We start from the raw sequence: 406,832 nt of genomic DNA on the forward strand, positions 1-406,832 counted from the left end.
CAGCAAGCACAGAGGATTGTTTCAGGATGTAAAGGATATTGTAGCTTTGGACCTGTAAGCAGCATTGTGTGCTGCAGTTGTGAGAGAAGGGATTTAAAACTAAAGCCAGTCCATGTCCAGTGCAGTTCTTTCTGGAATCCAAAACATTAAGGGTAATTTCTTTGAACCCTTGACTTCCACCACAGAAAAAGGCAGACCCACTCTGTTGAAGGCTGAACTGCCTCTCTATTTTTGATATTTCCTGATACATTTTTAGTATCTGGTAAGGCTTAGGACTGTGTTTACCTAGTAACTTAGGATCAGATTAGGACAGTCAATGTTACCACCATGCCACCTTACCAGAGTACAGCACCTCTATGAGTGCTTTAAAACACTTCATGAAGTTTAGAAAAAAATTAAGTATCCTCCATCTCCTACTGCTCATAGCAGCTGTGAACATTTTTATTTCACACTAAGCAAGCACAGAGTCCGTTATGTTGACAAGTTCAGACAATTTCAGATTCTGTCAGATACCACTTCCAGAATAATTGATTACATTTGGCTCTCCATGACCTTAAAAGAGTATTCTAAGAGCAATTTCCACAAGCAGCTGGAAGTTGTAATTTGTTCAGTAAAAGACAGCAACTTCTGCTGTTGAGAACTTAATGAAAACATATGATGCTCCGTGATGCTCTTGATTTTAACTACAACCAAGAAAAGCAAAGGAAGAAAATAATCCTTTTCATGTCACTATCTATCCTCCTTAAAATTCAGCTGAGTTAATAATCATCATCTTGATTCAACAAGCTAAAATATAAAGATGTGAGTACTTGTCAGAACATAGTTAAGTATCACTGAAACTCTGTAGAACTTCCCAGATTTAATAACCATACTTACACTTTCTTTATTTATACTTTTTTTTAGCTGTTGAAATCATCAAAGGTCTTGGGTTCAAGCTGAAACAAAATAAGAACTGAAAACAGAAAAAAAGCTAATCATAAACAGAGAAGTAATTTTTGAGAAGTTTAGACACTTGGAGCTTGAAGTAGCTTGGTTCAGGGAACTCTCACTTCTCTGCAGTGTGGTAGTACAGAAATGGTGACCCCTTCGACTGCCCAGGTCTGAAAGGAAGACTGCAGGGCCAAAGTCTGCTGAACATCTGAGAACCCATGGCACAAAACTTTCTTCTAACCCTCTCAAAGCCTGTTTATATGAAGCATTGACTATTCTGAAGTCAGGCACATTATTCCATTTCATTGCTATTGTCCTGTATTCCTGTCTCTTGTTATGTAACCTTGAAAATCATTAAATTATTTCTCCTTTCTTGAAAGGACATTTTGCAAGTCCATGTCCAGTCCAAGTTTTATTGGTGGAGAATTTTTAAAAGCAAGACATCAAATAACCTGACTACATGCTTCATGTCTTTTCCTAAAAAAGATTATTTTAATACATGCAAACAATATTCTTTAGTTAATTAAGCATATCTATACCGCAATAAAAAATACTGTTGTATGCTGGCTGATGCTGCAAAAATCTTTCCTTAAAAAAATTTATTTGCAGTTACCAGCATCATCTTAAATACAGGAAGAGCCTTGAAATGCTTTTTTAAGTCCTGAAAACAGAACATTGAAAGTGTCTGGATAGAGATGTAACCCTTTTAAGCTTAAAAAGATGAGGATTTAAAAAGACTGAATAGCTCAAAGGATTAGCAATGAAAGACAGACACTTTCACATATAAACTTGTCTGAGTTCATCCAAATACAACAGTAACTGAGGTCATCAAATTAAAAGAAGGTTTGGTGGTTCACTGGCAGCCAGACTGTGGCTCTCAGCCCAGTTTCTAAAGAAAAGATACTCATAAAAAACATGCCTCTATTTGGCATTCTGGCAAACTGGATGTTTCAGAAAAGACCAAGAACTGAAAATACCCAGAGCAGTTCTCTTACAATAAGAGATATTAGTGGCCTAGCAAGAAGCATGTGGGGAGCACAACCTCCCTTTTTCCTGTTGTGGATATGCAATGCAATTCATAATTCAATAAAAGCAGATTTTTATAGTATTACTAATGCAGAATTTTCTAAAAACATGTAATGTATTCAGTAAATGGGAAGGAGTATTCATGTGACTCACCACTGAATTCTTCATTCTTAAACACTGTTTACACCATAATGGGATTTATCATTTTACATTGTTGCCAGGGGCTTTCTTTCCTGCAGTCCTTCCCCACAGAGCCAGACCTGAACAAAGCTGGACTCCTTTTTCTCAGCAACACATTGGGAATGCATTATGCTTTTATAAGACACTGCTATCCTACACTCACAAGGGACACTGGTAGACCTCAAGTACTTCAGCAGACAGTGTAGTCAAAGGCACTGAAGCCACTGTGATGAGTCTTGACCAGAGCTGCCAGGCCAGGGGGAGCATGCAGGTCACTGTATCCACGTGAGCTGAGGCAAGGGGAATTCCATAGGTGATCAAGTCTCTTCTTCCTCAGCTAAGCAGCCATCAGACAAGACTCTTGCACTCAGTTACCAGCTCAAATTTCTTCATAAAGTTCCTCAGTTTCATGGGCATGCAATTCTTCAAGTGTTTAAAAACAAAGCTAGACACTGGGAAAAAAAGCCCAGTTTTCTGAGAAGCTACAAATTAATAATCTTTCCTCAAGCAAAAAAATGAATGGAGGGAGAAAAATACCTTTTTCCTTAGATGACTTCTTATATATAAACATATGAAGTTCTAGATATGTTTGCATGGCTGTAAACTTACTGTGATCAGTAACCTCACAAAGATAAGCTGCATTTTCATGAAAAATATTTTTGTACACTGTTTTTCATCAAAGCACCTATGGACTTGGTATTGGGTACTCTCTATTCATAACCCAGTTTTCTGTCTAAGTGATCAAATCATGTCCTTATGTAGGTGTTATGAATACACAAATGCATACACATTATCAGACCGTTTGCCTCTTCTGCTTTAAAAATGGGGAGGGACATGGCACTCCAGAGCATTCCAGCTATAAATGCTTTCTGTATATCATTGCATGGTACACTTGCACTCACCAAACTCAGGCTGGTGGTAAAAATAACCCTCTCTTGAAGAGCAGACATTAAGTTATCTACTAGGGCTTCCACCTGTTAGCATTTTTCAGAGAGGGGCCCTGTCTGGAAAGAACTTTGTATTTCATGATGTGCTTTACTGAACTGAACCAAGATGTGACTCATTGCTCTAAGCTGTGTAAATGCTAAACCTGCTTCAGCCACGGAGGCTTAGATTTGTCTGAAAATAGGCAGACATCAGAGGTGGAGCTGAAAAGAGACAACAAAAATCTGGACTCTGGGTTTTTATTTTACCTGAAAGAAATGTTAGTGCTCTCTGAGTAATCTCAAGAAATATGTCACTATAAGGAAGATATCACAGAGCAGGAGCAGCAGGCTCTGCTTTCTAGAAGATAAGAAAATGTTTGTATAGATCTCTGTTTAAGCCATGCTTCTCCCTCCTGCTGGTCACAAGATCATATCAGTGAGCACTGAGACAGTCACATTTGCTGATGACTCTTAAATTGAAATGAAATAACATATTTTAAATTTGTATTATATATATATATAACATTCTCAAGTTTTTTCAGTGTTATGTCATGAAATTCTAAAATTCCTTGAGTCAAACTTATCTGAATTTAAACTTATTTGGCTACTGGGATCATAAGACCATGGCATTTTTATATCAGAAAAAATACTAACACTAGTAATTCTGTTTAATACAGAGATTGCCATTATAATTGAGAGATAAGTCAAAGTAATTGCAGTATTTTGGATAACTGTGCACCGATTGCACACTAGTATTGGTTCTGCAAGAATTAGAAAAAAGGTGCAGTACAGATAAAGATCACATGATGAGGTCTTGCTCCTGCTCTGATAATACTGCAGGTAAGTTAAATCCATGTATACAGAAAAAGAGCCACAGCAGTATATAACCATCCATTTATGAGATCGGCTATGAAAATATTTTGGTTTTGACATAAAAGATTTCCTATCAAAGAAGATGCAGTAGGGCTGGAGAGCGGTAAGAAGGATTTATTTACCACAGGAATGTGGCAGCTCAAGAAAATATCCTAGCAGTGTACAACTGCAAGAACCAAGAAAATCACTACAGAGAGCGTTGTTTAGCTATAACCAATTCAGTGAGGAAGACAGAAAACTGGTGGAGGGCAGTTTTGATTGTTAATGATTCAGAAGCTACACCATGACAAGGTGGAGACTGCACCAATACACGGGTTTAACCCTCCTCTTCATATCCACACTGTTCCCCACAGTTACTAGCAGTATAAGCTCCTCAGCACTTCCCCAGCTGATGCCCAGCAGGGGTGTTGCAGATTCCTCACTCACACAGAGCCAGTACAAGGTCCCAGCACCGTCTCAGACCCGTGGCCTACTGGGGCGTGAGGGACTGTGTGGTGCCAAGCCTTGTGAATTAGAGTCAGTTCCTGACTTGTCTTCAAGGGCCCTGATCGTTGTACCAACCAAGACATACTTCTCTAGGAATTTTAACAAATGCCCCATTTTCCCACCTTCCATTTTCTCCCCCAAAGTAAGAAATAACCTGCAACCACTGCAACACACAGCAGCTGTAACTGATCAGCAACAATTCACTTTCCCATACGAGAGACACTGGAGCTCCAGCCTACTACATTCTGGCAAAGGTACTGGCAGCAAGACAGCATTGCTTTCCAAAAGGAACTACAGGCTATTCTGTTTCTTCTATTTGATGGGCATTCCTGACCCTGAACTAGTCTTTAACATTGTAGGGAAAAAATATAGCAGCTAAAATTCCAAAAATAATTCAGTTCTGATATATGTACTCTTTCACAGGGGCAGAGCATGTCAGCACAACAACAAACCCTGGTGAAATTTCTTTAACAGATTAGTCTGAAAGAGATACAACCATCATATTTTTGTCAAAAGAAAAGGGAAAACAGGAACAAACCACAGTTTTAATATCTCTAGCAGCTATTGCCTCAAGGCTTTTCTCAGGGACAGGACAGACCATTTGTGCATGTGCCAGTTACACAACCAGTAACAACTGAGTGAAACAGGGCAAGGAAAAGGAATTCTTTTCCATGTAGCTGTCACACTGAAGAATTTTCTTCTTATATGACTTACATTGACAAAACAACTGAAATCCAGCTCTTTCTAAATAAACAATGCAAAAAGCCTGACTCAAGGAACTCTGAATCTGCATTTGGTTTCCCACAGAAAAACAGTATCTTTATACTTCCGGTCTGCATGTCTTATTTTAGATCACAGAAAGTATTTTCACAGATCACTTAGTGGAATAAAAAACTAGGATTTGATGCTACAAGAGCCCAAATCTCTTTTTTCCACTAAAATACAAAATATCTGATGGTAAAAACCTTGTGGTTTTAGTTGCTGTTAAACTGGATTTTATTTGGATTTTTAGCAATCTTCAACCTTATTATTTTTAAATCCTTCTCCTATTTTGTGTATGACGACAAGTGTGGATGTACAGATTTCAGAAATACAGGACACTTCTGACAAATATATGAAGTTGTTATCACAGTTGGTGTTGACGAGGAGAAAGCTTGCAATAAGCATGCACTATACATGCAAGAAATCTGGAGGAAATATTTGGTGAGTGGTCTACACGTGTTGCTAGAATCAATAGGTGTTCAAAAGACTGTAGTAATCTAGTGATTCTGTATGATAACTCAGTGTCCCACAATATTTAAAATACAACAGCCTCCTAATTGTTGATGTTCTATTTCAGATAGCTTCAAGCCGAAGACTGGGTTAAGTTTGTATTTGAATCCACTACAGCCACTGTCCCAAGCAGAAGACATCTGGTTCTTTCTACACGAAGAGTATCATTACTTCTTAAAGTACCAGCTAAAACCCAAGCACATCTGCTTGGAGTTTTTGTGTGTGTGTGTTTTGGGGGAGGCGGGGGCTTTGTTTATTGGTTGGTTTGGTTTGTTTTTTAAAGACTATTCCTAACCAGATCTATGAACACTTGTGAGAAAAGTTGGAATCTTCTACTTTTATTCCTATAGTATCTGCACATCATATGCCACTCTGGGAAAGTGTTCTTTATTCTGGCTCCTGATTGAATAACAAGGCTGCAAACAGACAGTCTTTACAAAGGTTCTCATGTTGCATGTTTCCTAATCTGAGTTCCTAATTTGAGTTCTTTACTGCAAGGAATTAATGAACAGAAAGAAAACCTTTCTTGGCTCTCCAATCAAAATATGTAGGAGTAGCTGTCAAAAACTGCATTTTATTTATAAGCAGATAAGATTTGAGATAGGTACCAATGTGCAAATGCAGAGAATTCCAAAGCCACTTCATAATTCCTTCTGAGACTCAATCTGCAGTATAAAACAGTCCTTTAAAAAGTATGAACTGTCTTCAACCATCAAATGGCCTGACACTTCGAAGAAATATTTTTGAAAACCATCATAAAGATGATTGATATATTCTATACAAGTTTAGCCATTTAGCCATCACACAGCTTTAAACTGAAGATGGAGAAGGTAATACAGTTTCCCTGACAGTCTTGTTAAGGGAAGCACTGTAGGACCTTGAAGGCCCCAATGAAAACCAGGAACTTCTGCAGAAGTAGAGTTCATATTCAAGAACTCCAGCATTCTGCACTGAAAAGCTCATTTCCCAAGCTATAATGAGGTACCTTTTAGGAGTCACCATCTGTGAGATTATTAAGTCTCAGAAGTCACCAGAGTACCAGTAACATTCTTTGCAGTAGATTTATAGACATTATCCACAGTACAAAAATATTTGACATTAAATAGAAGAAAATTATGAATCCCTTTCTAGGCCAGTACTGGCCACTAATAAAGGTAAGCCCAACGCAAAGAAATACATTGATAAACTAGCACATTTAATGGGGACAACAGAAGCTAAGTTGGATCCTGAAAAGTAATGTAGTATTGTAATTAAGTGTAGTATTTTAATTAAGGGTTGTGACTTGAACTACTGCCTGGGATTTTAGAATTAGAGTGCCCCATTTCTGAGCTTTTCTTCCCAAATGAGATACAGGAATTAGGCATATTAATTCAAGACTTTTTATGACATTAAATAATTAGAGAACTGAAGAACTAGTGTTCAATTAGTAGTAATACAAATGCTAAGAAGAAAACTGAAAGTGTAGTCAGAAACACTAAAAGTTAAATTAGCTGGGATTAGAAAATTACCTAAACTGATGAAATGAAAGCAGATTTTTTCATCAGTTAATAAGCAGACAAAATTGTGCCTCTCAAAAGAAAAGCCTGACAACAATACTCCAGCCATCAAACAAAAGCCACTACGGAGTGTCTGAAGAAAATGCAGTCATGGGGGAACTCCTTTTAAGCTCTTCTGGCTGATCCCAGAGCTTGTGGGTGTGAGGAGTTGTCTGCATTAGTATTCAGTTTTAAAGCCTCTTTTGCACCACCATTGTCAGGTCCAGGAGAAAGCTACAGCCTAAGAAATACAGATGTGGGTGATGAATTTGTTTCAGACTATGAGTTATTAACATGATTAAAAGTTAACAGATTAAAGATTAACAGATTAAAGGTGATCTGTTTTTAAAGGAGATTTTAAATTAGCTTTCATACACATGAATTATTTTTACTTCTTTTTAGAAGTCTTTACTTCATAGAAATACTTTGAACTGAGAACTCTTGTCTCATTCACAATGAATTGCACACCCTGGAGTGTTGCTCTTCAAAAACTTGACTTTGTCACAGCTCACATTGTTGCAACACTGCAGAGCATTTGAAATCTAGGGCATTGTTTGGTCTGCAAACCACAGTTACAGTTACTGGTGTTCCTGCACAAAGTCAACTCACAAGAAACAAGGACAAAAAGTAGTGTGAGCAGGGAACCACTCCAGGATTGAGAAAAGCACCAGTTTGCTCTCTCTCTTACAGAACTGAAAGTTGTACTGTTTCTTCTACCTCAGTGTCTGCAGGCCTAATTCCAAACAAAGGCAAGGCCTTTGTGTCTTTACAGATGACAACACATAAATAATAGTTTACATCACCTTACTGACTTTTTTCTTAGTAAATCTATACAATTTCCAGTGCAAGAAGAAATACCTGTGTTTCTGCTAGCCTTCTGTGTGCTACTTGGTATGTCCAGTTCTTCAGCAAACAGAAAATTAATATCATCCCACATGAAGTGGGTAGACTATTCCTAGAATTACGGGAGACGGCATAAACGATCTGCTAGAAAAAGTCTGCAGCTCTACTCTGTATGTTGTGACAAGTGTTAGCAAATGGGCTGCACTGCCCTCAACTGCTGTTGAGGCGCTTCCTGTCAGGGATTTAAACATAACTAAGGGGATATGCTCACCTCTCAGGAGAATACTAATAGCAGTTTTGTAACAGTAATAGACTATTGTTACCAAAAAGCATGTTGGAACATCACAGACTATATAAATTCTGTCAGAGAGTCCTACGTGAGCTGCTTGTCATTTCCCAGGGTGTCTGAAAGCTTTGCAGACTCTGGAAGATATTCTGGAAGATGTTAAAACTCACCAGCAACACTCATGACTGAATGGATATTTCCCAACTTCCATCCACAGGTAAAGCCTCCTATACATTACTTATTCCTTTGTGTCTCTTCACAAAGGTACCTCGGGTACACCAAGCTCTGTGCAGTTTTCTAGCCAGCACAGACTGTGCACTGTGTTTATCATAGCACTATCAATTGTGGTCAGACACTGTTGACCTTTTTTATTGCTGAGCTACTACCTGCAACTTCTACAGAAGAATTTTATTGCTTCAAGAAGTTGGATTTAGTGAAGTAATGTTCAAAGTGTTTATGTACACAGTCCAAGGGCAGCTCCTCCTCTGCTTCACAGCTCTCTTTGCAATACCCAGCACCTCTGGACTGTCAAGAGTGTTTAAGTCTAGACTGAATGTGTTTGGGAATAATGTGCACATACCTAAAAATATAATTCTGTTGCATTAGTCCTGGTAATGCTAAAACAAGGAAGAAGTCTCTGGACTTTTTTCCTGGTCACAGAAGTTCCTTGAAGTTCAGGGGTAAACTCCTTGCTCTATTACAGTATGTGTGCATTCAATTACTTAATTCAGTGACATGAGGATTTCAGCAAAGATATTTCCTTGGGTGCTTAGGACTTGGATAAAATTCTGCAAAGTTGGGCTAAGTACTTAGGAAGTCTGGGTAAATAATGGCTTATGTAGAAATTATGGAGATTGAGGTATAAGGTCCCCTTTTTTTTTGCCTTGTTTGTATATAAACTAGTACCTTATATTAAGTATTCTTCCACATGTTCAAATGTTCATATAAACATTTGAGAGATATGCAGAAGTCTTACAACAGTACAATTTACACAGAGTAAATAAATCACCCCCATGTAAGAAAGATATAACTATGCCAAACATTTCAAGAATGGGAGCTCAGAGAAAAAGAGATTGCCAAGACATAAGTAGTATCACATCATCTCTATCTGAAATCTAACACCTATAGATAAGAATTTAAGAGAATGGATTCTCAGCCATGTATATTACTGGAACTAGAGAGGTCAAAAGAATTACCTTAGAATACCCAGAACTGGCAGAATAGAACCAACAGTGTTGCACACCTTGGGATGTTGCAACTCAGGTACTTATTCACAAATGTATCCAAGACCATTGGCTAAAACCCATAATAAAATTGAACTGTGAAACTAATTCTGAGACCACTTATTGACACCTCTGAATGTGATGTGTAATTACTCTGTTCATGTCAAATTGCATAAAATAAAAGCACATAGAGACAGTGCTCTCAAATATTTCAAAAAGACGCAGTACAGACTAAGCCTAAAAAAATGACTTAGCAATTTCCAGGCACTACTAAAGAATGAAAAACTGTTTATTTTTTAAAAGTCTCAGTTCCTTCTTTTCTAAAATAACACTTATCCCATGCCAACCCCAGAAGAGAGTACTACACATCAGCTAATATCTAAACCATCCTTTGAAAAATACAGTGATGAAAGAATTTGCAAAGAGTATGATGACATGTAAGTAATACCATTACTTGCAGCGAAAACAGATCGTCCACAACCAGGGAGATCAATCTACCAGGAGATAAATTGATATTATTATTCTTACTGCTAAACAATACTTCCAGTTTCTTAATAACAGTAAATTTTGGCAGCAAAAAGATAGGAGTATTTATTGTTCATAATCTCAAATCATCATGTATTTTATCTGTATTTCTTGCTGATTACAATGGGAGTTTTGTGAGCTCATCAGTTTTGTAAATCCAAACACTTATGAATGTCTTTTTGCCAGTATGCGAATCACGCAGCCTGTGAAATCCCACCCTAATGGGATTTTCATGTGTAAGGGAATGAATGCATCTAAATTTTGACCCAGCACTATTTCATGTCCAAAAGGAGTTTGCTTTATCTTCAGGTTACAACAAAAGTAACAGAAGAATTCACTTCCACATGATTGGGTGAAAAGAACACCCACAGTTTCCTACCATGAGTGGGAATTCCTAATTCCCATGAGTAGGGTTTCTTAAACCTTCCTCTCAAAGTGTCAGGACTTGCCACAGTCTGATTGAACTTGAAGGGGTCAGTGGTCTGATCTATATGACAACTGCTACCTTCCTGTGGAAAGCCTGTGTAAGTATTTGTGCTCCTAGAAAATGTACAGAGGAAGTACTTTGTATTTCTTATCTCAAATAAAGGTATCTTTCTCTGCTTTTGGAATACTAAGAAGTCTGAACTCATTGTGGCTGTAGGATGCTAGCCCGGAAAGAAAAAAGAGAAAAGAGAAACAGCCTGGAGATTTTCATGAAGCTCTGGCACATTCCATACATATGGAAACTAGCAGTAGTGCCAAATTACCTCTTCTCACTGTAAAAGCTATCTTCTGGCCATAGCACCCGCAAGAGAATACATTTCTAAGGCGTCAGCTGCCATCTGTTTCATTTTGCAGGCCAAGGGGGCAGTGACACCTTATTTCCCATGTATTGACCTGCTTGAAATTCAGTCGACAGAGAGCAGAAGGTGAAAGTAGAAAGAAACAGTTCAGTAGAAAGAAACAAAACTCCTTTGATTTTGTGTGAGGTGGGAGAGCTACACACTGGATATGGAGCAAAGAAGCACACTTCTCCATTCTGTAGTTATTATCAGCTGCATGGTTTATTCCCTGGGATGCTCCTGCAGTGTCTGTACCTTGTAACGTACTCAAAGTCAGCCATAACTTAAGAGTATTTAACATGTTTATAGCAGGCTCAAAGCTCATTGGGGGCAATTATCACCATTTTAAATATAACTCAATTTATGTTTGCATGCACTTTTAAGTTGTTTTGTTATCAGTAAAAAAACCAAATTATTTTATCATAGTGGCTACTCCTCTCCTTAGGTCTCCTTTTTGGTCTCAGCCTGTGTCAGAGTTGAATCTTTCCTAAATGACTCTTTCCAAATGAATGTCATCATTATATTTTTTACATTTTATTTGCTTTTATTTTTTCTTGTCTTTTCTTGTTTTATGTTTTTCTCTTTTTTTCCCCCCAATATATATTAGCAGTTTTATATTTTATCACAGAACAACTGAGTCTGGGACACTATGGACAGGGGCTGGGCAAGATTCTTTACATAGCTCTTCTGCAACAATGCACCTCAACCCTTGGCCTCTGGCAGCTGTTGTTCTTCTAGTCCTGCATTTATTAGGGATTTCTCTCTTTGCTCCCTGCATGTCCACACTCCCTCTTGTTCTACTCCTGTGCCACCCAAGTTCTTGCTTTTATGCACCTCCTGCAATTCCAGTCCTGGACTGGAGAGACCCTGAGCAGAATCTGAGGGATGCACATTTGGCATATTGAGCTGTTTGTGGGTTAGGTGGACTTTGCTTTTTTTGTTTGTGTGTTGGGTGTGTTGGGGAGTTTTTTAGTTGGGTGTGGGGGTTTTTTGGGGGTGTGTGTGTCTTTTACTTTTTGTTTTATTTGCTCTTTTCCTAATGTTTTCTTAATGTTCTCTTAGAGACACAGGTCTGAGTTGCAACTCTACTCCTTCCTATTTTGTGGGGGGAGAGAGCAGAATGGCAGCAGCCAGGATGCAGCATTTACACTTCCTCCTTCTCTCCCCAGCGGTGTAGACTGCTGCATGGTTCCATATGATCTGCTGATCTGCTGGATTTCAGTGCAAAGGCCACGGTCCCCCACTCATACAGCATCTCCGTGTTCATCTGCTTGCACCCACTAAAGGTTTTGTGAAAAGAGAACATGTGTCTCAGGACTAAAAAATCAGCATATCTGCTTTGGATTTTTGCATCTGTGATATTACTATTTCTTTAAAAATATATTAGTGTTCTTTTTGCACTCACTATTTTTTGCTGTTTTTAAGAAGACTAATGGCATTCGTTTGCTACTGTGGAATTGGATGTAATTTTTCTTAAAGCCTAACCAAAAATGCACAAATTCAATGACCTTGTTATCTGTTGTGTTACCCTGATCAATGTCACGGACATAATAATCTCTTTCCTATTCCATGTAAGAAAGACCTCATGCAATGCCATCTGCTCTTGCATTGGCAGGCTTATTTCCTATCATAACACGTGGCAATTGATATTTATATCTCATCTTAGCATTGGACATTTGACATGCAATCAAAGGGGTCCCCAGAGTACTGGAGTCCTTTCTACAGCCACTTGAAGGGCACTTGCTCTTAGGGTTTAAGCCTCACAAATCCATGAACCATGATTCTCTCTGTACTTCAGATATTTAACTAATGCTCCTGTATTGTGCAACAAGAGAGTTAAAAGGAGAACCAGACTTCAGTGTACAGTAGTGAAGGTTACTAAGGTCGCCCCGGGATTGTCTCAGCTGCAAGATTTGGAAAGCAACTCTGCCATGGTGATACACTTCATAACCATCGAGGACCACAATTAGTCCTCAGAAACACTTCCTGTACAGAGCTTTCCAGACAACAGCTAGCGCAGCAAATGGCCTTCCCTGCTCAAATGCACATTTGGAAATACACTTAGTGATATTATTTTAAACTCTTCCTGAAAGTTATAGAAGTAGTGGCTTCCTACAGCAGCAGAAGGAAGTTGACATCCCAAGGGATTTGTGTTGTGGACACCTGAACTGTATGTACTCATATGTGTGTGTGCATGTGTGTAATTTCTTAAAATGCTTTGCCTCAGTTTTAAGCCATGTTTTTCCTCTCCTTTAATATTAATTTGAAATTAAAATATAGAAAGCACATTTCCTGTGTTCACTGTTGTTTCATGGACAAAAAAATCTCCTTTCACAAAATCTTTCAGCTACTCAAAGCAGTCCTGTCAGTAGAATGATTAAATTATGTTCCCAAAATAAATTTTCTCCATGTCTCAGTCCTGTGTTCAGAATCTGTTTTCTTTACCTCATTTTCAGATCTAATTTTCCCAGGGTTTCTATTGCATTATATTCTCTCTGCCTTTGCTTCCAGTCTCCAAGAGAAATGCTAATTAAAGACACATGGTATTTTTAGGCTGTATTAGTTAGACATTTTGATTGAAAATAGGATTGCATGAAGCCATGGAAAGTTGTTTCCAGGCTTCTTTTTTGGGAGAGAGATGCCATAAGCTTACTCCCAACTTACACGAAGGAGATGCAAGGAAAATATTTCATAGAGAGTGCCATAAATACTGTCACCAGTACAGGCTGGGGGCTGATGTGCTCAAAAGTAACTCTGCAGGAAAGGATCTCAGCAGTTAGGTGGACAATGAGCTGTTCATGAACCAGCAGTGTGCCCTTGTGGACAAGAAAGCCATGGGTATCCTGGGGTGCACTGGGAAAAGCATCACCAGCAGGTCGAGGGAGGTGATCCTGCCCCTCTGCTCAGCCCTAGTGAGGGGCATCTGAAGCGTTGTGTCCTGTTCTGGGCTCCTCAAGACACAAGAGACATGGAGCTCCTGGAGCAGGTCCAGCAGAATGTGACAAAGATGATTAAGAGACTGCAGCATCTCTCTTAAGAGGAAAGGCTGAGGTAGCTGGGACTGATCAGCCTCGAGAAGAGACCACTGAGAGGGGAATTCATCCATGTAAGTATCTGAAGGGAGAGGGATGAAAGGATGGATCCAGGCTCTTCTCAGTGGCGCTGGGCAATAGGACAAGAAGCAACAGGCAGAAACTGATGCACAGGAAGTTCCACCTGAACACAAGGAAGAATTTCTTTACTGTGCAGGTGACTAAGCACTGGAACAGACTGCCCAGAGAGGCTGTGGAATTTCCCTCACTGGAGATATTCAAGAACTATTTGGATGCAAGCCTGTACAATATGCTCTTAGGAAGACCCTGCTTGAGCAGAGAGGTTGGACCAGATGACCTCACCTGTGATCCCTTCCCAACCTTACCCATTTTGTGATAAGCATGTAAATCAGGTGCATGGGAGTACATGCATTAATATAGATATTTATGTACATATTTAATGTATAATGTGCATATATTTAATATATGAACAATTCTTTTCTTACAGCTCATGTTTTGTGTGATAAAGGCAGGCATGGCATTTAGAAGCTTGTTCAGCAAGCAGTCCCTGCCACATGACTAGATGCAAGCCCACTCCATGACCTGATCCACGGCTGTGCTTCTCAGATCACTGTGTCCATGGTTATGCCAGGATATGACGACACAGCACATGTTGTTTTCCCTCACATTATCACTAATTATCAAAAGGGAACAGTACTGTGTTTATACAATATATATCTTTGTTGCAACAGAGATGAGTCAATTCTAGGAGAGGAAAAGCTCAGTCACAGAAAAAAGGATGTAACAGGAACAGCAGATAACTTACTTTCATATTGCACATTATTACCCTGAAGTGTCTTATTACCCTGACACAAATTTTGGTCCTTCTTTCGTGAATATAGGTGCTAGAGCAGAACCATTTCACAGGAACAACATGAAGATGCCCAATCAGGCCATGTGTGTCTTCTAGCACAGTATCCTGACTCTGATGGTGGTCAACAGTAAATGTTTATGAAAGAATACAAAAGGGGGACAAGAATAAAATAACAATTCCCAAAGTACATATGTTCAGCTGAAAAATCCAAAGCTGGAGATCTTCTTGATCTAGAAATAGTGTGTCTCTGTGTTCAACAGACCGTGATGGATCTATTTGTCAATTTCTTCAAATGGCTTTTGAACTTTTCTCCATATAAGTTTTTGGAATCGATAATTTTTTTGATGATGATATAGTGAAAATATATCTCTAGTGAAGTTATAAGCTCTTAATGTTCAGAACCCCTTATTTTGCAATTTACAGCTACAGGTAGCTTTTTTTTTTTGTAAATTCTTTGGAATGGAAGCTGGAAAGCAGAACCAAATCAGGCATCAAGGTTTAAGCCTTTTGAGACATAAAATAAAACTTTCAAACAGCAGCCACAGCAACGTCTTCTTACAGAATAAAGCCCAAAATTTCTTCAGTTAGGTAGAAACAACTTTATCCAAGTTGCTACATTTCCTATTTTGAACAGCTCTGAAATATAAAGATGTCGTTTAGTAGCCCTTCTACTAAATCTTTCACTGATAGCACAGTAGCAGAATCACTATGACTCAACTTTAACATACATTTGAGAGACTTGTGAATTGAAATTTAGGAGTCCTTTCCACTAAAACTTGCACTTTTCATCAACTTGAAAAATGTTGATGCTTTACCTAATGACACATAAATAATATACTCTTACATGTACCACCATACGACCTTAAAGAAACTCAAATTCAATTGCTGTTTAGACAGCAGAGTCAGTTCAAGAGGTTGGAAACACAGTGCAATCAATTCTCATTTGCTGACAGAACACAGGATATTTCCTTTAAAAAGTTTGAAAAGAAAAATAGAATCTATTGCTCCCAACTTCACCTTGACAGCGTCCCAGGACAACAAGTACCCGTGTCTCTTTCACAGCCATTCTTGCCTGAGCTATTCTAGAAAATGTATAGTTCTTTCAAAATCAGTAGGAAAAATAGCCTACAAATTATTTTCCTTCCTAAGAAGTCCACATCCACAAGAGGAAGGCTTTTCTAATGGCATTTCAATTTGTAAGACTTTGGCGTAATTTTCCTTGTTTGTTTCTAAAAGCCAGATTTATCCTCATGCTAACAAAAGGTCCTACGCCCAGTCTATAATGCAGTGAACAAGGGTACCACTTACAAACAGTGACCCACTAGAAATGTGAACCACATTGCACTCCCCTTCTCTGTCAGCTGCCCTTGCTGCTTTGGCTCTGTACTCCTTTGGCCTGTAGGTCACTGCTTCTCCATGTGCCTGGCTGACACACAGCTAGCGCTGTGGATCATGGAAATCAGATGCCTTAAAAATCTGCAACAGCTAACTACAAGTGAATCTACCAGCAAGTAAAATCTGTTGAGCCTTCACTTTTTTGGGGCTATGATACATGGAATATTAAAAGCTCTTCTCAAGCCTTTGAATCAGAATTTGCAGAATGTGGGGTCTAAATATTGGTGAATTTATTTCTATTGGGAGAAAATGTTCTGGCAGAATTTCAACCAGACTTGGCACTGAGCCCCAGTAATTTTCTCACAAATGTTCTTCGTATGGGTTTTCCTGATAAAACTGTGATCCCAACAGATTGATATTGGCAGAGTTTAGATACACACTTGGATCTGGAATAAGTGCACTACTACACACTTAAAATAGAATTGAATAGCCGCACTTCTGTTGTTCAGGCCCTAGACAGTTAACATAAACCATGCTTCTTTCTGCAATCACAGTGCTTGTATTTCATTCCATCACTCTGATGAAAACATGACAGCAATTACCTTTCTGAACAAATTCCTAAAAGCTCATATACTTCCAACTATTTTGTCCCTTGCTGTGCTGAGGATGGCTTCCCAGGCTACTACGGCTGCTTCTCTTCTCCCATATTTGGAAGTTGGCCTTCAGCATGGAGATCCCTTGTGGGTTTGTGTTTAAATTCCAGAGTCACTGTTGCACATTACCATTTCCTTCAGCTGATGTAAATCAAATACAGTATGAGTGAAAAATGTGAGTCTAGGCTTGGCTAACTGCTCTGCAAGGGGAACTGTGAAGAAGGCAGAAAGTTTGTCTCAGGAAGCAGCGTTTCACAAGCACAGCGGGACATTGCTGAAGCTATTGCCCCTCTTTTGGCACCAGTTTGCACACGCTTTACCATTGAGCTGGCAATGCTGACACAGTATGCAACAGTAGACAACTCACATGGAAAATCTTGTTGCCTGGCATCAGGGACATTTTTCTATACACAGAACCCAAAACCAAAACAGGAATTTCCTTTCACCCCTGGCATTTTAGGGCATTTGCAGCAAACTTAGTAGCTCATAATTTTTGCTTCTCATCCTCCAGCAGCTTCAAGACAGCAGAACCCAAACAGCTCCTAATTTCAAAAAATGTTACAATTTTTATGAATCAACTGTTGCTTTTTGTAAGTGGACTGAATACATATCATATTGCATATAATGCCTTAAATAGGAAGTATTTTGAAACATTTTAACAGAACTAATAGTTTATAGCCAAGCTCCTTTAGGACAGGATTTCCTATCTCTGAATATTGACATGGCAATGTCAGCTGTGTAATGGGGCAAAAAGCCACTAACATTTGACACCTACAGGAAAGCAAGGCAAAGCACAGGGATCTTCCCTATGGATAAGAGATTCACAGTTTAATTTCTAATAACTAGGAATCTAGCTATAGAGGAGAACAAGAGAAAGATGATCATGTTTTTGGTATATCGAAGAAATTCTAAAACAAAACTTATGGACATAACATGCCAAGCGAACAAATTTTTCAGGCCCAGTAATGTAGCATGAATTGATGTCATTCTGGATTCTTCCCTTTGCAGCAGGATAAAACTCTCACTACAGTCCTAATGATCTTTAAAACCGTAAGTGCCAGTGTTGAGTACACAGTCCTTTTCATAACACCACTGCATTTTATGTGGAACAGAGAACAAAAATGTTCACAAAGCAATCTTACAATGAGTCCTACTGAATTTTCCCCAAGTACAAGGTCCAATTATATGAAAATAACTGCAAGTTCAGGATCTGGGGGCAGGAAGAAGGAAGTATTTTTGCATTAGGTTAATTGCCTTTATTGTAATTACGTGAAGCTCCTCTGAGACACTTGAAGAGTTTTAGTCAAGATGTTTTACTGAATACAACACAGATAAGAAACTCAAAAGTGTGTCAAAAAAGTGTATTTGTTCTGTGGATTTATATCTCCACTGTATATGGAGGGAGTATATACATAGATACAGAAATTAAGTGCCATCTAGCATTTTCTCTTTTAAGTTTAATTTGGCCATTTAGTATTTTCTGATGTTAGTAAACTCCTATACCTACTAATATATGGCTACAAATCTTTAGCCTGCATACTAAATCAGGTAATTATATAAGCCATAAAGAACCCATGAAAATGTTAAAGATCTCTACAATTATGCAGTTAAAAACCAATCACATACAGGCATATATTGAAAGAGTTCATTATTACTCCTTATAGTACTACTTAATTTCAGCCAGTGGCTTTTCAAGAAGCATTGGCCAGTCTAAAGGCTTTGACTTTGTGGTGAATTTGAACATAAGCAGAATTGCAGAACCCCCGAGCCTGTTCATCCTGGAGGAGGGAAATAAATAACTTATGAGACTCCAAATCAGCAGAACACTTAAAATTTCAGACCAAACTTACATTTCCCAATACACACGTGCTTTAATACTTGAATAAATCAAACCCAGTATGAAGAACCACTAGGAAAGGAGTTGATACATACAAGCACCTAATATTAGAAGTTGGGAAAAAAGCCTGCAGAAGCACTGATGAACATGTAGCCGCACCCCAATTAAGTACTGTTTAGATTATCTTGGAAACTGATTTGGATACAGAGGTCTTGAAATGGAATTGAATAGAACTGCATGCAAAAAATACTTAGCCAAGGACTGAGTATCAAGATGAGTTCTTGCAAGGCAGACAAAAAATATGAGAACTTACTGTAGGCATCTCACCTGAGATATCTGACCATTTGAGTGCAAAGTAAAACAGGGGAAGCTTAAACTGATCAACAGGAGTAATTTAAAATAGCCTTTCCTTTATAAGGAAATACACCAAGACCATACAAGAAGCTAGTTGCCACATCTCAGCTGATAGATGCAGCAGCTCTGTAAACTGCTTGATGACAAGAGTCTTACTGCTCTCACAAACATGTTCTTGGAAAGGAATCGCAGAGCAGCAAAGGTCATTTAAAGCCAAATGACAACATCCATATGAAGTTTAATATTATTAACTTAAAACACATTTGAGATCTTCGGTTTATTTGCCTCAATTTCCCTGTGTCAGTGTGTAGAAATGACCATAAATATTAGCCAGAATCACTATTTGCAAAATGAATGTTTAAACTATTAAAATGGTCACCTACTGTGAATAAAGGACTTGGATTGTTTACCAGGTAGTCAATTATATTGACAACCTCTGAGCCAGTATACGAGTCAAGCTCCTGAAAACTACCTGTTCCTTTATGAAAAACCAAAGTCTACTGTAGGTTCATAGTAATGATAGCACAAGAGCAGAACGACTTTTTGTTTGCATTTACTGTGAATAGACTGTATAATTTTAACTGCACATACAGTACCATACGTGCTTTACATGTACATGATAATATATTTTCACTGGCAATTTTTTTAGAAGAAAAGTTGGAAAATGTTTTTTTGAATCTCATCCCTAGTTAGCAATTTCTAGAATAAATACACAAAATATATATATTTAATATGCTTACCTTTCTTTTCTACATGTTTCATGTTCTTAAAAACATTCTCTAAATTTTGTTGTTACAATTGTTGTGATACTTACTCCACAAAAAACCCACTTCAGAATGCAGTGTAGCTAATAAAGTGTTTTGGGTTCAGAACAGTTGACACAGTAACAGAGAAGAAAAAATGAACCACATTTATACTCTTGGCTTCCCAGCAGAACTTCTAGCAAGAAGCCCCTTGCAGGAGACAGGGAATTGGTAGCAACCTTCTCTACTGACCTAAGCCCCACTATGTCTGCACAACAACAGAACACAGCTAAAGAAGGGCAGCTGGGAACCAAGTGGTGTTGTGTGATGAAACAAAGTTCGTATTCTATTCAACAAAGGAGCTGGATGACAATTGTGATGTAAATTTTCCAGCTGTAATAGGCTGCTCCCATGTAGCTCAGATAGTGACTGATGATGAGTCAGTGTACAAAAATTCTGAAGTAGGTATCATTGCAGTTCCTAGAACACAGCCAGCCAAGATGCAGAACTAAACAGAACCTAACCTGGTTTCATGGCAAAACTTATCTAAATAATGGCAAGCACTTTGGCAGGCCATCGTGGTGAAGTTACACTATCAAACACCTTAGTAATCTGCTCTTTCTTTCTCCAAGGTTGTCATTTATTAGCCATGAAATTTATTCCTCCTGTGCCCGTTACCTACACACTAGAGCAGTATAGTAATACCATTCTACAACAAACTCATGACAAATTTAAAATTTATGTTTAAGGTGGATTTTACCACAGAATGAAAAAAATCCTTATTATTTAAAATTCAATCATCCATTTGTTACCCCTTAGATTATCCAAAGTTAATGCTTGATAAGAGGGAAATGCAGAACATCCACTGATCAATAGTAGCCTCCAATCCTCCAGAAGCTGATAAAAGAGACTCTAAACCTTAAATTTCAACATATGCTTAAATCTTCATAGGATCAAGACATTGATACAATCCAGTTTATGCAATATATGAAGATAGCATTCCTGTACATTTTCTCAGGCAGCTAATTAGTTTTTACTCAGAAAAGTTAGAAGTTGGTGCAGTAAAGGAACAACATCGGATCGTTCCAGGGAAAAGTGATTAATCACAACCAAGTGTATTTGCCTAGAAAGCATAATTCTTCTCTGCTGTGGTACCTAATACTGAAAGTAACTACTGTAAAACAGAGGCTAGTGCTTCGAGCTAATCAGAGACACTTCACTTCAATGAAGTATTAATACTAACAAAATACCTTATAATTGCAGACAACTGCAGGTTCACGAAGCTCTGCAAATAGTTCAGTTCCACTGCTCCTGCCACTTGCAGCTGCAGTGCCATGTACCCTGAGCATGGGACACAGAACTCTCCAAAAGACACGGTGGCAGAGGATGCATTGCAGCTACGCTTTGTGTAAGCACACGGTGTCCTCCCTTTTTCTACCTAAGCCCGTTACTTCTGCCATTCGAGCATCTCACTTACCTCAGTGGAAGTAAAGAGAGAATTCCTTTGCTCTGTTAAAAGACTTGCCAAAAGAGGAGAATTTATTTGATCATTTGGGTCAGAGAGACATTATGGTCCTAAAGACAACGGAGATTTCTGTCAGCAGAAGAGTCTGCTGACATCAAATTCTCTGCAGAAATGGGTTTAACTGGACTCACCTGAGAGCTTATGAAATACTAAAAGACTTGGAAAGAATGCCTTAAAAGCTAATCCTTTCATTCTAAGCACATTAACTTATTTGAGATGCTGGTCACCACTGCCATTCTAATAATATATACTACTTCTTAATAACGCTAACATTTTGAGTGTGTGGAAAGGAGATTTTGCATCCCTTTGTTTTGTTTGATATGCAATACTTTATTGGAAGAGGACAAAAGAAATCACATTTCCATCCTGGGCTTTATAAACAGAAAATACCCCATCTATTATTACTTTCTAACCATCTACTAGGACCCAATGAATTAATGATTAATGTAGAATCTAGGGAAGCAATATCACAGTAAGAAACTGAACTTTTTGAAAAAAGTACCTGCCTCAAAGCTGTTACTCATATGCCATCAATGTCACAGCTGTGAATACTGCAAAGGAAAGAGAAAACACTGAAAATTTAGTACTTCAAAAGAAAAAAAAACAACCAGAAAAGCAGTGTTACATATATTGCCGTTAATTGCACAGAATTTTGCTGGATGTGGCTTCAAAAATTAGGCAGCCACAGCAACAGCATAGAGGAAATTTCAGTGATAGGCATGCAGTACAGTTACATAATACAGAGAATAAAATTTAAATTTTGTATGGGCAAAAATTACACCAATATAAGCAAAATAGTGAAACAAACCCTTAATACCAACACATCCCAAATACAAGTAGATTTTGGTTCTGTAGGTAGGAAAAGTTTCAGGAGGCCACCAAAAATTTCCATCTGTTCTGTATTTCAATTTGGCTGTAGCAACTGTACCTATTTGAGCCACCAGGTCAGACTTCTATAACGATCAGATAACACTTTTCCATTATATATGAAGACATATGTGTGAACATGCATATTTCAGCCATAAGTCAGTATACACAATTCTAAATCTAAAGCAATTATTTTTAATCGAAGTGCTTAGCTTATGTGCAAGTCCCACAAATGACTAAGTATGTGGGGTTTATTAAGTTTGTATACTTCCATAAAACAGAATTTAGCAGATTATTAGACATGGACTAATTGCTTTTTGTAATTCCCAGCTCCTGCACACTGCTGTCCAGAAGGATTTTTATCTATTCTCATTATAACTGATCCATAGTATGTGAAAGAGGAACTGCTAGGAATGTGTATACTAAAAATGGGACCTGCTATACAGCCAATAGCAAACAACATAAACAACTCTTACAGTGCACAGTTCAAGTAACTTAAAACACTCATCACTGCTGAAAGACTGATCCTGTAATTATGTTTTGTATGCCAATAGCATAATTTGATTATCTGTTATCAAGCCTACAGGTATACTGCTTTGCAAACCAAACGGGAGTGTACAACATGGAAATTAGTAATATGACTTCTACCACTGGAGAATCAATAAATACACAGAAATATAATTCCCAGCATACTGAAAGAGAACAGTAACCAAACCAAACAAACTTCTGAGCTTAAAGGTGTTGCTAAGATTTCTTAACCCTGAACAAAATCTGATTTTCATCGCTTTTTAGGCCTACAGCTTGTAACTGTCCCTGTAACTTCAACCATGACAATGCTGGTACAAGTTACAAAGAGATCCTTGAGCCCACACCAGCCTTACTGATTTAATTGATCTTTCTATATGTCCCTGTGTCTTCTGGTAGGCCCGGCTGCGTTCAAACATTGCGCAGAAAACACACTGTTTGCTCTGGAACATTTCAGAGTGCAACCTAGTCTGACAGGGACATTGATTTATGGCTTAAAATAGCAGCACAAGGATAAAAACATCTAAAAGCCAGCAATAACTTTACAAATCAGAACCTGTGCTCGTGTCATCAAAGAAAAGAAGAAGGGCAGAGCGTAACTCCTTACTCACGTTTTATTTTATTACCACGAGTGCTGCCAGTGCCACAAGAGACCCTGCCCGGGGTACGCCGGAGGGCGGGCAGCGCTCGTGAGGGCTCACAACGAGCTGGCCTGGGACTGGCAGCCACGCTCTCACACCGGCGCCACGGGAAAGCGGGGATTTATGTTCCTCTCTGACCACGGTTAGTACTCCTTCTCCCAACACCACGCCGCTCACCCAAGCGTATTTAAACAAGCTCCTGCTGTTACCGCCAGTCATAGCGGTAAAACCCAAGCCGAGGTTCACTCTCCCCGTACATGCAACCCCAGGCAGCCCCACGGGGCTGCTGCCTCAGCGCTATCCCGCCGTGTCCCCTCAGCCCTGAGGGGCAGCATGCGGGGGGCGGCACAGCGGGGACAGCCCTCCCCACCTAAGGCGAACAGGGAGCGGAACGGCAGGGACAACCCTCCCCACCCGAGGCGGAGCGGGGGTGGAAAGCAGCGCCCGCAGCCTGTCGCCACTTTTCCTCAGTGTGGGCGGAAGCTTATGGGGCCGCGCCCAGGGCGGGCCGCGCAGGGCGGGCTGCGGGGAAACCGCACGCCCCGCACGAAAGGGTGCGCCCCAAGCAGCGCCTAGGGACAGCTGGCCCGGCCTGGAGCGCAACCTCCCCTCGGCCACCCCCATCCCAGCGATGCCCAGCCCCACACACCCGGCGGGCCTCCACGCTCCGCCTCAGCCCAACGGAGCGAACTTGCGCCGGCAGCGGGCGTGGCGCAGGAATCTCGCCGCCCTCGCCCCCCGCTATCTCGGCACCCTGGCCTTAATCGTGTCCTTATATGGACACCAGAATGCCTGACGTCATCTTGACTCTGGGAAACCAGCGCCCGCGCAACCAAGCTTGGTTGGGAAGGAGGGTGGTGCGGGAAAGGCAGGGGGTGGAGGGGGAAGGAGGCTCTGGAATGTTGATGGACGCGGCGTTGCGCCACTGGGAGCGGCGGTCCCAGCTCAGCCATTGGGCGAGGCGGCCGGGGGCGGGAGCCGCGGGAGGGGCGGGTTGTGGCGGTTGAAAAGCCGCCTGGCTGAGGAGCGGCGCTAGTGCGGGGTGGGCGCTGCTAGCGGGCAGCAGGTTCGAGTCCTGCTCCCGTGAGCCTGAGCCGGCAGCCGCTTCTCCGTGTGCTGTACTCCGCACCGGGGCGAGGGGAGGTCGGAGTGGTCGTTTGGTTTCCTGTTCTTTCTCTTTTTCCTCTTTGTGCGGAGGCTGCGGCTTTCTCCGTGGGGCGCCAGCCCGCAGAGACAGAGTTTGCCAGGAGTTTGTGCTGAGTTCGGGCCCCGGCCCCCCGCCCCGCCGCCGCCATGCCCGTCTTCCACACGCGCACCATCGAGAGCATCCTGGAGCCGGTGGCCCAGCAGATTTCCCACCTGGTCATCATGCACGAGGAGGGGGAGGTAGATGGAAAGGCCATCCCAGACCTCACCGCCCCCGTGTCGGCCGTGCAGGCCGCTGTCAGCAACCTAGTGCGGGTGAGTAGTGGCGGCTGGCCCGCCTTCTCCCGGGAGCGACTTTGGCCGCCGCGGCTAACTTGGGAGTCCGGCGGCGCCCGCCCGCCCCGGGCTGTCGCGGACAGGTGTCCCGGCCTCCGCCCCGTGAGGACGGGCCGGGCGCGGTGGCGGGGCCCGGGTAAGGGTTAAGTTGGAAGTCTGTCTGGACCTCTGCAGCTCCCGCCTGGAAGCCGCCTTCGTCTTCCCGCTCCGGCTGGCGAAGGAGCCGGGAGAGCCGCGCTGCGGAGCAGTGAGTTGTCCCAACAGCCAGTTGCTCACCGTCTTGGGGCGAAGAAGCCTTTGCCCACCTGAGGAGCGGCATCACATTAAAGCGCAGTCAAGCGCGGTAGTTGCTGCTGTTCCTACCCGCCCCGAAACTCCTCACAGATGGCTCTGATACGCTGTGTGGTTCTCTGCTGCCTAGGAAACTCTATTTTAAGTGTATGCGCTATAAAAGGCAAAATAGTTACTTGGCGTGAGCCTATCCTAAAAAACCCAAACCCAACCAATGACAAAGCTCAAATTTCCCAGGCATTTGGGTTTCATTTTTAAATTGGTGAAGGCTGGCCGTTCCTTATCAATGCAGGAGTTGAGGCAGGACAGACCTGTGGTTTCCAGGCAAAGTCTGGAGCTGTAAATTGTTCTTGTTACGTAGCCTCGAGTATGAGTTACTGTTCGCTTGTGGGAAGCTAAAGGTGATAGAAATTTGGCCTCACTCTCTCGACATCTTGAAGGCAGTTATGCATAGCATGTCTCTTTTAAGATCTGAGTACTTGCAGTATGGACACTGCAGCTTGAGAAGTGCAAGTGACTAATACATTTGAAATGTTTTAGTCCTATTAGCACTTTTATAATCAACAAAAGAATAACGAACTGTTGCAAGACAGAAATATTTTCTTTGATATAGAAAAAGCACTGTGACATTGCCTACTCTTCTATTGCATTGAGAATTACCTGGTGGTACTTACCATTCACCTTTGTTAAGCTTGTTTACAGATACTGAACTCATTTTTGGACACCATGTGTTGCTTGCTCATTTTGAATCCTGTGAAATTCTGAAGTAGTTCTTGGCAAGAAATACCCTTTGCCAGTAAACTTTGCCTTAAAATGAATAGCTGTGCAAGTTAAAATACTGTGTCACTGCTAACCAATGTGTTAATGCACTGAAATCATGAGACTTGTGGGCATAAGAAGCTGTCAAGATGACTAATGTGTGTGATGTGTTTATCACGTTTTGGCCTGTAGTACTTGCTACCGCTAGAATAACTTGCCACTTCGAGGTTTAGCAGTTTACTACAGTGTAACTATATATCTTGGTCGCCATGACTATAAATATTACAGACTGTCTAGAATACTTGTGCTTCCTGCTGACTATAGAAGACATTCTTCTTTTTATGAAGAGCACTTGTTCTTCAGCAATTTGCTGATGTAATAGGTGTTTTGGCTGTAAGGGTGTGAAGCCTGTGTATATGAAATACTTTTCCTTGAAAGGAAGACATTGGAATAATGCTTTGCTTCTGTGAGCTAACTCTGTAACACTGGATTGTGTGACTGTTTTTCCCCACCCCACCTTTCTCTCAAAAGAAACTTGATGTGATAAAGTCTCATTTATTAGAGAAATGCAGAAACAGAATTGGTTTCTTTTCTGCAGCTTGCTAATGCTAGCTCTTCCTTCATTTTGGACTGTTTTGGAAGCCTCTGGTTCTCTTGCCTGCTAGTTAGATAAAAAGAAAGATAGTTGAATTATTTTTTCTGTGTTTATCACAAAGAGCAAATAGAAGTGGTGTAATCTGCAGTGGTAATTACCAGGAAGATGCCCTGGTCTGTTAAAATGCAGCTTTGACTACATTAGGAAAAATGCAGAAGAAAGTTCTGTTTCTTGTCTGGAGCTGTGTTTTCAGTGCATCATTCTGAAGTGTAAAGGTGATTTATGAAACAGCAGTTTCACAGGAGCAGGAGAATTTGTGCAGACAGGTTCTCGAATTACGAGCCTTCTGGTGGCTTCCCAGGTGACAGCAAAGATGGAGTTGTTAGTACAACCAAGAGAGTAATGTAGCTGCTGGCTTGTTGTGTTGCTTGCTGTCTGGTCAGGGTTCTTAGTGTAGTGTGAGTATCACAAAGTACATAAAGGAAAGTACTGAGGAGCAGGGAGTTTTTAAATGATAAATTAATGATAATAAATTAATTATTATTAATAAAAATAATGATTAATAATGATAAATTATTGATAATAGCAGCACTACTCTTCAGTTGCCCAGCCTATAGTAAGGATTCTGCGGTTTGGAAAATGCAATATTTAATTGATTTAACTATTGTGTCTGTATTTAACTGCTGGTAGCAGTGTTTGAAGTGTTGAGACCCATTCTTGTGGAAGGCATAGAAGATGTACTGTGAGAGAAAATGGGCTAGAAAAAGACTATATGGCTATAAGGAAGGACCTATGTGCGATAACTTGAGCATTCCTGAGATGGAGTTAGATGGAATACACTATTCAAGATGGAGCAGAGGTTGATAGATATGAGAGTCTTAATTTAGGACTATTAGATGAGTCAAAAGGGAGTCCTGCTCCTAAACATCCTGACTACAGACCTCTGTAAGAGAGCTTTCCTTCAGCATGCATTCCTGTGTTTTCTGTATTTTCTCTATTTTTCTGTATTTTCTGTCCTTCATGGTTATCCTGTATTTTAAGGCTTGCATGAAGCCATCTTAAATTACATGGGTTTTTTAATGTAAAGTTTGCACACTCAAGTAGAGCTACCATAGAGATGCTTCCTTGTCAGAACCTAATTGTAAAGTAATTCTGGGGAGGAGATAGTCCAAGTCATTGTTGAAGTTAATGAAATAACAATCTTTACAAGTTAGTCTCTCCTGTGGTAAAATACCAAAGAAAGATTTGGTATTCTGTTTGCAATATGCAACAGTTTGATTCCACTGCATCTTGATTATTCTGTTGAGGAATAGCTTTTGCACAATAATTCTGAAATAGTTTTGAAGTATTTTGGTGAAATTTCTTCACTGTGGGATAAAGTCCTTGTTGCCTGTGCAAAAATACAATGTAGAAGTAAGCATCAGAAGCTTTTTTACCCAAAAATCAACTTGGACTGGAGCCAAGAATTTTAGGGAGAGGCTTCAGATACCACAAGACTGAATGTATTACATTGGTCCTTTTTTTAACTGAAAATCCTAATGTTTGTATTGGCTTATATTTAAAGTGGATGTGTGCCTCTTATGGAAAGGTTGGCGCTTGGTATTTCTTTAAGCTAAAAGATGTGATACTGTAAGTCAATAGAAGTGGTGCTGTTCGTGGGTAATAGTCAAGGCTACCTAATAGATATGGAATGATTTTGATCTTGCTAAATATCCTATTAGTTCAGAGGAGAGTGAAATGAAATTTTGAGTTCTAAGTTGTCAAACTTCTCAGGGAGGAAAAGAACCATGTAGTGATTTTCTAGCTGTTTCAGGCTTTTTTTTTTCCCTAATTGTTTGATTTTTTTGTTGGTTTTATTTTTTTTTAAAAACTCATCAGGCCTCTAGCCTATTGTAAAAAGAGGGATTTTTATCAAGGATGACTGCTGATGATGCAGAAATGGTAAAGCAATCACACACGTTATATAAATAGTTTTATTTCATGGAGGAGAAAAAAATTGTGAGTATGAATTTATGAGCATTTATGTTCAGACCAATGTTATATTATTGCCAAACAAAGCAAATTCTGCTCTGATGTTGTAAGCTCCATACTGCCTTCTATGGATTCTGGCATTCTGTCAGTACAGGCACAGCCCGCTCTGGTCACTTCTCTGCTGTTTCAGACAGAACTGCCTCAGAGCAGTGTTGCTGTTGCCCTGCCAAATACCAACAATACCATGGGTGAAGCTGCTGAGTTTGACAGATTGGGCAGTAATTCTCTGCATGAAAATTAAGGTAGTAGAAGGGACTTGGAAGGTAGACATAATTTAAAATACTGGAGCAGGCTCAGCAGCTCAAAGAGGTGTTGGTTTTTTAGAGTCCAGGCTGTTCAACAAGGTCAGTGGTCTGAAAGATCTGACCTGCTTTACCTGAGACCAATTACTTGAGACCTACTCTGTTTTTGTGTCTTTCATTTTCATAGAGCTTAGGACATCTGAGCAAAGTGATGCTCCTGTGAAATCTTCATAATGGAAGATTTAAGACCCTAATGGTAATAAATGAAGTGGCTGAGATCTTTCATAACAGAGATCTGCTCTGAAAAAATAGTGCTTGTCTATTTGATGATGCAACTTCTGCCTTTCTATCCTCTGTGCTGTCCTTTTGTATGTGGATCTGTTTCACAAGTGTCTATATGCAGCCAGTTTCTATTACATTATTTTTTAATGGGAAAAAATTGCTTTACTCTCTATTAAATGACTGATGACCACATTTCTTGAGAAGGTGTTACTGTTGGATGCTGTGATATGCCTTTATTTACCTATTGAGGTTTGGAGGCTTATGAAATGTTACTGACACCTTTCTGTATCTCAGTTAGTAGCTTTGACTAGCTATGTCAGGCCTGGCTAGGTCAGGCTAATCATCAGGAAGGGTCTCTTAGGTTATAAATATCCTGTCTCGTAGTCAGGGTTTATCAGATGTTTCTTTTAAGTAGATCTGGGCCAAACACTATTTAAAAATGTAAATAAAGGCAGTCTAGAGTAAGTTTCAGCTTAACTGGAGGTTGTACTTGATGGGAGCAAGACCCTATAGTACTGGGTCAGACAGTCATGTGTGTCAAAGGCTTTTGTGACTTCCTGAAGTTGTGAGGTCAGTCTCTTTAAACTGCTGCCAGCTGAAGCCCACCCTATCTAGGCACAACTAAAACTACCCAGATAGCTCTTAAAACAGATGGAACTTGATACCAGTACTTTGGCAGAGACGTGAAGTTTAAACCAAACAGAAAAGTTAAGTTTGGGAGTATTGCATTTAGTGTAGCTATTGCAGCTGTCCTATCTCTTCTTAGCAGAGGAAGAAGCAGTAATCACCTGAAGCCACTGGCATGTTCCGGCTGTATATCCATGGGCCTCTGACAGGTGAGAAGTTGCCTGGGGTTGCAGGGCCATTTGGAACAGGCTGTCCATCTTCCCTGGACAGGCTGTAAATTGCCTACTGATACCTGCAAACCACCAACTTGGAAATCACCTGTTTAAATGAATTTGTGAGGAACGCAGCCTGCCTTGAAATCCTTGTCATTGTCATGATTCCAGCAGCAAAAGTCAAATACATGGATAAACACCTGGAATGAGGAGAAATGGTCTGATTGTTGTGGAGAGTGGATGGTAAAACAGCTTTATTATCCTAAAGCTTTCTTTCAGCATAGCTGACTTGCCTGTAACTCAGGGTACAAAGAGGGGAGTGAGCTGTTGTGAGCACCTTAGTGTTTCTCTTTTTTAAGGGGAAAAATTAGCTTGCAATATGTTTCTATATTTATGTATCTCAGAAAAGGATGGAGAAGAAAGGAAAAAGATAAGCTTTTTTCCCCTTGCAGAATTTTCTGTGCAGCCAAAAGATGACTCTAAAGGGGGTTGTGGCTTCTGCATTTTTTCTTGATGTTTGTAACTTGTTGTGGGATATGTATAGATCTGTGCCTCCCCATCTCCAGTTTATTATGTTGTTACATTTTGAAGCTGAAAGAAATGGTCAAAAGAGCAGATCTCGTGAGAGAATGAGTCTTTTCACTACAGGTTTCTATGTCTTATCTATGAGTAATAGAAAACTGTGATTAGTGTACAAATAATAAAAATTTCCTTTTTTTTTGAACTAGAGTATCCTTCAGTGTACAGCAATTTCTTCAGGGATCATTTGCCATATTGTGGGAACTGTCCATATGCTCTGAGAAAGGGGATTAAAAACCCCATTAGGGTGTGTGTATGGGAGGGGCTGGGAGAAGAGTGATTAATCAGACAGAAAGCAACTTTGTAATAACAAAACACCTCATAAACTGCTTTCTTGCTTTTATCTGTTAGGAATCATCTTTACTTAGGTGATTAATTAGTTTCTGGTTTGAACGGAATAATCTCCTTGTTCTGTTACTGCGTTTGGATACACCAGTCTCCTCCGTCAGCTTTAAAAGGATTATTTTGTTCTCTCTTCCTTTGAATGTGCATAGAGATGGTGAATGTCTCCTCATATGCTTACTTTTTTGGGCATAAAAACTGGGACTATTATTGTGGAATGGACAGTCTTTAAGTGGCAGTTGGACTAAAAAGTTCCATATGCCAAGAATCTGGTGAATACCACTCCTGCTCTGGAGAACTTACTATATGCTTTCTGCTGCATAAGTCAATTATACCACCTCCTGTGGGAGGAGTTAAACCTGTGTTAAGGGCCAGTGTTTTTAGCAGTTTATTCTTCCTGATTTCTTCTAACTTTAGAGAGTGATGTAGTTTTGCTTTGTACTTTGAAACAAGAAGATGCTTTTCTCCATATAGTGATATTGGACTGTAGATGTGGAATTCCTTTTAGAGGCTAATGAAAAATTAACCAAACAAAATGGTTCAGAAATGTGCAACTTCAGAACATAAATGAAGTAATTTACAAGTGTTTTCCCCTTCCCAATGTAGTTGAAATTTGGATTGATGAAACAAATCTTTGAGAGGACTAGGTGGGTGTGGATCCAGACAGTGGTTTTAAAGATGTGTTAGCAAATGTGGTCTTAATGCTAGTTACTGGAAATGATGCCAAATGATTTTTCAAAGGAGAGAATAGGCCAATTCTAGTCAGTTCTTGCCTTGAGTACTTAATTTTGGTAGTGGCTTTGCATGTAGTGAAGACTAACTTTTTATCCCTGCTTCTCTGTTTTCCACTTGCGTGTGTTTCTCCTGAGCTCCTGTTTCTGACTGCATTGCTGTACTGAGCCTTACTGGCTTGACACTACTCACACTGAAAAGCAAGTCAGGCTGGTAAACTAGATCTTAAGAAACATTGCAATGTAATTTTTTTTCTTTAGTGACAAATTATATTTTATCGCTTGCTCAGTCAAATGCTGAGAAGTGGTTCTTGATACAGAACTTCTCTACAGCCACAGTTCTTAATTTCTGTGAAGTGATAGCCCTCCTGACATTTATCTTTAAACACAGCAATAGGAGTATTGTTGTTATTGAATTTGAACAGTAAAGTGTTTTTGATGTAACTGTATAATTGTTAAAAGTTAATCCACTACATTAATTGTAATGTTTAGTTGTATAATTTCTTCCTTAATTTTTATGACAACAGGTGAGAGAATTAACTCTAAATATTGTCCTGTAATTGGAATCTAGAGTAACAAGTGTTGAGCCATGGTAATACACCAGATGAGTGAATATTGCAGCTACCTTCATTTCAGAAGGTACTCTGTGGATACAGGGTGACTTGCTGCATGGGGAGATAAAATGATGAAACGAAGGCTGGATCTTTTTTACAGTTACAAATATTTCACCAATAAGTATTTCTTCCAAACACAAGCCTAGCATCCTAGCAGCTCAAAACTGAACTTGGTGGGGGGGAATTGGGGCATGATCCTACATGCATAATACTTGGAAGTAGGTCTGGTTTGTCTCTGGGGTTAATCAGACCCTAGTGCTTCTGTGAGGATATGAAAGACTGACTAGACAATCAATAGAGGGGGCAAACTTTTCCTTTGCTTACTTTGCCTAATAATTAAAGTCTACTGAGGTGTGACTTGTACTTGCCCATATACTGAGACTAGAACCAAAGATTTGTGTCAAAATACATTGAACAACTCACTTTGTAACAAATCTCTTATTCAGAAGTCAGTATTGTTCTGATGCTTCAGGAGAGCTCTTTACAACATGAATAATGAACAGCAGTGGATAGTGAAGGGGACAGAAGCAAAAAACTGAAAACCTACTCAATATCAAAGCCTTTCCCAAGTTAATGAACCTGTCAGCATGTTGACTCTTAGTTGATGATATCCAACTCTTCCTCTCACTGAGAAAACATGTGTTGGAACAGTTTCCCAGTATCCTGATTTCATGGGTAGGGTAGGAAACTGGTGATTCATGATGGGTTTCTCCAGTAAAGAATGGAGAAAAGAAACAAGCTGTTTCTGTTGGTGTTGGCCTAGGATACTTATGAGGAGACCTATTGTAATAATGTGGTATTGCATTCTCAATCAATGGTTACACCCACAGAATAGCAAATGTAGTTTGAGCTTCTTTCACCAAATATAAATTTTCCTTGTACCAAGCTCTCAGTGGATCCTGGGGACCTGGGATTGCTGAAGGCAGATTGTGCTGGTTTGGAGAAATTGGAGGAAAATATCCTCTGATAGAAGGCAGGTTACAACCATCCCTCCCCCACCAGGTTCAGGGTAAAGAGCTTTCCTTGGAGGAAAGTGAAAGAGAGAAAAAAACTATTTAACAAACACACAGGAAAAGAATAATAATGCTGAATAAGAAAACCTCTCTCTGTGAAGAGAAACGTGGGAAGATTTCAAGAGTCCTTCTGTGGGTGTGGTCTCTCTCCTCCTCCTTGGAGTTGGGTCAGTGCTGTCCCACCTCTGGGGCCTCGGTGGAAAATTCTCCCAGTGTGTTCTGATGTTGAAACAGTCCAGAAGAGAAGAAGGGAAAAACTGAAGTCCCAGGAAAACAAAGTTCAGCTTTCCGTCTCCCTTTGGAGAAAAGGAGCTGAAAGCTGGCTGAAAAGCAGGAAGGGTGCTTCCTCTGCTCTTCTCGCTGCAGCAGCAGAATGCAGAGGAGTGTGTATCTGTGTCCTTGAACAACTGTTTTGAGGAGTTTGCTTGGTCTTTTTCTCTCCCCCCTCTTGGGCTCAGTTTAAAGGCACAGAAAGGCACAGGATTGATTTCTGGGCATAGAGCAGCAATAAGGGATATACATCATAAATTCACCCCAAGACAGATTTTCTCAGAAAAGACAGAGGTAAGTAAGTCTTTGAGTACATAATTTTGTGTGTTTTGGTCAGACACCCACACCTATCCCATGGTGGGCCTGCATTTTACCTGGTCTTTATTTTGCTGCTGTATTTACACAAGCATTTTTTGTTGTCTTTCATGCCCCTCCGGAGGTTCAACTCTAGATGGACTTTGGGATGAACCCCATCCTTGTATGCTCAGCTAATGTCTTTGTTCCTCCTGGCAGGAGTACTCTGTTCATTCCAGCAGGCCTCCTGCCACTTTTCCTTGTCTTCCTGCTCATAAGGATGAGCCAGCTTGGAGTAGGTGATCTTGAAAATCAACCAGCTCTCCAGAATTTCTCTTTCTAGGACTGTATTCCATATGATTTCTCCAGTTAGGTCCCCGAAGAGGCTAAAGTCTCTTCTGAATCTCAGGCTCAGATTTGTCTAGTTATTTCCTTTCAGGATTCTTAATTCCACATCTAATGGTCACTCCATCTGACATTGGCATTTCCAATCAATGCTTCCCTGTTTCTAACAGCAGAGCACCTCCTGCCTTTGGCCCCTCAAGCTGTATCTACTAACAAACGATAATTAGAGCTTACAGTCTGTGAAAGGAAAAGTACAGGCAAGCAGTTTTTACATTAAACTGATTTTTTGTGATGGCCTGGGAAGGTTTCATTTCAGCAAGTATTGCGCTTAATATTTGTCCTCGGGTACGTATGGTGCATAAATAAAATTATGAATAACAGAGCTGAGAAAGTACTGCTTTGGTGAACTTTACAAGCTTTATGCTCAGATATCTTTGTGTATGCAGCTTAAAATGTTTGCGTATGTTGCAGCTGTTCTGGTCTCATTACTCAATGTTTAACTTCTGTTTGTGGGAATAGTAAAATACAATGGTATTCAATTTGAATGGCATTTTTGTAGCTGAATCTTAGCATGAACTAGTCAAGCCTGCCCCTTGTTAAATGCTGAAAAGCATGCAAGAAAACAGTTGTGGTCATTAATTTCATAAATGGGTATAGTCACAGAAGTGCCATAGTAGCAGTATAAGTAAATGGTGGTTAGTTCTGTACACCTGAACTGAGAGAGGCATGCTGATCAGCTTAGTTAAGTCATTGTATAGTGGCAAACTGTAATGAGTGTTTTTAGCCTTTCTTTTTGAACTGAGTGCATCAGAATGGGAAGCTTGTTAAAGGCTGAGCCAGGGAAGTCCATATCAACTTCCTTGCCCATTCTCATCTTTCAGCCATTTGCTGGGTATCAGCTGTTCAGTTTCAGAAGTCTGACTCTTACTGTCAAGCCGGGGAGCTGTTAAAAGCTGTCATCTAGAACTTATTTTAGCTGAGCTGCTTCCTCTCCTGTCTTCCAAACTTTTCCTGAGTTTGGAAGAGGCTGCATATTGCAACTGTTTTAGATGAGGGAACCATTAATAAAACTCCCTTCTCTTATGCAGGCTTTGTTTTGTTCACCTGCACAAATACTTGCCAGAAGGAGCAGAAGCCAACTTTAACTAGGCTGATAGTGAGTACACGTGAGACACAGATATGTTGTGAGCTGCAAGAGTTTCTGGGTGGATTTGGTTCTTGGTGACCACAAACTTGATGGTTAGAACAAATGGACTTCTTATAAATGAGTATAGTACCTGTCTGTGCATAGGCAATGAATAGTTAAGCTCTTCAGCACAAAATGGGATATAGTAGTACATAATTGAGTGAAACAATTAATGTGTTAATTGTATGCAAGCTGGCATGTTCAGCCTTCCTATTTAAACTCTGGAAACCTTGTGAGTTGCTAACAAACGTTTGTGTACTTGCTTATTGGAGGTTTTTGATACTGAAGTGTGTGATGCACTGAATATTTATCTAAAGAGTTATCACTAGAAAAAGACTGCTGCATCAAGCACCCACATGGAAGTTACTGGAAGTTTAACTTGTTTTGGTGTGCTTGTTTGCTATTAAAATCATAGGGGTTTTTGTAACTTTGGTCAAGATTAATCACAAAAGAAGCTTCATGTTTCAGCCTCTGAATGGGTGATACAGGTGTCTATTTGCCCTTCAGCTAAGTCTTCAAAAGCTTTTGTTTTTACACTTGATAAGTTTTCTTCCAAGTATTGAATGTGCTCTGTGACCACTTTCTCAAATTACTGCATAACTCTTACAAGTTTTTAGGTGAACTAACGAATTAAACTGACTAGTGTTTGGGCTACAGTAAAAATCACTTTCATGAGCCTAGCTGTCTTTGCAGCTTTTGCAGCACAATAGTTGTGCTGAATAACAGAGATGAATAAATGGGGTTTCTCTCGAACTACAGAGTAGTAGCAAAAAGGTCACTTTTTATTTAGCTTACCCTGATAATATGACAAAATAATGGATTGTGAAGGGCTAGTAATTGCCAAACCACTGGCTTAACTGTAGCAAGTAAAGTGCTCTTTGAGTCTTTGCCACACCTACAAAATTCTGTCTTTCTCAAAAAAAAATGAAAGGATGGGGAGTGGGAACATCAGTAAATTTTAGGTAGGTTTCAGTTAGACTTCAGTTTTTCTCTGAGGGGAAAAAAAAGTAATAACATGGCATTTCTTTAATTTTTCTTCAGTTAATGCTGGCAAAACCTGCATTCATTAGCTCTCAGACTAGATTCCACTGGCCCTTGAGCTGTCAGACCAGCTGAGTCCAGCCCACCACCCATGCATCAGGAAGGAAGGAATTTATCTTTCTGTTGATCTGATTTTTGGTTTTTTTTCCTCCTCTTCCCAGCTTGACATTTGTGATGATTGTAGTTCAAAGCTGGGGAATAGAAAGTGTTTTATCTGTCAAGTGCAAGTAAATTTCTTGCATAGCAACTTTGCTCTGACAATTTGGAGGAGGGGCTGGGGGATATAGTGGAATATCTGGCCTGTTCTCCAGTTACTCAGAGTAGTGAAATGCTAAAGATACTTTGTGACCCTGAAGTGGTCACTAACACTACAAAGCAATGTCGCAGCAGATTATGTAGTTGTCTTGCACTTTTTTTGTTGCAAAGGACAAACTTTTCTGCAAGTGGTTTTTTAATTATAAGCATCACCGAAATATTTAGAACTGACTTGGTTACTGTGTAGCAGTGGAGGTAATAAACTGAAGGCATTTGTAAACTTGATGGATCTAGCATCTGCTCTCAAAACTGAATGCAATTCCTTTCTCCAGAGAGATTTTCCTGTTAGCTTGCTAGATGGCCCAAACCCTTGTATTTCTGTTTAACAGTATAATGGTTGTTCAGAAAAGTGGTTCTCTTCTGTTCTGTTGCTATTAAATTTGGAACAACTTCCTCAAATACAACAAAATGTTGGGAACAAGGAATTGCTTCTAGTTGGATCTGCAGCAGTACTGACATTTCTTTTCCTAACTACGTTATTGTCACTAATACAGAAACTTCATCTCTAATATATTTATTTCACCAAGATTTAAAGACCTTTTCATTAATGTTTGTTAAACTTGTAAGGGGATTTTAACAGTTAGAAAGGGCCCTTTGATGTATTTTTCCTGCTGTGGAGTTGATTTGTCAACCTTCTTGTACTGTGACACAGTTTTGGTTTACTGTTATATGTGAAATGGATGATTTTGTGTGTTTGTATAGTGCCTGGTATGATGGAGCTCTAAAATGCTAATAAATTGCAGTGAAGAAGACAAAAAAAGCTGTTGTTTTAAAGAAGTTGAACTTTCTCATGTCTTTTTATGATTAAGTATCAAATTTAAATATTCCTTTTTAAGACCAGTTTATAGAGGCTTTGCTTCTCTGCAACTTCTGAACTAATGGTGACTAGGTTTATTCCTTTTGTGTGCAAGAGGTGAACCCAGGCTTTGAGCAACTTTGCCAATCACAGAACTTAAGCAGTTTTAGTCTACATATTTAAATGGCACTGGACTGTAACCTTCAAATTGCCTGCTTATATTACCTAATTTTCCCTCATGGTGTCAACAGAGAATTGAGTATAGCTCTAGCATTAAGCTACTACTGGTAAAGTCTATCCTGTCAAGCATGTGCAGAATCCACTGCCTACAGTAACAGGGCCAAACAAATCCATTGGTATAAAGAGAATTGCCACAGATTTCAGTATTATGTGAGCTAGGCTTTCCAGTAGGGACTGCAAGGGTAGGAGTAATGCTTTCATAATGTTTTAATTGGGTGAACATAGAGAAATTCAATGTAATGTATATTAATGTTAGTCCAAAGCACTGATTTAGAAGTAGGGTTGCTTCAGCAGTGATTTGGGTGGAAATAGGTTTTAACAGATCAATGCTGACTGTAAAAGTGGCTAAGAGTAGATTCCACTCTAGATACATGGAAAATAATAATTGTTCTGAGAGAGGAATTAGGTCTGTAGAATGCATTATATGATAAAAATTCTCAAAAGAATCAGTGACAACTCAGAATTGGATTATACTACTCTTACTGGTTATGTCATTCCTTAGTAGAAGATTTTAACTACACTGGTAACACTTACTTCTATGCCATAATTTATAAGCTTTTACTACACAAAACCCCAAACCCTTAGTCTCTTCAAAGTGTATATTGTTTTTCACTATGAGTCAATAAAGAAATAGCAAATGCCATTGAAAATAGTTGCTTTTAAAGCTTTTTTATGTGAGAGTGGTTTGTTATATGGCCTTACAGTAAGCTTAAGACTTATTAAAAACTAATTTTAACAGCTGAATAAGTCTTCATCTAACTTGAACTAATGCTGAAGCAGACACGATTTTTAGTATCCTCTATCAGTTCTTTCTGCTGAGTGTCTGCTTTTTAATACTTTGCAAATTCTTTGTGGTGACTCCGCATGGAAGTGGGTCATTTTCTACATGTTGAATTCCTTTCCAACCTGGTGTAAGTGGTCATGAGCACTGAAAGCAAAATCAAGCTGGAAAATAATCACATGATATCAAGTTTCTGACACACGTTTTCAATGGTGCTGTAAATGAGTCCCTTGGAAAACAGCCTACCACATCTATATAAATTCTCTTTAATGTAACTAGATACTGTTGTAGCTAATTAAAAGATTGCATTTAACCTGTGAGCAGTGATTTACACCACGAACTTAGTGTGCACTAGAACTAACTATTAGTCAAGTAAAGTGAGGTTTATGAAAGACAAACTGTCCAGTGTGCTACAGAGGGTGGATAATTGCTATAAAATATTGTGTAGCATGTACCTTGCTGGTCAAGATACATTTGCTGTGGCAGAGCTTATTGCAAAAGATGAATGCTGTGAGTTTCTGTTGCTTCAGCCATATATTAGTGAGCACGTAAAGATAATCTTAATATATTAAAACATAGTGATAAATACTACTTTTATCAATAAAGGAATTCTACATGAGTGTTTTTTTTTCTTTGTCATGCTTATAAATTCTGTTTTTCTGCAGAGAACCGTTCCTGCCATGAACTTAGGGGAAAAACAAAAAAAATCTGTCTCTGGAACCACTGATGCTCTAGGTGGGAGCTGGTAAGGGCAGTGGTGCCACTATTTCTGTGGAAAAGGGAAAATCAGTGTTGAACAGTCTGGTATTCAGAAGTCAGTACAAGCATATAACAACTGGAAGATCCTAAAATTCAGGGCCCAGTAGCCATCCTACATTTTCCATTGTGGCATATTAAAATGCCTCATTTAGGTAACAATACCTGTTAAATCAGCAGTGTTTTCATAAAGTAACATGGGTTATAAAAGGTAACAACAGATTTTGTAGTTAACTAAATGGCAAGGTGAAATTAAGGCACTTGTATTGGACATCTGCCTTGTAGCTCATGTAGTCAGTTACTACTTGAGTAAATTTCAGATGCAGAATCATAGAGAAAGAAACTGCTCTACTGTTCTACGTTTGAAAGTTACCCAAGAAGTAGCAGAGAATACATTATTTTGTCTTTGCTTTTATTCAGCTTCTTGAATATCTGTGCAAACGTGGATAAGTGGAATACTAACTTATTATTGTTACACAGATCACAACATAAGCTAGTTTGCCCTTCTGATGAAGGGAAAAACAGACTGGGGAGAAAGTCAGTTATTACCTATGTGTAGCTATAGCTTGGGTTGATTTAGAGACACTGCAGTACAGTATTTATCTGTATCAGAATCACAGATTCTCATAGGCAGCCCTGCTGTATCTGGAGCCAAATCTGCCTTCCATTTGATATAATCTATGAACTTCCTATGGTGAGACCCCTTGCTACTACGTGACTACCAACAAGGCCAAAAAGCCTCAAGATTAGTGAATTTTCTGGATGTTTCTACTTGACTTAACAGTTGAAATGCTGGAAGGACAGGATACAGCTCAATTACCTGGGTCAGGATGGAGATTCTTATCCGCCAAAACCCTCTCCAACATGGAGATATTAGCAGATTGTCAAAGATGGTGTAAATCTAGCTGCAGAATCATGGTGTTCAGTTTCTTGTTTTTTAGACAGGCATCTGAATAATGAGAAAACTTGGCTTCAAAATCATGTTTTCTTTTAATACAGTGCTAATATGTGTATACACCTGCAGCAGGATTTATGTTAAGAGGTGCTCTGAAACTTGTGACCACAGATCTGTGTACATGGAAATGAACTGGAAGAGCTTTTGGAGTCTGCATGCTGTTTGGTATGTGGTGTTGTCTTTAAATTTTCTTGTAAGGTAAAGGTAGCTACTTGCAGCTGTCAGTCTCATTGGTAGACTACAGTTGCTGTATCTTATTTTTCCTGGTGAGTTTTGTAAATGCCCAAGGGCCAGAGATGACTTATATGAATTATGTTATTTGACTGAAGTAGAGTTGTCCTAAATGTCCTAAAGTAATTTTAACTTGAAGTACTGGTCTTGAAAAAGAAACTCTTCTCTTAATAAAAGAACTCATTTCCGAATTATAATAGTTCTGTAAAAAGTCTCACATAATGAGTATGTGTTTGTTTCCCATGTGTTAAGTTAATCCTGTAATTAGCCAAACCATCCAGGCCTTAGCTCTGTACTGGTAAAGGAGTTGATAGGTACTAGCAGCATGAATAAGTCTTTTGGTATCCAAATGATGTTGCTTTCTATTTTCCATATGGTTCTTGTTTTATAGTTCTGTATTTTGTGAACAGCAGGATTTCCTTAGCCTTAAGCCAGTTAAATTTTTCTTAATCACCAATGTAGACAGGTAGGTCAGTTTGCTGCTGTTGGGGACCAGATGGCTGGTGTGTTCTAATTTGCTTGCCAGATGACTTTGAAATTGTACCTTGCTATGGCTGGAATGCAGTCTCCAGGGCAATTATGAGAAAACCAGGAGTCACTATGCAGCTTCCATGCTGGCTGAAAGGACAAGTGGATGATAGGCTCTGATTCAGCAGTCTCCTTAGCGTTCTGCCTGGCTTCAAGGAGGAGTCATGACTGATTCACTGATGGTATATGTGCATTGTTCACTTGGTGTAAACTAAAAGCAGGAGGAGAATTTAGCTGCACATTTCTTTGGAGTTTTTTCCATCTCTAATTGCATTAGCTTATTCCTCTACAGAGAAGTAGAAAACTCTAAAAGCTTCTTAAACCAGTGGTAAACTCACTAATTGCAAGTGACATATCAATCCCATTTATAATTCAAAGCAAGATGAGTAGAATGATGAAGAAATTGGAAATTTGCTTTGTTAAATGCTTCTGAGAGCATTTGAAGGAAAAACAAAAGTTTGTGCTTTAAAAAAAGGTTGTAGCTTAAGACTGACTTTTGCAGGCTTATTGAATGAGAAGGATGAAATTGTGAGGAGTGACCTGTAAACCTGTTCACTTTGATTTTTTTAAAAACACTTCAACATTGCTTGACTTTCCTATTCAGAGTTTGCAAAAATCATGTGTTTACTGGAAGCTGTTTGCATGTGTTAATTTTTGAGTGACTTGTAAATTTAGATGAGACAAAGTAATTTCATGATGTACCCCAAAGCTGTTTAACTTGTGTCTGACAAAGTTTGATGCTAGGCTGCCATGCCAGGATGTACACAATCCTGTTTTGATATATTTGTTGTGGGGTATGCCCAGCCCCTGCCCTGGAGGGATGTCAGCTGAGATAAGGAGATTGTGTAATTGCCCAGCAGGACTCCCTGGAAAGGCAACCACTTCTTTGGTCACTGCGAGAAAAGACAGACCCACAATCCTTCAGGAGACCCTATGCAGATCCTTTGTAACCCACTGGCCTTTACCCATCCCCTGTATCCCTATAAAAGCTAGCCCTGTGCCCCTGTGAGACGCAGATGCTCGCTCGTAGCTCCCCGTCGCCGGAGTACGGATAGTAAAGCTGCCTCGTGCGGAACCAGCTACTCAAGCCTCTCGTCTCTCTCTGGTCTGGCTTGGCCTGGAGGCTGCCCTGCAGAGCTGAGCTTAAATCACGAGCTGACAATCACTAAAGAGCTGACAGCTTCTGCACGGGCCCTCCTAGGCAGCAGCTGAGGGAAGACACCGGGCCTTGGGAAGGCAATTCCTTTCCGGACCATGTCTCCGGACCGGTCGCAGCTTCCTGGGTCAGAGCCACTGACCCCCTCACCAGCTGTAATAATTTACCACATAGATTATGGCAGCTAAGGGTTAGGCCATGATAAACATTCACTCCAACATCTGTATTTCTAAAAGAGCTGAGCAAAATAGATTGGAATACCAACAACTGCATCTTCTTGATAGTGTAAGTAAAGACAGCATGGGTGGCAATCAAATTACTGTGACTGACAAGAACAAAGGTAAACAGCCAAGTCCTGTTCTGCTTCTCTTTCCTGCCAGAGGTTCTTCCTGAAAACTTTCAGTGTAATTGTGAAACCAGTCATCAGAGCCCAAAAGGAAAACCGAACAACTGTAAAGTAGTTACTGAGCCCTTGCCACTTCTGAAGCCACTGAGACAAACCAGTCTCTGAATCAGTGTGGGATAATGGACCTGCTTTCTAGGCCTTCAGTGGACAAGCCTTGTCCAAGGGGTGAACTCTGAAAGGTATAGGATTTACAACTGGGTATCACTAATTTCAGTCATCATTTTCCTTTTGTTGTGTGCAAGTAACACCCCTCAGTATGGAACCTTAACTAAAAATTCTTTCCTGAAGATTTAATTCTTTCTGCCCATGTTGTATTTTTCAGTCTTGACTGAAACGTATGTCATCTGTGCCAGCAGGGAATAAGCATAAATTTGGTGTAACTTTGGCTCACTTCTAGCTCAACTTGCATTTTTCCTAGTTGTGAGATCTGGGCCAGTGTTACTTTGTTAAAGTGCAGAATGTGTGGAAAGCCCTGGTAATTCTGTTTTGAGATGCATTCTAGATGTAGCTGTGCAATGTAGAGACTGTTGTCACTGTAGAATTAAAGCAAATACTTAAGTTTATTTTTTCAGGACAGACATCTAAAGAAGTTGCAGGGAACTTGATGGCACTCAACTGGTGAATAAGACATTTTTGATGTGAGATTTAATGTTCCTACTGTTGTCACAATCCTTCCTGAAAGCTTGCAAAACATGGAAGAATGCATAAACCAGGGAGTGGATTTTTATTGAGTTGTCCTGTGGTAAAGTTGCTTTTACAGCATACAGACCTAGGTCACTTTGTGTGGCACTTGGGTTTGTCAAGCAAAACTCATACTGCAGCTTATTTCTCGGGGGAAATGTGGGGGTCTGCTGGTGTAACAGCCAGGGCTGTTACGTGTTCACTGGATGATGATGAGGGAATATTTTTAGGCTCCTTGCTAAAATGACAGATGTTTTAAATTAAGCTTCTGGAACATTGCAAGAACTAATTCTTCTAAGGTCATCTTCCCTTTTAACAGGGGAAATCATATAAGCTGTGAGGAAAATGTCACTTCCAGCATTTGGCAAATTGTCAAACTGGTATTGTCAACACAGGCATTCAGAAGAATCTTTGTGTTAAAAATAAAAAAAAATAAATAAAATGACCCTTAAACAATAAACTTTGGATTCCCATCTTAATTATTTGTGTTTTATTTGATATGATACGTTCAGGTTTTACTTTCAAACTGCAGAAGTAAAAAGGGCTAGATATTACTGAGTGCTTGTCTGTTTAAACATACTCTTATAGAATTACAGAAGCTGAAATTATTTCTCCTTCTCACTGAACAGCTGTTGTTTGCTATATCCAGCAGGCTAAGAAGGTGGTGGGCAAGGGACATTTTCTTGTTTTTCCTGCAGTAGAAGCAGACGTGACAAAAAACTGCAAAACTTGTTATAAGGAATAAACTTTTCCTGATGGAAACGTTTTCTTCCTTCTTCTCCAAGGAGAAAATTCTCCACATCAGAAAGCTTAAAGCATGTACTGGTCTTCTACTAACCAGTGGCAAATAGGACTTGCAGGAGACTTACAAACAAGGTTAAAGACCAAAAGCAGCAGGAAACATCAATCTCTTCTTCCTGCTTATAGCTAAATTCCTAGAAAGGCTTTCAGTGGCCATATATGCCCTCTGACTTGTGTGTGTCCCATTTCCTTTAAATTTCTTGACTTGGCTGCCTCTTGTTCCCTGCTTTTTTGAGCAGGGAGCAAGAAGGAAAATAGCTCACTCTTTATTCAACTGATTTGTCTCTAATCTCCAAAGAGTTTGGAAATTATTATGGATGGGTAGCAGTTGTAACTAGGAAACTGTCTTGGTAAGGTTTGCTTGAGATCTCCCCTTACTCTATAATGTGCAGTGTTGAAATTAGGGTTATTTTAGTGTGTTAGTCAGGGCAGTTTCTTTGGAACCATGACTAATTGCCACTCCAACATTGTGTAATAGCAGGAGCTTCTATATCACTGTCACTTCCCAGTTAGTTAAGGAAAGATCATCTTAGTAGGTAAGAATATCTGAAACCCAAGTAGGAATCCTGTTGTTTTTTCTACATCTGTACTGTGGGCTAGAAATAAAATGTGCTTCTCAGATGATTGTTTTATATTAGCATGACGCTGGACAAGCTGCCTGTCTGAAATAAGGAATGTGTAGATACTACGTCTTCAAGAAAAAAGCCCCCTCATTTTCTTGGTATTGGATTGGGGGGAGGGTAGTTGTTACCTTGTGTTACGCTGCAGTGTGTCCAAAAATTGTTTAGGCCATGTAGAGTTCAAGCTGAAGAAACAGGATCTTGTGAAAACTAAGTGGGAAACAAAGCAACAAAAACCCCTAACCACAAAGCTCGAAGGGCAAACCCACTAAACTTTTTTGAGGATGTATATTTTTACTCATGAATGTGTCTTCATGTTTTGAGACTTTGCCTGTTAAATGTTATATGGAGTCCATTTGTTCTTTACATGCCATTTCTATACCTTGGCCACAACTGCGAATGGCAACAACTGGAAAGGTTAAATAACAGCTATGGCAACAAGGTTTTATATTTAAACAGATTCAGGAAGTGCGTTCTGTGTTGGTGCTTAAAATAGGGTTGAAAGTCCTTTTTGCTAGACAAGTAGTGCACCTTTTTAATTGAGGCATCATAGAAGCTGCTTGAAATCTTGTGTCCTGTCTGTGTGGTATGTAGTGCTGAGGATATGAATGGACTTGGAAGAGAAATGTCATTGGAGTTCAGGGCAGTTTTTTGAGATTAAAAATCTCCAGTGTAGGCTTTATTTTTTTGCATTCTTTAAAGATTTACTCTTTTCGCTGTACTGAATTATATGCAGATTGGTATAGCTGCAAGAAAATAAATCTTGAAGGCATGGTTCTTATAAATAAAGTATTGCTCTTCATTTCTACCTGCTGCCAGTCTTTTGTCTAATGGTGTATAGTCCAGAGTTACTGGGAATTACTCAATTTTTTGTGTTGTTTTGATCATGCACGTATCCATGCAAACTTGCAAGAAATATAAAGAATGTATTTCATGAGTGCAATGGAAATAATTAGAACAAAGCAGCCATACTCTGTCATGGGTCGTGAGATACATTTAGGATTGTGCTCCTGAGGCATTGCCATGAAGTTCAGGAGTCAAAGCAACACTGCAGTGCTGTGCATTAGGAGGGTGCATGAGTGTTGGCGAACCTACTGTGAACGCAAGAGACAGAAACCTACCATAAAATTCCAGATCTTTAACTTTTTTTGCTCTTCCTTTCATTACTTTGAAGTATCTGTGTGACTAATTGTGAGTGTAGTACTAACAGATTTTAAAAAAAAAAAAAAAAAAGTAGGCTAGGCTGAATCTGTTTGAAGCAAATAAAATACTCAGGCCAATGTACTTCTGTGAAGTTCTTCTGAAAAGGAGCAGACCAGGGCGAGACAGTTTTTGGCAAGCAGCAAAAATTTGCAAGGAAGCAGTGGTTCTGGAAGGCTGTACAGCATTAGAATTGGCAAGTGCTGTGCATACTGACACACTACATCTTCTGTCCAAAGCCAGTGAATCTCTTAAGCACCAGCTGATCAGGGATTTTCAGGGCTATCTTGTCTAGCTTGAGCAGGTCTGGCAGTTCTTAACACAAAGTAGTGTCTGGTTTAAAGACCTTCTGCTTTGTGATGCCTTTCTGAATAGCTTATTCAGCTGGAAAATACAGCGAACAAAGGAGCTGGAAATATTTTGTCAAGTTGGTGATCTCACAGTTCAGAGAGTCAGCTACCAATTATAAAGACTTCTATTGTGTAACACAAGAGCTAGTGTATAGAAAACTCCAGATCTTACTCTGTCTTTATTACCCTCTGCATAATTATTTTTTTGCCTAAAGGATGGTGTGGATGTGGGGTGTACTCTCAGTCATTAACTACATTTTTTCTAATAGACTAAGTTGATAGCAAAAGGAGGGTAATTTTTTTTAGCTTTGAACTTGATTTCTGACTTGTGGGGATTAGAACGGAGGGAAAACTTCAGAGTTCAGTGATTTAAGTTTTTACAACTAAGTGCAGGAAAAGTATAGTATTGTTTCTGTGGAGAGTAGGAAGAGGGTAAAGTGTCCTTGTGTGTCACCATTTAATTAGTAGAGATGTTGATTGGAAACAACTTAAAATTTCTAAAGCATTAAGTTAACCCCAGTATATAGGGGTCTCAAAAGTAGACACAGCAACAAGAACCTGGTGAAAGGAGCTGTCATTAGTGCAAAGCATTTTTGTTGTTATTTCTCTGTTTGCTTTTATCTGGCCTTTACATTGAAATTTTGTTTCTTAAGTATGTCTTTTTTTCTCCTGCAGGTTGGAAAAGAGACTGTGCAGACAACAGAAGACCAGATCTTGAAAAGGGATATGCCACCAGCATTTATCAAGTAAACTAATTTTATTGTAAATCTTGTATTGTGGGTACAGGAAACCTGTTCAATGTCAGGAACAACCTCTGGCAGCAGGGATTTGTCGTGTTACATTCTGTATCTATGAGTATATACATATGGTATTTTTTCCTCTAAAAATAATAAAGAAATCAGAGTAATAATGGTACTTAGGTGTGTGTTGCTGTAGGTGTGCCTAACAGTGTCAGAGACAATGTGGTGTCTCAATCTTTTTCTGTTCATTTGGCTGATGGAAAAATGTGAATTTGTCAGTATAGGCAGCCGATAGCGTTACTGCCTGGAAACCTAAGGCATGTGAAGAGCTGCGACTTACTGCAGACAGTGCAGTAGAGACAGTAAGTCCGCTTACAGCAGGCATTCTTAATTCTGTGTCTTGGTGTAAAGGACAACTGACTTTCTCCTTCTGTTGTCTTAAGTCTTAAAAATGATACATCCCACCTTGCTGTGGAATTCTCAAGCTCCTTATTGCCACCTGACAGACTTCTATTGAAGTGACTTTCCTCTGCACTCTACTGCCTATGGTAACCTCTTTGTTTGTGTTGTCCAGTGTATATGCAATTACTGAATATTTTACTGTTATTTCCAAACACCAAACAAGCAGACAGTAAAAACAATAAAACATTGAGACAACTGGGAAAATAGTAAAAGGAGGAAGAGAGGTGATGTCTAAAGAGAAAATTTATAGTAGGCAGTGAAGATGGATTTAGTTTATTGCATTGTAGGTTGACAAAATGAATAATTAAAATAATGCTTAGGACCAGTTGGTATTAGCATATGAGTTCAGGAATGAAATAGCTGAATTATTAGTGAAGTAGTCTGCCACTTGAGTATGTCAATCAAAGTGATGCTACAACCTGAGAAACTTTCTAGGGAACTCTGGGGAACAGGACATGTAGAGGTCTGATGTCCTTTTGGGGCAAATGATTAGAAATTCTGTATTAGAGAAGAGAGACACCCCACCTATCTATGGTGTGCTTTGGGTGAATTGACCGTGTTTCTGTGGAGGGAAATTCTCCCTTATAAATCTGTTGGTATTCTTAGAAATATCACAAACAGGGGAAAGGGTAGTCCATGTGATACAGTACACACTGATTTCTAAACTTGGCACAGTCTAGAGACTTTTAAGAAAGTGAAGTAGCTGCAGGGTAATTAGAAAGATTTTTGTATAAAAAAAGAGAAAATTCAAAGTGGAAGAGTATATGGTTAACCATGACAATGGCAGGAGGAAATCAGTAGGACTGTGGAGCTCTTTATTGGGGGTGTGCTTTTCACCATGTTAATAAATGCTCTGGAGACAAGGCTGACTTGTGAGGCAAAAGTATTTATGAGTGACGCCATGTTTTATGCAGGCCAGAGAGGTTAATGGATGACTCTGGGAAATTACAGTACCTTATTAATTGAAGTGACTTGATGTTAACTGTGGATTAAATTATTTTTAAGTACCTGAAATTATGCACACTTGGGAGAGCAGCAGGTCTAATGTCAGATAGGATGATTGAACCGACCATTTCCAGTAGTGAGCAAGGTCTTGGAGCTGTTATACATTGGTGAGAGCATCCTTACCTGGTCATAATGGTCAAAAAGTAAATAAAGTATTAGGTTTACCGTCACAGAATGAGAGATCTAAATGTCACGGTATGTTTTTCTTCCACAGCTTGAATACTGCATGTACTGGTAGTCACACAATTTTAGAAAGGCTGTAGTAGTGCTGGAAAAAGCTCTTAGAAGGGCTTGGAGAACAAAAGCATGGAATTACTTCCGTATGAGGCAAAGCTGAGTAGACCAGAACTCCTTAGCATGGGAAAAGTGACAGAGGGGATAGAGGCCCTGACAATATCTAAGGAGGTATGAGTTGCATGGAGAAGATGAAAACTTGTATTTTTTCCTGTGCAGAACTTGATAGGGGAATTACTTTAAGCTAGCAGTTTGTAAGCCAGCAGTAGGGAAGATTCTTTGTACAGCTAGTTGTGTACTGTTAAAACTCCTTATGTGGGTTTGGAGGTTAATAGCTAAGTACTTAGAGGAGTCCATTGTGGGTTATCAAATAGACAAACTGCAGGAAGTCCCAAGAACTGAAAATAGTTGAAGGATGGGAGAGTGCCTAGAGGAACTATGATAAATGCTTACCCTGTTCTTAACCTTCCTTAGGCTTTTACTTGCAGCTACTTTTGGAGACAGGATACTGAGCTAAATGGGCCTTTGATACAATCCACTACAGTATTTATCATGCTGTGTTCCTGCTGCGTGATCTTGTGTGGCTGTAGAGGAGTTCGATTTTTTTGAGGGCAGTGTTTGTTTAATGCAATAAGATCAAAGCTTTTTTCTTGCTTCTTAATTAACTGTATGCAAACATGTAATTTTGATTGTGCTAATTTTCTAGGATGTGGGGAATTTTTAGTTAATTTCCAGCTTCTTGTTCACCTAGACAAGTAAGGGATTAAGGAGAGAGATTTTTTTAAATTGCTGTACTGTATTCAGCCTTTGATCAAAATGTAGCAAACTGTGCAAGACTTCAATAATTAAATTACTGTAGAAATGTGATACAAGCACTGCTGAACAGTACCACTTTATGCTGGGTGCAAGAACTTTTTCTGCAGCAATTCACAACTGTGTAAACAATGATATAATGTAAAAAGGGAACCAAAGCTATCTGTTGTAGTAATGATGCCCACTTCACATAGTACTTACTATTCTAGATGCAGTAACATGAGCTAGGAATGTCCAATGGCTTTTATGAATGATAACATGTTTCATTTGTAGGTTTTTTGTTAATCTTGAGTTTATATCAAAATGAATTAGTACATGTTAACAGTTTCTTGTTAACATGGGGAGTATATTGTCACGGGTATCTTGGTTATGGGGACAAGCGATAGTCGCAGGTGAGCTGCAAAGGGAGCCTTACCTTTTACTGCTGTAAAGGACAGAATTTAGATGCAAGAATTGAAACAGATGAAGGTCTTTTTTTGGTTTTGTTTTCCTGAGAAGGAGATTTTGTTTCTAAAGCATTAATTCAGGAACTGGCATTCATTTTTAAGGGAGTGCTCCAGCAGAATTTGTACTGGCACATGGACGATGGGTAAGAAGCAGTACACGTGTACTAGCACTGCATTCCCTGTTTGTCTTTCCTCCATTCAAAAGGATCACCAGTCTTGGAGGATGGAGAGAAGATCTGTTTATTCTTTTGAAAGACCTGATACTGGCATTGAGGGTTTATAAGGAATATATATTATGGTAATCTGTAAAGCTTTTCAGTAGGAGTGTGATTGTGCAGCAAAATAACTTGCTGGCTGCTGAAAAGCTATCATGCATCCCTTCACTTGCTACTGACATAAACCACATTGGAACTGTTGACTTAGAGTTAAAAAATGCTGAGTTCTTTATCTTAATTGTCTTAATCACCAGGGAGTATGAGTAATGCATATAATTTACATCAGATGTTTTGCAATATGTTCCTATTACTTGTTAAGCTTCTCTTGTAAAGAAGGGAAGAACTGCAGGCTCTAGGCAAAGAACAGCGTTACACTATTTGTTTACACTGAGAATAAAAATTTATGTTTAACTTGCATGCACAAGCTCATGTAACAAATCAAGCAATAATGCTGTTCTGTGTTAACATTTTTTGGTAGCCAAGCTGTAGCTGCATTGCTGGTACCTGTATTAACAAATCACTGTTAATGTAAAATATTTACTTTTTACTTTATGTTTCTGAACTGCAAGTAATCTAAACTGTAGTGGTTAAACTGGAAAACAAACTCTGGGAAAAGCAGAGGTCAATCCTTAAACCTAAAACCTAAAATGATAGTTTAGCATAAGCTACTTTTTTTTTCTCATGTTTTGTAAGGAATACATTTAACAGTGATGAAGTGATTGACTACCTAAAGTAGTATGGTTAGGAATACTGTGACCAGTGTCTTCCCCACAAAGAATCTGGCTGATGTTAAGACAGCTTTATTGTAATCGTGCCTCAAAAATAAATATACCTTTTTTTTATAAAGATATGTTGTTGGTTTTTTTATGTTGCAATATAATACAGAAATTAGAAACTTCACCATAGCAATGAACTTCTATTTGAAGTTTCTGAACGTGTTTGATTCCTGTGATAGAACAAGTGGTTCATTGCATTTTTAGGGGTTTTTGGTTGTTTGTGTTGTTGTTTTGGTTGGGTTTTTTTAATGGAAGTAAATTAATACCTTTTTTTCCCTAATCTTTTGCTTCCTAGCATGTGTGCTTTGCAGGGGATGAAGTGTGTCTGATTTTCAGACACCAGTGTGCTTTCCTTGTGCACAGCTTATACTCCTGAAGTATTTTAAGTGCATTGGGAAGTTTATACAAAATAGGCGTTATACTAGTGAAATTCAAATTTACCTTTAAGAGGTTCAACCCTAAAAACTATAAAAGAAAACTTTGAATCTTTAGAAACACTATTTTCACTAATTATGGTGACTTCTGGTGTAATACACATTTATGTTAATTCTTTTCTTAACAAATGAAAAATCCAGCCTTGAGATAATTATTAGTATTAAACAGATACCCATGAAATTAAACTGTAGGAAATTAAGTATTTCTGAGCCTATAGCTCTGAGCTGCTGAATAGGTGATTTGTTTAATCCCTTTCTTGGCAGAGTTGAAAAAAATAAACGTGAGAAGCAAGCACGGAAATCTAATTTAGTGAAGTCAGTTGACTTTGATAATACAGCTAAGTGCATTGCATAGTAATGAGCAGACCCTTTCCACTTTCTGCCTTGAAGTCCTTCTGCATTTCTTGCTCAGTTATGAGTTCCCACCATCTGATACGCTGAGCAGATGTCTCAGAAAAAGAGCAGGTTATGATAATGCAGCTGGTCCAATTTGATCTACTCTAGGGAGCTATTAGCTGAAAACTTTACTTTCTGGACAAAGTGTTTTCCTGTAATGGGTGTCTTATTTCTACTGGTTAAATTGAGATGTAACCATTAAGTTCTAATATTTGTGTTAGCAAAGAATATGGAGGGGAAAAATGGGTTAACTGTAACTTTCCAAAAGTACTTAACTAAAAGATGATAAGAGAGTGTATCCAAGTGTTCAGTAGAAAATGGGCTATGTGACAAGCATGCAGAAATGACGGTAAGAGGTAGCATTGTTGTAATAAAAGTGTTCAATGTTTGTTGGATCCTCATGTTATTGAATGAACACCTGGCACTCACGTGCGCAGAGCCTGTGTATTACACTACACTTAAAGGAAATGGGAGACAGTGGAGGAAAGTCACAGTGTAGTCAGTAACTACAGTCATGAGTAGCATAGCTAACATGAAAGGGAAGTCTGAATTTTGTATTTTGCAAAGTTGTCACAAGGTAATTTAAAGAGAACAAAACCAAAACATTTTCAGTCTTCCAATTTTTGATATTTTAAAATTGTTAAATGGTTTGATGGAACCTAATTTCAGAGCTCATTTTCTTCTTGGAAGTACCTTTTGTGTTAATGTAGTTACATACTGTAATGTCTTGCTAAACCTTTCTGCTTTTATGTCTGGCATTGCAAGCTGCATTTGAACATTGTACCTTACCACTACATTTTGTGGTTATTTTAAATGTTCTTTCTAAGAATGTTAACATTCTGAAGACCTGGACTACAGCTTCAAAGAGTAGGGCACGGTGTCTTGGTTTTCTTAAAACTGTGTTATTTTGTCTTAATGTGTAGCTGTCATTTAATATTTATTAATGGCGACTGCTACTTGAATAACAATGCCTATACAAGGCTGATAAAAGTTAACAGTTACTTTGATTGTGAAGTCCTAAAAGAATAATTGTTTTGTTCCCTGTCCTTGAAGGCTGTTAAGGTATTTTGCTGGGTTGGGAGCTCTCCTTAGTGACACTGTATTGTGTGCTCTATAAGGGGTACATTAAACATGGGAAGATTGTGTGACCTGTGAAAAACTGGGTTGTATGGTTGCTGGTGACTTCCTTGTTAGAATAAATACAATAAATACTCTTGCCTTTTAAACTTAAAGGTGCAGAATGATCAGTTTGCTTGCGATGCTTCAGGTGGTAAAGTTAAAAATAAATCCAACATTTCCTCAAGTCCGTTGTCATACTGACAGAAGCTAATCAGCAAGTGTTGTCTGCTGGCTTTCCACAGAGTGGAGAACGCCTGCACCAAACTTGTTCGGGCAGCCCAGATGCTGCAGGCAGATCCTTATTCAGTGCCAGCTCGTGACTATCTCATTGATGGATCAAGAGGAATCCTTTCTGGAACATCAGACTTGCTCCTGACATTCGATGAAGCGGAGGTAGGAATCCCAGCATGACTGACATAGGTGCCTGCACAACAGTTATAAGTTAAAATGTCCCCCTAAATAGATGAGCTGAACCGAACTGTTGAATAGATTAATGAGGGTTTGACCATTTTAGCTTGATTGGAAGCATATTTTGCATTTCTTTCTGTCAGAAGGAGCTTAGACTTGTTGCTCTGTTTTGTTAGGAGCATTTTTGCATGACATAATGTTTAGGTGTTGCCTGTGATTATTGCTCAAAAAGGCCAGATCTCATCAGCTGTCTGATATCTTCCTGATGCTTTTCTGTATTTCCTTCACCACACCCATTACTGATCCTTATATTTTCTGTATCCCTTCACTGAAAAGCCCCTAGGCCACTTTCTAAGTGTTTGTCTGGCTCATTAGCTCAGGTAATTTAATTGGCCTTGGGGCATGAGAGGTAATACAAATTTGGACTGGCTGGCTGGTCAGGCAGAAGATGTATTCTGATAAATCTAGCAGTTGCTACGTTTTGGCTTCTGCACAAGCCAAAAACTGACTCAGAAGTGCTTTTTCTCCATCCTCATATGTACAAAAAACCCCCATAGTTGCAAGGAAGCTTAAATGTCTTATATTTGAAAATTTTTTTTTGTTACGAATCATAGTTTTGATGCTCTTTCTGGGCATGTGGAGTCTTGCTCATTTCTAGATAAGAAGTATCGTGCTACAATGAAGAGATAAAGCTCATGCTGTTAGAAATGCTGATGTTAATCCTAATTTTGCAACAATCTGTTAACCTATGGAATTGTCTTGCTCTTCTTGTTGTTGTGAGTGGTCTAACATTGTATTCTTGTCTAATTTAATCAGCTCATGGCACTGTTAGCATGTTCCTCTGAAAGGAGGAGAATGCCATGAGATTTCTCTGTGGCAGTTCTGATTCTCATTATTTTAAATGTTTTTTAATAGAAGTGTTACAGGACTTTCAAGGAAGTTAATAGCTTTTAATCTCTGTTTCTGGTGTTTAGGAAATGAATTGACTTTTGTGAAGTTAATGCTTTGTGGAACTCACCTGACAACTCCTTGCTAACCAAAAGAAAGACATTAGTCAGGAATGATTGACTTTTCACAAGTACTTAAGTTGGCATGTGTCTGTCCTGTGTTTCAATATAAACTAACATTGGGACAAACTGAAATGAGTTTCTGAGGAAGCTTTGATCTGTTCCAGGTCCTGAGGACTGCATGTGGTTGCTACATATTAAATATTAATTAACTTGCTCTTTGATAAGAATTTTATGTAGTGATGTCAGAAGTTATGTGGTTCAGGAGGTTAGAAGATGTACTGACAGAATTATTTTGGAATCAAATGTGAACTGAAAAAGTTAAGCTGAGGCAGAGGTCCAGAGGTAAATTAAGTACAGCCTTCACAGATTTTTCTGGAAAGTTTGAGGTGTTGGATCTGTCTTCTCTGCTGGAATGCTGAGTAATGCTTTATCCATATGTAAAGCTGTATGGGGAATGATACTTCCTCTGAAAGCTTGAAGTCTGCTTTTTATGTAGTTTTGCTTTGTGATTTAAGTTAAATATTTTAATTGATGAAATTGCAATAAAAACTTCAAGCATGACAGCATACATAGATGAAGTTCTTTCTAACCTATTTTCTCAATGTTAGCCTTCATTTACCTTACAAAGTGAAAACATTGGAAGTAGGATTTTGCATTTCTGAGTAGTGGAAAGCTGATTAAATATTGGCTTGTCATTATGGAACTTGACTCATGGCATTTTGGGTAATTTACACAGTATCTCAGCCCTTTGTGATTGCCCATTTGTCATGTTAGCAAATGCTGTAACTAAACTGTTCTAATAACAGGTTTGCATTTCTAATTCAAGTGTAACTTAGCTTTACCTAAGGAATAATGGCATGTTCCTCTTTTAGGTCCGTAAAATCATCCGTGTCTGCAAAGGAATATTGGAATATCTCACTGTGGCAGAAGTGGTAGAGACAATGGAGGATTTGGTGACTTACACGAAGAATTTAGGGCCAGGTTTGGTTTACTCCAGTCTTTCATAAGTATACTAAGTGTAGTCTTTTCCAGTACTTTGTTTTCCCTCCAACACCTTCCTCACCCAAGTTTTTGAATGTTGGGACAATGGTAAAGCAGTTGCTTTGGAAGTTTCTATTGGAAAGACTGACTCTGTGTGTTTCATAGTCTCTTCTAAGAAGGCAGATGATGTTGGTAAATTATATGTGCTACATGGATGATATGTACTATACTTTTCCTATACTGTGAAGGAAGTAAGTATGCATTAGTAAGGATAAAACAAAAAAAAATGAAAAAGCTGTGTAACTAAGCACTCACAGATATAAAATCCATTAAGCTGATAAAATGTCTGTACTGGCTGAGATAGATAGCCCAGTAGGAATTTCTTGGAATAGTATAATCTATATGTCATATATTAACATCTTAATGAGGTTGCAGAAATAGCTGTCTTGAAGTATAATACAAAAGCCCAGCTGTTACAGCAATTCTTTGTTCGCTTTTTGATGTTCCTTCACTACTCGTTTACTTCACTGTGTTAAGTCACACTTTCAGTGGTGGAAGTGATTGGTCTCAATCTCTTTATTGTTGTAGAGGAAACCTACCATTAATCTGCGTCATCTGCTATTTCAAATGCTTTAGCTTCAGCATGGAGTAGTTAACAAAAAGTTAACACCAAGTATTTAACAAAAACATTCTGTAAAATTGAGATGTGGTGGTGGCAGGAAGTGTAGGAAGATGCTGGAATTAAAATTACACTGAACTAAAGAACGCTTATATAAAAACCTCGGGAATCTAGTTAATACTTTATAAATACATGTGTAATGTGCTAGGTGATGAATGAAATGAGCAAGAGCTATCATGGCACAGAGCATGTTTCTAGATTATCCTGTTTTTATTTAACACGTGTAGACTTGACCTTGTTTCTAGATGTGGAAAAACTTTAAAGTTCCATATGGAGGTAAAGTGTTCTCTAAACGTTTATTTCCCATCAGAAGTTACCTTCAAGTTTTTGTCTCATTTTGAACAGGAAAAACATAAAACAAAAAGGGCAATCTTCTCTTTTCCTGAAACTTTTTCTTCAACTTGGTATATACACTTTTAGTTTCTCTGTGGTTATTGTCTTACATGTCTTTAAAATGGAAGTTTCCCCTAACTTCAGTTTGCTCTGTTTGGCTCAGTTACCAGCATTTGGGTCTTTTCACTGAACCTCGCAGGCGTAATTTGCTGTTACATGTGTATGACAGAGGTCTTGGGCAAGTGTCTTAGAGTGAGATGTAGGCTTGCTACCTTTATTGCGAATAATCTTCTCTAAATTCACGGTATTCTGAATAAATAGTGAACCTTGTGCTTCTGGAATGCTGTAGAAGCTCTGTCTTTGCCTGAGCTGGCTGCTGCTCAACATTTGCAGCCCATGCCCACAAAATGCCTGTAGTTCTTGTTCCCTGTAGTTCTATTAATGGGCATCTGAACTCGACCATTCATGTCAGTACTATACGAATAATAGGAGTATGAGCAGGTACACTTAAAATCAAGGAAGTGCTTACAGGTTTTGTGTTGGAAGCAGAGAGGGGAACATGGTTGGTTACCTATTAAGGCTTTTGTCATTTAAAAGGAAATGTGGTTCTGCACAGCTTGCCTCTCTGTGCTGTCAGTGTGATGATCCTACTACTTTTCAGTGATAGCACAAAAGCAGTGTTAAGACGCCTAAGATACTAACCAGCAGAAAGGTAATTCAGGCAAAGAATACACAGCTTCCTTCCAGTTTTATATCCTGTAGGAGGAGGAGTGGGACCACAACAGCACCAATTTAAATAATCTCAAGTTTTTATGAAGCTGTGTCTGAAGTTTTCATGTGCACTGTGTGGTAAACCTCACAAGTCTTAGCTATTGAAAATAGATCTGCTCTAGAATAAATTTAATTCTTTTCAGGCTTCTAGGGTACTGAAATATTTCTATCAAATATGAAGTATAAATAAATACAGTTCCTGATCTCTGGTTGTGTTGGGTTGACCCTGAGTTGATGGACAGTCTTTAAGACCAATTACGCTTCTCACAATTTACATATTTAAACCGCACAGAAAGGCGGGACTTCCCCTTTTGGTCGGAGCTCGCCTGCTGGAAGGTGGGGGGGGGCTCCGAGCCTCCCGGCCCCGCTGGGCCGGGCCGGGGCCACTGCCCCTTTCCCCCTTTCTCAGCACCACGGCACGGACCCTGGGTCGCTGGGGGGGACTGTCCCAGAGCCGCAGGCAGCTCAAACCAGCCATGGACTGCTCACAGCTAAACCCATCCAGCGCAGCTTCTGGGGACAGGCGGGTCCCTCTCCTCTCCATGCGGAGCCGGCGGAGCCAGCGGGAGCCGGCAGAGCCTCCTGTCTGCAGCCAGCACACTTTGTGCTGAACTGAAGAGGACACCGTGTAGCCAGCAGCACAGAGGGAGCGAGGCTTTCCCCACCGTAAAGCCCGAACAAGAACACCCTTCAACATGGCGGCTTCAGAGTCAGAGAGAAGGAGAAGTGGGTCACATGGGACGGAGCTGGAAATGGCGACAGGAGAGAAGAGGGCGGTGCCGCAATTCTGGCGCGCAGCTTAAAAGAAACCTTCTTGCATGCCGTGGTAAGAAACCGTAATACCACAAACTGTTTGTCTCTTTAATCCAATGAAAGAACATGGGGGGATGGAGTATCCTCGTGTGCCTGTGAAGATTGTGAAGAATGCCTATGCCAGGCTATATAGAAGTAGTGAGAGGCTGTTAGAGACTTGTGGCGAAGAAAAGCCTCTGTGTGCAGGCCAAAATAACTTATCCTTAAAAAGATGAATAACCCCATGTGATGGCCCATGTTTTGTAGTATGAAAGAACTATGAAATTCTTCATGAGAGAGATGTTCTACACACAGCAGACTGTTTGTTTCCGGGCGGGTGTGTTGTTGGTGGCAGTTTGGGAACCACGTGCAACTGAAGGAAAACCTTTTCTTCCTTAAGCATAAGAGAAAGACTTTTCAAGAACTGCAACACTGACTAACATCCCATGTTCTGTTATCCCTTGTGTGAGCTGGATAAAAGGAGAGAAGTGCTGGAAAGGGGGGGGGGGGGATTTACTTTAATTTTGTTTTGTTGTTTTCTCTTTACTTTTAATTCTGTTAGTAATAAAGCTCTTTCATTGTACTGCAACTGTTTAAGGTTTGTGCCTGCTTTGCTTTTCTCCTAATTCTTATCTCACAGAAGGAAAATAAGTAAATAATGGATATTTTGAATCAAAACCACTACATTTAATTGGTGTTTCTGCCCGGTTTCGAACTCAACCCGCTACATCAATGGTGGAGAATGCGGGCAATTAATGAGCACTGTGAGATGAAGATTAATTAGGAGAAAATAATAAGCAGAGCAAGTAGAAAGTTATAACATTAAGTAGAATAATAGAAGAAATTTGCTTTGTAGTAGTGGTAAAAATTCTAGGGGTGGAGGTTTATGGAATTTGTTTTCTTTTAGCTCTGGTTTTGCTATTTTAAGTAACTTTTGGATATGTAAATTTTAAGAAGCGAGGGGTGGAATGTGTTGGGTTGACCCTGAGTTGATGGACAGTCTTTAAGACCAATTACGCTTCTCACAATTTACATATTTAAACCGCACAGAAAGGCGGGACTTCCCCTTTTGGTCGGAGCTCGCCTGCTGGAAGGTGGGGGGGGGCTCCGAGCCTCCCGGCCCCGCTGGGCCGGGCCGGGGCCACTGCCCCTTTCCCCCTTTCTCAGCACCACGGCACGGACCCTGGGTCGCTGGGGGGGACTGTCCCAGAGCCGCAGGCAGCTCAAACCAGCCATGGACTGCTCACAGCTAAACCCATCCAGCGCAGCTTCTGGGGACAGGCGGGTCCCTCTCCTCTCCATGCGGAGCCGGCGGAGCCAGCGGGAGCCGGCAGAGCCTCCTGTCTGCAGCCAGCACACTTCGTGCTGAACTGAAGAGGACACCGTGTAGCCAGCAGCACAGAGGGAGCGAGGCTTTCCCCACCGTAAAGCCCGAACAAGAACACCCTTCAACATGGCGGCTTCAGAGTCAGAGAGAAGGAGAAGTGGGTCACATGGGACGGAGCTGGAAATGGCGACAGGAGAGAAGAGGGCGGTGCCGCAATTCTGGCGCGCAGCTTAAAAGAAACCTTCTTGCATGCCGTGGTAAGAAACCGTAATACCACAAACTGTTTGTCTCTTTAATCCAATGAAAGAACATGGGGGGATGGAGTATCCTCGTGTGCCTGTGAAGATTGTGAAGAATGCCTATGCCAGGCTATATAGAAGTAGTGAGAGGCTGTTAGAGACTTGTGGCGAAGAAAAGCCTCTGTGTGCAGGCCAAAATAACTTATCCTTAAAAAGATGAATAACCCCATGTGATGGCCCATGTTTTGTAGTATGAAAGAACTATGAAATTCTTCATGAGAGAGATGTTCTACACACAGCAGACTGTTTGTTTCCGGGCGGGTGTGTTGTTGGTGGCAGTTTGGGAACCACGTGCAACTGAAGGAAAACCTTTTCTTCCTTAAGCATAAGAGAAAGACTTTTCAAGAACTGCAACACTGACTAACATCCCATGTTCTGTTATCCCTTGTGTGAGCTGGATAAAAGGAGAGAAGTGCTGGAAAGGGGGGGGGGGGGGGATTTACTTTAATTTTGTTTTGTTGTTTTCTCTTTACTTTTAATTCTGTTAGTAATAAAGCTCTTTCATTGTACTGCAACTGTTTAAGGTTTGTGCCTGCTTTGCTTTTCTCCTAATTCTTATCTCACAGAAGGAAAATAAGTAAATAATGGATATTTTGAATCAAAACCACTACACTGGTAGAACCTCAAAGCAAACAAACAAAATCCTGATGTTTCCTTTTTCTGTCCTTCACTTAAGGCATGGATCAAATCTTAAGAGAAAAGATGACACCCTCCCCCCCCACCCTAAATCAGCTTCCAGTGTTCATTAAATGACTTCATGTCCTAAAACAGTAATTTCAAGTATTGTCCTATTTTATTGATAGGATTTTAAATCAAGAATTTTAAGTAGTCCATTCTACTTTACATAGTGGCTAGGTTTTGAATAGGTGACTTCTCTGAAGTATCTGGAATGTGTTTAAAGTAACAGCTGCTAGCTAATAAAAAATTTTTTAAACTTCAATATAGTTTTCATCAATCATTATGCCTTATTCTTGTTTAGAAATCTCAAGTGTTTCAATGTTCAATTACTTTAATCCTTAGGAATGACAAAGATGGCCAAAATGATTGATGAGAGACAACAGGAATTAACTCACCAGGAACATAGGGTTATGCTGGTAAACTCCATGAATACAGTGAAGGAGCTATTGCCTGTACTTATTTCAGGTATTTTTTGCTTTGCTTTTTAATACCATTCTGAATTACTCTTTTGAACTGGAGTTCCAATGTCTTACGTTTATTAAAAATAACCTCGACATCTGTAATCAGTTGCAAGTAACTGTGCTTCCTGTATTAAAACTACAATCTCTTTGAGATAAAATGGTCCATGCAAAAAAAAATGTTGCATATGAATGCAGTAGAAGGAAAACTCAACCACTGATTGGTTCTTGCATGTACCATTTTCTAATCTCTGGTATTTTCACAGCTATGAAGATTTTTGTAACCACAAAAAATTCTAAAAGCCAGGGAATAGAAGAGGCCTTGAAAAATCGCAATTTCACAGTAGAGAAAATGAGTGCTGAGATAAATGAAATAATTCGTGTATTGCAACTCACTTCCTGGGATGAAGATGCCTGGGCGAGCAAGGTATTTTCATATCTACCTTTGTATATAGAAGTCTAATTTTTGTCTGCTGTGTTTTACCCTTATAAACTTGTGCTTTTGAGACCATGGAAATATGTATTTGTGCATCAGTTTTGCAACACTGTGTAATTGCATCATATAATCTCTTCAAGGTCAAATGTCTTCAGAGATAAAGATATTGATTGTATCTTTCAAAATGAGCTTTCAATGAGCAAAGTTAAACTAGTGTGCCATTTGAAGGTGGTTCAGTGGTTTACTGCATCTCAGTGGTCAAACAGAAGATAGATTTATTCACGCTTTAGTTTTGGCATCATTAGGAAGTCCTGGAATTCCACTCAGAGAAGGACTTTTTGCCTGTGTATAACTACCCTACCAAATCATTTTTGACAGAGGAAAGTTAGGTGTAAAAGTTATTGTTCTGTACATTCAACTGGTCTTGTAGCTAGGCATTCCTAAGTGAGATTGAGATTTTTCTTCTAGATCCTGCTAGAAAAGATAGGCTACTGTTGTATTCTTTGTGCAAAAGGCTTGGAATTGAGAAATTTTAGTCAATTTGGGGGGATTCCTCTTTGAACAACTGCTCCTCTTCCCCCGCCTCATTTTTATTCAGGACATATGAGAGTAAATTTCAGGTGTTTGTCTTGTCTCAAAGAAATCTGTTAGATTGAACAGGCGTTCTGGGTGAGTGTGATGCCTGTGAAGCTGGCATAGGGACAGGATCAGTTCCTTACAACTCAGTGTTCAGCTGTGTGAGTGACTGCAACCACTTACCTGGAGCTAAGTGCTGCTCTGAAGTGATGCTGAAGCTACTGAAATGTCTGGAAGACTAAAACAGGTCTGACAGAATCATAAAAGTGTTGTGGGCTTACAAATAAATGCAGCTGCATAACTGAAATTCCTGACAAGTTCTTTTTGGTTTTTTTTTTTGAGTACTTGGAAGTAAATTGCTGAAGGTATTTTTTTAAAGGGTTAAGGCTATGAGCAACAAATAACAAAAAATTTATTGAGACCTGAAGCCAGACTATTTAGCAAACCAAGTCTTGCAGGAAATCTAACATTGATATAACCAAGACAAAAATCACTTTGGCCTATGTTGTTTGGCACTTGACCCTTAGTTTGCCTCTTATTTTGTCACTATCACTTCCTTATTATGACTACTGTATGCATCTTTGTTTTTGTTGTCCTGTTTCTTACCCTTTTATCACCTTTAGAAGGTAAGCTTTCTTCCACACCCTCCACCTGTACCTTGTATTAAACCCCAAAAAAGCATGTCTGTGGGATTTTGTGCTGTGTGCAGACTGTGTGCTGTGCAGCTTCTTCGTGTTCCAGCTGTGACACTGGCCTATCTACTTACATATATACACACAAAGTTTTAAAAGGATCCTAACAGCTCTGTTTAGCTGTGTGTGAATTGGCTGTGACTAAGAATGGTAATTGCAAGCTGATCTGCATTAAGACTCTTTCTGAATCTGATTAGAGTTAGGGCAAGATTTTACAGCACATTCTTGCTGAATGCTTTTGTGTTAATTTGTTATTAGTCTCTGTAGTGACAAATAAAGGGTCCAGTCAGGCAGGAATGAGCTTTCTGCATGGCCAGAAAGCTTTATTAAGCCAGGAATTTTGTCTATTCCTTAGTGTTTTACCCACAGCCTGCCTTTGGTTTAGATGGTTTGTGTTCTTTAGGTCTAGGCCTAAAACTGCAGTCTTGTATGGTTGCTTTTTCAATTCAGTTTTATTTTTGGATTTAAGCTTTCCTGTATTTTATGAAATATGAATACAATTTTATTTCACACAACAAATTTGGAAATTTTTGTGGTAAAGAAAAATGTCTGTTGCAAACAGTTGGCAATTTAGCTTCAGGAAATTCTTACTCATCTTGCTAGTGAGGCAGATTAATAAAGGATTTAATTAAGAAAATAGTTGGTATTGGAAAATGTTGGTCGCTATGCTTAATGCATAGATATGTTGTGTGGATTAGTATAATCAAAGTATCATTCTGTTCTGAACTGAAAACTCTTCAGTTGCATTTTGTTTTTGAATTAAGGTATGCTGATGATTTGGAACTATAGCACTGGGCATTAATCAAACAATGATGACAAAGCATTTGAATTGAAAAATGCAATGGGATGAAGAAGCAGAAACTAGTTTGCTAGTGGCCACCTTTTACAGACCTTACCCTGTATTTGCACACATACCTAACAATTGATTTATTATTTTGCTGGGAAGGGAGATGAAGGAGCTATTTAGTTGTAGTTGAGGTCATGTTGCATGCATGTTGTGCCTGGTGGTCTAAGGAAAGATTTTCCCCATGCTTTTCTGGAATAAAGTAAGGTGTTTGGGGATGCCCAGCCTTGAATTTTTATTTGTGTAGTACATGCTATTGCCGATGTTGGACTTTATTTTATGTTTATTACTCTATCTTGAGGTATTTATACCTTGAACTATCACAGTCTGTCTAGAGATAGTGGAGAATGAACAAGGTATGGAGCCAAAGTTGTAGGAGTTGTAGGTAAACTATTTTGTTGGTCTTTCTAGACTCTGGAATGCACATTATTATTACTGGATTGCAATAATCTCTGCTTACACTGGATTTTAAAAATAGTATGGTGCTTTAGAATTGAAATGCTATTTTTGGCCAAAATCTTGGGGGAAAAAAATGTATCCTTTTCTTTAATTCATAGCTTTGAACCTTTTTTCTTTGAATTTTTCATTTTAAAGAGGAATTTAATTTTCTCTTGTATATTATTAGTGCCTTTTTTTAAATAAATTTGAAGTAATACTCAATGCAGACATCTTCCATTTCCATGGAATTGGAGGGAGTTAACAGCTGTAAAAAGCTGAGAAATACCTAATATCTTGCAGGATTGAACCCTGAATGGTGACTAAGCTATCTATCCTGCCAGAACACTGGCTTTGCCTATTTCTTCTAATGTTGCCTTCTTTGGTCATGAAATGCAGATATACTTAGACTAGACCACTTTATTGAGTCAGAGGTTGTGTCTACATCCAGCAAGGAATTGTGTAGGATTTATTTTGCTCTTTTGCATAGCAGAGCCAATACCACCTGCTCCCTGAATAAGCTCAAACTTCTTGGTAGTGGCAGAAATGATGCATAAAAGTGTCTTAAATAATATTTGCTTTAGGAATTGATTTGGAAAAAATCCAACTTGCTCTTTTCCCTTCAGACAGTGTTGCCCTAGTTGTTTAACTTGGTTAACTGAAATTGTTTATCTCTTCTGAAAATGTAGTAGTGCTGATTTTGTTAATGAAATTCCTTTTGCCAACAGGAAAACTGTTGGCAGGGAGAGGAGGGAAGGAATCAATTTTTGCTGATAAAACTATATAACATTTTTTTGCAGGATAGCTGTAGGATTTAAAAAAAAATTTTCATGCTTGTAACTGATATTCTGTTGGCAAATCCCAAAGAGTTAAATTTTAAACGTATTTAACTGTTTAGGGAGGAATAAAGTATTTAAACAGCTACAGAAATCAGGACTATCAAGACACTTTGAAGCAGTGAGACCTTGAGCAAGTTGCTGTGTTTTCTTAGATTACTGTTTCTGCTTTTGTCTTCCTTCTTCTTTCTTAAACAACCTGAATTGGTGGATACGTCCGGACATTTCAGTGTGGCTACACCTTTGTTGGTGGCCAAGTGTATCTGACACGAGACACAGCTCTGGCAGAAACAAAAGTGCTGTACCAGCAAACCTAGTTAAGGATGCATTCTAGTCTTCTATTGCATTACTCAGCTCATTGCAGTGAAAACTCCTTATCAGGCTGAAGCTGAGAGGGATTCCTTGGGCTGTGAAGATGGTAAATTGGTGCTTTAAGAGCAGTTGTATTGAAACACTTCAACTGCTATGCTAGGATTTCACCATGTTTTTTTAAACAGGAGAAGGGGACGGTGTTTTGCCAACCTGAATGCAGATATGGGACACAGGGTAGCAGGACTTACCCTGCAGAGCAATCCAGTTATGTAACTTCAGATGGATCCTGTTGCTGCTTGGGTAGTGCTGGCAATTACAAATTCATGAATGCAAAAGCTGGAACACCCGTGATCTTGTCCTCAGATGTTAGACTTTAGATTCAGAGGCTTCTATGTAATTCTGCTGAAACTGCAACCCTGCAGGCAGCTGAGACAACACAAAAGCCTGTGAGAGTAAAAAGGGAGGGACAAAGACAGTTTTCCCAACACTCTCTTCTCCGCCCACACCTGTCATCTCATTGACACAATAAGAAACATCTGTTGCCTTTTAAAAATTCATTTAGTTGTTTCAAATTATTTCTGGGTAGACAGGCCTGAATTAGACCATTCATTTCAAACTAAAGTGGCTTCAGCCTGATATAAACAACAGAAAACAGTAACACCTACTTTCATAGGTAGTAAGATTTAGATATACATTCGAAAAATTCCATTAATATTTACTTGTCTCTTATCATACATTAAACGCACAATTCTCAAGCTATAGAGAAGATGACTTTTAAAATAATGAGCCCATCTCCCACCCCTAGCTGCATGTCCTATGTTTTGGACGTTTTTTTAAACAGGTCCTGACTAAGATCTGAGATGCAGTTTCTAGATTTGAGATTGAGTCAGCCAGGTGAAAATAATTCTGCTTTCGGTACTCTCTCTCAGGCTGTGATTCAAGAACCTTTAAAAATACTCAACAGTGACACATGGCATTTTAGAAAATTGATTGCTGAATTGTATTCTAGCACCTTATGAATAGCTGACAGACCAACATGCCTGAATAAAAATGCCAGAATATTCAGCATTGTATCTTTGAGACTAAACATGCAGAATGAGCAACTCCACAAAAATGTGGGGTTTCTTTAGTGTTGTGAGGACAGCACATGCTGTAGCAGATACTGACCACTGATGGTAGTAAGCTCCTATTCAAAAGGTTGGATGTGGGCAGTCTGATTCAGATGACAGCGTGAGAGCCAGGCTTGTTTTTATCATCTATATACCAATCATGGGATGTTAGATGCATTTCAAATAATTTCCATGATAAAAAGCTATTTTGGCTTTTCCACAACTTTTTATGTAGGTACTTGTTACTGTTTTCACTGTCCTGCCGTTTATGTAAGGTGGAAAACTCGTGGCCTCTAGTGGAGAGACGGCACATGAACAATGAACGGTGTGCAGAGAAATCAGAATTGGGAGGTTGTTTCTCCTGCAGCCAGAGGTGTTGGATAGTAGTGGCATACTAGTAAAACAGCTTCTTTGATGCCTCTGGCAGAGGAGTTCATGGTTTTAAACAGTCACATGTAAATATGTGTGTTTATCTCTAAAGACATTCAACTCCATATCTGAGACTTTCAGAAATTAGCTGTTAGTCTTATTTTTCTGTAAACAGTAACTGTTTGATTTTAAGCAGCAGAGCAGGTGAAAAATGCAGATGTGCAGCCTCTTACCCTGAATAAGTAGTAAAATTCACTGGGAAATTTCCATCTCTGGAGAGTTTACTCCAGTTACATTACAACTTTTCTATGTGCCATGATGTAAAATGGAACTAACTCCAAGATGTGTGCTTAGAGCTCCAACTTTAGAAATTAAAGCACTAGTAAATGAAGAAATAGAAAAATCACTAAAATTGCATGCATAGTTTTTGCATTTTGAGTGAAATGAAAATGTTTGTTCTAACTGGAAAGAAGCAATTATGACCTGCTAGTTTGAAAGTGGGTTTTGAACTGCTTATACGAATGTGTTTTTATAAGTAGACTCTGCTTTATAGAACTTCTATCAGCTTGGGTTGCATTGATTGCTTGTGCTTCGATTTTTTGTTTTGAGAATAATTTTGCTTGTTTCTCTTTTGTAAAGGACACTGAAGCCATGAAGAGAGCTTTAGCCTTGATAGATTCAAAGATGAATCAGGCAAAAGGCTGGCTGAGAGATCCAAATGCACCTCCAGGTAATATTTAAACAAAAATGGCAGCATAAAGTATTTTGATTTTTGAAGGCCTTATTATTTCTGTTGTTTAAGACAAAATTGTCTTTAAGCATTAATAACCCTTACATAGTGGATCATTCTGAAGGAGCCTGTATTCATTCCTTTCTTTAGATATCGGGTATTGAACAGGTTGTGTCTAATGACCTAGAAAGCTTTGCTGCTTCTCAGTGGTCTAAAAGATATATATTCTGTAGGACATACATGCTCTTAATTTGCATTCCAGCAGTAAGCCCAAAAACATAGGAATTTAATTGAACAGTACTTAATTGCAGCTGTGGCTAATATTTAAAATCTCTTCTGTTGTATTTTCAAATTTTTATAACTTGAGATTTACCTAACAGAGTCTCTTTAAGTGTTTTTCTTTCAGTCTTGACATAAAATTTCTAATATTAAAATCTGCCATAAATACTCTTAATTACAATCACCTTTACTTATATAAGGGGTTTGTTTACCTTTGTATGTATCTTTCAAGCAAATAAAATTTGGTAGAGGCCTGTTCCGTTTGAATGTTGAAAGGCTTTATCATGATGAACTTCCTGTGCAATCAAAGCCAAACTACTACAGTTGGAAAAGTTGGAGTGAATTGTTGTTTTTTGGTGTATGTCTCAGTTTTTGATAAATGTACTTTCATGACTGAAATGAATGCAGTTCATATGTTGTGACATGGGGATACCAGGAGATTTCTTACACATGTCAAGGAATGTCTTTGTTGCTGTACTAACTGACCCTGCATCTCAGGGGATGCTGGTGAGCAGGCCATAAGGCAGATCCTCGATGAAGCTGGCAAAGCAGGAGAGCTGTGTGCAGGCAAAGAGCGCAGAGAGATTCTGGGCACGTGCAAAACCCTGGGGCAGATGACCGATCAGCTGGCTGACCTCCGGGCTAGGTAAAGCTCTTACTTGGGATGGACACTTCTCCAATGCTGTTAAAATGTTTCTCCTTAACTTGCAATTGTCACTTCCTAACCTGTAGGAGAGCAGGCCAGAACTGTATTTTACCTTTTTTACTTCAATCTCTTCTTTTTTGATAAGAAGAATATGTTTTAAGAAGAGAAATGTTAATTGCATAACATGATGATCAGAATTGCTCAGGTAGATAATTCCGAATTTGCTTGCTGTCAAACACATAGCCTTCCTCCAAATTAGGCAGAAACGAAATTTTAAACTCTCCTGTTAAGTCTGTTCTCCAAAGAGGATATACCCCAATTACTGTAAGATACATACATATGCTACTTTTTAGGTGTTTTTTGGGATGTTAGACCACATATGGTGGTTGTTGTTTATCCTACATTGACAAATTCTGCTGAACTTTGTGTGTCACGTGATTAAGGCAGCTAAGACATTTTATTTTATTTTTTTTTATTGACTTGCAGTCCTCACTTAGATGAGGTGAGGCTTTCACTCCTGCAGATTCTGACTCTGCAACAGTCTATAAATTAGGAGAGAAGAGGCCTTGTCTTGGGTACTTTAATGGAACAGTATCCTTAAATAGCCTTACTTTGTGACACTGAAAAATATTTATTCTTCTGAGAATGCTAAGTGTCACATTCTGGAATAGGGAAAATATGCTCTTAGTTTTTATCTCTTCTGTTCCTCAGTTTTTGTTTCCTTAGGGAGAAAACAAAATCTGATTACATACTGTATCTCTTGCAACAATTGCTGGGAATACTCATAAACAGATTTTGTTGCCTCTTCACTAGAAAATAGCTTTTGTCAATCCTGAGCTGAATCTGTGGTGCTCTTCTTGTCTTGGGCAGAGGACAGGGTGCTACACCCATGGCTATGCAGAAAGCCCAGCAGGTGTCCCAGGGGCTGGACTTGCTCACTGCCAAAGTGGAGAATGCAGCTCGCAAGCTGGAGGCCATGACCAACTCTAAGCAGGCAATTGCTAAGAAGATTGATGCTGCTCAGGTACCACTAGTGGTTAATAAATACTTTAGAACATGATGACATTACTACTGTCAGAGCTGTTGTACTGAACTACTGTAGTTGTTTCCAAACAAAACACAGTTACTTGGTAATAGGAACATAAAGGGGATACTTGCTTTAACAAAGAAAAATCTTAAATTCAGTAATTTACAGCATTCTGTGAGTTTTGCTTCAGTTGATGGTCTTTTTTGGTAACTGACATGGCATTACTAAAAATGTCAAGGTTATTAAATTAAAATGATGGAACTCCCTAAATTTGCATATAAACTAATCTGATTAAAGAAAAGAATAGAAGAGTTTCAGATTAGCAGACTTACTTGTGGATAAAACTGGAGCCCTTTCTTTGGGCTCTGTTTTAGGAGTGGAGTTCCTAAACTTCGTATTAATGACAGAACTTCGTATTAATGACAGAAGTGAAACGATGTTAATGAAACTGCATTTTCTTTGAATTGATCCTTTATTTTTGTAACTCTTAATATCCATCAGTGGTCTGTCTCTTACCCAGTAGTGATTATGATGGTCATCAAATAATAAACCTTCTATATATACACCTTATCTAAATGTGTATATATGTCTATTATTATCAATATTATATATGTATCAGATAAAATGGTAATGGGATGTTTTAGGAAGAGCTCTGTGAAAATACCCAACTGGGCTCAAGAGCATCTGTTTTCATTTTTTTTCTGAAAGCCACATATCAGTCTCTAAAGGCACTAGTTAAATTTTACTTCTAAATTATGGTTGGCAAATGTTGAGGGGAGAGAGAATGTAAAATCTTTGGGGAGATTTTATCTAGTTTGATGGTTTTTTTCAAAACAGAAAAACGATGAGGCAACAGAATAATTTCATGGTACCTACAAAACAGAAACTGCTTTTGAGAACTACTTCGTATTAAATAAAATTTTGAAAGCGCAATTGGTATTTCTTTCTCTGTGAGAGCATGTATAGAATAAACATCACTTTTTGTCTTCACTTGTACACAACTTCTTTCTATGAAGAATTGGCTTGCAGATCCTAATGGGGGCAGTGAAGGAGAAGAGCATATTCGGGGAATTATGGCTGAAGCAAGGAAAGTTGCAGAACTGTGTGAGGAGCCTAAAGAAAGAGATGATATCCTTCGTTCCTTGGGGGAAATCTCTGCTTTGACAGCCAAGCTGTCAGATCTGCGACGACAGTAAGGATTAGTTTTATCACCGTTTATTTATTTGAATGGCTTTCATGTGCAGTTCACGGTGCTGAGCAAGATCAGAATATTGATGATGATAATAAACCCTTTTTAGTTGTTCAGCCTAGTGATTTCTATCTCAAAGCCTAACTTGCACTAGCTTCCTTAAAAAAAGGTAGCCAGAGACATATTACATGGAAGTATTTTCTTTCTACTGCCTATGGAATATTTGACAAGCAAACCGAAGCCAAAAGTGAGCTTGTTTGTACTGTCAAAACAACAAGGTAATGGGAAATATAAGTTTGGTTATACTGATGGATGTCATCACTGTTTTTTGCTAAGCAGCTTACTAATATCAAGGTGGAATATCTTCCACTTCGATCACTGTAAGTGTTTTAAGCTGTAACTGATGCCTTTTCTTGGTCTTAAAGTCAAGAGTCAAATACTGTTAGAAAGGAAAAAGGGATTTTACCTTGATATTTATTTTAAGGATCCTTAGGTGCACATGTCCAGGTCTAATGCACTGAAATGCACACTGCAATGCACCCCCAAAAGATCTGGTATAACATTACAGGTCTTACTAATTAGCATATCTATCCAAAATTCCCCAATGAGAGGCTTGAGTGAGCCCCCCCCCTTCCCCAAGGAACCTTCCCCTGGATGGTTCTATCTTAGTTTACAGAATGTGTTCTGGAGAGGACCTTGGGGTCTGGGGCACACTAACCCCTACCTACGAAGCTTCTAAAATGTTTCATCTCTCAGCTGAACAAACAAGTCCAAGAATGTAGGCAAAAAGCACTAAGAATACAGAAGTTATAAAAAGGTATAACAGGGGTATAAAAGAAAAGGCAAAAAATCATCATGGCATCATAACTACAAATGATACAAAAGATAAGATTTTCAGAAATTATATTTCTGTATCAGTTTTGCAAAGAGGCTGATTGAGAATGGCAGAGGAGAAACAGTTATTGTACAGACTGCGATCTTCATCTAAGGCTGGTTGCAATACAGCAATAAATATTTCTCTTGCTCCATTAGTTAGTTGTTTTAATCAAGTTTTTATTGAGCTTTAGCTGCAGTAGGTCTTAATGTGCTATCTTTTGTCAAGTTTATATATAGCCTTTGGTCTGTGGCTGCTTACTTTTCTGCTTGTAATCTGTATGGCATGATAGCAGTTGCTTGTAAGACAGCCATGGAAATGGGAAATCAGTTCATACACCAGTACTGGCAATGGCAGTACTGTGCCTTCCCCCACCTCAGTGCTGTGCTGAACATATGTAATATCCAGGTACCACAGCAGAGAACTGCTCCTCAGAGTCTCAACTCAAGTGTCAAAGTCAACCTTATTTAGAAAGACCAAGTACCTTTCATTGTGTCTTCCTGCTGAATTTGAGACAATCTGTAAATGATCTTTATATGACTATACTCTTTTTTTTTTTTTTTTTTTTTAAATGCTTAGTGGGAAAGGTGACTCTCCTGAGGCTCGTGCTTTGGCTAAGCAAATAGCTACATCACTTCAGAATTTACAGTCCAAAACAAACAGGGCTGTAGCAAATACTAGGCCAGTTAAAGCAGCTGTCCATTTGGAGGGCAAGATTGAGCAAGCTCAGAGGTGGATAGACAATCCTACAGTTGCTGATCGGGGAGTAGGTAAGTGTTTCTCTGTGATTTTCCCCCCAGTTTTACAATCAAACTTGTTACTAATTTTGGTGGTGGAAACTACTGCTCCTGAGGATGCATTGAATGTTCACTGATGTGGAGACTTGAAGATTTATAGCTAAGTCATGACTTAGATTATAGAATTAAGAAAATTATAGAAATAAGCTGGCCCATGATTCTCTTTGTGTTGTTTCCTAAAGAATGGGAGAACATGTGCTGTAGAGAAGACAAACTTAAGATTGCTACTTGCTTTTCTTATTATGCAAATATTGTATCTCAAATTTGAATTTATACCTACTTCAGAAAATTGAGTAATTAGCTCCTTCAGAGAAGAGAAAAACACTCATAAACCTGACCTAAAAGTATCACTTCTTGTATGGTTTCTGGGTTATCTGAGGAGAATGCTAATAATTAAAGAGAAAGGGGATCTGATAATCCCAGTATGCTCTCGATGAGAGCATGTGGTTCAGGAGTTGCTGGCACTTGGCAGGATACTCATAAGAAAAGTAAGTTAAGAATACAAGAGATGGCAGCAGTGCTGAGTGATTCTTGGATAGTCCGGTGCTGTGACAACTTCGTAAGTAATTTTAAGGTTGATCACTAACTTGGATTACTTGTGGGTTAGCATTATCTTAAAATTATTCTTCAGTAGGTCTTTGATGGACTTAATACACAATGAGTTCCTTTAAAAGAATACTGCTGTTGTATTCTTGAAAGAATAGAGAATTACATTCCTGTGAATGAGCAGGAAGCATCTGTAAGTGAATGAAGGAAATTACCCATGCTAAAAATAAATTTTTTTACAGAAAAACTTTCAACACACTGTGGAGGCTTTGTAAGGTGTTCCCTACCCCCACTGTCCCCTCCAATCCAGATTACTTGACACTTCTTACTTATGGCTTCTGGAATTCTTGGAGAGGGCATTTGGCTTTTTAAGTTATGTTTTCTACTTGTCTTTTCATTCCCTCTTGCTGCTTGTCTTCTAATGATGTGGGGATGAATTGCAGTACTTGGAATTTGCAAGTGCTTTCTATTGGAGTTAACAGATCAGTTATGTAGAAGTACCTGACAGCTGCCATGGTTAATTTTTGTCAGACCACTCTAGTTAAAAAGGATGCATCTCTAGCCAGAGTTGGTAAATTAAGCAAAAAGAAACTGGAGACAGTTGAATTCCTCTGTGGTTTTGAACTGTAATTACTCAATGATAAACTGCAGAAGATCTTTTCTACCACCTAGACAAGTGTTCTGAAAACCCCAAGAATTCGGATGTGTGCATATACGTGTGCGGCTCTTTGTGGTGCCCCGGTTTCTGTGCCACTGCATGTTAATGGCCGGTGCCCTGTCCCCCTGCAGGCCAGGCGGCCATCCGGGGCCTGGTTGCCGAAGGCCGCCGTTTAGCCAATGTCATGATGGGACCGTACCGGCAGGACCTGCTGGCCAAGTGTGACCGCGTGGACCAGCTCTCTGCCCAGCTGGCTGACCTGGCGGCGCGAGGGGAGGGCGAGTCCCCCCAGGCCAGGGCCATCGCTGCTCAGCTCCAGGACTCGCTGAAGGTAAGCACCTGCTCTCGTGCAGGCAAGCACATGATACACGGGAGCACTTCTCTCCTCTGGGGAAGCCTTGTGTGTGAGAGGCATCTATGAAAACAAAAATGCAGCTAAGGACCTATTGGTTTAGCTGAGGTGTTTAAAGCAAATTTTCTAGAAAGGCCTTGTTATCATGCCATAGGGGTTAATTTCAAATGAACAATTTGGAAGGAAAATTCAAGTCTCTCTTAAAAGGAAATAGTATGCTAGCATTGCAGATTTGAGGGACAAGGTCTCGAATCATGCTGTTCATAGCTTCTAATGCTGCTTCAAGGAGTGGTACGTAAGCTTTGTATAGTTCAAATTATGTAAAAAGTGATTAATTGGTCACACTTTTAAGGTAATTCTATCTTAATGTCTGCCATTGGAATGGGCATTTTTCTTGTAAAAGAAGGTTTTATGGGATTTGAACCCCTACAACTTTATATCCTTCTATCATATGGTAATAATTTTCCACTTTTTTAAGGATCTTAAAACACGAATGCAAGAGGCAATGACCCAGGAAGTTTCTGATGTTTTTAGTGACACCACAACTCCTATTAAATTGTTAGCAGTAGCAGCCACCGCTCCCTCTGATGCTCCCAACAGAGATGAGGCAAGTATACCCAAGTATACTTTCTTTCCATGTACAGGTTCAGCTGTTGTTTAATTTTACCTGAATTGGTATTTTGAAAAATAAATCAGTGTTCTGAAAAATGAATTGGTATTTTTTTATTTTAAGTTTGTGATGCTTACTAATTCTGGCTACATAATGTTTACTATGCAAATCTCTCTGGACTCCTGGAGACTGTGAATTGTATAACCCTGGAAACAGTGGTAACAGTAATAACATTCAATAAATGGCAAAAATGTCTCCCTGTGTTGTTGGTACCACATGGCCTTCAGTGGGCTAAAAATTCTTGTGCAAAAACCACTGACACACTAGTTGGTAGTTTTTTATATCTCAGCATTACATAAGCTGATTACAATGGTCAAATTCATGCCAGAATTCATCAACAGATTACCGTTTTCTCTTGCTGGATATTGTTTCCTGTACTTCAAAGCCACTGGCTGCAAATGAAGTACCTAAAATGCAGTGTCTGGAAGTTCTGTTTGGCTACTTTGGCTTTTGGCTACATGATCAAAATAATTCCCAAGGCCTTGGAGAATTCAGCTTTATGGCAGGATAGCTTTTTGTCCAAGTGTTCTGTTCCTTGAATATCTAAGGACTGTGAAAGGAGGTAATTTTTTTCCAGTGTGAATTTTTGGGGTGAACCCCCTTATTTATCTTTCTAATATAGTTACTTTTGGATTATGGGTTTGAAGATAAATCTCTGAGCTAAAATAGTTTTAATAGAGTATTTCTTGCAGCAGTAGTCATCAGGAATTACTGAACTTCATACCTTGAAACTATAAAGTGTGTATATATCTCCTTAGTTGTCCCACTGAGTAAGTAAAGAAGCAAGTCTGGTAATGTAAAGATTAAAAAAATCAAATGCCTTCAAAGCTTTTGTGTCCTTTTGCATTCTCTCAGGATGAATTAAGTAGGGATGTTATGAAGGTGTCTCTGACACTTGAAAGAAATTTTGTATTCTGTTAAGGTGGGTAGGGCTTTTTAAAATGTTTTTTTTTCCTCTTCTGACAACTAGGTGTTTGATGAAAGAGCAGCAAACTTTGAAAACCATGCTGCTAGACTGGGAGCTACAGCAGAAAAAGCGGCTGCAGTTGGAACTGCCAATAAAACCACTGTGGAGGGCATTCAGGCAACAGTGAAATCAGCAAGGGAACTCACCCCACAGGTGCTTGCTGGGTTTGAAGAGCTGTTAAAAGGGCTGGGGATGACCTCTGGGGATTTTCCTTATGCTTCTCTTCTAGAAGAAAGATTTTAATACCAACAAGGAACATAGTGCTGACACTCTTAAAATGGGAATGGCAAACACTTGTATACATTATACTAAGTAGAACAAAATGATCAAATGACATGTTTTACTCTTCAGCTCTTGGATAGAAGTGTCTGTGACTTGAAACAAAATGATTTTGGGGCTTGGTAAAATAAGTAAGTAGAAAAAATGCTCTCTGTTTTTTTCAAAATAAACTTCTATCTAAATGTTGGTAGTGTGATAAATAGTGCACTTTAGTACTTTCAGGAGCTGTTTGTAAGATAGATTAGTAGGTAGTTGAAGTTCCAGGAGAAAGTATTTGTGCCAGCTAATTTCAGAAGCATGGTAGATCTTCAAGGAGCTAGATGTTGCTCTAGAATTAATGAACTAGTTTTTCAAATGTGGAGCTACACATCCAGTCCTGAAAAAACAAATGCATTTTCAAGAATATGTGTAATGTTGATGTGTACTGATAATTAAAAATGTCTTCTGTTGGCAGGTAGTATCAGCAGCTCGTATCCTCCTGAGAAATCCTGGAAATCAGGCTGCTTACGAACATTTTGAAACCATGAAAAACCAATGGATTGATAATGTAGAAAAAATGACAGGTAAAGTAGGAATTTCTGTTGACAATCCTACCTATGGCTAACTAGCTTGTATAGATTTTTCTCCATTCTGTGTGGGTTGATGAAACATGCAAAAAATAATGACTGATTAAAAATAAATTAAGAGAAGTGGGAATGTGCTCTCTGACTCCAGGAATATGTATATGTTAGAGGATACACAAAATAGCTGACTTCTTATGTGTTAATACTGAGCTGTAGGGGAGCAAATCCTGCTTTAGTTCTTTTTTTGGGAAAATCAGAATATCATCATTTTTTATTGCAGCTGCTATTATAGCAGTATATCACTGTGACAACTTGAGGTTTTCTTCTGTATAATCTTGGCATGTTGAAATAGGACAGATAATTAACTGAAGGAAAGAAAACATGTTCAAAATACTGTAACAGCCCAATGAATGCAGAGAATAAGACAAAGCTGCTGATCCTGCTGAGGCACTGAAATATTCCAGTCCTTCCCAAGGGCAGATCCTTTGCACTGACCTGCTGAACAGCTGAATGTATAGTACCTCCTCCTTCATCCCAGTAATTAAATCCTGGGTATTTTAAATCTCACTGCCTTGTCACTGTGAATCACCCCTATGTAAAAAGCACAGCCAGAAGGATATTTCCTTTGGAATGAATGGGAGAATACAAAAAGTACTGAATATGCTTAAAGAAATTTGGTGTGAAGAAAGAATCTCTGCTGCATATACTATGTAAGACAGTTCTTGAGTGAAACAACATTCCATGGTAGAGGAGTAGGAGCTTGGGGTGTCATTAACAAGCTTCAGCATGATTACTGTCGCAGAGGTACAACAATCAGAAATTAAACTGCAGTAGTACATTTGGGCTGATTTCCATGCACTTCTCTGCTCTTCTCACACCCCAGTTTTAAAATACTTACTTTTCTGGTTTTGAACTATCTTTGGAATACCAAATATCCCTTTCCACAGATGAAACTAGAATATTAATGTGTTTAACTTTTATTCTAGGGTTGGTGGATGAAGCCATTGATACTAAATCTCTGTTGGATGCATCAGAAGAGGCTATTAAGAAGGACCTGGATAAATGTAAAGTTGCAATGGCCAACATGCAACCTCAGATGCTGGTAGCTGGTGCCACCAGCATTGCCAGACGAGCAAACCGTATCCTGCTGGTCGCAAAACGGGAGGTGGAAAACTCAGAAGACCCTAAATTTCGGGAGGCTGTTAAAGCAGCCTCTGATGAGCTGAGCAAAACTATATCACCCATGGTAATGGATGCTAAAGCTGTGGCAGGCAACATTTCTGATCCTGGTAAGGATTCAGTCAGCTAATTTAAAATGTGCCTTTTACTGACGAGAGATGATGTAAAGTAGTGCTCATTTTTTCTTATACAGCTGGATATCTCCTTTTATGTAAATACTGTGTACACTTACATCTCAGAATGATGAAATCAAGCTCACACCATTAACTGCTGCATCCTGCTGTTCTAAAATGCAATCAGAGGCCTTTAGCATATTCAAAGAAAAAGCATTCTAGTATGATATGCCATTTCATATCCTTAATTAGAAGCATTTGTTCCTAGTTTTAAGTAGTATTACTTTATATTAAAAAAATTACACAATTTTTTTTTACTCTAAAAGTTGTTCAGGGAATTACTTTGGCTATTGATAGTGATTATTACTCAGCCAAGGCTTTATTTTATGCATGTTGCAGATGACACTAATATTTCAATTCAATTCATGCAAATCCACTGTAAACAATTTGGTAGTTTTTAAACACAAATATAAGTGTACTTGGCACAGTACATTATAGAAGTAATTTTTGGGGGTAGTATTCTAAACATTACCGATTCTATTAAGTTGGTGTTAAACTAGTAATGAAATTTTTGTTTAGGTTTGCAGAAGCGTTTCTTGGATTCTGGATACAAAATTCTGGGAGCTGTGGCCAAAGTCAGAGAAGCCTTCCAGCCTCAGGAACCAGATTTTCCTCCTCCTCCTCCTGACCTTGAGCACCTTCATGTAAGTGCAGCTAGTTTGTAATAAAATACGCAGTTGTCATTGATGTGTGGACTGAAATTACTTAAGTATATTACTATTCATTAGAAATAAAAGGTATTGTCTGGCTGGCCATGCATACAAGTAGCCTCAAGTCTAAAAAATACCAGTCCAGCATTCAAAAGGAAAGATTAAAACGTGGTATTTTCTTTAACAGGATGCACTTGAAAAACTGGAAAAAGACCTGAGGTCATACAGTCATGTCTTGCCATGACACCACCCTTTACTCAATCTTTGCTCTTTCATTGCACTGATGTTTGCCTTCCCTAGCTGACGGACGAGCTCGCTCCTCCAAAACCACCGCTGCCAGAAGGTGAGGTCCCCCCGCCCAGACCACCACCACCTGAAGAAAAGGATGAAGAGTTCCCAGAGCAAAAAGCAGGAGAAGCAATCAATCAACCCATGATGATGGCTGCTAGACAGTTGCATGATGAAGCCCGGAAATGGTCTAGCAAGGTAAGAAGTTGTTGTAAGTGTTTTGTGCTAAAAGGATTCTCTTTTATTTTTATTTTCAGGATCAGAGTGTTTTTTCTTATGACAGTGTCTTTCATAGACTAAATAGTAAAAGCACTGCTCAAGTTCAGAGTGAACTAGGGTCAACTGTTCTAACGCTTAGAATTGCTAGAATGCTTTATTAACATACCCCTGGGGACACAAATATGCCCTGTATGCTAAGCTGTTTGTGATCCTTGGTGTTGGTATTGCCTAGAGAGTAACTAATACTTATGCCTGTGCAGGCTGACAAGCTGATTGCTATATTTAAGTGACTTTGAAAAGTCTGTATGGAAAAATCAGTATGGATGTTGCAGATACCAGCTGCAGGGATCATGAGCTGGTTTGTCTTTATTCTGGAAGAAGCTGCAAGGTACTTTGCAGTTAATGTGATGCATTTATGATGGGAAGAATGACCACATATAGGTGGCCTGGTCTCATTCTTTTTTGGAGTGAGTCACATTCCCTATTAAGGCTGAAATCCTGAATTTCCTTCCCATTTCAGTGCTGTGATGAAGAACTGTGAATTTGTCAGTCTTGTAAATGCTAACATCGCTTTGTTTTGCTTTTCTCTCATCTCCTCCTTCTCTTCCCCAAGAGCTACATTTTTCCTCTGGCAGAAGCTGAGTGCTGAGTAAGAACTTCAGAGATTTAGGCTTCTGCAAGTGTAAATTAAAGGGTCACAATTTGGCTTTTAAAATCTTACCCTTTCTCTGCACTAAATTAGGTGGTAAGGAGACAGACTTGAATAGCTTACAGAATCAACTTTAGTGCTATGGGCTAAAGGAACATCTGTTTTGGAAGTACAGATAAAACACAAAAGTTTCTGCAAATCAGTTTGGGTGTCTCTTATGCAAGATCAGAAGCTCTATTTTCCCCATACTTCCGGATATCCCAAACACATTTTTATATTACTAAAGGGACAGTACTGGAATGTATTAGTGATCTCAGAAGGTAATTTTAAGGCTAAAAGCCTTAATTTCAGTTTCCTAAAAGTGTTTTGATGTTGAAATCCCAGAACTGGTAACGTAACAATAGAGAGTAGGTAATAAAATGCCTTTACCATATATACACTATATGCATTCTAAATTAAATAGTGCAAAGCCAAGCACCAGTCCTTAAAACTCCTTGCTGATTATGAAAGAGCTCCAAGCTCAGAAACTTTAGATTATAAAACACTCTGTTCATTGCTGCTTCTTTAATTTGAGACCAAGAAAGTTAGCCTGGCAATTGTCCTTCTAATTCTTCTTTAGCAGTAGGAGTTTAGTTATTCTCACAGTATGTGTTGGGAGAAGTTGTTTTAAAAACACTTCTGTAGTCTCTGAACTCACCTGATTGGCTGGAAGAGAGATTGATGGACAGTGCTACTGAGCAATATGGATTAGATCTGGAAAAACAGAACTATAAGGTCTTGCTCATATGAAGTCACAACAGACTGTGTGTCAACTGTCTTTTGCCTTTTTGCAGAATCACTTTAGTCTACTGGTACTTCACCTGTAGGAAAGTGGGGGGGTGGGTGAACAAGTACTTAGTCTTTGAAAAATGGTGTAACATTGTTCATTCTTGTAAGAATGAAAATCTGATTTTTCTCCTTCTTTACAAAAGCTCCTCTTCACTGAGTGGCTTCTGGGCTTTCATGTACTCCATTTTTCTCATGGAGCACCAGCTGAACAATGTCTATTGCTTTAGCTTCCCCCTCATTTGGATAATCAGAAAATGAGGGATATTTGGATACTTTTCATTAGATTAAGACTTAAATAAAAGCTGCCTTTGAAGGTGAGATGATTTGGCCTTACAAGTGTTACAACTTCCAAAATTCCTGTATGATGTTGTTGACATAGATGGGGTTTTTTTCTATAAAATGCTGTATCTTAAGCAAAACACAGTTGCAAATGCAGAGTTTTTGGTAAGGGTACCTTTACTTTTATCACACTTGGCTTTAGTTGAACAAATAGTTATTAAACTTGTAGACTATTTCTGTATTGAAATGTTGCTGTCTTATTAATGCCTGTATTGTTATACCTCTTACCTCTTCCTTGAGATCTTCTCTAACAAAATTTATTTGCTTGAACCCTCTTTTTTTTTTTTGTTTTGAAGGTAACAGATACAACATATTGTGGCAAAACAATATCATATATTTCATAATCCTCCTTTTTAATTAATTCCATTTCAGTCTTCTTTAAGAACTGTAATTCACAGTATTCATGGCATTCAGCATCACCTCTTCTTTTTCCAACCTGGTGTTGCTCTTTTACGTGTTCTGTGTGGTACCTCAGTACTCGCTTCTATAGCGTCTCCCATCCCATCTCTTTTTGTTACTCTACAGCAGTGTCAGTGGTTTTTCTGTGCTCCTGCTATCTGCTCTTATCACATACATGAATGGGCTTCCAAACAAAGCTTTGTATCTGCACAAATAACACAGTCATCAGCTGCTGTGCCTGCTCCTGTGCAGTCAGAACGGCTTCCATTGAGACAGAAAATCCATTCATTTCATTGTTGGCTTGGTAGTAAAATGTTGTTCTGTGGGTCAGTCTCTGTATGAGCTGAATGCTCAGATGGAAAATGCTGCTGCATATTTGAATTGTAACTTCTTAATATTTTTCATAACTTTGGTTAACAGGTGAACTGTTTCTTTCTGCTATATTCCTTCCCCTCCTCCCCTTGACCTGATCCTAGAGCTGCCTTCTCAGATCCTGAGAGGCCAAGAGGATGTTTTGGTCACTAAAACTGCTCAGTTTGTGCTCTTCTACCAAATTCTGCTTCTTGTACTAACTGTCCCGTTTCTCCACCCTTGCTGCCACCTGCAAAGCCTGATGTGACTGTGATTAATGAAGCGGCTGAGGCTGGTGTAGATATAGATGAGGAGGATGATGCAGATGTTGAATTCACTCTCCCCTATGACATTGAAGATGATTACGAGCCTGAGCTGCTGTTAATGCCAACCAATCAGCCCGTTAACCAGCCCATTCTGGCTGCTGCTCAGTCTCTACATCGGGAAGCAACCAAGTGGTCTAGTAAGGTACTCCTGAGTCCCCGGGGACTGATCCGCGTGCATCCGGCCACTTGGAACGCTGACACATTTGCATCACTCTTGATCCCTGCTGGGCCCCACCATCCTGAATGAATAAGTGTATCTGCACTTCATTTTAAGGACTGAGAGTGGCTTCACGAGTTTGCTAGATCTGTTTGTCAGTGCCGGATTGAAGCTTGATTGGGGTCACTTATTAATATTCAAAGACTTCCTCTCCCTTTGCATCTGCCTGGTCTTCTTTGTTATGGCAGTTTTCAAATTGTAATAGGGATTGTCTTCTGCCCCTTCGGTTCCTTTTTCCGTTCATGTGGGCTACCTGGGAAGCCATGGTTAATGGTTTCTTAATGACTTCCGGATACAGCAGAGTATACAGAATTCAAGAAGTCATTTAAGGTGTCTGTTGTGCTTGGCCTCAATTGATGCCGTCAATTAACATCCCTTCCAACAAGGAATGGCTTTGTATGGCAGTGTTTATGGAAGAGACTGCCTGACTGCTGGCTTGCACTGGGCTGTATTGCAAATGCTGGTCTTGAGAGAATTCGTTTCTGAAGAAGCTGCACTGAATGCTATTAGCTGCTGAATTGAGATCCTGTCTATATGAAACCAGTGGAAATCTAACATGAGGTTCAGACGTTCACGAGTAGCCTGTCTTCTGTCTAAGCACAAAATGTTTGCAAGACTGGGCACTTTTCGTAGCATGCTGCAAAAAATAAGGTTGGTGTCCCATAAACAAAAGTTAGGGGTGTGTGCATATGTGTGTGTGTGTGTATACTTATGTAGAGAGTTATACTAAACCATTTTAATAAAAAGGGCTTTAAAAATGTTCTTGTCCTTTTCAGATTCTGGTGCTTGGATAACTTGTTAGACACTGATCCTTCTACGTGAAAACATGGAAAAGCTTTGTGTTATGTCATTTATATCCTAACTGGTTATAGTAGCAAACTGTTTAGCTAATAGGTCACGGTAACGAATAGTTCAGCTGTTTGTGTCACTGTATCTGTAAAATGCCTGGGATATGTTCTTGAACTTGCTCCTAGTGAGTCACAAAAGTGTGTGCACAGCATAGAGGAGACCTTGGCTCAGCTGGGTTCTCACTGTGTACTCTTTGCTCTGAACTTCATTGGTCGTCATCTGTGGGATTATTCCAGGGAAAGTGTGTGGTAATACTTAAACTCACTCCGCTAATATTTCATCCACACAATAGGAATGCTGCAAGGCACCAAAGAGTTCTCTTTTGACTAACAACTTTCTAAAGGGAATAATATAAATATACTAAATATACTAACAGACTACTAACAATCAGCTAGGTCTGCTTTCCCTTGAACTAGGTTTCTCTTTGGAACAGTGTATAAGAAATGGGTTTGCCTTGGTCACAATTAATTCACATTTCAAATATTTCTCAGATGTATTTCTGTGACTGTAATTTTTGATGTACAAAAAACATCTTGATTTCATTCTAAGAAACATCACTAGATTATCTTTTGAACTACCATGTTCTTCTCTCCTGGAAGCTTTATTTTAAATGGAGAGATTGTATCAAAAAAAGGTTTATTTTCAAGGAGTAACTTCAAAAAAGTAAAAGTTGCATCTCATTTCCACATTACTGGTGACAAAAGTTTTGTATTCTCTTCCATTTATCCTTTAACATTATTAGTAGCATAGCTAATGCTTTAACAACTTCAGTTTCAGATGCCACTGAAAATTTCATGCTCAACTGTTATGACTACAACTGGTTTAACAGGTTATTTAGCACATTTTTTTTTTTAACTTTAAAAGAAGTCTTTTTTGGGGGGAAGACTGGAATTTCAAATGCTAATAACATGCTTTATTTTAAAATCTAATCAGCAGAGCAGTAACTCATTCCATGGACAAACTAACACTTTACAACTTCTTTTTCAGTTTCAAAGTGAGCTTTTTTCCTGAGTGTTAAGAAAAAAAAAGTCAGAAACATGTACTTAGTACAGATCTTCCCTGTTCCTTGAAGAAACCTCTTCCGTGTTCACAAATGGTTCTTCCATCCTTAACTCCTTCAGAGTGTTCCTACCCAAGCGTTCACTGCTGCTGAGCGGTGGCTTGCCAGCGTCCTGGCAGGAGCAGTGACCGTGTTGTTCCGTGCAGGGGAACGACATCATCGCGGCGGCGAAGCGCATGGCGCTGCTCATGGCCGAGATGTCGCGCCTGGTCAGAGGCGGCAGCGGCAACAAGCGTGCCCTCATCCAGTGCGCCAAGGACATCGCCAAGGCGTCGGACGAGGTCACGCGGCTCGCCAAGGAGGTGGCCAAGCAGTGCACGGACAAGCGCATCAGGACAAACCTCCTGCAGGTAACGAGGGAACTGGGAATGCCTCAAATGCTGCTTTTGCTGTTCCTCTCTGGGGGGGTGAGCACAGGAGTCATGCCAGTGAATCAAGGGGATCTTCCCTTGGCTTGTAGAGTTTTGTCAAGTTCTGTGCTTTTAGATCCCATGAGAATGTGTGTGTGAATATATATATATTTATATATATATTTATGTGAATATATGTTCTGTAAAGCTATAATTTGATGTCGAAAGAGCTTTTGAAAAAACACTGTGCTACAAATACTGATCTGTCCTAGGTCTGCATTGTTTTGTATTTCATTCACTCATTCCTTTGCATCAAAGAATAGTACCAGAAATGCAACACTTCTAAGTTTTGTCAATCTCAGCCAAATACACATCATACTATTCCTAACCAAGCAGACCTTTGAGGAGTATATGGAAGAACAGAAAAATGTTGGCTCTGTCCCAAATATTCCCGAAGCAAGTAAAATAAGATTCAAATATCCTACCAATATTTATCAGATAGTCTTAAAGGTTATAGGATCACCTCTATGCCCATTCATTTTCTACTAGTAAAAGAAAATAAAAAAGTTTATCTGAAAAAAATGGATGCATAATGTATTGGTTCAATTTACAATGTGAAGTGGTTTTTATTCCTACTAGGTCTGTGAGCGAATCCCAACCATCAGTACACAGCTGAAAATTCTCTCCACTGTCAAAGCTACCATGCTGGGCAGAACTAATATCAGTGATGAAGAGTCGGAACAGGTAAGAGGTGCAAAGACTGATGGTAGCATGGAATTGTTGATCACTTTTATGGGGACACATGTACAACCTGTTCTATCAGATGTGTTCTGGGAACTTGATCTTGAAGCTTACCTCAGTTGTTTAGGGAAGATAACTTTTATACAGCACCTTGTTTTCTGGCTCAAACGCTCAAAGTTTAATAGAGGAACGAGACAAAAAGCTACTCGGGTTCCATTTTTGCGATGAACAACTTGTTAATCTCTTGCTTTGCTGGTAAAAAGCTGAGGGAAATACTCGGCGCCACAAGACGCCGCAGGCTGGACCTGGGAGGGGCAGGGGCGCCCTCAGGTGGATTCTAGGGGAAACGTTTATTTTCCAGTATCATCTCGAGTCTGCAGCTCAGTTACCTTCAAATTCATCTTTTCAGGAGAAATGCCGCAGCTTTGGCTTCTGAGAGAGTTTATTCTACTTAGTGACATTAAGCTTTTATTCAGATTTTGCACAAATATATGGTGAGGAAGAGGAAAGTTTTGTTTTAATGAGGATAACACTTGCTGGCTTCCAGAGACAGTTACTTTACTTATATTTTCATAGTTTAACTTAGCAATTAGCAGACTTAATATATTTGTACTGGGAGTCTTTGTGCACAAAGTGTTTTACATGCTACTGTCCTAATCATGGTATTTACTGATATGTTGGAAATTCTTCTTTTTCTTGACAGGCAACTGAGATGTTGGTTCATAATGCCCAGAATCTCATGCAGTCTGTGAAGGAAACTGTGAGAGAAGCTGAAGCAGCATCCATTAAGATAAGAACAGATGCTGGATTCACTCTTCGCTGGGTCAGAAAGACCCCATGGTATCAGTAAATACTTGCCACATTAGTATTGTTTTCTGTAACATAAAATGCCTTTTTTTGGAAACTTCAGAAGAGTTATATTAACAGCAGAAGGTGCTGTATACATGATCTTAAGATTAGCTTATGCTAATGCCCCATTCTAAGGGTATGAGTTATAAGATAATGCATTTCAAATGTCTTTGGAACACATTTGATATCCAACACCTCTAATTTTCTGCCAACAGTAGACAGTTCTTATAATTTAATTTTTTTTCAAGATTCTATTAGTGAACTCTGTACTCCCAGAAGCACATTTCATTTACGCACTGTATATTCCAGTAGTTTCCATGTGATGATATAAAACATGGACCTCACTTAAGCTTGTCTTGAGAGTTTAGGACACTTGGTTACTTGGCAGTTTTTTAGGGACAATCATTGATACAGAAACATTCAACTTTTCAACAGGATTTTAACTGGCTGTTCTAAAACCATGCAGAAATGATGGAAGGTGTGGGGTTTTTAATTAAAAGGGGGAAGGTGGGGCAGCCGAACAGTTGTAAACTGAGGATTAAAACTCCATGTCTGAAATGCTATTTTTTTTTTTTTGCTTTTGATTCTTACCTGGCAACAGTACTTTTACAGAAGCTGGAGCTGTCTCTGTCCCTCTCCTGTCACCCTGTAGGTAGGCATTCCAGAACTCTCATACTGTACTGAAAGGTTTTGCAGAGAATGTTAGTGCCACACTGTTGACAGCTTGAGCCTTATGGCTGGAGACCTTAAATCATGGAACTCTTTCCTTGCTCAATTCAGCAATGTATTGAGCTGAAAAATCCTGGTTCTCTTAACCTAGCTGCATGTCCAGGACCAGAAGATGCCACATGTTGGCTCTTTTCTTTCTGAAAACCAAATGAGCACATGCAATAATTCTTATTTCCCTCTTCCCTCCATCTGATGTGATTCCAGCCGCTCCAGGTGGAAATTAAAAGATAAAGATATTCAGTTAAAAAATACCTTTGGCTTCACTGCTCGTTTCCAACAATGCATAAGCTTTTTGAAACCTGAGCTCTGCAGGGACATGAAACCCTCTTTAGGTAGTCTGGTGGCTACCAGCAAATGATGGTTCCTAATGCAGCACATACCTCATTATTTTTACTGCTTGTGGAGTTTCGAGTCTCAAAATCTCTTTTTCAAGTTCTAGTAATAGTGAATTGAACAATTGTTCCTGTATCTTTAAAAAAAATCCCAAACAAAATGACAACAGTAAAACCCTCCAAATTCCCTCCCCTTACTAAAACAGATTTATGATGTTTTATCCTTCCATAATTGAATATGCCTTCATATATATATATATATATATTCATTCATATACATTCATTTAATTGCCCCATAGAAAGAAAAACTTGTTTGAGAATGAGTTTCTGCATTTGCAAGGAACACTTGCAGACTTTTGCCCAAATCAGCACTGACCTCATAATACCCTCTTAATTTGCTGAGAATTGTTGCACGATCAAACCACCTTGAACAGAAGTGTCCTTGTGGAAAAACTTCTCAGTCTTAACAGCTCAAAGGAAGAGACACAGCACAGTCAGCCGTCCTCTACCTGCCTGCAACAGTTATTCTACACTTGGACCTTCTCCCTTCCACCCCCTTCATTGCACTGTTATCTAAAAAGGGAAGTTAAACTGTTGATAATACAACTGCCTCAAACTGACCTCAGCAAGAGAAGGCGTGTGTTCGTCTTGAATTTGCTCCTTGTGTCTGGGTGAAATATGTGGTACTTAGGATCTTTCCTGAGTACTCTCTTCCTGCAGTTACCTGCAACAGGAAGAAGAAGGAAGGGGTGCCAGAGCCTTAACCTGGATGCATTTGATTGGTTTATACCAGGTCTTTTAACATAATTTTAATGTAGTAATTTCTATTTAATAGTAAATAACACTGAATAAGTAGGGATTATTTTAAAGGGATTTTCTAAATAGTCTTCCTGTATTGCTTTTCAATGCTTCTCACATCCCCTCATCCCGCTCCCCCATCCAGGCTTCTCTGTGAGATATTTTTTTTTATTATTATTATTTTAGCATCACTGTTTAGTTGCTTGAATGATATTAATGCAATATTACTAATGCCTTTAATACATAATTGTTTATGCCAAAGATCACTTTTTGTTTATTGAGGAATGTTTGCAGGAGAGTTATGAATCATTGGTTGCCTTTGATATTCTTCCAGAATGTTTGGTCTAAGTTCTCGAACTGTTCATAGAAGCCGAGATACTTGTCCACCTTATGCAATTACTGCATTTTTGAACACTATTGGTCTTTGGACCTGAAGTGCAGCAGAAATTTGAATAAGACCGTGAATGTCACTTAGAAATATTTTACCACTATAAAACTTTGTTTATAAACCAAAATGTATTGTATAGCCTAATGTTTTCAACCTTTCTTTGGTTCTGTTAAAACAATAAAAATGCATTTGTATAAATGTCAGCTTCTGAGTGTTAACGATAACAGAGCAGTGGATGATGCTGTAAGAAGAGCAGCAAAGAGCTAAACCAAAGAACAGTTGTTTCTACATGTTCTGAACAGAAAAAAAGTGCAAAGTTTCTCAAACAGAAGATTAAACAAAGGGTTTTTGTCTTTTATGCCTGTCAAACTAGTAAATAAAGAATTTACTGGAAGCTGTGTTCAGTGGGAGAAAACAGGAGATTTTCCTGAGGTGTGACAGTAATCTGCTGTATTCTGAGAACTTGAAAGGGGGGGTTTGCCTGGTCCTGTCAGTAAGGGAAGAACGGCTACTCTGACCAGCATCATGTTAATCTGAATTTTACTTCTCAAATTGAGTGCAAGGGTGATTAGCGTGAAACCACTGTTTTACTTCCTTCACCTTAAGAGCCTCTTATAAACACTTTTTCTTGCTAAAAATTTCTACCAGCACACAATGTTCTGACTTGGTGGAACCAATGTTTACTGGTACCGTAGGACCAAATGTAGCCCCATAGTGCCAGAGGGCACCTGGGATTTAGTAATAATTGGTAAAATTCAGAGTTTTGTACTGTTCACACAGTTCTCTCCATGTCTGAGAGAAGATGAGACCCTGACAGACAACCACGTTTGTCAGCACTCCCAGAGCTGGACACGTGGAGAAGGGGAGATCAGAACTTGGCAGTGCAACTCCTTGCCAACGATTTTCTGTGATTCCCTAAGCTCTACTCTTCATAGAGGTGCTGGTAATTTTTTTTTTTTAAACAGAACAGGAACACAGGCCCCCTTCTGCAGTTGAACTTCCTGTGTTTGGAGATAGAGCAGGAACCAGCACATGTACAAGTAAAGGTATTGGCCTTACAGTACAACCATGTCCTTGACAAAACACATCTCCATGGCCAGGCTGGTTTCCTACCAGGTGAGTGCAATTCTTGATTTCTGGTGAGTTCTGGTGATGAGCTGGGAAGAATGGTTCCAGCCTTTCCCCCTAACAGCTTTTGCGCCACCTTCCCTGGTGCCCGAGGTCCCGCGGGCAGGCGGGGCTTGTTCTGTCACACGCGGCAGGCAGCGCTGGCCTCGGGGCTGGAGCTCTGACACTTCTTTATGTCCTAGCTCAGGGTGTCAGCTCTGAAAGGCCACGGTGCAGCATTTCCAGGCTGCTAATGCAGAGAGCAGCTCCAGCTGCTCAGACTGCAGCTTGGGATGTTACCAGTTACCTCTGAAGACAAGATTTCTTCCACAGTTACAGTAACTGAAGGATGATGCCATTTGCTGAAACGCAGAGCAGAACTGTAGGATGAGTATTGAATTGATGGATGTTTCTTCAGTTGAAAAAGGCAGACTAGAAAGTTGGTAGCTTTTAATAACCAGGGTTGTGTCTACACAAATGGAAGATCTTACTAGATGCAAAGTTACAAACAGAGAGTGTATGCTCATTTCTTTCTTACTGACTTGCTGCCAGCGTTTGGATGGATTTCTCCTCCTCTTTCCAGACTGAATCATTTTTTGTCCTAGTATTTGAAATTTTGACTACTAAATTATTTTAGTTCTTACTCTTCTTCTGAAGCAAAGTTAGTACCTACTTATCAATTTGTAAGCCAAACAGGTTAGAGAAATAAAGGGTCTCCAGTATCCCACCCTTAATTAATACTGATCAAATGCATGGTTTGGAACCTGATAGGTGCTGTGGAGTATGTTTTGGTTTAGAAAGATGTTTTTGTTGGTGTGTAACAAGAAGTTCAGTCAGCTTTGCTCTGACTGCTGAATCTTTGAAATATCATGAATAAGTAGTTGTCCTGCATTTAAAAATAAAATATGAAAGGGACATTACCTGTCATGCTCCTACCAGCCTTTTTAGACTCTAAGCAGTGCACAGTGAGCAAGTTCAGTAGAGAGGTAGCAAATAGTCATTGTTTAATTGTGTATCAGATGCCTTCTGCTTAAGAGCATCATGAATCGTTTACAAGAGCATGAACATTTCATAAGATGAGACGTATTTGCAGTAGAGTTCCCTTTATTTCAGAACATTAAAGCACACAACCATTAAATACACTTGACACTTCTATTGTGCTATCTAAAAAGCTACTCTTGAAGGTACACACTGCACAGATCTGGTGGCATCCACTTCAAACAAGTGGAACATCTAAAAGCAAAGGCTTCACATAAAAAATAGATCTTACTCTCTGCAACTGTATTCTTAAAAAAAATGATGGGGATGATGAGATTGAATGGAAAGAAAGTGGATTACTGAAGCAACAATCACCTCCCAGATTTAATGCAGGATGTTATTTTTATCAGCTCATCTGCAGATGGCAGAAAATGAAAGCTGATTAAGGCAAATGCTTCTTAAGAAAGGCGATTTCTTGTAAACAACACAGAAATTATTTTTTACTTCATCAGAAGCTTTTTCAGGAGTGACACTTGCAATGTCCCAGGCCCCCAGGGGACCCCTGCCCCTCTCACTGCTGCTCTCTGTTTCTGAAGGGATTACATGCTGCTTTGTGGAATGCAGCTTGCAGCTGGCTGTGGGTGGAACTGAGCTTTCTTTGCAGGCGGCTGCAGCAGCAAAACATGCCACCAGAAGACTTTTCCAGTGACCTGTAGGGCCTTCAGAATGTGCTTGACCTCAGGGCTTTGGTATCTGACTGGCAGTGTAATGTTTGCAACATTTTGTGGGTTGCCCATATCCAACTATTCACCAGCACAACAATTCAGTAAAAAAAGAGTGGAAGTGTAATAGAAAAAAAATACCTTACTTTAAAGCCATATTAAGAAAAACTAAGCTATGCTTTCATTTTAAGAGCTGCTGTGCACAAATACTTTGATCCCAAACTAATCAGTGTCTATAAATTAATGGGCACCTAATCAACATAAGTCACTAAGCAGTCAAGTTTTTTAAAGGGGAATTTCCTCAGCATTTTCTCATGTCCTGACTTGGAATTTTCCTGCTTTTGTAATATATTTGACACCTTTAAAAGGCTTGTATTTTTCTCCATACATGTCTAGGCGATTCACTTTCAGTCCTGAAAAAAGACAGAGACAAGTACAAAGTTAAAAGCAGAATACTAGGACAGGAATCACAGCAGTCTGATTAGAAATCCGGCTGCCTTGAAGCACATTAGGATTGGTAAGGAAGCTCATTTTCCTTTCTTTCACAAGTTCATCTGGTTTGAAGCGGCAGATAACATTCTTGTCACCTAATCATAGCTGTCTTGGCAGGGCAACACCTTGTTTTTCTTCTACACCATATGCCAATATCCTCCTTCCAAGAGATGAACTATGGAACAAACGAGTATCTTCCACCGTTCCTGTACACTGCACTCATTGTCCATCATGGAGATGAAGCAAAGGACAAGTTTCAGAATTCTTTTCACTCCCAGTCGTAATTGCAAGAACCAGAAATCCCTCTACTATTCCCTGAGGAAGGCCAGTAGCTATTAATTACCTATGGTTTCAGGTTGTTCCATGCTTTCTCACAGGTCCATTATCTTTGGCATCCAGGTGCTGGACCAACTCTGTCTTGCTAGATTAAAACCAGTTTAGAGGTAACTGCAGGATTCTGTTCTTATACAAGAACTAAGTGTTACCTACTCAAGTAGTCTAGGACCCAAAAAGACCATAGCCTGGTCCCTGTCCAGAAAGGTACTACCACCAACTCTCATCAACTGCCTGCAGTCATCTTCCTGCTCCTCCTACTCCTCTCCAAATGTGAGTCCTTGCACTGTTAGAGCCTTAATCCTGCAAAGCTTGCTCGGAGAAGCATTTTACACACGGACAGCTCACATGATTTAAGTGTTTGCACACTGAGGCCTTGTCTGCTTTAAATTTACTTTTGCACTTACTCTATAGACTTCATTCTGCTTTTACTTGCAGATTGTTTTAAAGATGAAAATCTAACCAGCTCCAGAAGGAAAGAGTAAGAAGGGCGTTCTCCAAAATTAATGTAAGTTTATGACCACTAGAAAGAGCTTTAGTGATAGGAGGCTAAAGGAATTCAGGAGCAGCACACTAAATCATCATCCATTGATCTTCACTAAACAGATACATTGCATGTTTAATGCAGTAGTCAAAAAAGAAAAATCCATTCTTCTGTGTACTTCTCACAGTCTTTCTTGAGCAAAACAATTGGGAATTCACAATTCCCATCAAAGGAATCTTCCAGCAAGGGTAACTGTCAGGTTTGGGTAAATCAGACTTTGTAATTTTGGACCAAGCTGACTTCAAATCTGCATCTCCAATTAAATGATTAACAGTTTCCCAATTCATTTCCTACTACAACTCATTCTGCCAACACCAATTTCATGTAACACCCTGCCACTCACCTGAAATTGCAAGCTGTTGTATCTTAAACTGGATGTTTAGACTTGGGTTCTCCTCTGGCTTGGGGGCTCCAGACTGCAGATTCACTATACCCTTCAGGTTTGGTAGCTTTTGAGGGGTAATTTTCCCCACATCCCACGTTAGCACCTTGTCAGGAAGGAGAGAATAGCAGTAATAGCATTCTAGGAAACAACCTCTGAGGTCAAGTTCATGTCCAGTTTTAGTTTGCAGGCTGGGTACAGACAGTAGCCTGGTAGCCCTGAGAATTACCTCACTGGCTGTGAGAGGGCTCTTTCAGGTATGGGGTCTTTTTTTCACACTGTCAGTGTTCCTTTGTGGGTCTGTGCACTGAGAAGATCTTGTTCCCTTTGCTAAGGATGCTTGACCCTGATGTCAGTTTGGGTCAGCTGGATCCATGAAGCCAAGACAGAAACCAGCACAAAGATCATAGAAACTTAAACACGAGAATGAGGAGGGTAGGAGCAAGGCCCTGGACCAAAGGAGATGTCTCAGACAGATTTTCTTAAGGCTCACTTGTTTGCCATTGATTCTAACACTCTGGAGAAAGTGGAACCAAGCAGGCACTTTACTCACCCACAAGAGGTGGTTGGTTTGTTCTTATCATAAACTGATACATGCAGAAAAACCTCAGTTCTCTCTGCTTCTACAAATTTTTGCAGTTTCAATCTACCTTGTTAGCCCAGCTCTTGACAAAAACACAGTTAAATTTATTTCTGCAGAGAGGAAAGCACACCTTAAGTGTTTTTGTCAGTCTTTTTCTTTTAAAAAGATCAAGGTCTATTGTTTTTGAAACAAAATGCTTCTTGGAGAGCTTTCCCTAACAGTTTTAATCAATTGCTGACTGTTATATTCCAAGGGCAGCAGCAAGAGCAGGGTATTAGAGCCAGCAGAATGGTTTGGCTCAAACTGCTTTTCAGCAAAATGGCTTCTGGGTACTAAAAGGCTTCAGGAGCTTTAGGAAATTTATGCCTCAAACCCCAACTCAGAGGCAAGAAAGCAGGAGCCCAAAATATGTTTTTTCAAACACTTTATCCTCCTGTGTGCCTTTAGGCAGATCTTTTGGAAGAAATTTTTTTCTCATCTCCTGCTCCCAGTTTTTCTGGCTACCTGTTTTCAAGGCTGGTGCATTTTATTCAGATAAATATGTTTTCATAAGATAGATTGCAAAATCTATAATGGCTGGAACTATCAGCAAAATACTGCTGCATCCACTAAGGAAAAATATTAGTGGGTGAAAGAGCAGGGTGAAAAGAGAGGAAGTGAAGGAAAAGGATACTGACAAAGTCAGAAATCACAACTGGTGTGTATCTAAGTTTGAAAAAGCAAATTTTAAAGTTAAATTTTTATATATAAATATGCTGAACAGAGTTTTCTGCTAAGTGTGGAACACTGCTCCAGTGTGCTGCAATATGGGTGACTTGTTGTAATGCCATCTTCAATATTTAAATAAATAAAAATGTAAGACTTACTTTAGTAACTGGGTCAAATGTATAGCTGCCTTGTGTAGCAGTGAGGTTCATGTTAAGTACGGCCTTTGGCATGTGAACTGTCATGACAACTCCTTCTACTGTTTTCCCCATATTCTGTTTTGGTCCAATGGTAACATCAAATCTTCCTGAAGATGTATTTTCCTTAAAACTGATCATGTGCTTCACATATACAGGAATTGCCACCAAGCTGAAAAGAGAAGACAGTAGCTGAATGCATCCTGGCTACTTCTCTACTTGAGAAATTAAAGCACTTTCTCATAAATAGTTCTTGTGTTTCTGGTAGGTGTTCAAGTTGGAACCAGTTTGTTTCAGAAGTGACAAGTGAAGTGATACTCTGCTCTTCAGCATCATTACTGAAGTGATTTTATTAGCAGAGAATCACAGGGAAAAAAAATTTATTTTCTTCCAAATATCTTGTCCTATTCTCTCTTCCTTCACCTGCTTTTTTTTTAAAGTAATCTCACTGAGCCAAATCTCAGAAGAGCCACTAGTCAGATCAAGCTTTAGTTTGCAACTATCTGCAGTTAGACTTCTTTTGTTTTATTTGCTTTTATTTTTGCTCTTCATGAAGCTCAGAGTCCTCCATGTACACAGAGACTCACCCACAAAGCATCTAGCACCAACAATGATTACTAGGAATGAATAGCCCTATATTGCTGTCATATGTGATTTATTCCACTTAAAAATTATTGCTGAGTATCTGCAGGTCACTGAAAAATGGTTTTCTTCTCTTAGTGGGGATAGATGAGACAAAACCTGAGCACATGCATTTTAGAACAATGCAAATTCCCCCCTTAACCAGGAGGAATGTGCTGTCACTCAGGTGGAAAGCAGCAGGTGGTGCAGCTGGAGAAGCAGTGTGTCTGCAATGGAAACGTACTTCTGGGAACTGACACGGTAGGAGATCAATCTGAAATTGCCATCGGGAGGAATAAACGAAAGGACTCTCTCAGACTCCCAGCGTTTGAACCGAATACACGGATGGAAGCTGACATCATCCAGCAGCCGTGGGTTCTGGAAGGAGTGGCAAAATGGTAAGTGACATCTCACCAAGTACCAGCAGTTTGAGCTAGCTACTGAACTCCACCCAACTCCTATTTCTTAGACTCTAAGTAGCCATTATCAGAGACATGGTACTGAGCTAGATGGATTTCTGATCTGACTGGGTACAGCAGCTCCTGTGAGGGTATTTTTATGCACAAAAGCCATTCCAACTACTGAACAATGCAACTGCTACAATATAATGCAAAACTTGTTACTTTTCATATGTGTAACACATGAAATAGTGATAGTGCTCTTGAAATTGTTTAACTCTGATCACTAAGAAAAATAAATCCTGAGCAATTAAGATTCCCAAACATAGGCTGAATTTACCATGAAAGACAGAGAAAGATCTGGCATTCCTGAGAGCTTAATACACGAATCAATAACGCCTTGGATTTCTGCAAAGACTGTGGAACCTGCAGGGAAAAACAAGACACTTGACTTAACATTATTATGAAAGGCCTAACAGATGTGGTGAAGTGCAGCTAGAGGGCACAGATGACATTTGCACAACACTCAACAACATGCCAAGCCCAGCTAGGGAAGGTCATTCCAGTTACCTGTGTCCTGGGCAGCTTGCTAAAATACATGAGCCAGAGCAAACAGCCTGTCCCAAATTGGTTAAATTATACTTGTACCAGCTGATACACAGGACTTGTGCTTGAACTGGTTGCCAGCAAAAAGCAAATAAGAATTTTGTGACACACCAGCTCTAAATCTTCTTTCACGTCTGTTCCCAGTCTCCAGAAAACTAGCAAGTTGTGTAGTGGTGCAGGGAAGTTGAAACACATCGAAATAGTCAATACCAAAATGCAGTAAATTGGTGCTATAAAGCTCCAGCTAACCTTGGCTTTCACAAATAAAGGCTGTTAAATAATGAAATTAAATATTCATCTTGATGTTAAATAAATCTGTAGCAAAAGACCCCAACCCCCAAAGCAAGAATACCAAGCGTTTTACCCAGGAAATGCTCATTTCCTGAAATACCTCCTAAGTACAGAAAGACATAAGCAGGACTCTGGACTAATTAATTAGCTCCACATGCAAAGGTAATTTTAGAAGATGGGTAGAAACTAGCTCATCCGGGGAAGGAGAAATGGTGACTTTCTATTTAGTTTTAAAAGAAGGAATCCTGTTTCAGCTTAAAGCAGTCAACCATATCTCTATGAAACAAGGTAACTTCCCTATTTTAATGGAGCAACCTTATCTACTTCTTAGTCCTAGTGAAGGCTATAAAGAAAGGCTCTTGCATTGCTGGTCCCCAAAGGATCAGAGCAGAAAAGAGTAGCTATGACTACTGCAGCAGATCCTCAGTAGGAAATTAAACACTTGGTGCACACTGATTTGGCCTGAAATACACATAGAAACACACCATGGTCTTGATTGTACCTTCTCAGACTAAGCACTCACACTCCTGGGAATCCTAATGAGCTAGGACAGTTACACAGTCATCAGCATATTCTATAAGGGCCCTAAAAGGGCCACCTTCTTTTAGCTTCAAGATGGGGAGAGTAAGAGCTGCACAACAGCTATTTATGACTACCCACTTAAACAGCGGCCAAAGCATTTGTTGGTGTACAGAACCAAACCAACACTGACGCTGCTACAACAGCAGCACTGAATGAAATGATGAGAGGTTTGCTCCCTGCCCCATACCACCACAAAACGGTGTCCTGCAGTTTTCAGCCTTGCTAACTGCTGGCCCCAATACTGAACAAAACAGCAGGTTCCTGCCCACAGCTTTGCAGTTCTCTTTTTGCATAGTTTTTTTCTTTTTCTTGGCACAGAAGTTATCAGGTTCCTCCTCCCAGTTAATCTCAGAAAAAAGACTTTTGTATTTGAAAATTGTATGTTTCATTCACAGAAAAGAAAGGAGTATTATTATGCTTCATAATATCTGGCTCCAGTTTAAATGTAAGGAAAACAATACTGTCCAGCTATTTTGCACCAAGTTTATCTTGCTGTCAGAAGAAAGCTAATGAAAGATTTTGTCTTGCTCACTTGAGGGCCTTCAAGGACTACAGTACGTTGTTGGCAGGAATGATGGGAGATATATACAAACAGAAAACATGCTTCTTGTGAATGTTCTTGAAGCAGCCCAGGGCATGTTGCTGTTTTAAGATAAACTGAAGAAATACATTTAGGCACATAATTTTAAATTGAATATTTCTACCTAAGATATAGATTCATGTACATAAAACATGCAAAAAATAAGACAGCTGGATTGTATCCTCTCTAAACATCATTAGCTATATGCAAACACACTTAAGAAACAAATATTAGTTTGTAGGGCATCTTACCTGATTTGTCTATAATCGCATCAATTTCTTCAATGACATCAAAATAGGCTTCGTTGTTTGTGTATTTTACCCCTGCTCTGCGCCAAGGAATGTTGGACAACTGTCCAGTGGGAAGTGTGTCTCCCACATTACTACTGCCTTAAAAATGAAAAGGAACTCAAAATCAACAATTAATTACAAAAGGAATGTTTCAACTGCCAAAATTAAAAATCAAGGTAAGGCTTGCCCCCAAGAACTGTAGCCTAGAACCTGAACCCCTACAACATTATTCGTGAGGTGACGTTAAGGCACTGGGGCCATGTGCCCAGACTTAACAGCTTTCAGACTATATTTTGCACAGCAAAACACAATGCTCAAGTCAGCAGGAGGTTTGAGTGGGAGTAGATGTGGGGCTAGATCTTGTGAAGGATTTCATCACTAATTAAAGACATGACAGCTCCCTGTGAGGGCCTTAAGCCTGCTTCCCCCTTCTCCTATGAGTTTTAGCAGTATAACTTCAGGGCTGAATAATAGGTAAGAGTCATTAGCAAGAAAGATGTAAGAAGCCTTGGGGAGGCCTCCCACAGTCTTTGCTTGGAGATGGTGTTAGGCTGAGGGTCTCACCCTTGGTACCCATCTGAGCTACCCTGCATCAACCTGACAGCCATGTCTCTGCCTGGCCATGTGTCAAATCGATCCAGACCCTGGCCCAGATTGGACTTTCTGGCTTGAGCTGTCCATTCTGGTGGATGTTACTGGCAGTCACTGAGCTGTAGATGACCTGTTATCATCTGATCCTGTCCCTGACCTGTTGCTTCAACTTGTGGGCTCCTGACCAATGAATGATGCCACTGTCCCTGCCTGCCTTGCTCTCACCCTTGGCTCCTGGTTCGCAGTGCCATCCAGCATGAGAAAAGGGCTTCCTGAGCTACCTAGTTATAAAGTAAATTGATGATGCTCTACAAAGGGGAAAAAAAAATCTTATCACTTCTGAGGCTTAGGTGACTGATGCCACAATCCCAGCACAGTGGAAACAACTCCCTCTGCTAGAAGTAGGTCTTGGGATAGGGCCACAGCTCATGCTGGCTTGTGCCCTTTAGCACAAAGAACGTGGTAGCATGTCCTGCCATGTGAATCAGCTTCACTGAGAAGTTGGTGGCCAGCAGGTATCATTTCTACAAAACCTGCCCTATCCTGGCAGGCAGAAAACAAGTTTTAACTCGTTTGAGCTAGTAGAAGTAGTTACTGAAAAAAAAAACCCTTCCTGAAGTCCACCCCTGTATGTACTATAACTCAGGGGGGAGGAGTTACAGCCTTTTCTTCACTCCCATTGTATCTCTGAAGAGGAGCAGTTGCTGTGTCTGTCCCTCAGCAGCCTTGCAGGGTGCAGCACTGCTGCCAGGCCAGGTAGGTAGGAGAGCTCTCGGGCTGCTGTTTCCACCTGCTCAGCACTGAGCTGTTGAGAGTGACAAGATGCAGGCTGCCTTGGGCAGGCGCTTTAGGCTCCTAGGGAATTTTAATAAGGCTTTAGATAAAACAAGAGGATTTGATGCTGCAACCCTTGGCTTCAGTAGTCTTAATTCTTCTTACAGAGGTCCATCTAGTCCATTAATGTCGTATTTTTCATAAGTGTAAATACTAGCATCCAAACCCACATTTTAAAAAACCTAACCAAACTCCAAATAACAGAAATTAAAACTGATGAGATTTATACTCGAAGATTAAACCATATCTACTACATTAAAGACCAGCTCCTCTGAGTACTACGTGTGTGGCCCTGCAGCCCAGCTACTCCCCTTCTCTAACACAATGTCCAGGCGACCGTCTCGCATCTCTCTGCCCCCATGTGACACCTCATGGCTCACCTCCCTTGCACCCGCTTGCCAGACAAACAGATTCCACCAGCTCAGCTGACAGACATTTGGCTTTATCACTGCAAGACAGACCCATTTACAACAGCCTGAAATCAGTTCTGAAATCAAATCCATATGAATCCATGTGCTGATTGGTATTGGGGGCAGAATGGAGGATGAGGACAGCAAGGATTTATTAGGTATCTATTATATATCTTCCTATAAGGATTCCTTATAAAATGCTTAACCTTCTCCAATGCCCCTAAGTTATTCAAAGCTTAGAGTTAGCTCTGGTCCCAATCCCAGAGCACCTGTCTCCAGTATGCCCTGACTGTGCTAGGAGCTGCTGTTCCTGAGGGACTTCAGCAGCTGTGGCTGAACGAGACAGTGCCACCGAGGACAGCAAAGGGGCCAGGTGTAAACTGCAAATAAGGAGGGAGTTGCTTTTATTCAACCCCTATTTATGAGAAGCAGCAGGACAGTGCCCTCACCTTACAGATTCACCAATATATTATTTTTTAGCTATGAGGAATGATAGGCTTTACTTTTAAGCAGCCGTCACTGCTGAAATGATATATTTTCATACCTGTGATGGAGTTGACAACAGAGCGCAAAATTGTGGGAGGCTTAATCAGCTCCTTCAGTATGTTAGATTCTGTTGCCAGTGGAAAGCCATTGTCTAGCATTTCTTCTAGAAGTTCATACACAATTACTACATTGTCCTTAATTGCTGTCTCAGAACATTCGCCGAAGTAATCCTAAACAAATTCAGAGATTACAAAAGAGAGGATTTTTATTCCTGTTAGAATGCTTTGCGAAAGGAAGTTTGTTTGGTTTTTTCTTCTTAGAGAAACCCTCCAATATATGAGGCCACTTTAGTGCCTAAACTGACTAGCTATTTCTATAGTCTAATGGCATCATGTAGTATAAGGTTATACTTATAATCTAATTGAAAATAAATACAAGCATGAACAGTGAAATTAATGTAATCTGATGTACTACTATTTATGTCACAAAGGTCCTTCCACTTGTGAACATTAACACATCTTCAGCTACAAGACTCTTGTAAAATAAAGCTACTGTCTTTTGGCAATGCTCAATCTTCACAGAGTTTTCTTTATATACAATATTTGTGAAATTGTTTGAGAAGTGACTCAAGCTTTGCAGCCCTTTCCTCACTACAGAGTGCATGCTGCCTGACTACATGATACTTCTTCCCATCTACATAACATGAACTGTACAAAAGCTTACAGAAAAAATCCCAGCATTTACAAAGTGGGATTTGGGTTCTAGTGCCTGTGAGTGCACAAAATAAACCTTTTTTTCCTTTGTACTCTATAAACCTGTGCTTGACTTAAAAATTGCAGATGGAAAAGTCACCAACAGAAGATGACTACTACCTGTCTCTAGAAGAAGTTTATATTAAAAATCCCTTGAAGTTATTTTAGAATCATAGAATCACAGAATGTTAAGGGGTGGTCCCAACCACCACTGCCATGGGCATGGAGAGGTTGCTCAAAGCCCCATACAACCTGGCCCTGACCACTGCCAGGGTTGGCTCATCCACAACCTCCCTGGGCAACCTGTTCCATTCAATATTTTACCATCCTCACAGTATAGAATTTTTTCCTAATATCTAGCCTAAATTTCCCCTCTTTCAGTTTGTACTCATTTCTCCTTATCCTATCACTATAGTTCCTGATGAAGAGTCCCTCTCTGGCTTCCCTGTAGGCCCCCTTCAGACACTGAATTTTAAAATCATTTAATGGTGACAGACCTGGAAAGTATCTGCTACTCGGTGCAGAAATTCAATTACAAAGAGTGGTGGCACTTCTGTCTGTATGACAGACACAAAGAAGATTTTATCCCGGTAGATGCTGATGAGGTAGTGATGTGGAGTTGAGATGACAGGAGGCACATTCTCAACATCGATTGCTTTCTCCTGAGCTTCAAAGAAATAATCGCACACAGATTGGCTCACAACGCTCTTCCAGTGCTTCTCCAAGAATATATCACCAGAACAGTTTATAAGAAACAGGCTGTGGATCATTTTCTGTTGGAAACACATTAAAAGAAGTTAAACAAAAGGATATGTGGATTGACATTTCTTATCCCAGATTCCCTTACAATGGTTATTCTTTATTAACATGCACTGTGAATTTAGGAAAAATATCTACTTTGTTGCTTTTCTTTGAATTCTATTTTCTTTATTTAGAAGAATGTTCCACCAAAAACTACTTGCCACTGGATTAAATTGCTAAGGTATATCAGAATGCAAGCAAGAAGCAAGCACCCTTGTTTTCCACTTTCATCCCTATCTGGTATTTGCAATTTATTTCTTAAAGAAAAGCTGACTCTCATGAGCTGGCACTCGCTCAAATGCATTTGCCGACGTGTAAGAGTAACTCATACATAAAATTTCCTATGGCAGTGCAGTTGGCCTGGCAGTTACACACATAACTTAGAATTGCTCTATCTTAAAGATACAGCTCTTTGCTTGTCAGCTTTCAGTTGCTGAACTAGAAAAGTGCTTTTTATTTGCTGGCAGATTAGTCTTACAATCTATGCCAAGCTGCACTTGGGTAAAGGGTTGGAATTCATTAAAAGTACATAAAACTAGCCATTTAAATCTGATTTAATGAATGAAATTGCCTCAAATGTGCTTGGCATGCATGAAATATGTTTACATAAAACGTTTGTCACTTAAAAACTCACTAATGTAAAAGGGGAGTATGAACTGCAGGTAAGGAATGTAACTTTTTTCTTATCTCTTTAAACATTTACAAATAATATGCCTCAGCCACTGATCCTTCATTTTATTCATGGTACAAGAAGCTTATCTGTCTATTAAAAACATAATTCCTAGTCTATTTCTCAACTTCTAATGAGAAAGTGAACTAAGTTGTTGATAAAATGAATAGACTATTATCTCTGCATCTACAGAGGAGACAAATGCTAGCACGCTTCAGTTTATCTCTTCAGCCTTTACATGAGACAGATACAATGCTTTGGCTAACCTGCAGCGTAATGATCCTCTTACAAAAATAAGTTCCAGTTAAAACTTGGGCCTGGAAAACAAACCAAACTGTAATCCCAACAGCAGCTTCTCAAGGTGAAGTTAACGTGGTATTCAATATCAAGCATAAATTAATCTGTAGTTGAAGAAGCTGCCCCTGGCACTGTCTGTTGTTCCCTTTTGCCTCTCAGGTATTGATTTGAGTAGGTCTGTGGCTCTGCAATTATCTACATTAGGAAAATGGTTCAGCCAGAAATTGACCCAGCAAAAGGAGCTGCTGGTCAGATCAGCTTCCTAATGCAAATTATTACACTGCCAGAGAGTGCTAGAGCTGGCACAGGGCAGGTTGTGGAAATGGGCAGATGATAGCAATGGAGATCCAGAATTGAAAGCCTTTGGAGGAATTCAACCATGACTGGAAAGAGACCAGACAATTACTGGGTGTTCACACCTTGAAACAGGAAGACCACCATCAACTCTGCATGTCCAAGAGAAGTCAAACACACCTACAAAAAACCTATCATAGTTTTCATTAATTTTACCATGTTTGGCCAGGATCTTGTCATAAAAGGCAGATAAAATTTGCTCCTTCGCTGTCAACTCTGGCACACTAATGTGAAGATAGCACGGAAGCATCTAGATATACATGACCCAGTCCCACAGGGATTTTAAGGAGTCCAAACACTAGGACTAAATCTCATTCCAAACTACTGGAATAAGCACTTAGCTCTACCCAGAGTGAGCTTGTGTTGCTGCGTCTGAATCTAAACTACCCCGAGTACTAACTCATCTACCAATACACTTCTAACAATGAAAAATGGTGTGGCCCTCTAGATTTTGACGAAACAAAAGTATGTCTTCCAAAGCTCACCAAAGACTGTGAAAAGGACACCTCAGTAAGGTTGTCAGTATGCTATTTCCCTCCACCTAAGTCAGCAGATGTGGGAAGAGAGCCAAGATTCAGCTTTTCAAATTCTAAACTCCAGCTGCTCCTTCACAAGTGTGACACCAATGTGCTCATCTTCACTGAGGCCTTGCCAGGTCTCAGATACCTCCTGCCAAGAGCATGCTGTCTTTGGTGGCAGACAAAAAAAGACCAATAGTCAAAAGGTGGACAAAAAAATTCATGTAAGCCAATATGGAATGCAAAAGGAAGCTCTTTTAGAACCTGTGATTGCAAATTTGCTTAAAAGTGGGAAAGGAAACAAAGCTACAAAGTGTTACTGCATGTTTCTACTATCTCTCTCCTGGACCAAATTAATCTCTAATTTTGTTTGTTAAAAAAACCAGACAATTTTATTCTGTGAGCACAGCATTTTTACAAAGGAGACTCAACACAATTGCTTTAATCCAGTTCAAGTAAACATGTTCTGAATTTAGCCAGCGCTGAACATTAAAGCCTTCCAAAATCTCCTGGATAGTCACACAACGGAGGCAAGTATAATCAAGCACTCAATGTCAGTATTGTTCAACACCATGGCTGCCCACACATATGAAGGTGCTCAGCTATAAAGCTTAGATCAGATCTCTGTACATTTTTAAATGGATACAATGGCTTATCTGTTAACAAATATAAGACCCATTTCCTATTAAATGCACATAAAGCTGCATCAGAGAGTCCAGCACAAGCAGCACTAGTAAGATTCCACTTCCAGAGGAGCCGATCCACAGCCTGCTCTGGAGGAACTATGTTAGACCACAGGCCACTTCCAATGATACTCTGACAAAGTGTATCAGACATGTGACAGAGTGTTTGTAAGCCCCAGCAGTTGTGCCTCTGTTAACATTCATCCAGATTCTATTCATCTACATATCAGAAATGACCGCATTTGTCACAATATACTTTTAACAAGCACAGATTGTGTGGTCTGTGCAGCAGACCACACAATCACAGCAAGGTCCTGGTGCACCAAATGACTGTAAAACCAGGGCCCCTCCTTTTGCCCTAAGTTCCACTTAGAATATTAGACCATGATTTGATATGCAATCAAGGGAGGGTGTGGGTAGCCAGAAAGGGAGGTAGCACTGGGCCACTGCCCTTCTTCACTCATCTGCCCCAAGCTGCCTAGGTACCAGCTGTGTTCACAGGAGTGTTTGTGTGGCCTTGTGGTGAACCGGAGTAGCAAACTGATCCAGGGGACCATGCTTGGCAGATGACAGCTTTGTAGTACCTGTGGAAACTGAGCAGTAAAATCCCACCTAACTGCCTAGCAGCCTAGTTTCTGAGTAGGAAGATAGGGATTACAGGATTTCCCATGATACATATTCTGCTTCTAGTCTAAGACTTCCCTTCAAATCCTCTCACTTCTCTCTTCTTTCACAACTTTTAGCAGTATGCTAATTTGCTGCTAATTTGAAGTGCTCTGGAAAACTGAAGCTCTCTCCTTGCAGCCTAAGTGCAGAGCAGGCAGCCCCAGAGGCAGAAGCCCTGCCTTGTCAGTCAAGGGACAGCTCAGTTGGTACACTTCCCAGTGCTGACTAGAATAAAGAAGCTCTTATAGCAGTGGGGACATCAGTCTATTACACACAAGACTAAGTAATTTGATTTATCCCATGCACTGTCAAGCAATTGGCACCAGCTGATTAAAGATGGATTTCATGTTGAATATCTTAGAACTGGTAACACTATAAAAATATCAATACAAGATATGTAAACTATTATTTAACAAAAATTACTTACATTGCTCCAAATACTGAAGATTTCCCTGTTACTCTATTTTTGAGTGCCAGATTTCATTGCAGATATGTAGAGATCCCTGAATTAATTTCTCAGTGCCTTACCTTCTTGTCTCATCAGAACATTAGACTTGAAAAGGAAAAAAGACTGACAAATGCTCAACATTAGAAATCAATTGAGTAACATTAATTCCTCACACCAGCAGGTCGCTATTTGTGGCCAACAGCAAATTGTGTTAAGAGCTGCAGCACTTTGAGGGTAAAGGTCTTGAAACAAAGTTCCCAAGTTTAAAAAAACAGTAGCAAAAGTACATCACCAGAATTCCTGAATCATGAGATTCTTCTACCCCTTTGAGATGTCAGCATAAAACCACTCTATGTAAGGTACTGAAGGTGTTTCTAGGACTATTTGAAAAGGACATGCCTCCCATCTCTCTGCTTTTAGGCCTACCTAAGAGCAGACTGAAGGTGTACATGGATCATTATTTGCATCTAGGCCAAAGCAAACTGTTCAAGCTTACTTCCAGAAGGCTGACAGCCTTTCATGTTACTGCCTGACTGAAAGGCATCTTACAGGCTCTGCAACAACAAGCAGCCCTACAGTTTCGCAGCTTCTTCTCACAGACTTCCCATCCTTGCTCTGACATGTAAAACTCCATGTGATTCTTCTCAAGTCATTCCCATCCTACCAGAATCTGAAGTCCACACAGAAGAAAAACATATTTTAACTAAGACGCCTTCAATGTGCTGTTTCCATGTCTCTAACTTTTCTTTTGACTAAATCTGGATTTGCAACGTTACTGATTTTCAAATTCTTGGCACGGAAACATCTGGACTAAAGTCACAGCAGGCTCACAAGACAAAAGCAGAGCTCATTGGCAAGAGAGAGAGGCTGCGAGCATGGGAACAAAGACTGATTGCACATGCTTGTCCTTAGCTACAATTAAGTACTCTAAAATGTAATTAATGCAGAAATACTGTTAACAGCTGCTTTTCCGTAAAGCTGAGCTGAGTTACATCCAAAGCTCTGAAACCAGGAAGTAAGGAATTTATCACTGACCTCTGCAATGCCCTTTAGAGCTAGTACTAATTATTGGAAATAGCTCCAAACAGGACCATCACTGGGGAAGTATTCCACAACTTCCATGTTCCCTGATTTTGGCATAGCTGCTGTAAAGAGTGGAAGGATGAGTGGGGGTAGACTGTCTGAGTCTCTGTTATGTATTTGTGGAAATGAACTTCTAGTGACAAGTGAATGGAAAGTAATCAAATGCTTAAAGTAATCTGGAGAAATAAGCTAAAATAGGCAGTTCTGTTTCTATTGTAAAGCTAGTACTTTTGTCACAATCCACTAGTCAGTTGTTCAGCTTTTTCCTATAAATTCAAAATGTGCCACAAATGTGTTTCTGACCTCCCCAACCCCATTCACTGGCTTTCAAACCAGCAAACCTAATAAATAGAAGTCCCATTAAACACCTGAACAGCACTTTCAAGACAGATAACATGGCAGCTCTGAAATATTGTATAATTGGCTGGACCAACCTGATACATCATTAGGAGCTGTGCTTCAAGCTGATAAATCTGGAAGTCTCAGGTTCACTAAAACATGAATGTTCTGTAATTTCACAGGTTTTTTAATGCTCCTATTATTGTTTGTGTGTCTTAATGATGCTGCTCAAGTATCATGAATCTTTTTACATATAAGATGCTCATGGTTTAGGTATCTGTACATCAAAGTAAAAACATTTTTGTAACCTTTCTTAAGAACTGCCTATTGGCCCCCTCTGTTAGCCAAGCAAAACTTTGTATCTGGTCAACACCATGAAGTACATGTGTCTGTACAACTACTCAGAAACATATTTTATCAGCAAGATCATCCCTGTTAAAGACTAAATGTTTTGCTTCCCAGATGTTCAGTATACATTTATTTATCTTTGCTCTCATTTAAAACACTGTTAGTAACTTTCTGTAATTGTTTTTAAAAGGAAGTAGTCCTCTGAGAATACTCTGAAGTTGTCTTAAATCCATGTTTGGTATCCATAACAAAATTTGCAACTTCCTCTGTGCTTTTACCAGTACCGATTACAGCCTGCATGAGAATTTGTGCATCATTTCATCTACTGTCTAATGAGCTTTCCAATAATACACTTGCATGGTGCCTCTGTTCAATTCAGTTCCAGTATAAATCTTCTAATTGCTGGCAAGAGAGTTCCATCTCTTGTCAACAGAACAATATTAGATCCCGAATAATTGAACAATATTAGATTCTGAATAACTGCAGTTCCCTTTGGGACCTGCAAGAATAGAAAGCTTTGCTGTAAAAGCTGGAAAAGCAAGAGTTTCTTAGAAAAAAACCCACACCAAAGCAATTAAAAATTCATTGCTAAAACTACATTTTTACATGGAGGTGGAACATTTCGAACACAACTTACTCTGAATCAGTAGCTTTAGGACTACTAAGGGGTGACTTAATTCACTCTCTGAAAGCTGTACTGCATAGACAGAGGGCCAAATGGACACAGATAAAGTGAGTATCATGTCACTTATTTACTGTCCATGGTATTTTCAGGAAAGACTGATAATTAGGCTCATATTCCAGCTGAGGAACTCTGAATGGACAAGGCAGCAGGATTCAATCATAGGATATAAAAGCCCCAACTCAGTAGTTCTTCGTGAAGATGTTTTCCATCATGCTCTCTCAATTCACTCCTCCAGTAAGTTTGACAGGCCGGAGCAACAGTGCTACCAGCTTTATACTACTCTCTTTCACAGGCTCTATTTGAAGAGGCACCCAAGGTTCCAGGAAGGACAAGCACAGTGCCAGAGAGCCATGCACTACTGAAATACTCTATCAGAGCCAGCAAGTACCACTGGAACTCTGCTGGACATGACAGCTCTTTCTAACGTGTGTGCCCTCTGCCACAACCAGTCCAAACACAGAGGGCAGAAAGAAGGCACTAACCACTTGTACCTTCCTTCTCCTCCAAGAGGAGAGAGCAAAGCAGCACTCTGATTCTTTCCCCCTGTATGAATCAGTCTCATGAATACTGTCTTATTTGAAGAAGCTCCTGTTAAAAGGTTGCCTTTCATACATTATGTTCAATAAGCATAAAAGATCTAACTTATCTTCTCTGTATTAATTTTTTAAAATTTATATGTGAAGCTATAAGTTGAGGAAAAACTAAAGGGAAATAAGAGGAATGAATGTAACATTTTAAACAAATTTTAATTTGGTTTCTTTCCATTATTACAGACATCAAGTACAGCTACTACTTGTCTCCTGCTGTTCAGACTTCTCTTCCTCAAGGACTTCAATTTCTCTTTTTTGAATCCTCATGACAAGGTTTCTACTAAAGATTCTTCATGTAAGATCTTTATATGAGAGAATAACTGGCACTTAGTTGGTGCATAGCTGTCTTGCACAACAGAAAATTTAATTTCTGAATAAAACCAGTAAAACCAAACATGAGAAGACATGGAGTATTCTTAATGCTTGATTTGCCATTTCCAAGGCATTTTCAGATATGTGTACACAGGCAGTAAAGAATCTGTTTGTCCCTTGTTTCTTTCCCCAAAAAACCAAGTTTGCTTGTGTTTTTGAGTTAGCACCCAACACAGCACATTAATGTTCCAAGACATTTTTTCCAGGGAAATACCATTCAGATATTTCTTCTTCTTCTTCTTTTCTGTAACAAATAAATGAGAAGCTATGTATGATTCAAACCTGCTGGGAACAGCCACAGCAGAATCATTCTCATGGTTGGTATAGTCAGTTCTTTTGTAAAACATTGTTTCCATCATTTTACCTCTTGCAGAAGTAATTGAATTTGGTTTTGCTTTTCTTGCAAAATACCTTTTCCTCTCCCATACGGCAGTCTGCCTGCTATGAACACAAATTTTCATTATTCAAGTATGATTTTTTGCCTGGTTGGTAATAGAAAAGCTGCACTGAATGGTGATGCTATTCCTTCGGTTTGATTAACACTTAATGGGTACGAATCGTTCATCAGACTGAAAAGATGGTAAGTGCATTACTAATTCAAAGCAGATTTGACCTGAAACAAAAGAGAAGAAGTGGCAACCTCCATTCAGTTACCGCTGGGTATTGAACATGGCAGAAGGATGTGCACTGCATAGTGGTGGATGATAATGGGTTGATTCCCAGAGCATATTATGCAGATCTGCACTCACAGGGCCCCTTGCTAATTAAGCAAGTATACCACGAGTAGGAACACCATGGCTGCAACAATGCTGCTGAAGATCGACCCAGGTGAGCCGGCGTCGCTCCACCGCCCGCCCTGCCCCTCCCGGCCTGGCGTTGCTGCGGGCTCTGCCGCGAACGGCGGCTCCCGCATCGCCCCTCCCGCAGGCCCTGTGCTGTCTGCCCTGAGAATCACAATAAATGCCCTCCCGGTGCACAATCCCCCTCATCCCTGCCGCCTCATCTTGGAGCGTGAGCGACGCAGAGCCGCCGGTACGGGGCTCTGACCCGACCCTCCTCACTCTCCGCCGGGCGGTTCCTCACCTTCGCCAGAGCCCAGAACAACGTGGGGAGGGGGGAGTTTATTCAAACACGGCAACGATTTTGTATTTAAACGGCACCGAACAACGGAAACGGAGGCGGGTAAAACGGAAAGTCTCGGATTTGCGGAGCAGCCTCCCCGTACCGCCGCTGGCGGGGATGTCGCCCCTGCCCCACTCTGGCCAACCAGCGTGGCCGGGACCGGGCACGGGCAGCTCCCGCCTGGCGAGTATCCCGTCCCCCCGAGCAAGGGCCGCGCCGCCCCACTCCCTCACGGCCCGGACCCCCGCGCGCCACGTACCTCCCCCGGCCCGGCACGGCCCGTCCCGCTCCCGGGGCAGCGGCCAAGATGGCGGCGAGGCCCGGCGGCGGCGCGGGGCCGCCCCCCGGCGGAGGCGAAGGCGGCCGGGGCGCTGCCTGCGCCGAGCGCCCGAGCACGGCCCCCTCCCTCCCCGGGCCCGCCGGGCCCGCTGCCGTGGCCGCCCCTCACCGCCGGTTGGCACCGCTCGGCCTCGGCGGCCGGCAGGGACCGGGAGCAGCCCCCGGGCGCTAAACCCACCCGGGCCGGCGCCGCGGCAGCGCGCGGCTGGGCAGGGACGGCGGGCGGCGCGGGCTCCGCTCCCCGCCCCGTCAGGCGCCCGGCGCGGCCGTACGTTCGTCCCGGCGCCCCCGCCCCCCGGTGGCGGTGCCGGCGCGGTCGGCGGGGCGGGCCGGGGCTGGCGGGCGGGCCGAGGGGAGCGGAGCGCGCCGCACGCCGCCCAGCGCGAAGATGGCAGCGGGGGAGCCGCAAGCCAAGAAGCTCAAGCTGGAGCAGAAGCAGCTGAGGTAACGGGCGCCAGGACGGGCTCTGCTTCGCGAGCAGCCCCGGGGGATGGCGGAGTGTCGCTGGTGCTGCCCCCGGCGAAGGGCGAGACACGTGCCGCCGCCGCGGTGTGGTCAGAGTCCGCCGGCAGGGTCCCGCCGCGCCGGGCTGTGCTCGGCCGGGCTGCGCTCGCGCGGGGGTGCGGGCGGCCGCGCCGCGGCACCGGGCGCACGTGGAGGCGGCGGCGGGGCCGTCCCGCCGCGCTGCCCCGGCTCCTGCCGCGGTACCGCTGCCCGGGCCCGGCGGGTGCCCGCGGGCGCCGCCGCACTGGGCTCCCCGCAGCCGGGGCAGCGGCGGGTGGGCGGCGCGGGGGCCCCGCCGTGCCCTGGGGTCGAGTCGGTCAGTGCGAATGAGCTGCTGAGCATCTGGATGGGGTCGTGCGCTGAAACAGAACGCTGCCCGCAGCGATGGCCCCCGTACTAGAGCCCGGCTGGGGTTGTCATTTCGGCTGCTTCCCCTTTGAAAACAGCCTCTGAAAAACGCCCCGATTAATACTCGTGCGAGGGTCTCTGTCCCCGTTAGACAGGAATATGAAAACCCGCGTTAACAGTTACATTGTCTTCAAGACACGTGGATATTTTAAAATATTTTCATACTGAAATAATCCGTGCGATTTACTATACTTCCTTATTTCTGTGATCACAGTATAATAGCACTGACTGAATCCCATCTGAATGATGGCTTGCACAGACACAAGTCATTTATTTTTAAGTGTCATAGCAGAAAAATGTAAGGTTTCTCAATGGAGGATGCACGGTCAAAATGAGAACTCTTGAGTACTGAGAGCTGTAGAGCAGCTTCTTTTTGGTGCAGTTTCAGGTTTGTTTTCTCGAGATTATTCAGATATTAATATAATTGTAGGATAGCTGACTTCCAAGTGTTCAGCGTATGAAGAGAATTAATGACATACGGCCCAAAATTATCTTGGCGATAACTGATAACTAATAACCCCCTCAAATATAGCATAAAAGGGATGTACTTTAGTACTGAGATGAGATCAGTCTTTTTTACTACTGATGTCCTTATTGAAAGAGCTAATCCTATTAAATTTGTCAAAGTCAGGGTACTTGCTTCTTTGGCAGCCAAGTGACTTTTCAAGTTTAATAATGGTTGACAAACTCAGTTGCAGATAGTAGAAGAGGAAAGATGTAACTGAGCTCTGAAAGCATATAAATGGCAGGCTGCTAGCAGGATAAGGTTATAATCAAAAAGCAACAGTTATCTCAGTTATGGGCCTTAAAGCAAGACGAGGCAAGAAACTGGCAGCTGCAATGTTTCTGTTTATAAAGTTTATTAGAGGAAATAGCATTTTAACATGAAACACAAGAAAAAATTTAAAATTTGAGAATATTACTGGTGTACTGAGTTAAAAATTTAAAGGTTGTTTGCAGTGGAATGAAAGGCAATGGTGACGTGCTCTGGTAACAACTGACTAAACTGCAAATACTACTTCTGTAAGGTATGATAGCTAAAACATGAGGAATGTTGTTAGAACTTGCATATGCTAATTCTGCTGCAAGTTATTTCAAGAGGAAGTGTAAATAGGCTCCAGCTCTGTTTCATAAGAGGAGAAATGCCATAATTAACTGGTGATCAAATAAAGTTAATGTGTGCTGTGGGCCACAGGTTGAACTTATGAAGCAGTTGGTGGTTGGACTAGATTTGGCAGACCTCAACACTCATTTGAATGTAGTGGCAAGAACATGTTTGGCTTAGTGCTATTGTGGGACTTAAAAGCCACTAGGAAACGTACCAGACTGGTTGAGGTTCCATGACTTGGTTGTATTTGTAATGAGGTTAAGTTGTTAATGCAAAGCACTGGTACCTATGCTTGGAAACAGTTCATCTATAGATTAGAAAAGAAGTGAAAAATCACTTGAAAGTTTTGGGGCTCAATAACTTTGTTACACCAAGAATTTGAGGCGACTGTAGAGAACGATTCCTTGTTCTCAACATGTAGATCTGAGGCTCTTCAGAAGACCACGTCTAATGGATTCAACAAGGATGGTTCTTCTGTATTTATCCTCCCATATGATATCAACCTGAACCTTCCGTCTGACTACCATGAGAACTATTTTAGTATTAAAAAGTGACAAAAGAATTTAATTCTGCTGTGCGATATAAACTATATCTCATCAACAATAGCAAATGTTTCCTTTCCCTGTTGTTTTTTTTGGTCATCATTTTCTCTGTCAAAGTGGCTTCATAGAGGTTTCATGGATACATTTTTAGACCCTTTTGATCTTTTCAGACAAAGGAGAGCAAATATCGCTCCCTTGTGAGGTAGGCAAAGCTGACTGTGTTCAGGAAGCTGCACTTGTTTGAAAGCAGTATAGGATGGTTGGCTTTTGCCACCCAGTGAGCAGCACACAAAGCCCGAGACCCAAACTGGCATTCCCAGCTCAACAATGTGTTGTGCTGACATTCATCTGCTGGGCGGCAGGTTTTGCATTGTCTTTATTGACGGGTGCAAATCCCCACTATAAACCAATGGGCTTTAGGCAAGGCCATTAATGTGTGCTGCCTTGTTTTGGGCTTCTGACTGCATCTCTGCTGTGTGAAGTGGAATATCATTGTATGTGTGTAAACTATACTGTTTGAACAGAAAATGGGCTTGCAAAACTGCAAATGGCTTGTCACTGAGTGGCAGCATCAACTTACTAGAAACATCATGAGGTGTTACTTCAGAGGAGAATTACTACGGATTTGTGTCCTTTTATATTTGGCTTTGTTATGGAAGTCTGGGAAAACCGCAAGCAGATTCTGTTAACGGCCTGGTACAGTTATGAAAGAATTTGGATGTCTTCTGTAGAAATGTTTGAGCTTATATGTACATGTCTGTATAGAAATATGCATGTTCATTTTTTCCTTCTGCACACAAACTTGTCAAGTCTCCTGTGCTGCATTATGACCTTCTGGCTGTTCTGCAGCTGCTGTATTGATTGAATAGTCATGACGTGGCTAGTTGTTTGAACAAATCAGTTTATCTACATGAAGACAATGTAAGCATTGAGTTTGGCAAATAGTTCATACTAAAAGTACAAAGTACAGTATTCCTCCTCTTCTGTTACTTTTAGACATCTTTTCCTTTTAAGAATAAATTATCAAATACTCTGTGCATAATTGTTATCAAAAGCAGTCCTTTGTCATTACTGTTCCACTAGATTTTAGAAAGCTCGATACTAGCAGCTGTAAAAAATATTGCTAATTTCATCCATTTTTAATTTTCTTCATAAGTTGACTTTTAATTTAGCTTATTCTTTAATCAACTCTTTATAAATGAAAGAATATTCTAAATATTTTAAATTAGCTGTGACAAAGCTTTGAGTTAGAATTTAGTAAATAATTTTTCTTTCTTTTATCTCTTCATTTGTTGTTTTTTTTTTTTTTTTTTTTGATTTCACCTTGCTCCCAATTTGTATTCTTTTCATTTTTTGTCTTCATGGCTTATAGTTTTCATACTTTCCTATTTCTTGTATCTGCAAATACAGGTACTGCAAATACAGTGTTTTCCATGTCGGTACTCGTAATGTCCTCAGGTCGAAGAATGATCTGAAGCTCAAGCACTTCACCGTGTTTGTTTGAATTAAAGCAATAGATTTCTTCTTTAGATGAATATTTAGTCCCCTTTAGAAACCAGACAAACAAATACACTTGAGGACACTAGCAACAGACTTGGCTAATTTTGCTTTGTTTAGCATGTAACAGCAGTCACCTTCCTTTCCAACTTGTGTTGATAGAAATATACCCAAAACCGGAATGACTGCAGCATGGAAACTACCCCGCTCTTACAGTTCGGGCACTGGTTTCCATTGTTTAGATGTGTAACTCTCAAATTACCCTTTCGGTTGACACACGTCTTCACCTGGCCTTTGATGTAATCCTCTGGGATTTTGCACAGCATGTGTCATGTTTCCACAGTTTTGTGTTCTTGTTTTGGATCAGCTTGCTGTGGTGTTTCATCCTTTTAATTGAAGTAATTGCTTGCTTTATGGTAGGGAGTGTGTAACCTGAGGAGAGGGGAGGTTGTGAGAAGGCTCTTTGTTCTCTGGACCACAAGCTCGCTCTCTCCCCTGATGTTACCTGCAGCCCACCTGTCCAGCAGAGTGACGCCCACAACAATAATTTAGACATAACAGTCTTAATACCGTGCAGAAAGGTGCAGCTCTGCCTTGCTGTGATGCCTTCCTGAGGTCACTAGGACTAGTCCTGTCCCTGAGGCTGCTTGCAAGCTGGATTACCTGGGAGAGAAGAGCCAGTGTAAATAGGCCTATTTCATCTTGAGTCTTGAAATTGTGAATTTTCCTGAGATTTGAGCTCCTTCTTTTTCAACTAAAAGAACAGTTTGTGTAGAATTGCTCACCTTACTGGATCTATTAATATTGCTTATAAGCAGACAAGGAAGACACCCAGGAAAGAGACTTGACTGAATGTAGAATTAGCTGACTATGGTGTTAGTGTAGCAAAGTGAAGTTCTGTAGAACAAGACCTTGGCTTACTCTACTAAGGTATATTTCATGTGGAAATGTTTGAAGCAAAATTCTGGCTTGTGATTCAAGGTTGTGATATTGAATTTTAGTAGTTACTTACACAGGCATGGTACACAAATATTTCACAAAACCAGTTTCAGAAGCAGGGAATGGGTTGCTATCTGAAGGTCATTAATTAGTATTTGCTGACAATGCATTGGAAAACCTTATCTTCTTGAAAAAGGTAAATGGAACTTGCAGATACCATGTGAACATGATGTTTTTTTCAAGGCTGTTCATTTTTTATTTACATAAATTGATTCTTAAAAAGGTATTATTCATATAATGCATAATAGTAGTACAAAATATTATTGTTTACATCATATCAATGCATTTTGTGTGAAGGAGAGAAGTCTTTGGGTATTACTCAGATTTCAGGGAAGGGAAAGAGATTTTTTCCATTTTGAACTGTAATAATTTCCATAAGGATTGTTTGACCACAGTCAAAGCTGTTCTGCACTTGAAGGATATGGTAAGATAAAGCTACTTGCTGGCTTTATGCTACCTTGGGATTTCATTTACAGTGAAAGATTGTTGTGGGTTTTTTTTTTCCTTGTACATTCAGTGGTACAAAGCAGTTGTAACTGTCTCAAGGGCTATGCTATTTGATTAGAATAAAATAGAAGAAAGTATAGGTGTCTGCAGTATGCTGAAGACTTAGCAGATTTACAGACTTTCCTTTGCTTTTACAGCAGAAGAGTCTGTGAAGCTACATGAAAAGAAATTGGATGATATTATGGAATTTTTAAAATAATAAAAGATTTTTAATACTTTGCAAGTAGAGCCCATACAAGCTAAAAATGCATCTTATTTTATGTTGCAAAATATTAAATTCTCTCTGTAGAAGTTTCCAAAACAACCGTTACAACAGAAGATATCTGCAAGCTCTGCAAAATGCTGTTATTGAAAGAGAATTTGTGGATTTGTTGCTCACTTGTCCCATTTTATAATGTCTTCTGGGGCTATTATGTAAAAGATCATCCTTTTGTCTTGCAAACATGGATGAACAACTTACCTAAGATCAACCTTACTTTTGTACTTTGAAGAAATTGAGTGAAATATGAGGGTTAATAGGGAACTTTTTGTTTATATATTGTAAACTGGAAGATTTATACCAAATATATGTGGTGTAAAACATAACACATTAGTCCAAGGCTAAGGCCTAGATTGCCTATGTTTTGGATACACGAGTTACAAATATATAACATGTAGAGTTTCATGGAGTACTTCAATAAAGTACAAATTTAAATGTTCTCACCTGCCTGCCTGTTGTTTTATCAGGGAGGGGTGGAGTTCATTTTGAATTCATAGTGTGCTTGAAAGGAAACATTTTACTAAAATCACCTAAGGAAGTTGTCTATCATATATAGAGAAACTTACATGGTCATGAAGATTTCTCTGTTGTAGAGTAACCAAAGCAGTTGAGAAATTGTGGCTAGACCCTGTCAGGCATTATCTATTTTTAGATGCAAAAGCTGTGAATTCCATCTCAGGGATTTCTGAGGCCAAATCACATGTGAAGGCAAGGTCAGCTGCCCCACGCAGGCAGAGGGAGTTTGGAAGGTCAGGAGTCAGGAAGGGTGAGCAAACTCAGGCTGTCTGCCCAGCACATACATGGTGGGACTGCAAGTTTGAACTTGTGGCACAAGCATGAAGTTCATCTATGAATGACCATAAGTCAAAACTGACCATTTTTCCAGGCATACCCTGGTGGCTGTTTCTCCACTTATGTTTGGATGTCTAGAAGTTCCCTGGCAAATGACTAAAAGCCCAGTGATAAGTCGTAGTCGGGGTAGGTGGTGTCTTGAAGATGTCAGTAGCAACAGAACCTGCGAGTATGTGATAGCACAAGCAAGATGATTGGGCACGGGGAATAGCTGGAAGCTTATACAGTGCTACTGACAGATGTTGAGGTGTCATACATGCTATTTCATGAAAAGCTATTAATTTTTTTAGAAAAAGATATGCTTAAGTGGTAAAAAGTTAGAAATGTGATGGTACCTCATTTGGCCTCTTACTCTGTAGCTTACTAGTCGTAATATGCAGCTGTATGTTACAAATTACTGTAAATAGTTCATGTTAAAGTATTATATCTATTTTTCTTTACATATCTATATGTGCTTGTTAAAATCAGGCAATTATGAGGGAATCTACAACTAGATTTTTTATACAGTTTTTATTATTTTGAATACAGTGATAGAACCAGCAAGACCAAGCTGCATTCTATAGTTATATACAATAGCAAGTTATGTAGCTATTATTATATTTGCTGGTGATGGGATCCTCCTCCCCCACCTTCTAGGTTACAAAACAGAGATTTGGCTATTAAGCACTGAAACTGTTAAACTAGACATAATAAATTGTTCCGCATGAATCAGAGGATACAGCCATTATAGATCTATGTATTTGCATTTCAATAGAGTTCAAAAACCTTCCTCAGGATTTGAGGACCTCTTGCACCTTGTGTTGCAATAACAGTAAGAGGATGGATGTGTTTGCCACTCTGATTTGACTTTTCAGGACCCCGACACACTTTAATAATGAGAATTTTGTGGCGAGTTCAGTAAGTGGTGATTATTTTTTGAGTGTCTGGTTTAGAGAACCTAGGAGATTCGTCCTACATCAGATACTGAGCATAAATTTTCTTGTTATTTTCATGTGACGATGTAGGTCCTTGACCTTCATCAACATGTCATATTTTGGCATCATCTCCTTTGAGAGACCCAAAAATCAGAAATAGATGGAAAGTTTGGCTTCAGTTTTTCTGAGGACAATATTCCCATTTTGTAGATGGAAAGGAAGGGAGACTTCAGACTATGAAGTTGAGAAGTTTAAATATTTAGTTAGAGGTGACACAGCAGTACTTAACAACGTGGGATTCACTCTTGGCAAAAACAACCTATTGACTTCAGTTTCATGAATCAGTGCTTCTGGTGCTAGTACGTTAACAAAGTAAATGCCAAATCTGCACAGTGTGGCACTAACTTTGACAGCCAAATGAGGAGTAACGATAGAAACCTGGCTTTAGCGAGGCTTTCTTTCCCTTTCTTATACGACAGTTCTGCCAGAGTGTCAGGCGAATAAGAAAAGGGAGTAGGCAATGCCGGGCTGCCCTTTTCTCCCCGTGTGCCCTCTGGCCGGCTGGGTACCCGGAGCGCTGTGTTCCACAGGTGGCTGCCAGGCGCTCCAGCAGCCCGGAATGCAGAGATGTGCTGCGGGGGCTCGCCAGCCCGGCCCGCGCCCGGCGGCCGCCGCCTGCGGAGGAAGGGAGGCTCCGCAGGTCTCTCGAGGCGGCTTCGCGTCTGACCCAACGCACATTTAAATAAAAAAAGAATGAAAACGCGTTCGTGTCGAGGGTATAGCGATCGTGTGTCGCGACAGGCGTCAGCCTGCGGCCCGGACAGAGCCGGGGCGGGGGGGGTCCCCTCGGTTCCCACGGCCTCGTGACACCCGAGGGGCAGCGCTGCCAGGGGCTCCGCTGGCCATCTTTACTGTGGGCTGTGCGGCTCGAGCCCCGCACCCCTGCGCTACCGCCACTAAACTTTTTTTTTTTTTTTTGGTCAATTGTCACTGTCTCCCACACTCGCCGCCGGGGCTGGCAGAGGGGACAGCAGCAAGAGCTGTGTGGGAGGCGCGCTCTCCGCCCGTACCAAAGATGGCGGCCAAGGAGCCCGGGGGTGCCGGGCGGGCGGCGCCGCTCGGTACCGGGCGCTGCCGAACCGGGGCGCGGGGCCCGTCGCCAGCGCCCCGCGGCTCCTCGCGCCGCGCGGCCGCCGCTCAGGGCCCGGGCCCGCCCCCGCCGGCCGCCCGGCCAATGGTGGGACGCGGGAGAGGGCGGGGCGGGGCGCGCGGTGGGCCGGCCGAGCGGTGCCCGGCGTTCAGTCGCGGCTGAGGCGCGGGCGCCGGGCGGAGAGGCGACGGTGCTGGTGCCGCTGCCAGTGGGGCTCCGCCGCTGGCGGTCGGGGAGCCATGGTCACCCTCAGGTAACGCCGAGCCCCCGCGCAGCGCCCGCAGCACAGCCCTGCGTCCCGGGGGAAGGGGCGGCGGGAAGCGCTCCCGCTGGCGGGGCGGGGGCGTCCGGCGCGATGCTCCGCCGCAGCCGGACTCTTGTCCCCGCTGTGTGATCAGGGTGTGGGGCAGCGCGGCTTCGTCCCATCCCTCTCCCTCTGCCGCGAGTTGGATTGGCGGCTGCACGCCCGCTCCCCTGGCGCTATGAAGAAGGGAGAGCCGTGCCGGTGCCCTGCCGGCCCCTCAGCCCGGTGGGGACAGCGCTCCCGGGGCGCCGCGTTGGCTTCTTGCGGGCAGGTGGGTGCGCCCGGCCGGGACTCCCGGCGGCGCCGGGCGAGGCCGGTGCCCAGCGGCATCGGGAGCGAGAGCCCCGAGCAGCGCTGAGCCGGGCCGGGCCCGCAGGTGACCGGCGGGGCGGTGGCCAGGGGCTGCGTGCGGCGTCGCTCGGCGGCGGTGCCGCTGTCACAGGTAGCGCTTGGGCGTGGGCGACCGCCGCCTGCCGCGGGGTCCCGCCCGTGGGCGTGGGAGGATGCGTGTCGTGGGGCTCCGGCAGTCGCGTTGGAACCTTAAACCCTCGCTGTAGCTTGCCGTCACTGAAACCTAATTTTAAAAGAATCCCCAATAACGAGAAGCAGGGTCTTAATAGCAGGCTAGGCTCTTGGCAGGCTCTTGGAACTGTGGTGGTGTCAGCCTGTCAGCGATAGCTGGAGAATGACAAACCCGTAACTTAACATGCAGTGAAAGGAGTTAACTCTGAACAGTTTTTCCCCCAAAATCTTCATCCTCAGATGGGGTTGTATTGTGAGGTAAATCGCTAACCTTTGATCAGGCCTTCAGCTGCTAAAGAAATGCCTAAAATTACAGACTCCGAGTTCAATTTGATCATTCAAGGCAATTCTCCCATCTCTTCTCTCCACCCTCCAAACTCTGTGTATCAGGTTTCATTCACACTGTTTCTGACCGAGACGGTAACTTTGAAATTGCAGTAGTATTTCGCTGTTGGAGCTTGTGGAGTTAGCGCAGCTGTGTAAGGAGCTGGGTAGTGGTGGAACACTTTTTTCTGCGGCAGCTTTGCTTACATAAGGCCAAAGCTTTTAGGCTTGTTTTCAAAGTTGGAACCTGTGAGTGCGTCACTTTAGAAGACTAGAAAAATTTCATAATAAATGAAATCTTCACTGAAGATGTTGTTCCTCTAAGTCAGTATGTAAATGTGTAACTGCTTAGCCAAATGTTGTCTTTGCTTAAGACCTATGTCAGGAAAGCATGTGAGCAGTCCTGCAGGCCACCTTGTGTGTTTAAGGTCTATATGCTAAAGTGATTTGCTGACCAGTGATGCAAGAAAATTGCCTGAACTCTGGAATAATAGTTCTAAGGTACTTTTGTGTTAGGTGAGTTATGGTTAACAGTAAGTATCATCCTATTTCTAATGATGTTACATGGGTAAGTGGGATGAGAGAAGGATGCTCTTAATTGAGAGCTTATAGCTAGTCAAGTGCTATGAATCTGGTACTATTGGTGTTTTGCTTTAAGTACACATTTAAATAATTTTTGGTGAGTTCAAATTTTGTGTTATATGGGGTTTAACGCTGTTCCTTTGTGACTGAAAGGAATATGCTGAGAACAGGCTTAAAACATGCCTTGTTTTGCCTTACTTTGAAGGGCATAGTGAAACCCTTTAGAAATACTAACATGTTAGATCTTACAAGACCGTATCTTAAATTTGTAAGAGGAAGACTAGGCATATAGCATGTTGCCATGCAATTTCACACCCAAATGTGTCAGTTATCTTTTAAGGCTTTCTGACTTGCCAGTATCCAAAGGCCCAAAATATTCCTCTGTCTCTGTGCCAGTAACTAATAATAAGCTTTCACTGATATTTTGATGTTGCTCTTCCACGGAAGTGCGCAGCAGCATGGGATGATAACAATATTGTGTGATAGTTGGATATAGTACTGCTGATGTTCAGCAGCCAACTTGAATCAGGACCATATTTTTTAAAATGCCTGCAGCAGTAGAGCATGATACTGGACACAGCTTTCCAGATCATTCAGTTGCAGTTAATTTTGTTGACTTCTTAAAAAAGCTTGAAGGGTAGTTCAGTACTGATGTTGTGGGTTCTTTTTTGTTTATTTGTTTGGGTTTGTTGTTTTGTTTTTACATGGTTTGGCTTAGTTTTATTACTTCTGCCACTTGTGATAAGAGTAAGGTGTGAAACACTGGCCATTTGTGTAAAATCAGTCATATTGGTAATGTCTGAGCAAAACGCCTAATTAACAGGCGAAGATTTATTTATACTTAATGAGTTACATTACTTGAACTTGTAATTGCAACTCACACTCCATCTAGTCCAAAGTTAAAAGCCAAACTCATAAAATATATTGCTGTTTTTCAAGTGTTTAGAATGTAAATGTGATGTACATCAAAGCTTTCTGTAGTTACTGTTCTGTAGTTTTACCTGCTAGATGGACAGCGTATTTTTGTGTCCAAACAGCATTTAGATTTGTATGAATATCTTATTTGTAGTTTAGAGTTTAAAAAGTATATATCTTGTTCAAATATATGTACTTTCTGTGTTTGTATGTATATACACACATACAGGCTGACCGCATAGTCAATTATATATGCCCTTAATTTGTGCAGGCGAAGGAGTTGTCACCTGCTTCTTGAAGAGCTGATCCAGATATTCTTTTGCAATAAGTTAGTTGGGTTAAACAAGAACATCCTTTTTGAATGATACCTGTACTCCAATGAAAGAGAAGGGACTGGGGAGAGTCAAGGAGGCTGGGGACTACAGGTGTGTGTTCTGTGTCTGTGGCAGAGATGTGTTGCCAAATAACCTGTGTATTGTGAAATCTCAAATTTCAGGAAATTATTACTGCTTCCTCACTATGTTTTATTCCTAGCTGGTTGGAAATAATCACTGAAATTTTAATCACTGCATATGTCCAGTGTGACTGAACAGCAAACATAAGGCCTGTAAGGTCCAAAGTCTTCAGCTTGGTGAGAATGTGACAGTTTAATACCTCAGTTTTTTGCTCTGGGTACTTGTAAATTTAGCATTCTCCAGAATCGTAAATATTTGTTTTATTTTATGCTTTTACAGAGGCTTATGTGGCTTTACAGAGTATATGAGATTTAAAAATATATATATTTTGAAATTTTTACTGAGGACCAAACTGAAGCCAAGTAGCTTCATATTGTGCCACAGAAAAGTGCAGTAGTGTAACAGTGCAGAAACTTTGCAGCTCCTCAAGAGGGGAAGGGGGATTTGCATTGCACTAAATGTAGCCAGTGTTGGGTTAGTCAGGTTGAAAATGCTAATGATTTACATAGTTGAGTCTTCCTCTTTAACAGTAGGACTTTCCAGATTGTTGTATTAGAGAATGCTGATCAGTTAGATTGGGAAAGACCTCTGAGATCAAGTCCAACCTCTTAAATATTTGCTTGTTGACTTTTAAAAATTTGTGACTTAGAAATTGTTTAGACTTTTCCCGTTTTGCCCATAAAGGTATTTTTGTCAAATGCAGTGACAGTTAAGGAAAGACACAACTCCAGTCCCCAGAATAAATGAAGCGTATGGATTTTTCTTCTTTCTTATTTTTTTCCAATGGAATGTTAATTTATATTTTTAAGCATGGAAGTTCTAGTATCTTGGGACTTAGGTAATTCTAACATGTAGGTGAAGAACCAAAAATGTAGAAACGTTTTAATTGAAGACACGGGGCTAGAGATTAGTACGTTAGCTTGTGTGTTTAGATTATTTGCAAAAATAGGTAAACAGCTTATAACACTTAACTTGATTTCTTCATAGAAATCATAGTTAATCTACTCTAAGTTTTATGTGTTTAAAAAGCTGTCAAGTTCTGCTGTCCTACATTTAGTTGTGAGAAACAGCTATACTGAATTTGGGGAGAGTTTGCCCAGTGGAATGTTTCTGAACATAGACTTACTAGTCTCTACCGACAGCTACCTTAGCTTTTAAAACTTGATTCCAAATGGCACCTTACATACAGGCTCTGGAATACTTGAATGGAGATGATTATAAAATAATGTGGGAGAAGGAAGGCTTGGGAATGAGCAAGACTTATGTGTGATGGAAAGAGCAGCCTGGATTAAATGGCACCGAATGTGCTAGTGCCTGCCACTGCTGACATGTGAGGAGTTTGTACCCATGTTACTGGCTTCACAGAGCTTCTGCACAAAGTTGCTCTTGTGCTGCTTCAAATATATTGACCTGCATGTTCTGCAGCCCACAGAACTTGGTAGCTTCTATTTTGCTTTTCCATTGAACACTGTAACTTCTTCATAGGTGGTGACCTCAGCATGGCAGCTGTATTTCAGATTTTTTTTTGAGTACAGCTGCTGTTTTCTGGCATACTGACCACTTAAGTGCTGGCTCTTGTCTTATGTAGAAGTTATCCATGATGAGTGTTTTTTTGTCAAGTGTAGTTATAAATCTGTTGGTGTGTAGAATTTCACAGCACGTGAGAATCAGGTAAACATTATGTACAGGAACACAGAGCTTGGGACAAATCTGCATTCAACACTTGGATAGTTCTGACTTCATTCATTGTCCTACAGTACTACTTATGCAATACTTAGGTTTTACAATGGAGAGAATGTTCTATCTTGTGACTTCAACTGCAATCCCCTTTATCCTTATGTCTTCTGAACTGTCATCTGTCTCTCGCTCTTGTCTTGTAGCCAGGTGTAACTTATGGTTATGCTATTTAGAACACTGTGTTGTTTGTCACACTGACGAAAGTATTTAGTCAGTCTTACAGGTTTTTACCAAGCAGATGTTAACTATCCCTGTTAGGAGTGAGCTGGATCTCTGGCTCCACCTTCACGAAGAAGCTCCTTCCACATTTTATTTACAGTGAAATGGGCTCTAAAGGCCTGCCTTTAAAGCTACAACAAAAACTAGGATACTTAAAGTGTGGTTAGCTGTGTCTCAGTATCAAGATTATTAATCAAGTTTTCCACTGCAACATGGGTCACTCTTCCACTGAGTGCAGTCCTTCAAGGACAGGCTGCTCCAGCATGAGTCCTCTATAGGGTCACAGGTCCTACCAGGAAACCTGCTTCAGCATGGGCTCCTCTCTCCATGGGCCTGCAGGTCCCTGTCAGGAGCCTCCTCCAGCATGGGCCTCCTATGGGGTCCCTGCCTCCTCTCAGGCACCCACCTTTTCCAGCGTGGGTCTCTTCCGCAGGCTTCAGGGGGATCTCTGCATCCCCATGGACCTCCGAGGGCTGCAGGAGGACATCCTGCTTCATCATGATACTCACCATGGCCTGCAGGGGAACCTCAGCTTGGGTGCCTGGAGCATCTCCTGCCCCTCCTTATCCACTGACCTGGTGTCTGCAGAGCTGTTCCTCTCACATGTTCTCACCCCACTCTTCTCTGGCCGCAATTACATCTGCACAATAACTTTTTTTTCCTTTCTTTTTAAATATGTTATCACCAAGGTGTTACTGTCATTTCTAATTAGTCCAGCCTTGGCCAGTGGCACGTCCAACTTGGAGCTACCAGGGATTGGCTCTGCCAGACATGGTGGAAGCTTCTGGAAATTTCTCACAGAAGCCACCCCTGTCATCCCCTGGCTACCAGAACCTGGCCACATAAACCCTGTGTAGGTGGTGCTACTGAAGCTACCTTTGGTGGCTGGAGCAAGGGTGTGCCTTGCTGACTGGAGACATTAGGTGTCAGTTTGGCAAGGAATGCGATGGGTTTGGATGTAGTTTTAGCCTTAGGGAACTGCTGCATTCACTCCTACTTGACACTAGGCCACATATCTAATCCTTTGGTATTACTGCATTATCACCCATGTACATGCTATTCAGGAAAATGTAACACATGGTTTCTGAATTAATCTGAAAAAAAAGTTAAAGCTGTCCTTCTCAAAAATACTGTCTCCAGTATTTTGATGTCTTTTTTCTGTGTGACAGAAGTTAGTGAATTTCAAATCACTTAAAAGGTTCATACATCCTACCAGTAGCCAGCTGCACTGTTTAAAATGGCTGACAATGCAGAATCCATAGTCTCTTTGTTTTATTTTATTAGAACAGACTTAAATTGTTAATTATTTGTTAGTACCCAACAACTGAGTGGGTTCAGTGAAATTCTTATACCCTGGTGTGATGCTCCCCCTGTCTAAAAGTTGGTATTACAAGTTGAATGTTGTCCTTTATAACTACATGGTATGGCGTGCAGCTCTAGTTCTTTATCTGAGTAAATGGCAGTTTAACAGAATACATATATGTTTATTATTGCAGTCTGTGTATTGATCAAAGATCACTGTAGGATGGTACTTCACTCAAATTTGACTGTGTATATGCTAGGTCTCCATGTGTACTGTGCTGGGCAAGATGTGTATCTTTTTGTTTTTCTCTCTAATAAAAAAATGTCTTTACGTGTACTAGAAACAATAAACCAATGCAAAGCTAACTTGAAATAATTGATTCTCTTACAGTGAAAATGTCCTGTTTGGAATGGGAAATCCTCTGCTTGATATCTGTGCAGTTGTGGACAAGGACTTCCTTGACAAGTAAGTCTTGATATCTTTTTTTTCAAATGCCAGCTTTGTTTCCAGAATGGTGCCCATAAATAAATTGAGGGCTACCTACCTGCTATGTTGGTGCTGATCTCTGGGATTCTGGCCTTACGCTGGAAGTAGCCAGCATGGTATCTGTCGTTTGATTGTTCTTGCTCTACGAAACTGTGGTGGTGGTATCTATGAAAACCTTCAGTGTTTTCATGTGGTTTTAAAATCAATTTATTCTAGTCTCCTCATGCTGTCTTTGCTAGCCTTTAACTGGAAGGAGTCATCAATTTCAGTAAGATTTAGATAGCTCTTGTATGAATCTTTGTATGCTAGTTTTGATTTACTATTACTGTACTCTCTTCAGTGATGACTATGGAGTAAATATGCCATTTCTGTAAAACACCAAGAAAAATTGTGCACATGCACCTTTTTAAAAAAATACTCCAATTTATCAGTCAGGAACAGGACTGCTTCTTATCAGATTGTCTGTTATTTGCTTAAGCCTCCTTGTTACGCTACCATCCATATAACCATATTGCTGGATTGCTTAACTGGCGTTAAGCTTACTTGTTCTTGAGTCATCTTAGAGATCTGTCTTTTCCAGAGGTGTAAAATACAGGTGTGCTTTTAAATCTTTCTGTATGAGCTCCATTTTTGTTGTTGCTGCTTTTTCTCTGGTTCGTAAGTTGATTTGATCTTTCAGAGTGCTTGCAATTCTTTCTTTAATTTTTAAAGTGTTATTTTTTTTTCTCTAATTGTTCTTTATTTTGTTAATGGGAATACTGCATCAAAACTAAATTTCACATCACCAAATAAAGAACGGGTACAGAGTTTGTATTTTTGAATGTGTATTGTCAGCCACAAATCTTTTGTTCTGCAGCTTTTAATAATAGCAATAATTTGTTTTGTCATCGATATTTAATCACTCAAATTTTATCTAAAGGTGTGTTTAAGTGAAGCCTCTATACTGTAAGCTGGAGACAAAAGACAATGTAATGGAGTGTGTCAAATTCAAACATCTGGAACTTTAGAAATCAGGTCTGTGTCTTCAATATTCAAAACACTAAATTAATCTGGTGTAATTCTCTGCCTCATGTTTCCACTGAAATAAGTTGAAAGCCAGTAAAAATAAGTAATGCCCTTCTCCCAACGCAACAATACCCCCCAACTAATCCTTATAAATTGCTGACATAAAAGAAACGATAGGATCTCTACTGCAGCACTGAAATCCTTCAGGAGTGCATTGTGCTTTTCACTGGATGTGATGTGCTGTGCAGAATTTAATTTAATTTAAAAATTAGAAGTCTTACGTACTCAAATTTGAGTCCTGTCAGACAAATTAAATTATCTCCTGGAGCAGCATGTGCTCTCTGAGCATTTCTTTACTGCCAAAATGCGTTTGTGGGGTACTGCATTATTTAAAGCTCAGCAGTTTCACAGGGAGCCTGCTGATAGTGTGATAGCTCTGGTAATAACCTCAAAACTGAGGAGCTTGTTCACCTTCTCACGCACCTGATTTGATATCCCTCTCCCTGTTTGTGAGCATGTGTAGAGAAGTCCATTTAACAAACCGAAAAGAGTGTTTCTGCTCCACGTCCAACTACCTTTTGCAGCACTTCCTGAAATGGGAATCAGATCCCACGCTTCCTCAACTTGTGAAGGGAGATAAAATAGAAAGTGTAGCCGTAGAATGACTGCTAGAATAAAGTTATCTATTCAAATGCTGCAGGGAGATGCAAGAACGCAGACATTTCAGGACTGTGAAGCATTTGAAGGAGAAACTGTTGATCATTGCAGTCCCTTTTCTTGTCAAGCGAGATATGCATCCATCTCTAGCCATGTAGTGTCAGATTTTGGTATCTTGGGAACCTGGAGTCTGTTTCTCACCTCTTCTACTGGATGGGAATGTTTAATGGGGTCATCAGGCCAGCAGGGCTCTGACTTGAGAAGGTAGCTTAGGAAAATAGGAAAAGAGTTGAGGTAAACATCCATAAGAATTTTATACATTTAACTTTTACAGTGTTTCTGTTAGTTTATCCACCTCTCTTGTACAGTCAGTTTTAAGAGCAAATACCTTTGTTCAGAATAAAGGACTTGATGTTGCAAGTTTAATCATTGTATATTGTCAATGAAATGAGACTATTAAAATGAGTCCTGTAATCAGCTTATTTTTGTAACTTCCATTAAGAAAGTGCAAATTGAAGCAGCATAAGGAAGTGTAGGAAGTGGTCATTTTAACAATATTCAATTGGCTGACAATCCATCTTATAAATAAACCTGAAAATAAATATATAATGCAGTCCTACCCCTGGCAGATTCTAAACAGCCTGCTGCCATGTAATACTGGTTTGAGGAAATGAGCAGTGTTGGAGGGCTGGGTGGGTATTTTCGGCTTGGGTTGTAGGCACAACCCTGTCACTTTGTTTTCAAAGTGGCTTTTGGTTTAATCTGATCTCCAAACTCTTTTGCTCTCTTGACAAGTCTTGGAGGGCTTTAAGCCTTTCCTAGACTATCTGTAGGAGAAGCAGTTTTAATTTACATCACAACAGAACTTCACCATGCCCATCTGAGCTTTTCAGACCATACCAGCAGTCTGGCATTACCTGAGCTGGAGAAGCTTTAGCCTCTGTTAGGTTTTGATTTCTGAGTCCCATTTCTTGCATCTCTTCAGGGAGACAATCTGGAAAAGTGTTAGCAATGTTGATGGCAGTGTTGAAAACTGGTGATATCACAAACCACTTCAGTTTCTGTTTGCAGAGCTGGAAAGAAGTCTTGAAATAAATATAGTCTATCATATGTCCTTGGGTTTTTTTAGTATCTGCATGAAAGAAATATCAGAAATGTGGTTTTGTTTTGGTTTTTTGGTCTCCTTTTAGTTTGCATCAACTCCATTATCCGAGAGTATTTTTGTTTAATTTATCAAGATATGGATAGTTGCTCAAAGAGCAGCTTCTTAGGGGTGAGAGGGGAAAGAATAGAAGAAGAATTAATGTTGTGTGGGTGAATTGCTAACTATAGCTATGCTAATCTGTGGAAATTACTTTGCTAACAGGTATTCATTAAAGCTTTTTGTGTATTCGCTTCTACCCATGACATTTAACAGGAATGATTCTTTTAACTTCTGACTGTAACAGGCATTTAAGAATAATTTAATCTACACTACATATACTAAACTCTGCTAAAATTGGCAAAGGAATTCTGATTAACATGCCAATGAGATTTTAAGACACTAAACAGTACTGCTAACTCCTGTAAATACTCCAGTGTCCTACTGTTAAAATTTGGGAGATAGCATGTGTTCCACTGCTCTCCCTAGAGCACTCTGTTTTGCAAATACTGTTTTTGACACTGAATTCAGCTTACCTAATTGTAGTTAATTGTTAGGCTGTAGAGATCTGGTCATTACTTGTCATCTCAAGTGCAATTGCAGTGGTTGAGAAGTGTGTGTTCACGGTATGGATAAATCTTCACTTGCTGGGTCTATGACTGCATGAGCTGAGGAGGAAAAGACAATCAAAGGTGACAAATTGATGTTGACAGAACTATTGTGCCAGTCCTGAAACTTCTAAATATGTGAAACCTTGTATCTTCCCTAACTGATCAGTGGGACGGCAAGGAAAATACTTGTAATTGCCAGCACCTTTATAAGCATGTAAATATCTTTCAGCCCATGCTCTTAGAAAGGAGTGGAGATATAGGGGAAAATTTTGATATACGTTCTATTTATCACATCAAGTTCAAAGAATTATATTGCTTTATTTCACTCTAATTTATGGGCTCTTGACCAGACAGCCATGATCTCATAAGTTGAGGTACGTTTACTAGTTGGGCTGCCAAATTCCATTATAGTTATAATCTGCAGACTGACTATTTTATCACCATCATGGTCCAGGATTACAAGTTTCTGTGTGATTATTTGTTGGTTGTCCAAGCAGACAAGTATTTTTCTCGTTAGGTCTTTTTTTTCCCCCCCTTAAAATTACGGTCTGTGGCGATCTTTGCACAAGTTCATCGAGGATGCTTAGCAAAGATCTGTAGTTTTTAATAGCTTTCATGCCCTCTACCATCTGCTCTTTAGTTCTCTTCCCTGTCTTCTCTGTTACACTGGTGTAAATACAAACTATCTTTAAATCAAGAAATGGGTTTATATTCTTTTTACTCTTCACTGGGAAAAACAGGTTTGAAAAAACAGGAAAGGCAGAATGAATGGGATCTTTGGAGTGGTGGTAATGTTTACTGTATGAAAAGAGAATATCTCAGTGAAGGAAGAGGGGCTGTCATTGTAATCCATAATTTCACAAGTATGGATATGGATTTCCGCAGTGTGCTACCGACCTGACTGTAGCACTGAAAGTGATTGGGTCATTCCTGAAGATCCCAAGATGCATGGGCATGCTTTACCTTTCCTCACTGCAAAGTACTGTCAGAGAGTGATGGATTAGTTGAGCACAAACTTTAGTAATAGAACAGTGTTGACATCTGGTACATTAAATGTTCTTGTGTGAGGCTATTCAAGTGTTTGCCATGATGAAAGTGAAGAAGATATACGTATTTGATCTTTTTCCTACTCTTGTGGGAATTTGGAATGTGAATTAGGAAAATATTTGCGAAGCAGCTTCAGTTGACAGTGACAAAAAATTTCTGCTTACTTTTGTTAAATTTAGGTTGGTCTGTATAAACTGTGGCTTGTGTTATTCTCAATATTTTCAGTTTGTTACCTTTGCTCCTGTCTAACAGAAGCCTTTGTAACTTCCCGTAGCAAAAAAAAATCAAAAGACCATTCATGCAGGTATCTTTGCTAATGGTCTAAATAGCTTTTAGACAACCAGAGGTGATTCTTTGTTCACCAAACTCGGCTTCAATGCAAAACAACCTCTTCCCCAAAAATGCATGCTGGAGTGAGCTTGAAAAATGAGAAGGACGAACGGTGATTCTATACTAGGAGGTGCATATCAAAGAATGCACAGGCTGCAAACATGGGCTTTGCTGTCAGATTTAAGTGGGGACCCTCCACCCCCTTCAGACTTGCAGCTTTTCCAGTTTCATTAATGTGTTAACTTAGATTCTGTGCTTCATCAGCCCTGGGGGAGAGGTTAATGGAGTTTTGTATTGCTTTGAGCTGGGAATTGTGTTACCTGTTGTCCTGGTTTTGGCTGAGACAGGGTTAATTCTCTTTCTAGTAGTTGTCACAGAGCTGTGTGTTTTGGATTTAGTATGTACTGTCCATACAGTGATAAAGGTATGGAAAGTACACAGTAAAAACTTTAAAACCTGTCCCTGAAAATTTGCCCCTGTATTTTTCCTCCCCCTGCAGAAGGTAATTTGGTGTATGATGTTCTATTGTTTGAGTAATTCTTGTGAAAGATTGCTTGTGAAAGTATCTGTTGCATTGGGTCATTTGGCAGAGAAGCTGAATGTTATATTATTACCTTGTTTTTTAGTTGTATCTGTAGAAGTCAATTTAATTAATCTCAAGGTCTGAACATAGAACATTGTTGAAACAGTTGAGCCCAATTGCATCATCTGACTGCTGGTAAATTATAAAAACTCCAGTGTTTGCTTGCAAAAGCTTAGGGTAATGATAGCTGTCTTAAGAAGGTCTTCTTACTACTAATATGCCTATAAATTTGGTAGTATTCCTAACAACATAATTAAAGCTTTCTACAACCCTAATGCTTTCTCCTAGTGCATTTAGTTAAATGTGTAGCTTAAATGAGTGAAAGATTTTAGTTAAGCTCCATTTAGAAAAGGCTGTTTGAAAAATCTACTTATGGAGTGACAGTATTGCATGGAGAGCTGTGATGTTTTCAGGGTATATAGGGCTTGAGCAACGTTTATAGAGGAGCTTGTAACTACTTATTTACCTGTAAAATAGAATGTAAGATGTTCATGAATAGCAAATATTCCACTCTTCTCTTTATTGTGTGTTTTCACCTTCTTAAATACTTGTTTAGTAATATACTGTAAATCATGAATTATTCTTTTAATTCTCCCATTCTTCAGAAGACTTGCAGATTTAATGCATGTCAGTAGAACATGTCTAGTTAATGGACTAATTGTATTCTTTAGAATAACCTTAAGCACATGACAGACACACACAAACAGCTTACCTGTATTTTCCCTTTGCTTGCAAGTGAAAATTTGTTTAACAAGACTTTGGCACTGCATTACAAGGCAAATGATGAAATAATGGGTTCCATTTGCCTCTTCAATGCAAACAAAGATCTTTAAGTGAAAGAGGTCTATGAATTAAGTAAATGTCTCTGGTTTTAATTAGGAAATAATATTAAATGAGAAGACCCTTGCTAAAGATGTCTTTGATGCAAAAAGCTGGGTCTTGTCAGCAGACAACTGGAATCCATCCAAAACTTAATGGTGAAACTTTCTCTTGGAAAGTGGTACTTCCTGTTTGTACTGAGAAGCTTTGCATATTAAGAGTTTCCAGATTACACGATTACAAGATTGATTTTTATTTAGGATACAGTAAACAAAAATTGTGATTCATGTTCTGGATATGGTTTCAGGCATTTTTTTTAGTTACAAAGTACTAAGATGTGATTTTATTATTGTTTTCCATTCCCATCCCACTTGTCCAACCCAAAATGTCCAGTAGCATAGTACAGATTAGAGGTGTTTTCCTACTGTAGTAATAAAGCAAAATTGGTTGTTCACTTGTGACTTGAAGAACAGAAAAGCCCAGTCAAATATTAGCGATTATTTGACACAATCTCAGGTTTTTTACTGTACATGAAATTGATCTGTCATCTCTTAGAAAATACGGCTTTTCAGTGATAGCATTTTTGAGGTGGTTGGAATACCTTCATCTTTCTGAAAACTTCAGTTTCTAAAAGATTAGATATTTAAGTAAATTATAATGCTCATTACTGCTTGATTAGTTTTGCTTCATTCAGGTCAGGCAATATGCAATCTCAGTAGTTTTCTTCCTGAGGTAAATTAATCAAGAAGAGAGAGATTCTGTCCTTCCTTTTGAAATTAAATACTAATTGTTAACATTTCTTTTTAGTAACTTGCTATTAGACCAGGCTGTTCCTGAACAAAGTGCAGATACCACATCAGTGTTACGAGTACCTGTAACCTAAGGTATGAGGTGCTTATGCTGCTGCTGATCCCTGATCCTGTGCTTCTGTTTTTCGGCACAGAACCATGCCCGGGCCTGTTCTGTGCTCTGCTGTTTCTTGTCCTGTTCCTTTTTGGAGTGTTGGCCTTGTGGTCTCTGCTGTAGCCACAGGGAAAGGGCGGAGGCAGCCTGTCTTCCTCTTAATTACTGGTGTTCTTGTTTTCCCTTAGCCAAGAGCAGCGGTAGGTTAAACTAGCTGTTTTGAGTGTTGTTTTATGTTATTTTTGTCAGGGCAGAATCATCAGTATTCCAAGTTACTGGAGATCTGGTTGTGTTGTAGACGTCAAGATGTTATGAAGCCTGCAGTTCCCTTATAAATTCAGACTAAATGCAGAGCTGGGGACAGATTTTTTTTCATTTTACAAACCCTTGACTCCTCTCTTCAATGTGTTAGCATACAAATTATTTCTGTTTTTTAGTTCTACTTTAAACTTGTGGGTTTATGGCGCATGAATACTAGGGAGCAATGGCTAAACAGTTTCTGGTGATTATTTTACCAGATTGTTGAGTAATTTTTTTGTCCTTGTATTTTTTTCCTTGTTTTGTGACAGCAAAAGTAATTAAGTTTCAGTGCAGGAATCTGAGGTGCATGGGACAAAATGTAAAGGGGAGCATATGACTGTCTGACATGACAAGCTGTAAAAAATGAACAGTAGTATGAAGTTGCAGAAATACAAACATTACCATGAACATTTTTTCAGTTCTTGTATTATTGAAGCTATTTATTTCTCCAGTGTTGAGGCTGGGTTTTATTCTTTTTAAATAATGGGAACTTTCCACTGGTAAGAAGGTAGGCAATAAAGATTACTGTAACATTAGGCTATCACTGTAGTCTGGATGTGTACAATCAACTTCCTCCATTAGAAATGGAACTGTACCCAAATTCACTTCCAGACCACTCCAAGTAAAGGCTGGATGCAGTCTCAACTGTGAATATTAAGTTAAGCCCAGTGTCTTACATGGCTTCAGGCTAGCATGCCTTACCTGTTCTGAGACAAGAACTGCATTTACAAATGTAACTCTTCTAATTTCTGCTATTAATATTTCCCTGGTTTCCCAGCAAAAGTGACAAAGTGTTCCAGAATCTCACGTGTCTCCTGAACGTTTGTTTTGTATAGTTACTGTGCAGAAAAGAGATCGAAGACCTTTGGGATTCTGATGGCAATAACTCCCACTTTTGCCAGAGTATCTTCCAGTGTATTTCATTGAAGCTGTTTTGAAATGTGCTTGTGATGTTATATGCAGTAGTGTTAAAATGTTGAGTGGGTTGCTCTTCTGGGCCAAAAAACGACAGGAACTGTCCAAATACCTCAGTCAGTCTCTTTTTTCCCCTGCCAGACCCTTGGATGTCTGGACTTGACGTTGCAGGTAGCACTGTGGGCGAAGAATTAATGCATTAAACAGTGGTGATGTCTTGGGGCAAAAGGGAGGAACAGTTCTTCGCAGAGACAGTAATTGCAGTTTTCAGTATGTTTGGTCTCCCAGTGGCAGCAGAGCAAGGACTTAATCTCTCAAGAACACTTCCCTAAATCTCCATCTTGGTATACCTCATTTGTTTTTCAGGATAGAATTTAAATTTTCAGTGCAGTACAAAAGCCTTCTCTGCCATTTTCTATATGCTACTTTTTTATTAAAGCTGATGGTTTTAATGACTTGGATATGTTCTTTCAGCATGGCTGAAATTTCACAGTAGCTGTAACGTTTGTCTGTAGCTTTCTGTTTGCTCTAATCAGTGTTAAAAATGTTTTGTAGAGAAGGCAAATTAAGGTACATGAATTCCCTGGTAATTAATCTATATAAGTTTCTATAAGCTGGACTGTCCTGTAACAAGCCCTTGGGTACAGACACAGGTGATGGGGATGATGTAGCTTTTAGACAGCACTGAGACTCATTTTGGTTGCAGTAATAATATGAAATTAGTACTTCAGCCTAGCAAACAGAAACACATTGATAAAACTGTCTAATAGGAAAATGGAATACATTTTAAACTATATTTTTAAAAGAAATAAGAGAGGTTTTAACTGATATGTAAGACTTGCTGTTAGTTTTCTTATCATTTCTAAATGGAACAATGTGGCTTTTATTAAATATGACACACCAGTCTTTTTCTGTGTCTCCCTGTGAATGATGACAAGGTCAATTCTTAGCATTTTGAAGACAGTTAGATGTTCAATATCAATCAAGATTTAATACAACCTTAGAACTTTCAGTTCCTTCCTTTTGGAGGATTTTGTTGCTTCTGGTCTGACTTGGTGATTTGTGAGGTCTTCACTGGTGAACAGATGTCTTTCTCTGTCTTAATTAATTTTTATTAGTGTGGCATTTATTTTTTTGTACTAGAGCTGCTAAAATAATTGTATTTTAGAGATTCTGTTTTCATTTGTTCTTTTAGAGATAGAACAGATCTAGTATGGAGACAGAGTTGTAATTCAGCTGTGAAATGTACTTCGTGCTAATGGAACCCAACATGGTCTTATGTTTGCAGCAGTGTGATGTTCCTGCCTTTGTTAGTGTCCAAAGTATTAACCTGTGTTTTATTGTTGATGTAGAGCCTATTGAAGTTCATCCTGATAGCATTGTAAGTCTGCCTTCTCCTGAGAAGGCGATGAAGGGTTTGTTTTCAAGTATAAATTGAGTAGCTGGCAGTGCTATTCATATATGGCAAACAGGGAGACTTTATTTAGGTGAAATCAGTAAAATAATATATAAATCTGAGGGTCACATGCAGAACCACACTACTGTGCCTTCTCTGAATGATATATATGCGCATATATATATAAATAAATACAAAATTCTCAAAGCAGAGCTCCTTATGGGGCAGGGGAAGTGTTTGGGGATTTTCCATACTTAGTGGTGACAGGATCTGTTGTAGAACTGGTACGAGTTGGTCTGAACAATAAATTTTAACGTGATAATAGCAAGTAATTGTGGGTGACTAGGAAAAGAACAGGAACCCTTCAGTCTGGATTATGTACGTGGTACTTCAGTTGGTGTTTTTCAGTAAGTTTTATGCAAATAAAACTTTAATGCATGATTGTGGAAACTGCTTTGTGTTTATAATCAAAATGAATTAAGCTGCAAATGAATGTTTATTTCTGGTTGAAGAAAATATGTGTGTAAATATTAGATGATCATTTCAGAACAGAATGCAAAAAGACTGGTAAAACTAAAGAAATGGTTAAATATTCAAAGCTCAAAGGGATAATATTAATGGAGTATGTTAGAGTTCAGTCTATGAGGAGAATACCTATAGTTCTGCACAAATCGAATTGATGTTTTATCCCCTGATAAAGTTACTAGAGATCAGCAAAGTGTATTTCTACTGGTACAATGGGTCTAGAATTCAGAGTACCAATTAAAAAAAAAAAATGCAGAGTGTGTACAGCTTTTAAAAAGATGCTTATATTCAGATATTTTAAAAATGTTGACCGAAAAACATTTTTCTATATCTATATACAGCAAGTGTTTAGCTGTCTTAAATTTTTAGCTCCCTAGTTTGTAGTTAAGGAAACTGTTTTGACAAGGCCACTTCTCTATGCTTAAGTCCAGAGTGATAGGGCTGACCCTATTAAATGATCATAGTTTTTTGCAGTCTGGTGATTAACAGGCTTTGAACTTTCCTGGCTTTCTTAATCCCTTTTAATCATTTAAACCTATTATTGTTTTGACTTCAATTTCAAAAGCCCTTTAAATCTGTCTTACAATATTAATAGCTGATTAAAGTCCTGATTTCCACCCATGTTATCAGTGGGGCGTCTTACCTTATTACACGGAATAATTTGGAAACAACTAGGAAAATATTGAGCAAGGATGAAAGAAAAAAATATCAGAAAAAACTGTACTTTTAGTACAGTAATTTTTAGTAATTTTAATATTTAAATTAGCGATCATATCCATGCAATAAATGGGGGAAACAAAGTGCTTTAATTTATGCCATGAGAAACTGTATTTCTTTTTTCTTTTAGGTTTCAGTAGTGTAATTTTAAGTTAATTCTGTGTTGATATTTAAATCCATCTTTCATAATAAGTAATGTGGTAAAAATTTTTTTTCTGCTAATATTTTTGTGATCCCTTTCACTCAGAAATTCAAATTTTTTTTCTGAAAAAGAGAGATTTGTATAGGAAGTGAGGCAGCCAAATAAGACTCCAGTCATAATAGTAGACAGGAACTGAGTAAAAAGGAAAACACTAGAAATTTGCATCATGGCTTCTCCAAGATGGTTCTTCATTCTCTCAGCCCTGACATATCTAGTCCCATAGCAAGGTTTAAACTCTGGAATTTTTTTTTTTTAAATGAAATGCCCAGTATCTGTGATTTGAGTTGCAGTTATTTTTTTCCCTAAGCAGATGCTTTAGTTTAGTTCAGCAGTGTAATTCTCTGCCAGTCAATGTACGTGCTCTTTCCCAAACCAAATTTGATTATTTGTCATTGATAACTATGAAGTAATTTATTTCTTATTAACTATGAAGTAATTTACTTTCTCTGAAGTAATTTATTTTCTACATTTTTTAGAAGGTTAAGATAGAAGTATCTTAACCTTCTGTTGCTGTTTTCTCAAGTCTTCTTCTCCTCACTAGCACTAGTGTGTGCTTTACTCCTACCTACATTTCTTCTTCGGAAACTGAACACTGGCTACAAATTTTTCTGTTTGAAAATTGAATAAAATGAAATAATTAGTGAGGCTGAAAGCTCACTCTGGGGTCTTTTTGCTAATTTTTGTTCTGTTTGTTTGCTCATTCCTATTTCTGTATTGTAGTATCACATTGCTGTCTGAAATGCTTGATGTGAGTTGGAAGCTCAGGTTGAGTTAGTTGCAGTTCATAAGACCTTATTTCTCCTCTCTCCAAGTTACTACTCTGTGGGATGCCTTTACCCCTGCCCATGTTTTTATGCTTTTAATTTACCTATTTAGCTTCGCATGTATTTGTATTTTGAAGTCTTACTGTCTGCTAGTGTGTTCCGTTGTCATGACATACCCTTGCCAGTCTGCTGTCATCTGTGGATTTCATCAGTTGATGGAGTTTCCATTTCATAGCTTCTGTGCTTAACGCCAGATCACTCATGAATGTGTGGCATAGTGTTGGGTCTAGCACTGATCCATGTCATGGAAGTCAATCTGATTTATGCATTCTCTCACAGTTTAATATTTTCCTAAAGGAATATCTAAAAGGTGTTTTAGGCAATTTCCTCTTCTGTTGGTATAAGTGGGGCCATTGCAAAACTTAGGATTTTGTTCTGGAAGCAGGCTTTCTTTGGGGTTGTATTGCTATCATACAGTCTACCTTTAATATTTCAGTTTTTCAGAGATGACAATCTGGACTTTTATATTTGTCAGCAAAGTAGAATCTATTCAGTAAGGAATTTTTCTAAAATGGTCTAACCTGTTACAAGATCATCCTTAAGTAACAGTGAATAATGATGAGCTGTCACTAAACCCAGAAATTAGTGTAGAAAAGGTCTCTGTTCTGCTGTCAAGTTGAGGCCAAGAAGGAATGTGAACAGATAGGGAGGACCAGCTGCCCTGTTATGGAATAGGAGGGAGGTTAAAGAGGGGGAGAAATTTTGAGGGAACCAACAGTGTGGTGCATTTCAGATGGTGAAACTGGGAAACCAGGCAACAATGGAATTTACAGGAAAAAAATTAAAAAGTAAACATATTAAACTGGTGGAGTAAAAACAGTGCAAGTCAGGCAAGACACCAAGACTTTCAGAGTATGAATCAAAGGCCTTTACTGTTTGGGTTTGGTTTTGGTTTGTTTGGTTTTTTTGGTTTTTGTTTTGTTTTGTTTTGTTTGGTTGGTTTGTTTTTTAATGGAGGGAAGGAAAAAACATGTCTTAAATATTTGGACTAAGGTCCTTGTATCTGCCAGTTACAGAAAACTTTAATTTGGTTTAGCTGGTGTCATCTCGTCTATGATGAATTGGGCTGCTAAATTTACATACCAGGTGTGGTCTGGGTTGTGGATTTTTTTTGGTCTGGATTTAGAAAATTCACAGCCCGAGAATCTGGCTTAGCTCAAAGTAATGATCCAAACACATACAAGTTATGTCCCTCACACTGTATTTGTGTGCATGGGAAAGATTATTGGGCTAATGGGAAGAGTAAGGCTACATTAGACTTAACTGAAATTTCTAAGCAGCTGTAGCCTTGTCAAAAATGCAGAAATACTTCAAGTGCTATTTTACTACTGTAGGAAAAACAGTTTCCTTACTGGTTTTTGATCTCTGTATAGATCAAGTCAGAAGAAATGGAGTTAGCACTTATGGCAGCATTACTTATTAGGTCTGATCAATTGCAGATGGAGCTTGAGTAACAGACTGACCTTCTGTACCCAGCACCCGTAAATCTGATGCGTTGGAAATATTTTGTGAGCTGGGCTTACTGTATGCATTGGCCTGTAAATGCTCACGAGGATGCACTGTTGTAGCAGGCTCACACATGGCTGTGTTTCTGACCTGAAAGATCTCGCGGTATGTGAGAACTGCATAGAAATCAGTCAATATACTCTGAAAGAGGACACGTGAACACAATGTCCCAAAGATGCCTTGTTCTAGTTATGACAAGATTAATCATTAAGAAAAAGTAAAAGAAAAAGGACTGTTACCTTTTTTTTTTTTTCAGACTAGTGAAGGTATCCTTAACATCACTTGAAAGTTGAAGCAGCAGGATTGCTGAATCATTCTTATGCAACCTTCTTTAGATTAATCTAAGATACAATAAGACTAGAGGGAAATCCTTAAAGTTCCTTAATGACGTTTTTGAAAATCTATGAAGAAATGCTTCAGCAGAGCTTTGTCTTAAAAGGTTTCTTCTTTTATTGATGAAGCATAGCCTAGTATAAATAAAATCTACTTGTCTTGTCCAGTTAAATGCAACCAATGCACTTTAGGTGTCTGATGGAGAAATCACACTCTGTTCCTCTTTTTTGATGACTTTTCTGCAAAGTTCAAAGAACATGTTGGAGATCTGCCCTTTCACGTATTGAATTTTTAATCGATCTGGGGAATACTTAAAGCAGTAAGTGCAGCAAAGCATGTCAAATGCAATAAGCTTATGGAATGCCAAAGCCCAAATGCATTTAAAGGTGAGTAAGGTTAGTCAGAGCCATGTACTGAGGCAAGAAGTTTGTATTTATTTGTACATCAAGCAAAGCAGAGGAATGTCTGTGCAGATAAATATTTAGGGCTTCTGGGAATGCTTTACTGCCCCAGCTTTGTATTACGGAAATAGTTTTACTATAGTTTTTTTTTGCTGACTGCTCACATTGATGGTTAATCCCAAAAAATACTTTAATCTCTAGTGTCTTGTTCATCACAAGTATTCTTGAAAATAGTGATCAAAATAGTGCTCTCATACTTCTGCAGTTTTATTGTACATCCTTGTGGGTAGTCTGCATTTCATCTTGGCTCTTCTGGCTCAAGCAGCATGTATATGTGTGTGCTGATTTTCATTTTGATATCTGTGCAATTATTACTTATTTTTTCTATAGAAGGTTTTGCTTAGATTGATGGATTCAAGTCAGAAATTTTGAAAGGTGACTTAATCTTCAAGCTATGAAGATCTATTGCTGTTTTTGAAACCTGTTTGCTCATCACCAGTTTTAATTTGGACTTTAGAACAGGTGAATTTTACCATCTTTTCAGTAAATTCTTGATAGAGCAGATCTGAACTTGATGTATGTTTGGAGTTTATTAGCAGTGCATATTTAATGCAGGCTGTGTTTTCTTTTTAATTTGGTTAAGGCTTTGTGAAATTGGATGCTGCCTGAAGGGAACTGTGCCTTATGGCTGTTTGTTACATTAAAAACATTATTGTAAAAATGCTGACTACTGTCCAAGTACATTAATTTTCATTCTCTCTTATATTAGGAGCTGGGAAATAAAAAATCCTGAAGTTGTAGGAGTACTATTTCAAAAGAATTTTTAAAATGTGTTGCACAAGTTGAACTTGGAAGTTCTGGTATGCTTAAAAAATGAAAAGCAGGCATTTAATAAAAATTATACGTTTCTGCAAAAATTGAAATTGAGATGATAAACTTGCAGGTGAATGCTAACCATGTCATGTACATGAAGAAGCAAAGAATATACCACCTTTTTTTAGCACTGTAACCAAATAGAATGTATTGGTCAGCATCGTACCTCTAGCTGTTGGAATAAATCTCTTCCAAGTGGCCTTGGCATTTTTTTTCATAGAGTATATTTAGCAAATACTTAGAGCAAATTTCCTTGACGCCATCTGACTCCCCAATACCATGTCTGCAGAATGCCTGCAATAATGTTTTAGTCTGGGTCTGTTACTTTATTTCCAGGCTTGTGGAAAGGAAAAATATTTAAGATTTATATAGTTGTGAATTTATAATTAGTTGGGCCTTTGTTTCTTGGTGAAATATAGGGGCATGAGATTGCTCATTTGTCCTGGTAAGTTAAATGTATAAACATGTCTTTTTGTAAGGTCAGAAAGAATACTGTGTAAAAAAATTACGTTGAAACTGAAAATAGTGATGTATAGCATTGTGAAACTTTTAATTTAAACTTCATTAGAGATGGATGATAGAATTATGATTTCTGTTAGCACCTATTTGCAGCTAGGACACCTAATCTTTGATTAAATAGGGTATGTTGGAGTGACCCTGGTACAATGACATCTAGAGGTTAAACCAAGCTGCTGTGGCTTAAGAAACTTCATAAGCAACTGAGTTTGGGGAAGAAGGTGCTCTGAGAACTGGAAGTTTTGCCCAAGGTGCAGTGACTGTGGGGCTGTCAGAAGCCATCAGCTGTGATGCTCAGAGGCCGGGTGTGCGTACGTATCGGCACCGGCAGCTGCGCAGCTCAGTGCACAGGGGCAGCTGTGCACTGTGATAATTCCTGGAGGCCTGACCCTTTGCTGCCCAGCTTCATGGACAACTGCTGTTCTGAAGGGAGTGTCTGGAACAGTGGCTACTCTTCCAGTAGATTAAATGTTTGTGAAGGACAAATCAAAGGGCTTAAATATATCATTTTTGAAAGGTACTGCGGTGTGTTTTGACACTTACCTACAGTTGGGCTATAGACCCTTTTGCATGTTTTTACTCTTAAGCCCCCTTTTATTAAATGGGAGTTCAAGCAGTGCTGAAGAGACTAGTAAAATTGTGAAGCTATCACAGTTTGCTACTGGATAGTTGAAAAGAATAATAATTATTTAATGCTCTAGGATGTGTTGAACTTAGAATTTCAGAGTAGAAAAAAGTGAAGTTGCGATCACTCCTTTGCTCACTTCCATAGCATATATGCTTCTCTTCTACTCACTAGTTTAATACCAGGCAATTAAATCTATAATACATTCACAATTTGTTGTTCTGGTTGCTTAGAGGGTTTAGATGTCCTTATTTTAAATTTTTTGACTGCTTATCTTTAGCTTCAATTTTGCACTTAGTATTGTTAGCTCCTTAAAGTTTTTTAAGAGAAATTCTAACAAGTCTAACCTTCATCAGTTAGGAAGACCCAACTGGTGCTTATTAATCTTGCCTATGAGGCACATGTTGGGAAAATACTGTGTAAACTGCTCACTGTTATAGTTGCACATTTAAATTTATTAAATAGTTCAGCAGCTATGTATGAAATACAATATACATCTTAATGCATAAAGTACTGATAAAAGTTTGAGCTCTATAAGCATGTCGCTTTGTGAGAAGTTTTCTTTGACAACTTGCTATCAAAGCAATGTCTTTAGGGATCAAGGAAGAATATTTTTTAAAAAATGGTTTTCATAGTACAAGAAGGTGGTGGTGGTGGTGAAAAAGATTGTGTAGCTAAGGTTCACTGATGGATCCATTCTGCAAACCTTAGGGATAGCAACTATGTCCCTCCTAGCCCCTCTGTGGTATGTCAGTAACATAGCCCAAAATCACACATCTCTTGAGTAACATTCCCCTTATGTTACATGGTTTCTGTAGTAGCTGACTTACTAAGCTGAATAAGTAGTGACAGGTTTTATTTGTTTGGGTTTTTCCCCTCTAAATAACTGTGGAGGTGAAATTGTGGTTAAAAAAAAGTGTAGTAACAAGGATTCTGGAAGCTTTGAAAAGCGCAAAGGTAGATTTTATTTCTATATTCTCAGCAGAGAAAATTGTATTCAGGAGAAGCTGAAGTAGTCTGACTATTGGTAGAGGAAAAGCATGCAGCTTAATTTTTAGTGAAGAATGTCTGTGGCTTTCTGTGAGTATATTTGTTAATGGACTAAATGATCTCCATTTGCAAAATGGATTGCATATTAGTGTATCTGTCTATGCCAGATAAATCCTTTGGACAAAGGCCTGATTTCACCTTATGTCAGATTGCAAGTTTCATAAGAAGAGGTAGTGTCATTTCACTTCTGAAAGATGTTCCTTTTAGAATTTCCTGGTAACTCCTTGTGTTTTCTCTGAATATATGAGTGTTTGCTATCAGTGAAATGCTTAGTAAGACAAGACACATGAAGATATCAGGGAGGTGTAGCAGCATTATGAAGAGACTGGTATTGGGCTAGACCCTTTTTCATTAAAGAAGAAGAGCCTGATACTGTTGATTTCTGAAAACATTAAGTTGAAAGTAACTGTAAGATCATAGCAGTTAAAATTTGTCGTAAAGACTGACAGGATGGTAAAGTACAAAGAAGACTGGGCAATTAAAACAAGTGACCTGAATCTGTACAGTACAGTCTGCTTACCCTGAGTCAAATGTGAGCCCTGCACTTGGAAGGAGATCATGGATGAACTCCACTGTATCCTGATTAGGAGTGTCTGCACCAGGGCTTTGGCCGCAAAGTGGATAAATGGCTTCAAGTCAGCATGATACTGTAGCAAATAACCTGGGGCAGTCTCTGCATTTGTAAACAAGAAAAATCAGCCACTCAGTGTGTTGTACATCTGAATGTAGTGAGCACTAGTGAGTGAGCTTGAGAATGTGTCCGGCATCGGTGCTTGCATTTTATTCAGAGTGTATCATCAGAAAATGCTGTAAGGAATAGAAAAAGGGTATTTTGCCTGTTTATTATAAACAAAAATAATTTTGCAAGGTAGCTTGAGTGTAGTTGTTGGTGACCAGAATCTTTCCTCAGGAGGAATATTTTGTGGTTTTGCAGTTGTCTGGAGCAAGGAACAAAACCACAGGGCAAAGGGACAGTGGGAACCTTCTGCAGTGGGAGCAGATAGCTGTTAGCAGAGTTGTTCAATGGACACTTGACTTTTAGCTGCTTACATTATGAATGACTGTCTTATCAACCAAGCAACCCACCAAATCCAAGAGAAAAAACCCAAACCCCAGAGAATACTATAGCAATAATGGAATATTTTGAGATGTCAGAAGATTTTGCTCTGAGGCAGAACAAAAGTGAGGTCACTCTGTAAAGGTTTTCCAAAGTGAGTGACAGTGCAGGCTGCAGCATGGCTAGCAGTAGGCTGTCCTGGCAGAGACTGCACTCTTTTTTCCCTCTGATCAGGCAGTGTTGGCAGCCTATTCTGTTAAATTAACTATTAGGTTAAGCTAGCGAAGAAAGTTGCTTTCTCTCAAGCACTTAGTTTTATCAGAAGTTGCTTGTATGGACTGCAGAAGTTTTCCTAAATAGCCTGTTGTTAAAGTATATTTTCTTCTTCAGAATTATTTTGGTGTTTATTTTAATAGTTTTATTTGGTACAGGGAGAAACACTAGGGCCACATTTAGTGTTTCTATTGTCTGTAATCCTCACTTTCATGTTTTGTCAGATTCAAATGGTAAGATCGATGTATAGTTCATGGTATGAAGTGCAGTGATTTCTGGTAGATAGTCAGCCAAAGTATCCAGTAGAGTTTGAAGCCATGATATAAAGCAAAATTTTGTGTGATGTTAAATTTACTTTGAGAAACGTGTAATAATCTTTTAGAAAGCTTTGTGGGTGTCTTTGCAATACCTGAGGTATCTGAATCAACAAATGCATAGTTTATTAATTTGAAGCTGTAGAACTACATTTTATGGCTATATTCTCGTGTGAGTAACTGCTTTGTGTTTTTTCTTTTTCTTTCCAAGGTATGGGCTGAAGCCAAATGACCAGATTTTGGCAGAGGAGAAGCACAAAGAACTGTAAGCTTTTTTTATGGTGATATACATGCATGTTCCCTATATACTTTTAAATGTATATACATATCTTATTGTTAAATACCTGAAGCAAAAATGTTAGCTTTTGCTCTTTAGTATTGTCTGCTGTAAATTGCAAAGTTTGTTTGAAAATTAATTGTTGAAAAAAGAGATTTAAAAATCTTTTCATTAATTTTGTGTAAAAATTCTTTTATTAACTGCTCTTAGTACTAATGCAATTTAAATACCCCATTTAAATGTTCATCCTAAATGCCCATGTTAATTTCTAAATTAGATACAGATTTGTGGCATTACTTTCACATTTCTTACTTTCAGGGTAGAGATAGTCGGGATTTTGGTCCCATTTGTGTTCATCTGCATGCTTAGATAGAAGACAAACACTGGGTTTTTTTCTTACTATTTTAAACTTCAGGCTCTTGCACATAATTGTCTGTTTCCATTATTACATTAGCATTACTTTGCATTATTTAATGATATATCCAAAAGACTTATACAGTTTGTCCTCATGTAAGATAATGTACCTGTTTCAGATGAATTAATATCTGCAGCTGTCAGGTTTTCCCATGTTAAAAGTTCGGATGTTTCTCAGTAAGGTCACAGATTTCAAGCAGTAAAAATGTATTCTGGTAACAAGGATTTAATTCCTCTGGAAAAGATTTTTTTCTAAAAGCCTTAGTGATAGAATTACTAACCGAGTGTCCCATATTCTTTCAGAGAATGGAAAAAGACATTTAACCTAAGTTAGTACATCATGGTAATGTACCTGTGACATTAAAACTGCTTGAGCTCCAGGCAAAAGACACGCAACAGCAGTTGCCTTTGAAGAGTAGATGAGATTGGTTTTATGCAGACCACACTCTCTAATGATAGAACACTTATGGACAGCGTAACTATGATTAACCCATTTTGGATTCTATAAGCTAGAAGTGTTTAAAGTATTAGCATGCTGAGAGGTGAAACACAAGTTAAATCACATACAGGTCTGTATTTTGGACAGTACAAGTTGTACTGAGTACACAAGCTTTATTTGCTCAATAGATACTTATTAAACGATTTGATGTGAGATATTTCATTTGAAGTAGTTAAATGCTCTTTCAGCTTTTTATTTTAGGTATATTGTATATTAGTTAATTGCGTGTGTGTTATTGGTATGTTTACAGCATAGTCACTTCCTAAATGGAGGGTTGAACTAATTTTATTAAACTAGTTCTTTATTAAATTTTGTTCAGTACAGAAAATTCAATAAAACTCAAGATTTACATGAATTAGCTGTAACAGAAACCCTTCTTTGGTGTTTTGTGGTACACACTGCATTAGCTCCTGAGATGATTTATATGTTGTTGGGTGTAATGATAGAGGTTGAACATGCTTTTGCCATTGATCTTGTCATCTTGAATGTCACTGGATACTTGACCAGGGAAAAACTCCCGTAGGTCAGTGTCACGTTGTTTTCAGGAGAGACCTTTGGAACTTTTCTAATACTATGTACTCTTCTTCTTGGACCATGTGAACACAACAGATTGCACATTGTTGAACTTTGGAGCACTTTCAGTCCTTCAAGCTGTATTTTCTAATTTAACTTACAGATGAGTTGTTAGATACTTAATTAAACTTCTCTGATGTTTAACTCGACTTCCATATTTAAAAGAAATGCCAGTTCTAGGAAATGAGCAAGACAACTTACCACTAGGGTAATTGTTGCTGGTTTGGTTATAAACTTATTCTTAGGTACAGTGCCCTTATGATTAAGGTATTGTCTTGATATTGTCCTAATGTTTTTGAGTCAAATACAAAGTTAGTCTGCACGTATTACTATTCAGTGCCAAAATCCTCCTACTTAAAGTAATTAATCTTTCAGTCTTTAAAATGTCAGCAGCTTTTATATTGTCTTCCCTAGTAGTAAAGAAGACCTTTTTGGGCATTCTTCATCTAGTAATATCAAGGTGATTTATCTGACTGTCAGCTGTCCTTCAGTTTCTCAGAGATCACTTCTGTAGTTGTTGTTAATAAAAATACAAATTTTGTTCACTAATGAATGCCTTATCTCCAAAGGTAACTGAGCCTGTTACCCTGACTTGGCTTGATGTTTAGTCCTTGAGTCTTAGTTATCTAGAGAGATAAGTACAGCTCTAAGACTGGCATTGGTTTACAGGCATGGCATCGTGCTTAACTTCTATTTTAAGAGCTAAAGTATGAAAGATCACAATTATTTTTTTCCTGCTTTCAATTCACTTTGGCTGTAGCAGCCTTCTAAATTTGTCTTTTCATTTTTTGTACACTTCTTTTATCTAACAGGAATTTATAAGCACTAAAGCTATTAAGTTTGTGCATATATGCACTGTTTTCAGAACTCAGCTGGAAATATCTACCCCCTTCCCGGCCCCAACTGGCTTCTGAATGTAGCTCATGAAGGGTGGAGGGTACTGTCCCACAGCTCAACCTGTTTCCATGTAGAATTAGCAGATTAGTTAGAAGATCACCAACTGAAGTGGTGATCAAACCAAGCCATGCCCCTGTTGTAGGGAATCAGATGAGCAATGAACATCAATTAACATACTTGTTTTCAGTGGCGAGTCTGCTATTCTGCAGCGGGAATAACAAAGATGGGGGAACAGGAGTGTCTTCAGTTTGCGTGGGTGTTTTGCAAGGGAACCGTGCATTTGTGGGTCAAGGGATGTCCTGCAGATGTTTCCCCACCTTCCCTAACCCAACCAATCCCCTTCAACTCCTTCAAGTCCTGCAGGACTGCTAGGGAAACTTGGACATAGTAAGGTTGGTGAGGCCTTAATGTTGCATATATTTCTTCTCCTTCTGAGAACAATAAAAAAAAATATAAACTCTGAGAAAAATGGGAATCTTTTTCCTGACCTTTTGTATGGTCCTTTTACAAGAGTTGTTTCTATTTTTAATTCTCAGAATTGGACTGAATGGCTTTAACCAAAGGTCATATTAGCCAAGTATAGATTTGTGTATGCTGTTGCCTAGGCTGATTTTTTTTTTTTTTTTTTTACTATGGTTCCACATCAAAATTTTTTTAGGAGAATACGTTTAAGGTAGCTGCAGCAAATGGTGGGGTGTGATTTAAGTTGTCTTGATATTGAAGTAGGAATGCTTTAATACAGAGTCCATCTTCACTGTGTAGAGTAAGTGTTGACAGAGGAGTTGGGAGTTTCTTACTAATATTTTACTAAAATTTTAAAACTAAAATATTTAGTTTTACTAAACTAGGGGCTGTTAGCAAAATTCTGGTAGCTTGACTAGCTTGTATGAATAGGGGACTAAAATATAGTCATTGTGAGTTTTAAAAATATTATTTGGAGTTCAGTAGTACCACTGAGTCTGTAAGCAATGCTTCAGAACACTTGTTTTAGTGCAGCTTTGACTGACTGCTTGCTCATTGTACAGTTTTATAAACTGCTTTTTTTTCAGCAGTTCCGGCCGTGATGGGACACGTCTGAAAATTAGTTGAAGTAGAGAGTAAGAAATGTGGCATCTGCATTGTATTTCTGATTTCATAAGCTTTCTTTTTACAGAGATCAGGGCCATGAAGTGAGGAAGAGGAAGAAGGTAGATATGAGCTTGCTTTCTCTTCAGTCAGTTTTTGATGTGCTGGTCAGACGGGAGAGTAGATGTGTTGCTCTGCTGCAAGTTAGCTGAGAGGGATTCATTTAGGTATTTCGTTCTTACCTGCATACTCGCTATTTTTCACAAGGGAGAGGGGGACTCTTAAATTTGAGGACAGCTATTTTGGTGACTGATGGAGTTTAGATTTACCTGTAACATCTGGCAGGAGGTGGTGCGTGTGTATTTTCTGGTTTTGCTTAGGCAATATGAATAGATATTTTAAGTGGAAGGGTCAATCTTGGAGTCATAGTAGGGATGTTTTGGGATTACACAGGGCCTGTGAAGCTTTGAAAAGAGAAGAATCTACAGTAGGGATTTAGAAGTAGTCTATGTATGTTAGAGAGCTAGAGGATGTCAAAGGGATTGAAGCACGTCACAGGAAAGTTGTAGAGGCTTTTCCTTGTGTTTGGGGGTGAGGGGGTTACCCCATGTTAGTCACTGTGTATCACAGTACTTCAGTACAAAAGCTGAGGGACTCGACCTCAAGCACAATTACTGTGCAACTGTGTGTCATTGATAGTTCAGCTTGCAGGGAGACAGACATGAATTCTGGGGTCACCAAAGGGATGCTGCTGCTCACCCTAATGCTTTTGGAAACAGCCGAGGGTTCTGTGCCACTAGAGGGGGCAGTTTATCTTCGGTAACGCTCGCAGAAATCCTTCCTTATGTGTTGGGTTTAGGATTTGTCCTGTTGGTGTTAAGTCTCTCTAAAATACCTTTGGTTTTTTATCCATCTTCTTCCCCCCTAAACCTAAAAAAGAGGGTAGAAAATTGTTTGTGGAAGCGGGGGGAAGAGAGAGTAAAATATCAGAAATACCAAGCTTTAAATCTTTTGTTGGCCTTCTCAACATATGCTGACAGTATAGGTGATTTGTATGGATGAGGTGATACATGAACCTGTCACAGCTGTTGAGTTACTTGATATAATATACCTCACTTTTAATTACATTTGAGTGGATTAATATATTATGAAATATGATTTGGCAATGAATTAATGTGGAAAACTGTTATGGCAGTTATAACAAGGTGCCCAGATTCATGAAGAAACTTGCCAGCTGTCATCTTTACACAACTTTATTTTAGATTTCCTTCTCTTTTTTTTTAGATCAGGTATCGTATTGACCTGTTTCTTGGTGTAGAGTCTTGTCTGAAAACTTCAGTAAAAGTCTCTACTGTGGAATTGATATTCCTTTTTACAAAATCAAATATTTTTAGAATTGCTGCAAAGGAAAACTCTTAAACTTCAATTTTAATGACTAGATAGTAACTTAGAATGACCAGTCTCTTAAATTGCCACCTTCTCCCAAAGCAAGTAAAATTCTATTGTATATTGACACTGCTTGTTCCATGACATGTAATTAAGCACTTCTTTAATTAAACTTGCATTAAATGCTTGGGAATTCTGTAGAGTAAGAATCTGGGTGATTTGCTGAGGATATCTGAAAAACTTGTAAATGTAGTGAATGGGCTTGATGGTTGGGAAGAACTCTGTGCTGATCTGGAATGTTTTCTTAATCCAGTTCCTTGAGGTGTTGGCTCCCTCTGTAGAAACTACTTTAAATTGCAGTTTGATTTCTCTAGAATTGTTTTATCACCTCTGTGTGATATATATATATATATATATGTACACATAAAAGCTTGAGTCAGATGGACAGAAAGAATGATTTATGGTTAGCTACAGAATTTCTATTAAAGATTCCTCCCTCTGTATTTTTTCCTTCATTTTTCTGCATGTCCACCCTTCAAGCAATTATTTTGAATTACAGCACCAATCCAAATTAGCAGTATAGAAATCAACTAATGGAATTCTTGGTAACAGGCAATCCTCCATAAAATTTCTAGAAGTTAAGGTTCTAAGTTATAGCAGAAATACTTCTACCTTCTTTCATGGAGCAGTCTTTACATCTGCTTAAATTTAAAGTCAAAACTTTCAAGTGTTACTTGTAGTGTATAATTTTATTTTGCATCCTGCTGTTGGAGATGTTAAATAAGTAAACTGCACAATCCTTATACAGGGTGGTTAGCAGGTTGCATCAGTATTTTAAAACTGTGCTTATGTATCAGTACAGTGTTTCAATTGAGTCTCCTGTCTCTGTTCATGTTCCTTTGTGTGTATGGTATATTAAAGCCCAACTTTGTTATGTAGCTTTAAAGGCTCTATTAGAATAGTGTCTATTGTTAAACAGCTCCTGGAAATCAGTATCAATTCATTCTGGTATGGCACAGTGCTTATTTGATGTAAAAGAGAAGAAAACTTCTGGTAACAGAAGATTGGCAGTTAAGAACAAGGCTCATGTTCTTCTGGGGAGCTTGGGTTTGTAGCCTGAGATGCGTATCTGAGGCTGTTGTGTGATACAACACTTCCATGGTAGTGGGAAGGAGTGCTGGAGGGGAAAGGGAAGAATGGATATTAAAGCCAATGGAGAATCCAAAATATTTTATGTGGCATATGAAGTCTAAAAACAGCTGCTAAAGGATCAAAACTGTATTTGCTTAAAAGTTTTTAGTGTCAGATTCATTGTTCTTCTGTAGTCTTGCTCTTAAACTCATATATAAATTTTTCCTCTCTGACTTTCAACAGAAGTTTTCTTGTGTCATCTGCTTTGATTACCACAGCCATATTGTAAGTGGTACAGAAGAGAGATCAAAAGATCCTTTAAGGGAAAGATGTTTTGTAATATTCCAAATGGTAATTCCAGCTCAAATTTCATCGCTTACAGGAGCTCTCGTAGTACAGGTTATTAGGTTAAATTGATCTCTCATAATGATTTCTAGCACTTTGACAATTTCTGCAGGAATAGTCGGACTGGCATGGATCACCTCTTTGGCTCGTCTGTGTAGAGAGCTAATCAGGGGGATTACTCTTGTTTTTCTTCCTGATAATATTCCTGACAGCGATTACTGTTACTCGGTGTGTACTTCACATGCTTTAAAGCAAGGAAATAACATTTTTCCTTTTGCTGCCTGTTCTGAGCTCACCCTCCTGCACAGAGTGAGCAGAGAACCCACAGCCCTGAACTGAGCTCTTGGACTCGGAAGGTTCAAGTGATCTGAACTCCTGTACAGCACTTCAGCTTGCCACTCCCCCAGTGTTCATAGCAAAGGCTTCACGGACAGCACAGGAGGGCTGCACCCTCCTGTCCTCCTGGGGTCTGTTTCTAGTAAATGCAGTTTGGGCATTCAGTAAGAAATTATTGTCCGGAAGAAGGGGACTTCCCTCCCCACTTCTGTTGGCACTTTTCTTATATTTTCAACACATTAAAAAATGGTGCTAATGTTTCAACTTCACTGACTCCTGGTGTTGACGAAGTGTGGTGTTAATGCAGTCGTGACAGGACTGTGTGCAACCTCCGATGTATTTGAAGACTGAGTTTTGAATATGCAGAATGATTTTTTTTTTCCATACTGCTGCATATTTCTGTAACTATAGTGGTTTCTTTCTAGTTGAGAATGGGGGGCAGACTGAGAATAAGGTGCAGTCTTGTGCTGCAGAGCATGCAAAATCTCCTGGGATTGCTGCTTTTTAGCTAAGGAAGCTAAGGTTTCTGCGTCTTTATTGCACAGAAGTACACAATTTAGAATTGGACAAAGTCTGTCTCGTGAGTATTAATTTTTGTGTTATGCTATGTAGCACTAAACCTGCAATTTTTCTAAAATTTAGAAATCAGTAATTGTACATTTTAATAGCCTAGAAGATACATTGTCTTAGTATCTCTTAGAAAGAGAATGTATTAAAGATTGCTGTGGGATGGTTTTGAGCTGTCAGAGTAATTATTTAACTTCAAGCTGCAAGTTACACTGCAAGAGCTGCATGTTCCAAAATAAAGAGTGAGAATTTAACATGGGATTTTTATTCCATTCTCTTACTGTGTTTCTTAATGAAAAAAAAATTACTATAACAGAGGATACACTATAACTGAATTTTAAAATGCAGACACATTTCATTTGATTCTTGAATAGCTTCAGGCTTTTGTGAACTCTTAGGATTCTAAGAATAGAATGTATTTCTTGTTGGCACTTGTGTTTGCCTGCTCTGTTTAAATTAATAAAGTATTATTCATTGTGTATTGTTTTTTCATAATTCCATGAGAGACATAGTCAGGATATAATGCCAGCATTTTTCCTAAATACTCAGGTAATGAGCTTTGTTGTAGCTTAGTCCTGTTGTTCTGACATTTGTGTGCAATGAATAACATGATATGTATTTTTCCTGTGCTGGGACTTCAGTTCTCTCATTTAAAGTGATTTTTTAGTGAAACTCTATAGAATTGACTTGTCAGAGAATTTCCACTGATGCCTACTTGTTACCCTATTATAAAAATGGCAGAATCACATCAGATATTCCATTTCCAAAGCAGTGAATACAGTATCACTCTCTTCACTTAATTTGGCTCTAAAAGTATCCTCGTTTAGAGATGTAAGCACCACAAATAAAACATAAAATAAGCTGTACCGTTTGTTAGCAACTGAAAGAATAGATAAGTCTCTATTGCCAGTTCAGTCTTTTCTGAGTTAAGCCTAGCCCCAAGAGTACCAATTAGTGCTCAGAACAGTGAATTCTGCTGTTTTAAAGGTGGTCATCTATCAGAGCAGATTAAATGGCTTGTGTGAAAATAATTTAGTAGTTGCCCATTAATTGCCTTTCCTTTCATAGAACTGTAGAAAGAGACCTCAAGAGATCATTTAGTTTCAATCCCCCAATCCAGCCAGAGATGCATCTCTGTCATTCCTGGCAGATATTTATCTAGCCTCCTCTAAGGGTCTTTGGAAATAGTAAGATGTCATGTGGAGGCAGTGCAATCTTACTGTATAATTTGTAATGGTGTGCTGCTTCATTCCCACTGAAAAGTTTGCTTGCAGGTGGAACAGAGAACTATTGCCTTTAACAGTGAAGAGGGAGTTGGTTGGATTACAGAATGCGTAGGAATTGTGATGGGGAAAAAGGGCAGTGGTTCTAAGTGGGGAAGCCAGGACAGTGCAGGACAAAGCTGTGTGCAAAGAGAACATGTACATGTATTTTTGCTAGGGTAAGGTTCTGTGCATCTATGCACCCATGCACCCCTACAGGCAAAAGCATAGAGCAGACAGAGTAGCCTGTAGTGTGAGGAAAATACTGAGACTTAAACCATTTTAGTAGTGTGATGGAAGAGGTCACCTAAAGTTGACCATCTGATTTAATCAGGAGATCTGGAAGCCCCTGCTTAGCAGTCTGTGTGTCCAGTGTGGATGTGCAGTTTTGCATTTGCAGGGAGAGAAGTACATTTTGCTTTCCTACTGCTCATGAATAACATTGAAGACTTGCCAGGAAGTATCTTCTGATCTACATACTTATATAGCTCTGTAATCATTGTATCATGTAATCGTTTCTCAGACATCTGAATTGATTAGTTCTTGAAGTTTTGTACCAGATAAGATTGTAATTTTATGGATTTGTGGCCAAAGCAAACAGGGAATGTAGCCGGCTCTAAACTGCTTGCGAAACTTGCTGCACGTTCAGAAGCTGTGTGCCTGAACGATGGAGCCATCTGCTTATTCTGAAAGGGGTCTCCTGCCCTGGTGCTGCTGTGACTGTATGATCAGATGACCTTGTTTACAAGAAGTGGAAACAGCAACTGACACACACTGCAGCTTCTGTCCCCAAACCAGTGATCACAGATGGAGTGCAGCTGCTGCAAGGGATTCAGTGGTACCTTCTGGTCACATGAGTCAGCTGGTGCAGTTGCAGCTGCAGATGCCAGTGCCTCTGCTGAGCAGCTGAAACACACAGACCTTACACAGGCGAGTGCAGGGGTGTGTGGGAGGTGATGGACGTAAGCTCCCTGTTCCAGTTAAGCATCTGAACCACCCTGCACCCAGTATGTCAGTCCTGGCCTGTCTCTTTAACTGATGTCACTGGTTCTGGTTTTGAGGGGATTAACAAGAGAGCTAAAGACAGTGGATAATGGTATTAATTAATTTCAATTACTTATTTCTAATATATGTGTAAAAAGACCTGAATACATACATGTTCTCCTATCTTGCTTGTTCTAGATCTATGTCAGTGGGATGTGTGCAGGTCCAAAATTGGACTATCAAATATAGGAAAGCAGAATCACAGTCTTCCACTATATGGGAAAAAAATATTTTGGGAAATTCAGTATTAGTGCAAAAATATGTTGGGTGCTTTAAGTTGAAATTGAATATTGAATTGAAGAGGCTGTGCAACTCCAGTAGTTAACACAGTGCTTTTAAGCTGTAGTAACAAGTTATCTTAAAAATTCGGTGAAAACTTCTGAACTATCTTAAAGAATTTTTCTAAAGTAGGCGATCTCTTGAGCTAATATTTCTAGCACTCAGCAACAGAGATAGATCAGTCTGTATGCATCAATGAATAAGCCTGCCATTCCCATCTGTTGACACAGTCCTGCACAGAGTTCTTGAATTCTAAGAAAATAATTTTGGGTTAGAATTCCAGCAGCAGCTATGAGAATGTTTAGGAACAAACAGCAGCTTTGTTAAAACTTTGCAGTGTCTGAATATACCACTTCACAATGAAGGGGAAATCATGCCATTGTAATTGTCCAAATACATGTGTTACTGGTTGATATATTTTGTGGGAATCCTTCCTAAGCTGGAAGGATGTGCCTGTGTCAAGGGTTGGACACTGAACTATTAAACTTTGTGACTGTTTATTTTCTGCCTACTCTGAGAAAAACACCCTGCAAATGTCTTTCAGAAACCAGTACTTTCTTCCTCTGTTTCTGTTGTTCTGGCTATTGCAGTTGGCAATTATTGTACAACAGCCTTTTTGCCCTTTTATGTCTTACGGGATTTCTTTGGCTCTGCCACAGGTGCTTGCTATGAGTGAAGATCACCACTCTGGTACCTGAAAATACTAATTACTTGTTTTTCTGAGGAAATAGGACATCAAATGAGCAAATAGAAATTAAGCAAAAAACTTAAATTAATATGAATTAAAAAACTAGAGGGAGGAACAAGCTGGTGTAAAATATACAGGGTACAGTTGTTGGAATGTATTTTTTGGTGGGAAGGGCCAGGGTTGTCTTTCTGTTTGGGTCTTTAATTTTAAAGTATATACTGAGAAGACGCTGAATAATTTTCTGCCTAAAAATCAATAAGAAGCAGCCTAGTTCAGGTGAAAGTATTTTCAACTTTGCGTGAATATGTTAGAAGGTTTCAGTATCAGAATAAACTTGAATTACAGATGTTGCAGTATTTACAAGTTGCACAGTCTTATTTTTGTTACTTTGTTCAGTATTCTTCCCCCCCAGTTATTGGTGTGTGCGGTTGCTTTTCTCAAGCTCCTTGCTAGTACCGCATTTCCTACCAAGATTCCTATACTTTCGGGGTGCTGGCTGCTCAAAAAACTATGATTAGAAGTGGAAGCACCCTACTTACCTGTTTTACAGTTGCTTCAGTGGGTTCACCCTAAGTGTTATGAGTGATGAATATCTTAAAGGGAAGAGATTGCCACTGGATGGTGCTATTGTTATGTTATTTAACTTACCTTCTGTGATATTGTGGATGGCATGAAACCTCCACCCCTGTCCTCCAGAAAGGTTTTGTAAAGATCTGCTGTGAGAAAGTCCTATGTATACAGGTCACAGTACCAGTAGTAAAATAGTCATCCACCTGTACCTTCACGATTGCTGGGCAAAGGTAATTCTATCTGGTGTGATCTGTATTTGAGCTTTACAGATGAATGTTTAGTACAAGTTTGGATGACAGCCTGCCTTTGCTAATACAGTTGTTTGTAGGGAATGTGATGTTCTTGAGGAATGGGGTACATTTGAGCCAATCAGCTGTATGAAATCTGCATATTCATAATACATCTAATTATCCAGAAAGAGATGCTGAGTTACTGAAATTGTCACTTTGAACGGTTTCCTAACGAGGGGACTGTCTTTTAAAACGGCAGGGGTTACATAGTTAGCTACCTATTACATTACAAAAAAAAAAGTTTTGACTGTTTTATGCAAATATACTGCATTACCTTGTATAAATGAGAAGGTAAATCAGCTTTTGAAAGCCCTTCATGTTTTTTTGCGGGAGGAGAAAATGAATTCTTCTTACAAATTTGCATTTCGAGAAGTAAATAACTACTTGAAAAGGTGTGCCTTCTTTTAAAGATTGCAGTATGATAAGCTAGAGATTTGAGTGTTAAAATGGCTTTAGAAATTTTTGAAATTCATCTTTGAACATCCTATGAACAATTGAAAACATACTTCAATTTTCTTTTAAGCTGGCTTAAAAATTATTTTTTGTGCTTGCTCTCTCTTTCCCTTCCATTTTCATTCACATATTTTGATCTGACTGGAGCAATTGGAGTAAATTTTTTTAAGAGGCCTGGGAGAGGAGAGGAAGAGGAGGAAAGTCCCTGGAACCTAAGAAAACTATTGCTGTTGTCAGTCCTGACTTCAGAAGAAATTATGAGATTTGCAAAGACTCCATCTTGTCTATTTATTGCCTGTCTCTTTTACCAATTGAGGTATTCTTTGTCTGTCTTCTAATAACTCTTAAGCTCAGTGGGCAATATCGGAACCATATTTGACAGGGAAAAGAAAATGTGTAGGATAAGAAGTTACCAAAGGTCTCAAGCAAGTTAGTGGCTTGATAAAGAGAGTTGCATGTAGAGAAAGGGGGGTGAAACACAGACCTTTTTTCCCCAGCAGGATCATGCCTGCTGGACTGGAACAGCCTATGGGCACTACCCAGTCAACCAATGCAGGGAACCAGAAATCAGTGGGTCCTTCCTTTTCACCGACCAAGCAGCTGGGTTGGAGGAGGTGGGGAGAAGAATGAGGGTGACAAGGTACTGTGAAGGGACTTCAAGAACATGACAGAGAAGTAAGGCTGTTGGTATAGCAAATACAGAATATGCATTGTTAAGAAACCAGGCTTCTTTATTAGAAGCAGTTTTACCTTCAGCAGGTATATTAAGAGTCTATTTCTTGGATATGCTTATTACTTGCTGAAATCAGAAGCTGTTTGCTTGCTCCATCTGCACCTGAAAGACCTTAGTTTGTTTATGCTACATCCATCCTAGATATGAGAGTAGCTAGCTTTTTTTTTTCTTTTTTCTTTTTTTAAATTTCTTTTTGTTGTCAGACAACCTGTTCCAAAGTCTCTGTTTTAACAGGCATAGATTTCAGTCTTCTTCTTCTGGTGCAATTATTTCATATGATTAATGTTAATTTTTCTCCTTTCTGTCTCAACACATCATCTCTTACTGTGTTTATTTTACTTGCTGTTGTAGATGTTAGCCCTATCTAGTACAGACATAGGCAATCTCACCTTAAACTTTTGAGGTAACAGTAAGTGTGTAGTCATAGGAAGTAATGCTATGTATCTTGAATTCTCTGAGAGAAGATCGTTCTCTTCCTGGAGCTCCGATCAAGAACAGGGTTGGGATAAGGCAGAATGGAATTAGACTGTGAGGAGCTGGCTTGAAGTGTTGACAGGCTATTTCTGAGAGAAGTCTGGGAGAAAATTCAGAGGCTTAGGGACATGGTGTAGTACTGTTGGGTCTAAATGGAGACGCTTGGGGCCAGGAGGGGTGCAAGAGAAGATGCAAGGAATCGCTGCTGGAAGCTGAAGCGCAGGAGTTTAGAGGAAGTTGACCAGCTTTGGAACTTCATATTTTGGAGCTTCATATGAAAGTTTTTTATGACAGTGATAAGTGGTATCGACACAGGTATCGATCTTATACTTGGAGTGTCTGTTGGGCTGAAGGTTGTACTTACTTGAAGCAGGTGATCTATGTATAGATGTTTCAGGTGGTAGAAGTTGAAAAGACATGCAAAGTATTAGACTAAATATGTCTAGGACATTATCTAAAAGGATTATGAATTAATGGACCCATTTCTCTTGCATTGAGGGTTAAGAAGAGATCTAATTCTAGTTGAAAATCCCCTTTGTTATGTTTAAGTACTTTAATGGAATATGTAACTCTTCCCACTTGATACAAGCAAATGGATCCTGTTTTGTTTTGTTTTTAATTTCCGCTTGGCTGAAGCTTTAAAAAATTGCTTAGCGTTGAAAAGGACCTAAACCGCTTAAAAGTAAGTGAAGATCTTGGTCAGTGACAATCTTATTCCATGTACACAGCACTGTAAGTTGGACAACTCCTTTTAGTGTGACATATTTTTTTCTTCATCTCTTGAGTACCTGAAGATGATGTGTTTCAGAAAGAAAAAATGAGAAAATTACCGTTGCATTCTTCTTTGTATCACTCTTCCTGGGACAAACTGAGATCATCTGCAAGATCAAATACCTGCAGAAATCTGTGTTCTTTTAACTGAGTCTGAAGTCTTCTGTGGATGTTTATTGGACAGTGTCATGTCTCTGTGAGGTATTAATGAAATTTGTTTAATGTATTTTATGATTTCATTGATCGTGCTTTATTTCACTTTTTTTTTGTAGGGTCACTATAAAATAATATGTCACTTAACAGTGGGGGAAAAAGCTGGCATTATTCACCTCTCTAGGTCTTATCAAATTCTACTTGTTTTACTCTAGGCTCAGAAATGACCAGGCCATACAAAAAAGTGTCATTAACTGGAATGAAATTTCTGAATCACTGTAGCTAGGTGTGTGATTCCAGATACACTTCAGTTTTTCAGGTTTTTTCTTGATTATTTGGTCTGCCTGTGGAAGAGTCATTATGTTCTATTGTGCGACTGCTGCTATGCTGTCCAGCTTCTGTATGAAATAATGAAGCACAATGATCCCTTTTTTCAAGGAGTATGAAATCCTAGGTACATTCTCACATGGAGTTCTCATGTTCAGTGTGTCATAGGTCTGTCTCACTTAAATTCTTATTACTAGAGATTCATTTTCTGAGTGTAATGAAGTAACACATCACAAACTCATGTTTTAGTCAGTGTGACTGTGAATATAGATAGGGTGTTCAACAACCAAGATGTAGTAGTGACATATGTCTTTTTTAAAATTTATAATGTACAGTAGTCATGATAGATTTTGTAAAACAGATATTGTTTGACAGCATCCAACTTCATTTGATAAATAAAGACAATTCTTTAAAGATAACTTCTGTCCAGGCCTCATGTTTTAGGGTTCAGTATCTTTGTAGTGGAAATTCATGAATCTTCACTGATTGTTAGAAGTCCCTTCACCAACTTTTTTTCAGTTATCCATTTATTTCAACTTTCCCAACTATCATTTCTTTTTTTCTTTTTTCCGATCTCTTACGTAAAAGCAGTCAGAACTCAGGGTTACACCTTAGTGCCCTCTGTCACCTCTTGTGTCTTGGGATACTATTCAAACACTCGATCTTGTAAGAATCATTAATAGGTGCATTTTAAGGAGGGTGAAATTCAACTGGCCTTTTGTACTGCTCCTCTGAATTTTTTTGAGTAATATATCCTGGTTTTCTTCATCTGTTCTCCATATACCAGTTGTGTTAAATCTGTAAGATGGCTTTCATTTGTTACCTTGTTGTTCCATTCTTTCTGAAAGAAGGAATTGCTGGAGTTGTGGTGTTTTAGTTGTGCTGTGGCTGGTCCTGTCTGGGGGAGCTCTGTCTTTCACTGTGGGGAGACACATGCACAAGTAAAAGAGGAGAGTGGAAATCTTGGCATTCTCCCAGGAACAGCTTGCCTCCTCTGTCTTAAAAACTTCAGCATTAGAGATGTTGTCCCAGACTTGACAACAGCCTTGATAGGGAGAAAATGCAGACTTTTGGAGAGTGGTTTTTAATATAAAAGAGAAGCTAACCAAGATCAAACCAATCTGGAAGTTTAAGGCATGCAAACTGATCTAAGATGAAGCATGCTGAAATTGGTAAGCTGGTTGGATGAAGGAATGAAAATCCTGCAAGCAGTACCTCAAAAATTACGAAACAAATTATTTTTCCTTGTTAAGTCCTTAATAAACTGAGGAAAGAGAGGGCATATGCAGATGTTAAATTTTGCATTAAACCCCCAAAGATGCAATGAGAGGGAACAGAGTGGGGAAATTTCTCATATTACATCATGACTTGTCTCGGAGTACTTGGCGTTATTTAAAACAACTTAGTTGAATTGGATGAACTTTGATCCTAATGAAGAACATTTGATTGAATTAAGTGCAGACTTCAGCTGGTGTTTATCTTGAAGAATTGTTTGCAAGTATTACATGTGTATCTAAACTATCTAAAATTAGTGTATTTAGTGTATTATATGCTGATATGCAAATTTCTGTTAGCCAAGGTGTATGTTTACTGCTTTCCAAATTGTGCTTGATGTTTCAATTCCTCTTAGCAAAAAGAATTCATTCGGACTTGCTTATTCTTCCTGCTCTTTCATGTGCAAATGTGGGTTTGGAATGAGGCAGTATAGGCTTGGTCTTCAAGGATGCAAAGTAGTGTTAGCCTAATCCTTTCTGGTGCTAATACAGTGGAAGTCATGTGCTCCAAGTACCATGCCTCGGGGGCAGATACTCTGCTATAACCTTACCTCCTCTGTGTGTTTTGCAGTGGAAAGGTGAGATTATAGCTGTTTTGGGGAGATGAGAGGAAGTATTGCGATTTTCTGATGTATAATGCTACCTATAGGTTACTACAGCTCTGGAAATCAGACCTGGAATGCCACTTTTGTTTGTTTGTTAGTTTAAGTAGACTGTAGGTTATCTAAGTCAGTGTTAATACATAAATGAAGGATGCTTAATTAGGCTGACTCACTGGAATTATGTATAGGAATACCAGTTAGGAAGATGGATGAAAAGACAGCAGGGAATTATCCTTTGAGGAAAAGACCTTTAGCTAATCTGGATGCTGTCCGGATAGATTGAACTAAAGTGTTCTGTAGGTATCTTGATGTTAGTGTCTAGTTTGGATTTCCTCTTCTTCTGTATTGAACTTTTCATCTGTCCCCACCTATTTCACTTGACTTCCCATTGTAGAGTGATCTGTGATCATATAAACTGAATTCTTTTTGGACAAAACAAAAAAGAAAGAATGTTCCAGGAGCATGCCTTATCTGCCTCAGCTGCTGTGAAGTTGGGCTCTGAGAGCAGGCAAGAGATAGTCTGACAGCTGCCCTGAAATGCTCGTACAGTGCATGCCTATTCCTAAAGCCAGCTAGTTGTCTGGCTCCAACATGGCTCCATATATAGGAGCTTGAAATGAGTTTTAGACCTAGGACTTCTTACGGCAATGCACTACTGTCCACGAGCTATCTGCATGCTTATGTTGGCATTGTTAAACCTTTCAAATGTGGGGCTGCTGCTGCTGAGCTCATAGCTTTTAATGCATTGGAAGCTTTTATCTTATTTGAAGAATAAATAAGTGAAAACATGGTGAAGAGTTCGCACTGTTCTTGGAAAAGAATAACCACCAACCTTGTATTTAAAGGAAAGACAGAAATCAAGACTGGACTGGAATGCGTGTACTGGCTGTTGTAAATGCTTGTTTGTTAGCTTAGGGATGCTTTCATACAGTTAGGATTTTACTAAAAGTTTGCCCTTCCTGAGCTGGATCTGGAGTAGTAATAGTTGGTTGTTCCTCTTTTACAGTTCAAGTTAAGTTCTACATTTAGGCTTAGCACAAACTGTTTTAATAGAGACTTTAATATCACTGCAGGATTTTTTGGTATCATTTATATTTTTAATGTCATTTGCAATACTTAGAGTAATTGCTGCTTGAAAAGTCAATTAGGTAAAAGAAAATTCACAGATAAATAGCAATAGAACATGGAAAAAATTGTTGGGAGTAGCAAAGGAAAGAAAAGGAATAGTTGTGTGTTTGTACCACCCAAGTTGTGAGTGAAATAAGCAGCGTTGTTCAGGAGTTGCCACCCTCTGACTCTTGACACACATGCGAGAAAGTGGTGTGAGTTTTGACAGAAGGGAGGAGGAAGTTATTAGATGATGCATCTACTGTCCTCTCTGAGATTTACTTTTTAATTTCATTTTCTTGTTATTTGCTTTGAAGCCTGTTAAATCATCTTCAGTTTTCTTGAACTGACAGACTACTAAGCTCTTTCTTTGGGATTGGTTTTGTTACTTCTGTTTCGAAGTTAGACTTGAGCATCTAGACTGAGGCCTGATTCTCTAAAGTATAGGATTTGAGTTTTTTTGATGACTATTCCTCAGCCTGTAATGGTTTTGGGTTTTTTATATGTCTACCAGATTTTGAGTTATCAGCTGGAACTTCTGGTGAGTATTGTTACTGTATCACTGGTGAGTGAGAGATAAAACAGTTCTATTCTTAAACTTCTGGAAAAAGTACCAATGTGTCTCAAATTGTCGGTAGACCAGGCATGAAGAAAATGACCTACTTCTGTGGATGAGAGAAGCTTGATAGTACAGACAGTACATTTGGATCACTGTGGTGAAGAGCAGCACTTTGACCTTTTATGTGCTGCCTGTGTGTTAAATTTCAAAGGTTGGGAGGTAGAGGCATGTGTCTTGTTGGTTTGTTTGGGGTTTTTTTCTTAAACTTTATAGCTGAGTGTTCTTAACTTGTTAGAATTCCTATCATAGTCATGGTGTGGTCGTTGTAAAATTCATTTGTTAGCCTTTCAGAGGAAGGATGTGCATGCTTATTGTAAATTACATGCATCAAATTGATTTGAAATTGGACCATTAGTTACATTGATTTAAAGTGCCAGAAAATTGATCTAAATTTCATAATTTAAGAATGGAACTAGTTTCTCTTACTTACATGAGGATGATTTATTTAGAGACCAACTGGAGCATGAGTACTTGTATAATAAAGTAGATAACGGAGTGACAGTAATGCTGGGAAAGAAATAAAAGGGCTATCACAGTTTGTTCAGGGAATAATTTCATTGTAACCTATTAAAAATCAAACATACCTGAATATTTCCATAGTTCTTGTTAAATTGTGTTTCCACATACCATCACATTTTTAACAATTGCATTTCTTTCCTTTTTTAGTATGCTTTGAAGATGTGGTTGGCAAGCATTACGTCTGTTTAATAAAACCTTCAAAATAAAAGGCTTTTCCAGTTGTAATAAGTGAGAATGATATGGTAGCATATTAGATTCGTAAGATGTTGATTAGGAAAATTAGGAAGTTAAGTATACTGGAAAGTTTGAAAAGGTGTCAGATACTGAAATTACCCCAAGAAGCAACAGTTGGGGGAAGTGTGTGAAAGTAAAATTTGAGCTCTCTTTTTGTTTCTAAACCATTACACCTGGTGGCAATATTCTGGTAATAAGATGTTAATCCTGTGCGTAGTTTGTGGAGGCAGCAAATGCAGTTAGGCCACGTGGAAATATACACTGTTTGTGTTTGAATCAAACACAGTGAAATTGCACAAACTTGCAGTCTTCAAGCAACCTAAATAGCAGATTACCAAACGTAGGTGACTTTGGCAAATACTCTAATATTATAGAAAAATTTTAACCACTTGAGACAGTTAATTCTGTTACCTTGGATTAATTAATTAATGACAAGCATATTCATTCATTCATGCCTGTAAGTTGTGACCTCTGATCCACAGGGTTCTCTTAAACTTTAAATGTTTTTTTGTGCAACTGAATTTGAATGTCTTGGTATTGAGCTTTCTCTTATTTGTCTTAGATTCTTAATGCTGCCAAGCATAGACCCGGGTTTGAGAAGGTGCCCTTTGTTACAGAGGGCTCAAGCCGTAGTTAGTGCTGTGCCTTACTGAAGCCAGAGTTTTCCTAGGGCTGGGCTACCTGGCATCCTCTGTTAATGGTTGTGGAAATGTGCAAGGGGAGCCTGAGAACCAACTATTTCTGCTAAGTATTTTCTTGATCCTGAAGGGTACTGGTGATGCGCATGCTTTCAATTAGCTTCATATCAGTTTCATCATTCTGGTGTTCGATTTTGCCAAAGTCATGTTTTTGACATAGGATAATTCATTATTATCTTACACAAAAACCTGATTTTTTGATTGTTCAGTGTGAATGGATTTGCTGAAAGTTCTCATAAGTGTGTAAAAAACTAAATCAGAACATTATGATCAAATGTGGTTATTCCTGTTGAGTTTCACTATGGTCTTAACACCTTGCATATGCAGAGAGCAGCACTGGTGCTAAGCTGCATGAGTAAATAATGTGTATAATTAGATTACCTGTTAGCCTATAAAAATATTTAGGAGGGACCAGTACAGAATTTGACAGCCGGGGCGGGGAATCTTCGAAGAAGGGCATTTTGTACCTTATTGTGTTCAGGTTATTGAAGTTAAGTACATTGATTCAGGGGATTCAGTAATATGTGTGGGTTGTCAGACAAGTTATGGCAGTTCTAAACCTGAAACAGTTTTTGAAAAAGATCAAGAGGCACTTATTTTGACTTTTCCAAGCAAAGTTCAGCAGATACAATGAAAGAAATTTATAAAGCAAGTGAAAATGGGAGGCAAAATAGTAGATATAGAGATTGAATTTAGTCCCAATAATGAACAAATGCTGTAATTATTGATTATAATAGGCAAGTAGGTCAGTTAGGTTAATGTGTGTGCTTAAATTTGATGTTTGTTTAAGATTCTTTGAGAAAGATGTCAAGTATTTAGATAAAAATAGTGGAAAGATGTTTTAATTTTGGTAGTGAATGAAGCAAGCATTGGGAGAGGGGATGGAGAGGACCAATGACTGTTCTTACAGCTTTTTGACTGTTCTTTTGTTGTTAACTTACAATAAAAAGTGTTAAGGCCTTACCTCTTAAAGTATTATTTTTACTTTTATCTGTGAAATTGCTCACTGGCTGTTTCACTTTTCTTGCTTGGTATTCATTTAAGTACATGTGAAAATTATTTTAAAACCCTTGTATTTCTACTGGTTGCTAAATTTGTTAACGGCCGAGAAGGTAAAAATTACTTCAAGATTTTGTTTATATAGTAAATGCATCTTTAAAAAAATTGCATTCTAACTTGCATTGTGAGTAGTGCCATTAGTAATGAACATCATAGGGGGACCTAACAATGTATGAATTATTCACTGGTAGATTATTATATCTTTGTTGTTAGCATGCAAGATAATGAACATAATTACTGTGGCAGTGTACTCAGGGGAATGTGCAGTTCTTCTCTCTGTCTAGACTGGAGTTACCATCCAATGGAGTTTTAAGCAAATAGGGATGAGGTCTGGTAGCCGAGTTGTTTCTGCTTATTTCCCTCTGCTGCTTTAATAAATGCATATGCTTTGTACACTTTAACCTTAAAGGTGTTTTGGGTTTTTTTGGGAAGGTTTTGGTTTGTTTTTAATTTTTGAGAGTAATAATCATCCTTCTGTTCTCAGTCTGGCAATACTGTGTACTGACTGAAAGGATTTGATGTTTAATTGTAGCAGTTTTGTAGATGTACTCTCTTCTGTTAGAATGGTCTATTATAGTAAATTAGTATGAACAGTCTAATTGCTTAGGAAATCCAGGGTAATAGGTTAATCAGCAATTTAACTTTCTTTAAAAGACTTAGCTTGTTATGATTTACGTGTCTTGAAGAACTCTGCAGGCGTTAGTTTGTACGCTCTCTAATCTGTGAGGATGTCCACCTGATCTTAAGCTTTCTGGATAAACCAGTACTTCTACTTTCTGTTTTATATTATGATAACATAAATTATCTGTAATAAGCCATCCTAATTAATGTTGGTAAATCTAGAGCTCTGCTCCAATTACACACTAATCAATTATACACTAATTGAATTCTACTTAGCTTGATACAGTGCATCATTAATCAGGTTCAGATTTAATACAACAGATTTACTGTATTAACCAAAAAATTGGTGCATTCATGTAGGGAGAAATAAAGGAAGTCACTAGGCCAAACAGTGTACATAAATACTTTCTTATCAATAATGTGTTGCAGAAGATTTAATTTTTCCTAAGGGAAGTCTAACTGAAACTAGTTCTTTGTGAACAGATTATTGTTAGTAGCTGAAACCACTGATAATGTAATAGATTTAAGCAGATCATGGTGCTTGTTCTGAATGTTATACCTAATTATCTAATACAGGCAGTTGCCTCACTTCTAATGTTATTTAAATGATTAGTTATAAATTAAATGTGTAAATTCTGCTCAGACTTTTAAAGGCTTTACCCATATATAACTCTTCATAGAAGTTTAACCTATCTGCTCCCCTTACCAGTGAGACAGACACGTGTGCAAAGAGCAGTCTGCACACTCTCTTTTCTCTCTCCTTGTGCAGGGCCTAGGAATGACTAAAATCTGCCAACTGGAGACTCTCTAAAAGTTTGAGTTGCAGGGTGCAGTTATCTTGAAAAGTAAAGAGTTCACGCAGAGCTAATATGGTTTCCGAAAGGGCTCCCTCATAAAGACATTAACCAAATAGAAAATTTTTCCAAATAGAAGCAACAGCCCAGCCAACAAAACAAGGTCTGCAGATGAGGTCACTTAAAAACCTCTGTGCCTCTCAGAAACAGTTGAAGGGAAATAAGGGAGTTGAACAGGTATTTCATAAAATAAAATACTAGGTAGAAATTAAATTGAGTAATAAATACAGTTAAATTTTCTTACTCAGAGGCTCAGGGGACAGTATGATAAGTTCTCAGGTATCTTTGCTGGAGAAAAAAGCAGGAAGACAATTAGGTTGGGAAAAATATTTTGGAAACCATTACTCGAAAACAGGAATAAGAGAACACATGGATAATGGTTGCTATCCTCAGGCCTGCTGTTATGGATAACCTGCATGTTTGCAGAGAAAGGGATTTGAAAAAATACTTTTTTGTGATTCTGCCTGTTCAGGAACAAAAAAAATCATGACCAGGACTTATTTTCTTTTGCTATAATAAACTCTTGGTTTGTCCATGTTCAAGATTTCTGCTGATAACATGCATATATTAAATTCCTAAATCCAGATGGCTTGCAATAAGGGCTTGGGAAAATACAGTCATTTGTCTTCTAAAAACGTAATTTGAGGTTTGTATGTGATGCCTTGATTGTCATTGCCATTGCTGTTGTATTCCTGTCCTAAAAGTTTAAAGCATATTAAAATAATCATGTGTTCAGATGAGCAGCAGCTTCAGTTCATTTTTTCCAGGAGATTTTTGGGTCAGCCTTTTAGAGCTCTTCAATTTACTAAGACTTGATTTAGCTTAATAATCTTTGCCAGCCAAGTTTGATTTCTCTGTTGTAGGATCTAAAACTGAAAAAAGGTGGTAAGAAAAGGTCTTTGAAACCTCTCTGAATATTAAATACTTCGTGTGTTCAGGATGTGTCTTTGTCTGGCGATATCTTAAATTTTCATTTTGTGGATATACTTGTTCTTTCTACAAGTTAAGTTAATAAATACATGGTTAGTATCCGTTCCAATAACAATGTGATAGTTGTATATGAGACACAAGGGTTTACTTTTGGGAGTATTTTTAGTGTGGATGTGCCTACTCATTACCTCTGAAGGTGATTTAAAGTAATTTGCCTTGTTTTACATTAAAACTGTCCATCCACATTTATACAGGTAGTTATTGCCTTCTCCACTAAGGTGGCAGTAGCTGTCAGTGGTACGATTGTCTTAAATTCTTTAGTCTTGATAACAAGTGGATATCTGCATGCCAGTGGTCTTGGCAATATGATCATACACTATTTTTTATGTACAACTGTTTGGAGCACAATTTGAAATGGAAGGTGATACTGAAATGACAGGATGTCCTTGTGCATAGAGCATCATGCACTGTGGAAGATGGGATATGTGAATATGAATGAAAAGAGAGAGAACGAAAAGTGTACAGGTTCCTGTACAGCAGAAATGAAGAATTTCCTGGAAGACTGATTTCTGGTCTTCTGTATAACTGTTCTAATTTTCACACATGATTCTTTTTTCTTTTCCAAGTGTTTGACTTGTGATCTAAATATATGCACACATACATACAGTAGGTTTTATATATATATGCACATACACATAGCTCTTTCTGGTAATTGGGGTTTTTTAATTTTTGGTATTACTTTCGCTTTTATTGTTATTATCGTGTGAGTTAAAAGTCAGTGAAGTGATTTTTGAAGACTGAATTGGCTACCTCTGTATCAACTTCTTAGATATTATTGAAGGATAGCATATTTCACTGTTGTTTTGTTACTAGAATGCAGGCTTTAAACACAACTTGCATTTGGCTCTGTTTTGACAATAGTAGTTAATAATGTATGGTTTTTGTTAAAGCACTGTTGAAAAAATATCTTATTGAGCTATTTGTGGTGTTTTTTTAAAAGATGTTTAAGATTTCACATTCAGTTTAACTGATCACAGATGAAACTGTAAATTAATACCTCATGAGTTTCACTGACTGCAGGGCATTGTTTGTGATTCAAAGCTGCTTTGTTTCTACTCGCTAGGAAAAGACCCTGTTCAAGCAAACAAATTAGAGTTCACCGTGATATCAAACTACTTATTAAAACTTAAGACTCTGGTTTTGAATTTATTATTTGACTGTGACTTTTATTATAACCTGTTAAGAACATATTTTTAAAAGCCTAGATTTTTAAGGATTTGAATAAAATTTAAAATTGGTTTAATTGTTGGCTTTAATTCACCTTGGTTGAAATTTTGTACTTCAAGGATTACATGGCATAATGTTGTAAATTACATCAGTTCAGCTTGGTTTTTGATCTTTCCATTGCTACTGACTTGTATATAGTTGTGATACAAATAATGACTCTGTTGTAGAAAATCTTCAGTCATTCTTGGCTAGAGAGAGTTAGGATAAATATATTCGTTTTTTTCAGTGTCCTTTTTTTTTGTATTCTCTAATGTCAGAAAACATTTGTAGGGAGGCTTTTATATTTTTACTATTTTTACAGAATTAATTAATAAACTTTGGAGAGGGAAATAGTTTTGGACCATTCAAGACATTGCCACGACTAAGTCAGAAGTTTCTGCTAGAAAAAGACTTTGCCTGTGAACAGAGTAGCATATTCAAGGTTACAGGGGAGTCACCCACCATCTGTAGATAGTGAAACTGTCTTTAAGCTCTCTACTCAATAATGCTCTCTGTGGATTATCTCACAAGCCCACCAAAAACTACATTTGAAATGTGTTTGAATTGGGTACTATTGCTGTACGTGGCAAACACCGGCCAGCCTTGGACATAAGGGCAAATGTGTTTTTGCAAGCAGTTCAGCCACACTAACATTAGTGTAATACACCCAAGTATTCTATAATAAAGCAGTGTGCAATGGTGACCACGGCTGCTTAAAACTGCAGAAGTGAATCATGTTCCTCTGCTTGATTTTATGTAATAACATTGTTACGGTCACATCTAGTCATTTCAAAGGCTTAATTACTAGTCTTTGAGACTCAACGGGAGGACTGTGAAGTATAGGAAGCATTACACATATTTGTGTTGAAGAGTCATTATTCAGCTGTAGATACTGTTTCTAGACATTTCTTTTTTCAATTAAACTCAGATTTTTTCAATCTTTCCTTAAGAATTGATTTGTGAAGGAAACGTTATTATCAAATCAGTGGTAACTGTGAGACAGTTAATTACCAGGTAGTTATGCACAGGTGTTTTGTTTCAGCAGCTTTCCAGACAAAGAAATTAACTTTCGCTGGTGCGTAGCTCCTGAGTTCCCGTGGGGGATTTTCTGTGTCCAGAAGTGAGCCCATGTGAGCCTCATGAGGTTCAGCAAGACCCAATGCAAGCAAGGTCCTGCACCTGGATCAGGGCAAGCCCTGGTATCTATACAGGCTGGGGCATGAAGAGGCTGAGAGCAGCCCTGCCAAGGATGGCTTGGGGTCATGAGCAGATAGAACACTGAACGTGAGCCAGCCATGGTGGGCACACAGCCCAGGAAGCCAGCAGCATCCTGAGCTGCATCAAAAGCAACGTGGCCAGCAGGTCAAGGGACGGGATTGTGCTCTGATTCTCTGCCCTTCTGAGACCTCACCTGGAGTGCTGCATCCAGTTCTGGGGTCCTCAGCCCAGGAAAGAAATGGACCTGTTGGAAGGGGTCAAGAGAAGGACCACATCCTTAGATCCATTCAAGGTGAGGTTGGACAGGGCTCTGAGCAACCTGATCTAGTTAAAGATGTTCCTGCTTATTGCAGGGGGCTTGAACTAGTTGACCTTTAAAGGTTTTTTCCTACCTCAGCTAGTCTATGATTTCACGGTCAATAATGTATTTCTGTATTTCATAAAGAGATATATTAATTTTTTTGCAGGCCTAAGGGTAAGAAGGTAAGTTTCTTCCTCCTTCATTGCAGCCTTTTTGGGAGTGGAGGAAAAATTTTTAATGCACATCTCCTGTGACAAAATGCTGTCTTTTCAGAAATACTGTTCAGCAAAAGAGCTGGTGGGATTCTGTGCAACTTAACAGCTGACCATAAGCTTCCTAATAAGAGCATGAAGAGTAACACAGGGTGTCACCAAACACATCTTGTTAGCGTTGTAGTGGCAGGGTGCACGCAGACAGGGGAAGTCAAAATTACTTTTTTCAGAGGAAAACTCAGTGTTGTCTTATTTGTGTCAAATATTTGTGTTTTTCCTTTCGGTCTGTGAATTGTTGTTCTGCTGTGAAATTAGCCTTTTTAATGCTTGGAACGTTGATTTTTCAGATGATTTATGCAGTACCCTTGTAGCTTTTCTGTAACTTGTGATTTTTTTTCTTGTTCTGTTAGGTCGGTGCCCCTCTGCCTTGCCCTGCCCTTCCCAGTTCACTGCATATGCTAATTTCCCCCCACCCCCACCAAAAGGTGACCCTCTGAGATTGTGCCTATGGAGTGAAGAGATGGACTGAATTGTCATAGGCTGTGGGATGAGTTATTTTTAGCTGCTGGCATTTCAGGCTGGAACACTTCATTCTGTCGTGCTTGTTAATGAGTCATCTGGAGAAAATGGGCTTGCTTTCGGAGAGGGTCTGTAGCAAATAATAATAGGCTAATCTCTGCAGGAGATACTCTGTCAAGTAACTAAAACTTCAGCTAGAAAATACGTTGGAGACTAATTTCCCTGTGAGAATAAACATGCACTCACTATTATTATTATTATTGTATTATCATGTATGTGAAAATCTCAAAAACTGGAAATTTACGAAGAGCCTGGTGGGTATAATAGGGAAACATTTTTGAGGAAGAAGGTTAATTGAAACAGTCACCTTTTAGAGATAGAGAGGAAAATATAGTTGCTTCCTAATTCAGAACATCATACACTTTCTAAAATTTGGATGTATTACCTAGTTCTAGAGGAATCTCTTGAAAAGATTCCTAAGTAGAGGAGTGCTGTATAATGCTTATGCTTTTGAGAGAACCCCAAATTCATTAATTTTATGTATTATTTTTAAGATTAAGCAGTATCTTTGCTTTGCTCCCCACTGAAGACTATATTTAATTTTTTAAAAATTTTCTGTGTGCAATTTGTAGTCTCTCCTTCAACCTCTTCCCTCAAGGTTTGAAGGTTTCATGTTGATATAGCATGGGAGCCTTTGTTTTGGAGATGAAAATATCACCACTCAAGTAAAAATCCTAATGTAAGAGTAACTAATCAGAGCTGTTGATCTGATTGCTTTGTTTTTGTATTACTGAAATTCCAGACTTTAGTAGTGTAGATGATTCATTTGTTTAAAAAAAAGCAAATATTTAGGGTGAACTGTTGAAAGACAGGATAAAAAAGACTCCCAAGCCCTATTCTAGAAGGGAAATGATTTTAAGAATAGCTTGAGTATCATGTCTTTTTGTCACCTTTGGTACTTCTAATGCCACTTACCATCTGTTTGGTTATTTTGTTTTGTTTACACATCTTCCTCTTGTAAAGCATTTTATACGTCTGAAGACTCCTCTCTTTTTTGGTGGCAAAAGGATGTTTCCTTTAGAGCTAATAATTTTTACTCTCCATTGATTGTTTAGCTGTTTGGGTTTCCTCTTGATTTGTAAATGGAGTACTGAGAGAAAAGAGAATACTTTATCTTACCTTATTGAGATAAATATTTTTGCATTATTAGCAGGTGTTGACCCTTCAGTGTATAATGTTTAACTCCTCTTTTCATATTGCTGTGGTCACTCTACAAAGTGCTTTAAACCAATCCAGTGTAATGATCCTGATATTACCAGTGTGTGCTGCTCCTCATTAACCCACAAGGCTTGGACTGGGTTAGTCAAGATAAATTATTTTACATTTTAGAAATTTGTCAAATACCTACATTGTCAACAGCAGTGTTGCGGTCAAAACACTTGAAAAACCTATAAAAAAACTTGTGTAAGTATCAGAGTCAGTTTACTGCAGTAGCATGGAAGTTTTTTCCAACTATCAGTAGGTGACTGTCTAAATGTATATTGAAGACAGGGCTGTACCGAGAAACAGGGAAGATAACTAAACAGGAAAAATCTCTTGGCATTTACTGATGGTTGTGCTCAGAGCAGGGTTTTCTGCGCTCATTATTTGTTCATGAGGAAAATTATTACAGTTCACTGCATGTTAATAGGAGCTTAGAGTGGATGCTTACTGTCTTCTTGGTCTACTTTTATCTCCTGATCTATTTTTAATGTTTTCCTTGTTTAGATGTGCCAACTGGCTACTAATTTAAAGAATTTAAAATAGCACAAGGGTTGAAGAAATAGAGGTGTTTTAGCAGTGCAGTTGCATTGACAGGAGCCATTCGTGTTTTTGTAATGCAAAAAAAATTGGTTTAGATTGTGGTTAACAACTGTCACCATTATTTTGGACTTCATGTTAATAGAGAATATTACTTAGATTAAATGTGTCTTGATCCGAGTGATGCATGGAAACAGTTTATAATTTGGTTTTGAAACAGCTCTGCAAAACTTTCTAGTATCTTATTGGCTCTGAATCAGAACCCAAACTTTGCACCTAACACATTTTTTACAATTTTTATGTATTTACAAATAAAAGTACAAACTATAAAATTTCTGTAGTAAAACATACAACATTTCTGTCTGCCGTGTGTGAGTGGGCCTATGGATTTGGGGGGGGGGGGGGGAGTTGTCAGTTCTTAACAGTTTAATATGATTTGTACTACAGCTTTAGATAATGCAAATTGTAGCAAAGATATGGTCTAAGGTCTCTTGATGACTAAATACTCTTAATATTAAAATATTCTTGGCAAATATTTTATTAAGTTAAACAAATTTTCACTTCGATGTGAGCTGGAGTAAGTTGATGCTTGTGAAACAGCAGTTTCAATTAATATTCACTAAAGGTTTATTGACAGTTAACGCCTGATCTCTACTGTGCCAAGTCGGAAACATCTCTTGCAGTCTCTTTTATTTGTTCCATAGTTAGGATTATGGTCTCTAATTTGCTTTTAATTTTGTAAATCTAGTCTTACTTTTGAAATCAGTTAGTGTTATTTTTGTTCCGGCATGTTTGTTGTAGATCAGAGATACTGATGTTAAAAGGATTAAGTTCACTACATTGTAATATGATAAACAACTTGCCCTTTCACTGTTTAGTTAGCAAGTAGATTTGGTCATGAGAAATTTACTGGTAGGTCTCATAAAGCACATATTCTTCCCATGCTACTTCCCAGAAGCAAACAGAAAATGACCGTTTTTTTAGAAGTAGTATTCTTGTACACAAGCTGCCAGATGTATACTGGGAACATCAGGAGCAAGTGTAAATGTTGTAAAATGCTGTAATGCTGCTGAGAAATAACAAAGGAAATGACCTTGTTCCTTAGTGCTCCAGAGCAGACTTTGGTGCATCCAAGGATGAAGAAGGTAAATGCTACATTCTTTTGCCTGCCTGCAATGTCTTTTGATCCTTATTGGCTATGCAGAAGGGCAGAGAGTTGTTTCTGGCTACAGTGTCTTGCAACAAATGCTATGATGAAAATCCCTAGATGTATCTACAACATATTTAAGTGTTAGCTGTTGTTTTGGAAGATCTTCTTTCAAAAAGACAGTGGGAGGAAAGCATGCAGTTGTAGTGAATTACTGAACTGATAGAAATTCTTTGTAATAGTGTTCCTGATTACTGTCCTTATATGAAACTTCTTAAAGTATTTTTAATAGAAATTTAATAGATGGAGGGATGTCATAGTAATTATATATTATACACACATTTTAAGGTTTGAGAAGGTGCTCTGTGGATCTCTAGTGTATGTATTTGTAGTGTTTAGAGACAGAAATGTGATCTTTTAATAATCTAGTGGTATACGGTGGGGGGGTTGTGGAGTTTGTTTGTTTGTCTGTTTTCACTTTCCTACACGATTGTAGAATATCAACAGAAAAACTTGCCTTGTGGCTGATACTTCTGAGTGTAATCATGTATATTTTTGAGATAATGTGGAGGAAGATAGCCAGGTAATCTGGAAAGAGGGGGGCTTTTCAAGAACACTTGCATAAATTTGCCCCTGCTGAAAAAAAAACTTGGAGAAATTTCTTTAAATCATGATCTTAAGAGCTGATGTTTTAACCTTACATATGAATGACTGTTACTTCTTCCATCTTGTTTCAATATGCCTAAATGCAAACACATGTGGAAAATGTTCTTTTGGCTTTTATCAAACTGACATTTAAGTGCATTTTTTTCAACCTCGCTAACATTTGTGGTAAAATATTTCAAAGCTATGAATCTTGCAATTTGCCTATGAATTTTTTTCTTCTTTCATATATTAACATTTGGTACTCATAATCCTAACCTGGTTGGAATTACTGGCTTTTTTCATTTGGTGTTTGTTTGGATGAGGTGATTAGGAAAATACTTCATGTGAAATTCTAGTTTGCAGCAGCAAATGCTTCCATGAAGAGTCACCGTTCTGTGAACTTTAGTAAATAAAGGAGAAAAATATGATGATCTGGTCTATTCAATTGTGGCAGTCATATTCCTAACAAGTTTAGCTTTCTGTTGTGTTGTATGTCCGTGGTGCTAACCTGTCTGCAATACTTCCTTCTTAGCATGCTTCGTTCTCCCCCTTTACTCCCCTACCCATTCCCAAGCTCTTTAATTCTGTGCCAAGCTAATAAGAAGAACTAGCTCTGCATAAAGTCAGTCATTGCCAAGCAGCTGTTATAAAGTTTTCTCATGTACCTCTGTGATTGTACCTCATTTCAAAAGGGGATTTTTGCTCTTTCAGTTCAATTTTAAGTAAGAGCAACCAATTCTATCTGTATCTCAATCTTAATTCGTTACATCTCAAAGAGTAGGGATGAAATTGTTAATATATATAACTATCCTTTTTAGAGTTTGAACTTTGAACACTGAGTTGTAAATTTAGGTAGAGAAATTAGGTACGCTCTTCAGAGTTAAAAAATATGAATTGCTTTTCTTTTTACCCACAGAATTTGCTCTAAAATATTCTCCCTTCTACTTCTGTTTAAAAATGATACTCTCTGATTTAATTATCATGTTTGATTCTCAAGACTAGACCTTTTCCTTAAATGTAAATTAGATTTTACTTAGGATGAAATTAGGAGGGCTTCAGCTTGCCTGCTAACATTGACCAGGGAAGGTTGTCTTTCAACAACATGTGCCCCATCTGCCTGGCGGTGTGGCTGCCTGCATTGTTCTGGCATTGGCCCAGCCTGTGATGAAACTGAGAATGTGACAGATGACAGGCTTGTCCAGATGTATGCATAACTACTTCTGCCATGCCCTGCAAAACAATCAGGATGCAGGTTTGGCATTATTTAGTTGTTTGTGTTGGTTTATTCCTTGAGGGTTTCCTTAAAAATTGAAATAATATTTGGTGGTGTTTTTGTAGTTTTACTGAGCTTTTAGTATTATTAAAACAGGTTGTAAAATATGATGCTCGCTCTCTTATATACTTTTTTCTTTAATATATGGAGTGATTTCATAGGCAGTTGGACACAGGTTACTTAATTTGAAGATTTAAGTAGATTTTTAAGAAATGCAATTAAAAGGATCAAACATCTAACTGTCAGCGTTTTAGTCTGGTTCTCCTCACAGCTGAACATGTAAAGCTATTGCCATGTCTTAATAGGACTGCTTCTTGCCAGTAAAAATAAATACCTGGCAAAGGTGTCAGAATCACCATTAATTATGATTTTTAATTAAAATCTAATTAAAATTCATCCAGTACCTTAAAAACATACCAAATCCTTGTTTACCTCCCTCTCTAGAAGTATCAACAATGGCTGCATCCCCAGCCCCAACATACCTTCAAAGAAAAGGAGTTATAGACTTATGTGCAGCTTGCAACATTTTACTGATTATTTAAGAGGTTTCCATCATAGTGGTCTTGAAGATTTTTGTAACACCAAACCAAATATACAATCCACTGAAAATACTTTATTATTGTTATACAAAATAACCTGATTTTTGTCTTACATTCAGGCTGTCATTATCTGGTTATCTGGCATTCAAAAGGGCAAAAATTATTTTTCTCTCCTCTCTAGCTGCTTTTGACAGGTGATTTTATTTATGTGTAGCTCCTGCTGATGTGTGCTATTGAGTACATCTTAGGTAATAAGCAGATATATCAAAAGATATCCAGGGCAACACACCCTGCTGAAAAACAAGAGATTACTTTTCTCTATTTCTTGCAGATAAGTAGTTTCTGACATATGCATCAGGAGTGTTTTTTCTTCTCTGTGTAAGACAGTTAAATGCTGGTATTCTGTGGCCATTTTACTCTTTAAAAAGGGGGGTTTTTTTTGTAGTTTAATATAAATTACGTCATAAAACTTAACGGCATTACTTGAATTGCTTTAATTTTACTTAGTGTAGCTGCACTGCCTTATGTTGTCTGCTTTTGTTGTAGGCAATGTTTTATGTGCTTATTTTTCTTGTCAGTTTGATTTTGGAACCGTGGTGAGCCATACATGAATGTATCTGTTGCTGTGTAACAAGAAGATAGTCCCAGCTCCAAAACCCTCAGATTCTGTGTATAAAGCAAGTTACGAGAGACGAGTATTGATCCACGAGAGGATTGCCAGTTATTAGGCTGGAGAATATCCTTGGGAAATCACACAGCCTTGCTGATGACTTTTTTTTGACATTATGGTGAAAGATAGTTTGAAGGAAGATTTAAAGTACTTTTGCTAATAGTCACAGAAAATTCTAGTAACTGGACATTGGATGATATCATGGGTTAGTGAGAGAAAAGCTATTTTTGTTGACAGCTTTGTGCCCAGAGGCTGTTGTAAATCTGAAAGTACCAAATGAAGGATGGTGTGTTCAGTGCATAACACTTTGCAGGGCCTTGCAAATGCAGAGAAGTGGCTTCTGCTTGCAGTGACTGAAAAGGGGCTATGAGAGAGCTGGGGCGAGAGGCAAGAGCTGGTCAGAGGGGTAGCTGACACAGATGATCTTTGCAGGTGTTTGAGGGGATATTACAGTGAGTGCAGTTTTCTCTACAGTACAGTAAATCATGCTTTTTAAGAGGTGCTATGAGAAGGAATAGTGTAAGGTTTACACATAGATTAGTAATAGCACACAGAGAAAGTGGCTAGTGATGCTCGGGTTGTGAATGGTCTGAGAGGCAAACGGGGGTGAAATTGTCAGCAGTGATATTTACTAGGGGGAAATTCTAACAGCTGTCTCCAGTTTGAGGTAATGGTATGGCATATGTAAGAAGAATCTATGCCTTCTAAAAAGAAGCCTCCACCTCCTGTAATGCATGGAGGTGTATTTTGTTTAAAAAAAAAAAGGTGGAAAGATTATATTCTCATTCTTGTTTGTGTTCTTTTGTGTAATAGCTTCTTCTACTACCACCTTAAAATTTTTTTTTAATAGCCATTAATTCTGTCAAAAGTGAGGCTACTGAACAACCTCACCTTTCAGTATCAAGTTTAGTTAGGAGTATATTCTCTTCTGAAAAAGGGAAAAAAAGCAACTGACAGAAGTGTTATTGGCTTTACTGTGTCTGAGCAAAACATTAACATACCCTCTTTGGTCAGTGCTAGAGGTGATCGGCAGCATCACAGCTGAAAACATATGCTGCTGCAAATGCAAACTTACTTTTGTTAAAATACGCTTTAATGTGGTGGACAAATTCATGGTACTAAAAATAGGGGCCCCCTTTATATGGTACCGATTGTGGGATTTATTATTCTGTTATTTAAGGTAGTGGTATGTTGCTAGGTCAGGAAAAGGGTCATGGTTCTCAGATACAGAACAGCCTTAGACATACTCTGAAAAAACAACAACTGCAGAATGTGAAGCAAAAATAATATTCAGTCGTGCTCATAAGGTTCTAATTTTCTTGAATTATCCTAAGTGTGATAACAGCTCAGTTCTGAAGCACACACAGCAGCTCTGTTCAGCATTCCTGACCCTTGGAGCAGTTTCTATGGTTGAACTTCCTTCCTTCAAGTGGAGGGTTTTCTAAAAGCAAGCACCATGTTTCTGAGGCGTGCTGGAATGAGTCTTCTCTTTGCAGGTCAGGCAGACAGCACACAGTGACAAACTCTGTGTTCCCACGCTGCCTGTGCCATCTGCTGACATTGGGAAAAATGTCCATCTGACTGTTCAGCTTAAGATAAAAAGATATCAGCATTCTGAATTTTGAGGTCATTCTTGATACAATCCAGGCTCTTGTGGATTAAAACAACAGAATTTATATTATCCTTCTGATTTGTCATGGAAAATGACCAGCAACATTTACTTTTCTTGCAGCTGTATGAACTTGTTATGTTTTATATAAGAGATACTTAGAGATGTTGAATTCACCATTTTAATTCAAAGGAGTTATGTCTTTTTGTGTTCAATCTGAAATAGTGTAACCATCGTTTGTCTTACTGTATTAAGTAATTGTAAAATAATTTGTTCAGATTATTTATTAGATTACATAGCTGTCAGTTTGAAATTTTTATAATACAGATGGTATTTTATAGCAGTTGTCATTTTTTTCCCTCCAAATTTAGATATTGACTATTTTATTCTTCATTTGAACTGCAAGATAACTATTTAAACACATACTTACCTAGACTAAGAGCTGTGTATGTAGGTGTTCAACTGAAGTGTTTATAATTTTAGTATACTATTAAATAAAGTGGCCATGGAAACTTTCTGAAGTTCCTTTAGCTAAAAGAATTGAAATATCAACTTGCATGCTTATAGATATACAAGAATACAAAAATAACCATGTGACTTGCACAGTACATACTCAAATTGAGTGAAAAGGCAAAATGTAATTAAATTAAAGAAAAAATATTGCCAAAATACTTAATTGGTTCATGATGGTTTGTCTTTGCTTGAAAATCAATTGTTAAGAGACCTGTTGGGTTTTGTTATTTTTTTTCCCACTTTCAGCTACTTGCTATCATTTAAGGTTTCAATTGCTTGACATAGAATTGGTGGATAATTAGTAGTGTGGATAACTGTGAAAAGCATATATAGTAATTTAGTTCTTGATTTTTTCTAATTGTCTGCCCATTTGGTAGTTCACTAGGGTAAGTAGCTCATTATTCAAACACTTTAAATGGAAAGTACCGTAGAAAGAAAAACGCTCTTATTAATAAGATGGTATTGAAAATAAAAACCTTTTAAACAAACAAGTCATTATTTGACAAATCTCTCCTGAAAGCTGTTGTTCACATAATGTAAGAAGATTGGGGTTGTGAGGAGGAGAGAAAGGGTAGGGTTGGTAGATAGCACTCATCTTGCACTGTTATTGAAATACAGATGTGTCACTCCTTAAAAAGATGCTAAACACAATGAAATATATTGGAATACTTCTAACTAGGCAAGGTTCATTTGTTGAAGGTAAAGTTAATAGGCATTAAAGGCAAATATATGCTATTAATTAGGGTCATTGAGGTAATTTTGAACCTCAGATTTGCGAACAAATTTTACAGTAAACATTTTGACTTGCTGGAGTACTTCCTTCTGAGTCTAACATCTTCTGAGGTTGCCAATCCTGCTGTTTAATCCACTCATTTTGAAGTGTGCTTGGAATTTAAAGGCATTTGTGCATAGCCTCCCTGCAGTCTCCATAACTCTCTCATTCCAGTTCCCTTTTCTATAGCCTGTGAGTAGAGAGGAGACTGCTTCTTAAGTGGTTGTATCCTCTGATCAGAGATGTAACATATCTCCTAGACAATGAACAGTGCCTTACAGACACTGGTTCTTAACCAGAAGTTTTGATCTGAAATATGAGGGTAGATACTTCTGTTGAAAGTTTAAATATTTGTTTTAATATTCAAACCTAATATACTACTGAATGTTAACAGAGAATTCTATATTTTCATAGTGGTATGGCTTGAAGGATTTGAAAGTTCACCTGGAGACACTTACCTTTTCTGTTACCAAATTTTCTCACATACTACTAGATTTGTTCATCAAAGTTCTTCACCTGTCAAAATATACTATTTCATATGAAATATTAAAGTATAACACTATTGTTTGGGTTAATTTTGAACTAGGCACTAGATCTCCTCAATCTTCTCTCTTAAGCTGGAAACAGAATGTAAAATTTAATGACGTGGAATAAGTATCTGAATATCTTAATTTATGTAATTTTTCTTCAAGCATGTATTTTACCAATCTAGCAGTTCATTGCAGCCAAGCTTATGCTCCAGATAATTTTTTTTTCCCCCGGTTGTTTACTCCACTTGCAACTTTAAGGTGAAGAATTCAATTTGATGTCATACTTTGTATTATGATTTGGACAAACTCTAAATAGATGCTTCCAGTTTGCATCATGTCTAACAGTGAATGTATGTGAATTTCTTGTTTTCAAATAATGTGATGTAATCTAATCTTCATGACTTGTTTTGGAAAATACATTGCAAAGTTTAACTTTCTTCTCTGTTTTTTCTTAACAGGTTCGAAGAACTTGTGAAAAAGTTCAAAGTAGAATATCATGCTGGTGGTTCCACTCAAAATTCTGTTAAAGTGGCCCAGGTTTGTTCTTCCTTAGCAAAGAATTATTGGTAATTTCAAGTGTTGTGTTTGAATCTGTTCTGTATTGTCTGTTTCATCTTCAGCACTGCAGAGTGGCTTCTTAAGATTCTGTTGCTCAGACTATGCTGATAGTGTTGTATGTGACTTGTTTTGAAGTTGTGCTCTTTCGTCTTTTCACATGTGTTCTGCTAAGGTTATAGCTACAGCTGCAGTGTACTAGGAGTAAAAAGCTTTGTCAAAGATGTGTGCTAGAAGGGGAGGAGGCGAGGACAAGGTCCCTAGCCGCAGTTAGGAATCCTACACTGAGAAAGGTCACAATGACAATGGTTAAACACTGAAGCTGTTGAATCTCTGTGCTCGGAGATTTTCATAACTTACCGGGATGAGTCCTTTGGTCAGGCAGATCTAAATTTGAGGCTGTCCCTGCTTTGACTGGTGAGTTGGACTGGAGACTTGCAGAGGTTCTGTCTAGCCTCCATTGTTCTGTGATTCTAACCACATTCAACCTGTAAGAACTTCAAAGTTTGTCCATAAAAGACTGAAATGTAAAACTTCCTTTTATACAAGAATGTTTCTGGCTATGGGTATGATGAACAACAGTAATAATGAATCTGGTTTCAGGTATATTAGGTTCTCTATAACAAAAATATGCCTTTTGTCACAGTACTTCCAAGCATACACCTATGTGCATGTTTTTATATCATGAGAGATGTAAAAATTCTATTAAAAAATACACAAATGGTACTTAGAACCTTCTTGTTAATGATCCCAGCTTATTAACTTTGAGGCTCCCTATATAATTAAAACTGACTGCCAGATAGCATTAAATGCACATTTGGAAGAAAAAGTTATAATCTAGTAAAGGCTGCCCCAACCAATAAAAAGGAAAAAAATCACTGTAGTAATTACTGCTCCTTTCTACAAAATAGTTGTTGCTTCTTTACTAAAGTTTTCATTTTCTGAACCCCCAAATGTCTTGAAAATATTTTGGATTAAAAAAAGAGGATTTGCATGTGTTTTAATGTATACAGTGTTGTCATTCTGAAATGGTTATGTTTTTAAAATACAGTCAGCTTTCGGAGCTTGTTTAACCATGTGGTCAAGTCAATTTTTTTGCTTCTGATACTTTTGAAAAATCTCTTCATCAATGGAGCTCAAGTTATTGGAATCACTTTCCATCAGTTATCTATCAGTTATCACTGATAGATAACAGGTATCAGTTGCTTGACCTATGAGGATGGTGTAAAGGTGGTGCCTGTGTCATGACATCTGATTAGAGGTGAACTTTTTGGATGGACTTCTGCAACTCTTTATTAGTTCAGAGACATAGAATTCTGTTTCTGTTGCTGCATTTAGATTGGGGAGGTTTAGAAGCAAATGTGCTTGGTAGACTCAGAGTTTCTAAACTTTGAAGTGTTCAAAGAGCCCAGGATTTTATTTCCGTCTCTCCTTGAAGTGACCTCTGTGGCATCAGCTAATTTGTTAGTAAACTGTGTTTCATTCTTTAACTGTCATTAACCTATCAGTCCAGGTATTGTTCAATATTTATGCTATGAAGTACACAGAACCCATATAGAGTCAAGGAAACAGATGAAATTTAAATCAGTGGAATGTAGGTATTTCTGTGTCAATGCTCCTCTCTTACACTGATAAGTTTTTGCCAGTGAACTTTTCCTTTATCTTGGCTCAGAGTTGGGAGCCTCATTCAGTTCCAGTTGCCATCTGGAATTGTATTTGTCTCCAGAAGGTTTGTCATCTCCTAGTTTCTGTTTCAAATACGACTGAAACTTAAACAGTTGTGCATGAATAACATAACATCACTAAAAGACTTTAAAAAGAGAGATGAGAGAGAGAGGAAAGAAAGTGAATTCTGGAAGTCTTGAAAGAAGCTGTTATTCTGTAAGCTTTAGCAGAAGAAAAAAAAAGTGAGTATAGAAAAAAGTAGTTGAAATGTAAACCAAAAATTACATTAAAAATTTTGGAAGAGTTTTTGCAGCAATATTCATCGGCTTATTGGAGAGAATAAGTGTGTAAGTAACCTTAGAGAGAGAAACTTAAATATATGTTTTAATTTGTTGAAAGTAATGGGAGAAAGTAAACGCTAATTCAGGAAGCTTGTCTGGTGACTGAGAAGTAAAGGACCAATAAATAAGTTCAGAGTGCCAAGGCAGCCACACTCAGAGTGAAAGTGGATTCTCTGCGAGAAGATGTGGGGAAGAAATCCTAAGAACGCAGCTCTTACTGATTTCTCAACATTATGAGAAAAGCTTGAAAAAGTATACTATAAAATGACAGATAAAACCTAAAAGAGTTTGCTCCAGCTGTTGAAAATTGATGAGAAATAATGATGTGTTAAAGAAAGACATCCTTGGAAGCCTGACTACAGTGAAATACAACTGTCTGAGTAGAATGGTTGGAAATGAGCAAATGGCCTCTGAAGTCTGGCAAATTGTGTTTTTAAAAGTTGAGTTCTGAGTGGGAAGAGTATATTACTAAGGAGTGTATAGGGAAAGTGCAACTAAAAAGAAATCATTGGATTAAAAAAAGGAAGAATTTAGGAAGCGGTTGAAAAGGTTATGGAATTGTTTGTTTCAGATAGTTGTCTCCTTTAAGGATCAGAAAAGCAACACTGTGTTGAAACAAAAATACCCAAAGGCAAAATGGGTGGAGAAGCTTTAGAATAGATAACGTGTCTAAAAAGGAAAAATGAACCTGTTGTATGCTTGCTTACATGGTATCTGGTGATCATCTGCTCATGGTGTATGAGCACATCATCATCTGCTACACGTGCTCATGTATTTTAGATACTGCCTTTGTACCTGCAAAGGTAGCATCATCTACTCAAGAAATGCTGTCTCTCTGTATCTGAGCAGGATAAGCCAACTTCTTTAAGAAAAAAAGAAAAAAGTCTTAGAAATACTGTATTTGTCATGTGTAAAAAAATTGAGATGGTAATCACAGGAAGAGGCAATAGGAAGAAGTTCTGAATTATGAAGAAAACTGGGAAGAAAATGAAGCTTAAATCGTGGGGTTTGGAACTAAAATTTAAAGCAGCATCAACTATAAATGAAGTGAAGATTTTAGAAGTTTACAAAGAATTAACCAGAATTGCAGTTAAGCTGTGAAGAGCAGAGTTAGAATTTTTTTTTTCTAGTGTGTTAACAGAAAGGAAAGATGGGAAGTGCAGCCGTGAAGGAGGAATTTGGCTGGTAAGGTACGAAAGGGAATCTTGGTGTTTTTTCAATGTTGTCTTGCAGCAGAGCAGAAGGAGAGTGTGTGGCACTCTGCAGAGCTGAGCAATAGTTGAAGAACGTTGTGAGAATCAGAAAGCTGAACATTGGCCGTGTTGACTGCCCAAAGCAGACATTATGTGTACAGAGTATCTCAGCAGGGTCAGAAAAAGAGAAAGGTCTGCACATATGAGGGACAACAAAAAAGATTTTTTTGTAGAAATGCTTGTAATGTACAATGGAGAAGACATATTTCCACAAAACGAAATGTGGAAGCAAGAGTCAAATCATATTTTAGAGGGAAAGCTCTGTAAAAGGAAAGGCAAGAGCAAAGGAAAAATTATTCTGTTGCAGAAGAAATACAGAAGACTGTTGGAGTAAACATGGAGAGGATGGAAGATAAATGACAAAGGGGCAGAAATTCAGAAATATCATACTCTTCAAAAGTGTAATAAGCATTTTTATAAGTACAATAATATTTCTTTTAAAATACCTGCAAATGGTGAAAGAGAGTACCAAGAACAATGTAAAAGCATTGAAAGGCAGTACTAAAGCTCTTTATGTTCAGGTTTTCTGGAATATTAAAGTTGTTTGAACTGATCCTGGAAAGAGTTAGGGAATCATTTTTATCATGGCTTGACTCATGATATGAAAAGGGGTGGGGGGGAAGTGATTAGTATATTCCAGAAATGACAGTAGTAGGCATAAAAATGGAAAATATAAATGAGACAACAGTTTAGTCATTCCTTAATGAGATTAAATTAACAGTAAATTATGCTTCAGAAATACTAATTCATATTCGGAGAGTAATGGTGACAGAAAGAAGTGAAGAAAGTGGAGACAGAATGTGAGAGAAATGACAAAACTAAGAGAAAAGTTAGTAAGTAAGATGGAAGGAGAAAAACAGTATAAAAATCCCAGTGTTGCTCTGATTCTGCATTCCCTCACTGTCCCATCCTTGTTTCTTCCTTACCAATCTGCATTCCTTGTCCACTCTGATCTTTCTTGGGTGTAAATGTGTTCACCTGTGAAAAATAGATGCCAAACTATGACAGATTGAGTACTTACAAGTCCTTAAGGAAAAGTCTTACTGAAGTATCTTTTTGTTTGAGACTTTAGTACTCAGTGGAAGAATAGAGACAGAATGTAAAGAATGGAAGGAGGGTAAAAGAAATAAAAAAAGGCTTTCCTGACTGCAGTACAATGCAGAAAACGGATGGAATCCAGATAATCAGTAAAAATGCAGGTAAAGCGCTCCTAAAGGTGCTATATTACTGTAAGTGTTGTTGGGATGACTTTTTTTTCTTAACCCACCAATAGGACATGTTGATAACTTTACTGGATCAAGTTTCAATGAATCAGGCATCAGTCACTAAAAATTGTTTGATAATACTTTGGAAAATGAGGACTAGAGAGGATGACTGAATTGCAATCCTTTAGTTTCTGGAATAGAAACCAAAGTTTAACTTTCCTGTTGGCTTGGCATTAGAATTATCCTTTTATACTAACTTCTAGTTTTGCTGTGTGTTTGAAGTTGTGATGCATGCTTAAGAACAAGAAGTGTAGGGGTATCAAATTGAAACTGCAGTGTGCTTCTCTGACCTTTACTTGTCTCATTAAATTTTGGCTTTATATCTAATATGATATGTGACATCTTGCTTTAATCTGAGCTCTTGCAATCTCTCCAAATGATTGGATCCATTATATTAAATCTATAAAATATGCATACATGTAACTGCATGCAGTTCATAAATAATGTGTTGTTTTAGGGTTCTGCCAACAAACTAAATTCAGATTCGTGGAGACAGTATTTTACTACTACTCAGCTTCCTCCCATAGTTTTAGTTAAGCCTGTGTCTATCTAACAACAGACATTGATGTGGAAGGAAAAAGAGAAAAAATTCTGGGTCTTTTAATAGGGCTTATGACTTTAAAGTATATAAAGCAAATAGCTTACATGTGCAGAGAGGGCAAGTATTGCTGACCAGGCTGTATTTGCATGATTTTTATCAGCATTTCTTTTGCTTTTAGGGTGCTGAGGTTAGAACTGCAAGAAGTTGTCTTTGAAGTTTTATCTTTCAAACACAAGTGCTGGATTTCAAGTTTAACTTGATAGAGGTTTATAACTTGGATTTTAGACTACACAACCTTGGCAACAAACAGCACATTTACAGTCTTGTTTTTCTGGAAGTACTTACAAAGAATGCCATAATCTTCATCCTCAGAATGGGTGCTCTTGGTTTCTGTCCTATTTCTTAATAGCTTATTTTTATTCTAGCAATCTAGGTATTGCTGTGGGTCTAACTTAGCAGCTAGAGAGTCCTGTATTCTATGGTTTATTCATCCTTGGACGCATTGCAAAATTCTCACAACAAAAGTTTTATTACTGCTGATGCCATGTGGGCTTGGAAGAATGTACCTTGACACATTTTAGGGTGAATAGGTAGGACTGGCAGATCGAGGGAAAACGTAAGTTAAAATTTTTGGGAAGCTTTCATATAGATACTCTTGGGAATTCACAATAATGTTTTTATAATCACACCTGAGAAAATCATCATAACTCCCCTTTTCTTTCTGCATTACTACTTGCCATCTAATTGTAACCTTTCAATTTTGGGGCTATACAACATTTCTGGGAAAAGTCTATGTCCTGATACTTTGAAGAAGTTTGGCTTTAAACTAGAGTATGTGTACACAATAAAGTGTTTATTGGAATGACTTTTAAATTAGGGATAACATTAAGAGAGAATAATATGCTAAATTATATTGAACTTTCGAATTTACGTCAGGGAAGTATGGAACTTTTTTCAATATCAGCCTATATTTCAAGGGCTTGTAAATTAATCCCAATTTTTATTCTTCCACTATGATTAACTTATTGTGTTAATCTAAAGTGATTGTGCTTTTTAGCATTCTAATGAACTCATAAATTTGAGAATTTAGCTTTGAAAAATGAATGGATTCATGCTTGTTTATAAAAAGTGGTATGCTCTGAAGGCTTAGAAGTATTTTAAATTTTTACTACTTGTTATGTGAGTAATTAGCCAAACCTTGGGTTTATATTAGACATATATGTCTACTGGGTCATGTCATGCTTAATCCAAAAATAATATGTAAAATTAAAAATTTATCTATGAAGAATACTTGCAGGTGCAGAACTGCATTTTATAGACAATATGATCTGTAATCTTGTAAACAAATGAGTAGCTTCATTGCAACTGATTCCATGCTTTTAAAATTAAATTTAGACGTATTTGCTGAGAAGTACCCCTGGCTAAACAGTACTTCCTGTATGTAATCTACAAAATCCATAACACAGAGATCCATCAGTCCTTCTGTGATTTCCTCCCACTTTCCTATCATTCTGTATAAATGAGCATATAACTAATGAATTTAATCTTTTCCTCACTTGTGAGAATTTCTGGATTACTTCTCTGCAGTAGATTAGAGTGAGGCATAGCAGGAAGCAAGACTTGGCTCAGGAGCAGGCCTCAAAATGTATTGAACATGCATAACTGGCACAGAGATAATGGCAAGGCTATCAGAGAGGTCACCCCAAGCATACTCGCAATTTTTTCATGCTGGCAACTTTGCAGGAACTATCATTTTTTTATGGAATCAATCATGCCATCGACTAGGAATGTTTTCTGTTCTGCTTATTGTGTGCATAAAATCACTTATGCAACAAATAGCTTTCTCCAAAAACTGTTTCTGGACTAACACTCCAAGAAAGTGCAAATGAGTCCCCTAAACAACTTTTTGCTCCTACTTAGTGAAGCAGAGAAGATTTAACTCTGTATCTTTCTGTTGCCCAAAAGGAAATAGGTCTTTTTTTTTTTTTCCTAAGAGAGGTAGGTTTTGTGCATTCTGAACCATTTGGACCAGAATGTTAAATTCCTCAGAGTTAGTTTTGGCCTTATGCTTGATATTCCTTAGGCAGCTTCATTTTCATTCCTTAAGCAGCTCTGCTCAGATGGGCTTGGTGGCCCCAGCAAACATGTGTTTCCAATATTTTCAGTAGTTTAATCCAGCTTTCAAGAAAATGTACAAAAAAGATCTCTAAACCATTTTCTGTTTGCTATGGCTTCATAAACTTAGGGGTAGTAGCCTTACCCTCTCTCCAGACAAAAATCCTGAGGTGTGTGCTTCTTTCTATGCCGGGTCTCACGTGTTTCTGTTGTTCTGGGGCAGCATTCCACAGTGTGGTCAGTTCCGTCAGCAGCATGTGCTGTCCTGCAAGTGCACATATCTGCTTCTCAAACCTGTTCCATGTAAAAGAAGATAAACCAGACAAAGAGCTGAAATTTATAGGTAATTTTTTCTTACTTATACCTTACTAAAATTTAAATGCTAATAGCCAGTTAAGTGGACCTCTTAAACACCTGTCCTCAATGCTCTGTGTGACCAGTCCTAATCAATGAGATGTGTACTTGCTGAAGGAGTAGCAAAACATGTCTCAGAGCTACCCAAAACAGTCATTTAAGTTTGTCTCTCTGGAAATACAGCAGTGGCTATTCCCACTATGGCTGAGATATGTCCTGTTGATAGTGTCACAGCAGACAGTACCACATACCAGTGACATCAGTTTCCTGAGTTACTTATTCTCTCAAGTGCATTCTGTCATTCATGTGTGTTTCCAAATCAGTCTGTCAAACACCACAGTGATGTGTCCCTGCTTCTTACAGAGCAGCCAGCGCTTCCTCATCAGAATTAAAACATGCAGCTTGGGAAACTGGTGTAATGCCTAAATTGATCAGTACAGATGTCAGAGAAATTTTGTAACACTTGAGAACTGCCTAGATTTTTTGGAAAGTCTTAGAGAAAATTGTCAGATCTTTTACTCAGCTGCAGCTAAGATTTTTTTCAAAGTCTTATTCAGAGCTACTTGGACAGTTCAAAAAAAGCAGCAAACCCTTTTTGTCCTAATGACAAACTCTACAAAAATGTAAGCAAATTTCCTCCCATATTACAAAGCTGGGAACTTCTCCAGCTTTCTTCGTGCTTGTGAAAGAAGCCCATCCATTGTTTATGTGGTTATGGGTCAGATAATGAAAGATGCAGCAGTGCACTGGAGGACCTGCTTTTTCAAGGTTACTGGTAGTGAGGCTTTTTTCTGTTCACTGGGAGTGTCTGTGTACAACTCTGTGTATATTTATAGACCTGGGAATATAATTTCAACAAATATCAGCATGGTCTGAAAATGAAGGTCCAAGGAGCCTGTGGCAGTTTTTCAGACTTTGCAGTGCCAGGTCCCTAAATCTGTCCTCTCAAAAATGAGGTAGTTCCAGTTACACCATTTTCAGTTTGACAACAGACTTTGTTATGAGACAGATAGTAACTGTTAAGCATTGCAAGACAAACATCCTTATGTGCATCACTTTGGCATGGAATTGAGTGGTTCACTGCTGGTCCCATGGGCTTGTCTGCTTGATGCACCAGAATCATATCCACTTGTTTTTTCAGGTCTTGTTCCTGGCCAGCAACATCAATAACGCTGTAGGAAGACTGTCTTAAAAGTGAGTTTGGATGTGACATATTTTAGAAAAACAGCAAAAAGAGTTGTACCATCACATTCCTGCTAAATCCATTCAGATAGAACCTTGAAACTCTCTCTTCTTCAGTGTGTTTGAGTGAGCTTCAGAGTACATATGCAGCCTCTGTTCATCCATCCAAAATTGTAATTTATTTAAATGATTAGAAACTGTTTCCATATTCTGGAGTAATCAAACACCAGTCACCCACATGGAATCAGAAGGCACTATATAAATGGTAGCAGTTGGTTCTTTCTGGATGTGCAATTCAGCTGCCTGCTGCTTGAGTGAGCTTATATGCTTCTTTAGCTGTGTTAACACCATGTTTCGAAGCTATAAAATTTTTTTTCAGATTTTTCAAAAGCAACAAAGGAATTTAGACTCTTATCTCTAAGCTAATGTCCACCTAAATGAGTGGACTCAAACTTCACTGTTTCTTGATTTTGTTTTTCCCTGAGCCAACGCCACCTTTAACTCGTAAGACATGCTATATATGAGAGTGATATTAATTAGCACATTCCCTAATTTATGCTTATCCTGAGAAGTAAGATGTTTCTAGGTAATACAGTCATTAGTGTAGGCTGGGATTTCTCCTGAAGAAGCAAACATCTGGAAGTATCAGTAATATACAATAAGGGGGCCTGGTTCCAAGGGTGCCATGATGTGAACCCTCCAATGTTTTTTGTGCAGAATGACAATGGGACTTTCTCAGAACCTTTTGCCCCATAAAGCTTTCCGTGCAGTGGTGGGCTGATGGCTTGACTGACATTTATTTGACTCGTTCCCATTAGTTGACACTGGAAGGAGAATGAGTGCTTGATTTGGCAATCTCAGAAGAGGGTAAATCCCTGTGCTTCACTGATATTAATTTGGCGTGCCACTGAAGCCTTGGGAGCTCGGGAACTGTTTTATCCTTAGCAGCTCAGTAAGTTACGTAACTACATCTTTAGCAATTAATTAATGTTAAGTGATGTGATACAGTGGGGAGTTAATTGCCCTGGAAATCTGAAATGCCAAGTTACGGGGGTTTCTTGCACATCTCTGGAATGCTTCCTGTTGGAAGTATACTTTTTTTCCCCCTTAACACAAACACTGACAATCTTGCTGTTAGCTAAGAATTCTATGTAGGTTTTATAATATACTATTCCTGGAGATCTCATGCTTCCCTCAGAAAGTTTAAATATATTGGTATAAGTTCCTTACACATTTATTAGATGTATCCACAGATTTGTTGCCTAAAACCATTCTTTTCTCTCCTTCAATGATTTGTGCTCTGTCCAAGAGGATGTACATCTGATTTTTTGATTTTTTTTGATTACTTTTGATTACTGCTAACTTGCATTGTAGGCCTGTAATAAATGAGTATACCTGTCTCTTTCTTATGCATATGATGGAGGTAATTGTGGTTTATCAGAATAGAAATTTAATATAGGAATTTACTTTAACTTTTTAACAGTGCACAGAGGTAAGGACTGATTCGTCAGGAGGTACAGTAGTGCTTTTTTTAGGACCCTGAGCATGATTTCAAAGGAACATATAGGATTGTCAATCACATCAGCAGACTGTGTTTCAGTGGCTTTTGCAGTGACTAGTATTATGTGCTACTTTGTTCAAGGAAAGGATATGGGATAATGCAATGAATTGCCAATAGGGAAGTCTTATCCTAGGACTACTCCATTAGCAGTTCACTTGCACCCTGACCTGTAAGAGTTGGCCTGTGGGTTATCTTGTTATCGGTATATATGTCTAGTCTTTAGAAAAAAAACCCAACAAACTTCTGTAAAATTTGATCTCATTGATATGCATTGAGTTTCACAGTTTAATTTTTCTTGCTGCAAAATAGTATTTGGATGGATTAGGCCTGTTATCGTCTCAACTATAGTAGAAAATGTACCAGAATATTTACCTCATGTTACTGGGGTTCCATTCAAAATGGTCACAAGTCCTGAAAGGGAAAAATATGGCACTTGTATGCTCTGAATTTGTTAAAGCATAAAAACATATGCAGCTCCACTTAGTTTCTAGCTATATTGTACCCATAAAGTGCTGAAAGCTAGCAGTTATTCACTTCAAGTGCCATGCTTGTTTTCTGCTTTTAACTGAGGTTTTTTTCACTTGTGGGTGAGGAGGAGTCCTTTATGTGTAATAGCTGCATTTTGCATCCTTTTCCTCACTATGCCAGATCCTGTTCCTAAGGATCTATCTTTCACTCTTTCTCCATCCTCACACATGTCACACTGTCAGGACTAACTGAACAATGTCGAAGTATTTAACTTGTTTGCTTCTACACAGTTCTATTTTTTCCATTTTTCTAATGAGAAGACTACTCTGATTTACCAAGGCATCTTTAGGAGTTAGGTGCAGACTTTGTGGAATTGAATGGTATTTTACTTATAAAAGACATACTTTATATTACATACCCATCTGTATAAGCAGAGTGAAGTTTAGATATCCTTCCTACGAAAGAGAAATGACTACACCCAATTATACTGTGTTTCTTCATGACGTTAGAGGCTCACAAATAAACTAATTCAAGAAAATTATTTACTCTAGTTCTGTCAATGGTAGCATTAATGTGTTGACGTATATTTGTAGACCCTAAGAGTACATCTTTATTTTATTGTCATTGTAGAGCTGTGGGATCAATTAATTTGGTTAGCTTGTCTTTTAAAAATATGACCTGAAATCAGTGATCTCATATTGTTAGTTTATAAGTAAAATAAATGGCTTTTGTTTTTTAAAAAAGGACTTTTGAGAGCTCACTGGAACTCTTAAGATTAGCAAGGATTTTCTGCCTTTTTCATGCATCTTATGTGGAATAAATTCTGCATGACTGTAGATTAATTCCATAATTTACAGTAGATGATTATTAAATGAAAAAGGAAACTTGTTGACATAAGTGTTTAACGTTGTTACTATTAGTTGTTCAAGTTTTTAAAATACATTGTGTACAAATAGAGATTACAGTGGGTGTGATGGATGAAAAAAGCTAAATTTTGTGTGGCCTCAGCAGTACTCATCTATGATCTCAAAATGGGTCAGCTTATTCTGTAACAGCTGCTGAATTGCTGCAACCTGCAGGCTGAAATACTGAGAGAACATAGGTGCTGGTTTATTTTAATTTACCATGCTGTCATCTGTGGTAGCTCAGGAGATACATCATGAGCCAGTGAATTGTTCCTTCAGTGAGGGCAAGGGTTCCTGGGAAAGAGATTGGTAGGCTGCTGGTTAAGCACCACTAAACTCTCCTATGGAAATCTGTTCCTTCTCATAAGTCAGAGCTAGTCACCTAGCCGAGAAGCCAGAAAATCAGCTTTTCCTCCCTAGAGGTTGCACATTACAGAAATTCATCTGGATTATTCAGTGGTGTCCAGCTATGTCTGTATGGGCCCCTGCACTGTTGTGAGAGGGAATTTGATCTCAGATTATTTCATCCTCAGTTTATGACTATACCTAAAGATAACTGTGAGGTAGTCCAAGATTCAGCATTAGTCTAATTACAGTAACTGATCCCCAAATTAATTTTGGTAATGGTTATCACGTGTGAAATGCAGATATCTTGATAACATGGTGACATTACCTTTTAAAATTGCTGTGAAGAGTTGCTAACTGCTACTGCTTGTAACAATCTGCCCTACTCCCATCTTATAAATGACACAAAATGGTAACACACAATTAAGACTTTCGGGATTTCCTATTTAAGTCACTGTGAAGTTTTTTCAACTATTACTTTCAAAACTTTATTGAATAGAAATATACAAAATGCAAAGGAATTAACACTGCAGGAATGTTATGTTAACTATGTTACAATTATGACTTAGTATTAAGACTTTGTATGATTAGTTGTACTTTTTAAACAATTATATGCTTTACAATACATTAAAAGGCTTGTTTTTCTACCAAAGAAATTATTCTCAAATAAGCATTTGTCTGCCTATTTAGTTAGGTTCATAATCTTTTTGGGTTTTTTATTACAAGCTGGTCCATGGCCCTCTAAACTGGGAGCTTATCAAATTTTGCCATCATTATTGATGAAGATATATCTACTTCTAAAATTCTTTGCAGTAACCTTGTAAGAAACTGCATGCCTTGTTTTCCACTAAGCATGTTCTAGGATCCAGAGATCTAGAATGAGCTGAGACTGATGGGTTACAAGCAAGAGCAAGTTGGCAGGAATCAAAGGAAAAATTTCTCTTTCTGCTACACTATTTCTGGTCTGGTTGGATAATGGCTTTAGGTATGACACATAGAATTTTTTCAGAAGAACTAACATGATTTAAAAAGCTGTAGCAATGACAGTTTTTAAATTTGCATACATAATGTAAATTTGAGCTTTGTGCTGGGAATGCTGCTGTGAAGTAGACCAAGTGTGATTTTCTGTGACAATCTAACTGTGTTAGAATTTTAGACTAGATGACTCAAAGCTGCCCTGCTAAAAATAAAGCAGTTTTCTGTTTTAAAATCTGAGCTGTACACACAAATTGAGAATATATATGCAAACTACAAAAAAAAGCAGGCTTCTGTCTATGACAGATTTTTTTTAATGGTATTTTATTTAACTCTTATATACAGTTCAAAGGTTGGAAGATGTTGGGAATTAAGGTACTTATAAGAATAGGTAACTGTGACCTGGTCATAAGAAGCTACATTTCCATGAGACCCCTATGTCAATAGCCTAATATTTTTCTTGCAGATGAAAGAAGCTCTATGGAGCAATTAGTGAGGCAGCACGAGCTTGACATCCATGTTTGCTTTCGTTAGGTATTGTGGCTAAGTTAAATTTTAGTATCAATTTGAAGAGTAATAATTAAATTCTAAAGCAGCTTCCCGTACAAAATGGAGAATGGCATGGCATGCTTTATTACTCACGTTTAGGTACGGCAGTTGAGTATGTTTGAACTCAAGCAAGCAGTAACATGTGTGAGATGATTATTTTTTAATTGCAACATGATGGAGTGAATTGGCATTTTGGGTTCTCTGTTTTTCTTTTACTCTTGTTATTTTTTTAATCTTGTAATTTTTCCTATCCATTCTTTGAAACATATTGATGAACTATTTTGTTAGTTGTATCAAGTTGAGTTTTAATTATTCTTTCATCTTTTCTAGAAGATTTAGAAGGAGGGGAAGAATTTGACCGTCATCTGACCTGGGTTCTTGTCAGATTTTTCTTATTGAATTAGCATTATGGGAAAGTGTCTAGTTTTTAAGATGCTTTTAGACAGCTGAAAGCAGACTTTTGCCTATTAAAACATAAATCTGTTCCATCAAAGACACAAAAAAGACATAAAATTTTTTTTCTAACTCACGCTCTGAACTACTGTCTGACCACTGACATTGAAGTTCTCTTTTATAATGTGTCTGGCTTAATAAGAAGTGACCTCTTCCACTTTCCATGGTCTCTTTCCATGCCTTTTTTTTCTTGTGAGCATGCAAACACCACCAAATATTCCCAGTTCTAAAGCTATAATTTAAAATTATATGGGTGAGGCAGCTAAAATAAAAAAGTTTTAAAATAAATTCCACCCTGTTCTGTTCTTTATAGGGTTTTTTTGATGGTTTTGCTTTGTAGTTTAGGGGCTTGAAATGTCTTCTGACACGAGACAAATTCTGTGCAATTTCCTCTTCACCCTGAAATCTCTGCAAGTGTTTGCTTTGGATTTGTTCTCTAGTACAAGCTCACTGTACCTCTTCGGAGTCTGTAATCTTCCCTTGTTCTGATCTGAAGAAGGGAAGCATCCCTTTTTCCAAAGGAGTCACTCCAGGTTATTGTCAGGAAAGTAGAAATACCCCTCCTCTTACAACAGCGGGACCCAGAATGCAGTGGCAAAATGTCATGACTAGAAAGTTTTCTTTTTATTTTGATGATCTGCTTAGGGAAGAGCTGATGGCTCTTTGAATAGTACTTGGTATTTCATTAGTACAGAATTTGTCAAGTGCTGCTTATTGTGTCAACAAGCAGCAGTCTCCATTGACCTTATGGAAAGAGTACCTTATAAATAATTCCAAACTGTTCCTTTATTTCTTTGGTTTTGGAGTATACTTGGGAGTGTTGTGGCCAGTGCTGTACTATACTGTACTATAGAGTTATGTTTTGAAGTGTAGACATTTGCATCTCTTTCAGGAAGAGTGCTTTTTTTTTTGCATTTTTAAAAAAATTGTAATCTGTGTAGCATACAAGTATAAAATATAATTTAGATGTAAGGGAAAATTAAAAAAACACTTGATGCTTCTGTATCTTTCTCATTGAATGGTAGATTTTCAGTTTTGAGGAATTTGCTTTAGATACAGATTGAAGGAAAATTAAAAAAAATACCTATCTTGTGCCATCCTTGTGGAGCTATTTCACTTGGCCCTTTCTGTTAGCTTGGCTTTGGATGCGGGTAAGCATTCATTTTAACAGAGCTAATATTAGGGTTGTAATCAGAGGAGTAATAAAAGAAGAGATGGAGACAACTTTTTCACAGTCATGTTCATCATTTGTTCGTCTCACAGCTCTGGGATCCAAATGCTGTTGCTACAGTCAGTAGCAGTAAGTTTGGTAACTCATATTATGGGAATTGATATCTTTGTTGCATGAGTTGTCTTGTACGGAGTCTTTCAGACTTCTGTTTTCTTCTCCATGGTAGTTTGAATTCTCATGAAACCCCAGGAGGTTATCAAATACTGCCAGTATGCAGACATGAAATAATTACATATTTCTTTCAAGTCAGTGCAGGGAGCATCAAAGTCTTCTGAAGAATCTGAACATAAATGAAAAGCAATATATTTGGACTGAACTTGGTGTAGAACTGATACCAGTGGAAAGATGAAACCTTTGCTAGAAGTTAGTGCTTCAAATGCCGCGCTTTGTTAAAAATTATGTGCAGCTTAAGATCTTCAGTCTAGGACAGAGCTTTTAAAATTTGCTTTTTTATTGACTACAAGTCTGTGCTGTTACTGTGACAGATAGAGATCTTACATTTGAGATTTGCATGCTTGTTACTCTAACTAACAATCATATACCTAGAAAAGACCTAAGGATTAAAATAATGCTTTCTGGTCCAGAATGCAGCAACTTAAGGTTAAGCTGAAAGTTTCAGTTCTAGACTGCAGTTTTGCACCCTATTACATGCTGGCTACAGAGCATGGTGCTAAATATCAAAGCTCACTGCTCTACCTCTCCCATCATGGCTGTCCTCCACAGAAACGGGAGCTGTTAAAAATAACAACTGGAAATAAATCTGGAAATAATTAATCAAATTTAGAGACAGAAGGAAGTAATTTATAGATACGAACTCTAATGTACACATCCTAACAGAGGCCAAATAAGGCAAGTCAGTATAAAGCAATATATTTTACGGGAATTTTATGCCATTTTGGACCATGGCCTAGACTTTTTTCTGATGATCAGCCCCCAGAAATTCTCTTGCAAGGGAAATTTGTGACTTCAGATCTCCTGAACCACCTGTAAGCTTTCAGTGGTAACTGAAACCCAGGTAACTCTTCACTAGCTATTTATGATAACAGCCAGTTTAATTTCATGCTTTCTAGGGAGTAAAATAACTCCAGATGCAAGAAAAAAGCAAGATAAACATAGTAAAGTGTCCAGACAAGACTGAAAGGCAGCTAAGGGGAAAATAAAGACTTTTGGGTTTGCTTTGTTTGGGTTTTTTTTGTCTTTTGGTTGTTGTTGTTGTACCTTTAGAAATATTTAGCTCTATGATTGTGCTAGAAGGTAAAAATAGTTGTTCCTGGGGAAGTAGAGCATCACTGGTAGAATGCTGTCAGGCAGTATTATTTCACCTACTTTCTCTTTGACCTTTTAGAGTCTCACTCTATACCTGTCTCTCAGTATACCAGCTTGCATGGGCACCCATCAATTTCTCATGAAAGATTGCAGGAGGGGAAGTACTAGATGAGAAAAGTCAGCTTTTTCTGTAGAAATAACCTTACTTTCAAGCACTTTCAATATCAACTTAGAAATAAAAAGATTTACAATTGTGATTGATCCACAATACTGCACAATTTCTCAGAAAATGTGCCTGGGCTCATCATTCTCCTTACTGACGTTATCCGTGGTACTAGAACATAATTATTTAATCACAGTAACATCTTCACTTGCATAGACTCATATGTTTAGGTTTTTTAGGTAAGGAAACAAACAGATGTTTTTGTTCAAATCTGTTGCTTTCTTCACTTTCAAGACTGTTGATGTTTCTTTAATAGGAAATAAAACATCCTGCAAGCACAGGTAACAGCTTTTCAGTGTGTACCGACTTGCTGTTCTCAGTGTAGTGTGTGTCAAGGTATTGTAACAATTTCATATCTCTGATTGATCTTCTTCGTGGCGTGTGGTGCATTACCTAGACACCATACAGTTAAGGTGAGGAATCCTGCTAGGATACCTTTGCTTGTGTTGGTAAACTCAGGCTTTTAATGCCTGTTCCAAGTTGTTTGGGTGTTGGTATAATATTTTCTTTGTGTAAGTTGAAAACCCCATCTTCTGTATGACAAAATAATTTAGGGATCTATTAAACCTCTAATTTTAAAAGAGTGATATATTGGTGATTATATGGGTAAACTGGATTTGAAGCAATGCTTTTGAATTACAGCAAGACAGCATCTGTAGACACTCTTAAATTTCCACTAAGACAAATAAAAAGGAAAATTATTTTTCAGGACACAAAAAAATGTATTATATCAATAATTTTAGTACTTGTTTTTATCTGCATAAATAGTAGATGGTTGGTTTGCGAATCTGTTTTGTAAGAATAAATGAGTTGCTATGAACCTGCTATCAAGTCTTCCCTTGTTCCTGTGAATTTCAGGGAGTATCACCTCATTCTTCAGAAGAACATTGTTGTGAGGTTGTACTTCATATAAGAATTCATAAACTGTAAAAACGCCATGCCAAAATATGAGCCACCTTGATAAGATACTGATTTAATTGCATAACGGCAGTCTTCCATGAGGGAAGTAAGGACTCCTAGTCAGCAGACACTATGCTTCCACTAGTGTAATATAACTTAATGTAGTTAATTTCAGGGCAAGTTTTTTCAGTTTTGGAGCGTTGGGGTTTTTTTTCTTAAAGAAGTGTTGAACAAGCATTGTGATAAAACTGAAATGAAGGAGAGATGAGTATTTAAATATCTCATTCTGAAAATGAACTGGAACATAAAATTTAAAATATCACCTAGCAATTAATAACAATTAATTTTGAAGTTAGTTTTACTTCAAAAGTCTTTTTTGACATTTTAGGTAGGTTTTTATGTATTTCAGTCTTTTTAATTTGGGCATTGTAAGAATGGATCTTCAAAGTTGGGAACTTTGAAATTGACAAATACAGAGTTTAATTCTACAGAGAATTGTAATTCCATTACTCCCCCCTCCGCATTTCTCAGGGTTTCCTATTGGTATAAGACATAGTATTTCCCAACTGGGTGTAAGAATTGTGAACGTATTCACACTTGGAAATACCTGGTCTTGGTATTTACTAGAGGAAGACTGGTTAAACCTTTATGGGTTTAAGAAACAAAATACAGAGAAGCTTTTTCTTTTCCTCTGTCAGAAAACTAAGTTTCACTGGTGTTTTGTGACACTTCACACTCTCAGCTATGCCTTTGTCAGCAAATACTCTTTCCTTCCTATGAAACGCCAAAAGGTTTTCAAGAGCTAGCTTTTTAAGAGCCTTTACCAATTGAGCCAAATCTGACAGGGTAAGAAAGAATGACAGAGGTGAACCTCTGGGTGGTGGGTGCTCCATCCCTGGAAACATTTAAGGTCTCTGGTCATTGGGGGAGATTTGGACTAGATGACCTTTAAAGGTCCCTTCCAACCCAAACCATCCTATGATGAGCAGTAATCAGTCCATGGAATACCAAAGTAGTCCCTGCAGTTACTGGGATACAGGAAACCCTTATTCAGAAAGTCCTTTGCCATTTCTCAACACCCTAATTAGATGATCTGCAGCAAAACCCTTGGATGTGCTCCTGTCTATGTCTCTGATGAGGAGATGCATTTCCATCATGAGCAGTCTTGACAAAAGACTTGTCAAACAAAGATACCTTTCTGCACAGTTAAACGAAATTCCCAATCCATTGGATTCATGATCCACTTTCTTCTCTAATTTAAAACCAAGTGAGAAGAGAGGGTGTTTAACTACCGGGAACAATACACAGCGGCTATTGGCTTTCCGTGGTGCTTGAGTTAACTTCTAACAGTAACTGAGGGCCAAAAACTGTATGGACTCAGAGACTGAGGTACATGGTGAAGTGTACTGTCAGTGGAAACAACATTAGTAGTGTAATTAAGTATGAATCTAGCAGAGAGGCTGTAAGCAAGGGGATATAAAAATTTCACTTTCATTAGGTTAGTATTATTGTCCAAGAGGTAGAAAATGAAAGATTTTGCAATGTTTTTTTCTTCTTAGTGCTTTAAAAACATCTTTACTGAAATGAATAAAGGTCTAAAGTCTCTTGTTATCTTTAAATATTAAAGCAACATTTAGATTGTCAGATTAATTATGCTGTATTCAGATAAATTCAGACTCACTTTGCAAGTCTGTGAGCTGCATTACAGTAGACTTGCTAGAATTAGTAAAAGTTGTGTTACAATTGTTTTGCATTCTTTATTTCAAAAGAAATTACAGAAGCATCTGAATATATGCTGTTAACTGTTTTTGAAGCAGTATGCACTGTTCAGAATATTTAAATAACTAATGAATCAATTTATAATAAATCTTTCATATTTTGAAAGAGTATTCAAGATGAAGCCTGATAAAAGGGAAAGGCTTTTGTGTTGTAATCTCATATTTCATCATGCTTTTTGGAACTTGCATGCTACAGAAAGGATGTTTTAAATTAAAAGTAGTGTTTGTGGTTGCTTGAAAAGTTCTCAGAAAAAACTTCTTGGATGTTAACAGAAATGGGATCCTGTTGGCATTTTCCATTTCATGCATGCTAAGTCAAAAGTGTAGTATCTAAATATGCTACAGGGAATTATTAAAATTACACAGTTATTTCCTAGCCAAAACTTGAAATTATCTGCTAACTTTCCTACTGTAATGCAGTGCTTAAAAATGTGTACAATTTAACAGGAGGTAAAATTGTAGATGGTTTCCAACCTTTAAAATAATTCCCATTTGGTTGCAAATTCCATTGCAATTAGAAAAGGCCATAAGAGTTTTTAGTTTTATTTAAGATGTAGAAGAATAGATTTAATTTCCAAAAGTGCTGTGTATCAGCAACTCTGAAGTATTTTAAATTCTAGCCAGAAGCACAACATAATTGATATTTATATTATTGGGTATGGCAGCATTCTCAGGGCTGTCATTTTGCTTGTAATTTTCTTCTTGCTTGTAAAATTGTCTTATTTATTATTTGCACTTTATTCTTAATCAGTTTTGCTAATGTAATAAAAACATTGAAATGTTATTATATGATTAGCAATTTTCCACTATATTAATCCAGCATTACATTATACTGTGTGGTGACAATAATGATTTCTAATGTGGTAATGAGAGAGAGTTATTAACATGTCCCAGTATTTAATAGTTTCTTAATTGCAAAATGAAAAAATATTTTAAGTTACCATAATCAGCTGTATTAGTGGCAAGAATTGCAAAATAGTGGGATCTGGAACATAAAAATTTAAAGATATATGTTGAATGGAACACTGTCTCCATCACTACAAAGCTGTGTTGGTTTTATGCTTGTTTTCAGGAGTCGTAGTTATTCATAGGATTTTTTCCCATATATTAAACTCAATATTTATATTGACAAATAGAAGAAGACTTGCAGATTTAATACACGTTTACCAGTGTGCGTGAAATACGCTTTTTTTAATGAGGAAGTTGAAAAGTCTGTGGTACCCAGCTGGGAAAATGTTTTAAAATGATTAAACCTCTTGTAGCTGTGACACTGTGCACTAAAACAGCCACAGTGCAATCAAAGAGCTGCGTGTTAGCGGGAGCACAGATTCAGAACCAGCACTAAACAAGTACATAAATGTTGTAAATGATTTCTCTAGCTCACTACACTGAGTGGACTCTTACATTCAGTAAATCATGTAAAAAGTATTGGAGGTGCTTCAAAATTCAGAAGTTAGAAGTCCAAAGGGAGCTTCTGGCCTTCTTTGTGTGTATGTGCATGCATGGAGCAGGCAGGTTTTCCTGTGATTGTGTCTGGGCGTTTGTATAGAAATGTTGCAAATACCTTATTTTAAAGTGTTCTATACCTAGGCCATGCAAGCTATTGAGAATTTACTCTGGTTTTATTTAAAACATTTAAAATTTCACAAAAATGTGTTTCCCACTTGAGACTTTTATAGATAACTTGAAAAACTGTTTGGAAAGAATAAAAAAGAGGAAAATAATTATACTCAGTGGGGAAACAAGTGTATTTTCAGATCTAAGGGTATTATAAACATGTATTAGGTAATGATACAATGTATACTGGCACATATACTGACAGAATATCTGATTGCAACAGCATCGTGTTAAGCTTCATTTGGAAAACACGTTGTAGAGGTGGAAAATATGTAGCTCTATAGAATATTATCACCAGTAATACAGCTACTACAGGGAATTCAGCACTTGCCCAATGCTGGGTGTTGCATTACTTCTAAAAATTAAATTTCCTGAGAGGTCCCTCCGGTATAGTGGGTGTGGTATCGGAACAGGAGCAAAGTCATCCTGTAAAAAGTAAAAAACTATACTACAGCGTTCTTAGGTGCAAAATGGTCCAGCAGGAAATGTGGGCTGTTTACCTCGTTCCCTTTTCAAATCAACAATTTAGTTTATGAGGTAGTGTTAATGACGTATTAAAAAATTTCTTCTAATGGTTCCACTGGAGTGACTTGCGTTTTATTACCCAATAAAAACAGTGAGGCTTCTATCGGGATTCTTATAACTGAGAATTTTGCATAATAGAGCTGTCACTTGAAGCCAGTATTTATGGACCTGAGTGCAGTCCTGTAATAACTAAAGGATAAGCTTTCACTAATTTTGCATCTGCTACAATTAAGAGATAGATTTAGATTCACTTTATGTAGCATGCAGTAAAACAGATTCTATGAATGAAGCGGAAATGTTTAGCCTGCTTTTATTACATGTTTGAATAGCATAAGGAATTGACATTTCAATACCCATCCCTCTAAATATGTATCTTGTTCTCAGTGGTTAATTTAAATGCATTTCTTTGTCTCAGTGATTTGCTTCTAGGAGGAGTATTGTGTTCTCTTCAATTTTTCTGTGTAAAACTCATTGAAAACTTGCTCATATTTCAAATTTTCTTTTCAAAAAGAAACAAATATAAACAAAAGTATTGCAAATGCCAGCATTGCTTTCATCACTCTTGTGTATTCACTGTTTTTTAATCCGCATATTTCTATCAGCTTGTCACTGCATTTTATCAAAAGAAGTTGGTCATACCTGCTTCATTTTTTTTTTTTAAGGTGGTACACTGCAGTTCTACATTGAAGGAGATATTTCAGGTTATGGTTGAAATCCTGTGCTGAGATCAAACAATCTGGAATCACAGACCAAGTGCAGTTTTCCTTTCTCAAATACAAGAATAATAATATTGGTATAGTGCCATGTCTAAGCCCCTTCTTCTTATAACATCTACTTTCTATTATGTATAATCTGGGTTACTGAAAATCCTGTTAAAATAGCACTCCATCTTTTCCTCAAGTTTTATATCAGGACCTATGTTAGATGAAAAGACGGAAAGCAACAGCACTAGTGAGATTTGATGTTTAGATGCTGCACTGACTGTTACAGTATTACAAAAGTTGGGAGCATTACTTTTGCTACTTGTAGTGTCAAGTTTCAATAATGCATATTTGCCTCCACTTTACAACTTTCTTTTGCCCATCTGTATAGTAAAATATGACTCTTATGGTATTTAATTCCTAATTACTAAACCAGAAGCTCTAACAGAAGCAGATGAGCTATCACTAGCAGAATAAATGCTTTTGAAGGTGCACTGCAGAAGCATGAGCTGCCTAATCATATGGGTTTGTGTTTGTCCCTTGCCACCTCTTTCAGATGTTCCTTTGCTGGGACAGATTAAATATGGAATGCTATGTATAGCTTAATTTATTTTTACGATAACTATTGATGAATGTTTGTTTTCTTCATACACATCTGTTTTCCATTTCCACATGAAAAAAATTGCAGTACTTTTCTTTTGGATATTAGGGAGAAAAGTTAATTTGTGAAAATCTATACACAATTAAAAAAAGATATATTAACAAAGTTTTATAATGGTATACATACCTTCCACCTTAGTTTTACCTTCTGCGTCATAAGTGGTAACTCTGCAGATTTTTGGATGATCCTACAGCAGTGTTCTTTTTCCTTTTCGGTGGTTGGATTGTTCTTCTGAACTGTGATATTGTTACGTGGGGGTGGACACCCTTTCTCAGATCTCATGGATAAGAAATGAGGACGTTTAAAAATAGGTGGTTTTCCCCTTGTGTCGAAGAACGGTGTTTGAAACTCAACATCTCAATGTATGGTTAAGAATACTTTGTTATTTGTCTGAAAAATTTTCAGGTACTCATACATCTCCTTTTGTCTCTGTAGGTACCTAAACTTTAGCTTGTAAATTAAATTGATTTTACTACAAAAGGAGTGTTTTCTGTTGCTGTATCAGTATTTCTCTTCTTGCCTACTTATTTCAAGTTTTCTTCCTGTTTGTCAAAAAACCCCAAACAAACCAATGAACCACAAACAACCCCCAAAACAGCTTTTGTTCAAGTATTTCTCAAACAACTTGACTACCTTCAGTGCCCAGGCCTGCTTTGTTGGTTTGATGGTTCTACATTTACCTGTGCTTTACCTTTCTCCTCTCCTGTCTTACACTTGGGTTTTTTCTTTAGTGGTGATCGTGTGTATTAACAAGCAGGCCATCTGCTCCCGTTAGGTTTTCTTCCCAGTCTAGTATCTAACTCTTGAAGACAACTTTGACTTTTTCCCTTTTTATGTAATTTATTAGAAAGTCTCTGATCATCTGCTCAGTTCTTTGTGTGCTGGTGCATTTGGAGTGGATTCTGGAATAGGGAGTGATGCCTTTTCCTGGTCTTAAAATCAAGAATCAAACACGGTTAGAAGGGAAAAAAGGATTTTACCTTGTATTTATTTTAAGGATCCTTAGGTGCCCGCGTCCAGGTCAAATTCACTGAAATGCACACTGCAATGCACCCCCAAAAGATCTGGTATAACATTACAGGTCTTACTAATTAGCATATCTATCCAAAATTCCCCAGTGAGAGGCTTGAGTGAGCTCCCCCCCCCCCCCCCCCCAAGGAACCTTCCCCTGGATGGTTCTGTCTTAGTTTTACAGAATGTGTTCTGGAGAGGACCTTGGGGTCTGGGGCATTCTGATCCCTAACTACGAAGCTTCTAAAAAATTTAGTCTCCTAACTTGACAAACAAGTCTAAGAATGTAGGCTAAAAACCACTAAGAATACAGAAGTTACAAGGTATAACAGGGGTATAAAAGAAAAGGCAAAAAATCATCATGGCATCAGAGTAGCTTTACGTTACTAAAGCTATAAAAAGTATCTGCTTGATTTTTCTCAACTGCAGTATTTGCATCAAAATGTTCTTAGCTGGTCTTTTAGAGTGCCTATGACCTCATCTGACTCTAGATTTTTTTAAAATTTTACATTGTGCCAGTGACAGAGGAATAGCCCCAGCTGTCCTATTTACTTCTAAAGGTTCACATATAGTTTCATTCTGTGAATTAATCTGTGAACTGCCTCAGGACCCTCGAGAGAACTGTACTAAAATTGTCTTTTGACAGAGACCCTTTCCTACTTCACGTCATTTATTTCTGATTGTTCTCTTCTGGGTTTTGTGTATTGCATTTGTGATGTGCTCTACACAGCTGGTGGTCATTTGTCTTCTCATCTATATTGATCTCCTTGGCTGTGTCAAACAGCTTTCAGTCTGTTCCACCACAACCAGTAGGTGAACAAAATGCATGCTTTAACTATGTTCATTTGTTCTGGGATGAAAAATAATGCCATACTTTAGGCAGTGAACTGCATCGATTATAGAATTCTTATCTTTTCTGTTACTGTTCTGTATTAATAAAAGAAATATCAAACCTGATCATTCTAATAGTCAATTGCTACCCTTTAAATTACAGGTATGTAATCTTTCCTTTGGACAAATCCATACAGCCATCAGAACAATAGCAGTGTGCAAATTATGGCTTTTGCAAGAAATCAAGCAGGGAGTATGCAAATCTCTGTTGTTTCTTTCTCTATCCATCTTTGCAATAACAATGTCTCTGCTCATTTTTACAATCCTTAATTGTCATTCAGAGTATCCCATTTGAGTTCAATTATATGCTCTTAAGGGGAAGGAACCCTGTTAATGTTTATCTGTAAAGCACTGTGTTCATTTATAGCACTCTGTATGTAGCGATCAATTTTCTTTTATACTATGCATTCTGGTTTGTACTAAATCCATTTTAGCAGGCAGTAATTTTTCAACACCAATCTTTCTCAGTGTGTGTTATTGGTAGTTCAGTGAAAAACTACAACAGTGGCATGCAGTTTTTACTTTCTTTTTATCAATTTTGTTTCTTAACTAACATTTTCAAAAGTAGTAAAATTACATATTATTTAAGAACATTTCATACAGGTTAGGGTAAATCTTATTTCTTCTATTTTTCCAAGACCCATGTTTTTCATGCAGCAATTAGGCAAAAAACCCAGTAGGGGTATCTGTTTATGCATGCAGGAAAGCTGTCTTGCCTTTTTCTAAGAGGGCCATATTCCAGATCAAAGTGATTAAGTACATTATATTTAATGACTTCATTTTGTTTTGAGAGTACTTTTGTCTTAAACATTAGAAATGCAGAGAATGATAAAAAGTGTCTTATTCATATACTTACAGTAGAGAAGGAACTGAAGTGAGCATAAGATCATGTGTCTCTCTTAACTTTGCACGGAATATTCTAATGTGAAGAATAGCAAGCCCACAGGGATACTAAAAGAGAAACTGGTTTAATCACTGTGCATGTGCCCAGAACAGGAGTTAGCTCTGAAGATTATTAAAATAGGAATGTTTTTTTACAGTATTAATTCTGCTTATAGTTACCTGATGTCACAGAATATTATTCAAATACAATTTTATTGGACTTGCTGATTTCTGTTCCTGAGCTAAGAAAAAAGGAATTTAGATTCAGCATAGATGGAAGCCAAATTGACTTGGCCACTTTTTTCAGTGGTTTTGACTTTTACAAAGAATACTGACCACTTGTTTTGGAGTTTTTAATAATAATTTTTGATTATTTTTATAATTTAAAGGAACAAGACTAGTGGCATACCCCAGAAATCTTCTTGGTGGACATGTTTGCTAGATTGCACTTAAGGCATGTGTATGGAAAATGCCTGAGGAGTCATGGGGATGCAAATTTCCACCCAGCAGGCAGCTGACAAACAGGCAGGGCCTGATGCCTGGCACTTCCTGGCTTCCCTTTGCTTTTTCTCTTAGTCTTTGCAGATTCTGCCTGAAGTACCATTCTTATGTATCTGGGGCTTTTTATTTGTTTGGTAGGTCTTTCAGCCTTCACAGAAGTGTACAGGGGCATTTCTGCCATTTAACTCTTCTTCCCGTCTTCAGTTTTGACTACTATCTTCTGAACCATTTAGGTGTCTGTAGAACTGAAGTTTTATTTGGAATTGTAGATGTATTTTGAATATGAAATGATTCTTACATGCCCCTGTGCTCCCACTCCCTAACAGTAAAGCTGGAAGAACCATAACTATTTAAATGAGAATCGGATTTTGTGATCCCAGTTCTTTAAATCCTCTATCCTGCTGGCTAATGTGAGACTGATACAGCCAATCTCGGTTGTGTCAGAGAATATCATTGGTTATGCCGTACATGAAAACAGGAGCTTCTCCTGAAAGGTTTCATGTTCTCTTCTGGCTAAATGGTCACACAGAAACACTCGGAGCCACTGAGTGAGCCCCTGGCTTTCACTGTTGACATTCAGTATTTTATCTCTAATCAATGTCAGTAGCTGTTGGAGTTATCTAATACTGTTGAACATGGCAGCCACTATATGCAGTACTGAACTTCAGCTGTTTAGGCATGCAGACTTGAAAATTTTTGAGTGTTGATTCACACTGAAGAAATCCTGACAGAAGCTACTTCTAGTAAAACAAAACATTTTTAAAAGTTAAGTTGCTTCCATCTTTTAGGATTGAAGATGTGGCTACAAAGAATTGTTACAGAGATGAAAGATTGCTAGACAGAGGAACTGACAGTTTCTAAATGTTTGTTGTCAAAAAAAGACATCTCTGGTGTTATCAGTTCAAGTGAAATATAGTTGTTCCATGGCTTCTTAACAGTTAAATATAACTCTTTTTCCCCAAGGTAGTTTTTTTTTCCTTGACTTGCAGGCTGTTTTTTCTTATAGCTATATTAGATTTGCTTTTCTGACATATTTCCATGCAGGATGATACCAAATTAAGTATTTGGCAGAATTACTTCTCTGATTTAGTGAAAATAAATAACACATCATCCATAACTGGAGTATCCATGTATTCTCCTTGGAAAAATGTTAGATACCTCAGCAATTTTTGAAGTCTTTTTTGAAAGTTTTAAATGCAGAAACAATAAGTATGGAATTGCCACCGCAGTCATTTCAGAAATTGCTTGGTTACTTGTAGTTTTGGGAAGTGTGATGAGGAGAGAAGGGAAATTTTTTTGTGTTGTGTTTTCATTTTGTAAGATCAGAGGCTAGTAGAAGCTTACTAGAAGGGTATTGTGATAAAGTAGTACCTTCAGATTTTTACTTAACTTTGTAGTAGCCTATTTACACTGTTTGAAGTTGGGTGGCTTTAAAAAGCCAAAAAAGAGCATATGTTGAATGCCAACATAGGTCAAATGTGTAAGAAAATCCTGCCGTTTCAAAATAATTACAATGCAATTTTGTGTATTGTGTGGACAGCTGCTGTTTGCAAGAGAGGAAATTTAGTGATAACAGTTAAAAACTGCCAAATGAGAAGGCAGGATAACTCCACAAACTGCTGTATTTGAATGCACTTCAGTAGAAAACAGTTTTAAATTGAGATCTGTAGATATTTGTTTTCTTGTGTATGCGTAACATTTGGTAATGACTCGTAGTTATTGTTCCATGCCGTAAATTGTTTGATACTTCCTTATTACAGTCATACATGAACTGGATAGCATGCTAATCTGTTCAAAATAAAAAAATAAAACCTTGACTGCTGTAGGTTTTGAATGTTTATTTGGAAGTATGTTTAATTGCTTGTTGCCATGAAATCAGTTGCTCAGAAGTTATGATACGCCATAGTTGAAAGGGCACTGAAGATGCTTTGGAGTGAAAAAGATTAAACAAAATATAGACTTTTTACATACAATGATCTTGAGACCCAAAAGTCAAGGTGAGGTGACATAACCTGTTCTAAATGTTTCCATTTCTGCAGGTTTACGTTTGAAAATTAGCGTCTCTTAGCTGGTGCTTATTCGTTCAGGGTTTTATCTTTAATTGCAGAAATCATTCTAAATGCAGGTATTTAAAAAATCCTGATACAAATTTGGGGCTTTGGTGTTTGGGGAAAGTTGATAATTTTGGGGGGGGTTGTGGGGTGTGTGGTTTGTGAATTGGAAGTTGGTTGGTTTTGGTTTCTTCCATTATCATTTTCACTTCTTCTCAAGGTGTGTTAATTAAAAAGTTTATAAGGTAAAAGTGTAAAACCTAAGGCACTTCAGTGTACCTTCAGCCCAGAAGCTCAGATGGTTTTCAGTCCACTTCACAGTCCATTTGCATAGGCCATACTTCATCATTTGAGACTGTTATGAGAGAAGCTGTCAAAAACCTTTCCTGCAGTCAAGATAAGCAACACCCCTGGTGTTCCCTTCATTTACTGGCCTAGTAATCACACTGTAGAAAGATGTATAATCTAAAGTAAAAATCCTTGTCATCCTTTTTTTTATTAAGCTACACAAAGCTGAAGTATTTGAGGATCCATTTATACCTTCTTCATTCTTATCATCTTACTGTTCCATTCAATTTTTATTTTTCTGCTCTGAAACCAGTGACCAGACTGGTTCTGGTTGTGGTCATGACAAGGATGCTTACAACAGACTTAGTGCTTCACTCTCTATGTTGGAAATGCCCCCTGGGGGTTTTTTTTGTTTCTTTGCTTGCTTTAATTTTAATTTCAAAAATAGTGTCTTTTAAGGCCTCTCACATTGTCTAAGGTTGTGGTCAATTATTATGTCCAGATTTTTCTCCAAAAAATAAACCTATATACTTCCTGGGCATTTAATGTGTGACCTTGCATTTCATGTGAAAACATTTCATACCATTTCTATTTTCACAGTTCAATAGGTCTCAAAGTCATTTTGTTCTTCTGTAAGGTTTTCTGATTTTCCTCTCTATTGAGCTTCTTTGTAAGCAAATCTCATTAGTGTTTTGTAAGATCTGTCCTAGGGCTGATCCTGGAGGAGCTCCAGCATTAACTTGTTTGAAGCGTCATGATCCTTATTTCAGCATAACCCATTGCCAGGCACTGCTGCCCATTACTTCCTGAGATTTGTGTACTACCAGTTTCCATTTCTGCAGCTTCATTAATACTTCCCTCAACAGCATTGAATCAAATACTTCAGTCAAGTCCAGATATATTTAATGTCAAAGGCAAATGTCATATTTGTCTGGCATAATCTACTCTCGGGAAGTCCATGTGACATTTTTCTCACTTTTGTTTCCATATGTTTCCCTCAGCTGTTCAAGAGGAGTGCCTGTAACCTTGCATGATGTTGAAGTCACACTGCACTTCTTAAGTTATCCATGTCATGTTTTCCCTTTTCTTAAGCGTACGAGCTATTTCTTGAGCCCTGTATTTGCAGTACATGATGTTTCAGTAGTCAATCTATTGTATCCTGTAATTTTTTTTTTTTAGATGTCATTTAATACCTGTGGGCAAAAAGCTGTAAGTCTCTGAAGCAGACATTTTCTGTAAGAAATGATACTTGAGGTACTTGATCATGTTTTCAGTAGCTGTATTGAAAATTCTTTGTGCATATTTTTCATGTTCTTACTTCCTCAACCGTGTAAATTTGTAGTAGTTTTAATTAAATGGCAGGTTGATAGTTTTCCTTAGTAAAACTCTGCTATTTTTCAAGTTTTTGATCTGGAACATAATTTTTATCCTGCAGCGGATGTTATTTATCTGTTTTGGAACTAAACATTTCCAAAGCTTTCCTAAGTGCACGGATAAAAACTTGGTAGTGTGTGGTGTAAAATCTTCACTGGTTTACTTAAGACAGTTTTCTATTTTTTAAATTATTGTTAAAAGTTAAATAAATTATGTCAGGAAATACTCTTTATTTTTCAGGGTTTGGGATGGTGATTAAGAAATCGGTGGGGGCACGTGAATGTGGCTTTTATTTTAGAATGCTCATTATAAAGCTGCCACCTGAAATTTTGTGCCTCCCTGCCCAAAATGCTCAAAATGATGAACTGCGGTGTTGGAACATGGGCAGAAAACAAGGCATGTGAAGTGTAAGTGAAAACTAGAAGGAAAGCAAAATGTAGACAGCTGTTGGGCACAGTATAATTGAACAAATATTATGTAAATACATTCCCGTGGAGTGGTTGCTGCTTTTCTGGGAGAAGCCCTGGAAGACCTTGCTGGAGCTGGCATGAGAAAGGCACATTGGGGCGTGCAGCAAAGGTGGCAGTAAGATAGGGTGAGTGGTGGGGAGCTGCTGCCAATCCCTCCCTGCAGTGCACAGGCCTGGCCATCTGATTCTCCTTAGCCAGCTTTTTCCATGAATATGAGTGTTAGTGTGCCTTGCAAAGTCTGGAATTCCAGAGACATCGGACTCGGTCCTTTGTAACCTCATGATGCTTTTGCCTTTTTCAAGAGGCAGTCTGCTCTTTTTTCGTAATGAAAAGAGGGGTCATCTTATTTCCTTAGGTGTGTTCAACAAGGGGAAAGCTGTCTCCCATTTCCTTTCGTGCCTTGTGTTTGAAATTCATTTTATCAATTTTTACATTAGTAATCATGCATGGTACAAATGCTTAAGTAGAATAAATACATGTCACTCATTTTTACTCTCCCATCTAGTCCCAATCAAGAGCTAATTAAGCACATGGGGATGATAGTGCTTTTGTGGGTAAGAGATCTCTAGATTTTTGCTTCCTAACAGGAGGATATTGAAAAATAAGTACATGAAACAAATATTTTTTTTCCCCTGGGAATTTTTTGTTTATTCATTTGCTTAAATATTTATGATACTGTGATTCTATTTATATCCTAAGTCAGACAAAGACACTGAAGACAGTATTTCTGACTGCACATTCACATTATAAATTTCACAAAGAAAGATTTAAGGAAGCACTATTTTGTGAACTTTGTGACAGCACATTTAACTAATGTTTTCAGTTTTTAAAAGTAATAATTTTAAAATTCAAAACTTTAATTTTTAAAATTACTTTTACGTGAACAATGTTTAATGTTTACTTTCACCTTCTGAAAGCAAACTCCTTGTATTACTTGAGAGCATACATTTTTTGTAAATTGTACTTACATTGTCCTAATTTGTTACACTATTTATAACTGAATAATTAGATTTTTTGATAACCCCAAAGGATTTAAGGTCAATATTTGTCTCATTTTTTCTGATTTATGATGACACTTCATGTCATCATCATAATAATGATTCTGTAATCTACAGGTTTCCAACAATATATTCTGAAATCAGTATTTTTTTAAAAATATCACTTTATTGTTTACAATCAGTACTTGAAATCTATTAAATATTGAAGACATAGGAAAATATGTGATCAAGATTAGCATATTGGGTAAAATTAACATAAGTTATGAATATTGATCATCATAGACAGGGTTCATTTTACACTGAATAATTACTAGCCCAATAATAAAAGTAAGGTATAAAATCTAACTTGCTTTTTATTCAGCTTGGGATCTGGGGGATTTTGAAAGCTGTAAGTAGCCCATATATGTTAATTTTCACGTTTTTTCAATAGATAGTCCACTGAAATTTTAATTTTTCCTATCATTACTAATGTAGAATGGATTATTTAAAATTGGACTCTTACGGTATCATAGTATCCCAAAAAAGCCGTTCTTCAGTAAAATGTTCAACACCAAGTCAGTTGGCCATTAATATATATTTAAACTGAATTCTTTCAACCAGATCAAAATCAGGTGATAGTAAAACATGTATCAGTGTCAAAATAATACTGATTGTATATCTTAGCAGACTGCTGATCTGGACACATTAATTTTATAATTCTCTGCAGTACTGCAGTTACAGTAGTAGTATATTTTATTTAGATCTTTCTAATGAATTATGCAACACCTTTTGGAAAAGTGAGTGCTGGAATACTTCCATCTAGAAGTCTTTGCCAAATGTAGTATTATTATTATAAAGTAGGTGTAACTTCCTTTGCCAGTCATATGAGCTATGATAGCAGAATGGAATGCCAAGTGCTGGCAGCTGTTTGTTCTTTTATTCACTGTCTTTGATATTCCTTGCTTAGTCATTAGTACTTCCACAAACATTTAGCAGGTTAATGTGTCAGCTGCTATCAGCTATGAAAGTATTTTTGGCAGTCTTTCAAAGAAACTTTTCTTTTGTAGCTGAAACAATCCAGTCTTCTATTCAGTGTGTTAAAAATAACTTCAATTTAGATTATACAAACTGTAGCTGTAAAATTGAACATGGGTATCGCAGTTTTTATGAAGTATTTAAAAATCTATTATTTACAATTTATTCTGAAAACTTACATGTAAGAAATCTAAACACACAGTTTTTTACCTGATACATAACTTTATATATATATATAACTGATATATATTCTCCCCAGTATTTCAGATTAAATAAATGATAATTGCCAAAACAACAGCACAAATTGCAGTTTTAAAAAATAAGTATATAGTTACAGGTAAGCTTCCATTAGCTAAATTAAATTCAGTTTCAAACTCTTAAATTTAATTAATTTTATGTCTAGAACATTATGACATCTAAATCTACTCAGTCTTCTCCTATTCATATGGTAAACCACTGCGGCTTCTTCCCCCCCACTACCGCTTGTACTTCTTCCTCAAGACCTTATTCTGTTTGTGTGTTGTGCTTGTGGTTTGTTCCTCAGAGCTGCAGATCCACCCACATGAATATATTGTCCCTTTTGTCCCATTGTATGATTTTTTTTCCTATTCTTCAAAGTTACAAGTTGTGTTTTCTTAACATGTTGAAAGTTCATAGAATCACAGAATATCCTGAATTGAAAGGAACCCACAAATATCATCCAAGTCCAGCTCCTAGTCCTGCACAGGGCACCCCAAGAGTCACACCATGCGCCTGAGAGCATTGTCCAAACACTTGAGCTCTGCCAGGGTGGTGCTGTGACCATTTCCCTGGGGAGCTGTTCCAGTGCCCAACCACCCTCTGGGTGAAGAAGCTTTTTCTTATTTCCAACCTAAACCTCCCCTGACACAAGTCCAGGCCATTCCCTCAGTCCTGTCTCTGGTCACCACAGAGCAGAGATCAGTGCCTGTCCCTCCTCTTCCCCTCACAAGGAAGCTGTAACTGCAGTGAGGTCTCCCCTCAGTCTCCTCCAGGCTGAACAGACCAAGTGACCTCAGCTGCTCCTCATACAGCTTCACCTCAATGCCCTTCACTGTCTTCGTAGCCCTTCTTTGGACACTCTCTAATACCTTAAACTATTATATCTAAATAGCTTAATGTTAAGACAAAGTTCTTGCTCTTTAGCATTTCTCTGTATGACTCTCAAAGAGTTAAACTGTTCAGAATAAGCAAACAGAAGTAATTTGCAGCAGTTACAATGACTCTGTCCACTTAAAGCTCTTCTCTGCTGTGAATCAATAGCTTGGGGTCTGAAGCATACAGCTTTTCTGTATTAGAATTGGAAAGTGCAGTATATTATCAAAACATCTTCCCACTTGCCTGCAGACTCTGTACTGTGTATTGGAAAGAGTTCATTGTCACTGTGATGAACATGCATAACTTCCATTAACATTATTGGGAGTTATGCTGGACTGTCAAGGGAAGAATAACTTCTCAATGCAGTAACGGAATTAATTAAGCTGTGTTTGGTTCATTGGTTACTGAAATGTGATCATTAGACTCAAAGGAAAAAACACTATTGGGGTGATAGACTAGTTTACTTTGTACTGTGCTGAAACATCTTGATTTGCTAAGGCAGAACTATTAGAAGATCAGTTAAATTTGGATATTTGCTATACAATTATGGTGAATGTATAGCATGACAAAAGTACTTGTTTCTGGTTCTGTGAGATGTAAAAGGAGCTTATGATATTTGTGCAATTAAATAAGCTGAAGTGAGACATTTTTTGAAGGTTGCTTATAAAGAAAAATTCTGCAAGCCAATTTGACATCTAACATGCCTATAGTGACCTCATAAAGAATTACTCACAGAAATAGTTTGGGAACTTAACTAAGAGAACCACTGAGGTATGTATTCAAACCCCTTCTGCTGCTCCATTTGCTGTTAGTAGTGTTGTGCTTGGCTTTTTCCTATTCTCTGTATGTTGAGTCAGATAGTTATGGGTAGTTGGAGTTCTTGTTTTCTTGTTTGTCTCTATATTAAGCCTCAGTATCAAACACAAACTAATCCAGTTATTTTGGCTGTTCTGGAAATTTTGTAACCTGTTCTCTCTGCCATGCATCCGTTACTTCAAATAATATCTGAAAATACATGTGAATGCCTTCTTGAGTGCAGCTGTCATGATCTGAAACAAAAAATGGATTTGTAGGTAGACTGGCTTTAAAATTTTTTCTTTTCACAATTGGTAGTAACACCCTGCAATTTGTGTAGAAGACAAACAGTAGCTTCTGTTAGTGTTGGTGTAGAAGGTTTCACTGAGTGATCCAGGTCTCAGACTGCATATTTAGAATCATAGAATCACTAAGGTTGGAAAAGACCTCCAGACTGAGTCCAACCTTTGACCAAACACCACCACAACAACTAAACCATAGTGTTAATTGCCACCTTGTTTCTTGAACACTTCCAGGGATGGTGACTCCACTACCTCCCTGGGTGGCCCATTCCAATGCTTAATAACCCTTACAGTAAAAAAAATCTTCTGGATGTTCAACTTTAAGTGATTTGGTTTTCCAAATACTAGACGCAATTCCATCTTTACTGAGCCTTGTGGTAGACATTGTCTTCAGAACACAATAAATAGTATATATAATGCTAGTTGCATATAGAGTATTTATTACTTGGTTTAGGTGAATATTTTAGTCAGTTTGAATACACAGAATCTCTTTTCTTTTTGGTATGAAACAGTATAGTGAAGTAGATGCTTAAGTGCTTTATTATCTACCATCTTTTCTGAACCAAATTTTAGACTTTCCCTGGAGTTTGGTACAAAACATAGAAGTGGAAAATTGCTTCATAATGGCTTCCCAGAGCTCATAGTTAATTTAAATTTCTAGGGGAATGCTAAAGATTTTATGTGACTTGATGAAAACAGAGCAGTTCTATATGCATACCTGGGAACAATTTATTGTGATTGACTGAACAAATTTTATCCGTGTAATAGTAATAACAGTTTGGTTCCCTTCCAGGTACATTTGTTTCATTAGTACAGTTCAAGGAGACCTTGTCTTGGAATAATAGGTTGTTCAAGGCAGAACAATTTGCAGTTGTTTTGCAAGTAGCTATGGTAGGAAGTTTTGAGGTGGTGTACTCTCCTCAACAGAAAAATAGAATTTTTACAGGGGACCTCAGCTAAGTCAGCATGGTCTTCTGGTGGCACACTTGTAAGTGAGTAAGAAGTAAACCCCTGCTATAACGAGGTGATTGTACAATATCTGTTTATTACAATAGAGAAGGTACATCTTGAGATGTATTTATGCTGTTAAAGTGACAAAATACTGAATGACTGTATAATGCTCAGCCATATGTGCTGTAGTTATAACTGCTTCTTTATTTTAAGGTAGTTTCCATTTTAGCAAAACTTAGTTTCTGTTAGTAGAAATTTCAAGTGCAGTGTTAAAGTCTGAATTCCATAAATCAGCTGATTTCTATGTCCTTGATAGAAGTTACTAAAGCTCCCTAAGTGGGATCTATCACTGCACACTGCCAGTTGTCACAACTCATTGATGTGCTGTAGAATTCTGCCTGAAATGTCTTTTCTCAGTTTTAGTTCTTCCTCAGTGTACAGGAATGCAATCTGCTAATCCTAAACGTGGTATGTGCAAACTGGCTTGATGTGGACAGACTTATTAGTAACAATTTAAGAGGATTTTTGTGTTTGTTTTGGTTTTTAAGGAGTCCAAAACATTTGTGCAACAAGCTTAGACTTCTGTATCAGTGTTGAGGTTTGTTTCGGTTTTTGGTTGGTCAGTTGGTTTGGTTTTTTGTTGGTGCTGTGGTTTGATTTTGTTGTTCTGAGTAGGGGAAGGGGAAGGTTAGCTTATTGTAACACCGGGAGTTGTCTAGATGTGTGTGATCTCTGATAAGGTCAGGGTAAAAAGGATTTTTACAGGTCCCTACATTGGTATCTTCTGAACGTGCAGCCTACAGTACTGTGGAGTTGTTGTCTTTTTAAAACCTCATTCCGAAACAGTCCAAGATTTGTCATATCTCTCATTTTTTAATATTGCTGTCTTTTGTTCTGACTTGAGCAATTGTTGAAATGGATAATGGATTAGCAAGGAAATTGCATACAATTTCTTGATTTAAGAATTCTACTTTTGGCTTTTAGCAGAGGAAAAAAAGAAAAAGTTGACATGATTAATGCTGTAAGTAATTTAATTGCAGGAATGACTGCAACAGCATTGTTTTCCTACATTTGTCATCATAACCTTTCCAAAATGTTAAAATGCTGTGTTAGACTGGGATTTTAACAGATAAAATTCGGAAAAATCAAGTGTTTATTATGGCTCACGTAAAAAGTTCTAGAAGACTGCATGCTGGGGCTGAGTTGTTGAGAGACAACTCATCAAAAATACTGTTCTAAAGGGTGAGCTTTTAGTATCACTGAATCAAGAAGGAATCCTCACTATGACAATTATTTCCGCTGTTTGAAGCAGCAACCTAAGAGTTAATAAATCTGGATTTAGACACACCAGGCATGACACACTGATCTTTCAACAAAGATTAGCTTAAGCTGGTAATACTGGTTTCCTTTGTAACTTTCTATTGGTTTGGGAGTGGTGGTGGAATAGGAGCAGCTATTGAAGATATCACCTTGAACTAGCTGAATTTGGGTTCATTTCTAACTTACCCTTTGAAGGAGGATATTGTTTAGTATTTGCCTTGTGTTTGTCCGATGACATTAAGTGATCTAAAGGGAATCACTGGCTTGTTAAGTGGTCCATAGAAATAAAATAAGGAAATTCTTGTCTTCTGTATGGAATTTATTTGTATAGCAAAAGTCTAGTGGATGTGTACTTCCAGGAGACAACTGGAAAGGTCTGAAAATGAAGACTTTTCATTACTATGTTGCATTTCATCACTAGAAATATTCGACTTATTAGGCTAAATTTAAATGTAAATAGTTATCAGGCCTTCTGAGTTGATGATGGTGGTCATGCTCGTCTGAAATTTTATTTTATGTGAAAACCAGTACAGAACAGATTTAAATCTCATAAAAACCATCCTGTCCTTTTGTGACAGCTGCAATTGATTTTCTGGAAAATACTAGTAAAATTAAAAATGGAGAAGGGGTAAATAATCATTTTAAAAATAGAAGCAATGGCAGGGATAGTAATTAGTCCCTGGTCAGATAATGTGATGAGGTGACAGCACACAATCCATACCCTCTCCCTGGAGAGTGAGACCCTAGAGAGAGAACCCATCCTGGTCATCTCGTATCATGTGTCCATAGGGTACTGCTGTACATTGATACGTGTTAAAATAAACTGTGAGTATAGGAATGATCTTTATAAATATGGATATCTGCTGTCACTGGCCACTGCTGCTACTGGCCAGTCATAGGTGGCTTTTAGCTTTCAATAGCAATTTGTCCAGTCCTTCTAGACTGCTTCAAAATAAGAGTAATCACAGTGTTGTATTATCCCCAATTGTTTTTATTAGTATAGCATTTTTCAGAGTGTGGGTTATGTCATGTTACTAAAGGCATGAATGCTTTCAATGTTGTTAAAATAATGGATCTGCAGAAATAATTTTATTATTAATATCTGGATGGTCTAACCTAATTTCAGCTTGTTCTTTTTGATATTAAATTGATTGGATTTAATAAAAGTAGTTTTTGTATCTCAACTGGTAAAAAGAAATTTTTCTTAGAAATAAAAAGTGGTGATGCTGCCTTTGAAATCATATGTATAGGCAGAACTTTCATACCAGCATCTGGCATTGATCTGGTCTATTCAATTTCCAATTGCTTTATGGTTACTAATTAATGTCCTCACAGCCAAGTAATAGAGCAGTGTATTTCTATCCTGAGGACTTAATTTTGAATAGTAGTACACTATGTAGAAAAACTAACAATTACACCAACAGAATTAACATAATAGGACCAAATTCTCTTATAATCCACAGTGATATAATCTCACTGATATCAATCACATTCCATCAAAATAAGTATGAGTAGAAAACAGACTTTTAGGTTAAAAGTATCTGAAATGCTTAGGCATTTGTTCTGGAAAATTAAAAATAGGGACTAATGAGTTAACCTTTCATGTAATAACTTGTTAGCTTTTGCATAAAGGAAACGGTTTTATGCTCATTATAGCTGGTATATTTCAATATTGATACTTGTCCTTATCTTTCAGTTGATTTATTGACAGATTCTCCTCTTAATGAAGTTTAGATAGATTTTTTTGTTGTTGTTGCTGTTGAGTCATATCTTCTAATGCATTAGCATTTTCTTGTACATTGGCTGCCTGAAGCATGAATTCTGTGCCTGTAGCTAGTTTGGTGCTTCTGTTTTAAGAAGCATTTCCAAATCTTGCATGCTGTATTAAAAAAAGCAAATTTGCATTTTATGTCAGTTTATCATTTTGACAGCCTTCTAATCTACTGTGTTCCTCAGAAGAGAATAAATAGATGGAATTACAAGCTGTTATCCATGGGAAATCATTTAATGATGTAATTTCTAGTAATATAGCAGCTAACAATAATGATAAGATCCAAAAAATTCCAGAAATAATCCTTAAAATGATGTTGCAGTTTTTGCCTTTCTGAGAAGGGAAGTATCTCAAGATACTTATAGTCCAAAATCCCTTGATTTTATTTTTCCATAGATGTGAAGTTAAATGCAGTTATCCTTGTGCACTTTCAGTATAATAGATTTTGTGCTGTACAGAAAATGATACAAAACACCAGAGTAATAAAAGTTAATTATTGATCCAAATTCATTAGCAAATATGCAGTTAGGGTTTCACATGAAGTACATGCTGCCTACTTTGTTGGACGTTGAGTGTTCACAATTAGTGTGTCCTGCAGCCAGTGCAGGCAAGATACAGGGATATGGGCTTTTGGCTTACCTGGTGCTGCTGAAAGCAGCAAATGCCTCTGAACAGAAAACAATAGTTTGTTGAATGGCATTATTGCTTAGACTATTCTTTATCTTCTTCTATAAAGCCTACATAAAAATATTTATTAAAAAGTAAATGGACTATTATATGTGCTCAGATGGAGATATTATATGACAGATTTATTACAAAACCATATTTACCAAAGTTCTTGTATTCCCAATGCATCAGCTGAGAATTTCTGTCTCATTTAATAGCATTGACTGTCCTCTATGACATGTACAAACTCAGAATATATCACACCAAATTTTGGCCACTAGATGTTTTGTTTTTTTTAACAGTTATTGCCTGTGATACTGGTAGGAGCTACTCTAGTCCTAGAGTATGTTCTGGAAACTTCTGCGTATATTTCTGATTCTGTTTTTTGGGGGAGGGGTTTGTTTGTTTTTTTGGTTTGCTGGTTTTTCTTTTTATTTCTTGTGTGGCAGCCCTTCCAACTCTTACCTTTTAAAATAAAGTTGTGAATCTACATTTCACCGTTATAGTATAGTCTTCATCAATAGCATGCATTCCAAAATACAGAACCACCCCCTAACCCCCACCCCCCAGAATTCCAAATTTGTGAATTTGGGGGAAAGAAACAAACACGTTTTCAGAGATGCTGTTTTTGCCTACAGTTAAAGGATCAGTTGCCAGTAGAATCATAAGACAGCAGTGTAAAACTGGACTAATTGAGATCCCAATCAGACCAGGGCTTTCCAGATTCTCTGAGGAAATTGGAAAAGGAAGTTGTTAACTTCAAAATACACCTGACTCAAAGAATATTAACTGGATCAGGACTGTCCAGTTGCTAGCAAAGCATCCTCTCAGTGTTTGGTGTATGTATTTCTTCTTTCTTGCTGATTTTGATTTTAGATGTGAATAAAATATTTCCTGTTGTACAAAAGACAAGACGGAGTTCATCAGGTACAATCCTGTGGATTTTTCTTTTTTTAAGCCAAAAGCCAAAAAGTTGACTCTTTTTTGAATCAAAACCAGCATTCTAGTAAATGTAAGCTTTCCTTTGCCTTCCACTCCTGCCAAATTAGGTCTTGGAGTTTAGTGCTGAGGCAGGGTTGATCGTAGGAGTCAAGTGTCAAGTGCCTCAGCAGTGATTGAATTCAGGAAAAAAACAAATTTAAGAGCAATTTGGAGTTATTTTTCAGAAACACACAGGAGTTGGCAACTAAATTATCTGTTCTGTGAAAATTATTTGAACTTAGGGGAGTGTTTGAGCTATTTGCCAAAAAATCCAGGTAGTGTCAAATGCTGCTTTCAACTGCAAATAATTATATGTGACTTCTGTAATACATTTAGTTATAATAATTTCTTTAAAAAGATTAGATTTGTTACAATTAAATATAAAAATTACCTTGAGGGAAGGAATACACCTGTTTAAAAGAAATCAAAAGCTATAATAAGTAATTCTGTTTTGCTATTTTTTAAATATATTATCTTGGGAATCAGAATGGGATGTCTTTCAGTTTATGGCAATTAGAAACCCTCTTAAATTAATTTGGTAAAGGTATTGCTTGTACCACCACAGCAAATCTGAAGCCATTATGGACAAAAACTTGCAAAAAGAGTTCTTGTGATCAGAGTAGATAAAATGCAGTATTTCTGTGCTTAAGAAACAGTATAAATAAGTTATTTACCATTCAGTTATTGGTGAATAGAATAAAGCCCCATCCGTTTATGTGTGTGGATAACATTAACTGCGGTGGAGGAACCACATACCAAACCTCTCCCCTAAGTGACTAGCAGAAGCATCTGACAGAGGGGCTTAAAGAAGTTCTCTGTGCTGAGCTACAAAATTTCTGTGCCGTTTCTCATGGAGCCATTTGTGCAGAGTTCCTGATGTTAGTGTAGCAAGAAACAATAAGAAATGAGTTGTGCATCTTATATTCTGTGTTGATTTTGTACCTAGCTGTTACCGGAATAAAAAGCTGAAAGGTAATTTAGAAATGTGAAAGTGTGTTCTTTATCCAAAGTTTCTTGTGTTTTTCGTAACTCTCAAAGACACCTATGTTTGTACACGTAGCAGTGAGCTTAATGGATTCGCTTCAGTAACAGAACGTTCTGATTTTGAGGGAGTTCTTCCTGTTTGGAATACTGTGGCAGTTTTATTATTTTGTGAGAGTACGTATGAGTTCTCCTCCATAGCATTGTTCACATGCACACTATGGACCCAGTATTCCCCTGGAATCTCAGCCTGGTCTGTTCCAGTTGCAGATTTGGTGAACACAGAGCGTTTCCAACTAAATGTGGTTGGAAGTCTCACTTGAGGAATCCAGAGGCTTTTCTGGGATTTGCCTGTCCTAAGGCAGTAATTTTTCAGTTGGTTCACATTTTTCTTTCTTAGAAGAGGGATCATTCCTTAAGAATATTGAACCTTGGAGGGGGAGCATTTCCATGTGGAACTGTGGATGAAGTATATGGTATAACAATTAGGAGAGGCCAATCCTGAAATACTAATTCCTGAAAGGATTGACTCAAAGCCTAATATCACCTTTCCACGGTTTTGGCTTGGTCGTTCAGAGGGCTCCTAGTCTAGTAAGGGAAAGCCTTGCAGTTAGAGGGGAGACACCATATTTTAATCTTTTTTAAAAACTTTTTCTCCTAATCTCTTTTGGAGAAGCTTCTTTATTAACTCTGGAAGAAATAAACTCCATATCAGCTTTTATGGAATGTTCCACCACAATGCTATAGGCCTTACTGTATATATACAATAAAGCTGAGGCTGAATTTGCACTCTTTGCTACTGGGTGTGATGGTTTTCTGTTACTTTGGAAAAATATTGCAATTTAATAGTGCTAATCCCATCAGTTATGAATTTGTTTGGAGCTCCTGAAACCTTTCCTGTTTTGAACTTCTATTAAAAAACCCAGTTAGAATCTGGCTAATTACTTAGTTTCTACACCAGTGCTGTTAGTGCTAAGTGACCTAATTAGTTGCTTTCCTGACTGGATTGTCTGTCTTTGTGGCATGGGGTGACAGGCTCTTACACAGGCTCATGTTTGCAACCTGAAAAGATGCTCTGCTTCCTATAAGCCTTATCTTGACATTTGCATGAAACCCATCAGTTTCTAGCGGACTACCTTGATTTTTTTCTTTTTTTGGTTTGATCTAGGTTACATATCCCATTCCTTCAGAACAGGTCTCCTGAAGAGATGCCATCATGCCAAAAGTCAACACACTCCTGAGGCATCTTCAGTGACATCTCTGAGGGACGTCTCTGTTCAAGCATTTTTCCCTCATGGAGATTATCTCTCTTCTTCCTTCCCAGCCCACCCCTCCATTATGCCTTTGGTGTAGCCTCTGGGCATGATGCATCATTATAGTAAACATTTTTAGAATCAGTGTCTTCCTACAACTGCTAGGTGAACTTCTAAGGTTCAGATACTACTTGGAGTCAGTGACTGTGGGAACAAGATGTGGAAATCAAACATTAACTGAATAAAAATGAAGGTTGTTTAGTAGTAGCTGAAAATTCTTTGAAATGTACTTTGTGTAGGTAGGCTTGCAACCAGCCCTCCTTCATATTTTGACCAAAAAGATTGGGATTTAGAAATGGAAGGGTGAAGTACATTTTACATTATCCAGTACTTGTTGCTGTGGCAACATAGATGCATAATTTTAAAGGCAAGCATTTTTTAGCCTTTGGGGTAGATAGCATTTTGTGTCTTTTTCCTATTTCAGATTGAGAAACAGGATTTATGTTTCATCAGATTTTTATAATTAGCATACATTTACTTGAAATAATAATAATGTATGTTACATTTGAAAATGTATAATAATTTATAAATTAGTAAAAAGGGTGATTTTAAATTGCTCTGGGGTGCCTTAGAAATGAAAGGTTTGCTATTACAACAAAAATTATAATCTGAGTTACGAGAGCCTTGGTAAATAGTTTAATGCATTGGGAATTCTTGACAACAGATAGATGAAGACCTGTCACTTTAAAAACTCCCCTGCCTTAAATGCTTTCTAACTCCAGTAGTCAAAAGCTGTTAGGCTTTAAGTGCTCTGTCATATTTGTGGGCTTTTATAGCGAAGAGTAGAGCAGACAGCAGTGATGATGGAAAACGATGGTAGGTAGACTTAAAATACTATTAAGCATAGAGACAATTGTACGTAATGCCTGGAATTGAAACCTTTTTGAATGAAATGGTTGGCCATATGTGCCACCCTTATGGACCCTGTAAGAAGAAGAAAAGAAATGTACCCTATTGCTAACTGTGCATGAAATTGCAGTGTTAGGAGATATTGACCAGATGTTTCAATCTCAACAAATAGCTTGTTATGTGACTGAGTGAAAATCTCTCTGCTGATTTGATCACATACACCTTAAAGGAAGAAGTAATTTAATAGAGGTTGTCCAAGTTCATCATTGTCAATAAACTTTGACTTGACCTTTGCCATCTGTTTTTGATACTGGTGCTGATAGAAGCTGATAGGCAGCTGTTTACAGTTTGTGCTATATGAATTCTGTGCTGCCAGACAATGAAAGAAGTCTCTCCACTTGTGGGTTTTTTGCTGTCCTTCTGAGTGTGGGTGTATTCATTGAGACTGCACATCATTTAGCAGGGGAGTGTGGGTGACATATGCATGGGTTTTGAAAAGGAAGTTTTGTTTTAATGTTACAGATATGCAAAATCATATGTGAAATATCCTAAAAGTGTCACTTTGCAACAGCATCAGCTTCACTTATAGAATAGTACCTAAATACATGTACAGTGTTTTACACTGGAGAATTTTAAGGTATTTTTAAATTGCTTATCAGTCTTTTTGTATCTATTTGAAGTGCTAATTCTTTACGAGTAGGCTGAGGCATTGTTAACAGTACTTTTACAGTTGTCCAATGAGTCTCTTACTATACATGAGTAGGATGTTCCATTTTCATGTTGTTTATATCCTTCTATTCACATCTGAACACCACTGTTTCTGACCAGAAGGACCAAGACTTTATGTTGTACTTTACTTGCCACCTTTCATTATTTCACACCCAGTGTTCAAGAGGGATGTTAATGTCTTTTGAGTTCTTTTACTGATAAAGATACTCCTAATCCTTACTTCATACACAGCTTTGCAATATTGGTGAATTTTTTAATAAATAGTTGTATAAACTGAAACAGCTGCAGAAGAGTCCCAAGTAAACCTGGAATTCTTTCTGTTGTGATACCTTTCAAGTAACTGTCATCTGTGACAGTGAGAAGAGCTGGTGTGACCAACCTTGTTCTGTAGGTTTGTCATCTTTTACCTGGTTTTGGGAAGGAAATGCACAATTTTTGAGGAAAAGGAGTGACACATCAGATCATACAATGGGGAAGTGGTTGATGTCTCAGGTTCTGCCCTTCAAATGTGAAAAGGACACAAGGCCAGCTGTGTCTCAGCTGTGTGCCTTGTAAGGCCTTGCAGGAGACATTCTGCCTTTGGCCTCAGATAACAAATTGACCTTCAGAAGAGAGGCTGCAGCACTTCAGGTGTTTGAGGTAGAACTGTAGCATTATAAATACAGCATAAGAGTGTGGAGTAAGGAATATTGGAATTAAGTGTTATTTAAAGGGTGGAGTAAAAAAAGAGCACTTGCTTTTGGTCACATTGAAACTTTGGAATATGGCTACTACATGTTTAATTACAGAAAATATGCTTGTGTTTCCTTGTCCAGCAAGAAGCTTACAAACTAGACTAAAAATAAAACAGTGAACAAGCAGATGAAGAGCAATGATAAGAAATAGGAAATGGAAGACAGAAGAACAGCAGCACTGAAAATAGTTATTTGGATTATAGAAACTTTTTTTAAGAGGCAGTTTGTTAAATTTGTTTTTAAATGTTGAAGTGAATGAAGTACTGCTCCTGGATGATTAATGTTTTGATAGACATCTTAATTTGAGAAGCTGTAGCAAAAGGCACTTGTGGCACCATGTTAAAACTAATAGATGTTCCTGTGCAGGGATTTGGATAGTACATGTTGAGCCAAATGCTGAAAAGACTTAGATATTGGTCTCAGTGCAAGGCTTTAACTAGTCTTTTCCTTTAAAAAATATTATCACTTTTATCTCATTTGACTGGAAGTTGCTTGAGGGTGTTGTCATGCATTTTAACAATATCACTTCCTCATGCAAGATTTGGCAGCTTCAGCTAATGGTGGAAGAATTACTGTACAGGACATGGGGCTCCTTTTCACAAGCCTGCTTTTATAAAGATAAGCTTATTTTTCCCTTTTCCCATTTTTTTTCTTATGTGGCCATTATGTGATACTAGCTGTCGCAATGTTTAAAAACCCATCAATGAAAATAAGAAAAAGCAAGGAAATTTCAAAGGTACTGGAACAAACTGTATTAACTCATCTGTTTGCCAGGGTCTTGCTGCTGTAGTCTCGTAACAGTGATTCTGGAGTTAGGTGTACTGGGTTGGCTTGGGATTCAGTTAATTTTTCATAGCAGCCCATATGGTTCTGTCACCAAAACAGTGTTATTTAACACAGCAGTGTTTTAGCTATTGCTGAACAGTGCTTGCACAGCATCAAGGCCTTCTCTGTTTTTTCACTCTGCTGCCCCCCCAGTGAGTAGACTGCATAGAGGGAAAGAGGTTGGGAAGGGACACAGGACACCTGACCGAGGAGATAATCCAGGGCACATAGAATATGGCAATAAAAGTGGAAGGGAGGGGGAGTTTTGCCAAGTAGCCATGGCTCAGAGAGTGGCTTGGTATCAATCTCTGATGGAAGGTGGTGAATGAATGTCATTGCATCATTTCTTCTTGAGCCTTGTTGTTTTTTTCTCACTGTTGCACATCTGATTCTCTCCTTTGTCCCTCAAGGAGGGAGGATTGAAAGACTGATGGGGTGGAGGCTTGACTCTGGCTGGGGTTACCCCACCATGGTAGGGATTTTAAATGGCATGATATGTGTAGTGGTAACAGAATACTGCATTCCATTTGAGCCTGAAGTGTATCATATCATACACAAGAAATACACTGTCCTTTTTTGAACATTGAAAGAACTATTTTGCATATTGTCAGTTTTTTGTGTTTTTAAGATACACGGTTTGATCTTTGATCCCACGTTTTCTCATTTTATATGGCCATCTAAGATCAGTTGTGATTTAATTTCCTTTAACACCTAAAATATTCCTAAAAATACTCCAAAAGGCTTTTAATGGACTGTGTATATATATTGGTGATTGCACATAACAGGGACACAACTGGTGAGGGGCACAACAGACTGGTAAAACCTTTGAGAAGTATATGGACTCATTCTAAAATTTAGAACATAAAAATAAGAGATACTCCATTCCTGTTTTGATTTACTAAAAAGAGCACTTCATGAATAGTTGCTCACATTGTTTATTTAGATTTCAGCAGGCATGTTAAATCTTAGCTAATTTTAGGTCCTTGGAGTCCTCTCCTCTGTGAACTGCAATTTAAAATAAGATCAGATTTGACAGGTCATGCAGAGAAGAGTCCAGCTTCAAATAACGCACTTCAGATGCACTTCAGATGCACTTCAGATGTCTGTATTCAGTGTTAATGAGTTTTGAAGATCCTTCACTGTGAAGGGGCATAATGCTTCCTGTTGTGTTGTCAGTTCGTAGGCATTTAGGATTCAAGTCCACAGCTGAAAACTCCTATGTGCAGAAGGTATGTCAGTCTAAGCAAAGCTTTGGATGCTTTGGCGTTGTTAGTTTAAGATGACTGACAGATGTGGAAATGCGCTACTGGCTGCCACTTAAAAAAATGAATTTAGGAGCTCAGACAGAGAACAATGTGGCTGTGAGTGTCTTCATCAGCCTCCTTGTTCCAGTTATCAGTGTTGTCCAGTTAATGATGTCACTTACAGCTCAGCAGAGAGTTGGAGTAAAATGAAATAATTTCTGAAGGATCTTGGTTATAGACAGAAGGCTGTAAAGCTGTTATAAGATTCATCGTAGGATGTTTCTTTTTTAAGTCTTATGGTAATGTGTACTGAGACCCAGCAGTAGCAAACTCTCCTTTTGCAGGGGAAGTGTCTTTGCAACTGAAGACAGTGAGGTGCATTAGTAGGGTCCTCCTCTACAGTGGACTTTGCAGGAACAGCAAAGCAAAGCTTTGAATGCAGATCAAGTGTTGTGATAGGGGATACTGAATTCTGCAGAAGCATGGCGTTCTCAAGCTAAATAGGATAAGCCTGGGAAATCCAAATTGAAGAACTTTTTCTAACTGTATGAGGCCACTGATTTTCTTTCACATAATATGAAGGGGCTTTTTGTTCTTTTTTTTGGGGGAGGGGAGGGGGGCAGGGTTATTGTTTCTCAAAAGACAACACTGAGTATCCAATCAAAGTCAAGTCACTTTCTAGTGTTAGAAATGCTTCTAGGAGTGCTCTTCTGTAACTCAGAAGAAAGCAGAAAGGTTGTTTCCATAAGCCGTTCTCTAATTAGGCAAAAGTGGGAAATAGGTGTACCACATCTTCCAGTCTGAGGATGTGAAAGAGTGGGACGTAGTTCACTCCAAGCAGTCTCACAAAGTCACAATTGAGTCTTCAGAAGCTTTTCTTGTTACCAAGTTTTCTTGGCATCTCAACGTCTTGCAAGAAAAGCTGGTGCTGTTCTCTGCAATTACCACCCACTCCCTGGAACACAAAGGTTCTTACACTTCTCTGATAGCTAAAGCTTGCCAGAGAGTTCATCCTGTTCAACTCTGATCATCAAAAACCCCATGAACAGATAGTCCTGCTACTGTGAGCCCAAGTTAGCCTCATGAAAGTAATGTATTTTGTCACCCTCTAGTGTGTCTTGGAGCAGCGAGGGTGCTGGCTTCTTTTGCAAGTGCTGGCCTCAGTATTTGATCGTAAGAAATAATGCGTCTGTAGGGATATGGTAACCTGATACTAGATTATGCTTATTTTGAAATCAGCTGAATTTTAAGACACAGTTAATGCTAAAGGCAAGGCATAAATATAAAAAATAATTAAAATTAAAGTTCTCTTTGCATTTATCAGAGTGCATACTACAAAAATGTGAGAAAAATACAATCTGTTTAACTCAAGAGAACATCTGAAAGGTGTTCTATTTCCTGTGCTCCTTTCTCTGTCACAGATGTTTATGCTAACTGAAAAGGTTAGGGCCTGTCCTTGTTTGTACCTGATGTCCAAGCTGTGTTGACAGAGGAGAACTTTAGAGCAGAGAAACACATTAGATTTCATAAACCATTCCTTGAGTTTCCTTTGTGGTATCCTGCTCCTGGGGCTGTCTTGTTGTTTTGTGATAAGTTCCTACTTTTGACACTTCTGTCTTTGGTCCATTAGCAGCCTCAAATTCCCTTGGGTGCTGGTGAGGATTCATGGTGTGGCCAGGTGCCAACCTCTCCTGACCAGACTGTCAATACACTTTGTTAGTAGCTGCCTCTCTGCCTAGCCAAACCCTGGATAATTAACTCATTATGCTGATTCCCGCTGAGCTGGGTCATTTTCTGTTTCTGTCTAGAATCTTTTTCATTCAATTAAATCTTGTATTTCACATAAATCTATAAAACTAATTTTCAGTTTATATAACCATATACATGGCATTAATGTGTGCAGTTTGTTATTGGCCTTCATATGATATTGGCTGTAATGCTGCATAGGTGCTTCACAATGATAAACATCTTGTGATGACTGACTCCCATTTGAAGTGTTTTAGACAGAGTCACTAATAACAACAGCATGTGAAGTAGCCCATAGAAGCCTTTTTTCGTAGCAGGTTGTTCAAACTTAAAATCCAGTTCTGAGACAAAATAGAAATCCTCAAGTGTCTGCCTTGAAGAGCCTCTTTTGTTTTTTCACACGTGTGCAAAAAATGCCTGGTGTGACTCATTCCACAAGGTGCAACTTCAGTGGTGCACCACAGGAATACTTCTATGATTCAGTTTCATCAAGTTTGTAATGTAATGTGATGTCTGCTTTTGCCCTTACTGATATGTAGCCTTTTAGCTGAGGAAAGGAGATTCAACTTGGAGGAGTTCTCCAACTGACAATGCCTCATCACCATTGTTGTGGGAATGAGAGCAGATCATTTCAATGAGTGTTGGTAACTGGAGATCTGTGATGAGAGGATCTTTGCAGAAACACTGCTGAACTACTTTCCCATCTTCTTCAGTGTTGCTTAACTCAGATACTCAAATGAAAATAATACCTATATAGTGGGGCTATCCTCTCACCACATAATACCTGTATTTTAAAAAATCATGAATATGAGTAGAACTGCCAATGGAAGAAGTGGTCTGCACCACATACAGAGATTCATCTCAGGAAAGTCTGGATTGTGACTTTTGATTCTCAAGTGTAGCTTGACTTAAATTTAAAATCAGGATTGTGACAGTTTATATATGGCATGTATCACATCTGAATTCAAACCGAGCTGCTGCCAATAGCCAAAACTGTGATACTTGAATGGAAATTCTTTTTTCAGAGATCTATGTGAAATATTAGTTGCTACTGCTCCAAATGTTGTCATATATAAAATAACATCATTTGATAAAATGTTGTAAGCCTAAGGTGCGGTTTGAAGTCTTACATTTTTTGAAGATTTTTTTGGGTTTGGTTCTTCGATAAATGTTGTTCATAGTGATCTCTATTAATTCTTGTTATTTGTGACAGTAGAGCATGTTTGCATGGTGCACAAGGCTTCAGGAACTTCTGTTCTTACCTGTGTGGAAATTTGTTCCATATTCACTTACAGTTGGTCACAGCAGTTTTCATCTTTTTAAGTAATCTGTTCCACTTAATCATACCTCCAAATATAAAGGACTATTGTTCTGAGACATCCTAAGTGAACACTGTGCAAGTGTCTATTATGTATGTGCAAAGGTGTGTCAAATTCAAGGATATAATTGATACCCTTGTATGAAATGTATTAATTCTCTTATTAGGGGTTTTCTTAATTTCTATTAGAGTGGTATGGAATAGATAAGCAGATGTATGTAGTGTACATTTCATGGATGAGAGATTTAACACTGCCACCATATGATGATAATTTTTTTTCTTCTCCTTAAACTTTATTCAAAATTGTTGCAAGAAAGAGACCTTGCAACTTTTGTCCACCTTTTTCTTATTAATGGCGACTTTACATGACTAAAGATTTTTTTTCTCTCTTTTTCTCTTCCTTCTGGAGCTGGTAGTAATAAAGACGTGACTAAGTATGTATTTGCAACTTAGTTACTTGACCTTTCTACAACCCACAGCTACCACTAATGCTGCTTTGTAATGGAGACATTATCATTTATTTAAATCTTGATTAGGAAACAATTATAAGTAGGGTTTTAGTATAGCAGAAAATTGCTGTAGCCTTTAATTCATACTATAGATTGAGTGGATAAGCTTTCTGACTGTAATTAGAGTGAATTATAATGACTTTGGTTGGCTGACTCACCACCAGCAGAGTAGGGCCTATGTCTGTTTCTTCACATTTATTTTTTTAAGTCACTCTTGATTTCACATTGCTGATAAATGCTATTTTTTAACTTACCACAAAATAGAGTTACATTTACAGCTGAATGATACATTTTTTATTAATAAAAGAGGAGCTTTATGAAATGACCGGGCACCTTAGCAACACTGTGCAGCTACTCTCTTTCTGTACAATTCAAGTGACAGAACTGCTCTTAATAAAGTTGGAGATAAGATACTTTCATGTGTGGTTTAACAGTGTAAAAAGGGAGTGTTTCCTTTTTTGCATGCAATTAAATGGTAGACACAAATGGTTATTTTCAGTACCACTTAGATTTTATGTATATATTATGAATGTTGCATAATGTTGCTTAGGTTTCTCAAATGCACTGTTTTTCTTACATGCTATGTCTATTTTTATTTATTTATTTTGTGTGGAGGGTTTTGTGGGCTATTTTTTTCCTTTTTTTCTTTTGTATTTTCTACAATTTTTCTTTGAAGAGACCATATGTTGCTTGATTAAATGTAAGTGTAGAGGCAACTCCTTTGAGCGAGGGAACTTCTTTTTGTATACCTTGTAAAAAAATACAAATTTATTTATAATGGAACTACATGTGTTTAAGTTTTACATTAGGTGTTAGTGGGATCATTATGGGTAAATTTTGTTTTCTCTGCTGCTCCTCCCTCCTTTGCTGTACCACATGTTTTTTACTTCAGGCATACAAGTGTTCTGTAAGTCAAAATGTAGGCACAGAGTTAAATGTGGTGAGTGGAGAGAAAAAAATAGCAAAAATAATATACCCGATATGTTAACTTTGTATTTATTTTGTGGTTTTATTTTTTCTCCTGTCAATCTGCAGTGGATGATTCAGAGACCGTACAAAGCTGCAACTTTCTTTGGGTGCATTGGCAAAGATAAATTTGGAGAGATCTTGAAGAAGAAGGCTGAGGAAGCTCATGTGGATGCCCATTATTATGAGCAGAGTGAAGAGCCAACAGGAACCTGTGCTGCCTGCATCACTAGTGATAACAGGTCAGGAGCCTTTGATATTTTCTGAAGACACAAATGCAGTTGGCATAGTGAGTGTAGCCTAATGTGCTTGGAATATCCAGCCTTGAAAAACTGTGATTTGAACGATGAAGTGTTAGCACTGATTTGAGACAACGCAGGACTGCCTAGGCCGTAGTTTGGGGCTGGGCAGTACTAATACACTTTTAGAGGACAGCAGTTGTATTATGGCCAGAAAGTGTGAGGTGATAATATACTGCTTCTTTCTGAAATAGCTTCCCCTTGCTCTGAAGAGAGAAAATATGGGGGAGACGACAGTTGGTAAACAAGTATGTTTATGCAGCCTACGTGCAAGCTGATTGGTACCTAAGGCTTATACTTGATTGGCAAGTGAGGGGTATACCTCCGGTGATACTGTGTTTAGTGAGAACTGCTGTCAGCATATAAGTAGATTGAAAGGGTTAATTTCATTTTATATAAGAGAAAGAAAAAGGTTTTTATTTTTTTCTTCTAGTACCTGTAATTCTGTATGTCTACATTTTAAGGATTTCTTCTGAATTTGTTTTTCTTGTTTTCATTTGCTACTTTTTCTATTCATTTTTCTTGAGCATGGCCCTTTGCTTTCTTCTTTCACCCTCTAACCAGAACTCTTGAACTTGTGTTCTACTTCTTTGCTGATTACCTTCTGACAATTTTTGTAAAGGTTTCAAAGCCAGCCAATCAGGTTAGCCTTAATCTTGAGACGTTACCAGCACACATCAGCCCTCCCTGATTTCTGACAGCATTTACATTTTCTGATACTATATACTGAATCAATAATAAAAATGGTATCAGTTACCCTGAGGAATATTTTCTTTTTGTCTCAGAGTAAGATAGAAACATCTGTCATTATCGTTTTTGGTTTTCCCCTGTGGCTTTCAATGCCATTGGTCCTGAGGACCTGCTCTTTTCCTTTCAAAGCAGTATCAGGAGTTTTTAGAATTTATTAAAGTGAGATAGCACTCCCGTAATTAAAGTCTACACCATACTTCTGGAGAGGTCGGTTAATGTTTCGGGTAGAATTAGAAAAGGTGGTAAACAGCGACATGAATTGAAATGAGAGTCAGAGGAGGAAGCGTTTTCCATATAATATGTAGAACTCTAGAAAAATTTTAATTAGAGCAGGCATCTGATCTAAACCCCTGCAGAAGGCAGGACCAATTTCAAAGTTAGTTCAGGTTTTTCATGGCCGTGTCCAGCTGGGTTTTGAATATCACAAAGGATAGAGGTTGCACAAGCTCTCTGGGCAAACTGTTCAAACGTTTGATCGCTCTTCATGGGAGAAATTATTTTGATGGTACCCAGTTGCAGTATTCCTTATTTCAGCTTGTGGCTGCTCTTTCTTGTGTTCAGGAATAGTCTGGCTTCATCTTCTCTGTAAACTTTCATTAGATATTTGAAGAAAGCAGGAAGGTCTCCCCTTAGGTACCTGTTCTTAAGGTCCACCCAGAGCCTTTCTGCATTTGTTAAGTGTTCCAGCCTCCTAATAATCTTGATGGCTCACTGTTGCACTCACTGCTCTATGTCAGTGTCTTGTAATGGAAAGCTCAAAGCTGGACACAGAACTCCAGATAAGGTCTGGAGACAGACGTTTTCCTCCATTTTGGATTTAAAACTTCCTTTGTCCTCCTGGCTGCACATTTGCCCATATACACTAGAATGTGATTAACCTTCTCTGTGTCATACCCTGCTGACTCATGTTACAAGCCTCATCCACCAGCATCTCCAGGTCCTTCTCTGGAAAACTGCATGGTATCCTGTCAACATTCAGCCTATGTTGTTGTGTATAATTACATGACTTTGCATATATCTTCAAGTTTTCTGCCAGCACGATTCTTCTTGCTGTTGAAGATCCACTGAATGACAGACAGCCCTGTCCTCCAGCTTATCAACCTGTCCCTCCCAATTTAATGTTGCACATAATGTCTTACTCTCAGGAATGAATGTACATACTCCACAGAGGAAGGAAGTTCATTCATCTTCATCTGGAATTTTGACACTAATTATATCTACAGACTTCCCCCTTCATCTCCAAGATCCATATTCAGTTTTTCAAAGAGAAGAAAAGCAATAAAGATATTTTTGCTCTGTGAGTCTTACATAGTGTCTGTGTATGCATCCTGTAGCAATCACCATTTTCTAGGTAACATGATGGAAAACTGAAGTCAAGACTGTCAATAGGCACACAGTATGAATTCAAGAAAAACATGTGAATCTCAGTGGAATATAAAAGTTTAGGTAAATTTGTTCATAAGAATGTCTGCAAATACTTCTTTGACTTAATAAGCAGTATTTTTGGTTTGCTAACATAAACCACTCTTTTTTCTTAATACCAAATATTTGTATTGGGTCAAGTATTAGACAGTGGCTTCATCTCAATCGATGCTTTAGAGCATGCTTGAGAGTGGCAGAAATTCGTGCGCCTTGGGAGAAGAAAAATTAGCTGATGGTTGCTGCTAAAGGCTTTATTGTGCAATTGTCCATCCTGGGAGAGAAAGTTTATTCTGAATCTTTAATTACCCTCTGATTGTTTCTTGGTTTTTAGCATTTTCTGTATTGGTAAGAATCACTTCAACTTGGCCCCAGTTGATAACTCTATTTACTGATTAATCTCTTGTTCCAGCTGAGGTACATGCTAACTTCCTTCTTCAGCTCTCTTGTCTGTTTTGGAAGAGCTGGCTAGTGGCACTCCTGGTTTTCCCAGGAAGTGGCTGTGTATATTTATGTTCCAGATGCCCTGATATGAATGTTTCTTGCTTCTGCTAACTCTGTCTAGCTTTTGCAGGAAAGGGTTCTGAGCTGATGTGTGATTACCACCCTGAATTCTCTAGTTTAGCATTACTAATATGCTTTGTTTTCTCAGAGCTTTTCAAGAAAATCCTAGCACATGATTAAAGTAATACCTACGCTCTGTCATAGTCTATGACTTTGATTTCTGCGCTCTGCTTAGAAATAACCACATGCACAGTATCTCCATTAAGCTGTTTCAATTGAAGCACTCTGGCTGTCTCCAGTTACTGTATTTCATTGAAAAAAAATCTACCTTGTCTGTGCCCCACATGTTGAACTTAGTGCTCTCAGACTTACAGTTTTAATTTGGAAAAGCTTTGTCATCAGTGTAGCCATCTTTTATTACTCATATGTGCAGAGCATCTCTACAGTTGGATGTAGCTATGCAGAGCTGGGTTTACAGTTTCAGGGGCATGTGGTAAGTGAAAGGGAACATATAGAAAGTCTTTGCTCAGTTTTCTGGAACATAATTGCTTTTCACTTAGCAACATACGTAGACAGACAAGATTTTTTTTTCTAACTATGTCCTTGATGGATATTTAAGGTTTGCCAAAACTGAAAGATTTAATTTGCTTTTTAAGTTTGATTTACAGAAAATTACCACAGTTAAGCACATCTTTCTTGGATTTACTTGTTTCTCCAGTGGATTTCTTGTCATTGAAATGATAATACTCATGAAGAATGAAACTCGTTGCCCTGTTACTTGTAATGTTACAGAGGCTTGGTGTATTTGTTCATAAATTTTTCTCATAGTTTTTCCTTTTTTTCTTTTCAAAATTCACATTAGTTTTCATTGCCTTTAGGTTTTAGAATTAAACAGATAAGCCCCAGGTCTGCTCATGGGATTAAATGACACAGAACTGTATTTTTGATATATTCAGATAAAGTTAGATTCATTTTTATTTACATGATCTGTTGAACTGAGAAGCATTGTCAGTGATGAGTGCTTCGAGTGCTTCAGGAAGCTTACATGGAGACGTGGTTGCTTTGTTCATAGAAGTTTTCGTTTGGTCTTTTGTTTGTTTTTTATTGAGTAAAGAATGTCTCATTTACTTGCCTCTTAACACCTGAACATGGTAATGTGCCTGGAGGCAGAAGCATAACTTGGTGAAAGCAGATGAGCTATTTGCTCCCCCCCGCGCTGGCTCTGGATTGTAGTAGCATTTACACGGAGGAGAGTGATGCATACAACATCAATTGCATGCACCTTGGGAAGGCCATAGTTTTCAATAGCCAAATGTTGTATCTGTAATTACACATTAATTATCTGGTTAATGCACTTAAATATCACAAAACAGTGATGTGTTAATGTTAAAAGGGCATCCATTGACTATTAAATCTTGAAAATTATATTTAAAGCTCTGTATGCTAGCATGGAAATAATCCATTTCCCAATTCCCCTTCTCTAAATATTGCATCTTATTAAACATTCTCAGAATACAATTGCATAGAAGAATTTGGTCATGGTAGCCAGAGTGGAGAGGTAGAGCATAACTGTCTTCTCATGACCTCTTTTTAGGAGTATGTCTGTAAGTTTTGTGTGTTTCATAAGGCTGAATCGAGTGGGTGAAGATGATTTAAAATAGAATGTATCTTTCGTGTAACAGAGGCAATATGATACAAGTATTTTTGTTCTCGGTAATGGAAGTTGTGTCCCACAGCTTGTGTTATAACTTGTTAGGAAAGAAGGAAGTACAAATGAGTTTTTGGTAGTTTTCCAGTAATCCACAGCTAAGCCAAAGGGTTTTTTAACAGTTCATAGTCTAAAAGCAGCAACCTGACCCTTTTTTATTTGCTAAAGGAAAATATGAACTTAATGGGGAAAAAGAATCCGAAAACAAGCCCCTTTTAAAATAATATAGCTGTTCATTGGAAAATTGTAAAAGCAAGACTTACGTATCCATCAACCTTTTGTTTCTTGTGAGGGAAGATAGTTTTCAGAAGATAAACTGGAGAAACAACTTTTCTTTAGGTGAGAGGTACTAGTGGAGTTTTAGTGAAAATCTGCAGATGCTAAACCATATGGAGGGGGTTGATCACTGAACGAAACAAAGGTTGATTCAAAGCAAACGAAGGCACCTGAGCAATATAATAGTGATAGGTTAGCTAAACTATGTAGCTGGATTTAAAATACATTATTTAATATAAGATTTAAATTATATTTAATCTATTATTTAAATATATTACTTACTTTTTATTAAATGGTCAAATAAAGTATATGTGGCTTATGGTGCTCTTTGTCAATTGCTTTTGTGTTCTTTAGGATCTTTGAGAAATGATGTTCATGGTGAGAAGTTTGCAGTAGTGTTATTCACAGAGGGTCTAATACTTGTTTTTTAATCACTTTCAGGTCTCTTGTAGCTAACCTTGCTGCTGCTAATTGCTATAAGAAGGAAAAGCATCTTGATTTGGAGAAGAACTGGAAGTTGGTGGAAAAGGCCAAGGTTTATTATATAGCAGTAAGTTCAGCCTCTTTCAAACTGCTAAAGTTTGTGTTAGAGTATCCTGACATTTAGGCAATGAGTGTGTCTGTCGTATGTAATTTAGAATGATTTCATAGCAAGATGGGGCAGGAAAGTGACTGCTTCAATTCCAGCATAGTTTGATTTCTTCAAATTTAGATGTACAAATGTAGAGGTATGTTTTTAGTTGTGTATTCTCTTGAATTGGTGGGAAAAGTCTTAAGAGCTAAACATATTTTCAGAGCTTTTGTAGTAATGCATCAAATTTACATTTCACATTTTCTAGTAAATTGTTGTGAAGGATGCACAAATTATGTAGAAAAACACTATTAGCATAATTATTCACTGCAAACAGTTTGAGCTTATTTGTGTGAACAATCTTAATTGCTATTTATTCCATAGTAATTACTGTGCCACCTTATAACTCAGTATTTCAGAAACAATGATTGTGACAAATCTCTTAAATGTGGGTGGTGGGACAAACTGATTTTAATGATGAAATCTTACTTCTGGAATCAAGGTGGGGTTTGAGGATGGGGCATTAGTAGATTCACAGTTAGTATTCTTTTATTACCATCCAGAATGAATCTAGCCAGATTGCTGTATTTGTGTAGATTACAGTGGTGAATTTGTTTTTATCTTGCTCTCAAGTTGATACGACTGATCAAAATAACAAACATAGAGCATTTATGACAGATTAAAACCTCATAACATGCATGTAATATGTGGATTCTGTATGACAGCTGTTTCCATTCTTCTACCTGAGCTATGTGGGAACAGCTGGCAAGAAGTGTAAAAAATTGATTATCCAGGAAGAACAAGTTCATTGAAAATACAGTTATTTCTTTTAGCTAGTGTTAATGTCTCCTACAGCCTGTTAGTGTGCACTGCTGTAGGCTTTACATGGTTGTTATTGATTCTTGCGTATGGCCACGACTGCCCCTTTAGAACGGTCAAAAATTAATTATAACCTTCTCAGTGTACAAAGAAAATGCATCCTGCTGTTATGACCATATGTTTGTGCTGTGGTTAAAATATATGTAGGTGTATTTTCTATTAATTTTTAATTTCTGTTTTTGCAAGTGTTCTGAGCTCTTTATTTTCCAAATGCCGTGCTTGGGAATTAATGCTGTTGGCTGAAAAATTTTGAAAGGCTCCAAGTATAGTTTAAATAAAGAAGAATGACAAAGATTCGCAAAAGTTTTACTGCACTAAGTTTGGAGTTGTTTTTTTTTTTTTTTTATTTTCCCATACCTATATATAATTTGTAATGAAGCTTCCAATGTACAATTTAGTAAAATTAAACTTAGTAGAGATGCTTCAGGAAAACTGGGAAATATTACGTGAGGTGCTAAACAGGTTTGTATTTTTTAAGATTGAGCTTCATCTTCTTTTAGTTCTGAAGTCACTCCTCTTTGTTCAGTCAGTTTGATCACTTAAATTTTGACTAAGTGATTCACTACAGTGAATTTTTGTATATATTAAAAGCTGTTTTTCTCAGGTGCCAGTTCTACAACATCCAAACTTTACCAAGGAGACAGAGAATTATTGTACTAAACTGAAAATAAACCCCAAGATGTGCATGTGATAATGGATAAATAATTAACACTGAAGTGCTAATAAATTATATTAGATATTTACAATATGAGATTCAGATTAGGGAAGTATATGATTGCAGGAGATGTGTTGAGTGAAAAACCTTGTTCACATGTATAGCAAAAGCACTCAAGGATGGGCTTGACTCAGATTTCTGGGACAATATTATCACTTCAGATTACAGATGGCATGTGTAACTTTACTAAAGGAGAGGAGACAGTGTTGAACCGTCCATGGTTCCTTGTGCTACAGAGTGCTCATGCCCTTTTCTTTCATTTAGCTTCTTTACTTGTGGGTTTGTAGTGATTTACCAGATTAAATGAAACCATGTAGTGAGCAATTACCACTTCTGAGGTAGAGGGTAGCTCTCTGAGCCATTAATTTGTCTACTCTTGTCTGTCTTCACTTTAGTCTTGTTACCTTCCTTGACTTTGCACTGTGCATATGTTGCTTTTCATTTCCTTCTTTCTATCCAACTGTCACCTATTTCTTGGATTGCATTAGAGTGTATGTCAGTGACAGATACTTATTCTGGAAATCCATGTCCTGAAATTATCAAACAATCTATTTTCTTGGCACAACAGGGCAGTTGTTGCTTTAGGACAGGTCTCTGATATCCTGTGGTCATCTGTATGTGCTTCCTAGAATAGATAATATGCTTTTCAATGCAGCATTCAGCAGAACGACCCTCACATGAAACTTAGCTCTGAAATCTAATCAATTCACAGAGGGAGGAGTAGGTACAAAGGAAAAGATAGTGAAGCCGTGACAGAACCCTTAAAGACAACTTCTGTTACCATGAATGAACACAATACATTTATTTTAGCCATCTGGTAATCAGATCCAGCAGACAAATTAGAGAAAGACTAGCGGAGAATAGGACCCAGTAAATCACAAATAGAAGCAAAACACAGAGGCTGCCCCAGCTTTCTCAAAGATGGTAAACTTTAAAGGTGTATTTTAATCCTTTAAAATTACTCTATTTTGTATCATTTAAGATAGGTTACATGTACTGTCAAAGTCTATGCAATTTCTTTCCCTTCTCCAGATATAATTACTATACTTGCAGTAATTTATACCATTGACATCATATCTTCCAGTCTGTCATATTCATTTCGCTGTGGATCAGCTAGCTGTGCTGCTGGTGTCTGATTAGAATTCACTGTGAGGGATTTTATTTGGTTCCTACTGAGGCTAGAAAATGTATTTTCCTCAGACATTTCCCTTATTTCAAAATAGTTGGGAGTAATGATAGCACTGAACACTGTCATTCAGTCTCTGGAATTGTGAATGGGACACAATGTGAAAGTAATCGTAAATTCGGGGGAGGAACAGGAAAATTAATTTTTTTTCTTTGATTTTTTTTGCTCTTCCTGTGAGTTTGTGCTTGCTGTCAGGACTTGCATTTTAGAAATCATAAGTGTCAGAGTTGCATCTTACAAACTTGAGTGATAAAACTCCATATTTGTGCACCTTGTCTTATTTTCAGAGGCATCTATGGGAGTTGCTGGTGTTCAGTTTCTTTAACATTGCACACAAACATTTTGACATTATTACTGCAACTTGCAGTATAGATCTATTAGTTTTCATATTTTACAAAGGCCTGAAATGCAAAGATATTTTTATTGTCAATGGTTTCAGTTAAAAATCTGAAAAAATCTGCTGATAAGGGTTACTTAGAAGAGCAGAAAAAAACTGAAGAGAATTTTAGTTGCCAAGTAAACTTCTGTGTTACTGTATATAAGTAAGAAATTTTGCATTTGTTCTTTCATAATGGGAAGAAAATGGAAAAGAAGAAAATGTTTTCCTTCATTAAAAGCTGCCCCTAACCTTGTGAAATCTTAAATGTATCAGTTGATATATACAGCTTGTTCATAGAGAGAGCTGAATTTTAACTTTGTCCCGGTATGTGAACATGATTGTTACGAGTGTGGTGTGCTTCCCAGATATGTGATTTCTCTTGTTCCAGTTATCCATCCTTATTTCTTCCAGTTACTTAGTTTTACTCAATTTGTCCTTCAGTCCAACACCTGCATTTGTTTAGTGTTTGCAGTTGGTGGATGAGGAGGATGGAACACTGGCATTTGATCATATTTTCTCAGTGCTGAAGTAATGTATTTCTTCTTGAAAGTTCCTTCTGTACTTCAGTTGGGTTTTTTTGTTTGGTTTCTTATTTTTCCCCAGGCGCTTTCCTTTACTAAGCATATGAAATGGCAGTATTGACTGCAGTCATGTTCCCAATGTGTAGTAACTTGAGTCTTAGCTTAGAATGGATCAGTTAAGTAGCTGCCAAAATCCAAACAGATCTTCTTTGTTATTTGGTTGTTATTTCATAATCACTATTTTCTTCTCCTACTTCTGCATAGCAAATATTTGAAGTTTCTCAGTGATGATGCCCTTCAGTTGCACCACATTGAGTATAAAATTTTCTAATGCTGCTTAGATTTGTTAGCCCACAGTTGAATTACATTCACTTTCACCATCTTTTGTGTTTTCAAAGTTAATGTCAAGTGTAGTTTATTTTGATGATAGTGACAGTTCTGATCAAGACCAGGGGTTCTGGGCTTAGGCTGAGTTTCCAGGAGGGAATGTCATTTATTGCAGCAAGTCATAATGAACCCAGTGCAACACACTTATCTGCTGGAGAAATTTTTAAAACTCCCAACCACCCTGGTCTGTTTCAACATACACCGTGGTATTTTTATATTTATTTTCTTCTAATGCCTAAATGTGTGTCTAAGCAGAGACATACTGTGGTAGTGTAGTGGGCTTGATGGAGGAATTATCTGGTTTCAACATGAGTCTGTCAAAACATAAGCTTGATGTCAGCAATGTGTAGCAAAGCTTAAATAACATTCTACAGTATTTTACATGGGGTTTGGCTATTCTACTTGAGAAAAAATGCTGATTATTATAACAATGTGAGTATAAATGAAATTTCTTTTGTGCTGTCTCTTCCTTTCAGAGGCGTATTCAGTGAGTGCATTTTTATTGTAATTTGCTGCTATGATAAGTATGATAACTTACAATGGGTTGTGATAGGCTTTTTACTTTGAGATGTGCTAGGTCTGTGTGTGCATCACAGGAAACAAGATACTGGCAGGAAGCAAAATATCCCCTAGAAAGGACATTTGTTTGAATAATTTCACAGTAGTTTTTTTCCCATTGATAACTTTTGCCACAGTGCTCTGGCACCACTATGTTATGCCATTTGACATGCAAAACTATTTCTCACAAAGATGAATAGGTTTTATGGCCAGGAAAGCACCATACTGAATATCTTAGCCATAGAGAAGGTGGTACAGCTAGCAACAGTTAATTGTGGCCTTTTTCCATTGCCTGGGATAACATCTCCTTCCTGAAACCTACTATCTTGAGCCATTGTGTTTTCTGGGAGTTATAGCTGAAGTGGGATGTATTTGTTGTGGAGAGGTAATGATAGACTCTCTGTCTAACCAGGAAGTAAATCTGCCATTTACTGGCTTCCAAAACAAATACAGGGAAAAAACCTTTCTCTCTCATAAACACAGAAACCCACAGCTTTATTTCTTTGATTAAAATGCATAAAAAGTTTTGTCTAAACTAGCACCAGCCACATGTTATGTCATCCTGTGATATATTTAGGAAGTGGAGTGCATTATGCTGCCATTTCAGGTATAGCTTCTCACGCATAAACTATTTTGTTAGTGTTTTCTCAAGTAACTTATGTGGAAAAGTGAACTAGAAACTTTTTTCTTAGTTTTTTGTTTTGAAGTTTGGTCTTCAAGAGGCCATTCTTCGAAGATGAATGCTTTGTACTTTATGCAGTAAGGTATGTCATCAGCTTTTAACAAAGGTTGTACCTCCTGTTTCTGTAGAATAAAATTAACGAGAATCTGTCTAACATTATAAAAATATTTAGTTCTAAATGTTCACCCCTATGTTATTAGTTGTATTTTTTAATACGAAGAACATACATATTTCCTTTTCAGTCCTTCTCCTCCTACCCCAGTAGCCTTTAAATTGCAGATATGTTTCTTCAGCACAGTAATTAGTGAAGTTCAGTCATCGCTCCTTTTATCATGTGATTTTTGTGTGGTTTTTTTTAGAAGAATGCATTATTAGAACACTTACACAGGCAGTCTAGCTGCAACAGCCAGGCGGCAATAGCAGTGCCATTTTTCACAAAGAAAATGTTGAAAAGGAGCCAAATGTTTGGTGGCAGAGTCTGTTGCTAGGAAATCAAGTTCCTGAGGCGATTAATGACAAAGCAAGCAATAACAAGAAGGCAGAATTACAGATTTAAAAGAGAGGGAGAAAAAAAAGTGGTTGGTGTTATAATTACCCAAAGAAATCCGTACTCATTAAATTGGCTGTTTTTATGATTGACTTTAATTGGAGGTTAGCTCAGATATTTAGCTCCTTTCCCACCCCTTTAAACACACACATGCACATAATCTGTAGAGCTGCAGACTTGTTTTTCTAAGCATTGAGAGGAGCTTGCCCTGTAATTTGATCCCCACTGACAGATGCATTTTCTATGCTGCCATTTTGAATTAACCTATTGTGCAACAATTTTCCTCAGCTCTGTTGAATAAAACATCAAGTCTTATTACCTCAGATGGATTTGATAGAGTAAAAGAATGTACTTCTAGCTGAAGTAGACTATTTGCAATGAGTTCAGTGATTTGAACTCTGCCAACAAGCCCCAATAATTTGTGATGTATACTTAAAGAATGAAAGAGAGAGGAGCCACGTGGGGGGTCTTTTTGGTTGTATGAAGTTCAAACGCAAACCTTGAAGTAATATTGTTGTATGTGCTAAGGTTATGTCCCGAGATCAAACCTTTTTAGATAAAGCATGTTAACTAAGATTTTTTACTGTTAAGCAGATCAGGTTTGAACTGGAGATTCTCTTAGCCCAGTGGTTATCCAAACTGTCAGGCTACTGTGGGATTAGAACAATAAAAATCAATCCCCCTCTCCTAGAAGCCCCAATAGTTGGATTTTACCTCTGAGACTTCTTTTGTGAAGAGAAATTTTCCTTTATAAAGTGGAATAAATTATGTTTTACAATTATATTAAATTCCAAATAATTCTATGATAAGGGGAAAACAGGATTTCACTTGATTCACTTTTCTGCCCAATTAGAAAAACTTACGCAGTTGGTTCAACAAAATTTTGGCACAGAAATGGGAAGGCAACTGACCCTGACATTTAAATCCTGTCATGTTTCATTGCTCGTTTCAAGACAATATTCCCTACTTGGAGCAAGTGATAATGAGAAAATAACCTTTTACAATACCTGTAAGTGAATACACAGAAGCTGACTATAAAAACTAAATGATGCCATAGCTCTCGAATTCCGAACCAAACAGTGAAACAATAGAACCGCGTGTATTCTGTCCAACAAAACCCACATTACTTATCAGATGCCAATGCCAAGCTGTCTGCTTTGTTAAATACCCAGGTTCCCTGAGGCAAGAAGACAGCTGCTATAACTACTATGAAATTTGGTAGCTCAATCTATTTTTGCTACCCTTGGGCTGTCAAGCTACTGTTAATTCAGACCACCCCAATTGGTACACTTTAGGGATTTTTTTCAAAGTGTTTGTAATTAAAATGATAAAACATCATTATTACTCCAAAGATGTTGTGCACGCTTTGTATTTGACAGATACCTACAGAGATAAACCCAGCGTGTAATTTTCATTGACATAATGGTTGTGATTGCATTACCCTTTTAAAAGTATATTGCTTTTTAAAGGGGAAGGTGGGGAAAAGAAGGGAAAGGGCATGCTTTTATTTCATTAATAGAATATGTAAATCTGTTGAAATAGTCAGTCGGTCTATGGTTGCAAGCTACTTGTCTGCAAAGACTGAATTGGGCTTTGTAGCAGGCTGGGGAGTGCTCAGAATTGGTGTTCATCGGGGACAGGGACCTGCTGTGCCACCCACAGCTCACTGCAGAGACCTCTGCTCCCAGGTGCCTCTGCCTTTAGGGACACTGAGTCTCAAATCATATGTAAAGTCTGGGTAGACTTAACACACTTATTTAAATGTAAATTAAAAAGGGAAGACTTCATACTCTTAAGTGGTGAGGTGAGTCAATTGGAAGGGAAATTTTTACTGTAGCTTCTCTTGCATGTCAGGCTTTATTTGAGGCTCTCCTTATGAGAGCATAAGGATTTTTCTGTTACCATGTCAACTTTCTTATAGGAAAATCTCAAAACTAAAGCACCAGCAAATCAAGGCATTGGAAACTCTGAAACAATAATGGTTCTATCTTGTATTAATTTTTGTTTCAGTTGTTCTCTGATAACATTTTAAATGAGTCATTAATTTAAGACTGTTCTAAAGACCAAAACTCGAAATTTGTGTATTTTTCTAGTTTGACTTAAACTTGTTTGTTTTGGTTGCTGCCTAACAAAATTTATCATAAATTTATAGTCACCACTCTGTGTACAGTTGCTTGAAATGTGAGGTTCCTCCTTTCTTCTAAAGGACTTGATCTCATTAACATGAGGAAATGTCATAGTCTGCATAACTCTGAAATATGTATTCTTTGTGTCTGTCATCAACTTTTACATTAAAAAACATACAAATTCTGCAGCCATTGTGCTCTGTTTTACATGAAGAAGGTTTATTTTTTAACAGCAAAAGCTGTGCATTTGCATACCTTTAGAGCTAAGCTATTTATGATAGCCCAGTACTTGATCTGACGTGAAAATTAGTTTCATCGTTTACTTGTATAATAAGGACAGTGCAGTCATTTAAATACAAAACTTTTTTTTCTTTTTTTGCAAAAGGTTATGATGAATGATTTGCTTTGAAATGAGCATTGAAATTATAACATTTGGGCAAGATATTTCAAAGCCAGTAACTTGGAAAAATTACAGAATGTTTAAATATGGGTGCATATAATGCAAGGGGATTCATATATGCTGCATCTTATCCTAAAACTTACACTGTACTGAGGGGTATTGATCTTCACTGTAAACTGCAGATGCTTTGAAATAACAGGGCTTGCAAGGATAGGAAGCCGCAGGCTACTTTTTGATTCTGCAAGAAACAATTACCATTTTGGAGAGCAAAAATGTTTTTGTAGCATAGCTAATCAATGTCCTAAAAGTCTGTGTCAAGAAAATTTTTGTGCTACATTGTGCTTAGTAATTGTGTACCTAGAGTAAAAAAAAACTATTTTGCAAAAATGCTTCTGCACAGATTTTTCAGTGATAACATATTAAACACATAAATAGTATGCCTTGCAGACTGGGCTTTTTATAACTTTGTGATAAATTCTTTAGCCCTTTAGGAGGCAGAAGGGGTGAGTGCTGCCAGCTTGGTTTGTTATCAGGTTTATTTGAAACAGGAGTTGACTGATTCCAAAAGCAGGCTCTGGAAGTTCATTTGAAAGAAGCTACTGAGAAGTTTTTGTGGTGTGGCTTTAATCCTTCTAGTCATCAGGCTACTGTTCAGTCAGCAGTGCATTGGGTCACCTTCGTAAATGTGCTTCAGACTGTCTGGTTTGGTCAAATGAAAGAAGATTCTCCTTTTTTCTTTTCTTTTTCCTTTAATTAAGGGTAGAATGCTCAAGGAAATACTACATTCTCTGAATAAGTAATAAGTGCTGGTTTTGAAGAATTTTTTTTAATTTGGAGAAGTGGATGGTAAGACTTTCTTTCTAAGGAATACACAGACCATCATGGTAGCAGGTAGTGCTTGACTGATAAAACATCATTTTAGCAATATGAACAAGATAAAAACACCGGTACTAATCTTTTGCAAAGGTTTGACTTAAACAAAAGATAAGGGGCCTTAGATTTTGTCCATAATAGAAGGATTTTGCTGATGCAGCTGCTGTGGAAAACCATCCTGGGGATTTACACTTCTTTCTGGCATAAGCACCCTAATGTGGAGGCAATTTGTAACAGCTGCTGCACCAGCGGAAGTGGTCTCACCTTCCCAGTCATACTTGCACCAATGTTTCTATTGGCAAAACTGTGTTGTTTAAGAATAATGTGGGTTTTTTATGTTTCTAAATAATGTAGCTGGTTGAACAAAATAATAAACACCTGGCCATAGTATTCACCATAAATACTCAGACCTCATGGTCCATAAATATTGCAGAGCTCTTCATAAGTCACAAGATGTCCCATGGGTAGTACATGGCTAACAATTCTTGCCCTTGTAGATATATAGATGACAAGATCTGTCTTTTTACCACTTTTAATGCTAAAGTTACTGAAGTTGTTTTGCAGAATGCCACTGCTCCTAATAGTTTTTGCCAACTATGCTATTGCCAGATGCAATATAACAATACTTTGCTGCAAATTTGAAAATGGTGGGAAACAGCAGTTAACAGTATTTATCATGAAATATGCCTCAGCATATGCCTCTGAACATGTCTTTTTAAGACCATATGGAGCATAATTGGTGCTGAACAACATTGAGGTGTTTTGTGAAAAGTAAAGGCTAAGCATTATAAAGAGTCATAAAATCTAAAAGAATGAGGCAAATGTAAGAAATGGGAGAAAGAGGGCGACAGTGAATACTCTGTCTTGCTCTCTGCATAACCTGAAGTGAGAGACCCCAGTATTTTTCATACATTTCTCTCCACAGTAGGGTTAAAATAAAGAAATTAGCAAAACCGTAGCAGGTAGTGGGTATGGAAGATTGTGTGAGTAATTGGAATGAAGCAGAGACAACCCTGTCATCCACTGAGGGCACCCAGGACAATACTGGCATTTATAGCTGTGTATATTGTCATTGATCACAGCCAAGTAAGGTAAGAATGAAATTCTTCCTTAAATGTGAATTTCCCCTCTCCTTTGAGGACTGTAGTCAAAACTAAATACTTTTTATTTGTTTAGTTATTAGGATAGCTTATTTCCGAGAGGAAAAATGCCAATTTAAGTCAAGCAATATGCTAAAATTTTAAATTCCTCATGATTTTAATGATTTTAACCATGAACTGCAACTGAATGTACAAAAAAATTACAAACTTAACTGATGGAAAATTTTCAACGATATGAGGGATCCAATTTTCTCTGAAGAAAGAGAGAAATTTTCAGTGAGCATGTATATAAAGCATAGCAAGTATTCATTCCCCAGAACCAGTGCTGTCTCTAAGTGCTTCTTTATACTGCTGAGAATGGGCTGAAGAGAGTTTCTGCTGAGGAGTGTAGATTCTTATCTAATTGAGCCATCATTTGTTGACATGAGGGAAATCATGTGACCTGCCTTCAATGCATTTCACAGTAACAGCAGAAGTAGGAAATGTAGTTCATGGAAGGGGAGCAGAAAATGTTAAAATTTTTTAGACGAGCAGAGTCAAATGTTTGAACATTAGAGTGGTAAATGCATTAAATAAAATCATCAGATTCTAATTATCTTGAAAACATTGAATTTCTTTCTATTACAAAGTCCACAGACCTTCAAAATATGAATTTAATAAGTTCTTAGTTTTATCAGTATGATGACAAAATTATGTCAGTAAAATTGAAAGCATGTGTCATCTTTCTTCTTTTTGAGCAAAACTGTCATTATAGTAATCTGCCCAATTGCAGATGTTGTACAGTGGTAAAAGTAACAACAGAAAACATCCAATATTATGATTTAGTAGATAGGTATCAGAAAAGGGTATTAAAACCCCCTGTAATTGGAGGCACATTCTCTGCTTTATTCAATCACTCTACCGTATCAATTTAATATTAAACTTCAGTCATGCTCTCCAACCAAATGTCCTATTTTATAGAATGTAGAATTATAGGCATAACAGTTATCTTGTTGGGGTTTTTTACAGCTCTAGGTTGAATTGATCTCATCTCTAAGAAAAGTTAATTTCAGTTTTGTTTTAAAAGTATGGGATTACTGACTGCTCTGTTGATAAAGTGACAGCATAGTTGGGAGGAGAGGGGTACAGCAGCAAAACCACTTTAGAATTATATCTAGAAATTAACTGAGATTGATAGCACTGTGGAGACTTTTTTACTATAGGGTAGATAATCTGATTGTTTCTGCTGGTTTTCATATCACTAGCAGTCATGTCACCACTGACCTACTAGGAAAGAGTATCAGAAGAGTACTCTAGTCCTTCTGCAACTGCAGATCTGTGTAGGAAATCCTCTACACTGAAAATAGTTGGCAGCTGGAAGAGTATTGTATGTGCTTCTCTTGTTTTAGTCTTGTCTAGACATCCACTTGTGCTGCTCTTGGGATGCGATACTGGACTAGGAAGGACTCGGAACTAATAATTTACTATTGCAGCTTTTAGGTTCAAAAGATTCATGGCTTGCACCTCTCATTCTTGATTTTTGACCTAGCGTGAGAACTGGAATGGGAATGATAATGAAAAGTAAGACAAAAGCATTAAAGTTAAAAAGTATAAATCTTTAGATGTTGGAAAAAAATTCTCCTGGGCATGTTATAATGTAGTGTCTTTCTCTTTTGCATAAAAAGAATATATGTGCTTTAATGTTTTATTTTCAGAAATACTGTGATAATGTTAATATAGTAGAATACAGCTTACACACTGGTGAACCATTGTAGGGCATTTACTGTGTTTTCCACACTGTTCGAGCTATTGGTTTTAGATTTGAAAATAGATTTTGTCAAGCTATAATTGTTTTAAACTTGTGTTACCAGTTAGAAAGTGACTCAACAATGAACATCTGCCCTGAAGGCAAGTGTTTTAATTCTGATGGTATAATGAAATAATATCTAAGTAAGTAGAAAGTTCCAGGATGAATTTAGACTTTTACATGTAGAAGATGTGAATTTCTTAGCTTTCTCAGTTTTCTTAGCTGTAGGCTATAAATGGCCATAATACCTAAAAAGCTGTAATTGAGTCACAGTCAATATATGTTTGAGCTGCTGTAGAGTCATCCTTGCTTCCTTGTTTACTCATATAGAGAAATAGTTCAGACCTTTGGACAGAATCCACAATATTTTGGTGCTGAGTGACATTTGCCAGGAAGGAAGAGTATTCCCACATTTCTTCCCATTCTCCTCATTTCAGCCCAATTTTATTAGAATGGAGCAAACCTTAGACTTTGCCCTTGCTTGCTCTTTTTTACTCATAATATAAACGTATTTGTGCATATGCAACTGATGAATCAGTTGGAATTTGGAAAGTAATTTTCTCCTTCTCCTAACAATAATTAGGCAGTATTGTTATAGTAAGAGGGTTTCTTTTCCAGAAATCTAAGCTCAGTCATCATGTTGTCTTTTCAATCCTATTAGTACTGTATATATTATAATGCTAAAAGTAGTTGCCAACATTTTATTGTAGATAGACACTACTTAATATTGCATCAGTTTTACAACACTGTCTTGTCCTCTTGTTACAATTCAGATAAGTTTTCAATTTAACAATAGCTGGGTTTAAAATTAATAGAAAATACATAGCTTTACGTGGAATTCCTGGAAGCTGCTTCCACTGGTAGCTGGAAGACTCTTAAAACCAGAAAAACAAAATCAAAAATACTTAATATTATTGTGTGGTTTTGGTTTTGCCAATTCAAAATGTCTAGTGGAAATCAATTTCTGGTTTTAATACAGGAAGAAAAGGGGGATGAAGATAATAAGAACCTTGGTTTGTTGATAAGGCCACTGGCAAAAAACCTAGTGTTGCAGAGTGACTCATTTGTACCAGAAGGGCAGCAGTAGCCCACAGCTAAATGAAAAGAAATATCAGTTACTTTGTGTGTACTCTTATGTTTTGCTTATGTGCATTGATTATTTTAGTTTAAAAAAGATTAAATACTTACTATGACCTCAATAAACTAAAAAACTGCATTATGAATTAGGCAAAATCTTACACAACAATCCTGTGCGGATTATGGACCAAATCTAGAATGTGTTTATAGTCCTTTCAAGTTGAAAATCTGTAGCTAAATATGGAATTTTGATGAAATGCATTAAGTATGTTAGCTGTAAATTCTACATGAGTAATATTTGCTTGGAGTTCTGTTTGCCTTCACTGATAAGTTTGCCTAGCAATACCCAGAAATGATGACTGCCCTGGAATGGATGATGGTTCAAAAATAAGCCTTGTGCAAATTAGGGGGAGTTAATATTTGCCTGATACGACAAATGGGTAAGAAGTTTTAGAGCAGGCATAAAAGCGGTTCCCAAATTAAAATCTCTTGTTTAAAAACAATGAAAAGCTTTTAGAAATCCTGTGAAACATTCTGAGTTCATCTTCCATGTAACATTTATTGCCACAAATGTTTGAGAATATATTATAATAAACTCTCCAGTTCTTCCCAGATGTTAAGGATTATTATTAATGACTCATTTGGCTTTGTAATTGCCATAAAATTTTTTCATTACCAAAACCTCTGATGAGAAAACAGCTTTCCCAAAATTTCTCAGTACACTGGTTTTTATATTGAACTTTATAGTTTGTTTGTTTTTTCGAAAGCTCTTAGCTTGTAATGTTTGATATAAAGTGGGTTTTTGTCTAAAATTCATTGTAAAAGGGCACACATATGGTTGATCTGTCTTTGTTTTATTTTGTATAGCCTTGCTCGGCATAATGTTTCAAATAACGGAATACCACAGATCCCTCAACCCCCAAATACTCTCTGCTGTTTTGGTAATAATGGGCCAGAACAATTGGATTTCATTCTTTTGTCATCTTTACTCCCTCTAACTTGCCACATTAAAAAAATTGCTGCCATTTTGCAACAAAATCGTGGATTTTAAGTGTATGGAAGCAGAGGACTTACGCTGCAAGGATGGTTGGTTTAGTCTCCAGAGATTCTTTTTTTAAATCTCCTTCAAGATAATGTTCTCTATACTTTGGCATTTATTTTATAGTCTAATTTGCTTGTGTCACATGGAAGATTTCTGTTGCTTGCTGTAATTTGATGTAAAATATAAAAATTAATCTTGTCATTCTTGGAATCCCTCCTGCTGATGAGCTGCAGGATTTGGTAGCTCCCAGTCACGTGGGCCTTTAAAACTGAGTCATGGACCTCATAAATCATCTAAAGAGCTGTAATGGTACAATCTGCAGCAGTTGTCAGACATAGGAGGTGTGACTTTTTTTCACAGTATGGAAGGAAATTAAATGAGAAGGGGCAAAGAGCATGTTATAAGGGAGTTTAGAGTACCATAGGTAATGCTACTCATGTTTTTATTCAGCATATTGAAGATACTTTGTTAGGATGTGGGATACCTCATTTGGTTTACAGTGTGGTTTTCCTGAGAGGGTAGCATTGGTTAAGCACAATAAAGCAAACAAATCATTTTCTCCAGACATATGTGGTTAAAGTTCAGTGATTGTTGGTGTTAGGAGCCCCAGACCAGCGTGGTTGATGTGCCTTGTGCTAATGTGAGTGCCTGTGGTTGGTGGTTCGAATGGAGCAGTAAATCTAAGTGGAATTTTTCTCCAGTTTTGCTCATACTTTTGTTATATACATCACATATCTCTTTTATAAGAGATTATGTGCTAGTAAGATCACCCAAATATTTGATGCATTATTTTGACTGTACTGCATAATTGCTAATTAAAATTTTATTAAAATTTTATTCAACAGTCATACGTTCATAATGGATATTTGAATTTTTAATATAAATGTTAGTGAGTTTAATAAAAATATAACTTGTCATCTGACTCCAGCAAGCTAATCCTAAAGAAAAAAGAAAAAATAATTTCATTTCAGAAAATAAATTTTCAGATACTAGCAAGTCAGATGCAAAATTAAGCACACTTTCAAGTTGCTGCTTTGTCAAAAGGGATTTAGTTAGGGAAATTCCTGTGGATTTAAGTGAATTCTCCCAAGAAGTGGTGTACATGACAGAAATAAAGAAAACTGCTTAACTTGCTATGAAATGCACAACATTTATTATCACTTTCAAAGCTGATATTTCATGCCGTTGTAGCTGTTTGACTGGCTGGAAAGCAGTTGAATAAGGCTGCTTTCGGAGGTGGCCGTGCTGCTCCAGCTGGGATGTAGCAGGAGTATTGACAGTTGGATTTAGCTGAATGGGAGCTGTGCTACTTAGAGCAATGCCTTGTTCAGGAGTACTTTGTGCTCTGATTGATCTTGATAGTTTGAGGTGCTCTCCAAACTTATAGGGACATAGTTTAATACAAATGTTCAGGCATGGGTTGGACAAAGTTACTGTCATTGATTTTCCTTTTAAGTTCAAAACCAAGAATTAACCTCATCCCCTCTAGTTGCTTTAAATCAATGCTGTTCATTACATAAACTCTTTCCCTTCCTTTTATGTTACTCTCATTACATAATCAAACATATATAAAACTGGGGTTTAGATACTGTTTATTTTCTTTAAAATATTCTCTTCAACAGAATAAAATAGAAATAGAAGTGAGAAATAAAACTGTGGAACAAACTAAGAGCAACATTTACCTCTCCTGAGTGAGCTGATAGAGCACAGGAAGTGCTAAGGGAATAGTAGGAGATCATAGCCATGCTATAGGGAAATATGCACAAAATACCCTCTCAGCTTTCAGTAATCTGCAGCTCAGGGTCTTCCTCAGCTAAAGGCAGTGGCATGTTGCTCAAGAGTTCTTGAGGTTTATAAATTTTTTTACAAGAAAATGTAAATAATAGATTTTGATCTTCTCCCTTTGTGGCCTCCTGGAGTAACAAGTTGTGCACTTGAGTCATGTGTGGATGAAGTATAATTTTTTAATTTTGGACTTGCCACATGGTAGTTCTATTGGATGTCCTTTAGTCCCCACAGTATTAGAGACACCGAGCAATTGTTCTCTGTGTTCTTCCTGTAGCTTGAAGCTGGCTGTGGCTTCTAGAATGGGTGATTTTTTGTATGAGGTGGTTGACATGGAGTAAGCAGTTATGTGAAAGGAGTGACCCCATATGGATCTCATTAGTGTGGGTAGGTTGTGAGGAAACACTTCTAACTTCTGAAGTGGAATAGGCTAATGTGTGCAAAGGCTGTAAAGTCCTAAGGCTTGCCTGCAGAAATGAGGAAATAGCAGCGTGGTAGTTACTCTATTGTTACATGAGTAGTGTTGAATGTACACCACATTGAGGGAGCTGCAAGATGTACTTTCATTCTAAAAACATGGATAAGCTCCAAGTATAGTCTTTCTATGAGTTTCCATGAAGTACAAACTGTATTGAAGATTAGACTTGATGATCTTGGAGGTCTTTTTCAACCTTAATGACTATGATTCTTTTACAGTCTAGTTTACTGTATATATGTTTTCCAGTGTGGACAAACCCTAATACAACAAGTGTACGTAGATTTGTATTTCTGTTAGTAACTTTATCCTTTCATTTTTTCAATCTCATATAAAACAAAGTATCTCTTAATTATATGATGCCACATGATTGTGGCATCCTGGCTCTAAATTTCTTACTTCTGGTTATCTTACTCTGTTTTCATGCACCAGGTCCAGCTGCAATCATAGAGTCCTGCTTCTGGCTCCCAAGAGCTGAACACTGTATTTCAGCTGAGGATGTATGACTGTAATTTATTCAGAATTATTTCCTGAATCTTGCTTTTTTTGCAGTTGCTGAGCAATGAGTTTTTCTGAAAAGGCAAACTTTGAGGGTATATCTCGTTAGTTTTTTCCTTTCCTAAATACTCTAGTGATGGAGAATTGGAGATCAAAAGAGACAAGAGAAAAAATCATTCATCTAGCTTTTGGGAGGGTAAAGACAAAAGGAATGAATCAATTAACAGCATGTGAGAATAGTCTCTGTCTTGAGGCCTGAGTCAGTACATCTGATTTGGTGCTGCTGGTGAAGAAGAGGGCAAACTGAAAGACTCTCTGATCAGAAATCAGTTTGCTGGTTTGTAAGTGGTTTCTGATAGTTAAGGTTTCATGAAGTTGAAAATCCCATATGTGAAAAAAGAATATCAACCTTGCTTATATTGTTTTGAATTGGCATGCAAAGGTTTTTTTTCAAAGTTGTTTTGTGGTTTTGTTTTACATTGTTTAGACAACTCACAAAATGTTGCATATGTGGGTATCTCCCAAGAGTGTAGACTTCTACTTCTTTAAAAGTCTAAGACTATTGTATATCCAGTAGCAGTAAGGTAAAACAAACAGCAGCAACAAAGAAAACACCAAACAGTTGCCCCAAAACAACAAAACAAAACTTGATAATTATAAAATGTGGGCTGCTACACATGGCTTAATGCCAGAACAGTCAGTCATTTGCAAAGAATCAGTTGTAGCCTGAAAAGAATTTTATCACAGTGCCACCCTCTTACACCTAACCCTGCCAATTGCCTGTAGCTTTTTTCAAAATGAGGCTGAAAAATCATTTCATGTTTTCATAGCACCAAATATTCTTACTCATACAGGCTGTTTTTGCAGACCACTTATGATTTGTAAGGTTAGATTTATAGATAAACATAACAAAGTAATCAACAAATACTTTCAAAAGAATACTGTGGGAAGCTGAGGAGGATGTGGTAGCCATGCAGTGATGCTTTGTGGCATGCTTTTTTTGCAGTGTTGCTTGTTTCTTAAAGAGTCTGAGCATGACTCCTGTGAAGTGTAAATGGGCTTTTAATTTAATTTAAATTAAATTTAAATTTAATTTAATTTCTTTTTCTTTGGATATGGTCTTAGTGGGACCTCAGTAAAACCATCCCAGTGTTTTGGCCAGTCTGCCATGAGAGCCTGTTCTAAAACTTTTTTTCTGGACAGATCTGCTAATCTATTTTGCCCTCAAAAACTCATTCACACCTTTTTTATGTCTATTCTTGAATTACAAATACACATTTGTCAGTGTAACCTGGTAGTGACTTTACACATACAACATGGTGTGAAATAAATTTTAATGTCCAATGTTTGCACTCAGACTGAGTGCTCCATAGAAGGGCCTTGTGTTATTGTGCAAGGACATCGTGTACATTTACACTGCCCGGTCAGGTTTTCTCAGCTCAAGTTGGCACTGTAGGTTACTTATCTTGAGTGAGGGTGGACACACAGTGTGCAAAATAGCACTTGAGCTACTGTGCCCTGGCATTACTGTATCTAGTGTGGGACAGAGGTTCCTGGGGCTCATCCCAGGGTTAGCTAAACACTATCCCGTATGTCTCCTAAGCAGTTGTGTTAAAGCTACTCAGTCCTTTTGGGACACCTAATTATATGTGGCAAAGTCTCGTCATGGAGCTTGTCAGCATCCACATTGAGAGTAGTTACATTAGCAGGAACTGAGTTGTTCTAGGTTGAGTATGATTGTATATTGTGTTAAGGATTTCTGCTGCGGTAAAATGCATCCAGCTGACAGACTTCTTCCCTTACCACCCACAGCACAACACTCCAAAAGATGATGTTCACGCTTAGAGTTGAACTCTGAAATGTTAAAAAAAAAAAAATCCATCCATAAAAAGGGTTAATGGTTAGCAGTAACATTGTTGCCACCTCAAGAATTGTTTTTTTTCCTGTAAATCACTGTTTGTGGTACAAGCCTGCTCATAAAGTTCTCAGGGGAAAATCTGGAGGGTGTTTTCTTAAGTATACCAAACAAATTGAGTATGCCAGTTCTTTTCTTTTAAAACAAATATTTTCTGGAAGACTAGTCTCTCACAAAAGTGGATATTGATGTGGTATCCATGTGGGACAGAAAAGGATTGTTTGAGCTCACTCAAGTGAAGTCTTCCACCCCCTTTGTAACAAATACAGACACCAGTAGATGAATGAATGTTACAGCTGGTGCCTGTCGTGATCACATGTTCTGCTTATGGATCTTGTCTTACTCTAGACTTGATGTATTACAATAATTGAAGTAATAAACTTCACAGTGAAAGATTCAAGGAGTAAAAGATACAGCTTCTACTCAGGCTTGAAAAGCCTCCCTTTTATTAAATTGAGGATTTGAGGTTTAGGACAGCAGTATTGCTGTGGCTTTTTGTAATGAAAAGACTGAAATGTTTGCTCTATTTCTAGTGAGTGTAGGTGTAAGAAGGCAGCATTTTGTTAAATACATGCAAATATAACAACATTCTGACAGGAGTAATGTTAATTTATAAAAATTTCCGTCACATGTGAATAATAGCTTAGGCTAAAGTCTCCCACTGAAGTTTCTACATGACATATCCATTTCACAAAGGAACTTAATTCTTGCATAATGATGCTTTTAACTCTGGAAAAACAAATGAGTAGGTTACTGAAATGGATGTCCTTCATTCATATTTTTCCATACAGTAGATCCAAATGGTTCTTCTTTCAAGTGACCTATGTCCTGTATAGCCTCAGTATTTTCATGTGTGGTCTGCAGCCCGTAACACTAAGAGGAATGTCAGTGCTATGGAAAGAAAGAGAAAAGTAACAGATGTCTGTGAATGCAAGGAAATGTTGTGGAAGTAGAGATGGGATGCAGTGCTATCTATAGCTTTGTAGAGATTTCTATGGAAACTTGACAATTCTGGAGTGCTGGCATCCCATGCCAGTGTCTCAGAGCACAATACCTGCCTATTGTAGGAACCCTGCTTATCAGCAATCCTGACATCAGACAACATATTTATTTGTAGAAAATGCAAGGTCTCAGATTCAGCAAGTCTTCCATAAAACAAAACAAATCCATCCTGAAAAGAAAGCCAAACCCAAAACCCATGGGGGGGGGAGGGGGAAACAAACAAAACCTGAAGAAAATTAGTTTACCAATTAGTTTCTATTCCTTATTGTTGCTTTCTTTTTTTGTGTGTGTTTTTGTTGTCAGTATAATATTCTACCTTTTCTTTTAATAGTGAGTTTTTCATACATTTGCCACTTCGTAGATGAAACCACTGTTAATTTGTCTTAATTTAACTTTCTTGTGAAGTTGATGCTCTTATTATTCTTTAATAATGCATCAGCATAAAATATTTCTATAGAAGTCAGTGGAAAAGATTATATTCTTCTCCATAAGGCTACCTAAGATAAATATGCAGGTGTGACACTACATTTTCCCTTTGAATCCTGCAGTTTCCATGTGTCTTAGAAGTAAAACATTGACAGGACAAACACATATAGGACTAAGCTCCAGTTCTGTCTCCCTAACAATCTTCATCAGTCAGTGTAGCTTTTAAAGGGGTTAAATGCCAGTGATGTGTTGTTCAGCAAGTTTGCTTTATCCTAGAAGCAGGTAGTCCTATTGTTGCATTAACTGGTGCAATGTACCTGCAATTTCTTACAGGATAGTTTCAGTACATGAATTTAGATGTGGTTTATAAAAGTACTGTTTTACTTGAAGAAGGCTAGTCCGAAATCCTGCATTTCCCTGGTGCTAAGCTTGTTTGTCCCTGAATTGCAGTATGTGTTTGCCATAGCATAACTTATTCAGGAGGAAGTACTTGATCTTGGGGACTTACAAGCAAAAAGAACACTGGTAGCAATATCGAAATCCTTCCAAAAAAATATCTCTGAGAATTGGCTATTATGAAGGGATTTTGTATATGGGGGTAATAATGTGTATTTAGGGTGCAATTCATTGTGAGGGGATCTTAAAATAGATGTTTGAGGGTTTTTTTCATTCTGTTTCCTGGACTTTTGAGCATGCTGTAAGGACATAGATGGAACTGTTGTCTAGATGTTAGGTCCTGCTGCAGTGCTGGATTTTTCAGCATCCTATCTTGTATTACAGAAAGTACTAGCAGAATAATGTATCTAATTCTAGTTTGTGAAAAGCTCAGTTAAAATCTACAAAGAAAAGCATCTGGTTTGTTACAGTCTTTCTGAACATTTGAACACCTGTGTGTGTGTTTCAGCTTCAAGCTGATCTCTCAAAAATGTGTAAATGCATGCTTTACACAATTCTGTCATAAAATTCAATTGGTTGCATTACTTATGTGCCCTTTTCACAGCATTCTCTCACCTCCCACTCATCTTTAGCAAACCTCTGTAGTTTTTCCTACTGATAAAGTTGATGCTTAGAGATGAGTAGAGAGTAGTGAGCTGCAGGCTCTGCATCTTGTGGATCTGATACAACCTTTGAAGGCTGGTGGTGATTTGTGGGTGGGCTCTTTATTTACCTGTTTGAACCTGGAGGTGAAGTTGGCATTCAAAAATAGCATGCAGTTCTCAACATGTGGCATGGAAGCCTGTACGTGAATCATTACAAGAAGGGGGCTGTCTCTCCCTTTTGTGCTGGTTTTAGATCTGAGCTGGTCAATAAACTTCCTTTCCTGTTTACTTTTTCAAACTAATAATTTTGCTTCATGATCAAGTGAAGAGTGCCTTAGCACAGGAATAAACATTTAAACCCATGCATCTTTGGACCAGTAATGTTACAGAGGTGAAGTTGGAACAGGGAGCCAAGACAGTAAGTGGGTTTTTTCCCAACTGCAGGAATGTACTGGGTGCAACAAACATAAAAGGCAAAAAGGATTACATGATCCATAAAAATGTTGGCCCAAGTAGGCACAACTGTTGATCTAGAGTGGATGGAAATCAAATATATTATCTTTCTCAGATTTTCTGACTCAAGGTTCTGAGTATGTAAATGTTATTGTTATTCAGTACTTAACTGTGAAATTCGCTAAGATATTTGATCCTGAGTTTTTAATGATGTGATATTACATGCATTTAAATGTATACCACATGAAATGTATACCACACTCCTTAGTATATACTGTCTGATGGGAAAGGGAACTAAAGAAAGCCTTTCCTGTCCTGACAATGTTAACACAGAGTTTCCTAAAGTCTGTTTTTATAGTATTTCATATCAGACTTTGAGTTCTGTAACTATAAATGTTAAATTGCTCTTGAGAATGCCTTACATCTTTTATTGTAAGGCTATTTGGGTATAAAGATGTTACTGAATTTGCTGCTTGTTGTTCATTTTCACCATTGAAATCCAATGTTAAGGCTTGGGGTCAGCATTTTTCAGTTTGCAGAACTGTAATCCTTGAAAAATATTGTACATGAAATAGCAAGCTGTTTTGTATTTGTGAGAAGCTGAGAAAGTTATTACTCCAGCTTTTGCCAAGTAAGATGACTAAAAAAAGAAAAGTTTATCGTAAAGGATTACGGAAGGAACAGATTTATGGCAAGTGTCTGATATATACCCAGTATCCTCATGTTCAACTAAACCAGACTTGCCCTGGGCCTTCTGGGGCACAATGCCCTTAGCAAGTAGCTTTCGACAGCTTTTTCAGGAAGTAATATTTTTCTTCAGAAAGAGGGTCACTTCACTGTTTTTCTTTTTCCTTCTCTCCTGTCTTATCTTTTGAGTTCAGGAAGTATTTTAAATTTACAGCCAGCTTTGAAGGCATGAAGCAAGTTCAGCCCCAGAAGTATTTCCTGTTATGGCATTAATCTAATTCCATGAAAGTAGAACTGATTTTTCATCTGTAAAGTAAAGTGCCTGGAGCAGCAGACCATTACTCTAGGTTATCATGATAAAGAGGCTTAGTTTTGACACCAAAGTGTTTATCAGCGTAACCAGGGGAAGATTTCATCCTTTTTGTTGAAAGAGATATTAATGGATTCTAATATTTCTTTGCTTCATGGAGACAATGAGTTCATATTGAAAATATTGACCTGAAAAAACAATGTTCACATAACATATTATAAGTTAATTTGTCTGGAAAGCTACCAGTACCTGGGGGAACTAGTTGTAAAATGATAATATAGTGAGCAAGTGTGTCCTAAGTACATGATAGTGATAATTTCAGAATTATAAAATAGTTTTAGAGCTCTGGCTGGAGCTGCTGTTTGCTTTATGGTTTCAGTGATGCCTGTGAGTGCTATTAATCTGATCTGACTCATTTTAGGGATGTTGCAAAATATAATGAATAATAGCACTCAGATACTGTAGATGAGAACAATTTTCACACCTCTTTCAGTGGCTAAAATGGTGTTGCCTTTATGTTTCTAGCAGTGCTTAAAACATTCAGCATTTAACTAGAAACGTTCCTTACTAGTAAGACTACCTTTTCCAGTGTTGAAGATTTTTTTAGTATTTATGTTTTAAAGAGATAGTTTGAAGTTAAACTTGTCCATAAAACCTATTGCCAGCTTGAAGCCTTGACTGTGTCCTGAGTATGTAACTGTACAAACTATATGTGCAAATCTGTTTCAGACTATGGGAGCCATAAGAAATCTGAATGCACTTCCTCCTCACTCTGGTTCCAGTGTCTGCATTTAGGTGTCATCTTCCCAAATTAGCATTCATCTCCATAATTGTTTGCTGTCACTTTAGAACTACAGATGAAGTGTATTCACTGGTCTTGTGAATGTTAATAGTAATTTTTACTTTATGTGTAATGAATAGGCTTTGATACAGGAGTGCCTAAAGACTAGGAAGTGATGTATTTTTTCCCTCACTGACCTCTTGGAAAGCGTTGCCTTTGGTCTGCATGGGGAGGCTGGAACCTAAATTTGTGCAGCCAGCAGGGAGGAGTATGCCCAAGGCAGGAATGGCAGCTGAAGCAGGGTTCTGCAAGCATAGAAAAAAACAGAGATGCATGGGCCAATTAAGCTGTAAACACTCAAGGTTACAGGAATCCCCAAGAGTGACTTCAGACTTGAAGGAAACACAATAAAGAAGCAGAAGGAAACATAATTCTGAGTCTGAGTAATTTTCAGGGATGGAAAAACATAAGCCTGTGGCTAGTGTGAAGGCCAGAGTAGAGGGAGGGCAGCAGGATTGTCCTGAGGATCAGCAGGCCTTGAAAGCCTCCTAGCTGAGATGGGATAGCAGTGCAGTCTGCTCTGCTCTTGTCTGTCTACCACCAAATGCCAGCCATATAAGGTGCCTTGTTCCAGGAAAATGTCTGGGCCCACCAGCACTACTTGTCTTACACCTTCAGGCCTTAAGCTATGGATTCTGTATCAATTTATTTGGTCATTTGAAAAAACCAAATTGCTAAATGGCATTGTATGGTTGTATAGCCATGTGCAAATTCATTATTTTTAGAAGTGCTTGCTACATTTCCATGACAGACAATATTGTCTTAAAGAAAAACAAGAAAGTGTTTTCCCATCTCTATATCTAAAAAAATTTTTGGAAATTTCTGTAACTTGCACATAGAGGGTATAGTGTATCCCAAGTTCTCCCTCTTTAATTCATGTTTTCACTTGCCTACTCTTTTAATCTATTGGGCTGCACTCTGAAGTGAAGCAGAGTGAAAGAAACAGAACATAAATGTTGGGGTTTTAGCCAATCACCTAGCAACCCCATAAACAGTTCTCCCATAAAACTGGCCACAGTTTAGGGATATTGATGAGCAGTTGGGGAAGGTAGAGGTTAGGAGTTACTTGCCCTAGCACCACTGATGGTAAAAGTGTGCGACTAATTGTGGTCTAACTGTGTACTTTACATTTTTAACACTGAAAAAAATATATGTGTAAAGTACATTTATTAACCCCCCATTTCTAATACCGTTAAGCTTGCAATTTATTATTTTGGACTTCCAATACATTAATGTACTACTTAGTCTTAAAAATATCTTTTTATTTAAGTGTGGGTAGATGGTGGTGTAGTAACTGAATAAAAACTGTTATATACACAGCAATTTAAATTTGAAAGATTTCAAAGAAATGTGCCTATTATAATTTTACTATTTGGCATAATTATATAAAAATTAATATTATTTGGTTTGCTTGTTTTGTTGTTTTTTTAAAATTCTATGTAAAATTGGAATTCCCTTTGTTTATGCATTATCTGTTAGGGCAGGTCTGTAGTGGTGCATTCATTCTGCAGTAGATCTTCAGCTTCAAAGGCAATGTAACAAGCCCCTTCAGCCACTTTTCCCCACGGCTTTCCCAAACTGCAGACTGGGAGTCTGCTGGGGGAGGGGATGGGAGCATCTGGGCCTGAAAGGATGGAGCACTTTCAACTCTGTGTTCTGTGCTGTAGAACAGCTGTTGAAAGAAGGCAACCACCATGCGTTAGAGCAGCAATTAGTGCTGCTCTGGCGTATGTTGAAATGCTCTCGCCCATCCCCTGGGAAAGTAAAAAATTATGTGAGATGCAAAGGTAGATGTCCTTTCTCCATTGTGTCTCCTGTATGATGCCTTCCTGAGATGGTATTATGTCTTTGGTCTATTTATCTAATTTCTGTATTTTGATATTTTGAGGAACAGAGAGGTGAAGAGTAAGAAAGTGATGATTCTTCAATTTATCAGTAGCCTTTTGCATATGATCAATATTTAAAAGCTTTTTACTGAAAAGTGTTGTCTCTGAATTTCCCATGGTTTCACTGAAGGAAGGAAGGAAGGAAAGGGGGAGTTGTGCATTATTACAAGAAAATTATGTCTTGCTCTGAAACTGCACCTATGGTTTCAATTAGTCAAGTCTCAATTATAGTAATGTAATGAGGAGTAATGAGGAGGTGCGGGTAACCTGGGTAATTGCAAATGTGACTAACACAAAACATATGTAAAACTAGATTTAAGAGTGTCCATTGAGAGCTTGATGGAAATAAAAGTCCTATGATAACTGTTGGTGTGCACAGAAGATCCCATTCAGTTAGACATGTGGAGCAGGTAGACGCTTATGTTGCTACAAGGGACAAGTACAGCTGGGTCACTCCTGTACACAGCCAGTTCTCCAAACCAGGCTTCATCAGGCTTAATCTAACCATGGTGATCATGAGCAGCAGGAAGCTGCCAGCAACAACATTTTAGAAGCAAAAAATACCTTTTGTGAGGAAGGGAGTATTTTTTGGAGAAGACCTTTGGTAACTACTGAATTGATTTTTCAGAGCTGTTGGTAAATAAGTCTTTAAAGTCTTTTTTTCCTTAATTATTGATAGCTGATAAATGCTATCCTGGTAAGATATATTTCTTCCTGACTTTCCCAGTATTGTTGTGTTTAATAAATAGAGATGACTTTAAGCTGCAGCTTTGTGGCAATCAGAGATGATACAATTGTATTTCATCCTTCTACCAGAAAGTGCAATCTTCATATGTAGTGTGGTAGCTGAAAGGTAGAGACAAATTGTTCCCTTCCTCTACGTTAATGTAGAAGAAGCATGTATGACTCTGTTCATATCTGTAGCAAATATTTGTATTTGGTCTTATCCCTACTTTAAATTTTTTTTTAAAAAGTAATTTTGGGGGACAGAAAGTTGAAACTGAAAACACGTCTAGGGTACAAAAATATTTTGGTTGACATATTTTGGTTTGGTTGACAACTGTATCTATTACCACCTTATCTAAGGTCAAGATAAAAACATTTCTGTAATTTCCTTTCCTTGAAAAAAAGGAGTATGTTTGTCTTTTAGAACACATTGTCTGAGGATTCTAATCATACACAAAGGAATCTCTGTATGAATATTTTCCCTAGCAAGTAGTTAAACATTTTGGTTCAGATTATTAGAGATAATCCTGTTGTTCAGGCAATCCCTGAAGTTTCTAGGGATTTCCAGGCATGTAAGGTGGAAATTTTACCCGGAAAATTTAGTAGAGACTATAATAAAACAGAATTAATGAATGCCTGGCTAAATATAGTTCACTAGGGAGACATCGGTATGGCTTCTGCAAAGGGCAATCCAATTTGTGCTGTTAGAAGGGCTCATCAAACCTGTGGGTGAAGGATATCCAACTAATACAACTATGTCTACATTAGGAAGGAATGCCATAGAATAGGAGCAGTCTTCAAAGCAAAACCATGGAGAGGACCAGACACCCTTGTTATGCTTGGTGTGGAGGAGCAGAGGCACTTGGAATAGTTCTCAGCTGGCCAAAACAGAAGCAAACTAAACAATGTCCAACCCAAAAATTAGGAATCATAAAGCAAGGACTAGAGAAAATGATACGGAAGACAAAATACCATTAAGTCATCAATGAAATCCACACCTTGGATAATGCTGGGAGTTCTGTTCTTTCAATTCTAAAAGGCTGTAATAGGACTGGGAAAAGTTCAGAGAAGGGCAATAAACAACGATAAAGAATGGTTCCTGTATGAGGAGGAGCATAGAACGCTTTCTTGAAAAGTAGCAGTTGAAAGGAAACTACAGAAGCTGAAAAAACCAGTCACGGTGTAAGAGAATACATAAGAATCAACTGTTCACTCTCTTGCAAGGTGAGACTACAGTGTTACTTAGTCGAGCTAGTAGAAGCCAGATACAAAAAAATACAAGTAGTAGACATGGTACAGCTTTGGCAAAGGTGTTTGTAGATGCAAAATGTTTGCTTACAAGATGGGTTCTTGAAAGATGGATCTACAGAGTATTGCCTTACACGAGAAATGACAGTGTGCTCAGGAAAATTTTGAGCTGGAAACAGCTGAAGGCTGAAAGATTACGTGGAGAAAGTGAAAAATGCAGCATGCCTTGTTCTCTGTTTTCCCTGTGTGTGTCCACTCATAGCCATTAGTAGAGGTAGGACACGGGACTGGATGGATCTTTGTACAAGTATACATACCTTTGCTCCCTATTGAAAGTTGTGGCTTGTTTTCCAGAATGTTCTGAAACATTAAAAAATTCGTAAAGAATTGTTATTCTTCAGAGAGACTTCCCTTGTGTATAGAACTTACAGGAGCAACTGTGCTGCTCCTTGTTTCCATGCTACTTTTGGTTTTGGTAGAAGTAATAAGTTTGCTAAGATGGACAAGTTTGGGGTTTGGGCAGAATAATGTGGATGTAAACACCTGATGCTCAGCTTTGTGAGAAAATACGACAGTTTACATAAGAACAAATGGAGAGCTGCAAACTACCCTTCATGTAAGCCCCATTATTTCATCCAGCAGAGCTTCCATTGGAGTGAAATATCTATTTTTGCAGTCTAAATACAATTAATAACACAAATCCAAATAGTATATATTGCCCATCAGCTCTTGCCAAAAACCAGTGATTGGAAAAATCTTTAGCACAAGGAAGCTAAAATCCAAATTAAATTCAGATGTTTCACTATAATGCCAAGAGATTGTTCAACTTTGAGTGAGTTGTGCAAAAACTACAATCATAGAATATCCTGAATTGGGAGGGACCTACGAGGATTATCAAAGTCCAACTCCTGGCCCTGCACAGGACGCCCCAAGAATCACACCATGTGCCTGAGACCATTGTCCAAACAATGACCTCTGAACTTTGGCAGCCTTGGTGCTGTGACTACTTGCCTGTGGAGCCTGTTCTAGTGCTCAGCCACCCTCTGGGTGAAGAACCTTTTCCTGATATCCGACCTAAACCTTCCCTGACACAGCTTCAGGCTATTCCCTCAGATCCCATCACTGGTCACCAGGGAAGAGTTCAGTGCCTGCCCCTCCATCTCCACTAGTATTGTTACTAGCATTCTTCTTTTGTTGCCCCTCAGTTGTCACTGAATTAAAAGTTATTTGGGGTACTCTGAATTCCTTTTGAAAAGTTCCTGGATAAGCATCTGCCTGTGGCTTGTCTTTACACAGGTGGTTTTGAAAGATATCTGTAATAGCTTAAAGTGGGACAGCATCCCTGAAATAGTAAGGCATGTTTTAAAGCATGTTTCTCTAGTAGAATTGTCTGTATATGTGAAGCTATCACTGCCCACTGGACTTGCCATTTTTATCAGTGTCTTTGACCATCAACCGTGTAATTCTAACTCTATTTCATTTATTGTCCTGTCTCAGCTCAGGGATTTCAAATTGTAAGGACATGACAAAGAGGCCTGATGAGTGCCTGTTACTCATCTGATGCTGTGTTATGTTGAGGTTGGGCAGGGACTCTGCAGCCAGTGAGGGAGATCAATGTGCCAGTCCACAGCATGCATTTCTTCCTCAAAAAAAAAATACCTTTAGTGCTTCACACATTTACTGGCTTCTATTAGAAAGTTTTAATATGCTTTGTTTACAGTGCCTTTATTGCTGTATGTGTGATTGTGTTGCACGGCTCACAATGCATTTATGTCCTGTTTTCTAAGGGGGAGATAAGTATATATATATTTATTTAATCAAGGTCTCAGGTCAAGATAAAATTCTCTGGGCAATTTGAACATGATCATTTTAGTCATCTGTTAGCCTTTGCTCATCTTGAGGTTGTTGGTTTTTTGGGGGTTTGTTTTTGAAACAAATCCTTAAAACACCAAGAAACCAAACACTGTAGAAATTAATGCTTGCTAGATATTCATGATGTCTGTTTTTTCTCATAATGAGAAAGCAGCTTAATTGTTTTCAAGTAAAATTTCAGATTGTTGGATTGAAATTTGAATCATTTCTTCAGAAGTAGAAATGGAGCATACTGTTTCTCTTAAGATAATGACATGCATGTGCTCATGACTGATTCAGTGTTTTGATCTCATATGCTCTGGACATCTATCATGTAGCTACTGTCAAATGAATTACACATTAATCCCACCAAGATTTATTCCAGTATTTGCAGTAGTAGAAGTTCCCTTCACAATAAAATATTAAAAAATACAGGATATGTACCTTATTACTGGAAATGTAATTAACAAAACAAAAATGTTACCTACCTAAACATACTAAGCAGCTGCTTCTCATCCAGCTTGCTGATAAACTTGTCACTGATTTAATTGAAATACTTGAAAAGCTTACAAGAATTATTCATTTAGTAAATTAAAAAATCTTAATCTTTTAGAATCCAGTCTTCTGCATTTGGTAAAAGGTATGTGATCCATTGGTTATAAATTTTATAGTATCTCTGTGATATTTTAAGATATTTGTGAAGATTTCACTAACCAGTGAGATTAGGTCATGAGGACACTTGTTACTTTCAGTCTTATTACAGAAAAACACATTTCAACCAAGCTCTGTCGCGTGTGGAGGTTTCAGAGCCAGTGGAAATATTCATATATATTTGGATACCTTCGTGTTCCCAATCCTTGAGCTTCATTTCCTGTTTCCAGACACTTGTACTGTTTTATAAATGCTGACATGCTATTGATTAGCAAAGGCAGAAAGAGGGGACTTGCAGACAGGAATGAGGAGCAAGGCGAGGGGGAAAGATGGGCAAGCGAGGAATACAGAGGGTATGTGTGGGACTTAAAATACGAAATCACACCAGAAGTATTCATGGTGGTGAAGCTGACACTTAGAAAACATTGCAGAAAACCTGAGTATATAGGAAAGAAATATAACCCCTAAACAACTTCTAAGTAGGATGTGCCCCTCAGGAGCAAGGCAGAGGAACATTCTTGGGGTAGGACTAAGTTGAGAAGACATCAAGAGCAACAGCTGGCTTAACTCCAGAGTTTGGAATAACCAGTCATGGCATACATGGCAATAGCCATCACTCCTCCTCGAACAGGAGGAGGTACCAGGAGGTGCTAAATATCTGTGGGAGATTTGTACAGCTATCCATGGGGGGAATGCTGTACCAGGTAAATTGAGCAGTCTGATTCAATGCAGTATGTTTCTTTTTTTTTTTCCTTTTGACTTGTAGCTAAAACATGAAATTGAGAAAAGAGACATAATTGTTACATTATTTACAGTGACAGAGGAGGAAATGGAAAGGCAATAGGGAATTTATGGAGGTTATAAAAACAATAGGTAACTAATAGAAAGTTTGTCTGTGCTCTTAATTACTTTCCTTGTACCTTATATCTCATTCACTTACAGTTTTACTGAAGTTAGTGTTTTAGAGCAGGAACTGAGTCACCCTTTATGTATAGATCACCTGTACTATAATGAAGTTGCAATCTAGATCAGAGACTTTGAACATTACCACAACATGAATAAATAATAAAACATTATTAATAAGAAACAGCAGCCCATCTGCACAGGATGCACAACTACCCTAAATTCTATATATGTCAAGTGTAGATGAGTTGCAAGCTTTAGGTTTCGTGAGTTAGTGCACATTTCTGATGTAGAGAAAATTTCCTCAATCAATAAAAGGCTTTGTCATTGAAAAAGAACTACTTTTGTATGCAAATATCTATTAAAAGAAAAAAGGTGTATACTAACAAAAAATACAAGTTATCTGGATCTAGCAGAGCTTCCTGATTTAGAGATTTTAAATTACCAGATTGTAAGCATTCCAAGACAGAAGCCGTTGTGTTATTTATAATTGTGAAGTGGTAACACAATGAAATCTGAAGTAATATTCATCATACAAAATAATTTGTTCAGAGGTCTTTACCATTCTTTATATTCCTTGCTGTTTTGAAATGTGAAGATATCAGGCAGCTGACAAAGGAAAATATCAGATGTCCATGGGTAGAAACATCCTAATAAGCACTTAGCAGGATATTTAATGATTAACTGTGTGCATTAATTAGTTACAAGTGTTATGTGTCATTAATAAATCTATGCTTAATTACAATGTTATATACTGTATATTTGTTTTATGACTAATTACATAACTAAAGCATGCATTTACATGTTTGTAAATACGTGATGATTGCTGAGTTAAATTATTAAGTATTGTTAAATGTATTAAAATGAATTGTTAACTGTGTCATTGTAACCTGCCTCTTTTATTCAGTGTGAGACTGAATGAAACTTGTGGCTGGGGAAGGGGGAGAAGATTCCTCACCCTGTTTATGTATTTGCTTAAGAAAATTCTGGGCTGTAATTTTTCCTGTGTATCTTCAGGTTAAGAAAGATAATGCAAAACAAATTTCAAAAACAATAGCCCATTTTTAGCCAAGGCAGATAATACTGTTTGCTCCTAAGTACATGAGCATATTGTTTTTGCAATTTAGGATGTTGGTAAACGAATAAGAAAAAGCGATCCTGTTGTGTATTTGGCAAAATGATGTCCATCTATGCACACTTAACCTTAAGAGAACAGATAAAAGCTACATGCATTTTATCTTTGTGTTAGAAGTGATTATACAAAATGTGCCTTACCGTCTGTTTCTGTCTCATTGAAAGCTGGACAAAGTCTCATTTAACTTCAGCAAAATCAGACTGTTATTGTTCTACACATAAGGAACTGGTTTTGTTGCTTAAACTACTAAAATACAGCTGAAAAAACTGCAGTTTTTTAGAACTGTAAATTCTTTTTCCTTTAGAGGCACATGACTTGAGTGCCCACTAGTTTTTTTAAAAGGAAACAAAAAAGAGAGAAAAGTCAGGTAATTTCTGTATTTTTTGCCTATTCACTTTTCTAAGAATGGCAATCAGTTTCATTCTTATTCAACAGGTTTTCTGCAGTACATGTTCTTCAGTCATTTTCAGTTAATGTCTGTGGGCTTACTTTGTGTAGTAGATAGCAGAAAATGGCATGTGACTGAAAAAGCAATAGGAAGATGTTTCACCCACCTTTGTTTCTGCTCTACCTCTTACCTCATCACTAAAAAGCTTGGCTTATTAGGCTACCTTAGGTTTTTCTTACGAAAAAAAAGCAGTGGGTTTTGCACAAGCTCATTATGACATTTGAGAGCTCAAAAAAAAATAACAGGTGTTTCCTCTTCAGATGTCTATCCCTTTGTAATAGAAAACAGTAAAGTTTATGATTCATTTTACCAAAAAGTGAGTTGTTTCATTGCATTTCTCAGTGCAAGCACAAAGTTCTCACAAAGTAGCAGTAGTGTGATGTTGACCCTTTCAATATGACTGAATGTTCAATGGCAGATTGCGAAAAAGATGAGGAAGGTGACAAAAGTTGGAAGCAAATAATTAATGTGAGTCTTCTCTTAATTGCAAAATGTAAGTGTTCTCTCCAGAATTATTAGGAGGAAGAGGGGGAATGAAAGAAAGTTTTTCTTTGAGATGAAGATACTGAGTCTGGAGCCATGAAAAACACCTGCTTCCTGGTTGTACAGGTAGAATTTTTCTCAGAACCTTGGCTTGGAAACTTGCTGTTTGGTTTAATTTAATAACACTTGTAAAACCTTCTCAGCTTCTGTTTTAAGTGCAAAGTATTATTATTTACGTTGTTGTTGACAATTTGCCCCAGGGATAACTTCTTCAGCCAAAATTTCCATTTGTATTCACCAGTAGTTATATATATGATATACCCCTGGGACCCATCCCTCCCTTTTTTCATTGCGATGTGCTCAGAAAGGAAACTATGAATTGTATTTCTGAAGAAATTAGGGGCATCTTCCAAGAAAATGTTCTGCAAAAATCCAGTTATATGTAACATTATTAAAAATCAAAATTCTGCTTTGCTGTCCCAAGACCAAGGCCACTTCATTGGACAGTGCTTCAAAGAGGTGATGACTCTAATGAGAGATGTCGCCATCAGGAACTATTGGCCATCTGAGCAAGAGTAGAGATCTATTCTGTGCATGTGCACAGGTACATACAGATATGTCTGTCTTTCTGTTCTAACTGGAATCCTTCAGAGTGTCAAGCTTTGTTTTTCCTAAAGATACCAGGATGGTATCTGCTTTATATATAGTTTGCAATTTGTTCTGAATGTAACATCAAATTTTTCTTTATTATAACAGAAATCTTACTGTAATTTTTAGAAGAATTTTTCAGACATGAGAAATAACATTTAGTTTTTATCTCATTATACGTTTTCCCTAGAGAATGTTAGATTTGGTACTTTCAGCCTGCAAAGTACTCATAGAGAAAGTTAAAGCAAACTTTGTTTCCTGGTCACACATACACAACACTTAACACATACTTTAGATGAAGATAATAAAAAACATAGTAATATATAGTGCGTTATTAACAAAAAAAATACATGCATCTTCTGTCGTTGGGGGGTTTTCAGCAGCCAGCAAAATTTGCAAGAAGCCAGCACAGATGCAGAATTGCTGCAGGGCAATTGATATTGATTTTGCTTTCTCTCATCAATTGCTAATTAATTTTGCTGTTTATGAAACACTTATATTGTTCTAGCTCTTGTTTTTTATAGTAGATGAGGATCTCTGGTTCATCTGAATTAACTAATACAACATTGTGAGATGGAGCCAGAAATTAAATCTGGCTTGCATGCTCAAGTATTGGAAGTCACGCTTTTTGGAGAGCAGCCCATAATAACTTAAAGCTTATAGAATTTAACTCCTTGCTATTCCTTGGATGCTCCAAGTGCTCCACTGAATGTCATGGCCCAGATTCATTAATGAAGTTCTGCCAAAGACCTTCTGTCTGGTACTCCCAACTGGCTACCTCTGTTTCACAAGTGTTTTATCCAGTACAACACAGTGAGTGCCAGGTTTTACAGATTTTAAACAGGGTGAGTCCAGCCTCACTATGCTACCTCTGAGAAAATAGTGAAAATAAACTGAATGGATAAATTTTTTTAAAGTACAAATATAACTACTTTACGTAATAATGTTTTTTAAGGTGCATGTTTTAAAGACTAATTAGCCACGCTGTCTTATCGTCTTACTTTATCTGGTCAATGGCACATTAATGCATGAAGAAGACAGCTTTACTTCTCACTGTGCTGCTTCTACTAATTTTATTTTTGAAGATGTTCAAGGAGAAAAAAGTAGACAAACTTCCATTCCATTTTTGAACAGGACTGTTAAAAACTGCTGTTAAAAATCCATTCTCTGCAAAATCTAGAAGGTTTTTTTTGTACAGGAGAGAGCTGGAGAAAATCCAGGTTTTGTAAAATTCTATTTTTTTTTTTTCCTTTGTGAACAGGCGATGCATCTTCTTTCTTTAGCAAAATACTGTAAAACTGTCTTTCATTTTAGTAACATACATGTGTTCTACTTACAGATAGGATACAAGAGTAGTTTGGAGGCTTTCATATTACTTGGTCTTTTCCTGGCAGGACATGTAACTAAATGAACAGCTACCATAATTTTCAACTGCCAGTGGATTCTCAGTGCATACCCTTTTTACCAAATTCATAATAATTACTGCAGAAGGTCATTCTGTACTCAAAATTGTAAAACAACTATGTAGTAAGACTATGGGTGAATCTGTTGAAAAGCAAAAGAAATCAGGTGACAATTGGCTAACAGGGACTATGGACTTGTGCCACGGTCTGCACGTAGAGGACGTGACAGTCACAACTGGCCGGCTAGCCCATAGAAGACCTTAAAATTAAACTAAATTCATTTCCCACTTTACTAGCCTAGGTGTGCTAGTGTTTCCCTCAAATGAGCTTTAAACTTCTATTAAAACTTTCAGTGTTTCATAGTAACCAGAGGAAACTGTGGCAACCATTGACCTGTAGACAGAGTAGATCAGGTCTTTCAGAGTTCATGCTGCTCTTTCCTGCAGTCTTGGAACTGTGGGTGCTACAAAAAATTACTGTGGAGAATTACAACTGTGGAAGCATTACATACTCTGTTGAAGTCAAATAGCAATTATCACTGGCTGACTAAAGACATGAGTGGGAAAACAAATGCGAAGTTACCTAGATGAAAAATTCAGTAAATTGAAAGAGAAGTGTAAGGGTTCAGTACTCAAAGCTACTTGGGTGCCTGGTAATACTGATGGTCATCAAGAGTAATTTCAAAAGTAGTTAATATCTTACATGCCAGTATCTTTTGTAAAAGCCCTAGAGAGTGTCCAGTGTTAAAAGGATAAATAAATACATTTGTCCTTCTCTTTAATTTCAGCCCTTCTCTTTTCATGTCTTCTTAAGCCTGCTCCTTTCTTATCCTGCTCTGCAGTTTGATGAGTCAGAAACCATGGCACATTTAGACATATCCCCTGGAATCCTTTCCTGAAGTATTTGTTGTATTGAAATGAGACTAGTAGTTTTCATGCTGTTGAGAAAGGCAAGTTTAGGAAGCACATACTGGGATTTTTCCAGAAAAGCACAGTAAAGTGTGCTCTTCTTAGTGATAATCTAACAGTTGTGTACTTCATGGGTGAGGATTTCTACAACCACTAAAGGGCAGTGCATGCCACCTTATGATTTCTTTTCTGCAGCTGTTGAACTGTCTGTCCTTGCTGTTAAGCAGATGGAGTTAGAGCCCATTGCTGGGCCTTCTTTTTTTGAGAGATTTGTGAGCTTGATGCAGTTTTCAGCACATAAGATTAAAGGTCTAATGTTGTGAGCAGGACATGAAGAGGAAATTCTGCCCTTGTTTCTGTTCAGAGGCCAACTGCCTTGTGCCTGTAGTAAGTAAAAGAGCTGATTGTTTGTGAAAAAAACATTTTTGTTGGCCAAAAATTTTACTTACGTTGTAAGAGGAATCCTAATTTCAGTACTGGAACTGAAACAGAAATAGTGTGCAGATCTAAAGGTCTCATTATGCTAAACACAATGTGTGGTATTTACTGTGCTGTTGAAACTCTTAGCTTCAGTGATGTGTAAATAGGATTAGGTTTTGGATGAAGCAAGTAAACAAACATAATAAATGAAGATATTTGAAATCACGTTTCTTGTTTATGTATTCTGACAAGTATACTTTAATTATTGATCAAGATGGCAATATAGTAAATATGCAGTTGGTTACATTAAAAATTTAGCATTTTTCAACATTTAGCTGGCAGTATCCATAAAATATTCTTAGTGGTATGATTCTTTTACCAGTATATTGCCCCTGTTGTATAATGTCGGTGTCTTTTTGAGAATAACTATCACCTTACAGTATACAGTCTGCATGAAAATATTGTCTTAGAAGGACAAGACTACTCTGAATCATTGCACTGTTACATGTGACAAGTATTGACCATGTGCATGATATAAGAAAGTGGAATATCAGAGCTGTGCTCAGTGGTTATTGGGTTTGTAGTTTGTTTGGCCTTTTGGGTTGCTTTTCTTTTAGTTTTCATGGTATATCAAATTTGGGGCTCCATTAGGATGAACTAGGGAAGTTGGTACTCTAATGACAAATGGGAAATATTTTTTCCTTCTATACACAGTAAAGAAATAAAATTCTGTAACAATTTAAACAAGAACTTTTTCTTCTGGGCAATTTTTCACAATCTGAAGAATAGCTTTTACTTTGGTGTCATCATGTTTTCAACCAAATTCTAATGGCAGAAAAAACTGAAAAAGACTTTTCTGAGTTTGGCTATGAAAGGAATGCAAATGTGAAATAGGTGCTTAAGTATTTATCAGGAAGGATATTGTTAAGGAGCAGATTCAGTGCAGTGGCTCGGGGTGCAGCTGCAGTGGGAGCTGCAGGTTGAGCTCTGCTGGGAGCCTGATCAAGAGGCCGTGAGCTGCCAGCACTTTGCATAACAAAGGGCTCAGGGAGCTGTGTCTCAGCCAGGAGACCGGTCACTCAGGGACGTGGCAGGAGCCGATGACCCTAGACTTCCCCATGCTTGGACTGTGAGGGTATAAAAACCTTTTGTTGTTCCTTCTTGGAGGCACCAGCTCAAATTGTTACTGTGTTATTTAGTTATTGCACCAAGATTAAACTATTTGGAGGATTTGGTCATCTGAGGCTCTGCTGTGGGAAGCTTGGGAACTGAGCTGGTGAGGAAACCTTATCTGCCCAAGTGTGGTATGAGCAGGGAGTCCCGTTGGAGCTGCCCGCTGTGAAGGGCCTTCGGTGCCAGCATAGGTGGTGCAGATGTGACTGCCAGAGTGGCTCCTGGATGGTCAGACAGGGAAGTTTCCTTAACAATATGCAGTCCAGTGGCTGCCAGCCTCTCAGTCTTAGATCTGATTGCTTAGTAGGTCTTTATTTTTGCCATATTTATTGCCATGTTATGGAGCCCCATGGCATCCAGACTGATGAAATATTGTACTTGGCTCAAGATTTTAATTTAGTTTGTCTTTTATAAGAGGGGTAGTATTTAAACTAAGTGGTGATAATGTGTTCCTTTTCCAGCAAATAGGTATTCCAGGAATCTGATTCTGTGTAGAGAAGAGTAAATGACCAAAGGAAGCAAAAGCTTTGTGCATTCTGTACAGCTCTGCTTAAAAGAAACAGAGGCTTGTGAAAAGGTATCAACTCCAGTACCTGGTCTGCTTCTGTTAAAGCTAGTTATTTTTATTGAATTACTTGGAATGAACTAAAGACATGGCAAAGCAGTAAAGACAGGCTATTTCATTTTGTATATTAATATGCTGAGGGTTTTTTTTATTGGTGGGTTGAGCAGCTGTGTTTTGTTTTCTCTTTATAAAAAATTTTCTGAATTCTTGAAAACAGTATGAAAATCTACCATTAGTGCTTATTGTTGAAGCTTTAAAATGGTGATAAGTATTTAAAAAATAAAAATCTGGGATCATCATAGTAAGGAAACAAGGCTGTGAGGCTTAGTTCAATATTCTACTGGAAGGTGACTGTTTGCTATACTCTCTTCAGATGGTTTTCAGACCAGATTTTTGTGAGAGAAATGTCTGCAAGATAGCACTGTAGAAGTGACTTTGTCTTCAGAAAATTAATTGCTGGATTTGATCAAATTCATATCTCTCAGTCTTTACTACTTAAAAAAATGTAGCAGCATGTTAAGATAAAGCGTGGTCCTCACATGTTTGTCATCCTATGGAGAATTGAATTCAAGTCAGAGTTACTGCATGCCTTCCTTTCAAGTCCTCTGCTTAACATTTCCTGGAAAGATTATTATTTTTGCTTAAAGAAGACATCCAGCACTGACAAATTTTGACCCAAGTGGGAAGTTTCACAAAACCATACACAACTGAGAACATGCTTATAATTGGAAGTATGAAACCATTTAAATAGTTGTATGACACTGAAGGGAAATCCCTGAGATAGGAAATTAAGTTCCCAATTAGGTGTCAGATGGTTTGTTTTCCCTGGGGGCATTTTGCAGTTGTGAATTGAGGTCTTGTACATCTCACCTTTTGTCATTTGGGGATATTTTTGGGGGAATTGATTTGGGGGGATTGGGGTGAGGGGTTTTTGCCACTAGTCCAGTAGGTGAAGATATTTAGTAAATGTCTATCAGAAGCAACACTTCTTTGTCTGAAGAGGTTAGACCTGACACATGCAGTTGCCATAAAGGCTACATGTCCTATCCTTGTTGATAGATACAGATTTGATGACTGAAATGTATGAATCCAGTTTGCAGAGCTGCACCTGTTGGTTTGGGCCATGTCTTTGTAGGGAGTCTGGTACCCCTTCAGAGTCACCTGTTTCTGGAAGGTGCCACATTCTATTCTGACCTTCACTGGCACAAGTGTCCCGGGGTCGAGTGCTGACAAGGCCAGGCCACAGCAGAGGCTGCTGCTGCCAGCTGGGCTCCGGCTGCCGGAGGAGAGGGGAGCACACCAAGATCTCGGCATTGCGGGCTCGCTGCTGGGGAAGTGGCAGCATTTCACTGCTGAATGAAATGCATGAGTGGCACCAGCTCCAGCAGATGGGTCTCTGTGGTGTCCATAGTGGTGTGAGCTTCCAGTCCTCAGTGGACTGACATTAATCTGCAAGGACTTACTGCCTAGGGTGAGGTGGAAGAGTTCTAATAAAACAGCAGGCGCTTCAGTTCCACGTCATGCATCTTTCTCTCCATTTACAGTCAGAGGTTTTACACTGGTATAAGCTTGGGAAGAGGCATGTTTTACACATCCAATTGAAAAAATAGCCATAAAAGTCTATATAGAAAAAGTTTCAATATTTAGAAAACGCCTTTAAAGTGTACTTGTATATGTTTATTTTTAAAAAATTTGAATTGCAGGAATATGCTACTACCAAATGGTGTATGGCCTTTTAAAGAAAGAAAAGAAAAAATCACTGCCAACTGCTGAACAGCTAATTCACTCAATATAAAACAAAGATGCATTTCTGTAGGGCTAACGACATGCATCACATCTCCTTGACAACTGCTCTAATTACCTCAGCTTGGACGATCAATATTTGATCTTTTTCCCACCATACAAACATGTCACTTTAACTGCATAGCTTTCTCTTAGCTTTTTGATGATTTGCAGCCAAGTGAAAATGGTCCTTTCTATTTGTTCTCCCTGGCTTGAGGCCAAGGGTTCTCTCAATAGTATAATGCAGTTCATTGATATGAATTTGTTGATCTCCTGGGTAGTTTTTCACAAATTTAGGGCAATTAAAAATCTTTAGAAAGCATTTCAGTTGAAGTCAATAATTTTGCTTTTAGAAATTACTTTGTTTTATGATCCTTTTTCCTTCATCCGTTCATAAAACAACTTCAGAAAAAAAAAGACAAAGCACCATTTTATTGAGTAGCTTATAGAAAAAACCACAGCTTTCAAACCTAGAATTAAGCAATAATTTAGAAGTACTTTAATTGAAATGTTTAATTTGTAAGAGTAAGAATTTTTAAATTCTATTTTGGACTCTGAAAAGTAGTTCTTTGAGGGAAGTGACAGCTGAAGTACAGTGTTATCTCCCAAATAATTTGTTTAAGATATGTGAACCAGACTTTTGAAGATGGAGTGATCATGATTCCTCTCAGTGAACGCTAAGTAAGTTGCTGAAGTTTGTGGAAGTGTTAGTATGAGGGAAATGATACTCTACAGTCCAAAAAAACCTTTGTGAATTTTGGCAGTGTGGCTAGCCAGAAGCAGAAGAAGGGAGCACACAAAATTTAGGCCTTCTAATTAGTTATAAAGTGAATTAAAATGAAAATTATTTTATCGGGACAAATAATTTTTTGGTATGTGGTATATTTATTCATTTTGTTTCCTTTTTTCCCATGCTCTCATGAGGGGGAATCTATGTTGCTGCAAAGTACTGATTACCTCAGGTGGACAGTGTGAGATTTTTTGCTTTCTGGAGTTGTATAGTCATATTTATGCCATCTTTAGGAATTACCACTGAACTTTTGGTGTTTTATGGAAGAGTTTAAATACTTTTTTTAGTGCATGCTGTGTTTATTAAATAGTTGTGCTGTGTAGAATTATAATCTGTTCATAGAGTAAAAGGCTGCTATGCCCAAGGATACATTAAAATCTTTCCAATTGCTCATATCAGCAAAACAAATTCCATCATAGTAGACCAGGGCAAAAATCCATCTAGGCAAATACTCTGTATCTGATAGTGATCAGATATTCCTTAAATGTTTAAGGAAATGAGGGGGGAAATATGTCTGTCTTCTGGTGTCCTGATATCTTGTGGCTGTCAGCAGTTATGGACTTCGTTGATCTGAAGTTGAATCTCCTCACTTAAGAGCGTCAAGTTCCCATCATAACAATGAACAATTAATTCATTTGTTTAAAGAAATTTTTCATTTGACATAATAGAGTTTTGTACTGATTTTTAAAATTATATTCCCACTGTCAAATTTTTGCTGCTGTGAAGTATAGCATTTTAATAGAAATCCTGAGAATTTTGGTAGAGATTGCTGTTATTCAAGAGCTACTAAATCTGTAATTTGGAACAGAGTACAGGAGTAAATCATTCAGGACCTATACCAGACAAGCTGAGTGTTAATAAGATGACACAATTTCACTGAGTGTAGAATCATCTCCTTGAAGGCAAAAAATAATTTCCCATGAAATACCTTCTTTACTTAGGCTAATTAGATTCACATTTGAAAAATCTTCACATTAAGCAATGGCCTAATTATTTAGCCAACTAAATATATTGCTTAACTAAAGAGACAGTCAAAAGAGGAATTACATCCTGTTATTTGTATGAAGTACATTTTTTTAACTACTACAGGAATTTGGGTTCAGCTTTATTACCACAATTATTCCTGTGAGAAAGTCCAATTCTAGAAGACATGTAATCCTCAGGGAGGAGGAGGATGTTGAGAGCAGGGATATTAGAATGAAAAAGTAGATAGAAAAATGTAAAGGCTAAACCATTAAATTCAGTGTATCCTTACAGTGTGTTTCTATATTGTCAAAGCACCATTTTGTATTACAGGATACATGACATTGAACTCTGGAGGTTGCTTTCCTTATTGCTTTTTAACTTGTACCTTTGCTACTTCTGAACCAGATGGGTCACTTTGTCCTTTCTTTTTGTTGTAGTTACAGAAAACAAAAAGCATTGTTGTGGTATATGTTTGTCAAGTATGTTTTGATAAGTGATAGGTAATTTTATCATCATGAATCTACTTGAAAACTCAATCTCTTCAGAAAGTAAATTATCTTCAGGAACCATTTCAGTATAAGCATTGTATGCAAAATGGTGGAATAATTTTCATGCACCTTATAAGAATTTGTTAATTAAAAGTAAATAGGGCTCTTAAGTGGAAAATGAAATTATCCCATTGCTTGAAGTACCTTGATGCAGTTTTTATTACAGGTTGCATATGGTATCTGTTAGGAATTTGAGCATGGTTGGTTGTTGAATTATTGTGTGGATTAGCTGTAGTATTTGAAGGTTCTCGACTTTAAAAGCATGTGTCTGTTTTAAATCCTACATAAATTCCTCACAGTTTTTTAGAACGGTCTGTAACTCTAACCAGGGCATTTTTAACACCACAGCTTCAAACAACAGCAGGAGCAAATCTAAAACATTGCTCTGAGTGGTTTCATAGCATCATTAAAAGATTTCCATTTAATTAGATAAATTCCCCTTTTCTTTAACTTTTCAACCTTTCTCTCCTAAGTCCTACAAGGCAAAGGGTGAAAACACTGAGTGAATTGAATTAAATATTAAAACATTAAAATTGGCAGTTTAGAGCTCATAAGGAAAAGACAGGGGAAAAAAAGAACTCATGAAAAACATATATTTCATGCATATTTTAGATTTTATTTTAAGACCTTTCCAAAACTATTATGGATATTCTTAGTAAAGAAATATTATAGGCTGTGTTGTCTCCCAGGGCAGCTAAAGTTTCCAAAAGGAAGTTCAATCTGTAATACATCTTTCACATGTTACTTTAATAAAAAAGCAAATATAATTTCTGTGTTTCCACTGCTAAATGGAGACTCATTGTTTGGTCATGTTTCCCTTCATCAGCAAATACATTTAGAAAGAATAAAGTAAATTTTATTTTAAGTTACACTGATGTGAAACATTATGTGCATGTTGCAGTAAAATTGATTTGAGGTTGAATGTGAAAATAACTTAACTGGTGTCTCCCAATTTGTGTCTCTGTGTCCAGGGGTTTTTTTACATTTTTAGATTCACTGACATGTATTTCCATGTTTGCAACTTTTGATGGTATTAAGTTCTTTTGTTTCTCCTCACTTGAGTGGAGAAACTTTTTTAGTATTCAAGTACTGTGATTTACAGAAGTGTAAACAAAAGAGAAATTACATTTACTTAGTGTGCTGTTTCCATTTCTCCAGAGCGACTCGTAATTTGTATAACGAAAGTCAAGAGAAGCTGTTCACTGCATATAAGCATTGATCTGCCTTGTAAAACCAGTAGGTCCTTCACTACTAATGTGGGTCATTAGTCTGAAATGTGCTGAAGAAATCATAGCAAGTCTTTGTCTTTCTTATGTGTCTTACCAATTTGTCTTACTAACACGTTGTCTCTGGTATTGGTAGGAAATGGATTTTCCACCAGTATTGTTACCACATCCAAACCCTTTGATGCCTTACGAGAAACGTGGTATCACAGGCAGCATGTGTTGGTCTTGTGTGTTTGTCCAGGTTTTGAGACACAGTGAGCACTGACTTCTTTTAAGAACATGAATTTGGTTCAAACCATTTGAATGATGAAATCTGTTTGTTAGAATGTCATAGAAAAGTGGTGTTACAACTAGGTTTTTTGAGAAAACGGCAATGCTGTGTAGATAGACCTTATGTAAATATTGTAGGCTGAAACTAGAGTAAGTTCTATGCTCCTGTATGTTGGCTAAAAGGGGCAGAAGGTAGCTACCAACTAGTTCATATAAACATTTCTATAAAATGTTTGTGCAGAATTCTTACAGTTACGTCCAGGTGCCTGTCTTAACTAGTTTATTCCTTTTAATAAACAATCAGTGTCACAGGGATGCATTCTGCTGAAGTTATGTCCGTGCCTTTTTTACTTCTCCACAAATCATGTGCCCATCAGCAGATTGTGTGATTAGAGGTGTTGTCCAAGCTGATGTCTTCTACACTGAGGACTTCACTGTAGAACCTCTGTCAGTCTTCAGGAAGGGTAAGACTGAAGCAACTGATTGATGTGGGTGTAGCAGAGTTTACTCATCACTGTGGTACAGCCAGGAGGGGATTTTGTTTGCTGAAGTTGCATCACTGGTAATTGAGCTCACTGTGAGTCCATCCTGTCAGAGAGGCTTGGGTAATGAAGCTTCAGTGCGGAAATGGACATCACTTCCCAGCATGGCTGGCCCAAACTCCTGACGCATGTTCCAGATGCAAAACCAGAAATGGGCTTTTGAAGTGATGGGAATTAGGGCTATGTTCAGGTAAATTATCCTCTTTGTTATCCAGGCTGTTACCAATGAAAGTTATGGGACAGCTCCCATGTGGGTGGGTGAATGTTTTACCCATAATTCGTTCAGATGTATTGTTGCTTTGCTTATCCATACTGACAATACGTTCTTGTCCTCCAAAAATGTTTTTCTTGTACCATGCACAGACTTGGTGCCTGTGGTGCTTAGAAGCACCAGTAATTCTGGTCATGGTCTTGAGTGCCACCTGTTACCTGTTCATGGCCAGAGCACTGTTTCTTTTTCCTTTCTGCACATATAACTGTATAAGATTTTAAAGGATGGCTTGTGCCTTTTGCGTCAAAGAATCTTGTTTTCTGAGTTCAGTTTGGAGAGGCCTTAGTTTTCATGACTTATGGAGGAAATAGAAGAATAGTACAAGGTACAATTGATATTGGATTATTTGACTGAATCCCAAATTCAAAAATGTAAATAGCAGCAACCTATTTGGTAAGCCCAGGTTTACCGAGTCTGTGGGAGCTTGACAGTCAAGGACTGCTATTTCTCCTTCTTACTACAGCAAAAAAGTGAATTGATTCCCTTTGGGGATTGTATATGGTGCAGTTTTATATACTGATCAGTGTTTTTCAATGCTTTTAAGGCTTTCAGACCAGGTGTTATCTGAGGACTCAACTTCTCTGGTCCTTTGTGAGCTGGTAAGAGTGCTAGGGTATTACTGAGTGATTGACAGGATATACTTGTGTTTTGTCATCTACTTCTTATATAGTGCAAAAAAGTGAAAGAGAGGAAATACAGAAAAATACATTTATCAGTTTTTTAGTTTCGTGTATTGCTTCTAAATCTCTATGATTTTTTTCCCCTGATACCATCATAGAAACTGCAGCCTGTTTGTGATGAGATTGAGGTAACTTTTCTGAAAACTCTGTCTGGAATTAATTTTTATTTGGCTTTTATTTTTTGGTCACTGCATAATTTGTCATAATCTAACAGTTCTTACTTTTCTTATATTACCTTTTAAAAGTTGGGGGTTTTTTAAGATTGCACTTACATGTTGTTTGTTAGGGATACAACTTGACATCTCTGGTAACTTCTCAGAGTCTCAAAGCACTTTCTAGATGATGTAATTGATACATCATATAAAGGATCTAAAAGAATGAAGCTGCTCAATAACTCACAATGGCACTATGTGATAGTTTAGAACAGGAAGTGTGGAATAACTATGTGCAGCTGGATCTACAGGATGAAATTAAATAGACAGGAAATACTTAACCAAGCTGGAATTTAACCACATCCAAAGTGGAATTTGATGTGGAAACTAGCACCTTTAATTATATGATTTTTTTTTTTTCCAAAGGAACACTTATGACTGTATGTGATCACAATCCTTATTTTCTTCTGTTGACACTGAAATTCATTGATTGAACTAAATTTTTCTTCTCTTGTGATAATGTCAGTATCCTAACTCTCTTTGGTTTAACTCCCTCTGCTGTGCAGTATTTAATTATTGAATAGAAACGCTTTTATGGTTTTCCAGGACTAAATCAATAATGAGTGATTTTATTTTTGCTGTTTAACAAAAGAATTGCAGTTTTACCCCACTCCATTTCTTCTGTTGTTTTACTACAGTTGCAGCATATGGACTGACTGTGGTCAGTATTATGTGAGTTGCATGGAGTAAAACACACTCAAAACCCTGCTCTCTTTGCTCTCTGTCTCTGGAACTTTCTCTATAAACTTTCACTCAAACTTACTCTTTTTTCATCTATTGTTGTAGTGCCTTGGAGCCCAATGACAGATCCAAGCCCTGCTGGGGTGCTGCTCAAAGAAATATTTCCTGTTGCAGAGTGTGCAGTAGGGAAAGCACATAAAAATAAGAACATAGCGATGATGTTGGTCTGAGTATTCCAGAATTCCCAGAATCTCCAGCGCTAAAAGTTTTATTGTGGGTCTGGAAAAGGAGAGGCTTATGGGAAGCTGTCCACCTGCTTGTGGGACAGAATGGGATAAAAGCAGGTAGCTAATTGTTTCAAAAGTGAAGTAGCAAGCAGTGAATGCTCACAGACAGTCTGGCTTAAGATGGGTATCAAAGCCTGGAAGAGAAGCCAAATCCCGAATACTTGATTCAGGGAGGTGATGAATGGAAAAGTATTTGTATTTCTTTTTCAAACGCATTTGGAATAAGGTGATGTCTGCTCCATTGAAGCTGTGTGTGACTAATAAGTAAAGGAAATTCTATGCAGAAACTACTAGAAGAATTCAAGTGACAACATAAAAAAATACTTCAAGTATTTGTTTATGCTGTCACTTGAATTGAGAATGTGGTTTGAAAATAGAGATCTCAGCTAGGACAGAATAAGGCAGGACTAAAACAGAGAGAAGAGAAGAAACAAAGGTCCTTCCACCATCAGCTTAAATGTGTTTGGTAATGATTACCTCAAAATAGGCTGGAGCCAGAGGTAGTGTAAGGATATGTTAAACCCACCTGTAGAACAATGTTCAGTACTATCAAAGGGGATATTTCAAAAGAGGTTCTGAGAGAGTTGTTAGGTAAGAGCATCAAAAAGGGAAAAGTTAGCAAAGTCAAGAGAAAAAGAACACTTCAGAAAGAAGAATTTACATCAAAATTTACTATGGCATAAAAGGAGTGGAAAGTGAATTCGGGTTGACTGCATAATGCAAAAACAGTGCAATAGCCAGAAAGATGGGAGAAGGGAACTTGGAAGTCAAGGGCCATTATCAGTGGATGAAAGGGCAGGATGATGTAATAAATAACATGTTATTTTTATCCTCTAGCTCTAATCCTTGAGAATTATAGCACAAATTATTGAATGTGCTGCTTGAAAATTAGATATCTTTATTATAAATTCTTTTCTGTTGTCTTGCCTTCTATACCTGTCCTTTCCTATTCCTTGTTAAAACAGGTGGCAAATCTTTAGCTTGCTAAGTTGCACATTATATCACTGGTACATTGAGGCACGTGTCAGCATAGTTCGTAAATGGAAGCAGCTGCTTTCCTCTGCACTTACGAGAATGTACAAACACACAACCAAGATCTTCAAATCCTCTGTATGCTTTGGATACAATTCCTATCCTGAAAAGCTATGCTGTGATTTCAATTAGTGCAGATGTGCACCAACCCACCTTATTGGCTCAGGAAAAAATTCTTTTGTTTCAACACTTGAACTGCTAGATCTGGTTAATGTTACCAAATGAAAAAAAAAATAACATCACACCTATGGTATTAGTCTTATACTCCAGTATCTGAAAAAACCCTGGCAGACAAAAAAAATGTTGTCATCTCATAGGGAAAAGCTGAATTCATACACAGGAACTGCAGGATTACTTCGACATTTTACTAGTCCCCTGTAACACCAGCAAGTCCCATAAATGCCTAATGGAAAAACAGCAGAAAATGAGATCTGCAGCAGCCTTTAGAGATCAAATTTATGTTGCTGAACACTTTTTTTAGGTCAGGTTTAAAGGTCAAAAGAAAGTGGATAGATTAAATTTACTGATTTTGCCAACTTTAAAGGCCCCTTTTAGAGGTTTTCTCTTTCTACAGGAAGCCCCAATACACTTTTGGATAGTTTTCTGCAAAAACTGAAATGTACAGAATCTTTATTGTATTTTTCTCAGGTGAGAAAGACACCCATGTAACAATACTTAGTTATCCCTGGTGTGCTCTTGAGGAGCATCTGATTTAGTTCCAAGGTCTGTTATCATCCTGGAGTAATTAATATTTCCATTAATAAAGTTTTTAGTGTATATTAATTTCATACACAAACTAAGACTCATCTATCGCAAGGCCAGTTGTGACACCACAGTGACAAAAATGGTAACCCCAATTCATTTTCACACTTGTGTTAAAATTTATCTCCGTGTTTCTCACACAATTAAAAGACAATTAATCTTGTCTTTGTCCCAAACAGGAAAGTATCTTCCCATGGGCATCACTAACTTTTATACTCTGTGCTCCTTTAAATGTGAATAGAATAGAGCTTACTACCCTCAGTGGAGAAGAAAGAAAGTGGAATACAAAATCTTACCACAAGGGACTTTCTAGATCATCAGTCTCTGCAAACACTAGTTGCAAAATGAATGACTGGAAGTGGGAGGATGACTGTGGACAATATCTTCAGAATCCTAAGTAATGTGGGCATGATACCAAAAATGTCGTTTTTAGAAACAAAACACACGCTTTTCTACAGGGTAGTAATACTAGAGAAAGACAAGTTGAATTAAAAGCTTAGTTTCTGTACATGAAACAGTGCAGAATAAGCAGCATATTTTATATCTGTATTTTGGGGGGGGCAGAGGAAGGAGGGGAATTTATTTATATGGAGTTATTTCATCAGTCTTTAAATGTATGGGTAATTCAGTGCAAGATTTTACAATACTAGCTCAGACCTGGCCTCCTCAGTTTTCCCTCTTAGGAAAATCTTGAATATGTAGCAAATGCAGTTGTTCTCCAGTGTATAACTTGTAAGTTATCATGCTTAAATTACAGTGAATATTCACTCTAAAAGCCTTTTCAAAATTACTTTGAATTGCTACTTTAACTTTCAACTGGATACTTTTACAACATGTGATTTTTTGGACATGAGGTTTTCAGAGTAGTTCACAATTTTATTAGTGTCAAATTGAGCAAAGACCATAGACAGCTGTGTTGGCTTTCAACCGTGTGAATTTCCTGTGTACTCATTAACATTAGGTATGTCTTTGGGATGGGGGAATTGAGTGATATCTGTAATTATAGATTTACTGGTATCTCCATAAAAGTACTTTATTAGCCACTTATTAAGGAAAAGCTTTCAATATTAAGCTTTCAACACTGAAGAATGTTATTCTCCAGTTTAGTTCTTTAGCAAAGCTTCTGCTAGGATTTGAAGAGCTAGCTGTGCTGAGATCTTTGTGGATTGCATGTAGTCCTGTGGGATGTGTTGTAGCTTGAACTCCACTATTTATTAAGCTTTTCAAATTTATCCAAACTCAACATAATAATTCCAGTTTCAGGGCTAACTGAAAAATTTACTGAGATGGGAGCTCAAATATACAAGCACTCTTAGAAAAATACAGTTGTTTTTTACAACCACAGACACGGAAGACTGCCTGACCAGGTATGGACCTTGGTGAACTAAAATGGAATAAAGCTTAACACTTGGGTTTCAGCCTAGAAACAACTTGTAACAAATGTGCACAAACTCAGGGTAAATCTGAAAATTCTCCTTTTGGAGTAGAGCTGATGGGACAAATTTTAATAAAATTGGATACATCTGCAGTGGTATCATATATCAACCAAGAGGCAGACAAAAGAAGTAGGAATTTATTGGAGGAATCCATCTGACTTTTCTTGTGGGCAGAATTACATCTGGCATTTGTGAGGGTGTGCCATTTCCCAGATCTTCACAGTATGTTGGCAGACATTTTTAGCAGGCTTGGATGTTCATTCGGGAGAGCATGATCTCGGAATAGATGCATAATTCACTGTAGTAAAACCAAGGTACACGTCTCCTTGCAACAGACTCCTTTGCCATAAGAAAAATATCCAAAGGCAAATACAAATTTGTAGCAGGCAGTCAGAAAAGCAGACAAAATATTACTCTATCAAAATGCCAGACATTCAGAAGATGTTTTATAAAAGTTTCACACATCTCCTGGTCATCTGTATCCTCAGGATAGAATCCTCATAGAATGATTCTGGTGGTAATTGTGGAAAATTGGTAATCATCAGTGGTGTTAAATATCTGAATTCTAAAATGTATCATAGAGTCTTGAAATTGTTGAATATTTTCCAAGGACTGTTATTAGCAGTGAATATTCTAAAGATTCTTTGCTCCAAGATTAGAGTGGCCAGGGATATGGCAGGGTACGTGAGATGTAAGCAATTGTTGTGGAGAGCAAATTGCTAGAAAAGCAAGTTCACAGGAAGACTTCTGCAACTCTTGTGTGTATGAATGCAGTTTTTCAGGAGTAAATAGGGTCAGAAGACACTTCAGAGACTGTTTATTACACATACACAGAAGTACTGCTGTGCTGCAAACCATTCTCTGAAGTCTGCTTTTTCAGCAGCCTGAAGCATACTATGGTAACTCAGAGGTTATGGATGTGCATTAGACTTAGACTTGAGTACTGCTGGATTTCCGAAGTTAAGTGCATCAGCTTCACAGGCCTGAGGCTCTCGTTCAAGGGGAGCTCATAATTTCTCTGCTTCTAGGCAAGGCCATGCCTGCAGTTTCTAACAGTAATAACCTCTGGCTAAACCTAACAGTTAGGTGATATAGGTGTATTTATGCTTTAGGTATATCAGTTGTAAGCTGGTAAGGTGTAGATGAAGCCAGCTCTTAACTGGTTCTGGTTCACACTGGATAAAATCAGTTGAGTGCTGTCAATAGAAGATCTGGACTGTCTCTGTTGGGTATTAAGTGTCGAAAGTCCATATTTGGTGAAGCTAGAGCCTCAAACCTTAGCTGAATCATTATATCCAAAAAAAGTTTTTTCTGTTGGAGCAGTTTGGTCTGTTTTGGTGCCTGGAAGGGAAACTTCCACCTGACTGCATATCAAGAAAGTCAGTTTCTAAAGTCAAGTTCAGCAAATATAAAATCCAGACCAATTTCACTGTTGGTACAGTGGTGCTCGTTTGTAAAAGCTAAAGTAAAACCTATGCCAGCATGAAATTTATTCTCCTCTTTGCATTTCAGTTTGTGCCCCTGGTGACTGATTTAAAAAATTACTTTTTTTAAAGTAGCATCCATGAAGAATAGGTATATGGATCAGCACAGTAAGGATCAAGTTTACCTGCACGGGAACCACTATCCTATGATGCACAATTTTTCAACCAGCGTCATTTACAACTGTTATGAAAATCTATCAGTGTCTGTTTCTGGTACGGAGCAACTGTGCTGACTGTGCTCAGAGGTGAGGGAGTTTTGCTGCAGAACTGCAGGAAGAGCTGAATGTGCCTGCATGGTTCTTTCACCTGAGTGACAGGTCAGAAAGAATATCTTTAGGCTTCCTTCCTGGCTCTTTGGGTATGGAAACAATAAACAAGCAATCCATCTGTTTGTGGATCTTCTTTAAATTATTGATGCTGGCATGTAATATTTTATAAACCAGTAATTTCCAGTTACAAATTTTTTGCTTTGAGTTTAATGAAATAAGATTTCCTTACTACAGAATTACAGAACATGAAAGGAAAAGGAGTGAAAGGCAGTTTGTGCTTCAGATTAGTACATCTAAAGTGAACAAAGCCATCCATTGTGTTGCTTTCGTGTCTCTGTTATTAGATATTAATTTGATAAGGACAGACTATGGTAAAATGGGGACTGGAAAAAAATTTTGAAACTTTTTTTTTCCCCTTGACTGCTCTATCATACATTATAATGTTTATTGTTGAGATTAAGTACTCTCTATTCAAGCAGTAACAAGTTTCATAGTGGAACAAAAGTAAGCAGCACTCATGAAATTCATTTTAACAAAAAGTGTGAACAGAAAGATATGAAAACTATTGATTATGTTGTCTGTGGTGACATACAAACAAAATGATAACTGTTCACATCTATACAAGTGGAAGAATGGCAATGTCAGATTGTGCAGAGATTAACATAAGAATCTGACATCTTTGGTGAAAATTTATAATTACAATTGATGCTTTGGTAGAGATTGGAATGAGGGTGGAATCTTGTCAAATAATTTTTTCTGTTGTTCGTGTCATTGCCAACTACTTAACCCTTTAAATATCAATGATTATTGCTATGCATAAACTGCTATGACTGTTGTAATAAGTTTTTCTGTGATTTGTACCAGTTCTGAACATCTGTTTCAGAAGGAAACTTCTTATGCTTAATTTTGTTCTGCGGAAGATGTTTCAAATAGTATCATATAGATACTGCTCTCCAGGGCAAAGTTTTGTCAGAATAGCTGATTTGTGTCTCAACTGACTTTACAAAAGAAAATTAGAGCTCTAAAAATTAGAAAATTGAAGAAATGTGAAGGATTTATCCATGACTGCTGAGCTCTGGTTTCAAGGTACCATCATCACTTCTGTTTCTTATTATTTATAGAAGTGTTTGATACCACTTTGCCAGCTTTGGTTTCTTACTAGACTCATGACTGGGTTGGACCATAGATGTTGATGAGAATGCATTGTAGGGACAGGAGTGAAAAGGAAATCCTTGATTTCCATAGTTAGGTGTTTTGAAGAGAGAGCAAGCTCCAATAAATACCAAATGATCTGACTTTCTGTAAATAAAGGCATGTCATTGATACAGATGTGTAAAAATATATCAAAAACTTCAGACAGACACTTTCCATGTTTGCTTTGAAGACTGCATGCTGCATTTTACTTTGACGTGGACTAATAATTTTCATTCCCTAAAATGAGGTTATTCTGTTATACAGTTTCAAAATGTTCTTGTTTGGCTGTTTAAACACTAGAAATTATGTTTATCTGGCATAAGGAAGGGATTTAACCTCTCAGAACTAAGTAGGTGACTTTGAGACATCCCAACTTCATTTTCTTTTAAAAGCAGTGAAACATGAGCTCCAATGCTGATTTTAAAGGGAGTGCTTTTTCATTTGTCTTTGTTATGTGCGTCAAATATGTCAAAGTTATTCAGTGATAGTCTAATCCAGAAATCGTGGTTATAGTGTATAAATTAGCACACAAGTTAACACTGTTAAATGCATTATGATGGCTTTAGTGTGTATTTTTCTTATTCTCTCTGTTTTCAAGGACACAAATTGAATGGGCAAAGATTCAAGTAAAGGGTAAAAAAGAACAGGGAACATTTTTTCATAATTAATATTCTGATTAATATTCTGTAACAGAGCTCATTCCTGTTCAAAGGACTGTCTACATATAGGGTTGTAGGCATTATTAAGATCACGTTGACTTCATAATTTGGAATTCAGAGATGCTCCATGTGAAGAGGAAGGGCTGCAGAAGGAACTCAAACTCTAAGGTGTTCTACTTCTAATGCATCTACGTGGTTTGTTTGCAAAGTGTATCAGTTTTGTGGTGGTTATTTCAGGGTAAAATAGCTAATTTCTGATTGTTAGAGTACTACCTGGGATGCTCTGCTTTGAAGTACATTCTTAGAAGCTGATAGAACGTTGGAGGCTGTATGGTTTGTCCACATATTTTTTGTCCATGTTTTTCAACTTCGCACAGATCTAGTATATCATAGATTTTTACAATAATTCAGGTTCCAATTGACCCCTAGAGGTTTGCTAGAGCAAATTCAAAGTTTACAGTTGCTTTATGTTCAGTCATTTCGAATACTTCCAAGGAAGTTCTAATGTTTGACCCCTATCATGAAAATTTTTTCCATGTGAAATTTCTTTTAATATTGTAAAACTCACATGAGTTTCAAAAGCAGTTTGATTTATATAATTTTAAATACCATTTTTAAGAACATGAGCTCATATAAATCTCTTCTTTTTCCCTATACACTTCAACATTTCAAAAATAAGCCAATTGAATTAAACCACACTAACTAATTTGGGCACTAACAAATAGAAGAGACATTGGTTCAGGGGGTTAGGCCTGACTTATAAAATTGGAATTGCCATATTGGAAATACTTCCTTGAATGTAACCTTGTTTCCATCAAGTACAAGTTTTGGAGACTTAAAGGAGTCTAAAGAAGTCACTTACTAACTAGTTAGTGATTTTCTTAATTGCTAGTTGTATTCTGCACTGTTGTTTTTAATCTGTAAATTGATTTGGAACTATAAGTTCTCATCTACAAGGCAGTTTACAAAATCCATTTTTTGTCATACATTAAAAAAATAGTGCCCATATGTTTCTACTGTTGCAGAAAAAATGTGTAACATTGCACAGTATTTTTAAAACCAGTAGCACGTGATCCTGCTATGAAAAATCGCATTGCACTGCGTGTATGAGCAGCCTGAGTATTTCCCGAGTGCCACCCTGCCACAGGAGTGCTTTTGATGGAATATCCGAGATGCACAGTGCTGTACAAGTACAGTCACATGAACATTTGCTACTAAACACATCCCAACATCTGCAGAGGGCACATGTATCCCAGCGAACTTGGATACCTGTTCCCTGAAGATTGAGAAGGTTCCTGGGTGCCTTATACTTCCAAGGAGACTGAAAGGGTCACATTCTTAGGGAGCACAAGTATTAGCTCACTAAGTTTCAGGGGCTTCCTCTTCTCAAAATCATTTGACTTGTAAACTCACTGATACGCTGCATCAAGAAAGGTTAGTTCTCTGTCATAGGCTGACCATCTAACCTGATCATTTATTGATCTAAAACGGTTTTTTTAAAATACTATTTTTAATTAAATGGGGGAAAAATATTTATTCAGTCATGTTAGCTGTATCTGGAGTATGATTTTCTCTGAAGATGGGCAAATAATGTAACAGGAGTGGAGTCAGTTTCAGGTAGAGAAGCATGGAAAATATTCAGTAGAAAATTAATACTTACTTGGAGTATTGAAGCATCTTGAACAGCAGTGCAAAGTAAAAGACTAACACCATTCTCCCTGGTTACAGTAGTGGTCCTGCTATTAAAAGTGGGTTTCTGAGGTATGAGCTCATAAGTTCATTAGAAACAAGAACTTAATGTAAGTATTATTTGGCTCTAAAAAGCTAATAATTAGGGTTATTTCCCCCTCACCCTTGGAATTTGAAGGAAGTACTTATTCAGTACTAATTCAATAATTAATGCAAAACACACAGCTCATTGTATTCAAAGTATTCTACAGGCAGTTATTATTACCCAAATTAATTTAAGTGAAGATATCTCTGTTTAGAGCTTAGCAACTGTCCACATTTCAACTATATTAATAATTATTAGGATTAGCATAGATCCTGACCCTCATTTATTTGTGTTCAGAAACAAAACCATGTAAGAGTCTTTCTATAATGAAAATTAAAAGACCAAGCAATAACATTAATGTTCTTTAAATAATTAATTTTAGTGTGTGGAAGTGTGAGCAATAAATGTTTTATTGTAAACCCTGATGTGGTAATTAATCCAAGCGATTAGGGCCTAATTGCATGCTCATAGTAAATGTTACATTTGCTGTGAAAGACATTTTGTTGGAATTGTGGTTCTGAGGATAGAGTTGCGAGAAGAGTGATACTTAAAAGAAATATTTAACACACTCTTAACTTGGTAAGCTGGAAATGGAAAGAAATATATCCTTTATTATGATGCCAATTATTTTTTTATTTCTTCCGAGCTTTTTATTTCACTATGCACTTAACTCTACGCAGTAGTGGTGCTTGAACATGAAAGTAAATGTAAGGATATGTAGGCTGTTTAAAATCAGCTGGGAAGCACCTTGGGGAGTGGGAGAGGTATTTGGTTTAATAATTATTTACACCTTAATTTGCAAATAGTGGAAGTCCTACTAGTTCATAAAGTTGGTCATTTCTTTAATGCAAAGAGTAAGTCGTCCTGTGAACAGTGTTGGTTTCAGGTGCCCTGGTTGTGCCTTGGGAAAGCCCTATTGCACACCAAATGAATTCAGATCTTCACTGAAGCTTTGGAGCTGCTCCAGAATTTCACTAACATATTGATGGAGTTTGGACCCCTCTTTTTAAACTTTATTTTGGTGGGTGGGTTTTTTCACTCAGCGAAGTTACGTATTTTAAATGTACTGTGTACCTGTGTGTTCTATACAGAGCTCAGTTTTGCCCATGGTGAGTCTGCCGTGTTTAAATGAACTCAGTTAAAGGATGAGTTAGTATTTGAATAGTGCTATAAACTTCAGAAATCTTTTGACTTACCACTTGATCATTTCTTTTTTTCTCTTCATACCTACCATGCTACATATTTCTGATGATATGATCTTTATTAGTGAAATAATATGCTCTTTCTTTGGGGCTCTTGAAATATGTTCTAACGATGATGGTAATGACTTTGATTAATATTTAATCCCCATGCTGCTATGTTCTTATAAATTACAAGATCTCAAAGGTAGTTGGGGGAGGGAAGAAAGGTTTCTGCTAAAGTATTTCAGTTTTAGAGTGCTTAGGGAGAAACATACCTGTATTTCATTATACCTTGTATCTGCTTTCTAACCTGAATTCAAGTGAAACATTTCATAGCATGACCACATTGTTGACAGGGAAATCTGTAAGACTGACTTATTTTCTCAGGCACTGGACTCATTCTTGTGTTTGTTTATGTGACGTAACTGTTGCATTCCCCTGCATCACCTGGGGATCCTGACACTGAGGCCACAGGTATAGCAGTATATACTAGTACAGAGCAAGAGCTTGGTGAGACTTTTTTTTTCCTTTTGACACCCAGTCAGCAGTGATTATCTACTGATGTACCAATGGTCAGTCATTGTTTCACTCTGAGTGTTTAACCTGTATTCATAAAACAGACCATTGTGCTGCTATAGGCACATTTAATTAAGCACATACTCCTATTTGTTCTCTTCCTGTTCAAAGCTATTTTAATAAGCAAGAAATAGGCTTGTTTAAAGTATTTGCTTAGAGAGCTTTCAAACTGAGGATTAACTGTCTAGAGAATTAGAAATTCTCTATGCATTTGTAGTTACATAGATTCTCTCAATTTACTAATATACTGTAAATATTATGTACACACCAAACTTGAATGAATTCAACATATGGTTGATGTTTACATAATTTATGAGATGCCACATTATATTAATGGAACTAGCCGTATACAAAAAAGCAAATGTTGCACAATCATCAAGGGCCTAAATTAGCCGTACCTTATTCTGTGCTTCCTGAAGTGCTTATTTGCTGGGACAAGGATCCTGGGATTATGCTCAAAATTTTGGCAATTAAGATTGAAAACCAGTTATCTCATTGTTCCAAACATCATCAATAATATTGATGCCAATTTTTAGACTTCTGGATATTGTTTAATAAAACAATAAAAAGGTATGCCCGAATCTACGTTTTGGTCTTAACACAAGGTTATCTTCATATTAATAGATGAGTTAGAGAAACCTAATAAAGAGTTATTTTAGAAGGATGAAGGGTGAAAGAAATGGTTTCTCTCTTTAATCAGCAGTTTAACAATTTTTTAAGATGCATGGCTTTCTCAGTAAGGATTAAATTGGTTTTTGATGAAAAAAATGTGTGGTAGAGTGGTTCTGGGATACTAGGAGAAATGAAGTGGCTTGCTCTTTATCATAGCTTGCTTGATTTGCAGCTTATATTTTATTGATGGTAATACCCTATACTCTATAATACCTTTCAACACAAAATTTCAGTCATTTTAGTAATGTTAAGTAATTAAACTTCCTACTGGTTCTGCCAATGGAGGTGTATTTATCATTATAACTCTTTTGCAAGTGGGTAAACAGAGGCAAAGGAGGTTGAATTATTAATCAAAGTAATAAAATCTCTGGGCTCCTATGTCCCAGATGACGTTTAGTACTTCCTCCAAAATTTTATTATAAATTCAATATAATTAAATGTATACATCTTATACCTGAGCTTAATAAAGTCATGTCAAAGTATATACTGAGCTTGAGGGAGCATATTTGAGAGGTGTTTTTGCTTTTTCACAGAGGGGCAGACTTCAGGGAACCAAGTCAAACAAATTCGTGAGCTCGTTTTTGGCAAGATGAATTAAGATCTTAACTAACTCTGTACTTTTCAGGGAAATAGGACCAAAAGTAGGTATATTACTGCTCTACATTACACCAAAAGTAGGTCTATTACTGCTCTCTGGGACATGAGTTACACCTCATTGTTAAAGTTCTCGTCTACACACTCTGTAAGTACGTATCTCCTAGGTAAAATCACACAATTACTTTGTCTTAAACGTGGCTTGGAACACCTCCTGGAGAGTGCCAAATTTAATCAATAGTAATCAGAATTGAAAAATATTTAAAAAATAAATTGGTAATATATGCATAAAATAATTGTTTTCTTTTACATGCAGTGCCAGATATTGTAGGTTTTCTGCTACTGATAGATACAAGTATGGCAGCAATGAGAGTTCACTTCAGCAGCAAAGAAGCTGTTCAAGTCTGAAAGCAATCCTCTCCTTCTGACATGTTGGCACCATCATAGAGGAAAATGTCACGGTCAATATAAGCACATTTACTGACAGTTAGGTTTTTTCCTATGTTCCTGAAAACTGTTTGAAACTTGGCTTTTATCGAAAACAGAAACACTGGCCACTCAGAATGATAAAACAATAGTTTATGGCTTAGTCATTTTCCAGTTATAAAGCAATACTTTCATAAAAATAAACAATGCATACAGGAACAAGCCAAAACAATTACTCAGAGAAATTGTTGCATACTTGCTGTCCTTGCTTCCTGATTTAAAACAACTGTCTCCAGTAGGAACTGGACAAAAAACAGCGAGTTTTGTTTCATTAAGTAACTGCTTGCTGATCATTATGAGATAAAATTTAGTCCAAAACTGCAATTGATATTGTCTAGATACTTTCTAAGTTCCTGAAGTATCTATTACAGGAAGAACAGGAACATAGATTAAAATAACGTTCATGTATTTTACTCATTTACAGACCGAACATTTCCCAAGTGGATAAAGAGTTTTCGTCCTTTCTAGAGAAAGTAAAACCCTATGTTAAAGCACAAGCACATCTATTAGTAAAGGTCATGTTGATTATTTTATTTGTGGGGGCTTGTTAATTATTTCTGGAGGGCTTTTTCCCCATACTGTGAGTATTTTAGTATCCGTATGACTATTCTGTTGTAGCTCAGTAAGGAAAATAATTTAACAATACTTTCAAGCAGGAACAGGTTGCAAGTATAAATGCTCAAAACTCAGAGATTCAAGAGGTAAGGTGTCAATAAATCTGCTACCTTGGCAGTCTTGCACATTCCAGGTAATGTGCTCAGATGTTTCACTGTTAAAGGTAGTTTTTAGATTGTTCCCTGCTCTTTTAAACTCACATAAGTACTAAGACAGATGAAGAGCTTTTGCTCTATCATTCCAAGAAGATTCCTTCTGGTTCCTGTTCTGAGGGAAGATGATTTTCATTGCTATGTCTCACAGTGAGTGGGACATGGACTGCACCCCATCTGTGCTCAGACAGTTCAGAGACTGGAATACAAAAGTCTTTCAGACTCTTCTGGTTGTAAGAGCACCTGGAAGCCTTGTGTAAGTTCTTCCGTCTGGAGCAGTTACCTAGTGGTTCATTCTCCAGCTCAGGAATTGCCATGTGTTGCAGCCTCACTCTTTCCAAGCTCTGGTATTTTTGCTAGACTGCAGCAGATGAGACTGATGGCAGAGCAGAGCTGAGGGATGCCTCTTCTGCCCAAGTGTGTGGCTTGAAGCTCTCTTTGTGTACAGAATATAGGAAACTTAACCAGGTCCAAAAGCTCTGACTCGGTTGTGTCTGTCATGTAATGGAGCAAGTTTTTCTGGCACCTCAGCACTCTCACTCTTTCACTGGAACTGCCGGCACACTTGAAGTTAGATGATTTCTGTAGGGCTTTACTGAATCATGGTATTTATCAGGACTGTCACTACGTAACTGTCAAGCTTTCTATGTGCCTGAAAAATTCCACTCTTTAGATGGATGAGACTGTGATGTCGTCATAATTGCATTTTTATGTTAATGCTTGCTATAAAATAATTTTGGATTAAATGATGTGTTCCTTTCCTGTTGGCAGAATATAATTTGTCTTAAATGGCAGCAGACTGTTGTATCTGTTTTCCTGAAAGTTAAATATTTTGATTCGCACTTACAATTTATTGATTTTACATTGTTACCAAATGGCATACCCAAATCAGCTCAGAAATGCCATGGTTCAAAATTCTGTCATTCATATGATAAAGTTATTTTCATGTAATCCACTCTGTGAAAGGGAGTGGCAAGGAGAGTGGAAGAGCTAGAAAGAGAGGGTATATGCATTTTAGGAGGTAGTAGGTTTGAAAGCAATTCTAATTTTTATTATCTCTGTATGTTCTTGAGGCAATATTGCTTCTGTACTATTAAAGAATAATAAATCCCAAATTGGAAGGCTGTTTGTTATCATCTTGCCCTGCATTTGTTTGGAAATACTCACTTGGAAAAAAAAAATCTTGATCCTCATTGTGCAAACATTCTGTGTATGTAATCCAAAGGAATTTGTGAGCACAAATTCAGTGTAAGGCAAGGCTTCTCAGCTTGGACAGAACACCTTATACAGAATTACATTCACCAAAGCCAGAGTTGTGCTAGTTTCATGAGGTCATCTCTTCAACCCTCTCTGTTTCTATGCTGCTGACACTTTTGACACCCTTATTTGCTGCCCTCACATCTGCTACAGCTAGTGCTGTAAGAGCTTAGTGTAGGTCAGAAGAAACCTTTTGGGTCTGTGTGTGATAAAAATGAGAGAGGTGGCTTACAAGACAAATTACCAGTGTGTAAACTCACCAAATCCTTCCACTAATGCTAGTGTCTACAAAAAAAAAAGATTTGAATGTAAAAGACTATCCAATATTCACAGTACCCTAGCATATCTTATAAGGTGCATCAAAGAATTCCTGAATATTGTAAAAGTGAGATTAATATGATATTCTCTATTGACTTTGTCCTCTGCTGTTGTGTGCATCTTATTGAATTTTAAAAGCTCTTAAGTTACAAACAAGTGACTGTATCTCACATAGCCATGTCTCTGCAATACATGAACGTGTTTTTCTTATTTCTTCCTTTTTGTTTCTTTTTATCCGACCAGGAAAATGGGGGTTTTTCCCCACCAAAGGGCTGTATTTAAATAAAAGAACTGCTTACAGTGCGTAAGAATGGTATTGCTTTGTGCGTGTGTACATATAAACATGCATATACATAATTCAGCCTACCATCCTATTTTCCTAGTGTGTATTTTGGTTCAGCCTTGCTCTCTGGCATGTGGTACGATGGTACCTTCCTCCTGGCATAGAAAAGACACTCGTTACATTTTGAGCAGCAGAAAATAGTGGCACATCATGAAGCAGTAGCATCTGGTATATTCAGTCTTTAACAGCACACACCAAAGGAATGCTGTCTGCTGCTAATATATCTGATAGCCTTTAATGTTTTATAGGTTTTCCTGGTGTACAGTGTTGCTGCCTTTCACTTTCTGTGACGGCACTGCCCAGTTGTCACATGTCCTTGTATCATAGAATTGTCAAGATTGGAAGAGACCTTTAAGATCATCAAGTCCAACCATCTACCCACCACTACCACTGTGACCACTAAATCACATCACCCAGCACCAGATCCTGATGCCTCTTACGTACCTCCAGGGATGGTGACTCTACCACACTCCTGGGCAACCTGTTCCAATGCCTGATCATCCTAACAATGAAAAAAAAGATTTCTGATACCTAATCTGAGTCACCCCAGTCTCAGCTTTAGGCCGTTTCCTCTTGTCCTCTGTAGGCACAGTAGAAGAGGCCAGTCCCCACCTCACTGCAGTCTCCTTTCAGGCAGTTGTAGGGAGTGATGAGGTTCTCCCTGGGCCTCCTCTTGAGACCAAACGATCCCAAGTCCCTCACCCATTCTTGTAAGACAGGTTTTCTAGATCTTTCTTGAGCCTTGTTGCCCTTCTCTGGACATGCTCCAGTGCCTCAGTGTCCTTTCTGAAGTGACAAGCCCGGAACTAAAAGCAGTACTCAAGGTGTGGCCTCACCAGTGCCTAGTACAGAGGGACAGTCACTACACTGGTCCTGCTGGCCACAGTATTCTTGATACAGGCCAAGGTGCCGTTGGCCTTCTTGGCCACCTGGGCACACGCTGGCTCATACTGAGCTGGCTGTCCACCAGCATCCCCTCCTTCACAAAGATAGATACATACACAGTAATTTCATTTTTCTGTGCAGTGTACATTTCCCAGGAATTTCTGTTTGTTAACTGTCTCATCCTTTGATTACAGGTATTTTCCTCATGGTTGTTTTAAGTACCTTTGGGTTTTGAGGGTAAAAGGAGCCTAAAACTCTCTGAAGTAGTCTAAGGTGTGTAGGTGGGTATAGATTATCTTCTGAGGAGCCTCTTAACCTTCTTGTTAGTGGGAATAGAACTTCCTACTAGTGAAATACAAAGTCTTTTACACCAGTGATACAGGATACATTTATTCTCCCACTCGAAGCTGATGTTGGTGGACAGTTAATTGTTTGAGCAGGTAAGAGTAGTTGGCTTCGGCATTCCTTTGTATATATCTGTCTGGACCAAAAGCAGCGGCAGCTGCAAGAAGCCTGCAGGCTGAGTTTCTAAGGAAGTCACAGAACAACTTTGCTCTGAATCCCAGTGAGATATAAGAAAACCTGTTTGTTTTAGGGGAATTCATTCCTGTACACAACTGTAGCATGCCGCAGTAGGGTGGTCTGTGGCTTGTCTAGTTGTAATTTAAATTTTCGAAGCTGGGTTACTGTGACTGCACTGGGCATAGCTGCATGAAATTCCACTAAAAGTGAGACAAAATTGATTTAAATACTTAAAGAGGGGGCTTGGATTAGGTTTCTTCAAATCCATATCTCTTCAGGTTAAGTTTTGTACATTTTCTCCCTACTTTGTTAATTCCATTGTGTGGATTGTACTGCTACAACTTGTTTTGCAAAGAAAATTTATACTTGGCAAAGAGTTGTCATACACAGAACTCTTAATTTCTAGATGGTTTAATGTCAAACAGTTATTTAAATAAAAATATAAACAAAGCCATGGAAGAATGCAATTAAATGGCAGAAGTGATTTTTAAGAAACCCAGAAGACAGAGCTCTAGCCTTTGAGATTTCCTGGCCTTTACTTTGCAGGATCTGAAAAGCAAGCTTTCCTATCTGTGTCTCAGCACTTTTATGTTGCCTTTCCAAGGTAAAGGGAGTTGGATGCAGGCCTGAGTTAAGATCTCATGGGAATAGTGTTCTGTACCTTAAATTACAATCAGATGTATTTTACTTCAGATTAAGTTTTCAGCCTAAAATTGGTAAGAAGCCTAATTATTTGACCAGGTTACTATTTACATAGACCGGTGTAGAGCAATCTCTCATTCATCCAGAGCTGGCAACACGTTACCCTTGAAAGATTTTTATTGTGTGTTTGGAACAATTTTTTTAAAAATCTATCTCTCTGTTCATTAAATAAAAAACTACAAGATGGTAGAGATTGCTATGGAGATGAGAAGTTATATAAACTTTCATTTTAATTCTTCAGAATGTAAAATTAACAGAGAAGCTTGGATATTTGCAGGCTTCCAGTCGTTCAGGGTACTGATGAGCTCCACTACATGCATAGGATTCTTACGCCCTTTGGACTTTGTCAAATAGCAAATTGTGCCCAGATTTTGAAATCAACCATGTATTTTTTATACTGGAGAGTGTGGAGTAAGGAGAAATAAATAGATATATTCTCAAAGTAGTCTTTAATCTGTAGACTTTCATTATTTTTTTCCATTGAGTATAGAATGCCTAAAATGATCCAATAACTGAAGTATGCAGGATGAAAATACAGATATTCTGTGATTCAAAGGCATAATCATATGGATAAAAACTGGGAAATAAGACTGTTTCACTATTACACCTTTTTGGAGTGTCATGGTGGTGGTGTTATCTGTAGGACTGAGATGGTGTTTCATTTGTCAGACCCTCCTCAAAGTTGTTTCTCATTGTGCCTTAGACATTATCTCTGGCCTTAAATTTTGCACTTGCTGCTCATGCTTGAAAATTGCTGTTTTTCACTGAGTTTAGAGAACAGTTAGTAAAATAAGTTTTAGAATTATAAAAACAAAACATGCAAAATTTGTTTAATTAGCGCAAAGTCTAAGCCTTTGTTTAATTAGTAGATTAATGAAGCTGTAGGGGATCTTTACATGGCTCCTGGAACACGTGTGGTTGGGGTAACCATCTGCAATGCTAAATTCAAATTGGCAGCCTTGTTCTTCATAGAGTCTAAATCAGCATTCACAATTTAGTAGACAAGTAGTGATTTGTGGAAGTTGATACTTTAATGTTGATGTTCTGAGTAAAGAAAAGTACTTCTGGGAGAGGGGGGCAAATAAAATACTTGTGTGGAAACATGAAAACCCCTAGGTTTTCTTCTGCAAAACAATAGCAAGTGCTACAAAGTCAGCATATTCAAGTCCTTTATTGTAAACAAGGTACTAATGTTTAAGGTAGGAGATCTCATTAGTCTCCTAGCTGTGTATAGAGCCATCATACTGGACTTCAGAATTAAGCAGCACAGTCTGATTGACTCTAGTACTATAAAGTAGCATGTAGAATTATAATACATCACGTTTTAAAATATGAACATTAGTCTCAGCTGCCATGGGAAAGTGTACTCCATGGAATGCAGATGTAGGGAGTTATATTTCATTTTGAAAGGCTGTGATTCTAGGCATATGCAGATGCTTTGTCACCTCTCTAATACCTTAATGGAAAGGCAGTATTTCCCAGAAGTTTTTATCTGTGCATGTGTATGACAAATGTGGGTTGGGAGAGACTTTACAGAAATAGCATGCTTCATGTGGTACCTAATACAAAATTAGTAACATACATTGATTTGTTTTGATGCTTGCAGGGATTCTTCCTGACAGTGTCACCAGAAGCAGTATTAAAAGTGGCTGCTCAGGCTTCTGCCAACAACAAGATCTTCAGCTTGAATCTTTCTGCACCATTTATAAGCCAATTCTACAAAGAGCCTATGATGAAAGTCATGCCTTATGTGGATGTTCTTTTTGGAAATGAAACGGTGAGTCTTAAGAAAATAATGGAAGTATTTGTATCTCTTGCACGTAAGTGTTTGTGTCTCAGAGCCTGCTTCCCCAGGACATAGCCTCAAGCTGGGCCCGGGGAGGATCAGGTTGGAGATCAGGAAGAATTTCTTCACTGAAAGGGTTGTCAAGCATTGAAATGAACTGCCCAGGGAGGTGGTGGACTCACCATCCCTGGAGGTGTTCAAGAAAAGAGTGGATGTGGCACTTAGTGCTGCAGGTCTAGTTGATGGGGTTATGATCAGTCAAAGGTTAGACTTGATGGTCTTGAAGGTCTTTTACAACCTTGATGATTTTGTGATTCATGGTGCTCCTTTTTCTTTAGAGGGAATCTGACCATGTGAGGTGTCACTAGAATGCTAAATCTGTGGTCACTGGACTGGGATATTTCAGTAGATGCCAAAGATGTCACTTGACCTGTTAGAGGTTTACAACTTGCTCATTCTGGTAGGAAATAACCAGCACATTGGTGCTTTGTAATAACTGTCCATGTGCATAATGTCCTCACCTTGAATTTAACTCTGCTGGAAGAAAACATATAAAGGGCTACCACTGAGCTTCTGTAACTTGATTCTGTACCCATAGTGCTGCTATCAATAGCATTTTCTGTGATGAAGATGACTCTCTGGGGAGAAGTGGGAGGAGAAAACTAAGAAATAGAGGGTTGGTTTAAAAGGTTCTCATTGATTTTATGGAAGATGTTCTGGCAGTCCATCAAAGGAAGGCTTATCTTTGCTATATAAGTTGGCAAACGGATTGCATGAAATTCTGCCTGGAAGTCCATATTAATAGACCAAATTAATTCAGATTTCACTCATCATAGTGCTAGCACTTTTTGATTTTTTTTTTCACTTTAAATAGTGTTCTTAAGTATTTATTAGTTTCTCAGCAGGAAAAGGTTGAAAAAAGCTTTGAAATGTGTGACCCACCTAAATGAAATGTGGGTTTGTCACTCGCGATAACTACATGAGTACAGGAAAATGATGGAAAAGCAACTTACTCCTGTCAGTGGTTATTCCTGATTGTGACACAGGGACTGGCACCAACACAAGTCAGTTTTTAAGCTATTGTCCGTATGTCCACATAGGGGCTAGCATTGATATAAGAATTTAAAAAAATTAAAAATACTTACTTTTAAACCAAAGGAAATTGCAGTGTTTTTAAATGCAGTGGGCTAAGGGAAACCTTTTTAACTAAAGTTAACTATACAGAAAAAACATTTTTTAGACATGTTCTTGCTATTTCCAGCTGTTACTTTTGTACATCTTTCTTGATACAGTCCTCACAAAAATGGTACTGAATATTTTTATTTAATAGTAGTATAATCTCGACACAAAAAATCCTGTGAGATTTCACAAATTGAATAATACCAAATCGAGTCAATTTTGGAGTAGAAGGGCTTCACAGAGACTTCTGGGATTAAAACCTGTAGGTCTTTTATATAACTATTTCTCAACTGGCCTATTAGGATAATTCAGATCACAGTGGTTCATTAGGTGCTATTTTTCATAGGTTGTTACTTTCTGTATATTTGTGTATTTTATAAGCAGTAGCCCATGATACCACTGACACTCCCATTTCAGAAATTTTATTCAAACTGTGTTAATTTCCTGTGTCATTTCAGCTTGTTATGGTATTATTCACCTGCTGTCAAAAAATACTGTGTGGTGCTCTTGTATTTGTTGAAGTTGAAAGACTCCCTACATTTTCTGTATATAATTTCTGAAGCATTTTAGTGTCTTTCAGGGTAAAAGATACTATTTAAACTGAAGTAATCATCCTTAAACTTGGCGATGCAATATATATAAATACTTCTGAGTACCAGCTTCTTTGTTACTTACACTAATCATGAAACCCTGGTCATTGTTTAGTCTCTGCTTGCTGCTACATAAGCTGGCTGCTGCTGCTTAGGAGTTGTCGAAATGCTGCTTGCAATGGTTTATTCTCTTTCTGTGTGACTTGAAACCATGCTTTTGGCATGATGTACTTCTAGTTTTGAGTAGCTTCTGTGTCTTCTCATTGTCAGCATTCCTACTCTCTGCATATGGTTTTTGATAAAAAGTAGTTGCAAAACTTAAAAGCTCAGTCTGATATATTCTGCCTTCTAGTAGCATCTGCCCTTGGTTTTGGTGCTTTTTCTTTCCTCCCATATTAATTTCTGTCACATTCAGGATTTTTTTGTGTGTTTTTGTCTTGATGGGTCATGAACCACTTCAGCTAGCCAACACAAATTTTTGTCCATTTAGTGTGATTTTCACTTGCTTTTTGCTACATTTTCCATCAGTGTAAGTTCATAAGTTAGCAAATAAGCAAGGCATACTAAGTGGTGTGGTTGTTACTTCATTAGTACCAACAATACTCTTAGACACAATTTTATTCTTCCCTATATTTATCTTCACATTATAGTCCAATAAAATTCTATTGTTAAGCACTGAGCTGTTTTATTTTTTGAGTAATACAAAAACATCCAAGTGCAGCAAAATTCCAAATTGCTGCCATTCCTAAACTAAAAACAATTGGCAAAGTGATTTTAAATTACATCTTCTACTTAAAAATTTACATCTGAATGGAGATTGGTTATTTCAAGTTTCAGCCAGATGGTAATTAAAATGGGCAAGTTATAAACCTCTCAGAATAAATATTCTAGTTTTGAATGTAAATGCCAGCATACTCTTAACTGCAGTTTACATACTGAATGCTGTGGTAACAACTCAGTATATGTATCAATTTCAGCATTAACTCAGTGACCACTGGTGTTTTGATAATTTATTTGAATCTCATTTATAACCTACCTAATCTTGTCTTGAATTTTTTTTATTTATTAATGGTACTTCATATAATAAATTTAATACAGAACATTCAGAAAAGGAATAATGATATGGTCATTGCAGCTAACCAAGTAGGGCCATTCTGCAGTCATTATCTAGCAATACATGACTGAAGAACTTGATTATTGTCATTGCTTTTAATTTTTATTAAATTAAGGTTTTTTTAATAGTGTCATTTTGCAAATGGTTCTTAGCAGTAATACCTTCCAAGCTACCATAATCACTGGATAATTAACCTGCCAGGATTAAGCACACTCTACTTTGCCTCAGGATGCTTAACTCTCAAATAAGGTCAATTATCTCCTGATGATAACTGCTTTGTCACAAGTTGCTGCTTAATTCAGCGGTAAAAGCTCACCTTAGAATACGTATTTTACAACTCAGAGTAACTTTCTGTAACAGAATGGTCAAAAGAGTGAAAGCTTGGAAAGTGACGTCTTTACACAGAGTTGTAGAAAGTTTCTTGACAGCAATTATTCTAGGCAAGTAAAGGAGACTAAATTTGTATGTACCTCTTTCCATTTTCACAGTTAGGGCTAAATTTTGATGTGCCTGAAATACTTGACCTGTCGAAGTCAATAGTAGGCACAGGAATGTGAATTCAATTTCCAGTGTCCCCAAAAGTTGTGGGTTACAATGGCATCTCCTCAGGGAAGGAACTACCTTTGGGGGAACGGTCTGTGTGTTTTTGCAGGTGCAGCTGGATAGCAGTTTCTTAAGAACTTAAGGGACGCTCTAAGGCTTTCACATGATTGATCTTTGCATATGGCACCAGTTCATGACTTGAAGGAATATTTGTTGATATTGATGTGATAAAGATCTTCTGGGTTCTCTTGCTATGTGTAGGCAGGGCATCACTGAAAAATTTTAGAGTTTAGAAACTTTGGAGTTACGGACACATTTTGCTCCTCATCTAGTGCTTTACAAAAAACCCCCTAAGACAATGATATAACTTGTAGTATTCAGTGTACAGCGATCAGTAGAAGTTGAGGAGGTTATGTGGAAGAGAAATTGTGAATTTTTTTAAAGTACCAAATAATAAAGAAAACTAAGATAACAATTAATTTTAGAAAATTTATCCTCTTCCTCTCTAGTGTAAAGAGCTGTTACTTCTAAACACCCAGTCTCTGAACAAATTAATTACAGGATTATAATCTGAAGTTTTGCAAAGACAGAGCATCTGTGAGCTCATTGGGAATTTGCTGCTGGTGTGACAGCAAATGTGCTGAAAAGAAAGCAGGTTGTGTGCAAGACTTGTACATTTTAAGAAGCAATGACAATAGTTTTAGTGGTGGCTCTGGAGTTAGAAATCTTGAGCTTTAAAGAGATGAGTCCCTTTGAATGGAATAAGATATCAAATGGGTCCTGTCATCATTTCCTCTTCACAATTATACTGGAATGGTACATTGTGCCTCCTTTATTTAAAATATTTTCAAGTGAGGTATCAAATACTAACAGAAAGATCCCTACAAATGCAGGTGGTTTGGACAACAACCTTTAATACCCTTTTTAAGCCCTTATAAAAGCAAGTCTCTTCAATGACATAGAAAACTCTCTTTAATGGCAAGGTAATACAGTAAATATAAAACTGAGGGTTTGGTGGGATTTTGGCGAGATTAGCATGCTTCTGATTTCTAACTTGCAGGCAGTCTGTAGTTTTGTGCTTTTATTTTAACTGAAGGAGTGAAAGGAAATACTGCTAAGTTTTCTGGCATAAACTGTGTTCCGCACACTAGTATTTATACCTAAATGACAGTTTCCAAACAAATTTGTCTATTCCATTGCTGTAAACTCTCAGTCCACATAGCTTGATGTATTACATTAAGATACGACACTGAGAACAACCTTCAGTTCCACCTGCAAATTTCCTCTGCTGCATTATCACCTGGGATCATATTGATACCTGGAGGCTCAGGAATCTGCCCACAACCTGCAAGAATCTTGAATGAGGCATAATCACTTTTGTAAGATAAATGAGCCTCATGGTGATTCTTTTCAAGCTAGTATGTATTCATAATGGCTTAACTGAATTAATCTGAATTTAGGCAGTACAATTCCTACTGTTTCTAGACTTAATAGATAGCTTTCCACAGCCACAAGTGTCCTTTCACACTGGCGAGTTGTCTGATTTTGAGGAAACAATTAAGAAGTAGGAGTCAGGAGAAAATCAGGTGGCAGATGTAATTTGATGTGTGGAAGAAGGGAAATACAGCTTGACTTTCACTAAATAATGAAAGGGAGACCAACATTTCTGTCTGTTCTTCAGGATCAGATGGGACCAAGAGGTAAGGAACATGGCAAAGGATGGCTGGTCATGCCATAAATATCATTAAGTTGATGTTTCTATTTGAAGTGCTTTCAAGTAAACGTTTACAATTTTTTGAATGTTTGAAATTATTATTGTTAAGCAAATAATAGATGGTATTTGAAACTGAGTATCTTCAAGAGGCTAGTACTGCTAACTTGTATGTATGTTATGTAAAGAGCCCTTAAGAAATGTTTTCTTTTTATCTTACTGGACCTGGTCTGTATTGAGAGGTTGTTTTCAGTCAGTGGTTGGTTGTAAGCTACCATCCTTTAGCTTCTTCATCTCCATTCACTTGGAATTAAACTTTCAGAAACATGAATCATCTTAAATGACATTAAGTTGGGTGCTAGTGTATTGCATTTCAGTTTATATACTGGTATTTTCTCTTTCATTGTGTTCTCAGAAGTTCTCAGATACTTGCCCCACAGGTGAGGGTAATTATCTTCAGTTCCTGGGCTGGGTGAGAGACTGAGGTTTGCACAGTTCCCTACAGGGAGTCTGTGGTTCAGTTAAAAATCATAGTCAGGTATTCTGACCCAGTTTATTAAATACACATGGGAAAAAATTTTGTAAGGAGACATCTCACCTTCCTTTCTATTTTAACAGGTAGAGGTTTTTAAGGTCAGCTGCTGCTGGTGTTTGCTTTTCTAAACTGCAGTAAACAGATAGTATTTCTTTTTATAAATCCTACATTTAAGATTTCTGCAAAGTCTTTGAAGGGAGCCTGGGAATTAAAAATTGTAATTCCGAATGGAGGAAAAATAAATACTATTTTTCTTTGATGTCTTTGTAGAGTTTTAATGCCTATTTCCTGTCGTAGGTGTTGTGTTTTCAATTATAGGACAGCTATGGTGTTGTAATATGCTCCTTAATTCATAGAATTAACTTTCTCAGTAGTGAAATATCTAATAAATTGTAGCCATCTGAAAAATGAGAGGGTTTCTAGCACAAGGGACGTTGATAATGTCAGTGGCATGTTGTAAAGATGTGCTGTGGGAAGGATGCTGAAACAGCCCAAGGCTATTTCAGCTGCAGACATTGAATCTGCTGCTTCTTCTCTCCTCTCTTTTTTTTTTCCCCTTTTTTTCCCTCCCATGTGAACTGCAGTGGCTCTCTAAGATAAAATGCTTTTAAATCATTTCCCAACCTTGCAGCCGTTTTTGATAAAAGCCCTGTTATCTGAAATGATATGAATCACTGTGGAGTTAACCATACCTTTTACAACAACATGTTTTGTTGTGATTCATTCTGTCTCAATTAATCATCTTATTTATCTACATTGTCTCAGCTGCTGCACTGAAATTCATGAGTAATAAGCAAGTAATTATTTTAGGATAGTTTACCTAGTACATTATGAATGAAAGGAAAATTGAGAGCCAAGTATTTAAATTTATATTTAGTGCTGCTTTCAGCTAATGTCTAGCTATTTAAGCAATTTAGGAACCCTATCTCAAAAAATGTCTTTCTTGTTTCCTGTTATGGAAAACAAGCAGGTATTTAGAAGCAAAGCTTATACTTTCCAACAGACTTCACTTCTTAAAACTAAAAATATTTTCTGGTAGGCTCTCAGAATGCTTAGGGATATTTATCCTTCCTTATGCTATGCAGTGTTGAGATACTTTTAAGACTGTGAATACTGGAGTGTGTGCAGCACAAGACAGAACATGTCCTGTCAGAGAGGAAGGCAGATTCCACCGTATTTCAGCAGCTTGTGTTTTACTGACGATGATTGATAACCCTTTTCACTTTGTAGCACTTCCCAGAGCATCTCATAACACTTCATAAACATTAAAGCTCAGAATAAACCAATAAGGTAGGTGTGTAGTCTTGACTGTTTTACAGGTGGGCAATTGAAAGGTTATTTGCACAAGGTCATACAGCAAGAGCAGAGTCAGGAACAAGCAAAATTGAGTTCTAACTTTTTTCTTCAGTTAAGTGTCCTGAAATGTTGTCAGCTGCTGAATTACATTTTGGACAAAACTCACCTGTCTGGAGGAAAAGACCTGCAGAACCTGGCTTTCAGTTTTCAGTGTAATATGAACATATGTCTCTGAAAGCCTTTTAAAGGTGAACTACATATGCCTTTTAATAATCAGATCATGAGGGCAAAAAATGTATAATATATAATATCTAATATATAATTTAAGAACTGCAAAAATAAGAGTATTAATAAAATTGAGTTACACAGTTGTTACAAACAAGAAGAATAGAGGCAGAAATGTTCACAAAAACTTGATTAAATCAGTGTAAATTCAGAACTTTTAAATTTCACAGAGATATTTGCAGATAACAATGTAGGTGAAAAATATGTTACAGTAAAGCTTTGTTTCCCAATCCAGCTAAGGTTAATTCAGTGCCTCCACATTTCAAGCCCTGTTTGGGGCAGATGTAGCCAGTTTCTGATTCAGTGTATTGTTAGGTTCTGCTAAAGCCTCTTACGCCAACACATGCTGGGTATTCTCCCCCTGTCACAGAAAGTCCTTACAGTGGATTGTAAGGCTGCAGTGCCATGTTATCCCCATGGATAGCATCTAAGTGTGAGCTGATGCAGACCTCTCTCACCTGCCCTTATCACATGATGTCATCTGCTCCCTTTACTCAGATTTAGCGATTTTACATCCATAGCAAGAGTGAGTTCTGTGGATCAGACTGCTGTTAATCACTGAGCTGGTCCAGCTTTCTCAAGCAACACAATCGCTAGATCTGATTAGATGAGAGGGTAATGCATGGTGGTACAAACGACTTTGGAAGAGAAAGCCTGATAACCTCTCTGTTTCATCAGATATAAGCAGCCAATCTGTTAAGGTCTCCCAGGCAATTCAGCAAAGAAACACAGTCATTGACTGACTTAAATGTTATTGTGCATGGATAAGTTGTATATTAGCTGTGACTGTTCTTGGACAGAGGTTTTTATAAAAAAGAGACAGGTTTTACCTGAAAAGTATGTATTGATGCTTCCTGTGCTTATAAATTTGAGTCTGAACAAAGGGTTCTTGAAAGGGGAGAAAAGGGAAGGATAGTAATGGAGACAGTAGTAAGTCCATGGTGATGTTCAAAATCTTGAAAACATGGTTTGGGGATTTTGGAATAGAATTGGCAATATCTTTATTATGTTAACCCATTTTTCTGTACTATTACATAGCACTAGTTTTTCAAAACTGCAGTTTCAGCCTTGTTCTTTTTCTCATGTTATCTTTCTCTGTCAACACCTTCCTTCACTCTGTTTATATAGCTCATATAATATTTTTATTCCCTCAAGAGAATTTCACATCTCATTATAAATCTATTAGCTAGTTTCATTTTTCTGGCTTTCTTCAACAAAGAGCAAAAATAGGCATTTGAACCCTCTCTTCTTTCCAATTAGCTATATAATCTTCTGTTACCAGGATTCCTACTGTACATTTTTATAAGAATAAATTTAATCCACTGATGTTTCCTTAAGAGTATTGAAAAGTTGCTATGTATAAGTAAATTAATGCCTTCGTGCACTGACATACACATTGAGGGTATTTAGAAGGGACTTAGGCTAAACTATTGTGGAATAAAACCTGTATTTTATTTTTGAATTAAAATGTAGAGTTAAGAAAATGACATTAAATGGAAAGCTAATCATGCACTGTATTATGAAACATATGCAGTGGGGCATAACTATATGTAAGGGTTGCAAAAATATTTTGCTAATTTTTAAATTTTTTTCAGGGTTTTCCTCAAAGAAGGAAATAAGCTTGCAAAAGAAGTAGAAAAAAAATATGATTGCAGCATACCTAAATTATTTGAAAGCTAGATAAAAGCATCCATGGTTTTCCCAAAGGCATTAATTGATCTCTAAAACCTTGCCTTATTTATAAACTTAAGCCACCCCATTTATAACAGCCTTTGGGTGATAACTCCGCAGCCACATCAAAGTGTCTCCTTAAGCTATGTTTTCAGGTTTAGTGGTCATATTATGACTTACAATACCATTTGTTTAAGTACTGACCTCCCAGGGAAGCAATGTGGAGAAATTGCTTTGCTTTCTAAGTTTTTGTTCTAAGTTCACAGAACTTATCCCTCCTAGTCATTACATTTGATTTTTTTTTTAGTTCTCCAGAGAAATGATCCATTAAACCTGTACTTTAGTAAAACTAATGCTAATCCATATGTGATAAGTAACACTGTCAAAGTGTTGCTCATTAAGTCCTTGGACCCTTCTTGGACTCCTCATATTCTGTGTCAAAACCAGCAACATATGCAATCACATTAGGGAAACAAGCATCCACGAGTCAGTTTGCTTTCCATGCTGAAGTGGTTACCAGGTGCAGGAGCTTCCCTCTAAAGGACAGAATTGTAGCAGTCTAATGACTGGGACAACAGATATTTTGAAATGCATAAACCTGTCTATTTGTTGGTTACATCTCTAGCTGTGTAGAGGGGAGCCCCTCCTCTGAACTTTAAATCCTACAAACAGTTGTGTCCATCATCACCCATCATATTCACTTCATGTTATTTGAAGGCTGTAATTTCACAAGTAGAAAGTTTCTTTCTCCACCCACAGCTAAGGAGAAGGACTTCCTCTCCACCCTTACAAAGGAACTGGCCATCAACATCTGCGTCTGGTCCCAGCCTTTGAGCTAGGCCACAGCTGGGCTGGGCTTTGAATAAACAAAAACCTTTAGCACTGGAGAAACTCATGTGAAGGCAATGGCAAAGTGGTACACATTCCAGTTGCTTCTCTTTCTCTGTGGCTGTCCTTCTGAAGGATTCTATTTTTGAAAATCTGAGAGACCAAGCTATGGACAGTATTTTTGATCCCTGGCAGGTAAGCGGCCTCACAGAATTAGGTTCTCTTTAGGATCTCTTTTAATAAAGTGTGTTTCTGGTCTGGAATTCCTCTGAGAGACCAGGGCATGTTTATCTTGTCTGTCAGATTGTTGACCTCTCCAGGTTGTGCAACACACTTTTTTAAATAAAAAAAGAACTGGAATTTTCATGAGAAATGGGGCTGTAGCCATAAAATGTGTTGTTGGGGCAGTCCTGATTTCTCTGTAAGGAAAAATCTCTCTTTCCCTGCAACCGGAAAAATACCTGAAATTTCATGGAATTGCAGCTATCCTTTACCATCAGTTTATCCAGTTTTTCTTAACTTTTTTTGAAGTGTGGATGGGCAGTCAGATGGTCTTAACACACAATATTTTGCTATATGTGTTATTTTGGAGCAGCTATGATTAACATGTCTTTTTCCCCTTGTTGGAAATTCTACTAGAGCAGGAGAGATACATCTGTGAGTGGTCTTGGATACATACCAGTTCCAGATAAATGGATCAGTCAATTTAAATTCTGCATATATAGTTGCCAAACACTATGCATTTGATTTGAACATCAAAGTAAATGCCAGATTTGGATGGAGCTGCATCTTGGTATATGTGAATTACAGTAATGAGTCAAACTACTGAATCTCACTGCTCAAAAAAGAACACTCATCATCTGGAACCAAATTCCTTTCTTCTAGAATCTAAACTCATGAAAAGAACTGAAGAAGTAAATAGCCTTATGCAGCCAGTTGTAACCTGTCTCTGAGGAAGCGTTACCTGAGGGAGTGGGTGGACACACTTAGGAGCATACTGAAGTGTAGAATGGTGGGAGGTGGACCCATTATGTAGACCCCATGAAAACCCTAAGTTTCAGGAGTCCATATTAACTCTACTTGCAATGAGTTTCTTTGATACTTCAAACAAGAACTCTGTGTCCCAGGATGACTGGTGCATGTATATATTTGAGGTAGAACAAGCTAAAATCAAGATCAGTGTTAAGTGTGCTAACATCATCTTCAGCATTCTTGGGATAATTTTTAAGTTTGCAAGGAAGTAACAACATAACTTGTCCCAAAGTTACCTTTTCATTTATGGTAAAGATACCGAGTATTTTAGGGGAGGGTCTTTATTGTAACAGACTTTAGTCAAGCCATACCAATTCATTTTGTACCTCTTCCATTGGAGTTGTGTGTTTTAGGAACTTAAATGTCAATTATCACTTTTTAACCATGCTTCACCTCTGCTATTCTTTAACAACAGTTTCTCTTTATTGTTACTTGACTTGGCAAAATGCACTGTGTAAAATATTGCAACATAAATTAACAGAAGTTAGTTACTTTGGAGGGCATTTGTGTAGATTTAGTGAGAAGAGAGTAGGTAATAGATTATTGAGCAATGTTATGAGACCAGGAAAATGCTTAATTCAGGAGTAAGCTATACAGACATTCTGTCTTGTGGATGTTGTTCAAGATAACAACTTTTAGAACAGTGTCTCATGTAATGAAACACAAAGCAAACCCCCTAGTTTTCTTATTTTAGAAGCTTGTACATTCAATGATATTATAATGATTTTGAGTGTTAGGTGGATGGAGAGAATTGGATAACTTATATAATATGTAGAAAGGTTCCAAATGATTTTTTAAAATTAGAATTGAAAAATGTTTTCAGTGCTACTTCTTTTTCATTGTTAATAAGATCTTCTGCAATAAATCCTTGTTCAGGATTTTGAGTTAGAAAAATTATTCTTCATGTAGATAAAATTCACAAAAGGAGATTTGAAATATACCCAATTCATCCTGAAAACTATTTGAAATGTGACTAATTTTGTCTCTGCTAAGCTAACCAAACCCTGTTACTAATTTAAATCAACATCAGAGTGAGTTGCAATGCTTACCTTTTCATAACATTTCCTTAACTTCTTCTTTTTTCTTGTATATTTCTTGCAATTCATTTTTCTGGAATCAAGCACATCATACCCAGCCACAGCCTGGGGTGCAAATTTTGTACAACTCTGCAGTGTTTTCCTATTTCAGTTCCACATTTTCTAACACTTGTGTGGATCTTATGTTGCCTGTCTCAGCTATGAGGAAAGTATAACAAGGTCTTTGGTAGTCTTATTGGTGAGTACTGAGTTACTGCTGTCTCCCAAGAGCCAACTTCTGTTCTCTGAACTACCCCAAGTACCCATCTTGCTGTAATAAACCAACCTGTGAAAACCTCTTCCGTGTTCCTGCTCCCAATAAGCTCTGCAAATATGAAATGTCTCCTTCCTGTTATACTGGCTAGAGCCATAAGGCATGCAGTGCTCAGGCCTGCATCAGTGCCCTTGATCCGTGGCTGACTGCAAATGGAAGATTGACAGTGTCGTCCAGGGGAGATGCCCAGCTTGCCAGCATGGCATACACAACTTATTGCCTGCCTGTGAAGGCCTCCAGGATATTAAGCCTTACAGAGGAGTTTGCCGTTTATCAGTAAGCCATCAGGAGATAACCTTAGAAGATTTCTAAAACATTTTCCCCTGAGCCTCATACAACTTCCTGACTTTGCAGAGAAAGGCCCATGAAAAATTGTATCAATAAAATCTTTACATTCTCTAAAATCTGAAACATATAATATACAGACCAGATGATGGGTTGGCATGTAAAAATGGGGTTCGTGGATCCTTTGCTAAGGCATCTTGCATTACTATCTTGCAAACTGACTATCATCATGTGTTCTTTTTTTCTTGCCTATCTCCTATCCTTATTATTACAGCAATTAACTTTATAGGTAATGTTTGGAGTTCTATACACTGTGCAAAACAGAGAGGCATGTCTTGTCCTGGGAAACTTACATTTTAAACAGAGATAACAAACAAAAGACTGGAGAAGTAATGACCAGAGAGATGTGAAATGTCATAACAGTGATGATGCACTTGTTCAGTGCCATTACAAAATGTAGCTGAGGTTTTTTCTCCATCATCTCATATATCAATTTTTAAAAGAAATGCAGTGAATGGAAAAGAAAAGAAGTAATTATGGTCTGTGCTAAGGCTAGATATACAGGTCCCTTCACTATGGTTTTTTTAGGAATTCTTTTCCATGTGTTTTTTTTTGTTTGCTTTCAGTCTTAAATGTCATGCAGGATTAAAGCAGTTCATGATCAGTTAAAATTTCAAATATTTAAGACAGCAGTATTTAAGATTAACTGTTTTCCATTTACTGACTGTTACTTGGAACCAAAAGAATCTTGTATTTTTGTAAGCATAGTAAGCTACACTGTTTTTCTTTAAACTTTAGGGTATGAATTATATTCCTATAATGACAGCTGCAGGGTGGAATGTTTTAACACACTGGAGTGAGATATATCTTGGACACATTCTTGGTACCTTAAGTTCAACATGCTCCATATGGTGCCACTGAGCCAGTGATTTTGAAGAAAACAGTTAAAGACTGCTGAAACAGCGTAAAATACAAATTAGTCTTTGCTATATAAGTAAAAAAATTCACTGTCAATCTTTTCAGCTTTTTGCATGAATACTCCCAGCAACTTTTAGTAGTAGTCCCCATGTTTTAAAACAACTGTTGAATTCTAGCAGAACAGAGTGAAAGCTTGTGGGCTAAGAATACATTAACTGAATTATGCCTAACTCTTACGCGAGGGAGCAAAGAGAAAGGAGATTGGGCTTCCCTGCATTTCCACATTAGTTTTTAATGTGATAGCAGGGATTGTGTGATGCAAGATTTGTGAGAAATAGGTGGCTCTTTGTTAACTTGGTCCTGTCAGCACAAGAGCACCATGAAGGAGCTGTGTGTCAGGGAGGTGTCTCAGTCCTACTGTTGAATACTAATGATAGGGTATCCTGTAGTAAAACTACAGAATAACTATTGTTATTACTAACTATTTTGGTGTTTGGAGAAGTAAATTAGCTGGGAATTATGTTTTCAGAACATTGGACTTTTTTCATATATTTTCATTCATTTCATATTTCAAGGCAAGCAGGAGTTAATGTATGAGTAACTTGCTTGTCTATCTTTTATCTTAATGTAGTTGAATTTTTTTCATTATCAGCCTAACCCTGGGTTTTCTGAGTTTATATTCAAGCTGTGGATTTCAAAATTCTTACAGCATACTTGCAGTTCTTAATACTGAAGTTATCAGTTCATCCTGGATTATTGTTATTGTAATTATTATTATTAATAGTATTGTTGTTATCATCATCATCATCATTGTGGCTTTTTAAAAGCATCGTACATGGACTCCAAATAAAAGACTAAGGATTACATATCAATGCAAAAATTTTATTCTTCTCAATTAGTACCAACCTTAAATTGTTTTTTATTGGTGTTGACTCATAAGAGCAGGTTTCCAAATGTAACAGAGCATAAGACAAACGGCCACAGTGCACCAGTCTGTTAACCTATACTTGTGTACCTTCTCTATCAGCAGAACAGCACAATGATGTGAGAGCACTACTGGTGAATGAAGCCTTTGAGGAGGTGCTTTGCAGCTATATTAATGTGAAGTTGCACATTACAGCCTGAGCTGATCTAGGAATTTACTGCTGGAGGAAGATGGAGATTTTGCTCCCTGTTGTCCCTTTTTAGACTTGTAGCTTCTGTCTCAGGTTCTCTCTGTACAGTGTAGCTAAGGCAGCAGAGACATGGGGGATATTTTAAAGAAAGGAGGATGTGGCCACATGATTTCTTTTGATTAGGGTTGTAATTAATTAGAGATGTTCCATCTAAAAGTATGAAACCAAACAACTGTCCTTGAGCTTCTTTCTCAGCTAAATTGTTGCAGTCTATAAAATGAGGTAAGGACTGATAGGTAACTACCATTTTAGTGATCCCATGTTAGAGCTACCTGCACTGCTGTTGTCCCTCTACATATAATTAGGTAAAATAACCGTGAATAGTTTTTGTAAATTTCCATCTTCAAATATAGCCCGAATGTCAAATTTCAAATGATAATTACTTCTGACATTTGGGAACCCCTCTGGGATACAGCCAATGAGTATCTTTGGTAAAGGACCTAGTTGTCAAAGGATTCATAAATAAAGTTCTTGTACACTCAGAAAGTGTATTCGAAGCATGTAAGGTTTGGATACAGTATATGTCATAGCAAACAGAGTGAAAAGTGAAAGAGTGCTTTAAGTGAAAACCAGAACTTAATATTGGCATTAGAGAGATGACCAGAACATCAATGATACATTAAAGTGGATGGTTTCTCATCATACATAAAATTAGTAGCTTTTCTCTTTTTTTCTTGCAGCAGTGAGATTCTCTAGTTTAAAAGGGTGTCTGTTGATGTTTGTCCAGTCACTGGGCATATTTTGGTATATGTTCTGTAAAAGATGTATTCAGCTGTACTTCCGTCATCATTGATAACTGTGTAGGTCTTCTAGTCTCCATGGCCATCCTAATCCATTTGATATGATGATGTAATGCAGCTGTCATAGAACACTATTCTCTTTGTTTCAGAAGCATAAGACTTCCAAGCCATACATGTAATCTAAGCCAAGGAAATGATCCCAAGGGATCCACTTGACCTATCAGTGCCTGCCATCATTCTGTGCCATGGGTAGACCGGTCCCTTGCTCAGCAGAATTAGAGTCCTGCTCTAAATTGGAAGACAACTGTGCTTCCTTTCTCTGAGTATCAGTTCATTGTCACTATGTATGAGAAGCTTGTGTTAAGCTACGTGTTAAGCTTGCACTTCACTGTTCCAAAGCAAGTTTGTGTATGAAAGACATAACAATGGTGTTACATTGCTCTGCTGGGACAAAAGGAGGACCTCTTTAGGTCAAACATTCTTTATGTTGAAGAGCAGAGCACAAAAGGGGACCAAAACCTTTTCTTGTACAATGCTTCTATTTGCTGAAGGAGGCAGAGTCCAGCCTGTCCTTTTTTAACTCCACATCTCAGCCATTGGTGGATTATTTGAGGAGAGGAGGAAATAAAGGATAAGGGGAAGACTTGAGAAGATCCAGTGGAGCTCTCTTCCTGAAAATGGTTCTGTATTTCCCAGTGATGTAGAAATTGCCTTAGCACTTTAAACCTGCAACAGTTCAGTCTTGCCTGAGTGCAAACCTGGAAGTGGTTTTCTTTATTCAGGCCAGAAGCCTGTTCATACTTTGCTACTTACAGGCCAATAAATTACTTCTTCAAAAAGTTCCTATTTTGATAAATTGATGTGCTTGTGTGTTTGCACTATATTATGTACGAGGAGCCTTGTCATCTTATTGAAATAATAGGACATTGAGAGATACCAAGTATTTATGGCTAGATTTAACGATTTTAAAGGAAGGAAATTACTGCAGCCCCAGGGCAACAGTAACTTATATAGTGACAACTTATACATGTTTTATGTACCTATTTACTTCAATGTTCACTACAAAAGTATAGTTACCATAGCAATGACCATGCCACCAGACTTCTTTGCTAGTTTTGAAATACAAAATACCCAAATGCCACCTGAACTGTGATTGTTTTCTGCACAAGTACTGAAAGTAGAAGTTGAGAGCACCACACGCTTTTCTAAACAAACAGCAGCACACTGATTTACAGAACGTTTTATGTTGCAAATGGTTCTTGGGTTGTTAGCATCCCTGGTACTGTAAATCCTTTGTCACTAAGCTGCAAGAAAAGCTTCACAGGCTCCTATCAGAAGAGACTCCACTAGTATATACTTAACCTGTAGTCTTCTGTGGAATATTGGTACTTGCCTGCAATATTTCAAGAAAATAATGTGGTATTCAGGAAGACACTTTCTCTGGTTTTAAGTGTTAACTCATAAGTAAGACTATCCTTTGGCTATTTACAGGTTGTTAGTATTACATAAAATAGCGTCACAGAAAGTGGTGTGATTTTTACCTGCTGCTTCTTTTCCTTTAGAAATGGCAAATTTATTAAGAATTTAGGCAGTAGCTTCTATACCTTGGCATGCAGCTCACTAACCAGTAGAACTGAGAAGCCTGGTACTAGATTTCCCAAGTCAGCATTAACCACTGGGGCAGTGGTGGATTACCTCTATATGACTCGTGAGCAAGTAAAAGGTGAAAACTCTTACCACAAAAGTAGACCACACCTTTTTATAGCTATGGTTTCTCATGTGTAGGCAATGTGAGCTAACCTGAATTCTTATAACAATTATGAATATGGATACTTGAAGAAAAGCAGTTTGCAGAATTGCAGGCTTAATCCACCGTTTCAGTCATTCTCCTTTAATAAAGACTTGTCTGCACAGAAGCATTAATCTGAACTGAGATAGTGCATCATTTTAAGCACAACAGCTTTAACTGAGATTTGTATTGTGTTCACTTGTGGACAATCTGATCCTAGAACAGGAGTAGTTTTTTCTTGTTTAGCTAAAGAGAAGCATGGCACATGAACTACTGAGCAAACGTGAACACTTGGAGCCAGCCTTTAGCAATTCCATGTAAAACTGTGAAAGTAAAATTGATCTACATTCATGTAATGGTTGATCTTGCCTTCCTCGCATTGTGTAGTGTCAGAATTCTTCTTACAAAGAAGGAATCTCACTTTGCTGGTTAGAGAAGTGGACATGGTGCTGTTAGGTATTACATTTATCTGTAGGAGTTGTAGGGAAGAGTGAGGAAATTACTTCAGCTAAGAAGTTTGATCCAACCTCCCTAAGTCCTTGAACTGGACATGTAGACCAGGTTGTTCAGATTCCAGCTTTCTGGAACAGTGCTGTTGTTTAGACTCTTTGATCTGATCAGAGGCCCCCAAACAAAAATGAGTCTTAAATTAGAAAGAAGGAAACTTTTTTACACAGCTTCAATATTGACTGAAAATTGTGTAAAAAGATCCCAAAAAAGCGTCTTTCATTTTATTGTAATTCTTAACCATTAATAAGTAATTCCAGCTGCTTCAATTTGTATTTGGATTCTTTCCGTTCTCCTGTATTTCTTTCTCAGAAAAAAACCCTCAGCATTTTCATGTTTATGTAGGCAGCAAGTGGAATTTACAAATAATCCTTGAAGTGCATAGGTGTATTCTTCAACCAATGAACTGACCCAGGACAGGCAACATGCAGAACTAGATGATTCAATTTGCTGGTGCTTCAAGAGTACCTTTAGCTGTGTGACTCTGCATGAATTACCAGCTCAGGTAGTTCTGAGACCTCCGTGATGCTCCACTGCCAGCTATAAACATGCCCAGAGACTTGTATTGTGCCTGATTCTTGCAGAGACATACAGCCACTAGTCCCTATCTAATTTACCAGATAGCTTTCAGCAGTGACCTATCCATGGGGAAGGTAAGCTCTGACAAGTCAATGGACTATGACCACCCATAGCTGCTAATGGGCAGGGGTGGGGGGAAATTTTGTCCAGAAATACCCTTGTCCCCACAGCTGATAGGCTGTGTGATAGATTAGGTCGCTCTGTCTATGTCACCTCTTTTACCACATACTGCTTTCATGGTCAGAAGTGTGTTTGTTCCAGCTGTGATGTTAAAAAGTGTAACTCTGTTTACATCTAACGATGATAGTCTGGCCGGAGCATTATTTATCATTACTGGCAAATACACTAGTACAGACTGAAGCACATGCATCTGCTGTATGGTTGAAGGTATAACTTACACTCGTTGTTGACGCTGCAACAGGCTTAGGAATAAATCTGCCTTATTTTCTGGGTGAAAGCTGTGTTTCTCCTGCTAAAATCTGACATCTAATTCTTGTTCTGTAGCTAGCCAAGTATTATATTTCTTCTCTGTTCTCTTGCTGGTGCAGCCACCTGGTGTGGGGTGGATTCCATGTGTGTGATGCTCACACACATGCTGCTCTGCTGCCAGGAGCAGAGGACCTAATCTTTTGTGACAAGAAAAGAAACTTGCTGGTACAGTACATTACTAAATGCTACAGACTTGACTTCATGAAATGGGAACACCGCAGGGGAATCTGGCAAGGAAGATGTGTTTATGTAACTGAATTGAGTGTTGCAACTGCCATCACTTAGTTCCCTTGGCTGCAGTGAGCGAGTTGTGAGAGAAAAACAATCCAAACAGAAATCTTCAGATGCTGAGGGCAGCTCTAATTACATACAAATAATTAATAAAAATGAAATGCAATATTGTTAGAAAATAAAAATACCATTAGTTTTCTTACATGATAATGTGTACCAAGATCATTGGTAGGGACAGAAACACTCAGGCTTTTGCACTTTTATTTGAAGTACATATTGTTTGGGTGTCTTCAGCACATTCTGATATCCCAGGGAGATTCATGACACAAGAGTAATTGCACATAACATAAACAAGATCTGCATTAGTTGGCTCTTTTATTCAGAATCCTTTTCCAAGTCCAGATGTGTGATGTGTAAATGTTAGGAGAACAGAGTCCTTATGAAGTAGCTTTATCAAATGCAGCTAGTCTTCCAGCAAAATGGAGAAAATATAAATTAGCACTCAAGACCTTGGTCAAATCTGGTGCATAAAATTTTATGGTTATATTTATGTTCCATATGTGCTTTGGACAAGTGCCATGTTTGTAAAGAACTACTTCAATATTATTTTTTAAAAGTGACACTTTTAGCACAGCATCCTCTGCAAACTGTTCACTGCTTGCCATATAAGCCAGCCAGGCTCCAAATAAACTGTTCGTTTTCATGGTCTAAAACTGAGATCAAAATGCCTTTTAGAGCATGGTGATTTTCAAAACATGGCATGGTAGATATCATATGTGGCTTCTTGAAACACAGTTCAGAAGAGCTGATTAGCCTGACTGAAAGAGGAGCACGCATGATATAAAAATCTGACAAGAGGGAGGAATTAGAAAGTTGTAGTATACGTTTGCTAGTGCTGAATATCTGTTCTGACTTATTTATAACATAGTTAGGTTTTAGTATATTATGTGAGCACTACATTCCTTGTAGCTCTTTAGAAAAAAAATAAACCTCAAACCAAGGAGATTCTAGAAATTTGTGCCACTTTTCAGAGGCCCCATCCTATTTTTTTTTCCATTTCCCTAAATCCATAAATAACTGTCTTTTAAAAAAAAAAACTTCCAATGCAGCATCTGGTGTGCTGTTATTGCCACTGCTTCTGCTCTGAGAGTATAGCCCTACTGTTTTAGAATGTTCCCATTCACTTGTTACCAGTATTTGGCCAAAAAAATTATTACTAGTGTAAGAGAAAAAAGTGAATTTCTAGAGTCCAAATCAGAATGCAGTCTGAACAAAAGAACAACACTGAGCTGACCCTAGAGCTCTTTTCAAATTTTGCATAAAATGGAAGAGACACAGCATCATGGAAGAAATCACAGGAATTCTTTGTGTTGGAAAGTGTGAGGCAAACTAAATAGATTGAAATAACTTCTGTTATATTTAAACACAAAAGTAATGCTAGAGGCAGAGGGAAAAAATAGATTATTTATACTTCGAAACACTCAGGAGGTGTGAGAAATCTGTAGTGAAGGGCTTGAGCAAGTACTTGGCTAAAAATAACCTGTCCAAAACTGAATTACTATTACTATTACTATGACTACTGATTTCAGCTCCAGAATTATTTGTAGTATTCTACTTGTCATGTATAAAATAAGAAATATATCAGGTGCAATTTCAGGTTCATTTGCAATATGCTTACATATACTATGCATATAGTAATGGCTAACAAATATAGAAAGGTATACTAAAATATAATGTCAATCTGTTATCTCAGTAATTAAAAAATAGTTGTGCGACAAAGCCTAAAATAAATGTAGCATTTAAAAGTCATAGAATTAGAGGTTAAATGGTAACTGTTCTGAAGTATAGCTGAGGATTAAAAAATTTTTCTCTGAGTCTGGAAGTTTGTGGAGTGTGCACATATGGTGGAATCAGAAATGGTAATTTTTTTGTATCTTCTGTACCAAGTTTATAAAACTTTTTGATTGAAAACTATGATAGATTTTTATGATCCTTTAGAATATACAGCTGGTGCCACAAGGAGAGTGTCCTTGCTTAGCAGAGATTTAAAGAACTGCTCTTGTAAAAAGAGCACAGTTGAGGCTCAGAATTTTCTTTTATTCAAATGTTGACCAAATCTTTCAATTCTCTTCTGTGTGGGCTGAGTCCGAATCTTATTTTTCAGCTTGGCTTTAAAAGTTATCTATGTGAGTTTATGAACTGAAGAACAGTAGTACATAGCAAATTGTACAACTTCAGTCATTATGCTGAAAGCAAAAATGTATTTATAATTTAATATTTTATAACTAGTGAATATGTCAAATGATATTTTGCAGGGGGAACAGATAATAAGTCATTGCAACTATATTAACAAGGTAAAATAACTTCATAGTAACAAAAAGATCTGTCAGTACTATTTAACATGAATGGTGCTATAACCAGTATATCTTAAATTATAGCTGTAGGTCTTCATAACCTCCAAGTGCTCAGAAAACTTGAAGGTGCCAATAAATTGTTATATTTTAGTGGCTGGGATTCCATTGCAGTCATCTTGGTTTTCCCTAGCTGGAGGTCTAGTGAATAAAAGTTCTTGTGAAAACCACTGATACAACAAGGAAGGGCTTGGAAAATGGGTGCAAACAGAAAACTGAAACACTGAACGTTTCAGAGAGGGAGATCACATTTGTTTTGTCATGACCTATATATGCATTTGTGAAAGTCATGTGTGTCTGCATATATATGTGTGTGTACATAAAGTTGATTTAACAGGGAAGGCAAATACCTGACAGGCAAAACCACTGTGAATTCAGCATATCAGTATTACTGCTGCATATCTGGTGCACATTAGGGCAAATGATCCCATTGAAAGAAAGGGATCTGTGTACAGTTATCCATGGAATAATGCATTGCTAAACTATGCACTTTCGACAGATATGTTGTTGTCATAATTATGCTGTTATGTATTAGGTGAAAGATTACTGATCTTTGATGCAGGAATGTAATTTGCCATAATTACAATATCTAATTTCAATCTATTTTCTTATAGGAATTAGTGCATATTCATACACCTATTTTTTTTAACCTCTTACTTTTTATTGTTTTCTCTTTTTTTTCATGAGTGTAGCGTCTTATAAGTAAAATGGTAAAATGGAATGCTGAGTATGCTTGTAGTTTCATTTCTGTCATAGGAATTCTGAACCCCACTTCTTCATGAAGAATTGCTTTCATGTTTGAAAGCATAATAACAAAACCAACCAATAGTATAGTCATGATCTTTTTATCTAAGCTAAATTTTAAAGGAAAAAGCAATTATAATGAAATGAGAGTGATTTGAATGCATGAAGCAATTGGTTATGGATAATTTGAATGTCTGCTGCCAAGCATATTATAACCATGAACTCTTTAATGGACTTACATGTTTCCTTCACTTTTGGTGTGCTGTACAGCAGTGGCTAGCAGTCCTTTGGCCAGTGGAAGCTGGAGGGAGGGTTTTTCCAAGTCTCTGAGAGATCCTGCTTATTTGTCAGAGCAGCTTGTGATTTATTTGTACTTTGTGACTATCCTTACCCTGCTAGGTGGCTGTGGTTCATTGTTTGGTTTCTTTAGCTGTTTCTTTTCCATTCTAACATTTATGTGACTTTTCTGTGTATATCAATAAATTGTTGATAAAGTCTCCCTGTCTATCCTAGCCCCAGCATGGATTTTATCCCGTGCTTGCAGTCAGTAGCTACTATCTTAATGCAAAGTATAATATCACATTTCAAAGACCTTGACAGAGGAAGGAAATGGCCTGGTGGAAATCTCATGAAGTTCAGCAAATGGAAATGGAAGATCCCCTTACCTGAGGAGGAATGCTAGTCCCAGGACAGGCTGGGAACCAGTTGGGTAGAAAGCAGCTTTGCAAGAGAGGACCTCAGAATCTCAGTAGAAAAAAAAAAAAGGGATATGAGGCAGTGATGTGCCTGTGCAATAAGGAAGGAAGAGCACAGCATCATAGGCTGCATTAGGAAGAGCACTGCCAGCAGAGGGGGAGGCAGTGGTCCCTCCCCTCTGCTCAGCCCTGATGAGATGCATCTGCAGTGTTGGGTCCAGTTCTGGGCTTCCATCATGAGAGGGACATAGACTTAGTGGAGTGATGCCACCAAAGGGCCACAGAGATGATTGAGGGTTGGAGCATCTGCTATGTGAGGCTGAGAGCCTCAAGAAGCAGAGGCTCAGGGAGATCTTACCAATCCACACTAAAAAGAGGTAGTAAATAAAACAGAGACGGGCTCTTTACAGTGGTGGGTGGTGACACAACAAGAGGCAACAGGCAAAAATTCAACTGTGGGAAATTCCACTGAAGCATAAGAAAAAACTGTATGGTGAAGATGATAAGAAAAAAATGTGATGGTGGTCAAGTGGTGGAACAGATTTTCCAGAAAGGCTGTGGAGACTCCATCCTTGGAAATATTCAAAACCCAGTGGTCCTGGGCAGCCTGCTTTAGCTGACCCTGCTTGAGGAGTGGGGTTGGACTAGATGATGTTCAGAGGCCCCTCCCAAACTCAACCAGTGCATGTCTTTTATAATACCATTTTAAAATCTGTTGGAATCATATCCCTTTAATTTCATTATTTAACTGTTCTTTCAGTCTCTGTTTGAGCCCATCTCAAGTTCAGGATGGCTTCTAATAGAAAAAGAACAAACATACCCAAACTCCCTCATCCATAAACACTTAATGGTCAAAAGCAGTTAAATTCTAACTTTTATGGATTTTTAAGAAATTGATCCAAGAAATTAGCAACTTGTCCGAGATGATAAATAGTGCCTTAGTCACATCTGGAATTAAAGCTTATGTTCTTCACTCAGGACCACAGTGATCTAACTGTGGTCAAATTGAAATGTTGTTTTTCCATGCAGTGGCCATGTTGTGAGAGACCACTGGTGGTCTGCTGGTCCAGACTGAGAACTAGGTTTTTCCTTCCATAAAGTAGCTACAGTTAGCTAAAACTGAAAATTTCAGAAAACAAAATTACTCTCTTTAATTTTTTTACAAAATTAATCTGAGTATTCATACCTTGAACACAGATAAATGCATCATTGAATTTGCATTAAACAGCACAAGAAACTCCAGTAAGAATCATAAAGTCAGCTGGGTTTGAAATTCATTGAAAGGGTAAAATATGTAATTTGAAGATTAAAAAGTTAGTGTTATTGCTGAAGATGGCAGTGAGCAACTGTATTTTCTTGCTAGAGTTAGCAAGCAAAGCAAGCCCAGCACATGAAGAGTGTGACACAATGACTGCTTTTTACAGAGTTCCCAATGCCACAGCCTCACTTATAATTCTAAATGGCTGTGCATGACATCACACTAAACAAAGTATATAAAACAACTCAATTTCACCGCTAAAAATACATTAACCTTTTACCAGGACTAGGGACAATCCTGCTGGATCCTAGCACTTTCAGCACAGTATCTGATTATTCTCTTCATCTGAAATTGCTAGATGAGAATGTCTTGTCTAATTTCGGGCGAGTTTGAGTGGTTACAATCATAGAAGGCCTCACTGAAAGTGATGCAATGTTTTATTTCTGTTTGTCACCCTCCAGCCAGAAAGTTAGCACTGAGAGCATTCAGTGAACAGTATTAAAGACTTCAAAAGACCCCACACATCTTTTATTTTTATATGCAAATAAATTTCTTATCTTCTACATATTCATTTTAAGACATTTGTTTTCACTTTTATTATGTTCTCCTGATCCAATGCTGTTTAGGAATGGGGTGTTTTTTTTTCTTCTCCCCCACTTCTGATGATGATGTATTTATTATTAAGGTGGAGACAGACATATTTGTATGGGGAAGTGGTGTAAAGAAGTGTTGTTCACTAATTTGATGCTTATAATATGTGAGGAGAGACGCACATACAGAGTCATAGGTAGTTCAGTTCCTTAGGTAAGGATGTAAGATAGAGATGTAAGTAACAGCACTTTATCCATCATAAAATTTCAAAATGGCTCAGAGGCATATCCCTGCTGCAGCTGTTGCAGACCCTGTAATGGCATTAAGCTCTGACTCAGGGTGATTCTTTCCACAGAAGATTCTGGCAGGAACTATAGTTCTGGTAATAACCTAAATAGGAGAATAAATACCTTGAATATTAATGAATTATACGTGATACAGACACTCCAGGGTGAACCCAAGCAGGACAGGAAATATGTTTCTTTCTCAATTCTTTTCACACTAGGATTTTTCAGACAAAACCCTCTGGTACTCTGCCAGAACCCCCTCTGAACACTACAACTTTAACCCTATATGGTATTTACACTTATTCTGATTATTAACTTGAAAATATTCTTATTGTTTTATATTTTCAGCTATGGGTGAAGGCAGTGTACATATATTTACCAGTATCTTTAGTATTTCTGGAGCAAGCTGAAGTAATATTTTAGGATATGATACGAGTTCTCGCTATCTATCCTTTAGGGAAAAAAAAAAAATTGGGGGAACTAGCACTGCTCCTAAGAAAAGGAAAGTGGGGTAAAAACACCTCAGTGTTCCTTTCTGATAATCTCCTCATCCAATTGATGCCAGCTGTGCTTTCTTCAGTAGTAACCAGTGAGGGGTGGATACTTGTGGTTCTCAGTGCTGATTCTCAAGCTGTGTGCGGGGTCTGTCCATTCTCTGACCACTCCTATAGATCTTCTCTGAGACATGAACAGGCTTACACTACTGACTGAATCAAGGATTAGTCACATCATTAGATGTGTTGTCAAACATAAATAATATTGAAGCATTACATCCATGTAACACATCCCCAGGTGTAGCACAAACTTATTCAGCTGTAGCAGAAATTTCACCATTTGTTTCAGAAAATACACTGGGTGGTTCTTTTGTCTTCTGTTCTCAAACTCTTGTATGACCCATATTAAAGCAACTGTCTCTGAGGAAAAGAAAAAAAAGAAAAAAAAAAAGGAAAAGCATGAAATTACATTTGCCTTTGAGCCCTTAATGCCTTTAGAAGTGGCCATTTTTTAATAAAGGCATATGAGCTTGTATTGCCTTTACACAGTGAAATGTAGTAATAGTTGACCTTAAAGTAATGCCTGTCTAAATCAGACTACACTGACATAAAAGGCTGGATAGAACTATCTACAGTGTTTTGAGTAACCACTGATAGCTATTTAGTGCTGAATGAAGATGAACATGTGTATCTTACCACTAACTACAATAAACGTACTGTTGGCACTAAAGTTAGTGATCCTGCTGGAACTGTGTGCTGTAGACTTTCCATCCATTCATTTGAAATAGCAGAATAATACCAGCCATTTGTTGAAATCATGTTTTCAACTGATCAGCAGAGTCTTTAGCAGAATCTACCTCTAATTCCTTAGGTAGGTCATGATTATCATTACCACAGCTTTGACATCACCCCTAGTTGTAGTTCTTGTATGCTGTTAATTCACCGTGTTAAGAACTGTGGATTCGCTATGATATCTCTGTGTGTGTGTGTGTGTATATACATTAATCTATTATTTTGTTAAAATTGGGACAGGGAGTAAAGCCGGATTTACCTTGGTTTGGCTTTGTGAAGCATATACAGGAAAACGTGGTATAAAGGCAGATCCTATTGCTGCACGTTAACAGGCTGCATTAAATACCTGGATTTCATGGAACACCACACCAACTCTGCCATGAAGTTAGTGAATGTATTTATGACATCTTTGTTATAATTCAAAGGCAGCAGTTGGAGATCCATTGTCTTCTCTGTGCCTTAAGCCCCATTTCCAGGGTCATATTTAGCATAAACTGGCCTGAAGCTGGAAGAGTGGAAAACTTGGCTTGGCACAGCTTACTAGGTCTCTTTCTTAAAAACCAGCATATCTCCTGCACTGTGACAAGTTTTTAATGAAGGAAATACCAAAAGGAGGGCACATGGTGATCTTGATAATTCATTCTTCATGACTTATCTTCAAAGAAAAAAAGGGGGGAGATTTTAACAAAAAAGGAATATGTATTTTTTTTGGCTACTGAAGAGTTACCAGGCACAACAGATACTACTGAAATCAGAGCTTCTCAGTACCTATGACATATATAAAACCAGAATACAGCTCTGAAAACACAGAATTGTGTAAGAAAGCTCCTTGTTAGGGACAGGGAAAGATGGTAGAAGGGACAGACAGAAGGACAAATACACCTGCTTAGGGTGACCTACAAGCCTAAGTAATTATATTACAATAAAGACTCATGTCTCTGTAGTGCAGAGTGACAAATAATACATGATTTTTTGGGGGTTTTGTTTGGTGTTGATTTTTGTTTTACAATTCTACTGCCCTTTAGGAAGTCATGAATACAAATGCCTTTTTCAGAAATACAAATCTTCAGCATTACGTCTAAGAAAGGAGATTATCAATCTAAACCAACTTTGATTATTTGAGTCAGTCTTCTACAGAATGAAGTTGTAGATATCAGTGGGCATCACTCGTACAAAAGTCTTTCCGATATACTTATTTGTTTATTTCGGTTGTCACCCATTTCATTTAGACAACAGGGGTTTAATGTTAGAGATTTGTGAAAGAAACTTTGTTGCCACAAGCAGTACAACCTGTAGAAAAGCAAGGGAAGATACAAAGAACACAAAGTTACAGCAGAATTGGAGATGAACTCAGGAGTGGGATGAATAGTAATAAACTATTATACTGAAGAAAAAGGGCGAGATAATGATACCATTCAGTGTGTTCAGGGAAACAGTGTACGTAGAAGAAAACTAACAATCCATACTTCTGAAATGTAGGATAGGAAGGAAATGTTTAAGAGTCATTTTTAGAAGATTTTAGCAGTCTAGAAAGGCTTGTAAGGTACAGCGTTGGAAGCACTATTCAAGTTATAATCAAACATGGTTGTTACCAGTAGGAATTGTCCCATCAAATGCAAACACAAAGTATATGGTCCTCATGCTCATTTACTGTTTCTCATTGAGTGAGTCCACACAAGTTTGGTTTTTTATTTCTTTTTTTTTGTTATGCACTCTGCTCTGCACTGGGCTGTAAGGATCTTCCTCTGCAGTTCCACATGATCTGTGTGTGGGCTTGAGATTGCATTGATTCGTGGGCCAGGCTGAACTCTCTGCATCACAGACTTGCTGTGCAGAGAAAAGAGGATGGTATTCCTGAAAATGTGAAAAGGGTGTGTTTTGGGAAGTCAGGAAGTTTACAGTTAATGAAGTAGGAACTCCCTCAAAACCTGTCAGTAATCTCCCAATTAAAAACAGTAAATCAAATCCAGGGGCTGGTACTGCAATATGTGAGTTGAGGTTATTCTATGAGATGTTTTCCCTACCAAGAGGGATGGCAGGGGAGGGATTGTCTTCAGTGTCCCCTGCATTTGCTTTTTTGTGTAATTACGGGAAATGCATTCAGTGTGCAAGGGTATCATTGCTGTCCTGCTGTTTTATCATTTCTTTATGAGATAATGTTGATTTCGGCAATGAAATGCAAATTTAGTTTTCAGTGCTCCTTTTTTTTCGATACAAAGGTTAAAATGTGTATTGTAGATAATAATGTTGCTGGTGTTTTTGAAGCAGCCTTTGTCAGCTAATTTTGGCAATACATGGTTTCAGATGCTGTTCAGTGCAACTGCATGAGTTTTATGTTGGCCTACACGAATTAATTTTAACCCACTATGCATGTTGTTACCATTTTGGCTGTAATTTGATCAAGTAATCATAAAACCTTGTACCAACAAAAAACATTCGGATGTGTCAAGAATATTCAATATATGGCATGCCTTCTGTGTCTCATGGCAAACTGAACATGCAATTATTGAAGTTGAGCCATCCTAACACTATAATCATAAAAGTATTCTAACACAGGGGGCTAACATAGGATTATGTGTTACTCCTAGGATTGCAGATGCTGACGGATTCTGTGTTTAGAGGGTATGTTTCTGTTTACTTATAAACAAATAGTTTGTACTGCTGCTGATAAAAGGGCTCAGGATTTTAACAAGTCCTGTTAAAATTAGCCCATGTGTAGATTATAAACAGTTCTTTTTACTGAATGCTGGGGCTCAGACAGCAATAAAACACATTCAAGGATGGAAATAGTTTTCAGCTGGGACTCCAACAGCAGTAAAATACATGCAAGAATGGAAATAGTTTTCAGCTAGCAAGCAAATTCTAACATAACACAAAGGCCAGCACTGACGGAAGTTGTCTTTTTTATTGTTATCTCCTTAATTAATGTCGCTTTCCTGTGTAAACTGCTCACTATTGTGCAAAGAGAGGGTGTGTGTTAACTTTGGTGACACTGTGTTACTCCCATTAAGTAACATTGCATACAGGTTTTTTCAGCATGACTGTACTTTGGACTTTTTTCCCCCAAAAGGCATGAGCCAAATGACATTTCGCAACTAAAAACAAATCTCGTTTCTATTTTAGGTGGCGCAACAATAAATTTGCTGTCACAGTTAGATTATATAGAAAAAGGAGTGTGAGTTTTTAATATATTTAGTATGAAACAGTGATAAGGTGGGGAGAGGGTTTTATGAAATGTTCTGTAGACAGTAACAGAAAACAGCTCTGAAAATGCTGTGTTGGAGTAATGAATGAATAATGTGTAAAGTTTATCAAAACTGAAAGAACTCCTGATGTGAAATGAAGCCTCCTAAGAAAATTCTGTTCTGTCGCTGTTTTGCTCTGCTGTTGTCGCATGTCACGCATGAATGAAAATGCTGCATTCTCTGGGGAGCAGTAAAGCTTCTGTGTAGGTTGTTTATTTCCTTAATCCCTCCTTCTTCGTGATTTTCAATGTCAGATATAAAACGGAAAGCCTGTAAATATAGTGATTATCATACTGATTATCACCTGCATCAGGGAACGCCCCGGCTGGCCGCTGTAACCCAAGCAGTCTCCACATGTTACAGCCACTTAGATTTTAACCTGACTACTTTATTAGAGATGTGAAGCTCAGTATGAGGTGCCCTAGGGCTGCACAGATGGGTTCTGCTTGTTTCCTGTTCTCACTGTTATTGTGAATAGATACTAAAAGGTTCTCATCGCTTTTATCTGGTTAATTTACTTTGAACTGTCCCTGGCAATCAGAGCCTGCCTCAGATTTCTCAGCATTTTGCGAACACCAAACTGCACAATCCAAATGTGTGTTTTGAGCTTCATTAGTTTTTTTTTACTGGAAGGGCCTTAATTTTTAAAGGGATCTAATTCTGAGAGAAGCTGGATTTTAGGAGACTGTAAGCACAATCCTTACTGAAATAAGCTGCTCAAGAGTCATTCTGAGGTTCAGTTGATAGAAGAAAATTAAGATTGCTGTTGTTCTTTGGCGTGTTCAGACACCCTTAGATTAGAGGTCAACTGCAGGAAAATCTGTGATTGTATGCTGGCTGCCATTATTCATGTAGCTGGGCAGCAGACCAGGCTAAAAGATGACGCTCTTACAGGAGAATCTGAAGACAAGATACTTTTTAACAAATGTGCAATCATTTATCCTTTCCTGTGGAAGGGCCAAGTCTTCCAAAACACATGTGCTATGCATGGGTACCCCAGTACAGAAAATTAAGATGAATTCTCTCCATCTCCCACACAAGAAAGCACCACTTCACTGGAACAGTTTTTATTTCATGTACTGGTGTCCAGTTTCCTGGCCACACAATAGTTCAACACAGATGTTAATGTCCTGCTGTATTGGGATTTTAAAGAAATCCCTTAGGACGGATCAGTATAACTTCCAATTTCAATTGCACAACCGAAAACCTGAGGTTAAAGAAGGTATTTGGCTACAAGAAGTAATTTTTAGTCCATTTTCTTATTCTCTTTCCCCCTTACTTATTACTCCCTTATTTCTCGTACTTTATTTTTTTTTTCTGTGTCACGGTCCCATTTGAGGCTTTCTTGATTGTGTTGCAGTTCATTGTGAGTGCATCACTTCAGAGTGGAAGCTTGCAGGCTCCTTTTTTCATACGAGCATAGGCTTTGTTAATCACATGCTGGTTTAGGAAAACACTGCATGATATCTTTGAACCCTACACTCCTTCTTGACAGCCAGGCTAGCAAATGTCATTGACTGTGTGATGTACAAGAAGGGATTCAATTGTAAGTAAATTGTCAAAGTGGCTAACCTTGCCCGCACCCAATTGTCAGGACCATGATTCAGTTTTTCTGTCAACATCAGCTAAGGGTAACCCGGTCAGCCTTATGTTTCTGCAGTAAAGCAGCCTGAGGAGTTGTGCTTTTCAGCTTATCACATTTTATTAACCTCAACTTACTGTTGTTATAATGAATTGTACCCACTTCAAATTCTTCTATTGCCCCCAAATTGACAGATCATGTAGGTCCACAGCCGTGTATTTTCTGAAGCACTAAAACCTCTCCACAACACTGGACTGGTTTGGTACAGTAGTTATTTCTGTTTAGTTAGATCGACTCACCATTTTGGCTCAAGATTATCCCTCTATTAATATCACTTGGCAAAGATAATCTGGAAGAATGCAAGTTAAAACATAAAGACTTTGAGGGTTTTCTGCAATATTTCCAATGTTAAGATAGAACGTAAGTAAGGGAAAAACATTGCTATTGTCTTCCATCCCCTTGCTTTTATTTCAAAACAAATTTTAATTGCATCAATTAATATAAATAAGACATGAGGACATTCTGATACCATGATGTTTCCTCTGTTCTTTCAGGAAAAGAACACAGTTAAATTGCTTAAAGCAGTGATTAAGACATCAGAATATTTTTAAATGTTCATCTGATTCTATGGACCACAAGGGTCTGAACACATTTAGCGATCCTGTTTTTTTAATGCACTGTGGATGACAAATGATTTTTTTAAAAAGGCTTGGTAACATGTATCCCATGAAGTGCCATATGTAAATGGAGAGATGATACAATTTCAATTAAAAATATGTCTGAAGGATGTTTCCTAGTTCAAGTCCTATCTCCAGAAGTAACTTTTCCTCGCTTGGAAAAAACATACTGTACCTTCTTTATTTGAACTTGTGAAATGTGTTGACATTGTGCTGTTGTTGGGCTTGAGGGAAGAGGGGGAAGCTTTTGGTGCTACTATCAGAATTGAACAACTGTATATGGCTATATTGAGATAATCGTGTAAAAGGAAAACTGCCTGAATGAGTTTCAGAATGTGTTATTTCTTCATTATCTAGCACTTTATAATTAACTGTTCTTTTTTATTATTTCAGGAAGCTGCCACTTTTGCTAGAGAGCAAGGCTTTGAGGTGAGTTAACCCACAATTGCACACTAAACAGATCCTAAAGGTTTTTTTCTTGCTGATAATGAAGTTCTTTTGGACAATGATTGATGTGCTATTATACTCTCCAAGCCTCGCAGCGGTTGCCATGGAAACTTGGCAGTCGTCATGGTTTCTTTGTTCTGCCAGCTCAGTGTTATGACGCACTCTGCTAGGTCTGCACCCAACATCGCCTACAGATGTTATTTATTGAATTTTGAAAAGCCTCTTGGGAAGCCGAGAGGTTGGGCACGGTTTCAAGCTGCCTCTGCAGATATGGGACCTGTCAGTTTGTTCAGTTAAAAAGCTACCTCATTAGCTGCATTACACTCCAGAAGGATTCACTGCTAAAGCAGTGGTGAAGCAAGACTAAATAGTGAAATATAACACTGCTTAAATAACTTAAACCCTGCCATATGCGGATTATCATTATGCAAATGGATTTTAGAAAGGTTGTATATAAAATTGTTAGGTACTGGTTAATGTAAACCATGCTTCTACAAACAGCTGCTTTTTAGAAAAGGTACTGTGGAAATTGTGTTTCAAAACATATTCAAGTTGGTGTTTTCCATCTGAACTCTAAAAATGTCTGATCCTCTGCTTTCTCGGAGTAAATACTATTGATTTTACAGTGATTTTCAGAGCTTTTGATTTCATCTTCTCGAGGTATTTATTTGACTGGTACCTCCCATTGGCTACATTCAGATAGCTTAATCTGGGGAGCCATCAGCTATTGGTCTCTAACACTGAATTCAAACAGGCAGGTTTTAAATACTATAATTAATGTGACAAGGCTTGTGCTAATTTTGCAGATAGTAAGTGATCTTACTGAAATCTAAATTGCAGAACTGCACACACATAAATCCTTTTACATGTTGTTTTTTTCACTGGAACAAGACCCACTGTAAGTGATTTGTTTGCAGTGTAAAAGAATAGAGAGGAGTTTTACTGTTCAACACCCATTTTGCATAAATAATAGAAGCCGCGCAATTCAAACCACATCACTTTAAGAGTGTGCCACTTCTGCGTGTGGTTGGTTGCATATAAAAAAAGGGGGAAAGACTGACGGCTTTTGTTCTACAATTTAGATTTCTTTAGAACCATACACCAGCAGGTACATCAATGCCATCACTGTTTTACCTATTAAAACTGTGGGCTGTCCCATTTCATTTTATGTTTCCCAAATTCACATGGCTGCTTTGTAGAAATCAAGACTTTTTATCACTGTCAATTTTCATTTGTATAATCTGTATTGTTAAGCATAAAAATACACTTTGAGTTTATGCTAACGAATGAATTTCACAGATGCCTCCAAAATATGAAGCATAAGAAATTATTGGTACCCTCTGGTAGCTAGACAATAAAAGGAAAGGAAGTAGTGTATTAAGTCTACCCATTCTATATTTTTATTGCCCCCTTGAGCTAAAGACTTTGAATGTGCCTGGTTTAAATTCAGCTCTAGTGACAAACTGCTTTTGCTGGTGTCTGCTAACTACCATCATATTAACCTTTCCATTAGTGCTTGCTTAGAGATTTTAGCACAGTTCCTCCTGAACATCCTAAATCTGCCACATTTGATTACAGCATATCAGTAAAGTGCACAATGATTATGATCTTATCTCTTATTACTCCCTTGCTTGGCAACGACTCACATGTCAAGTTTACTGACAGAGATGAGTAAAACTTGATAAGTGTCCACAGTTTTGTTTTCTTATTGTGCTGTGGAGGCAAAAAAAAAAAAAAAATCACGCTGATAATAAAGTATCTTATGAAAAACCCAAAGAGCTTCAATTAGCCTTTCAATTAAAACCAAGAAAAATTTTCAGCAACTCTAAGAAGCTTGATTTTTATATTGGGAACAGAAAACTGGTAAAGCATGGCAAATTAAGGGAAAGGACTTGATTGACCAGGACAAAAATCAAGAGGATGTTTATCATAGAAGTGATTAAAAGTTGCTGGTGGCTTCATTTGAATTGCCATCTGGAAAGACTTTTATTTTTTAATCAGAAATCTTTTAGCATAGAGAATCAGTTGGTGACTAGCTTCTTTTGGTTGGTCGGTTGGTTTTTTTTTTGTGGGTTTTTTTGTTCTACCTCACAGTAATTTCAACAGTTTTGTGTGCTAAATTCATCTTTTACACATGGAATGAGTTAAATGTATCTGAAATAGTTTTTGGAAAAAAGAGAAGTAACTATTAAGAGAACTTCAGGAAAATATACACCTTTTCTGAAGAAATGAAATCTTGTTATAGGTAGGAGAAAACACCTTCATGACACAAATCTGTTTTTTTCTTTGTAAGAGAAATTCCATTCAAAGGAATTGTAATTTTTATGCTTCATCATTCCCACAGTTAGTTTTCCATTGTATTTTGCTGAAATACAAGATATTTCTGTAAAATCAGTCACGGTATTTGAAGACCATTATTTCCTTCACTTTATACCCTGACTAACACTTACCTGTAATTATCAAAACTAGAACATTACTTCTGATATTGTCTCTTCCTGGAGAGCATCACTGTGGGGTTGGGGTTTTTTTGTTAATTTCATGTTCTGTGACATTTTAAGACTATATATATACAGTATAGCAACATTTCTAATAAATTTCAAATTACAAAGGTTTATGAGGTTTTGCTTTTACAAAAAGATAGCTTCCTGTTTACCTATGTAGAAATTAGGAAAACAAAATACTACTTTAAACATAAAATTTAGGGTTCAGTTCTGTCCGTCAACCCAAGTAAACTGAAATGAATGGGACAGTCAATATCTAAGAGGTTAGTAGCAGCTGCCATGTAAAATAACTTTTCTTGTTAGAGGTCTCCTGCAAGTACATATTCTTTGGGGAACCATATTAGAGAGAGTTTTGTTACCCTGGACCAGATTTAGGTCTTCAAGTTAACGAGGTACACTGCACAAGTCCACTGTTTTCCATGGATTTATGCCTGTTTAGGTCAGGGCTATGGCAGTCCCTGCTATTGGGTATCTATTCAGAGGCAGGAATCAGAAGACACAGTTTGATAGCAGTTCTAAGTGGATGCAGTTTTCCACATGCCTTTGTCTGATCCTGGGATATCTGATATGCTTTCTTCACATACATATATCCCACTTACTTGCTGGAATGAGTGCCACATGTGAGGTTTTTCAGGTGCAGCATCAACAGGCAAATCATGCTTTAGTGAGATTTGTGTGTCAGCTTTGTTAAATCAGATTCAAGTATATAACTGGGTGTGTGGGAGTATCCTGTGAATTCAGGGCATGTATAGAGGCTTAAGGACCACTATGTCATGTCTGTAGGGACAGGACATGTAAGAAAGACTCAGTAACTGGGCGGGTACAAGTCACTGCTAAATAAATATTATAGATTTCAGCTATTTATTCTGAACAGAAATAGGAGATGACGACATTTCATGATGTTTGCCTGACAGGGAAATAAGGGGCATAGTACCTCTGCAGTCTTAAGCTGTAAATATTCACATATTGTAAAATGTCACAGTTGTACCTTCAAAAAAAGAACTGTGCAAAAGTTAAAGCCTCCTCAACACTGATATTGCAGCTCTATTTTATTCTCTTACTTTGAAAAAAAACTAGTATAGGAAGTAATTTTGGCTAAAATGTGGTTAAAAGTTAATTTTCACAGAAGACACTATTCAGTTACTTCTAAAGTCTGCACAATTGGACAGAAGTCTCCGAACCACTGTCTTAAAATTTCTGCTTTTTTAAAAAAAATTACATTTTTGCCCTAAATACTCTCCTTCTACTGTTACATGCTTATTATATATATTTAATTCTTCCTGAAAACATATATGCTTTTTACTTTCTTTCCCTGTCTACTTTATTTCATCTTTACCATCATTCTTCACTAATCTCTTTCCTCGGGGTCCTCTTTTCTTCATCTAAGTTAATCTTTATTCTTCCTTAAGCTGAAGAAACCATCTCTTGGTCATGCCATTTTCTCCTATTATAACTTCATAGTTTTCCTTTAAAAATTCATCGTGCATGTAAATACATTTTATAAATATCTTCAAGCTCTTTGATTTCTGTGCCTGCTTTACTCCACTGAAAATGTGCCTAATAAAGTCACTAGTAGCCACTTCCTACTAAAAAAAACTAAACACCTCTTCCCAGTTTCCTTTGATCTTCATGATGCTTTTTTGCAGTTTCTAGTTTGTAGATCTCTTAATTACCAAGGCCTGAAGTAGTTCAGAATTGAGGTTAGCCTTCGTATGGTAATCCTTTGGTAAGCCCATGTATTACCAAACTGGAGGGCTATATTCTTCATCCGTTCCATATTCAACAGCTTGTGCCACCAGCTGATATCTGCTGTTCATAAACCTCTTAAAAAACAGAAGAGCAGCAATTTCAATTTTTTTCTCTGGCATCTTCAAGAGACTCATTGCTTTCTAAGAATTAGTGGTAAGATGGCCACTGTTACTGTCCCCAGTTCTTCTCTTCTCTGGTAACAGACATTACCTTCTAAAAGTTATACTAACTATCTAAGCAGGAGGAAGGAAGAAATAACACAAGTGAGAGTATCATAGATAGAAATTAAAAGCATGAGAGAATTTTAAAAAGAGGTGAAGAGACCAATAAGTAAAGGGAAACTATTTTCATGTTTACCAAATGTGTATAAATCAATGGGTTCACTGACTATCCAGGTTAGGGAAGAAATTAGAGGGAGACTAAAAGTGTTGCAGAAGAGGTAGATAATTTTCACATAAAGGGGTGCTGGTAAATATATAACCCAGGCATATTCTCTGTCTGTAATAGCAATAGTGTTAAAAAATGAGTTTGGATGCATAACGAACAGTACACAAAGCAATGCAGAAAGTATTATTATGTTTTCCTATATTCAAGGCTAGGCCCTCACCAAGTTTCACTACAGTTCCTTCTACAAAGAGGAAACTGGGGAAAAATACAGTGTTATTTAACACAGATATGAACAAAGTGGGACACAGTAAATAGCACAGAGAATAATTAGTCATACATACTCCTTTCCTAATGTTAGAAAAATAAAAGAAAAAAAGAGAAGAAATATATAAATTACGGCAAGAAATAGATTACATATACCAAAGTTAATTTGTAGAACTGACTGACTTGAGATAAATCTGAGAATGGAAGCTTCCCATATAGCGTTATAAAGGGTTTTGATGCTAATACAAATAACAGAAATACCTATTATAGATCAGATTGAAAACTAAGTCAATTAGAAATTGAAACCCTTGTGTTTCAGATCATAGGGCAAGTGTGAGAATAGAAATTCTAATATTCCAATGACAAGTGGTGTTGTTAAGAGTTTGCTGCATTAATTTAAACATTCCCAACTTGTTGGTGTCTAAGACACTGGATGAATGAGAGGTTTGGTTCAGTCTGCCAGGTTCTCTGTTTGCAGCTGCATGCACAGTGGAGTACAACATCCTGTTAAAGCAAAGATTTCTGAAACTTTGCAGCTGAGCCTTCCTTCAGAAAATTGGTCATGTTCTGTGCCCCACTGAATATACCTTTTGCCCTTTGCTTCCCTGCATCTCAATTATGCAACCAGCTAGTGAGAGCTGGGCTGCACACCCTCTCAGTGCTACAGTGGACAGTTTGCTTGATGGGACCAGTTACTGTAGGGAAGTTAGAGAAAGTATTTGTAAGCCTGCTGAAGTCAAAGGTATTATAATAATATAAAACCTGGCTAAATTGGATGAAAATCAGGCTTAGAGTTTATCCAAAGTATTCTCTTACCAATTTTATTTTTAATTTTATGATAGGTATGGTTAGAATCCAGTCAGCAGCAAAGAAACCCACTAATTGCTCATTAGGAAATGCTCTGTAATTCCTTTGTTAGCTTTGCAGTCTTGCAGTGGTTGGAATAGCTGAACTATCATTATCAAGATTAAAAACAATGGTCTCTTAGTACTACATAAACCCTTTGGAGAATGAAGTATTCCTCCTTTTAAAAATCTTCCTCTACTGACAGTAAAGTCTATTTTATACCTAGCTGTAAGAAAATAAGTCTTTGATCTGCTAATAAAGTTCTCACCACTCCAGAATGCTGTAACAAGAATTTTCTTTCTCTCTCTTAATAGACTGAAGACATTAAAGAGATAGCCCGGAAGACACAAGCCCTGCCAAAGGTGAACGCTAAAAGGCAGCGAATCGTAGTCTTTACCCAGGGCAAAGAGGACACTATATTGGCTACAGGTATATTTTTCAAATCTCCACAGTAAATATTCTGGCTAATCAATTACAAGTTGTGGTTATACAACTTTTAAATGGTAGTTAGAATGTTTGCCTTCTGATGTTACTCCGCCTTTCTCGTCTTTTATGCTTTTAATTGTTTCAAGAGTCTGAATTTAAGAAGTTATTATTTCACCAGAGTGCCTGAGAATTTAGTTATGAACATTTTTATAACATGGATTTAAAATATTGATCCAGTTGGTTTTACTCAGATTTTTATGACTTGAGATTTTATCTGTGTAGCCATCTTTGCTGCAAACAAGAATACACTGTGCCTGCTGAGAACAGCTGTGCAACAGTGTAGTATATTTAAACATTTGCAAAGAGGAGGAAGTGAAATCCAGTACTAAGTGAATTTCCAGGCTTTTTTTGCTTTGAGCAGAAAGTCTCACTTTAGCTTTTCTCAGCCGTCTGCTCTTCAATTCTCAAAGGAGTATGTGGGGAAAAAGGTGTTCTAGCAGGGATACAAGCAGTTTCTGCTGTCTAAGTTGATGATGTACGACGCACAGATTTAAGCATTACAAACATGACTGCCTACCTTTTGACAGTCTTTTTAATTCTGTCCACCTATGCTTCTAGACTAAATAAAGCTATTAAAAACATGTGCTGTGACGAGCCATTTTAGTAGTTCATTCCTTCACAAGGTAAGTTATTAGTCTGGGCTGAATTCCTCCTTTGGAAATCAAGTGAAGTAGAGGAAGCTTTGCACCTGAGGGACTGCTGCTAACTCATACGATATTTGCCTCAAAATCAGAATTGGCTTCAGACTGTGGCTTCAGGGCTAGGCACTAAGCAGGTATGTCATTGCTATATAGATCATTCCTAGCAGCAGTTTGAATTATTTCTCCAATAGTTTGCTGCTTCCCCTATTTTGTTAGCTACAAATGGTTTTAAACGAAATAGAAACCAGTCACTGAGAGTTGGGTATGTGTATCTCACTGAATGATGATGGAAGTGCTCCTTCCAGAAAGTTACAGTGTAATGTGAATGGCCCATGTGGAGGCACTCCACTTGAGTATTTTACAGTTGACTGAAAAATAGCAGTATAAAAATGTTTTTATCCATGAGCAAGTAATAATGTAGTAAACCTAAACCTTATATGTAACCCTCCTGTGCTCTTATTTAATTTTCACTGAGTACTTTTTTTATTCTTCAAACTGGAGTTGTTAACAAATCCATTAATCCCTCCTTTGATATTTTTACAACTGGGAGCTTATTTGGGGACTGACACTTGCTAATCTTAGCTGTTTGTTCGCTATGAAATGAACTTAAATTAGAGAATGCACTTTATATGCGTGATAAATGTGAGATGGATGGAGACTGTATGCAATGGTGTCAGCTACAAAAGCAAACATGATAAATGTTAAGGCAGTTTTGAGCCGTGGGATAAGCTATTCAGTGCACAAGCATAGCTGAATCTCTTTGCTATGTTGTTATTCATGGCAGCCAAATAAATGTCAATAATAAAAGAGAATTAAAGATTTTCATTTCCCAGAGGCAGTCTTCTAATACAGCTTGATCTTTCATTTCATTTGTAATTCGTTCTCATGTCAGGACGCAATCATTCGCCAGGCTCTGTGTGTCATGTTAAGTCATTTAATAATGATTAAGAACATAAAAATGTTTGGCCTGTGGGGCAATTCTCAAAAGAGATACCAATTTGTTATTGTTTTCCCCCTTTTCCCTTCCTTTGGTATGGACCATCTTTTTCCCACCTCCTCACATTAAAGTAATAATGGAAGAAGGAAAATGTGTCCCTTAATTTAACGTATGATGATACCAGAGAATGGCATAGAGTGCTGCTAATACACTTCTTTCAGAACTAACTAGGTCTAGGTTTCAAACCCACAGTGGAAAGTATAAAAGTTTCTAAATGATCTTTAAAATAATTACTGCATTTAGGAGTTACCAGTATAAAATTATTTTCTTTTTTCTAATGCACAGGAGTATGACTTTTGAAAAAGGGTGTGTGTATTTGTTTATCTTGCCTTTCTGAGGGAACGGTAAAGTCTCAAACAGCTTGTGCCTAGATAAAAATAGTATTTGCAAAGTCAGCTATGGATTTGGGTATGCTTGTTCTTACCTTCTGCTTTATATTTTGTCCAGGTTAATAATAAGAACAACGACGTGTTTTTATGTTAACGTATTTATGCAGAGAGACCTCAACAGATTGTAGAGAGACCTTGACAAATTAGAGAAATGGGCAATCACCAACCATATGAAGTTTAACAAGGGCAAGTGCTGGATTCTGTACCTGGGATGGGGCAGCCCTGGCTGTGTGTACAGACTGGGGAAGGAGAGACTGGAGAGAAGCGCTGTGGAAAGGGCCCTGGGGGTCCTGGCCAGTGGCAAGGTAGATATGAGTCAGGAGTGCCCTGGCAACCAGGAGGGCCAAGCGTGTCTGGCTTGGATGAGGCTGCACCCTGTGAAGAGACGCAGCCGGATGGCCACCCCCATCCTTCTTTCCTTTCTCCCTGGTCCCATGCATGGCAAAATGAGACAGGCAGCACAGAGGCTGTGAGGACATCCTTAAGAGAGCTCTGTTTGCTCTGTCAAAGGCTCAGTTAAGGATGTTCCAAGACAAGGCAGCCATGGGGCTGGGTTGCGAGAGGAGAGTGCACCTCTTTGAAGAGTTATGTGTAGGTTGAATGAGGATCAGGTTATGGAAATAATGAGGGGATACACTTGGATACCATTCTGGCTGGAAGGAGAGGAAATAAGATGGATAAAAAGGGTTGTTGCAGATTGCCAGGCTATTCATAAAGGGGCACAGAATGATACATGCTGAAAATTTGACATGGACTTTCTAGGGCAGGGTAGAGGTGTGTGTGATATGAAGAAGGCCAGATACAGCTGGTCATCACATGTGGAGAGGACTGTGGCAACTGGACATTCCAGAGAATGGAAGTATCAACAGGTATTTGAGGAGCAGAGCATAGGGCAGAAAGGCACAGCTTATTACCGAAAGAAAAGATTGACCAAACAGATTGGAGAATATAGTTCTTGCAGATGAGATAGAGAGAACTTAGACTGAGACAGCTGAAAAAAAATCTTCCTCCAAAAATCTGGCCTAGCCATACTGCAAAGATTTTAGTCCTCTCATGAATTGCCGCAATTTATACAACATTGTTTTAATGGCAGCCTAAAACACTGGTGGCTCACCTCAAGCAGACCACAAGCTGTAGGCAGTCAGGTATGGATTGACAGGCAGCTTAGAGGTCCATACAGCTGGAGCAGATAATGGAAACAGTGAGAAGCAAAAACTGCATCAGCAGGCTCAATCTAAGCCACTCTCATTTGTCAGTCCACTTTCTTTGGCTGTCGGAATTATTTGTGTTTTCAGAGGAAAAATTTCTCTGTCTTTATCATGAAGCGCATTGGGTCTTTCTGCTGTCTGTTCATATCTGCTCCATCACAGTACTCCAGCCCCAAGGCCCCTTTTCTCTCTCCTCCCTTCCTGTTCTCTGTCAGTAGGAATAATTGCAAGGAAGAGGCAAGCTCAAATTCAAGCTGAGTGTGATCAGTGTGTTTTAGAGGGAAGGAAAGGAGTGTTTAGGATTGGCATATAGGAGCTGTGGCAGATGAAGTGTTGACTAAATGAACTGTCACTTTCTAATAAGACTCTACTGAGCACAAGCAAATTCTTGTGGTGTGAGGTTTTCCTCTCCATGTCCTAGAATCATAGAATGGTTTAGGTTGGAAGGAACCTTTAAAGGTCATCTAGTCCTACCCCCCACAATGAGAAAGGACATCTTCAACTAGAACAAGTTGCTTAAAGCCCTGTCCAGCCTGACCTTGAACATTTCTAGGGATGGGAATTACCTGCAGCCTCTCTGGGCAACCAGAGGTGCATTTTTTGGTGATGTCAAATTTTATCTTTTTACTGAAAAACTTGAAGGTGTTGGACCTTCTCAGTGACTTAAGAAGAGTACAGACAAAACCATTGTAATGTTCTCTAGCATTGGTCCCCAACATGACTGAATTTTGATAAAACTCTCTTGGAAAAAACAGCCTGTGAGAGGCACCTGTGACAAAACCTTGCAGCATAGAGGATTATGCTTTGGAAAGGGACTGGTAACTGAAAATGGGATCTGTGGACTTGCTCAAAAAAAATGGGATCTATGGACTTGTTTATTTGAGGAACAGTTAATTTCTTGTGTGGATGCTCCTCATCCATCCTGGGAATTACTTGGCTGTCAAGACTCTGTTCCCACTACCACAGCTTTGTCTATGGTATCCCTCTTACCAGGCCTGAGATTCTGAGTTTTGAGGTTTGACTAAGCTTATAAGATACATTTCAAGATTTTTGCTGTAACCACAAGTACATAAGCAGAGAGAGCAGGGGAAGTTAATGAACACATGCAGTCTCCTGATTTCAGCAGCTGGAGCTTTTAAGAAATGCACCAAAAATCATAAGCTGTGGCAGGAACATGTATGTGATATCTATACATGTGCTCTAATGTTTGTCAGGATCAAATGCTGTGAAAGCCATCCCTTTTACAGAGTTGCTCATAACAGTTTTAAACAAATTACTTCTAGTCAGATACATTTTATGACTGGTCTTGGCCCAAAGGGAAATCTTTAGAAAGTCTTTGCAAAATCAGTTCAGCAATGGAAAATGCTTTTATATTGAAATATTTGCATAATTCAAGAACAGCTGAAGCTACAAACTTTTAACTTGGCTTGTTTTATAGCTTTAATAGAGGAAAGAAAAACAATCCAAATTCAAAGAAAATCGGTTCAGCATTTTTCAAGTTATGAATGATGAAATCTGGCATGTTCAGGGGTGAACATAGAATTTTCCATTCGTTTTTCCCCCTGATGTTTGCAGGACCACCTCTATTTAAGGGCATGTTTGTAATAACCTCATTTGCCAGAATATGGCAGTAAAAATGGATTTTTCTAAGGATTCAAGCATTAAAGCCAGCTCAGGTCAGGCTTACTAACCACTTAAATCTTCATTTTTTGGGACATATTACTTGAGATATTTCAGGGAATCTATTAGCAGTGCTGGCAAATGTGGTAAAAGGAGAGAGGTTCATCTTAAAATTTTTTTAGTGCACCTACCACATAGTGCATACAGAAATAGTTTTGTAGATTTCTGTGTTGTTGTTGTTTTATCCAGTCCATAAATTAAACAGCCTGTGCAGTGTAGCCAAGTTAATATGTCACAATAAAATTGCAATGTCACCAAATTTTAGAGTCTGCCTTCTAAGCTTTTGATGTTGAAGAAATTCTAGGCATTTGCCGCTACATGTTATCTGAAACAGAAAACTGAGATAAATGGCTGTTGGTGTCACCCAGTACAACCATTGTTATGGTAATAGATGCAGATATGTTCATAAATCAAAAGTTTCTATGTTTGAATGGAACTATAACCTAATCTAAATTAAAATAATGACAAATAATAGTATGTTTTCTGAATTATGAAACTCCTTTTACTTTGTAAGGCTATGTTAGATCTGAAGTATTTTAGGAGATTTTTTTAAACCATTTGTTTAAGAAGGGTTATCACAATTGTGGAAGTGAGAGATTTGAAGAGCCATTCTTAAATGATAATAGCATGATGGTGTATGCTTTTTGAAGGGAATAGAGAGGGCTGATGTTCAAGCATATAGCTCACTCTAAACAGAGGTCAGTAGGTTTTCTTTGTCAGGTTGTGCTGCAATCACAGACCAGTGTGTTACCTTGTAAGCCTATCTGTAAAACATAGAAGTATTTAATACTATTGACACTGCTGACATTTTATGGTGGGTCTATTTGCAGCTCCTCTACTGTAAGTTACTGAGTATAATGTGTTCTTCTCTAAGAAGCAAGAAAAGGTGTTATTTTTTCCTTGCTTACAGCTTTCACACTTGGCCTTCCAGACAGGAAAACCTTGACTAGTGCTTTTTTTTATCAGCTAGGCTTCCTGTGCATTTATACAAACCAGAGAAGTACCTTGGACACAGGGAAACAGTAGCTGAGTTTTATTACCATGTGCTCTCTTTTTCACACCATTACCCACTTTCACTCTTCCCTATCCCTTTATATTCAAAATAGAAAGAAATGTTTCAAAAACAAAAGTGGATTTAAAAAAAAAGGAAATTTCAATCTCCTAGTGGCTTAACAAGTGAGCCAGAAAGCCCAAAAGAATCAGTTTATTTGTGTCTTAGGAAATCATAAAATCTAAATTAATAATTAACATTTGTTGATAGGGATTAATGAAAAGCAAAGCTGGTAATACCTTTTTGTAACTGAGACCATTCATGCTTTTATGTTGTGTGGGAGTGGAAGACTGAGAGTTTTATTAGACAGGTGAAACACATTATTAAAACCTAAATTCCTGGATACAGGTACCTGTATCCAGGACTGGACTTAAAAGTGTATCAACTGTTGCATCTCAAAGAATGTGTATCCACATATGTATATAGGCACATCTTTGTGTTTCAGTAATTTCATATTGATTTAAGAAAAGGATGTCTTCTCTAGTCTATTGTGTCAATACACCAATTTAGCCCAGAAATTGAGAGTGAAGATGGGAAATCCCTTTTTCATGTACAATCACTAGAAGTAAGGAATATCAAACCTAACTCAAATTTCAGGTGCTACAATCAAATTATATTCTGGCATCCTGAGGAAAAATTACTCCTTTAAGGTGTGGAAAAAAATGCATGTTTGTTAAAGGACAATAAATATGGACCCCTACTCCATTCTTTGGAACTAGGCTGTATTTATTCTTTCACAGAAGAATTTCTGTATTTTGTTTCTCAGACACAGATACATAGATTTAGGAATTCAGTTTTTATACTGTAATTCTAAAAAGGATTCTTGGAGACGTAACTATTAGTAGACAAATCCACTGCTTAGGTAGTAGAAATTATATGATGTTGGAGTGGCAATAGAGAGTGAAAGAGTAGAAGCAGGACTGAGGCAGACCAAAGGTCTGTCTCTAATGTGATGTTTGCAACAGTGTACAGCAGTGGGTACTTGTAAAAGAGGATGAAACCAGAGCAAATCTAGAGTAATAGTTCCATGTTACACTCCAGCAAAATGTAGCTTAGAGATTTGTGAACTAGAGATGTTGTCTTTGTGCTTAATAGGCCAAAATGGGATTTTGTTATACATAATGTCTCGTGATAATGAGTGTCACGGAGTCTGTGTTATTTAAAGAAATACATCCCCTTACTTGTTTGGATTCAGTCACTTTAGAGTGTTGCTGGCTGTCTCCAACTGCTTGTGGCCAGTCCATAATCATTTCATGTACAATGTTTTTTTACTTTTGATTTTGAAGAACTCCTGCTTACCTCCCCTGCACAATTCTTTTTTCCAGACTCTTTTTGTATTCTGTTTACTTGTTCTGTGTTTGATCCATAATTCTGACACTCTGAGCCACCCTTCACTGCATCTTTTTTCAGGTCTGCTTAGTCTTTGTGAATGGGGGGCCAAAATGTTCAACTTTTAGGTTCCTGAGGAATTTATAAAGTGGTTTAATTTTGTTTTTTCCTTTGTTCTGTATTCCTCTCTTAATAATTCCTAACTGTTTACTTGCTTTTATGGCTGCCACTTATGATTGATCTGACATTTTCATGGAATTATCTGTTGTAACTTCAAATTTTCTTTATGGTGTGGTAATTTGTGGTTTAGAGCCCATCACTGTGTATTAAAGCTAGATTGTTTTTTAAATGGGCACCTTTTTTACATTGATTGACAAAGAATTTTATAACCCATTAGTCTTGGAAACTTTTGCCATTCTTCACACTCAACTTTTGTTTTTACTATCCCAAATGAATCTAAATATCTCACAAGAAAATGGTGCCTGCTGCACTGGAGAGCTCCCTCAGAAGTGGTGTAAGCCAGGAGATGCTACCCCAGAGCAGGTACACAGAGCTAACATTGAAACTGGAGGGCAAAACTGAATGAATTAAATCCCAAATAGACATTCTTGTTCTGAAAAGAAAGTACCTCTACCCTGCTGTGCTGCTTTTTTTTTTTTTTTTTTAGAAATGAGGCCTTCCCTTTGATATTATTCCTCAGTTAGAGCACCCACACAGAATTAATTAATCATAAATTTCTGGTGTCTCCTGTAATGGCTGTAATACTTAAAAACTGGTATCATTTTACTTGCAACCTGAGTGAGTTGTGAGGTATTTGTTCAGAAAATGTTACATCAGTACATTGTTATTCTGTTGGCTCAAACCATGAAGCAACAGAACTGCCTACCACAAATCCCGAGAAGAGAGAATGGTAGTAGTTAAGCCTTGTGGTTGCCAAAGCAGGCCCCTACTCTGCTGAGCAGTCATGGAAGGAACGAGGGCTCACCTTACCACATTCTGTGGTTATGTGGTCCTCAGAGCACAAGATTCTGAGACTTGGGTCCATGGCAGTTTTAAACTGAGAATAAAATCAGAAGTCGATGGCTCCTCCTAGGACACACATTTCCATTCCCTACTTCTCCTCCCACCCTGTCAGCACTTCTCCACCCACATGGGGCAGTTTGTCAGTCTGCACACACTGACAGAAATCTGCCTGGTGAGGTGTTGAGCGCTCTGGGCCAGCCCCTCGCAGTGCCCAGGCGAGTGCTGGTGCCAGCATGGGAGGAGAGCGCGCAGCATTTGCCGCGGAGGGAGGCAAGGGTGAGGCTCCATATCTGCAAACTGGCTGAAGCTGCTCTGGAGCCTCCCTTTGAGGCATAAAACATGGTGTTTTGTTTTGAGCTTCCATCTAGCAACAACAACTCTAGTTCCAAAGGGGGAATAGAAGTAGCTTCAACACTGGCTGATTGTACTGTAGAATGATATCTGAAAAGCAAAGAGCAGAGAACTATGGGACAGAGCCACAGATATACTGTCAGAAGGGAAACAAACTCTTTATGGTCTCATATGCTGAAAACTATTATAGAACTCAGCTAAAAGAATGGTGAAACAGCAGAATCAGTAATTGAGAAGCACTGGAAGTGTATCAGACTTCCAAATTTAAATTGTGCTTTTCACATATACATGTAATTGATGCAACTTTATCAAGGTTATCCCTGTTTTCCGAAAATGACACCTACCTACCTACCCACCCATCTCCATGTACACCAAACAGGGAATTCTGGTGACTTTTCAATCTTTCAGCAGCTGTTTCTACATCTGCAGTGTTATGTCAGTCTAAATACATGTTTCTGAGTTTTTGAAAAAACTGAAGAAAATCCAAATCTATTTCATAGGAAATACCTAGACACTTCTACTTAAATTTATGCTTTAAGTTTAAAGTTCATCATTGTCCTTTTATGTGCTTTCATTTAATGTTCCTGAAATACTCAGTATTGAACACTAGCCATTTCTCCTTAAAAACATATGCTTTAGTGAGTCAAAATCTGAAACCTGTGCTTTAAGGGTTTACAGTGTATACACTTCTCACCTCCCAACATTTAGGGTTGAATCATACTAACAGGATGTCTGATTTATTAAATTAATCCAATAGTATTTTTTTACCAGTAATTTTTGAGAAATAGATTTTCTCTCTATCCTAATTTGGTGTGATTATTTTTTTTCATTGTAAGAAATTAAATGTATGGCTTGTTCAGCAGGTTTCATAATAGATCAATCATTTGTTGGGTTAACTTCTTTTTTCCTGTGAAGATGTGGGAAGATCAATGTCTGTAGTGCCCTAGGTCAGGATCAATAGTTTTAATAAAACTTCCTTTTTTTGTTGTTTTGGGGTTGTTGGTTTTTTTGTTTTGCCTTTGTACCTTTGTATGGTTTTGCTTTTATTAATGAGCTTTTACTTTAGTTTCAGACCATTAATGGTTTTCAGATAATGTCACACTGCCCAAGGTCAAGGCCAGTTTAAACTGAAAACTCTGCTTACCAATGTTTAAATCTATTGGATGGGCTTACATATGTTAGAAGACATAAGAGTTTGAATCACTGCTTTCTAGGGCCCGAAGTTAAAACAAAACAAAACCTCAGCCTTTTGGGAGGATGACACATTCAGGCCTTTCTTGTGTTTCTTTAAATAAATAACAGTTGTCTCATTTATGGATCTCATACTGAGGTTAACAACGTGGGCAACTATTGTGGCCTTGACTGCTCTTCAGTTAAAGATACTAAAAGCTCCATATGGACCTTTATAATGGTATATTGGTCATTCCACAAAACCAGTTTGAAATAAAATAACATCTCTTTTGTTTATTCCTGAAATTCTGGACGGGAGGAAGCAAATTATCAAAGCGTGTGTTATCAGCTGGAGTGCTTGAGAGAATGCGATGTTGTTGTCTCTGAGGCTCAACCCTGTGTCTTTTGAAATCAATGGAAAGATCTCATTAACTTCATTGGATATTGATTATGGTCATGGAGAACTTAAAACATTCATGAATATTAATGTATTATACTGATCTGTGTGTCTTTTTGTGTGTTGTACCTTGTCTGGAATCTGCAATTCAATTTTTTTAGTCTACCTGGAGGTTAGAGAAAAAGCGAACTTTATGTAATCTGAAAGATTTGATAACACATTTTACCTGGAGGTGTCTTCTTTGTTGTGTGGTAGAAGTGAGGGGCACAAAGAACTGCACCCTTTGACCACTGGCACCTAGACAGATTATCTTCTGCAGGAGATATTTTTTTCCATTATTTTGGCAATGTTAGCGTGTTTTTTTCTAGGCAGCAGTTCACTTCATAACAGATCATCACAGAGGAGTTTGAACAGCAGAATCTGTACTCAGAAGGTGCCCCACAGACTCTGGTAGCCTATCATCTTTAATTTAGAGATTTTATTTCCCATCTTGTGATTACAGTTGAATGAACATTGTAGAAACGTTTAAATTGTAGCTATCCATGTCATGCTTTTGCCATAAATGATGGAACTTATGTTTTCAAGCCTCTAATCTTCACCTGTTCAAATAGTCTCCATAGAATAATCGCACAGAATGGAAGGAGAGTAAAATGTGGGCATGTGTGGTGTCCCTGGATGAAAATTAACTGGAGGAACTGGCCCTTTGATTAGAAGTTTCTCTGCTGTAGTGTCCAATTGCAGACAATGAAAGTTGTGGGAAATAGATGGCTGAATGGAAGACAAATCCTTAGCTCCAGGAGGGACAGAGCAGAGATCCTGGCTGGTGGAAAAAGCAGACAAAGGGGAGATTTGAATGGGTCTTGCTTTGCCTGACTTTAGGGACTTGGAATTTATTTTGTGTAAGACGACAAAACATCTAGAATGAACATTGAGGGCATGTGGGAGGTTAATTGGAGTGCTTGGAAATGGTTAATTGTCTAAAAGTGGAATTGTGAGATCTTATGATCAGTTTGGCTGAGTGATTTCCACAGTAGGTTTTAGAGATAATGCAAAGTGGAAATTATTTAGATGCCACCTCTGAAGAGTAGGCTGTGCATGTCAGTCTGATACCAATGACCTGGCCTTGACACACCTGAGCATATTATAGACTGTGAAGTGGCAGTTAAGATATAAACCTCTGGATGCCACAGAAATAATGTTTATGTAGTTGATCCCATTTGAATGAATGTAGGCTCAGTCTTATTTTCACCATAACTGTTTTCTTTGTTATGAATAATGAAGACAGTAAAGTAAGCAGATCTGTCATAGAGTATATGCAGACAGCAGGTTTAGTGAACAGGGTAAACATGGACCGTTTTTATATTGTTATGTTTTGGCTATACCTACTGAATGATATAATACTAACGTTTGCTCAAAAAGAATGCACAGAGTATTGTGACACCAGATTGAAAGTTTGGGAGGCTGTGTACACTGATTTTGTTTGCTGTAGTCTGCTACCCCTGTGCCCCCCACTGCCGTCCTAATTCGTCCTGATTCTTCTGCCTGCCCCAGTGATTAGCAGTCAAAACTAAATCAGAGAGGAGTCTATGGAACCAAATATTTATGTCCCTTGTAATGTGACCCTGTGATATTGTACTGTGAACCTGAAAAGATGCCAGACCATGCGTTGTGTCTAATAGCAATTGATCAAAAATGGAACTGCAGAACTCCACTCCAAATTGTTGGCTTTATAAATTTGATAATAAGTACATTTCCTGGTAGAATGTAACAGTGCAGTAAACTGTGCATGCCCTCTCTTCCCTCCGCACCTGTCCAATTGCAGAATGCTGTTTGTACAGTACATTGTCGTCACTGACAACTGAATAAGAATTTTTAGGAGCAGTTGGCTATCAAGTGATGGCAAATTTAAAGGTTATGCAAATTGTGCCAGTACAGCCCAGCTTGTTTCAGACCTCTTTTCTCTATTATCATATCAATTGAGTCAGCTCATAGTAGACAAAGCAAGGTTATGGGAACCACCTAGAGCATCATGCACCATTAAACATCAATGCAGCATACATGAACATCTGCAACAACGATCTTATTAACAGAGGGTATAACGGAAGGCAATAAACCGCTTTCTTAGTCACCTAATTGTAAAAAATTTAATAACCTAATACTTGCATTATTTATCAACAGCTCTTTGGTCCAAAACTGTGCAATTGCAGTGGATTAGATTACAATACCTATTGTCTGCTGTAACTTGCTACAAAAATACGAAAATCCATTTGTGAGCAGTAAAACACTTTAGTTAGTAGAATGTTAAAAATGCGATTTTCTTTTAATTTCTGACACATCATGAAATACAAGTATCTGCTTTTTGCACTGACATTTTTATACTTGGCTAAAACCAAATATAAAAAAACCTAAGAACTGTTTTTGATTTCCTGCTTGACTAGATAGCTTGAACATTTCAAAAATCAAGGCACAGTTGTTTTGTGTGAAAAGTAACATATAGAAAACATAAAATGATCTTGTGTGTGTGCAGTCAAAACATATGTTTGAAGGGACAAAGTATAAAGCATATTAGATGTCTGTACTGGATATGTGTTGTGTGTCGGCTTCTGGAGGAGACACTGCACTGGTTTAGAAGATGAGAGTATGTGAAGCTGTGATCTCAAATAGCTGAGGGAAATGTATAACAAAATAAAAATACGTTAGAGGTTGATACCAAAGAGAAAGGAGGTTTGGCTCTTTAAGGCCAAGCCAAACTCTACAGGCTAGGCTTGAAGCCCACCCTTTTCTGGGATCAGATACATTGGTGGGCAGTGACAGCCCTCCTCTCTCTGCAGGTGGGGGCACTCGTGGACTCCCTGGGTTAACCGGGAGCCAGAGGCCTGCTCGTGAAAGCTTAGAGCTACAGAAGGAGAGCACCACTCTTCCTGTTTTATCCTGAATATGCAAATGTACAGGTATTTAAGAATTAAAACAGAAAAGAAATAAGAGATTGGATCTATAAATCAGTACAGGCTCAAAGGTTGAGTTTGACAAGTGCATTCAGCAGAAATCCTGCTCCAAACATTAGTCTGCTCCCAAGCAGCTTTGTTCCTTCCTGGCACCGTCTGCTCCCAACTGTTGCCACTGAGTAGCAGCGACCAGATCAGATTTGTATTTATGTGGAAAAAGAATGAAGTCTTCTAAGTTTCTGCTAGCATAAAAATCCAAATTGTGCTAGGATCACTGTGCTAGAATCAGTCTCCTGGTCACCAGTAGACACCTCAGTCATTGCTTTAATCAGCAAGAATCAACAGGTGATGACAAAGGATGTGGGGAAAGAGGAAGAGTGATTAGACAAAGAAGAGTAGAAGCTTGGTAAAAGGATGAATTTGGCAAGCTGAGAGTTACAGGTATTAATTTTGTTTCTGAAGGAAAAAGGAAAGTTTTTCTTAAAAAATGTTGAATTGAAAGTCTTTTCTTTTTAAATCTGGTTTTATTTCCTCTAGGAAAAGATGGCAAAAGAAGCGGTGAAACTGTCTAAATAGCCATTAAGTATATGTTTTCCACTGAAATGGTTCTAAAATGAACAAATAACAAGCATTTTCCATTTTTCCCCCATTTTTGAGTTGCAGTTCAAATGATCTCACTCTGTAGGCTAACCAGAGATTTTTCCTGCATATCTCTGTGGTTTTTAAAGCAGTGTCTGCTGCTTGCCTGTCTTCATAACTTTTCATAGCTTAATTATATCAGCAGAGTGTCTGTATTTTACTTATACACATCTATTTACTTGCTCACCAACCTTGCTTTTCAGATTGGAAACTCTTCAGAGCAGGATTTTTTTTTCTTCTAATACCTATCTTGGTGGTCATCTTGATAATAGAAGAATACACATTACAATGATCGTGAGTTGAACTCACCTGTATGCTCCAACTAAAGTTTGATTAATTTTAAAATGTTTTATTGCTTCTCAAAAGATAAGTGTGTCATTTTGGGTATTATTTTGGAATCACTTAAATTTGAATTATTCAGCAAATTAATACTACAGAAATAATACTTTAAGGAAAAGTAACCAAGATTGACAGGTGGTGATAGGAGTTTGACAACATTCTGCAGAGAGAGGCTGGAAATTTTTTTCTGCTAGGTTACTTATTTTGGTATTGTCAAGCAGCCTGACTTTATAGCGTTGGGGTTTACATTAAATGGCAGTGCATGCCCTGTGAAGCCTGTTGGGTTACCTTTATGGGTGCACATATGGGACTGCCATGCTTTAAAGGGCTTCGTACACAAACATATGATCCAAGAGCTCTTGCCAGAAACTCTTTGTCACAACTGCTATTACAGTAACTGTGTAGAAGTGAATTTAATCCACTGTGTAGTCAATAATTGTAAATATTCAAGGTTGCATAATTTACGTCAAAATGTGCGTGACGTTATTTTTAAAAGGTGGTAGATTTACCATCCTGCTTATGTCAATGGTTAGGTAATACTTTTAAACTGATAGCATGATACTACAGAGATCAGTTTGGGGTATTTAATTATCTAAGAAATTATCTGCAACTAATGCAGCGGAAAAATAAGCTCCTTCATTTTGGGCCAGATTTTTCTCCTAGAGTGGTATAACCCTTAAAGAATTGCATTAAAAACAGAAGAGTTTCTCTGTTTCCACTGGCATTTTAAGAGTAGGATATTTTCTCATTGACATTAGAACAAATTTTGGCCTCCACTACAGTGTTATCTTCTAAATAGATTTAAAAGTCTGATAAAATTCCTTTAGTAAGCATGTTTTGTTATTCAAAACTAAATAAGTAGTCTAGGGAGATCTTAATTAAACAAAACATGGAGCTTAAAAATACAGAATGAGAAGAAAAAAATAATTGTTAAAGTTCTAGAGCTGAGCTCTGAGGTAAAAGGATGAAGAATTGAAATTTCTACATGTAATTTGAATTTTTAAAGGCAGTGCTGTAGAATTTCTATGCTATAGCTACCTCATCAATGTTCAGCTAGTAATATTTTTTTTTTCTTTCAATGAGAAATAGATATATACATTAACTTATTTTTAGTAATATATCTAGGGAAGGCTGTCTCTCTCATTCCAATGGACTGGTTTTATTTATGAAACTACATATAAATTCTCCCAGAAGAAAAATCTCCTTCAGAGCTGCTCTGTAGTGACCTAATGCTCACTCCTTCTCTTTTCAGCCTTACTGATGCTCAAGTGAAATAGAAGTGCCTTGGGCCCATTTCTGCCTCCACTGACAACCCATGCTTCTCAGATTATCATGTAGCATAAAAAAAGCTGTCATGTAACATGGCATTTATTTAAATGATGTGATTTCTATGTTCACCACTCTGAAACTGAGGTATAGCTAAGAAAGCTTGCAAGTTTTGACAGGTGTGTTTACCCCACTAGGGCAATATGCTTACTGTATGAAAAATGTGAGGCAGAATACGGTTTTTATCCTACTCAAAATCAAATTATAATGTGTTTTTCTCTCTCTTTTTTTAGTTTTGTTTTGTTTTTAGCCCACGCCCTGATAAGCTTTTTGGGTAGGAATTGCTTTGACATGATTTATAGGTTGATACTTGTCAGAAGGTTCTCCCATAGGACAGTGTTTTGATGGCCTAGCTGTGCGGTGGTTTAAAATACGTCTGTAGAATACCATGAAGTGAAGTACAAGCATAGAGGTTTCCTGTTGGTGTGTTGGTCAGTGCAGACAGTAAGTGATGTGCACCCACTGTCTGATTTCTGAGCTGAAAGATGTTTCATTTTTGCACAGTCCCCATAGCGACACGTCAGACAGCTGAGGAGTGCGTGTGAGCCGGACGTGTGTCAGTGTAACCCAGACACACTTTTGTGATGTGTTCCTTACACGGGACATTGACATTCCAGTTCTCAGCATCTGGGTGTGTTTACAAGTCTTGGCTACCAATTTACAGATAGAAATAGATTTGTTTGTATTTCCAGTTCCCATATACAGCTCAAAAATAATGATGGAGGGGTGTGGCTTAGTTTTTTATATGTGAGGATCAAATAAGATGTACAGTGGCCAAAGCAATACATGTAGGATTTACAGTGCAGGGAGAGATACTTACATTTGTTAATACCCAAAGCCAGATGTGGTTTTGTGTCACCCTGTGCTCACTGGTGTGGCTCAGCTCACTGTGGTAGAGCTTGCTCTCCATAGAGACCAGGATCATACAATTTATGGGCTTTGTTTATTGTAACCCATCTCTCCTGTCTTCAGGAGTGATTTTGATCTGAGCTCTTCATGGTACTTCCAGACAGTCACTGTTGTATCAGTGAAATACCTGCAAAACCTTACCTTGATTTTGGTGCCTGTGACTTCACAGCCTTTGCCTTTCCTGAGTCCTCAACCCCTGTCTGAGCCCGGACAGAAGTCCCAGGAGAGGCTTGAGCTCTGAACACTACCTTATGTCTGCAGCAGCCATGCCGAGCTAGAGCAGTGCATTTCCTGGCAGTTCAGTGGGCGCAGTTTCAGCTGCCTCTGAAATCAGTGCCTGGCGGGCAAATGGCAATACTCTTGTGTGCTTGTAAGGCTTTTTCAACAGAGTTCATTGCCATTCTAAACCTTAAACATTGTGACACATGCCAGAAAAATTCAGCGGCTTGTTCTTTAGGGCAGTTTTTCCATATATATATGCACATACATATATTAAAAAAATGTTATATTAGCAACAAACTGAATCAGAACTAGTATTTTTTGTTGACCTCTTGCTTCTCCATCTTTTAAGCAGAGTGTTCTGTTTACTTGTGCTAAAAACTATTTAATATGAGAAATAAAGTAGAGATTCAACTCTTGGCATTGGCCATGATGATATAGAAAATAATGGCTTTTAAGTGTGCCCCACACCTTCAATAAAGTAAACAAAGCACATTTGGCCTATAGAAGATGTTCTTGAGCCATTAGTCGATTCTGTTCTATTTCTTACAATTGTTATAACTATATACAGAGTTCTGAGTCCAATCTTGTGGTGGTATAAATCAAGAGTTATTTCAAAGGAGTGGTGTTGAATTATCAGGATTACAGAGAGAATTAGGTGTAGGTTCAGAGGATACATGCTGTGTGCAAAAATAGTGTTTAATTTTGTATCATTGCTAATAGTTGATGTGTGTGAGTGTACAAGTTGATTCGGATGAACCTTCTTTCTCCTATCAACTCTAATCCTATGAATCACACTTCAGTGAGAGGCTTCTAATATGACTTCTGAATAGAAATGCTTTTGACCAGATAATGGTACAATGTATATGTCTGAGAAGAGCTATAAAGGGAAGACAAGTCTCATTTACCTCCTAGGATAGAGGGGAAATGGGGTCTGCACACTGTCATTTCCCCTACGGGTATCTATGGAACGATGACTAGAGCCACAGGAGATTCAAAGTCATGGCATGATATTCTTTCTCTGTTTCTACTGAAAATGAACTAGCTGTCTCTGAGGGACAGCACTTTGCATCCTAATCAAACCATTAATTGGGGTTTTTATTATGAAAATCAATTAATATTTGTATTACTTGTATCATACCATAGAGATACAAAAGCATTACAAATGACAACTGCTCTATAACTTGTTTAGGATCACTTGTTTACTATAGCAATAAGGGATGAACAACTTCTACATTACCAGTTACAACGATTTCTTGGGTACATGTTGAATTCATTAGAATACAGCATCATTTGTTGTGTACTATTAAAATACTTGATAGAAAGATCCCAAAGCATGTGGCTGACTTGAATCTTGCTTGTTATGCTGTAACTCCATTGAATGGCACAAATAGATTCCTTCTTTCTCTACAAGCCCTACATAGCTACAGCACCAGGCCCATAGTGCACAGACCTTGATGGTGGAGGGAGGAGTTGTTGGCATGCAAAACAAGGCCAGCTTAACACGCACCCAGAAGGTGCCAGGAGGGTCAGAGTGTCTGTCCAGAGGTGCAATCTGAAAGTCCCAGCCTGAAAATGCAGGATCTCATTTGTTTGCTTAGAAGTGACAGGTTGCATCAGCTCTGCCGGGTTTGAAGTTCATCATCACTGCAAGTTTGAAGGATTCCTAGCTGGGGTTCAGTGCCCTGCCCCACGTTGCCTTGCAGCTTTGGACAGTGCTGTGTTGACAGGGTGGGGGAGCTGTGGTATGTCTTTGATATACGTTACCGAGTATGGTATCGTTGTGTGAAGGACAGCAACAGCATTACTTTACTCTAGAACAAAACAGGAGAAAGTGTTGTTACACTGAGGGCAAAGATTTATTGATGTGCTGAAGAAGATACAGAGACTTAGAGCCTGTAACCTTCTGGGGTTTACCTTTTGGAGACAGGTGAGAGCTAAGAATCATCCTAAGCAACATGGGCTGGTTTCAAATATTTTTCTCATTACTTCTTACCTTACAGCTGCCCAGAGACATTTATAGGTTTTGAGTTCAGGTTTCTATGTTCTGTTAAGTTCTTCCTGTCTCATTTTTTTTCTTTTCTTTTTATCTCTTTTTTTTTTTTGGCCCCTGATCTAAAGAAAGTTAGAGAGAGTGGAGGTGGGGAGGAGATGGGACAGAATTCTGTTTCACAGTTGTTCCTTTATTTTATAAGTTAAAGCTCACAAAAGAAACATAAATGGGACTCCATCTTGTAAGCATCTGTACTACCACTACCAGCCCATGGATCAAAAGATTATTTGAGGAAATAGCTAGACCTTTTTTGTATATATTTTAGATCTACCTTCTTCCTTTCATTTTATTTTAAAACAAAATTAAGGACACTCCAGCATGTTGCCCATAAGAGTTCTGTTACAGGTAATTAAATGTAAGTTTACACATTTAATCTACTTTTAAGAGCAAGAGAGACTGGTAAATGACCCAGTTAAGGAAAGTACTCAGCCTAATTGGATGTAATGATTGCTTGCTGGTGTTTATTACTGTACTAAGAGTAGACATGTAGTCTGTGATTCTGATTTGGTTTAGAGACAGATCTGTAGTATTTGCACCTATCATCAGAGTTGGATTGTTTCTGCTAACATTGTGAAATAGGCTTGTATTCATTTGGGAGCTAAAGAGTATTAGACTGGAAGGAGCACTGGGTTTTTTCAATTATTATTGCTCTCCAGTTATTATCTCTCCAGACTGTTTTACCTACAATAATATGTAAAGCTTGATGTGCTAACGTATATTTTTGCCTAGGAAAATAAATAGGCATTTCATTGTCTTTATATATGCAATGTGAGAGATTACCAATAACTAAATTTGCCAATGAGCTGATTCCTTCTGACTTACCTGTGAATTTACCTTGTCTTCAGCGTATGAAATCACCACAATAATGTCTGGGTTTGATTATTTCTGTGTCATTCTGAAAGAGTTGAGTTCCTGAAAAACATAGTCACTGAAAGATGAATCAAAGCCTCAAAATTTTAGATTCCATTAATGCTTATTTTCTACAATTTTCCTAATTATAGTCACCTTGTTACAATTTGCACTCACAATTCTGGGCTTCCAGGAAATGATATCCAAGTGGAATATGTTGTATCATAGGAGATACTCGTTACGTAAAAATGGAACACTGGATTTTATGCCCAGAGGAGTGGCCCTTGGACTTCAAAACACTTATGTAATTATTCTTTATTTCATAAGCTCTCAGAATGATTAATTAAATCAGAACTGACTTTGAAAAGCAAGGCCACTGACGACCAGTGCACTTAGCCAAGGTGTCTCAATGTTTGCTATGATGTATTTAGGAGTTTTATAGCATAATGGATCAAAAATGAAGTTAAAGCAACACAAAAGTCACAAAAACAAGGATACTCAGAATGGAGATTTCTGCTTCGTAATAATTCATCCTGCTGTGTTTAGTTGCTACAAAACACAGATCAGTAAGAGAAATTAGCTCTTCTGGTGCTATTACACAGACATAGCAATGTAACTTAATGGCAGTTTTAATTCTAACTTACTTCATTTATTGTGAAGGAAAGGGAAAAAAGCCCCAAACCTTGGTATTCTTTTGTTGATCTTGCAGTATATATTATTGTCAGCTATAGTTTAGTTGACTCTACTATGCTAGAAGTTCTCCAAAGGTTAAAGAAAGATAATTTGCCTATTGGATGTGTGTAGATGGTAATGTTTTGTAGTTTAGTATGTGCTCCAAAGCCATGCTGACTCCTTCGTAAACTTCAGTGCTTCAAAATATGAGATTATTGCTCCCCTTGAAAATATACAGAAGGTTACAGAAAGAAAATGTGTTACCCAGGTAGACATGGAAAACCGTGACCAGAAAAAAAAGAAAGCAAAAAAATTGTTCACCAGAAAACTTTCCTGATGTATTTGGGGTTTTAGATTAATTCAGTTACTTTCAATTATATTTACTACAGAAAGAATAGAATAAGAGCTCCTAGTGCAATACTTACCTGCATATACTAGAGGGAGCTGAGGGAGGGAATCAAGACAGAGGAGGAAAAAAAAAGGAGAAAGGTGATGGTGAGAACTTTGATTTGTGCTAGTTTGTTTGAATAGAATCTTATTTGATGCCACACCCCACTTACAGCTTTGGAAATACAACGTGCATTATTCACCCTCTGTGCCCAAACACAGACATTTGTATGCGTGTGCAATTGTCTGCGGTGCATTTAACGTAGAACATCTGTGTGCGCCCATGCACACTTGGGAAGGAGCAGGTTAGTTTATTACAGTATGTCTTCAACAGACTTATCACATTGTTCATTGTTTTAGTATTATCTAGAGCAAATCAGTATACCTTCTTGTGAAATGGATGAATACACTCTGCTTGTCTGGCAGAGTTTAATGTAAGACCTCTCTTTCTTGATTTCCAATTCAAATGAATCCTGTTAAAATTACTAAAAAACATTGCTCTTGAAGACTATCTTAAGAGCACAACACAGCATTGAAGCACGTTTCCAAATAGCTTTCTTAACGGGGTAGAGAGTAGGATGCACTGAGAACTGACTGAAACCTGTTCTTTAATTGGAATATTCATCTTATGTTTTTCATTACCCTTTTTCCTTTGCCTCTCATGGATGGTTGTTGCTAATGCTCCCCTCCCCTCCTGGTGGGCCAGCCAACAGTTCCCTCTGGAGGCAGCATCATTATATCTGCCTGGTTCACTTAGTAGCAGATGGTGAAGAGCAGTAGAGCTGATACACTGCATTTCACAGAAACCAGGATCCTTCTGGTACCTCTGCAGCATACACAGACTTGCCTGATTTGAGGCTGTGAATTCTTTATATGCCTCCCAAACTAGGTTTCCTTGTTTGCTACTGTGTATGTCAATGTAAGAGTGATTTTTATGATCTGCTCTGTTGCTGGACAGTGAAGAAACTACTCATCTCCAGATTTCAGCTACTGGAAGCTCTGTTTTCCATTTTATTTCTATTTTTACCAAAAATTAAAAGAAAACAGCTCTGATGGTTTTTCTTTTCACTGGTTGACAGGCTTTTCTTCCCCCTCCCCTTTTTGTAATTCCTGCTGTCTGCCAAAGGACAATCTGTTTGCTCTGAGACAGTTTAATGCATACTGACTACCAGAGGCAGAACTTCCATTGGCTCTGTTACAGGGGTAATTTACACTTTAACAAGGTATTGTGACAAGGTGGTAATTATATTTTTATCACGTCATTATGACATTACCACCTGGAAAGCCATAGCTGATTAATTAGTGGCATATATTAAATTTATAACCCTAGAACTCTAAAGTTATCATACCTAAGTGGTGTAATTATGCTGAACTATGGTGTAGCAGTGAATTGGAGGTGAAGATGCTGAGTATCCACCTATTGCAATACATTTAATGAGTGCCAGTAGAGGGCAGGGAGCTGAAGGAAATAGTTGGGGGTTTTAAAATAAATACTAAGGAAGAGGGTGCAATCATTGAACTCTTGAAACCAAATCTAGTCAGATGGCAAGTTGCAAGGCTTCTTACATATATGGAATTTTTTTAAGGTATAATTTGAAAGCACTTTGATTTACACTTGTTTTTTCTTTTTATTTCACAGCTTTATTTTAGTTAATTCATATGTATTTTGGTTTTAACAACACAGCAGTTTCTGTTGATCTTTTGGAGGCTTCTACTGGCCATTCTGGAGGCTATGTCACCTTCCTGCAACTAGTGGAAAGAACTGGTTTTGGCAGGATGGATTTTTCTGTCTCGTCCATATGCCCCAGGTGTTTTACGTTGTTCTTTCTAATGTACTTTTTTTCTTTTACTCTTTTCCTTACTCTTTTTCTCTTGTCCTTAGTATTAGGAGGTAGAGAAAATAAATGAGGCTGGAAGTAAATAATGAAAATGCCCACAACTTACGGCTTGTTTGAACGTGTTCCCATATCCCTGTGCAGTAAATACAGACAGAATTATAAACCAAACCTATTTTTACCCAAATTATCATGCTAAAGGTCATAGTTTTGAATTGTTTTGATTTTCAGTGTTTGTTGTGCGTTTCAAAGTCAGATTCCCAAGTAACTCATGTTCTATTCTTCCCTTTCTCTACAGAAAATGAAGTGACTACTTTCCCTGTATTGGTGAGTGATCAGAGTGAAATTGTGGATACCAATGGAGCTGGAGATGCATTTGTTGGAGGTATTTCTTACTTCTTTCTGTTGTTTGGAGATTATCCTCCTATTCTCTCTATATAAAATCTACTGGTTTTTTATTCAACTGTCCTTCAGAACAAGCTTCATTCTTTTACAGCTTTTCTCCTCATCCTGAAGTTGTATGATTTAATTAAGTTCTGATTTCCAAAGGGAAAGTGTGTTCTATTACTTCAAAAATAATATGCCATTATGCTGTACTCTGGTCGTTTTCATGAGATTAATTGTATCTGTCAGACTGTTGCATAAACAAGCTGCATCAAGTACTATATAGTGTACAGAAATCCCTCCTGGCTTAAATGTTAACACATTGTTGTTCTTTAAAACAGGTTGTAGTGAATATTAAACAGTATGTTAATAAGTGAGCATAATGTCTCTGATCATGTAAATTTTGGTAGAACATCTGCTTCCAATACAATTATTTGGACATCAGAAAAGAATGCAAAGGGTTAAATTGTTAAAACAAACCCCGAAAATATCTGGCATTGCTTAATATCCATTTGCAAACTTACTATTTTTTTTGGCGCAAGCTCTAAGGAAAAAAGAGGATGTTATGTCTATGCCTGTTTTAAAAAATTATTCAATATAAGCCAAAACTCAGTCTAATCCAAGATTTCTGTCATTCATTGTAACCTTCATCCATGTAGTTCTGTGATGCACTATTGCATCCTGAAGGCTCTGATATCCAGTATGTAGTAGCTGTAAGGAGCTCCATTAGTCACTAATTTACTGGAAATATTACAAAAGAGACTTTTTAAATAGAATTGCAGGACTCAGTCTTGTAACTATGAAGGGGATAACAAGCAGTGTGTTACCAAATTAAAGCTTCAAAATTGTGTCCCACTTCAAGAAAATATTCAACATAAGCTTAATCTTAAGCATGTGAGTAATTCCATCCTTTCTTAATACAGCATTTAAACCAATGGTAAATGTTCAGTATATACTTAAATCTGTCTGAGAATAGGAATGTTTTTACTCATTACTTCAGTGCTTTAAGGAATCAAAAAGGACAGAAATAGAGGGAAACACATTAGGTCATATTATTCATACACCTTTGAGGGCATGCTTGTCACTCTCTATTGTTCCTAAATCACAAACAAGACTAAATTTGAACCAGTAGATAACAGTGACTATAACATAAATAAGATCATCTTCAAGTGCTTGTCCTTGTATACATTTGCTGTGTGTATCAGCTGTGCCAATAAGCTGCTGTTCTTGTGAGGGAAAAAAAAGAGAGAAAAGGTCTTGCTTTTTTTGTTTTCATGTGTCTGCCATGTTTATCTCAGGTTGTATTTATTTTCAGTTCTTCAATTTTAGGCCTCTTGAAATCAGGACTTTTTTTTAATAATCCTAATTTTGTTCTTTCCTAGGTTAGCTCCAGGAAGGCTATTGCAACTAAATAATCAGGGCTTTAAGAACAGTTTTATAACACAATAGATCAAATTAAAAAGTAGATCTCTCAAAAGCTTCCCTCTTTAGATTACATCCTTTTCCCTGGTACTGCCATAGCTGCTGGTTTTCTGTAGAAGGGCTAAAACATTGACTTTATTTAGAATATCCTGAATGGAAAGGCTGATATAAACCACATCAGTCTCTATTCCAAACTACTGTCTTCCACCAGCAGTGTAAGGAATTGAGGCACATCCTGTCAGGCTGGTCATGGATCAGTGAGATTCCTTTTCTCAAAGGGGAAAGGTGATGTGGACAATGCTCAGCTGTGGAAGGGAGGGATGAAGGGACATATTCTAAAAGATTAACTCTCCTGTATCATTCTAAGTGTTAAGATACAGCAAGCTCCTGTATATTTGGGATAATCTTAACACAAGTCCTGTATCACTGTTTATGGATGTATATTATCCTCAGTTGCCCCACAAATAGCACTGAGGCGTCAGATGCTTTTTCACTGGGGCACAAGTGCAATGCAGTCCAGTGCATTGTACAGTTCTCCCTCACTGTCAGGGAAAGGACCACAGCTGGTTTTCCCTCTGTAATGGAAGTCAGCTCAGCCATGGCAAATCTGCCTGGGCTGTCCTTGCAGTTAGACGCTTACCTGAGCGTCGGTGTGTGAGCTCAGCCTCTTGTTGCACCATGCTTCTCTCTCCTGTGACTCAAAGCAACATGAGCTTTAGAATATCTATAGTTCTTCATTAGCTTCTGGGATATCTCAGTTCTCTTCTGTCACTCCATAAATAATAAATTGATCATTTATTCTCCTCAGAGAATAGATTTTCCTGAGTTAGTCCAGATGGGAGAATTGGGACTCATAGCAGTCTAGATACACAGGCGATTCTAGTCTTATGTGTACTGTGGTCTCCTTCTTCAAGGAGTCATTTAATTTTCCTTCCCATATGTAGGAAACAGAATACTGGACTGGATAGGCTTTGATTTGGTCTGTGTTTCATTTGGGGGAAATGTCTGTATTTTATCTGTATCACACTTTTCATATGTTTTCAAAGTGTATTTATAACAGGAGAAGTTCTTTATTGTCTCCCTAGCAGCAAGCCCTGTGCCGTAGCGTAGGTAATACTGCTCAACATATGGATCTCTAGCATTGGGTCTAGCACTGTGCCAGCTGCAGTGTTACTGTCCTGACAGAATTTTTACTACAGGAAGGCTATATTCTCTTCAGTGCTTTTCTGCTTCTTTCTTTGATTGAGGTTTTTATCAGTTGTTACTACCTAGGCAACAGTACATGTAATGTTTTGATTTTAGTGTCCTTGTAGTAAAATCTTTCAAAATTAATCCCTTAGCTAAAAAATTCACTCAGTGTTATAATATCCTCTCCTGAAAACTTAGTTCCTTTATTCGAACAGCAGAGAACAAGACTCTCATGGCAAAGTTTCCCATACTTCTCTGGAACCAGTATATTCGCTGGACTGAACAGTGGTTTTGCTGGAGCAGGTGTCTTGGCTGAGAGGGAAATGTGGGGTATAATGAGAACTAACCCCATCAAACAAGATTGATTTGACTTAGGAGGTCAGGTGTGTTAGACTCTATCACATTTTGAAAGATCTTACACAGAGACACTCTCTTCCAGAGGTATAACTCACAGATTGTAAGGAAATTCCTTCTCAATAATTATGCCAACTTGGCAAATCACCCCTCATATGTTTCTCCGTGTACAAGTTGAAAAAAAGAAAACTGTTGGGGTTTTTTTTACTAGAACCGGTCTAACTACTGAAGCTCTTGAGACCTTAAAGTCAAGAAAAAGTTTAAAGACACAAAGTTTCTGGGCGCTTGTAACTATGAGTTGATTCATGCGTTCAGCATTTCTAAACATGAAGCTGCTGGCCTCCGAGGAGAACTAGCTCACCCCAACAGCTAGCAGCAAGAAATAAACTGCATTCTTCAGTTGAAATGTGGTTTTATTAAGTTGGCACCAGGAATATCTCTGAATTTCTTGCCTCTTACTGCAGGCATCAAGTCATCTGCCACTCAGGCTGGTGCAGTGCACGAATTAGAAACTGGGTTTTAAAATCGTTGCAGGTATCTTTATGCTAAAAACACTTCTCTAAACAACACTGACACAGTTCAGCTTTTATTGCTTACCAGCAACACTGCTACCTTTTACAAGTTTAAGCAATAATGGTTTACTTTGTAGCATCTCAGCACCTCTTGTGGTTTTCAGAAGTACCACAGATTTTTGGTTATGAATCCCTGAAATACCCATAAATTTAAGTTGCAATTCCACCTCCAGATTATTATGACAGTGACAAATCACTGGAGCTTTGCTGACATGGCTTATGTCACAAGAGTCCTCTTAATGGAATTACAGCCTTAGTTTGTGGAGTTTGGGGAGCATTCTGTTGCTCATTAAATTAACATTTATTTATTACTAGTCAGCCCCAGCTTGAACCATTGCAATAATGATAATCAAAGCATACTTAATGGCAATAAATAGATTGAAATATGGACAGTTTTACCATCATATGCTTTCCTTTATGCTATCCTGCTCTCTTCAGCCAGAGTAGGTCTGCCTTCTGTTTGAACTCCCCTTTGTCATTGCCACTGTAACAAATGAAAACAATAAGCATCTGTTCTGATAGTTGCTGCCATTGTTCCCTGCAAAATCTCTCCCCTAGAATCTGTCTAGTCACTGGAACTGGGTAAAGAGTTCATAACAAATTAGGAGAAGGTATATAATCAATGTTTCTTCAGGTTCCATCAATATGAATATATTGACTTAATAATCTGCTATGATTTAGTCATATACTACATGAAAAGTACTAGAGTATGAAATGGAGCCACAAATCATTTTCAAGTAGCATGATGAAGCAGTGACAGAATGATCGCAGCAAGTGTGTATTACTTATCACCATGCTATAAAGATGTTATACCATTCTCAAGGAAAAGAAATCCCAAGGTAGAAGGAACTCTTCATTAAGCATTGTACAGTGCCAGATAGGAGCTGATAGCAATTTGCCTCTGTCAGTATCAAAGGGGAGGTCAATGGCTCAAACCACCTGTCAATTTAAAAATGACATTGGCAGCTTTCATGTGCTGAGGAATCTCATAAAGCTGCTAGCTAGAGTTTGAAAGCTACAGTCGCAATTTTTTCGTGCACATACTTACAGAATAAGCAGTTCTCTCTCTTTCTCTTTCTTGTGAAGCCCAGCGTGAGCCTTAAAAGATGGCCAACTCCTGTCTCAGCTATCAGACACAGGGAGAGCAGCAAAAGAGGACTCATCCTCTTTTATGTGTCCTTGTGTGAGTGGGCCTCATGGCCTCCTTATCTCCTCTTTAGGGACCACAGGGCTTAGTGAAGATACTTCCCTCTTTTTGACTCTGAGCCAAACTGTCTCAGTAAAGCCATTTCTTGATCTTTAATAGAGAGGTTAATTCCAAACATTATTTTTCTGTCTTTATATAAGTGTCTCTACAAATTAGATGAAGACCTTGGACTTGTAGGAGTTTGCCTAAAGGTTCTCACATTGTTCAAATTTTAGCCTCTGTTCATGAGGTAAATGCAAATGATTTTCTATAGAGTGACATCCAGCTTTGATTTCAGAACTAAGTGATATTTGATATTCTTCTACATTACTGAAGTATTGAAATATTATCTTTAGTGTGAAACACTCTTTGAGTATATTATACATGTACATATACATGTATGTATATTTATAAAATCACAGTACAAGAGATAAAAATACAGGTTTACAAAGAATACATAGTACACAGAATAACTGGTCATTATTACTCCTCTACTGTTTAAAGATTGATTCAGAAACCTCTTTGGAAAAAGGTCTGGTTCTGTTTTCTGAATGCACTAGGATAGCTTTGGCGTATCTTGGCTGAAGCTGGTGGATTTAAACAAGTATAATATTGATTGAATTGGAAACATAATTGAAACCAATATAATAATTCTTGTGCTGTTGCTCTGCAGAATCCATCGTTTATGGAAGGAACCCAGTGATTTTTAAAATGAAAAAATCATCTTGATGGGATTTGACATTACCTGAGTTGACCCTGCCTTAAGCCAGGTGCAGGTGACCTCCAGAGGTCTCTTCCCACCTAAATTGTGTTATGGTCCTATGAGTTTTAATCCTATAGGTATTAAGTTCCCAGGTGCCAGTTCCTGCTCCTCTAGAAATCCAGACTCAGTCATCTTCTGAGGGCAATGCTGGTGGCTCCGGAGTAGGAGCTGACTGAATTAAAAATGAAGCTCATGGAATGGGAATTCCATCTTCTTGCAATAAATCTGTTCTAGGGCAAAGAGGGACTGTATCATGACTTAGTCTAATAAGTCCCTTCTGTATTGATTGTGAAAGAATTGTGGTGATAGAGGCATGTGCACATGTGAGAAATGAAATAAGCTTTTATGTATAGTTCCTATATGACTATTCCAGGAGTGCTGAACATGCAAAAAGATCTGATAATGCCTTCAGCAGAGGCAGATTTGAATGTTTTTTCAGAACACTAAATTATGAGTAAGCTTGTGACTATATTAAAAAGAAAGTTGCTTAATGGATTTCTAGGGCTCTTGAAGATTGAGGAAGAATTTGTTTACACTAAAAACAAATATTTCTCTTATTTGTTGTATTTTTCTCTCTGTATAAATCTGTGCTGTAAGGGGTGCTCTTCCTCCAGAATTCACCACCCCTAGAACATTCTAGATTTGTTGAAATGGGCGTTCAAGGAGCTAGGAACAGTTCTTTACTGAACAGCAGGAGTGTGATATCAGAAGCTACTTCATCCACTTACAGCGGTCTTTAATTTTTATAAGGTTTTTATACTTGTTTAAGATACCTTGGGAAGTTGTCATCATTTTTTAATCACATTTGACAGAGAGAAATACAGTGGATAAAATATCACTGCTGTGAAGTACTCCCTTCTGATAACACCAGAGCTCTGAGATGCAGTTTTACTTGCCATCTGGGAGCAAGGGATATTTTTTTGGTGATATCAATTAAATATGTATGTGCATGTAACTTGTAATGGCTGATTGTTGCTACAAAATTTATCTTCACCAGCAAAGAGAGAGGGGATACTACTTTGAATTGTTCTGTCTTTTCTTTGAAGATAACTGTTATAACAGAAAGCAGCACTCTCTTAGTTTTCATTTGTACGACATGGGTGGCTAATTGCCTCTGAGCAGTCCTGTTGTTACTGAGATCATGGCGGATGAGATAGGAAGCTTTGAAATAAGAATACTTACTTAGTGTCATCAGCACTTTGACTGGCAGCCCATTTTGCCCGTCTTTACTGCTCTGGTTTATAAACAGCATACATGAGCATAATAGCTGAGCTGCAGAGAGGGCATCAATCTCTACTTGCTAGGGGATAACTTGTCGACGTGCCCATGACTTACCACCCCTGTGTTCTGATGGCATTCGGAACTCTCTCAGATAAACATCACACATAAACGCGGGCTATTAGATGATCATATTACCTCTGTAACTGACCTTCTGCAAACTAGAAAATGACCAGATTATATGTTCCTGGTTGAAGTTTCTCAGTCTCAGCTAGAGGCACATCATTATTCTGATCAATAGTGTAGCCAGTTGCTAGTAATTCCAACATTAGTATTGGTTCATTTTCGAAATTTGCCACAGTTTGAATTGCAGCTACTTAAACAAACCCATAAAAATAGATATCACTCAGAAAAAAACATGGAATATATCTGTTTCCTTTTTAATTCCCTACTTCTTTTTTCACCAATATCCATTCAAAATTATTTCCTTGGAAAGAATACCCTCTTCTGTGCTGACATTATACTTAAACCTGGTTGCATGTGTTGTCAAAGTATAATTGTGATTATTCTGTTTTCATTGTTTTGTTTCAATTGCTACCCTTCTCTTGGTCTGTAACTGTTCCTCCCAATTTCGTTACATATGTATTTTTATCATAATATAGTAAAGTAAATACAGTAGTTCACATTTTCACCTATTCCATTTAAAGGCAATCCAGAAAAAGACGTAGTAGAATAAAAGTAAGGCAAAACATTAGTATACTTGCTGTCATTTCTTAAATAACACGTAGAAGCGAAAGATCCACTTAAAAGGATCAGTGTATGGAATTAAAAAACCCTCAAAGTTTCTAATTAGTCTGAAGCAGGACCTGATTCCTTTAGCCTCTGTGTCTCGCTTCCTGTCAGTGACACCGTCAGTGTTAGGGAGCCTCAGTACACAGCAAGAGGATTAATATTTTGCAAAATTGAGTTTTAAAAGGCCTAATTTACCTCACTATAAATTCAGTGACATTCTGGACAGGTTTTGTGAAAAATAAACATCAAATAGGTTGTGTACATTTTAAAAAACGACCTACTATGTTAAAAACAGATTTTCAAAACCAATTATAAAGTTCCAATTTTTGCTGTAATAGCTATGGGACAATTACAAATTGACTTAACGCCTCAAAGCAAATCATCACCATTTAAAATACTTTGTCATGCCTACTATCCCTACCCTCATAACATTTCATTTTATGTTAATGTGTCATGTGTTAGAAAATCATGTAATGATAAAGAAAATGTTCATGTGGAAGGTTAGAAATTACTTTAATGAGTTACTATTACCTTGCTTGCAGACTGTTGGCAATATTTTTGTGTTATTTTAATGTATTCTGAGTAGAGACAGAGGCACTCGTCAGATTGGATCATCAAGAACATTCCCCTGGGAATCAGGACAGGATATAGTCCCCTAAGAAATGATGTGTCAGATTAAGCTGATGCTATATTTGCAGGAGATAAAACACCACTCAATGAGATATAAAAGTACACTGAAATATATTGTCTATTTGACATCTAACATGCTTCAGTGGGTGCTAAGGATGTGGACACAATGACCATAAGGACACTTCTCAGGCTGTGGTGTTCACAGGCTGGGTCCTCACTCTCTTACAGCTGCTCTATTATATAAGAGGATGGTAAAGTCTCCCAGAATTTATTCACTTCCCCCACACTGCAATGGGCTCATACTTGAAGTGGGAAGATGGCAAGATTGCAGTAAAAAGGAATTAAAAGAAAAAACGTGGTCCTGGTTAAAAGCAGTGGTAGTAGCAGTGCTTGTAGGTTGATTTGACACTGATCTCTGACTCCATGGAAAGGGACATTACTGTTACTGGTGATCAGTAAATTTTTGCTAACAATCCAGAACTGTAACCGATATTTAAAGAGGCAAAAGATGTTAAGTGTCACTGTATTAAAATAGGAGCATTATGAATATAATGCTAGAGTAGGCTATTTCAGCCTACAAAAGTCAAGAAATTCATAGGCTGCTTAGCTCCTGTATTCCCACTGCACTGGGTGTTGCTTTTTGATTCTCTTTGCATACTGCTGGCTTGGCTGTGTGAAAGCACACCTGCAAATAAAACTCTCCTGAGAGGTGGTTGTTCTGCAAATGCAACTTCAGATCTCCTAACTTTTGTGCATGTGAATCTTGGCCATGAAGTTACGTTTGTGTAACCTTTTTTGCACTTGAATATATGTTAAAAACTGAGTAGGGGATAGTACATATTATTCCATTTTATTATCCTTAGAATTTCATTGTATCTGTAGTAAATTGGCGCAGTTCTTTTCCTCTTATTCCAAGCAGTAAGTGTACTAATCTGCACCATTTAGTGTCAATACGACAGATCTGGTTTGAGGCTCAGAAATTTTCCCCAGGTGCTAATAAAAGAAAGCTTATTTCAGTCTGTTGTCTCAAAAATTACTAAGAAGAATTTTAGATTTTGAAGTACACTTCTAGGAAATGCTTTTAGGAAAAACAAAGAGAAATATCATTCTGGAAAGTTGGTTTTTTTTCAAATAGAGAAGATACTTCCAATGAAAATACCTGTTTCTGGTTTGGCACATGGAGTGCCTTGAATACTCCTTGTAAGCTTGGAGGGGGTTTTTTTAATCAAATGTTTCCCCTGGAGGCTGCTGGAGACAAGCCTAAGGCAACTAGATTCTGATCCTAAAGGAAATTTCCCAAAGCTCATCATGTGGACTTAAAAATGAAAAATAGGACCAAACCATGAGAAGTTATAACTTTGCTATCATTTTCCTCTATCACATCTTTCTTGGAGCATATTATAGACTGAAATGGTTCTTTTCTTGGACAATAAGATGCGCAGGGGAATTTAATAGAAGTTATTTGCAACAGATTATAAATAGAGTCCACTGAGGATGATTAATGTGGAAGGGTGTCAGAGGATAAAACACTTTTTATATTTATAATAAAATATAACAAAGCTCCAGCTTTGAGCCATTCCCTCTCTGAAGGTGGACAGTATGCAGTCAAGGCACAGGGCAGTGATAGGAAAACTCACATCAATTTAAGTAGGCTTCACCTCAGGGTCTGTTTTCTCATCCATGGCACAGCTCTCAGGAGTAAAGCATTACAGAGCTGCATACATTGTTCCTACTTGAATGAAAGCATCAAAGAACCAAGACTGCTGATTTTCCTTAGAGGGAGTTTCTGGTGGGCTTGAGCACCTATACAGGTGCCTGGGAACTATGATGACACCTTGTTCTCTGAGCTGCAGTGAGCTGGCCCAGTAGAGCCAAACAGTGGCAATCATGTGCAATGCAATGAAATTATTCAGCCTTGAGTAACTGATTCCTACTGGAATAACAGGGATGTAATGAAGTTTTATTTCTTTTTTTTTTTATTGTTACATTTCTGCAGAAATCTTTCATTAACATTTCCCACATGTAATGGTTTAAAGCATTAGAGTCCGTGTTCTTTTTTTTTTCTTTGTGTATTCAACACCTCCTCTCCATTCCAGGAAAAGGCTGCTAAACTGAAAACACTCCTTTCACTTATTCATAGTTGTGTAGTAAATGCAAAGTTGTATTTTTTGCATGTGTCCATAAATGACTGTATAACCTCAGAGTGAGGAAGATGTACACCCATCTGAGTGATCCTTACAGAAATTCAATGCATTCAAAATGTGTCTGTAAATAAGAAGAAAACAAGAGGGATAAGCATAGCAATACCAATATCCCTGCTTTTCTTAAAACATGCTTGGTTTAGTATTCACACTGGTGATTACAAAATAAGAAGTTTCTTGTACACAGGCAGTGAAATGCTTTTAGCACGTGACCATTTTATAAATAAAGTAAATATAGACTTCTGAAACATTTTATTCCTGATCTCATGGTTTTGTCATTCTCTGGAAGTAAAAATATTGACATTTACCAGGCTGTTTGTTCCAGCTTTCTGGTCTCCTGCAGTTTATTTATATAACAACCTTATCGATGAGCCTCTTACTCAGCTCTCTAGGTTTAACTGAGTTGAGTCGATTTGCTACCACAGCTTCAAGTCGCTGTTACAGAACAAGCAAGACATCCTAATAAAGCTGTAAACGTGTTTACTCAAACATGGTATTGATTTTACTTGGAGAGGGAGAAGCTAGTGCTTAGCATGGTGTCAGGGAGGATGAATTTAACTGCAGTTTTTCATTGTCATCTGTCATGGTTGTGAAACACTAAGTGAAGCCACAAGAGGATAATTAGAATTGCCAGAAATTTAGCCCCTAAAATCAGTTAACCACTTGAGATTTTTGTAGTTTAATTAGTTTTTATTAAAACTTTCCTCCAGTGGTGTAGTCAGAAAGGATTTTCTAATGTTCTTTTCAGTGAGAGATTTCAAGGTTGCCACTTGTTAGATATACATCTTAAATGACCATTTTTACGGAAGGGTTGGTAACCTTTTTTCTCTCAATTGTAATTAGCCTGTCACTACAGTTCTGTGTAAGCACAGAGCCATTTCATTTTCAAGGAGAGAAAAAGACACGTTTCTATGCATATACATTTGTAGTTAATAACATATATATACATGTATGGAATCATTCTTACAGTAAATTTTGAAGAGAAAGTGCTGAAGTGCATGAAGGTTGAAAGAAATATAGAATGTTTGAAGATGCTTACATTTAATTTGTCTTATATACTGTAAGTCTGATGTGTCAGACCACAGTGCCAAAAGACATGAAAACCAAAGAAGCCAAATCCCACCCTTAATCAAAAACGTTTCCATTTAGAATAGCCAACATTTGGTTTGATAGCAATGGGCAGGGCCTCTGGCTTACCACAGTTCTTGGCTGTAATATCCACCATCTGCCACAAAATTAAAAAAGGAGAAACTTCAGCATGTTGACGTACGGTCGTTCAGTGACTATATTGCAGAATCAACTGATGCCAACATCTTTTACAAAATCTAGGGTGGCTGGTTGGCTCTTGGCAGCAGCATTGCCAGCCACCTGATTACAACTGACCAGGCTCCTGCTACAACATTAACCCACTCCAACAGTGCTAAAAGACATCCAAAAAAGCCCCAATTGTATCAGCTACAAGGCTGTACATTGACTGGGTGATGTTTCTTGAAAACTGCATCTTCCCACACTCCTGGCCTGGAAATCTAGTGGAATCACATAAAAAAAGATGAGTGTTCCCAGCAACTGTGATAAATTCTGTATATGAACAAGAGTGTGGATAGGTGTTTGCAACTGTCCCCATGGTGGAATAACACCATTTTAAAAAGTGCAGTGCACAAATTAGGCTGAAGAAATTTTAAATACAAAAAAGAGGAGGCAGCTCAGCTGGTCATGATCCTTTCTGTGGCTGGGACAATTCTGATGGTGAATGGCCTGGCTAGCATGGACTATATGCTTCAGGGTTCATATGGAAGCAGAATTGTCTGGGAAAATCACATAGCAAAAAGGTTTTGAGGGGCTCTGACTCAGGGTCAGCTTGTAGTTGTTTATAATTGATGCATTTGATAATTGGATTTTTTTCAGCTTTTCTCTCTTGCATTAAAAAAAAAATAATAATTTTGCCATGGGCATTTTGTAAAGGTTGGAAGTGTGAGAGAAACTGAAGAAAGACGAGTAGTGGGGCAGCTGGGTGTCGGAGGCTATAAATGGATTTTCAGCCAGCATTAGTAATTAACAGTCATTAAAATTAATTGTCAAGTGTACAATTTGAAATGAAACATTTGGCTTCAATATGAGCTGGTTTTAAGTGTTGTTAAACCATTACTGAAGCAGACCAGAACTGTTTTAAATCTCCACCATTGGACTCCCACATTTGTGCCCAACTGCACTAGGGCTAAGTGTTCATTCAGAATTGCCACTAATAATCTGGAAATAAAACTTTCAAAGAAATCACTGGTTTCAGTGAAATTGCCTCTGAAATATCTGGTTTGCTAGGAAATCAATTTGGTTCTCCTTTAATGATTTTTAAATGCTACTCAACTCTTGGGAGTAACAAAGTGAAGACAACACCTTTTGTGTCAGTCAGTGGACTGTCTTGCTGTGTCTTCTTAAACTTATACTGACGTCCCCAAAGAGATTTGAGCTGGTCTCAGTGAGGGCCTCCGTTCGGGTCTGGATGTGAGGCTCAAGCACCACACCTGGCTTACAGGACTTTCCATTTGATGGGGAGCACAAAAAAGGAAGAAAGCAACTTCACTTTTCTGTCCCTCATTCTGTTTGCAGACCTAACAATTACAAACATTGTCTTTGAGAATATGTAGTAAGGAAGCTGGAGATAATAAAGATTAACTCTCAAATATTTCAGGCACGCTTTTCAGAGCAAAGTGATTCCAGAGTCGCTTTTCTCAACTGACCAGAAAAGAAATAATTAAGGGCCAAAAATAGCTATTGGTATGTTATAATCACTTCTATCATCTGAGAATGCAAATACATTTTGTACCACTCTAAGGTTTAAAGCAACTTTTGAAGCAAAGTTGTCTTTTTTCTAGGAAGATTAGTGGGATGAATTGGACCCAGTTCCAAATAAGTTCTCACTATTAGTAGGTGCAAGGTGGTTAGTTGGCTATCCTTGCCTGTGAAGGACAAAAGGCATCCCAGTCTACTCTGAAAGCTTACCAGAATGGCTCATTACATCAAGGTGGCTTGCTAGACATCCTGCAACTGCCTTTTGCCTTACTCCATAAACAGGTAACATGTTGGATAACAAGGCAGGAGGTAGACGGGAAAGCCTTGAGTTTGGCTCTTGCCTTTGTGTTCTAGTGTGACGAGAGTGGTGCACAATGCTTGCAACAGCATCCACAGCTTCAGCAGTGCAGAAATGCTACTGCAGAACAGCTGCAGTTAGAACATGGTAAACAATATTGCCTGAAGTTGTTTTGGTAAAATACTTGAAGTGAGGCTGTCTTGTGTAGCCAAAATATACTACTGCTTTCTGCACTTCATCCCAGTGATAGCCAGGGACTAGTTCAGACCACACAGAAATGAAGTAGATGCTGAGCTACTTTAGTATGTGCTGAGATGATCTAGGTCTGTGATCCCAGGCCTGTGATACAGGATCAGAGTTCAATCCTGCCCTTTTGGTGTCTGAAGTTGTAGGAGGAGTATGAAGTAAGTCTGAAGCCATGTTCACTTATCTTCTTGCATTTCCAGTCATGGCACCTTAAAGAGATTACAGCCTTCAACTGCTTCTAATCTTCCCTCCACCACCCTGCTCACTGGTCGGGCTGTTTGAGTGCTCACTAACCCACTTCAGTTTCAATCAGCTGGGTTAGCAAAGATCCCCTGTTTAAACAGCTACTGTTTAAACTGCTCTGGCTCATTTTGACAGGGTATCAGGTTATACCAGCAGCAAAGAAGCATGGTGAAAAACAGATGGGGGAGTAACTTCTTCAGCTGGAACTCAGATTTGAATCCATGCCTTGAGAATATGACTCATGGGGTTTGCATCACAGTACCTTATACACTGGGGGAGGCAAACTCTGAATTATATTCTGACCATGTTGCTTTTTACTGCATTAAAAAACAGAAAAGAATGAAAAGAACATTCTGCAGCTAAGGCATCCAACCTGATAGAGCTCTTTGCTTCTCTGCTCAAACAACACTGCTTTCTGGTGTTCCCTCGGGGTCTGCTTTGCCAGCTGCCTAGTCTTACTATGTGATGTAGTTCTGTGTTTGTGATATGTGTGTTTGTATTGTCATTCGATGCGATATTGTGTCAGAGACTGCTATTTCCATTTCATCTATGAAACACATACCTTTTAAGAGAAACTCAGCAGACAAGAGAATGGTTTGAGGGCAAACTCCCCACTGCAGTTTCTACATATCTCATATATGACAGCTGTACTTAATGTCATTTCTGCACCACTCTGAAATCACAGAGCTCTCATTTCTATCCCCAATTAAAACAAGATGTTTTTTCACCTGACTCTGCTTTCACTTAGATCAGAATAAATAAGAAGTAGCTTCACTGAAGACAAAAGAGTCATGCTAACTTGAAACTACAGTGAGCCTGGGAGGTGGTGACAGTGTCAGTCTAGTTGGTACTGAAAAGTAATTCATGTTTTATGGTCCTTCGCTCTGTGGGTTTTCTCATCTTCATGTATGTTTGATGCCTTGATCATAAATGTAGAGGACAGTTGTTCTTTCTTGTATAAACCTCTCTCTGAATTCATGCTCTGCACAAAACCTAGCCCCATGTTTGCCTTTGGAGACCTGCCCAGTGCATCTTCATACTTACTGAGTCAGAAATGGACTGTCTGAACAGCCTCATTTTACATATGGTTACAACTTGCTCTCAAGTTTTAACCACCCAGAAGCACACTGGCAAGCTCCTGCCTCCCAGGCAGTTTAAATTTAATGATTGACACCCTCCACGTATCCAAGAAAGTTTCTCCTAAGAATGCATGTTAATTTAATGGAGAGCAGACCATTTTCATCTCGTTATTCAGAAACGATCTGACTTCTGCCAGGCATGCTGTTTGAATTTCTCAACTGTTACCCAACTATTGCAGCTGGACCATCCTGCCACAGTTGTGTTGTCTGTCATCCCTGACTGCCATCAGTGATAGAACTCACAGCACAATTTCTTCCTGTTTCAGATTCTTATCTTTGTATACTGATAACTCCTGTCTTCTTCACTTGAGCTTATGGACTTACCTTTTGTTGGTGAAGGAGTCATTTTTTCCCAGCTATTGTCAGTCAATATCTGTGAAATTCCAGCCAACATGTAGTTCTCCTAGAAAAGTATTGATGACAGAAATTTATGAGTTTTCTCCTTTTTTAACTAATCTGCCTACTCTCTATGGCCTCCATATTCCAATGAAAAGTGGTTGATTTATCAATTTTGTAGTTTCAAACTCTTCTCCAATTTGGTGCAGTTTAGAGAAAACTATATATCAATTAGGCTTCTTTTCACTATCAGTCATGACCAAGAAGCCAGGATAGATATTGGTAATTCATGAAAACAGATCCTTTGCTCACCAGTATTATCCTTCATTAATATAACCTTATTTTTCTTGTTTTACATGATATTTAATCTGCAAAGAGCAGACATCATTGCATAGGATGAAATATTTTTATTATCTTCTAAAATTATGCTGTAGCATACCACAAAAGGAAATATTTAGAAATGGAGCACAGGTTAAATGAGAACATCACAATATAATGTAGAGCCTTTGTCCCAACAGCAACCCAGATGGACAGAGAAAGTGAATATGGAAGCAAGCTAGCAAAACATACCAGCTTTGAAACAAAATTTGCAATATGTCAGAAGTTGGTACCTATGAGTTACACAGTACGTAGCAGGGACATGGTTTCAAGACTGCATTTGTACTGTCAAGGCCCAAAGCCTGAGCATGACAGAAACTTGAAATGGTGGATGAAATCTTTAAAAAGAACATCTTTCAGCTTGCTAGAATTCTGATTTTCTTGGGGAAGTCTCACTTTCCTTCTGTGATTGGACAAGGAAGAGAGATACATCTGAAACATATTAAAAACAGGATAAAAGTGAATAAAATATTACCTCTAGAATGACAGAGTAGAGTTGTAAATTATAAGATACCAAGTTTACTTCTCACATCTTGAAGACCTCTTCCAAATGTAAAATACGTATTTCACCTCTGCCGTAAGTTCTGTCACGCTTTTGATCACAATAGTTTCAGGCAAGACAAAATGTTTCAGAAATGAGGGACTCAATTCATAAAATTTCTGGTGCTGCTTGTACTTAACTTCTCCAAGTACCTTTTCAGGATTCCCTGCCTCTATTCATTTAAGAGGTGCTCAGGTTTTCAGAGCACTCAGCTCCCAGTGATTCCTGGCTTTCCAAGCTGTGCATGCCAGGCTGTGCCAGCTGCAGCCATGAACTACATGCCCCGATTCTGAGAGGTGCCTGGTTTGCTGTTTGCTGTTCAGGGGGGTATTGCACATGCTCAGAGGTACCCTCTGTTGCTGAAGTCTTAGATTCAATGTCCCATAATCAATGGCAGCAGATGTCATCTAACTTTCCTCGTCAGGTAGAAGTTTTTCACCTTCTTTGCACTGTGAGCACCTGTAACTCTGAATAGAATGTTTCTCATTGCATGCCTTTCTCTTTTTTGGAGAAAAGCTTGGACACAGTGGTGTGGGGCTGTAGCTGTAGCCAGTAAGAACAGAAGGAACTCTCTTCAGCAGGCAAAACTGCTTCTTTGTTTTTAAAATGTTCTTTGAGGAATCAGGGGTTGTCTCCATAAAGAAGAGAGCAAGAATGCTGGTAAAATCATTTTGAGAACACTAATAATGATCAGTCTTGATAATCTTTAATTTACTGGAAGCTACCAAGTGAAGACTTCAGAAAGAAATAGCAGCAGCATCACTCCAGCCCTGCAGGTCACTCAAGTGTGATTCTCAATTTAAGCTGGCCAGGCTGCAGGGGTACATACAGGCAGGCCAGTATTTCAGTGCTTTGCCCTGTAACAAACAGGTACACTCAAAAAACTAATCTGACCATTTTCTCCCTTCTCTTTCTCTCCCACTATGTCCCATAGGCTTTCTGTCCCAGCTCGTCTATGACCGGCCGGTGACCGAGTGCATCCGGGCTGGACATTACGCAGCCAGCGTAATTATCAAGCGTTCAGGTTGCACCTTCCCAGAGAAGCCTGACTTCCACTGATAGTGGTGAATTGGAGGGATCAAGAGTAACTTCTGTGTTGCCATGGGATTGCTGCCTAAAATTTTTCCTCCTTCCCTTTCCTTACCTTGCCAGTACCTGCATCAACGCTTCTGTACTTCTGTTCATGGTATTCTAAACAAAATATATGTTTCTATGGTGTTTTCCATTTCATACATCTGCCATGTCTCAGTAGTCTTAACTTCTGGAAACAGTGCTAAGTGAAGCTTATTATCGCATCCATCAGGAAAAAGTGTTCTATTTACACAGTTTCCAAGGAAGTCCCATTTAAATGACACCGCTGATTAGCACCATTAAAATACTTCTGTTGAATTATCTAGTTTGTATCCAGCTGTGGCCAAATCCTATTCAACTTACATGAAATCAACAGACCTGGCTTTATTTGTCACTTAACCTTATAAACAGGGAATTGTTCTTTCTGTTTAGCAGAGTCAGACCTGTGTAAAGAGTGGTGTAAATATCCCAGGAATTTCCATACATATTGGAGTGTACAAGATCTGGCCATCAGATAGCCCAGCTTCCATGAAAGTACATCACTGCTTTGTCAGTAATTTAAAGACCTGATCCACAGCTGATATCATGCATTCAGCCATCTTGCACTGATGGCAGTAGCTTTGGGTCTGGCCACTTTTATCTGTCCTTACATCTGTAGGTCTATAGGTACAGTCACTTTTATCTGTCAGGTCAGCTAGCAGATAGGTACTTTCAGTGATTTCAGGGCAGATGCATGAGTTGGTGGTGAAAATAAACATACAGATAGGTCCTATCTCCTCCATGTGAGCTTTCTAGAGGCTACATTAAGGTACACATAATGAAAATGAGGTACAGAAATATTTATGCAGGATATATTGACAGGATATGCCAAATGGAATCTCTGAAACGCACATTTTTAAACTTTTAATTTACTTTGGATAATTAAGCAATATGGTGGATTTTGTTTGTATTTACAGTATTCAAAAGGTGATCTGACACTGCATTCATTACTTTGCTATGTAATTTGATACTGATAAATAAAAAATTGTTATACAGTATCTCCTGGTTTTGTATTCATATGTGTCTGTCTTTCTTCTGTGTATCTTACTGAAATGGGAACAAGAAATGGGTGCTTAACCCACAGTACGTGCTAAATCTCAGTGTTTCATGCTGACTTTCAGTGTCCAGGTGGGTGTTCAAGGGTGATCTCAGCAGTAAGGAAAAGAAGGAACGTCAAATTGGTGTTTGTACTACAGAAGAGATGAAAAATTAATGGCTAGTGTTGATCAAAGAATGTTAACAGTTCCGGGTTCACACTTTACTGCCCAGGATGGAACAAAGGACTCACAGAGATTGAATGCTGTTATTGCAGTTTGTGTATTGCAAAGAGCATAGGGGGAATCAAGGCTATGATCCCAATTCCCTTGTTTGGCCCAGCATCCAGTCTGGCACATTGGACAACAGGCTCTGTCATCTTAAGAGATCACCTGGTGTGGGATTCCTGCAAGTGCATCAACCAGCGACTTCTGCAAATCCTCACGGGTCCATGGAACTGCACTGCTGCAAGCACATGCATGGTGAGTCCCTCCTGCTCTGCAAGGCCTCTGGCTCACACGTGCTGCCTGAGAAAGGTTCTGTGTACAGGCCTTGTCTGTCTTCCAACCTGCTCATGAACAGCTTTGTGCAAATAAGACTTGTCTGTTTCATCATAGTGCTACTCTTAAAACAGCTTTAGGCTGTACATTTCTCATGTTCTGGCATAGGTGAGAGGAAGAGAAATTAATATGTTGGAGTGAAAATAGAATGGCAAACAAAACTAGGAGTCTGCAATGATCTTCAGGCTTTATGGGTTGATCAGAAGAATGTGATTTTTTTGCATCACATAGTTAGTTTCTAATTTTTTAACTTCCTGTATCCATGTGATATGTTTTAATCAAGAAAAACTGACAGGCCGAAGACGGATGTGTTGCGGTCCCTGCTTTTAATATATGGTCACATATGCCACACCACTCTTACTGCCAGTAAGGAAAACCCCAATGGTTTGGTGGTTAAATTTGCTGTTCCTATTGCTCCACACCCATGACACTTTCCGTTCCTTTTGAAACAGCTTTATCAATGTCCTGGCCTGATAATTATGGCTCATTTAAAACGAATACAAGTATGTAAAAATTGTTTATCTTACCAATGAAACTGCAAGACAGCATAACTACTGTCAAGAAAAGGAGGATATGTAAAGGCAAGTAGTCATAACATTGCAGAGACTCTTTCTCCTTCCTTCCTTCCTTCCTTCCTGCCTTCCTGCCTTCCTGCCTTCCTGCCTCCCTCCCTCCCTGCCTCCCTGCCTTCCCTCCTTCCCTGCCTGCATTCCCTCCCTCCCTCCCTCCCTCCCTCCTTCTTCTATTCCTTGTTTTCAGTTCAGTATGCAAGAGAGTCAAGTCAGAGGTTCTGTTCTGAGTTTTTCCACTGATGTGTTCAATAAGCTTGGGCTCCTGACATTTGGCTTTGGGTGTCAGCCACAAAGCATATTTTGAAGCCAGCGGGAGCAGCTGAGGAATAAACTATTGTCCAGTTCATAGAAGGGCATCAGAGTCTGACTGCTCTATTTAGCCATTCATTATTTCTCCAGTATCTGTCGGTGGATATTGTTGGGTGCTAGATAGATACTTAGAAACATATTGCCAAATCATGCTAAATAATTTCAGTTTGTGCCATCAGATTGCCTGACAGTTTCATTCTGGATTTTTTGGAGGATCTGTATTCCTTTCCTCCTTCTTACTGCTGGAGGTAGGGTTTATCTATATAATGGATAATAGTGTCACCCTTAATATTCTCTCTCACAAATGGTCTTCCTCTGTCTTCCAGTTTATTCCACACAGAGGCATGTTAGAAAACGGAGCTTTCTGAAAAACATCACTGGAACAGTTGTCTGCCAGTGATGTGTGCCAATGTCTCAAATCCCAGATGGGATGACAAAAGTGACTCTGTCACTGAACTTGAGCCATTATTCAAAGAGAGCATTTTTACCTGGGTTACTATCAGGAAAACAAATATTGGAGATCCATTTCCCACTAGCCAACAGCCAAAGCATCCCTTACTTGTATAAAACTTTCCTTTTGCTGGAAATAAAACTGCATCTCCTGAGCCCAGCATTGTGCATTTTAGGCTTGTTTTAATACCAGTGGATAGCGATGCTGCTCAGTTTAACAGGCAAGGAAACAGGCCCCGTATTCCAAAAGCCACATGCTAAATAAGAAGAATGATGAGCTGGGAATCAGGAAATAATGGTTGTGCTCTGCTTCTGCAGGTGATCCACTGTGTACCTTCGGGCAAATCATTTTCCTCTCTCAGTCTCTTTCTATCTGTAAAGATGATAAGCTCATTTAGATGGTAAACTTGCAAAGTGAAGGTGGTAAGAATAATTCAAGTAGAGCAGTATCAGCCACATCTCTGCCTGTGCTCATTGTTGGTTTTCTGAATGTTTGAATGCTCCGTTTTGTATGTGAACTAATGTAGAGCTGTTTGTTTACCCTTGAAAAATAGTGCTAGCTGTTACTACTGAGGGTTCAGATAGGAGAGGCAAAGGAGGGAAAAGGGGAAGTAAAAGGCTTTACTTAAATGAAAGTGAAGTAAAATATGCTACATGAAAACGACAATAGAAATGCACACAGTTTTAAGATGACAAGTCTGGGAACAGTCTTTAATTTAAAGGGTCTTATCCACAGTTTTCATAAAGAAATGTTAATTAAAAGTGTGATGACATGTTTGGGATTTAAAGGAAATAATTCTGCAAAGGATTTATAGCAATCACAGCTCCAGAGCATTAGGATTACAGATCCTTGTGCTGTTCCTTTTCAGTGATCATGTGATTGGCCTGCTGTTAAATATAGCTCCCATTTAGCGAATTGAGACAGGCATGGGAAAGGTAGGGAGGGTTTCCCTTTAACCAGCGGGATTTCAGAGGTGTTGGAGATTATACAATTCATTAGTTTTTACATAAGATCAAAGGGAAAGAGGAAGTCTTAATTTGGGCACCAACTGCTACTGTCTGAAAGTCTTGCAGCTTAAATGAGAAGAGAACATGTGCAGTGCTAACTGCTTGTGTTAGAGCATGAGACTATTGTTTTATATCTCACTAACTCATTGTTCTCTTCCCAGAGATAATTCTCACACTTAAGACCTTCAGAGATAGTTATGTCTATTGTGAATGGTTCAGCAACCAGCTGGCTCAGAGGTTATTGCCTAAGCATCTTTCCCTTGGTCTAATCCCCTGCAAGGTTTTTTTCTGGGCAGTGTTATTAATCTAAAATGACTGCTAACTGACTCCTGTGTCAAACATTATTCATTATGTGCTTTAAATGCTTCCTGTAGAGGCCAAAATAAATTTTGCTTTTTTAAAAGCGGACCACAAGGAGTGCCTACGTAGGATATTTCCTAAAAGATTAGACTCAAAATGGCAGTTTTGATGAGGAGGGAAAAAAATTGTCTTCAAAACAAAGCTTCACAATTTAACCAGGGACATACAAAATGGACAAACCTCAGTTACCAAAATACACTTTTCATGCATGTAAGTTGCTCCTGTGAAAGAAAACACGCAATCTTGCAGGGCAGGAGAAACACTTTTATGAAGACATGGAATAAGCGACCTTATTAGAAAATAAAGACCAAATAAACAAAAGTCTTAAAAACAGTAATTCTTTTGTTCCTGGGGTTTTTTTCAGGTGTCACTGGTGTTGGCATAAAACATGAGGGGTTTTTTGTGTCAGTGACACTGACGAGACTTGCATGTGTAATGGCACTATGGGAAGAGAGAGAGACAGATAGATTTGAATAGCAATAAGGTGGGTTTTCTTCCAGTGTGAAAAGAGCATGGGATTTACGTGTACTGAGATGAAGTATAGCCTTGCTGCACAGTGCAAATATTTAATGCTGTTCTAACTACCCCCTGGTTATTGGAGTGTGACAGTTAATAGCCGTCAGCTGCCAAATGCAAAAGTTAAAAAATGAAGCCAAGTCAAACTCAAAACCCGCAAATCATAAATGTGCTGTAGCTTAGCAGGCAGATCATCTCCAAAGTTTAGAGCCGTGTCGACCTGAGCTGCCTCTCAAGTGAGAGAAGCATCGAGTGCATCTGTCTTCAGGTCCTCACTTTGCCAGGTACTCGCAGGCAAGCTTTGGCTGGGCTTTCTGCCTCCCAAGGCCCTGGCACTTCCGAGTGACATTTGTAAAGGAGGTTGAGTAAGGGCTGGAATGAAGAAAAGCAAAGCATTGTCATTATTCTGGATCAAATATCTCAAGTCAGTGGTGCAATGTAAATGCACAGAAAAATGGAAGAGCTCCTAAACTGAGTGTGAGAGAAATTGTGTGCTTAGAAAGCCTCCCTGTCTGTGGTGCCATGGAGATGGTAACATTGGTGTAAAATATTGCCCTAAAAGAAGCATTACTGCGGAATAATAACAGCATATGAGAGAATATTTCAAGAAATAGGTTCAGCTTGAAAATCACCTCTCCTTCTACCTATTATTTTTCTTATCCATGCTAGAAGTAGCACTTCACTGTACTTAAAAATTGCTCTACTTGGAACATACCTATTTTTTGGATCCCTGGGAATAGTTACATTCCCTCCTCCCCTCTATATTTGCTGGCTGTTCCTCTGTGGTGGTAATTACCAAATGTAAGTGATTAGAAGGCCATGCTGCCCTGTCTACACCGTGTCCCTCCAGAGGACAAGGCAGAGCTCAAACACACCTCGTGGCCCAGTTAGCTTTATAAAAAGAGTCGGTTTGGGGTTTTTTAAGGGGTGAGGCAGTTACCAATCACAGTGGTTTCCAAAAATTAGATTGTTGTCATATCTGTGGATCAGTGAATTAAAAATTAAATCATTGATCTAACTTTGGGATTCATTTTCAGAGATATTACTTGTTGGTGGGTCTATTAATGGCACTTGAATAACTTGCAGAATTTCTAGAGTTCTTCTATCAACCTCTCACATGGACAGACCTATTTTAGTCTGGCCTGTCCTAAAGCATAGCCAGCTGCTGTGGCTGTCTTGCAGGGTAAGGACAAAGCTTCCCTCTTCGTCTCCCAAGGTCAGTACAATAACAAACACATTTTATGTCTGATAGTAAAAAGCATTTGTCAGTGCAACTTTTGCATTCTGTAAATGGTGACAGATTTCACAAGATGAACACTCTGGATTTGGGGAAGGCTGTGCTCCAGATACAGGGTGTTTTGCATGTATCATGAATACATATGTACTATATTCCATTGCCTGAAATTAGCAGTGAAACAACCTTTTGAGACTTCATGTTTATTATGCACCACAACGTTTCAGGACAAAGCAAGAAACAAGATTTTAGCATATAACCCAGCAAATTCAGCTTGGGAAAGGAAGAAATTAATTTGGAATGACTTGTCATAGTGTGTTTACTATAGAAATTTATGCCAGCTCAGAAGTTAGCCCTTCTACCCTGCAGCAGCAGCAGCTTAAATTGGGCCATGGGAGTCTCACAGAGTAGGAAGTTATTTGAGTATCCCTGAGGCTCAGAGTTCTGCCCTGAAGAAAGCCTCACATATTGTTGTCTCAAAGAAAAAAGATAATTGTAGTGTGCTTGGGTATTAACTTGCATGGTATCAGCTACAGCTTTGCAGTTTGTGTTGACATGCAGAAGTACTGTGTCATCCTGAGCATGACAGAACTGCTCACCTCTGCCTGACACAGTGTTTGCTTGTCCCTCTTCATCCTACCTGCAAAGTCACAGGGAGTATGCTTTATTTATCCTAGATGAGGAACTTTTTCCTAATGACCTCATTTTTCTAAAAGAGATAAAGATGGGGCAGTGGGGAGGACATCTCCCCTGTATCACAGGGGAGAAAATCTGAGAAAATCAGCTTCCCTGAAGACTCACTCACTCTTTGATGAACTGTGGATGGAAGAACTGTCCTGCGCTAAAAAGGCTAGTGAGATTTCTAGCAATCCCTTGTTGCTTATGTCTCTTCCTATATTTCACACAGCAGTGAGAAATCAACTCTGTTGTACCAGCAAGGAGCCCTAGGACTGGCCTCTTTTATTTAATTGGCTTTAATTCTTGTTCTTTAATTTTCTGTGGATATAACCTGCCCCTCGCAATGCTGTGATACCGAGTGGGAGCAGAGCACAGGGCATTTGCCATTGCAGCCCCAATCACAGCGGAGCTGTGCAGCTGTTGGGTGGCACACAGGGCAGAGAGGATCACAAGGGGCTCAGTTTATTTCCCCTCCCAAACATCACTGGCAAAAAGAAAACTGAAACAAATGCCTGTTGCACAGGCCTCTTGCCTCTCAATTCTGCTCATTTCATGATTCTTTTTGGCTGCCCCTTTCCTTCCAAATCCTAGCTGTGAATACTCATCTTTAAAAGTAAAGCACCATGGAAGGGGCCTTCATGCAGGACTCCCGCCGGCTGCCACTCCTGCTGAAATAAAAAGATTGCAATAAGCAAGAATTTGAATGAAGGACAAACGTCACATATGCTGTGTGCTCTGGAGGACAAATGCTGCATACAAAATATGTTTAATTGCTGAGTTAATTATCCCACTAAAGTCTAAATGTTGGTTTTTGGCACTCCCCCCCCCCCCTTTAGTTGTTTACTTTTATCAGTTAGAAAATAAAAAATCAATGTCATGAAAAACATAATTATATTCCTACTAATCTGGAGTGTTTTCTCATTTGAGTACTGCAGTCTGATGCATTTTATCACTTTCCATCAGATTACAGCAGTGGAAATTACCAGCTAAAAGCTATGGCTTTAGAGCAAAAAGGTGGAATAAGCAAACCCACCCCAAAGCCATGTGCCTTGCCAATCAAATCTTATTCCTAATGGCAAAGCTTCTGTGATTTCCTTTTTGACAATATATGAATAGCTAGTGAATAATTGGTTCAACAGGAGCTTTGTTACAGTCCAAAAGAGAAAGCAGGATATTTCATGTGAATAATTTGGAATGATTGGTAAAGATGAGGCATTATTATAGGATTGCCTTCTGCTCCACAGTCAGAAATACACAGCCTCTTCCTTGTTGAACTATGAAAACATTTTGTAAATAGTTCTGGGTACTCCCAAGTGGTGGATGATCTCGCTACTCAGTGAAATGACTTTTTGGTTGTTACTGTTCATGGATTAAACACACTCATTCTTTACACAAATGGGAAGTAATTGAGCTTTGTCTGGGGAGCCCAGCTGTGGACACATCCTCCCACTCCCAGCTAGAGCAGATTCTGGTGTAGGCTTTTGGTGCTTCTCTTCCACCACTGCACCACACAGGGTGGTGACACTGACCCACAGGAACCCGGGCCCTGTGCCTGTGCCTTGGCTCCCCCCCCACACTGCTTCGTTCTGTGCCATCCAGTCTGGGCTGGAGAGGACAAACCAGTGAAGTGCCTCAGGCTGTCCTCAAGGGCTGTGCCACTCCAGTCTTCCAGCCGGGCAGGAGCAACACAGAAAGCTCAACCTGGTCAGCAGAGTGAGCTGAGGGCATTTAGCAGGGCGGATGAGCCCATGTCAAACACCCGCCTCAGCGACCTGCTCCCTCAGCACAGCTCCCTTACCCTGACCCCCACAGAGCAGGGCAGTGCAGGGCTGCACAGTTCTACCAGGTGAACCACACAGATACTCACATCACACTCCTGTCAAGTTAGGAAAAGGCAAAAGGAGCAGACATGAGCTTTCAGGGAATGACCAAGTCCTGGGATTGGGAGCTGACTCCCTGTAAACACAGGCCTTTATTTTGCATTGCACCTCTGGGCTCCCTCTCTTGTGATGAGAGCCAAATCCTGCCAGCCCCAATATTTCTGACTAGAGCAAGTTAAGCTTGTGGCCTTGCTTGGGGATTTCATATGCCCCTAGATTTGCCATGTGGCATCCTAAACTCTACATACACCTCGGATTTTAACCACCCCCCCCATTTTTTCAAAGGAAGGACCAGTTAATTTCTTTACCCTGCAATAACAGATGCTTCACTTCAATGAAAAATCATTCAGTGATTCTGGCAGCCCCTAAATTGAGTTGCCTGACTCCAGCCATCTAGGATGAATGTGAGCTCAACATGGAAAACTCAGCAGTGGAACAGCCGTCTCCTTGTCTGTACCTCTGAGGATAATGAAGCCTTCTCCAGTAGGCCATCCCAAGACATCATCTGTGAAGCTTTAAAACAGGCAGTGAATGCATTAAAATATCACTTTAAAGATAACCTCATAAGGTCATTCAGTCTTGAGGCAGTTCTTTGTTAGTGATGCACAGTGTCGGGGTGTCAGAGCTCAGAGTTTCTTACTGTCTGTTGAGTCCTTCTTAGGTTGAGTCGAAGAGGGCCTTGAGAAGTACCAGTAAGGTTCTCAGTACCCCCAAGGAAACAAACCCACATCCCAGCTGGACGCTTTCATAAGAGGTTCAGCAGTCTATGCCACAGCAGGACCATGGAGTAAAGGCAGGTCTCGAGGAGAGCATACTGGGTGAGCATGTGGTGAGAGTGTCCATATGTGTGCCAGTGGACACACATGCCCTCTGGCCTCTGCCTGTTTTGACAGGAGCCAAAAACCAGGGAATTGATTTTTCACCCAGTGTACCCACTATAGCGCAGCACAGTTACGCTGATATACAGAGACATACGCTACCTGCCAGAATCTGGCTAATTCCTGCCAAATTCATGACTGTAATAAATAACAACAGCAATGTTGAACATGATCCTACTCCTCTAGGCAGTGAATAAAACAGCCTTCCCAAATCAGAGGCTGTGGCCCAATGTCAAGTGGCTGCAACCCAGCACACTCAGAGCAGCTGAGGAGGCTACGTATACCAGAGGAGATTCTCTGCAGGGTAACTTACAGAGGGGGAAGCAGCTTTCATTTGCTAGGAGTGGCCATTTGCATGGATAACGGTTAATCTGAGCTGTCCCTTTACCATGCTAAGGCTCCTCACCCCTGTGTGCTTCAAATGTGGAGCCCCACACTATCCCTGCAGGACTGAGAATCTCCAGAGGGTCCAGAGCCTTGGCAGACCATTCTCTGCAGTTTTGAAGTTTACAGACAATGTTCATTTCCATATCCTTGCAGCCTGCTTTTTAAAACATTTACCCCATCTCTTTCTCTGTTCACAGGTCTTCAGGTAGCTGGTCAGCCAAGTGTGTATTGCTGGCATTAAATAGCCCTGCCTGAGATAGAACTCATAGCATTAGGAGTGTTATGTGAAAAACATCCACAAATTCAGGACATGCAGCAACAGTGAGCAGGATTTCTGTGAACAGTTTGGCCATTCATTAACAAAAAGAAAATATTTGTCATCACATTTCCCCAGAATGTTTTTACAATGGCAGCTGCTACCTGAGCTGGTATTTGTGTTGCTGAGCAAGTGAGCAGCATCCTAAGGAAATAAACACACAGGCAGGTGTGCAACCATGCTCATTTGCTGCTTTTTGAGGGCAGGAGAAGGGTGATGTAATTAGCAGACACATGTTTAAATTTTTAATTAAGAGTTTTAATGGATTATTCACTGCCTACCAGAACACACATGCTCTTACTTTCTCACTTTTTCAGTCTGGGTTCCTAAGGAAACCAGGCTTAGTCAGTCATGCTGCCTGCCTGCCTGCCAGCCAGCCTTCCTTCCTAATCAGTGTTGAACTCTTTCGGGTTCATGGCAGGCGAACACCACTTTTCTGGTAAAATCATGACTGCATCACAACACGGTGGTAGGAAAAGGTCTGAGCAGCTGCTGCAGAGTTTAGCAGTAGGCACAAATAGATTTCTTCCAGAAACAGGGCCGAGTCTCCAGCAAAATCAGCAGGGGCAGAGGGAGGAAGGCATGAGAGGAAAGAAGGAGAAGAAGAAAAGAGGATCCTGATGGGTTGACCACAGCTTCCCCAGACCCTGTCTGTCTTACTTACTGTTCAGAGAGCAATTTTTAAACTTTTTTTTTAGTCTCATACCACTTGCTGGCGCAGTGATGCTCTTCATGGTGCCTGTGTGATACAAGTTGCAATGTTGGGCTGCAGGGCACAAAACGGAAAGATCCATTGACTGCAAGAGTTCTACGTGCCACTACTCACACAAGTTATTTTCTTCTGCTTGTGAATTCATGGCATCATTTCCAGGACACCTTTAGACTTTGTGTATTGAAAGGCTGGAGGTCTAAGAAAAAGAGTTCCCAAAGTTTCCAGACCAGCGTTCTTATCCCTGAGAGAGTGGAAACAATGTAAGACTATTAATTTTTCTCCTTCCATGGTTCAGTATTATTAGCGGTAGATTTGATTCCTGGATGAATCCACCATTTCTGCTCTTCTGTGAAGGAAAATGGGTTAACATTTTTGCTGAGATCATCAGTCTTTAAAAGCTGTGGAGATTTTGAGAGGAACAGCCTGTCAGGAAGCAGCAAGAGCTGGCTCTCTGCAAGGAAAGGCGAGCTGGAAGCTGAGCACACCAACACAGCCAGCAGGGCAGAAGTCTCACCAGTCCCACAGCCCCCAGGTGAGCCAAGCAAGGCAGGTCCAGTGGGGTTAGCGAGGATCAGGCACAGCCCTGTGAACACCAGGCAGGTTCCTGGTGATAAGGCAGGTCTGGGACCAGGCTGGAAGTCATCTCCAGGTCAGGGTCTAGGTCCGGAGCAATGGGTCCAAAGCCAGGGACAGGCATGACTGCAACACAGCAGGAGCTTTAGCTCAGATGGGGGCCTGATGGAAGGAGCTCAGCTTAAAAGCAGGTCCCACAGGAAGTGGTGTCAACCCTGGCTGTGTCCAAGGCCAGCAAAGGAATGGGGCAGCTCTCAGCTCTGCAAGCTCCAGGCTGGCCCTGAGCCCAGACAGCTGAACAGCCAGGAGGGGACATGCTCTCAGGGCCCTCAGACAGGGCCCTCATCTCTCTGTTTGCCCTTGCTGAAGCATGGAGTAAGTCAGAAAGTTGCTATGTGGTGTGGAATAGTCCCTGATGGCTTTAAATCCCATAGTTTTCCCTTTTGGATTTAAGCTTGCCAGATATAACTGCTGCTTGTGGCCTGGTGGTCCAGCAAATGATTTTTCCAAACCTATGGGGTATGACGAAATCATGAGGCTACTCAGAACCTGCTGGTGAACATTCTCGTGGATATGGCATGGAGAGGACCCTGTGTTTGTGCAGAATGTGAGATGGATGACCACCTGAGGAGTCCAACTGCAGAGCCATCAATATTAAAGCACAGAAGCTGATCAGCCAGAAATGAAGCACATTGTTACAGCCAAACAAAAAAACTGAAAAAAGAAAAAGAAAAAAGAAAACAAACCCAAACGAAACACCAAGCTCTTTCTGTACATGCACAGTTTAAGTGACAAAATGATTCCACTTCACCAATGCAGCCCCTGTGCCCTCACCTGGCAGCTGGATTGGGGTCTTACTTGGGATCTGAGCTTTCAGACAGTCCCAGCACAGTGTAAAAAACCTGAATGTTGCAAAGCAAACTGGCAGGGAACTCCTAGCACCACAATACAAGAAGATTCTTGTTCCATAATTTGGATCTCCATATTTGTCTTGATTGTTTTGCTGCAAAATGCCTCAGTGAAACTGCAAAGGATATATTTGACACCTATAGCTGACAGGCTTTTTCTATGCCATTCACCAAAGCAATGTTTTGTGTGCCTGCATGGAATTATCCGTGCATTAACACAGTTTACAATCACTTTCATTTTTGTTACTGTTGCACTCTCAGCTCGTGGATAAGGTTGTTTATTAATTCCTTCCTCCCGAGGTGCCCGGAGGTAACACTTTGTTCTGCACTGGCACCGTCCTGCTGGACTGTGCTGAGCTGCTCACAGGAGGGTCCCTTCTGTTTGCTCCATTTCCAGGATGGCTAGGGGAGGGATGAGCACTTGAACTGGGCTATTGGTTTATATCAGAGGTTCTGCTTAAATTCCAGGGCGCAACAGATGCCTAAAGTCCTCTCCCACACGGGTGTCTCTGTCAGAACTGCTGTTTGAAGGTATGTGGGAAGTCTCTCGTTCAGACTTGGTGCCTATTGTGAAAGGTGCATTTACACTGCAGCCAAACAAGACCCAGCCTGAATCTGGCTGGAGAGACAACCATGGAGCCTTAGGATCTCTCCCCCGTCCCCCAAATCTCTTTTGTAGATAGTGTTGAACACAAACGTTGTAGGAGCAGAAAGAAATTTTTCATGTTATGACTCTCTTCTCAACTTACTTAGAGAATACAGGTGGGGTCTTAAACTTGTTGCTGCATGTTTTGCTGGTAATCTGCTTTGTTTAGATTGTTTACATTATTTTAATAGCCTACATAAAAACCATATCTCATTGCACCAAAAATATGTGTGCATATGCATGCATGAGCATGTCTCTACAATTTTATAGAGATATTAAGTCGTTTACTTTTTAGTATAGAAGTTGTCTTCTTAGATTTTTACGTGTAGTGCCAGCTTTTCAAGGTCCTGCCTTAAAATAATTGTATTAATTTAGGAATAAGATTGCATTAGATTTGCGGGAGAATTTTAAGACAAAAATGCAAAATACAACATAGAATTGAAAATATAGGATACATTTTGGCTTCTTCTGTCCATTTTCAAAACCTATAAAATGGGAAAAAAATCTGAAACATATAAAAAAAAAAAAAAACCAACAAACCCCCAAAAAACCAAATGAACAAGCACCAAACTCAGAAATCAGCAGCTGGTAGGAAAAAATAAAAACTTCTTCCAGGTGTCCTTTTGACAGGAAAGCATATATCAAGGGTTGAAGTGAAAGAGAATAGGAATATTTGGCTGGACTTCAGGCTGGTTCTAATAATGATACTTTCAAAAGCCTATTTGAATTCTTATAGCTGAAAATACTTGCCAGTCTTTTTCCATGTGAAATGTTATAAATCAAAAGGCAACGGATATTGTAAAAAGTCCTGAAAGTATATGGATGAATTTTCCACTGAGCATCCCAAAACCTGGAAATGTTACAGACCCTTTAATTCACCCTTGCTAGCACCTTCCATGGAGTATTGCCTTCATGGGAACTACTCACATACTCATATATTTGCAGTGGCATTTTTGTGCGTGGCAAACTCCTGCAAAATGTAAGGTTTTCTTTTCCCTGGCAGTGCAATATGCAAATACACTCCACTGATGCAAAACTGAGCCCACTTAGTGCAGCTTATCATACTGAAATAGCTTCATCAGTGCAAACACCCAGCATCCTCTTACCCAGGCTGTAATAAGATCTCAATGACATATACATGGGTTTGTAGGATCAGATTATTATTTGTGTAACGTTAAAGCCCTGCTCTCTCTGGCAGGCCAATATATGGCACTCTTCATGTCATTTAGTTACCAATTAAACTTGGGGATACAGTGCATGTCTGTGGGAGAGCATTAACAGCCCTGACCAGTCTCAGCTGGAGCCTCCCCATCACCCCACCCCTGTCCCAGAGCCCCATTCCAGCTCAACCCTGGGCTCTGTAGTAGGAGCTTAGGTGCAGCCGGGCCTGTTCCTGGCTATGGGCTCTGTTTTTCCAGGTCTCAGTCCACACCAACTCTGCAGCTTGGCCTTGACTTTGGCCCTGCCTCATCACCATGGACCTGCCAAGGATCACTGTGCCCAATACAGATCTTGCCAGGCCTGACCTCGCACCTGCCTCATCACCCCAGGCTTGCCTGGTGAGTTTGACTTTCGGTTAAAATATTGGGGTCTGCCCTTCCCTGCTCCCTTGCTGCCACTCCTGGGATACCCTTCGGCTCTTGGGGTGCGGGGAGCAACTGACCCTTGCTGCTCCCTGATGGTACCAACCTCTCATTGTGTGTGCCCAGCAACAAAAGAATGAAACTAAGGGATGTGTTACAAACTCCAAAAAGCTTGTTAATAATGTAATCTGTGTCTCAATGCCCTTGCCGCTATTAGGATGGGCCCCATGAAGGATTTTTTCTAGTGTGTCTCAGACTCTGCTTCAGCAGTATGAAATATAGATCATTAATTAATTAGAAACAATTCAGTTGCTTGATCATAAAATTGTTTTTCTTTCCTTGAATTGATGTAACTCATCTGTCTCTGTCACACGTGCTTGTATTTGTCTCTGAGGAGGGTTATCTCAGTCCAGCCATAGGAAATAATAATCCTGCCTTCTTAAATACAGCCATAGGGCTGCCCATATAAGAGAGAAGCCTTGTACCTAGAGCAGTGACAGGCTGCTTCTGCCCAGCAGTGCAGCTGGGGATCAGGGCAGGCAGAAGCACAGGCTGGAGGCCTGAGGAACCTTCCAGCTCTTACTGAGTCCTTCTGATGCCTCTCAGCTGAGCTGCACATCACACACAGGCTCCCTTTTTGCTGAACTAGCAATGACTCTTCACTCCATTGTAATTCTTCATAGGAGAAGACAGACTTTTGTCCCTGGCAGACACCTGTCTGTCTTGAAGTATGTGCACAGTGTGGAGTGCAAATTTTCTGGACTTGTGCTAAAGAAATCTTTACCAGGGGATTCTGGTAGGTAGGGGTGCTTCTTGGTGTGTGGAGAATGATTTTATTTCTTCACTGCGTATTTTGTGAACTGTCACATCTTTTGATCCTAAAAAAAATGCTGTACTAAGCCTCATCATTTCATAAAGCAGTCTTGAAAAATATAAGATGCTGCTGAAATCTACTGTTGCTCAAATCCACATGTATTGTGCACTGTCTAAAAGCTTCTTTCCCCACAACCTGGGGAAGATGAATTTAAAAACCAAACAAACACATACCCCTGCAACTCCCCCAAGGTCAACATGTAGCCATTCAATTCAAGCAGTCTGCCTGTAAAGAACAGCACACTTTAATATTGCTAGACTCATGATGGAGATCACAGTGGTGTCAGTTCTCAAATCAAAGAGAAAAGTTCGTGTTCCTGTCCCAAGAGAAGGCAACTGGATTTGAAGGGTTGTCAATCTAGAAGTTTTGAACACAAACATGTGCCTGCAAAGTCAGTCTTCTGAATGTATGAATAACCTTTCTCCAGACAGGATAGTGTAGCACAAAGCCCTCTGAATGGCAGTCTTTGGCACTACTGAATATGGTGTATTTTGTTTGAATCTTTCAGTTAAAAAGTATTTCAAAACTGAAAGGAAAGTGGCTACAGGTTGCTTAATTGGTTACTGGTGAGATATGTGGCAATTGCTACCCAAGATAACTATTTGCAGTACACACTAAGAAGAAGAACTGATTTAGGACTGTAATTAAGGTTGCAATGGCTTGAAACATATTAGAGAAAGATTTAGACTGAGCATCAAGAAAAAATACCAGGAAGCTGCAAGGTGTGTATTCTATGAAATGCTGGGGATGTATTGAGGGAGCCTCCACCCATGTCACATTAAGGTAGCTCACTGAGAAAAGGGCACAACTGAGTTACACATTTGCTCTGGACTTTCATTTGGCATTAACTTTAAATTTAAGCTCTGAAAAACACATTTTAAGGAGAGGTCCTGGTGAAAGAAATGAAATTTACCAAGCTTTCCTCATTTGGATCAATGTTCTCTGCTTCTTCGCTGTGACCCTATACTTGGAGCACTTACAGAACTAAATCATCAACCCAAAACAAGTCACTTCTTTCCTCCTACCTTCTCTCAAAAAGGAGGAAAAAACATCAGAGAAATTATGAAGAGATTTTTAACTAGATAAAATCAAGGAAATTTCAAACTGAAGTAGGTCTTTCTGTTTAAACAGTAGTTAATGCTGTTACTGATTAGAATCACCGTAGTGCCTAGATGTCTTAGCTGAGATTGGGGGAGGGGATAATGTCACTTTCTTTATACTCTAGATCAAAAAGACAGCCAAAGGAGGTATTACTGGCTCTGTATGATAGAAGATGAAACTCAGGGAGGTTAACTGACTGGCTTGCTGATAGGCAGCCTGTAACAAAGACAGAAAATGAAGCCAAAGCTTCTGGGTTTCAGTTTGGTGCTTCATTCCAAACTCTTTCCCTCTGCCAGGGAGCTTTGTTAGGGTAGGACTCCAAGAAGGTTTGCTGTAATTTCACCAGCACATTTCTGCCTGTGTAAAGCAGGAACTACAGTGCTTGGATCAGGTGGGCTTTGGGGCATGAATTGGAGCCAGTTAACATAGCTGGCTGTGGGTTAATTCTTTATGAAATGAGATTGTTGTTCATGTGTGTCATGCAACTGCACTCAAGAGACCTGATTTTGATTGCTTGCATTACCAGCTGGGAAGTCAGAAGTTTGTAATTTTAGAAGCAAAAGGAGAAATGTAATTTCCTGGACTTACAGATGATTTTTTAAAAAGCAATTATCCAATGTCTATAGAGTCAACATGTAAACTCAGTGTTAATTCTTTTCTAAGAGGTTAATTGTTACAAGAAGAAAGAAGCTCATATGCAGCAATTGAAATTGAGTGGGTTCATCACTATATTCAGAACCCCACTCCCAAGCTGAACATCTTCTCTCTAATAATCCTCAGCATTTATACAGACAGGAGCATTTCTGGGCTTTACCAGGAGGCAGGTTATTATCTTTCCTATTTTACAAACAAGAAAACTGTAGCAAGGAGCTTTCGGCATATCTAGAGACAATGCCATGACTTTAAAACTCAAAAGATCCTGCTGTCCACTATTGTATTTCATCTCTTCACCATATTATTTTCCATTAGACTATGTGTCTCTGATAGTTTGGGCTGGCTGTAGATTTGCAGCCAAGGAAAGACTGAACAAAAATAAAAAGCCAAGTGAAACTCTGAAAGAAACAAAGGACTAGTAGGTTTATTTATTGTCCTTTCTGAAGTGTAGACATTCATTTTTCCTGGATCTAATAAAGATGGAATTATTTTTCTTATATTCCTGAATATTCTCATTTTACAGATAACTCTTCAACTATACTTATATTTTAATTTTAACCAGATTACCACATTGAATTAAAAAGTCAACTTTTGCTAATGGAAGCATGAAGTTTATCCTGAGTGCTCATTCTTTAATGTGCTGCCTGAATTAATAAAGAGAATTTCTGGGTTACCATTTAAATGGTATTTCAAATTCTACCACACCCAATTCTCAGTGTCAGGAAAACCTGTAATCTGATAGATAATTTGATAATATCTAAAAAATCCCTCAAACAGGCCAGCAAGCCCCAAAATAGAAAATACATATGTCCAATGCAAAGAATTTCCCACTTGCTTATTCACTTTTACTACTAATTGAAAGGTCTCCTATGTGCCTTGGCATTTGCAATGATAGCATTTGTGAGAAAGTTAGTTTTATGATGTAATGTAGGAATTTATTACATATATTTGTAGATTCCTTTTCTGTTAGGTAATTTAGTATTTGCTTTCTTTTTGATGCTATTATGTATCCCTTGCTTCCCAGAAAGAGCACTGGGGCCACAGATGAGCTCTTTATTTAACTTTAAATTATTTTAATTTAGTCCAGAGTTTCCAAAGATTAATTATTTGGTGTTCTCTACTTCAGATTGCTTCATTTGCAGGAAATTAATGTTCAGCATTACTTGGAAGTGAAGGAAAACGAACAGATCATTTATAACAGCCTGTCATTTATACCATACACATATTTTTTTAATCCTAATGACTGGGATTTTAAACCAGCATACAGAATTAAGCCCAAACATGCAAACACTTAAGGTACAATAGTCAGCTCCTCATTTTTAAAAAATTTTGGGATTATTCCCTGAAGCAGGTGTGTAAATTCGTAAATGCACATGTGAGTATCCCCACTAAAACCTTCAAGACTATTCAGTTGCAGTCACACATCTTGTACAGACCACAGCAAAGCTGAGTGAGAACTGATTGAGGTTCCTGGTACCCACCTTCTCTCCCCAGACTGCTCAGGCATAATTACATCTGTAATCACTCCCTAACCCAGTACAGTTTAGCTTATACACTTTTAATGGCAGGTCATTTCTAGCATGTCTGAAAAGTTCTTTGCACTTTCTGTGGGGCTGTTTGTGTGTGAGTGACAATCCAGGGGATGACTCACTGGGTGCAAGTTAAGCATCCAGCTCCTGTCAAAAAACAATAAGAGTTGATTAACTCCCAGCTGAGCTTTTGAAAATATCCAACTTTGCTCTTAGGCCACCCTTCAGCTGAAGATAATGCATAGAGAATGCTACTAGTTGCAGTGGAGCAGAATATTCATCTTAGTTATTAGCTCAGGCAGCATGATATCTCACTTAGCAGCAATAAGCTGTGTTAAAAAAAAAAAAAAAGAAAATCTGGCAGCCCAGAATTAACAGAGTGGGTGAAATACTGTGAGGAGCGAGAGAGGCAGTGGTGGATGTTATGGAAAGACACAAGGTCTGATTATCCAGGCGTTGAGAGGGATGGGGAGAAAAAAAGAGGGGATGTTCTGCAGCTTAATTAATGGAAAGAGGCTTGTGCATCTGACAGCAGCCCCTCTGCAAGGTGAATTCTTTCATAAAGAGCCTCATTCATGAGTTGCCAAGACATCCACAACCTATTCTTGAATTCACACAAAAATTAAAAGAAAAACAACTGACTGGCTAATTTAGCGACTTGCAGGATGCAGCTGGTGCTACTGTTTTCACAAAAAAAAAGGGCCTTTTCCTTTCCACCTCCTAACCATTCCAGTCTTCCTCCCCACCCCCAGCTATTTTGTATCCTGCTGCACCAGTGAGGAGTGTGACAACTCCTGACTTAGCTGGCACTGTGGGATATCGAATAACAAAGGGGAATAATATTGGGATAACAGAGGGGATCTGGCCAGTGCTAAGGAAACACGCTCACCGCTTGCCCAGGTCCTGCCATCAGCTGAGAAGTAGAACTTCCTTTTTTTTTTTTATTTTTTAATTAAATAAACAAAGGGCTTCATTATACTGGATAATGCAACTGGCATCTTGATAAATCATCAGCTACCTCTCCTATGTATCCCTGAGGAGACAGTTTGTGTAGTTCTATGCATATGAAGAAGACACTTCATGTTTCCAGCACTGTTATGTTATTACCTTGGTTCTTCCTAGCTACTACTTCACATTTTCATATTACCTGACACAGAAAAACAAGTCTCCCCTGCCCTCCAAATCCATTTTCACTCAGATTTTCCTTCCCAAAGGATATTTAATACAAAATCCTTCTGTGCATGACAATAATTTAACAACCAGAGTTAGTCAGGTTGGGAGCCCTAAATACAAGCAAGCCAGTGGCGATTTTTAAGGGAGCATTGAGCAGATCTAAAGGTTCCTGAAAAGGTATTTGAAATGATGTGGTATATTGCCACCTGACTCTGACAGGCCTTCTAGCCTAGCTAACAGAGCTTGAGTTGCTCCAGTACTGGCAGCTATGGGAAGTGACTGAAATAAATTGTTTGTGCAGTCAGAGCTTTATTTAGCAAGGGAACTTCACAACTAATGCTGCCAACAAAGAAAGTAAAGAAAACATCATACAGACACCACTGAAAATCCAGCTGGAGATAGCAGTGTGGTCCTTGACAACAGTCAAACTCCTCTTGGTTCAAGCTGCAAAAACAAAAGACTAGAGTGGATGTTGCTCAATTTCCAAACATTACAGAGCAGACCTAAGGTTTTTCTAAGCCTAGGCTCAGCAATTTCAGAGCTAGTTTGCCACATGGATTATTTCCCAAACTCCCACCCCTAGTGAGAATGTTGGTGTGCCAGGAGATGCTGAGCAGGAGTTCAAAGGGGAAGTGCTCCAGCCAGCTTTGCTGTAGGTGAGGGTTTTCACTGTCCATTGAGTTTGAAAAGTCGCTGTTGTGCCTATCGGTCACATTTCTTGGAACTCTGGTGCTGTTGTACACCAAGAGTTGAGCATCATCAGAAGTCTCCAAGTTATGTGGCTGGTAGCAGCCTCTCCAGTCATTACTATTTCTTCAGCTTATTAATAGGATTTAAAAAATATATATAGTGGAAACTGGATGAGAATAGGATTAACAGGAATATGGTCAAGCTTTCTCCTACCTTCGTCTCTCCATGTTTCTTGGCAATCTTTAATCAATAAAAAATTGCAACTACAAATCTGGAAATTTTCCCCTGGCTAAAACTGAACTATAATATAGTACACCCATGTCATAGCTGGAAGTTGTGAGGATTCATTCAGTTACGTTAAGGACTGTCAGAATACCTTCACAGCTCAAAGTAACTTTATTTAGCAAAACTGCCTTTGCAGTCTCTTTTGTTGACTTCTACATACTGAGGATGGCCCTCTTTTCATCTGAAGGGCTTAGCAAGGGTGCTATCTGCCTTTTTGGAGAAGCTTACCCCCTTCTCCCTCCCCCCTTCTTGTCCAGTTGGATCTGGAAAAAGTCATATATGTCATGTTCATTAAAACAGAGACCAAGAGAATATTCCAGCAGTATGGAGAACACAATGAGCTGTTGAAAAGCTGTGAAAGGTATTTGGTGTGAACCTTAAAATGAATCCCCCCTCTCATAAAGTGACAACCCAATATCCCCAAAGGGAACAGCAGGAGGGAAACCTAAACCTGTCGACAAAGTCAACCGGTAATGATTGGAGAATTAATTACTTTAAAGCTCCCAAAGACAAGATGAGGTGTTAAAATGGCCCCTGCAAACATCAGCATCCTCCCCTTTCACCAGACTAACTAAACGCAGCAAGACAGTAGCAAGAGGGACCTGAGCAGCCCCTGATTACGGCAGCTTTCACTACCTCTGAGAGAACTGATCTTTATTCATTTTCAATTCCATCCTTTATCTCATCAACTGCCCTCACAAAGTATTACTGTAAATGTGTATAAAAACACAAGGCTGCATCAAGTTCAGTGATGCTGGTTGCTACAGTGTCCAGCAATATCCCAGCCCTCCTCAGCAAAATGCTTCCTGTCATATCAGTGCCTTTTACATGGCAAAAGGAGAAACTTAAATCCAGTACAGCTATAACTAACAATTTACTGTGGAGCCTAGGTGCTAATCCTTTTTTCTCCAGCAAATTTGTTTTGAGTCACATTTTATATTAAGATTCCATTTGGGAGGTTTAATGCAAGATTAGCAGGTGTTTCAATGTGAAGCATATAAAAGTTAAGTACATTGGTAGGGTGTTTCAGACGATGAGCTATTGTTGTAAAAAACCCTATTGACCCACTGGATGCATAATAATTGATTGGCATTTATTAAAACATCTATTAATCACTTACTAATCCTTTATCATGCATAAATAGAACCTCCACATCAAGTACTGTGAGATACTGTGTATGTGAAAGACACCATCTTATAGACATTGTCATGTATAAGAGCCACCTGTTTTTTTCCTTTTTTGCTTTTAGCCTTTTCCTTTGCACTCCCAAATTCTATTTATCCCATTGCTTCTTTAACATGCAGCATAGTTAATGCAGCAAAAAGACGTGCTCCTGCTAAGGTCTCAAATGTGCATTAACAGGCCAGCAGTTTCTTCTCCATGACTAGCACAGGACCTCTGAAACCGGATCTCTTGTGGCCAGAGTAGAAGCCTTGGAACTCAGGTGCCCAGATTTTTCCTGAAGCCAGCATCCTCTTCTAACCAAAGCTTTATGCTTTGTATATCTCTGGTTGGAGAACAAGAGAAATAGTACACACTCACCTAACAAAGCTCTTACAGGAACTAATTCATTAAGGATTGTAAAGTACTTTGATATAGCAGCGTGGTATATCTGCCAGAGTAGAAAGGAACATGTGGGATTTATTATAAACAGTCACTGTCTCCATCCCTGTGGGATGACAGCTGATCTACCACAAACACTTATTTCCAAATTACAGTATTATGCCAATTACAACTCCTGAGTTGAGACTGCTATAGCATTTACCTTATAATCTGCTAGTTTCAGGAATTAAAAAGCACCAAATCAGTAAAATGGCAGCAGGAGACTATTTTATACTATTATTCAATTTTATTAAATGTAATAGATGAGACAGTGAATGATCAGAAAACATGCCCACAGGTCACTCCCTTTGTGTGTAAATATATGAATGTATATATTAATATAATCTATAGTGCTTAAGTTGGGCAGTGATGCTCTGTTGTGTGCAGCAATGCATACCCTCATACACAAACCAAGAGGCATTCTGCGTTTGTTCAGAGGAGTAGACTTAGTTTCATGGATTAATCTTTCAGATTAAATTAAAATAAAATATACAAGGCTGGGGAAAAAAAATCACAAATTGGGAAAAAAAAGAAAAAGAAAAGAAAAGGAAAAAAAAAAGGCTGTTTTAGTCCAGAAGGAATATGAGGTTGAAGGTTAGGGTTGCAGGGAAGCTGCTGGCAAGTGAGCTAAGCGGAGGAGGTGGTGTAGGTAAAGAATTTATGCATTCAGCTCATAGGCAGGGACATGCTCAGGATGACTGTAGAAGCTGAGAAGAAACTTGCTGCACTCTTGGGATGACTTTTCTCCCCAAGGTCACTTCTTTCAACAACATATGCCAGGGGATGTGATTTCCAGGTGACTGTAGTCATATATGTGGTTATGTGTGGTAATAATAGAAGGAACATCCTGGCTTGGTTGAGGTCAGAGGATGTTTTGCCAGACTTTGATGGGGACCAAGATTTTACCCTCCACCAGCCCTAAAGATAAATAGGGATCTGTCACCATACCAACATGGACAACTACATAATTGTTTCTAACTATGTAACAGCCCCACTAGTTCTAATGGAACTGCAACAGTATTAAAGCCCTCACAGGGAAATTCTTAATATGACAGTAATTTCATGCACAAGAATTTTCTTACTGATTTCGAACAAGTGTTCAAACTCTAATTTGGTGTTCTTCTTTGTACGCTGATGAATTTGTTGTGCACATGTCTGGGCTTCATTTAAGCAGTAGTCTCCAGCATGTCTTACATCACAGCCATACATACAGCAATTTTCAGATTTTGATTTTTGAGAACTGAATTTAACTCAGACCATGCATAGCCCTTAACTTCTTGCTTTCTCTCACTTGTGATCCAAAAATAGCAGTGTTAGTGCATTTTTAGAATAATTCGAAGGACTTTCAGAGAGAAGCATATGCTTACTACATATACTACAATATAGATGTGCAGTCATACATATTTTTCCATGGGGGGAGTGTGGGGGGTGAAAATCCTTCAAATAAGATTATTTAAAATGTAATAAAAGCTAAGAGACTAATAGAACAAAGTGAAATGGGTCAAAGTAGTTCTTTCTAAAAGAAGATGTGAAAATTTAGATACTCCTTTTTAATATTAAGGACATGTTTTTAGCAGGTGGAGTAGGTGTATTCAGTGTATAAGTGTTTAGACACCTGTTACTGCTTGGGGGAATTAGTTGTACTTCATCAGTTTGTAGGAGTTATGGGAGAGAAATCCCCCAAAGTCTGCCCATAAAAGACATACTGAAGTGTAAATTTTATTTCTTACACTAACTTCCTTGGTGGGCTTATTACTTTTCCATAGATATTTTTAATATAGGCTTGAGGGTGTTTTCATACAATAAACCAAAAATATTTCTTATCTAGATGACAAACCAAAATGCACACAACATATTAGACATTCTCAGATCCAAAGCGTTCCAGGTACTTAGGTTTCTCTATGTGACATGCACTGTTTCAAACTGAACTGCACTACATTGCCATGATGCAGCTCTTTTTAAGTTATAATTTTGGAAAACAGGATAATTTACAGTGACAGTGGATCTGAGTTTGCTGGACAATGATTCATGTATAAAGAGGTTCATGTGCATGACTTCACAATTTACATAATATTGGGTACACCTGTAAATGTCAAGATCCATAGGAGTCTTTCTGCAAACAAAAGGTTCTTGAATATGTTAAAAACTGGAACACAACACCCAATGACATATCATCCTATAACATCTATTTTTAGGAAAATAATTAAATTGAGAAGAAAGAATGGAATTATTTAAACCAGATATTTTAATGATTTTTCTCTGTGCTATTACTCATGTCTTCACAACACACTCATAATTTCAAAGTGGCCAAACAGATTATCAAGTTATCTCCAGTGTTTTGTTTCCTGAAATGGGATGTGGCCATGCCAAGTTTCAGTTTCAAGAAATTATTTTTATGTTTTTACCACTAACCAAGTTGTAGATTTCCCGGAAAGAAAAAAAGAGTTTCTGATGGAAATGTTGACACAACATTCAGAATAGTGTTGCAAATGTGACGCTCTGCTACAAATTGTGCTGAAATGATTTATAACATTTCCAATAATTTAAAAACTATTTTAAATCACAGCCAGGTTCTGCATAATACATGAACCTTGACGGATTCTCCAACAAGCATTAGGTCACTACATATTTCAATTTCCCTCTTTATGTTTAAAAGGCTGCATCTGGCAGTTAAAAGACTAAAACCTCAGTCAATGGTTATGGTGTGATAGATACATGCTGGAATATTATTTTCACCCAGTAGCTTTCTGTAAGTAGGTCATACAATTTTACAGTTCTCTGAAACATCACCAAAGAGTTTCCTTAGACAGTATCTCCAGCAGTTGACTCCAAAAGAAGTTGCACTGAACCTTAATGCTTATTTTTTTATTATGGAAACTTTGTTTCCTTACTAGTCTACATGCACATCATCTAGGGAAGACCTTCATAATTTATTGTAGAAGATCATTTTCCATCCACTCTAAAAGGAGATTTTTTAGAATTTTACTTTAATATTTTCTTATTCGGGACCAGATATTTTTAGAAAACTTTGCAGACAGGCATCTATCACAACATGTCGTCCATAAGATGTGGAAAAAAGGATGTTGAGGAGACCTCTGGGACAGTCATGTTTCAAGTTTGGGAAGATGGGGAATGTCTAGCTGTGCCTGCTTGTGTAGATGCTCGGGTAGGTAGACTGCCTTTCCCTCCCTTGTGTGGTACTCTATGGGATGTATCCCACGGTATTTTGTCATGCCATGCTCGCGTGAAAAGTGATGTTTGAGTGGAAAGTGGTGTTTGCTGGCCATAGGTGAGAAAACCATCACGAGTAGTAGTAAAACCCAGGAGTAGGATTCGATGGTTCTGATGGGTCCCTTCCAACTCAACATATTCTGTGATTACTGAAAACTTTAACATGGTGAGAGGCCTTTGGCAGCGCGGCTCAAGACGGCATGGAGAAAACCGAGCTTCAAGTCTAT

The 406,832-nt window shown here is 38.2% G+C and overlaps 3 protein-coding genes across 7 annotated transcripts; 2 read left to right on the plus strand and 1 right to left on the minus strand.

The window, feature by feature from the left end:
• The first annotated feature begins 24,336 nt into the window (after positions 1 to 24,336).
• On the plus strand, positions 24,337 to 87,546 carry VCL (vinculin). Of its 3 annotated transcripts, XM_032115566.1 has the most exons (22): positions 24,337 to 24,776; positions 46,743 to 46,813; positions 52,950 to 53,100; positions 54,998 to 55,106; positions 60,328 to 60,450; positions 60,710 to 60,870; positions 66,692 to 66,782; positions 67,560 to 67,707; positions 68,578 to 68,731; positions 69,751 to 69,926; positions 71,377 to 71,567; positions 72,930 to 73,129; positions 73,629 to 73,757; positions 74,791 to 74,940; positions 75,521 to 75,629; positions 76,616 to 76,918; positions 77,501 to 77,625; positions 77,932 to 78,117; positions 80,963 to 81,172; positions 83,303 to 83,506; positions 84,146 to 84,250; positions 84,951 to 87,546. In XM_032115566.1, the coding sequence occupies exons 1-22, from the start codon at positions 24,609 to 24,611 to the stop codon at positions 85,095 to 85,097; spliced, it is 3,411 nt and encodes a 1,136-aa protein (XP_031971457.1). In that variant the 5' UTR covers positions 24,337 to 24,608; the 3' UTR covers positions 85,098 to 87,546. The 3 variants fall into 3 exon arrangements, with proteins under 3 accessions (XP_031971457.1, XP_031971458.1, XP_031971459.1); XM_032115567.1 differs by lacking the exon at positions 80,963 to 81,172 and having other exon boundaries at positions 24,438 to 24,776; XM_032115568.1 differs by lacking the exons at positions 83,303 to 83,506; positions 84,146 to 84,250; positions 84,951 to 87,546 and adding an exon at positions 82,024 to 82,784 and having other exon boundaries at positions 24,438 to 24,776.
• Positions 87,547 to 89,432: 1,886 nt separating this feature from the next.
• Positions 89,433 to 109,417, minus strand: AP3M1 (adaptor related protein complex 3 subunit mu 1). 2 transcript variants are annotated; one of them, XM_032115571.1, is made up of 9 exons: positions 109,063 to 109,218; positions 100,325 to 100,600; positions 99,134 to 99,305; positions 96,716 to 96,853; positions 94,746 to 94,831; positions 94,252 to 94,385; positions 93,351 to 93,558; positions 91,863 to 92,007; positions 89,433 to 90,563 (listed from the first exon to the last, which is right to left on the minus strand). In XM_032115571.1, the coding sequence occupies exons 2-9, from the start codon at positions 100,595 to 100,597 to the stop codon at positions 90,463 to 90,465; spliced, it is 1,257 nt and encodes a 418-aa protein (XP_031971462.1). In that variant the 5' UTR covers positions 100,598 to 100,600; positions 109,063 to 109,218; the 3' UTR covers positions 89,433 to 90,462. The 2 variants fall into 2 exon arrangements, with proteins under 2 accessions (XP_031971462.1, XP_031971463.1); XM_032115572.1 differs by lacking the exon at positions 109,063 to 109,218 and adding an exon at positions 109,321 to 109,417 and having other exon boundaries at positions 90,205 to 90,563.
• A 61-nt stretch (positions 109,418 to 109,478) lies between these two features.
• On the plus strand, positions 109,479 to 381,859 carry ADK (adenosine kinase). 2 transcript variants are annotated; one of them, XM_032115798.1, is made up of 11 exons: positions 109,479 to 109,586; positions 124,634 to 124,708; positions 143,864 to 143,917; positions 180,176 to 180,254; positions 231,812 to 231,984; positions 237,140 to 237,248; positions 302,182 to 302,352; positions 334,378 to 334,413; positions 340,493 to 340,607; positions 363,372 to 363,458; positions 380,686 to 381,859. In XM_032115798.1, the coding sequence occupies exons 1-11, from the start codon at positions 109,531 to 109,533 to the stop codon at positions 380,808 to 380,810; spliced, it is 1,080 nt and encodes a 359-aa protein (XP_031971689.1). In that variant the 5' UTR covers positions 109,479 to 109,530; the 3' UTR covers positions 380,811 to 381,859. The 2 variants fall into 2 exon arrangements, with proteins under 2 accessions (XP_031971689.1, XP_031971690.1); XM_032115799.1 differs by lacking the exon at positions 109,479 to 109,586 and adding an exon at positions 118,006 to 118,135.
• Positions 381,860 to 406,832: the final 24,973 nt, after the last annotated feature.

The sequence above is a fragment of the Corvus moneduloides genome, chromosome 8 (genome assembly GCF_009650955.1).
Source record: "Corvus moneduloides isolate bCorMon1 chromosome 8, bCorMon1.pri, whole genome shotgun sequence".
Lineage (NCBI taxonomy): Eukaryota > Metazoa > Chordata > Aves > Passeriformes > Corvidae > Corvus > Corvus moneduloides.

What these genes read in the sequence shown, in the direction of transcription:
- ADK (XM_032115798.1), top strand. Translation starts at nt 109,531, where the DNA reads ATGGCAGCGGGGGAGCCGCAAGCCAAGAAGCTCAAGCTGGAGCAGAAG. An exon ending in CTAGAGAGCAAGGCTTTGAG is followed by an intron (nt 334,414 to 340,492) that starts GTGAGTTAACCC and finishes CTCTCTTAATAG; the next exon opens with ACTGAAGACATTAAAGAGAT. An exon ending in GGACACTATATTGGCTACAG is followed by an intron (nt 340,608 to 363,371) that starts GTATATTTTTCA and finishes CTTTCTCTACAG; the next exon opens with AAAATGAAGTGACTACTTTC.
- VCL (XM_032115566.1), top strand. Translation starts at nt 24,609, where the DNA reads ATGCCCGTCTTCCACACGCGCACCATCGAGAGCATCCTGGAGCCGGTG. An exon ending in CCCGGAAATGGTCTAGCAAG is followed by an intron (nt 78,118 to 80,962) that starts GTAAGAAGTTGT and finishes CCACCTGCAAAG; the next exon opens with CCTGATGTGACTGTGATTAA. An exon ending in TCAGGACAAACCTCCTGCAG is followed by an intron (nt 83,507 to 84,145) that starts GTAACGAGGGAA and finishes TATTCCTACTAG; the next exon opens with GTCTGTGAGCGAATCCCAAC.
- AP3M1 (XM_032115571.1), bottom strand. Translation starts at nt 100,597, where the DNA reads ATGATCCACAGCCTGTTTCTTATAAACTGTTCTGGTGATATATTCTTG. An exon ending in TGCGATTATAGACAAATCAG is followed by an intron (nt 94,832 to 96,715) that starts GTAAGATGCCCT and finishes TTTTCCCTGCAG; the next exon opens with GTTCCACAGTCTTTGCAGAA. An exon ending in TACCGTGTCAGTTCCCAGAA is followed by an intron (nt 93,559 to 94,251) that starts GTACGTTTCCAT and finishes TTCTCTTTTCAG; the next exon opens with CTTGGTGGCAATTCCTGTAT.